This window comes from Dipodomys merriami, unplaced genomic scaffold (genome assembly GCF_024711535.1).
Source record: "Dipodomys merriami isolate MVZ:Mamm:240054 unplaced genomic scaffold, mDipMer1.0.p SCAF_200, whole genome shotgun sequence".
In the NCBI taxonomy this organism is placed as follows: Eukaryota; Metazoa; Chordata; class Mammalia; order Rodentia; family Heteromyidae; genus Dipodomys; species Dipodomys merriami.
Window position 1 is genome coordinate 1,805,001 of NW_027203383.1, and position 417,016 is coordinate 2,222,016.

A 417,016-nucleotide genomic window follows, 5' to 3' on the forward strand; every position below is an offset into this window, starting at 1 on the left:
TTTACAGTGTCCCCACTAACCATCCCCAGTGTAGAGCCATAGCCCTCCTAACGACTCACCAAATCACACCCTGAGCTGGGCTCTCTATGGACTTGGACAAATGAATAGTGACAGGTCAGACAAGGTTTCACTGTCCTACAAATCCTCTGAACTCCTTCCATCCACCCCTGCATCCTATCCACCCCTTCACCTTCCTGTTCAACCCTCCACTCTCATACTCACCCATCTGTCCTCTCAAATCTCTGGCCACTATTGATCTCCCTTTCTGTCTCTCTAGGCTTGCCTTTGCTGGAGTGTCACATAGTTGGATTGGTGCAGAATGCCACCATTCCTGAGCGCCTCTTTCCCACAGCACACATACTCAAGGTTCCCTGTCACTTTACGACAGATGGACACACAAGATTGTTTCTAGGATGGCTGGTGTCTCCCCTGTGAGGAGTGGGTAGAGGACATGAATGCCGGCCCTCCCATGGCAGCCAAGGTGGGAGAGCCAGGCAGCTCTCTGACTCTTCTCTCAAAGGAACGTTGCCCCCTCCCCTTGTGTCCAGTCCTCTCCAAAAGCCCATCTACTAATACCATCACATGGACGATTAAACTTCAACAGGAAGTTTGAAGCCCTTGCGTCAAGAGATTTTTGTCTACCAGATTTTACTCTAGACAAGGGAGAGTGGACACCGTCATGCTTATGGCAGCCTACGTGCCCCTCAACTGATGAAGTGATAAGAAAATGTGACGAAGATTTGCTACAGAGTTCTGCAGGTTTGGCAGGTGGGTAATAACTCCCAGCCACCATCCCAGCATCAGATGGAGCCATTTTATGGCCCTAAAGGGAAGCCTTTTTATGAAGACATCATTAATTTATTTGCTAACATACTTTTAAAAGAAAGTGTGGGAGAGAACCTCTATTTGAATTTTCTCGTAGAAATAACAATGATCCGGGATGGGGGAAGATTTTCAGCTTGTCTTTCCATACATATCAGTGTTGGAACTGCAAGAAGGCAGTGTCATCATCTTTCCACTCAAAATGCAAAAGTTGAAATAATTTGTTTCTCTATGTTATGGCTCCAGCCTTTTTGTCTGTTTGTTTTTTGGTTGGTCATGGGACCTGAACTCTAGGCCTGGGTGCTGTCCCTCAGCTCTTCAGCTCAAGGCTAGTGCTCTACCACTTGAGCCACAGCGCCACTTCCAGCTTTTTCTGCTTATGAGGTGCTGAGGAATCAAACCCAGGACCTCATGCATGCAAGGCAAGTGCTCTACCACTGAGCCAGCCACCTTCCCAGCCCCCATGGCTCCAGCCTTTTTAAGTTGGCTCCTTGTGCCAGTGGTGGGCAGAGCCATTCAGGGTGGAGCTCTCTGTGTGGCCTTCAGTGACAAGGGTCCTCAGGTCACTGCCCTCTGTCTGGCCTGCATCAGGCCTATGCCCAGGCAAGGCCCAACTCTCCATCTGCTGCCCCAGACAGGCAAGCTGCTTGCTGCCTTCCTGCCAACTGAGCATTCTAATTACACAGTAAAGACTAATTGCCCGTGACTCGGCTCTTCCACAGTCACAGACGTTCACCGAAGTCACGCCTAACCAGCCTCTCCATTCATTATCTGTGCTCGCGGCTCCACCATTCAATTATGCTTTGGCAGGAGAGCAACCCACTAAAAGATGACCGAGGACACAGAGCTCGCAAAAGCTCCCTCTTTTCACTGGGGGGCCTGGAAAAGCTTCTTCAAAACCCCCTTCCCAACCCCTGGGGTTCCCCCAGTGAGCAGGAGACTCCGGGGGAGGGGGCCTGCATTTATGCAGCACCTGCTGTATGCCAGGTGGAACCAAGGATCATCACACACAGCCTCTCCCTTAATCCTTGCCACCGCTGCAGGAGAGAGAGAGGGCCAGTGACCAAGAGGGAGAGCGAGGCCTGTGTGAGCAGCAGGCCCACACGGGTCCAGTCCGTGTTGGAGGGGTAGGCCCTCTCATACCCTGAATTTCCATCCTATTAACAAACATTATTTTATCTTGGACCCAAATTTGTTTATCAAGGATGTAACATATCTGAGTCTCTGAAGCCCAGAGGGATTGTGGTGTGCACACGCCACTCACCTGGCTTAAACACATCAGGACATCAGTGCAGTAGGCAGTGGTCCTGATGCTGGACTGAAGGCTTCATACATTGGCTCATCACCTCCTGCTCATCACCTTGGGCAGGATGCTTGCTGCCCCTGCCAGTGCCACCTGTTTGGGATGTTACAAGGAACACATGATGCATACAGAGAGAATGTCCTCAGCTGGGACGTCCATCATACCTAGGAATTATTGTTATTCTCTCAAGACTTCCACTTTGATCAATTAATGGGAAATACTGGCTCCAAGTAGCCACAATTCCCTTCCTTTTATAATCATCATCATCATCATCATCATCATCATCATCATCATCATCATCACCTTTTTATTCAATTGCCTTTACCAACCTATTAATGTTACCTTTTTTTTGGGGGGGGGTCAGTTGTGGGGCTTGAACTCTGGGTCTGGATACTGTCCCTGAGCTCTTCAGCTCAAGACAAGTACTCTACCACTTGGAGATAAGAATCTCATGGACTTTACTGCCCGGGCTGGCTTTGAACCATAATCCTCAGATCTCAGCCTCCTGAGTAGCTAGGATTATAAACGTGAGCCACCAGCCTAGGCAGGAAAGTCCGAGATATTCTTATCTCTAATTAACCACCAAAACCCCAGAAGTAGAGCTGTGGCTTAATTGGCAGATCATCAGCCTTGAGCAGAAGAACTAAGGAACAGTCCCCTGGCCCTAAGTTCAAACCCCAGCACTGGCACACACACAAAAAATGAGACGAGAGCTGTGTCTTCAACAGTGTGAAGTTGAAGCGAGAAGACCGCTGTCTGAAAATGAGAGAGAACACCCTCACCACACAGCCAGGCTCCCCAGAGCTTGACCTTGGACACCTGCCTGCAGAGCTGGGAGAAGTAAATAGGAACCACTTAGCCTCCAGTATTTCATTGTAGCAGCCCGAGCCACCGCACGGGGCAGTCAGGGGAAGGACACACAGCCCCTCCCTGAGCGGTCAGACTCCAGCCAAGTATCCGTGACCACAGCAACTCCAGCCTGGCGTTTTTCTTAAGCAACCACAAAATATATCCCACATGGTGTTCCAATTTCTCTAGGGAAGAATCCCACTTGTACTTGGAAGACACCAAGAGAGTTGCTTTTATTTTGTACAGCTGTTCCCTGGGAGGCTTGGAGCCACCCTCCCATACCTTCGCCCGCATGCGTGGTGCCATGCCACAAAATCTGAGTTGCACACATCCAGGTTTTCTATTTGCTTTTCTTGAAAGCCAAGCTCTCAGGATGCTAGGAACCAGTGTGGAGACTTCTGGCTGGCATCCAGTCAGGCCCACATCCCCACAGGCAGGACCCCAGACCTGCCTGGGCAGAGCTACAGCCCTTTGCCTCTAGCACCCTCTCAATTGACTACAGAAAACTGAGCCCTATTTTCTGGCCTAAGAGGTGAGGGGTTCGGGCCAGAGGTTCAGCCTCATTTGGGCAAGTGTCCTTGTTTAAATACTAGATGAGATCCGGGAAGAGGTGAGTCTTACTACAGTGCCTGCTAGCCTAACTTCCTGTGGACAATGAGCCCAAGTCTGCATCTGCATGGGACCTGTAGCCTTGAAGATCAGCTGCCATCAAGCTCGGCCTGAGGCCTCTCCAGGGACTGTCTCAAAGGGACACAAGATGATCACTCCCAGGTTTTTATTGTCTTAATATTTGAAAGGTGATCCCCCAAAGCTCTTTTCCTCCATTTGAGGGGTTTTCCTAGTGCCTAACTGGTGGAGTGGACAGTATCCCCGCCTCTGAAGGCTATTGATTGGACTCCATCCATCATACCCCAGGTCAGTCTCTCAGGATACAAAAGTCCTCATGGTCTAGTTCCTACCCTCAACATCTCTGGCCACAAAGGAAATGCATATCAGAACAATGAGATTCTATCTTACCCAGGTCGGAATGGCCATCATCAAGAATACAAACATGCTGGCATGGATGTGGGAATGTAAACTTGCTCAACTACTCTGGAAAGCAGTTTGGCAATCTCAAAAAACTGAAGATAGAACTTCCCTATGACCCAGAAATTCCACTCCAAAAGATTAAAAGTCATGATACAGTGAAGCCACCAGCACAGCCATGTTCATTGCTATACCATTCATCATCCCCAAGTTTTGGAAACAGCCCACATGCCCCTCAATGGACAAATGGATTAAGAAAATGTGGTATATAAGGGCTGGGAAGGTGGCTCAGTGGTAGAGTGCTTGCATTGTATGCTTGAGACCCTGGGTTCGATTCCGCAGCACCACATAGGCAAAAAGAAAAAAGCCAGAAGTGGTGTTGTGGCTCAAGTGGTAGAGCGCTAGCCTTGAGCTGAAGAGCTGAGGGACAGCGCCCAGGCCCAGAGTTCAGGCCCCACGACCGGACCCCTTCCCCCCCCCAAAAAAAGAAAATGTGGTATATATAAATGATGGAATTTTATTCATCTGTTAGGAAGAATGCTATTACATCATTTGCAAAGGAATGGATGGAACTGGAAAAAATTATGGTGACTCAGGCCCAGAGAGACAAAAGATGCATGTTTTTTTTTCTTATATGTGGAAGTTAGATCTAATTAATAAACAGACAATTAACATACAGGGTTGTATGCAAGTATATTACAAGTGTATTGGCTGAAGAATGACATTTGTAGGGGAAAATTTAAATGGTGTAATTCCTTAGAAAAACTCACAGTCCAACAAAATGAGTACCAGGAAACTGGCACTTGAAAGGTATAAGGGGAGGGGGGAGGAGGGTAGAAGAATGAAGAGAGGAAGGAGAGACTGGAGTCATAATATTCAATGTGTACTCTATGAAATTAAGAAAATTGAGGGGTAGGGATGGAGAGGATGATGATGATATTGATCAAGATACATCATACTTATAAACTCATTTGTTGACTGGTAACCCCTTTGTATAACCACTTAAAGATAAAAACATAAGCCAGGTGCCAGTGGCTCACTCCTATAATCCTAGCTCCTTAGGAGACTGAGATCTGAGGATTGTAGTTTGAAGCCAGCCCAGGCAAGAAAGTTTTTGAGACTCTAATCTCCAATAAACTACTCAGAAAAAGTCGGAAGTGGTGTTGTGGCTCAAGCGCTAGAGTGCTAGCTAGCCTTGAGCCAAAGAAGCTTAGAGACAACTCCCAGGCCCAGAGTTAAAACCCTAAGACTGGCCAAAAAAGGAAAAAGAAAGAAAAGATTTAAAAAACATAATTAAAAATGTTTTATTGTGAAGGTGCTCATAGGAATAAAATCTATCTTCTATAAAAATTACAATGATGAGGGGCTGAGAAGGTGGCTCAGTGGTAGAGTGCTTGTCTCACATGCATGAGGCCCTGGATTCAATTCCTCAGACCACATAAACAAAAAAGCTGGAAGTGGCGCTGTGGCTCAAGTGGTAGAGCACTAGCCTTGAGCTGAAGAGCTGAGGGACAGGGCCTAGGCCCAGAGTTCAAGCCACACAACTGACACAAAATAAATAAATAAACAAAATACAATGATGAGAATTGTGGGTGAGGGATGAGCTCAATGGTAGAGTATGGCTGAACATGTACAAGGCCCTGAATTTAACGCCCAGAACACACACAGGCATGCACACATACAGCAAAGAGAAAGAACATGATATGTACAGCATGACTTCAACTAATGCAGTTTTTCTCCACTTCTGGACCTTTGTATGCCATATATTCTGCAGAAGTCGGGGAAGAGGGAATGGATAGAAACAAGCCGGGCAAGCTGGGCGCCGGTGGCTCACGCCTGTAATCCTAGCTACTCAGGAGGCTGAGATCTGAGGATCTCGGTTCAAAGCCAGCCTGGGCAGGAAAGTCCGTGAGACTCTTACCTCCAAGTAACCAACAGAAAACTGGAAGTGTCACTATAGCTCAAGTGGTAGAGTGCTAGCCTTGAGCTGAAAAGCTGAGGGACAGTGCCCAGGCCCAGAGTTCAAGCCTTATGACCAAAAAAAAAAAGAAAAAAAGAAAGAAAGAAAGAAACAAGCCAAGCACCGGTGGCTCACATCTGCAATCCTAGCTACTCAGTTTTGTTTTTTTTTTTTTTTTGGGTCCGGTCATGGGGCCTGAACTCTGGGCCTGGGCACTGTCCCTCAGCTCTTCAGCTCAAGGCTAGCGCTCTACCACTTGAGCCACAGTGCCACTTCCGGCTTTTTTTCTTTTTGCTTATGTGGTGCCGGGGAATCGAACCCAGGGCCTCATGCATGCAAGGCAAGCGCTCTACCACTGAGCCACCTTCCCAGCCCCAATTCTAACTACTCAGGAGGCTAAGATCTGAGGGTTGCAGTTCAAAGCCAGCACAAGTAGGAGAGTCTGTGAGACTCTTATCTCCAACTAAGCACCAGAAAACTGGAAGTGGTGCTGTGGTTCAAAGTGGTAGAGCGCTTGTCTTGAGTTGAAGAGCTCAGGGACAGCACCCAGGTCCAAAGTTCAAGCCCCACGACTGAAGGGGAGGTGGAAAATGGAGCCAGGCACTGGTGGCTCACACCTGTAATCTAGCAATTCAGGAAGCTGAGATCTGAGGATCATGGCTCAAAGCCAGCCTGGGCAGAAAAATCCCTAAGACTCTTATCTCCAATTAACCACTAGAAAACTGGAAATGGTGCTGTGGCTCAAGTGGTAGAGCACTTGTCTTGAGCTGAAGAAGTGAGGGACAGTGCCCAGGCCCAGAGTTCAAGACCCATAACTGACCAAAAAAGAAAGAAAGAAAGAAAGAGGGATAGAACAAGTCAGAATATGACAGGCTAGTTTAGTAGGGTGGGTCTGGATGAAGATATTTTCTTCAAAGACATTTTCTCCTATAATCTTTTTTGTATTTTTTCCACAATTAAGGAATATTATTCTAATAATCTGAAAGAGCTCAAGTGATATGTAATGTTTTGGGGTCCAATTTCGTGGTAAAAATAAAGCAAACATTCTTGTTTATCTTCTACAAAAAGGCAATTTCCTGCTGGTGGCTGGTGTCGTTTCTGGTCCTGGAGCCCAGAGATATGCATGGGTGCACGGGAAACAACTGGCTCCTCTCACATGGACAATTACCTCTCAGCAGAACGCAGCTGGCCTTACCTCACCACTGTTACTTGCAAAGAATAAAAATTTAAATGACAGATTCTCTTTGGCCACTAAAAGCTACTGGGAGATTGTAGCCAAGACCCAAAACACGAGTGCGTGTGCCAGACAGGTCTGAGAAATTGCCCTGTTTTGTTAGCAGAATCCAAACACAAGGCTCTTCACGAACAAGACATGTTTCAGATCCCACTTGAAGTAGTGGGGGGGCGGGGGGGGGCGCAGTACCACTGAGTCTATTGGCTCTTCTGTAAAATAACAGACTTGAACAGGAGTGCATTTTCTCTGTGCCACCTAGCCAAAGACCCCAACTGGGGTCAAATGAACAGTAAACCAAGCACAAACTTCCCAAGTGAGGTTCAGGGTGCAGTGCTGCATTGACACAGGGACAGGGGTGTGGCAAGGATCAGCTGACTGTGAGGTAATTGCCAACTAGACCAGCTCCCCCCACACACTGGCACTGCCAGTGGTCACCTCCAGGAGCAGTGCTGGGGGTACAGGAGTTTGTGCTATTGATTGGCTGTAGTGGTATTGTCTCTTTGCTGCTTCTGCTGTCAGGGATGTGGTTGGCTGGTCATCAACAGGGCTGTTTTTCACTCTTTTGGTCTCATCCCAGTTCAGAATACACATACTACCAAATAAAACTATCAGTGAGGATTGTGGTTCAAAGCTAGGCTGGGCAGGAAAATCTGCGAGACTCTCCAATTACCACCAGAAAAGCAGATGTGGTGGTGTGGCACAAGACCTAGCCTTGAGCTGAAGTGCTGAGGGACAGTGCCCAGGCCCAGTGTTCAAGCCCCACGACTGACAAAAAACCAAACCAACCCCTCTGTACAGTATTTTCTTTCTTTCTTTTCTTTTTTTTTTTTTTTTTTTTTGGTCGGTTGTGGGCCTGAACTCTGGGCCTGGGCGCTGTCCCTCAGCTCTTCAGCTCAAGGCTAGCGCTCTACCACTTGAGCCACAGTGCCACTTCCGGCTTTTTTTCTTTTTGCTTATGTGGTGCCGGGGAATCGAACCCAGGGCCTCATGCATGCAAGGCAAGCGCTCTACCACTGAGCCACCTTCCCAGCCCCAATTCTAACTACTCAGGAGGCTAAGATCTGAGGGTTGCAGTTCAAAGCCAGCACAAGTAGGAGAGTCTGTGAGACTCTTATCTCCAACTAAGCACCAGAAAACTGGAAGTGGTGCTGTGGTTCAAAGTGGTAGAGCGCTTGTCTTGAGTTGAAGAGCTCAGGGACAGCACCCAGGTCCAAAGTTCAAGCCCCACGACTGAAGGGGAGGTGGAAAATGGAGCCAGGCACTGGTGGCTCACACCTGTAATCTAGCAATTCAGGAAGCTGAGATCTGAGGATCATGGCTCAAAGCCAGCCTGGGCAGAAAAATCCCTAAGACTCTTATCTCCAATTAACCACTAGAAAACTGGAAATGGTGCTGTGGCTCAAGTGGTAGAGCACTTGTCTTGAGCTGAAGAAGTGAGGGACAGTGCCCAGGCCCAGAGTTCAAGACCCATAACTGACCAAAAAAGAAAGAAAGAAAGAAAGAGGGATAGAACAAGTCAGAATATGACAGGCTAGTTTAGTAGGGTGGGTCTGGATGAAGATATTTTCTTCAAAGACATTTTCTCCTATAATCTTTTTTGTATTTTTTCCACAATTAAGGAATATTATTCTAATAATCTGAAAGAGCTCAAGTGATATGTAATGTTTTGGGGTCCAATTTCGTGGTAAAAATAAAGCAAACATTCTTGTTTATCTTCTACAAAAAGGCAATTTCCTGCTGGTGGCTGGTGTCGTTTCTGGTCCTGGAGCCCAGAGATATGCATGGGTGCACGGGAAACAACTGGCTCCTCTCACATGGACAATTACCTCTCAGCAGAACGCAGCTGGCCTTACCTCACCACTGTTACTTGCAAAGAATAAAAATTTAAATGACAGATTCTCTTTGGCCACTAAAAGCTACTGGGAGATTGTAGCCAAGACCCAAAACACGAGTGCGTGTGCCAGACAGGTCTGAGAAATTGCCCTGTTTTGTTAGCAGAATCCAAACACAAGGCTCTTCACGAACAAGACATGTTTCAGATCCCACTTGAAGTAGTGGGGGGGCGGGGGGGGGCGCAGTACCACTGAGTCTATTGGCTCTTCTGTAAAATAACAGACTTGAACAGGAGTGCATTTTCTCTGTGCCACCTAGCCAAAGACCCCAACTGGGGTCAAATGAACAGTAAACCAAGCACAAACTTCCCAAGTGAGGTTCAGGGTGCAGTGCTGCATTGACACAGGGACAGGGGTGTGGCAAGGATCAGCTGACTGTGAGGTAATTGCCAACTAGACCAGCTCCCCCCACACACTGGCACTGCCAGTGGTCACCTCCAGGAGCAGTGCTGGGGGTACAGGAGTTTGTGCTATTGATTGGCTGTAGTGGTATTGTCTCTTTGCTGCTTCTGCTGTCAGGGATGTGGTTGGCTGGTCATCAACAGGGCTGTTTTTCACTCTTTTGGTCTCATCCCAGTTCAGAATACACATACTACCAAATAAAACTATCAGTGAGGATTGTGGTTCAAAGCTAGGCTGGGCAGGAAAATCTGCGAGACTCTCCAATTACCACCAGAAAAGCAGATGTGGTGGTGTGGCACAAGACCTAGCCTTGAGCTGAAGTGCTGAGGGACAGTGCCCAGGCCCAGTGTTCAAGCCCCACGACTGACAAAAAACCAAACCAACCCCTCTGTACAGTATTTTCTTTCTTTCTTTTCTTTTTTTTTTTTTTTTTTTTTGGTCGGTTGTGGGCCTGAACTCTGGGCCTGGGCGCTGTCCCTCAGCTCTTCAGCTCAAGGTTAGCCCTCTACCACTTGAGCCACTTCCAGCTTTTTCTGCTTATGTGGTACTGAAGAATCGAACCCAGGGCCTCATGCATGCAAGGCGAGCACTCTACTACTGAGCCACCTTCCCAGCCCTTTCTTCAGTATTTTCACAATAAAACAAAACAAAACAAAAAAAACCAACCCAAACATTGAATTGGAACACACTTCACAAAACACTTCTTTTTTAAAAATGGTGGTGGTGTTTTCCTCATTTTAAGAATAAGAACATTGAGGCAGGGCCATATGAAGGACTTTGCCTACTACTACAGCTCATCCAGCCACCCAGCCAGAGAACAGGAGCACACAGCTGTGAGGTTCCACTTCCATCACTGTGCCTCTCAGTTCTAGTTCTGGTTTTGAACATTATTCTTTCGTGGCTTGGAGGTTCCTCAAAAAACTAAACAGAACTTCCCTATGACCCAGCCACACTACTCTTAGGCATCTATCCAGACCATTACAAGTCAGGATACGGTAAAGACACTTGTGTATCCATGTTCCTTGCTGCACTATTCACAAGTAGCCACATGGCAGAAACAGCCCAGATACCCTACAATAAATGAGTGGATCCAAAAAGGTGGAACTTTACTAATCCATTAGAAAAAAAATAAAATATGTCATTGTAGGGAAATGCATGGACCAAGAACAAATCATGCTGAGGTAAGCCCAACTCAGAGACAAAATAGCACATATTTTCTTTTATATATGGAAGCTAGATTTGAAATATAACTGGATGTGATAACATATGCAGGACTCTAGGAATTCACAGTCAGTCTAAAGGAGGATACTATCAGGAGAGGAATATAAAAGTGTAAACCCTCTGAAAATTGAAAACAGTATTTATTTAAATGAGTTCCAGGAAATAGAAATATGGGGGTGGTGGTTATTGTTAGAGGATTTTTTTTTCTGGAGAAATGGAGGTGTAGAAGTGGAGGGAGGGAGGATGAACAAGTGCAATTATGCTATTCAGTATACACTACGTGGAAAATGAACTATGTAACTTGTGAGCAGGGACAGGATGGGAAACTGAGGGAAAGCAAAGGAGGCGACATTGCCCCAAAAAAGAAATGTACTCATTACCTACTTATGAAATCATAATCCCTCTAATAACACCTTAATAATATTACAAACATAATTCCTTTTACTACTCTACCTTGAGCTCCTAGTAAGTGCCTATATTCTAGGTCCTGAGGCAATTGTAACTAGATAGTTGCAATTTACAACTAGATAGTTACAATTGGCTTAAAACAATACTCTACATTCTAGAGTTTGGGAAGCTGAGACAGGTCTCCTCAGGCTAATCTGAAGGCTGTATTTCTCCTAGAGCAGCGAGGGGAGCATCTGTCCAGTGTGTTCCAGCTTCTAGAGGCAGCCTGTGTTCTCTGGTTGTGGCCCGGTCCTGCACATTCTGACCCAGGAGTGGGGGGAATAGGAGACAAGGAGACAGGTTCTGAATGTACACTGCCCGGGGTGGGGAGGGGGGAACAAGAGTTAGTTGTTGCTAGGTTAAGTCACAGTAACAACCAACCTCCAATACCTCAGGGCACCAAAGGGAAGCTGTACTTTTCCTTCAGGAGACCTGGTCTTGTGGACTCCCAAGCCTCTGCAGAGGGAACAGCTGCTCTCTGGGACTTGCTGGACTGTGGAAGAGGAACAAGTTCGGCAAAGCCACAGCTGACAAAACTTCTGCCTGGGAACAGCACGGATCTCTTCGCTGACATTTCACCATGAGGCCAAAGTTGACCTATGAGGACAGGCAGAAAATTCGCCTGCAGGAATAAGCAGTGAATATATGGGGCAGTAGTAGACTTGCAGGTGAACCAGAAGCTGACATTTGGAGCAAAAGTACAGGAAGTGTAGGAAGCTGGGAGGTACTGGGGCTAGACCACACATGGCTTAGGGCCAGGGCTGTTTGTATGTAGGCTCTAGAGGGCCTTGTCATCTTAGTCTGGCTTTCTCCACCCTTTCCATCATCACTACACCTCCTCAGTCTTAATGCCACAGAATGAATTTTTCACTCCCTTGAGGGTAATATTGGCCTCTGTTGAGAATGTATGTCCTGGTTCTGTTGTTTGTGAGTAAAATCAAATTAGTAGTTATAAAGTTATAACCTTTTTTTTTTTTTTTTTTTTTTTGCTGGTCCTGGGGCTTGAACTCAGAGCCTGGGTTGTGTCCCTAAGCCTGTGCTTAAGGCTAGTGTTCTACCACCTAAGCCACAGTGCTACTTCCAGCTTTTTTTGAGTTTATTGGAGATAAGAGTCTCACAAACTTTCCTGCCCAGACTGGCTTTGAACCACGATCCTCAGGTCTTAGCCTCTTTTTTTTTTTTTTTTTTTTTTTTGGTCAGTCATGGGGCTTGAACTCTGGGCCTGTGTGCTGGCCCTCAGCTCTTCAGGGAGAGGCGAACACTCTACCACTTGAGCCACAGCACCACTTCCAGTTTTCTGTTGGTTAATTGGAGATAAGAGTCTCACCGACTTTCCTGCCTGGGCTGGCTTTGAACCACGATCCTCAGATGTCAGCCTCCTAAGTAGCTAGTATTACAGGTGTGAACCACCGGTGCCTGGCTTCAGACTCTTGATTAGCTAGGATTACAGGCACGAACCACCAGCACTGGCTCCAACCTGACCTCTTTATGGAAGCTTGGTGTACAATGGAGACATCTTTTCTTTCCTCCACCAGGTAAGGTTCTAAGGAAAGGGAGCTGTCTGAATCAGGAACCTGCCTATACTGGCAGCTTAGTAATTTTCTTAGGCCCCAAATTATTGAGAATACAGTTTCTGTGGTTTATAAATTCCCCAGTCTATGGTATTTTTATTATTTTTATTTTTGGTCATGAGGCTTGAACTCTGTACCTGGGCACTGTCCCTTAGCTCTTCAGCTCAAGGCTAGTGCTCTACCACTTAAGCCACAGCGCCACTTCCAGTTTTCTGGTGGCTTATTGGAGATAAGAGTGTCATGGACTTTCCTGCCAGGGATGGAACCTTGACCCTCAGATCTCAGCCTCCTGAGAAGCTAGGATTACAGTGAGCCACTGACGCCCGGCTACGGTATTATTTTTAAAGAGCCTTCTGATTGAACCAGATAACTATGAACACCTATGAACATCTCTGTTGGTAATTTAGTATTATTTTCAGTCTTGTTTTGCCAGGCAAAGGCTGGACTTCTGACCTGCATCTCTAGCCCATGCTGTGGTATTTTACATTCTTACACTTTTCCTTCTTAGATAAGCCCAGCCACATTGCCCAATTTACTTCCACATGCCTTTTGACATACTGGCTAGTGGGTTTCTCTTCCTTGCTCTGGTTTTAGGACTCAGATGGACTGTGTGAACAAAACAGACATGAAGTGAAGGTATAAGAAGCTAGTGCATGAGCTTCATGCTGTACTCAACTCAGTCTGTAAAGTACAACAGAGATCAGCCCTAGGCCATCTATATGTCTGTACACTGGGACATGACAGTAGCTAAATAGCACCCCTTTCCCCTCAATGGATCAGAAATAGCCCAAAACACCACAAGTTGATTGCATGACTGTGTTAAGATGGTTAATCAAAGGAAAGGAGCTGTTGATCTTCAGACATAAAGGCTTTACTTGTTTATTTGTCCTTGACTTGAACAAAGACAAATAATTAATGTTGAATGTGGAGACCAAACAGCTGGTCTGAATGTTCAAACACATTAATGTGGCATTATGGTTTGGATATGAAATGTCACCCACAGGCTCATTGCCAGCACATGGGTTCTGGGGCAATGACTAAATCTCTTCCCAGATTCATTAGATGGTGGCTTTAATGGGAGGTGGTAAAAGGTAGGAGGTGGGGCAAGCTACTTGCTCGCTGCCCTTTCTGTATCCTTTTACTTGTCCACCACGATATGAGCTGTCTGCCCTGCCACACCTTCTGGTATGTAGCCTGAAACCACGAACTGAAATGATTCTGCCCTTCGGCTGCTTTTCTCAGTGGGCCCCTCAAGGCTTCACCTGCTCTTTCCTTCTGTCTCTCCCCAAACCCAGAGGCCCTTCCCAGCTTTTCCCAGTACTCACCTGGCCCCCGGTTGAATTTTCTGGAGCAGCAGAAACTGTAGTTTTTCACAAAGCACCATATCTATAATACCTAGAGAAGGAAACTTTAATCTTACTTTCCAACTGCCACCTAAAAATAGCACAACTTCATGTATCCTTTTGAAACGCCTTTAAGTACACACACTTGGCTAGGCAGGACACAATGGGCCCTCCGGCAACTTCCTCTGTCTCAGGGTAGGTGAATGGTAACCCTTTACAAATTCTAGTTTGCGTAATCAAGAGTAAGGAAACTAAAATTCAAAGGTTTCGATTACTACAGAAAAAGAACTCCTGAAACTCTTACTTAAATTATTTCCAAAGCTTAGAATGCAGAAGACTGAACAAAAGATTTACAGACATCTCAACAAGCAGCCAGGAGGAGTCCGGAGCTGGAGATCTGGCAGTACACAAGGATGAAACATGTGCTCTTTTCCATGTTAAGTTTGTAACCTGGTTCAAATCATTTTCCAGAAAGGTTTCCAAATTAGGAGAGAAAAAAAATCTTTAAAGTACACTAACAAGTCTAAAGTCTTACTTTATCCTGCTAGAGATCAGATCTGACTTCATAGCTCAGACTATGGTGAGCTAAGAAGTGAATCACCGCAAACCCTATATAGACTTAAGAGTGTATCTCTACATCAATTTACTAATATTTATTTTTGTATCATTTGGAACTTTCTGACTCTCTCACTCATATCAAGTGCAAAAAGTCTAAACATACTCAATATGACCTTTACAACTTTATCTGATTAGGAGAAATAAGAACATACACATCCTAGAATATACTAAAATTTTAAAAAGTTTTGTATGTCTTATATGTTGATTAAAGTCATGATGGCAACATCATTAAAAACAGAAACCGGGGCTGGGAAGGTGGCTCAGTGGTAGAGTGCTCGCCTTGCATGCATGAGGCCCTGGGTTCGATTACTCAGCACCACATAAGCAAAAAAAGCCAGAAGTGGCGCTTTGGCTCCAGTGGTAGAGCATTAGCCTTGAGCTGAAGAGCTGAGGGGACAGCGCCCAGGCCCAGAGTTCAAGCCCCACAACCAAAAAAAAAAAAAAAAAAGTTAATCTATAAAAAAAACAAACTGGACGGGCACTGGTGGCTCATGCCTGTAATCCTGGCAACTCGGGAGGCTGAGATATGAGGATCACAGTTCAAAGCCAGTCTGGGCAGGAATATCCATGAGACTCTTATCTCCAATAAACCATCAGAAAACTGGAAGTGGTGCTGTGGCTCAAGTGATAGAGTGCTTGCCTTGAGCTGAAGAGCTGAAGAGCTGAGGGACAGTGCGCAGGTCCTGTGTTCAAGCCCCATGACCATCAAAAAACAAAAACAAAAACAAACAGAAACTGTCAGGTTTTCAGCTAGGTACTTAAGTACTGCATCAAAACCATCTCATCTTTTTTTTTGGTGGTCCTGGGGCTTGAACTCTGGGCTTGGGCGCTATCCTGTGCTCTTCAGCTCAAGGCTAGCATTCTACCGTTTGAGCCACAGCACCACTTCAGGTTTTCTAGTGGCTTATTGGAGATAAGAGTCTCACAGACTTTCCTGTCCAGGCTGGCTTTGAACTGAGATCCTCAGATTTCAGCCTCCTGAGTAGCTAGGATTACAGGCGTGAGCCACTGGTGCCCAGCTCCATTAAAGTAATTCTACAGATTTTTTTTTTTGGGGGGGGTCGGTTGAAGGGCTTGAACTCTGGGCCTGGGCGGGCTGTCCCTCAGCTCTTCAGCTCAAGGCAGCGCTCTACCACTTGAGCTACAACGCCACTTCCTGTTTTCTGGTGGTTTATTGGAGTAAGAGTCTCACAGACTTTCCTGCCCGGGCTGGCTTTCCACTGAGATCCTCAGATCTCAGCCTCCTGAGTAGCTAGGATTACAGGCATGAGTCATCGGCACCCCATCTCCTCTTCATAGGGAGCCAATGTATATATATGGTATTACCTATGAAGAGACCACCAGGACCCAAGTGACAGAACAACTTAAGAATCTAGGTGCAAAAATGAAAAGGAAGGCAAAACAGGGGGTTGCACTGGACTAACTGAAAACATCTTTTCAAAGGATAAGGCTGTAATAACTCTGTGTTGTAGTCCTAAGTTCTACAAGTAGTGGCCATGGCTGCCATGAGCAGGTACAGGCTGGAGAAGAGAAGCAGGGAATTCTGTCACAGGAATGTGACGGCATGTATGTGACAGAAACCAGGGGAGACCACAAGGGGTTGTAGGGGAATGAGGGCTGCCACAAAACACTGTTGGCCTCCAAGCACTGCCCCTCTCACAAAAGACCTTCTGGAAAAGTCTTGCTTAATGGGGATGAAAAAGCATTAAAAGATAAACATATATAATAAATTTTATTTATGTACTTATAAAAATATTTACACCAATCAGGCCTTTAACATGTGAAAATTAAATCTCTATTTGCAAAGTTAAATATGAAAATACAAAGCAAACTGAAGTATCAAAAAAGAATCTTTTTATTTTTATCACTAAATACAATTCGTTTCCCTGATTACAACCCATAATCAGTGTCACTTAAAATTCAGGAAGGTCTTTACAGAGGTGAACACCCCAGGATCTCTCTGTATATTTCAGGACTGCTGGACTCAGAGTCAAGCTTGTTAAATTGTTGTGTTTTAGAAACTCTTACCATTTGAAGGAAATAAGAGGAAGATCTAGGTAGCAGAGCACTTGTATAATAACTTAAAAAAAAGTTAAAAGCTGTAGTGGTAAAATCATCTTGGACACCGTTCTCAGCAGTTTAGGCACCTGGCCTCTGTGCCAACCCCAGGTCCAGAAAAGACAACCACTCATTCAGTCTGGCTCAGTTCATCTGCCATATGGTTGGTCATGGTGCATTTCTGGTGTGTAAGTCAATAGGACAATCATGACCCAAAGGTGCAGCAAAGCCTAAAGAAAGGAAAGACAATTCATGGATTACCAGTAAATCTGTCTTTACCAAAAGCCCTGCTTGCAGTCTCAGAGGGTAGGAAACATGTCTTGTCTCAGATCTGAAATATAGGTGGGGCTCAGTCCATGTTTACTGGATGGTGAAGGGACAAATGAACAATGAAGTAAGCTCAGTGTAAGGAGTTGCTATAGCTCCAGAATGCTCAGTGTATGCTTTACAAATAATATGGTGCCTTGATTAGAATCCCTACAGACGGGAGTTGGCTGCAAGGCTTTGTGGTATTTGAGGGCATGTAGACAGGCTCTGGTGAAGAAGAGATGGAAAGTATTCTCAACAGGAGTGGGGTGTGGTATTGGTACCCCCCAGGGTGATGCTGCAACACTGAGAAGGCCCATCACCCAGACCTCCCCGGTCTGTACCTGTCACTGCCGACACCGGCCTAAGAACTCAGTCCCTGGTCTGAATTCTTTCTGACCCATTCTTTATTTTGTTCTCCCCATCCTCCAGTTATAGAAACTTTTTTAGTGGAGTAATTCTTCCCTCTAGTGGATCACAGAGAAATTTCAAGCAGGTTTCTGTTTCTCCTGAAGGAACAGCCCCACTAAATCCAACCCAACCACTCTGCAGACCCACACAGCACATGGTATATGCATGGGGGAGGGAGGGTGCTTTTTAGGCACAGGACACACAGAACAATGCCTACACTTCTTCAACTGTTTTTGCTAAGGAACCTAGAAGAACACAAATCACAAAGCATCACTGAAATGCCTTAAGAAACTAAAGCAAAATATGAAAGTAACTAAAGCAACTGTATGTCAATATAGAGATTTGTTTAGTATTGTATTTTTATCATTGGAGGTAACAAACTGCACTAAGGCTAATTTTATTTGTAGGAAAAGCCTTAAAACAATTTATATTCCAGATGTAATGAACTTACAATCTATTTTAAGGAAATATGGTCAATTATGAATTTTACCCTCTTTAAAAAAATTTTTTTGGAGGGTTAGAACTGAAATCAGCATTTGTAATTAGTGGGAAAAAAATGAGAAGTGATAATTTAGGAAGGATGGTCAGACAAGACAGTTTCAGGGGGATTATTATTTACTTTGGCCTAGCTGTATTTGATCTAATATAGTTCACTGGTAAATAGCCTCTGCAGGAGACAAGAGGTCCTGGGTTTACTGTCAATGATTACAAATTTGTTATTTAGAGTCGTATTTGTAGAGGAGGTCATCTACAGTTGATAAGGAGATGAGAGAAGTCCAGTAGTGAAATCTATATGCCACAACATCATAAATCATGAGGAGGATCCAGGACAGGAACATGGAAAGAGGTTTCAAACATGGGAGAAAACCAGAATAATCTGGGTCATTAGCCATGGGAACCTTTTTTTTTTTTTTTTTGTCGGTTGTGGGGCTTGAACTCTGGGGGCCTGGGTACTGTCCCTGCACTCTTCAGCTCAAGGCAAGTGCTCCATCTCTTGAGCCACAGCGTCATTTCTGGGTTTCTAGTGGTTTTTATTGGAGATCAGAGTCTCATGGACTTTCCTATCCAAGCTGGCTTTGAACTAAAAGTAAAAAAAAAAACTGAACAATCTTGAAAAATACATGTAATTTATTATGTTATAGTGTAATTGCATTTATAATTATTGTGTTATAAACTCAATAAGAGTCTTATCAGGCTTGGAGTATGGCTTAGTGATAGACTGCGTGAATAAAGCCCTGGGTTTGATTCCTCTACCACATAAACAGAAAAAGCCAGAAATGGTACTGTAGCTCAAGTGGTAAAGTGCTAGCCTTAAGCAAAAGAAGCTCAGGAGCAGTGCCCAGGCCCTCAGTTTAAGCCCCAGGACTGGCAAAAAATAAAAATAAAAAAGAAGAGCCATATCCTTACAGTTCAATACTCGTGATTTTCAAAAAAACCTTATGTCACAGTGGTAGGAAGAAACTTCTTTACCTTTACATGAACATTCTATCCTCTTTCAAATTTGACTGCTAAAAACAGTAAGAATAGCAGTCTTAAAGACTAGCTAAAGAGGCCAGGCACTGGTGGCTCACACCTGTAATCCTAGCTACTCAAGAGGCTGAGATCTGAGGTTCGAGGTGCAAAGCCAGCCCGGGCAGGAAAGTCTATGAGACTCTTATCTCCAATTAACCACCAGAAAACCAGAAGTGGTGCTGTGGCTCAAGTGTAGAGTGCTTGTGTAGCTGAAGACCTCAGGGATAGCACCCATGCCCAGAGTTCAAGCAACAAAAAACAACAAAAAACTAGCTAAAAGGGCTGAGAATGTGGCTTAGTGGTAGAGTGCTTGCCTAGCATGCATGAAGTCCTGAGTTCGATTCCTCAGTACCACATAAATAGAAAAAGCTGAAAGTGGAACTGTGGCTCAAGTGGTGGAGTGTTAGCTGTGAGCAAAAGAAGCTCCGGGACAGCACCCAGGCCCTGAGTTCAAGCCCCAGGATTGGCACCAAAAAAAAGAAAGGGAGAGAGAGAGAGAGAGACAGAGACAGAGAGAGAAAGAGAGAAAAGCTAAAATCAGATGCAGCAGTATTTTGAACAAGTCTACTTACCATATATATAATTACAAACACTCGTGCTATGGGGTATCTTCGGAGAAAAATTCCCAGACGAATACTGGCAAATGGGTGGGGAAGAGAGAGGAATTACACTCAAAACAAATCTTCCCTTGTTACTATCTAGTGTTTTTAAAAATGTCACTCATTTAAACTATGTTACCAAAGAGGAATGATTTTTTTTTATAGTAGACTGTAAATGATTACTTAAAATAACTATGCAGAAAGATCACAGTAAACAGTGTTATCATTATTTGGGCTGTTAAACTTTAAGCATAGGGCATTTCTCTCTCTCTCTTTTTTTTCGTCAGTCGTGGGGCTTGAACTCTGGGCCTGTGCACTGTCCCTCAGCTCTTCAGCTCAAGGCGAGCACTCTACCACTTAAGCCACAGCCACTTCTGGTTTTCTGAGTCGTTTATTCGAGATAAGAGTCTCATGGTCAGGGGCTGGGAAGGTGCCTCAGTGGTAGAGCACTTGCCTTGCATGCATGAGGCCCTGGGTTCGATTCCTCAGCACCACATAAGCAAAAAGAAAAAAAAAGCCGGAAGTGGTACTGTGGCTCAAGTGGTAGAGTGCTAGCCTTGAGCTGAAGAGCTGAGGGACAGCACCCAGGCCCAGAGTTCAGGCCCCACGACCGGACCCCAAAAAAAAAAAAAAAATTGGACTTTCCTGCCCGGGCTGGGTTTGAACTGTGATCCTCAGTTCTCAGCCTCCTGAGTAGGTAGGATTACAGGTGTGAGCTACCAGCACTTGGCAAGGCATTTCTCTTAATTCTGTGGTCACAATTATAGGAGATAAACCTGGACCCTGTCTAAATAAATTTTGTTTTAACAATTAAAGAAGTTACAGAAAAGATGAATCCTAAGAATGAAAAAAGTGTGGTTGGCATTAACTTGTAAACAGTCAATGTGGATGCTTTTGTGTGAATACTTGCTTCCAAGAGGACACAGCTACCCAAGCAAATACTTGTGCAGACAAATACAAAAGCAGTGTGACACCCAGAGCTATGATCTCGAAACACGCTCCCTACTCATGCACTGCTCTGCTTACTGCCATCAGCACAATGTACTACACAAGACGCTATACACACGACGCAAATGATTTGTAGCTGAGATTCATGAGCTTCATTTGGAAGCATCCTAGTCCTGTGGCTTCATGAATCTTAGTGCTAGTCCAGCACAGAAGGGTAGGAAAACATTACTGTATTATGTAATATTCATTAAAACTGTTTTAATTATAAACACTAAGAGAAAAATGGTATATAGTATGTTATTTACACATGAAATTTATCAAAGCAATATGTTTCTGGCAATGGTAGCACATGCTTGTAATTCCAGCTATGCAGGAGGCACAGGTAGGAGGATCGTCGTGTAAGGTTTGCCTGAGGAAACAATGTGAGACTCTATATGAAAAAAACAAAAGCATACAAGGCCCTTAGTTCAAACCTCCCATGACTACCATGACTGCCTGCGGCCCCCCAATAAGACTAGAAAGTTAATAGTATAAATTCTATATATTATACATTAAAATGAGTGCTGTTCAGTTATATATAGCAGCATCTTTTCTTCTAATCACATGATAAGCTACTGGGATAAGACTTTCAATGAACACATCTATATGAGATAGAGAATTTCTCAATGAAAAAAAATTTTTTTAAATTATGGAATCTTGCCGGACCTGGTGGCTCATGTCTGTATGCCTGTAATCCTAGCTACTCAGAAGGCTGAGATCTGAAGATCATAGTTTGAAGCCATCCCAGGCAGGAAAGTCCATGAGATTCTCATCTCCAATTAACCCCCAGAAAACCAAGTGGTATTATGGCTCAAAGTGGTAGAGCACTAGCCTTGAGCAAAAAGAGTTCAGGGACAGTGCTTAGGTCCTGTGTTCAAGCCTCAAGACTAACATTTTTTTTTTTTTTTAATAATTATGGTATCTTGCGGTTTCTCAGGCTGATCTTGAGCTCCTAAGCTCAACTGATCCTCCTGCCTCAGCTACCCAAGTGCTGGGACTGCAGTCTCAACGAGATTCAGTGAGGATTTTGTTTTTTGTTTTAATTGTAGGAAGAAGAGAAGTAGTTAGCATCCATTATCTTTGATAAAGCATAAGCACTGGTAGACCTCTTGAAGCGATTTCATGGCAGTGAAAATCACAAATGAAGTGAGTTGAATGTCCTTGCAAACATCAGCTCTGCCAATGGGAAGCGGTTATAAAAATAGTTACGGCTCATCACTCACTCTGACCAGCACTGCTTACCTAAATTGGTCAATGGAACTAGCAGCTTTGCGAACTTTTCCATACATTCCTGCCAGATTAGTTTCCGTGTCATTAAAAAGAACAGGAACATTTCGCAGCCGTGTCCCTATTAAATAAGAAAAAGATCAATGTACTGACAACTAAATCAACTTTCTAAGAAAGTTAGAACTGAGGGGGGCAGGAGGAGTTGGGGAGGTAGGGAGGGAATTGATGGTAGGGGGAAAATAAAAGAGGAGGTAACAATGCTAGCTATGAAATGTACTCATTACCCTACTCATGTAACTGTAACCCCTCTGTACAACATTTTTACAATAAAAAAAATTTAAAAAGGAAGTTAGAACTGAAAATATATTATTACATGTGGAAGGAATTATCAAGGCCAACTTTGTAAGCATTATACCAAAGGACATGAAACCATAAAGCTAATTTAATTTGATTACTGAGGTATTTATATATTTCCATTTTCACAAAAAGTAAAAGATCAGCCAGGCACCAGCGGCTCACACCTGTAATCCTAGCTACTCAGGAGGCTGACATCTAAGGATCACGGCTCAAAGCCAGCCTGGGAAAGAAAGTTCATGACACTTTTATCTCCATGTAACCACCAGAAAACCAGAAATAGTGCTGTGGATCAAGTAGTAGGGCACTAGCCTTGAGCTGAAGAGTTGAGCGACAGCATCCAGGCCCAGAGTTCAAGACCCATGACTGACAAAAAAATAATCAGCTGGGTGCTGGTGGCTCATGCCTGCAATCCTAGATTCTCAGGAGGCTGAGAGCTGAGGATCACAGTTCAAAGACAGCCTGGGCAGAATGACTCTTCTCTCAAATTAACCACTCAAAAACTGGAAGTGGAGCTGTGGCTCAAAATGGTATGGTGCTAGCCTTGAGCAAAGAGCTCAGGGACAATAGCCAGGCTCTGAGTTCAAGCCCCACAACCAGAAAAAAAAAATCATAAAATGAAAACTATTTCTAGTGTAGAAAAATGTACCACAATTGCAAATACCTAGTGTTGGTGGAAGTTGACACTAATAACCTTTGTTACCGTGCCAACAGGATTGAGGCTGGGCTTCTGCTCAGCTCCCACAATGAATACATACTTCATTCTCCTGCACAATGGACAACTCACACTTAGATTACGGCTCATCTAGTATTATGATTCTGGGTTTTCACTCACTGGCAGCCTTCCTGTCCTTGTACTTCCTTGTCCTATTCTGTGACAACACGGTCTAAATCCCCTTTTTTTTTGGTCAGTCATGGGACTTGAACTTGGAACCTGGTTGCTGTTCCTGAGTTCTTTTGCTCAAGGCTAGCACTCCACCACTTTGAGCCACAGCGTCACTTCCAGTTTTCTCTTAATTAATTGGAGCTAAGAGTCTCACAAACTTTCCTGCCTGGGATGGCTTTGAACTGCAATCCTCAGATCTCAGCCTCCAGAGTAGCTAGGATTACAGGCATGAGTTACCAGCACTTGGCTTCCAAATCCTTCTTTATGCTTTCAAACTTCACATCCAATCTGCTAGTAAATTCTATCATCTGACCTTTAAAATCAATCCTTCCTTCAATCCCCAATTCCCACTATAAGTTAATGCAATGGCGGCCTCCCCATCTCCTTGTCTCTGCTCCTAGTCCTCTGAAGTCTATTATTGTTATTACAGTAATGCAGGGATTTAACCCAAGCCTCTTGCATGCTAGGCAAGCACTCTACCACTGAACCACATCACCAGACCAAATCTATTGTTGACATAGCGGCAGTGGCATCCTGAAAAATAGCAAGTCAGATCAGTTTCCCTTCTCATGACCTTCAGTGGCTTCCGACCTCATTCAGAGTACAGTCCTTACAAAGGTCTGTACAAACACCTCAAGATCTCTGAATTCACCTTCCACTACTCTTGCCTCCCCAGACCCATCCAGCTGAACTAGCCTCCTTGATATTCCTGAATCATCCTAGAACACATTTGTCTTGGGGCTTTGCACCTGCTCTTTTGCAGCCTAGAAGGTTTTTCCTATATTCCTGTAGGCCTTTTTTTTTTTTTTTACTTTCCTTGGAACTTTAGTAAGGTTCCATTTTCCTTGACTATATTGCTTACAGTTTCATCTCCATACCTGACATCTTCTAGTTTTTTTTTTGGGGGGGGGGTGGTCCTGGGGCTTGAACCGTGGCCAAGATGCTGTCTCTGAGCTCTTTGCTCAAAGCTAGCACTCTACCACTTTGAGTCACAGTGCCACTTTCAGTTTTTTGTGCCAGTCCTGGGGCTTGAACTCTGGGTCTGGGTGCTGTCATTGGGGTCCTTTTGCTCAAGGCTAATATTCTTCTACTTGAGCCACACTGCCATGTCTGGCTTTTTATGTGATTAATTGGAGGTAAGAGTCTGACAGACTTTCCTGCCCAGACTGGCTTCAAACCACGATCCTCAGGTCTCAGCCTCCTGTGTAGCTAGGATTATAGGTGCGAGCCACCAGCGCCCAGCTAATTTTTTAATTTTAAAGAAATCTTCAGAGTACTGAGAGATTTGATAAGGACTTTCTGAAGCTCTAAGACAAAAAAAAAAATTGGATCTGTTGATGTTTATAATAAAACACTTTTTGAATATGCATTTTGGGATTCTACAGATTTCTCTATCAAAGTTATAGAGCATGGATAAGTCTGTAAATTATGCATTAGCTTCAGTACTCATAATTATTCATAGGAGGTCATTAAAGGAAATTCTGCTCCACACTCAGGTCCAACACCTGTGAGGTCTGAATCGGTCATGTACTAACTATCCATGACCCGGGTCTCACATCTTTACCAGATGAAGTTTCAGCAATATGTCAAAAGCCTGCTTCATTGCTGTGTCCCTCTTTGGTTACCTTCCCCATTGTCAATTGCAGACATGTTGATGGAGGAGCCGTTGCTAGTGCTTGCGGAGGCAGAGTGCATCTGCTGTTCAAGGCGCTCCAGTTGAAAGACCAGGGAGTTCTTTTCTGTGCTCAGACTCTCAAGCATGGTCTGCTTCTGAATGAGGGTCTCTGTTAGCTGATGGAGTCGACTTTCTAGCTCAGATTGACTGCTGTTGCTTAAAGTTTTATTGGTAAGCTGAAGGACAAAATGTTCACAAAACAATTACATAAAATGAAAGCCATCTTGTACTCACATTATATATTTTCCTCAGCAAATTGTGATATTAGCAAATTTTTACAAAACTCTTACTAATGATTCTTTCAGAATCATTTCTACAAAGAGATTTTCAAATTGTTAACAGTGGACCACAAATCACTTAAAAAATGTAATAGAGCCGGGTGCCAGTGGCTCACGCCTGTAATCCTAGCTACTCAAGAGGCTGAGATCTGAGGATCACAGTTCAAAGCCAGCCCAGGCAGGAGACTCTTATCTCCAATTAACTACTAGAAAACTGGAAGTGGTGCTGTGGCTCAAGTGGTAGAGCACAAGCCTTGAGCTGAAGAGCTGAGAGCCAGTGCCCAGATCCAGAGTTCAAGACCCATGACCAACAACAACAACAAAAAAGGTTGTGTATCCTTTTATTATTAATAGTAATTCTTATTATGGTTACAAATCTATATATTATATTTCTATATATTATATATATTATACATATTATACGGTTACAAAAAATATATAGTAGAGGACTGGGCATTGTGGGTCATATTTATGAGTCCAACTGAGGCAGGATTTTGAGTTCAAAATACAATGTGACATAGGAGATAATACATTTTCTTTCCCAGTCTGAGACTTTCATTTTTTCCACTGATGTGTGTGTGTGCATGTGTGTTTGTATAGTACTGGAGACTGAACCCTAGAGGTCTTGCACAAGCTAGGTAAGCATTCTACCATACAAGCCCATATGTGATGTATTTTTTTTTTGGTTGGTTGTGGGGCTTGAACTCAGGGCCTGGGCGATGTCCCTGGGCTTCTTTTGCTCAAGACTAGTGTTCTACCTACCACTTGAGCCACTTACACCTTTTCCTGTGTATGTGGTACTCAGGAATCAAACCCAGGGCTTCATACATGCTAGGCAAGCAGTCTACCACTAAGCCACTAAGACTTGATGTCTTTTGATTGCAGAAAACCTTAGTTTTGATGAATCTCAATGTATCATTTTTTCTATGGTTTTATATATCCTATATTACAAAAGGAGTAATTAACCTCCTAGGTATTATCACAAATTAGCTTTTCTTAATTTTATAACTCTTAACTAGGGATAATTAAGGTGCATGTTTCCTCATGTTTATTTATTCTCATAAAATAAGTTTGTTTTTTTTGGTTGGTCGTGGGGCTTGAACTCTGGCCCTGGATGCTATCCCCTGAGCTCTTCTGCTCAGAGCTAACACTCTACCACTTGAACTACAGTGTCACTTCCAATTTTCTAGTGGTTAATTGAAGATAAGGAATCTCATAAACTTTCCTGCAGGGGCTGGCTTCAAACTGTGATCCTCAGATCTCAGCCTCCTGAGTAGCTAGAATTCTAGGTGTGAGCCACCAGCACCCATAAAATAAGTTTTAAAAGATATTCAAAACTGGCAACTTATTTTTTTTAACAAAATAACTGTCCTCCCAGGTGGCCTAAAAATAACATGATAAGTACAAATTTTTCTTTATTCACTCAGGAGAACTCTTAGCTTCTTTGTGAGGTTTTCCCTACGATGTGAATTTCCTTTAATAAAACAAAGGGTTATTCTCAGTTCTAATTAGATGAAAAATCTTTAATACAAATCCTTTACTGGTTAATCCACACTTTTATGGCTAGTCCTTGATTAACTAAAACAACACAAGGCTTGGTTATGGGTCAGAGGCAGAGCATATACACCTGGATTCAACCCAGCACCAAAACTAAAACTAAACAACAACAAAAAAAAAACCGTATTATTTTAGATATCATAGCTACTCAATAAGTATTAATGTTACCTATGGATTAAAGTAGCAGTGGTTTTTCTTTTTTTCCTTTTTGTTTTCATTTCTTTGACCTGCTGGCAAGTCACATACCATTTTTTAAGCACTTTGCAAAATGAAGACAGGTGGGAAAGATGAACATTTAAGTGAACATATCCCAAATATTAATTTTTTTTACATAATGGACAACTAGTCAAAAGTTTGAGAACATTAAAACCTTAAGTGCATCAGCTTTTATGGTTCAAATTAAAAATTAGCTAACTAAACAATGAATAATAATAATCTTTTATGTAAATTATTTAAATGATTAATGAATTCTATATATTAAATCAATTCATCAAGAAAGAGAGTAGACAGGGGCTGGGAAAGTGGCTCAGTGGCAGAGCACTTGCCTTGCATGCCTGAGGCCCTGGGTTCGATTCCTCAGCACCACATAAGCAAAAAGAAAAAAGCCGGAAGTGGCGCTGTGGCTCAAGTGGTAAGAACGCTAGCCTTGAGCTGAAGAGCTGAGGGACAGTGCCCAAGCCCAGAGTTCAGGCCCCACTACCAGACCCAAAAAAAAAAGAGAGAAGACAATGAATGATCATAGGTAGGTGAAAGCAAGAATTCATTAGTTAATGATAATGGCGGTGATAAACCTGGGTCCAAAGTATAGGGGCATTATTATTTTTCTGTAAGATTTACAATTTCAGAGTTAGAAAAAGAACTTGTGACTTACTGGCATCCTGTAAGCCATTAATAGACTTTACCAATCATTAGACTGTTCTTGGGGAAAAGAGTACTGTTGGATACTGGTACAATCACATGAAGACAGAAGCTATGACACTCTGGGTGACTGGCAATAGGTAAATCACTTATATGCAGAGGCAAGCCATAGCACAGAGCAAATGTATGTTCACATGGCAGTAGATTAAAATTCTGTACCAGGGCTGGGGGTGGCTCAGTGGTAGAGTGCTTTCCTTGAGCTGAAGAGCTGAGGGACAGCACCCAGGCCCAATGTTCAGGTCTCACGAACGACCCCCCCCCACCCCCCAAAAAAAGGAAAAAAAAAGGAAAAAAATTCTATGCCAGACTGAAAATAACTGGAACTCATAAAAATATAACGTCTTGGGGCTGGGAATGTAGCTTAGTGGTAGAATACTTGCCTAGCATGCATGAAGCCCTGGGTTTGATTCCTCAGTACCACATTAAAAGAAAAAAGCTGGAAGTGGTACTATGGCTCAAGTAGTAGAGCACTAGCCTTGAGCACAGAGAGGCTCAGGGACAGAGCCCAGGCCCTGAGCTCAAGCCCCAGGACTGGGGAGACACACACACACACACACACACACACACACACACACACACACACACACACACACACACACACACACACACACACACACACACACACACACACACACACACACACACACACACACACACACACACACACACACACACACACACACACACACACACACACACACACACACACACACACACACACACACACACACACACACACACAGACACACACCCCCCTTATTGTAGCTTTAAAAAATGAATGATGCTTAAGTCAGGTACTGATGGTTCATGCCTATAATCCTAGCTATTTGAGGAGACTGAGATCCAGAGGACTGTGGTTCAAAATCAGCCTATACAGAAATGTCTGCTAGAAAACATCTCTAAAATAGCCAGCAAAAAGCTGGGTTGGAGGTATGGCTCCAGCAGTACAGTGTCAGACCAGCAAGCACAAGGCCCCAAGTTCAAGCCTTGGTATTGGGGGAGGAAAAGTGTGCACAAGAAGCCCTGGGCTCAATCCCCAGTACCAGGTGGAGGAAAGTGAAAGGAGTTATAAGAGCAAGAAAAGGAGAATATACATGCTAAAAAAAATGTTTTACTACAATATATTCTTCCAAATTGTACATCTTGATTCCTACCTGGTTCCTAAGTTTTTGAATTTCTTCTTCTCGATCTTTGATTCTGCTTTGCAATGTGTTCTTGGTTCGATACAGATCATCTTCCATATAGTGGAATTCCTACAAAATGAGGCATGAATAAAGAATGCTAAATCAAGTGTATTCTCCCTGAACCATGTCTAGTACCTTGAATAGTACTCGCCAGTACTTGTCACTCAGCCAGTATGCTGTTCTCTGAATGAATAAATGAGGAGATCTGAGGAAAAGGTAAAACTTTAGCATGGTGTGGCGACACAGGCCTAGAGATATTTGTGAACAGGATAAATCAACACAAGGTATTTTTAGCTTGCAGCAGTGAGAAGAAATTCTCGGGTATATATTAAGATTATTAATAATAATGATAAATTGGGAAAATAGGGGCTCAAGGTGGCTCAGTGGTAGAGTGCTTGCCTTGCATGCCTGAGGCCCTGGGTTTGATTCCTCAGCACCACATAAGCACAAAGAAAAAGCCGGAAGTGGCACTGTGGCTCAAGTGGTAGAGCACTAGCCTTGAACTGAAGAGCTGAGGGACAGTGCCCAGGCCCAGAGTTCAGGCCCCATGACCAGACCCCCCCCCCAAAAAAAAAAAATTGGGAAAATACTCGCTACATATGAAGACTGGTATTCTTAGCAATATGCTGTTTATAAAAATAAAATTTAAAAATGACTATGGTTTTAATTGGTTAAGAGCAAATTTAAAGCTAGGTGCATGTAGATCACATCTGTAATCCTACCTACTCAAGAGGCTAAGATCTGAGGACTGAAGTTCAAAGCCAGTGTGGGCAGGAGTCTCATGGACTTTCCTGCCCGGGCTGGCTTTGACCTGCGATCTTCAGATCTCAGCCTTTTGAGCAGTTAGGATTTAGGTGTGAGCCACCAGTGCCCTGCTCTATTAAACCACCAAAAAAAGCCAGGACTAGAGTGTGGTTCAAGCAGTAGAGCACTAGCCTTGAGTAAAAAACCTTCGGGACAGAGTCCAGGTCAATAGTTCAAGGATAAGACTGGCAAACACACACACACAAAATGAAGTATGGGAAGAAGTTTATTTATAAACCAAGTAAACAAAACCAGAAGCTGCATTAAAAATATGGACACTTCCAGGTGCCGGTGGCTCACACCTGTAATTCTACCTACTCAGGAAACTGAGATCTGAGGATCGAGGTGCAAAGCCAGGCTAGACAGGAAAGTCCCTGAGACTCTTATCTCCATTTAACCACCAGAAAACCAGAAGTGGTATTGTGACTCAAGTGGTAGAGCTGAAGAGCTCAGGGACAGTAGCCAGGCCCAGAGTTCAAGCCCCATGACCGATAGAAAAAAATATGCGCACTGTGCTGGGAATGTGGCTTAGTGCTAGAGTGCTTGCCTAGCACACATGAAGCCCTAGGTTCGATTCCTCAATACCATATAAATAGAAAAAGAGGAAGTGGCACTGTGGCTCAAGTGACAGAGTGCTAGCCTTGAATACAAAGAGGCTCAAAGATGGCATTCAGACCCTGAGTTCAAGTCCCAGAACCAGCAAAAAAAGGAAAATCAACTGAAGGAATGGATCTGTGGCTCAAGTGGTATAGTAGCAGCCTTGAGCAAAATACAGGGACAGTGCTAGGCTCCAAGTTCAAGTCCTAGTACCAGCACGAAAGAAATAAAGAAGAATGATCATCAATTGACATTGTATGTTTTAAAGTTTTCTAGACAGATACAAATACATAACTTATCAAGAAGATTTAAATACAGACACAGGGTAATAGAAAGAATTCTGGGCTGAGACAGGAATACTGAGTTTTACACTATTCTCTAATTAGCTTTATATTAGATAAGTCACTACACCATTTGTGCCTCTATTTTTGATCTATTAAACAAAATCAGAGTATGGACTGCTTCCCATCTACCATTACCACTAACCCCACACTTTATAGACTTCCCTGGGAAGTTTCTTCAAAGGACAACTAAAAGACAGAATCCTCCATCTCATCCCTTACCTGTTTCATTCTGTCCAATTCTGTCTCCAGTTCCTGTTTTGATGCTTTCTGTCCAGCTATCTGGTCTTGTAGGTCTTGTAACTGTTCTCTTGCTGATTCTGCTTCACTAACCTGCTGAGCCTCCAAATCCTGAAAAGAAGAATGTTATATGTGAAAGCAATGGCTAACCATTCAGTTCAACACTGAGTAACTACTATGCACAGATCTGGACTCAACAGATCCCAAAAGGTAACAGTTTCAGTTCTAACCTGTAAGAAGTACATGCCTGTTGGGTGCCAGTGGCTCATTCCTGTAATCCTACCTACTCAGGAGACTGAGATCTGAGAATTGCAGTCCAAAGCCAGCCTAGGCAGGAAAGTCTGTGAGACTCATATCTCCAATAAACTACTGAGGAAAAGCTGGAAGTGGCTCCACAGCTCAAGCTCAAGTGGTAGAGCACTAGCCTTGAGCCAAAGAACCTTAGGGATAGTGTCCAGGCCCTGAGTTCAAGCCCCAAGACTGGCAGATTAAAAAAAGAAGAAGGCTTACAGGGCTGGGAAGGTGGCTTAGATGTAGAGTGCTTGCCTAGTATATATGAAGCCCTAGGTTCAATTCCTCAATACCACATAAACAGAAAAAGCCAAAAGTGATGCTGTGGCTCAAGTGGTAGAGCGCCAGCCTTGAGCAAAAGAAGCTCAGGGACAGTGCCCAGGCCCTGAGTTCAAGCCCCAGGACTGGTTAAAAAAAAAAAAGGCTCATTACTTTACATCCTAACTTTTCCCATCTTTCAAGACTTACTGACAATACTTTTTTTTTTTTTTTTTTTGGGTCCGGTCGTGGGGCCTGAACTCTGGGCCTGGGCGCTGTCCCTCAGCTCTTCAGCTCAAGGCTAGTGCTCTACCACTTGAGCCACAACGCCACTTCCGGCTTTTTCTTTTTGCTTATGTGGTGCTGAGGAATTGAATCCAGGGCCTCAGGCATGCAAGGCAAGCGCTCTACCATTGAGCCACCTTCCCAGCTCCAAATGGCCAATTTTTTATATTAAATACTATAATTATATACAAACCATAAATTACAAAATGACACATAAAGCTATATTAAAAGTCTATCCCTGGGACTGGAAAGGTGGTTCAGTGGTAGAGTGCTTGCCTTGCATGCATGAGGCCCTGAGTTTGATTTCTCAACACCACATATGCAGAAAATGCTGGAAGTGGCATTGTGGCTCAAGTGGTAGAGCGCTAGCCTTAAGCTGAAGGGCTGAGGGACAGCACCCATGCCCAGAGTTCAGGCCCCATTTCCGGAAAAAAAAAAAAAGTCTATCCCTAAGCCCATTCTAACATCTGCAAGCATTCTGGTTGTACAAATAACACAAATTTGTGTTTAACCATCAGAGTGCGTGATCCTGAATCCATAAAGACTCATACTTGTAATCCTAGCTACTCAGAAGGCTGAGATCTGAGGATCACAGTTCAAAAGCCAGCCCAGGCAAGAAAGTCTGTGAGACTCTTTGTTTGTTTGTTTGTTTGTTTTGGGTCTGGTCGTGGGGCCTGAACTCTGGGCCTGGGTGCTGTCCCTCAGCTCTTCAGCTCAAGTCTAGCGCTCTACCACTTGAGCTACAGTGCCACTTCCAGCTTTTTTCTTTTTGTGTATGTGATGCTGAGGAATTGACCCAGGGCCTCTGGCATGCAAGGCAAGCGCTCTACCACTGAGCCACCTTCCCAGCCCATCTGTGAGACTCTTATTGCTAATAAACCACCAAAAAAAACTCTTAAGTGTCTCTGTGGTTCAAGTGGTAGAGTGCTAACCTTGAGCTGAAGAGCTTAGGGACAGCACCCAGAGTTCAAGCCCCACAACCAACCAAAAAAAAAAAAAACAAAAAAAAAAAAAAAAACCCAAAAAACTATCTCTGAGCCCATTCTAATATCTGCAAGCATTCTGGCTGTATAAATAACACAAATTGGTGCCTAACCATCAGAGTGTGTGGTCCTGAACCAATACAGATTCTATCTGGCTCCCTATAGTAACTAAGCATAGGCAGACTTACCAAGTTAAATATTTGTTGAATGAATGAACCTATGATTCTTAATCCTTTATAATAAGTCAGCCAATGAACAAGGAACCTACTGCTATAGACTCACTTCTAAATAGTGACAAATATTTCAGAAGCAGTTGAACATATTACTTCAATAATGTCCTTCCCCACAACTAATACAGAACCTATTAGAAATCAAGCTGACAGGTGAGGGGCAGTGGCTGGGAAGCAGAGTCACAATAATCTTACCTGCAGCTCAGACCTGAGCTGCTGTATCTGGCCCATCAATTTCTGTATTTCCTCTTTTTGCATCTCCTTCTCATGCCGAAGTTCTTCCAGCTCCATGCTATTAGCAGTACTGCTTTCTAGGCCTTCAAAACCAGAGCCTTCCTTTAAGCTGTTAATCAATTTTTCTTTAGACTATTATGAAACAAAGAAGTAAGTTTAAACAAAGCAGAGTTAAGTTGAATATTTTCTGTGTACTTTTCTGGTTAAGTTAGGGATCAAACTGAGGACCTTATGCATGCTAAGCATGCAATACCATTGTGATATTACCCCCCCCCCCCAGCTAGCTTGAATATTGAATGTCATCCCCCTATAGAAACTAACCCACTATGGAAACATTCTAGCAAATCTACAGATTATTAACACCATAAGGATGAAAATACAATAGATATCTGATGAATAATGCTCTTAGACTTAAGTGCTCTGATTAGGTTCCTATTTAAGAGTTCTCATAAGTATTCTATATAATAAAGACATTTCTTACTCCAGATCATAACCCCTGCTTCATAAACTAAAAGGGAAATTACAAATATACAGAAGGCAATAAACTGAAATATTGAGAGGATATAGTCAGATTACTGTAGAGTCCTGAGCAAGAAAAACTACTTTTGGGGATAAAAAGGCTTCATTTGAAAGACAGTATTTATGCTGGCTTTGAGCCATGGCTGTTTTTTTTTTGTTTGTTTTTGTTTTTTTGGGTTTTTTTTGGGTCCGGTCGTGGAGCCTGAACTCTGGGCCTGGGCGCTGTCCCTCAGCTCTTCAGCTCAAGGCTAGCGCTCTACCATTTGAGCCACAGCGCCACTTCCAGCTTTTTTTTCTTTTTGGCTTATGTGGTGCTAAGGAATCGAACTCAGGGCCTCATGCATGCAAGGCAAGCACTCTACCACTGAGCTACCTTCCCAGCCCCATGGCTGTTTTTTTTTTTTTTTTAAAGTATAGAGAGTGCTGGGCACTGGTAGCTTATACCTATAATGCTAGCTACTTAGGAGGCTGAGATCTGAGGAACACACTTCAAAGCCAGCCCAGGCAAGAAAGTCTGTGAGACTCTTATCTCAAACTTCTTAAAAGAGCTAAAAGTGGAAGTGTCGCTGTGGCTCAAGTGGTGGAGCACTTGCCTTGAGCTGAAGAGCTGAGGGATAGCACCCAGGCCTAGAGTTCAAGCCCCACTACTGACCAAAAAAAAAAAAAGAGCCAGAAGTGGCGCTGTGGTAGAGCACCAGCCTTGAGCAAAAAGAAGCTCAAAAAGAAGAGGCAACCAGGCCCAAAGTTCAAGCCCCAGGACTGGCAAAAAAAAAAAAAAAAAAGTATGGAGAGACGAAGGGTCAAGCAAAAAACGTCACAGCACAGCAAAGTACTATGAGATATAGATTAGGTAGTATGTTTGGGCCAATTTATAAGGGCCCCAGACATCAGGCTTTCTTCTACCCTAAAAACAAATTACCAAAAGGTAGAAAGATGGACAGGGCATTGATATGACCAGAGATACATGTTAGGAGAGTTTATCTGGCAGCACTATAAAGCTAATGTTCAATGCACAGGCAGAAAAGATTTCCTAGAAAAAAGGAAGAAAGCATATGTTTTCTTTGGTATGAGAAGCAAAGGAATGAGAAGTTGAGGATGGCACTGGGTGACTGCAATCCTTTTTTGTTTTTTAGCAAAAGCAGAGTTAAGGTCACTACATCAAAGAGAGCTAAGAGAAGGAAAAGAGTTGGTTGACACCTAGATAAATTGCTTTGAAAATTTCAACAGAGAATAAGCCAGGACAAACCAGCCTGATAGTACCTAATACTCAGAAGAGCTGAGTTAGGCAGTGGAAGAAGAACTTTTTTTCTTTTTTTGTCAGTCCTGGGTATTGAACTCTGGGCTTGGGTGCTGTCCTTCAGCTCTTCAGTTCAAGGCCAGTGCTCTACCACTTGAGCTACAGTGCCACTTTATTTTTTTGGGAGTTAACTGGAGCTAAGAGTCTCTGCCAGCCGGGCGTCGGTGGATCATGCCTGTAATCCTACCTACTCTGGAGGCTGAGATCTGAGGATCAGTTCAAAGCCAGCCCGGGCAGGAAAGTCCACGAGACTCTTATCTCCAATAAAAACCACTCGAAAACCGAAGTGGTGCTGTGGCTCAAGAGGTAGAGAGCTTGCCTTGAGTTGAAGAGCGCAGAGACAGAGCCCAAGCCCAGAGTTTAAGTCCCACGACCAACCAAAAAAAAAAAAAAAAAAAGAGTCTCTGACAGGGCTGTCTTTGAACCTCAATCCTCAGATCTCAGCCTCCTGAGTAGCGAGGATTACAGGGTTGAGCCACTGGCCCCTGGCTAAGAATAACTTTTTTAAAGTGGTAGAACCAAAACACATTTTGTCCTTTTTATAAAATTTCTAAGTAGAATAATTTGTGTTTGGCAATTATGTTTGGTAGCTACAGAAAGTATTATCTTGCCGGGCACTGGTGGCTCACACCTGTAATCCTTGCTACTCAGGAGGCTGAGATCTAAGAATCATGGTTCAAACCCAGCCCGGGCAGAAAAGTCTATGAGACTCTTATCTCATATAAACCACCAAAAAACAGGAAGTAGAGCTATGGCTCAAGAGGTAGAGTGCTAGTTTTGAGCTGAAGAGATGAAGGACAGCACCCAGGCCCAGAGTTCAAGCCCCACAACTGTCAAAAAAAAACAACAACAAAGTGTTCTCTCAGTTATTCAGCACATCTGAACCTTCAAAAGTGACCATGTCCTTCTTACCTGGAGTATTCTGGTAGCTTTTTGCTTATAGTCAACTAATTCCTGCTTAGAAGACTCCAGGTTCGATTTATGAAGCTTCACTTGCTGCTGTAGCTCATCAACTTTCTTCTTCTCATCAGAGTATTTTCTTTCTGCCACAGTAACTGCTTCTGCCAAATTCTGACGTTCCACTTCCATTTTATTAAGGCGTGCAGCAAACTCACTCTGTGAAATGTAAGTATTAACAGCAAATCTTATGTTATTTAGTATTTACATTGGGATTAATTATTAGATCCAAAAACCAACTTTTTTTTGGTTGGTCATGGGGCTTGAACTCTGGGCCTGGGTGCTGTCCCTCAGCTCTTCAGCTCAAGGCCAGTGCTCTACCATTTGAACCACAGTACCACTTCAGTTTTCTGGTGGTTAGTTGAAGATAAGAGTCTCATGGACTTTCCTGTCCAGGCTGGCTTTCAATCGTGATCCTCATAACTCAGCCTTCTTAGTAGCTAGGATTATAGGCATGAGCCACCAGTGCCCGGCTTGTTCCGTAGATTTTATGAAAACTAAATATAAAGCAAGTATTCCCTGAAGAAAATTTATTGACTGAATTAAAATGTGTTCTAAAGTACAAAGTTTATCATGTTTTAAAGAATCAATGTGGGGCTGGGAAGATGGCTCAGTGGTAGAGTGTTTGCCTTGCATGCATAAGGCCCTGGGTTTGATTCCTCAGCACCACATAAGTAGAAAAAGTCAGAAGTGGCACTTTGGCTCAAGTGGTAGAGTGCTAGTCTTGAGCTGAAGAGCTGAAGGACCGTGCCCAGGCCCAGAGTTTGGGCCCATGACTGACAAAAAAAAAAAAAAAAAAAAAAAAAATCAATGTGCAAGCTGGCTCCTGCCTGTAATCCTACCTATTCAAGAAGCTGAGAGATGAGGATCACGGTTCAAAGCCAGCCTAACCAGAAAAGTCCATGAGACTTTCCTCTTCAGTTAACCAGAAAAAAGATGGAAGCCAACCTTGAGCAAAAAAGCAAATCAAGGGCTGGGAAGGTGGCTTAGTGGTAGAGCGCTTGCCTTGCATGCCTGAGGCCCTGGGTTCGATTCCTCAGCACCATATAAGCAAAAAGAAAAAAAGCCAGAAGTGGCGCTGTGGCTCAGGTGGTAGAGCGCTAGCCTTGAGCTGAAGAGCTGAGGGATAGTGCTGAAGCCCAGAGTTCAAGCCCCACGACCGGACCCAAAAACAAAAAAACAAAAGAACAACAAAAAAAAGCAAATCAAGAAGGCCAGGGGGCTGGGAACGTGGCTCTGTGGTAGAATTCCTGCCTAGCATGCATGAAGCCCTAGGTTTGATTCCTCAGTACCACATAAACATAAAGGCCAGAAGTAGTGCTATGGCTCAAGTGGTAGAGCCCTAGCTTCGAACCCACAGAGGCTCAGGGACAGAGCCCAGGCCCTGAGTTCAAGCCCCAAAACTGGCAAAAAAAGAAAAAGAAAAAAGAGAAAAAAGAAAAGAAGGCCAGGTCCTTCAAGTCGCAATACCAAAAAAAAGTCATCATTAAAAAAAAAAAAATCTCATTAATAATTCTTACTATTGAAATGTTGAGATAGTACAAGCTTAAAACACCTGGCACCAGAATGTTTCAGATTCTGGAGCTTTTAATTTTGGAGTATTTGCATACTCATACTAAGATATCTGAGGGGAGGGACCCAAGTCCAGTGAAATTCCTTTTATATATATATATAACCTAAAGATAATCATATATAATTTTGTTCATCTGAAGTATAGAAGTAGTTTTGGATTTTGAGGAAATTCAGATTTAGGGTATAAATAGATTAGGGCTGCTCAACTGTATTTTAAATATAGTAAATAGAAATTAACAAACAAAGCTGGGTACCAATAGCTTACATCTATAATCCTAGCCACTCAAGAGGCTGAGATCTGAGGACTGCAGTTCAAAGCCAGTAAGGAGAGGAAAGTCTGTGAGACTTTTACTCCAATAAACTACTCAGAAAAAGCTGGAAGTGGTGCTGTGGTTCAAGTGGTAGAGTCCTACTCTTGAACACAAGCCCTAGGACCAGCAATAATAATGATACATAAATTTTAAAAATATTAAAAATTTCAGAACAATAAAAGAAAAACCATATAACCTAACTTTTTTTTTTTTTTGGTTGGTCATGGGGCTTGAACCTAACATTTATTTTTAGGGCTGAACTATTTTTTACCTGTTGAGATACCCAATCCTGCTGCTCAGTGGGTATACCTGTGAGTCCTGTAGAACTACTAATAAGTCAATGCCTGAGTGCTGCCACATGCAATGGAAATAGACTCTCTGAGAGTGGGAACTAGACATCAGAAAGTATTATACAGCTATTATACAGCCTGGACTGAGGCTGAACTAGATATAATAATTCATTTAGGAATAAAATGCTAAATATTATATTCAATTTCCTACTGCAATAAATGAATTAGAAAAATACTGAAGAGAATAATGAAGATGACCCTATTCCACCATTTACTCAACTAATAGTAATGGTTGATGTACAACCAGAGACAGGGAAACATGCATCTCTAACGAATATTAGCTATTTTAATTATAATTCATTCAAACACAAAATTAAATATTTTTAGCAAGGATCAAGCTAATTTTTCAATTTATTTCGATTTTGGTTACAGAAAGAGAATCCTCTGAAATGCACTGCACAATTTTACTTAAGGATATGTTATGGAAGAGTAGACAATCACTCGTCCTTATCAAATATTGACAATTGAATGCTCTAACCTGCATTTGCTTGTAGCTCTCTTGCTCTCTCTTCAGAGTGGCATCCGCTTCATGCAGTCTCTCTTGCAGAGTTTGCAGAGCTTGGTTCTGTAGGCTGCTACCCTCATTGTGATCCTGCACTATTCTAAAAGAAAATGAAACATGTTAAACAATGGGTTTCCACAGGGCACAAGTGATGAGTTGGACTCATTTTCAGGACTCAGTGTTAATCAAGCACAAAAAAGATAACTCATCTAAAACATTCTTAAAGAAATCTTTTTCCAGGGAACAGCTAACACTAAGCAAAAGGCAAGAAATGTACATACCACCGGATGTGGAAGAAATAGTTGTATTGTCAAAGCTCATAGATTTCACAAATTTTATAGATCATGATAATGACAATTTGCCTCATGAATATTTGTGACTTTAACTATGTATCACTATCTCACAATACTAATTTATGTCATCACTTAATCACAATAAAAAATAATTTAAAAAAAGAAATCTTTGGGGCTGGGAAGGTAGCTCAGTGGTAGAGTGCTTGCCTTGCATGCATGAGGCCCTGGGTTTGATTCCTTAGCACCACATAAGCAAAAAGAAAAAAGCCGGAAGTGGCGCTGTGGCTCAAGTGGTAGAGCACTAGCCTTGAGCTGAAGAGCTGAGGGACAGCGCCCAGGCCCGGAGTTCAGGCCCCATGACCGGACCCCAAAAAAAAAAAAAAAAAGAAATCTTTTTCTTTTGTTTTGTTTTGTTTTGTTTTTGTTTTTTGGGTCCGGTCATGGGGCCTGAACGCCAGGCCTGGGCGCTGTCCCTCAGCTCTTCAGTTCAAAGCTAGCGCCCTACCACTGGAGCCACAGCACCACTTCTGGCTTTTTTCTGCTTATGTGGTGCTGAGGAATTGAACCCAGGGCCTCATGAATGCAAGGCAAGCGCTCTACCACTGAGCCACCTTCCCAGCCCCTCTTTTTCCTTTCTAATGGAATTTAATCTTTAGGATTCCATATATAAGCACATACCATATACTGAAGATTAGGTTCTTCAAATACCCTCAAATTCAGAATTTGCTTAACTTGCATTTCAAGACTCAAATGATGAGTCCATTTTAATCATATACATTTCTGACATTGCCCTAAGAGATTTTCTCTCTTGTAAATTCCAAAAAGCTAAATTTTCACAAGTGAGGGCACACTACAACAGTTTATAAATACAATGCATCTTGATCAATGTCACCCCTTTCAACATTCTCACCCATTCCCCTGCCCCCCATTACCATTTCTTGTACTGGAAAGAGAGAGCCATTTAGCTCATGCTGTCATTATTGATAGAATTACCTACCGAGACTTTTCGCTCTGCAAGGATTCCAGGGCTTCAGTGCGGGTTCTCAGCAGCTGGTCAGCCTCCTGGAGTCTAACCTTCAAGACAGCCAGCTGGGAATCCTTTGCAGCCACCGCTTCCGCCAAGTCATCGACCTGGGCTTGGAGTTCTCGAGTTCTCCGGTCACTCATGGAATGGTCAGCATTCCATTTTTCAACTCTTGCCCTTGCTTTGTTTAATTCTGTAAAAAATAAAACTTCTTTACACAAGCAAAATCAAACATATCTTTTTCACAGCACACATACATTCTGGTACTGCCAAAATACCTTCATTTTTACCACTGGGACACCCACTTTTCAAGGCCAACTCTAACACCTATACTAAAGTTAACAAGAGGCATGAAGCCCTAACACACAGTGTTGTTTTTCTGGACATACGCCATAAACACCAGGAGTCAAAATTAGGAGATAGCAATGTTAACAAAACTAAAACAGCTAGTGAATTGATGAAATGCTAATAGACACAAGAGCAAGAATGACAATCAAAATCAAAGTTACACTCTTGCCGTGGGGTCAATGTATAAGGCCTAAGAATTATGTAGTACATGACAGGACAATTAAGTATGCTTCTCACAGGCTGCCTACAATCTGTCTATATTGCTAAGTTTGTAAATGTAAAAGATGTTAAACATCCAAATTGCCCTTGACAGAAAGAAGCTCCCCACCCATACTAGGAAGACATAACAACAGCAAAATCTAAAGATAAAGCAGGAAAGAATTTTATTCAATTACTGTTGTAGAGGATGTTCTCGTAACCTAGGAAATCTGTGTGAAAAAGCAATGTAGCGTTCCATTAGAACATAATGTTGCTTCCACATCCTCTTAAAATCTGTAGCTGCAATGTGCCCCTAGGGGAAAAATATTTTTCAATATTGAAGCAAACTTTACAGGTTTCAGGCAATGCTCTATTTCATTAAACCTGGGCAAAGCTGTTTGTTTTTTGGGGGTGGGGAGGGGACAAAGTCTTGCTACATAGCCCAAGCTAGCCTCAAAGTCAAAATCCTTCTGACTCATCCTCCTCTGAGATTACAAATGTATTCTACCACACTTGGCTTAAAGAGTCAGTCCTAAAACTATCTTCCTATTTTGCTCTCCTGGGCCTTCTTCTGAGCCTAGGCAAAACTTTACCCACAGTGCCCCCACCCTACTCTCAGCCTCCGGAACCAGGGCTACAATTTCTTATTTTCTCCTCAGCCAATAAATCAATTTACCTCTCCCCTATTACTACATGGTCATGAGATTATTTCCTTTTGAATTAATCATTTCTAAGAAATGTGAAGATTTCTTACTCTAGGCCACCTTCGAAAAGTACTATTCAAATAGAATTCCATGTTATTATTGCCCCTGACATAGGAATATTGTGACCCTGCCAATTACTGTCTTCTACTTCACTTAATTCCACCTTTCCATATAACAGTTCTTCCTCAAAGTTCAGAGAAAATAAATCAAATAATGTAAGCAACTATTAATGTTCGGCTCCCAGCAGTGATTACTTAAGACCAAACTAAAAAGACAGAAGAACCCAGGTATTGAAGTATAACTGTAAGGACTTAAAAGTGTCTAAATTAAAAAAAAAAAAAAAAAAAAAAAAAAAAAAAAGACCAAACTAGTCAACATTCTATGATTTAGGTTGGTAAAAAGATTTGTCTCTTTGCCTAATTTTAGGCTCAAATGTCTATGAATATGCCATTTTACAAGTGTCATCTAAACTGTGTCTGATTCAATATAAAGTTTTTAGTATATTTTTTAACATTGAATTCTTAATCCTATCCAACTGAAATAAGGCCCAACCTTCTTGAGTTTCTTTGGATCTCTGAAGTAGTGAGGCCATTTCCTGATTTAAAGACTGGACTTCATTCCTTAGCAGTTCGTTTTCTAGTCGGAGGTTAGACAGCTCATGTGATTTGCCTCCATCGCCAGGCACTGGGCTATGATCAGTGCAGGTAGTGTCTGATGATATGTTTTCCTTTAAAGAATCCTCTTCAGGGATAGAATCTGAATTATTAGCAGCTTCTGTCAAAAACAGAATATATTTTGTTACATTGCCATAGTCACTAAAAACACACTAGTAGTTTACTTTGGTAGGATGCCTTTCAGCGAGTTGACTGTTACAACTAAAATGCCAAAAATAATTTCACCATAGATAAAAATCCATTCTTACAAATATAACCTATAGACCTCTAAGAACCCCCAAAACCTAGGCACTAAATGAATGCAGAGAATGTAAGAATACAGTTCTGGGAAGAAGAAAAACAAAATAATGTGAGTGGCTGAATTTGTTTCCTCGACTCTGAAAAGATCATGGAAAAAAAAAAAAAAATGGGGAAGCTGGGAGCCGGTGGCTCATGCCTGTAATCCGAGCTACTCAGGAGGCTGAGATCTGAGGATCACAGTTCAAAGCCTGCCTGGGTAGGAAAGTCCATGAGACTATTATTTCCAATAAAACCACCAGAAAGCCAGAAGTGGTGCTATGGCTCATGTGGTAGAGCACTAGCCTTGAGCTGAAGAGCTGAGGGATAACACCCAGGCCCAGAGTTCAAGCCACACAACCGACCAAAAAAAAAAGTGTTGAGAAGGCACAAGAATCTATGTGATTAAAAAAATCAAGTATAAGAAGAGCTTGAACAGTGCCCAGACCCTGAGTTCAAATCCCACTATCAACAGTAACAAAAAAATGCATTAAAATGATGAAAACATAAACTATACTGTGCAAAAGAATCCTCGAGGTCTTTAATGATAAATGCTAATTCAAATCACAATGAGACCTAGGCTTGTAGTCCATGCATATGATCCTATTTGGGAGGCATGGCAGAAGGATTCAAGTTCCAGGCCAGCCTGGATATACAAGCAAGACCCAGAATATACAAAAAGCTCAAAAGCTGAACAGCAGGGCTGGGAAGGTGGCTCAGTGGTACAGTGCTTGCCTTGCATGCATGAGGCCCTGGGTTTGATTCCTCAGTACCTCATAAACAGAAAAAGCTGGAAATGGCGCTGTGACTCAAGTGGTAGAGTGCTAGCCTTGAGCTGACGAGCTGAGGTACAGCACCTAGGCCCAGAGTTCAGGCCCCATGACTGACAAAAAAAAAAAAGCAGAACAGCAAAAGAACAAGCAATCTAATAAATGGGAGGTGATTTGAGCAGACAGTTCTCAGAAGTACAAATGGTTACTAGATATGTTAAAAAATGTTCAACATCCTTGGCAAGTCAAAATAACACTAAGATTTCATCTCACCCAGTCAAAATGGTGAGGGAAGAGAGGACTCATACAATTCTGGTAGGAATATAAATGAGTACTTCCACTATGTAAATCAGAATGGGGGTTCCTCAAAACGTTTAAGACAGAACAAACGTATGATCCCGTCATATCACTAATATCATACATCCAAACAGGTGTAACTCAATATACAAGAAAGGTACCTACACACCCATGGTTATTTCAGCACTGTTCATAATATTCAAATTGGGCATCAACTGAGGTTGATGAGTGAAGAAATATAGTACACACCTAATATGGACTATTACACAGCCATGAAAATGAATGGAACTGGAGACATTATGTTGAGTGACATAAGCATTTTTTGCTCATGTAGAAGCTAGACCTAAAGGACACATATATTTACTGACATGTACATATGTATATAGTATATATACCCACATAAATACACATACACACAGAATATGATTCTAAATATGGAGGATGAATGGAAGGAGAGAGGGAAAGAGAAGTGGAGGGTGAATAGCTCAGAAATATAATGCAACTCTGTATGAAGACAACATAAGGAAGCTCAATGCAAGCTGGTGATCAATAGAGGATTGGTGGGACAGAGGAAGGGAAAGCAATAGAGAGGTTTATTCTGAGGAAAATATTCTACTTGCATATCTGAAATACAGTGAAACTCCCTAGTACAATTCATACATACTAAACTAAAAAAAAAAAGAAAGTAAAACAGGCTTGGATTGGGAGCTGGACATTGGAAGAGGAGAGGGTAAATGAGGGTGAATTTGGGTCAAGTAACACATTTGCATGAATAAAAATAGATCAATGAAACATGTTGAAATTGTTTAAAGAAGGGGGAGTGGGAAAGAGAAAGTGATGGAGAAGGTAAGGTTGATTAGGATACATTGTATGCATCTTAGAATACAATATTACAATGAATCCTCTCTGTGTAATACATGCTAATAAAAACCAACCAAAAATTGTAAAAACTGACTGTAAAATATCATTAGATCAAGCAAGCACAGAAAGAAATTTAAAGGTTAAGATTTGAAAAATTATGAGAGGAAAGTGTATAGCTCTAAGCGCACACACAAAGAAAACAGAAACAGCTCAGGTAAATAACCTCATGATGCAATTAAAACTGCTAGAAAAACAAGAACAAGCCAAACCCCAAGCTATGAGATGGAGAGAGATGAAAATGATTAGGGCAGAAGCCAGGTGCCAGTGGCTCACACCTGTAATCCTAGCTACTTAGGAGGCTGAGATCTAAGTATCATGGTTCAAAACCAGCCCTGCCAGGAAAGTCTGTGAGACTCTTATCTTCAATTACTCTTATCTTCAATCATCACAAAACCAGAAATGGCACTGTGGCTCAACTGGTAGAGCGCTCGCCTTGAGCTGAAGAGCGCAGGGACAGCCCAAGCCCAGAGTTCAAGCCCATGACCGCACCCCTCCCACCCCCAAATAATCCAATGAAACAAGAGTAAGTACCCAGAAAAAGACTGAATAACTGCATACTTATTACATGACAGAGGTAGTACTGCAAATTGGCAGAAAAAGGGTGGCCCTGTCAATCAGGTTCACTTTAGTCTTCTGTGTGTGTGTGTCGGTTGTGGGGCTTGAACTCTGGGCCTGGGTGCTGTTCCTCAGCTCTTCAGCTCAAGGCTAGAGCTCTACCACTTGAGCCACAGCAACACTTCTGGTTTTCTGAGTGGTTTATTGGGAATAAAGAGTCTCATGGACTTTCCTGCCCGGGCTGGCTTTGAACCGCGATCCTCAGATCTCAGCCTCCTAAATAGCTAGGATTACAGGTGTGAGCCACTGGTGACTAGCTTTTTTTTTTTTTTTTTTTTAACAATGCCCATTGTTTCCTTAAAAGTAGAAAAACTGTTCATGTTAACTATGGGCCTAAAGACTTCTATCCGTGTCACTCTGACTATGGCACTTCCAACTTTTATTAACAACCACGGCCTGGCTCTCCCCTTGGAAGCTTGCCACCCAATTATCAGAATTATAGGCACTCAATAATTCATATATTAGTCACATAGGTGATTCTAATGTTCAAGGACCAACTTTCACAATGATCCACTGGAAAAATAGGTTTAAACAAGCACAGTGCTATACAGAGCCTTCACAAACCCTTCCCAAATTTCTTTGTGTATATGCATATGTGTGTGTGTGTGTGTGTATGAGAGAGAGAGAGAGAGAGAGAGAGAGAGAGACAGAGACAGAGACAGAGACAGAGACAGACAGATGGACAAACAGACGGATAGACAGAGACAGATACAGAGAGAGACAGAAGAGAAAGAGAACTGGGGCTTGATATCAGGGTCTGAGAACTGTCCCTGGGCATTTTTTCTCAAGGCTGATAGTTCTACCATTCCACTTCCAGCTTTTTGGTGGTTAATTGGAGACAAGAGTCTCACAGACATTCCTGCCTGGGCTGGCTTCAAATCACAATCCTCAGCTATCAGCCTAAGTAGCTATGATTAGAGGCATGAGTTACCAGTGCCAGGCCCAACTTTCTTTACTGGCTTCATTCCTCCATTGCTGTCCATCAGAAACTGTATCCAGTTTCTTATGCCTTTCTTGTATGTATTTACCATTGAAAACTCTGTGCTCTTTGCTTAGAATGCCATCTCCAACTTTGTTTTAAAGTGCCAATCTCTTTTTCATGCTTTAAGACTCAATTCATGCTTGATAAGAAATGAACTCATTACCTTGCTCATGTAATTGTAACTCCTCTGTACGGTATTTTCACAATAAAAAAAAACTTATTTTTTTTAAAAAAAGACTCAGCCGGGAACGGTGGCTCATGCCTGTAATTCTAGCTACTGAGGAGGCTGAGATCTGAGCAACATGGTTCAAAGCCAGCCTGAGCAGGAAAGTCCGTGAGACTCTTATCTCCAATAAACCACTTGAAAACTGGAAGTGGCGCTGTGGCTCAAGTGGTAGAGGGCTCACCTTGAGTTGAAGAGCACAGGGACAGCGCCCAAGCCGAGTTCAAGCCCCACGACCAAAACAAAACAACAAAAAAAAAAGACTCAGTTCAAAACACAAACCCTCAGTGAACCCTTCTCTTTAATACCTTAGGCAATTAGTTACTTCCTCCTAACCTCACAAACACTTCATTTACTGCATTATATGTAAATTATGTTTATACATTTTTTGGGGGGGAACGTTTGAACTCAGGGTCTAGGTGCTGTCTCTCAGCTTTTCTGTTCAAGAGTAGCACTCTACTATGTTGAGCCATGGAGCCACTTCCAGTTTTCTGGTGGTTAACTGGCAATAAGAGTCACATGGACTTTTCTGCCAGGCTGGCTTTGAACTGTGATCCTCAGATCTCAGCCTCCAGAGAGGAGCCATCAGCAGCCAGATTTGTTTATACATCTATCTTATCCACTGGATACTTGATCCTTACTCAGGTTTTAAATAAATATTTATATAATTAACCAGAAGAAGCCAGGTGCCGGTGGCTCCGGACTATAATCCTGGTTACTCAAGAGGCTGAGATCTGAGGATCACAGTTCATTGCCAGCCCGGGCAGGAAAAGTCCTGAGACTCTAATCTCCAATAAACCACTCAGAAAGCCAGAAGTGGCATTGTGGCTCAAGTGGTAGAGTGCTAGCCTTGAGCTGAAGAGCTGAGGGACAGTGCACAGGCCCAGAGTTCAAGCCCCATGTCCAACCAAGAAAAAAAAAATTAACCAGAAGACAGTTGAGAAGAAATGCAGAAATGTTGGGAATGATTAAGTCAATGCTACTACTTGCTCTTATTTGACAAGCCTCAAACCATGCTTTTCTATAGCCAGTGCTCTACCACTTGAGCCACAGTGCCACTTCCAGTTTTCTGGTGGTTAATTGGAGATGAGTCTCACGGACTTTCTTGCCTGGGCTAGCTCTGACTGAGATCCTCAGATCTCAGCCTCCTGAATAGCTAGGATTACAGGCTCTACAACGTTTTATATTGAAGATACAGATTCTACTCATTAACAGCCAAAATGGGAGAAGCTTTAACTTTTAAGAACATGTTTCTATTAACTATCAACTATATAAAGAATTCTTAGCAAATCATGTTTACCTATTTTAAAATGCTTAGCAGGTACTTCAATGAGCCACCAGGCTAACCTCATTTGCTGGTGAGATGCACTTGTAGAGGTGACTTTACAACCCATTACATAGCTGAAAACCAAAAATCTGGGTTGAGGACATGAGGGCAGGTTTCTGGGTTCAATCACCACAAACAAACAAACAAACACACAATTCTAAACTCTTCACTATCAGATCAGTATCTTCAACTTGAGAATCATAGTTCAATTACTCAGCTACTTCTCTATAGGATGTTGGGAGAGGATGACACACTCAGATGGTAGGTTTGGTAAAGGCACCCAACAGAGTTTTTGAAGATCCTTACTGTAATTCCCTTTGATTAGTGGTATTCAATACTGCCCACCTTGACTACATCACACACTGACATATGTAATGTTCTCATACCAAGGAGGACTCATACTATAGCAGGGGGTGAGAAATGTATCAGAATGTTTTAGCCCATGATGCATTCAATTTGCTTAATTTGGAAAGAAAGAATACTTGTTATCTACCGTGGCTTTGACTCTCAGAATTTTCTTCAGTAGCTTTGGCAGTGGTCAGGCTGGTATTTACAGAACTGACACTTGATGTCTGAGAACTGGGAAAGACAGGTGCCTTGCTCTTTTCTTTCTTGATTTCCACCCTCCCAGTAGGCTCCTTCTGTGAACTATTAAGAAAATCAAATAGCAGCTCATCATCAGGCTCTGACTTTTTCCTTCGCACAAACTGGAATGAAGGCCTAGGGGCAGATGCACTTTCAACAGGATGGGAGGCCTCCCCAGGTGTCCTGGATCCTACTTTCACATTTGCAGTGCCAGCTAGAATGGTAGCTTTTTGGTTTCGGACATTATCAGCTGCTGGAGAAATGTAAGTGGCTTCAGGTCCAGTCTGGTAAGTCAAATCTGCATTTTGCTGGTGAAGGTCAGCATAATCAGTATTTCTGCCATATGTGGTGTTGCTAGTGTTCTCCTTTCTACTGAGAGCTGATGCAGCCCCTTGATCAACTCGATTTAAAAGATCTTCTGCCCTTCCAGCAAGATCAGCAAACCAAGACATGATGGTGGCAAAATAATCCTATTGGTGAACCTGTAGGAAGGATGAGAAATGATCAGTACAGAGTAACATGAGAGTGTTAAGTTCCTGAGTGACACAGTTCTGAGTTGCAATCCCAATGTTACCTTCACTCTTAGGCTCAACCAACCTTCCTGTTTCAGCCTCCTAAATAACTGGCACTAAAGAGGCATGTCACCATGCCCAGTTCAGAATGGTTTTAAGATTAACACAATTTAAAAAAACTTTGCAAAATGCTTGGCATATTGTAAGCACTCTTTTTAAAGCTGCCAGTAGCATCTCTACAACTATCACAACTGTTTTCCTAATTACATTTTTGAAGAGGGAAATATCTTAATGTAGCAAAAACATCTATTATGGGCTGCATTGTGTTCCCCCTGAAATTCTTTTTTTTTTTGGGTCCAGTAGTGGGGCCTGAACTCTGGGCCTGAGCGCTGACCCTCAGCTCTTCAGCTCAAGGCTAGCGCTCTACCACTTGAACCACAGAGCCAGTTCCGGCTTTTTTCTTTTTGCTTATGTGGTGCTGAGGAATCGAACCCAGGGCCTCAGGCATGCAAGGCAAGCACTCTACCACTGAGCCATCTTCCCAGCCCTCCCCCCCCCCCGAAATTCTTATGCTCCAAACTCAGAAATGTGTTTGTTTTATTGATAATCCCAATGACTGTACAGTCCCCAAATTGTGTAAAATTGAAATAAGTCACTATGGTGAGCCCTAATCCAACAAACTGCTTTTGTGGTAGCACTGGAGTTTAAATTCAAGACCTTTAGCTTAGTAGGCAGGTACTCTGCAATTCAGTCACATTTCCCACCCTGCTTTTCACTGGTTTTCTTTTTCTTTTTTCTTTTTTGTAGGTCATGGGGCTTGAACTGTGGGCCTGAGTGCTGTCCCTCAGCTCTTCAGCTCAAAGCTAGTGCTCTACCACTTGAACCACAGCACCATTTCCAGTTTTCTGGTGTTTTACTGGAGATAGAGTTTCACGGCTTTTCCTGACTGGGCTGGCTTTGAACTGTGATCCTGAGATCTCAGCCTCCTGAGTAGCTAGGATTACAGGCGTGAACAACCAGTGCCCAGCTCACTGGTTATTTTTCTAAGATAGGGTTATGCTTACTTTAGTAACCTGCTTACTTTAGGCTTTCTAAATGGGATGACTACCATGCCCACTGAAATGGTCTCAACTTTTCTGCCAGGCTAACCCTGGAACCATGATCCTCTCAATCTCTCCTGAGACTCTTACATAGCTTAGGTGACAGATGCCTGCCACTGTATCCAGCTACAGGTTGGTCATGGGAAAGTTTTTGGCATGAGCTGACCTTAAACTATGATCCTGCCAATCTCTTCCTCCAAAACAGCTAAGACTAGAGGTGTGAACTTCTATATGCCCTGCTTGAACTGACATTTTCATAAGAAAATCTGTACACAAAGCCGGGCACCGGGGCTCACACCTATAATCCTAGCTACTCAGGAGGCTGAGATTTGAGGATCTCGGTTCAAACCCAGGCTGGGCAGGAAAGTCCGTGAGACTCTTATCTCCAATAAACCACTAGAAAATCAGAAGTGGTGCTGTGGCTCAAGCAGCAGAGCACTCACCTTGAGCTGAAGAGCGCAGGGACAGCACCCAAGCCCAGAGTTCAAGCCCCACAACCCACCAAAAAAGAAAAAAAAATCTGGACACAAATAGACATACAGAGATGAGAGAGAGCATGGGAATACACAGGAAGCAATGTATCTTTACAAATCAGAGAAAGGAATCAGAATAAACAAACTCTGACAACATTTTATCTTGGACTTCAGAATAGTGAGAAAATAAATTTTTATTGTCCAAGACACTAGTCTGTAATACTCTGTTACGGTAGCCATAGCAAATTTATACAGTATCCAAACAGCAAATGATATATGGGGCAAAATTCCAATGTAGTATATAAAATAATTCTCTGGTTTATTGCAAAGTGCTGAAAACTGAAAAAAATAGTCTAATCAATAGAAAAGCTATCATGTTGAAACACCATTATACATAATTTAGATATCCACATAAACGTCTAGAGTTCATCTGCAAAAATTCTCACTAATCTACTATGAACACACTAAGCATAGAGTAAGAAATATGATTATACAACCATCCACTAACACATAGATATGAGTACTATTATAAAGTGTGCCACAGAAATGTAATGATGAAGTTACTGACCCTCATGATATAAAAGAAAGAGCATTGAGGGAAGTCAACACCATTTCTAGGGTGTATTCTACACTCGATTTGCTTGGTACACTTTTCATAGCTAAGTCTTGCTCTTGGTCTCTCTTCACTTAAATGTCATCTGTTTGAAAATTCTTTACTTCCCATTTAATTAGGTCATATTATCCTGTTCCATTCCTTTTTCCTCACAGACCTCCAGGTTTTATAATTATGAGTTGTTTTTTAAACACCTATCTCTCCCTGTTGGGGAAGGAGGAATGGTTGGATAAACAGCATGTCTGTTTTGAATTACCCAGCATCTATATACAGCCACTCATAAATACTGAGTAGAATTTGAGTGTGCCAGATGCTATGCAAACATTTTTACATTTAATTTTCACAGCCACATTATGTAATAAGTTGCAATATCCTTAAAAAAAAAAACTGGAAAAGAATATTCCGGGCTAACTTTTTAACCCAGGCTGGCCTTGAAACTTCAATCTTCTCGAGTAGGAAGGATTACCTCTGTGCAGCACCTTACTCGCTCCAAAACTAATTTTAAACCTGTTCTTTATAAAATGAGTAACGATGATGTGCTATGTATTTCACAGTTCATGCAAAAACAAATGAAAATGGAGGTGAGATACTTGACATATAAAATTCCACACAGGTGTAAAATATTATTGTAAAGTGAAAACTGGTGGTGTCGGGGGCTAATTACCTCTAATAGCAATAATGTCAATAATAATAACCACCCTAGATGGCACGTATTAGCTCTTCCCATTTTAAAGCTAATGGGGCCTTAAAACACCGCCGTGCACTTAGGTAGTGTGGACCTAATTAAAGCCCGCGAGGGGCCCGGGGCGGACCCGGGCGGTCCGCAGCCCTCGGTAAAGGCCGGGGCTCGCGGGCGTGGCGTGGCGTGGGGTGCCCCAGAGGTGGACGGAGGGAACCAGGGTCAGCACGGAGGGCGAGAGGCCGGGCCCAGGGCACCTGTCAGCCGTGGGTCCCGGGTGGGCGAAGACCCACTGCGGCGCAGCCGCCCCGGGTGGGGTCGGCCCCTTCCCTCAGCCCCGCAGCCGGCACCGCGGAGCGCCGTCCGCACACACCGAGGCCGGCGCCCCGCTTCTAGGGCCGTTAACGCCTGGGTGGACCGGACTCGTCCACCGGCCCTCGCCGCCGCCTCACCTGAGGACTCCCTGCGGCGGCACCGCGACTCTGTCGCCCCCGGGGCCTCGTCGCCCTCTGGGGCCCGGGCCCCCACCACAGCCGGCCCGCGGAGGGCCGGGACTCAGCCTCTTCCCGGACCAGCCGTAGCCCCGCGGCCTCTTCCGGGAGACGTGGAAGTGCGGCGAGGACCCCAAAACAGAGTGGCCTTTCGAACTGCCTGAGCGGAGGGGAACCCAGAGCCGCCAACCAACCATAGACAATTCAGGCGTCAGCATCGGCGCTGCAGGGACCTCGCAACTGGCCACGCCCCTAACACGTTTGCAGCGGTGTGTAAGACTGCGCCTGCGTGCGTGTGACGTAACTCCACGCCAGCAGTCCACGGGCCTGAACGCCGCCAGCACAACATTGGAGGCCACGCCCACCGCGGGAGTGGCTTCATTTATTTAGGCCAGGGTGGCGCTGCCCAGCCGGCTTCCGTGGGAGACCGTGGAGACCTTGGTTTTGTTTGAGGCCGATGGCAGACTGTGGGAAAACATGATTCCGCATTCCGTGTAGCCCACTTTCAAGTGACATAGACATATTACGTAAGCAATGAGTAAACCAGACAACTTCCCAGCGTCACCTAAGTTGTGAAGGCTGCAGGTGGTGTCTGCAGAGATCAAAAGGATGGAAAAGGCCGGCAAAGGCGTCTCCAAATAGCAGAATTCCAAACAGAGGTATCTTAGTTATGTGCTGCACACACCTTGTGGAATCTTTGGATTTTAGTCTAAAAATCGGTATTCAGCATTCAGGCCTAGGGATGATGGTGCATTTGTAATCCTAGCTTCTTGGTGAATGGATATCCCGAGGAATGGAAATGGAAAACGGCTGGAGCATGGCTCAGGTGCCTTCCTAGCAAGCAGGATTTTCAACTCCAGTGCTACCAAATAAGTAATGAAATACACAATTCACTAAATACTCTGTATGTACAATGTGAAGAAGATGGGAGCAATTTGACTGTAATGACAAGTGTCCTCATTTGGAAGTTGAGGGAATTAAGGCTCAAAGAAGTTAAGTAACTTATCTAAGATTACCAGCCTTACTAAGGACCCCACACTACCCCAGAACCTGGGCGCCTTAGACTCCATGCTCTAGTTCTTCCAAGCTATGTTGACTTTAGCAAATCAGTGTTAGAAATAAAAGGAGAGAGAGAAGGGGAGAGAGAGAGAGAGAGAGAGAGAGAGAGAGAGAGAGAGAGAGAGGGAGAGAGGGAGAGAGACAGGACAGAAACATGTCAACACACTCTGGGGAGAGAAGAATTGGTTCAGAGAAGTCATTAAGCAAAAACAAAACACCTTCCCACAGCACACCAAAACATGCGTGTGCGCGTGCGCGCATACACACACACTGACACACACACACACACACAGACACAGTATATCCAGGGTACTTGGGGGGGTGGAAATTGAGAAGATTATCTTTTTTTTTCTTTTTCTTTCTTTTCTTTTATTCTTCTTCTTTTTTTTTTTTTTTTTTTTGATTGTGGGCCTTGAATAGTGGGCCTGGGTGCCAGGCCAGGTGTGGGCCTGGTCCTTCAACTCTTCAGGGCAGTGCTCTACCTCTTGAGTCACAACACCACTTCTGGGCTTTTAGTGGTTTATTGGAGATAAGAGTTTCACGGCCTTTCCTGCCCTGGCTGGCTTCAAACTGCGATCCTCAGATCTCAGCTTCCTGAGTTGCTAGGATTACTCGCGTGAGCCACCGGCGCCCAGCCAAGAAGCTTGTCTTTTAAGGCTAGCCTGAGGGGGAAAAAATTCATGTGACTCCACCTCAACAGAAAAAGCTGGGCACAGGACTGTACATCTGTTTTCCAAGCTACATGAAAAGTCTAATGGGCCAGCTTGGGTAAAAAGTGAGACCCTATCTCAAAAAGAATCAGAACAAATGCATACAAGGTGGGAGGGGTGGCTGAAGAGGTAGAGCTTCTTCAGCAAGTGTGGGGCCAGTTCAAACCCCAGTAATGATTTAAAAAGAAAACACACACACACAAAACTACCAAACAAGCAAGGAGATAAGAATGATAAAATATGGAACTTCTAGAGTTGGAAACTATAGTAAATAATAGATGAGAATTTCACTAGACGAGCTCAATGAAAATCTGAACTATCAGAAGAAACAATTGGGGAACTTGTAGATCTATAGAATGTCCAATAAATAAAAAAAGAAAAAAAATGAAGAGGAGAAAGGAGTCTCAAAAACCTGTGTGACATCATCAAGCACAGCAACATATGTGTATCGAACTCCAGAAGGTGGAAGATATAAGGCAACTGAGTCGGTAATGAGGGTATCAGAATAAAGAAAGGGCAAAAAGAAAACTCAACAGACCAACAGGCTTTATTTGGGAATGAAGTCTGGGAAGGGCGACCAAGTCTCCTTCAGCCTGGCTGAAGGGGAAATGGTGCCACCCCCTTACAACTAGGTCTCTTTCACTATTAGGCAGAAATAGTGAAGCGAGGGGCAGGTGGAAGCAGGGTGAGGGAGGTGGAGGCAGGGTGGATGAGCAATGTTATGTTGACTGAGGAATTTCAAAGTCTCCACAGCCTCTGTGTTTGTCAAGAGTTTCAGCATCAGGCCTTGGTCTCAGACTGTCTTCCAAGACTGCTGGTGCATTTGCTCAGGGATACAGGGAGAGGAGATGATTCAGCAGGTTGGCAGCGGGGACAGTTCTAAAATGTGGCCGTCAGGGGGGAGGGTGAATGCTCTCTGTAAAGTCTTTTTCCATAAGAAAGGATGTGGGGGAGATTTAAAGGAAAAACATGACTCCAACATCCCCCCCCCCACCAAAATTTACTGAAAAAAAAATCCACCTCTATATACTCAAACCCAATGAGCTCCAAACAGGATAAACACAAGGAGTCCCCACTGGTGTACAGAAGACACAGAAAGGAGTAAATGGTTAAAACTATACAAAGGAAGAATTATTTACACCCCCCCCCCATACCCATACCACACACTCACCAGAACAGCAGTAAAGGATGACTTCACATGAAGAGTACTGGAGGCAAGAAGGCAGGGGCTACAAACTGAGGGTGCAGCGAGGAAATGAAAGGCCAACTAATGATTCTGTTTCCAGCAAAACTTCCCTTTAAGCCAGGCACCAGTTTCTCATGTAATCCTAGCTACTCGGGAGTCTGAGATCTGAGATCATGTTTGGAAGCCAGCCCAGACAAGAAAGCCTGTGAAACTCTTTTTCTTTTTCGTTTTGTCAGTCGTGGGGCTTGAACTCTGGGCCTGGGCACTGTCCCTCAGCTTCTTCAGCTCAAGGCTAGTGTTCTACCACTTGAGTCACTGCCACTTCTGGTTTTCTGGTGGTATATTGGAGATAGTCTCACAGATGGGGCTGGAAAGGTGGCTCAGTGGTACAGTGCTTGCCTTGCATGCATGAAACCCTGAGTTTGATTCCTCAACCACTGCATAAGTAGAAAAACCTGGAAGTGGAACTATGGCTCAAGTGGTAGAGCGCTTGTGTTGAGCTGAAGAGCTGAGGGACAGCAACAGCTCCAGAGTTCAAGCCCCACAACTGGCAAAAAAAAAAAAAGTCTCACAGACTTTCCTGCCTGGGATGGCTTTGAACCATGATCCTCAAAACTCAGCCTCCTGAGTAGCTAGGATTACAAGGGTGAGCCATGGGTGCCCAGCTGAAATTATTATCTCTAATTAACCATCAAAAAAAATCGAAGTAGAGCTGTGGCTCATGATAGAGTGCCAGCCTTGAGAGTGTCTGGGGGAAGATCAGGGACAGTGCCCAGGCCTTGACTTTAAGTCCTAGAATCAACACACACACACACACACACACACACACACACACACACACACACACACACACACACACACACACACACACACACGCACAACTTTCCTTCAAAACTGAAGGCAATTTTTTTTTTTTTTTTTTGCCAGTTGTGGGGCTTGAACTCAGGTTTCACACCAGGTTTGCTTGCAGAATGCAGATGCCATAAAACCACCACTAAGTCAAAGCCAAAATGGAAAAGGAAAGACCCTTATCAACATTGTTGTCATTGGCCACCACTGCTGGACATCGGATCTACATTTGTGGTGGCAACCACAAAAGAACGATTGAGAAGTTCGAGAAGGAGGCTACTGAGATGGGAAAGGGCTCCTTCAAGTATGCCCAGGTCTTGGATAAACTGAAGCCTGAGCATGAGCTTGGTATCACCATTGACATCTCCCTGTGGACATCTGAGACCAGCAAGTATTATGTGACCATCATTAATGCCCCAGGGAACAGATACTTTATCAAGGACACAATTACAGGTGCTCACCAGTTGGATTGTACTGTCTGGATTGTTGTTGCTGGTATTGGTGAATTTGAAGCTGGTATCTCCAAGAATGGTCAGACCCATGAGCATGCCCTTCTGGCTTACACACTGGGTGTGAAGAGATACGAGGAAATCATTAAAGAAGCCAGCATTGCCAGGTGCCAGTGGCTCATGCCTGTAATCCTACTACTCTGAAGGCTGAGATCTGAGGAGCTCAAAACCAGCCTGGGCAGCAATGTGTGTGACACTCTTATCTCCAATAAACTACCAGAAAACCAGAAGTGGCACTGTAGATCAAGTGGTAGAGTGCTTACCTTGAGCTGAAGAACAGAGGGACAGCACCCAGGCCCAGAGTTCAAGCACCACAACTGACAAAAACAAACAAACAAACAAACAAAAAACCACCATGTCAGTCGAATGTGTTCGCCTGGGCAATGTTGTTGATGACAGCAAGAATGATAGAATGATTCAGTCATGTAAGCAGCGGGCTTCACTGTTCTGGGGGTCATCCTGAACCGTCCAGGCCAGTCCAGTGCTGGCTATTCCCCTGTGCAGGATTGTCACACCACTCACATGGCTTGCAAGTTTGCTGAGCTGAAAGAGAAGATTGAACGCCATTCCAGTAAGAAGCTGGAAGATGGTCCTAAATTCCTGAAGTCTGGGGTAGCTGCCATCGTTCATTTGGTTCCAGGCAAGCCCATAAGTATGAAGAGCTTCTCTGACTATCTTCCTCTGGATTGTTTTGCCGTTCATGCTATGACGCAGACAGTTGCTGTCGGTGTCATCAAAGCTATGGACAAGAAGGCTGCTGGAGTTGGCAAGCTCACCATGTCTGCCCAGAAAGCTCAGAAGGCTAAATGAATATTAGCCTTGACACCTGCCACTTCAGTCTTCAGCAGTGGTGGAAGAACTGTCTCAGAATAGTTTCTTTCAACTGGCCATTTAAGCTGAACAGTAAAAGACTGGGTAATGATAACAATGCATTGTAAAACCTTCAAAAGGAAAGGAAAATGTTTTGTGGACCTGTGTGTGTGTGTGTGTGTGTGTGTGTGTGTGTGTGTGTGTGTGTGTGAGTTTTAAAAATCAGTATTTTTTAATGGAAAGAACATGACCAAAGATCTGTCATGGAATTTTGAGATCCATTAAAACTTAAGTTTAGGGGCTGGGAAGGTGGCTCAGTGATGAGTGCTTGCCTTGCATGCCTGAGGCCCTGGGTTCGATTCCTCAGCACCACATAAGAAAAAAGAAAAAAGCCGGAAGTGGTGCTGTGGCTCAAGTGGTAGAGCGCTAGCCTTGAACTGAAGAGCTGAGGGACAGCGCCCAGGCCCAGAGTTCAGGCCCCCCCCCCAAAAAAAACCCTTAAATTTAATAAGAAAACAACAGCAACTACTACTACTACTACTATTACTACTACTACTGAAGGCAAGATAAATACATTTCCAGATAAACAGGGGCTGAGAGAAGCTGTGGCTAATAAATGTGCCTTCTGAATAGTAAAGAGTGCTGTGGTCATGGCTTAGTGATAGAGCAGCTGCCTAGCAAGTTTTGAGGGCTTGAGTTCAAACCCTATTACTACCAAAAGAAAGGGGGAGGGGCTGGGAATGTGGCTTGGTGACAGTGTTTACCTAGCATGCATGAAGCCCTGTGTGTAATTCTTCAGTACTGTATAAACAGAAAGTGCCAGATGTGGTGCTGTGGCTTGAAAGTGGTACAGTTCTAGGCTTGAGTAAAAAAGCTCAGGGACAGCACAGAGGTCCTGATTTCAAGCCCATGACTAGTCAAAAAAAAAAAAAAAAAGTGAGGGAGAGAGGGTAATAAAACAATTCATTTGGGCTGGGAAGGTGGATCAGTGGTAGAGTGTTTGCCTTGCAGGCATGAGGCCCTGGGTTCAATTCCTCAGTACCACATAAACAGAAAAAGCTGGAAGTGGTGCTGTGGCTCAAGTGGTAGAGTGCTAGCCTTGAGCTAAAGAGCCGAGCTAAAGAAGTTCAGATCCCACGACCGATAAAAAAAAAAAAAAAAAAATTCATTCAAGTGGCACTGTGGCTCAAGTGATAGAGCATTTGCCTTGACCTGAAGAACCCAGAGACAGTGCCCAGGCCAGAGTACAAGCCCAACCACCAACAAAAACAACAAAACAACAACTACATTCAGCCTGGAAGGAGATGCTTCTACTTTATTTGTTTTGTTCACTTCAAAAACATAGAAATACACTAGAGTACGCTGATAATAATGTGGAAAATAGGCGAGGCATGCTTGCATATTATTTATCATTGATATAAATATAAATTGGCTCAAGCCTTACGGAGGTCAATGGAGAAATGTATATCAAAATATTAAATGCATAAACTCCTGCTGAGTTTTATAAGCTTATCAAAATAATTTTTTTTTTGTCAGTCGTAGGGCCTGAACTCTGGGCCTGGACGCTGTCCCTCAGCTCTTCAGCTCAAGGCTAGTGCTCTACCACTTGAGCCACAGCACCACTTCCGGCTTTTTTCTTTTTGCTTATGTGGTGCTGAGGAATCGAAGCCAGGGCCTCATGCATGCAAGGCAAGCGCTGTACCACTGAGCCACCTTCTCAGTCCTCAAAATAAATTTTAACTCCCACTTTCCCTGGAAACATTGTGAACCTGGCCTTGACAGTAGATGATTGTTGCATTCCCTTCAGCTCCTAGATTCCCAGGGTGTACTTCCTTTTTGCAGGCAAAGCTCAAGAATTAAACTAAGCCTCGGTGTGTTTTTATCTTTTAGCAGCAGAGGGCGCTTAATACTTAAAAATATGGTCTGGGAAGGTGGCTCAGTGGTAGAGTGCTTGCCTTGCATGCAAGAGGCTCTGGGTTTGATTCCTCAGCACCCACCTAAGCAGAAAAAACTGGAAGTGACGCTGGGGCTCAAGTGGTAGAGTACTAGCCTTGAACTGAAGAGCTGAAGGACAGCAGCCAGGCCCAGAGTTCAGGCCCCACGACTGACAAAAAAAAAAAATCCAACAAAACTTAAAAATATGACGTGGATGTGTGTTATCCTATCCTGTTGTTTAGAGAGCACAGAGTATAATATTTCCATAAATGGACTCTGGGTGATCCAAGGTTCATTTGAGTTGCATTCCTTTACCTCTTCTCTTTGTGAATTTCATTCTTCTGTGTCTTCTGTGTCCATTTTCTTCTGTGTCTGCCTCATTTTGTTTGATATAGGTGCAAAATCTCTTCACATCACTGTATAAAGTCATTGTTCTGTGACCCCCTGTGGTAGAATCCACGATGTATGATAGAACTACTACAATGTGGCCTGAGCAGTACCTTGAATGGATAGGAGGAAAGGTACATGCAGGGTGTGTGTGAAGAGGATGGACCTGACCATCCCAGGAGGAAGGAAGGAAGGCAGACCAGATCATGGCAGGCCAGCTAGTTAGTAGCTTCCTTCTTTAGCATATCTCCTTTCTTTTGCATTTTAACTTTGGTTGCAAGAAACTAGGTGACACATTCAACCTTTCCCTGGTATGTCCTTGGTCAGATTACTCAGGTGTTTAAGTAGACTTTCCACTCTCCATGTTACTCTGGGTGACAGCATTGCTAAGCTGTGCCGAGACTGTATACCATGTTGCTCTTTTCTTCTTTCTTATAATAATTTCTTCCTCTCTCTTAAAACCTTCAGTGTGAGTTTCCCAAAGGCAATCATTAACACACTCCTCAAGTTCCTTCCACTTTCCATTCTTTGCCCGATCTCAAAGCACTCCCCACATTTTAATATTTTTGTTAGGATAGCACCCGCATCTAGACACTCAAATTTGCGTTAGGTATCCATTTCTGCATAATTATCCCAAACCCTAGTGACTTAAACATGCTATCCTCTCACAGTTTGCGTGGGCAGGGACTATTTGTTTGACCCAAGGTCTCTCTAATTAGTCCAGCCTGGCCTTGAACTTGTGATCTTCCTGCCTCAGCCCCTCAATCACTGGGATTACATGCCTGTGCCTCATACCCACTGTGGATAAGGACTTGGGACTCAGACTCCTACGCCCTTGGCGAGACCTGGAGGACTGTCTTCTAAGGTGGCTCCCAGCTCATGTCCACGTGGGCCTCTCCGTGGGGCTACATTTGCGTTCTGCTCCAGTGGCAGCTGGCTTCCCTCACTAGGGACAGGATTCTAGTGAGCTAGAGAGCCACCTACCCCCAGGGGCACACAAACACACCCCACTACTGAGAATAAAAAAAGGCCTCTCTGGGTGCTATGTTTACCCTCCCTAGTCTCCCATAGGATCTTATCCAAGAAACCAAGGAAGAAGTCAGAGTGGCTTTTCTGGTTCTGTCTGGGAAGAGACTATGTGAGGACTTGAGAACCAGGAGGTGCATCTCATTACCAGCCATCTTAGTGGCCGACAGCCACAGAAGAGATGGAATAGTCCAGACTGCAGAGGATGTGGTGGAAGCACAAAGCAAGCAAGATGGACCATCACTCACTGGTGCTGACGCTGACTCATAAGCACCTAGTGTCCATTGCACAATGTAACACACGGTTGAGATTTTTCATAAGATGATGTTAAACCAGCTGGCTGCCAGTGGTTCATGCCGATCATCCTGAGAATTATGGTATGAAGCTAGCTAGACCAGGAAAGTCTGTAAGATTCTTTTTTTTTTTTTTTTTTTTTTTTTTTGTCGGTCGTGGGGCTTGAACTCTGGGCCTGGGCGCTGTCCCTCAGCTCTTCAGTTCAAGGCGAGTGCTCACTCTACCACTTGAGCCACAGTGCCACTTCCAGTTTTCTGGTGGCTTATTGGAGATAGGAGTCTCACGATCTCTCCTGCCCGGGCTGGCTTTGAACCGCGATCCTCAGATCTCAGTCTCCTGAGTAACTAGGATTACACACACACACACACACACACACACACACACACACACACACACATTCTTCTGCTCCTCCTTTCTCTACCTAGGGCCTCCACCCCACTCTCCACTATTTGCAACAGCCCGTTGCCTAGAGGCTAGATGGAGTTGAGGGTCTGGGTGGAATTGAGGACCTGTGTGTATGTCTGTGTCTGTCTGCCTTGTGTCTTTTCTATTTAAAAACACACACACACACACACAAATCCACGCACTAGTGGCTCATGTCTATAATCCTAGCTACTCAGAAGGTTGAGATTTGAGAATCACAGTTCAAAGCCAGCTTAGTCAGGGGCTGGGAAGGTGGCTCAGTGGTAGAGCGCTTGCCTGGCATGCATGAGGCCCTGGGTTCGATTCCTCAGCACCACATAAGCAGAAAAAGCTGGAAGTGGCGCTGTCGCTCAAAGTGGTAGAGCGCTAGCCTTGAGCTGAAGAGCTGAGGGACAGCGCCCAGGCCCAGAGATGACTAGCAAAAAACAAACAGACAAACAAAACCAGCTTAGGCAAAAAGTCCCTATGAGACTCTTATCTCCATTTAACCTCTCAAAAGCCAGAAGTGGTGCTGTGGCTAAAATGGTAGAGCACTAGCCTTGAGCACAGAGAGGCTCAGATACAGTGCCCAGGCCCTGAGTTCAAGCCTCCCCGACTGACTGACGAAAGAAAAAAAGTATAAAAATTTCCAAACTGGACACTGGCGGCTCATTCCTATAATCCTAGCTATTCAGGAGGCCGAGATCTGAAGACCATGGTTCAAAGCCAGCCCAGGCAGGAAAGTCTGTGAGACTCCTTTAAAAAAAAAAAATCACATAGCAGACCAGCCTAGCTGCCAGGACTCCATGCCACCAGTGTCTCTGTGATCGTGTCCTGTTTCCTGTCTCCTGGCTCATCTCCAGTCATCATGGAGTCCCAATTCAGCTCTCCATTGGAGCTGAATTGGCTCACTGGTACCTCAGCAGGAGATGTCACATTCTACCCGAGCCACTGGGAGACATTGCTGCTGCTGTCAAGCCCATCTCTTCTAATCTGGAGATTCCTGTTTGAGTAAAGTTCAAAAACAGCCTGGCAGCATCTGGAGGAGACTACATTATCATCTTGACCACCTCCACCTTGGTCAAAGTGGACTGGACTCCTTGTCTGACTCCATCACCTACTGCCGATACCTGGCAAAAGACTGTTTTGGATCCACCTAACCTAAGACTTTGGTTGCAGGCCATTCTTTTGTGGGACATAGGTTTGTAAATCATAACTTGCCTGACATGGGAAAGACAGGGCCAAGTCCCCTGACTGTATAGGTACCAACCATATGGAGCCAACTTTTAACTGCTGGAGACTCCATAGGTCACAGGAGTAAACGGCCTAGGCAAAAATTTGGTCCTTTTACAGAGAAATAAATGATTTGATTTCATGTACATAAGAAAAAAAAAGAGGGAATGAAGTAAGGAGGCCAGGTCTGGCCGGTGCCATATTGGCCACATATTGTCTTCATGTTGGGGGAAGGACCACCCCCCACCCCCAATCACCTGTCTCAAAGGTAATGGGTGTGCCCGGATCCCTGGTGGCAGGGGCAGAGACCTGGTTGATAGGTTAGTGAATCTGTCAGTCCAGTGCCTGGGACTGGGAATTTCCTGAGGGTCTGCCTCCTTCGCCGACCTATTTAGGCCTGGACCAGCCTAGCTGCCAGAACTCTGTGCCCTTGTGCCTCCATGATCATGTTCCTGTCTCCTGGCTCATCTCCAGTCATCATGGAGTCTCAATTCATCTCTCCATTGGAGCTGAATTGGCTTGTTGGTATTGTTCTTTTTATTTCTTTTCTCTTTAGCATGTTTCCTAGCTGTGTTATGTGTATTTGCATTATGCAGGCCTTTGTAACAACGGGCAGCCTGCAGCCTGTTAACTGTATAATAAAGACTCCAATATTCTTAAAAAAAAATCACATAGTACATTAAAAACAACAAAGAAAGACCTCTTGTGTCTGTACCGTGGGGTTTGTGAGACTCTTATCTCCAATTAACCACCAGAAAACTGGAAGTGGCTCTGTGACCCAAGTGGTAGAGCGCTAGCCTTGAGATAAAGAGCTGAGGGAGCGCCCAGGCCCAGAGTTCAAACCCCATGACAGACAAAAAATAAATAAATAAAAATAAATAAATTTCCAGAGCACTAAATGTTAATTTCTGACAGTAGTAATTTTGGATAGAGATTGAAGGGACAGTCTTTAGATATCACAGGTGTGTAATTTTTTTGGATTATGGAACAAATCATCTCTCAGATGTATTTCTGTAATATATGCATGTTAGAATATAGCACAAGTAAAAACTATGGCATTAAGAAAACAGGAAATTGTTCTTGATATTTGTAGGAAAGAGGAATTGAAAACATTATTTCTGAATCAGTCACACCACACAAACTTGACCAACTATGAGTCCAACAAACTGCACATTGCTTTGTATTCATAACCCAGGAGGACTTGATGTTTTGGGCAGGCATGGCCATAGGAGGCACAGAACAGATGTTAGCGTCATGATCTCATAGATTGGGCAAAGTATATCAGATGCATCACCTGACCCAGACCAACCCACACCATCACATGACAGCCAATGTCTGAAAAATGCTTCTGCCAGAGACCAAGAAGTGCTTACTGGCAAAGAAGGAGATGTCAATTGTAGGCATAAACTAAAATTCTTCCCCAAGACTCAGCAGAGGGGGGACATGTGACTTGTACCCCTAGGGTTGGCTTGAGAGCCATAGACTCTGACCCACACTGATTGCCCCTGAGTGTGTTAGAAACCCAGGATATACACAAATGAGACTTAATGCTATGTCCTGTAAGGCTGATGGTGGGTCTGTGGTGTTTATTATTCTGTGGTCTCATTGTTGAAACATTTTATAATTATAAAGTAAATGATTTCTAATAATGCCAGGACATACTCTGCAGTGTGATGCTTTAATAGAAGTCCCAGCCAATGCAATAAAAGAAGAAAAAGAAAAACCTTTTACATTGGGGCAAATGATCCACATACTGTCATAGTATTTGAAAGAAAGAAGAGATTTTAGGGAGATTTGTATAAAGGATTTTTTTTCTGGTAATGTAAGAGCATTTGTTCAGGGGTGGAGATGTGGTAGATACCAGAGCCTCTTCCCTGGCTGATAGGGAGAGGTAAAGTAAGGTAAAAGGAGGTAAGATTCTTAGCAGAAAGCATCTGTACCAAGTAGGAGCTGAATCCCTCCAAATGATCTGCACAGCTCCCTCACTGATTCACAGGCGGTCTGCCACTCATTGGCTCAAGTAGCATGTTGTTTAGGAGACTCTGGTTGAACTCAGTGCTTTGCTAATCATTTACTGCTTCCTGTTTTGGATTTTTTAAAATTTCGTTAGCAGTGATCTGACTTTTAAACAAATGCTTGTTGTAGAGAAAGAAGGATTTTTTTTAAAGAGGAACTCTGTTCTCACATTAACTATTTTTAGTTTTGAACCAGTATTAGTTATTGCATATACTCACAAGTGTAGGATAAAGGAATCTTATGACTTTCACCATTCAGGACTGGTTTGAGAAGTCAGGGTTTCCATCATTCTAACTCAAAATAACAGGAGATTTTGCAAATGTCCCTTCAGGCTTGTTAGGGGCTGAAGATCAAAGTGACAAGAGAGAATACTGTTAGTATTTCTTTAGTTTGCCAAAATCTAAAGTTGGAAAAGTAGTTTTATTTGAGAGAGGAAGTACAAGAAAGGAGACAAGAGTGATAACAGGAACTCATTTCAACAGATAACTCTTGGGGTGTGTCTGGAGGTCAGGTCAGATTCACCCCAGAATCTCAGACTCTTTCACCAGTTACAGAGGCCCCTGGGCCGCACACAGGAAATGCTTTGTACTTGCTGCACGCAAGTAGGCACTGTGAATAATTTTTTTTTTCCAGTCCTGGGGCTTGAACTCAGGGCCTGGGCACTGTCCCTGAGCTTCTTTTGCTCAAGGTTAGCACTCTACCACTTGAACCACAGCTTCTGTGGTACTGAGGAATCAAACCCAGGGCTTCATGCATTAAGCCACATTCCCAGCCTAACTATGAACACTTTAAGGGCTCCATTTCTTTCGTGGTAAAACCAGGATCATAGCTAATATCATTGGCCAAATCATTCCAGTTCTAAAAGTTGAAGGCCAAAAGTCAGAAGGAGATTTCATTGATTCTTGAAAGTCATCAGACGTTGGAGAAAGAAGACACTTCTGCAACTCAGATTCATTTGCTATTCAGCCAGCATTTGCTAAGTGCTAACAGAGGTACTCAAGAGAAAGCCCATAACACACCTTTGCTCTGGAATCAAGCAGTGGGTTTTTTTTTTTTTTTTTTTTTGCACAAGATAGATTTGCAGAAAACATGAAATCTATCAGGGATTGTGCAGAACAACTCTGTCTTCCTCAACTAGGACTTGGGCAAAGTGTTCTGGAGAACTTTAGTTTGAGTTCTGGGGAAAGACTTGGTTTGAAGAACTTGAAAGGAGAATGGGCTTGGTACAGAGAAGAAGGGTCTGTGAAAGGCTTAAGCAGGGTTTTGTTTTGTTTTGTTTTTGGTCAGTCGTGGGGATTGAACGCTGAGCTTGGGCGCTGTCCCTGCGTTCTTCAGCTCAAGGCGAGTGCTCTACCACTTGAGCCACAGCACCACTTCCAGTTTTCTAGTGGTTTATTGGAGATAAGAGTCTCACGGACTTTCCTGCCCGGTCTGGCTTTGAACTGCGATCCTCAGATCTCAGCCTCGGGAGTAGCCAGGATTACAGGCGTGAGCCACTGGCGCCCGGCTTTAACCAGGTTTTTTATTTCATCTCTGGGGCAGCCTATCGCTGTCCTTGGAAGACCACCAGGGTGATGATAAGAGCAGATGATTCTGTGTCCACTCCAAGTGTTAGCTTGTCCTAGTCTAAGCATCTCTCTCTCTCTTTCTCCTTCCTTCCTTCTTTCCTCCCTTCCTTCCTTCTTTCCTCCCTCCCTTCCTTCTTTCCTTCTTTCCTTCCTTCCTTCCTTCCTTCTCTTTCTTTTCTTTTATTTTCTCTTCTTTTGATTTCTTTTCTTTTCTTTTTTTGCTGGTCCTGGGGCTTGAACTCAGAGCCTAGATGCTGTGTTGCTCAATGCTAGTGCTCCACTACTTGAGCTACTTCCAGCTTTTTGTTACTCTTTTGGAGATAAGAATCTCACAGTCTTTCTTCCCCTGGCTGAATTCAAACCTCAGATCTCAGCCTCCTGAGTAGCTAGGATTACAAGCATGAGTCATCAGTGCCCAGCTTGGAGCTGTCTTTGTGAAATATGGATAGTGGATCTAGGTAATGCCATCTTGTCCTCACTGCCATCTTGGTATCTTAATAGATGATGGGGAAGTTTCACCCAGTTCCCAGAACTCTAGAGGTGATATAGGTCTGTTTTTGAACTACAGCTGTGTTGTGGGTTGTTAAGCACTATCCAGGTGATATTCTTCGAATTGCAGATGTGTCATGGGTTGTTTAGCTCTAGGAAAGTTTTGCTCCAGAGAATACTTGCCCTTGTTTTGTAAAACTGAATTCAGAAATCCTTACCCAAAAGACCACCAGAGACCGTCACCAATGTAAAAGCAAAGGAGACTTTATTGCAAGCTCGAGCTTGGTCCCCCCATGTACATGGCAGCAGCCCATGATACTGAGAGGCCCCGAGCCCAGGGTGACAGCACTTTTTATACATTTTTTAGGGAAGGCAGGGGCTTTGCATTCATCATAACTTCTTGTAACAAATGACTACAAACCACGGGAAAATCATAAAACAACTCTATAGTATGATTGGCGCACTACAAAGCGGGAAAGGACCAGAAACAAGTTGTTGGTTAGATCAAGGGGGCTTGACATACTTTAAACTGGTTGGCTTGCACCCCAGGGGAGTCTCAAGAGGACATGCTAAACTGCAGGGTGTCTGGTTTAGATAATGGTCACCAGACCCCAGGAGGGGCAGTTCTGGAATTTCAGATACCTTGACCTACTGTCTTGAGAAAACACTATCTGTGGTTCCGAGAATTGTTTGTGCAAGGCTTGCTGTCCTAATTCCTAGCATTGGGGCTGAAGTGGGTCAAGGGTTAAGTTGCAGAACTGAGATGGGGGTCCTAAGTGAATTGGAGTTGCTTAGGTTCCTCAGTTTGTCTTTGATTGTTCCCCCTAGATAGCTTGCTTCTACAGAACAAGCTTCGCTAGTCCCCATACCATATCACTTCTGCCTTGATGTGGGTTTTGCCTTTATAAGCTTTGTAATAACTGCATTCGGGGCTGCAGGTTCTTTGGGACACTAGTCCACTTGCAGTACGTTTCTTTCTAATAAACAATCCCAATTTGACCTCTCAAAATGTGACTTCTCTGCAGCTGTGAACGAAGTCCTGTATGACGCTTTTAAAGTTACCCAGCTAGGCTCTGGGCAACTCATGCTTCTGTCACAGGCTGGTCCCCAGTTGCCTTCGGGCTCCAGGGTCCCAGATCTCTTTATCCTACCACATCCCTGCAAGGGCTGATGTGCAGGGCAGGGCAAAAATGTTAAAGATTTGTTCATCCAGGACACAGCTGTAGGGGAAATGCTTGGCTTTGTTTGGCTGAACTAATCTAGGTAATTCACCCCACCCAGACTAGTGCACACCATCACATGACAGCCAAAGTCCACAAAACACATCTGCCAGTGAGTGACCAAGAAGTGCTTACTGGCAAAGGAGTGGGGGAACTAAGGGATCTTCTCCAAGACTCAGCAGGAAGAGGGGACGCGTGACTTGACTCCCTCACCCCTCCACCCCCACAACCCACCCCCTTCCTTGCCTCCTAAACCACAATCACTGCTTCTCTCTCACTGGTCACAATAGATGGCAAAGACAAAAACTCTCAGGCCCCAGGACAGTCTTGATACTTGGGGATGCACAGAAGAATCAGACCCTTCTGTTTATCACCCAGAGTGGTGCTAGGAAGGATTAAAGGCAGTTTTCAAGGATGCATAATATGGAGACTGATGGAAAGGGAAATGATAAGTGAAGGTTTTTATTCTCTCTTCTTTTTGCTGGGCCTGGGGCTTGTACTCAGGGCGCTGTCCTTGAGCCTCTTTTATGCCCAAGGCTAGAGCTCTACCACTTGAGCCACAATTCCATTTCTGGCTTTTTCTGAGTAGTTTATTAGAGAGAAGAATCTTATAGACTTTTCTGCCTAGGCTGGCTTTGAACTGAGATCCTGAGATCGCAGCCTCCAGAATAGCTAGGATTATAGGCGTGAGCCACTGGCACCCAGCTGATAATGAAATTTTGTTAATACAGAGGAAGATTTTGTCCTGATTAGGCTAATCTTCTATAGGAAGTATCCAATATGCCAGGCACAGTAGCTCATGCTTGTAATCCCAGCTACTTGAGAGGGAGGCAGAGAACTAGAAGATTGTAGCTTTGAGGATAGGCTGGCCAGAAAGTTCTCAATACCATATCTCAAGCAACAAATTGGTGTGGTGGCATACAACTGTGATCCTAGTTACATAGCAGGAGCTATGTAAGTGGCCAGAGACCAGGGTAGGTGAAAGTCTTATCCAAAATATTACAGAAAAAAAGAGAGAGAATAATAACATAGCTCAATAGGCAAAGTGCCTGCCTAGCAAGTATGAGGCCTTGAGCTCAAATCTTTATGCTACAAAAACATATTCACCTAATATTTTCATATCTATGAATGTTTTCGTTGCTGCTGCTGCTGTTGCTGCCACTAGGGCTTGAAATCTGGGCCTGGCCTCTGTCCAGGTCTTTGTGTTCAAGGCTAATGCTTTACCACTTGAGCCACAGCACTGCTTTCAGATTTTTCTGATTAGCTTATTGGAGATTAGAGTCTCCTAGACTTTCCTGCTTGGGCTGGCTTCAAACCTCAATCCTCAGATCTCAGCCTCCTGAGTAGCTAGGATTATAGGCATGAGCCACTGGTGCTTAGCATAAAGCTTCTTTTAAAGGGATAGCTTTAGGAGCTGGGAATGTGGCTCAGTGTTAGGGTGCTTGCCTAGCATACATGAAGCCCTGGGTTTGGCTCCTCCAGTACCACATAAACAGAAAAACTTGCAAGTGGTGCTGTGGCTCAAGTGGCAGAGTGCTAGCAAAAGATGCTCAGGGACAGTGCCCAGGCCCTAAGTTCAAGCTCCAGGAATTGCAGAATAAAAAATAAAAAAATAAAGGCACAATCTTATTGGGGTATAGTTCACATGCTTTGAAATTCCATCTTTTTTTTTTTCTTTTTTGGACAGTCGTGGGGCCTGAACTTTGGGCCTGGGCGCTGTCCCTCAGCTCTTCAGCTCAAGGCTTTAGTGCTCTACCACTGGAGCCACAGCGCCACTTCTGGCTTTTTCTGCTTATGTGGTGCTGAGGAATCGAACTCAGAGCCTCATGCATACAAGGCAAGCATTCTACCACAGAGCCACTTTCCCAGCCCTGAAATTCAGTCTTTTGAAGGATGCATTTGAGCTGTTTTTGTATATTCACAGCTGTGTACCTCGCACTAATAGCAGTCACTGACCATTCTCTCCCAGTCCTGCATTTATTACAGATGTGAGTCTCGTGGATGTTCCAGGCTTCATTCTGCCTGACAGAAAGGTTCATATCATCATACACTGTCTAAGCCTATGGGATGTACGACACCAAGAGTGGATACTACCTGAGTTGATGATCTGCTCAGTTTTTTTGTGAACCTAAAACTGCTTTTGAAAGAAGCCTATTAAAAGTTGGGAGAGGGGCTGGGAGGGTGGCTCAGTGGTAGAGTGCTTGCCTTGCATGCATGAGGCCCTGGGTTCGATTCCTCAGCACCACATAAACAGAAAAAGCCAGAGGTGGTGCTGTGGCTCAAGTGGTAGAGTGCTAGCCTTGAGCTGAAGAGCTGAGGGACAGCGCCCAGGCCCAGAGTTCAAGCCCACAACCAACCAAAAAATAAAAAATAAAAAAATAAAAGTTGGGAGAAAATGATAGAAGGGGTGACATTGATCAAGATATATTGTACTTATTTAAACTTGGGGGGGGCACAGGTGCCTCATGCTCATAATTCTAACTCTTCAGGAGGATGAGATCCGGAGGATCACAGTTCAAAATTAGTTTAGGCAGAAGCCCCCAAGATCCCATCTTCAAATCAACCACCAAAAAGCCAGGCTGAAGGCATGGCTCAAGTGGTAACACAGCAACAGGACAAGTATAAGCTCTGGACTTCAAATCCTGGTACTGGCAAAAAGAAAAAAAAAAAAAAAGAAAAAGAAAAAGAAAAAAAGTCTTAGAAAAAAACCAGAAATGAATTGACCTGTTGAATGGTCAGCTCTTTTTACAACTCCTTAAAGACAATAAACATAAATATATAAACCAGAAATGGTGAGTGCAACCAAGAGATGATCTGTAATGTAGACCTGAGTGTGCTGTGCATGAGTCGCCATGACCTCAATGTAGTGGATGCTCTCAGCGGCCACCCTGGTCTTCTTCACGGCTCTCCACTACCCTTTGCCCCTGTTTGCTATGGTGTCAGCTGCTGCAGGCTTCCTGTTTATCCTTCTCCAGATTGGAGGGAGGGGTCACTTGGTCCAGGGGAGGATTGGGAAATGACACCCTCTTGTATGGCTGCTGGCTGGCTGAGGATTGAACTCAGGGCCTGGCTACTGTCGCTGAGCTCTTTTGTGCAAGGCTAGCACTCTACCACTTTGAGCCATAGCTCCACTTCCAGTTTTTGAGTGGTTAGGAAATTTTCTGTCTGGGTTGAACCATGATCCTCAGATGTCCACCTCCTGAGTAGCTAGGATGACAGATGTGAGCCACCAGTGCTCCACCAACAGCTCATTCTTTTGTCTGTGATAAACCAACCTGTAAGGGACAAGGGCCTTCGGTGCAACTTGTGGGGACAGGCTGAGGCCCACCTCCTCTGGAACCTGAGTCTCTGCAGTTCCTTCCTTGTCCTGTCCCTTACTCCCCTCCCCCTCCCCACAGTCATCTCCTGAGTAGGCCCCAGAAATTCACACATGAGTCATCTCTCCAGATTTGCTCCTGTGGACTGTGGACTGTCTTTCTCAGCTGTCCTCATTTGCTTTCCACAGTATGATATGGAATTTATTTTAGGAGGGACATGTAATTCATTGCCCACAGTGTTGCTAACATAAATAAAAGAGCTTTGTGTCTTTCCTCCGTGTCTGTTGGAAGTCCAATATGCACATCACTACATGTGGAGGGAGGGAAGGAGAGAAGAAAGAAAGGAAGAAAGGAATTAAAGAGGGAAGGAAAGAAGGGAGGAAAAGAAGGAAAAGGGAAAAAACAATGAGAGAGCACGAGAGAGCAAGCAGGGGATGCTTTTATTTATTTATTTATTTATTTATTTTTGCTTTTATTATTATTTTTTTCCAGTCCTGGGGCTTGAACTCAGGGCCTGGGCAGTCCCTGAACTTCTTTTGCTCAAGGCTAGCACTCTACCACTTGAGCCAGCCAAAGTACCACTTCTGGCTTTTTATGTTTATATGGTACTGAGGAATCAATCCCAGGGCTTCATGCATGCTAGGCAAACAAACACTCTACCACTAAGCCACATTCCCAGCTCAGGGGCTGCTTTTATAATAAGCCCCACCTCACTATATAACTCACCCACCCCTGAAAAAGAAAACATTAATCCTTTCCTGAGGTCAAAGCCTTCGTGACCTAATGCACTGTGAGGAAGTTCCACTTTTCAAAACTGTGGTATAGGGTACTGAGTTTCCAACATGTGAACTTTAGAGGGTGCATACTGGCCTTCTTCTCTCCTTTTCCCAGGAGTGAGCTGAGAGCCTGCACACTGCTCTGAAAGAGAGGAATAGACATCCCACCTTTCCTCTGCTGGCTGGGGGCATGTGTTTCTGCAGTTGCTCCTCCATCTCCTTTAACTCTTATCTGGGTCTCGAGTTTCCATGTTGTAGCAGGGGAAAGGCAGGGAGGGGAGAGAAGGACTTCAAGTGCGAAATCAGAGGCTTCACGGATTTTCTGTTTAAATCACCTGCTCTCAGCTGGTTTGGAAAAGTGGCTTCGTCTTGCAGGCCATGTTCCTAGCAGCAGGAACAAGTGGCTGTCTCCAAGGTCTTGTCTTTCTCTCTCCTAAGCCTTAGCCAGGGTTGCGGGCCTCAGTGCTGTCTCTGCTCACCTCCCCAAATGAACTGAGAAGCTCTGGCTAGGCTAGGCTCCACGTGTGTGTGTGTGTGTGTGTGTGTGTGTGTGTGTGTGTGTGTGAGAGAGAGAGAGAGAGAGAGAGAGAGAGAGAGAGAGAGAGAGAGAGAGAGAGAGAGACTTCTTTTAATAAAAAGAAGTTTAACTAATTTAGGGTTAAACTATTAGTTTAACTAATTTAGGGATAGTTTAACTAATTTAGGGTTCAGGGTTCATTCTATCATGTGAAGTGTAAGTCTAGAAGTAGGAGACTTGGGTCAAATTTGGCAACTCCCCAGAGTCTCAGAGAGCAAAGTTGTGTTTGTCTTTCTGTTGAGTCCATTTCTCATGCATACAAATACAAATGGCCATCATCTCCACATAGGCTCCACTTCTTCTTTTTTTATTGTTTTGGTCCGTCGTGGGGCTTTTGGTCCGTCGTGGGGCTTGACCTCTGTCCCTGAACTCTTCAGCTCAAGGCCAGCGCTCTACAACTTGAGCCACAGTGCCACTTCTGGTTTTCTGGTGGCTCATTGGAGATAAGAGTCTCAAAACTTTCCTGCCCAGGCTGGCTTTGAACTGTGATCCTCAGATCTCAGCCTCCTGAGTAGCTAGGATTATAGGCATGAGCACTGGTGCCCAGCTTCTTCTTCTTCCTTTTTCCTTGCCAATCCTGGGCTTGAACTGAGGGCCTGGGCACTGTCTTTAAGTTTCTTTTTGCTCAAGGCTAGTGTGCTACCACTTGAGCACAGCACCACCTCTGTTTCTGTGGTACTGAGGAATTGAACCCAGGACTTCATGCATGCTAGGCAAGCCCTCTACCACTAAGCCACACTCCCAGCCCTAGATTTGCTTTTTTGAGTCATGGTCTTGCTATGTTGGACTTGAACTCACCATTTCCCTGTCTCAGGCTCCTCAGTTCTGGAATCATAGGCATGTGCTACCAAGCCTAGTTTCCAGGTTTATGTATCTTTCTGTTTTCTTGTTATATTTTTTGCCATATAAACCAGTGAATAAGCTTAGGGAACTTTGTGAAAAGTCTTTTAGGCAGAAGAAAAAGTCCAAAAATGAGCTCAGTGTGCTTTGAGTTTTAGTAAGAGGCCAGTGTGGCTGGCCAGTGGGAGGCAGGAAACAGAAAGTGGTCAGAGAAGGGAGCGGGAAAGCCAGATGGCATGGTGAGCTGTAATCAGTACAGCAAAGTGAGGCAAACATTTAAGACCTAAAATTGTCACTCCAGACAGTGGTGAGACTAGATGGGAAATGAATACAATGGCTTGCGGGGGGGGGGGGGGGGATTAAATGAATGAAGAAGAAAAGAAACAATAACTGAGTAGCTCCTATGTGTCTTTTCTGCCTTCAGTTTTTAAAAGTTAACTGTTAACAATGAACTGTTGGCCAGCTACTGGTCACTCATACCTGTAATCCTAGCTACTTAGGAGACTGAGAATCAGAGGATCGTGTTCTTCAAAGCCAGCCTGGGTTGAAAAGTGCATGAGACTCTATTTCCAAAATAATAACACCAAAAAATCCAGGCTGAAGTCTCTAGTGGCAGAACCCCAGCTAAGCAAGCAAGTTGGGTAAGCACAAGGTGCTGAGTTCAAACCCCAGTATCACTCCAAAGTTAACCATTATTTAAATTTGTAAACAAGAATGTCTAGCTGGTAAACAGTCGAACCATGATTCACCTCTGGTCAGTTAGACTATGCTGAAGACCACAGCCCCTGATTATGGGTCTGCTCACCTGGGTTTGCACAGCTCTCCTCTGCTGCACCCACGATAAGACTTCAGAGAAGTTGCTTCACTGTGAATTACAATTCACAAATGGCAGTAGCTTGGGCTCCCCTCTGGAGGCTCTGGGGAAGGGTCCCCTTCTAGCCCCCTTCTAATCGTTGTTTGTTTCTGTTCCATTGAGTAGTGGGGCTACTTGCTGGCTTATAGCTAGCAGTTTTCCTTCTTTCTTTCTTTCTTTCTTTCTTTCTTTCTTTCTTTCTTTCTTTCTTTCTTTCCTTCCTTCCTTCCTTCCTTCCTTCCTTCCTTCCTTCCTTCCTTTTTTTGTCGGTTGTGAGGCTTGAACTCTGGGCCTGGGCGCTGTCCCTCAGCTCTTTAGCTCAAAGCTAGCATTCTACCACTTGAGCCACAGCGCCACTTCTGGTTTTCTGGTGGCTTATTAGAGGTAAGAGTCTCATGGCCTTTTCTGTTTAAGCTGGCTTTGAACTATAACCTCAGATCTCAGCCTCCTGAGTAGCTAGGTGTGAGCCACCGGTGGGATCAGAAATCCTTAAAGTGTGGGCTGGGAAGGTGGCTCAGGGGTATAGTGCTTGCCTTGCATACATGAGGCCTTGGGTTCAATTCCTCAGCACCACATAAGCAGAAAAAACCAGAAGTGGTGCTATGGCTCAAGTGATAGAGTACCAGTCTTGAGCTGAAGAGTTGAAGGACAGTGGCCAGGCCCAGAGTTCAAGCCCCACGACTGACAAAAAATAAAAAGAAATCCTTAAAGTGCTGTACAGGAGTACAGCAAATTGTATCTACCTTCTTAGACCATACCACTTAAGTCTTTTGTTCTGAGGATTGAATCCAGGATTTTGTGCATGCCAGACAAAGGCTTTAGACCTAGTTACATCCCCAATCCTGCCATACCATTTACTCCAATGGATAGAAACTTACTAGCTTCTACTCTGACAGCTACTACTTTAGCCATGAAGAAGGATGTAGAAAATAAATAAGAGCAAGGCATAGTGGCTTAAGCCTATAATTTTAATTACTTGAGAGGTAGAGACTGGCTGATCCTGGTTCAAGGACATCTCAGGTATAGAAATTTTCCCATACTATATTACAAACAATGGCTGGACAAGGTGGTGTGCACCTGTTATCCCAGAAGTAAAAGGAAATACAAATCAGAGGATTGCAGTCCAGGCAAGCCCAGGCATGATAAAGCAAGAGATTTTCTTGAAAATAATGCAAAAAAAAAGGACTGGGGAGAGTTCAAGTATTAGAGTGACTGTTTAGTACGCACGAAGACCAGAGTTCAATCCTCAGGAAGACAAAAAAAAAAAAGTAAGAAGATGAAATAAGATATGCAGAACCCTTGTCATCAAGCAGTTTACATATTAGTTGCAAGGCATTGAATTGATTTAGACATTCAAAGAATGAAGGCAGGTAGAAGGCTGGACTGATAAAGGTTTGTGTGCTATTTAGGTCACTGGCTCAAGATAACTGCTGTAAAGAGAAGCTGCCCCTGGGGCCAGCACCAGCTGTTTGACCGAAAGGGGAAGGATTTTGCAGGAAATGAGAGCTTTTGGTACAAAGGAAGGCATGAAGACCCTGCCCAGGTGTGTGGAGTGGATGCGGCAACAGGAAATGAGGTCACGGGAACAGGTGGAGCCAGGCCATATTGCCACAGTAAGGTTTTATTCTGGGAAGGCTGGAATGGGTTTTTGAGCTGGAGTTTTGGAAACAGTGGTGTCAATTGCACAGCAATGAGACTGTAATAGAAGCCACTGAACACACACTTAAGATGATTAAAATGGGAAGCGTCAGGTTCTATAGAGTTGCCAAAATTAAAAAAATTAAAAACAGGGGCTGGGAAGGTGGCACAGTGCGTAGAGTGCTTGCCTTGCAGGCATGAGTCCCTGGGTTCGATTCCTTAGTACCACATAAGCAGAAAAAGCTGGAAGAGCGATAGCCTTGAGCTGAAACGCTCAGGGACAGCACCCAGGCCCAGAGTTCAGGCCCCACGACCAACCAAAAAGAGAGAGAGAGAGAGAGAGAGAGAGAGAGAGAGAGAGAGAGAGAGAGAGAGAGAGAGAGAGAGAGAGAGAGAGAGAGAGAGAGAGAGAGAAGCAGTACTAGAACAAAATATAAACCAAAGGAGTTGGGAGCAAACACTCAGAGGGAGGTAGAGTAAGAACAATTTCTTTTTTTTTGGGTCCGGTCGTGGGGCCTGAACTCTGGGCCTGGGCGCTGTCCCTCAGCTCTTCAGCTCAAGGCTAACGCTCTACCACTTGAGCCACAGCGCCACTTCTGGCTTTTTTTTTTTTGTTTATGTGGTGCTGAGGAATTGAACCCAGGGCCTCAGGTATGCAAGGCAAGCGCTCTACCACTGAGCCACCTTCCCAGCCCAGTAAGAACAATTTTTAAAGCCACCTGAAGGGGCCCAAGGGAGACTCTGGGGAGCTGGACAGGCTCAATTTTGCATCTGAGTACTGGTTACTGGTAGATGATGGTTCAAGGTCAGTTTAGGCATAAAAGTTCCCCATATTACAACTTTTCTTTGTGCTGGCACTGGGACTTGAAATCAAGGGCTGGACACTATCCTTTAGCTTTTTGCTTAATGCTGGCACTCTGCCACTTGAGCCATTCTGGCTTTTTAGTGGTTAATTGGAGATAAGAGTCTCATGAAGCTGGGTGCTGGTGGATCATGCCCATAATCCTAGCTACTCAGGAGGCTGAGATCTGAGGATCACGGTTCAAAGCCAGCCTGGGCAGGAAAGGCCGTGCGACTTATCTCCAATTAACCACCAGAAAACCAGAAATGGCGTGTGGCTCAAGTGGTAGAGGACTAGCCTTGAGCTGAAGAACTCAGGTTCAGTGCCCAGGCCCAGCGCTCAAGCCCCATGACCAACAAAAAAGAAAAAAAAGAACAACCCCCCAAACAAACAAACAAACCAAGCAGAAATAGCTCAGAGACAGTGTCCAGGTCCTGAGCTCAAACCCCATGGCTGACCAAAAAAAAAGGTCTTGTGAACTTTCTTTCCTGGGCTGGCATTCAACCATGATCCGGATTACAGGCATGAGCCACCACACCAGTGCTGGGCTGTTGTTTTACAATCTTAATTTCTTCATCTCCCACCATTAGATTTAAAAAAAAATCTGCAATGACTCCTCTGTGGAATTTTCTGTAGTGACTCAGTTTGCTGCCACACTGGGTGACAACCCTTGCTCATATCTGGCCTTATCAACCTCTTCTTGTTTAGTCTGGTGGCATGAGCACCAGCCATGGTTTTTGGAGGCACTTGCTGGGATGTGGATGGTGGTGGTGAAGAGGGTCCTACATACCCAGGGGGCCCTGATGCCAGTCTGCCTACCTTGCTGCCACCAGGGGGTGTATAGGTGTCCAGCTGAGCCAATAGCACTTCCCCTGGCCGAGCATTTCTTATGCTATGCTGATGTCCCCTCAGAGGGCACCCAGGGCACAGGTGCTTCCCGAGGCACAGATTTCCACCTTGTTTTCCTCACTGAAGGGGTCCCCAGAACCTAGGCAGGAACATGTATTTAGGGAGCATTTACTTGGCACTCAGCAATGTGTTAGCAAATAGAATTCTCAGAGACTGCATGAAGTACATACTGCTTTTCCCACTGGGGAACCCTGGGCACAGACAGCAAAGGAAGTTGCCTGGGTCACATAGTTTGTAAATGGAGGAGTAGTCTTGTGCGTCCAAGCCCTGTACTCCTTCTTGAGGCTGGACAACCCTAGCCACCCTGCAGCCTCTCCTAACCATCACCATGGCAACCCCAGCAGCTCCTCCCATTGGTCTCCAATTATAGCCACTTTCCTGGTTGTAAAGTCAGCTCTTAGCCCTCACTGCGGTGTGAAGAAGCTGTGGCTGTTCCCAATGTTTTGCCAGGTATCAGGCCCCTACAAGTATTCAACTGTTAAGGCCTAATCAGCCCAAGTCTATCTTTTATTCCCGGTGAATGAGGGGGTGGTTAAGAACACATTTCTGTCTCTTACTAAACAGCACATTTCCAAGGGGTAGAAATGGAATCCTACTTATCTCAAGCTATTCCCTGCACACATGGGGTGCTTACTGAATGTGTGGCATGACTGGATGAATGAACTTGTAGTGCTCTGTACTGTAGAACTGGATGTGGACTGGGATAGACCTGGGCTTGAGTCCCAAGGTCATTTCCAAACTGTGCTCTTGGGCCACATAACATGTACTTGACTCAGGGCTGACAAAACTTTTTCTTTCAAGGATGGACCATAAATATTATCAGTTTTGCCAGGTGCTGGTGGCTCATGCCTGTAATCCTAGCTACTCAGGAGGCTGAGATCTGAGAATCTTGGTTCAAAGCCAGCCCAGGCAGGAAGGTCTGTGACACTCTTATCTTCAGTAATCCACCAGAAAACCAGAAGTGGTGCTGTGGCTCAAGTGGTAGGGTGCTTGCCTTGAGCTGAAGACCTCAGGCAAAGTGTCCAAGTCCAGACAGAGCTCAGGCCCCATGATGGACAAAAAATAAGGTAAAATAAATATTTTCAGCTTTATGGGCTATGTAGTCTGTTACATGCAATATCTTCCACAGCTAGAGAAGACACCCAATGGATGCAGCTGTCGTCCCATAAACCTTTATTTACAAAAATAGGTGACAGAAGCCAGTATGGTGGTTCATGCCTATAATCCCAGCTACTTGGGTGGCCAAGATTAAGAGGATAGAAGTTTAAGTTCAGCCTGAGCAAAAAAATTAGCAAGATTTCCCCTTCCCCCATTTCCATAAACTAGATGTAGTGGTATGTGCCCGCATCTCAGATGGAGGTGTGGCAAAGAAGATGGGTGAGATACAGAATAATTGAATGACAGGGGAAAGCAGCCATGAATGTCTAAGGAGGCAATGCTGGGGAGTATTGTAAGGTGAGAAGCAAATACTTCTGGCTTTTTACCAAAGCATGGCAGAATTTGGCCTCTCACTTAAAATGTATTTTTTTTCCACATTGTAAGTCTAAAGGGATATTTGGTGGCACAAAAGGTCCACTAAAGTTGTTGGGAAAATGACGGAAGAGGAAGAGGAAGAAGAGAAGGAGGAGGGCAAATGAAAGCATCGTTTATCTGTCACCTTAGAATAGGGCAGCACCATGATTGACGTGGTATGGCTGTCCTCATTGGGTTTAATTTTAAAATTTGACCATGACCATATCGAAGTCTCAAAGTGCAGAGGTTGCCAAATGCTTACATAACTTGGCCATGGTTATAACTGAAACTGCAGCCAAGTTGCAAACATTAAAAAAATTATCTTTGCTATTGGTGTGACAAAGCATTTGAAGATGTTCCTGGTATTTTATTGTCAATTGTGAGTGAGTAAGTGTGTGTGTGTGTGTGTGTGTGTGTGTGTGTGTGTGTGTGTGTGTGTGTGTGTGTGTGTTCCAGTATTAGGGCTTTTATTCTCACTTGACTTTTGTTCACTAAAGTCTGGTACGCCACAACTTGAGCCTTTTTTTTTCCTTGTTAATTGGAGATAAGAGGCTCAAGAACTTTGCTTCCCTGGCTGGGTTTGAACCTTGATCTTCAGGTCTCAGCCTCCTAAGTAGTAGCTAGGATTATAGGCATGAGCCACCAGTGTCAAGTTTTATCAATTTGTAAAGTGATGGTAAGGATACAGTTATTGGCTAGAAATCCTGAGGTACCAACTGCACTTATCTATGGTTTGTAAAAAGAACAAAACAATGGAGGCTGGTGGTGGGTGGGGGATGTATTTTGTAGGGGCACGGTGTGGTGCACTGTGATGCTGGAGCTGTTGACACTAGGTTGGGCATCCATTTAGCTTCAGGTTGTCTTGAAGCCATAGTGACATGACATTTTCTGCCATTCTTAGCTATGGAAAAGAGGGACCATTAGCTGGTGTGGGAAGTGTTGGATTTCCTTTTTAACTTAGGTGTGGTAGATTTGCAACTTTCAAAGCAAACTGTAGAAATAGTCATTGTCGACAAAGAAGCACTTGGTCAATGAAAATCAAGAGTCCATCTTCACTTAAATACAATTTGCAATGTTTGTTATTTTTTGTATGTTTAGAATGTCATTTTTCCCCCCAGTCATGGGGCTTGAACTTAAGACTGACCACTGTCCCTGAGCTTCTTTTGCTCAAGGCTACCACTCTACTACTTGAGCCACAGCGCCTCTTCGGGCTTTTTCTGTTTATATGGTACTGTGGAATCGAACCCAGGGCTTCACGTATGCTAGGCAAGTGCTCTACCACTGAGCTACTTTCCCAGCCCCGGAAATGTTTTTGAAGTTAAATAAACAGTGTTGCACTAAAAGAAAACACCCTGTAACAATACCAACTAAATCCTCTTGGGAAGTAGTATTGTTTAGGGATTGAGAGCAAAGGACTCAGCAATTGGACCGCTGAGGTCCTGATTCTGGTCTGACCGCTTAAGACGTATTGTAACCCAGGGAAAACCTATCTCCAGGATCTTGTCCATCTCTCCAAGGGTTGTTGTGTAGGATTAAATGGTTTTGCACACTCGGATCTCCTGGTATTCCTTTAGAACTTCTAAAACTCCAGGCACAATCCATAAAGATGACAAGTGCGCTTCACTAAATCTGAAAGATCCCCTAGGTAGCTCCAATCCATCACCAGGTTGGAAATCAGGAGATCAGCTTGACCTTTCACCTCCCCTGAGTCCGGGTCTGCCCCAGGTAAGGAACCCCAAGCCCGGCCAAAGTCCCAGCCTCCCAGCCGGGGCCCGGGAGCACCGCCCTGGGACGCTGGGATTTGTAGTCCTCCTGGCCGGCCTTATTCTCGGTTCCTATTGGTTCTCCCAGGTGCCCCACCCTTCCGTCCCACCAATCACCGCGGAGCAGCAGGCCCAGCGCAGGGAGCGGCGGCGCTGCGGTTCAATCTCAGCAGGGCGGGCGTCGGAGGGGTTCTCACGCTCTCGTCGTCCCCGCAGCCGGCGCCACCCGCGCAGGTAACCGCGGGCGGGGAGGGGCGATCGGGGCCCGAGACCCAGGCTCGGGGGTGAGAGGAGGAGATGGAGAGGGCGGGGGGAAGATCGGGACCCGGGCTGCGGGCGAGGCGCCGGCTGCCACCACCCTTGGCCTCGCGTGCGGGGTTTTTTCGCGTTCCCCGACCACTGCTGGACAGGAATCCGAGGATTCCCTGGGGGACGTCCCGCCACCTCCCGGCCCTGAGTGCTGCGGGGTGGTGCCGGCGGGGAGGGCTCTCGCGTCGCGCATGCGTGCTTTGACAAAAGGGGAGAAACTGAGGCACACAAGGAAGCCACGCAGGGCTAAGCGCGTCCGGCCTTCCTCCGCCCCCCCTCCCCCGCACTGGGGAGGTGTCGGGCGGGGCCGGGGTCGGGGCCGCTCTCGGGAGAGTTCTGGCGGCGGTGCTTTCAGAGCGGAGGGGATGGTGGTGGTGGAGGACCTGTGGGGCGCACAGCAGAAATACCCCGGGAGTCCCGCCGGGGGTCCGCGGCGCCCCGATCTTCCCGAGTTGCGGCGGTGGGAATTCCAGGAACGCGTCCGGCCTGGCCAGCCGGGCGCTGCCCCCTCTCCGACCGCCCCAGCCTGGCCCCGGCTGGGGGGCTGCTAGGAGGAACTCTGGCCTCCCCGACCGCCCCAGCCTGGCCCCAGCTGGGGGGCTGTTAGGAGGAACTCTGGCTCACGCGCTTTGTCTCCTGGGTGAAAATGGGTGTGCAGGGTTGGAATCTCACCCTGGGGTATCGAGTGACCAGAATGGGCCAGCTTTCCTTACCCCTAGGTCAACAAAGCCAGCTCCCTTTGAGCGTTTCTAAGCTTTTGTTTTTAAGACCGAGTCTTGTTTTCCTAGTCCAGAATGGTCTCGAATTCTCTCCGTCGCCCAGCCTAGCCAGTCACCTGCCTCAGTCTCCTGAGTGCTGGCATGACAGGCATGTGTCACCATGCAGGGACCTTTGCTGAGTGGAGGTGGAGGGCTGGGCAGGAGCTGGTGAGGTGCAGGAGAGGGTTTCATCCGTGGAGAAACAGCGAGGGGAAGACGCGGAGACCACCCTGCTTTTGTAGCTGCAGTGGTGGAGCCTGTGAAGCGGGTCGGGTGGTGGATGGAGTGTGGGTGCTGTCTTGAATAATGCCCTCGAGACTGCTTCCCAAGGAGCTCTGTGTCTCAGATACTTTGCAGGGTAGAAAAGACAGAGAGCTAGACGCAGTGGTCTCAGGGAGAATGGTGGTGAGTTTTATACATGGTAGCAGTGGAAGGGAGAGGAGGGGAGGGGGAGAGGGAGAGGGCGAGGGAGGGATGATCTGTTGAGGAAGTAGAACAGACCGTGTCCAGTAATGCCGCCATGTGTTACTTAGTAGTAGGTTTTTCCTCCGAGAGGATGTCAGCCTATTCTGTTGCTGTGCAAACATCCACAGTTTTTTTATACTGTCCTAAATGGGACCCGTTCATCCCCATTCACAGCCACTTGATAGGATCAAAACATGTAGTACCCAGAGGCACCAGGCTATTTTACAGTGAGGGTTTTTTGTTGTTGTTGTTGTTTTGGGCCTGTACTGGGGCTTCAACCCCGGGGCTGAGTGCTATCCCTTAGCTTTTTCTTTCAAGGCTAGATCTCTACCACTTGAGCTCCAGCTCTGCTACTTCTGTCTTATGGATTTGTGTGCCTGGGCTGGTTTCAAACCACTATCCTCATATCTCAGCCTCCTGAATAACTAGTATTATAGGTGAGCCTCTGCTGGGTGCTTAGCTCACAGTAAGCATTTTTTTTTTTTTGTTAGTTTCTGGCTACTTCCATTTTTTCTGTTTACTTGGTACTTAGAAATTTAACTCAGTGCTTCATGCATGCTAGGCAAGCACTCTACCACTAAGCCACCTTCCCAGCCCAATCCTGGAGATTTCTGAAGAGAAGCAAGTTTGAATTTATTGCCACCTTGTTTAAAATAAAGCCTTATCTAGCTATTCAGATCTGAGATCTAAAAAGCTGCTAGTGGGGCTATGGCTCCTCTAGCCTTGAGCAAAATAGCTAAGCAAGAGGGCAAGGCCTTGAGTTCAGGCCTCAGTACTAGTACCATAAAGCAGTGAACACACACACACACACACACACACACACACACACACACACGTATGTATGTATGTATGTATTTTATTTTTTGCCGGTCCTGGGGCTTGAAATCAGGGGCCTGGGCACTGTCCCTGAGATTCTTTTTGCTCAAGGCTAGCACTCTACCACTTGAACCACAGTGCCATTTCTGGCCTTTTCTGTTTAGGAATGTAACCGGAGCTTCATGCATGCTAGGCAAGCACTCTACCACTGAGCCACATTCCCAGCCCAAGAAAATCTTTAATATATGTTCACTGGGGGCTGGGAATGTGGCTCAGTGGTAGAGTCCTTGCCTAGCAGGCGAGAAGCCTTGGGTTCAATTCCTTAGTACCACAGAAACAGAAAAAGTTGGATGTGGTGCTGTGGCTCAAGTGGTAGAGTGCTAGCCTTGAGCAAAAGAAGTTCAGGGACAGGGCCCAAGCCATGAGTTCAAGCCCTGGGACTTGCCAAAAAATAAAAAGAAAAAAAAGAAAAAAAGATTTTCTTAACTGTGCATGAGGAAGTTTGGGGAGGAATTGTGGCTTGGTCAGTGTACCATCCCCTCCTCCTACCCCCCCCCCCCCCCCCATGGGTAATTTTGAGTAGAAATACAAACAGGAGGAAAGCTGGTCTTGGGAAAACAATGCATAGACCACCCACAGACAGAATCATTTTCCTGCTGGTAGCCAGGAATTATTTGCATTTGAGACTCAGAACTTAGTTTTTGTGGAACCTGAATCCGGTGGACTTCAAAGGTTATTAAATCTAGAGTCTAGTTTGCCATTGAATCACTCATTCTCTATCTCTCTCTTAAAAAGATAAAGTAACCTAAATCAAATACAAAGATAACTTTGTGAGGAAGTGGTGTTATGGCTCTTTGTGTTAGCCTTGAGCAAAAACACTCAGAGATAGTGCCCAGGCCTTGAGTTCAAGCCCCATGACTGACAAAGAAAGAAAGAAAGAAAGAAAGATCTAGTCAAATTTTGCTTTAGTTGCATTTTTTTCCCTCCCAGTACTGGGGCTTGAACTCAGGGCATCCTACTTTAGCTTAGCTTTTTCACTCAAGGCTGGTGCTCTACTACTTGAGCCACACCTCCACTTCTACCTTTTTTGCTGGTTAACTGGAGATAAGAGTCTCTTTGATTTGTCTGCCAGTGATGGTTCTGATTTTCAGATCTCAAACTCCTGAGTTGCTGGGATTACAGGTGTGAGCTATAGTATTTAAAGATTTCCCAGCGTCCTGTCAAAAGCATCTCATGGCTGATTTGGCTAGGCAATGGCCACTTGTTGTGGGTTTGCTGTTACAAATAGACTTGCTCTTCACATCTTACAGTCTTCTCTATTGAAAAGGAATTCCTTCCCCTTTGGTTGTAATCTTCCTTGTCTCAGCCCCACCTTTCTCCAATGGCTGTCATTCCCATCTGACAACCTGGCCTGCCCCTTCCCTCTGGAATATCTGCTCAGTCTCTGATTTTCATCTTGTGGCTGACTGCCGTGTGTCTGCTGGGCCACACTGTGGGGTGGATGTTGGGAGGATGGAGACGAGCTGGGGGGTGTTGGGATTGGGCTCATGGATTGTGGCTAGGTTGAAGGCAGTTGTGGGATCCAGGTGAGCTAGGGCCTCGAACCTCTTCCTCTTTTTTCTTTTTTTTTGGGGGGGGGGTCCGGTCGTGGGGCCTAGACGCTGTCCCTCAGCTCTTCAGCCCAAGGCTAGCACTCTACCACCTGAGCCACAGCGCCACTTCTGGCTTTTTTTCTTTTTGCTTATATGGTGCTGAGGAATCGAACCCAGGGCCTCATGCGTGCAAGGCAAGCGCTCTACCACTGAGCCACCTTCCCAGCCTGAACCCCTTCCTCTTTAGCTTTTCCCTGTGATTACAAATGAGAGACTCGTGGGATGCTGCAGGATTACTCATGATGTCGTTGGTGCTTTGACTTGGTCATGAAGAATATAATAGCTGATCAGAAAGCTGCTGACCTAGGCCAGCTGCTCTGAGACGAGCTGGTTACTGGCAGTAATGGAATGCGCCTCAGATGTGTGAGCTCTAGCCAGGAGCTGGTGGCTCACGCCTGTAATCCTAGCCACTCAGGAGGCTGAGATCTGAGGTTCGTAGTTCAAAGCCAGCTCTGGCAGGAACAAGTCCATGAGACTCTCTCTGTTCTCCAATTAGAAAACCATAAGTGGTGCTGTGGCTCAAGTGGTAGAGCGCTAGCCTTGAGCTGAAGAGCTGAGGGACAGCGCCTAGGCTTCAAGCCCCATGACTGACCAAAAACTAAAAGAATGGGTGAGCTCTGAGCTGGGCGAGAGCTGTGCCACACTCCCGTGGGGTGCTCTGGGACCTCCATGTTTTGTTTCTTGTTCTCTGTGGCCTGGACTCTGGATTGTTTCTTCACACATTCCTCTACATGCCCCTTTCGTAGTTAGCACAGGGTTGAGTCTTGGAGAGGAACCTGCATGGCGTGAGACCATCTTTGACCTCACCCTCACTTGTGTCTGGTGAAGTCTACTTTCTTACCTAGAACAACCATAGAAAGCAAATCTGAGGGCCTTTTATGGCAGTTACCCATCCATGGAACTTCCCTGGGGCTAAAGAACTGTGAATTCTCCAGGAAATGAGAAGTTTTTGTTTCCTTTGTTGCTGTTTTGGTTTTCTTTTTGTCTTCTTTGGTTGCGTATTTATCTTTGGGAAGGTCAGGGGGCACAGAAGTAGGGACAAAGGGTGAACAAATGCAGCCATGGTACTGGCCACTCTGTTGAAAATGAATATACAACTTGTGGGTGGGGCTGGGAGGGTAAAACTGGGAGACAGTGAGAGAAGGGGCGACATTGCCCAAAAAGAGATGTCATCCCTTGGTATACCTCATTTATAATAACAATAAAAATACTAAATAAGAAATGTGAATTCATGGGGGCTGGGAAGGTGGCTCAGTGGTAGAGTGCATGCCTTGCATGCCAGAGGCCCTGGGTTCGATTCCTCAGCACCACATAAGCAAAAAGAAAAAAAAGCCGGAAATGGTGCTATGGCTCAAGTGGTAGAGCGCTAGCCTTGAGCTGAAGAGTTGAGGGACAGTGCCCAGGCCTAGAGTTCAGGCCCCATAACTGGACCCAAAAAAAAAAAAAAAAAAAAAAAAGAAATGTGAATTCAGACTGGGCATGGTGGTCCTGCCTGTAATCCCAGTACTCAGGAAACAGAGGTGGGAAGATCAGAAGTTCCAGGCCAGTCTGGGCTACATAGTTAGGTCCCTGTCGAACATAAAACACACAAAAAGCAACAACTCCCTCCCCCCACCCCCCACACCCCCCAACCAAAACCACCAAAAGATGTCAGGTACAACTTGAAAGATGCTTTTGCTGAGTCCTGTGAATTCATGACAAGTTCCCCAACGTCGTATCTGAGCTATTCTCTGCCACAGTCTCTTTGCACTCCCCTTAGGTTCCTGGAATGACCAGACTTATAAGGCAGATGGTCCCTCAACAAGCAATGTCTTATCTTAAAGCCAACAGCCCAAATTCAGGAAACCACCTTGTTTTTGTTCTGTTCTAGTAATAAAGTGAGAACAATTCTCCACAACTCCTCCAAGGACAAAGACTGAGCTAATGGTCAACCAGGATAGACTTTTTTTTGGTGATTCATTGGAGATGAGCCTCTCACAGACTTTCCGGCCCCAGCTGGCTTCCAATCTTGATCCTCTGATCTCAGCCTCCTGAATAGAAGGATTACAGGCGTGAGCCACCAGTGCCTCCCTTCTTAAAGTTCTTTGTTCTTATCAGTCCTTTATACGTGGCTGTACACTTTGCTTCTCTGACTTTTGCAGTTGGACTCCGGAGGCACAGAATGGCGCAGAGCGCTGCGGTGCTGCTTCTCAGCCTGGTCCTGGGTGCAGATGCCATTCCTGTGGGCGTGGACGACCCCGAGGACGGGGGCAAGCACTGGGTGGTGATTGTGGCGGGCTCCAATGGCTGGTATAATTACCGGCACCAGGTAAGAATGAGACTCTTCTGCTAACGATGCAGGCAAGGAAGAAACTGACCAGTTGGAACTATTCCTAGTAGAAAAGACTTGGCTTGATTTGAGATGGGGTCTCGGCTATCCTAGAAGGATGCAGAGATTTTTTTTCTGTCTCTGCCTCCTGATGGCTGAGATTACAGGCATGGGCTAGAAAAGCCTTCTGCACGCCTGTGGGGCTGGCAGAGTGCTGCGGGTTGGCAAGGGGCAGAGAAACGGGAGCGTTCACTCACTGCTGCTATGCCGTGCGTGTCGTAACTTGGTAAATGATCACGTGGCATATTGGAAAGTGTCACTGTGGGGACAGTGGCAGGTTCTCAGCAGCACCTGCATCTAACGTGGGCATTCCCTCCTCCCGGTCTTGGTGCTGGTTAGATGTAGGTCATTGTTTTTTGTTGCTGGCCTGTGCTGTGCATTGTTAGATGTTTAGCGGCGTCTCTGGCCTCTACTGGATATGATATCAGCGTTGCCCATTCATTCCCCAGTGACACCCTAAAACACCTTGACACGGCCAGAGGTCTCCGACAGCAAACCCAGCTGGGTTGAGACCCAGTGTCGTTGGTTTTGTAGAGAAGGTCCGAGACTGAGACCTGGATAGAGGAGGTGGCCATTGCAGGTGATACAGCATGTCCAGGCTGGTAGGATGGACGCCGCCTAGGGAAATGTGCACTGGTGCAGCCACTCTGGAAGTTCTCTGGCTCTTTCTCAAGAGGTGAATTGTGAACTCACCCTGTGACCCAGCGATTCTTCTCTGAGTTATATGCCCTATTCATGATTGTTCCTATCAGCTTTAGTCCGAATAGCAAGAGACCAGAGTCACTCAAATGTCCATCAACCAATGGGTGGAGAAACCCGAGAAAAGCCACGGAATATTACTCAGCCGTCAAAATAGGGATGGAGTCATTATACTTGCTTTCATATGAATATGATGCACTTAATGCTAAGAAGGCAGTCCCAGAGACCACTTATTTTATGATTCCATTGCAATGAAAGTTCCAATTGGGGAAATCTATAGAGATATAAAGGTTGCTGGGGCTGAGAGTGTATGGCTCAAGGGAAAGGGCACCTGACTGGTAATCATGGGCCCTGAGTTCGAAGCCCAGTGCTGCTAAAATATGTATGTCTTCAAAAGTGGCCAAGAATGGGGCAGAATGGGGAATGCTCTGGGATAGTCAGAATGTTCTGGAATTATATATCTCAGTGAAGTCATTATTTTATTTTGCCAGTCCTGGGGCTTGAACTCAGGGCCTGGGCACTGTCTCTGAGCTTCTTTTGCTCAAGGCTAGCACTCTACCACTTGAGCCAGAGTGTCACTTCTGGCTTTTTCTTTGTATGGTACAGAGGAATCGAACCCAGGGTTACATGCATGCTAGGCAAGCACCCTACCACTAAGCCACATTCCCAGCCCTGGCTTTGAGTCTTGATCCTCAGATCTCAGCTTCTTGAGTAGCTAGCATTACAGGCGTGAGCCACTGGTACCTGGTCAAGTAGCTGTGTTTTTATGTTTTTAAAACATTTAAATAAATAAGGTGAAATAAGCTGGAAGATCTCATTTAAACTGGGATGCCCAAACAGGATTTCAACACATCATCAGTATCAACTTAATAATCAGAGGCCTTATGTTCACGGCTCCTGATGAGTCCGTTTGCATGGCCACATTCAAAGGGCTCATGTGCCACAAGGGGCTAGTGGCTGCCATGTTGGACAGTGCAGGTGCTAACTTGTGTCCCTGGCCGCCCTGGGGCAGGACGGGGACACTTCCCCCTGCCCCCCCCCTCCCGTCCCCATCTGCACTCCTGGGAGGGGCAGGAGGTTGATTTCTCTGCTTATACCTCATTTCTTGTGTGGTTTTGGAGTGCTAGCCAAACAGGAAATCTGACTTGAGTAAAAAGTTATTAAGGCAAAGCAATCCTTTTTAAAATTTAATGTTTAACCACAGACCTGCCCCACAGGGTGAGGAGCAACCTCCAGGGAGAAAGATAAAGACAGGTCACAGGTCATGAACCCACTGGCTCATCAGGTTGGCTTTTTTTTTTTTTTTGCCAGTCTTAAGGCTTCAACTCAGGGCCTGGGCACTGTCCCTGAGCTTCTTTGGCTCAAGGCTAGCACTCTACCACTTGAGCCACAGCGCCCCTTCTGGCTTTTTCTGTTTCTGTGGTACTGAGGAATGGAACCCAGGGCTTCATGCATGCTAGGCAAGCACTCTACCACTGAGCCACCTTCCCAGCTCCAAGTTGGCTTTTAAACAACCAATTTAACCAATCTCAGAGATACAAACAGCGCACATTTTCTCTCACGCGGAGGCTAGCTCTAAAGTATAAGGGGACATGGTAAATGATAGAGGACTCTAGACATCACACACAGTGACACCAAAGGAGGACACTCTTAGGGGAGGAACCCAAAGATGCAATGCTACGTGCATCTGATTGTATAAAATAGTACTTATCAAACCAAACTCCAGGAAATGGAAGCAAGAGGTTTTTTTCTTTGTTGCTGTTTTTGTTTTCTTTTCATCTTGTTTGTTTACTTGTCTTTGGGTGGGTGAGGGGGACACAGAAGTAGAGGGACAAAGGGTGACCAAGTGCTGCAGTGGTACCGCCAGACACTGTGGAAAATGAACTTGTGGCTGGGATGGGAGAGAGAAATGAAGACAGCGAGTAGAGGAATGACATTGTCCAAAAAGAAATGTACTCTTTACCTGACTTACGTAACTGCAGCCCCTCTGTCCATCACCTTTATAATAACAATTAAAACACACAAAACCCAACCAACTTAAAAAGATATGTCAGTTAAACATTATTATTATTATTACCTAATTGTCCCTTAGCCAGTAGATAAATCCTCGCTACTCAGGAAGACTGAGATCCAGAGGATCATGGTTTGAAACCAGCTTGGGTAGGAAAGCCCCCAAGACTATATCTCCAATTAACTAGTAAAAAGCCAGACTGGAGGCCTGGCTCAAGTGGAAGAGCACCAACTGCGAGCAAGAAATCTACTAGTTTATCCAGGCAAGCGGTGAAATGTGCAGAGAGAAAGGAAATGAGTAAGGCACGGCCACTGACAACCTATCTTTGTCCCCAGTGTGGGAGGATCATGGCACTGTGGCTGTGATGGTGAGCGCGGTGGCTTCGTGACTGTGGGGATAGATGAGCTGTGTGCCGTGTCCCTGCTGACCTGGCGCTGTCCCCAGCCAGCCAGCAGCATGTGCTTTGACTCTGGAGACTTCGTAAGCTCTCCCCCCACCCCCCCCATCAATGTTTCAACTGTGTATTCATTGGTTTGCGTTTGCCGGGCTGCATCAGTGTGGCTCCATTCCCACAGACTCTAGTGTTTTTTCTGTCTCCATGGACTTGGCTCACTCTTTTCCATTTGGCTCCCTGGCCAAGTAGCGGTGCCTTCTGCGTTAAGTGCCCTGAGCTGAGTCTGGAGGGCATCTCTGTAAGCCCCGTGCTAGGGCGTGGAGGGAGGGGGGAGGCCAGTCTCCATCCTGGAGAATGGGAGCCTGTGGAGCAGGTGCAGCCGAGCTGGACCAGGGCTGGGAAGAGGACGCTGGCGCTGGGAGGATGGGGGAGGGGGGCTCCTTCCAGAATGAGCCAGGAGCAGCACGCCCCGCCGTGGCCCCCTGGCCGCCCTGGGGTGTGCCTGAGTCGGAGGCTGGGATTGCGGCTCACCCAAGGCGCTGTCTGGTAAAGAACGCTGCTCGTGAGCGCTTGCTTATTTTCTCACTTGATCCTCAGAGAATGGCCCTAGCTGCAGACCCATTTTAGAATGGCTAAACTGAGCCACAGAGAGGCTAGGTAGCTTCTTTAAAGTCACACAGCTGGTAAGGGAGGGAGCCTGGATTTGAGCCCTGGCAGTTTGGCTCCATAGTGTGTTCATGTCTGCTCTGGTCCGGGGACACAGGCTTCTGAGCATGACATTATCAGGTTTTGCTCTCACATTTCCTTTCTTTACTGTTAAGAAATCCAAGCCTGGTGCCGGTGGCTCACACCTGTAATCCTAGCTACTTAGGAGGCTGAGATCTGAGGATCATGGTTCAAAGCCAGCCCAGGCAGGAAAGTCCGTGAGACTCTTATCTGCAATAAACCACCAGAAAACCGGAAGTGGCGCTGTGACTCAAGCAGTAGAGCGCTCGCCTTGAGCTGAAGAGCACAGGGACAGTGCCCAAGCCCAGAGTTCAAGCCCTATGACCGACAAAAAAAAACCAAACCCCCCAAACCCAAAAACCTTGTAGAGGAAAAGAGGCCATCTGTGTATGTTATCTTCCTGCCTCTTTTTTTTTTTTTTTTTGGGTCCGGTCGTGGGGCCTGAACTCTGGGCCTGGGCGCTGTCCCTCAGCTCTTCAGCTCAAGGCTAGCGCTCTACCACTTGAGTCACAGCTCCACTTCCAGCTTTTTACTTATGTGGTGCTGAGGAATCGAACCCAGGGCCTCGAGCATGCAAGGCAAGTGCTCTACCACTGAGCTACCTTCCCAGCCCCTCTTCCTGCCTCTTTTAATCAGACCCCAAACCTTTTTGCTGGGAGCAAATGGAGGAGGGGGACTTGGCCTCTAGTGTGGCTGGCAAAAATTCCATCACATGGTCATGTTCAAACCAGTTCCTGTTGAGAGAATAGGGATTTCTGACTCAGGGAATCTCCTGATCCTGCTAGAAAGGAAGAAGCCTGTCCCGGGGTAGATGAGGACAGCACGTGGTCCAGATAGCTGGGGATGCAGAAGGGAGGTGGGGAGAAGTAGGCTGGAAAGCTGGAGTCAGGGAGGCCTTCATGGTCAGGCTGGGAGCTGACGGCCAGTTAACAGCGCCCCCTTCCTTCCCTTTGAGGGAAGGTAGCCACTCAGAATCCCATAGAGAAGTTGGGCCGCCTCACTGCTGCTGCTTGCCTCAAGATGGGAGGAGGCAAACTTCGACAGCTGGGCACTGGTGCTCACATCTATAATCCTAGCTATCCACGAGGCTGAGATCTGAGGATCAAGGTTCAAAGCCAGTTTTATCTCCAATAAACCGCTAGAAATCGGTGCTGTGGTTTAAGTGGTAGAGTGCTAGTGTTGAACTGAAGAGCTGCGGGACAGTGCCCAGGCCCAGAGTTCAAATCCCAGGAACACACACACACACACACACACACACACACACACACACACACACACCCACGAGACAGTAAATCCTGTGGCTTTGTGGGTGACAGGCTGAAGGTGTGTCATGGGGCAGAGCTGCAGGGGTGCTGCTGGGCTGTTCCCACACCTGCCTGAGGCGGCATGGGATCCCAGAAGGACCAGACTATGGCCTTGTACCACCCCACGTGTCATGCTGCTCTGCACTTCACCTGCGGGCTTAGAGTGAACAGATGGCATCATCGGTTCACTTTTGTAGGTTGATGACATCATCGGTCTCTGTGGAGCCAGCGGCGGCGGCAGAGGGTGCAGGGATGTGCTGCAGAGCCCCAGCGCCTGACAGCACAGCGGCTGGGCACACCGCACGCCTGTCGGGAGGGGAGGGGCTGTGAAGCTTCCCTTCCCTGGACTGGAGCATGCCAGATGTAAGGAGCTTTTGCTCCCAGCCAATTAGCTCCCGGCGCTCCCAGTGCTGGGGTGGGCGTCTGTGGGGGCTGGAGATGCCCCCGAGAGACTGCCGGACGACTCACTGCAGCCAGGGCAGAGCCATGGCTGCTCACCACCGCCCAGCCCTCGCATGAGGTCTTGCTCAATCCTGTAGCCTTACCTCACAGGGCTCTGCTGATTTCCAGGAGGAAATGCAGGCAGGACAGATGGGAGCCTCTTAGACATAATTTCCCAACTGTCTGAGCTGGTCAAGCTCTACTTTCATTGCATACTTGACTCAGCACAGAACGCCTTCAGCTTTACATAGGTAAAGGCGCCCCAGTGTCTGGGGCTGGAGAGAGAAGAGCCACAGCCTCTTCTGCAGCACTCTGGGTGTGGAGCGAGGGACGGAAGGCCTGGGGTCGAACCCTCACCATCCTGAGCTCACACCCCCTGTAAGATGGGCACAAGCCGCTGGCAATGTGGATTATGGAGCAGGAGAACAACACCGCACTAGCTCCCCTTAAACCTCTGTCAGTTTAGGGCTGGGTGTGGGGGTGCATACCTGTAATCCCAGCTACTTGGGAGACAGAGGTAGGGGGATCTTGGACTGTGGTTGGCCTAGACAGGAAAGTCCATGAGAAAGCTTCACTGAGTAATAGACTAAAAGGCAAGCTAAAGACCCAGCAAACATGAGGCCCTAAGTTCAGTCCTCTTCCCATTTTAAAGAAGCTATTAAATGGTTTCTCCATGTCTGCACCATTTGACACTTGCGCAGCAGTGGACGAGGTCCTGGTTCTCGGATTCTGTCTGGTTGGGAAGCCAATCTCATTGTGGTTTGAGTTTGCATTTCCTTAATGAGTAATGGCATTGAGCATCTTTTTCATGTGCTTCTAGCCACGCATGTCTTAGGAGAAATGTTTATTCAAATCTTCGATTCAGTTGATGAAGTCTTGCTGAGGCGCAAGACTTACACGTGTCTGGGTACGAGTCCTCTGCCAGATGTGTGCTCTGCAGATCTGCCCCACTCACCCATTGCTTGTCTTTTCATTCACTCCATGGAGTCCCATTGTCTTCTCTGGTACTGGAAGGCGGGGGCGGGGGGGTCAAACCCAGGCCCTTGTACATGCCATGGGAGAGCTCTGCCACTGTAAGCTGTACCACCAGTTGATACTGTCTCCGCTCCCCCTCCCAGTCCTGGGTCCTGGGGCTTGAACTCAGGGCCTGGGCATTGTCCCTGAGCCTCTCTTTGCTCAAGGCTAATGCTCTACCATTTGAGCCACAGCACTACTTCTGGCTTTTTCTGTTTATGTGACACTGAGAACTTCATACATGCCAGGCAAGCATTCTACCACTAAGCCACCTTCCCAGCCCCTCAGTAGTATCTTTGGATGCTCTAGAATTTTACTTTTTTTTTTTTTTTTTGGTTCGTCATGGGTCTTGAACTCTGGGCCTGGGTGCTGTCCCTCAGCTCTTCAGCTCAAGGCCAGCCCTCTACTACTTGAGCCACAGCACAACTTCTGGTTTTCTGGTGGTTAATTAGAGATAAGAGTCTCATGGATGTTCCTACTGGGCTGGCTTTGAACTCTGATCCTCAGGTCTCAGCCTCCTGAGTAGCTAAGATTACAGGGGTGAGCTGGGGTACCCGGAGAATTTTATGTTTTTGATGAGCTCCTTCTAAATTTTATGTTTTTGATGAGCTTCTTCTAAAGGACAAGCTTTTCTTGTCATATCTACGCCATCTTTGAAGTTTATAGTTCTAGATGCCCAAATACTCTCTTTTGTTGTCTTGTGCACATTTTATTGGTGCCTTTAAGTCCTTGATCCATTCTGAGGTAGTTTTTTTGTAGGGCATGAGAGGAGAGTCAGCCTCCAACTTTCTGATGATCTAACTTGTCCCATATGGCTCGATCCATCCCTGACCTTTCCCGGCCTTCAGTGAGAGGCCAGCCTTTTCCCAGGGTCATTTTGAAGTCAGAGTGAAAGGGTCCCACCTTTGTTCTTTCTCAAGTTGGTTGTGCACTTTTGCAATTCCATGTACATGTTTGGATCCTCTTAATTTTCCAAAACAAGCCTGTTCATCATTTCTTTCATGATCACTTTTATAGTTTTCAATCTCCTGATCCATGAACTTGAGCTCTTTCTGACTCATGATCTTCTGTCTCCAGCACAAAGTACCTGGGATCATTAGCTTATACAAAGAAAAGGTTTTATTCTTTTGCCTTAGTGTTTCTAGAAAGCTCTGGTCCAGGCTGTCTTTCTGGCAGGGGGGGATTCTCCCTTCCCTCCACGCCTCTTCAAGCTTTTGTCCCAGGAAGGACAATGGACTCTATGTGGGCAGAAAGTTAGGCAATGTTTTTTCCCTTCTGTCCTCAAATGATTTCCATGATGTGAAAGGCAGCCAGTGTCATCTCAAACAGGAAAGCAGTGTTTCTCTTCTCTGCGGGCCAGGAACTGTGTGTGTTTATGTCACCTCACTTGTGTGTGTTTTAAATTATTATTTATGTCTTTAGTTCTTAGAAGTATTCAGCTTTGAACTTAGGCCTGGAGATTATCTTTTTTATGTTTTTCAGTAAAGTTACATTTCACACAGGGTGCCAGTGGCTCACACTTGTAATCCTATATACTCCGGAGGCTGAGATCTGAGGACTCCAGTTCAAAGCCAGCCCAGGAAGAAAAGTCCATGAGTCATATCTTTAATTAACCACCCAAAAGTTGGAAGTAGAGCTCAAGTGGTAGAATATCAGTCTTGAACACAAAGCTTAGGGACAGTGCCCAGACCTTGAGTTCAAGCCCTAGGACTGGCACAACCCCCCCCCCAAAAAAAACAAAAACAAAAACAAAAACAAAAAACAGAACATTTTCCATTCCAGCTCCTGAATTGGACCCTTGCCTCAGAGTTTTCAATAGTGTCTGTGGCCGAGGCTGAGGTTCTCTGCTCAGGAGGGGCCGTGGGGTATGGACCGGCCTGCCCAGCTGCTGAGTGTCATTCTGAGTGATTGGTTTTGAGGCCTGCCCCTGTGCTTTCGATTTGTGTGTGGTCTGAACCAAGGGAACAAGTCACTTAGCGCTTTCCAAGGGCCTGGCACCTGTGGGCGTGGTAGTAAGTAGCCCACATAGACACCCACTTCCCATTGGGTAACAGGGTTGGGTGAGGATCTTTTAAGATGGAGGCTAAAGAAACATGAGCCAGGTGCCAGTGGCTCACACCTGTAATACTAGCTACTCAGTAGACTGCGATAATGACAATTGCAGTTCAAAGCCTAGGCAGGAAAGTCTGTAAGATTCTTATCTTTTGGCACCCAGCCAAAAGGCAGAAGTGGAGCTGTGGTTCAAGTGGTAGAGCACCAGCCTTAAGTGAAAAAAGCTAAGTTTAAGCACCAGTCCGTGTACACACACACACACACACACACACACACACACACACAGAGTTAAAAAACTTGACCAGTAGGGAGTGAGTCACAGGAGACAGAACCCCTAAAACATTTGGGCCTTGCCCTGGTGAAGCTTAGCACTGTTCTGTGGTTCCTTCCAGGCTGACGCATGCCACGCCTATCAGATCATCCACCGAAATGGGATTCCGGATGAGCAGATCATTGTGATGATGTATGACGACATTGCCAACTCGGAAGAGTAAGTGGGGCGCGCACTGTGAGCTTGCTGTGGGGTTGGAAACCATCTCAGCATCCGAACTCCAGGGACTGTAGATGGCTGATGCTGGGAGAAGGCGGGCCTCGTGTTGATCGCTATGTCTTGGGGATGGGAGGTTTCATGGCATAGGAAATGCGGGGGAGGCGCCACTAGGCTTGGCCAGGGGCCCAGGGCCTGTGCCCAGCAGAAGCTTGTTTGTGTGTAGTAATCTCCTAATGCCATCTTCACGTTTGTTTTTTTTTAAGTCAGATATGGGGCTTGAACTCAGTGCCTGGGCGCTGTCCTGAGCTCTTTTGCTCAAGGCTAGTGCTCTATCACGTTGAATCACAGTGCCACCTCCAGTTTTCTGGTGGTTACTTGCGAGAGAAGAATGTCACACAGTTTTCTGCCCAGGCTGGGCTTTGAACTGTGATCCCCAGATCACAGTTCCCTCTGAGTAGCTGGGATTATAGGTATGAGCCGCTGGCACCCAGCCCCTCAGTTGCTTTTTGGTTGTGCATTTTAGTGTGCAAAGGTTCCCTTGACCTCTCAGCACAGCACTAAGTTTAACCGTTCTATCCCCTGATCACGAGGTCTCTGCTGAGGTTCTGGGAGGGAGCAGGTCCTGAGATCAAATCCGGGTTCTCCCAGAATTAGTCCTACAGCTTTAGTGCTGTCAGTTGTTTCCTAAGCAAGTATTTCCCCCCTTTCCAGTACTGGCTATTTATGTGTGCACGCACACACACACACACATGCTAATATTGGGGCTTGAAGTCAGCACCTGGGTGATGGCCCTTAGCTTTTTCTGCTCAAAGGTAGCACTCTCCCACTTGATCCACAGCCCCCTGCCAGCTCTTCGGTGGTTAATAGGCAGTGAGTCTCATGGACTTGTCTTTCCAGGCTGGCTTTGATCCATGCTCCTCAGACCCCAGCCTCCTGAGTAGCTAGGATGAGTACTGGAGAATGAACTCGGAGCCCCACTCATGCTAGGCAAGCACTTGAGTCATGCCCCAGTCCTTTTGTTTTTGCCGGGAGCCCACGATTCATGGATTTACCCCATGTGGTTTTGACTAAACATTGCCAAAAAGCTATTTTTCCCGCCACGTGCAGCGGGCATCTGAGCTTGCACGGGGAGGGGTCAGGCCTGTGTCACTGACAGCTGTGTGTAAACACAGCACAGCTGTGCTGCTGAGCGTGGGCAGCTGTGTGTAAACACAACACAGCCGTCCTGTTCAGCGTGTCCTTGTCCTTCCTGCCTCCCCAAAACCAACGGTACTCAAAAAGGGGGTGCCGGAGTAGGCGGTCAGAGAAGTCCTCCACACGGCTGTTTGGGTTTGTCCCTCCTCCGCGGGGCGTGTGTGGAAGAGACACTGGGGAGCTCTGCACCCAAGCTGTGTCTTTTCATTCTCAGCAACCCGACCCCGGGCGTCGTGATCAACAGGCCCAATGGCACAGACGTGTACAAGGGCGTGCTGAAGGACTACACCGGAGAGGTGAGCCCCCGCCGGCCCCGCCTTTGTGTCCATTCCATTGGTCATTTCCCCCTCTCTCGTATTTGTAGACTCAGAACCTTGCTACTCGGATTTTTGGTCAGTGTTTCATGTTTATTTGTACTGGGGCTTGCACTCCTGGCCTAGACACTGACTGTCCCTTAGCTTTTTTTGTTCAAGACTGAGGCACTGCTACTTAGCCATATACCTCGACTTTCAGCTTTTTGGGTGGTTAATTGGAGATAAAAATCTTTTGGAGGGTCTGGGAAGGTGGCTCAGTGGTAGAGTGCTTGCCTTGCATGCATAAGGCCCTGGGTTCGATTCCTCAGCACCACATAAGCAGAAAAAGCTAGAAGTGGCGCTGTGGCTCAAGTGGTAGAGCGCTAGCCTTGAGCTGAAGAGCTGAGGGACAGCGCCCAGGCCCAGAGTTCAGGCCCCAGGAACAAGAAAAAAAAAAAAAGAAATCTTTTGGATTTTTCTGCCTGGGCTGGCTTTGAACTAGGATCCTCCAATCTCTACTGCCTGAGTAGCTAGGATTACAGGCATGAGCCACTGGTGTCTACCTAGTGTTTGATGTTTAGATTTGGATTTTTGGTTGTGGAGTGAATTAGTATTTTGTGAGGGGGGACAAGCTAGGGATAGAACCCAGAGCCTCTCCTATTCTAGGTAAGCAATGTACTATAAGTTACATCCCCAACCCTTTTTTTTTTTTTTTTTTTTTTGCTGGTTTCGGGGGCTTGAACTCAGGGCCTGCGCAGTGTCCCTGAGCCTCCATGCTGGTGCTCTACCACTTGTGCCACAGCAACATTTCTGGCCTTTTCTGTTTATATGGTACTAAGAAATTGAACCCAGGGCTTCAGGAATGCTAGGCAAACACTCTACCACTAAGCCACATTCCCAGCCCATAGCCCCATTATTTTTTTTTAAAAGCAGTGTCTCCCTGTATAGGCCAAACTGGTTTCAAATTCCTGGCCTCAAGCAGTGGAGGGCTATTAGTACCCATTACCCCCGGATGAATTATAAGAGCTTTGAAAGAAAAGAGAGAAGTTAAAAAGAGAAACTGCTCATAATACATTGACCTTACTGAATTTTAGTTTCTAGCCTTGGCATACTTTAAGCCAGGTAATACAGTTCCTTCCATGACAACCTGATTTCTTTTTTTTTGGAAGGGGGGGAGGGTCATTTGTGGGGCTTCAACTCAGGGCCTAGGTGCTGTCCCTGAGCTCTTCCATTCAAGGCCAGTGCTCTACCACTTGAGCCACAGTGCCACTTCCAGTTTTCTGGTGGTTAATTGGAGATAAGAATCTCACAGAGGGCTGGGACTGTGGCTTAGTGGTAGAATGCTTGCCTAGAATGCATCAAGCTCTGAGTTTGATTCCTCAGTACCCACATACACAGAAAAAACCGTAAATGGTGCTGTGGCTAAAGTGGTAGAGTGCTAGATTTGAGCAAAAGAAGCTCAGGAACAGTGCTCAGGCCCTGAGTTCAAGCCCCAGGACTGGCAAAAAAAAAAAAAAAAGTCTCACAGACTTTTCTGCAGGCTGGCTTTGAACTGTGATCCTCAGACCTCAGCCTCCTGAGTAACTAGGATTACAGGCGTGAGCCACCAGCGCCCGGCTAGCTCTCTCTTTTTTAAAATCTCTCTCTCTCTCTCTCTCTCTCTCTCTCTCTCTCTCTCTCTCTCTCTCTCTCTCTCTCTCTCTCTCTCTCTCTCTCTCTCTCTCTCTCTCTCTCTCTCTCTCTCTCTCTCTCTCTCTCTCTCTCTCTCTCTCTCTCTCTCTCTCTCTCTCTCTCTTCTTTTGAGGTATTGTTTGTGGTTAACCAGTTTTCTCAGCCCCAGTCCGGGTGTGAAATAGTTCAGGGTTTTCCTGAACTTCTAAGACTTCTTATCTTCTTACCAGTTGATGGAGACTGACAAGTATTTAACAACACCACAGTGTCTTTATACTCAAGATATCTTAATCTTAGGAGCACTTATCTTTGTGATAAACTTTCATCCAAAATTTATTATTACTTTGTTTTACTTCATATTAAAAAATTTAAATATAATTAAGTTGAATATGTCATCTATGTAATATAACTGCTTCCTTTTTTAAAAAATAAATACCAGGCTTGAGCTCAAGAACTGAACTTGGCTTTTTGGCTTATATTTGGTGCTCTACCACTTGAACCATATCTCTATCCCAATTTTTTTTCTAGTTAATTGGAGATTGAGTCTCATGAACTTTTCTGCCTAGGATGGCTTTTTTTTTGGCCAGTCGTGTGGCCTGAACTCTGGACCTGGGCGCTGTCCCTCAGCTCTTCAACTCAGGACTAGTGCTCTACCACTTGAGCCACAGTGCCACTTTTTTCTGCTTATGTGGTGCTGAGGAATCAAACCCAGGGCCTCATGCATGCAAGGCAAGCGCTCTACCACTAAGCTACCTTCCCAGACCCCTAGGATGGCTTTGGACTGTAATCTTCCAGGTCTTAGTTTCCTGAATAGCTAGTATTACAGGAAGGAGCCATTAGTGCCTGGCAAAAGTCTGCTTCCTCTCTCTCTTTCCCTCTCTCTCTCTGTCTCTGTCTCTCTCTCTCTCTCTTTGGTGGTAGTATTATATTCAGCGCCTTGTACAAGAGGCAGGAATTTACATGGTACCATTTTGGATGGTTGTTTTTACATTGTCCTTTTTTTTTTTGTCAGTTGTGGGGCTTGAACTCTGAGCCTGGGCGCTGACCCTCAACTCTTGAGCTCAAGGCTAGTGCTCTACCACTTGAGCCACATGCACCACTTCCTGTTTTCTGGTGGTTTATTGGAGATAAGAGTCTTGCAGACTTCCCTGCCCAGGCTGGCTTTGAACTGTGATCCTCAGATCTCAGCCTCCTGAGTGGCCACGGGCACCAGGCTTTTTTTGTTGTTGTCCTTTTTTGGCATTGTTTTTTAGTATGAAGGCCTTGAGCTCTCTCTCACCTGGCTTTTGCTTTCAAGGCTGTTGCTCTACCCCTTCAGCCTCAGCTCCACTTCCCTCTTTTTGCTGGTTAATTGGAGATTAGATTGTCATGGATTTTTCTGCTGGAGCTGGCTTCAAACCGTGGTCCTCAGTTCTCAGTCTCCTGAATAGCTAAAATTACAGGTGTGAGCTACCAGCACCCAGCTTGTGTTGTATTTATATTTATTTATTTATTTTTGCCAGCCCCGGGGCTTGAACTCAAGGCCTGGGCACTGTCCCTGAGCTTTTTGCTCAAGGCTGGCGCTCTACCACTTGAACCACAGCACCACTTTGGGCTTTTTGTGTTTATGTGGTACTGAGGAATTGAACCTAGGCTTCATGAATGCAAGGCAAGCACTTTACCACATCTTCATTCCCAGCCCCTTGTATTGATGGAATATAAATTTCATAAAATCCCCTCTTAAGCACACCGAATGTGCTCAGGACTCAGCGTCTGAGGCAGCAGCTGTGTGTACCGGGTGGCCCACAGCTCCTGGTCTGCCTCCTTCTTTGTGGTCTGAGGGCTTTACCTCTTCCCCTGTGGGTTCCCCAGCTGCCTGTATCTTGGGGTGTCTTCATGGTGCTCAGGAAGGAATGGCAGACTTGCTGAGTTGTCATCTCAGAGCTGGGAATTGTCTGGGGGTTACACACAGGATCCAGGAGCTCCACCCTGCCCGGGGTCCTCCCTGGCTCCCAGGGCTTGCTCCAAAGCTTGGACGTGTGTGGCAGGAAGCCTGGGGAGGAAGCAGAGTCTCGTCGGATTTTGACTTCTGGGTTTCTTATAGGATGTAACCCCCCAAAACTTCCTTGCCGTGCTGAGGGGTGATGCAGAAGCCGTGAAGGGCAGAGGATCTGGGAAAGTCCTGCAGAGGTAACGTCTACTTTATGGACATGGAGTGCTCTCAGTAAGCTAGAACCCCGGAAACCTGTAAACCGATGTCATTCTTTGCTCCTGATCACCTGAGAAGTGACAGCATGGGGCTGTCCTCACCCGGGAGAGGATGGACAGGGGGAAGTGTCCATGGTAAATCCTGACAGCCCATTTCAAATTAGCCCTGTGATCCGGTGTCCCTTACCATTTCTTTTTTTTTTTTTTGCTGGGCCTGGGTGCTGTCTCTGAGGTCTTTGTGCTCAAGGCTAGTGCTCTACCACTTGAGCCACAGTGCCACTTCTGGTTTTTGTTTTTGAGTGGTTTATTGGAGATAGGAGTCTCACAGGGACTTTTCTGCTCTGGCTGGCTTCAGGTCGTGATCTTCAGATCTCAGCCTCCTGAGTAGCTGGGATTACAGTGAGCCACCTGTGCCTGGTGACTATCATCTCATTGTTTTTGTCATTTGTGGCTTGTGGCACTGGTGTGTCCCTACCCTGGGGGGCACAGTGAGGCAGATGTGAGTTCCCACGGGTTAGTCAGGTTGTGGGGTCCCAACTTGTTGTCAGCCTGTGCCCTGATCCCAGGTCAGCCTCCCAAGAAGGCTAAAGATCATGTTGAAGAACACTCACCCAGTGTTTCCCCCGCTGGCAGTGGGTAGGTGCTTATCTGTGCTTATCTCTTAGCCTGTCTCCTTTAGGCTGGAAGCAGGCTTGCAGGAGTCAGAGCCGAGGTGGAGCCCACACAGGGTGCACTGACTTCTGGTGACTTACTGTGGCCAGGGAGGCGAGCTCTCTGAGGGATCCATGGGAGGGGTGGTAGGGGCATTGGAGGGTGGGGCCTACGGGAGGCCGTGGGGTGCCAGGCACCGACTTCTCGGGGCGATCTGGTTGCAGACGGTGGCTCTCATGGGACTCCACAATCCCACTCACACCAGCGTGTGCTCAGGTCACCGACTGCCAGGTGATGGGGCCACCTTGCCAAGGCCCCTTCGTTCCAGCTGTCCTTCGGATTTGAGGGGTTCGGGATGGGTTGTGGTTCAGAGTAACCTTTGGAGCCAGAGGAAGGGGGCGGCACCAGCCTTCTCCGTGATCCTCACATATCCTCTTCACTTTTGGGTGAAGAAAACTCTTCAGAGCTGGGTGCCGGTGCCTCACACCTATAATCCTAGCCACTCAGGAGGCTGAGATTTGAGGATTGCGTTTCAAAGCCAGCTGGGCAGGAAAGTCCAGTTATTTCCAATTAACCACCAGAAAACCAGAAGTGGCGCTGTAGCTCAAGTGGTAGAGTGCTAGCCTTGAGCTGAAGAGCTGAGGGACAGCGCCCAGGCCCAGAGTTCAGGCCCCACGACCGACAAAAAATAAATAAATGGAAAAAGAAAAAAGAAAGGAAACCCTTCAGAAAAAAAAGGCAATGGAACTAGACCCAGAGGCTGCCCTCTCCGTTCTCATTCTCTGCTCCTTGTCTCTGCAGTGGACCCCGGGACCATGTGTTCGTTTACTTCACTGACCATGGTGCTACGGGATTACTGGTTTTTCCTAACGACGATGTGAGTTTTTTCTAACCGTGTTGATCTTTGGGCTTTTTGGTGCCAGGGATTAAATATGGGCTGTAACACATATTAGGTAAATCTTCACATATTGCCATTATGTCCCCCAATTTTGTTTTTTTTTCGTAGCTTTCTTAGTAAGTGGATAAGATGACGCCTGTGGTGTGTGTATTCAAACATCTCACCAGGCTGGGTTTGTTGTGGCACTGGGCTTGGGGACAGGTATGCCAGTGGACAGTCCATCCAAGGATGGCTCTTCTGGTTCTTCATTTCCTGTCGTGGGGCCATAGCTGTCCAGGGACCAGATGTGTCGGTGTAGACCCAGTAGAAATGAGTGTGTGAACACGCATGGACCAGCGTGCTGTCTCCCCTTCTAATGAGTGGACGAGACTCAGGGGCTTTGGCTGGGCTGTCCTATGAATTGAGTTTGCCTCTAAGGACAAGTGAAAGGGGATTTATGAAGTGTGGGTGGGTGAGACACAGCAGGTGGCTTCTTTTAGCGAGTTGATCTCAACTGCATGTCCCTCCTTTTCAGCTTCATGTCAAGGACCTGAACGACACCATTCATTATATGCACAAACACAAAATGTACCAGAAGGTAATGTCGGCCTGGGTGGGGGGGGAGGGGGAAATCTGCCAGCAGAGCTCACAGCGTGTGTACCTGGCCCCGGACTGGCTGGACGGGTTTTCTAGAAAGGGATCCTCCGGTCAGCTTTGATTAACCATGTATAGGCACTGGCCATTTGATGGAGTTCAGAGAGAGCTTGGGAGGCGTGGAGTGTGAATCAGCCCCAGGTGAGAGCTGGGGTGGGAAGCCTGGGAGCGGCTGCAGGTCTGGGAGCCACACCTTCATGCTGTTCCCAGGACTATCCTGTTTCAGGGGAACACTCATCATTGTGTGCACTCTGGAACTCTCCCCTGTCTGGCACCCTTGAGAGGCTGCCCTGGGGGGGACACAATGGAGATCCAGAAGATGGGGTGCCCTGCGGTTTTCCTCTTTGGAAGGAGGATCAGCAGCGGTGGCTGGCGAAACTCGTTCTCTTCCATCTTTCCTCACGTCACCTGCTAAATCATTTACTCCATTAGCGATCCATACATGGCACGCCTTGTCAAATGGCTTCCGTGGCCTCTGGCAGCAGCCTCTTCTAGCAGCAAGGTCTCCCAAATGCCAGAGTAGAAAGGCTCCAGAAGCACGGGTAGAGGGGGCAGCAGAGCCCCAGGGGCCTTTGCCTGACAGGGCAGGCGCTCACGTGACTCCTCTGCCCCGCAGATGGTGTTCTACATCGAAGCCTGTGAGTCTGGCTCCATGATGAACCACCTGCCTCACGACATCAATGGTAGGTAGGGGAGCCTTGAACTGGGATCCTCTGATCTCTGCCTCCAAAGAAGTGAAGGTTGTAGACCTGAAACCACTGTGCTGGCTTCCCTAACCTGAGGGCTTGGTGGACAGCAGGGATGGAAGAGCCCAGCTTCAAATGTAGTTCCAGGCTGGGAGACAAGGCACAACTCGAAGGCACCTTTAATTCCTCGTAGTTTATGCGACGACCGCCGCCAACCCCAACGAGTCGTCCTATGCCTGCTACTACGACGACGCGAGGGGCACGTACCTGGGCGACTGGTACAGCGTCAACTGGATGGAGGACTCGGACGTGGTGAGCCCTCGGCGGGGGCCCCTCACTGCGGGCTCTCCAGGCTCCCGGCCTCTGGACATGTCCGTGTGTTCCTTCTTGCAGGAGGACCTGACCAAAGAGACGCTCCACAGGCAGTACCAGCTGGTGAAGTCCCACACCAACACCAGCCACGTCATGCAGTACGGAAACAAGGTGAGCGAGGCCCTGCACGCTTCTGTTCCTCCACCCACCTGGGGCACGGCTTGGTGCAGAAAAATGGGATCCAGGTGTGTGAATGGCTGAGGCTTAGAAGGGGCGCGGCCTCGCACGGCCAGTCCAGAGGTCCTGGGGGGCTCTCGTCAGGCCCCACTGGGTTCAAACTTGCAGACTTCGATTGAGTAAGAGACAGAATCTCTCTGAACCTACCTGATTCCTGGTGAGAACCATAGCTTCCCTGTTGCTAGGTGCATAAGAGGAAGGCATGTGGGAGAAGCGTGCATGCTCTGAGTGTATCACACCCCTCAGCTTCCTGCAGAGGGGCTGGGCCCACACCTGAACTATGCATTCATTCATTCATTCTCTCTCTCTCTCCTCAGTCCATCTCCTCCATGAAGCTGATGCAGTTTCAGGGCGTGAAGCACAGAGCCAGTTCCCCCATCTCTCTGCCTCCAGTCACACGCCTGGACCTCACCCCAAGCCCCGAGGTGCCCATGGCGATCATGAAGAGGAGGCTGATGGCCACCAACGATTGGGAGCAGTCTCGGCGGCTGGTCAAGCAGATCCAGCAGCATCTGGATGTAAGTGTGGTGGAAGGCTCTTCCCGGGCACTGTGCCAGCCGCTGCCCTGGGTGGAGTAGAAGCCAGTGGGCAATGCAGTGCTCATCCTCATCCTTTCTTAGTAAACCTGACCTTGACTTCGTCAGGTAAAGACTGGGAGCCGTCTCTCGTGTGGCCTTCCAGGTGGCCGTGGCATGTGCCTTCCCCTCTTTTGCAACCTTGTTGCTTGTACAGTATTTGTATTTGCTGTTTGTTGACGAATCCAGTCCACAAGCCGGACTCTGGGGGCTCACAAGTATCATCCAAGCTGCTCAGGAAGCTGAGATGTCAGGATCACAGTCTGAAGCCAGTCCAGGTAGACAACTCTGGGAGTGTCTTCTTTTTCACCAGCAAAAAGCTGAAAGTAGAGGCATGGATTCAGTGGTAGATCACCAGCTGTGAGTGAAAGGGCTGAGTGAGAGAATGAGGCTCTGTGTTCAAGCCCTCTTATCAGAGCACATGCACATGTGTGCGTGCCTGCGCGCGCGCACACACACACACACACGTACGTGCGTGTGCACACATATCTAATCCATAAAGCACTTCTGCTACCTTAAGACAGTGATGATCGCAGCTGGAAGTCCCTGCTGAGGTTCCCGGGTAATCCTACTGACCACCGAGCCTGTTTGTTGGTTTAGAATTGTAGAGTTAGTTTCAAACCACATCTGTGCAGACACTGGCGTGGCAGGAGGTCATCTGTCCTTTCCATCCCCACGGCCCTGGATTAGCACTGGTTCATAAGTGACACTGACACAGGGCACTGGAGTATGGACGGCCCGGACTATCTACGAGGGATTTCAAATTCCACGTGTTGGTTTCAAATGAGCATCCGTCATTATCCCAAGTGCCACACCCCAGGAGTGACTGCCTGGTTTGCCAGGACGTGCTTCAAGCTGGTGTCCGACACCACAGTCCTCATGCGTTTTCGTTTTCGGTCGGGGGCCTCCTGACCCGTCGTTCTTGGTCCCAGAGGGCTTTGTTCTTGGTGGGTTGGGTCTGCTGATATTACTGCATGCAACATTGAAATGGCACAGAAAGGCACCTTGTCCTTAACCTTCTAAGAGTTCATAGCCATGGAACCCTGGTTTTCTTGGTTGGCTTTAACAGCAGCATGACTCATGCAGGGTTTCTTTTTCTTTCTTTTTTTTTAGGGGGGGAGGGGGGTCAGTCGTGGGGCTTGAACTCTGGGCCTGGGCGCTGTCCCTCAGCTCCTCAGCTCAAGGCTAGTGCTCTACCACTTGAGCCATAGCACCACTTCTGGCTTTTTCTGTTTATGTGGTGCATGAGAGCATCATGCAAGGCAAACACTCTTACCACTGAGCCACCTTCTCAGCCCCTCACAAAGGGTTTCTTTAGTGTCTGCTACAAATTCAAAAATGCTTCCCAAAGCTGGGTGCCGGTGCTTATGCCTGCAATTGTAGCTATTCACAAGGCTGAGATATGAGGGTTAGAAGCCAGCTCAGGCAGGAAAGAATGAGACTCTCATCTCCAGTTAACCTTTGCACCCATTTTTATGCAAAATAATCACTTTTAACAAAGAAATCCTAGATTTAAAATCACTCATTCAGAAATAACCAAAAGAAACTCATTTTGGTTGTATGTGGCGTTGCACACCTGTAATCCCAGTCCTGAGGATACTGAAGCAGGATCTCGAGTTTGAGGCCAGCTTGGGCTACATGGTGAGATCTTATCTTGAAACAACAACAACAAAAATCCTGTAATCCTCGCTACTCAAAAAGCTGAAATCTGAGGATTGGGGTTCGAAGCCAGCCTGGGCAGAAAAGTCCAGGAGACTCTTTATCTCCAATAAACCACCCAGAAAAAGCCAGAAGTGGCACTGTAGCTCAAGTGGTGAATGCTACCCTTGAGCACAAAGAGGCTCAGGGACAGTGCCCAGGCCTTGAGTTCAAGCCCCAGGACCATCAAAACCAAAAAAATTCAGGTGAAGGAACTGATGACACTGTACGAAAGGAAATGTATTTATTACCTGACATATGTAAATGTAACCCCCTTGTATATCACCTCTAAAATAACAGTAAATTTTTTTAAAAAGCCAGGTACAGGTGTGGCTCATGCCTATAGTCCTAACTATTCAGAAGGCTGAGATATGAGGATCAGAGTTAGAAGCCAACTCAGGTAGGAAAGAATGAGAGTCTCATCTCCAGTTAACCAGCAGAGAGCTGGCAGTAGAGATGTATGGCTCAAGTGGTATAGTACTAGCCTTGGGTGACAAAGCTAAGGGACAAGTGCCCAGGTTCTGAATCCAAGCCCCAGTAGTAGAAACCCCTCACCAAAATAACAGTACCCCCGCCCCCCCAAACAACCCCATTTTATGTTCTTGTAATTTGTATGGAAGTGTTGTAAAGTGAATCATCCCAGAAGCCACATTTTGGAATATGGAATCGTGGAGTCTTTTTAAAATTTATTTTTATTTATTTTTTTTTTGGGGGGGGGTCCTGTTGTGGGGCCTGAACTCTGGGCCTGGGCACTGTCCCTCAGCTCTTCAGCTTAAGGCTAGCGCTCTACCACTTGAGCCACAGCGCCACTTCCAGCTTTTTTCTTTTTGTTTATGTGGTGCTGAGGAATCGAACCCAGGGCCTCAGGCATGCAAGGCAAGTTCTACCACTGAGCCACCTTCCCAGCCCTGGAGTCTTTATTACATAGTTAGCAGGCTGCAGGCCTCCCGCTGTTACAAAGGCCTGAAGCACCCAAATACACAAAACACAGCTAGGAAACAGGCTAGAGAGGGAGGAAAGAACAAAACAATCTCAACAATCCAATTCAGCTCCAATGGAGAGCTGAATTGGGATGCCATGATGACTAGAGATGAGCCAGGAGACAGGACACAGGACACGATCAAGGAGACACGCGTGGTATGGAGTAATGGCGGCTAGGCTGGTCCTGGCCTGAATAGGGTCTGAAGCAGGGGTCAGATCCACAGGAAATTCCCAGTCCCAGGCACTGGACTGACAGATTCAGTAACCTATCAAATGCCCACCCCTGGGCTAGGAAGGTGGCTCAGTGGCAGAGCACTTGCCTTGAGCTGAAGAGCTGAGGGACAGCGCCCAGGCCCAGAGTTCAGTCCCCATAACCAGACCCCCCTCCCCCCCAAAAAAATTCAAATGCCAAGCCCTGTCTCCAGGGTTCCTGAGAGGCAGGTGATAGGCAGGGGTGTTTCCCTCCCCCATCATGAAGACAAGATGCCAGACCCTGTCATCCACCCTGTAGCCAATGTGGCGCCAGCCAGACCCGACCCTACTCCAGAAGCCACGTCCCAGCGAGCAGAGCAGCCCTGCTTCCCGCCGCTTCTGTCCTGACTGCCAGCTCTGCTGCTGGGGTGGAAGAAGCCAGCGTCACGCAGATGGGTGGGGAGGGGCCTCGGGACCCCATGTCCCACGCCACAGGCTGGTCTGCAGGGGACAGAGGAGGGCCAGCACCCTGTGGGATCCCTACAGGGTGGAAGCAGAGCGAGGCGGGGCGGGTGAGGTCGGGTGTGTAGAGCCGTGTCCTCTGGGCCATCTAGCGAGCTCCTGCACCCAGGGCAGCGCGCTGGCCCCGGCGGACGGCAGGGCAGCGCCACGCACCACCGCCGTCTGCCCCGGGACACGTTCCACCACTCCCTCCTTAGGTCAGTCACAGCACACTGCGCACGTACAGACACGCCACATGCACACACATGTACCACACACACACACCACATGCCCACATACCACACACGTTCCATACACACACCACGCAGTGTGCCTTCTCAGATTGCGTTTCTTGGCTTCTCTCTCCACTCACTAGAAGCCATATGAAGACAAGGTTTTTCTGTTTATGTTTTAGTGCCGTCCTAGGGCTTGAACTCAGGACCTGGATGCCATCCCTGAGCTTTTTGATTCAAGGTTGGCTCTTTACCTCTTGAACCACCGCTCCATTTCTGGCTTTTGTGTGTGTGTGTGGTTCATTGAAGATAGGAGTCTCAAGAACTTTTCTGCCCAGGCTGGCTTTGAACCACAATCCTTGGATCTCAGTCCCTTGAGTAGCTGGGATTACAGGCGTGAGCAGGCACGGCCTGGCCTTGAAGACGCATTTCTATCGCGTTCCTCTCTGTCTCTTTCTCCCCAGGCCCGACACATCATCGAGAAGTCCGTGCACAAAATTGTCTCCTTGCTGGCAAAATCCGATGCTGCGGTGCAGCGGCTTCTGACCCAGAGAGCCCTGCTCACGGAGCATGCGTGCTACCAGAAGGCGGTCACTCACTTCCGCACCCACTGCTTCAACTGGCACTCGTCCACGGTGAGCCCCCAAAGCGAATCCCACCCTGTGCCCCTGGAAAGGGCCATCCCGGCCTGGGCTCTTTGTGGGGGGCCTGAGATCACTCCCCCCCAGCACTTGCGGTCAGTCCATCCGCTTTCAGGGTTGTTTATTTCTCTTCCGGCTGTGGCTGCCCCTGCCAGACCCCAGCCACGCGTGGGTTTTCCCTGCTGGACCCTCCCCGGCCCACGGAGGAGACGAGAGAATGGGGTTTCTGCAGATTATACAGTGTCTGGAGTTGGCATTTTCTAAAGGCCTGTGATCAGCACAGCGGGATCGTGCTGAAGGAAAGCTGGCAGACTGTAACCTACAGACAAATGCTGCCTGCAGCCTGCGTCTCCGTCTCCCCGCAGCCTGCGTCTCCCCGCAGCCTGCTACTGCACAGAGTTTTCCTGGAACCCAGCCATGCTCTGCTCATCATGTGCTCTCCGTGCTGCTTTCATAGCGTGCCTCAGCATTGGGGGTCAGCTGGGGTCACTGCAGCCTAAGGGCAGACCTAGGGGAGGTCCTGCTGACCAGGCAGGGCCCTTGGGATTCTCTGTCAAGTGTCCTCCTTGGGGCGGAGAGCACAGTGGTCTGCTTGTATTGCAGACCTTGGCCTGCAGGCATTTTTCTTGGTAGACACTCAAATGACTGTCACTAGATTATCAAGAGAGCTGGGCATAGTGGCTCACGCCTGTAATCCCAGCTACTCAGGAGGCTGAGATCTGAGGATTGCTGTTCCGAGCCAGCCCAGGCAGAAAAGTCTGTGAGATTCTTATTCGCTCTTAACCAGCAAAATGCTGGACTGTGTTCTGGTTCAAGTGGTAGAGTACCAGCTATGAGTGAAAAATTAAAGTGAGCACAAGACCATGAGTTCAAGTCCCAGTAGCAGCAGAAGGCAGGCAGGAAGGCAGGGAGGGAGGGGAGGGGAAGGAGAAAGGGAGGGAGGGAGGAAGGGAAAGGAGAGAGGGAGGGAGGGAGGAAGGGGAAGGAGAGAGGGAGGGAGGGAGGAAGGGGAAGGAGAGAGGGAGGGAGGGAGGAAGGGGAAGGAGAGAGGGAGGGAGGGAGGAAGGGGCCTGAGGTCCCCAAAAGGTTAAGGAATCCCTGACTGACGTATTTCATTTCTGTGGTGTTTTCTGAAGCTCAGGGTTGATTGGCAGGAGGCAGAGATTGAGAGGATCATAGTTCTAGATCAGCCCAGGCAGGAAGCAAAATTCCCATCTATATGAGAGGTATAAATAGAGGAGGATCGATGTCTGAGATTGAGTTGCTAATGAACAAAGCAACACAAAAAGCACAAAAAGGACCGGGGCATGATTCAAGTGGTAGAGCACAGGCTTTGTCAGTGCAAAGCCCTGAGCTCAAACCCCAGTACTGCCAAAAAGGAGTTGCGTGGTGAGATGGTAATGCTGATGGTATGCCGATGGTAATGCTGGGCTCGTTTCCTTGCAGTATGAATACGCCTTGAGACACCTGTACGTGCTGGTCAACCTTTGCGAGAAACACTATTCCATCGAGAGGTAAAGCAGCCTGTGGCTACGTTTGGAAAGTGGGGGTGGGGGGTCCCTGTGGGAGCAGGCAGGGCACACTGCTGTCCTTCCCTGTGGGTGGCAGGACACTTGGTGGTGGACGCCGGCTTTGCTGAGTCCTCCGTGGCCATGGCTGGAGGTTGGGCCATGGGAGCCTCGGCTCTCAGTTGGATTCCTTCTTCGGGGCTGGCCTGGCTCACCACATTCTTCCTGTCCCTTACAGAATAAAGATGTCCATGAACAAGGTGTGCCTTGATCACTACTGAAGAGCTACCTTCTGGAAGCCTCTCCAAGAGAAATACCATCCACTCCTTAGGATGTGTGCTAGCCGGAGGTTGCAGAAGTGGGGTCAGAGGGCAGCTGTTGCTGGGCCATCCAGTGGGACCTGCCCTGCCACTCTGGTCCTGCTTTTCTCCCCCCTCCCCCCAGCCCCCCCGCAGGCCCATGTGAAGCTCTAGAGACTACAGCTGGACTAGCCAAAGTTTTGAGAAACGGGCGTTTGCTTCTTGGGAGTTTTTTTTTGCCATGGGTTTTCAGGAGCAAGAAATTCACTGCGGGGTGGGGAGTGGGGGGGGCGCAGGGGGCTTCTGGGACCAGTGTGGCATTTGTTCTGACAAATTTGCTGTTCAGCCTTTTTCTTTTGGACAAAGCTGTAAGCCCCAAATGGAAAAAATTATTTTTAGAGAATGTTTTAATTTTTGATTGCTTTTCTATTTTATTCTGCGATAACAGATACGTTGTAAAGAAATAAAAGGTTTATGAGTGAAGCCTGCCTTCTCTTCTGGCCCTGGCTGTGTGGCTCGGGCTCCGGGAGGGCTTCCTCCACTGTCCCGCAGCGCCACCTCCGGGGCCTTCCCGACTCAGGCGCTCTTGCCTGGATATCTCATCACCTTACAAAGCCGTTCTTCACCTTTCCCTGATTTCTCTTCCTCCTAGTTACGGTTTGACTATGAAACATACTCTCTTCCCTTCCTCCTTCCTCTCCCCTCCCCTCATAGGCTGAAAGCTTGGTCCTGAGCCTCATGGCGCTCTTCTGAAAAGTGGTGGGAACTTCTTGAGGCCCCCGAGATACTGGTGTGGGCTTTGAGTTACTCCCAGTCCCCTCCTCTTTCTGCTTCCTGGCCACCATGAGGTGAAGCGTCTCCCCGCCCTCTCCATTTGCCAGTGAAACCCTGGGCCATGGTAAAGAATTCAGTGTTTGGAGACAGTGACAACAGCTGACTCACAGGAAGCCACTTCCCCTAGTGCCATCTCCTCCGTCCCTGCAGGTCACGGGTCTAGCAGCAGGCTCAGGGCCTGTCCCTCACCCGGTGTGGGGCAGCGAGGGGAAGCTGGAAAAGGTGTCGCTCTACAGCGCCTCTGTGTCCTTGGCTTGGCAGCCTGTTGTAAAGTCAATGCCAACTGTGCCTGCCCTGCGGAATACTGAATGGCAGTGTAAGGGAATGTTGTGTCCTATTTGTTCCAATATTAAAGCACAGCCACACAAGCCCACCCTGTTCTATGGTTCCATCTATGACGAGGTGTCCAGAAGAGCAGATCCACAGATGGAGGGGAGCTTGGAGCGTTCATGGTACTAAGGCCTTGTGAGAGGGAACTAACCAGGAATGCATGCATGCTCATGACTCGCGGGTCTGCCCTCCCCTTCCTCTCTCCTGTTTCCCTTTCTCCTTCCCTCCTTTTCTTTCTAGATTAAATCTTGCTCTGTGGCTCAGGCTGTCCTTCAAGTGACCCCCCTGCCTTAACTTCCCCAGTCGCTAGGATACAGGTGCTCCTGGCTCAGGTATAAGGTTTCTTTTCAAGGGTGATGCCTGCCAATCCACAGTCCTTGCATGATACAGGATGGAGCTGTGCACATCTGTTTCTATACAGGTTTGGTGTGGGAGATTTGTGATCACTGGGGAAAATATATAGCTGAACCACATGACTAGAAAATTAAGGTATATAAAGCCAGGTGCCAGTGGCTCACACCTATAATCCTAGCTACTTAGGAGGCTGAGATCTGAGGATCACAGTTCAAAGCCAGCCTGGGAAGAAAAGCCCCCAGGAGACTCATCTCCAATGAACCACTCAAAAACCAGAAGTGGTGCTGTGGCTCAAGTGGTAGAGCACTAGCCTTGAGCAAAGAGAGGCTCAGGGACAGCTACCAGGCCCTGAGTTCAAGCCCCACAACCAACAAGAAAACAAAACAAGAAGGTAGGAAGAATGCATAGGATATGTGTAGAGAACAATCTATTTTATCCTTTATACTCATAAAACAGACATGCAGTCTATTTTGAAAAAGTTCAAAGCTGCATCAATGCAGACCCTATGTGCATGGAACCGGACATAAGAAGTAGAATCTGATCTTAATAGGAAGGAAGCTGATTGGCCACACTGTGCTGCAAGACAGCTTTGCAGCCTCCCGTTGCCATGGTGATGACTGGGCAAGGGCATCTATACAGGCCCCAGACGACGGTGCACTTCCCCACGAAGCCACGTATTGCAGCGCTTACGTGAACTCTAGTGGTGGTCTGTATTTTCACGTAGTTAATACACACAACATACAAAGCCTGTGAAAACTAATTTTTTGGGGACGTCCTGTCGTGGGGCCTGAACTCTGGGCCTGGGTGCTGTCCCTCAGCTCTTCAGCTCAAGGTTAGTGCTCTACCACTTGAGCCACAGTGCCACTTCCGGCTTTTTTCTTTTTGCTTATGTGGTGCTGAGGAATTGAACCCAGGGCCTCAGGCGTGCAAGGCAAGCGCTCTACCACTGAGCCACCTTCCCAGCCCCTCTGTGAAAACTATTTTATGTCAGCAGTAAGGCCTCTGGTCGGCAGTGGTATTGACTGTTAACTTTTTGGAGAGCTGAGAGTTCTACAGGGTGCAGGTATGGTGGTGCACACCTGTCATCTCATCCCTATGGAAGATGAAGCAGCCCAGGTTTACATTTCGAAAACAAGAAAGAAGAAAAAAAAGATTAGCTTTGCAGCTGGGTAACTGTCTAGACAGAGGAGGAGGAGTAGGAAGCAAAACAAAAAGCCTAGATCGACTTCTTTCCCAGGGCCACTGTGTGGGTTACACAATGCACAGTCCACTACTGCCCAGAATTCAGGTGGAAGGGCGCCATCTGCTGGCCAAGATCAGCCTCTGCCCTGTGGCAGCTCAGCTTCCTGAGACCCCAGACTGCCGGCTCTCTGGGGCCCCAAGAAGGCTCTCTAGCTTCTCCTGACGGGGTCCTCAGACAGGGTGGGGGGGGGCGCTGGCGCACTGTAAGAACATACAGGATCCTTATAGCAGCTCCCGCTGTCCCCATCCCGGGAGCCAGGCATCATCCCAGAGGGCAGAGCTGGTGATCCATTTGCGCTGTGAAGCCCTAATCCTACCTTAACATGAGCTTCATCTGCTGCTGGGGCCAGAGGGGTCCCTCTGACATTTACCTGCGGCTGGGGCCTCCCAGTGCCGGCCCCTGGGGGAGAGGCTGCAGGGTGGGGTAGGACAGGGCTGGGAGGGGGCCTGCCAGGGTTGTCTGTCTGCTTTCTCCCATCAGACCCTGGGACCTCAGGGCTGGCAGCATGCAGCACAGCCCTGATCTATGGATGGAGCCCCGCTTGGGACCATTCACACTGGGGCCCCACAAGAGCTTTGTGACATTTATCAGTCACTTGTTAACTACCTACGCTCAACGTCAGGGACACAGAAGCTAATCACCTCACCTTGATGTTCTGGAAAAAGTACCAGCCACAACTGCCATCCCATGGGTGATCTCTCATGAAACCAGCCTGGGGTGTGGGTCCATGGATGAGCACTGTGTGGCTCAAGCTGAGGCATCAGGGGGGCTTCCTGCAGGGGCTGGGCTTTGAAGGATGCATAGGAGTTGAGCATGCATGGACCATAGGAATGGTATTGCTGAAAGAGGAAGAAGCAGGGAGATGAGAGGTGTTCTGGAAATGACCCAGAGCTAGGAATGGCGCCCAAGGATGGCGAGAATGAAAAGACCAGGCCGAGGGCAAGCAGGACGAGGGCCTGAGCCTGCAGGCAGGTGGGCCCTCCTGGAAGGGGTTAGGATGAGAACGGGGTCCTGGGCTGGCAGGCAGAACTCCAGCTCCACTGGAGAAGGAAGTGCCATTTTCAAATGGTCTTTATTAACCCCACAGTGCATCTTCCAGTCATCCCTGCACCCGTCTGTTTCCTCCTGTGGCCGAGGCTGGGTTTGTCCATGCATTGCAGGTGGTGGCTCGGCCTGGTGGCCCCAGTGTGCACATAGCTGCTTGTTGTTGGGCTCGGGTGCCACAAGGGGGCACTGTGGGCACTGGTGGCTGAAGACAGGCCCTGGGCAGGGTGAGGCCTGTCTTCATCCTGAGATGCGGGGCAGGTCCAGGCCATGCCGGCTCTGTCCTGAGGGGCCTTGGGAGCGGCTGTGGCCAGGGGACCCTTCCTCAGCCAGTCCTGAGCTCAGGCCTTCAGCTGGAAAAGACCACAGTGGGGTGGCAGGGGGCAAGTGGAGGGAATGGCTTGAGGAGCTGTGAGAACAGGGGGTGGGCTTGTTGCTGTAGCTGGATGGGGGGGCCTCGTCCCCCTAGGAGTCTGTTTTCCTTTTGTGTAATGAAAAACATGACCTCTCAGGGCTATGACTATGCCTCAGGAAGCACCTTTGGCTGCTGCTTTATGCTTTTGGCTGTTATTGTGCCACATTGGGTCAGGCATGCTTGGTGGCTGGTATACACGTCTGACATGAACGCCAGTGTTGGCTGGTATATAGGGGACCTAAGTGTGAAAGTGTGAAAGTGAGAGAGCAGCCAGTCCCTGCCTTTCCAGCTAGTCTCAGGAAACAGTGCCATGGCGAGGTCTCACAGGAAGTTGGGCTCCCGCACAACCAGGCAGGGTGGGCTGGCACTGCCCCCGCCACCATCCAGGGGCCGGTACACAAAGTGGAAGTCGCGCTTGGGCTCGCTGCGCAGCAGATAGCCCTTGATGTGGTGGGGCAGCGCCTCATCGGCCAGTTGGAAGCAGCGCCCGTCCACCAGCACAAAGAGCCGGTGGTCCTCTGGCTGCAGCACCTCGAACTTCTCGGCACACTGTGCGCACAGCACCTGGGCCGCCGTGTCTGCCCGCGAGGCCAGGGTCCGCGACTGCTGCTCAGGCTCCAGGTACGACACACAGATGAAGTCCTGCGGGGCGAGAGGAAAGGGCCTGACATCACAGGCGGGGCCAAGCAGAGTTTGGGTGTCACCCCCCACTCCCATGTCCGGCTCAGGCCAGTGGTGGGGGCCACTGTGGCCTTGGGAGGGTCTTTGATGTCTTGGAGCCCCAGGCTTCTCTCTGTACAGAGGTGGCAGGGCAGCTGTGATGGGAACAGGTGCATGAGCCCCTTCTGACTGCACTGAGCCTGTGGGGCCAGCCTTCCCTCTGGAGTCTCCCTTCCACACTGAATCCTAGTAGTGAGCAAGTGCACCCCCTGGTGGCCAGGCCACAGACTTCATCCATCCAACATCCATCCATCCAGCCAGCCACCTAATAGCCATCTGACATCTGTCCATCCACTCACCCAACACCCATCCATCCATGCATCCATCCAACACCCATCCATCCATCCATCCATCCATCCATCCATGCATCCACCCAATAGCCATCTGACATCTGTCCATCCACTCACCCAACACCCATGCATCCATGCATCCATGCATGCATCCATCCATCCATCCATGCATCCATCTATCCATCCATCCATGCATCCACTCAATAGCCATCTGACATCTGTCCATCCACTCACCCAACACCCATCCAACACCCATCCATCCATCCACCCACCCACCCATTGGAAGTTCAGACTCTACCTTAGCACCCTGCAGTTCACACTGGTGAAACAATTCAGCCCTTTCAGGCCAGAGTTGCCCCTGGGGTTCGGAGGCAGGGCAGAGAGAGGAGTGAAAGCTTAGAGGAAATAGGGAGGGATCTGGGGACAGGACGGAGACCCAGGACATGTGCAGAGGGATCTTACAAATTGAGGACAGGAGCCCTCACATGCACAAATGCACCCTGTAGACTCGACCCTCCACCAGCCAGGACCTGCCTGGCTCTGCACCTGTTCCCATTCACTGTGTGGCCCTTGACCTTTGTCACCCTCTGTGTCCTCAGCTGTGGACCAAGGATTACATCAGTTCTGGCATCATGGCTGTGCATTTGTCCATAAAGGGAGCTCGAACCTGGGACAACCTCTAAGGGCAGGCATCCTGCATCCTGAGGGCGGATGGGAACTGTGTGCGGTGCTGCCCTCTTGTGGACAGGGTGGAAACAGCAAGAGGATGGCTCAGCAGCCAAAAGGGTGCAGGGGTGCCAGGCTCCTAGCAAAGGGATTCTTCCAGAAGGAAATTCTAACCCCTCTCTGTGTCTTAGTAGTGTCCTGTGTTCTCCTTGTCCTCCACTAAGCCCCCCAAGGGCCCTTTGTAACTACTGCTGACACAGTCTCTGGACGTTCAGTCTGGGGAAGGGATTTAAGGTGTCAGGTGCAGAGGAAGTACTAAGAGGAGGCAGAGTGTACCCCTCTTAGATCTTCACCCCCATCCTGGGCCTCTCTCCTATTGCTGGGGCTCATCTCATGGTGCTCTGAGTCAGCAGCAGGAACTACCGAGAAGAAGCAGGAAGTAAAGGGGGAGGGCCAGCCCGAGACCAAGCATGACGGAATCTCCAAGCATGATGGAAGGGACACACACTGTGCTGTGTCCCCCCCGAAGCCAGTTACCAGATGCTGTTGATTTGAGAATAGACTCCATACAGCTCATCTGGTTCACATTCTGCCTGTATGGTCAGGGAAACTGAGTCCCAGAGAGGCACTGGGCTCAATCAGAGTCACACAGCAAGCTAGTGTATGGCTGAGTCCATCCAGGTCTCCTTCCTCACATACGTGGCCATCTTGCAAATGGGGAGTGAGGTTCAGGACTGGTGTGCTCTGGGTGCCATGATAGTGATCTGGATTGCTGTGGACGGCTCTGGATTGCTGCCTGGCTGTTAGACCAACTTCCTCTCTTTTCTATACACTGCAATCCTGGTCTGCACCAGCCCTGGGCTTGGACTCTGAGACACCTGTGAACCGTGGGTGGTAATCTCTCAGAGACAGAAGATGAGGAGCCATCGCTCTCCACGCTGATGGAGAAGTGACAGGAGGAAGCGGCATCACCTAGTCTGTGGGGAGGGGGAGGGGGGTGCCAGGGAGGCCTTCCTGGAGGGGGGCTGTTGGAAACAGAGTGGCCATGGTGTTCCTCCCCTTCTTGAGGACGAGAACCAGGGCGGCCTGAGTGGGGGCTGGGCAGCCAGGGAGCTGAGCCGCGCAGGTCCAGGGAACGGTGGGTGTCTGGATGCCGTCCTCCCGGAGGCCTGTGTGTGGGGATGGAGTGGAGGAGGCCCGGACGCAGCGTGCATCCAGGGCGCCCCATGGGTCCAGCACGGAGCCGGACACACACTGACTCTTGTGGCGTGGGAACCCTACCCACTGCGCCCCTGCGGACAGGCCGGTGGGCAGGAGCGCTCAGTCTCTGCCAGGGTCCCCCAGCCCTGCCACCCTGGCCCCCAGCATCACCTGCACGGAAGAACGCGAGGCCCGGGCCTTGTTGAGCGTGCGCCGGCGCTCCCAGCGGTGGATGGAGTCCTGCACCTCCACGCTCAGCTGCCGGGTCACCGTGATCTTGTCATAGTTCTTGATGTGCTCCAGGGCCCCGTAGGTGGTGGTCAGGTAGTAGGAGCCTGAGGACCAAGGGCGTGCAGGATGGAGGACGGCATCCCAACTCCTACAGGAGGGAGGCTGGTCCAGGGGGCAGGCCCCGCCCACCACAGACCCCGCCCACCCACCCAAGCCCCGCCCCCAGCCCCACCCGCTGCCACCTCCAGGGGGCGCTCGCACTCCACTCTCTGAGTTCAACCCCAGCCCAACCCAAGTTGGACCAGGTGCCTGGAGTATCTATTAAAACTGTTTGTTATCTACTTGACCTTAAAGCCTGAATGGCCAGGAAGGCTTTTCCCGTGATTCCAGCCCTGCTCAGGACCTCTGTCTGCTGGGGCCCTATTTTTCCCAGCGACTCCTTCTTTGACTCGGCCATGCAGGGCCTGGTACCACCGCTAGGTGGCAGGCAACACCACTCTGACTTTTGCGTTGAGCCCTGCTCTGGGGTGAGTGCTGGGCCCAGCCAGTCGTCAGCCAGCCTGGGGAGGGGCTCGGAGCCCACGAGACACCACTCTGGATTCTTGACTGGCTCCAAGCCAGGTACCCAGCAGGGGCCGGGGACTGGTGTTTGTTCAGATTTCTTTGGAAGCTGGGGAGGGGTGCAGAGAGAGAGCCGGCCCCATCAGCCCTTCCTGCTCTCCAGGTGCAGAGATGGTGGGACCTAGCCGGCTGCTAGATCAGGGGCACAGACCTGGGGGGAAGGCCGCAGTGCATACTGGATCTAGCTTGCACACATGCTGGCTTTGCTTTTGTTTTGGTTTTATTTTCTTTTCTTATATTATTTACTTTTTTGGAGGGTGTGGGTCGTGGGGCTTGAGCTCTGGGCCTGGGCACTGTCCCTCAGCTCTTCAGCTCAAGGCCAGTGCTCTACCATTTGAGCCACAGTGCCACTTCTGGTTTTCTGGTGGTTAACTGGAGATAAGAGTCTCATGGACTTTCCTGCCTGGGCTGGCTTTGAACCCTGATCCTCAGATCTCAGCCTCCTGAGTAGCTTAGGATTACAGGCCTGAGCCTCAGGTGCCTGGCTTGTTTATTTTTTCATCAGTATTAGTGCTTAAATTCAGGGTCTGGGCAGTGTCCCTCAACTTTTTTGCTCAAGGCTGGTGCTATCACTTGAGCGACACCTCTACTTCTGGCTTTTTGGTGGTTCATTGGAAACAGGAGTCTCAGACTTTCAGCCCTGGCTGGCGCTCAATCTGTCTTCAGATCTCAGCTTCCTGGGCTGAGAAGGTGGCTCAGCAGTAGAGCGCTTGTCTCACATGTCTGAGGCCCTGGGTTCGGTTCCTCAGCACTACATAAGCAAAAAGAAAAAAGTCGGAAGTGGCGCTGTGGCTCAAGTGGTAGAGCACTAGCCTTGCTGAAGAGCTGAGGGACAGCGCCCAGGCTCAGAGTTCAGGCCCCACGACTGGACCAAAAACAAACAAACAAAAAAACAGATCTCAGCTTCCTGAGTAACCAAGATTGCAGGCCGCCTTGTGGGCACTTTGTGGATGGCAGAACTGTTATTCCCATGAACCATGAGATGCAGGAAGGTAGAGGCCAACCCTGGCCCTGTTCTGCTTCCATCATCCACAGGTGGTCATCCTCACCGCCCTGGGGAGAGAATTCAGTGGGGTGTCTGGGAGGTGACAAGGTCATGGGATCAGTGACCTTATGAAGGAGCCGGAGAGCTGCGCCACCCTCTTACTGTGACAGAGAGAAGGCATCATCCATTGGAGCGGCCTCACCTAATTTGGCCATGACAGCCAGAAGGGGGCGAACACAGCCACGTCCGCAGAATGCCAGAGCCTCTAACCCAGAGCTACCCTGGCCCCTCCCCCTTCCCAGCCCCGGGCTGCCTTTGATCCCTCCTCTGCTTCCTCCAGTTTCCAAGAACCTCAGGGTTCTGGAAGGTGAGGATTGTGGGGGCGGGCACCGCTGGGGGCCCAGTCCCCTCCTTCCGCACCCCTGCAGGCTCCATCCACTGGTCCTGTGCTCCTCAGGGCGGAGCTGGTGGATCCTGGGCGGCAGTGTGGGGAGACTCAGGAGCAGCTCCCACCTCCCCTCCCCTCGGACATGCTCAGACAGGGTGGAGGCTGTTGAAGGCGAGGCCCCTGTCCAAGCTGAAGACCCCCACGGTCCTGCTGGTGCTAGAGGCTCCAGACCCCCACCGGCAGGCCTGTGCTGCGGGCTGGAGAGGGGCAGGGGAGACACGCAGTCCCAACCCACACCCTGGCTTTGGACTAGGGCAGAGGAGGTGCAGGAGACTCGGCCCCTGTGCCAACACCAAGTTCTCGCATGGCCAGGGCTGCTATCAAGGGTGGCGTTTGGATGTCACGGCAAGGCTCTGCCCGGCTGCACATTTGTCTTAAAAGTCTCCCCAAGGGAGGTGGATGCTTTGGGGAACACACTGTGAGTGGATGGAAGGATGGATGGATGGAGGCTGGCTCAGTGGATGGATGGGTAGATAGGTGGAAGGGTGGATCGTGGAGTAGATGAGTACTTAGCTGTGGTGGGGATGGATGGGTGGAAGGTGGCTAGATGTGGGGAGCTAGGTGGATGAGTGAGTGGGGGGGGCAGGTGGATGGATGGAGGATCCATAGGCGGGTGTGGAGGATATCTGGATAGGTGGACGGTATAGAGATAAATGTAGGGGTGGATAGGTGGATGGATAAGTAGATGGGTGAATGTGTGGATAAGTGGACAAGTAGGTTGGTGGATGGGTGGGTTGGTGGATGGGTAGATGGGTGGATAGGTGGATGGGTGGATGGGTAGATTGGTGGATGGGTGGATAGGTGGGTGGGTGGGTTGGTGATTGGTGGATGGATGGATGGGTGGATAGGTGGGTGGGTTGGTGGATGGGTGGTTTGGTGGATAGATGGGTGGATGGGTAGATGGTGGATAGGTAGGTGGGTGGGTGGGTTGGTGGATGAGTGGATGGATGGGTAGGTGGGTGGACTGGTGGATGGGTAGGTTGGTGGATGGGTAGGTTGGTGGATGGGTGGATGGATGGGTAGGTGGATGGATGGGTGGGTGGATGGGTGGGTGGATGGGTGGGTGGGTAGATTGGTGGATGGGTAGGTTGGTGGATAGGTGGATGGATGGGTAGGTTGGTGGATGGGTGGATGGGTGGGTTGGTGGATGGATGGGTGGGATGGATGGATGGATTGGTGGATGGGTGGGTTGGTGGATGGGTGGGTTGGTGGATGGATGGATGGGTGGATGGATGGATTGGTGGATGGGTGGATTGGTGGATGGGTGGATGGGTGTATTGGTGGATGGGTGGATGGGAACTCAGAGGACAGGTCAGGGGCTCTGGGAGTCCCCCCATGGCCACAGCATCTCAGGGGATTCTTGGTGGAGGCGGCTGAGACTCAGCGGGCAGAGGAAGTGTGGGCAGGAGAAGGGGAAGGGAAACGGAGGTGGGCATAGAAAACCACTCTCTCATATGCCACCAGGGCCTGCAGAGCCTTGACGTCAACCTCCTCCATGACAGGGGTCCTGCGCTGGGCCGGCTGAGCAGAGCTGAGCAAGGCCTCAGGTCCACCGCTGCCAGGGCGCTCACGTGCGCCCTGCCCTCAGCCTCTGCTGTCTGACCAGCCCCTGCTGCTCCTGCTACGCAGGACATCTCTCCCTTGTTTCTCTGCTTATCCTTCAGTGCTCGGCCTGGATGTCACCTCCTCTAGAAAGCCCCCTGGATTTCATCATCTGGGCTTCTCTCCCATTCCAGCTACCAGTGAGCAATGGTAATATCCTCTCTTCCTGGCTCTGTGAGCTCTCCTGGAACAGGAGCGTGGGGTCCCACGTCCCAGAAGGCCCTTGTCGGGCCCCTGGTTTTGGGGCCTGTGTGACTCACCTTCCCCCAGCTGCAGGGCGGGGTCCATGAGCTCCATCATGTACTCCACGTCCAGGAGCATCTCCGTGAGGTTGCTGCGCGCCAGCACGTACATGAGCACGGGCAGGAAGTCGTCCGCCCCGTAGGGCTTTCCTGGAGGAAAAGGAGGCGGTAAGTGCCAGGCTTCCCGGGAGCTGCCCCTGTCAGGGTGCGGTGCCACGGTCACCCCCACGTCAGCGCTTCCTGACTGCTCATGAGAAGGTCATGGAGCACCTGGGCTCTGGCTCTCTGGGAGGCCCAGGCCCAGGGCAGCTTGAGGAACAAGGAAGTTAAAGTGCTCTGGGCAGCTGAGCACCAATGGCTCATGCTTGTCATCCTAGCTACTCAGGAGGCTGAGATCTTAGGATCAGGGCTCAAGGCCAGCCCAGTCAGGAAAGTCCATGAGACTCTCAGCTCCAATTATCCACCAGATAACCGGCAGTGCTATGGCTCAAAATAGTAGAGTACTAGCCTTGAGTGAAAAAGCTGGGCAGAGCCAAGAACTGTGATTCAGGAGAACTGGCTGGGGGGGGGGGGGGTAGGGGAGGGGGTGGTGCTTGCATTCCCGTCTGCTCAACCTTGTTCAAGCCTGGCATTCGCGCTGGAGAGCACAGCTGCTCTGCCTCTCCAGTCTTCTCCAGCCTTTGCATTTTCACAGCAACGGGCCTCCTGGCTTCGCTGGGACATGGCCTCCCAAGATGGAAGCTCCATTTCCCGCTTCCCTTGCAGCTAGGTGCAGGCACACACCTCCCAGGCACTGGCTTCTCAGTTGCCCCAACGATCCTCAGGGTCAGGACGCTAATAAACTCCCGCCAGTGCCCACGCCAGTCCCAAGTGCCCCAGGCCAGGGGAATGACTTCCAGCCGAAGGGTGTTGGAGTGGGGCTCTGGCTTAGGAACCCAGAGGCCCTGATTCTGCGGGTGAGGAGGGTGGGGAAGGCAGAGGTCCCCTCAGGACCTGAATCATTTTGTGTCCTCAAGTGATGCTGGCCGCCCCCTGGGATTACCAGGGACCCCTCTCATCCCACATTGGTGTCTCCAGCCCCCCGTGAGCACCTCCTCTCCGCGTCCCCTGCACACACACACACGCTGGCACTTTATTAAAGGGGCCCAGGAGGTCGTGCTGGGTGAACAGAGAGTGGAAGAGCCTCCCATAGGACCCCTGGACCCACAGAGCATGTATCAATTTCTCCAGCATTTCCTGGGACACCTCCCCTCCCCCCACCGCAAGCCTTCCGTCCCAAGATGCAAGGCGAGGTCTGCCCTCTGCTCAGGCCTCCTGCATTCACCGTTCTCCAGCCTCATCCCCTAAGCCTCCCCGACCTTGAATCTCCTTAGCGGTCTGATTGTAGGCTGTCCTTCTGTGACTCCCTTCTTCCCAGAGAACCAAGTCCAGTCCACACACGCTGTGGAGTTCAAGGTCTTTTGTGAGAGTCCAGACACCTCCCTGCCCTGTCCAGATGGACCAGCCAGCTGGCCAGTGGCCCCCGAGCCGGTCCCTGGGCCCCTACCTGAGGCTTTTGCCACATCCCCTCCGCGTACTGCACCCACGTGTGTCACACTCGAAAGGTTTTTTTTTTTTTTTTTTGGTTGTGGGGCCTGAACTCTGGGCACTGTCCCTCAGCTCTTCAGCTCAAGGTAAGCACTCTACCACTTCAGCCACAGCGCCACTTCTGGTTTTCTGTGGTTCATTGGAGATAAGAGTCTCACGGACTTTCCTGCCCGGGCTGGCTTTGAACCGCGATCCTCAGATCTCAGCCTCCTGAGTAGCTAGGATGACAGGCATGAGCCATCACCGACAAGGCGTCACTGCACCAGTGAATCCTTAAATCAGCTTGGCCAGCTGGGTGCAGCTCGCTTTGTTCGCCTCCCCCAGGAGGAAAGGGAGCAGCTGGAATCTGCCTTTTCCTCCCCCACAACCCCAGCTTCCGCTACTTCAAGCTCCACCTCCCCCAGGAAGCCCTCCTGGGCTGCCCGGACACCAAAGCTCACTCAGGATGGTGCCTGTCTCCCCGCCTCCCCATCCCCCAGACATCCAACCCATCAAGTCTCGGTGGGCTCACTGTCCTGTTCACAGGCAGCCTTCCTTCACCTTATGTCAGCTCCCCCCGCCCCATGCCACCTCCTCCCTGCCTTCCCCTCCCAGCCCTGTCCGCTTGCCCACTCTCATGCACGCTGGGTAATTCCCACTCCAACTTCCTCATGTCTGCCCTTCCCTCTTTTCCTCCCCAGGGCAGTGATGGAGGCTGTGTGAGCTGCGGTCAATCGCTGACCCTCTCTGAACTGTCCTATCACTGTCCCTCTCTCTTCCAGCTCAGGGCTTGTGCGTGGATTCTCATTGGACCAGCCTTGGGCTGTGGGAGGTGTTCCCCCAGCCCCCCGCCCACCACCAGCCCCCAGGCAGCCCCGCCAGCACAGCCAGTGCTGCATTTTCCTCGTGGAGGCCCAGGGCTGGGCCTGGGCACGGTGGGGCCTCAGGGCGGCTGGGACCCTCCTGGGATCTGTGCGTCTCTCTGGAGAGGCCGGGGCTCCTGCAGGCCTGCGGCGCACAGGCCCTGCCAGCTGCATCTCCCGGTGGCCTCCGCTTTCTTCCTCACTGGCCGGGGCCTTCTGCGTGTGTTCTGGGCTGAGACACGGTGGAGAAGGCCACCGCTCTTTCAGAGAAAGCTCTTGACCTGGAAACGAAGGAAGGACCCCCCCCCCCCAGGACTGCGGGATCAAGGGTGGCTCAGGAAGCCCCTGGGAGCCTCGATTTCCCCATCTGAACACCCATCGCAGCGTGTTAAGTTGAGGGCTGTTGATGGCTTCAGAGGGCTGGCATGAGGTCCTCCGGGAAGCATGTCTCAAGGAAGGGTTAATCATCTGCTCTCTGCAGGGCTGGTGAGTATTTTTAGGTTTGCAGAGCATGCAGGTTCTTTCCCAGCACCAGCTGTCACAGGTACCCAGTAACTGTTCAATAAAACTGCTTCAATAAGACTCCAGGCACCAAATCAGGCTAGCCAGCCCGAGCAGGCGGGAGGCTGTGGTCTGCAGACCCTGTACTAGAAGGAAAGGATGTAGCATTTTGCATCACTACCCACACCCTCTAGTTCTGCTGGTTGGGTTCTTCCGAAAAGTAGGTGGCGGATGCAAATGTCCTGGGGCAGCCTAACCTTCTGTGATTCACTTTTTCCTCTCCATTATGACTCCTGCCTAAAGCAGCTTCCTTTCTCTGGGTGTCCTCCCTGGTAACCCCACAAGACCAGATGTGATGCATTTCCAGTGAGTTCCCTGCAGAGTGAGGTTGGAGAGGTGTTCCCTGCATACTTGCACAGACAGGAGACTCCTGTGACACCCAGATCCTGTCCCCTGCCTTGTAGTAAGTGGCAATGTCCAGCGATGTCCACTTACGTGTCCACTGATCTTTCCAATGTCTGTTTCCCTGCCAACGTGTCAGCCTTGCTCAGGATGCTACTTCATCTCACTCAGTCTTTAAAACCAACACCTCAATAGTGCCTGGCTCCTGGGATTTGAGCTTGGAGCCTTGTGCTCTCTCTTGCTTGACTTTTCTTTTTGTTGGTCATGGGGCCTGAGCTGTAGGCCTGTAGGCCTGGGCGCTGTCCCTCAGCAATTCAGCTCAAGGCTAGCCCTCTACCATTCGAGCCACAGCGCCACTTCCAGCTTTTTCTGCTTATGTGGTGCTGAGGAATTTAACCCAGGGCCTCATGCATGCAAGGCAAGCGCTCTACCACTGAGCCACCTTCCCAGCCCCACCGGCTGCCAATTCTTGATGTGCTCTCTGCTGAGAGGTGGCGGACGCCCTGATCAGAGCCGGCTTCCTGGGCATGCTCGCGGGCCTGGACAACACGCAGTCACACGGGACCCCTGCAGGCCTCCACTGGGCCGGCCCACGCCTGTGCCCTGCCACATAAGTTCCTTTTTGTCCTTTTCTGTTGGTACTGGGGCTTGAACTCAGGGTCTCATATTCTTGCTTTTTTTCCCCCTCTCACGGCTGGCACTGTCACTTGAGCCACACCTCCACGTGTGGCTTTTTGGTGGTTAATTGGAGATGAGAGTCTCTCAGACTTTTCTGCTCAGGCTGGCTTCAAATCAGGATCCTCAGATCTCAGCCTCCTGATCTGTCTTAGTCTCACTGCAAATGGGCCAGGCAAGCTCAGCCATGGGCTGCAAAACTAGAATCATGGCGGCCAAAGAGGCGTGTGGGGGAGACCACCGCAGGCGTGGGGAGGCGGTGCAGAGGCCCTGCTGTGGGAGCACGGGGTGGGTGTCCTGCGGTGACAGTGGAGGAGGTGGGCAGGTCTTGGGCTATGGAGCTCCCAGACCCTCGGAGCAAGGGCAGCTGGTTTGCCTGAAAGGCCATGGCGGCGCAGGGCTGAGCGCACGGAGCAAATCACCAACCACCGGAAATCAGCTCCTCATGCTCCCCATCGGCAAAACATGAAAAACACCGAATGAGGAACTTGCTTAAAGGTCAAAGGAGGGGGTGGGGAAGGGGCTGCGCCCTTCAGTCTCAAAAAAGAAAAGGGAGCGAGCTGGGAGCCACTGGCTCACGCCTGTCATCCTAGCTACCCAGAAGGCTGAGATCTGAGGATCAAGGTTCAAAGCCAGCCCAGGCAAGAAAGTCCGTGAGACTCTTATCTCCAATTAGCCACCAGAAAACTGGAAGTGGGGCTGTGGCTCAAGCAGTAGAGCAGTAGCCTAGAGCAAAGAAGCTCAGCCACAGAGCCTAGGCCCTGAGTTCAAGGCCAAGTCACAGTACCTGCACAATAAATAAATAAAAGGCAAGTCTGTGGACGCATTGCAGACTAGAGTTAATACACCCTAGAGACTATAACGCAGCCACGCATGCAGTCTTCCACTGGATTTGGAATGGAGAAAATGCTCAAAAGATTTGATTTGCCCAGAGACAACCCAGCCATTCAGATTAAAAAACAAAACAAAACCCAAAACCAATTTATGAAATGCACAAAGAAATGTGCAGGTCTGCAGTCCTTACACAAAGCATTCAGCAAGGCCTCAAACATTTCACAAGATAAAATGCCCGTGTGTGTGTGTGTGTGTGTGTGTGTGTGTGTGTGTGTGTGTGTGTGTGTGTGTGTGTGTGTGTGTGTGTGTGTGTGTGTGTGTGTGTAGAAGCAGACGTGTGGAGTGAGGCAGGGGCACGCAGGTGAAGCAGGAAGTTAATCATTCAGTGGAGTGCGGTGCCGTTCCTCCCGCAATGCTCTATTTCTGTCCTTGGACTGTGTGCAGTCTGAAAAGATCTCCAAGTGAACGACTTTTTTCAAAAGCATTTTTATTTCCCATACAATCGCACAGAGAAGCCTGTGTGCAGATGTCCAGCAGGACTGGCTGTGGTGAAGTGGCTGGGGCTCAGCTGTCTACTGTCATTTTGGGGGGCCGTCAAGGTAGAAACAAGCTGTGGTACTGTGTGGGAGGGTAGCGGCTCAGGTATCCGGGCATCAGAGCCCACACATCCTTGGGCCCTCCCACAGCTGTATCTGTATGTGTAAGTGCATATGTATGTGCATGTGTGTGTGTGTGTGTGCATGCACATGACTGCTAGTACTGGGGCTTGAACTCAGGGCCTGGGCGCCATCCCTTACCTTGTCCACTCAAGGCTAGTGCTCTACCACTTGAGCCACACCTCCAGTTGGGGCTTTTTGGTGGTTAATTGGAGGTAAGAGTCTTACAGTCTTTCCTGTGCGAGCTGGCTTTGAACTGTAATCCTGATCTCAGCTTTCTGGGTAGCTAGAATTACAGGCACGAGCTCCGGCCCCAGGCTCCCAGCTGTACTTTATAAATAGGAGAACAGACCTGGGGACAGGGCCTGAGCCCCACTCTGGGGGCTTTGCGTGGCCGTCCTCACAGGCACGCACGGTGTACCCTCATGTTGAAGCCCCGTGACGTTATTGTCTAAGACCAGCATGGAAGCTGGGGTCCCAACCAGGATCACCAATGAGCCTGGAAAGCCAACTCTTTTTTTTTTTTTTTTTTTTTTTTTTTTTTTTTTTTTTTTGTTGGTCGTGGGGTTTGAACTCTGGGCCTGGGCTCTGTCCCTCAGCTCTTCAGCTCAAGGCGAGCGCTCTACCACTTGAGCTACAGCGCCACTTCCGGTTTTCTGGTGGTTTATTGGAGATAGGAGTCTCACAGTCTTTCCTGCCCGGGCTGGCTTTGAACCGCGATCCTCAGATCTCAGCCTCCTGAGTAGCTAGGATTACAGGCGTGAGCCACCAGCGCCCGGCGAAAGCCAACTCTTGTAGGGGGGCGCTGCAGGTGAGGCTGCTGGGCTCCCAGGGGGGTGCTTCTGCCCTCCCCCCTAGGGGAGATGAAGTTGGGAGTTACCAACTTCTGCCCAAGTGATCAGCTGTTGTGGAAGGACTCCACAATCCCATAAGGCACCTGCTGGGTTCTCTGGGGAATCTGTGCCAAGCCAGGGTCCTGCTGGGACCTTGGTGGTTTAATGTCCCCATGGAGCTGGCCTTGGAGAGCGCAGAGTCACACTGGCTTCCCTCTGCTCTGAGTCCTCCTGCTGCCCCGCCCCTGTGCATGCACCTGCAGTTGGCCCCGCCCCTCAGCCCTGGGCCCGGCTAGGTTTCTAGGAGTCAAACTCATCGACAGTAAAATTCACGGTGTGTGACGGGCAGGCCCGGGGACTGGGTTTTACCAGGACTCCAGGAAGCCAGAGGCTTGTGGGTCGCGGGGACACACCGAGGCTGCGGTATGGGATCCGGCCGCCTGTGGGGTCCCCGTCCTGTCTCGGGGTCTGCAAGCCATTGGGCCTTGACTTTCCAGCCAGCCTGTGGGGGCCCAGGAGGGGAGGATGGCCCCCATTGGAAGTGGGGTCACGCAAGGTGAGATCTGTAGTCATGAAGTCCCAGCTGAAGGGGACCGTGCAGAAAGCAGCACATGACAGCCTCGCGAGAGCCTGTGGGTGGGATGGCTGTGCCCACTCACATGGGGGAAACTGAGGCAGGGACGATGGCATATGCATGGTTGGTCTGCCTCCTGGCTGTCCTGCTTTTCCTCTGAGGTCCCAGGCTGGCTCGGCCCTCTGAGTCTAGCGGAAGGTGCACACAGCTGTGTCCTTTCTGGCTGGACCTCGTTTCTTGGCTGTCCCTCTACCTGCCATACAGGACGGCCCTGGCTGGTGCAGGTGAGAACGTTGCTCTGCCAGCCCTGCTCTCGCACATCGTAAGCTTTAGCTCCGCGTGGCAGCTGCCGGGCAAACCAGGTGTCTTCTCCAGGCTCTGGGCTGTGGGCTGACCATGCTGCCCACTTTTTTCTTTTTGGCCGGTCATGGGGCTTGAACTCTGGGCCTAGGCGCTGTCCCTAAGCAATTCAGTTCATGGCAAGCGCTCTACCACTTGAGCCACAGAGCCACTTCTGGTTTTCTGGTGGTTTATTGGAGATAAAGAGTGTCACAGACTTTGCTGCCCAGGCTGGCTTTGAACCACGATCCTCATATCTCTGCCTCCTTAGTGGCTAGGATTACAGGCCTAAGCTGTGGACGCCCAGCTCCATGCTGCCCTCTCTGAGGGCTCTACAGCCTGCCCCCTGTCTCCACCACTTGAGCCATATCTCTATGGCTTTTTGCTGGTTAACTGGAGATAAGAGTCTCACAGACTTTCCTGTTCCCAACCTCCATCCTCAGACCTCAGGCTCTTGAGTAGCTAGGATTACTGGCGGAAGCCCCCAGTGCCTGGCTGTCCCCTTACTTCTTTGGGGACATTTGAGGAGAGACTCAGTTGCGTTCCCAGCCTGGGCCTGTTGTCAGGACTGCAGACTGCACAAGACACCTCATTTCCACCTACAGCCCACTCCGTCAAGGCCAGCCTTCACGACCCTCTGTTTCTGCGGTAGCCCTGGTTGCTGGTCACAGTCCCACCATGACCACACGAGCCACGGCCCCACCTGTGAGGTGTGCCTCTGAGGGTGTTTCTGTCTCATGAACAGTCGGAGGGCACAACCCAAACCACAGTCCAACCAGAGAGGCGGCGGGGCCGGTGTCAGACCCCCACCCACATCCCTGCGGCGAACAGGCCCGTTCCTCCACAAGCGGGATGAAAGGCCCCGCTCCGCAACCAGAGCCCGCGTCATCGAGGGGACACACGCGCTGTGCCCGCACCTCAGGCCCTCTTCCAATGACAGAACACTGTCATCGCAAGTGATAGGCCAGGAATCGGAACCCAATCTGTGTGGATACAGAGATGACCATCTTCCTCCTCCCCACGACCATGGCTGCCATGTGCAGCTGGGCAGGTTGCTCATGTCCAGCTGGAGGGTGATTGGGATGAACTTCTCCTGTCTGTCTGTCTGTCTGTCCATCTGTGCTCTGCTTGCTGTGGTACAGGGATTCCTGCTCTTGTCTGCTCAGAGGAGCGCTGGGAGGCACTGTTAGGAAGGCCCAGTGCAGTGGGTCTCATGTGCAATGTGACTTTGCAGCAGGTCCTAGCAACAACCCCCCCCCAAAAAAAAAGCCCCTTGGCTCCCCTAATAAGCTCAGGCCAGGTCTCCAAGGCTTCCGGCCACGGGCAGAGGCTGCCCTCCTGATGCCAGAGCCGGCCTCAACCAGCGGCTCCAACTGCACTGCACACAAGCCATTGCGAGCACAGCCGAGGCCTGAGTAACTCAGTATCCACTGCTGTCCCAATTGGAGTGACCACTACCATGCTCAGTGACCACTGCCATCCCATCAGAGTGACCACTGCTGTCCTGCTCAAAGTGACCACTATCATCCCACTCAGAGTGACCACTGCCGTCCCACTTAAGAGTGACTACTACGCAGCTCAGAGTGACTAATGTCACTCACTGAGTAACTACTGTTCCACTCAGAGTGACCACTGCCTTCCTGCTCAGAGTGACCACTGTCCCTCTCAGAGTGGCCACCGCTGTCCCGCACGCCTGCATCCACTGCCCACCCTGATTATGGCAGTGTCCCCTTCCCATTCAAAATCTGAAGGCCTAGGAAGGAAGTGACCTCTGTGGAAACGGGGTCAGATCTCACAGGCCAACACCACGGCTCCAGTCCATGTGGGAGGGGAGAGGAGGCCAGTGGCCTGCCAAGGCAAAAGGATCATCTGGGTACAGACTGGAGTCCTGCAGGCCCAGAAGCTGCCAGAGTCAGCGGGCCCCAGAGGTGGGAGGGCCTTCCCAGCTCCCCAGGGGCCCTCCAGCTCTTAGTCACACTGCTGTGGTTTGAGTCAGCAGGTTCAGAACAGTGTCAGCATCGAACTCCCACACAGCCTGCCCCTGGCACACACAAACAGTGTGGCTTCTCACCTGTCTCTGGGGCGGCAGCAATGGCGCCCTTCCTCCCCAGGGGCTCCCAGGCCACTTACCTGGGTTGCCCAGGGCCATGGAGTCGTAGATGAGCTTGCAGGTCTTGAGCAGGGTGGCGATCTTCTTCTCAGGCGAGTAGGCCTTGTGCATGCCGGCCAGCTTCTGCAGGATCTTCTCCATGACGGGCATGTCTGGCACGCTGGTGGTCACGCCCAGGTCAGTGGTGGTGGTGGCTAGGACCACCAGCTGGTTCTCCTTCAGCTGCTGCAGCGAGCCGTCCCTGCTGTGCAGGTCGTGCAGGCTGGCGTGGATGGCCGCCTGGAGCGGCTTCAGCACGCACTTGTACAGGGCCGACTCCACGATGGCTTCTGTGGCGGGTGAGAGTGTAGGGTGAGCGGGCCTGCGGTGGAGATGCTGCACCCTGCCCTGCCACTGGGTGGCGTGACACTGGCAAGGCATCCCAGGGACCTCAGACCACCCACTGCTGCACTCTAGTGCTGCTCTTGGGCGGGCTCGGGCCAGCCTGCCGTCAGTGCGCAGAGTCACAGTGCTGACCGCACCAAGGTCACTCAGTGTGCCCGGGAAATGACCAGCGGTGACCTCCTCCCATTTCTAAATCCACTTGACTCGAGTCTCGGAAAACACAATTGATGTAGAACCTGGCTTCTCATCACTCCCAAAGCCACTGTGAGGACCTGAGGAGGTGGAAACTCCCGCCCCACGCTGACTTCACTGCCACGCATGCCAGGCGGCAGGGGGGTGGGGCATCAGAGGGGGTTTGGGGGGTGGGCCACTGGATATAGAGAGGAGGGGGTTACGGGGAGGAGACAGAGAAGAGGGCATGCTGCAAGAGATGGCACAGGACACAGCTCCCAGAGCGGAGGAGAGCCCTGGCCTGCCTGAGGAGTCAGGGCTGGCCTGAAGGGAGACCCGGGCTGGCAGAGTCCTGCAGAAGAAGCGAACACCTGTGAGAGGCCCACAGAGAGGTGGAGAGGCCTGTGGAGTGGAGAAAGGCCTGCAGAGATCAGAGAGGCCTAAGGAGAGGCAGAGAGGCCTGCAGAGATTGGAGAGGCCTATGGAAAAAGGCCTTCGGAGAGCAGAGAGGCCTGCAGAGAGCAGAGAAGCTCTCTGGGAAGGAGGAAAGGAAGAAGAAACTTGCCCCCCACTTAGAGACTACAGCTGCTCCTAGTTCTGAGGAAACCCAGGACAGGGTTGCAGACCAACTAATAAAACTCCTTTGTCACCTCTAACAGAGCCCCCATGGATTTTCTCCCTCTAGGGTTATTACACCGTCACCCTGGGCAGGGCTGGTCAGGCTACCATCACTCTTTGCTGATGATGTCAGCAGCTTCTTGCTTTGGCTTAGAGCCCACGGTCAACACAGATCTAGTGTTTGGTAACAACATGTCTGGTCATGACATTCCTCTGCTGTAATGAGTCCCATTCACACTTGGATCTGCCCCAAACCTCTTTCACTCATGCTTTGTTTGTTTGACCCACCCATCTGCTCTATTAGCCTGCCAGGCCTGCTCCTGCCCCAGGACCTTGGTACCTACCATCTTCCTTGCCTCACGGCTTGCCTTCACTACTCAAATGCTATCACCACGTAACAGTCATGATCAACTCATGGACGGGAGTTAGTGAACCTTAATGTCACCATAACTGTGACAAAACCTGTGCTCTGACCCCTGGCTAAGGAGGGACCAACCTACCTGGGCTCTGATAGGGTGAAAGCCATGCCAGGATTTGAACTCACATCTACCCAACTCCAAAGTGACAATTATCTGCTCTGGATAGCAGTAGGAATTTTTTTTTCTTTTTGTTGGTCATGGTGCTTGAACTCTGGGCCTGGGCGCTGTCCCTCAGCTCTTCATCTCAAAGCTAGCACTCTACCAGTTTACCCATAGCACTACTTCTGGTTTTTTGGTGCTTTATTGGAGATAAGAATCTCACAGACTTTCCTGCCAGGGCTGGCTTTGAACTGCAATCCTCGGATCTCAGGCTTCTGAGTAGTTAGGATGACAGGCGTGAGCCACCGGTGCCCGGTTAGCAGCAGAAATATTATGCTGCCCTTTGACTATCTCCAGGGAGGGGACCTGGCTACTGGCTCAGTAAGGGAAGGTTCTGTCCCGTGGAGAGAACGGGCCTGCAGGCAGAAACCACCCCACAGTGATCCCGCTCAAGGGAAGGGTCGTGCCTTTGCCCCTGCAGAGCAGGGTTGGGGGGGGAAATCACAGCTCCTAATGACTAAGGTGAAGGATCTAGAAAAGGGGGTGGCCGGTCAGACCACCTGGCGACAGACAGAGATGGATACACACATCTGGAAAGAGGGGTGAGGGTGGGATGGTCACTGGTGGCCACTGCACAGGACCCTTCCCCTGCCTGCCCCCCCCCCACGGCCCGGCTCCAAGCCCCCGCTCAGCACTGACCGAGTTCCTCATCCGAGTGCAGGTTGGGGACCACCAGTGCCTTGAGCTCGGTGCTCTGCAGCAGGTAGCTCTTGAGCTGGGTCATCATGGTTCGAATCTCCTGTAGCATCTCCGTGCTGGACGCCTGGCGGCTCATCATCTCCAGGCTGTACACCTTGTAGTCCTGCACCAGGCAGCCGAAGTAGGAGCTCCTATCCTGAGCCAATTCCACTACCTTCTTGTAGAGCTTGCGGTCGTTGGAGAGGAACACACGGAAGACGCTGGCGAAGCTGACCAAGCTGAGGCGGTGGCGCGCCTTGTCTAGGATCATGGACGGCTTCTTCTTCACACTGGGGTTGCTGAAGTCCAGCTCCTCCTCAGTGCTGCTGGTGGAATAGGAGTCCTGCTCGGTGGCCAGGGTAGGGACCCCCAGGCTGTCCGAGAGTGAGGGCAAGGACCCTGTGAACTCTGGCGTGCTCTGAGGACAGACAGAGGCCTGGACATGGAGGTTCTGTGTCAGAGGCTGGGAGGCAGGACTCCCGTCTTCTCTGTTTGCATCAGGTGTGGCCTTTTCAGAGGTCGCCTCCTTCGGGGGGTGCTTGGAGCTCTCCAGGGCAGCCAGGAGGGCAGGGGCCACCTGCCTGGAGACCCGTTTCTTCCTGGGGGGAGGGACTGGGGGTTGTTTGGTCTTCCTGGAAGGTTCTGGCATGCTGCCCAGATCCCTGGCTTTGGTCTCTGTTTCCTGGCCTTGCTCTGTGGTGCCCTGAGGTCTGTCCTTAGGATTATCTGAGGTCCCCTGAGGTGGCATGCAGAGAGAAATGGCCCTGGAAAGGCCCAGATGGTTCCTCTGTGCCGCTGGTCCAGCACTCTGCTCTTCTAGGGACAGTCTCCCAGAGATTCGCCGTCTGGGAGGAGGAAGGGGGAGGCTTTTCTTCTTCATAGGCAGAGGAGGCGCTGGGGCCAGGGCCGGCTGCCCGGGACTGGGGGCTGTCCCCAGCTTTACATCTTCCTCCCCGAGGGGGCCCAGGGGGCCAGGGGCATGGGGTGCAGATGCTGTCGGGGGGCCAGGCAAAGGACCAGCGGGTGCAGGGAGCTCCAGAGGCTGGGCCGGGCCGCAGGGTGGCAGGGCAGGCACTGGGGGTGGGGGAGGTGGGCGTCGTGGGGCCCACCTGGAGGGGAGCGAGGTAGCATCCGAGGTGGCAGACTCTGGGCAGCTGTCTGCAGGCGGTGAGTCAGTGGGAAGTACACAGTCCTCGATGAAAATGGGATTCACAAACCACAGGTGGTTATTTCCTATGGACAGCTCGATTTCACAGGAACAGCTGGCCGGATGGGCAGTGGGACTGAGGCTGGAGGTTGTGGGGGCTCCGGGGGCTGAGTCTCTGGGCGGCTCCCCGCTGGCTGCTCGTTGGGGATTCTGTGAGAAGTCCCAGAAGCCTGTAGAAAGCAGAGGGGGAGAGGCCTTGGTGTGATGGGGGAAGGGGCCTGCCAGCCCCTCCCACTGCTTCCTGAGCTGGGGGAAGCCCCAGAGCCGCCCTCTCCAGCAGGGAGGGGCTGTGAGGAGCCCGCCCACTGTGCAGGGCACAGGTGCTGCTGGCCGGCTCAGGGCCAAGGAAGCTGCACACTTGTATGGGGAGGACACAGGGGAGGAAGAGGACACGGTTCCTGAAGCTGCCCTAGTATCCACATCACAGGGTGCAAAGCGGTCACCCTGCCACAGCAGGAAAGGGGCTTGGGCCCAATCTGGCCACCATGGCTGTGACCTGCAGGAAGAATGAAGGACAGATGTATTATGGCCATTGAATCAGTCCTGATTGTCCCTGGGGGCCCTTGTCATGGCAAGCAGCCCAAGTTTGGATGCTCAATGTTAACACGAAGGAGCTGCAGCTGGGATGGGGTGAGGGGCACAGGGGTGCAGCAAACTGAGGCTCCTGCCGAGCCGAGTCCTGCACGGCTGACCGCTGACCGGTCCTCCTGGTCTCGGCTGTGGCAGAGCCGGACCACCAGGGCAGGTCTGGCTCTGGGATTCTTGGCTGCTGGGGATCACACTGTACCACATGCCAAAAGATGCTTAGGGTCCTCCAACATGGCACAGGGACTGGGCATCTGGATGACAGGCCACTCTTGAGCTCACTTGAGAAGCCAGCCTGTGGGTGCCAGACTTCACCTGGCCTGGCTCTTGAGCCCTGATCACAGGCCTTGCCCTTGATGGAGACCAGAGGCTCTGAGAAGAAGGCCCTCGCCCGAGGCCACAGGACGGCAAGGGCAGGTGCTGGGGTTTGAACGGGGTCAGGTTGGCTCCCAGGTTTGTGTTTTGTACTCGATTTAGGGCCTCCCCTCAGAGGAACTTGCGCCATTTCCTACCTCGATTGCTGTCTCGGAGTCTGGGGGGGGGGGGGGGCGGGTGGCTTGCCCTAAACCGGAAATGTAGCAAGACCAAAATAGGCTCTTGATGGCAGAAAGGAGGTATCGCAAGAAGGTGAGGGCAGCCAAGTATGTGCCCATTCCAGGGAGACGGGATCCAGGAAGGGGGTGGAGCTCACCCTCAGGCCTGCCCTGGGTCTGGAAGCCAGCTGAACAGCCGGCTGTGCCCACAATAACAATGGTAAGATTCCATGTGTCTCTCTCGTATGCAAAGCTCCGCACAACCATAGAGATCCAGGCCAGGGCACGTCCTTGGAGGGCTCTCCCACGCCCTGGGACCTGCCAGGCCATGGCATCCCTCCTTGGGCAGCTACTGATCTGAGTATACCAGACTCGCTGCCTGGCACTGAGCTTACAGATTCTCTGGCCCCATGGTGTGAGCGAGCCCTGAGTCCATGTCTTCACCGGGCCCATAAGGTTTCCAGTCTGGGAGATGTCCTGGTGAGGAGCACTAGGCAGCCATTCTGGCTTGAACGGCAAGGTGCTCAGCCCAATGATCCCCGTCAGGGTCCCACAGATGTCCTTTATGTGAAAGAAGTCATGGGGTAGATACCATCTGGAACTGAATGCCCAGCGGGGCCTGGGCACTCTTACTATTGCTTGCTTCGATTGTTCACAGCCTGTGCCATCCGGCTCCAGACATCTCTTCTAGAATTATCTACTGAGTCTCCTCCCTGCTCCATGTGCTACTTACTTCTTCCTGTCTATGTCAGGTGCCACCCACCTCCAGATCTTGCCTGTGCTGTTCCTGCAACTTGGAACTCTTTTCCACCCTCCCCACTGGCCAAGCTCTTACTTATGCTCTGTTTGGTGGAAGGTGCCCAGTGCCTCTGGGCTGCTCCTGTGTCCCTATCTCTATAGTGTCCACAGTTGTAGTTGTAATTCTCCCCTTTTGCCTGATTCTCCAGCACACTCTGGGCTTCTATTCGGCAGCCCCAATTCTTCACCCATCTCTGAACCTCCAGCCTCCAAGGCAGGACTCTGCACTGGACAGCTGCCCAGAGTCAGGGTGAGTACCATGAGGATCGGCCCAGCCAGGCTGGAGACAGCATCTGGGAGGGTTCAGTGCAACCCCAGCTTGGCTGGCCAGGAGGGGACAGCCTGAGGGGTGAGGGGGCGAGGAGAGAATCCGGGAGGAAGGCTAAAGGAGGGCACACAGGAAGGGCCGCCATTCGAGAACCATTTGGATTCTTACAGAAGTAGAGCAGACCCTGGGGTTCAGCCCAAGATGCTGCATCCGTGCCCCCAACTCAGCCTGGGTAGTGGTCCCCTCAGGGAAGCTGGGTATTAGGGGCTTCACTGTCGGATGTGGGGAGGGGGTGTTAGGAAAGCATAGGAGCAGTGTTTTCTGCTAAAAAGAAGAAGAAGAAAAAAAAGGAAGTAGAAGTAGTGCAGCCTGCAGAATGTCAAGGCCGGAGGAGAAACGAAATGTGTCACGCAATCCCAGCGGTTAGCAGAGGCCTGGGTGCCCATGCTGGGTGGGTGGCACCACGCCAAGCCTCGGCTTGGTTCCTCTCAGGTTCCCATAAAGAAGGGTCTGTCCCTCCATCGCTCTGTCTGTGTGCACTGGCCCTGTGGCCTCCTGAGCTTCCATGAGGGATGTTACCTGCTAGGATGCCTCACATTCTGAGAGCCTGGACCCTGCGATGTGCTGGGCTGGCGGTGATCCTGAGTGAAAACTAACGTTCCATCGCAGGAGGTCTGGGCTGGCCACAGAGTAGAAAGGGGACAAGGAAATACAGTAGAGGGCTGGGAATGGGGCTTAGTGGTAGAGCGCTTGTCTAGCATGTATGAAGCCCTGGGTTCAATTCCTCAGTACTACATACACAGAAAAAGCTAGAAGGAAGTGGAGCTGTAGCTCAAGTGGTAGAGTGCTAGCCTTGAGCAAAAGCAGCTCAGAGACGGTGCTCAGGCCGAGTCCAAGCTCCAGGACTGGTCAAAAAGAAAAGAAAAGGAAACATAGTAAAGTGCCATGCTGTATGGAATCAGCTCACTTATCTAGAGACTCCAGGAGATCTGTGTATGGATGATTCCAAACATGGGCTAGTGGATAGTCAATCCAAATCAACTTTCCAATGCTTCCTAATAAGTGGGGGGAATTCACACTTTATACTGTAAAGGGGAAAAGCTACTGGCAAATCTGGAAGCACTGTGGAGCACGTGCCTTTCCTAAAAATGCCATTAAAAATATTCACCATGGGGTGGGGGGAGTGGGGACAGTGGACCATGACTGTAATCGTAGGAACTCAGGAGGCTAAGATCTAAGGATCATGGTTCGAAGCTGGTCCTGTCAGGAAAGTTCACAAGACACTTATCTCCAATTAACCAGCAAAAAGCCAAAAGTGGAGGTGTGGCTCCAGTGGTAGAGCACCAGCCTTGAATGATAAAGCTAAAGTATAATAAATAGGCTGTGAGTTCAAATACCAGTACTAGTGTGTGCACATGTGCATGCACATACACACACACACACACACACACACACACACACACACACACACACACACACACACACACACACACACACACAGAAATTCACACAGGGAATGATGAAGAGGGTAGGGCTTGCTCCCCAGTCCCAATCCCTGCCCAGGTCTTCTCAGTACATATTGTTTCCCACTGGAGGCCAGGCCAGGTGAGGAAAGGGGCAGGGGGCAGCATGGTCACCAGGACTGGCAGTACCTACAGACACAGGACACAAGTTCCAGTTCAGCCAACCCCAAGTGTGAATCTCAATTGTGTCTATCCCAGTGTGGGGAGTCCTGAATCCATTGCTCTCCGTGTAACTGTTTTATCAACATACCAATTCCCTTAATTCACCCGCTAAAAAAAGCAGAAACAAAAACTACTTCCCCAACTACTTTTAGTAGCTGTAAAGTTGTGTTAACTGTCACTATAATCCGTGTTAGAGCATTTTGATCAGCCACAAGAGAAACCCCACACCTATTAGCAGTTACTTTATACAAATGTAACCATTCATTGAGTAGCTAGGATTCCAGGCATGAAACAAACCCATGATCCACAATGATGCTTAGATGCCTGTTGTTTAAGGCCTTGGGAAAGGCTATCTGAACTATGTACTTGAAAAGAATAGTCACCTGTCCTAACTCAAGTTCCTGAGAGGGCATAAGTCCAACATCTAAAAGACCAGGCCTTAGGCAGCTCTTGCGCTGTGCCGAGGGCCTGCATGGTGAGGCACAGTCCAGTGTCAAAGTTATCAAGCCCTGCGGAGCACTCAGGGTTACCTGATACACAGAAAGCAGCTAATCAGCATGAGCGCTTGCAATGATGCAAAAAGTAGGGAGGTTGGGAAGGTGGCTCAGCGGTAGAGTGCTTTCCTTGCATGCTATGAGGCCCTGAGTTCAATTCCTCAGCACCACATCAGCAGAGAAAGCTGGAAGTGGTGCAGTGGCTCAATTGGTAGAGTGCTAGCCTTGAGCTGAAGAGCTGAGGGGCAGCGCCCAGGCCCAGAGTTCAGGCCCCACGACTGACAAAAACAACAACAACAAAAATGGGGAGGGGTGCTGAGCACCTCTGTTCCCCAACTCATTCTTCTTTCCTTTTTCCTTCCTTGTCATCCAAAAGCTGAGGGTCTGTGCTTAGGAATCATTAGTTGGGCAGGGAATTAGGAAAGGGGGTGAGTGGCCACTCCAATCCAGTCATACCCATGATGCATTTCTCCTGGGAGCCAGGGCTGTGGCAGCCGCTGGGCCAACTCTCTGGCCCCCTATCCAGAACAGTCTCATTGATCCTGCTTCCTCAGAGCCCCAGCCTGATGCAGTCATTCTTTCTGAGCTTCCAACAAAGAGACTGTGCTTTAGGATCTCTGGGTTCCTGCGACTGAAAATTGCCTGGGTATAGCCTGGGCCAGAGCAGAGTAGGATCCATCAGAAGCCTCATTGAATAGGCTCCGGGGGAACAGCCTTGAGCCCCACTTCCTCAAGCCCCCCTGCTCCCTGCTCCCACTGAGAGGACTTACCCAGGCCCAGTTTGGAGATGGTCTCCAGGTCTGAGAGGCTCCTGGAGTCTAGGATGGCCTGGGGCAGGCGCAGCGTGAAGGGCAGTAAATCTCTGTGAAGACACAAAGGGAGTGGTCAAGGCAGGGAGAGGTGCTCTGAGCCATGCCCAGACCCGCAGCCCGTACGGGAAGGGCCTCCTCCCACAGCTACTCCATTCTTCCACAAGACTAGAAACGTCCCTGGAGCTGGGGGCAAGGACTGAGGCTGAGGGAAGTTTGGATGATATCTAGGTCCAGCATCCGCACCAGGGACCCCCAAGATGCAGGAGAGCCCTTGGAGTGGGCAGAGTCACGACTTCGGGCTTCTCCTGGCAGGCCCAGGCTTCCTCCAAGGCATTGTTTAGCATCCCACCCACTCCGCACTCTGACCTGCACTGTTCTGCGTGGGGACAGGCAGGATGCACAGTCAGGCACTCGGGTGCGCCCACAGCCAGACCCCGGGGTTTACAGCCCCCTCCGGGGATCGCAAGAAATGATGCAAAGGGGAAACTGAGGCCCAGAGAAGGAAAACGAAGATGTTCTGGCCCTGTGGTGGGCCGTGGACAGAGTATTCTGGGCCTCAGTCCTCCTCACTTGCAGCCCAGGGTGGGTGGTTCTGGCTCTATGCCTCATCCTGGCGTTGCAGGCCTGATAAGCCCTTCCCTGCCATTCCTCCTGCCCCTCCTCGGTGTGCGGCTGCCCCTGCTCAGCCCACTTCCTCCCCAGAGAGCGTCTTCTCTGATGAGAAGACCCAGGGATCACCAACAAGAGACCTTAAAGCCGTCAGGACCACATGGATACAGATCTGCTCCCTCATTCCCTGTGTCCTCCCTGCCCGCCCCCCCCTCCCCCAGCCCAGTTCCAAGTGCCCAAATTCCACCTGTGCTGAAAGCCTCCCTGGCGCCCTGGGCAGGGCTACATGTTTCCTTGTCATTCCTCCTGTCCATGGAATCCTAGACTGGAGCCCTCCAGCTCCTGGCAGAAGCAGGGAAGCATTTCCAGGTCTCCCAGGATTTGGCAAAGGTCACTGATGGGCAGGGCTGATGCAAGTGCCCCGCCCCCTGCTTGGGAAACACTCCCCTAGGGGGAGGAAGAGCACCCAGAGGGGCACTAAGCCTCGGGACGTGGCCTTTGCCGTCCCTACTGTCTACTGGGTGGGACTGCCAGCTGATCTTAGGTCGTCCTGCCAGTCTCCTGTGAACCCAAGGCCATCTGGAGCTGCCTGGCTGCCCCTCCAGGCAGGAGTGGCTTGGCCCCAGGCTGGGCAGGCTCTCACCTCAGGTCTCCCCTCCCCGCCACTACCCCAGTCTCTAGCTTTGAGGGGCTGCCCTGTGGGTGGGTTTTCAAATGGTTTGTTACCAGCAGACCAGTCCGGATGCTATGCCAATCTCCCCACACCTGTCCCTCCACCCTGTCGTTTTCAAGACACTGCAGGGGACAGCAGGGGAGCAAGCCCTGGCCACGCCCACCTCCCAGGCGGGTCCCTGCACTGCCTGTCCAGCTCGCTCCCCCTCGCCGGTCCCGCACAGCCTTCCGCGTTGTCCTGCGGTCCTGGACACACGTGTGTGCAGCTACCGCCACACGTCTACTTACACTCCACACAGCCCTCGCCTTCCAAGGCCACACCCCATGACCTGGCACCCACCCAGGGGTGCCTCTTCCCAGCCAACGAGACCACACACAAGATGGGAGGTTTGCTAACTGTCTGTATTATTATTATTATTGTTATTATTGTGTGATGGTGCAGCAGCTCTGTAATAAGATGTTAATTCCTGTTTTACAGATGATGGCGAAGAGGCTCAGGGGTTAAAAGATTTGCTAAGACCACCCAGCTAATGCAATACCTTCAGCCACTTACTCTGTGTGTGTGTGTGTGTGTGTGTGTGTGTGTGTGTGTGTGTGTGTGTGTTCACGCGTGCGCACAAGCATGTGCGCTGGTACTGCAACTTGAACTTAGGGACTTCGTGGTGTTCCTTAGCCTTTTCCATTTAAGGTTGGTGCTCTACCACATGAACCACACCTACACATCTGGCTTTTTACTGGTAACTGGAGATAAGAATCTCACACTTTCCTGCCTGAGATAGCTTTGAACCTCACCCCTAAGACTTCAGCATCCTGAGCAACTAAGATTACAGGTGTAAGCTTGTAATTTTTGGAACCTTTTCTCCTACCTAATCTTTACAATAACACTGGGGTATAAGCACTATGCTCTTTTAATTTCTTTGGTCATGGGCTTGAACTCAGGGCCTGGGCACTGTCCCTGAGCATTTTTGCTCAAGGCTAGCACTTACCACTTGAACCATGCCTCCATTTCTGGCTTTCTGGTGGTTAATTGGAGATAACTAGACTTTCCTGCCCTGGGTAGCTTTGAACAACAATCCTCTGATCTCAGCCTCCTGATTAGCTGTGATCATAGGTATGACTTACTAGTACAGGTGATAGATTATTTCTTCTTAAAAAATGTATTTCCAAATTTCAGCTGGGTCACACAATGCAAAGAACAATTCTCACACCTAATCTTTCTGTCCTCAGCTAGAATTTCTGTCAGAATCCTCAATGAGAGTCTGTTTGGCATCACAAGAGTTAATTCCACCTACACCAGACACTTTCTGAAAACTTCTAGTCCGATTCACTATTTCATTGTTTTAAAAAGTCATTTTACGACCCTCCTTCAGAAGGATTCTCCAACACCAGCTCCCAGCTGTTCAGTCTTAGTGACCGAGCATCTAACAGTTCAACGTGAGTCAATCTTGAGTCTGACAGCAGATTTTGAGGCTCAGTCAGTCCTTTGAGACCACCCCAATTTCAACATCAGCAACCAGTCCCAGCTCGCCTGAACTTCTGAGGGCCCCAGATCAGAGCTCTCTGGGCACAACAGAGCTGGACAGCAGCTACTTTTAAAGATGAGGCTGACCCGCACCCTGGCTTCCTGGAACGTCACAAATGTGAACCAGGGGGTTCACGTCTGGTTTGAGTGGTGCCAAAGCCCAGCTCTGCGGCTTTAACTTGAGATGACTTTAAGGTCTGCTCCCATGTTCCTGGGCTGAGTGTAGGAGCTGGTGAAAGCTGGGGTCCCGTCCACCTCCCTGCCCTGCTCCCCTTCCTTGCCCTTACTCAACCCTTGTGCCTGAATTCTGCCCTGGGAGCCCATCCTGGGAAACCCCCTGCGTGTTGATCCCTGGGTGAAGTTTCCAAACCCTGGGCTGTGGATCCATTGCTTATAAATTGGTTATTAATATAGATTCCTGGGCCCATCTGATACCCACAGAGTCAGGACCTAGAGCCCTCACCCAGCCTAGAGTGTCGGGTTCGAGGTGAGCACCCTTTTTTCTATTTCTGGGTGTGGGCTGCTGTTGAGCCCTGAACACAGCCTCTGTGGAGCACAGGGCAAGAAGGACCAGGCCTTCTGAGGACGTCACCACCACACACTGGGCCAGGGCTGGTCATGCTGTCCTGGCAATGTCTCCATGAGCAGCCTCTGGCTCAGGCCAGCAGGGCCCCCAGTGCCCTATGGGGAGCAGGCTCCAGGAGGAGGAGGGGGGCTGGTGGACTTGCTCAGGGCCAGGCCTGGGTTTGCTGTAGGGTTGGGGACACAGCTCTATGTAACGGTGAGCACTGACCAGCATATCAAAGCACCCCTCTGGAGGGGATGCCAGGCATATGAAGTGTCTTGGGAGCGGGTCTAGCTGCCTTCAGGCATGAGGTTCTGCAGGAGTCTGCATGTCCACAGTGCCAGCTGGGGCAGGTGTCTGCTCTGGGGTCACAGCTGCAGGAGATGGGTTCTGAGCTCCCAGCCTAGGCATCTTCCCACTAGGACATTTCACTCCTGAGATGCTCAGAAACTCAGGGACTCCCATCCTTCTGGTCAGGCCAGTCTGTGTCCTGTGAGTGCCCCCCAGGGACCTTTGGGAATCTGAGGGCAAGGTAAACTGTCACCTGCTCTCCTGGAGCATTGAAGATGGGAAAAACTCAAGAGGTGACATCACTGAGCTCTGGTGATCCCAGCTCCTGGATGCAAAGAAGCCCGCAGCCCAGCAGACTCCCAACCTGATGGGCACTGGGCACTGCACCATCTCTTCCTGTGCATTACCAAATTCCCTCCTGCAGCCCTGATGGGACTGGCATCGTTCCCATTTCATGGATGAGGACGGTGGGGATCAGACAGATGAAGTGACAGCTCCAGATCTGAGCCTTGCAATTATGCCTTCCTTCTTTCCTTCCTTCCTTCCTTCATTCATCCATAGTGCCTAGCATATGCCAAACACTACACTGGGCTCCTATTTCTGAGGGGAAAACTTCTTGGAATAGGAAAAGTGTGTCTCCTAAGAGCCTGGTACATCTTAACACATACAGGGCCAGGGGCCTCTTCAGTGTAGCCTGGGGCACACACGGGCCATGCCAGCTCACTGGCACTGTTACAGGATGTACACAGTGGGCAGCAGTGCAAACAGCTGGGCTTTAGAGCCAGATCTCAGTTTGAATCCTGCCCTGCTGTTTACCAGCTGTGTGACTGCTCTGTCTTGGCTTCCTCATCTGTGCAATAAGGAGCCAGGATCACTACAGGTCACCTCATGGAGTTGTAGGAAAGACCTGTATGGGTGCAAAATTCTGCATACTGGACACTACCAAAAAAAACTACCAAAAAAGCTGGAAGTAGAACAGTGCTCAAGTGGTAGAGTGCTAGCCTTGAGCAAAAAGAGGCTCAGGGACAGAACCTACATACACCCTGAGTTCAAGTCTCGGGACCAGCACGCACACACACACAGACACACAGACACACAGACACAGACACACAGACACAGACACACAGACACACAGACACACACACAGACAGACAGACACACACACACAGACAGACACAGACACACAGACACAGACACACAGACACAGACACACAGACACAGACACACACAGACACAGACAGACACACAGACACACAGACACAGACAGACACAGACAGACACACACACAGACAGACACAGACAGACAGACAGACAGACAGACAGACAGACAGACACACACACACACACACACACACACACACACACACACACACACACACCCTTGGTGCAGAGCAGGGCTGGGGCTGCTAAGGCATGGGCTATGGTAATTAGCTCTGCCATGTCCGCCCACCAGGACACCTTACCCATACTGGCTAAACACCTCCAACTTAAGCCACTGGCTTATAGCACCAAAATATATTTTTAAATTCTTGTTGATTTGAAACCAGTTCTGAATGAATGGACCGGGGCAGAGGCTGGTTGCAGATGCCTGCTCCACCCAGAAGCCACTGAGCCATCATGGGGGCTCCCACCCACGGAGCCCCAGAAGCCTCTCTTGCTGCCCCTGCTGGAAGTTCCTTCTGGAATCCCTGTTATAGCATGGTCAGGGTCACACAGGACCCCAAAGCTGTCTGTGATACGCATCATGCAGGAAGTTGGGGGACAGGTGGGGGTGGGGGTCTTACCCCCGGTCAGGAAGCCAGCGAGCCAACACCTCTCCTATGGTTACCAGAGCAAAGCCAAGGGGCATGGCAGCCAGAGGCATCGCTGCATCTCCGCATCTCTGTGCTGCTGTTTCTGACCTGCCTCCCCACAGCCACCAGTGATGTCCGTAACAGACTGATGGACGTCTGTCCCCAGCCATTCCTGGAGCCACCCACTCACCTACTGACACAGTAGAATGCGATCAGTCTGAAGATGTCCTCAAACACAAGAACAGAGCCTTCCACGTACAATACTGTGGAGAGACAAGAGAGGCCCCAGGTTAGTATACCCCAAACACAAGGGAGCAGGCGACGGCTCCTGAGGGCTGGTGGGGCATGACTTCCACCATGGTCACGCTGGCTGGCACAGCTCCAAGCAAACCACTGCCACCAAGACCTGAGGTGAGCCCGGCACTGGTGGATCACAGCTGTCACCCTAGCTACTCAGGAAGCTGAGATCTGAGGATCAAGGTTCAAAGCCAGCCTGGGCAGGAAAGTCTGTGAGACTCTTACCTTCAATTAACCACCAGAAACCTGGAAGTGGTGCTGTGATAGAGCGTTCACCTTGAGCTGAAGAGCTCAGGGACAGCACCGAGGCCCAGAGTTCAAGCCTCACGACTGACCCCCGCCTGAGGGTGTCAATGCCCTGAGAGTTTAGGGAGTAACATAGCTTGCCTTAACGAATACACACATTATTATTATTATTATTTTAGCAAATGAACACAGAGGATTCTAGATATAAGGAAAACCAACCATGTCAAGGTAGAGCATGGTTGCTCATGCCTGTAATCCTGGCTATTCAGGCAGCAGAGATTGAGGAGGATCATGGCTGGAGATCAGCCCAGGCACAAAGTTGCCAAGGCTGCATCTTCACCAACAAGCAGGATACAGCAGGGTGCACCTGTGATCGCAGCTCTGCCTGAGGGTGTGAGTTATAGGATCTCAGTCTGAGGTGGGCTCCAGGCAAAAACATCTGCAAGATGACTGCGGCAGAAAGGACTGAGGGTGTGGCTCAAGTGATAGAAAGAATGTCTAGGAACTGAGGCCTGTAGTTCAGACAGATCAAAATAAAAAGGAGTGTGTGAGATCACACTAATCTTAAGTCTTACCATTCAGTAACCTGGGGACCGGGAAGGGTGAGTGGGAAGAAGGGCCCAGCCCTGCCTCTAGGAGGCGCCCTGTGAAGAACCAGGCTCTGGACTACATGCGGCCAGGGGCACAGGGCAGCCTGGTCAGTGGTGGGAGGTCCCCAGTTCATCCCACCTCCTGTCGCCGTTCATCAACCTTCTCACCCCATGCCAGGCAAAGCGCCCTGAGCTCAGGGGCCCACAGGCTTTCCAGGCATTAGTGGGGAAGAGGGTGCCATGTGAGCAGCACAGCTGAGCCCCAGTTTCCATGTGATGGGGGAGAGAAGAGGGTGGGACCTGGGTGCAGGGGCCCGATTGACACTGGAATGGATGAAGCAGGCCTCGGTGTGACCATCACCCAGCATCCAAAGCCCAGAACCACACACTGTACGCCAACAACTCTGATTTCTATTTGCCTTAGATTCTAAGCACCAGGCTCAATAGTTCCTAAAAATATGTATATTTATCTGTGGCAAAGAGATGGGGGCTTCTCATGAGGTCAGATGTTAAAAATGAGTTTCAAGAAAAATAAGTAGAGAGAGGAAGAACTGGGTAGAGGAACTGGGTGGAGGTTCACACAGATGTGAGATAAACTCCAGCCCACAGTCATTTCCAGCTTCTGAGTGTTCCCCACGGGGCGGGGGGGGGGGGGGGGGGGGAGGGGGGTGGGCAATGGGGGTCCAGCGCCACCTAGGGCCTGAATTCAGCACAGCACCATCTTGCCACAAAGGGGGGGTGGGCGGGTAACACAGCAGGAATAGAGCCCTGGACCACACAATCAGTGGGAGAAGGAAGTTGGACCTCACCCATCCCTGTGGGTGATGCCAGGAGATCACACCTGTGAACCTTGCTACTCCAGGAGGCTGAGATCTGAAGATTAAGTGTTCAAAGCCAGCCTAGGCAGGAGAGCTTGGGAGAGTCTGTGTGGTTCAAGTGGTAGAGTGCCAGCCTTGAGTGAAAAGGCTAAAGGAGTACTTAAGGCCCTGAGTTCAAGCCACACGCACGCGTATGCACACAGAAACCCAGCCTGGCATTCTGGGCTACCCCACAGTGAGCAGCTCTCCTTTCTTGGTGTTGGTTGTATGATAATTTGGTATGTTCAGCAAACTATCAAAATACATCTCAAAGCAGCAGGGCTATTTTATTTTTTGTTGGTTGTGGGGCTTGAACTCTGGGCCTCGGCGCTGTGCCTCAGCAATTCAGCTCAAAGCTAGCGCTCTACCACTCGAGCCACAGCGCCACTTCCGGTTTTCTAGTGGCTTATTGGAGATAAGAGTCTCACAGACTTTCCTGCCTAGGCTGCCTTTGAACCACAATCTTCAGATCTCAGCCTCCTGAGTAGCTAGGTTTACAGGTGTGAGCCACCGGCACCTGGCTGTTAATATTCTTCAGACACTTTTTCTATAGAAATTCTCAAAGTCAGGCATGCCTGATGTAATTACCACAAACTTCCAGTGGATAAGGTGAATTCATATTCACCCAACGAGACCTTTATCATGCCCTCTGCATACAGAGAATGGCCACTGAACCTGAATTCTTCAGGTTCTGATTTATCTCAGCCAACAAATAAAGGGTAGTAAATCTGAATCCAGGCCTCACTGGACTTTGAGGAGAAAAGGACCATTGTATGAGAATTCACCTTGCCAAGTGTTAGCTCTGCTTACAATAACTCTTGTCTCCCCTGGGCCGGAAGTGGGCGGCGCCTCACCTACTGCGCAGGCGCTGCCTTCGTGGGTGGAGATTGGTCTGCGAGGGGGGCGTTTCCTTACACCAAGGGCTATGGGTGAAGCCCACGAACACTAACTCAACCTTCCACAGGAGCGAACAGCTTTGATAACCCTGGAATCTCTCACTTCTTACACATTTTGATCAACAGTCCAAATTCCCTTTTTTTTGGTGGCATTAGAATTTGCTAGGCTGGCATTCCACCATTTGAATCATGCCTCCAGCCCTGCTTTTGGCTGGTTATTGTGAATCAAGAACCTAGTGAACAATTCCTCTCTCATACTATGATCCTCCTGATCTCAGCTTCTTCTGGAGCTAAGATCACAGGTGTGAGCCACCAGCACCCAACTAACAATCCTTCTTAGTTCACTTTTCCACTTGTGGCGCTCATGTGAAGGCTGTGCTCAGGGCTACTCTCTGGCTGGGCATTTATCCTATGTATTATTTCATCAGCAAGTGATTATTGCATTCATGCTCTAGGGTAATGAGTAGATGGATATGGTAGCAGACAGGAAGCCCACAGGGTTTTTTTTTTTTTTTTTTCCATTGGCTCTGGCCAGGGCACTTCTCTAGAACTCCTTCCTGGGGGCAGAGGTTCAAAACATTCAGCTCAATCTCTTTAGATGAGTGAAAAGTAGGTTGATAGTGGGAAAAATGCTCAGACTGAGGTCTCACTACACACATACAAAACAGAGAAGCCTGGTAGATTAGAAGCCAAAGGAGGCTGGGCGCTGGTGGCTCACTCCTGTAATCCTAATCAGGAGGCTGAGAGTACCAGAAAACCAGAAGTGGCACTGTGGCTCAAGTGGTAGAGTACTCACCCTCAGCTGAAGAGCTCAGGGTCAGCGCCCAGGCCCAGAGTTCAAGCCCCGCAACTGACCAAAAAGAAAAAAAGCCAAAGGGACTCCAGGTAGGGTGGACATCCTGTCCCTGAGGGCAGGCAGAGTGGACTGACCTTGGCGGGGTTCAATGCTTGGAGAGAGGGACCCACCAAACCAGAGCACAACAAGAAGCCTTTACTCCAAGGTCCCTGTTATAGCCGAGACAAGATCCTTTTAATCTCCCTGCCACCCCAAAAGGCTGGGAACACTGGATCCTGATAGGTGCTTGCCCACCCACCCCCGTTCCTAAGCAACAATTGATCTGAGCTGGGCCCCTGACTGGAAAGAGGGGAGGTGCAGACACAGCGCTAAAACGTCAGAGTGACAGGGGGCTGGGGAGCCGCTTCAGGGCCTCGTGTAGGAAAGGGGAAGGCGAACCCTCTTCTAGGGGATGTCCCCCCTACCACCATCACCAGGGGATCCCCGGTAAGCCCCTGGAAGACTGGGCTCCTTCCCCATTTTGCAGGTCACAGCTGCTTTGTGGTAGAGGCCAGTCGCACTATAGTTGCCATGGGAACCACGACTTGGCTGGTGTGTGGTGAAGGAATGTCCGCCATGACCACAAGGCCCAGCCAAAGGCCCCGTTTTCTGAAACATGCCAACTGCGTCCCTTGTCCCCAGCAGTGACAGCTGGGGGAAGAGAGAGGGCTTCCTGGAGGCCCAGGGCCCCACCCACCCAGGGACCCAAGCCAGTATTCTTTCAGATGTTCACTACCAAGGCCCACAGACAGTTCTGGCCCATACCACCGCACAGATGGGGAAACTGAGGTCCAGGGATGATATATCCTCATCTTGCACGTTGGCAGCCTGGGAACTTTCCAGTATGGTTCTCTCTGGTACTGCTTTGGGGAGTTTATAAGTTTTTATTCTTTGTTGTTGTTGTGATACTGGAACTTGAACTCAGGGCCTTGTATTTGCTAGGCAACCAACTGAACCACTTAATCTGAACCACTGGGCCCTTTTTGCTTTAGTTTGTCAGAGAGGGTCTTGCTTTGTGCCAAGGTTGGCCTTAGACCATGATGCTCCGGTGTCTGCTTCCCATGGCTAGAGTTACATATGTGTATCATGATACTCAGGTTATTGGGTAACTCTGTCTAGAGTGACCTCAACACTCAATCCTCCTATCTCTGTCTTCTGCATAGCTGGGCTTACAGGCATGAACCACAGTGCCCAGCCCTGATTTTGTTTTTTTGACCGTCTCCTTTTCCCTGCTTCCCAGTGCTGGCCCATGGACAGATTTGAGGAGTTACAGGTTTTAATAATCATGTCAGGCTCTGGATTTTTCATCCTTCTAATTTCTAATCAGTCTCACTCTCTATTTTATAGAGGAGGAGGCTAACCCTAAAATACATTAAGTCACCATGACCAAGTCATGACCAGACAGATGCCAGTACCTTCCCACAACCAGGGCCCTGGCAACACACGGCAGCTTCTATCCAGAGCACCAGTCACCTATGGTGCAGAAGAGCAGCGCAGGATGGAGGGCGGAGCCTGGGCTTCTTACTGGGGTTCAGGCCACAGTCCTATTTCACAGACAGAAGATGCCTTCTCCCTAGGAGTCAGCTCTTGTGGGTTGAACTATGGCCCTGCTCCCTGGCTTGGGCCCTGGGAACCCCTGAAAGCCACTGCTGTGACTTCCACCATGATGTGGTCACGGGCCCGACTCAGACCCAGAACGCAGCTCTTTTCACAGCCCCAGGTCTAGAACTTTCTGGCTATGTCCTGTGTGTGGTGGGGCCTGTGTTTTCTGAGAGCATCGTCTGTGAACTCCACACAGGCAGTGGAACTGCGGTGACGCTTTACTATGCTGTTCGGACTAACATAAAAGACCCCCTTTTTTGGAATTGTCCTTCCTGTTGAGCAAGCGTGAACGTGAGACTTCAGAGTGTGAGAAGCGCTCACAGGAGGAGCTGTCACTGTGCAGATGGGGACTTTGTCTGGCAACTATTTATAGGCTCAGATGCCAAAACACAAGGGGGACAATAGACAGATTTCCAGTTGCTGTGTGTCAGGAAAAACTAAATAAAGAGCTAATGGCAGGTGTGGGGAGAAGGAGCAGGCAGGGGAAGGGGCAGGGCAGAGGTGCCAGCCCCGGGAGCTGGGACCTAGGAGACACCACTTCCCTCTCTGCTCCCATGCAGGCCAGGGCATGTCTGTGAAGGGATCCACTGAGAAAAAGCTGCTGTCAGGAAGCAGAGGATGATGGGTAGGGGGAAGGCAGGTTATTCTGGGGACCACAGCCCCAAGTGCCATGGGACACTCTTCACTCCCCCCTCCCCCCCATGAACTGCTTCGACATCAGGATCCTTCAAAGTCCCTCCCACACTGCATTTGGGAACCTCAATTCTAGGTCTAGAAAAACCTGACTGGCACTCAGAAGAGCTGGAGACCTGGAAGCGGGGAACAGAGGGGGCAGCTTGGTCACAGATCTGGAGTGTCAAGATGTAGAACGTGGGTTGGAAGAGTCCAACTCCTCTATCTGTGGCCTGGACTGCTGGTCTAGGCCACACAGTCCACGAGGAATAGAATATGGGACACACAGGCAATTAAAAAAAATCTCAGGGCTGGTGATGTCATTCCACATAGGGCCCAAGGCCCTGGGCTCCATTCTCATACATTAGGGTGATACTCTATACAGGGTATAGGATCAGGAATCTGAGACAACTCAGGAGATAGTGTGACTGCCACCTAGTGGTTAGAGGCCAGGGATGCTGCAGACATCCTGCCCTGCCCTGCTCTGCCCTGCTCTGCTCTGCCCAGTCAGCCTCCTGCAACAAGGAAATGGATGATGGCCTCCAAATGAGTGGAAGTCCATGTGTGTACCTGGTAGATGCCTGGCAGGGGGCCAGGAGCACCATGGAAGCCAGCCCCGGCTGTCTTTGGCTGGCATTCCCCTTCTTTGCTTGACCTCATCCACGAGGACACACCCAGCATTGTGCCACTTGTCCAAATAAGACATTTCTATTCACCCAAAGGACAATCCACCCCTCAGAGACACTCCCAAGTCACACCCACTCACCGGTGTTGGGGGTACTTTGCCTTAGTGCCATAAAATCCTCACCATCTGAACACACCCATCTCCACACCCCTATGCCTGCAAACCCAGCAAATGAATAAACAAATGTCAACGGAATCCTCTAATTAATATTTTCCCGAGGGCATATTCTCAACGCAAGAGCAGCAACACAGTGCTAGGAACATGTGTTTGGAGCCTGGTTTCTGGGTCTAAGTCCTGGCTCTGCCGCTTGCTAACATGTGACTCTGAGGAAGCTAACAAGCTTTTCTCCGTGCCTCAGTTTCTGTCAAGTGGGGGTTCTGATTGCTTTGGCTATCTATTGTATTGCTGTGGGAAAACATTACTTGAAACACTTTCTGGCTTCAAATAACAACCATCTAAGTGCAGCCATGAGCTGTGAGCGAGGAATCCTGGCAGGGCTCGGCTGGATGACTCTTCCATTCCTTGGAACACTCATGCGTCACTCAGTGGCGTGCAGCTGGTGGCTGGTCTGGTCTGGAGGGTCCAAGACATTTTTGTGCAAAGCTGGGAATGCTCAGACTGGATGCAGCCAACCCCATTTCCATCCTGCATTTCCATCTGTCCCAGAAAGTCTCTAGGTCCTTGTCTTCAGGATGGAGGAGAGCTCTCACAGTCCAGGCAGAACTCTGGCTCCCTTAAAACCTATGCGGACCTGGCACAGCTCACTTCTGCCTCAGTTAGCTGGTCAAAGAAACCACAGCCTAGCCCAGATTGATGGCAGGGGCTACAGACCACAACCGTCAAAAAATACACAGAAGGAAGGGGTGACATTTCCAAAAAGAAATGTACTCATACCCTATGTATGTCACCCTTATAAATAAACATAAAAATTAAAAATATATATAGAATGCAAGTTATCTCACTCATACCAAGAGCCTGATGTGATGTGTATCTGTTATCCGTGCTACACAGGAGGCTGAGATGGAAAGGATCATAGTTCAAGGCCATGAAACATGAAACTCCATCTTAATGGAGACACTGGGCATGCTGGCACCTGCTGTCCCAGCTATAGCAGAAGCAGGGGGGTGGGGACACGGACTGCAGTCCAGGCATGTAGATAGCAATTAGACTCTATCTCAAAAATAACCAGAGGGCTAGAGGTATGGCTCATGAAAAATGAATATATATATATATATATATATATATATATGAACAAATGAATTCATACAAAAGGCTTAACAAATGACTCATTATTGTTCTACTTCTTTATCCTCTCTCCCTACACCCAGCCCAGGCCCAATACCTACCAAATGTCAGCACATATTTTGTGTCATGATTCAGTAAAAGAAGAGGCATGTGAAGAACATTCTTGGTTGGGCTATATAGAGGAATTTTCCTTTCCTTCCTTCCTTCCTTCCTTCCTTCCTTCCTTCCTTCCTTCCTTCCTTCCTCCCTCCCTCTTACCCTCCCCTACCTCTCTTTCTTTCTGGAAGTACTGGAGTTAGAATTCGGGCCTTGTGCTTGCTAGGCAGGTGCTCTACCACATATTTATGTTATGATTCAGTAGAGGGAGAGGCATATGAAGAATGTTCTAAGTTGGGCTATATAGAAGAAGTTTCTTTTCTTTTTTTTTGAAGTACTGGAATTTGAATTCAGGCCTTGTACTTGCTAGGCAGGTGGTATAACCACTTGACCCACCTTAACCCATTTTGCTTTTGTTCTTTGCAGTGTGTGTGTGTGTGTGTGTGTGTGTGTGTGTGTGTGTGTGTGTGTGTGTGTGTGTGTGTGTGTGTGTGTGTGTGTGTGTGTGTGTGTGTGTGTGTGTGTGTGTGTGTGTGTGTGTGTGTGTGTGTGTGGCCTGGGTTGTCCTGGGATATGATTCTCACAGGGGCATGAGCTTTCTTTCTTTTTTTAACCATAGCTTTCCCTTCTCTAGGTCTTCCCCAGAGTCTATCAGAGGGTCTTACAAGTGAGGAGAGTGAGCTTAAAGAAGGCTCAGGAGCTTGCCCAAGTTCAACAAGACAGGAAATGACCCACTGACATGAAATCTGTCTGCCTGGATGCTGGCTCTTCTTTTTTGACACATTTTGCTTGTCTATTCCTCTAACAGCTTCCTTGGAGGTATTGTGGGGCTCCTCATTGGCAGAGAGAAATGGGGATGAGAAGTCAAATAACTTGCTTTAGTTCCCAGAGCTAGTCAACTGAAAGAACTGAATATGAAACCAAGTTTTATTCTTTTCTAATGTATTCATCCAATGAATGCTATTGATTTCCCTCTAGATCTGCCCTCTGTTGCCCTCCTTCCCCAATTTGATAGGTTTGTGTTTTCATTTTCATTTACTTTCAAGTATTTTTAAATTTCTCTTGTGATTTCTTCTTTGGCTCATGTGTTATTTAGATAGGAGTTGTTTAATCTCCAAGTATTTAGGGATTTGCATCTCTCTTTGTGCTGTTGAGTTCCAGTTTAATTCCATTGCAGGCGGGGAGCAGACACTGTGGGAATTTATCTGTCAAACTGGTGAATGCATGACCTAGAATGTGGTTTACTTTGACAAATGTTCCAGTTGAGCTGAAGAATGTATGCATTGTTGTTCTTGGCTGAAGCACCTTACAGATAGTCTGGTTCCTCCTATCAGAGGTGGCAGCATCCAGTTCAAGTGTGTCCTTGCTGATTTTCTGCTACTTGGATCTGTCCACATCTGACAGAAGGGGTTTGAAGTCTCCAAATTGCAGTGGATCTCTCTAGTTCTCCTTCAAGGTCTATCTGTCTTTGTCTCCAGATTTTGCTGTTCTGTTATTAGACACATACACACTGAGGATTATTAGGTTCTTCTCTTGAACTGATCCTATATCAGTATTTAACAGCTCTCTTTGTCCTGGGCTGAAGTCTAATATAGTTACTTCTATTGTCTTTTAATTAATGCAAACAAGGAGTACCTTCTCCTCTGTGTGTTTATATTCAGAGTGTGTTTATATTCAGCACATAGGTATTGTTTCTTGACCCACTGGGACAGGCCACTGTTCTAGACCACTGACATTCAGTCATTATGGATGTATGAAGTATCTACCAGAAAGGCTCCAGTGTTGAAAGCTTAGTTCCCAGCTGGCAGCACTATTCAGAGGTGACTGGGTCACAAGGATGCTAACTTTATCGATGGATTAATCCATTGATGAGTTCTTAGCTGACTAGGCTATTAGAAGTTGGAGTCTGGCCTGAGGAAGTAGTCCCTGTGGGCGTGCCTTGAAGGGTATCTTATGCCAGCTCCTCCCTTACTGTTACTCTCTGCTTCCTGGCTGCCATGAGGTGAGCAGCTCTGCTACACTACACCACTGTATGTTCTCCACCATGATGCTCGGCTTCCACACAGGCCTACAGTGACTCACCAAGAGACCACTGAGCCTGAGCTCAATCAAACCTTTCGTCGTCGTCGTCATCATCGTCGTCGTCGTCCTCCCCCTCCTCCTCCAATATTTTTTTGCTGGTCCTAGGGCTTAGACTCAGCCTGGGTGCTGTCCCTGAGCCTCTCTGGGCTCAAGGCTAGTACTCTTATCACTGAGCCACAGTGCCACTTCCGGCTTTTTCTGAGTAGTATATCGGAGATAAGAGTCTCACAGACTTTCCTGCCCAGCCTGGTTTCAAATTAAGATCCTCAGATATCAGCTTCTTGAGTAGCTAGGATTACAGGTGTGAACCATAGGCATCCAGCTAAACCTTCCCTTCATAAGTTGTTTATAGCAGGTAGTTTGTTACAGTAGCCACAAGCTGACTACTGATGTCTACCATATTTGTTACTGTTTTCAAATTGCTTTCTTACGTTGGGTCTTATTTTTATCTTCTGTTCTCTCTCTCTCCTCTCTCTCTCTCTCTCTCTGCCTTTCAGATTTTACCTGAATTCTTCTTTTTTCCCTTCCTTAGTGTTAGCTACATATAATAATTATTATTAAATTAAATTCATTTTTATTAATTTTTTGCAGCACTTGGTATTGAATCCAGAGACTTGCATATGTCAGGCAAGTACTGGACTGCTGAGCTACATTCCTAGTCCTTTTCATTTTTATCTTGAGACAGTGTCTGGCTAAGTTGCCTCAGCAGGATTTGAACTTACTTTGTAACCCAGGCAGGCCATAAACTTTTTATCCTTCCACCTCAATCTCCAAGTAGCTGGGATTATAGACATGTATCACAATGCCTTGAAGCTACAATTACTTTTGAACTTCTTCTTAGTGATTAGGAAATGCCTTAGAGTTTACAATTTATATTTACAAAAAGTCAATGTACTTTCCGATAGCATTACAATGCTTCATAGGTAGTAGGAGTACATTTTAATAACAAAACAATCCTAATTTCTCCTTCCTATCCCTGTAGCATTGCTGACACTTGGACATCACTGTAGATCTTTAATGGAGCACATTGCTGCTGTAATTACTTTGGACAAACTGTTACCTGTTAGTAAGAAAAGAAATATTTCACCTTCATTTATTCTTTCTCTGATGTGCTTCCTTTCTAGATAGAGTCAACGTTCTGATCTTTATCATTTTTCTTCTCTCTAAAAAAATCTTAACACTTGAAAGTCAGGTCTGTCAGCAACAAATCCCTCACTTCTTGTTTGTCTGAGAAAGTCTTTACTTATCCTTCATTTTTAGATAATTTCACAGGATGCAGAATTGTCATTTGGTGGATTTTTAAAAAAAATATTTAAAATATTTTATTCTTTCCTTTTTTGCTTCTATGGTCCCTTTCCTCCCTCCCTCCCCTTCCCTCCCTCCCTCCCTCCCTGGTTTTCCATCACATATATGCTATACTCTGTAATCATCACAGTTATTGAATATTCTGTTCTTTTTCCCCAGTCTTTATTCTCTTTTCTCTACAGTGCTAGTGAGTTTCTTCTCAGCCATGTCTAGTCAACCAATAAGTCCAGCCCAGACCCTCTTCAATTGGGTCCCTGTGGTTCTGATCTCTAGCACTTCTTTTAGGCTTTTTCTTGCTGTGTCTATTCTATCCATCAGCGCCTTCCACATCTTGATCATACTTGTTAATTCTTGGTCTGGTAATTCCCATAGATGAGTATTAAATCTAACGTTGAGTCAGTTTCTTCAACCTGTGGATTTTTTTTTTTTTTTGTCAGACAGGTCCTTATGTTCTCTTGGCTTGCTTGTTCAGAGCTGGTGGTCTACCACTTGAGCCATGTCTCTAGTTCAGCTTTATGCTTGTTAAATGGAGATGGAATATCTTGTACTTGTCTTCCTGGGTTAGTTTCAAACCATGATCCTCTAGATCTTAGCCTCCTAAGTAGTTAGAATTACAGGTATAAGCCATCAGTGCCTCGCCACCCCATGTTTTGGCTTCTTATTTTTCTGATAGCCTGATGGTATACTAGGTGAGAGAGAGCACTGTGAACAGACTTGTGGGAGGGCAGAGGCCAGCAGTCCTGTGAGTAGGTCTCCATTGTTTAGTGACCCTGGACCTCTGACCCCCTGACCTCTACCCGGGCCCATCACTGTCCTCCCCTGAGATGGGATGGCCACTGTGGACTGCAGTTGGGTAGGTTGGGCTCTGATAAAACCCCAGCTTGAGGTCAGATCTTGTTAAAGAACACAAGGTTCTGTGTATTACATAACAGTCCATCCCCCTGCTGGAATCTGCCTGTCACTGTGAGGACTTGGCAGGGTTCCTGGTGGTGAAGCTGGAAGACCCGAGGGTCCTCTGTGCACAGCCGTCGCCCCGTCCTTACCTGCCACTCTCACACCTGCCTTGGGGAGCTGGCCAGCTGCGTGAGGTTTCCCTACCCCGCTGGGTCCCGCGGAAGTCTGCGCCTGGCTTTCTGCTCTGGGCATTTGCCTGTCATGGCTCTAGTGTGGGGAGCAGTGGGTTTCCCTGGGTTCCTACCACTCTGATGAATCTAGAAAAATGGCTGATATCTCCATTCATTCAGCTGTTGCTAGGGCAGAAGGGATACTTTCATCTGCTTATATGCCAGACATGACCAAACCTGGGCCACCACACCCCCCCTTTTTTTTTTGAAGTACTGAGTCTGGACCTTTGTTCTTTGCTTAGGCAAGCAAACTACCACTTGAGCCACACTTCTTGTCTCTCTGCTTTTAGTTTGTCTTTCAAATAGAGTCTAGCACTGTTTGCTCTATGCTGAACTTGGAACTATGATCTTCCCACCTCCAATGTAGCTGGGATTACAGGTGTGCATCACCATGCCCAGCCAAACCCAAATTTACTAACTCTAAGACCTATGCCACATGGGAAGAGAGCAGTTAGGGATGAGGAAGACACAAGTTAATTTGTGTGTGTGTGTGTGTGTGTGTGTGTGTGTGTGTGTGTGTGTGTAGGAACACACACACATAGTAGTGCAGAGGAGTGAACGGAGAGCCTTGCATATACTACAGACACATTCTACCATTAAGCCACACCCTTGGCCATGCAAGTAACCATCGTGAGCATCACCGGAGTGCTCGGTACTCATTCACAAACCCAGACACAAACCCCATGCTGAGAGGTCTGGAGGTAGAGAGCAAGCCAGGCACACTGGAGGCAGTGGGAATGAGGCATGTGGTTGTAGACAGGGATATACAGGTAATCACTCTTCCAGAAGCCCCTGCTCTGTGAGGAAATGGCTCTGAATGTACAAGAACATGAAGGAAATGTGCAACCCCACCGCTGGCTTGAGACGCCTTGTAGGGAAGACAGGCAGGGGGGAGGGGTTGCGGTCAGCCTGATATAGCACAAGTGTCCCTGCTCTGCCTGCCCCTCTGCCACTACAGCTACCGTGCCTTTCACTGCTCTTACAATGCACATGCTTCTTGCAGGGAACCCGATTTTATGGTGACGTTAGTCTTTCACCTGCTAGTCTAAATCTGTTTCATGAGTGAAGAATCTTCAGAGTATTGGCTTTTATGAAGCACAGTAGAGGGTGGTAGAAATAGCTGGTAGGGTTAAGTGGATGGCCCAGATGCAAATGTGATCTCCTTTCCATGTTGCTGTGGTGCGAATACTGGTAATCCCCACTTCTGCCCCCAATTCATCTGTGGTAGCCCAAGAAACTAACCCATATTGCAACAGGAATAAGAGGTAGGATCCTAGGAGGTGAGGAGGTGGTAAGTCACGGGAAGCTACCCTCAGAAGTGGGATCAGTGTCCTCATTAAAGCATGCCGGTCTATGGGGGTGGGGTCTTTAAGGACATTGGGCTATACAGGTTCCTCTTTTGGGGAAAGGATTAAGTCATTTATTTGTTTGTGTTAGTTTGTTTAATAGTACTGGGGTTAGAACCCCAGCCCCCTGCATGGTAGGCAGGTGCTTTGTCACTAAACTATATCCCTACCCCAAGGCCCTTATGAAAGAGGACACTGTGATCCACCTCTGCACAGGGTGGCACCATCTTGGTGCAGAGACCAGTCCTCACCAGACACTGGAATGGAATCTTGGTCTTCCCCGCTTCCAGTAGATATAAATTTCTCATCTCTGTCAATTGCCCAATCCCGGGTGTTTTGTTATAGCTGCACACATGGATTCATGCTGAGAGCTATGACAACCCAGGCCTGTGACAAGAAACCCAGGGCACCAGCCCGGCCCTCCTGTCAGCCCTCAAGAGAAAGGGACTCTCCCCCCAAACAGAGGAGACAAGCTACTTCCCCAAGGTGGGGTTCCCAAAGCTACAAAGTCCCTGTAGGTGGCAGTCCATGTGCACAAAAGACCAGGCCACCGCTGACACCAACCAACCCACTTCCTCCTCTGGCCTCCAAGGGCCTGGGCTTGGAGATGGGCCTTCTCCATGTCTGTGAGCTTCCTTCCCAGTCCACGTCTCTCCGAGGAGAACCTACTCCTCCACCAGAACTCTGCCCACAAGTCCTGGAGAGGTACTGCTGCACCTGGCTTCTTACCCAGGGGGCTCCCTGTCCTGTCCTCCGGTCTTGTCCTCCTGTCCTGTCCTGTCCTGTGGCTGCTGCAGAGCCTGTCCCTCTCCTTAGCTCTCAACCCCCATTCCTGGGCAGCCACCGTGCCATCAGCCAAGGCAAGTTTCTGCAGTCCCTCCCTCCTCGGCCTCTGCCCTGGCTGTGGTGGTCACCTTCCTTGCAGTGCTTCTTGAGCTGTCAATCTCATGGGCCACTTCCTGTTCCAAACTTTTGTGTAAGGTGATTGTCACAGCCCTTGGCGAGCTGGCGAATCCTTCAATTGCAGCCTCCTCTTCCACTGCCTCCCATACCTGGGCCCTGTCCACGTCCTCCGGCCTGCCTCTGAGCTCTGATGCAGGCTGACGTTTCAGCTTCCCAAGCTGGTCCTCTTTCATCACTTACTTGCTCTTCATCATAATGATTCTCAACTTCCAAGGCCCAAAGGAGCCCTGGGTTTATTGCCCTTTCAATCAGTCTGGTGAGGGGAGGGGGTGCACTTTTTTGTTTATTTTGAGACAAGGTCTCATTCTGTAGACAAGATGGCTTTGCATTTACAATCCCACTGCCTTAGCCTCCCCTCATACCTGGATTACAAGCATGCACCTTGACACCTGGCTTGAGTAATGAGCTGTCATGCCCCAAGCACACACTCATAGTCAAGCAATTTGGACAGTCTTCCCTACAGGGATTAAATGCATGTGTGTCTTGTTCCCCTGTTGAGTCAATGCCAGGGGTCCTGTCTCAGAGAGGCCGTCATAAGTACCTTCCCTGAAAAGCCACTCAGCACATACTTAATGGCAACAAAGACTTTGGAATGTTTAATTGTTAGAGAAAGTTCATACCAAAAGTTTTAAGTGGATGAAGGAGGGCTGAAAAATGACTATGATTCAAAATCTATTTAGAAAACTTTACCAAGGCCAAGTACCAGTGGCTCACCCCTGTAATCCTAGCTACTCAGGAGGCTGAGATCTAAGAACTGCAGTCTGAAGCCAGACTGGGCAGGAAAATGAGACTCTTATCTCCAATTAACCACCAAAAAGACAGAAGTGAAGCTGAGGCTGAAGTGGTATAGAGTGTTAGCCTTGAGCAAAAAGCTGAGTGTCAGCCTTATTACAGGCACATACAGAGAGAAAGTTTGCCAAAGATTTTGGAGTGAGTTGTCTGCTCCTCTCCCCTCAATCCAACTTCAGGTTTGCATGGTAAAAAAAAGAGAATGGTGAAATCAGAAGGAAGTGAACTATGGCTATTTTTGCCCATCCCTCCATGGGCTATAAGAAATGTACTGGTTTCTTGGGCTGGGCAGGGCAGGAAGTGAGGCTGGGAGGTGTGATCTGCATGTTAATTCTAGCTGCTAATGTGAATTCAGCATTTATTACACTTGGGCTGGAATAGCTGTTGCAACATGCAGCTCCTGTCTATGTCCACATGCAGGCAAGGGGGGGCCCAAGCCTTGTGCATGCTAAGTGATTGGTTCCTCTTCATCATCCATAGGCTGTGAAGGAGATGCTCCCATCTCACAGATTGGCAGCCTGCTGAATATCCCAAGAAAAACCCAGAACTGTCCGTCTTTGCAGCACTGTCCATCTTTCCAAAGCTCATGTTCTTTTTTTGTTTTTGGTTGGTCTTGGGGCTTGAGCTCTAGTCCTGAGTGCTGTCCCTCAGCTCTTCAGCTCAAGGCAAGTGCTCTACTACTTGAGCCACAGTGCTACTTCTGGTTTCCTGGTGGTTCATTGGAGATAAGAGTCTCATGGACTTTCTTGCCCAGGCTGGCTTTGAACCATGATCCTCAGATCTCAGCCACCTGAGTAGCTAGGATTACAGGCATGAGCCACTGGTACCTGGCTCAAAGCTCATGTTCTTAAGAACAAGGTTTACAGCCAGATACTTAGGAGGCTGAGGTCTGAGCCTCACAGTTTGAAGCCAGCCTGGGCAGGTAAATCTGTGAGATTCTTAACTTCAATAAACTACCAAAAAGTTGAAAGTTGAACTCTGCCTCAAGTGGTAGAGCATTAGCTTTGAGGAAAAAAAAAAGGCTCAGGGGCAGCCTCCAGACCCTGAGTTCTAGCCCCAGGACTGGCGCACAAACAAAATGAAACATAAATAGGGTTTGCATTGATCAAATGCAAGATCCACAAAGATCCAATTGACAATACTGCTTCCAGCTACAAGGTTAAGGCTACCTTCTCTATACCAACCTTTCCTTTATGAATAATGGTTATTATTCAGCAGACTAAGTCTGTTGATAGGCTTGGTCCATCTTGATTCAAACACAGATTAAATGTCATTCCAGTAACTCAGGAGCCCAGGAGAAATCCAAGGCATCCTGGCAACACTCTGCCCTAGCTATATACTCTACTGCCCAGGAGGACTCACCTACAATCTTTCCCTTGCTTGGGTTAAAAGTCCTGCTACAGGACTACCCTGCTACAGTGGTGGTGATCGCCAGCCAAAGAGTATGAAGGGGTCACCATACTTGCCCTGGAGACAGTACCCACATCAATGACTTGATCTAAAGTCACACACCCAAGAGTGGGAAATTTGGTCAGGTGAGGAGACATCCTACCTGAGCTGGCCAGGTAGGTCCTTTGGAAGCCAGGAGTCAGGGAGATGGAGGGAACAGCAGGGAATGAAGTGGGCTGAGGCTCTGACTGTGAATGCCAGGTGGTGGCACTTCCTGCATGGGCCACACCACACCACTCCGTCATCACTGCCTCCGGATTCCTCTTCCAGAGAGGGGCCAACTGCTCACCCTCCCTCCTCCCCTTCCACCTCCTTCCCACCCTTTCTCCTCATTTCTTTCTTTCTTTTTTTAACAGCCATCAGGAAAATGGCATCCATGAATATGCCATTGTAACCACCTTCTAAGCACATTAACGAAAAAGTAGGTACAAGTGGAACACCCCCAACTGGAAACTGAAATACTCCCAAATCTCAAACTTTTAGAGCCAACACAAGTACAGCTGACAAACTGCAGTCAGAAGGCTAAAGTGCCAAAACATTCTAAGAGTTAACCTTCAGGCTACGTGCCTAAGATACATCTTGAACATATGGGACAATGAATGTTTTGTGTTTATGAATGTTTTGTGTTTAGACTTGGATCCTGTTTTCCATAGTATCTCTCATTAAGTATACATAAGTATTCCAGCCCCCCCCCCAAAATCCCTATGTCCAAAATACTTTTGATTCCAAGCATTTTCGGTAAGGGGTACTTTTGTTGCAGTCTTCTCCTGGCAAGATGGCCCGTTTCAGACACCAAGCGGGCAGGGCTACCACCCAGAGGCCTGGAAACCCTCATCCATTGCTGTCTGGCTTCATTACATATGCCTTTTGCCCAGCCTCTTCTGTTGGGTCCCACTCCTCATGCACTTCTTGTTCAGAAAAGAGTTACTTTCTCTCCATGCTGGATCACATATATATATTCCATCTCATTGGTGGCTGACCTGGCCATGTGACTTGGTTTAGCCAATGAGATGCTCAGGGAAGTGGTGGCTGCCATTTCTAAGTGGAACCTTCCAGAGCTATCATGAAATTCTGCTTTCTCTCTCCTCTCTCTCTCTCTCTCTCTCTCTCTCTCTCTCTCTCTCTCTCTCTCTCTCTCTCTCTCCTCTCTCCCCCTTCCTCCCTCCCCCAGGTTCTCTCTCTCTCTCTCTCCCCTCCCCAACCTATGTTGCTCTTCTAGTTGCACTAAAGCATAAAGACATTATTGTTAAAAGCCTCAGCCGGCCCATCACACAAGTGAGAAATATGCTCATGTTGCTTTGGGTACACAGGTCACATACATACATGCACACTGGTACATCCAAGTTATTTCTGTGCAAACCACTGGGGTGTAAGGTTGTTTGTCATGGCAGCAAGACTGACTGCCCTGAACTGACTGGCTCAGTGTTTTTCAAAGAAACTACAGAGCACTCCAAGCTCCCAGAAACACAGAAGTGGTCAAAGGGAATGTTTGGTGTGGGGCCTCAGCGGAGGCTGACCACTCACTTTCGGGGCACCCCCTTATCTCATCCCCTTCCTCTGCTCTGGGTGGGGAACCCCAGTGTAGGCTCCAGGTCCAGGCCTGGGCCTTCCCCTGACCACTTCCTCTTCAACCTACCCCTCCCCCGCCCTGGCCACAGTGGCTCAAGTCTCAGGCACTATGGACACATTGGCTCCTTCCAGAACTCTCTGAGGGAGGCCAGAAGCAGCGCCGTCCCACGCCCTGGTCACATAGGAAGACTCAGCGCTGGGACTGAACAGGCTCTGTGGCTTCCACAGACTATGTTCTTCCCACATGGTCATGGGTATGGGACAGAACAGAGAGAGTGCAGGTTGGAGCAGTGAGTGACAGACCACCTGCTACCTCCTTGACACTGTCTGGCCTTTGCTCTAGTGGTAGGCCCCAGGGAAAGGAGGTATGGGACACAGCGGACAAAAAGCACAGGCAGCCGGGAGCCAGTGGCTCACACCTATAATCCTAGCTACTCAGGACGCTGAGATCTGAGGATCTCAGTTCAAAGCCAGCCCCGGGCAGGAAAGTCTGTGAGACTCTTATCTCCAATGAACCACCAGGAAACCAGAAGTGGCTCTGTGGCTCAAGTGCTAGAGCACTCACCTTGAGCTGAAGAGCTATGGGACAATGCCCAGGCCCAGAGTTCAAGCCCCATGACCAACCAAAAATAAAAAATAAAAAGCACAGGCATGCTTAATGGATGTTTATGGAGAATGTGCTCAAACAAGGATTGATTAGAAAAGTTAGGTTACATGAAATTTTTTGTTTGTATTGTGTGTGTGTGTGTGTGTGTGTTGTGTTATGTTGTGTGTGTGTGTTGTGTGTGTGTGTGTATGTGTTGTTCTTGGGGCTTGAACTCAAGGCACTGTTCCTGAGCTTTTTTGCTCAAGGTTGGTGTTCTTCCACACGAGCCACACCTCCACTTCCAGCCCCTCCCCTTTTTTTGGTGGTTAATTGGAGGAAAGCATCTCATAGACTGTCCTAACCAGGCTGGCTTCAAACCATGGTCCTCAGATCTTAGCCTCCACAGTAGCTAGGATTACAGGTATGAGCCAACAGTGCTCAGCTTGAATTCTTAAGTTTTAAAATGGAAAGTGAAATTCTACCAGGAGGTAGAATTCTACTGGTCTGGGAGGAAGACAGGACTCAGGGACATAAACTCTTTCCTTCCTGAAAGTTCTGGTGTGTCTTGGGATTCATGGAATTTTTTTCCTTTTTACCATATCAAACTTTACTCAGGTCCCTGGACTTTCTCCTAAGTTACTTTGTGTGCTTTCTTATAAAAATCCAGTTTTAGCAAGAGCATCCTACCCCTGTGATCTGACTGACCTCAATATCGGACCAAGTGTTTCATCTACTGGAAGTCAGGTGGTGTCTGTCCATCTTGGCCTGTCTTCAGTGAGAATGCCATTAGGTCAGAATGACCTAAGAATGATCCTTACCCTTTCAGCTTCCCCTGAGTTATTTTCCATCCCCCAACCCACCTGTTCCTTGGTCATCAACTCTCACTTGCCCATGCTGCATTCCAGATTGGGCCAGTTTTAAACTGAAGTTCTTTTTAACACCCATTTTTAGCCTGTTAACTACTGCCCAATTCTGGTTTTTCTTTCATGAGCTATTAATTGGAAATGAGTCATGAAATCAGATACAGTCTCCTGGACCTGTGTTGTATTTGGGGTGCAAAGACCTAGAAATGATGGTGGAGGCGGGGATGGCAATGTGGGAAGGGCACAGGCCCAAAGGAGAAAAGCAGAACCAGACAGGGTGCTGGTTTGGCTTATTTCCCCTCTTGATTTTTTTCAAGAAACTTTGGGTCCCTGCCCTTGAGCAACACTCCCTCCTCTGGCCCTAGAAACACCTACAGACAATACCTGCTGCTGGCCACATGAGAAAGAACTCAGGTTGGTGGAGAACAGTACACGCACCTTCCTTCCCCCAAACAACCTCTTCTATAGTTACCATAAGACACTAAGTACTTGGTCTGCGGAAATATAACAGTCCTATCCCTCTTTGAGAACCCCTTTCTTTACCACTCCTTTACCCCTCACCTCTAGACTCTACTCATTTAAGTTGGCTATACACGTGTCTATATAAATGAACAGTCTGTCCCAGTTCTACTCTATCTGCCCCAAAGCCCGCCCCCCTCTCCCCCCTTCCCCCCCCCCCCCACACACAGGGAGCAGAATCCTGGCAACTCATGAAAATCTAGGTTGTCTGCTTTTTCATAAGTACATGCGTGGACTACATTTCCCAGGCTTCCTTGCAAGTAGGTTGGATCAGGTGATTGAGAGTTCCTACGAATAAAATGTGAACAAAAGGGGACACACCCACTCCAAGCCTGGACAGTAAGACCTACCCTCAAGGCTCCTCCAGGATCTTTTCCCTTCTAGCATGTAGGATGGACTAAGCCCTAAGAAACTGGAGGCCACATGCTGAATGTGCCAGAGCCTTTGTCACCCACAGGTTCCTGTCGAAGAGGAATCTTGCATGTGCGCAGAAGGTAGCGTCCTCTGGGTGAAAGTCCTTACACCCAGCAAATGAAGCTTCTGTATGTCCACGTTCCCCCACCATGACTCTCCAACTGACATTGCTGTCACTTATCATCATCTGCTTCAAATTGTAGTCCTCCCAATCCCTACCTCCTGAGCAGCTAGGATTCTAGGCAGAGCCACTGGCTGTGAATATTTAAAGAGACTTCTTTAATGTGACTGTGCTTCTGACCGGGCAACATGACTTCTCAGCGGATGCCAGCAATGTTTAGAACATTCCATGGATTTCTCTGTTAACACCTGGTATACACAGGCTTGGCCATGAGAGGAGGAAGGGACTGGTTGATGCTGAACCCAGAAGTCTAGAGAGGCCCAAATCTGAAAATCTTATCCATCAGCAAAACCCCACCCCAGCACCGGAGACCCCACACAGCTCTCCATCAAGGCCCAGGCCTCTTTTGTACACACACATAGCGCATTTGCCTTTCAGCCTGCACAAAGCTTGGAGACACACACAGGCATGGGGACTGTATGTCCTAGGACAGAAGGGGATGCTGAGGCTCCACAGAACCAAATGACTTGTCTCATCACCATTTGTGTGTAGGCTAAGATGTCACCGGGACCAGGGGTGGGGAAGGCAGACATTTTCTTTTCCCCTTTTTCCTTCCCTCTCTCTAGCATTCAGGTCTGGCCAAGGAGCATCAGCAGGCTGAACGAATTTTCATTCTTTGACTTTTAAACACAGTGGGTGTAGAGAGGAGAGGCTGTGGTTATTATGGGTTATTATGGCTGCTGCTGCTGCTGAGAGGGGGAAGTGAGCTGGAGGGGGAAGAGGGGAGGACGAGGACTTACTGGATCTTTCTTCTCTTATGGTGTACTCCAGCACCTCAGAGGAGCTGTCATTCCGACAGTGGAAGTGAACACACAACACCAGGTGCTTCGAGCCGCTGTCTCGGCGGACGAGGAACGTCTGAAACGGAAGAAACAGAGTCAGCTCCTGAGTCAGACTTGGGTGGAGGCTAGAAAGACCACAGTAAGGTGGAAGTCAGCTGGAAGGTTCCTGAAACAAGTGTGGGGTGGGGAGCAGCCAAGCACCCCTGAAGACTACCCGGGGCTGCACTTGGACCTGGCTCACAGCCACGTGGAGGTTCCTTGAGTCTTTTTCTCATTGGCTTGCCGAACATGTCAGTCACAAGGCACTGCAGATAAGGGAGTCTGGGCAAGGGGTGGGAGGGGGGGGCTCAGCATTCAGGACCTCCACCTAAGATGCTGGCTCTACACTGTGGGGCTGGCTTTGAAGTGGGGGTTCAAGGGGTCCAGAAAGGCCTGGGACTATAGGACACTGGTTTGCCTCGCCAGGGTTGACTATACATAAGGAAGTGAGCTGGGGTTCAGGCTATTGAATTTGGGCCTGTTACGCTTTAAGGTTTCTCCTTATGGACTGCAAGTTCTGCTTGATGAGGCTCTGCTGCTGGGCCTCTCTCTACACTGACAGAAAGACACCTGCCTCTAGGCCAGGACGCACTTGTGCTTTAGTAAGCAAGGGTCATGCCAGATGGTGGCTCTAAAGGGCCTGGGCATTAGTTCTGCATCAGGAGGTGTTGGGGGAGGGAGGGGGACCAGTGGCCTCCAGGGCTGATCTCTGGACAGGCCTCTCCCTGCCACTACCTCTGCTGTTTTACAATGCCCTCTTCAGTCTCTAGTGGTCCTGCCCAAGCTTACCCCTCCTCTTGTGATGCCTTCTAGAATGTCCCCAGCTACCTGCAGCACAGATACTCAAGGACATAGGGGCTGAATCACTTTCCCCATTTCTCTCAACCCATCCTCCCAACATACACCGCACCTCTGGAGTCTGAAGTCCCCCTGCTCGGTCCCCAAGCCTATGGCTGGAGTATGACCCAGTCCCTGAAGGCAGGGACATGGTCCCCGTGTGGGGAACTCTGGAAGAACACTTCCCGTTAGGCTCCAAATCCTGCTGCTGGCTACTAGTGATAGAGTGAGATCATTGTAATTGTTACTAAGATGTATGGATGACACCTTCCCCGCCCTGGCTGCCCCGTGCCCGAACACCAGAGCACTGGGCCTCATGATCCCACTGGCTTCTGTAGTGATTCCTGTTTTACAGATGGGGAAACTGAGGAAGAATGTGGCAAGAAATACTTCTGATCACTGTGTAGAGTGTAGTGCTGGAGCTGGGTTTGAGCTCAGGCCCTTAAGACTCTAGAGCCTGGACATTAGACCTCTACCCCCATTCCTTGATTTCTCTCCAGGTCTTGGGCTCTGTGAGTGTGTGAGGACATTTGAGGAGTGGTAAGGGTGAGTCTATATTAGTCCCTGCCTGTGGCTGTGTTGGGAAAGGAGGTTAGTTAGCCCTCTCCACATGCCAAGTGCAGGCAGAGGGAACCAGGAAGGGGGATGCTAGCCTGGAGGAGCCCTCCTGCGGGCTGGGGGCCAGCTGGCGCTCTTCTACTTCTCCCAGCCCTGCCCTGGGCTCAGAGGAAGCACTCGGCTCCCATCCTTTCCTCTGCTTAGGCTACACAGAACCTGAACTTGAACTGCCCCTCAGGCATGGCTTGTTTTGTCTCTTTTCTAAAGGTTCAAGGCCCAGTGCCTCCTCATCCATCAAACCCATGGAGAGTGGTGGGACAGGCGCCAGGGTGTGAGCGATAGCAAGCAAGTGGGTATGATAAAACGTGGCCGCTCTTTGTCCTTGACTCCTGGCACAGCACTGTGAACCTCTGGGGCTTTCCTGAGAGCCAGGGCAGGTCTCATTCATAAGGAGGCCTTGTGAGAGCCCCCAAGATAACACCGACAGCTGACTCCCGGGAAGAAGCTGGTCCCAGGGAACAAGCAGGATTAGAGCACTGCACCTCTCAGCCACACCCTAACATGGGGGAGGGGAGTAGGCTGGAGACAGTTCCCCATAGAGCCCATGCTTTAGTCAGCCATGATGAGGACATCCAACCTCTGATGTGGGAGCTCAGGGGCTCCTTGGCTGGTGACAGGGGGAGGGAGGGAGGGAGGGAGAGGGAGAGGGAGAGAGAGAGAGAGCGAGCTGCACCCAGCTTCTCAGAGCAGGGGAGCTTTGTACCCGACCTTCCCCAGATCTCACCCCACATATCCCTTCCATTTGGTACTTCCTGAGTTCTATGCTTTGTAATAAAGCTGTCATCGGATCGTCAACCTTTCAGGGGGCTCTGTGAGATGCCCTGTCACTTGAACAGCTGCCCTGGGAGCCCTCAAATTGCAAGCCATGTTGGACCGAAGTGTGGGTGGCCTGGGGACCCCACTTTAACTGAGGGACCCGGTGTTCTCTGGATGGGGTCAGAGGTCCCGGTTGCCACCAGGAGCTCACACACAGGGCAGGGCTCCCCTTCTTCACACCAGAAGCAAGGATGCCAGGTTCCAAACTCTGGATCACATCCATTAGGGTGAATTGATCAGCAAGGTTTTTTCCCCCAAAATAAAATAAAACAGATGAAAATAGAAGACCCATGCCTACCATAAGGAGGGCTTTTTATTAGCAAGAGAAACCTGTATCATGGGCCAGGACCCCAGTGTAACAGGTGCTGTATTTCTATCCCCTGAGACTTACCTTTGCCCCTTTGTTTTTGGTCTCCCTCCCCACCCCCAGCCATTGATTGTCATCTAATTGGCTCATTCACTCCCATTACATAACTACTTCTAGAACTTTCCACCTTAGCCACAGCTAATCATGACTATCCTGCTCACCTCCGCCAGCCTTCCTCACAGTTAGAGGGGTCCAATAAAGCACATGGAAAAACATTTATTCTCTAATAAAAAGACAGAGAAGAAAGCCCATTAACTCCTCTCTGAATGGGTGAGAGGTCTGGAGCAGTCTTGGCCATTCTGTAACCATGAGGAAACAAATCTGGAGCTCAAAAGCTAACATCTTGATGATGGGGGGCAGAAGGGCAGGAAGAACTTGGAACAGAAGCCATCACTGAGTTCCGTGGGCTCAACCTCTGGATTTCTCCTTGGGTAGGGAAGAGTACCCGATGGCTGACACTACCGTCATGCCATGCTGTGGTTTGAAGCCCTGGCATTGTTCCCACCCACGGCATTCTGGGAGTACGCCATGCCTGTGCCACACCGAGCTGACAACAGAGTCAGCCCCCCTCTGTCCTCTTCACCCCTTTTCTCCCTCTGTCAACTTCTTCCTCCCACCACAGCCTGACGTAGGAACTATCAGAAAGCATAACTCGCTGTCTGCATCTGTGCCAACTCCTGGTGCCATGCCCACTCCGGGGTCCAGCTTTCTTCGAAGCTAGGCTTCCTCCATCCATCTCCCCCCAAAAGCCCAGCGGGAGGCTGGCAAGAGCTCTGGGCGTGAGCAGAGGAATGGATGCCCTCTCCATTTCTGAGCGAGTCTGTTCTGCGTCCCTTAGCAGGTCACTGGCTCTCTCTCAAGCTGGCTTTTTCTAGGCTGTACAGAAGGAGATGAGACACAAGTCTCCTTCCTTCTAGAAAGTACTCTTCTAGATGTACCACTCCTGGAGTGTTTCACACACACACACCCCCGATCAGAGCTGTACACTGAGGCACTCCCAGAGGGACTAGATTCCCTCCCTGTCTGCCTTGGTCCAGTGTGGGTTTTTAAAGGCCCAAAATGTCAGCCACAGCTGGGACAGAATTTGCTTGGGCAGAGAATTCTGTAGCAACCTCACCCTTCCCATCCCCAGTGCATTAAAACCCAAAGTGAAATAAATGCACTATAAATGGTTTGGACTTTAACCATCCATATTTTGGCCGGCACAATTCAGAACCGTCTGCTTTTCTACTTTCGCTATTTTAAGACTATTTTTCCAGTTGTACGGGGAAATTTCCCACCATGCCATTAAAGCAGGGACAGAGGTGGTCAGTTTTTCAAGACTGCAGAGCTGTGCGGTGGAGGTGGGTGGCTGTAGCCAAACAAAGCCTCCTGGACACACATGGACATGGTAGCCACCCTTAAAGTAAAGCCTTACCAGAGCCCGCAGAGCTGCCAGGATCTCTGAGGCCTGGAACTGGGAAGATAGGATACATTGCTCTTCTTGCTCAGTCTCCAAATTTTAACCTGGGGGAGCTGAGGCTCACCTTTCCAATCCTTTAGAAGGTAGCTGCAGCAGGGTGCTGAGCTGTTTCTCAACGCTGGTTGTAGCTCTCAATTACCCAGAGAACTTTCAAAACACACTACTGGCTTTTCTTACTGAAAGTGCAAGAAATCGCTGGCTTCAGATGGGAGAATTAACTTCTCTGGTTCAAGAACGGAAGGCAGGTTGGGTGTGGTGTCACATGCCTGTAATCCCAGCACTCAGAAAGCCGAGGCAGAACTGGGAATTCAAGGCCAGCTTCGGCTACAAAAGTGAGATTCTATCTCTTTTTTAAAAAAAGGAAGGAGAAGGAGAGATCCAAATACTCAAAGCCAAAAGAACAGACCTGCACAGGAGTAGGAGGGGCACGGTGGGTATTCTGACTCACAAGCCCAGGGCTCCGGCAATTCCCAGCAGGTGGTTTTGTTTTGTTTTGTCTTTTGGCTTCAGGTGGGAGATTTACAAATTATAGCTTGTAAAGCCAAACCCACAGGATGCTCACTGCTCACCTGGAGCTTGGCTACGCATAGCAAAGCTCAACCAAAGAAGTACTGACTTCTAGGTATAAAGCTGAGATACTGTTTTGGAGGGTTTTTTTTTTTTTTTTTTTTTTGGTTGCTATTGTTTGTTTTGGTGGTATTGAGGTTTGAACTCTGGGCTTCAAACTTGTTATGCAGGTGCTCTATCACTTGAGCCCTGCTCCCAGCCCCTTTCTTGACTTTGTTAGTTTTTCGATAAGGTCTTGAGTTTTTTTTTTTTGCTTGGGCTGGCTTGGGTTCTGTCAATGACATAATAGACACATATTATGTATGTCTAACTTGTCTGAATTAGGGTTCTCACAACTTTTTGCCTAAGGTTGGCTTCGAAGTGTGATTTTTTCCCCCCACCCAGTCTCTACTTCTCAAGTAGCTGGGATTGTAGGCATGCACTGCCACACTAGGCCTGATAATGTTTTTTGTTTCTTTGTTTTGTAGGTAGGAACTTGAGCTAGACCTCTAGTCAATATTGGCTTATAAAAGTTCTTGTAGAGCCAGGCACCAGTGGCTCACGCCTGTAATCCTAGCTACTCAGGAGGCTGAGATCTGAGGGTCACAGTTCAAAGCCAGGGTGGGCAGGAAAGTCCGTGAAACTCTTATCTCCAATAAACCACCAGAAAATCAGAAGTGGCACTGTGCCTCAAAGTCATAAAGCACTCGCCTTGAACACGAAAGCTCAGGGACTTAAACTCAGGCCCTGAGTTCAAGCCCCAGGACTGGCACCCTGAAGGCAGTCAGTTGTGAAATGAAGACAAGGCTCCACAACATGGTGGCCAGATTACTCACTGCAGGCCCCTCCTCATCACGGGCTGGGTGACCTCACTGCAAATGGAGATGGGGCCTCTGCCATGCATGCTTCCTACGCACCCAGCTATCCTGCAGCAGCGATAGCACCTCTTCCCCTGGCCTGGGCACTGGGAAGGGAGCAAGACAAGGCCTCACCAAATACACTTGTCAAACGAATAATATTGGAGTTAGTGTTCCTTGCAGGAAGGAGACTGTGAGCCTCCTGCATGCTGGGCATTGGGAGATTAACACAGCACAGCTTGGGGAGGGGAGGAGGTGTCTATGAGGGTGTTTCCAAAGGTATCAGATATAAGGGCTCTGAGCTAGGACTGTTGGGAGGCCTAGTTGGAGGAAGTGGGCAGCTGGGGCGCCCTTGCAGGGTGTGTCTTGGCTTTCCCGCCTACCTCTTAACTCCTATCTGCCTGCCTGGAGGCGAGTAGTTTTCCTCTGCCAGGCCTTTCCACCACGCTCTGTCTCACACAGGCCCAAAAGCAATGCAGCCTGCTGACCATGGATTGAAACCTGTGACTATGAACCAAAGTAAATCTCTCCACTGGGCACTGGTGGTTCATGCTAGAATCCAAGTTACTCAGGAGGCTGAGATATGAGGATTAAGGTTCAAAGCCAGCTGGGGCAAGGAAGTCCAGGGGACTCTTATCTTCAACTAACCACCAAAAAGCCAGAAGTAAAGCTGTAGCCCAAGTGGTAGAGTGCTAGCCTTGAGCACAAAAAAAGCTCAGAGGCAGCACCCAGCCCCAATACTAGTACCCCAATACTAGCATACACACACACACAAATCTTTCCACTTTATTGTTTCTCTTAGACATTTGCCATGGTAACAAAAAGTCTGACTAACACACTTCATAAGACCATTCTCCAATAAAAGGAAACAACTGTCCTTGGAAAAGTAGCTGATTCCCAGACTAGGGCTGGTAGAAAGACAAGGTGCTCACATCAATCCACAAACAAAGGCCCAGACACACATACATACACGTACATGCACACTCACTGGCAAGCCACTTGAAAGATTCCCAGTGATCAAAGATAGAGCAACTTAAACAACCACACAAAGTAGAATAGTATTATAACCTAAAGTGTCAAGTAAGAATCCACAGTTCCATGGTGATGCCAGCAAGTGACTGGATAAATAAACAGGTGAAGAAGAAGAGACAGATGCCTTAAACAGAAGAATGAATCTCAAGTCACTTATGTGGCTATCTAACCCAGGAGAGAGGGTAAAACCTGCCATTCCCCCTGGGGTAGGGGGAAGCTGAGCAGGGTCTCTTACAGGAGGGACCCATATGGATCACACAAAATGATCAATATAGGCAGACAGCCCAAAGCATCCATTAAGAAGCATATGAGAGCTAGACACTGGTGGGTCTGTCATCCTAGCTGCTCAGGAGTCTCAGATCTGAGATTGTGGTTTGAAGCCAGCTGGGGCAAGAAAAGTCCATGAGATTTATCTCCAATTATCCAATTAACCACCAAAAACCAGAAGTGGAGCTGTGGCTTAGAGTGGTAGAGTGCTAGCCTTGAGCACTAAAACTCAGGAACAGTGCCCAAACCCTGACTTCAAGCCCCAGGTCTAACATGCACATACACACATACAGAAGGAGGAGGGGGAAAAGGAGGGAGAGGAGGAAAGAAGCAGCATATGACAATCATTTGTGTCTATCCCATCACGAACCAAATGATTGTTCGACTCTGTACAACCCTTGGTCTGGCCATCTGTTATCCTGTTGGGAGGCCAGCATGGAAGGAGGAAAAGGTAAACGACAAGGTGGAAAACCCCATGAGCGGCAGCTCAGCAGTTGAGCAAGCCCAGCACCTCCTGGGAAAGCTGTTTTGACACTAGTACCCTCTATCCCATACGACTAGAATGGCCCTCACCTGTAGGTCCTTCTGTGAGTCCATCCAAACCCATCCAAACCACTGCACAAATCCTACTGAGCCTGGCTGCTCCTCCGTGAACAGGGGTGACAGAGGAGGGAAAGTCTGAGAAACTGTCCCGAGACACGATGACTTCGTGGAATGTGTGTCCGAGATGGAGTTGGGAGGAGGTGGGGGAGATAAACAGGGCATTAGGTCAAATCTGAGGGCATCTGAAGGAAGTGGGCTTCGGATAACTCCAGGGACCAAGGAAGTTCAATGATTGGAAGCCACAGTTGCATAGTTTGATGATTTGTTCGCACAGATTCAAAGCTAGTGGGGGCAGGAAAGTCCAGGAGACGTGAAGGTCAGGGAAAAAACACTCTGCTCTGTCTTTGCAGCTTCTCTATTATGCTAGAAATAGCCTAAAAAGCTAGCAAATCAAACAAAGGTAGCATTCGATGACCTTGTTGCTAGATACATACAATTTTTTTTTAAATGCTCCTGTGTTCCCACATCCTTATCAGAGAACAGGCCACAGGGAAGGGAGGCAGGGACTGGGGAAGGAGGTGGGATGTGGTCAAGGCCACTGGTTCAAGGCCAGCTCTGCCTCTCCAGGTACCACCTGCTGTCATAGCTCAGGTCTCCCAGGGTCCTGTATCTTTCAAAATGATGATGTCATGGCCCCGATGGGAATTCCACAGTTTTGTAGAAAGGCTCCTACGCAGCAAAACCTGACTTCAGGTAAGTGAGTGACCATCTCTGTGCCTTCATTTCCTCACCTGGAATTGGGGACATTAATTACATCTACCTGTGAGGATGAAATAAAATTGCACATGGTAGCCATCTTGACCTGTGTAAATACACTCTATCATGTTGGTACAATGGGAACACAGAAGCCCAGTGATGCATTGTTCAGCACAGCGCTGTCATTAAGCAACACAACTATATTTGGACATAAATGACATCATCTTGTAGACTCAATATCTAAAAAACCCACGTAACTGCTGCATAAACAGTTGTTATGCTGTTTAAAGAATAAAATCTCTACACATGCAAGCACATATGCAATCTCCTTCAAATATTTCCCATCCATGGTTGCTGGATTTGTGGGTGCTGATATGGAGGCCCAACTTCATTTCCATTTCTTTCCCATGGCTGGCTCCCTTGCGGAGGGCTGTTTGGCCTAGCTAAGACCCAACTCCAATTTCAGCCCAGCAATTCACTAGTCATGTGGTCTCAGCAGACCCGACCTCCCTCCCAGCCCGAGGATTGTACCTTTGACTAAGTGATCACAACTCATATACCCCAGCTTGTCCCAGAGCCCCTGAATGCCCCTCACTGGCCCAGACCCACCCACACACAGGGTCTAGACACATACCTTCATATGGCTAAGGAAAGCTGGCCTGCTTCTTGGGCCTGTTTCTAGATGTCAGGGGATAAGCATCCCCTCAGAACCTCCCAGAGGAGTAACAGTGGCTGGACTGCCACCTGGGCCTGCTGAGGATACTGGCTGTGCAGATCCAATAAAACTGAGCACAGCCATCTTAGCTGGTGTTAAGTCCATTCTATGAATAAGGCACCAACTCACCACCTGAAGCCTCCCTTCCTGCAAAGCTCTGGCAATAGCATCAACAGCAAGGCTTCTCTCCGTACTACACCCTTGCCTCCCCTTCCTTCCTGCCACTCACCCCTCCAGAAAACTGACCTAGCGGCCAGCTTGGCCCAAGACAACTGTCTGCCTTTACCCAGGAGGCCTTGTGCCACCTTTCCCCCTCCAGCCCCAAGCTCCATGGCCAGACTCTGTGCCAGGGGAGGCTGGGACTTTGCCAGAGACCCAAGCATTTCAGTCATTCCAGGTTGCAGGTACAACTTCCGACTCAAAGAATTTAACCTAGTCTGGGGTGAACGAGTCTGCCCTGCACCTAAAACCCCCACACATATCTGATCATGGGCTCCTTTCAGGATAAACCAGCACCTAGGGGAAAGCAGGTGGGAGACAGGAGTCTAAGTGTCAAACCAGACACAGTGTGCACTAGGGCACGGGAGCACCCAGACAGCTGGGGTTCAAGTCCCAGCTCTGCCAGTGGCTCTCTGAGTCCCTCTGCAGCGAGACCTTGGTCATAGGGGTACTGTGGGCATACCTGAGCAGGACAAGGAAGCAAGCCCAGAACACAGGGGGTACGTCCCAAGCAAGCCCAGCACACAGGGGATACGTCCCAAGCGCAGTGGCAAAGTGGGCAGCATGGACTAATGGAGAGGAGGCTTTCCTTTGGAGAAAGAAATGGCCCTGGAACTGGAGGAGGTGGCGTCTGCTCAACACCGTGATGGTACAAAAACGCCACCACCATGAACATGTGAAGTGTTGTTTTTCTGTGATGCAAATTTCATCTCTGTTTTAAAAATAAGCCTTCTTGGAAGTGGGCTGGGTTATAGTAGGTGGAAATGACATTTATGAGACTTATTCACTTCTGTCCAGCTTGGGTAATGGACATATAGATGTAGCACTTTTATAATTAAGCAAATTAAATTGCTCTTTAGAAAAGGGAATAACATAAAAGAAAACGTGTATGGGGATGAAAGTAACACATGAGAAGCTCTGGTTCATATTTTATCATCGATCATTTATTTTTTTCCCATCTATTTGTTATGTCTATCATCGATCTGTCTGTCTTATCATCTATGCATCCACCTACATCCATCCTATCACCATCCATCTTTTACTTATCCATCATCTGTCTACCCATCTCTTCATCCATGTCTCTTTCTAGGAGCATAGGCACTCCTGGGAGGGGTGTTAAAGCCCCATTTTTCAAAGTGACCAAAATAAGGCTCAGAAGACTTGAACCCAGCACCCATAGCCTGACTCCAAAGCATTTTTTTGGGGGGTCCGGTCATAGGGCCTGAACTCTGGGCCTGGGTGCTGTCCCTCAGCTCTTTAGCTCAAGGCTAGTGCTCTAACACTTGAGCCACAGCACCACTTTCGTCCAAAGCATTTTAAAATTATACTTTTATTCTCTTTAAGTAGTTGCATAAAAGGATGACCATTCATTCCCCCAACATTTCTGTCCACCACACTGCCTCTAACCTGTGTTAAGTATTATCGGTGGGTCTAAACTGTGTTGGCTCTGACATTCTGTGGTCTCCAACACCAGACCCAGCTCTCCAAGCCAGAGCAGGCTGGCATGGGCCTCCTCACAGCACCAGTCTTACCTCCTAGGTGCCAGGTGCCAAGAAAGCCCTTATCAAACCATCCCTGTTCCCCAAGCAGAAACCAGTTGGTCCACAGTTACCACTGCTGATTCTGGGAAAATACTGTGGCCAGGTTGCAGATCGAGGAGGGAAAAGAAAGCAGACAGTTAGTGCTGTGGAGGCAGCTGCTTCCTTACGAGGAGCATGGGAGGCCCTGGCTGCTGCAGGGGAGGAGAGCGCACTCACCCCAGCCGCCTCCCGCTGCAGGATCCTGGCTGCCTCCTCCTGGCTCAGCCTCAGCTGCAGCCACACGGGACAGGTTTTCACTAGCTTCTCCAGGATGCTGATACCTCGGTGAGGCCGGGGGCTCTTCAAGGTGGATGACTGAGGGAGCCCCGTGCTGTCTTCCTCTTTCTCTTCCTCTCCTTCTCCTTTGCCAACATCTGGAATAGGACTGAGAAACAAGATCAAATGATCAGCTCGTCCGGCAACTGGCTGAGTGATGGGGTACAACAAAGCGATGAAATTCAGCTCCCTGTGCTTACTTATGTGCCCAGCCAAGGGGGTCAGGGAATACAGAACGAATACCTTGTCTTATGGTAGTCATCAGAAAGCAGATGGAACAGCATAAAGAAGGACTAGATTGGGAATGCAGTGCCAGGGGTAGTTCAGGAATGCACGGGTGGCATTGAGTAGAGCCTGGAAGAAGGGCACGTGTGTGTGTGTGTGTGTGTGTGTGTGTGTGTGTGTGTGTGTGTGTACTGGTATGGTGGACTTGAACTCAGGGCCTGAGCAACTGTCCATGAAGCTGTCTTGTTCAAAAATGGCGCTCTACTACTTAAGCCACACCTCCACTTCCAGCTTTTCTTGGGGTGGGGTTGGTTAATTGGAGATAAGAGTCTCACAGACTTTCTTTCCCAGGCTTGCCTTTGAATCTCAATCTTCAGATCTCAGTCTCCAAGTAGCTAGGATTATAGGCATGAGCCACAAGTGCCTGGCTAAGAAGAACACTTTTAAAACTTCTTAATTGGCCAAGTGCCAATTAAGTGCCGGTGGCTCACACCTGTAATCTTAGCTATTCAGGAAACTGAGCACTGAGGATCTCAGTTTGAAGCTGGCCCGGCCAGTTCTTTGAGACTCCTATTAACTCCCTTCCCGCAAAAAAATAAAATAAAAATGGAGCTGTAGCTCAAGTGGTAGAGTCCTTACCTTGAGCAAAAAAGTCAGGGACTGGGCCCAGGCCCTGAGTTCAAGCCTCAGTAAGGACACACACACACCAAAAAACCCCACCCACCACCACCACCAACAATTACAACAACAAAAACCCTTCCAAAATTCTTAACTGTCAGGCAGTGAAATGCACCCTGACCACATCTTTACAAGTCTGTACTCCCATAACTACCACCCAGACGGAGAGACCTGTGCTGCCCATGCTACAGCTACTGGCTCTTAAACACAGATGGTCTGTACAGAAAGGAATAATTTTTTCTATTATATATAATATATGTATAATACATTACACATATATACAATAACGTAAAATAGTTCATTATATATTATATTTATATATTGAAATAATATCTTAGGTACGATTAAGTATAACTTATTAAAATCAATTTTAATGTGGGCATTAGAAAATTCTAAATTACTATGTGGTTTGCATTATAGGACTATGGACAATGATGGCATGGAAGATTTCCAGAAGGTTCCTTTGTATTCCTCCCAATACAACAGTCTGTACTCTCACCCCTAGGATGTGTTACCATGTCAGGGTGGGGAGAGGAAGAGGATTCTAGACTCAATAAACAGCAAAACTAAACTACTTCCTATTGTCCCTCCCTGTGGCTGGTTTAAGAGATTTGGACTGGGGAACCAAGACACGCCCTCCCACAAGACCCCCTCCCAACACAGAGCTGGGAAGGAGACCCCTTGGGCCCTCGCATCCTAGGATGGGCTATGAGTTGTTTGCACTCATTCTCCCCGTGGAACCAAGTCTCTCCCTGAACCTGCAGGCTGGAAACCCTAATCACACAGAGCTGGCACCAACAAACCCAGGAAGGAAGAACAGTGCCCCTGCCTGTTAAGAGTCTCTGTGACATTGCCCAGGGGTGACACCCCTTCTAGAAGCATCCAAGGTATTTGTTGTAAGGACCAGCTTGAAGGTAGGGAAGGGACAATGGAGCCTGGATGAGCCCTATGGAAGAACACAGGACAATGGATGGGTGATAGACCCAGAAATCCAGACTGAGGAGACCACATTTCCCACAGGGGAGGGTCAACAGGTCCAGCTGTGTCCTATTAAGAGGCTGTTTTGCAGGGGCCTGACAGGAAGGCATGGGGGTGGAGGTGGGAAGGACTTGTGAAGATGAGTGTGAGCTTGTGTGCAGGGGGTGTGAGGAGGTCTCCACCATACACCCTGTGACCGCAGTAGGTGTGTCACTCAGCCCTGGCGTCCACAGCCTGGGCTCCATGCAGAAGCAAGAGCTGGAGCACTAGGAAAATAGGGGGTCCCAGGAAATGGTGGGAATCAGAGGGCAGAGTGGGCATGCCTGCTTGTCCAGGACTGTGGACTGGCCAAGTATCATCTGGAGGTCAAGACGGGGATGGCCCAGCTGGCACTGACCTGGCTCTCCAGTCCCAGTACTTCCTCTGGGAAGGCAATGGAAAAGAGGAAGACCAGAATTACCCAGCAAAGAGGCATCCTGGGGCCATTAGGCTCCTCCAGCCCCACCTGGAAACACGGCAATGTGGAGGGCACAAAGCGCCTTTCAATCAACATCCTGGCTCTGCTCTAGGCCTTCCCCAGAGGCTAGGCAGGATCCTGTTCCAGCTGTGAGACAGCCAGCGCCATTTTCTCGGTTACTAACAAGGGTCCAAGTCTTATCCTCTCAGGGCCTTGGCTTCTTCATTGATATGATGGTGTGTGTGGGGGGGGGAGGGGGAGAGGGAGGGGAATAGGGATGAGAAGATTCTATCATCTGCTGAGTAGCCCTTGGTAGGCCCTGCATTCTTCCCAGGTTTCTCCTGTAGAATCTGACCCAGCATCAAATGGGCTTGGAGTGGGGGGAGGAGGGGGTTCACCTGAGTCACTCCTGCCACAACCAGCTTCCCAGGACCCACAGCTGTAGCTTCCAGGCATGGACACAATGAAATGAAGGAAAAGAGGAGACGGCTCCCTCCCAAAAACCTTCATGACATTTCCATTCCGGGAGAGAGGTACTGCCTAGGGAAAAAGAAGGACCAGGGAAGTGGGGAAAGCCTCCCCCCAGAAGGTGAGTTTAGTGAACTAGACATCTGGATAGAGGTATCTGGGGGAGGACGTCCTGACAGAAGGAAGGGCAATCTCCCAGACCTTGAGTGACTCCACAGGGAGGGAAGGAGGTGAGAGGGGCTAAGACTAGAGGGGAAGAGGCGGGCCCAGCGGTCTCAGGAACCAGTGGAAAGTTGGCTCTAAGTTTCTGTATTCAAGCAACTTCCTCAGAACCCAGAAAGGGCTGGGCCTCTGGCTTGCTCACTGGCCCCTACAGCAGACCTTGGGCTTCCTGAGTCTAGGAAACCTGGGGTGCCTGCTGGGTCTTTGAGGAGCCCAAAGGTGAAGCCACGCCCTCTCCACAGTTGGCTTGGTGAGATACCAGGTGCTGCTACTCAGCATGATCAATGGAAACTCTGCCAGGCTCCAGTGTGAGTCACTCCCCCAGACTGTGTTATTGTACTTGTTTGTGATCGTGTCCCTTCCTTGTTCTAGAAATCTCCATGACTCCCACTGCCTGAAAAATCCAGATCAGTTTCCTGATATTTAAGGCATTCTCTTTATAAGCCCCCATTTCCATGGCTCCTCTGGTCCATCACCTCTAACAAACTCTGCACTTCCCCTCCCCTCATTCTACCCTGTCACTTGCAGACTGGGGGGAGGGGCTGGTTCTTCCCCCAAGATCCTCTCCAAACAGTAGGCAAAAGTATTAGACCAAACATGAAAAGCAATAGCATAAAGGAAGATATCAATTAAAATGCACCATCATTTCAGACTTCTGTGTATTGGGCTGGGGGAAAATACTCACAAAAATATCTATTTAGCAATGTTAATTTTCCCATACATGGAGATAATAAAACTATCCTTCCTTTAGAAAAAAAATCTATTTAACAGAAGACAAGTAAATCATTTTTTTTTAAAAGGGTGAGGACAAATGATTGGAACAGATTCTGCAAAGAAGACTTACAAATTCGCTAATAAGTGGGCTAAGGACTCAAAATTCACGTTCTTTAGAGACATGCAAATTTAAACCACAATACAGCAACCAATACAGCCACAAAAGTGGCTAAAATTAAAAAGACTGATGATACCACAGGCTGGTGAGAAGAGGCCACCCTCAGAACTCCCACAGAGCTGTCCCTAAAGGTCCATGCAGATGGAGCCTGCCTGCTGTTCTCAGAGCCCTAGGTTTGCTTCTAGCCAGTGTGATCCCTGCTCTAGGCTCTGGTTTAATCAATTGTGTATATTTGTCTTTGCTTAATAGGCTAACTGTGAAAAATGAGCACAGTGTCTGTTAAGGACTTAGAATATGCAATGCAGTAAATGTTAGCCAATGTTTTTCTATTCCTCTACCTCCCCAGTTGGAGTTCTCTTTCTGCTACAAACTTTGATGTTAGGAGTGACTCAGGCACATATCTGTGGTCTGCTTGTGTCAAGTTCAAGTACACAGGAAACATGTAGACTGGCATGAACATAGACACAATCACCAAGAAAAGCCATTTTTCTTGGCAGTGTACCAACCAGCAGGAGGCCATCCCCCCACTCCCTCCTCCATGCATGCCTTGAACCCAGCTGGTGGCCACAAAAAGACAACAGCTAAGAGTGAGGTCACCCCAGACACCTGGCAGGGATGAGCCTCCACACTGTGCTTTCCAGGAATGGCCAGCACCTGCTACATGACAAAGTGGTGGCTCTTAGGAGCAGGAGGAATCTGTAAGAAGTCAAAAGCTGCAGCCCAACCTGGTGCTGGTGGCTCATGCCTGTAATCCAAGCTATTTTGGAGGCTGAGATCTAAGGATCAAAGTTCAAAATCATCCCAGCAGGAAAGTTCATGAGACTTATCTCCAATTCACCACCAGAAAACTGGAAGTGGCGCTGTGGCTCAAAGTGGTAGAGCACTTGTCTTGAGCAAAAGAGCTCAGGGACAGCACTCAGGCCCTGAGTTCAAGCCCCATGGCCAAAAGAAAAAAGTTGCAGCCCCTGGCCTCCAAGCAAGGTCTAGATGAAAGAGGAGCAGCTGAGGCTGGGGCTGGTCTGGATCTTCAATTAGGTTGAAGAAGTGGCAGAGCTTCCAGAAACCAGCCCCCAAGGCACCTGCCCTGGAAGACCAAGGAAAGACAACAGAGCAAGGTATCTGCCTTAAGATGCCGCCAAGGCTGGCTGGGAGCAGCCAGAAGCGAGGAATTGCAGCCAACTCTGTGCCACACTTGGTTTTCCAGCTGTGATTATTGCTGTCAACCAGGCCTGCTATGCCAGCTCCTCCTATGAGCTAGGCCACCAGGCACAGGGCCTGCTATCCATTCTCCAGATCCTGCCTCTCCGGGGCCGAGCTCCGGCTCTGCTGAGGGCCCTGCCAAGGCAGGGCCTTGGCATTGATGCCTAGTCACCAACAGTGCTGTGTAAGCAAAGTAACCAGCTTCAGGAGTTTTCCAGCAGCTCCAGAGCAAGAAGCCCTTGCATGGCAGGCTAGGCATGACCTGAGCAGTGAGTGCCGATGGCCCGGGCAGCCCTCTCATTCCCAGCTGTCCATGTACCCAGCTGTCCTTGCTGGATCCACAGGTGCAGCACGGGGGCAGGTGCTCTAGGGCTTTTCTCAGCAGCAAAGCATGGGAGGGAGGGAAGAAAGGAGGAAAGAAGAGAGAGAGGGAGAAAGGGAGGGAGGGAGGAAATGAGGAAAGAGGAAGGGAGGAAGGGAAGGAGGAAGAAAAGGAGGGAGGAAGGGAGAGAGGAAGGAAAGGAAGGAGGAAGGAAAGGAAAGAGGAGGAAGGAAGAATAAAGGAAGGGAAGAGAGAAGGAAGGAAGAGAGGGAGGAAGGAAGGAAAAAGTTGGCCTACCCAAAGAGAGGAAGGTGGTACATGAGCTGTGAAGGCTGATGGAACCCCCACTGGGGCGGGAGGTGGACCAGAGTAGGTTTGAAGGCGGACCTCAATGACTTACTTGCAAAGCTTCTGGATACCGTAGGCCAGGCCTCTGAGATGTAGCCTGCTGAAGCCCAGCCCTGCATGTCAGCTGCCCTGGCTCTCAGATGCTCCCTTAGAACTCGAGTCCCTGCTGACCATCACTAGCAAGTAGTCCTATCTGTCTGAAGTCCTCCAAGGATGGAAGCTCCCTGCCACATGGGGCAACCTTGTCCCTGATCCAGGAAGCAAGCACTTCTCAATTTCTGTCTAACTGAAATCTGTCCCTGTTTCCTCCCCCTGGCCCCCCCACCCCTTTTCCTCTGTTGCCTTTTGCTTTTTTCTACACTTCACAGAGCTTCAGGGACAGGCTCCTCCCCAGCACCTCTCCCAGCTATGGGCTCAGACGTCATCCACTTTCCCACAAAGCCACCCAGAGGTCAACTGTACCAGCTGCTTCCCCTCCCCCATGCCCTCTGAGCTAGGAGTTTACATTCGTGTATCCAGAAATTTCTTTTATTTCCTCTTTTCTTTCTTTCTTTCTTTCTTTCTTTCTTTCTTTCTTTCTTTCTTTCTTTCTTTCTTTCTTTCCTTCCTTCCTTCCTTCCTTCGTTCCTTCCTTCCTTCCTTCCTTTCTTTCTTTTTTTTCTTTCCTTCCTCCTTTTTTTCCTTCCTTTCTTTCTTTCTGCCAGTTCCGGGGCTTGAACTCAGGGCCTGGGTACTGCCCTGAACTTCTATTGCTCAAAGCAAGTGCTCTACCACTTGAACCACAGCTATACTTCTGGCTTTTTTGGTAGTTTACTGGAGTCTCATGGACTTTCCTGTCCAGCCTGGTTTCAAATCACCGTTCTCAGATCTCAGCCTACTGAATAGCTAGGATTTTCCTTTTGTTAATAACACCTGGAAGAGTCTCATATAACGGCTTTTAGTATAAACATATTTGCATAACCATCCCGGCAATCAACAGTTTTAGAACATTTTCATCACCCTCAAAATAAAATTCCTAAGTCATTCCCTGTTTCCTCCCAGTGATCCCACACTCTGGCCCTACTAATGTGCTCATTATCTTTATAGATTTTGCCTATTCTGGATATTCCCTATAAATAGAAGCATACAAGATATGAGCTCTAAACCTTAAAAACAAACAAACAAACCAAGACAGTGTAGCCCAGGTTGACTTCAAACTCAAGATCCTCCTGTTTCAGTCTCCCAAGTATTGGGAATATGAATGTGTAATCACCATGCCCAGCAGAAATATGTGTCCTTTTGTGTTTCTTTTCACTTGACATAATGTTTCCAAGTGTCATCTATGTTGCAGCAGCTAATAGAATGTATCAGTGTTTCACTTCTCTTAACCCATAAATAACAGTCCATTGTATAGACATGCCACATTTGACCTATTCATCCAAAGTTGGTAAATATTTGTGTTTCCACTTGTGGGACATTACCAATAACACTGCTAATATTCACATGCAAGTTCCTGTATGGAACGCTTGTTTTCCATTCTCTCCAGAGGATACGTAGGAGTGGAACTTCATGGTCATAAGGGAGCTTTATGGGGAGCATTCTGAGGAGCTGCCTCCCTGTTTCCCAAGGTGACTGTGGGCATTGGCCTTCTCACCAGCAGGCCACGGGAGCTCTGGTTTCCCCACCACCTCTCCAACACTGTTACTGTCTGTCTGTCTTGTTGGTTACAGTCATCCTGATGGTGCGGAAGGGTCTCCTATGGATTTCATTTGCATGTCCCATGGGTAGCTGAGATCAGTCAATCACCTGTGCATTATATGGCCAAAACTGTGGTTCTTCACTGTTTATAGATCTTGTCTATTTTTTTTATTTACTCTTGGGGCTTGAACTCAGGGCCTGGGCACTGTCCCTGGGCTTCTTTTTGCTCAAGGCTAGCACTCTACTACATGAGCCACAGCGCCTCTTCCTGCTCTTTCTGTTTATGTAGTCCCGAGGAATCAAACCTAGGGCTTCATGCATGCTAGGCAAGCACTCTACCCCTAAGCCACATTTCCAACCTGAGTGATTTTTGTAATTGGCTATTTAGACAGTTAATTAGTGTTGGCACTAGAGCTTGAACTCAGTGCCTCACCCTCTTTCTTGTTTTTTTTTTTTTTTTTTTTTTTTTTTGCTTAATGCTGGTGCTTGAGCATACTACCTGAGTCACAGCTCTACTTGTGGATTTCTTTTAGTGGTTAATCAGTGAAAAGAGTCTCAGACTTTCCTGCCCAGGCTGCTTTGAATCGTCATCCTCAGCCTCGTGAGGAGAGAAGCTGGCAGGAGTGATCAGCACCCTACCTGACTCATTTTAAAAGAAAAGTTCTCACTGTGTAACTCATCATGACCTCAAACTTACACTCCTACTCCTCAACCTCTAATCTGAGGTGACAAAAACTCCAGTTTTCTTCTAAGGGTTTTGTAGTTTTAGCTCTTCCATTCAGGTCTGTGTGTGTGCTATTTTGAGTGCATTTTGATGTATGGTGTGAGATAGGGGTCCAATCTCATTCTCTGCACATGAGTGTGAAGCTGTCTAAGCACCATGTGTTGAAGACAAAGTCTTCAAGTCTTGTTGGCCTAATCAACCATCGGGGGCCATTCATTATGAAGTATGTTTGAGCCTCCTCATAATACTTTAAAAGTATTCTGATTATCTGTCTGTCTCTGCACCTCTGATGTATACAGTCATACAGGGAAAGAATCAATCCCCTAGAATTGTAACTATCACCTTCCTCCATCTAGTTACTCTACTCCTATTAACAAGACCTAAGATGGCATTGGTTTTTCTGTAGCTTCTCAGAAGCTGTGGGAAATTAGAGTTCTGAGGGCAGGACCACACTTGTGGAAATGGGGGAGATAGCAAGGGCTTAGGGGGTGAGCGCTAAGACTCCTCGGGACATAAGGGACAGGCATTGAGCTTGCGCAGACCATGGACTGGTTCCAGGCTCAGTGGTCTCTTCAGGAGAAAGGAAATGTTGGACTAAACCTGAAATGGCCAGTAGGCTGAACTTCCACGTGAACTCCAGCTGCCTGGTAGCAACTGTTTGAACTGTGAATGCTGAAGGCTGAAGAGAGAGTACAGGGATCTACTAGGGATGTTAGGGCTCCATATAGAAGAGGAACAGACACGTTACATGCCTACTGGGCCAAGGAACAGGCCAAGGACTGGGGTTCCTTCAAGCACTGTGAATTCCATGGGTCTGTGGCTCAGCTGACCCTTGGCTGGGGCCACCTGACAGCTTTTCTTTCCTAGCCAGGCTGACCCTGCCCAGCAGATAGCTGAGAGAAGGCAGGCAACCATGCTAGATTTTCATAGCTTTCTCTTGCCAGATCTTTTTCCTGAGTGTGTAAAGCCGGGCCTCCACTGCTGCCTTGGCTACCCCCGGCCCAGGCTTTGGTGCCTAAAGGCCCACAGCGCTAGGCTGATCACGGGCATCATGACGATGGAAGAGGAGGAGCCAGTTTTCAGAAGTGTCTCTCACAAACACTCAACAAATGCTTGCAGCCAGGTTCCCGGGGAAGAACTGCACAAGGTTCTGGCCAAACACAGTGTCAGGAAACTATGCTCTGAGGAGCTTTCCTAGGTTTCCCCTCACCCAGAAAATGACCAGGCCTTGTATGATGATGTGGGGCCCCTGACATCCTGTGGCTGAGCCCAAGAGCCTGGGCCAGCTCCCAGGCCTACCCACAGGCTGTCAGAGGGGAAGTTAGTCTTCCGGCCCCCGGAAGTGCTGAGAGCAGGTCAGGCTGCCTTGCCTCGCAGCCCACATCAAGGGGTCTGGCAGGGCAAAGGTCTTCAAGCTTTCCGTTTCTGCATGCTGCAGGTCCCTGCCCCTCTAGGTGTGTCTGGCACTACCTGGTTATCATCACTGCCTTCCTGCTGGTCCCTTCCAGGCCTTCCCTGCACACACTGGGCACCACATGGCCCCCACAGAACCAGCTTCAGTGCGGAGGGCCTTCTGTGTCTGCCTGCCCTTGCCCAGGTCTGCCCTTTGCAGATGCCCAGTGGTTCACAGCATCAGAGCCCTCTGTCTGCTTCTATCCCCAGCTGCTCTGCCTTCACCTGGGGGTCTCCTCTCAGCCTCCTGGCAGCCTGAGCCGAATTCTACCACCTCCTTCTAGAACCTTCTCTGCCTCATGGATTCCAGCCGCTTGCTGCCCACACCAGAACTGACTAGGCCTGTCCCACTAACCTCTTTGTGCCTGTGCATGGTGTTACACATGCACATTGGGATGAGCTGATCCAAGGACAGAGAGAACAGGGGCCAAGTACCACCTGGAGGGGTAGGAAGGCGGGTGATGGGTGGGGGAGCACCTCCCCGAAGCCTTTTCTGCCTTCTGAATTCGGATCATGTGTCTATACTGCCATGTGTCTATACTGGAAATTGAAAGGCCAAGAAGGATTTATTATATGTAGCAGAGAGGGGCTCTGTGAACGCCTGGTGGCAGACTGCTGCTCTTCTGTTTGGCTAAGACTACCATGGTAGGCCCTTTACCTTCTTGAACCTACTCTGAAGAGTTATCCTTGAAGGCAAACAAAGCTCAGTGGACAAAGATGTCCACTGCGATGAGATGCGCGGTTGTGGAACACTGGACAGGAATGGTGAAGGACCTCCTTCCCCCATGTTCAGCCCCTTCCCGCTCAGATTCTGTTTCAGGGTCAGGAGGACTTGGCTCTGTGTGCTCAGGCCACGGAATAGTGGTTGAAGAAGAAAATACTCAACAATGGTGTAGGTAAGGAAATATTAGTACCATAGGAAACTTTGGTCCTACGAAGAAGGCAATTTTAGCCGTTCCATTTCCTGCAGATTCTGAAATAATACACAGCCATGGAAAATGCTCCCTAAAACACCCTCACATAAGGTGGGCGGGCACATCAGTGAATACGGCCTTCACCAAGGGCTACTTAGCAATTGGGAATACACTGCACATGCACATGCATTCTGATCCAGCAGCTGTGGAAGCATCCTTCCAGACACAGAAGAGAGTACAGAAGAGTACAGAAAGACCCACGGGCACTTGGACTCACTGGGGCTCACTGGAGCATTGTCTGAAGTGAAGCAATGACTGGAAACAACCTAAAAGCACCATCCACGAAGGAGGGACTAGCTAAGTAAACAGAATAGGAGGGACTAGCTAAGTAAACAGAATAGGAGGCAACTGAAAACAATGAGGATTTTCTTGATGCTGCTGTGGAAACTCTCCAGGATAAGTGATTAAGTACAAAAGCACAGCATTGTATGGCCTGTGCTGCCTTGTTAGACAAAAAAGAAAAGAAAAGAAAAGAATTATTTGTGATCATCTAAAACAAACTGTGGAGCTGGGTGCCAGTAGCTTACACCTGTAACCCTAGCTTCTCAGGAGGCTGAGATCTGAGGACTGAGGTTTGAAAGCCAGCCTAGGCAGGAAAGTCCATAAGACTCTAATTTCCAAGTAACCAGCAAAATGCTGGAAGTGGAGCTGTGGCACAAATGGTAAAGGCAACATAAAGCAGAGCCCCTCATTTATAGCCTAAGACACAGTTATAGATAGACTGTCTTGACTTAGGGGCAGAACAAACCTGTAGGAGCAGAGAAGGGGCTCCTACCCTGCCTGTGTGTCTCTATGTTACTTCTGAGATAGGAAATGCCCCTTCCTCAGCCCCAGTCCTGATGCACAATATTAAAAGGCAGCCCCTTTGCAAAGTGACTGGACCACAAGAGCTCTGACCTCAGCCATGAATTAACCAATTTGTGGATTCACAGCTTAGCAGTTTTCAGAGAAGGCACTCCATTATATAAAGCCAGCTCTTCTCCCTTTGCTGCCTGTCTGCCACCTCTGATACCTGTTCTACCACATGCTCCCACTAGGATGTGAGCTCAGCACCTGCACAGGCCTAGGGACCACGGAGCCCAGTGACCGTGCACTGAGATCTCTGGAACAAAAATAAACCTTTCTTTCGTTAAGTTGATTACCTCAGGTGTTTTGTCATAGCCATGGAAAGCTGACTAATACAGTCAGGGAACAATTCTCATATCCACACTCTTACTCATTTCCTATCTGGTATCCACAGAGCCAAGAACTGGGCAGATCTGAAGGAACTGTAAACATGGAGGGTTATATAAACTCAGGAATGTTGTCTCTATGGATATCATGCTCATGTCAATACATAAAACAGTTGCAAAGGAAACAGAATGATTCCTAAATTTACTTTTGGCTGGCAATAGGTTTTCATAAGTTCATAGTCTAGCCATGTTGTCATGGAATATTCTAGATCTGTACCATCCAATGTAGTCACTGTTTACCAGTCACGTGTATCTCTGGAGCACCTGTAACAATGTGGTTACTGGAAATGCATTCGTCCCAGTTAATTTCATTGCATTTGTTAAGTGGCTACGTGTGGCTAGTGGCTACTGCAGTGGACAATGCAGATCTAGACTTTTCTATGGTTTCAATCTTTCTGGAGTATGTGTGAATTCAGGTACTGCTTGCAAACTTGGTTTTTCAATGCAAAGAAAAGAAAAAAAGGAATTTTAAGAGGAAAACTACACACGTGCAGTGTTATTACCACGAGCCATAGCTCCCGTCTTGGTGTTCTTGGAGGAAATGAAATTCCAGTCCTAGGCCATCTGTCCTAGTGTCTGTCCATCCTGGTGTCTGTTGGTCCTGCTCTCACCAAGCCCTAGGCTTCCAATGACCCCAGCCCTGTCCTTCCTTCTCTCAGGGATCCCACTGGAGAGATAGGAGCAAGGAGGCTGAGGCCTACTGGCTGCCCCTCTGCCTGGGGCCCCAAACTACTTGGCACCCCACACAGCCCACCACCACCCCACAAATGGACAAGGAGCTTCTTGTCCTCACTCAGTATCTGAGCGCACTATGACTGGCCTTTCCAGTCTTAGTGGTGATCAACTGGAAAGGTTGGGTCAGCAGGAAGATATCTGGAGCTGAGCCAGTCAGGGTTTATTCTAGACTGTGCCATGGGCTTGCTGTGTGACCTGGGAAAAATCTCCATCTGTCTCTGGGCCTCAGTTTTCTCAGCAGTAAAACAAGTGAAAGGGGCTAGGCACTGGTGGCTCATGCCAGTCTTTCTACTCAGGAGCCTGAGATCTGAGGATCATGGTTCAAAGCCAGCCTGGGCAGGAACATCTGAGACTCTTATCTCTAATTAACTACCAAAAAAAGCCAGAAGTGGAGCTGTGGCTCAAGTGGTAGAGTGCTAGCCTTGAGCAAAAGGAGCTCAGTGACAGGACCTAGGCCCTGAGTTCAAGCCCCAGGACTGGCCAGAGAGAAAGAGAGAGACAGAGACAGAGACAAACAGAGAGAGGCTGTTTGCCCCCACCTACTTCATGACCAAGTGAACCCTCATTTCTGAAGTAAAAGGGGCTCAGAATGCAACACAGATGCTTGGTAGCTGCCCTCACGCGAGACACTGCCAGCCCTGACCAGCACCTTGCAGAAACTACTGCAGTCAGTACCTCATATCCTCCAGTCACGGGTGACGCTGGGCCGGCCTGCAGCCCACGAGCGGCCGCTGCAACCACATTTCCTCTGCCAGAAACAAGCATGTCTGTGATGTCCTGGAGTGGGTGGGGGGAGGGGGTGTGGGGGAGGGGGGCGGGAGAGGAGGGGGTGCATGCCTCTCAGGCCCAGGCCACCTCACAACACCAAGCGCATGCTGCCTCCGTGGCCTGCAGGCCCACCCTGTGGTTTTGCCCGCATGCCACCCAGCCCACCTGGGGAGATGGTGAGATTTTGAGTGGGAAGATGGAGGAAGCCAGACACTGGCTGCGCAGACTGAATGTGTGTATCCTTCCTGACAGGCATGAGCTGGTAAACCCTCACCCTTCCCACCCTGAGTGAAGGGGTTAGCACATGGTGATTAGGGGTGATTAGGTGATTGGAGGGTGTGCCCGTGAGGAGTTAGTGCCCTTCTAAAGGTGGCCACTGCCAGACTTTCTGCCTCATGAGGACTAAGGCAGTGGGCTGAGGACCAGGATGAGGCCTTGATCTGAGACGTCCAGCCTCCAGGGTGGAGAGAAGAGAATCTCCCTAGGCTGCCTGGACTAAGGCATGTGGCTGGAGTAGGAAGCAGGGAGGTCCTGGGACAGGGAAACCTCAGAGACACAAGTAAGGAAGAGCCTCACCCAGGTTCAAATGTGCCCCCTCCTGACTCCAAGAACAGGGACTTTGCTAGCAGATGCCACAGGAGACTTGGGTAGACTTGGGCCCTTCTTGACCTCTTCTTCCCTTGTCTACAGGGAGTCAGGTGGGGAGAGGGGGAGGCCACCCCTCCTGGGTGGGGCTCTTAAGGTGGGAAGAGACAGCAGGAGTCCAGCCTTGAGCCAGGCATCACTGGACTTAGACCACAGGCCCAGAGCCTCGGGCAGCACAGGGGTGAGGGGCTGGGGGAGAGTCAGCATACACTCCATGCTGGGCCTGGATAGAGTTGCGGCTCTGCCACTCACTGCTGAGGGCTTCTCTTGTGTTTCCTGCTGTGTCTCACCGGTCAACTGAGCCTGGAGACCTCAGTTCAAGAAGCAAAAGGTTGCTGGGTGTCAGTGGCTCACACTTGTAATCCTAGCTACTCAGGAGGCTGAGATCTGAGAGCTGCAGTTCAAAGCCAACCCAGGCAGGAAAGACCGTGAGACTTTGATCTCCAATGAACCACCTGAAAATCGGAAGTGGTGCTGTGGCTCAAGCGGTAGAGCGCTCGCCTTGAGCTGAAAAGCTGAGGGACTGCGCCCAGGCCCAGAGTTCAAGCCCCATGATCAAAAAAAAAAAAAAAAAGGCAAAATGTCTGAAGTCAGTGCAGAGGATACAAGTGAAGGTGTTTGGTAGAGATCTATCTGTGAACTCCAAGCGTCCCTGTCCTTTATCTGCCTTGAATCACTCATAAATGCCCCTCCCCAAGAATTGTTCCATTAGAATCACAGAAGATAAGCCACTAAGGCTGGCCACTGTCCTCCATGGACATGGTCCTTTCCAACCTTCAGACATCACCCAAGGGGGGAGAGGACCACAGCCCTGAGACCAGAGGGACAGGACGCAGCCCAGACACACACACACATACAGACACACACACAGACACACAGACACACAGACACACAGACACACAGACACACACACACACACACACACACACACCACACCCTTCCAGATAAGATGATCTTGACTTGGAGGCCCAAGCAGTGGAGAGGTACAATCGCACCGTGTAGTAAAGACTTTATTAGGGCTTGGGCTCCTGGGAGTCTCTGGGCATTGGCTCAGTAGGCAACCCTGTTTTCTGTGTGTTTCTGTCTAGAGGCCTTGCACTGACTATGCATGGCTGGTGTCGTGAGAGCGAGCACAATGCAGGACTGGTGAAGCTTTATGTAGCGCAAGTTTTCTCTAAGGCACAGGACAGCCACCTTACACCTAGGAATATCATATTCCAGCACTCTGCTCCGGTCTACTGGAAATGATATCTCCAACACAAAAATACCAAGCTGCAGAGACTCAGCTGTGACAAGGACATGTGCTTGCAGGAGCTGGAAGGGCACAGACTGGAGCTAGGGCCCAGCCCCAGCCGGACTGCTGTGGCACATCATCAGAGGGAGATACAGAACACTGGCCCCTAGGAGAGAGCGCTGTGGACCTAAAGCCCCGTGAGTGATGTCTAGCCCAGTGGAAGGAAGCACAAGACAGAATATACTGTCTGAAGCTTCCAGTGAAATCTAAAATGCACAAATACTCAACCTGGAAAAAAATGTTTGCAATGCAGTCCTTAAGGCAGGAAGAGCCTTAGTGAGTGTACACCTGCTTCCCCTCCCTCCCCACCCTCCTCCCTGATTCCCCTAGTAAAGGGAAGGAGGAAGGATGGAGCCCTGTAAAGCAGCTTTCTATTTTCTTTCTGGGACAAAAATCCAGTGTTATGGATAAGAGACAAGACACTTAGTCTAGATCAAGTGGGTGACAGAAATCTCAAGAAATAGTGATTTAAATGAGATAAAGATGTATTCCTCTCACATATAAAATTCTGGGGCAAGCAGTCCTGAGCGACAATGATATTTTAACACGTGTGACTCCCACCCTGCATAGTTTTGATTCTCAAGGTTTACGTCAGTGTTCAAATGGTTGCCTCAGTCCCAGCCATCACAGCTGCATTTCAGACAATAAAAAAGAGGAAAGACACCCCCCTACTTTAAGGGCACCTCTAAGCAAACTGCACCCTTTATTTAGACTTCTCTGTCCTGAACTTAAATCAGATGACCACATCTAGTTGCAAGGAAATTGGGAAATATGTGGTTAAAACTTATTCCCAAGTAAAATTCAGGGTCCTAATCAACAAGCTCTGTTTCACCCTCAAACTCAAAGATTCCAGGATGGTGACCAATTCCACAGAAGTGGACCCTAAACCCAAGCCCACAGAGGTTTTTAGGGGGTTCATTTAACACAGAGTAGAAGTGGGACAAAGTCAAGTCAGTACAAGCCAATTCTACCTATTAAAATGACACTTATAGGTTGAGCTACAAAATCCGGGGGGCATAGATCCATGCGGTTCACACGGCAGGGAGATGGGGTATGTGTGGGGTAACACATGTCCAATGCACAGGAAGTAGTAACCCTCTGTGTAAAATGAGGAACTCAAATCAACATGCACTCATGGATTTAAAGTATACAACTGAGCAGGCACACATGTTTCATGCCAGTAATCCTGGCTACTCAGGAGGCTGAGATCTGACGATCAAGGTTCAAAGCTAGCCTGGCAGGTAAATCTGCAAGACTTCTATTTCTAATTAACCAGTAGAAAGCCAGCAGTGGAGGTGTGGATAAGTGGTGGAAAGCCAACCTTGAATGAAAAAATTAAGCGAAAGTGTGAGACCCTGAATTCAAGTCTCAGTATTGGTGTGTTCTTTCTGTCTGTCTCTGTCTCTCCCCACACACCCCGTTCAAAAAAAGGGAGACAATTATGTGTTTTTAGTGGGTACAGATTCTACTAAGTATGTGTTTGATGTTTTCAACTTCACTATTTCTCGGTGTTGGTTTTTGACTTTTTTTTTCCCCCTTGACTCTGATACTGAAGCTTGAACTCAGGGCCTGAGCACTGTTCCTGAGCTTTTATGCTCAAAGCTAGTGCTCTACCACTTGAGCCACAACTGTACTTCTGGCTTTTTGCTGGTTCATTGGAGATAAGTCTCCAGGATTTTTCTGCCTGGGCTGGTTTTGCACCACTATCCTCAGATCTCAGCCTCTGGTGGAGCTAGGATTACAAGAGTTAGCCATAGGCTTTGTGCTTGCATTTGAACTTTTTGAAGTGTATAATAAAAATTGATGTTGAAAAATCAACAAACAGTACACATACAAGTCACAGTCCCCAACAGCCTCAAATCCAAAAAGAACATCATCTCATGTAACCATGACAACCCCCGGGGAGGTGGGCTACTCACTTTTGCAGAGGGGGAAGAAAAGGTTCAAATGGCGGCATCTTGCCCAGGCTGGCTGAGCTACTAAGTGGAGGAGCAGGCCTATGGAAAATAAGAGTCACACTCTTCCACAGAGCCAAGTCACCACACGCAGCACCCCGCCAACACCCCCACACCGGGCTGCTCCGGGCTCCGTGCACTTGACCTGTCCCACTGTCCCACCCAGGGTCAACTCCCCTCTCCATATGCCAGTCTCAGTGGCTAAAACCCCACTTGTCCTTCAAGGCCCAACTCAAATGCTGCTATAGTCTATCTATTCTGTTACACTCACCTGTAGAGCCTCAACCTTTTAGATAGGACCCTATATCCATGTGTAAATTTGTCTTATTTTCTTTAGTAGATAAACTGACAACTCTTAGATGGTCAAGTATTTACACACACACACACACACACACAAACACACAGAACAACACTCTTAAATTCCTCATTTCTAGCCGGGCCCTGGTGGCTCACGCCTGTAATCTTAGCGACTCAGGAGGGTGAGATCTGAGGATCCTGGTTCAAAGCTAGCCCAGGTAGGAAAGTCCATGAGACTCTTATCTCCAATGAGCCACCAGAAAACTGGAAGTGGTGTTGTGGCTCAAGTGATAGAGTGCTTGTTTTGAGCTGAAGAGCTGAGGGCCAGCACCCAGGCCCAGAGCTCAAGCCCCATGACTGACCAAAAAAAAAAAAAAAAACTCATTTCTTGGGGGTACAGAAAAGTTAAATTGGGGACCCTTTCTGAGGCAGCCAGAGTGCCCCAGGACCCCTCTACTCTACCTGAGAGAGTCCTCCACAGATAGAGAGTGGCCGTCCAGTGTCTGCCAGCCAGAACCATGTCACCAAAAACAGTCATGGTGAGGGGGTGGGGCGGAGCAGCAGCTCAGAAAATCCATTGAAGTTGTGCCCTTCACCTTCAGCTCCACTCTTCTGGGGACCTCCTCATTTTAGATCCTCCAGGGAGACCAGAGAAGTGAGACTTCCTAGATCACAATACTTCTAGAAAGTTCTAAAGCTGGCCAGATAAGTCATGGCCCCTCCAGTCCTTCTAAACTGACCATCTAAGAGAGGAAGGTAGCAGGGCAAACAGGAAGTGAAGGTTCTCAGGGCTACTTCCCTTAGGTTGGGGCTCTTGCTGGGCATATAGCCCCCCTCAAGTCATTAGAATAACCAGGAGAGCACACTTTGTGCCCTGTTCCGTTTCCATCCATCTCTCCCTGGCCAAAGTCTTTGTCTCCCCGTTAATGCTTATTATCTGGTATCTGTTACACTCAAGTACCTCTTGGGTACACAGAAGTCTGGCCGGCTTCACTCCACTTTTGCCCCATGCTGACCAGCTCCAAGCCTGTGCTCTGGCCCTCCCTCCCTGAGGTATGGCTGTCTGCTCTGTTCTGCTCATTTGTCCCCATCTAGAGAGGGGTGACTCACCTCATTGGCCGTGATAGGGGGAGGAGAGGGCCCAGGGAAGAAGCTGCAGTCACTGGTCAGCCATCGGCTGCTGTTCACTCTGGCCTTGTGGCTGGGGCTCTGTGGGCCAGCGTGATGTGCGAACAACAGATGCAGAGAGGGCCGGCATGGTATAGAGCGCTGTGGGTGCCCTTTAATTTCTTTCTTTCTTTCTTTCTTTGGTAATGGGGATGGAACTCTGCGCCTGGGCAGCTCTTCAGCTCAAGGCGAGTGCTCTACCACTAGAGCCACAGCGCCACTTCTGGTTTTCTGAGTGGTTTATTGGAGATAAGAGTCTCATGGCCTTTCCTGCCCAGGCTGGCTTTGAACCACAATCCTCAGATCTCAGCCTCCTGGGTAGCTAGGATTACAGGCGTGAGCCATGGGCACCGGGCTGGCCTTCAATTTCCAGCACACACCATTCTTGCTGGGTTCCACTGCATCTTCTGTGCTGGAGCACAGGGGTCCTGGGACATTTTTAAGCTTTTATCATATTGCTTTCTGGGACTCAGGCCCAGGGCAGGGAGCCACCAAAGGAGGCTACAATGGGCAGGAGGCAAGGAGGGTGTGAGGGGGGAATGTGCCCAGGCTCTCCCCAGCCTGCGCTCCCCAGGGCTCCTGGCGCCCAGGAGCACAGACCTGAGCTGGGAAGGGACCCCAGGTGTCTGTTAGGGCCAGGAAGGGCCAAGCTGGTGCTCTAGTGACCACCAGGAAGAGATCCCTGCCACACAGCCTTGGTGGCTGAGGGCATCAAGGTTACACTCAAGTACACTCTTGGGTACACAGAAGTCCAGAGTACAATTCTTTCTCACATGAAATTGTGTGTGTGCATGAGTGCACACACATGTGCACACCTTTACTGGGACTTGAACTCAGGGGCCTGGGTGCTGTCCCTTAAGCTTTTCTTTCTCTCAAAACTGGCACTCTACCACACTTCCACTCTGACTTTTGCTGGGCAATTGGAGATAAAAGAGTCTTAATAGTCTCTCCTGTGCAGACTGACTTTGAAGAGTGATCCTCAGATCTTAATCTGAATAGCTGGGATTACAGGCATGACCCACGGAGGCCTAGCTCAAAGGAAATCTTAAACCCTCAAGAGTAAGCGAGTTGTCTGCTAGGCTGCTCCCCCAGTCCAGCCCCCACTTATGGCTCTAATGGGCTCTGAGAGATGTCATTCTCAGGTATGCTCACCCCTTGGTGGTGTCAGCCTTAGTCAAGTTCCCCTCTTTCTCTTCGTCTTTCTCTCCATCTCAATTCAACCCAACAGCAAACCCTGCCTCCACTGCCGACCCCAGCATCCTGGCCACCAAAAGGGCCCCCTCAGGTCTCCCTGCCTCCACTGCTTCTGTCTTCAATCTATCATTTCTCTGCACAAAGCCATGCTGGGCGCTGGCCCCGCTGAGACTCACCCAAGCCCCATCTGCTGTCCTGTTGCCCACAGCTAACCACATCCCCGCCACGATAGCTCCTAGTCCCCGTTTCCGTCCGGCCTCTGCTCAATGTCTTCTCCTCGAGTGTCACCCTCAGACCACCTGACCAGAAGAACACCCTGTGCGTCCCCCCACCTCCTGCCCTGACTTGTTCCTTCTCCTGGGACATCAGATGCTAGTGGCCAGGGCTTGATTTGTGGGGGTGATGAATGAACCTTGAATAAATGGCAGAGTTCTGAACAGCAGAAGATAAAGGGTCTGGGTCCAGCGTGCCAGGTGAACAAGAAGCAGACAGAGGCAGGGGGTGCAGCTCAACTGGTAAAGCACCTGCCTAGTCCTGAGTTCAAGCCTCATTACTACCACTGCCCCCAACCCCCCCGCCACGCACAAAGCAGAGCTTGCTTGTGAAGACCTTTAGCTTCTTAAAGGTCTTCCTAAAGGGGAGCCAGGATACACTGGCCCAGGACTCAGACCTAGTTGGTGGCCAGCAGGGGCTGGGGTAGACACACAGCCCAGGAGCTATGGTGCACCTGCAAAGTGCCCTGTAGATTTTTTGTTGGTGGTGGTGGTGGTGGGGCTTGAACTCTGGGCCTGGGGGCTGTCCCTGAACTCTTCAGCTCAAGGCTAGTGCTCTACCACTTGAGCCACAGCACCACTTCTGGGTTTTAGGTGGCTAATTGGAGATAAGAGTCTCTCGAATGTTCCTGCCTGGGCTGGCTTTGAACCGTGATCCTCAGATCTCAGCCTCCTGAGTAGCTAAGATGACAGGCGTGAGCCACCAGCTCAGTCCTGTATTTCTTGAGGGTGCAGAGGGAGGGGGCCCCTGAGGGAAAACCAGGGCCTCCACAAACAGAAGTCAGACCAGCCAGGCTGAGGCTCAAGTTTCACAGGCTTCTGCTGGCCAGAGGTCCGGCCACACCGGGGTGAGGGTGAGCAGCACGCCGGCCCTGACACAGTGTCCTCAGGACAGTCCCTCCTCCTGGCCAGCCTGGGGCAGATGCTGTCTAGGAACTCCCTGCCCCAAAGGTGCTCTAACCTGAAATGCAAACCAATACTCTCTGAGCCCTGGCTAGCCCAGCTCTATTCCACCTGAGGCGGGGAGGTGGTCAGAATTCGAGGCTGCTTGGGACAGGCGGTCCCCAAACAACCTCATGACAGCAGGTGTCACCCGTACCCCCAGGTTACAGGCGGAGGCAGAGGCCAAGGTCACAGGTGCTAATGTAACGGTAATAATGACTACTCGGGGTTTCCCTTCTAGGCCAAGGTAGTGAACGCTTTACAACTTATTCCCAGTTCATAGGTAAGTAACCGGAGGCACCCCCTCCCTCCCTTAAATAACGGGTCCAGTCATGAATAAACAAAGGGGTCAGGCCGGGTCATCCCTGGGAAAATGGGAAGTAGGTGAGCTCAGCCACGGGCCCCTCCACCTTCCCGCGTCGCCCCCGCCCCCCTCTTCCTAGCCAGCTACAATCCCAGGGTGTGGCAGATTGAAATCGGACACCCCAGTTTCTCCCGGAGGGTATAAGGCTGCAGCCAAGGAGTTGCTCTTATATCACGCCCCCCCCCACAGTCCCCTCTAGCTGCCCCCAATCCAGGGCCGTGCCAGCCAGCTCTGCCAACCGCCCGGCCTTACCGGGTGGAGCTTCCCCCCACCCCGGGCTCCCGGGCCCCCCAGGAGGTGAGGTCAGGAAAAGCCGGGGGCGTCTACCGCAAAACAGGCCCGGGACTTTTTAAACTCCATCAGCTGTGCAGCCCGGGAAGGCGGCAGAGGCTTTCCCAGGAATCCTGGGGGACCCCGGGCGAACCCTCCCCCCAGATCTGTACCTCCCCGGGCTGCCCGGGGGCTGGGCGGAACCTGGGGGGGAGGCGCTCCTCCCCCTGCGCCCCCCCCCAGAGCTGCCCTGCCCGAGGCGGGGCGGGGGTCCCCAGACTACACCCGGGGGACCCCATTTGGAAGCCTGTCCCCAGGCCGTCGGGCTCACCTCTCCACCCCCCCGCCCCGCGGTGTCTTCGGCCCCGGGGATCCCCACGCGTGCGCGCAAGCCCGGGACCCTCTCCAAAGCCGAGGGTCACCGTCAGGCCCCGGCCGGGCCGCCGGAGAGGGGGTCGCGGGGAGCCCTCCGTCCATCCAGGGTTCAGGCACCTGAAGTTTCGAGGGGTCCCCTAGCTCCATTCCCAGGGCGCCCGCGGGGGCCCCGGGCAGGGCGGGAAGGCGGAGCCGAGGGGTGGGCTGCGGGGCCGGGGGTCCCCGCGCGCCCCGAGGCGCCGGGAGGAGAGCGGGCGGCGAGGGCGCGGGCGCCCGGACTTACCCCGCGGGGTCCCCGCGCCCGGGCGCCCCGACGCTGCGGATCATGCCGGGCGCGGGGCGCGGGGCGCGCGGCTCGCAGGCTCAGGCGCGCGGTGGCCGGGGCGGCGGTGGCCGGGGCGTCCGCATGGCCCCGGGGAGGAGCCGGGGCGGCCGCCGCCGCGCGCCGGGGCGCTCGCTCCCGTCCACTTCCTGCGTCGGGGCGCGCGGGGCTGGGAGGAAGAGGCCGGCCTTGGTGGTCCACGGGGCTCCGGCCACAACGCCATTCGGCGGCGGCTGGTGATCCCGAGCCCCCGGGGGGCGCACGGAAGCCGCCGGGCGCGGGCGGGCGGGCGGGCGGCCGCGCCCCCGGGGCCGGGCCTGACAGCGGGCGGTGCCGGGCCCGAGCGTCCCGTCCCGTCCCTCCCCGATGTGCCATCCCCCCCCCCCCCCCCGCAGGCCGGATCCCCTGAAGGGGAAGCTCAGGCCTGGCCCGAGTCAGGGCCGGCAGGTGGGGAGGCCCGGAGCTCCCCGACCTCCCTCCCTGCCCCAGGGCCCATTGACCCGACCTGGAGCCCCAGACCTCCGGGTGGAGACCTCCTCCTCCTCAGGCCTGGCTGCCTCCCTTGGATACCTCCTCTGACGGCGAGCTCACCACCTATCAGCCTGCTCGGCATCCATCAGGCCTGACATCCAATCCACTGGGGCTGGGCACCACACCTGGACGGGAAGTCGGGAGAGAAACCACAGGAGCAAAACCACCAGAGCCACCCAGGTGGGACTGGAAGGCCGGCCTCCTCTCCTCTCGGGCGCTCAGAACTGCCCCCGAACATGTTGCAGAGAGACTGCGTCTCAGCCAACACTAGCCCACCCCAACCTAATGCTGTCTAATGCACCCCAGGCGCTGGATTTCATTGGGGGGGGCTGTTCTGTGCGTAGTAGGGTGTGTGGCAGCACTCACATCCCTCCTCACCCTCTCCTCCCGACAATCCAACATGCCTTCAGGTGTTGACCAAACCCACCTGGGACTCTAAAACATATCCGGCAAAAACTAGTACACGACTGTTCCTATCAGTCCTATTCATAACAGACATCAGGCGGGAACAACCCACTGTCCTGAACAGTGGAGTGGAGAAGCACAATGTGGTATGGACACGCAGTAGAATATTACATGGCCATGAAAAAGGCACACGCACCGACGATGGGCTGTGATGTGAAATCATGCTAAGTGAAAGAAGCAAGTCATACAGGACCACATTCCACTGATAGGAAATGTTCAGAATAGACAAGTGAACAGAGACAGAAAGTTAATCAGTGGTTGCCAGAAGCTTGAGGGAGAAGAGAGTGGAGAATAACTGGTAATGGTGACAGGGTTTCTTTGGGGGTAAGGAAAATGCTCTAAAATTGATTGTGGTGATGGTTGCACAATTCCATGGCTTGACTAAAAACCATTGAATTACACGCTTTAAGTGGGTGAATGGGTATGTGAATTGTATTTCAATAAGACTATTTTTTAAAATAAACAACACCAAAACACAGGCTCCAGGAGGCCACCCTGGCTGTTCCGGTTCACACCACTCCCCCTCTGTGGCCCAGATTCCTGCAGGACCCCCTCCCAGGTCACGAGGGGACCCCACAGGCTTCTCTGCTCCAGAGACTAAACCATCTTCTGAATGGATGGCGATCAACGTGTCCACCTTCGGCCTCCCCAGGGCTGTAAGCTTCCTGCTTGAAATGGGGGGAGAGAGGACCTCCTGCAAACTCAGCCCAGGGTCTCTAGCTGCTGGGTTCTGAGCAAGTGAGCCTCAGCTTGCTCACTTGTAAAAGACAAGAGTACAAAAGAGGGCCCCCCCCCCCCGAAGGCGCCCCCTGCAGGGCACCATCATTATTCCTTTGCTGTGCCTCCAACAAGTCTGCAGGGCCATTTCAGCAGGTTCCACGCTTCTGCACAGAAAGTACTTAGACCATGTTCATCCTCCTGTGCTCTCTCCATCACCCTCCTCCCTCCTGCAGACACCCACTCCACAAAAGCCTGTTTTACTTTCCTCCCTCCTCCTCCCTCTCCTCCTCCTCCCCATCCTCCTCCCCTTCCTCCTTCCTTCCTCCTCTTCCTTCTCCTCCTCTCCTCCTGTGGAGGTAAGTCCCAATGCAATGGTAGAAGCAGCTTGTGATTCTAGTCTGACCAATCACAGCCCTGATTGTCACAGATTGGCTCATAGATGAACATATGACACAGCTGAGCCAGCAAGAGCCTTCCCTGGGAGTTTTGCTGTACTACAATTCTATTTGGTAGAAAGCTGAGATGTAGGAATTAGGTGCAGACAGACACTCTGTCTTAGTGATTTTTTTGTGGGGGTGGGGGGTCGGTCGTGGGGCTTGAACTTGGGGCCTGAGCGCTGTCCCTCAGCCCTTCAGATCAAAGCAAGTGCTCTATCACTTGAGCTACAGTGACACTTCCAGTTTTCTGGTGGTTATTTGGAGATAAGAGTCTCATGGACCTTCCTGCCTGGGCTGGCTTTGAACGGTGATCCTCAGATCTCAGCCTCCTGAATAGCTAGGATTATTGGTGTGAACTACTGGTGCCCGGCCCCTAGTGACATCTTTTAAGGCCTAGATTCTAATATGTTTAAAGCCAGCTATACAGTTGGAGATCTCAGTCAAAAGAACTAACAACCTCCTTTTTGTTTGTTTCTTAAAACTTCAAACTCACTTTAGGCTCCCACCCAATATCTAGCATCTTCCATTCCCTAGCTGGGTCCTTGAGGTGGTTGAGTTGCTGGGAGAACTATAGGAAGGAGGATATCACCGATTGCTCAAGAGCTCCTTGAGCACCATCGGCTAGCAGCCTTGGTTTCTTGCTGGCTGTAGGCCAAAGGACTCTTGGTACCTTGCCATGTGGGAATCCAACAAGGTCCCTTTATTTCTCAGTGTGGGAGCTAGGAAGTGGCACAGGTCACAGGTTTTGCTCATACTCGAAGGAAGTGAGTTTCACACAGACATGGAACAGGAAGGAACAGCCATTGGCAGCCATCTTGGAGGCTCCCTGCTCTAGGCACAATGCACGTGTAAAGAATCAGGGATTCCATGCTGCCGTCCATCACTGAGATGTGGTCCTGTTCTGTGTTCTGACCACCTCATTGTTAACTTTATCCTAAGGCTAGTCGTCGAGTGGTTCCAAGACAGGCCCCATTGGCAGTCAGGATCTCCAGTGTGGGTCCATCTTGAAGGAAAGGGGGAAATAGAAGTATGTGCAGCATGACCAGCTGGCTTTGGTCACACATCTGCCCTGCCCACCAGGAGAAGGCCATGCATTGATTTATCTAGGTTAGGAAGGATCCATACTTGGCTGGAGGACGGGGGAGGGATTCTCTCCTGGATCATGTTGGGGAGGAGTTGAAACCTGATCAGAATTATGACTGTTAGAAAGGAAGACCAGAATGTGAATACTCGCGTTAGAATAGAACATGGCCTACTCCATCTGTATACAAATGACCATGTGCCAGGGTGCTGGTGGCTCAAGTCTGTAATCCTAGCTACTCAGGAGAATGAGATAGGAGGACTGAGGTTCGAAGCCAGCCAGACTCTTATCTCCAAGTTGCCTGCAAAAGCTGAAAGTAGAGCTGTGGTTCAAGCACCAACCTTGAGCAAAAAAACTCAGGGCTAGCACCTAGACCTTAAGGCCCGAGTACCAAAACCGAAACTAAACAAAACAGAAATGATCATAGACTTGAGGCCACATGCACAGACACTTTGGGGTTTAGAGCTACCTGCTTGTGGTGATGGAGTTTTGTCTATGTATATACATAGAAACATAAAACTGCTTAAAGTTGTGCAATGTCAATCCCAACTTCAAAGAAGCTGCTTTGGGGTTTTTTGTTGTTGTTATTCTTCTTTTTCATTTTTCTTTGGCTTGGAGGAGGTACTGAGGTTTGAACTCAGGACTTTGCACGTGCTAGGCTAGACCTCTACCCCTTGAGCCACACCCCAGCCCCCCTTATTTTTCAGATAAAGTCTCAAAGTATTGCCCAAGGCCAGCTTCAGATTATGATTTCCTAATTATGCCCCTCATAGCTGGGATCATGTACACATGACACAATACAGTTTTTTGTTGAGATGAGGGTCTTAATAAACCTCTGGTCCCTACGTTAGCCTTGAATCATGTTCCTCCTGATGTTTGCCTCCTAAGTAGCTGAGATGAGAGGTATGTATCGCCACACCTGGCCCAAGAGGCTGGAAGCCCTTCAGCCCGTGAGGTTATGAAAAACAGAAGAAGCAAAACAATGACAGCTTTGTTGTTGTTGGTTATGGGGCTTGAACTCTGGGCCTGAGCGCTGTCCCTCAGCTCTCTCAGCTCAAGGTGAGTGCTCTACCACTTGAGTTACAGCGCCACTTCTGGTTTTCTGAGTGTCTATTGGAGATAAGAGTTACACAGACTTTCCTGCCTGGGATGGCTTTGAACCATGATCCTCAGATCTCAGCCTCCTGAGTAGCTAGGATTACAGGCGTGAGCCACCAGTGCCCGGCTAACAATGACAGTTTTGAAAGAAAAAAGTTTTCAAAAGCACAGTCACTTAGTCACTCAAGAATGGGAGAAGTTGTGACTGTGTCTATTCCGTTTGCTTTCTTCTCAGCCATTCCATGTAAATAACAACGTGCTCCCTTCCAACATTCTTGTCATTCAGCACGTGCAAACACAGGTTGATGACTCATAAAAGAGGTTGTCAAAAATCAGTGTGAACATCTTCAAACATGCTCTGTGGAATTTACAATAATGTATACAATGTACGTTATGATTCTAGGGGAAAACTAAGGCCACAAGTGAAGGTGCTGACAACGTGGCTCATCCCATGAGGGAATGTGGTATTTTGTTGTTGGTGGTGGCCATCGGGCTTGAACTCAGGGCCTGGACACTGTTACTGAGCTCTTCTTGCTCTACCACTTTGAGCCACAGCACCACTTCCGGTATTCTGGTCGTTAATTGGAGATAAGAGTCTCATGGACTTTTCCTGCCCAGGCTGCCTTTGAACTTTGATCCTCAGATCTCAGCCTCCAGAGTAGCTAGGATAACAGAGTAGCTAGGACTTGAGCCACCGGTGCCTGGCTGGGAGTGATTTTTCTAGAAGTTTGATTCCCGGCTCCCTGCTATCCAATGGTGAACAATCCTGACGTTCTAAAGAGGAAGTGGTCTGGAGGAGGCCTAGCCGTGGGCAAGGGGCAGGCGGCTGGCCTGGGGAAGGCCCTCTCCAGCTGGGCTAGCCTCTCCTTCCTCTTGGCAGCCTTCGGAGTGAGGGAATGGAAAGAGACTTTGGAACAGTGACCTCGAGAAACAAAGCCACATTTTTGACCAGAGGCCAGTGGTTAAGCATTAGCAGCTCATCAGCTGTGAGCCAGTTCATCTGCCAGGAGGTAAGCAAGCGGGAAAGTGTTTCTCTGGAGAGCAGCGCTCCTGTGTCCCACTGGGCCCAAAGGTCCAGGGAGGGCTACAAGGATGGGAGACACCATCTCTGCCCATTTCTCCAGGATCTTTAGGGCAGGTAGTTCGTCTTTGTTTGCTAAGGTTGGAGCCCAGGGTAGTTGAGTACAAGGAAAAGCCTGGGTACACAGCTATCATTCTCGCATAACAAATCACCTCGACCCATTAACAGCTTAAAAAAAGAAAAAACATGAGCTTTTATTTTCCTTTCATGTTAACACAGTTTGGGTGAATTGAGAATGGGAGGGTAGATAGCTCTGTTTAAATTCTTTAGATCTGGCTCAGGATCACTCCTGAGGTTGCGGCCAAGATGAAGTTGGCAGCTGTTTTGGACTGTGAGGCAGAAGCTGCAGGCATAGGCAAGCAAAGCAGCCCCAGAGGAGGTTGAGGGGCTGGCCCCCGAGGACCAGGCCCGGCACCCGCACCCACAGGAAAGAGAACAGCATCCTGCTTTGGCCTCTATTGTTTAGGGGGGTGGGTTTCTGGAGCAGGATTTCAACAGGTAGAGATAAGGGAAGAGCATCCTGGGGGAATGAGCTGCTATGAAGAAAGGTCTAGAAACAGGGTTTACATGCCAGGCTAGTGATGGCACAAAGATGAGCTATGGCCTAGGGCAGCTTGATGTTCAAAGGCACTGTGGTAGGCGAGACTTGCTGATCCTCTTTCCCTCCCCTCCTTTTCTTCCTCTCCCCTCCTCTTCCTTTCCCCCTCCCTCCCCTTTTCTTCCCTTCTACTCCCTGCTCCCCACCATCCTAATCTCCCCTCCCTTCTCCTCCCTCCTTTTCCTTCTTTCACTTCAGTCTCTTCTTCCTCTTCCTTCTCCTCCTCCTCATTTTCCCCTTCTCTCCCTTCTCCTCCTTTCTCTTCCCCCATCTCCTCCCTCTTTCTACTCTCTTCTCTTCCCCCTCCTCTTTCCTTCTCTTCCTCCCTTTCTCCTCCCTTCTCTTCTCCCCATTCTTGCTCCTCATGCTTTCCTCCCTTTCTCCCTCCTCCTCCCACATGGACCTTCTGCTCCTTCACATCCTCCCCCTTTCTCCTTTTTAACCTTCCTCCCCCCCCCCCTCCTTTTCTGCCCTGGGGGCCAGGACTGCTTACCCATTTTTTAATTGCTTGGGGTGAGATGTGATTTGTTTCTATTTCACTTCTCCCCTCAGAAAATATCCACTTCCTCTGAACAGAGATGACCTCAGGCCTGGGGGTGGGGGGCTTGGTAAATGTCAGTTTCCTTTTATTATTTGCATTTTCTTGTTGTATTGGATTTGAACTCAAGGCAGGTCCTCTGCCCCTTGAGCCCTAACCCAGTCCTTTTTGCTTTAGTTTGTTTTTGATAGGGTCTCATGCTTTTGCCCAGGCTGGCTTCAGTCCTCTACCTTCCTACCTCTATCTCCAAGATTGGGATTACCCCAACTATTGATTTCCACTCCATGGACATCTGTGAGATTTTCAGCTCTGGGGAGGAGGACTCTAATGGTGGCTGAGACTGAGATCTGTTGGATCATCCTGGCTTCAAGGTCACAAAATGCCAACTAGATCCGGGCATGAGATGCTCAGACCTTGAACACAGGCCAGCAGAAGTTCCAGAGCCTGAACACCAAGGCTAAGTGCTTCATGTATCACTTATCAACCTTAGACAGGAGCCGGTTCAAAGGAGAGGATGCTGACCACTTCTTGCCTGCAAAAAGTCTCAAGCCATCTGTGGGAAAGACTTGACTATTTAGAAAATTCATTCATTATAGACTGCATTTATCAATGACACTAAAGACACTAGAAAAAGTGCAACAAAAATTAGATTCAGACAAAATAGCTCCATTGCCACCCCTGTTCATTCTCTTTCATATTCCCCCTTGCTTTGTTCCTCCTCAGCACTGGTGCTCTGCCTCTTGAGCCACAGTTGTACTTATGGCTTTCCTGTCTAGCCTGGCTTCAAACCATGGGCCTCGGATCTCAGCCTCCCGAGTAGGATTACAGCTATGAGTCTCCTGTGCCTGGATGAACAGTTGTTTTTGAATAGATTATCCGTGCCTCATATGTATAGAGAAGTTCCAAAGGACTCCCAGGTCAAGGGGAGAATTCAGGACAATGTCTTGCAGAATAAAGGAATTCACTCAAACCTCTGACTGGTAGCCTCAACGTCGTATGACATTAGAACTGATGGCAGGAGACTTCTTCCTGATAAGCATACAATTGCAGTATACAATTGTCCAGTACACAATAAAAACTATAGGTTTGGTGGATTATGCCTGTAATCTGAAGCAGGAGGATCACAAGTGTGAAGCCAACTGGGGCTATAGTGTAAAACCCTATCTCAAACACACAAATGAACAGCAACAATAAAGAGCTCATTAAGCATTTGAGAGCCAGTGACCAACTTGCCAGAGCCCTTCTGAAGTGGGTGGTGACTGCACAGGTCACGTGATGCCTGTGAAGATGACCAGGTAGCAAAGGGTTGGGTCATTCCGGTGACTCCTGCTAGCCTAGATACATGAGAAACATTCTCCTTTGCTTTATTCATTACCAATCACTATAATTAAAAGCTACAACCTCTCATCTCACTTTTGAAATTTATTTTTCTCAATATGCAAATATAAATGGTTTCCAATGGCTGTTATTCCAGTGTAATTCTTAAAAAAAAAATACAAGTATGAGTCTATGGAAATGTGAATGGAGGCTCTACATGAAGTCAATTTGTGCTCATTAATTTTATTGACAGAGTACAGATTCTTGATATATTGCGTTACAATACTGACTGCTAGATTTCTTATAAAGGTTTAGTTCAGATTTATTCTAGATTTTTTAAAATCTTCACAATAAAAATAAACTCATGCCAGTGTTGAAGAACCAATAATATCGATTCATTCAAATTTTAATAACAGTTTTATGAAACTAAGAATCTCATATCACAGAGCATTCACAGTGCAGGAGGTCACAATTATTGAAAAAATAAATAGCGGCATAAATATATTTATTATTTACAACTTTCCCAACCCACTGTTCCCGCTCTGCCTGTGAGAACGAATGAACAAATATGGCGGTATTCACCCCAGCATGCTAGAAACGTCTGTGGGGCCTCAGATGGCGAATGGAAAGCTCCAGAAGTTCTTGGTTTGGGTTGTCTATAAGGAGGTTCTTTCAGGACACAATACTCCTCTGATCCCACATGTTGGTAAGTCAAGGCCTGGGATGATCCAAACACACTGGCAAAACCGTGTCCAGCCTGCCTGTGCATTCTGGATGCATCTGCGGCCTCTCCAAACTCGGCCCTCGCATTGGCAGTCCTTGGGCCTGGCTCCCGCTGACTGGCTTCTTTCTTTGCTAGGTAATCAAAGCTTTCTGTGTCCTTGGTGTGCCAGCAAGGACTCCTTGATGAATGGAAGACACAGACAGAGAGGACCCCGTCAGGGTGTGAGTGTTCTGAATGGGGGACTCGGCTTCACAGACTAGCAGCGCCGCCCTGGGCATCCCCAAGGTCCAGCCACAGCAGCTCAGCCACTTCTCTGTCTGCTGGGCTTCCAAGTGTCCCTGGGTAAGTTGCACATAAGAAACCAGAATGGTCCTCACAGCCACAGCCCAGAGGATCAGGGATGAATGAAGAGGCCTGTGGTCAGAGACAGCCTGCTAGAAGATATGTTTTGTGCCAGTTCTGGTGCTTAAAATCAGGGCTTTTTACCCTAGTACTCCACCACTTGAGCCACAGCGCTATTTTCAGCTTTTTGGGTGATTAATTGGAGATAAGGATCTCACAGACTTTCCTGCCCAGGTTAGCTTTGAACCATGATCCTCAGATCTCAGTCCTTTAACTAGCTAGGATGATAGGCATGAGCTGCCTTGCTCACATCTAGCCATTTTGAGGAAGAGGAAAATCTTACTCCTGTTGAAAGAGGACTGCGTGTCTGCTCTGGGAGCTGCCCTGCTGGGAATTTTGGAGTGGCGGTGGGTGGCAGGAAAGGGGGCTCTGTGGCCTTCCCTTTGTACACAGAGGCAGATCACACCAAACCGGGCATCTAAGAACCAAAAGCTGCAGCCATCTCTCCATAGCGTAAAAATAAGTGGTGTTCCCCCCCCCCCCCCAGTGATAGAATGAGGAGGGCACACTCTTTCTCCAGGATTGAGGGCTTTATTGGCCCTGTAAAATGGAAATGTCCTAGCCAACATGGTGCATAGGGAGCGACTGTTCAAATTCTGGCAATAGCATGGGAATAGGTGTGGGTTGTGCTGGCATTTGTCACTGGGTTTTAATAAAATGTAGCCAGTCTCCAGCCATGTAAATGTAACGGATGGAAAAGCCACAGAGCCAAGGCCTTGACCTTCACAGAGACGGAGTGTTTTCAACTGCAAGATTCTTCCTGGAGCCCCAGTACTATGCCAGCCATTCAGACTAGAAGAAAGCCTGTTTGCAATCCCTGCTAGAAGTGGGAGGAAGGTATACAATGTGGACAACTGGACACTGACAGCATTGAAGAGACTCAGAGCCACACAGGGAAAACAGACCCAAAGCAGTGCTTGTACTCATGCGATGTACCTCTAGATAGTCAAGGATTTACGCAAAGTGAATGGAACCTGGCAGTTGTCTGAAAAGTTGAGTGTGTGTGTGTGTGTGTGTGTGTGTGTGTGTGTGTGTGTGTGTGTGTGTGTAGGTAGCTACTAGGGCTTGAACTCAGGGCCTGAGCATTGTCCCTTAGGTTTTTCTCTCAGGCTGGTACTCTACCACTTGAGCCACACCTCGATTTGTGGTTCTTTGATAGAGATGAGTCTCAAGACTTGCCTGCTTGGGCAGGCTTTGAACCTCAATCCTCAGATCTCAGCTTCCTGAGTAAAGAGGATTACTGGTGTGAGCTACTGGGACGTTGGCTTTGAAAAGTTGGAAAGGTAAAAACCTCCTTTGCGTAATTAAAGCTTTTTGCCCTGTGTGGGTGACAGAATTAGAGGAGTACGTCTCTTGCCCTGGTTGCATACCAGCCCCCGTTTGCCTGATCTGGGCAGCGCTGTGTCCAGCATTTGTGTTCCAGCCTCCGGATGAAGCACAAAAGTAGCATCCAGCCAAACCAAGAACCTAAATCAAAACACCATTTTAAATCTGCAGCATGTCCACCAAGGCGCAGTTTGTTTCCTACAGCAAGGTGAAGATCCTGCACAAGCCAGGCTGGCAGGAGACTGTGGTTTGAAGGAAACCCAGAGTGCCACGCCCTGTGCCCTTTGGGCCAGGCCCAAGAAAACCCTGCTCTCCTGTTCCCATAGGTAACTGACACAGCAAGGGAGACCTACCCAAAGAGCACACTTTTGAGATGTGTATGCGCCATGCCTTGAGAGGCCTTTACCTTTGAGGGCTCAGGACAAGCTGTAGAGACCAGAAAACCCAAGAGTTAAGTGTTTATACCTGGCGCGAAATTCTCTTTGGTAACTCCATAGGGAGAGAGGGTCAGGGAGTCAGTGCGTTTGATCTAGAATGGGTGGGGATGATGGCCTTCCTGCCACCCAAGAGCTAAGCAGAGAATACTTCTAGAAATTTCTAGACGTTTCTATGGGTAACATAGCGCATCTGAAGCCCTGCCCTCCTCTGGGTTCTGCATGCGCTGCTAGCTGCCTCCAGAGAAGGATTCTTTCACAGACATCGTGTTTGGAGGATACAAGAGAACCCCGGTACATGTTTAAAGCGTGGCTGACTGGCGCAATCCGATGATCAATTTTGAAACAAACAAGTTCTTTGTTATTCATGCGACAAGCATTGTTGCAAACCTGTCATTTCCAGCCAGGGCGGAACAAGACCACCAGGGAGGAAAAGGCAGGTGGGAGAGGGGAGATCAAATCCTCCCCAGGAGGCTGAGCAGTGTGGAGACACAGCACCAGGGGACATGAGCAAGCTCATGGTGGGGGCGGGGAGTGGTGGTGGAAATCTCTGCTTGCCAGCTGCTGGCTCCCAGGGGAGAACCCTGCATGAGGGAGCCGGAGCCCTGCTGACCAAGGGCCTCGGGCCCTATCAGCTCATAGGGGATGGGGTGAGGAAAAGGCAGCCTCAGCTGCTGGGCTGGCCTTCTCCCTCACTTTTTCCCAGGAATGATCCAACTCTCTGTCATTCCAGTACTGCTGAGTCCTGTCCTGCTGGGGGCCCTGCACTCTGAGCATGCGCGGCTGCCCCCTCCCTTCCCCTCCCCACCCCCAGATCTCACATGGCCTCCTCTCCAGGGAAAAGCATGCTTAGACCCCTGGAGCCCGGGAGGAGAGCACTGGAAGCATCAACAGCACTGCTTTTGCAGGGGCGCACACCCTACAGGGCTGAACCTGGCTCAGGAGAGGAAGGCTGGAGCTTGAGACCCTTACAAAAGCAAGAAAATAGGGGGCTGGGAAGGTGGCTCAGTGGTACAGCACTTGCCTTGCATGCCTGAGGCCCTGGGTTCGATTCCTCAGCACCACATAAGCAGAAAAAAAAAGCTGGAAGTGGTGCTATGGCTCAAGTGGAGGAGCTGAAGAGCTGAGGGACAGCGCCCAGGCCCAGAGTTCAGGCCCCACAACCAACAACAACAACAACAAAAGGCAAGAAAACAGGTCTTACAGGTAGGGAACAGGGCAAACACACCAGGGCTGCCAGGTAGAGACACAGGGGCCAGGGGTAGAAGCAGGGACACACATGTGACCAGCTGACCACAGAGGACGAGCTGCTGGACAGATAGGCTAGGGAAGGGCAGAAGGGGGCAAGGAGGGCTCATGGCAACCCACCCACAGTTTCTGACCACAGCTCACCTAGAACCTTCCTCCAGGGGATCAGGTTCCTAAGATACTACCCACTGCTCACCCCAGTGCTCAGGCTGGCAAAGGCAAATCAGGCGTGGTCAGGGACTGTGTCTGCCTTCTACAGACATCTTCTAGTGGAGCTCAAAGGCTCCTCCTTCTTTTCTGTCCCCAGTGATTAGAGCTAAATGCATGTCTTTAAATTGTCTATTTCCGTAGCAGAAGTAATCGCCCCGTGGTAATTAGCTTTGGGGATAAATAAAAGGTACCCTGTCTAGGGATGAAAGCATTCACTTGATTTTAAAAAAAGAGAAGAAGAAAACAAGCCATTCTTTAAACTTGTGATGGATGGAAAAATAATTTGTGAAAAACAGAGAATGTTGTAGCTAAGGTATACATGCTTTCCTAGTATAACAACTTCAGAGAGCTTAACTTTAAGGAAGTTCATTGGCACATTAAAGTCCAAAGAAAACTACACAAAGAGGAGTCCACTCCGTATTGAAGATGAAGTTTGCTAAGTCTCTAACTGCAGTATGCCTTACAGCCTGACATGGAGTCTGTGGAGGAAGAAGAGGGTTGTGAGGATATGTTCTCTGAAAGATGTGCGCTGGACACCCCCAGAGCTATCTTCAGAGGCCATTTGTCTTGTGACTATAAAATATATATATATATTTTTTTTTTTTCAGGAAAAATGTAGGGACATTGGACCAGGGTAGACACTAAGATCTGATCTGGAGAAAGGAGGTCAATTAAGTATTTGAACAATAAACGCAAACTAACTATAAGGACAAAGTCATAGCCAGGCCACTGCCCCAGGCTGGTCACCATGGCCAGCCACATGTCCTGGGCAGGGCACTGGCTGCTGCCTGGCCCCAGCGGTACCACTTACTGGTTACTAAACTAGAAATGCTCCACTGCTCCAAGACTAAATTGCCTATTAAAGTCCTATGTACCTCTCATAGGGCAATTAGGAAAATAAAAACAGAAATAGAAACACTTGGAGTCTGGGTAAGTTTGTGAAACAGTGTGTGTGTGTGTGTGTGTGTGTGTGTGTGTGTGTGTGTGTGTGTGTGTGTGTGTGTGTGTGTGTGTGTGTGTGTGTGTGTGTGTGTGTGTGTGTCTGCGTGCATGCACATGAACTAAGATGAACTAAGCTAATAGGATACAGAACAGCTCTGAAAGCCCTTGTAGGCTAAGTTTATATGCATAAACCTATGGGCCCCTTCCTCTTCTGCTGGGATTTCTTAGGAAAATCATTTTCGTCTCGATTTGAACTATCCCAAGCCCACTATGTAGGAAGAGAAAAGCGAAACCTTGCCTTGGTGTATCTACTAATACTGAAGTGGTCCCCAACAGAAGCTCAGTACTAGGAGCGAGTTCCCACAGGAGTTCATTCTTAAAGGAACTGAAGGGACACAAGCTGAAACATTTCCTCCTTTGACATCTTCGAGGCCTTAAAGAAAACAGTCATAAATTCCAATATGACTCATGAGCTGTGTGTCCCCATTAGAGAAACTAGCCACTGGAGCTAGACTCATTACCAAGTTTAAAACGATCTCTAGAGATCGCTAAAAAAACTTTCTTCCTACTCCCTTTTGGGTCATCTTCATACCTTCTACTGTGCAAAATGGTCTCAATATTCAAAGTGCATCCCATCTGATAAGATTTTGCAATAGAAACATTAAAAAAATAAAGGAAATCCCACTCTATATAGAATAAATGTGTTTTCTTTTTTGTATAACCCAAGAATGGTTTGTGTTCATAGCTCTGTGAAATATCTATTTCGAGCTACGAAGCAGTCAAATGTGGATTCATCTTTCCTGTTTTTTTCATCCATCTCTCATGTCCAACTTTTCATGTGGAACACCGTAAAGGTCTAAGAAACTTAGCTCTAAAGCGTCCAAGACCTCGCGTTTCACACACCTGGCTCCAGTGAACCTGAGAGCAATGCAGGAAATTGCTCTTCTTGTCATGAACCAGCACTTCTCAAATTTGTTGGAGCAACTGTGCAATATTAACGGGCGGTTTTGAAACTAGAGCATCAGCAAAGCCATGACACACCTGAGTCGGCGGTGCCTTGGATCACACAGCATGGAAACCTCATCCCCCACCCCCACCCCCCACTGTGGCTATGAGTAGCACCTGTTTCCCCATGGCCTTTGACCTTTTCCCATATTCCAAAGCAAGTATCTTAGGGCCAGTGCAAGATGACATATACACACAGGATCCATTCTTGACAAGGGTTACCTTTTGGAGGGGGGGGTTCCCCTTCATGATCCTTTTGTGTAGAATGACATTTTGTTCAAGTATGATGGTCTCTATGACATTTTATTTTTCATATTTCAGTGCTCATTCTCTGAATGCATCAATAAAAAGGATAAAAGTAGTCTCTCTTCTGCTGTGAAGACCTGTTTCCATTCTTCCAACTTTTCCAGAAAAAAGGGGGGGGGGTGGAATGTCTGCTGTCACTCTCTCAAATCCCCCCAAGGTTGATGCCCCTGTCTTCGCCAAGCTCCGGGGGCTTCCAGAGGAGACAGAGGCTCTTGGTGGCATGAGCTGCCTAGGAATGGATCTCACTCCTCTGGCCCAGAGGTGACACTTGCAAATAACACCCCGATTTTGTACTTGCCCTGGGAGACCTTCTGTGCAGACCACCCCATTTCCACAGAAAGACAATCTGCACCTGAAGTCCTTTTGACTAAAGCATGTAGCAGAAGGGTGAGACACTCCAACACATCCCCGGGGTCGAGGGATGCTGCTCAAGGAATGGAGAGCCCTGTTGAGCAGGGGCAGGGCCTCCGAGGAGGAGGAGGCGGGCACCTAGCAGCCCGGCCTGTGGTCAGACAGTGACCATGCTGGCCCTTCCTTCCAGCTCATGAGAGAACAGATGGTGGCTGCGGAGGCAGGAGAGATCTGTGGTGGGGAAGGAGAGAGAGAGAGAGGACGCTGGTGTCACAGGGGAGGCCACAACAGCTCCCGGGGCAGCAGCTCAGCGTTAGTCATCTTCTCGGCACATGGGCAAGTTGACGAAGGTAAAGACGTTAAATTCTATCATGATGGAGAAGCACAGGAAGATGGCATAAAGAACCAGCACGTAGATGCCCAGCTTCCGGTCCAGACGCCACTTGTTGAGGTGAATGCCGAGGACCTGGGAGGAGAGAGTGGAGAGACAAGGGACACAAAAGCCAACACCTAAGTGATACATTCCAGAACCTTCTGCAGGATGCAGGCAAGCCCAAATGGGCACTTCCAGGCTTATCCTTGATTTGAGGAGAATCAGCTCTGCAGGGTTCAGATTTTTCCAATGACCCGTCCCACTGACTCCAAGATAGACAGTGGCCACCTGCATGGCAGACCCTCCCCAAGGTCCCAGGCCTTCTCCTCAAGATGCACATGACTTTATTGGCCCAGGCCTCTACCCCATAGCCCTACTTATGGACAAATGAGTCTTTCCCTTTGGCTATGGATGCTAGGGGCAGCCAAGCGCTCTCTCTCTCTCTATTTTCCTTTTCTGTCTCTCATCATGTATCTGTGCCTACATGCCTGTCTCTGTCTCTATGTCTGTATATGCATGTCTCTCTTTCTTCTGTCTCTCACTATGTGTCTGTGCCTGCCTGCTTTTCTGTCTCTTTCTGTTTCTCTCTCTGTGTGTGTGTGTGTGTGTGTGTGTGTGTGTGTGTGTGTGTGTTTGGGTGGGGGAGGGGAGGACATACTTCCCACTTCCCCCATTGCCTTCCTCTTCTCCCTGAATCAAGGTTTCCAAGTAGGGGAGTCCAGGTACTGTCACACAGCACAGAGCTTTATAAAGAAAAATCAACCTGGATTTGCCACTTCCCAACTCAGAAACCACGAGCAAGCTTTAGAACAAACTGCTGAGCCTCCATTTCCTTTAAAAACCCCAGAGCCTCCATTTGCTTTCAGAACTCTTGAGCCTCCCTTTCCTTTCAGATCCTATGCCAATGGGAATACTATCAATCCCTCCCATCAGTGGCCATGAGGATGGAAGAAAGTTGTGCACACCCAGCCCGAGGAGCAGGGAGGACCTGGCTGTCACTGTGAGTTGTCCCGAGGCCTGTCATATCCCCACCTGTCAGCGTGGGGTGGGACAGGATCTCTCTCCCACTGTCCCTAGAGAGGACACCAGCTGTGGCAGCAAGAAGCCAGAAGCACTATTCTAGCCCCTGTGGCATTGATCTCAGGAAGTGTAGCGAAGGCTGCGAGTGCTCGTGGCAAATATTGAGATTGGTGAATCTGAACGCACACCTGTCCCTGGCCAGCAAGAGTTCTTCTGATGCAGAATCATATGACATAAAGTATTCGAAGCCAAGTGCTACTGGCTCATGCCTAAAATCCTAGCTACTCAGGAGGCTGAGATCTAAGGCTGTGGTTAGAAGCCAACCTGGGCAAAAAGCCTGTGAGACTTTTATTTCCAATTAACCAGCTAAAAAGCTGGAAGTGGAGGGATGGCTCAAGTAGTAGAGCACCTACCTGCCTCGAGTGAAAAAATCAAGCCAAGCTCATGAGGCCTTGAGTTCGAGTCCAAGCCCTAGCATACGCACATGCGTGCATGCACGAATGCACGTGTGCGTGCACACATACACGTTCTTAAGGGTTCTATTTTGGAATTGTAAAAACTCACAGTGAGAGCAACAGAGCCCAGCAACAGCACCACAGAGTAGACTAGACCCCGGCTGTTGATCTTCACCTGAAAAACAAACACAAACGCTTCTTTATTCTAAAAGCCCAGGATGCTCTGGGTGCTCGAGGAAACACGTGGCCGTAGATGATCAGGACGTCCATGGCAAAGGGAGAGCTTGGGGTTCAAATGTGGGCTGGGAGGGGGACAGGTGCTGGTCAGCTGAGATAAAAGATAAAAGGCACTGACAAACACATGGCCAACACTGGCTCCCTCCAGTATCTACCTCTGGACTATTCCAGAAGCTGTCTAGGAGAGTGGGTGCTCAGGAGAAAGGACAGCACATCTCCTGAAGACCTGGGCTGGAACAGAAGGAATGCCATCATCCTCTATAAGACCTCCACCTCCTACCTTGGGAGAGGAACTTACTGTGGATCCATAATTAATAACCATGGTCTGCAGGCCCCACGGAATGCCAAGCCCCACCAGGATGTCAAACACGTTGCTCCCTATGGTGTTAGACACCGCCATGTCTCCCAGGCCTGCGGGGACAAACAACACAGTTCTTCCATCAAGCGCAGGTCACATGAAACATGATTTCTTTCTCATTCTGGTTCAGTTGGTGCCATTCCTACAAAAGGATGTCTCCTTCATGGGCCCCGCATTTTTTTTTTTTTGGTTGTTTGTAGGGTTTGAACTCAGGACCTAGCTGCTGTCCTTGAGTTTTTCTGCTCAAAGCTAGCACTCTACCACTTAAGCCACAGCACCACTTCTGGTTTTCTGGTGGTTAGTTGGAGATAAGAGTCTTGCAGACGGGCTGGGAAGGTGGCTCAGTGGTACAGCGCTTGCCTTGTATGCATGAAGCCCTGGGTTCAATTCCTCAGCACCACATAAGCAAAAAGAAAAAAAAGCCGGAATTGGCAGTGTGGCTCAAGTGGTAGAGCACTAGCCTTGAGCTGAAGAGCTGAGGGACAGCGCCCACGCCCAGAGTTCAGGCCTCACGACCTGACCAAAAAATAAGAGTCTCGCAGACGTTCCTACCTAGTCTGGCTTTGAACCGAGATCCTCAGGATTACAGGTGTTGAGTCACCAGCACCTGGCATTCTAAGACCACTTGCATAGAGTCCAAAGGATCCCATTATGGGTTGGATTCCAAACCCCCAGTACATCAGGGCACCACTTTATTGGGAGGCACTGCCTTTGATGAGGTCACAAGTCAGATGAGGTCAGTATAGGTTAGGATGAGTCCAACTTGAGAAGTCCCTGTAAATATGAGGGGCATGGGCAGGGACAGCACATGGGGGACAGCACATGGGGATGAGGAGGACAGGAGTCTGGATAAGGCTTGGGAAAGCCTCACCCTCATAGCTCAGAAGGAACCAACCCAGCCCACTCTTGACTTTGGCTTTCAGGCCTCTGAGAGGATAAATCTCGGTTGTCTAAGCCATCCAGCCTGTGGTTATGTCAACCCTGACAAACACAGGCCTTCCTTCCATTATTTCTCTCATAGTGCTCAACAGAGTTCCCATGATGGCTGCCTTGTTGAATACAACCAATGGCACTGCAGTGTTCAGGAAGACCCCATTCTCATGTGACAGAGGCTCAGGAGCACACAACGTGGGAGCAGTCTAGCTCAGGACACCAGCCCAGCATCCTTCACACAGACACAGTGCACGTTTGTGCCTAGGGAACAGCATTCAAGACCTTGGCAGGGAAGTTAGGACAGCAAATCGTATGTTCTGGTGGTTTCTGAGGAGGAACTTCCCCCAACCAGACCAGAAGCATATCAGAGAGACTTGGGCCCTGCTATCGTTCTTTTCCTGTCCAGCTGTGCAGTATCATGCTATCTCACAAGCTGAGGGGATTCAGGTAAAAAGACTTGTATAAGCCGTGCACTGGTGGCTTAATCCTGTAATCCTCGCTACTCTGGAGGTTGAGGTCTGAGGATGGTGGTTCAAAGCCAGCAGAGGCAAGAAAGTCTGGGAAGCTCTGACCTCCAATTAATCACAGAAAAAGCTGGAAGTAGCACTATAGCTCAAGTAGTAGAGGACTAGCCTTGAGCAAAAGGAGCTCAGGGACAAGTGCTCAGGCCCAGAATTCAAGCCTCAGAATGGAGAGAGGGAGGGAAGACTTATATAAAAACTTACCGTGGGTGACATCAGAGTGTGGGTGGCTTAGTCCTGTGAGGAACCTGACCTCTGGGATTCTGGCTTTCCAGCCTCCCAGCCTCTAGCCAATATAGGAATGTGTACTGACCTGTCACCAACAGCCTCTCCTACTTCCAGCCAGCTACTCGGACCTTCCTCCCGTCTTAGAGAAACCAACCATCTTGTCCTTCTTTCAAAAGCCCACTTTTCTCCATAATGCTCAATTTTGTGAGCTTTTTTGCCCAGGCTGATCTAGGCAAAGAAAATCATGACTCGGAACCATAATCCTCCCTGATCCCTGCCTTTTATATAGGTGGGATGATAGGTATGCACTACTATTTCTAGCTATTGGTTGAGAGGAGTACCATGAGATCCTCCTGATCTCAGCTTCTCCTGTAGTTAGGATTACAGGCCTGAGCCACTGCAGCAGGTCTCTCCTGGACTTTCAAACTCAGGTTCATCTGGAAGTCCTGTGAAGTCCACTCTGCAACGCTATCTCACTGGCAGCAAAGGAGCAGAAAATCAAGGGCAGACTTTGCAGGTCTTTTGTTCTGCCATTAAACCTCACATCACTCATCTTATTCAACCTGTTCACTTGGTGCCTGTGTTGTCTTCCTGGAAGGGAGGTTAGAGGGCCTAAGAGGGGAGGGCCCGGCACCAGGCATACCTTGTCTCGCCACGATCAAGCTGGCCATGCAGTCAGGAACACTCGTGCCAGCTGCCAGGAAGGTGATGCCCATGATGACGTCAGGGATCCCAAGCGTGTATCCAATAATAGTCACCTGAGGAAGAGGTGGGGGAGGGGTGAACCGCCCTCAGAAAGCCCTGGAAACTCTTTTTACCCTGTGTGCTTTTAACTTGAGTGTGACGTGACTGTAGCCAGTGGAAAAGTCTCTTTTTTAATATTTATTTAAAACGTTTTTGTGTGCTGGGGTTGGGGCTTGCAACTCAGGGCTAGGCTCTGTCCTTTGGCTTTGTCGCTCAGGACTGCAGCTCTGCTACTCAAACCACAGTTCCATTCCTGGCTTTCTCGTGGTTCATTGAAGGTAAATGTCTCGTGGCCTTTGCCTGCCTGGGCTGGCTTCAAACTGCAATCCTCAGATCTCAGCCTTCTGAGTAGCAAGGATCATAGGAGTGAGTCTCTGGCACCCAGCTTCAGAGAAGTCACTTAAATGGATGCAGATGTGTAGACTTCAGTTTGAGGCAGTCTCCCACACTATTGGAGAGTTAGTTGATTCCTTTGTTCTCACAAAAACACTGCAAATGACAATATTTACTTAACCCTGCTGTTTACCAGGTGTCTTACTTTCATAATGTCCCTTGCTGTTACCACTGGCTGATAGGAGGAGGAAGAAGAGAAGGGGGGAGGGCGGCTTCTGGGAGGCCCAGAGCAAAGGGCAGGATGCCTGCATAGCCTGGCCCAGCTGCATGCAGTCAGCTGTCACCCGCGGCCAGATGAGCCATGTCAAGGCCTCTGGAGTTGCTAAATAGCTGTCCATCAGCCTTGGGAGCCCCAGGGGTCTGGTGGGCAGCAGTTCAGACTGAGGCTGAAGGCAAGACTCGGAAGGCCCAGGCCTTCTAATGCCATGGTGAACACGAGCGACTCATGTAACCAGGGGCAAATTCTCAGACCCTATGCTCCCTATGTGTAAAACAAGGGCAGGAAAAACACCTGTCTGGTGGGCTCGTTATTAGAGAGAAGTTTGCATAAAGTGCTTCGGCCAATGGCAGGCAGACAGGAAAGAGACAGGGAGATCTGGTAGGGTCATCTGGAGGGTCATCTATACCCACCATCATCTTCCACTGAAGGAGATGATCTTCCCCAGTCTCCATCCTTCACACACTCCCCTGGGAACCTGATCGCGTGTCATGTGGCTGTCACATGACTGCCACGTGATTCCACCCACTCAGGGGAGCCGCCTCTCTCAGGCTGTGGCGTACCATCCATCTTTGTTAAAGCCGCCTTTTACTGAGAATGAAGCAGTGGTGAGCGAAGCCAGCCCTGGCTAGCACAGCCATGCCCCCTGCCCTTGTGTGGCAGTGGTTCCCCGCTCCCACGGCACTCACCAGCCACACCATGAGGTAGGAGAACACGGCGATCCACAGCGTGGCCGTGACGAAGGTGAGCATGAAGAACCTCTCCCAGCGGGGCTTGCTGCAGTTGGGGATGGTGATGCACAGGAGGAAGATGAGAGGCCAGGTGAACACCCACTTGGCTTTGTCCCCTTTTGACTCTGCATGGCACACAGGGTGGGTGGGGCAGGAAGGGAGCGGGAGAGAAAGATACCGGGTTACTGACCTGCTAGGCTATCTGCTGGATCCCCCCCCCCCAGAAAAGGACTGAAATCACTCAGCTCTATAACCTCCCCCTGGACTCCTCAAGACAATTCAGTACATGTTCATTGGTGAGTCATTTTAGTTCCTTCCCTCCCTCCCTCCCTCCCTTCCTTCCTTCTTTCCTTCCTTTCTTTCTTTCTTGCACCTGGTTCTTGATTGAAGGCCTCACGCTTGCTTGGCATGCTTATTTTGACCAGCACTCAACCACTTGAGTCACACCTCCAGTCCAGGTTTTTCTTTTTTCTTTTTAGATTTTATCTTTTTGAAGTAGTTGTACAGAGTGGTTTCAATTACACAAGCCGGGTGATGAGTGCAATACCTCTTGATCAATGTCCCCCTTCCATCTTTTTTTTTTTTTTGTGAGAATACTGTACAGAGGAGTTACAATTACATGGGCAAGATAACGAGTACATTTATTATCAAGCATTGTTGCCTCCTCTTTGTTTCCCCTTCCCATCCCTTCCCATCCTCCCTTCCCCCCCACCCCCTCTTCCCCCCACCCCCTCCATCTTCTCTCCCCACCTTCCCCCCTGCATTCCTACTCTCGAGTTATATAGTTCAAATTTGTAAACTGAATATGACTATATCTGATCACCTTTCTTTCTTCGATTCCTGTGCCCCATCCATGAGCCCCACCCCCCAACAACAGAACATTTTCAGCTTCCTGGTATTCACTTTGTTAAACAGTTCATTAGTTGTTCAGAGGCATTACACCATTGGACTCCTTCCCTGGGTATACTATCCGCTAGTCAATTTGTGTGTGTGTATATGTGTGTATACACATATATGTTCTCGTACATGCTTGTATTTTAGATCAAACTTCTACATATGAGAGAAACATATATCACACACATGTTTCTCTGGGCCTGACTTAAACTTCATTTAACACAATTTCTCCTAGGTCTGATGGACCTTTTGCTGGTGATTTTGGAAATGGAGTCTCTCAGACTTCTTTGCTCAGGCTGGTTTGAACCATGATCCTCTGGAGCTCAGCTTCCTGAGTGGCTAGGATGAAAGGCATGAACCACTGGGGGCTAATTAATTTTAGTCCTTCTAATCATCCCCTTGACAGAGTAAGGAAGGTAAGATCCAGAGCAGGGATGAGCTGGAGTAGAACGTGGACTAGAATAGGCTTTGGGAGTAGATACTTAGGCAGGAATTCAAATGATGGTTACGCAATCCCTTCAACTCCACTTCCTCCTCTGAGGATCAGGCCACAGTAGGTCAACAACAGCATAAGAACACACAACAAAATTGCGTGCCAGGGGCAGCAGTGTGGTGCTGTGTGCTTTGCATCTCATTTGCTTCTTCATCTCTTCGCCATGACATTAGCGCTATCTTGATGGTGGATGATGCAATGCTGTGGACCCAAACCACATAGGGTTTGGTGCATACACAGTAGGTGCTCTGTAAATCTCAGCTCCTTTGTGGGCCCGAGTCAGGTGTAAGACTAAACCCTGAGCATCCTGGATGACAATTCCCATCCCACGGAAGTCACATGCCATTCCACTGAAGACAAGTGACCTCAATAAGCCACAGTGAACAAGCAGAGTGTCTGTGACACTCATGCCACCAAGAATGGACACAGGCAGGCTTAAAACCCACTTGCTGGTGAGGGTAATAAAAGTAAAGAAAGTCCTAGCTACTTAGGAATCTGAGATCTAGAGGATCATAGTTTGAAGCCAGCCTAGGCAGAAAAGTCCACAAGACTCTATCTCCAATCAACATGCAAAAAGGCAGACTGGTGATATGGCTTGCATGCGTACACACACAAGCACGTATACACACACACGTACACACACACACACACACACACACACACACACACACACACACACACACAGAGGAGAATGAACCTTTGAAAACTCTTCTTTGTAAAAGCAATGGGGACAATGGTAAAAATGACAAGAATCTCCATTTTCTGAACTCTGGAAATCAGCCAAGGTTTGTAGCAAATCCCCAAAGGGGACAGTTATGGCTGGCAAAGTAGCTCAGTAGTAAAGCACTTGCCTAGTATACACAAGGTACTAGGTGCCATTCCCAGCATCAAAAGAAAGAAAAGTAAATCAGCTGGATCTCAGCAAGAACTCCTTGAACTCCAAGGAGCTGTCACGTTCCCTATTTCTGTTTTCTCTGCCTCCTCTATCTGGCTCACCCCAGCAAAGCAGCGACCACCCAGCTGTCAGAGAAGCAGGGTAAGATTGCTTCTGACTCATGTCTTCAAATGCTCAATCCACAGAAACTTCATGAAGTACTTTAGAAGTCCTTCCCCACAGGATTACAAGAATTTGATGTAGCCGGGCACTGGTGGCTCACTCCTGTAATCCTAGCTACTCAGGAGGCTGAGATCTCAGGATCGTGGTTCAAAGCCAGCCGGGGCAGGAAAGTTCGTGAAACTCTTATCTCCAATAAAACACCAGAAAACAGGAAGTGGCGCTGTGGCTCAAGTGGTAGAGCACTCGCCTTGAGTTGAAGAGCTGAGGGACAGTGTCCAAGCCCAGAATTCAAGCCCCATGACCGACAAAAAAAAAAAATAATAATAATAATTTGATGTTTCTGGTGGCTTTCTGACCATCTTTCTGTTTTACTAGAAGGAGAGCTTACCCCAGGAGAAGAATCTTTTCTTGGGGGTCACTTATCAAAACCCACCAGAAGCAGCTGTTAAATCATGCTTCTTTAAGGTGATGGATAAGGGGTGGGATAAACAGTAGGTTCATTGAAGAAGTTTAAAAGGGAAACTGGGGAATGAGCTACTAACCAGACATGCCAAGTTCTTAATGTTCCCGCGGATCTGCCAGGCCTGTGTGCACACGAGGCCGTGCCTACCTGGCACGTGCGTAGGGGAGGCCCAGCACTTGCCCAGGGCAGGCCCAGCACGTGCGCAGGGGAGGCCTGACAGTACCCTCCCTCACTCGGTCGGCCTTTGAGGCTCTACAGCAGCCAAGGCAAGGGCTACTGTAAAGTTCTACAGTGCCTGCCTCAGGGCTGCAGGAGTCTTCCAAACATACACAGGGGCAAACCCAGGGCACTTAAAAGGTATCTCTGTCCAGCCATCAACTGATGGTGGGCAGAGACCCATCATACTTTAGTAGCTGTCTACTTAACAGATAATACAGATCTTTTAGCAAGTCACTAAACAAGTAACAACAACAATAAACAGCAGCAGTGTTTTTTGTAAAACTCTAGGAAGGAGAAGAATCTGATTTCTAGCATGTCACGTTATCTTAGTTACATATTTTGCAGTGATGGGTTTGGAACCTAAGACTTGCAGGTCTGAGGCAAGTACTCCACCACTGAACTAGTCCACCAGCCCCAGGCAGGACATGGTGGCTCACGCATGCAATCCCCACTACTTGCAAAGTGGCAATCAGAAGGATCCCTGTTCACAACCAGCCTGGGCAAAATGTTTGTGACACCCTGCTCAATCACTTTGCTAACTGTGGTGATGTATTATCCCAGCTACTTGGGAGGCTGTATGTGGGAGGAAAGTGATTTCAGGTTGGTTTTGGGCAAAAACACAAGACTCTATCTAAAAAAATTAAAAAAGGAGCATGGGACATGGACCACGTGGTAGAGCACCTGTTTAGCAAGCAAGCAGGTGGTTTTGAGTTCAAACTCTCAGTACCACTCTCCCTAAAAGCTCAGGTTTCAGTAACAATAGCAAAAGTTTATGAGACATGCAAAATCAAGAGCATTCTCATTATAGGAAAAATCAAACAGAAACTATCACTAAAGAAATCAAGATACTGAATTTATTAGAAAAGAACTATTTTTTTTTTGTCAGTACCAGGTTGGAACTCATGATCTCATATACTTGCTAGGAAGGCATTCTACCACTTGAGCCATGTTGCCAGCTGACAAAAAGCTTAAAATGACCCACTTAAAATATATATACAAAAGCTGGGTGCTGGCAGCTGATGCCTGTAATCCTAGCTATTCAGGAGGCTGAGATCTGAGGGTCGTGGTTCAAAGCCAACATGCACAGGAAAGTCCATGAGACTCTTATCTCCAATTAACCACCAGAAAACTGGAAGGAGAGCTGTAGCTCAAAGTGGTAGAGTGCTAGCCTTGAGCAAAAAGAGCTCAGGGATAGAGCCCAGCTCTGAGTTCAGGCGCTACAACCAACAACAACAAAAAAGAAAAAGAAAAGAAAAGAAATTCTGAAATTGGAAAATACAACAACTATAATGAAAAAAAAAATGCTCTGGACCACTTCAGTATGAGTCTTTTTTTAGTGTTCTAGTCTTGAAGCATGAGTTCAAAGTTCAGGCCCTGCCTGACACGGTCCTTGAGCTTTTTTTGCTTTTTGGTGGTTAGTTGGAGATAAGAGGCTCCTAGACTTTCCCGTGTGGGCTGGCTTTGAACCTTGATCTTCAGATTTCAGCCTCCTGAGTAGCTAGGATTATAGGTGTGAGCCACTGGTGCTGGAGCAACAGGATATTTTAGTAGACCTAAAACAATTAACAACTTCAAAGATGGTTTAACTGAAATGATGTCACCCCATGAACAAAAGGAAAAATAAATAGGGAAAAAAAGAACTGCACAGACTGTGATTATGACAAAGCAAACCAAGTCTGCATAATGGGGCTACAAGAAGAAGAGGGAAGCATTGGTGTATGTGTACTGAAATATAGGTGCACACAGAATATTCTCCAGCACAGACCTGAGGTTATGCAAAGTGTGTTTTCCAACAACAATGGAATGGAATTAGAAATCAATAACAGAAAGAAAAGTAGAAGCTTTGCAAATATGTAGAAGTTACACAATAAACTTCTAAGTAACTAATGGGTCAGAGAAGAAATCACAAGGGAAATTAGAAAATACTTTGAGAGGAATGAAAACTAAACTGCAAAATACCAAAAGTTAGGGCATGCAATAGAAACAGTGCCTAGAGGGAAATTTTTAACCATAAATACCTGTTAAGAAGGACTAGAATTAGGCTGGATGAGTGGGATTCAAGAAGGAAAGCACTTGTTTAAAAATGCCTGAAACAGCTGGGAACTAGTGACTTACACCTGTAGTCATAGCCATCAGAGGTCAGGATCCCGAAAAGCACAGTTTAAAGTCAGCCCGAGCAGAAAAGTCTACAAGACTCAATCTCCAAAATAACCAGCAAAAACCCTGCTTGATGGTGTGGCATGAGTGGTAAAGTACAGCTAAGCAAGCTACATAAGCATAAGACCTTGGGTTTAAACTTAAGTACTAGCAAAATAAATAAATAAATGAACAAACAAACCGACACCATGAGGCAGTCTCCAATACAGAAAAAAAAGAGAGGAATATTTCTTAATGACCTACCATTCCTTCTGTTTCTTTTTTGGTACCCAGGACATTGTACTTGCTAGTACTTTGCCACTAAGCTATATCTCAGCCCCTACCCTTCCTTCTTAATAAAAGAAAAAGGACATATAAAAAAAAAAAGTCCAAGAAAGCACAAGCAAAGAGATAATCAAGATGAAAGTGGAACTAAATAAAGTAGAAAATTTTTAAAATAGACTTGGGCTAGGAATATGGCTTAGTGGTAGAGTGCTTGCCTTGCATGCATGAAGCTCTGGGTTTGAGTTCTCAGTACCACATAAGCAAAAAGCTGAAAGTAGAGCTGTGGCTCAAGTGATAGATGCTAGCCTTGAAAAAAAGAAGCTCGGGGACAGTGCTCGGGCCCGCTGTGAGCCACTGGCACCTGGCTTACAACAGTAATTTTTTTGTACTTTTTTTAATTGTAAAAATGCTGTGCAGAGGGGTTACAGTTACATGAGCAAGGTAATGAGTACATTTCCTATTGAGCACTGTTGCCTCCAACAGTAATTTTTTAAGATTGCCTTAAAGCCAAGACAAGATGGCTTCATGATGGTTTCCATCAAATTCTTGAAGAACTAAATCTACCAAACAAACAAACAAAAAAAGTGATAATAAGAAACATGTTCCAATGAATTCTGTGAAGCCAGTATTACTCTGACATTAAAGCCCAAGAGATACATCAAGAGATAAGAAAACCAAACATCAACATTGTTTATATGCAGAGACTTAGAATCCTTACCATATTAGCAAACTGAATCTGGCAACATACCATGACCAAGTAAGACATCCTAGGAACACAAACTTGGTTCACCAGACGGCATTCAATCAATGAAACAGACTTTGTTAATAGAATAATGAACAAAGCAATTATCTCCAGAGAGGCAGAAAAAGCACTGGACAAAATCCAATATCCTTTTATGATTAAACAAAACAAAAATGGCTAGGATACCGATGGTGGCTGGTGTCTATAATTCTGGCCACTCAGGAGGCTGAGATCTGAGGCTTGCAGTTCAAAGTCAGTTTGAGCTGACAATAAAGAGTCTCTTCACTTAACCAGCAAAAAGCTTGGATTGAAGTTGTGGTGGCTCAAGTAGACCCCAGGGTATTGATTTCAAGCCCCAACACAAATACAAAGCAAAATATAACCACATATTCAACAAAGTAGGAACAGAAAGGAACTTCCTCTATCTGATAATGAATATTTACACAAAACAATCAAGCAGTGCTTGTGTTTAGTGGCAAAAGACTATCAGGAATTAGATGAGGATGGCTGCTCTTACCTTTTCTCTCTCTCTCTCTCTCTCTTTTTGGTCATGGGGCTTGAACTCTGGGCCTGGGCACTGTCCCACATCTCTTCAGCTCAAGGTTAGTGCTCTACTACATGAGCCACAGCGCCCTTCTGCTTTTTCTGTTTGTGTGGTGCTGAGAAACAGAATTCAGGACCTCATATATGTGAGGCAAGCACTCTACCACTGAGCCACCTTCCCAGCCCCCTGCTCTTGCCATTTTTATTCAGTGTTATAGTACAGAATTTAGTCAAGGAGATTAGGCAAGAAAAATAAACAAAAATCATTCAAGTCAAAAAGGAAGACATAAAACTACTCTTACTTGTAGATGACATGATCTTATATACAGAAAATTCTGAAGAACACACACACACACACACACACACACACACACACACACACACACACACACACACACACACCCTCCACACATTTAATAATAAAGTTCAGCTAGATTGGTCAATCCAAAATTAGAATAAAAAACAAAAATCAACTACATGAGTAATATCATAATAAAAACCCAACAACTACACTTACATTTATGTAAAAAAAAAGTATGCTTAAAACTAATAGGCCTACATAAATGGGAAGGCTTTCTATTTATGGATTGAAAGATTAAATATTAAGATGGCAATATTTCCCAAAGTGATTTACAGGTTCAAGGCAGTCCCTCTCAATAATCCAGCTGACTTTTCTGCTGAATTTGGAAAACTGATCAGAAAATTCATATGGAAATGCAAAGGACCCAGAAGAGTCAAAACAATCTTGGAAAAACAATTACAAAAAAGAGCAAAGTTAGTGAATTCATATACTCTGATTTCAAAATTGAGAACAAAGTTAGAATACCCAGTTATAGTATGCTATTGATATAAAGATGAAACAGAATTTAGAATCCTGAAATAAACCCACACTTTTAAGGTCAATTGATTATTTGAGAAGAGGGCCAAGACAGTTCACTAGAGAAAGAATGAGATTTTCAAGAAATGGTTCAGAGAAAGCTGGATACCCATATGCAAAAGGATGAAATGGGATCCCAGTCTCACACCATACATAAATATTAAATTAAAAATGATCAAAGAGTAACATAATAACCACAACTACAAAACTTTCAAGAGAAAACACGATGGGGCTGGGAAGGTGGCTCAGTGGTAGAGCACTTGCCTTGCATGCCTGAGGCCCTGGGTTCGATTCCTCAGCACCACATAAGCAAAAAAAAAGAAAAAAAGCCGGAAGTGGCACTGTGGCTCAAGTGGTAGAGTGCTAGCCTTGAGCTGAAGAGCTGAGGGACAGCGCCCAGGCCCAGAGTTCAGGCCCCATGACTGGACACCCCCCCCCCCCCAAAAAAAGAGAGAAAACATGAGCACAATTCTCTATGACCTTAGATCAGGGAATAGTTTCTCAAATGGCAGCAAAACACATGCAAAAAAATAACAAAAAATGAAAAATAAGAAGCCAAGAGCCAAAGGCTCACAGCTGTAATCCTAACTACGCTGGAGGCTGAGATCTGAGGATCACAGCTTAAAGCTGTAAGGTCTGAACAGAGACACCTCACTCCCTCTTGACTAAGTTTGCACCCAGTATCTGTTACCTAGGTAACTGGCAGACCTGGAAGCGGTCACCTTCCCCTCCTGCTAGGTCACATCCTGGGCCACCTCTGGTCACATGCCCCTCATCTGACCTTAGGAGGGTCCCAGAGCCTGAGGTGACATCCAGATCCAGTGTGGCCACACTTTCCCCCCACCTGGCTACACCTCTTCCTGTGCCTGGCCTAGATAAGTCCTGGCCCTGGAGTGGGTTGCCCCTCCCCACCTCCTTTCCTTTTCAGCCATGCTTCTCCACCATGCATGGTGGGGGCAGCAGTTCGGTAAATAAACTTCTTTTCCTGCCTGAATAGTGCGTGGTGTTCTCTTCATCGACTACCTAAGGAAACCTACCTATTTAATATACCTTACAAAAGCCAGCTTGGGCAGCAAAGTCAGTGAGGCTCTTATCTCCAATTAATTTCCAAAAAAACCAAACAAACAAACAAAAAAGCTGGAATTGAACCTGTGGCTCTATTGGTAGAATGTTAACATTGAGCCTAAGAGCTCAGGGACAGCACCTAGGCCCTGAGTTCAGTCCCCAGGTCCAGTACAAAAACAACAACTAGATTTTGTTCAACTTTAAAGACCTCAGTGGCTTATGGATGTTAACAAAAAGTGAAAAGAGGGGGAAAAAAAGGCTGGCTAGAAGGCAAAATATTTGCAAGTCATATCTGATAAGGATTGAATGTCAAAGATACAGAAAAGTGATTGCAATTTGCTTCAGAATGAGAAGTGCTCAGTGTACCTTGTCCCCTAGGGAGAATTCTAGAAAACAACAACAACAAAATAAAACAAAAGGATGATTGTCTAAGAGTACTCTGAAATAACTTGTTTTTCTGTGTCATTGTGTATCTGTTGTTCTGTGTCTATAAAGATTCTCTGCAGCTGACTCTTGTTTTAGGCATCAAGATAAAACTGGAACAAAATGAGTCCTAAAAGAAGTGCAGTGGGCACAACTTAATCATCTCCTAAAATTCTGAGACATAACTAAGTAATGTACTTGTGAAGTTTTGCACTTTCTTAAGCTCCTTTTTATGTGTGCTTCAGTGTGGGTGTGTCTAATTTAAAGCTTTTCGTAAGTATGTATATGTATGTGAAAGTCATTAGTATAATCTTTTTTTTTTTTTTTTTTGGTGCTAGTCCTGGGGCTTGAACTCAGGGCCTGGCTGCTGTCCCTGAGTTTCTTTTGCTCAAAGCTAGCACTGTACGACTTGAGCCACAGTGCTACTTCTGACTTTTTCTGTTTATGTGGTACTGAGGAATCGAACCCAGGCTTCATGCATGCTAGGCGAGCACTCTACCATGAAGCCACTTTTCCAATCCTTAATATAGAGTTAATACCTCATCTCAACTGGGCAGGCATTCAGGATTTCCCACCTTATCACAGAAGGATTTTAGGGAGAGTAATCATAATCTACTTCAATCTATTTGATGTATAATTTAGATTCTTTTACAACATGTGTATCCATAACATGTGTTTTCATAAAAATTTTAAAACAGATTGCATTTCCCCCTGCATCTGCATTGGAATGTGAGACTTTTTAGAGGGTTTAATTCTACTGGAAAAAATGTACGATTTTGTCTGAATTAAAAAATATTTGTAAAAGTGATTTCAAAATGTAAATGACAAATGTAAAATAAAATTAACAAATAGGAAAATGATATAAGGAAGGCATAGACATATTTTTGAGCAGGAAGTTCAAGGGAGAAGAAAATGCTTTTCAGTGAGAGAGCTTATTTCAGAATATTGTTCCAAAATTGTGGGGGGAAGGGAATTCCAAAGGTGCAAAAAGTTGCAAAATAAAAGTGAGTAAATCTTTTTAAGAGATGGAGTAAATCATGAAAGATGGAGCTTATGAAAAATTTATGCTCATGATTAAATTGGTTATAATTTAAGGGCCATCAAATCATTTCCCGTGGTTAAAAATTAATGCACTGCAATAAAACTAAACTGTAAGAATATTGTTCTGCTCTTAGCAACATTTGAGTAAACAAACAAACCTAGCTTAAAGGAGATTTTGTTTTACCAAACTTTTGTTATCAAACTTTTGACTACTTAGGAAATGGAGGCTTAACTGAATCAGAGTAAACAGAAGTCATTTAAGTCTTTTAAGTGACTACCTTGTAACTATGGCAAACAGCTATCACTTTTTTGGGGGGGTGGGGGGTTCGGTCGTGGGTCCTGAACTCTGGGCCTGGGCGCTGTCTCTCAGATCTTCAGCTTAAGGCTAGCGCTCTACCACTTGAGCCAAAGCGCCACTTCCGTTTTTTTTTCTTTTTTGCTTATGTGGTGCTGAGGAATCGAACCCAGGGCCTCATGCATGCAAGGTAAGCGCTCTACCACCGGGCCACCTTCCCAGCCCGAAACAGCTATCATTTTAAGTGATTCTATTATATTTAATTCCCTTTATGTCTGTGAGAAGTAGAACTGTATGTGTGAGCTTTTGTGTGAATGTTGCAATGTTTACAGATTTTTAAATGTATGTTTTGCACATGTAAAAATGACCAAAATGCACTGCCTCTGAACCTTTAACACCTTTTTTTCTTAATTAAATAAGCATTATTATATATAGGAAGTATACCTATACATTAGGAAATGAGGCTGAGGAAGTGGCACTGTGATTCAAGCAGTAGAGCACTCGCCTTGAGCTGAAGAGATGAGAGACAGTGCCCAGGCCCAGAGTTCAAGCCCCACGACTGACAAAAAAAAAAAAAAAAAAAGTAAATAAAATAAAAAGAGCAAAGGAAACGAGGCTGAGATCATGGGCGCTGCTCCTATCTTGTAAGAGAAGCTTTGACTTTTGTCAGTGTTGCATACTTCTCCAAAGACAAAAATGAAATTACTAGGTGTATGTGACACCTGTGCAGGCTGAGCTGCGTGGCAGGCTCCTTCAGAGGGGAAATATATACACATTCCCCAAGGAGATAATCCTTATAAACACAAGCTTAGGAAAACACTTTACCTCTTCCAAATTAAAACTGTTAGGGATGGCAGCCTTTGCTAGGCTTGTGTCCATGTGTTCCTGATTTTCTAACAAGGCGAGCCTAAGGATGTTGTTGTGATGCTGTCAGTCATAATTAGTATCCTAAAATGCAGTGGAAATAGCTAGACTGGTTTTCAAATGTTTAGCTATGGCTATTCTAAGTGTTTCATTTTTGTCATCTATAGTTTGATCCTTCTCTAAAACACTTGCAATTGGGCTCATAGAGGATGACTTATTTTGCAAATAAGTTAGCTTTTTAAATATTTGGATATTTTTGTTTGTTTTTGTACTTTTCTCATATAACTTTGTCTGTTGGCTGCTTCCATTCTGCAGAAATACAACTTCTAAGAATAGCAACCAGAGCAGTGTTTTTGGGATGCTAGGAATCACCTACAGGACTGATAGGAATGAACTCCAAGGCTAGCACCAGTGGTTCACACCTGTAAACCTAGCTGCTCAGGAGGCTGAGATCTGAGGATTGCAGTTGGAGGTCAGCCTGGGTAGGTTGTCCAGGAGACTCTGATCTCTAATTAACCATTAAAAAGTTGAAAGTGGAGCTGTGGTTCAAGTAGTAGAGGGCTAGCCTTGAGTACAAAAGCTCAGGGATAGCACCCAAGCCTTGAATTCAAGCCCCACGACCAGAACAACAACAAAAAAAAAAAAAAAGAAAAAGAAAAAAGAAAAGAAGAATGAACTACAGGTTGGGAATGTGGCTTAGTGGTAGAGTGCTTGAAGCCCAGGGTTTGATTTCTGAGTACCACATAAACAGAAAGAGCCAGCCTAAAGACCACTCCTTCTAAACCTCTTAGTTGCCTAAATCTGCCACAAGAGTCTTCCTGGCACTGAGTCCTACCTGATTTATTTGTCACCACCCCTCTCACAGGGGACCAGACCAGACCATCTGTGAGAAAACTTACTGCTGTGGTGGTGAACTTTGACCATGAAAGCCAAACCACAAAGAGGCTAAGCAGGGAACTTGGGAGAAAACCGTTAAGACAAAAGGAAAAGTTGTCAAGATTCAAAGGGAGTCATGTGCCAATTCTTCCAGAAGGAGCGAGGCTGCGAAGCCTGGCAACTCTTACAAAGGCAAACTCCTATCTCTGGAGGAGGCCTTTTTTTTTTTTTTCCGGTCATGGGGGCTTGAACTCTGGGCCTGGGCACTGTCCCTGAACTCTTCAGCTCAAGGCAAGCGCTCTACCACTTGAGCCACAGCACCACTTCTGTTTTTCTGGAGGTTAATTGAAGGTAAGAGTCTCACAGACCTTCTGCCCAGGCTGGCTTTGAACTATGATCCTTAGATCTCAGCCTCCTGAGTAGCTAGGTTTACAGGTGGGAGTCACTGGTGCTCAATAGGTAAAGGCCTTATCTTTAAGTAGAGACAAGAAGGACTATTTCCACTGGACCCCAAACAAATCCTTTTATGGAGCTGTTCAAGAAATAGGGTATCCTCACACTATTTATTTAATTGGATGTCTCTTGTATTCTGCTTTAGAATAGCATTTCTACTTTCACAGTGGGTTCTTCTGACTTACATTCTCTTAACTATTAGAACACGTCTCTCCTTGTGTGCTAGTTTTTCACTAGCCAGGAAGCTGTAGCTAAGTTGGCCAACACCAACACTGAGGAATGTTCCCACATAACAGGGAACTGGGACTCGTCCTACTGCTGTTTCAAAAAAGCAGAATGCCTTACTTGGACCCAGGAATGAAGAAAAAGCAGGAGGAAGAGCCTCAGGACAAACCACTAGGAAAATGGAGTTTTGATCAGACTGCTCCTTTCCTCTTTGACGTAATTATATATTGGTGATGCATTTCACAGCTTTGAGAATAAAGTAAGAAAATACTGAATTATACTATCCATAAGGGTGAACTTTATGGCAGATGAATTATATCTGTTTTTTTTAATATGAAAAAAATAGATCGGAACTAGTTGCTTTAACTTCATACCTGTGTGTTTTTTATCTTCCTAAATAATGAAAAGTATGTTTCCCAAGAGATAGCCAGCATGGTTATAATAATGGGTGGGGTGAATAAGCTTTGTTCCAAACCAGCAAGTTGGCCTGCGTGTCCACCCAGATGCTGCACCTAGGAAACCACCTGTCAACCAGATGTTAACATGAACCTCTTCTATGTACCTGCTTGACCCCACAGGATGGGCAGAAATGCTTCCTGCTCAATTGGTTGGTCCCAAATTCCAGGCTCTGCTCTTGTCAAGCCCCTTCCTGCCTCATTTGAGTGGGGAAGGGAGGGTGTGGTCTCCATAGCCTTCACCTTCAACTCTCTGAAAGGAGGAATTCCCTTTGGGGAATTGTGTTCCTGCATACATTGATGGTAGGAGCCTGTTTACAGATAGTTACAAATGTCACCAATGGGTGTCTTATTTTACAGACACAGGTCTTGTACTAGGTACTTGTCTTTTGGCCTGGTAGGGGTTTTGCATCTGGCTCAACTATCCATCTCCACCTTGGCCCTGCTCAGGTGATCAACATCATGACCCGCCATGGTTTCCAAAGAAACAAGGTTCAATGCTCACTGCTGGAGAAGCTCCACAGAGGGCCTGGAAACCAAGTTAGTGGAGGGAAAGCATCATTTTCTTAGAAAGAAATAGAAAATGTTGGAATTGCATATAATAAATGTTAACTATTAGTCAATAAAACACATTTGGTGTGTGTGTGGGGGGGGGGTACTGGCTTAAACTAGGGCCTCAGGCTTTTGTTTAGTTTTTTTTTCACTCAATGCTGGTATTTTCCACTGAGCCATACCTCCACTTCTGGCTTCTTGCTGGTTATCTGGAGATGAGCATCTCAAGGACTTTCCTGCCTTGGGTAGCTTCGAACCATGATCTTCAAATCTCACCCTCTTGAGTAACTAGCCTTACACACATGAGCATCTGACACCCGGCTTAGTGAGAGTTTTAATGGCAGAAGGTTAGTACCTTGTGGACTGGGACCAGTGGATTCTTCCAGAGCTATGGAAGAGAGCAGAACCTTCAGCCCAGCCCCTGCCTGGCCAGCTGCAGAACTCAACACTAATTAAGTGCATGGGGAGGGGCGGGGCTACAAGCCCCCAGAATGTGAGGACAAGATCAGGAAGAGATCATCTTGAAATGGAAACACATGTAAAATAAGCACACGTATTAGAGATGATGGCATTTGAGAGCTTATTCCCAACAAAGCATTCCTACACTATCATGGGGATGAAGTCAGACATTTCCTGAACTGCTGCCAAGGGATCGACCATCAGCAGGAAACATTACTGAATTGGAAAACAGAGAAAACGAGTTGCGCTTGACAGAGGAAAGGAGTTACGGAGAGGCTGGAAGACACTGTCCCGGCCCTTCCTGGGGCTGGCTGCAGAGCGAGGTGCAGGATTTAGACTGGACGTGAATTCCTGGATGGCGTTGGCAGGGCTCACCCTGCTCTGTGGATCGAGGAATATCTTCTCACAGCCACATCTGCATCTGCCTGTGGAAGGCCTCGGAGAATTCTAACACACTGAGTTCACTAAAGTCTGTTCCAGAGGCTGGAGTCAATTGCATTGTGTAGTTAGGATTGTAAAATTGGGGGTATGTGGGTAGAGGAAGTGGTCAGAGGGTCAAGAGATGAAGGAAGGGACAGAGATGAGATGGGGTCTTGGTTACAGTTGGCCCCAATGCACATATAGAGTGCTTTTAAGAAATACTTCTGGGCCTGGGAAGGTGGCTCAGTGGTAGAGTGCTTGCCTTGCATGCATGAGGCCCTGGGTTCAATTCCTCAGCACCACATAAGCAAAAAAGAAAAAAAGCCAGAAGTGACGCTGTGGCTCGTAGAGCGCTAGCCTTGAGCTGAAGAGCTGAGGGACAGCGCCCAGGTCCAGAGTTCAGGCCCCACAACCGAAGGAAAAAAGAAAAAAAAAAAAGAAATACTTCTGGCTAAGTATGCTGGCTCAGCCTATAAGCCTAGATATTTGGTAAGTGGAGATCAGAGGATTGTGATTGGAAGCCAGCCCAGGCATAAAAGTTCAGAAGATTTCATCTCCACCCATGGCTGAGCTACCAGGGAAGTACAGTAAAAGGAACACAGCCCAGGCAGCCAGAGCCAAAGCAAGATCCTACTTGGAAAACAACCAGCATAAAATGGGGATGGAGGTGTGGTTCAAGTGGCAGAATGCCTGCCTAGCAATCACAAAGCTCGGAGTCCAATCTCTAGTATCAGCACACACAGATACATATGCATACACACACAAACACTTCTGTAATTTTTTTTCCTGTTTAAGCCAAATCTGGTTGCTGCTAAGTTCTTACTTGTAACCAAACAGTGCCAAGCAAAAGAGTTATGAAGACAGAGAAAGCTAAGAGTAAGAGTGTGCGTGCATGCATGTGTATGTGTGCTTTCCATCTGCCAACTTTACCCAGAGCATCTCACTTTGTTTGTTTGAGTAGTCACCATGCAACCTCCAGCCCCAGGATTTGCTCTCCTGAGCAGACCTTACCGCAAAGCTGGATTTTGGCCTCCTCATCCAAAAAAGGAGAGATGGAGTCTACCGTTAGATGTTCTCAAAACTAGCTGGACCTCACATGCACCAGGGGCTCCGAACACACAGATTTCTGAGTCCTGCTAAAATTCTAGACTCTGCTTTCACGCCACCAAGGGGAGCTCAGGGTTTGAGGTTGTTTTCAAATGCATCTATCTTGCCAAACCCACTTCTAATGTGTCTTAATCAGGCCTGGGAAGAAACCCAGACCCAGAAGTGACCATCATGGAGGAAGCTATGTTTATGTTCCAGATATCTGGGGTCATAGCACCCCATATAGACACAAGGGGATTTCAGGGGCTGATCAGAAGGCAGAAGGCTGGGAAGTATCAGAGCCTTGACTGTGGATTCAGGAGGCAAAGCAGAGAACAGAATCAGCCTAAAAAGGGGGTATTTCAAGCTGGGCTCCGGTGGCTTATACCTGTCATCCTAGCTTCTCAGGAGGTTGGTATCTGAGGATCATGGTTTGAAGCCAGCCAGAGTAGGAAAGTGCATGCGACTCAAATCTCCAATGAGCCACCAGAAAAGCAGAAGTGATGTTGTGGCTCAAGTGGCAGAATGCTAGCCTTGAGCAAGAGCTCAGGGACAGTGTCCAGGCCCTGAGTTCGTGCCCCATGACCACCACCACCACCACCACCAACAGCAAAAAGTGAGTATTTCAGTGAGCTCCAGGCCATTAGGTGCTATTTTTCTTAGACAATAAGTCTGCCTCTAAAACCTTAGCTTCTCAGGCTTCCTGGTTGGCAGGTCGGCCATGGACAGATGGAAGTAGAGGGAGTGTGTCTCCTTCTCTGTCCCTCCTTGCAGGAATAGGGACACCAGAGCTGAAGCCACACCACAACCTTGAAGATGAGCCCCGGAAATGTCACGTCGAGGAGAGCTGGGAACCTCAAGACTTTTTGTGAAGCTTAAAATACCTAATCTTAGATGCCCAAGCTAGTTCAAATAGGATATTGAAGGACATGGGCAAACCAGTTCAGCCAGCTTTCCCCTCCACAGCCCCCCTCCCCCTGCCCAGTCAGCTGCCACCCAGGACAGGGCCTTGGGTCCTGCCACGTCTCAGACCACCACCCAGGAGAGGGTATGGCCTGTTTCAAACAAACCAATCATAGTCTGGCAATGCCTGAAGGGAGGAAAGAAATGGGGAGGAGAGAGACAACATAAAACTCTTCTGAGGGGCTGGGAAGGTAGCTCAGTGGTAGAGTGCTTGCCCTTGCATGCATGAGGCCCTGGGTTCGATTCCTCAGCACCACATAAGCAGAAAAAGCTGGAAGTGGTGCTGTGGCTCAAGTGGTAGAGCACTAGCCTTGAGCTGAAGAGCTGAGGGACAGTGCCCAGGCCCAGAGTTCAGGTACCATGACTGGCAAAAAAAAAAAAAAAAAAAAAACTCTTCTGAGTGGTCTTTACTTCACTAAACTCTTTAAAACTCTGTTATTCTTTCCTGGTATTATTTTGGTACTACTGGAGAACAAGAACTCACCATGCTTGTCTCGTGTCTTGTGCATCAACATGATAAAGTTGCAGAGGTCCTGGAAGTAATGGGATGCTGTCCTGCCCAGGGGCCAGGCACCCCAAGACACCTCTCCCAGCCCCCCTCCAGCACCTCTGTGTGACAGCACAGACTCCAGCAGGCGGGAGACAGACTGCCAATGCTTCTTTGCCAAGCACTCAGATTTCTCTCATGGAGTAAAACATTACAATGACAAAAGTCTTCAAGACAAACTAAGGAAACAGATGGTTCACCACGCCGGAGGGGAAAGAACAGATGTAATTGCGGATAAAATCTCAGATTCATTTGGATGGTTAGCTAATTAGACACTCCAAGGAACAGGCTGGTGAACTTGTGGTATTGGGGATGTTAGCGTCATTGGCTGAGCCCTGGAGCTGAAAGCATTCACTCTACCTAAAGAACGAAGCTCACAGCCCTGTGCTTCTCAAGCTTTGTGTAAATCAGGATGCCCTAGAGCTGAGGATCTGGAAGATCTGGACTGGGGATCAGAAGACCTTCCCAGTCTTAAAAGAGAAGGAAGGTCTTGCTTTGTAGCCCAGCCTGATTTCAAAGTCCTGAGCTCCCATCACCCCATCCTCTAGGAGTAGCTGAGACTACAGGCATTGGCCACTGACCAGCTCAAGAATTTAAATCTCTAACAAGTTCCCAAGGACTTCTCAGGCTAGTCGCCAGACTAAACTCTGAGAACCACAGCTCTAGAGGAACTCCATGTGAAAATAACCAAGATATAATGACCAAATCACAGAACCCACCCATAGACAGTAAACAATTAGGTAGCTTTGAGTGCATTCAAAAGCTGTAAGTATCACAACTGGAACCTTCAATAGAAACCTAACACTTGGCTGCCATTCTGTTTTCCTTCTGTCTACAGATTTGACTCTCCTGGGCATTCTATGGGAACAGAATGGTAACACGTGACTAGGTGTCTGGCTTCTTTCATTTAGTAGGATGTTCCCAAAGTGCACCCAGGTTGTAGTTGTACTATATTCCCCCTTTTCTTCCTTTGGTCAGTCATGGGATTTGAACTCATGACCTGGGCACTGTCCCTGAGCTCTTCAGCTCAAGGCTAGCACTCTACTACTTTGAGCCACAGCACCACTTCCAGTTTTCTGGTGGTTAATTGGAGATGAGTCTCATGGACTTTCCTGCCCAGGTTGGCTTTGAACCTTGGTCCTCAGGTCTCAGCCTCCTAAACAGCTAGGATTACAGGCATGATCCACCAGTGCCCAGCTTTCTTCCTTCCCTCCTACCCACTCTGGATAAAAAGTCTTCCATCCTATGGCTATACTTTATTTCTTTTTTTCAGTGCTGGGGATGGAACCCAGGGCCTTGGACATACCATGCAAGCACTCTACCACTGGCATCATATCCTACCCCTGAATATAATATTTTGTTTATCCATCCATCGCTTAATGGATAAGTTGTTCCAGCGTTTTGGCTATTATGAATAGCACTATGAAATTTGAATATAAGTGTTAGTATGGGTATATGATTTCATTTCTCTTGGGGACTTAATGGGGAATAGAATTGTTGAGTCACCTGGTAACTGTTTAACTCTGAGGGCTGTTTTCCAAAGTGGCCACAGCTCCATTCCCAGCTTTTTGTTTTACTGAGATAAGACTCTCATGGACTTTCCTTCCTTGGCTGAGATTCTCTGATCTCAGCCTCATGAGTAGCTAGAAATAGGAGTGTGAGCCACCAGTGCCTGGCTATTTATTAGTTTTTATTGGTGTGTGTGTGTGTGTGTGTGTGTGTGTTTAAGATCACATCATCAGTAAATGCAGGACATTTTATCTTTCTCTTTCCAATCATGCCTTTTTTTTTTTTTTTTTTAATTTGCTTTAGTCAGAGCCTGCAGCACAATGCTGGATCGAGTGGTGTGAACATCTTTTACCTTGTTTCTGATCTCAGGGGAAAACTTGCAGTCTTTAGTTACTAAGCATGATACTAGTGGTAGGTTTTTCACTGACTCCAGGATGCTGCTAGGCTGGTGGCTCTCAGCCAGCCCCAACTGCAGCTGATGACTGGCTAAACAAAGTATGGAGTATATGGACGCAACGGAGTATTATTCAGCCATAAAGAAGAATAAAATTATGTTATTTGCAAGAAAATAAATGGAACTAGAAATAATTATGTGAGTAAAGTAAGCCAGACTGAGAAGGACAAATATCATGCATTCTCTGTCACATGTAGAATCTACTTAAAAATCAAGGACAGGAATATATTCAGGGTCAGTACCGGTATGGGGGAGGAAAGGTACAAGAGGAGAGAATATGGAGGGCGCAGGATGAACATAGCTAAAGTATTGTGTGTCTACACAGACACAGACACACACACACACACACACACACACACACACATATACACATGTATGAAAATAGAACAGTTCAAAGTATCCAAAACCTATTAGAGTTGTTTTAATATGCAGAAGGGAAATAAGAGGAGCTATTCAGAAGGAAGGAATTTGATCAAAGCACATTATACACATACATGAGAATATGATAGGGAAAGCCTTTTGTATAACTAATCTACACTAATAAAAATGTTGAAGGCAAGCAAGCAAGCAAGCATTCTGTTGTGCTCTGTGCCTGGCGTACATCAGGTCCCCAGTTGCTGTTGGCGGATGTAATAGTGGGCAGGAAGGCCAGCTTCCTGGTCAGCACAATGCAGTTTCCTTACTGTGGGGGAGAAAAGAGCCAGGGTGTGGCCTCGGGGGACATATAGAGCCCCTCTTCCTGCAGACTTCCAGCCAGCCACCGTGGTACCAGGACTTTTCCCAGCAGGCTGGGGTTCAGGGCCACCTGTGACCACTTCCGGGCAGAGTTGGGCTGAGATTGTGGTGATGGGAGACAAAGCTCCTTCTTTTTCCTGGGAAGCACAATTCCCAGGCTCTGAGCACCCCAGCCTCAGGTTAGGAGCCCCAAACTTGGGGAAGAGTGGGAGTTCCTGGCTCTGCCTCAGAGAGGATGCGCAGCGGGAGCCCCTGCCTCCTCCTCTTCCTCCCGCGGGGCAGGAGGCCATGTGCCAGGCCCATGGCACAGTCGTCTGCTTGCCTTTGTCCTGTGAGCCATGAAGCTCTTAGGGGCCAGGGACCATGGCTGCCCTTCTCTTTTCTGGATCCCTAGAGCCAGGACAAACCCTGGCTTCCAGATATTTACTGACTTAGAGGTCCTTTGCCTGCTAAGTACCTGCAGCCCAGTGCTTGGCACACTGTACATACCTAGTTCAGGCTAGCTCCTTCTTTTTTTGTTGTTATTGTTGGTCATGGGGCTTGAACTCTGGGCACTGTCCCTGAGCTCTTGAGCCACAGTATCACTTCTGGTTTTCTGATGGTTAATTGGAGATAAGAGTCTCACAGACTTTCCTAGCCCTGGTTAGCTTTGAACCACGATGATTCTCAGATCTCAGCCTCCTGAGTAGCTAGGATTACAAGCCTGAGCCACGGGCACCCAGCTGGCTCCTTTTGTTTTTTTCTTCTTTTTTTGGTTGGTCGTGGGGGCCTGAACTCTGGGCCTGGGCGCTGTCCCTCAGCTCTTCAGCTCAAGGCTAGCATTCTACTACTTGAGCCACAACACCACTTCCGGCTTTTTCTGCTTATGTGGTGCTGAGGAATCGAACCCAGGGCCTCATGCATACAAGGCAAACACTCTACCACTGAGCCACCTTCCCAGCCCCTGGCTCCCTCTTTTTGACTGTTGGAATGACCAACAGTCCCAGGATTCCAGAAATGCTCGCTCCTTTCTAGATCATCGCTTGTGATCCAAGCAGGAGCCCAGGACAGCCACACACTAAGACACACCTTAGTCCACAGGAACATTCATTGAGCACCTACTGTATACAAGGCACAGAGACCTTGACCGTGTTATCAAAGTTACTATTTAGACTAACCCCAGAAGGCCGGAGTCAGCACCCCTATTACAAGGATGTGGATGAGGAACTAAGGGGGTGTGTGGGGGCAGGGGCTAGACAGCAGCTAGCCCTGGATCACGGTGATAGTGATAGAACCAAGTTTTATATCTAGGACTTCTGGACTTCAGTGCTACCTTCTCCCTACCACACAGAAGAGCCACCATTGGTCTGACTTCCTGGCTCTGTGCTGACACCCATCTGGTCTAGGGGTCAGCTTCTTTCCTTTCTCCTGACTTCTGCCCTTGTCCTTCCAGGAGACTGATGGACAGGAAGAACAGCTCATGCAGGCCTCCAGAGCAGCCCAGAGCCGCCCTTGGACCCCAGGCCAGAACTAGAAGGGAGCTGAGAGGAGGTGAGGTCAGCCCAGCCCAGCCCAGCCCATGGGCCCGGTTCCGGTTGTTCTGTGCATGGGGATGGGAAGGAAGACTAGGGAGGCACTGGTGGTTTCCAAGGGCAACCCTGAAACATCAGTGGGATACAGAGCGGGTTTTCCCTGGACACAGGAAGCCGAGCTTGCTCTGGAGGAAGGGAGGCAGCCTTGAGAGGAAGCAGAGGAAAACCTTCGCTCTTGACTCAACTGGGGCGTGGCCCAGGGGGATCAGGCTGGAGGCAAGTGGACAGGCTATAGTAGGAAGGCTAGCTTCAAAGGGTCAAGCTCCCAGGGTGGAGGCCATTTGCACAAGAAGGCCAGGAGCCCTGGGGTCTCCAGTCCCGGTATCACACATGCAAGTGACTCACTAAGACACTCCTTCCCTACCCCCGACTAGCCATGTCTCTGAGGAACACCAGATCCCTGGACAAGGACCTGGGTCTGGGTCCTGAGGCCTCTCATCCACGCTTGCCTCTCACTAGAAATCAACCCTGCCTGCCCTGCCCTGATTTTCCTGCAGCCCCTGCATGTTGATAGCGATGGTTCAGGAATGAGTTAGAGCAGCACATGGAGGGTCTCTGGGGCCCCCATCAGGCCTGTAAAATGGGGTCACCCACACCCACCTCCTAGAGCCAGAGAAGGCACACACACAGATCCCCAAGTGGCATCCCATTCCTTCTGCTCCATCTGTGGCTCTGAGGCCCTTTCCTCTGCCCCAGGTAGACCCAAAGAGAACCTGGGCTGGTGATGGGACGAGTTGGGGTTGTAGAGGGCATCCAAGGTCAAACCCAAGGATTGCCTTTCAGACCTCTTAGGACTGTGGGCTCTGGAGCTGCTCCCTGGGTCAACACACTGCTTTCCCAGGATCCTGGCCTGTAGAAAGCTCCCATTGCCCGAGTAACCAAACAACCTATCTCAATACAGTTTGGAGGAGACCCGTGATGCTTAGGGTCCTGCACCGCCCAAGGCCAACTCCCAGACAAGGGAATAGCTTTAACTGGCTGGCAGAATGAGCGCTGAGTCCTGGCAGACACCACGATCCTGGGCCTTCGGGTGGGCCATGGGAGGACTGGGGAGGCTGATCCTCAGGCCCAGCTCCCCTGAGACCTGGGTCAGGGGACAAATTTAATTTTCTGGGTGTGCTCTGGATGGGATAAAGGCTGGGAGATGCTGACTAGGTACTAGAATTCCTAACCAGCCAGGGAGCTGGGGAAACAAAGCTTCTTGCCCCAGGTCTAAGAATGTCCAGGTTCAGAGGGAGGCCATGAATTTTGGGACGAGCCCCCATGCCATGTGCGTTTGTAGGGGGGAGGGGGGATAATGGCTCTGAAGCACATGCCCCTGAGATGCTCCAACCCACAAACCCCAGGGAAGCCTGGGGACCCCCCTCCCTCAAGAGAGCTGCATCTGGAGACACAGCAGCAGTACCCAGGCTATAGGTCCGTGCCTTGGACTTGGAGGCCAGAAAATTAGTGCCAAGATAGGGCAAAGGTCGGCCAGCTTATGTCATTCCAGGGCCCCTGACCAAGTCAGCTACTTGCTTGGTCTGATATTAAACCTAGATTGTTTTTTTCTCCCCCAGAGAAATAGCAAGTTCTAGGTTTGAAAGTTCTGAAGTTCTGGAATTCCACTGCCTCTCAGGATGGCAGACCCCAGGAAAGGACTCCTAAGACAGGAGCTCAGGGGCGTAGGCATCCCACCTGAGATAGCAGAGTCCTCATGGAAGGTTGATGTAAACCCAGGGCAGGCTAGGGGGGCCCTGGGGCCCTCTTAGATGTGAACTCCTGAGCTCATCCAGGTAGCAGATTATGGGGCTGGGAAGGTGGCTCAGTGGTAGAGTGCTTGCCTTGCATGCCTGAGGCCCTGGGTTCGATTCCTCAGCACCACATAAGCAAAAAGAAAAAAGCCGGAAGTGGCACTGTGGCTCAAGTGGTAGAGCGCTAGCCTTGAGCTGAAGAGCTGAGGGACAGCGCCCAGGCCCAGAGTTCAGGCCCCACAACCGGACCCCCCCCCCCCTCAAAAAAAAAAGAACCAGGTAGCAGATTTCTACTAAGCACCTACTCTGTGCAGGAATGCACTGTGGATAGACAGATGCCTGTCTGTGAAGATGACTTGGTTTTTGTGTGCCCGTTCTGGGGCTTGAATTCAGGGACTGGGCACTGGTAAACTAGTGCTCTACCTTCAGCCTTGAGCCACAGTGCTATTTCCAGACCTAAGGTGGTCTGGGAAAACACACTGCTGTGATGACACTTCCACAGAGACCTTGACAAGGCAAGGGAGCAAGTCACGTGGATAGTGGGGTAAAGCACATTCCAGCGAAGGGCAGCGCCAAGGTCCTAAGCTAGGAGCGTACCTGATTTCCTCTACGAATAGGGGAAGGAAGCAAGTGTGACTACGGCAGAGGGTCAAAGAGCGATAAGAATGAGAGAAGCCAGGTGCCAGAGGTTCATGCCTGAAATCCTAGCTACTCCAGCAGTCTGAGATCTGAGGACTGAGGTTCAAAGCCAGCCTGGGCAGGAAAGTCTGTGAGACTCTACAATTAAATACCAAAAAGAAGCTGTAAGTGGAGTTGTGGTTCAAGTGGCAGAGTGCTAGCCTTGAGCAAAAGAAGCTCAGGACAGTGCGCAGGGCCTGAGTTCAAGCCCAGGACTGGCACCAAACAACAACAACAACAACAAAAAATGAGAGACAAGGATGCAGCAGTAGATGACACTGGACCTACAGGCCAGATTCCATGTGAGAGAGGAGGACATCAGAGGGCTTAGGGCAGAGTTGTGGTCTGATCTGGCTCTGTGTGTGTGTGTGTGTGTGTGTGTGTGTGTGTGTGTGTGTGTCGGTTGTGGGGCTTGAACTCTGAACTCAGAGGGCTTAGGGCAGAGTTGTGGTCTGATCTGGCTGTGTGTGTGTGTGTGTGTGTGTGTGTGTGTGTGTGCGCGCGCGCGCGCGCGCGCGCGTGTGCGTGTGTCAGTTGTGGGGCTTGAACTGGTCTGATCTGGCTGTGTGTGTGTGTGTGTATGTGTGTGTGTGTGTGTGTGTGTGTGTGTGTGTGTGTGTGTGTGTGTGTGTGTGTGTGTGTGTGTGTGTGTCGGTTGTGGGGCTTGAACTCTGGGCCTGAGCGCTGTCCCTGAGCTCTTCAGCTCAAGGCAAGCACATGATCTTATTTATACAGTTTATACAGATGTTTAAACTATATTTGTATAGGATTCACCATAGCTCTAGAATATTCCATCCTAGCAATTAAGCAATGCTTGGCCTGCCTAGAGGAGCAACGGTGAGGAGTCTGACATGTCTGTACATATGCATCACAGGTTGCTTTTCTGCATTGCAAAGGAAACATCAACTGCCCTGCATATCAACTTTCCTCTCTGCCTTCAGAGTCTAGTCACATCCAGCAGTGCCTGCATCCCGGACAGCGCTTACCCATCACACCAATGATGTGTTTATCAGCAGCAGCACCTAGATGATGGAGTGTCAATCATTCACACCACGGCTCCACCACCCTGTCTTTGGAGACCTGGGCTTGGTCTAGATAGAGCTCATGGAAGCCTGGCTTAAGAGCCAGCGTCCCCTAAACTTACCAGGCAGGGAGAAGGGGGACAGGAAGACGGTCTCTATGGGCTCGGGCTCTGGGGGAGGAGGTGGCTGTGGGGGCGGCTGCTGGCCCTGGTCCTGCTGAGCATCCTCTGGGTTTTCCACAGGGACGTTTCCGTTCTCGATGTTCTCAGGTCTCCCGTTCTGAAGCGGCTTGCTGCTCACTCCGTTGGCGGCATTGATCAATCTCTGGCGCTGTGGGAACCCCCCGGACCAGAAGACAGCAAGGCAGGTGAGAAAGGGTAGCTAGACTTCACCCAGCCCTCTCAGCTTTCTAGAACAACGACCCTTTGTTGCTTCTCATCTTTGCCAACACTTAGTATTGTCAGACCTTTTCATTTTCGCCATTCTGTCTAGTGGGTGTGTGCTAACATCCAATCATGGTTTTAGCTTACACTGTCCCCAGTGACGAATGCTACTCAGAGTCTTCCTGGGTTGTTGGCCACTGAGGTGGCCTTTGGGTGGTCTCTCCATAGTTTCTAGGGAACTATGTGCCTCTGCTCTGCTCACCTTAATCAAGTTCCAAAACATTTATGGATTTGCTTAAGGACTGTGGGTCAAGGACTGGTTGCACCATGGATAAAGAGATCTTGTACAATATTGACCCGGAACCCAGGGACAGGAGGACTGTCCCCAGAGAATGTTCTTTCTCTGGACCCAATACCTATCCTGGTAATGCACCTGCCCTGGACACATACCAGTCCTGGTCATCATGGGGGCTGGCAGGAGCCATGATCATGTCAAAGGAAGTATACTATTCTAAATGATGATGATGATAGTAATAATGGATAATAATAGATAATAGTAGTAATAGATAATAATAATAGTAATAATAAGTAATAATAAGTTGGGTTCAGGTGGCTTATATCTGTAATCCTAGCTAGTCAGGAGGCTGAGCTCTGACGATAGCAGTTCAAAGCAACCTGGGCAGGAAAGTCTGTGAGACTCTTATCTCTAATTAACCACCAGAAAACCAGAAGTGGTGCTGTGGCTCAAGTGGTAGAGTGCTAACCTTATGCCAAAGAGCTCAGGGCCAGTGCCCAGGCCCTGAGTTCAAGCTCTACTACCAGCAAAAAATAATAATAATAATAATAAAAGATCTATTGACCCCTGAACTAACTTTCTGCCTGTCGGTGTTAGGTATGGACTCCTAACTCAGTTAAGTCTAGGCTGGGGAAACAGTAGAGGGTTGCTGATCTGAAGCTGGCCCTGGTCAAAAGCATGAGACCCTATCTGAGAAAGAACTAAAACAAAAAGGGCTAGAGACAAGATGCAAGAGGTATAGAGCCTGACAAGCAAGCAGTAGACCCCAAGTTCAAATCCCAGTGCCACCAACTGCTTCCTTTCAACCCCCAAATCTGTTATTTTCCTGATGAATAAAAATGTCACAAAAGAGAGTAAACCTTCATCCCCCTGTCCTCTAGAATTGGTTAATAGCCACCCCAGCACCCAGTACAGTTAAGTTTAGGAAAGACAGACAGGTTTCAATAAAATTTCATCAATACACTACTTCACTGTTTTGGACCAAAAAGATTCAAAACTTGGAAAAGTGTTACCGTTTTCTTTGTGTGTGCGCATGTGCTGGTACAAGGGCTTTAACTCAGCCTGTGAGCCCTGGTCTTAGCACGTTTACCCTGGCTTGGCTGGTGCTCTATCATTTAAACCACAGCTCTACTTCTGGCTTTTTGATGGTTAATTGGAGATAAGAGTCTCACAGACGTTTTTGTCTGGACTGACTTCGAACTATGATCCTCCAATCTCAGCCTCCTGAGTGGCTAGGATTACAGGCGTGAGCCATTGGCAACTGGCTGCCTATTTCTTAATACATTTTCTACAGAAAGGGTCTATGCACAGTGAAGCATAGATGTTCAAAACAATGAACTTTTAAGCACTGGCAAACATGATTCTTGTGTCCAGTGATGTGCTGACTGTGGCTACTAGAATAAAACTAAGACCGAAAAAGCCAGTAGTCAGTACATTCATTATTTTTGCAATACTGGCTACATAATATCCATTTTGCTGAAAAATAATACCCTGTATTTTTTCCCACTTGGGAGAAGAGGCGTGGAGTACAAAACGTAAGTCCAGCAAGAAGAGGGGGAGCTCCTCAGAGGGCACTGCCACTCTCCAGAGTCCTGAGTTTTCTTTTTACTTTTTTTTTTTTTTTTTGCCAGTCCTGGGGCTTGAACTCAGGGCCTGGGCACTGCCCTTACTACTTTATTTTTTTTTGTCAGTTGTGGGGCTTGAACTCTGGACCTGGGCTCTATCTCTTAGCTCTTCAGCTCAAGGCTAGAGCTCTACCACTTAAGCCACAGTGCCACTTCTGGCTTTTTCTGCTTATGTGGTGCTGAGGAATCGAACCAGGGCCTCATGCACGCAAGGCAAGCACTCTACCACTGAGCCACCTTCCCAGCCTCTATCCTAGTACTTCTTTTGCTCAAGGCTAGTATTCTACCACTTGAGCCACGGTGCCACTTCCAGCCTTTTCTGTTTATGTGGTACTGAGGAATCAAACCCAGGGCTTCGTGCATGCTAGGCAAGCACTCTACCTCTGAGCCACCTTCCCAGCCTGAGTTTTCTTTGAAGGTTGCCCTGTCCATAGAGAAACAGATGCACATTCATCTTTTTATTCTCTCTCTCTCTCCCTCGTGTTCACACACTTACCTCATTAATTATGATCCTGCTGGCCATCCTTAGCCGGGTCCTGGGTCCAAACTTGTTGGTGATCATGATGCGCAAGCCAGCCTCGGGGAAGCTGAACTTGGGAGGGCTGGAGCTCAGGACCTCGTCTACCATCACCACCGGGGGCTTGCTGTATTGTGGCTTCTCCTTCACTATGAAGCACAGAGCCAGGATTAGTGCTCATCTCTTGGAGGACTACTCCTAAGTGCTGGGACCACTGCAGTACCCTCAGCTTGCTAACCTCCTGGGGCTGTGGTTATGGGGCTGTGGAGGTCTGGCTTCAGCTCCTCCAGTCAGTGAACTCAGATGCCAGCAAGTTACACAGAGCTCAGAGAATCCTTTATTACAGGACCATTCCTGGGCAGATATGCCCTATCTAGACATTATCAATTGATGGCTGACTTCTCTTCTGGGGCTTGACTTTGGCCAACTGCAAAGGCACTGGAGTTCCTCATCTGAGCCTGACCAAGGCATCCTTGTACCTTGGACCCCAATGGGATCTCCTCTCTACTCTCCTTTTCCAGTTGCTCAGAGGAAACTTTACAGTCTACAAGACCCCTCAGCTGTGGTAAACATGATAAAGCAGCAGACAGTGTGGAGTCTTAGCTTCCCACAAGGCCTTGGTCTGTGCAGACAATCCCCTCAACACAGCTAGGAAACATCCTCATATTGTATTATGCACAAGGCAAGAAAGGTCAGAGATTTGTCCCTACCCACCCAGCCCTAGAAGAGGTGCCTGAGACCCAGGAGGGTGCCGGCTTGTCCCAGGGGTGTGTGGTGAGCTGCTGATTAAGCCTATAGTTTGATAAACACTGATGGCATCAGGGGACATGTCTGTCTGTCTCTCTCTCTCTTTTTCTCCCCTCCCCTCACAAAGCTGAACAAAGTTGGCCATTCTGGGTCTCTTTCCTGCTTCCTTCATGCACATGCTCAGTCTGCATCCTGGGAGGCTTGGCATTGAACTCCAGGTCCCCAGCAAAATCTAATAACCAAACCACTCATGAACACAGCACACAGAGCAGGCAGCCCCATCCCTCTGCACCAGTCAGATCTTGTGACTTCCTCTGCAAGTAATAGGGTAACAAGGACCAGACAGCAACCCGTGCAAGAGTTAACAGCGTGACAACGCACAAAGTGCAACAGTCCCCCCCCACACTCCCCCCTCCCCCCCGCCCCGGCCCACAGGCAGCAAGGCTCAGCAGACAGGAGGCATGAGGGTTAGAAAACAGCCAGAAAGCACCATGCACCTCACCTCCAGCGAGGTGTGCACCGTGGAGCTGGGCTCGTGGTTTATGTTTAGAAGCTCATGTTATTGCTTGGATGAGAGCAGATTACTTACAATTTAGAAGAGAATTAAGGAGACAGAGGCCAACAGAGATTGCCAGAGACGGTCAGCGTGGAGTCTGATGGTGGCCAGGACGCCAGAGGGTTATTTGAGGAGGGTGTTAGTAGCGAGCTCCTTTCACAGGGAGCCTCGGTGCTGGGGGTGGGGGTGGGGGCATTTCTAGAGGGGGAACGGGGTACCAGCAAAGCACTGTAGGTTCCAGGCTCTGATCTGGAGATCCAGCCCGGACACAGCCACTATATGGGTTGTAGCTGAGCTCAGAGTGGGGCTTGGACACACTGCCTTATGCTATGGCACAAGGCAAGGCGCCCTGGGCATCAGAGTGGCTGCCCAGGAGGTAACTCAAACATAGGCTGGGTCGCTTCTCCCGTCCCAGTCTAAGCCTGAGGGGTGCCCAGGCCGTGGGTGGGCTGGAACAGCCCCCTAGGGAGCTAGACTGGCTTGGTACAATGCAGCAGCTGATGACCAAGAGGCCCCCCGCTGTCAGGCTGTGAGCAATGCCACCTGAAAGCCATCCAGGAGACCATCCGGTGTGCTCAGCTACACGACCTCAAAGAAGCTTCAGGTACAAGAAGGTGTTTTCCTCCCATTTCCTCTCAAGAGGAGAAGTTTATTGCTTTATTTTCTGTTGGTCAGGGAGATGGAACACAGAGCCTGTGCACTGTCCCTGAGCTTTTTGCTCAAGGCTAAAGCTCTGCTACCTTAAGCCACAGCTGGACTTGCAGTTTTTCTGGTGGTTCATTGGAGATAAGAGTCTCACAGGCTTTCCTGCCTGGGCTGGCTCTGATCTCAGCCTCCTGAGTAGCTAGGATTACAGGTGTGAGCTACCAGCACCTGGCTCAAGAGATTTAGTTTTAAAAGCTTTAAGGTTTCTATGGGGAACACAAACTGCTACTAAAAGAGTTCAGGAAGAGTTGTTTCTTTCCTTCTTTTCCCGCAGGGTGGGGATGGAACTAGGGTCCTGTGTCTGCCAGGCAGGTACCCTATCACTGAGCCACATCTCTAGCCCAGCCTGAAATCCTTAGATTGCAGGGTGGTGGCTGGAGAGCCACCTGCTAAGAGGCGAGGGGATGGGGACCCATGCTGGGGTCTCCTCCAAACACAAGACTCATGGTTGTTAAGATGAAGGCAACTCCTACCTATAAGAAAAAGCAAACCTTGAATCTCGGGTCCCCTGAGTCCCACTGGGGCATTGAGACAGGACACAATGCGCCTGCACGAAATTCACCTGGGAGACAACGCTGATTGATCCCAGGACAGTGGCTGCAGGGGGCATGGAGAAACAGAGACTCCTTGGATGTCCCAGACACAGGTCCTGTGTCATTACCTGGCCCCGCCCCTCACCTCGATAATAAATTAAAGTCACCTGAAGAAAGAGGAGACTTGCCCAGGACCATAGAAAAGACCTTCAGGTGGGCAGGGCTAGGGCACCTGGCTGGCAAGTTGGTTGTAACCCTGCCTTTCCTCACCCTCACCTGTGACCCATTCAGGCCTTACTGCTTGGTCTGGGGCAGCGTGAACTCCTCCCTGCAGCTGTCCTGCAGCTGCTGTGTGGCCTGGCAACTGGCCCTGTTACTAAGAATCAAGTAGATGTCCAAGGAAGTAGCCGGTCAGGCCTTGACACTTCAAAGAACTTGACAAAGATGAATAGAGGCTGGCCTCTGAGGCCCAGACTCCTAGGTCCCAACAAGTTGGGGGTGGGGAGAGACTGAAGAGCAGCTGCCGTGACCTCAGCAGGGGTCCCCTGCAGAAGTGTCCCGGCTGGCCTGAGGCTGCCTTGCTTGGTCCTGTGCTCCTCGTTCCTCGCTCCAGCCCCCAAGTTGGAGCTGTGGGACGGACTTCTCCAGGACAGGGACTTCTCCAGGACAGGGAGGCTCAGGCTCTGCCACCCCAAGCTCTCAGCTTCCTGTCAGGAAGTGGCTTTTCCAAAGAGCCAAACAGGCCTTGCCTGCTCTCCGAAGTATGGGAAAGCCAGGTGCTGGTGGCGCACACCTGTAATTCAGGAGGCTGAGATCTGAGGATCACGCTTTAAAGCCAGCCTGGGCAGCCTGTGAAATTGATCTCTGATTAACCTCCAAAAAGCCAGAAGTGAGCTGTGGCTCTAATGTAGAAGGGCAGCCATGAGTGGAAAAGCTAAGGGAAAGAGTCCAGGCCCTGAGTTCAAATCCCAGTACCAATACACAACACACAAGGTGTGGGGGAATTCCCACGTACATTTTATTCTTTCCTCGTGTATCTTCCCTGTACCTTGCATTAAAGCAAACATCACTCTAGGCAGTATCTCAAACATTGATTCTCCCTCCTCATTGCGTGTGTGTGTGTGTGTGTGTGTGTGTGTGTGTGTGTGTGTGTGTGTGTGTGTGTGTGTGTGTGTGTGTGTGTGTGTGTGTGTGTGTGTGTGTAAAAGAAGGGCTGTGGCTTCTGTGAAAATGTCCTACCAGTCCTGTCTGCTCAGCCTTACCTTGCCCCAGCAACGGCATGGACGGGTCATCATAGCTACCGCCATAGAAATCATTACCATCCTCCAGTTCGCTGTTCACGGGGTTGCCATTGGCAATGCTCTTTTGTTTGGTTGTGAAAAACATTTGCATCTTCATATTGTACCTGGAAGTCAGGTAAGGCAGGCAGTCAGAGCAGCGGAGGGCAGTCTTACCCGTACTAGTGCAGTCAGCGTGGAATGCAGGCAGCTGGTTGGCCCTTCAGACAGGAGCTTGGGTTGTGTGGCTGGGATACCTGCTCCTATTGAGCTGTTAGCCAGCTCCCAGAGGAGGCAGAGAATGTCACATGCGATGTAGTGACTGAGCGTTTTAAGTGTGTCCTAATAAAAATTGTTCAGCCATAGCCAGGCGTCGGTGACTCACGCCTGTCATCCTAGCTACTCAGGAGGCTGAGATCTGAGGATCACAGTTCAAACCCAGCCTGGGCAGAAAAGTCTGTGAGACTCTTATCTCCAGTAAATCACCAGAAAACTGGAAGTGGTGCTGTGGCTCAGTGGTAGAGCACTCGCCTTGAGCTGAAGAGCTATGGGACAATACCCAGGCCCAGCGTTCAAGCCCTATGACCGACAAAAACATAAAATAAAATTGTTCTGCCAACAAAGGAACAAAGGGGGCACCTGTTCCCTTTGCCCTGGGAGTGACTCTCTCCTCTGGGTTGCGTGATGGCCTCACTGTCAGCCAGCACAGCTTTGAGGCCCTGGGGCTGGCTGCTTCTCGGAAAGACGGCCGAGAGATCACTTGAGAACAATGTTCTTGTGGCTTGACAGTTGATCAGCCTTCTTTAGGAGACATAAATGTCTCAGAGCCCACATAAGGTTTTGCTCATACTGTGTGTGTTTGTTTGTTTGGGTTTTTTTGGTAGAAAATATCCACAACATAATTTGTCCCTGTATTTATTTCTCATTTTTCAGTCACGCTTGCATGGCATTAATTCTATTCACATGGCTATGTAACGATCACCAATATTTTCAAGTTTTTTTTTTAACCAAGGCAGACAGCAGCGCTGTACTCATTAATCAATAGCTCCCCATACTCAGACCCCAGTTCCTCACTAACCCCGAATCTGTGTCTGTCTCTATGAACCTGGATCTTCGAGATACTTCTACATGGAATCATACCACCTTTGTCCCCCAGTGGCTGCCTTCTATGTGAGGAAGCAGGTAGCAGAACTTTATCCTCTGAGTCGGTGATGAGCACTGCTTGTGGGGGCCTTGGGTGTAGGGTCCAGAGCCTAGTGCCTGCACACCCAGGCCCGTGCATGGGACACATACACTTGTATCATGTTGTGGCCCTCCGGCAGAAGGTAAGCTGCCTCCCGTTGTTTTGTTTTGTTTCTAAGGGTGGTCTTGAACTATGGAAGAGTCACTCAACTATCGTAAGAGTGGCTGCTACCCTACTTCAGAGGAAGCTGCCCAGCCACTTGGCATGACTCCACCGGTAGGCCCTGCACCCCAAAACAGCGCCTGAACATCCATCCCCACGTAGGCAGCTTCCTAGCACTGTCTCTAGCAGAGGGACTGCCAAACCTGACTGGGGGTTCTGAGGCTCTCCTTTCCTCTGCGCAAGGTGGGAGGGGTGAGTGGAAGGAGGAGAGAGAGGGCACTTACTTCATGATCAGAATATAAAACACGTACAAGATGATGAGCACCAGGCCTTCCCACCTCGAAGACACAAAAGAGAGTGTGGTTACTTTTAGAAACCCTGGCACTGCAGGCGGGATGGAGCGGCACAGGACCGCAGTGGGTGGGCTAGCCTCACCTCCCCCATCCCCAGCCCCCGGCAGGAGGGTGAGATATCCTAGCCAGAGCTGCCCTATCACTCAGCAAGCCCATTCTCTGCCAGCTACAAGACTCAGGCAAAGTCCCCAACCCCCAGCTACCTGGAGAGACTAAGCTGCCACACTAAAATGAACCTAAGGTCACTCAAGATTCGGAAACAGCTAGGTACTAGTGGCTCAGGCCTGTAACCCTAGCTACTCAGGAGGCTGAGATCTGACGATCCCAGTTTGAAGCCAGCCCTGACAGAAATATCTGTGCGACTCTTCCAATTAACCAGCAAAAAAAAGTTAGAAGTGGAGGTGTGGTTCAAGTGGTAGAACACCAACCTTGAAAGGGCTAGGTAGAGTAAGAGGCCATAAATTCGAGTCCCAATACTGGTGCACACAACCCCTTCCTCCCCCACAGATTCTGGAACATACTATCACTGCTCTTGTGGACACAGCCAACCCTATAAACTGTGGGTCTCTGACCACAGGCCCTAAGAAGCCACGTGAGCTTTCACTTGCTTGCTTCACAAAGTCTGTGCATACCAGGCCAGGGCTGTGGGCAACTTGGGAGCACTTTCTTTGCTAACATGGTGCCCACACACCCTCAGCCAGAGGGGACTTGTAGAGGGCATCTATGGCTGCTAGGGTAGCTGAGAAAGAGAAGCCAAGATGGGGCCCAAGCCAGGGTGTCTGTGCACATGGCAGATAGTGAAATCCTCGACCTTGCCATCGGAGGATTTCTCACAGACGGTACCATGAGAGGCAGGCTCTGCATCTTGCTAATAAGTAGGTGGCTCCCACGGCTGTGAATATGAGCACTCAGGCCCCAGGGTAGAGCCTGCCCTTGTTCCTCTCAACTCTGGGCTTGCTGTCTCTTAATTCATGGCTTAAAGGTGAGTCTCTTCCCGAGTTTCATTGGAAGCATTCGCTTTTCTACAGGCTTATCTGCATATGTACACAAACACACTGAGGAAAGGACCAGGACTGGGCACTCAGGGAGGGAGCCCAATGGTGTTAGCTCCTCTGAACAATTAACAAACTGTTCACCAAAATGAATACCAGAAAGGTAAGGCTTTTTTTTGGGGGGGGATGGGTGGGAGGAGGTAATGGGGGAGGACCCAAAAGGAGGGAGGAAAGATGAGCAAAAGCAGTTACTACATTCAATGTAGATTATGTAAAGATGGATGGTCAGGATGGGAGGGGGAAAAGATGGGGGAGAATGATGGGTAGGGTGACACTGGGCAGGTACATTGCACTCATCATCTGACTTGTGGAGTTGAAACCTCTCTGTATCACTACTTAATAGAAAAATTAAAAAAAAAAAAGAACTCCTTAGGGCTGGGAAGGTGGCTCAGGGGTAGAGCGCTTGCCTTGCATGCATGAGGCCCTGGGTTCAATTCCTCAGCACCACATAAGCAGAAAAAGCTGGAAGTGGCGCTGTGGCTCAAGTGGTAGGGTGCTAGCCTTGAGCTGAAGAGCTGAGGGACAGAGCCCAGGACCAGAGAAAAAGAAAAAAAAAAAAAAAGAACACCTTCACAGAAACATACAAAATGATGTTGGAAAAACAAAAAGTTTGCTTTTCATGGTAAGAGACTCAGCTCTTCTGACGTTTCTCCATGACCAAGGTGAGAGGGTGGGCTCAGATGTTGTGTGGTACTGGGGCACCTGTGACCTGTGACCCTGCCCCCTCCCCCTCATCATTACCTTGTTATACCTGGTACTGGAGTCCCTCTCTTGGTACAAAATCCATCCCCCCTCCCCCAAAAAACAAAAAAACCTGTCATCATTTTAGTTTTCTGGCTTATCCGGCAGGGTGTGAATACTGAGGAAAACAATTTTTTTTTCAGCACTTTGAAAGGAAAAAGACAAGATTGCTCAGAATGACATCCTTTTAACTTCCCCAAGTTAATTAGCATAGGGGTTGTAAAAAATAATAATTCTCAAGACAGCCCAGCAAACCCAATAAACAAGGTTGCTGGAAAACAACCATAAATTTTAGCAACTTACCACACGATTTCTTCATCGTATATGAACTAGAAGGCAAAAGAGAGAAACGGGGGCCTATTCATTCCAAATGAAGGACAAACATGACCCCCCTCCCCACAGAGCCTCTGAGAAGCAAATGCGTGAGCTTTCCCAGGTGGACCCCCTGGCGTGGGCCTTGGCTTTGCTAAGCCTTGTTACCATGGAGATACCCCCCACTCCAAAATATAATGAGCAGGTATGAGTGTGTGGGAGGGGAGGCACAGTGCAGTAGGAAGGGTGTGTTGGGGGAGGGGGTGATGGTCAATCAGATTGCAGGGAGGGGTCAGCACCTCCATATTGGGGGCTGTAGGTGCTGGCCACATTGTCAGGGGCAGACAAGCAGGGGTGTGTGCCCTCCCAGGCCCTGGCCCCCTGAGTCCCGGTGGGAGTGCCAACTCACCGCAATGAGCACGACGACCGAGAGCGTGTAGTACACCGAGTCTCTGCACACGGCCCACCACGTCAGACGCACCACCTGCCCCAGCACAGACTGTCAGCGGCTACGGCCTGGACTCCCAGCTCCCCCCAGCCACCCCGTCAGGTGCAGGGGGCCCTGGGGCTCCTCCCTGGCTGCCCCTGGACCTTTGTTACACTTGGGGAAGAAAATAGAAACCCATAATCTTCGAGGAGGTGGTAAAACCAGCCCTCGCCCAAGGTAGCGGCTGGGCACAGTTCACACCAGAACCGGCTGTCAAAGTGGAGACAAGGGTACCCCATGGCCTCTTCAAGTATGATTGGCTGCACACCTCTGTCTCCCCAAACAAGGCAGGGCTGTGCGCATGAGGCTGCAAAGTCTAGTATCCTCTGGGAATCTGTAGGTACCAAGCCACAAGCCAGCTTCAGCCTGTGGGGGGCAACAAAGCCAAGCCCCAGAGTACCGGGCCGGCAACAACAGGCATATGGGGTCAGACGCAGGAGCGCCCACCTCTACTCCAGCCCTCTCCAGAGAAGCTTGATCTCTACCCTACATTCACTGACCTGGCCAGCGAACAGTCCACACACTCCGATGATGCACAGGATGTTGAACACGGCAGAGCCCACAATGGTCCCCACGCCCACATCCCCGTGTGTGATGAACACGCCTTGAAAGAAGATTCCACTGTGGGCCTTGGCCGCCAGGCCAGGCCTGCCCCTCAGGCCTGCCCCTCCCACCATCCCCATGCTCTCAGCAGCAAACACAACACCCTTGACATTCACACCAGACAGTGGAGGGCCCTGGGACAGTTCCCCAATGCTCTTCTTTTTAATTCTTAAGTATTATTATTTTTAATATTTGTACTGGTACTGGGGCTGAACTCAGGACCTCATGCTGCTAATTGGCTTTTTTTTGCTCAAGGCTAGCACTCTACCACTTGAGCCATAGCTCCACTTCTGGTTTTTAGTGGTTAATTGGAGATAAGAGTCTCATAGACTTACCCGCCTTGGGCTGGATTTGAACCTCAATCCTCAGATCTCAGCCTCCTGAGTAGCTAGGATTGCAGGCATGAGCCACCAGTGCCTGGCAGCTCCCAGTTTTTGGAATAACTTGATTGAGGTGTTATTCACACCTTTAAAGACTAGGATTCAGTGAGTTTGTATACGCACAGAATTGTACCATCCAAACCAGTCACAATTTCGAACATTTTTACCACTACTGAAAGAAGCCCATTAGCACCCCACATCCTAAGACATGGCCCCTGCACCTCTGGATTTACAGATGTGAAAATGGAGGCTCCGAGCTAATACCCACCCCCTCCCCCATGCTGGTGCCCAGCCTGCGCTCTCTCTCTCGCTCTCTCCACGTCTCCTCTCTCTCATCCCAGCAGCTGGCCATTTCTTACCGATCACAGAGGCAAACAGCTCTGGCGTCGAGCTTCCTGCAGCCATGAAGGTGGCTCCGGCCACATCTTCACTTAGATGGAGTTTCTGAAACAGAGGGGACCACAGGCGCTCAGGGGTGACACAGCCGTGCATATGCGCTGGGCACGGTACCTGGGCTCTGGCTGCCAGGGCGCTCAGAGGAGCCATGCTACAGCTGAGTGTGATTCCTCTACCCTGCAGCCTATCCTCCCCCACCCCAGCACACGGCCCACAACCCCTTCTCCCTCCCCACTAGCTACCATTCTGTTCCAAAACACGCCCTGATGAAATCTTTTGGGCACCCTGCACCCACACTGGGCCAGCCATGCCCCCTTTGGACCACAGAAGGTAGAGGGTGCTGACAGTCCCCCGGCCTTTGTTAGGTGGGGTTCCTACAGCCTAAAACAGGCTGAGCTAGGCAGCACTGCCTAGCAAGGGTCCACCAAGCTAGTGATCATCTCCAGGGTATCAGGAGGTAGGGGCTAATGCCCGGCACCCACCTGGGTCCTGCTCCAAACAATGCCTTCTCCATGGAAGGCCTGGCAAAGAGGTTCATGTGCAGGAAGGAGGCTGAGAACTCACGCCAGGCCCTGTGGACCGGGGAGGCCAAGGTGTGGCAGGGAGGCCCACCCTCTCATCTAGAATGTAGGGCTGCACCCTGGAAGCCTGGGCTTGCTAGCTCCCTCTCCCTATGGGCTGGCTAGCTATAGAAAGGCACCTCACAGTATCAGAGCCCTGGGTTTGACCAGGCTGAGGGACATCACGCTGATCCCCAAGGCCGGAGCTCAGCTACCTGGCCTGCCCACCAAGCCTCACTCATCTCTTTGAGCAGAACCCAGACTGCACTGCCTCCTGTCCTGCCTCTTCCCAACCTTGGCTTTCCTCTCTGCTTATTGAAATCCGTCCTACTTCTGAAGACCCAGTACCCACCTCCTCCATGAAACCTACCCAGACTTCTCTCCAGCGGCAATACTCCTGACCGCCTTCTCACCTGGACGCTCCCAGTGAAGCTCCCGATCACCTCCCTGATCGCTCCCTGCCCCTTGTCCTCTGATGGCTCTCACTAAGCTCCTTACATGGGTCTTAACCTCTAGTGCCACGGCCATCACCCTTGCTCACCTCTCCATCCTAAGGGATCTGGGTGGCTCTAGGGGGACCTGGCATGGCCACCGGATGCTGTCAGTCAGTCAGTCACATCTTACCGCAAAGGGCAGGGGCCAGCCCCAAAGCCACAGCTGCCACAAGCTCTCAGCCCTGTCAGGGTCTGGGGGTGCATAATCACTATTTATGGTGGTTTGGATGGGAAATGTGCCCCCAAATGTCTCCCCAGGGGCCACCAGCTGGTGGAGGATTGTCACCCAGTGGTGATCACAAGCATTGGGATCTAACCAGAGGATTCACCCACCGGTGGGTTCATAAATGTGACAGCATTAGTGGGAGGAGATAGAAACTTTGGGAGGCGAGGCAGTTGGAGGAAGGCCACTGGGGGCATGTCCATGGGGGCCACATCTAGTCCCCTACCCCTTCCTGGCTCCCTCTGTCACCGTTTCCTGGCCACTGTCATGAAGGGCCACATCCTCCCGCCATGACACTCTGCCTTACCAAGGGCCCCAAAGTGATGGAGCCAGCCAGCCAACACAGACTACAACCTCTGACACCATCAGATAAAATTAGGTTTTGCTCCTAAAGCCAGGCACTGGTGGCTCATGCCTGCAATCCTAGCTTCTCAGGAGGCTGAGATAGGAGGATTAAGGTTTGAGGCCATCATGGGCAGACAAATCCATGAGACTCTTATTTCCAAATAACCAGCAAAAAGCTGGAGCAGTGGCTCAATTGATAGAGCACCAGCTTGGAACAAAAAAAAAAAAAAAAACCAAACAACAGTGGGAGGCCTTGAGTTCAAGCCCCAGTATTGGCACACATGCTTGCACGCATGCACACGTGCACACACACACACAATACATGCATACATGCATATATGTACATACATACATACCAAATCTTTGTTCCTTTAACTTGTTTATGTAAGATATCTTGTCACTACGACCAATACTACAAGGACCCACTATTTCTTGTGGGAGGGGGGAGGTAGGGGTCACCACTGGGTTGCAGAAATAGCCAAAGACCACTTACAGTAGCCACTGTTCCCCTAACTCCCATTTCATGGGGTTGCAAGGTGGAGCCCTAATAGCCTGGTGTCTTTATCTGAGGGGCCTGAAGGGTGGAAGGGGAAAAGGAGAAGTCAGGTCACTCTTTGGGTGTGACTCCCCAGTGTACACGACACTAACCACCGCCACCCCCCAACTGTGTTTTGGAAGTGGGTAAAATTATAGGGGTGCCCCTGCCTCCATCTACCCATGACAACATGGCCTCACACAGCTGGCGGCCTCACAGGGTGAAAGGCGGCAAGGACTTCGGGTCACACGGGGTACACGGGGTATGTGCTGTAAGCAAAAGTCCTTTCCTTCCCAGACCAAGAGGTAGACTGGGGGGATTTGTGTACTGGGAAAAAGAAGAAAGGAAAGTTAAGAAAAACTCGATGAGTTAACTAGAGGGAGGGGCTTCCTATCCTCAGAGCTCAGGATCCCCCGGTGAGCACTTTAGGGGATGCAGATCTGCCCCTGGGACCTCACCTCCACCTCCACAGGTGCACACCTGCACCACCAGCCTCACTGCACCCACCCATGTGCTAAGCCAGGTCTGGTACACACGCCCATGGGCTGCCGGGAAGCTGGACCATCTGAGCAATGACTTGGCACCACTTGTGCCAAGTTCTGGGAGGGAGCACCATCTGTCACTGGTGTTTGGTGGCTTTGGCGGCAACGCCTGGGGCTTGGCGGGACCGTGTCCTCTATGTCTCCATCTCACTGTGGCCTTCCTGTCCTGGCCACTCGTGTGCCACGTGTTCTCCGTCATCCCAGGCGGCACCAGAGTCCCCGTCCCTCACACATACCTCACAGATCTTCTCTAGGGATGGGACAAAGAAGTCATCACACACGATGGCCAGGGCGTAGAACATGTACAAAGCCTGGGGGGGAAACGAGACAGGGTCAGCGAGAGCCCCCAGGGCCTCCCCAGGGTCCACTGGACCCCAAATCAGATATCTAGGCTGATGCTGGGGACAGGCAAGTAGGAAAACCCAGCGCCCGCCATCTCCCCACTGACTGATATGGGGAAACTGAGGCTCAGAGAGGGGAAATAATGTGCTGAGAAGCAGTGGGGATGAGACCCCGGCCACTTGGGCTCAGACTTCCTCCTACAGTACATGGTATAAAAAAAATATACATTCCCTCTTGTGCCCCCTAGGATTGTGGCATGCAACTCCGAAAGCCCGTGGGATCTTTGAAGTCTCCTGTATGCTAAGGAGATCACTGGTGGCTTTAGGACCCACTCCGACTAGGTGAGTGGGTAGGACTTTAATCCCCACCCCCAGCACTGGAGGAGGGGTGAAGGGATGAGGGGGGGGCGGGGAGGGGGCAGAGCTGGAGGAGTCTCAGGAATCACGGGGCAGGCACTTGCCCTGCCCTGCCCTTGACTTCTATTTCCAATATGCAAGCAGGTGTGTCATCCCTTAGTCTATAAAAGAAGATAAAGAGACATTAAGAATTATGTCCTGGGCTGGGAAGGTGACTTAGTGGTAGAGCGCTTGCCTTGCATGCCTGAGGCCCTGGGTTCGATTCCTCAGCACTACATAAGCAAAAAGAAAAAGCCAGGAGTGGCGCTGTGGCTCAAGTGGTAGAGCGCTAGCCTTGAGCTGAAGAGCTGAGGGGCAGCGCCCAGGCCCAGAGTTCAGGCCCCACAACTGGACCAAAAAAAAAAAAAAATTGTGTCCTTGCATTGGCTCTGGGGCCACTAGCTGTATGATGTGAGCCCGGTCGCCTAGCAGACTTCAGATGTTGTTTCTTGGTGGGCAAAAGGGCGCTGTGTCTGTTCTCCTCCTGGACCTGTTGCACGGCCTTGCTGGGACCTCAGCCAGGCCGTGGCTGTGCCACCCTGGCGACCTCACCCCGAGAAGCACTCACACCAAGGATATGCAGCAGGACAGCTCCGTGTTGTCGCTCCTTATTGGAGAACAGGTCTGTGGGAAACTCATGAATTGCTGCAAGACAAGAGGAGATAACGGAAGTTAGAGATCTGTGGCCCCAATCGCCTTTCTGAGCCCTGAGAGTCCACCCAGGAGCGCACTGCCCAATGACATTGGACTAGCCAGCAGGAGAAAAGGCCAGCTGTTTTGGGGTCCAAGGCAGATCAATGCTCTTAGGAGAGTGCTGGATACTGGATTATGCACAGGTATCCCAGCCTCTTAGAACTGATGGGGTTTTAGTTGTGCCTTGTGTTTTGAAACCAACCAACCAACCCTAGTATGATAGATATATTTCACAGCCATTATGATGGCTACACTCCAAAAGATGGATAGTAATAAGTGTTAGCAAAGATACAGAGATGCTGGACCCTTGTACATGGCTTGTGGGAAAGTGAAAAGGGACAGTTTGGCAGTTCTTCAGAGAATACACCCAAGTTACCATCTGGCCCAGCAGTTTCATTCCTAAGTATATATACTTGGCACAGGAGACATGAATACTCAAAAAATATGGGCTGGCGCCAGTGGCTCACACCTGTAATCCTAGCTATTCAGGAGGCTGAGATCTGAGGGTCAGGATTCAAACCCATCCTGGGCAGAAAAGGCCCTGTGAGATGCTTATCTCCAATTAACCACTCAAAAAATGGAAGCAGCTCTGTGGCTCAGGTGATAGAGCACTAGCCTTGAGCACACAGAGGCTCAGGGACAGTGCCCCGGTCCTGAGTTCAAGCGCCAGGACTGGCGGAAAAAAAAACTGGATCCAAACGTGCAGGGTTCAAGTGCCATGCCAGCTCTCAGCAACATCCTCTCAGGATGCTCCAGGAAAGTTCCTTCGCACTGTCCCTGCCATTTGAGATGACCAATGGATACATATTTTTTGCTAGACTGGAAGCTTCTGGAAGGCAAAGATCAGATCCATCCTGCCCAGTCCAGCATCCCATCCTGTGTCTAGGCCACTCTCAGCAGATGGTCCTCAACAGACCTCACCAACCTACAGAATCAATGAGGTAATAGGTAAACTGTGGAATCACCTTATTACCTTATCCTAATCTATTACCTTACCTTCCCCCACCCTCAGCGACCAGGGGGCCAGTGTCCCACCCAGAATTTCCTTCTCTAGGCTCTCAACACAAAGGTCTTTCCATGGAGTTTTAAGATCAAATTCTCCCAACAAGGAGCAGAAAACAGCAGCTCCCGAAGCACCTAGAAAAGGATCCCACCTTGAGACAAGAAGTGATAGAGGAGAATTAAGACGCCCTCCCTTCTTCTCTTCCCTTGTTCCCTCCCTCTCTGCCACCCTCTTGGTAATCAAACTTCTGTAATAGAATCTCTGCTGCCGGTTGGTCCAAGGGCAGGAATCTGCCTCAAGGTCTGTCTGCTCAGAGAAGGACAATTATTTAGAGAGTCGACATTCCTGCGGCCAGGATCATGTCTATGGAAGGAACGAAGCCATCTGGGATGTTTTCAGTGCAGATCAATACCCATTTCTGCCATGAGAATTCCAGACCCTGGCAGGTTCTCTGAAACTCGTGTTTTGAGAGCTGGTGACTGAGAATTAGACTCAAGTCAGGCTGCCTTTCTTCATCTGGCCTCCTGAAGGGAGGCTCTGTCCTTGGTGAAACAGACTTCTCCATCATTCCCACCCTAGTCTGTACCTCAATGACTGCTGGAAGGGTACAGAGGATAGCTCAGAGAAGGAGGAGACCAGCTCAGGTTACCCAGCCATATGAACGAGAGCTGGACATGAAAACCCCATTGCAGCCATCCTACAGTCCAGCTCTCCCACTAGGTGCTTGTCTGGCCCAGTCCCTTGCCTTGTGCAAGGGGACGAGGCCGTCACACCCCTGCCGTGGCACGGGTAGCAAGAGCTGTGGCAGGCAGAGGTTGCTTGGTGTCTGGAACTGGTGTGGACTCTCCACCCTCCTGAAACTGAGTTAAGGAGAAGATGGACTTAGGTGTCAGGACGGGATTGTAAACCTACAGGTACCTCTGTCCCCTTGGCTCCAGAGCATGTCTGGCCTTGATGTAAGAAAGCAAGGGAGCAAACAGTACCAGCCTGATAAGGGAAGGAAGAGGGCAGAGATCACCAAGAGCGACAGACAGCACAAGCCTCATGGGAGCCTGCCCATAGGAGCAGTGTTAACCCAGGTCTCCCAGGAAGCCTCTTTCTCCTCCCGTGGCTTGCTGGAGTCAGGAGTCCTAAGCCACATTCAAGGTCATGATGCTTGCCTGTCTGAGAGGCCTGGGCCAAGTTCAAGGTCATGGTGCTTGCCTGAGAGTCCTGAGCCTGCTCTCACTGCTCAAATCCCTGCCACGGATGGTGAGATTGGGGGGGGGGGGCGGTGATCAGCAGGGCACACACGGCATTTGAGGTCATGCCTAAGCCTTTAAGCTGCAGAAATCCGGGGGTGGTGGGTGTAGGGAGAAGAGATTTATTTGCAGGTGAGCAGAGCTCAGGGAAGCAGGGATGATCCGAGCATCCTCCACAGCCCAGGAATGGAGAGGCAGGGACAGGGGACAGGAGGGAAGGGTGCCATTCCCCACCCCCTTTCAGACCCTTGCCTTCAAACCTCAGTGCTCAGAGGCGTCTCTCCATCACTAGTGGACATGCCCTGGACATACCCATTCCATAGACCTGGACTGCAGGCAGGGCCCAGGGGCACAGAGGAGGGGAGGTCTCCAGCCAGTTGGTTTTTGTGCATTGGAGGGGAGGCAGATTCTAGGGTCCTGGGGCCAAAAAGCATTTCCCCTAGCATCTTATAAATTGCTTGGGTCCCCAAGGCATACTTCATAAAGATGCACAGAGTATGGCTTTGAATCAGTGTTGTTCCTTTGAGGCCCAAAACACATGAACTTATTCAACCAGTAATTCCAGACCCTCTGCAAATGGCTAAATGAGTTCCTGTGAACCCCCAGCCTCCCTCCAAGAGCCTGTGGGCTGGGTCTTGCAGGTTGATTCGCCTCTCAGGATTCCTGAAAATGAAGGAATCAGTATGCATTTCTTGAGTATTTACTATGCACCAGGCTGTAGACAAGGGTCTCATAGATGTATTAGCCATTCACCCACCCACGCATGTACCCATCCACCTCCCTCAACCAGTTATCCATTTGTCCACCTGCCTGTCCCTCCATTCACCCACCCACCCTTCTTACATACAGTAAAATCCATTCATGGTATTCTGTAGTGTTCATCCGGCCTGGTGTGGGTGGACAGGGAAACAAATGATCCAGAGGCAGTAAGAGGGCTGCCATGCTGGTGAGGAGTAGACCAAGCTGTGGTTACTGACTTGGGGCAGATGAAGAATATGCAGCAAAGAAGCAGGCTGCATTTTCCTAGAAGCTTTAAGAGCTATGGCCCTGAAAGGGATGTGCAATTCTATCAATTCTAGCCAGAAGGGCCTTTTGAGCTCAGTATCTTCCCTTAACAAAATGCTTAGAGAGTTAGCCAGGTCATATTCCTACCTTCTAGAAATGTTCTTGCTTGGCTTTTTAAAACTCCTTTCTGCAACAGTGAGTCCCCATCCTCTGGAACCTGAGGATGCCGGTATTCATGAGACTTTGTCTCTAGGCCTCTTTTCCCTCTACTTCCTGTCCCTGGCTTTGACTTACTGATCTCTGCAGACATCTCCCAAATTACAATCTTTTCCTGAGATCCAGACCTAACATGTCCAATATCCAACTGGAACCATTTGCTGGCCCTCCTCAGTGAGTGGCCCATTGTCTACCATAGTGTACAGGAAGGAAATTATGGCAATGACCTTGAACAGTCCATCTGGCACTCTGAACAGTCCAGCAGGCACTCAGCATCTATTTCCATTTCTTCCATGAATCTTTCTGCTGGGACACCAGATCCAGGTGTCAAGGCTGGACACTGCATGGTCCCACATCCCAGCCCTACATACTTTTCTGATGTGCCTTGACTTTCTTGCAGCTATAGTTCTGATTATTAAGCAAGTATCATTAACCATGGTGACTGTAGGAAGGAGGCTGAGTATTCTTGCTGTCATTTCCACTGACCACCAAGGCTACAGAGGTGCACTGGGAGACCGCTCTTCTTGATTTGAGCACTGGATGTTTCTGGTTATTTCATTTCTATTAGCCCCATTTGGGCTGCTATAATAGGCTCACCTGGATAACTTGTAAACAATAGAAACTTATCTCTTTCAATTCTGTGGAGAGATCAAAGATGAAGGCCTTACTCTGGTCATAAAAGATACCTTCCCTCTGTATCTACACATGGTGATGGGGACCATGCAGATCACTGGAGCCTCTTTTTGTTGTTGTTGTTGTTGGTCATGGGTCTTGAACTCAGGGCTTGGGCACTGTCCTTGAGCTTTTTTCCCCCAAGGTTAGTGCTCTATCACTTTGATCCACAGCTCCATTTCCTGTTTTCTGGTGGTAAATTGGAGATAAGAGTCTCACAAACTTTACTGTCCAGACTGTCTTCAAACTGTGATCCTCAGATCTCAGCCTCCAGAGTAGCTAGGATAACAGGTGTGAGCCATCAGTACCCATTATAAAAGTACCGATTCCAGAGACAAAGGCCAAGTCCTTATGACACAAGCACTTCCCATAGTTCCTCCCCCTTAAACCCTTCCCTGCAATTTCATAAGCACCTAGTTCCCTGGATTAAGTTCCTGTCATATGAAAAACCTAGAATGGCTTCTTTGTCACACACTGAACACTGATTGATACACCTGCCTCCCTAGCCTCCTTGGGGGCCTGGCATTTCACTTCCGAAGCTGTTCTGGGATCCACCCACCTACCCACAACTACCACTCCTAGCAGCATCCTGGCTACTCCACTGACCTCTGAATCTGCCCCTGCCCCAAGTCCATGCAGTCTGCTCCTTTCTACTTCTACCCAGCAGGCAGCAGGTCTTCCTTGCCCAAGCCTCTGAGACCTCACCCCCCACCCTCAACCCCAAGATCTGATCCTGTCACCTTTCTGGCCTTTCTCAGCCCATAGTGCTCTCTGCTCCAGCCACACTGGCCAGGCCTGAGCTGCCAAGTCTCAGCGTAGCCTGGCGCTAAGCCCGCGTTCAGGAAACACCTGGCGAGTGGATGAGCATTTGGCTTTCTACCTTCTTTGGATGCAGACCTGAGAGTGACTGACAGGTGCTCTACCCAGAAGGCCTGGGGGCTCAGCCAGCCTGATGCTGTGTCCTTGGTACCAGCTCTTCCCAAGCAGCTTTCCAGCTGCTGCCCACAGAGGATCCACCAACTGACAGCTGTTGACAGTGCTGTGCTTTCTGTGGACACTGATCTCCCCTAAACCTTTCAATTAGTCCATTCGCTTTAGGGAATGTGAACTGCAAAGTGAATTATTATTATTTTCTTTAAGGAGAAATTGCCCATAAACATGTCATTCCACTTTCTATGCAAGGTTAAAAATAACCTTGCATTCTAAGCCCTGCCTTTCATTCCAAAAAGGAGACTGCAGGCTGGGGAGTCATTTAAATAGCATCGGATTTCGATCATTGCGACTTACATAAGGTATGTGTTTTAGAAACCACCCAAGCGCCAGGAAAGAAAAAAATCAGATTTTCCTTGAATTCTTTGGTTTAAAATAACTTTGTTAAGAATCTTATACCTTTCATGAGCAACAGTTGGCATGTCATGGTTTCATTCCATTACCCTCCTGTCCCAAATAAGAGTAAATATAATTAAATCATTGGTTTAACGGGCACAAAAAGGAGTCTAACTCCCAGCTTTCTCTCAGTTAAAGAGATTACGCACGAAGAAGAAGAAGAAGAAGAAGAAGAAGAAGAAGAAGAAGAAGAAGAAGAAGAAGAAGAGGAAGAGGAAGAGGAAGAGGAAGAGGAAGAGGAAGAGGAAGAGGAAGAGGAAGAGGAAGAAGAAGAAGAAGAAGAAGAAGAAGAAGAAGAAGAAGAAGAAGAAGAAGAAGAAGAAGAAGAAGAAGAAGGCTGGAAACCGCTGCAATAGAACTGGTTTTCACAGGAGCTGTAGTCATGGAATTTTACAGCTGGATGAAACTCCTCCCCTCCCCCAACTGTTGTTCTCCACCGGGAGGGAGAACAGGCTCATCAGCCTGACAGGGCCATCCCAGCAGTCACCATTGCCTGCCTGATGCTGTTTAACACCCTTCCCCTCACCCCACTGAGAACCCTATACTCCATCTCAAAGGGGAGAAGGCTAATATCCTACAAGGACAGCCACTTCACTCCATATCACAGCTACTCAGCCACAGGATGCCAGGACCACCTATGAACCATACTAAGCTCAGGCAGGACAGAAGAACTCTGACCCCCCGGGCTCAGCAACAGCCAGCACAGGAAATCAGACCTCTACCACCATTGGCTGGCCCAGAATGGCAGGGCTCTGTCCACCAGGCGCAGCGCCCTCTGGCTTCCACTCCCCACTCAAGCCAACTGCTAGTGCTTGGATCTTGAGGTTAGAGGCATGTTCCTGAGGTGGCAGTGCAGAAGAAGTCTAAGAGATGATGTGGATTGGGGGTCCTTTGACTGTTGGGGACATGCTCTGGAAGGGGCTGGTGAGCCTTCAGCACCCCCCTCCACCCCGCCCCTGCCCCCAGCCACCTTTCACTTTCTGGCCACAAGGGGAGTAGTTTTGCACACCTGGCCACCATGTGCTGCATTGTCTGTTGGCTCCAAACTGTGAATTAGAACCCCTACAACTAGCCTTTCTTCTTGACAAGCCGAGGGCTGCAGGTATTTTGGTCTAGTGCCGGAAAGCTGACTAACAGCCCAACCAGAGAAAGTGGAAGCAGGCTCCTGCAGCGAGCTGCACGGTGACTCCTCCTCATTTGTTACTCTGGACACTTTACAGTGTGACCTCATTTGGAAATAAAGGATATTAACTTTATATAACAAATCAATACAGGCTGGACATTGTAAACTGTAGAAATGGATTTTTTTGGTTGTTTTTGTCTTGCAGTTTCAGATGCTGGAAGGCCAAAGCATGTCAGGGTTGGACTCTGGAGAGGCCTTCCTCTCTTGGCAGGCCGCCTCCTCAGTGCTCCCACTGCAGCGTCTTCTCTGTCTGCTGTCTCTTCCTCCTCCTGCAGGAGCAGCAGTGGTCTTAGATGAGGGCCCCATCCTGATGACCACATTGACCCCTAACTGCCTCCCTGCAGGTCGGCTCCAGTGGGAGGGCATAAGGGCTTCAAGAATGAACTTGGCTGGAGACACAGTTCCGTCGATAATGTAACAGACCACCGGGGCTTTGCAGATGACTAAACCACATTTCAGTAACTCAACTAACATCACTAAACTGTCATTTCAGTAACGAAACTGAAATGACATTATACTAGATTTAGGTGTTTTTTATAAGAAGACAGGACACAAAGACACATAGAACAGGCCATGGAGGCCAGAGGAAGAGGTTAAGTGATACAGACACAAGCCAAACCAGCAGCTAAGAGAGAGGCAGAGGAGAGACTGACTCCTCAGAGCCTGCAGGCGAACTGAATCTGTCCATTCCCAAGACCTCCGCTTCAGACCTTAAGACTCCTGAACTGGGGGGAAATACATGCTTGTTGTTTTAAGCCACCTTGCTTGTGGCTTTGCTTCGGCAGTGCTGGGAAACAAACACTCCCCAAGCCGATGTCACAAAATGCTCTGCTTCCTGTCTTCCCAGGCCAGCCACCTCCCATCAGGGCCTACCCGAGTCCCCTTTATCCACTAAAAGCTTCCTCTCCCCTCCCCTGACTATGAGTATCTGTGCAGTCAGGTGATGGTGGCCAATTCCCGTGCTGTAGCAAACTCTGTAAAAATGAAAACATCCCCTGCCTTTGTGTTCATTGGTGTGCTGTGTGCTTATTTCCATAATTAGCAAGAATCTTACACCGTGGGGGCAGGTTTTCTGTGTTCACAAAGGGCCGTGGTGACCGTCTGAGCCTCTCTGCAGAGGGCATCCAGCAGGCCTGAGACAAGATGTGCTCGCTGCATCTGAAGTCATGAATTGGGAGCCAAGATCCCACCCACTACACCGCTTGATGGACAGTCAAGTGCGAATGAGGGTTGGATGGCCCCAATGTCAGTCTGTGTGGGCATGACCAATGACTTCACTTTTCTGAGCCCTAGTCACCCATCATAAACAGGCATTGATAATAGTTCCCAGGCTGGTGATGAGGAGGAGATGAAATACTACGTAAAATGTGCCACCATTTCAGCCTTCTGACACTATAATGGAACACCTGAGGGAATCGACTTACGGAAGAGGACAGGTTTGGCTCACAGTTCCAGTTCATGATCGGGTGGCCCTGTGGCTTGGAGGCCTGCGGAGAGGTTGTACAACTGGGTGTAATGGAGGAAAACTCTACCCTGACACCTGACTCACTCCACCCCGTCATGATGAAGGCCTTCCTTCTCTCCCTTGCCCATTCGGTTTATGGAGATACCATAGATATGTAGATACCATCAAGGCCACACATACCTTCTCAGAAAACTCTGCCCAAACTGAGCTTCTAGGGGTGACTTGGGGAGACTGGATCTAACTGGCACCATGTTGGCCACATGGAGGATGATAGGAAACTGGGTTTAACTGGCGCCATCTTGTCTTCATGGTGCAGGCAGGTGATGGGCGTGCCTGAATTCCTAGGGGCAGGGGCGGGGACTTGGATAATAGGTCACTGAACCTGCCAGTCTTGGGTCATGAACTCTCAAGCTCCCGGGACCTATCCCTTGACCTGGCCCTGTGTAGGTGCAGACCAGTTCAGGCACCACGATGCCCTTGCTGTTCCCATGTGTCCTGGCTCTCCTCCAGTCACCACGACGGAGTTAATCTGGTTTGTTGGTATTGTTTTTCTGTTCTTTCTTTCCTCTCCTGCTTTCCTGGTTCAGTTTTCTGACAATGTTAAGTGTATTCAAGGGGCTGCAGGTCTTCACGATGAGAGTTCACCTGCAGTCACTGGCTTTCCAATAAAGACTCCTGAATGGACCTCTCAAAATGTGGTCTCTCTGTTTCTGGTGACTGAGATACCTCATTACAGGGGCATGCAAGGAATCCTGGGACACTCTCCTTTTCTGTGCCCCTCGCTTCCAGAAAGTCTCACAAAGTCAATGTCAATCCCTGTCTTTCAACAGCTCCTGTCTGCAGAGATGAGCTATCCACGCACTGTGCACAGTGGCAGGTCCCTGTCCTGCTACTTTAATGAACGGCTTTGCCCCGGCACAGGAAATCCTGTACAACCCGTACACCAGGCCCGGGAGCGAAAGGTGCTCCTGGCTCGGATGCTTCCCTTCCCTTTGACAAGCACAGAGCACGTGGTACCAGCATTCTGCCAGGGAGAAGAGGTGACTGTAATGAGAAAGATCTCCAGAGGATGGCATCTTGTCCCACTTGGCCCTGAGCCACAATGCCCTGATCCTCACCTTCTCTTACTTAGCTGGGATTATAGATGTGTGTCACTATGCTCAACGCACAAAACATTCTTACTTCCTCCCTTCCCCCAACTATTTAAAGGCATGGAAACCACTTTCACCTTTTGGGTCCCATTACAAACAGATGGTGAGTGGATCTGCCTGGACTGGAGTTAGCTGAGCCCTTGGTTTAGAAACACCATGCAGAGCAGAAGCTGCTGGAGTGACATGCGATGGGAGGGAGCCTGGTTTTAGTGGCTGCCTTGTGCACCCACTGAAGGACAAGGAAGAGCCCCGAACCCCACAACGGCTCCCCGTATGGGCTGCTCTGACACTCCTAGAGCTGGGAGCTTTCACATTAAAAAGGTATCTTTATAAAATGTTGTATCTCTAGGGCTGGGTGCAATGGCTCCTGTCTATAATCCTAACTACTTGGGAGACAGAGATTGGGAGTTTACAGTTCCAGGCCAGCCTAGGCGAAAAGTTCATGAGGCACCTCTCAACCAACAGAAGGCGAGCATTCGTGCACGCCTGTCATCTCATCCTAGCTATGTGACACAGGAGGCCGAAGGAGGCCCAGGATGGCTCGTGCAAAAGTATAAGACCCTATTGAAAAAATAACTGGAGAGCAAAGATGGAAGGCAAAGACCAAATAGAAGGAGGAAGGGGGGAGAGGCTGGGGGAGGGGGGCAAGAGGGGGGGGAGGGCAGAGAGGGAGGAGGGAGTCAGCTGCAAAGAAGATCCATCACCTTCACTCTGCAAACAAAGAAACTGAGGCTCACAAGAGTGATGTCACTTCCCGTGGCCATCTCCCCCCCCACCCCCCCAAGCAGCAGACCTGGCCCTGCCAGGGGCTTCTCCGCTATGGGCCTCTGGACCATCTGAGAGTTCTGGGGAAGTTTCCAGCATGGGTCCTGCCTGCTCTTCTAGAAGAATGGAGTTGACAAAGAAGCAGCAGGTCAGGTTGCTTCCTCACACAAACAAACCCAGAAGGCGCTATTTATCCACAACAAGCACAATAATAGATCCTAATCCCTGGGCAATTCAGCCACCTCCTTTTTATTCTTCCATCATGACTCATCCCCCTTGTGGATCACACACACACACACACACACACACACACACACACACACACACACATCCTGGGACAGTTCAGTACTTCCACTTACTGTAAATCATTTCTGTCTCCATTCACATGAGAAACACACCTGGCCAAGAAATAGGGTGAAATAAAATGAAAATGCACCCCATTCCGAGGAACACGTGCACTCTGTGTATCGGTGCTGTGTATGTTCACCCCGCTGCTCCGTGCTAGATCTGCAGCTGCAGCTAGGATGTCCAGAGTTAACCCTGTTAAAAACACAAACAGCACTAAGCACCGGGGTGAACGTCCATAATCCTTGCTACTCAGGAGGCTGAGATCTAATGGTGGCCAGGGCAGGAAAGTCCTTGAGAGGGTGAGACTCTTATCTCCAATTAATCCCAACAAGCTGGAAGTGGAGCTGTGGTTCAAGTGGTAGAGCACTAGCCTTGAGCACAAAAAAATCTCAAGGACAGCACCCAGATCCTGAGTTCAAACTTCAGTACCAGCTACAAACAAACAAACAAAAAAACCCAAACAGCTCCTAAGAGCAGGTCTTCAATTTACCTGCCCCTTCTCTGCAGGGAATGTGACTTCTACCGACATTGACCTGGTCTACTCAGCTGTAATACTGCAGACATTTTTCATAATAGCTATGTTGAGGGGCACAGAGAGGTTAAGTAACTTGCCTGAAATCACACAGTAAAGTGGCCAAGTGTGGGTTTGCCACTGAATGAAGGACCTGGCAGCCTCACAATGAAGCTTGTTCAAATGTTTTTTTTGTTTTTTTTAAACAGCTCAGAGCTGGATGTCAGTGGCTCACGCCTGTAATCTTAGCTACTCAGGAGGATGAGATCTGAGGACTGTGTTTCAAAGCCAGCCTGGGCAGCAAAGTCCAGGAGATTCTTTTCTCCAATGAACCACCAAAAAGCCAGAAACAGATCTATGGCTCAAGTGGTAGAGCGCTAGCCTTGAGCAAAAAAAACTCAAGGACAGCACCCAGGCCTGAGTTCAAGCCCCAGACTGGCACAAAAACAAACAAGCAAATATAAAACACAGTTCTCAGGAAAAAAAAGCTACCAGTCATTTGCATATGAGTATAAATTAGCTTCATTAACTTTTTACCTAATTCAGGACTGCAGCTTCCACAAAAGGAGTAAGGAAGCAGGGAGTGTCCAGTGGGGTTTGGGGCAGAATTTTAAAGCCTTTGAAAGATGTAGAAGGAAAAAGAAATGGATGATGAAAGATGCCTTCTTCCGAATTGGCCTTGAGGCCGGCCCTCACTGTAATCAGAAGATGGAGAATGCTCCTTTGCTACTTCTCCCCTCCAGCCAGCAGAGGGGCCGGGGCCCTGCGTCACGGGTCGGGGTCCCCCTGAGTGCTTGCTGTCACTCACCCACAAAGGAAGTGCAGGTTTTGGGATAGCCTGGAAGCCTGGGTGCAGGTTACAATCCCCGTCTGAGGACCCCGCCTGAGAAAGAGGGAGAGCTGGGACTCTCCATGGCTGTCACCAGCAGCACAGACGTGGACAAGGACAAGCTCACCCTGTGGATTAGTGAGCCCGAGTAGCGAGGGGCTGTCTCTGTCCTGGCTCCAATGGCTCGTTTAAAGACTACTGGCACACAGCTGGCCTGGCCCTGGCCACTGGGGTCAAGGGAACAAACCCTCCACCTTGCTTTGATGTAGGCCTACTTGTCCTGCAAACACCAACACCGTCTGGCTTTACCCTTGAGCCTTGAGATCAGAGCAAGCTGATAAATGTCCCCCGAAACAAAGCCAGAAAATGGGGTTGCGCTCAACAATGATGGCCCAAGCACACACACCGCTTCATGGAACCCCTCCTCAGGAAACACGTCAGTATGGGCAGGATTGAGATGTCCCCTTTGTCCTGGGGACATTGCCACCCTTCCTATACAACTTCTTGCCCTGCTGGGTAGACATACAATTGGGGATTGCCCAAGTAGCAGAAGCTTGGATAGACCACAGAGAGGCAAAGCAACGTGCGCAAGGCCACACAGTATGAAGTACAGTCAGGATTTGAACTCAGGCAGTTACAGCCTTTTGCTATTGTGTAGCTCTGCTGAGGAAGAATAGACTTCTAAAGCCCCTTTCAAAGCCCTCCCGGACTCTTGAGGCACACTGTGGTATCTTCTAGTACATTCCTCTGTGCTTGGAAGGCCGCTATGCCCTAGCCACTGTCACTCTGCCCTGTACTTACGTTCTTTGCCTGTACACTTAGGCTCTATGAACGCAAGAGTCCCTGGAATTAGAAAACCTTTTCTTTAAGACATCCGGCTCCCATCTGCTGGCTTTTAACAGACAGACGAGCCAGGCAGGTCTATACGCTGAATAGCATCCTCTTGGGGTGTGCAGCACCCAACCTACACAGCCGTACACACTGGCTGCTCACTGGACTCGGAACACAATCTGTGCTTTCCAGTTGGTGGCCATCGAGAACACAGTTAACGAAGCTCCAACTTGCATTTGCAGAGTTAGAGCAAACACGTCAGAAAGCGAAGGAGGAAAGACAAGGGGAACAGGAGACGCAGTGCTGGGGTTTCCTTCAGCTTGGCTGGGCAGAAACCATGCCTATAGTCTTGTAGAGACGTGCTCCTGCTGAATTTGGCGGGGAGGGTCAACGTTAAAGGCGGTGGACTTTGCTTCCTCGGCTGGCTTTGAACCACGATGCTTAGATCTCAGTCTCCTGAGTAGCGAGGATTATAGGTGTGAGCCACCAGTGCCCAGCACGTTCCTCTACTTGGAAGCTTTTCTTCAAGCTATTTTCAACTCTCATCTCTTTGCAATGAGTAAATTCCATCACGATGGTCTTAATTGTATATCTGATAAAAATAAAAAGGAGGGGAAAAAACCACCCTCAACTCACGCTGGTCTTACTGCCAAACCAGCCAGGTTCCAGCTCCATAAATCGCTGACATAAATCACCAACCGGATTGCAGAAACCGAAGATGCTCCCACATTTGACCAGCGAGGAGGCAGTTTTAAATCAAAGCATGGGGCACTGTTTAATTTAAAAGTGGGTGCCATGAAATATTCATTGCTTTCTTCCTGAGGTAACGCCAGACATATGGAAAGTACAGGAAGTTGTTTCCTACCCATATTTCATGAGAACTCGACTCTCTCTTTCAACTTCCTTTCAGATAGGAGAAGCAGAACCCCGGGCTCGGGAGCTGTGCACCTGCCCTGTTTGTGTCTATGAGGCCAGATTGGAAAGCTTTACACCCCACCCCCACCCCCATCCTGTAGAGGGGAGGGAGAGGCTACGCGGCCTGAGCCAGGGGACCCGTGGTTTAGACCTCATGGGGCGACATGTGGAACTCAGTGTGCGTGAAATGAACAACATGTTCTTTTCTGGAAAACCTGGATCTAGAGAATTCTACACCCCACTGACAGCACATGCTAAGATCACTGGAGGCCTGAATAGCATAACAGGGCTCTCCCATGCTGCCTGAGCACGCTGGCATTTAAATGTCATCTAACGAGCCTCCACAGGACTCAGCTGTTAAGATGGTTAATTAAGATCCTAAATCTTGCTAGAATCCACCCCCCCGCCCCCCCCCATCCCAGAAGCAGCAGCAGGATCATCATCTCATAGTGGGAGATTTGTATCCACAGCTCCCTGGCCTTGAAGCTTGCACTTCGTTACAATGTAACACAGGCTGCATGCGTGCGTGCGTGCGTGCGTGCGTGCAACCAAGCTCCCCCTTCTCTGCATCCCACGGCCCAGGTAACGGGGCATCAGGGAGGCAGGTTAGGAAGGGTGCCAGCTGGCGGGGCCCAGGCAAAGCAAAGGGCTGAGGCCAACAGTCCTTTGCTTAGAACCTGAAAGACTCTGGGCCTTGAAGGCCTGATTTGTTCTTCCATTTGCTGAGGATCCAACTCATCGTAGTGAAGTGTTCTACTGCTGAGCTACCCTGGGCCCATCTTGTGTTCTGTCCAATTCCTTCCCACCCAACCTCTCACCCCCCCCTTTACCCTCCCCCCCCATGGATCTCAGGGGCCCAGTCTCCAGCGGAGCTCAGCTGCCAGCCTCAGCTCCTCTCAGCGTCCCCTGGACGCTGTGCCAGGCCGGTCCTCAGAAGCCCACCCAGAGCTCCAACTCCCACCCATTGTGTGTGCGGCCCGACCGATGGCAGGTGTCAACTCGGCTACACTGAGAGGTCACCAGGAAGTGGTAAAGCATACTTCCGGGTGCATGGCTTCCACGATGGGGGGGGGGGCTGCATGGGGAAGGTCGGCCTCCAAGTGTGCTGGGCCCCACGGGACAGGGAGAGCCTCTTCCCTCGTCATCATTTTCGGTTGCTGCTGCTCTTGTTCCCGGCTCTTCCACTTGTGGCCTCGGGAACTTGCTCCTCTGGCCTGTGGAAGGCTCTGGGGTCTGCATCCTGACCCGGAACTGCTGCAGGGGTCTGGAGGACTCTTCTCAGAGGCCTCCTCCCCGACGGAGCCGCTGCTGGCTTCCCGGCTCTCCAGCCTGCAGATGGTCAATCCAATTTGCCCAGCCTCTGTGACCCAAAAGGCGATCAAAAATAGATATACCCCATCTACCGGTTCTGCGTCTCTGGAGAACATTCCTACTGCAAGAATATCTCAACAACGCAAACAAGGTCTATGCAGGCCCCAAGGTGATGCCCACAGAGGCCCCGGTTCCCCACTACTGAGCCCCCTGGGCCAGGAAGCTGTAGCCTGGGACAAGGAATGACACGGCTGAGCAGAGGCTGGCAGACAGAGCTTCATTTCATGGTTTCGTGGCTTGTTCCCCATGAGGACACTGTGAGGAGTCAAGCTGGGCACCTGGCTCACCTGATTTGGAGCCAGACCTCATACATTCCAGGGGCCCTGAATAGCACTACGGCATTCGCTTCTATGTTTCAGGTGGGAAAAGTAGTGTGGACAGCCCCTGTTAACTGGCTTTTTACTTCCCCTTATTAAACGCTAGAACGCCTCAAACAAACCTTTCAGAAATAGAATTCATCCTTTCCAAAACATAACACTTGGCCAGCAATTCTGCAAAAGCTGATGAGTCAGGAGGGTCACAGGAGCCCAGGAGTTCAAAGCCAGCCCAGACAACACAGCAAGATCCCATCAATCAATCAATCAATCAATCAATCAATCAATGCCCCTTGGGAACTAGGGGTATAGCTCAGTGACAGAGCATAGGTTTAGCACCCTAGGGCCCTAGGTTTGATCCCCAACACCACACACACACACACACACACACACACACACACACACACACACACACACACACACACACACACACACACACACACACACACACACACACACACACACACACACACACACACACACACAAAGTTAAAAAAAAGTAAAAAGAAAAAAGAATACTTCCACCAGTTCCTCCCCTCCCGCTTCGGCCATCCCACCTCTGGGAGTTTTGGCCATTCTCCCCAGCACCAAGATCTTTGCTCCTCTCCCAGCAGGGGAAAGAGCACTGGGTTGAGAGCAAAGGGAGCTGCACCTGGCTTATTACAGATTCATTTCAAGCCAAAGCCAGAAACCCAAATAACTCAGGCCGTGATCGTTCAATTGGTCACAGATGGCTGCTCTGCCTGGTGACTCAGGGCCTCCTCCCCAGGCTGCCTGCCCGGCCAGGAGCCAGGCAGGAGCAGCAGGCGCTGGCGCAGAAGGTGGCTCGTGTTCTGTGGGAGTCTGAGAACAGACACCTCTGCGTTCCAAATGCAAATCTTGGGTTATCCACTGTGATAGATTTCACACCACCCTTCACCGTCAGAGCAGCTGAGAACCAAATGTGTGAATTACCATGGCGAAGGGAGATGCTTTCTCTCCCTTTTGCCCAGCGCTCTTTTATATCAAGACTGGATAAGCAGTCAAAACCCAGAGCTAAAGCAGAAAACACACATACACACACAAATACTTTGTACCTTGTGGTTTCTTCCCAGACTCAAAACACTCAAAGGCAGAAACCCAATGCCTGGCCAGACTAGAGTCTCTGGGCAGCAGCGTCCAGGAGAGACATGGGATTCCATAGCAAATCTCAGGAAGGAGGCGTGGCATGCTGAGGCATGTCTGCTGCGGGAAGCCATCGGAGCCTGGGTGGCTCACACCTGAAGTCCTCCAGCTACGCAGGAGGCTGAGATGTGGGGGATCATGGCTCAAAGCCAGCCCAGCAGGCTAACCTGTGAAGTTCTTTTCTCCAACTAACCAGTGAAAAGCCCGCAGGGGAGGTGTGGCTCAGGTGCCAGAGTACCATCCTTGAGAATAACAAAAACAAAAACAAAACTAAGGGGCAACAACACCCAGGCCCTGAGTTCAAACCTCAGTACACACACACACACACACACACACACACACATACACACACACACACACATTCAGAATATGAGTCAGACACAGGAAAGAAGAGGTACATGAAAATGTAGACTGTTAAATTGTGCACACTGGGTGGAAAACCTATTCAATCCCAGATGCAGAGCAGAGGCTGTTGGGGAGAGAGCTGGTAGAAGGGAGCTGCTGTGAGTGCGTAATTTTTATGAGTACACATTAGTTATACCAAGGGGGGAGGGGATTTGCCATGCCATTTCTATGCAGCGTACGATGCATTCCAATCCCGTACCTGCATTTTTAAACCGTTGCAGGATGATACACAGAGTTACACCCCTACATGGGTCTCTGTTCCTTGTTTGTGTGGATTCTGACCCCCTCATCTTTGGTGGGGAGTATACGTTCCTATACCATTCTTTTCTTTTCTTTTTCAGTTGTGTCTCCATGAAGGAGAAACACACGCCCCTAGGGTCACCCCGCCTCACCTGGTGGTTCCATCTCCCAGGGGACGAAGGACTGGCGACAAATATGAGGTAGGGGCAGGGTGGGAGTGTGACTTATTCAAATGAAAATATGTGCAAGGCTCAGTCTCATTTCCAGCAAATGACAAACCAAATTATGCAACTATGGCAAATTTCACTCCAAGATGAGAAGCAACCAACCACCAGAAACCAGCAATAAAGCTAATGTAATCTTCATTTTTACAAGAAAAATAAGAGCAATTAAAAAAATAATAAAGAGCATGACCCACTTTCAGAGGTCTCTGTACCTGCAAGTGGGCAGACAGAGCTGGGCAATATCGCCAATGGAAGTGGAATCCCTTCACAAGAGCCCTCCCCCCCCCCCCCCCGTGCCTTAGAAGCGTGCTAATTTTAGTTAAATAAAATGTCTTTGAAAAGCAACCCTTAATGGCTTGCTCAGGTAGCAAGCAACCCTTAATTATTTCTGCAATTGAAGCTTTTGGAGCGAGCTCTGGGCTCATCATTTGCTCACAAGTACTATCAGGATTATTATTATTATTATTTTCTTTTTTGATCAGCTGTGGTCTATTAGGAGGTCCCACAAGGCTCTTAGTCAAGCCTCAGCCTCCGCTCTGAGAGTCACTGATCTACAGCGACCTGCAAACACAGTAGGGTTCCCGGAGTGGGGTTGGGGGAACTCAGCTTCTGCACATGCTCAGTGGTGTAGTCAGTACAGCCAAGACTACTTCATAACTCTAGGCGCCTGACCTCCAGCCTGGCCAGGCAGAACTAGCTGGCCGCAAAAGTCCGGTGAAATGTTCGACCACTTCTAAAGATTAGGGGGACAAGATGCAAATCTACCCGGGGTCGAGCTCCAAGCTCTATATCCGTTCCCCGCCATGCAGATTCTTTTCCACCGACTTCATCCTCTGTGTATTCTATGTCCCCCTCCTTCCCTGTGACACCACCAGTGACATTCTGCTCCAGGATCCGGGGCCTATGGTCTCACTCTCCTCTTCTTTTCTTGCTTGGGCTGGAGGGAGCTGGGAGCTGTGCCTGGATGCAGGAGAGCCTGGGCTGATAGAATGTGACTCATTCTCCCCTACTGGCTACCCAGGAATGGTTGAATGTGGCTAAGCAGCATTGCTGACATTCTGCAGGGTGGGTATGTTACGAAGGTGTTTAGGGTTTATCCTAGCTTAAAAGTTCTTAGAAGAGCCGGGCACTGGTGACTCACGCCTGTAATCCTAGCTACTCAGGAGGCTGAGATCTGAGGATCACGGTTCAAAGCCAGCCCGGGCAGGAGAGACCGTGAGACTCCTATCTCCAATAAACCACCAGAAAACCGGAAGTGGCGCTGTAGCTCAGGTGGTAGAGCGCTCGCCTTGAGCTGAAGAGCTGAGGGACAGCGCCCAGGCCCAGAGTTCAAGCCCCACGACCGACCAAAAAAAAAAAAAGTTCTTAGAAGAAAGCATCAGAATTTCTGTGGAAATAACACCCTCTGGTCCTTTATGGTTGTTTTGAATCAAATCTTATGTAGGATTAAGTAAAAACAACCCTACTACAACAACCACAGTTTCCTTTCTGGATTACTGTGAGTGCTGACAGGTACCTGCATCTTCTTTGATATATATTTTTTTCTCTTGATTTTTTTTTTGCCAGTCCTGGGGCTTGAACTCAGGGCCTGGGCTCTGTCTCTGAGCCTCTCTGTGCTCAAGGCTAGCTCTCTACCACTTGAGCCACAGCGCCACTTCTGGCTTTTTCTGTTTATATGGTGCTGAGGCTTCATGTATGCCAGGCACTCTCCCACTAAGCCCCATTCCTAGCCCTTCTTTGATATTTTAAAAAACACAAGTGGAAGCCATTTTCCCCAAGCCAAAACAGCATTCTCTTTTATCAAGAGAGAAGGTAACAAGCACAAACTGAGAATTCAGGAGAAGGTAAGGCTGGAGATCACAACACTGTTTCTATTAAGAGCTCATCTTCCCACAGAAACAGACACCGTGGTACCTCTGTGGCCATGTGGTCGGGCCCCTTCCCGATAGCAGCACCCACCCCTCTGCCCTCCATGCTGCAGGACACAGCCAGTAACCAGACAGGCAGTTAACAGAAGCTTCCACTTCAAGGCAGCCACTGTTCTATAGAAACTTCTAGAAAAGATGCTGCCCAGTGCCAGTTTGGGTTTCGTTCATGATGGACAAGGCAATCATTTCCCCTCCCTGCCCTTCGCTACCTCCTTCCAGTCACCTAAGGAGGATTCGCTGCTCCAGCACCAAGAAGGCCTTCATCTGTTCAGGCTGCTGTAACAAAATGCCTTATACCAGGTAGCTTACAGACAACAGACATGGACTGCGCACGGTTCTGAGAAGGCCAAGATGAAGAAGTCAAATCAGGGTCCAATGAGGGCTTGTTTCCTCACGATGCCCCCACCTGTCCACACAGGACAGAGGGACACACGGGCTCCTGTGTGTCTAAGGCAGCCGGCCCCTCACTGCCCGAAGGCTCTCCCAAGCTTCAACATAGGGGAAACATCCCTATCTAGATTGCAGCAATGCATGTAGGTGGGTGCTTGTCTCCCATCTAGTCCAAGGCCCTCAAAGATTCTAGAAGGAGACACTAGCTGTCAGCAAACCTGTCCACCAGCCATGAACGCTGACAAAGGAGCAAGCACAACTCAGGGACGGGGAGCCATCAACCCAATATGTAAGCCTAGGTGTTCTGATCAAAACAGCCCCAGAATGCAGCAATCGGGACTCAACCCCTGGCAACGTAACTGACGGGCTTCGTGGGTGCCCTTGGATAAATCCACACTGGCAAAATCCAGGGCCCCAAAGAAACAAAAGCCCACTTTCTGTTTCCAATGAGATATTAACCACCCAGCCTGCTTCTCACCACCTAGCCCCGGACCTCTGAGTCCAAGACACTGCAAGACGGGGCAGTACAATCAGCAAGGGGCCAGGAAGGGAAGGAAAGCCTGCTGGGTGGCGTTCCATGGCCGGGGCGCTGAGGGACAGAGCAGCTGGCTGAGAACACAGAGCTGGGGTCAGCTGGGTCCCCATGTGGTCTCACGCTGCCACAGTCCCGCGTGGCACTGGGGGTGCTGTCATCTGAATGCTCCGCTGGGCACACCCCCGACTGGCAGAGGACCCTGGGAGCCCAGTGGGGGCTGCTCACTGCACCCACACACTACCTGAACACGGCAGCTGTGGGAGAGTTCCACAAGCCGCAGATGAAAGTGGCAAGGCTTCTTACAATGTGTGCTCTAAAAGCCAAGAAAGGGAGGGCAGCCAGGTCTCCCATGGAAGAGCTCATGGGGCGCCATGGTCTCCAAGGACGCCACAACCATCAACTCCAACTGCCATGTTCAATATATGAGTTTAGGCACTTGGGGCCGAGGATGTAGAGGGGTGGTGAGTGTGCCCAAGGGCCTCTCTCCATGGGGGTCACCTTCCAGGGTGATGCAGCATGCATCAAGACAGAATCTAGGTAAGCCAGTGTTCAGGGTAGTTCCCAGTCACCCATGAGATCCCAGCTGCTGAGCACCACGAGGGCTAGGACAGGACACACACTTGGCAGATCCAGCTGGATGGAAGAAGGCTTGGGTTTGGGGAGGGCCGGTGGGAATGGGGAGTGTGTCTTCCATTCCCCAATCCATACTCCATCCCCATGGGCAGCAGACCCAGCCAGCTGCCCTCCAACACCTTCTGCAGCTCACCAGTTCTGTTGAGTCAGATGCATCTCCAGGCCCCTTCATGCTGTGGGGCTATTGGCTGGCTCTCACCAGTGCCAGGACATGTGCAATCCAGACCCAAGAAGTCAGACAACAGATGTCTTTCCTGGCCTAGCGACCTGAGTGAGAGCACAGGAGGAGACCGAGCCACAAGAGCACAGAAGCCTGGGTCACTGATTGACAGGTAGAAGGTGGGTGTGGTTATTGGGCAAAGACACTGCAAGATGAGGGCCTGCTATGCGGGCTGCATCCCCTATCCAATGCCACTCTGGCTAAAAGCTGCTGGGTAACTGCGTGACAAGAAACACCCTTAGGAGAGGCTGAGAAGACAGGGGCAGGACACAGAGCAGCATGCTGCTTCTGCTCAGCCACGAATAGACAGCAGCGGAGCCCCCCCTGGCTGGGGACACTTGCAGCGGCAGGGGGCAGGTGAGCATGATGATGTGGCTGCTGTCTATTCGTGACTGAGCAGGAAGCAGCAGCCCTGGCTGGGCAAGAGGTGGGGAGAGCATCTGGGCCAGCGCAGCTGATGCCCAGTGCCTGGGCACCGCAGCGGAGACCCAGGCTGGGATGCTACAGGCCTCGGGTGGCAGGCAGCCCGGGAGATGTGATGGGGCTTTCGGGAAGCGAGACACCCTGCTCTGCCAAGGGACTGGCTGGCATCAGACCAACAAGCAAAGAGGCACAAGCTCTGAAACTGAGGGAGAAGGGAGGAAAACAACTAGAAGAGGAAGCTTGGGGGTTTGGGTTGGCAGGGAGGCATGACTCTGGGGTGACAGGAGATTTGAGAGAAGTTTAGGAGCCCAGGGAAGACACAGGAAATGAGAGCTGCTAATGAGGCGGAGGTGCCCTGAGACTGGGGGGAAGGGAGTGGAAGGGAGGAGGCCACGGTTCGAGTTCTAGTGTGTGTGTGTGGGAAGGCTCCTACTTGGCACAGAAGCCTAGTGGTGTGGGCTGTGTCATCGTCCCCTTCATTCCCAGGGCTCAGTCTCCCTTTCTATAGGACCCCCTAGGCAGGACCTACTGGGGACAGGAAAGGGAGAGGGCAAAGCCACCAGGAGAGGTTGCAAGTCCTGGGGGTGGGGGGGGGGCCGGGGGGGGCCCAGGGCTGGGCTGGCCAGGGCAGGGGCGGGGGGGGGTACGGTAAGGGGGGTGTCCCATGGCTGGCAGCATCTGCCCAGAAGTGTATTCAGGGATGAGCAGTGGTTAGGGACTCAGATTCCAGCAAAGCTGCTGCCCAGCAGAAATGTTGGGAGCCTCAGTTTACCCACTTGTAAAGCAGGGACATCAATCACTAGCATGTGGAGGGGAAGTGCCCAGGCTCAGGAGGTGGCAGAGGGGACAGCTCTTCCAAGAGCAGTGGGAGGAAGAGGCTGGACTTAGCGTAAGGACTGACATTCTCAGCTGTGCACCGGAGTTGTTCTTCAAGTGAGACCACTCACCCTAGATGAGCAGATAGGCAGAGAGCCAGTCACACAGGACAGAGTGTCCAATTCTCCTTACACGAGGGACTCAGGGGGGGTCAAAACCACAGGCTCAGAAAGCACAATGGGAAGGCTGGAGGCATGGTTCAAACAGTAGAGCACCTGCCTAGTGAACATACACCCTGAGTTCAAACCCTAGCACCACACCACCAAAAAGCAAAAACAAAATCCCATTCAGGCACTAGTGACTCACACCAATAGTCCCAGCTATTCAAGAGACTGAGACATAGAGGATCCCAGTTCAAAACCAGCCTAGACAGAAAAGCCTGGGAGATTTTCTAGCCAGCTTAAAAGGTCAAGCTGGAGGGCTGGGAAGGTGGCTCAGTGGTAGAGTACTGGCCTTGCATGCATGAGGCTCTGGGTTCAATTCCTCAGCACCACATAAGCAGAAAAAGCCAGAAGTGTCACTGTGGCTCAAGTGGTAGAGCGCTAGACTTGAGCTGAAGAGCTGAGGGACAGCGCCCAGACCCAGAACTCAGGCCCCACGACTGACAAAAAGTCAAGCTGGAGGCATGGCTCAAGCAGTAGAGCACCAATGGTGAATTGGAAAAACCAGTACACAGCCCCCAAATTCCCCCAAAACTCTAGTATAGAAAATAGGATAGGGATAGCTAGGGCCTAGGAGGAAGGAAAATGGGGGTGGGGGGATTCAGTGTTTGATGGGGTCAAAGGGCAGTTTCAATGTATTCACAACTTCAATGTATTTAGTGCTACTGAACTTGCATAAGGTTAAGGTGATAACTCAGATAGATAGATAGATAGATAGATAGATAGATAGATAGATAGATAGATAGATAGATAGATAGATTGATTGATTGATAGATTTCACAATTAATCAGTAATGATATCCGGCAGTTTGAAACCACCAGTAAAGTGCTCTCTCTGAGACAGGACACCCCGTCGTGCCTTCCCTGCCACTCCGACCCCTGGATAGCCACCTCCCCCAGCCTCCATTTCCTTCCGTCTCTTAGGACGGGCAGAGGCAGGCCGGAGTGGGGCTGCAGGACTGCAGTCTGAATGGAGACCCTCATGGGCACAGGGGGCTGGGCGTCAGAGCGGACTCACTGCCACTGTCTGTGGAACTCAGTGACCTTAGAGAAGACGTTTTTACAGGCGTTAGGGGTCTCATCTCCTAGCTAATGACAGCCAGGCCTTGAAGAAACAGAGTGAGGGGAGGACAGGAAGAGAGGAAGAAGCAGACCCCTCCCCTCTTTGCCAAGTCCCTTTATAACCAACAAGACTAGTTCAAGAATGAGTATCTTCCACCACCTACCTAGAATGCCACCTCCATGGGGCCATCCAGGATTGACCCCTGGGGGCTCTCAACTTACTGCCCCTTGCTTGAGCCCCAAGCTCTGTCTTTCACCTGATCTATTACCACCTGCATGGTGACTAATCTCTTATCAATTAACTCTTTTTTTTTTTGGTGCTGGTACTGGGGCTTGAACTCAAGGCCTGGGCTCTGTCCTTTAGCCTTTTCCATTCAAAGCAGATGCTCTACCACCTGAGCCACAGCTTTTGGCTGGTTCATTGAAGATAAGACTTTCCTGCCCGAGGTTGACTTTAAACCTCAATCCTCTAGAAGAGCTAGGATTATAGGCCACCACTAGACAGAGAGCAGCCACCCTCACAGGCTGACCACGTTTCTAGAAGTCAGAATGGACCTTAAACCCCCTTCCATTAGCTCTCCCTGAGTAACACTGAATCACAAGTGTGAGCCCTCCCCCCTAGGCCTTGGTAACTGCAGCCCTGGAATCCGGTCCATTTTCACAAAGAGACGGGAGGCGAAAACCTCTGCCGAGAAGCCTGTCACTTCCCCTCTGGGCTGAAAGTTTCCAGATACTTCACCCCTAACACCCCACCAGCAGGCTTTCCTGAGGCATGGCAGACGGAGAGCATTCCATGCTGCAGCTGGGGGAAACCCACCGGTTGAGACAGAAAATCTCGAGATGCCAGAGCAGAGATCAAAACCTCATTCACTCCGCGTTTCCCCAGCTCCTATCTCATCTGAGTCAGGCCAGTCATTAAGTAGCTTGCTCCACACTGACTCGGGCTCACGTTCCAAAGCCTTGCTGTTCTCTGCTCGTGACGGGCTTTCCTGCCAGGCATGGCTCAGGGTCACACAGACAGTCAAGACCAAAGAAATTCAGGAGCCAAGAAAGAAGGGCAGCTGCACCTACAGGTCACACACGCATGGTGGGGGGGAGGGGGAGCGGGGGGGGGGAGGGGGACTGATGACAGAGATGACAAAGATAGCTGACTAGGAAACATCTCTCATTTTCTGTCCCATCCATAAATTTATACATCAGTGCAGCAGTTCACCCATCCTGCTGTTTGCCTGTCCATCCACCCACCCATTCAATTATCCACCCACCCATCCATCCACTCATCTACCCATCCATCCATCCATCCATCTCCACCCCTCCACTCATCTACCCTCCCCCACATCTATGCACCCATCCACCAGCCACCCATCCATCCAACAATTCATCTATCAGTCCATGCATCCACCCATCTACCCATCCACTCATCCATCCATCCATCCATCCATCATCCATCCATCCATTCATTCATTCATCCACCATTCCATTCATCTACCCATCCTCCCATCCATTCACTCATCCATCCACCCATAAACCATTAGGCCTATTCTGTGTCTGTCATCTTGCTTGAGTAAGTCACCTACACAGAGGGCTGACACACGCTCTCTCTGCCCTTGGAAAATTCTGATTATTGCCAGGGAGGACAGGAAGGGCTGTGCTCCAGCTGGGCCTGTGGGGAAGGGTGGCCAGGTACAGTGGTAGCAGAGAAGAGGCACATTTTGCCAGGTGCACCAGCAGGCAATGTTCTGGGAGGGGAGTTGAGTGTGTACCTTATACCCACACGGGTGTGCACCATGGGAAAGAGAGGAAGGGCATGTGTTTCAGGAGGCGGAACAGCATATGCAATGTTCTTAAACACCTGGAAGTTTTGTTTTCCATTGGTGTTAGCTCTCAATCTTACATTTGAATGTTATTTTGCTTGGCACCTCCAGGGTCTGTGCAGGAAGGTACCCAACATGAGGTGAAAGGGCACAGTGCGGGGGAGGGGTCAGGCACATGGCACATTCTCACCTGGAGTCTCTCTACATGAAAGTGACCGAAACACTGCTGGCTACCAAGATGGCTGAGGCTGACTGAGGCCACATGTATGGCAGGTGTCCAGAAGGGGAGCTGGCTCACGGCTGTATTCAAATAGGCCAGCAGGGCCGCCGGCAGGGAGGGGGAGGAACGAAGCTGAGAGGTCACAGCCAATGGCCTCCCTGTTATTTCTGAGCAAAGGGACCTTCTGATGAGTCTTCTGACCAGTGAGTCTCTTCAGCCAACCAAGAACCTCCACTGCCTAGGTTGCACTTCCAATGTCTGCCACTGGAGGGCAGAGTGCCCAGGACAGGTCCTGTGGGAGTCCCAGACGCTTCCCCCAGCAGCACCTCCCTCCCACTTCTGCAGTATGGCTTCAGAGGACCCATCCCTCCCTTCATTTACAGTGGGGCCAGGTGGGCTGCCCCTGTCTGGGTTCCAGTCCCCGCCCTGACAAGTGATGACAAGCTGAATCCTCACGCCTCTGCGGCCTCCACCACCTTTCTAAAGACAGGTCTGTGGGGGGATTGAATAATTAAGCAAGAAGAGCCTCACCTGGTCCCTGGAGCACCCCAAGTATAGCACACACCCAACAGTGCTAGGCACAGTGCCAAGCACCTTGTATACAGGAGACACAGTATCTATGGGGCAGGGACTGCAGTCCCCATCAAACAGATGAGAACACTGAGGCCTCATGAGCGGCTCTGATTTCCCCGAGGCAGAGCTGGGAGAGGTAGGACAATGCTTGTCTGTCTTCAGCGCCAGAGAACCTGGCTCTGAATGTGTGTGTGTGTGTGTGTGTGTGTGTGTGCGCACATACAGAATCTGTGCATGTATTATATATATACATATATAGCATATTGTATATACACATGTAACATATACTATACACATGTTCTAACACACATAGCATGCATATATAACAACACATACAAATACAGTATATACACACAAAAATACACCCATGATATACATGTGTGTGTATACATGTGCATATGTATTATCATGTGTGTATATACATGTTATAATGCACACATATATATGTGTATATGTATATATACACATGATATATATACATGATATACAGCGGCGTGATAGCTGACCTTTCTTCAGGGTGCCTTTCCGCTAGGTCTGGGATGGGAAGACACAGGAAGGAGGAGACTCCAAGGAGATGAGGGCAGGTCCTCCCGCCACTCCTCCGTGCTGCAGGAGTCGTCCCAGGCTTTTCTCTCCTTTAACGCAGCGGTTGCCCCCGCTGCCTGGTGGGAAGGATGTGGGCTATGGAACCACTGAGAATGTCGACAACCACACCAGGAGAGTCGGGGTGCTGTGAGCCCCACAGAAGCCATTTGCACAGATGGAGAGCTGGGGACCGGGTCAGGGAATGCACATCCCACACTCATGTCTACTCCCGGTCACCTCTGCCTCTTGAACCAGAGCAGCGCTCTTCATTCCTTAAAACCACCCTTAGCACACCGGCCTCCCTTCTTGACCTAAGGCCCCATTTCCTTCCTCCGTTTCCTCCCGTTTCATGGAGACCCCCCTGCACTTGTGGCTCTCATCCTTCTCTTCCCTTCATCAAAATGAAAAGCTTCCACTATTGGTTAAACCGACTAGGACGGATTTCAAAATGACCAGAAGTATAAAACTCCCAACTCACAAAAGTGATTGATGTTTGAGGATGGGCACCGTGGCTGAAGCTCGTGATCTTGCTAGTGGGGAGGCAGAGAATGGAGGATTGAGATTCAAGGTCAGACTAGACACTCAAGCTCACAAGACTCTATCTCAACCAGTGGCTGGCATAGCAGCATGTACCTGTCATCCCACCTATTGGGGTAGCACAAGTAGGATGATTGCAACCCAGGCCCGCTCTGACATAAAGCAAGACCCTACCTCAAAAACCACCAATGCAAGTCAGGCACTGGTGGGTCACACCTGTAATTCTAGCTACTCAGGAGGCTGAGATGTGAGGTTTATAGTTCAAAACCAGCCTGGGAAGGAAAGTCCAGGAGACTCTTTTCTCCAGTAAACTACCCCCAAAAAGCCAGACGTGGAGCTGTGACTCAAGTAGTAGAGCACTAGCCTTGAGCAAAAGAAGCTCAGGAACAATGCATAGGATCGGAGTTCAAGCCTTAGGATCAGCTCCCCAAAAAAAACAATGGAAAAAGGGGCTGGAGGCACCGCTCAAATGGTAGAGCACCTGTGTTGCAGGCGTGAGGCCCCGAGTACTGCCCCTCCTCCCAAACACTAACGTTCAAACAGATGGACATCCTGGTTCCCCTGGTTTGGTGACTTCATATGACACACATAGCAAATGACCACAGCCTAATCCGCCAAGATGTACACTTACTATGATCTGATTAAACATTTCCACTCGCAAGACACTGATGAGTGACAAATCACAGTATCCCAGCCCAGACATCTGTCAAGGGCCTTGCATGCAAATCTACCAGATACAGACAATCTGACAGGATAAAGACTCTGACACAAAGGCAGACACAGACACAGACACACAGACAGACAGCCACAGACAGACAGCCACACACACACACACACACACACACACACACACACACACACACACACACACACACACACACACACACACACACACACACACACACACACAGAAAATGCAGAAGCTCCCAGGAACAGAGCGCTCGGGCAGAGAGGGGGGACACGGGTGCCAACTCTCTCCCTGATGCAGCCTGGTGCAGACACAGGGCTCCAGGAGGACCCCACAAAGGTCAGAGGCAGCAGGAGGATGCTCCCAGAGTGAGTCCCCAACAGCTCAAAGCGCCCCGTGGTCGGTGAGCCCCGAGTGGAAGAGGCGTGTTCCTGCCGTGAGAACCTGTGGGCTGATGGAGGGAGAGCCAGGGCCAGCTGCCCACGCCCCCCCAGCCTTGAGCCAGCCCCCGACGAGCCTGCTCCTATAGGCATCGACTGTGCACCCCCTGGGGGTCAAGTTCAATGCCTCCCCTCCCCCTCCCACTTGGGGGGGAGGAGGGTGCTTTCTTTCCAGGGCGGCCAGTGCTATCTTCTCCCAGCTCCCCCCTCCTCCACCCAACAGCCTGGCACACTGCCTGACTCATCCACACCACAGGCAGATGCCAGGCCCAAGCCCTGCACCTAGAATACAGTCCGTGACTGGTCCTCCTCCCCAGCCAGCCTCTCTCTAGCACTTCGAACAAGCCCAACCCTTCTTCATCTATAACTGACCTCTGTCCTTCCTTTCCTCCCTTCCTCCCTCCCTCCCTCCCTCCCTCCCACCCTCCCTCCCTTCCTCCCTCCCTTCTTTCCCTCCCTTTTTTCCCTCCCTCATTTCCCTCCCTCCCTTCCTCCCTCCCTCCTTTCCTTCCTTTCTCCTTTTCCTCCTTCCTTCCTGCCTGCCTGCCTGCCCTCCCTCCCTCCCTTCCCTCCTTCCCTTCTTTCCTTCCCTCCCTCCCCTTCCCTTCCTCTCTTCCTCCTTTCCTTCCTTCTCTCCCTCCCTCCCATTCTTCCTTCCCTCCCTCCCTCCTTTCTTCCTTCCTTCCTTCCTTCCTTCCTTCCTTCCTTCCTTCCTTCCTTCCTTCCTTCCTTCCTTCTCTCCTTCCTTCCCTCCTTCCCACCCTCCCCTCCTTCCTTCCCTCCCTCCCGCCCTCCCAGCCTTCTGGGTCCTCTTAGCTTTGACACTCCGCTCAGGCGTGGCCTCCTCAGCATGGCTCCTAGCTCCCTGATGTTCGTAGCCCACTGGCTCTACCAGCTCAGCAGTCTGCTCCTCACTCCACATTCGACTCCACAAACTTCATGAGCAAAGCTGGGGCCACACAGCCTCAGACAGGTGTGAGAGGTAAAGACTGGTTTATCTTCAGAGCACAGTGACGCCTGCTTGGTGCTCACAGGCAGCCAGGTTCACATCACCCCAGGACCCTGACCTGGGGCCAAGCAGGGTATGGGGGTGACTGCCCTCCGAGGAGATCCCAGCTCTGCCACGGACGATCTGGACATTCCTCACCCCGGCCGGTGTCCCATCCTCCCCCCAGGGACGGATGTCCCGTCTGGCCCCTGGGGCTCCATGCTCTCCGTGGCCCGGGCAGAGGCAGCTGCGGCCCTTGCTGGTTTCCTAGGATGCCAGGCTCACGAGAACAAGGTTTGGAGCCGGGCGCCTGGACACTGGGGCACTCGGATCGGGGCTGCCCCACGCATCCCACGATCTTCGAGCACTTGAACCCCCTTCCCTCAGGTGTGTCGGTCACGGGAAGTCTCTGGAAGGTGTGGGGAGCCAGGCGTGGGCTTAGACTTTGATCCCACCAACTCAAAAGCTCTCTGCGCTCCTGAGCTGAGCTGGGATAATCTCACATGGACAAGCCCACCATGCCAGGCGGGGCCAGGGCTCACGGGCTGGGGACCTGGCGGCTGCTCGGGGGAGCTGGAGAGGTACTGACCAGCCTGACATGGGGGGGGGGGAGGGGGTGTCCAGGGGCCTCGGTCAGCTCAGCCCAGACTCCACATGCACCAGCCGGTGGCCTCCTGCATCCCCTAGGGCTGGGCACTTTCCTGTGACCTTCTGACCTGGGCGTGACACAGGTGGCAGTGTGGGCCGGCCGCCAGCTCCAACCCATTCGCTGAGCTTGAACCAGGTCCGGGCGGATTTGAGACCTTTCTGTCTCCGGCAATCCTTCCACATGGATCCTACCACCAGCTTCAGTTGCAGAGGAAGAAAAGGAGGCCCAGGTAAGTTGAGAAGCCTTCCCATCATCACACAGCGGCCTCTCTAGGGCTCATACTACCACTCCATGATGCCGCCGCACTGACTGTGTTACAACACTCAGCACAGTCACTTGGCTCAGAGCAAATACAAGACTAGTAGCATAGGAATCCCCCATTCCCTCCCTCCCTCCCTCCTTCCCTCCCTCCCTCCCTCCCTCTTTTTCTCTCTTCCTCCCTCCCTTTTTCCTTCCCTCTTCTCTCTTCCCTCCCCCTCCTCCCTCCCTTCTTCCCTCTTTCTTCCTCCCACCCTCCCTCCTCTTCCTTATCTTCCTCCCTCTCTCTCCTTCCCTCCCTCCCCTCTTTCTCACATTGAATCCAGGCCTCAAGCAGGCTAAGCATACACTCTACTACTGAACCACACCCCAGCCCCTTTCTTAATCCAAGTTTCACATAAAACAAAATTAACTGTTTTCAAGAGTACAACTCAGTGACATTTTGTCTTCACAATGTTGTGCAACTACATCGATTTCATTGTAAAACATTTTCTTTATCTCATACTCTGTGCCTATTAACCTCTTCCTGCCATATCCCACCACCATACAGCCCCTAACCATCACCAATCTAGTTTCCATCTGTACAGGTCTGCCTATTCTAATATTTTCTGTAATAAGTAGAACTGCCTTTTAGCATCTGGCTTCTTGTACTTAGCATGCTTTCCAGCTCCGTCTGCTTTGTTGAAGGTATCGGTACATCATTTCTTTTTGTGGCTGAGTAATATTCCATTGTGTGCATATACCATGTTTTATCTCTGTGTTCTTTGCCTAAAGAACATCTGAGTTATTTCTACCTTTTGGCTATTAGGAATGCTACTACTATGTATGTTTGTATTCAAGTTCTTTGTTTGAGCAATTATTTAGGGCAGAAACCTAGGTGTGGGACTTCTGAGTCATATGGTAATTCCTGCATACTGTTCTTCACTGTGCTGGTACAATTTTATATTCCCATCAACAATGCACCAGGACAAAAATTTCCCAGTATCCTCCTCAAAGCTTCAAAAAACAAAATCCACAAGCACCCTTGTGTTGGAATTTGGTATCTTCCAGCTACTTCTTGGTCAAACACCCACAGTTGGGTCAAACACCCATTCTGTATGCCCCCAGCACTCATAGGAGTCATTTCTTCAACTGCACTCCATGTGGCATGCCCAGTTCCCAGAGAAGAATCTAGTAATCACTGAACTGTTGGGAGGCCAGCCTAATCATTGGTTTAATTTCTCAGGTATGCTGGGCTTCTGACCAAGAGTCCTGGGGTAAGGACTGGAAGGGGAAGGCCTCATTTTTCGGCAGATTTAGGTTGGTGCTGTCACCCTGTGGGTCACAGGCAAGGAAAAGAAAAAAAAATGTACCATTAAATCTGTTGACATTCTGTTACCTGGAGGACTCAAAAAAAAAAAAATACATGTGCACTCCAAAATTTAACAAAAACCAAAAGATAAAAGCAAATGTTTAAAAGGAATTAAAGCTCTATTAACAAAAATAGGTCAGGCAAACTGTAAAACATGGCACTCAGTGTTTAAGGCCCCCTAACTCCAACTGTGTAATAAATCGTGTGCTAAAATGCCCTATTTTTTTAAAGCTCAATATTTTGAAGACAAGTTTAAAACTGAAGTTCAGGTTGCAATGCTAAACATAATTGAAAAATGAACTCAGAGCTGGAGGTACTAGGACAAGGAGGAAAAACCCAGATCCTTCCCGGAACCCAGAGTTGTGAGGCGCTGGGCCCAGGGATGGCCTGTGTGGAAAAGCATCCATTTGCAGAGATCAGCGCTGACTTCATGCCGCCTCTCAAGGGGCCAACTGTTCATGTGTCCTTGGGCATATAATATGACATGTCCTTAAAGATGACCTTGACCTTACTTCCTTGCTGGGACATTGCTCTCCTCCTCTAGGGCTCCACCTTCTGGCCTAAGTAGGAACTGCACCACCTCTGCCACACAGATGGCAGGTTCCTGAAGGTTCTCCCCAACCAACAGCAAGGCTTGTCCTCCTCAGCTGAGCTCCAGTCCTGGGCAAACAGTGGTAGTGTGGCCCCCTGCCTGGCCCAGGAAAGGTGATATTTTAAAAAAGCACATAGCCTGACTTATAGAATTGAAACCTCTTCGACCAACTACTTAATTTTTATATGAAAACAAAAATCACCTAAGGTCCAAGTTTCCTATTAGTCCCCCAAACCACTCTTCAGTACCCAAAAGAACGGAAGCAAATGGCCTTCTGGGGTTCCCCCGGCACATGGCTGTGGCCTCCCTTTCCAAGGAGGCAGGAGAGACTCAAGTCTGTTAGAATAATCAGGAGGTTTCCCAGGATGGGATGCAAACATTACGGCTACGGCACTTAAAATGTCTATTAAGTTGAAGGCATGGTTCAGCAGTAAAGTACCTGTCTAGCGAGCGCAAAGCCCTGAGTTCAAACCCAGACACCACCAACAGAAATGAACACTTAAGTATTTGTGAACATTGATGTATTAGATATATGGCAGCATGGGGTGGGGGCGGGGGCGGGGTGGGGGGGCAGCCACAGGCGTCCTCTTCCTGTGAGACCAGGAGTCCCTGGAGGGGATTCAAAGCAGGAACACCTCCGATTTCTAAAGCTCGCCCCATGTTGTGCCAAGATCCACCACAGAGCTAAGTCTGGTGCTGGTCTCTTCTGGATCCACCCCTCCCTGTTTTTCTAAACACAGAGGGCAATTTCACCAGGGAGCCTCATGTTTTGCTGGGGATTTAATGGGCTAGTCATTCGGGAAATTCAGTTCTAAATGTTCTCAATTTATTATTATTATTATTATTCATTTGTGCTGGTTCTGGAGCTTGAACTCAGGGCCTGAGAGCTGTCCTGAGCTTTTGTGCTCAAGGTGAGTGCTCTACCACTTGAGCCACAGTTCCATATCTGGCTTTTTGGTGGTTAATTGGAGCTAACAGCCTCACATTCTCCTGTCTGTATTGGCTTTTAACTGGGATTCTCAGATCTCAGCTCTTGAGTAGTTTGGATTACGGGCATGAACCAATGCCTGGCTATTTTATTATTATTTTAAAAAATGATTTCCTTTCCATTTTTCTGTCTTTTCTTTATAGAATATTCTTATTATTCTGATGTTGGATCCTCTGATCTCATCTTCTTATTTGCTTAACTTTCTGGTTTTTTCTTTTCTTTTGTTTTGTTTTTGTTTTTGTTTTCTGGTCCTGGGCTTGAATTTCTGGGCCTGGGTGCTGTCTCTGAGCTTTTTTTGCCCAAGGCAAGTGCTCTACACGTGAGCCCCATGCCTCTTCCAGCTTTTTTTTTTTTTTTTTTTTTTTTTGTCGGTCGTGGGGCTTGAACTCTGGGCCTGGGCACTGTCCCTCAGCTCTTCAGCTCAAGGCGAGCGCTCTACCACTTGAGCTACAGCGCCACTTCCGGTTTTCTGAGTGGTTTATTGGAGATAGGAGTCTCACGGTCTTTCCTGCCCGAGCTGGCTTTGAACCGGGATCCTCAGATCTCAGCCTCCTGAGTAGCTAGGATTACAGGCGTGAGCCACCAGCGCCCGGCTCTCTTCCAGCTTTTTTGAGTAGTTTCTTAGAGAAAAGAAACTCATGGAGTTTTCTGCCCAAGCTTGGCTTTGAACCGCAATGCTCAGAGCTCAGCCTTCTGAATAGCTGGGATTACAAGCGCGAGTCTCCTGTGCCCAGCATTCTGGTTTTGTTTTAAGAAAAACACATTTTATTTACCTAGTGATTTTTTAAAATAATAATTGCCAAATGGAATAAAGAAAATGGGCAAATGAATGTAATCTCAGCAAATTTCATTCAGAAAGAAGGTCAGATACTGCCCAAGCATCAGAAAGCCGCCACGCAATAATCCCAAGAGCCATGGCCTTTTACATTTCTGTGGAAGACAAGTGACAAACTCCACTCTGTCATCTGATGAAGGGAAACCACAGAAGCAAGCTCGTCTTCAAAGGCTCCAGTGCAAATGCCGCAGAACCCCAGAATCTCAAGTCCTCACTATCTGCTTTTTCTACTGCGCTCTGGGAGACTTTCTTCCTTTTGCCCAGTCTTGGTCTTGGTTTAATCATCACTTCAATGGCACTTAAACTCTCTGAGCTTCCTTTGGCAATGTTACATCAACTTATTTGGAGATTCCTCACACCTAAGGTCATCCTGTTTGTGATACCTAGGGTCCTATGCCCAGACTGGCCAATTTATATTTACATTTATTTATTTTGCCAATATGTATTTGCCACAGTTACTTTCTCTACATCACACGTTTGATTGCTGACATTATGGAATTCAGCTTTACTGCTTGTTTCTTTTTTGTTGGTGGTGGTGGTGGCTGTGAGGCTTGAACTCAGGCCACTGTCCCTGAGCTTTTGTGCTCAAGGCTAGTGCTCTACCACTTTGAGCCACAGTGCCACTTCTGGTTTCCTGGTGGTTAATTGGAGATAAGAGTCTCATGGATTATTTTTGCCTGGACTAGCTTTGAATTGTAATCCTCAGCGTTCAGCCTCCTAAGAAGCTAGGATTACAGGCATGAGCCACTGGTGCCCAGCTACTGACTGTTTTATGGGACAAGAATTTTCTTCTCCATACCAATGGGTCTCAACCAAAGGCAAACGGGCAAATCTCCCTCCTCTTCCAGAGGAGGCCTTGGGCAATGTCACTGAGACTCAGAGAAGACTGCTGTGGGTGGAAGGCAGCCTGGGCTTAGAAACTGTGCAAACTCAACACTGCTGTGACAACCAAGAGATCAATCTTGGCACTACTTTATCTCAGAGACAGCTCAGATTCACATTTCCCCAATATTCTCAAATGGGTTTCCTAGATGTGTATATATTTTTTCCAGGCCTAGAGCTAACCCTGCATGGTGCGGGGTGGGGTGGGGGGCTAGCTCCATCATCTCTTTGGCTTTAGGAATCTAGCTTGTCATTGATGTCTTCAAGCCACAAAGTGCCTCACGGGCTGGCCCTGGTGTTGGTTTCTCTGACGCATTCCTCAGGATTACTTCTACCCTAACTAAGCATCCCAGGGAGAAGAGGAGAAGAGTGCTTAGAGAGGCCATGTGACCCACTCACGCTCTGCAACCTCCCCCCCCCCCATTATCCCCTCCCTCCAAGTTGCTTTCAAGTTGCTTTCCTTGTGCTTGTCTTGAGCTCAGAGGGTGATGGGGGTTTCTGGGGTTTGTTTACTTTTTTTCATCTGTCTAGTGCATTTGGGGCCTGCAGATGCGGCACAAAGACCTCTCCCTGGTGCTCTGGCATGATGTGAGGCTGCAGGCTGATGCCTGTTGCAGAATGATCAAAAGGTTCGCAGCACACCCCTGCAGGCAGGGATTTGCAATCCTGCTCTCAGGCCAACTGGACAGACTCCCCAGGGAACTTTCTGGGCTCCGTGTGTGTGTGTGTGTGTGTGTGTGTGTGTGTGTGTGTGTGTGTGTGTGTGTGTGTGTGTGTGTGTGTGTGTGTGTGTGTCAAACTGGCCATCAGCTGACTGGGGGGGGCATTGGAGGGGAAGGGAGCTGAGGGTCTCTACAATCAAATGCCACTTCCTCTGAATTCCTTGATCCACAGACTTACAGCTCCTCTCTCTCCAGAGTAAGGGGGGTGTTCTGTTCGTGCGACTCAAGAGACAGGGAGGGGAAAACCTGAACCTTCACCAAATGGATTGGTGATCTTGATTCTCACTTTGGATTGAAAAGCACATAGGAAGTGAGCAAAGCACACTCTGGGGATCTGTGAGGGTGTTTCTAGAGACATGAAGGGGGAAGAAAACCCTGCCCTCAATGTGGGTGGTACCACCCAGGCGGGTGATAAGGAAGGAGAAAGGAAGAGGAGGAAGCTGGCAAGTGCAGGATCATCTCTGCTTCCTGGCAGCCATGAGGCAAACAGCTCTGCTCCAACACATGGCCCCACCAAGATGCTCAGCCTCACTGCAGGCCCTGGAAATGGAACCCACTGAGTGAACCTGCACTGTGGCCTCCAAACCCATGAGTGAGGCGAATCCTCCTTCCTTCCACATTGTTCTCCCTGGCTTTTGCCATGCAGAGTCTGACCATGGCATCCACGCGCCAGTGTCCAGCCCACCTGCCTTGACCCAGAGCTCTTCCTCAGGAAAATCCACTTCCTGCTCAGATTTCTGCTTTCCGGTTCCAAAATTTTTTGATAGTTTTGCTTTCTTGTCTTCCGGGGATTTTTCTTTTCACTTCTGTTCTTTTTCTCTTAATCTTTTTGCTATTTCTGTAATGGGACTGAGAAGAAGTAGAGGTCAGGATATCTTTTTATCTACTTCCTTTAACAATGTCGGTGGTATTTAATACTTAAATTATACTTTAAATGAATACTTAAATACTAGAGGAAATTCATCTCCCCAAGATGTCACTTCAAGGAAAATGATTCTCCCAAGCTCTACAATGAGGCAGAAGGAAGCCCATCTTCCCGTCATTCCTTCCGGATCTCATCTAACAGGCCCAGTGAAGGGCTACGCCAATTTGGGATGACAATTTTCTATTTACCATAGAGCCAGATGCTAGCTTGTTGGAAACTGATGAACTGCTTATCATTTCTGTCTGGAGGGATGGAAGGTAACTCCAAAGGTTCGCTGCCCTGCTGGATACTAGCAGGTTTTGCATCTAACCTGGGAATTTCTTTCCAGCCCCTTCTCCCTAACCAGACATATCTTTTGGTGAATGAGTGAAACAAGCCTTCCACACAGTCTATTTCTATGAGAATTATGTGTCTAACATATGCAAGACTTTACTCTGATGATCCTCCATGTGACTCCGCTTTTCTGAGTTTCTTCTCCTTAGGATTGTCCCTTCTTCTGTCTGCGATTCATGGATCAATGGTGCTGTCCTTCTCCTCTTCCCTCTGCACCCTAGGGTGAGGCACCTCATCTGTAGACCCCCTGTGTCCCTACAACGTGCCCCAAGTCCCCAGGTCCTGCATGCAACAGGGCCAGAGGTCACCAGTATCTGAAGTCCAGCAACCCAAGCCGCTCTGGATCAAGCTGACCGCAACCTGCTGGGTGTGTGTCTCACTTTTGGAGGGGCTGGATGATTCTTTATCCAGCTGTTTCTGCTCTAGAGAGCTCCCCCCTACCCTCTGCTAACTCCTCATTTTCCTTCATGGCCCAGGTAGGGTAGCGAAGGTGAATATCTCATCTCATCTCCTTCCAAATCAGGCTGGTGTTCAATCTCCCCATCATAAAACTTGATTCCATCACTCTTTAGGCTGGTGGGCGCGGGGGGGGGGGTTGCTCTGTGCGTGGCTGAGAGTCTAGGTTTGAATCTCAGCCCTGCAGCTACTAACCAGGCAATGTGGACATCCATCGGTTGGCTTGTACTCTCATTTCCCATCTACTCATTGCTCACTCTATGCACAGCTAGACCAATCCCAGCATGCACATGGGAGTGGCAGGGAGTCTGAGCTCCAATCTATGGCCTCAACCGACACAGAGCTCAGACCATGGTGCTTGGTTCTCTCTGCTTTCTCAGGACTGATGATCAAAAGTGGACTTCCCTCCCAGCTTTACATTAAGCAAGGTGTTTTTATTCCTTTCTTCTGCAGCACAAGTGCTAAAGCGACAGATAAGAATCAGGTGCCAGCTGGGCACTGATGGCTCACTCCTATAATCCCAGCTATTGAGGAGGCTAAGATCTGAGGATTATAGTTCAAAGCCAGCCCGGACAGGAAAGTCCATGAGACTCTTACCTCCAATTAACCACCAGAAAACAGGAAATGACACTGTGACTCTCAAGTGGTAGAGCACTTGCCTTGAGCTGAAGAGCTCAGGGACAGTTGCCCAGGTCCAAAGTTCAAGCCCCATGACAGGCACAAAAAGAAGAAGAAGAAGAAGAGTCAGGTGCCAGTGGCTCACACCTACAATCCTAGCTACTCAAGAGGTCGAAATCCAGAGGATCACAGTTCAAAGACAGAAAAATCTGCTAGATTGCATCTCCAAAATAGCCAGCAAAAAGGTGGGCTGGAGGCATGGTTTAAGTGGTAGAGCATCAGCTGAGCAGGCAAGCAGAGTAAAAACTTAAGGCTCTGAGTTCAAACCCCTATATCAGCAAAAAAAAAAAAAAAAGCGGGGGGGACTCATTCCTAGATGGCCCTGGGTACCCTCCTTCTTCCACAGTCCATTTCTGGGGAAGGATCGCCTAGAAATACACAGAAGGCCCTTCTCCCAACCAGCACAAAGGACTGGCAAGGTGCTCACCGTAGTGCAAGGGCCCAAATCAATTCCTAGCTGCCTGCTTACGACGTGGCCTGAAGAAAACAATGTGAAGTCCTCCAGGTTTTGAATTGTAAAAGAAAGGGGAAACAAATGCCCCTTCGCTTTCTTACTCCAGAGCTCTTTCAAACCTCCAAAAAGACAGGGAACTGCTACAGAACAATACAGGGCAAGAATGACACTGGGGTCCTCACTGCCCAGCCCACAGAGGGGCCGGGCCACACCAGCAGAGATTCTGTCACTGAAGCCATTTGTGAACACGTTCCAAGGCTGTTCCGACCCCAGCATTTTATTTCAAAGCTCAGAGGAGTCTCTTTTAAGCAGAGGTATTAGTTCAAGGCGGTGGGGGGGGGGGGAACCCACTCTCCTGACTCATGATCATCCGGGGTAGCTGAGTGCACAGAACAGTAATGTCCAGCACCAACCAACATGTCCTCCTCTGGACACAAGGTTATCCGGCTCCTGCAACCATCCTGGCGGGACAAGGCTACTGGCATCTGTGCCCCTGGCCCGGGACCAGAGCTCGGTTTATCCCGAAGCATCTGGCTGGCAAATTCCTCTGTTGCCAGAGCTGGACTTCAAGCTGACCATCTCAGGACCATCTGCCTACCACAGAGGTCTTGGCATACCAGCAGGGCCATCTTGCCATCTTCCCAGAGGAAGGCCTATGGAACAGGGGCTCCAGGGAAGGGCAACGTTGAGGGCACTGGCCTATCTTCTACCCTGGGCCAGCTTTTACTATGGCTTCTACTATCGCAGTGTCTCCATTGCCACAGCTGTAGAATGGGACTGTAATGATGCTGATTCCACAAAAACCTAGCCACTGGAAGCACTTCCATATAGGAAGGACGTGTACCTGCTAGCCCCACAGCAAGTTCTCACATACGTCTATCAATGCCTGAAATATGGTGGCCACATCGAAAGCAGCGGCATGACACAGCAGCCTGAACGTGGCGTGGGTGCCCACGGCCTGCCGCTAATCTATTGCTGCTGCTCATACCACGTGACCAAGGCTCTCCCACCCTCTGCCTCTGTCAGCCCCGAATGGCCGGACAAGCCTGCAAGCCCAGCTGTTCAGGAGGAGGAGGCGGGAGGACACCGACGTCAAAGGCAGCCTGGGCAAACGTGAGGGAGGCTGAATCTCAAAAACGAAAAGTAAAATGAAATCAACACAAAAGGGCTGTGGCCTCACTCCAATGGCAGTGTCTTCGTGGCAAGCTCAAGGCTCTGGGTTAAATGCCCAGTAGCCCCCCAGATTAAAAAAGAATAGTGTAGATGAAATTCTAAGTGTATAAGAATCAGTGGATGAATGTAATTGGCCAGTGTCATCATCTTTGACCGGTTCAAGGTCTGTGCTACAGCATACACCCCTGCCACCAGGTGGTTTTCTAATTGGTTAATGGAGGTACTGGGGTGTAGACGCAAGACACTGGGTTTAGACTTGCATTGGTCAGGCAGGAGCTCTGCCACTTGAGTCACATCCCAAGCCTTTGCTCTCAATCTTCTTTCCTCCTCCTCCTCCTCCTCCTCCTCCTCCTCCTCCTCCTCCTCCTCCTGGTTGTGGGGCCTGAACTCTGGGCCTGAGCGCTGTCCCTTAGCTCTTCAGCTCACTTGAGCCACAGCGCCACTTCCGGCTTTTTCTGCTTATGTGGTACTGAGGAATCGAACCCAGGGCCTCATGCATGCAAGGCAAGCGCTCTACCACTGAGCCACCTTCTCAGCCCCACTCTCAATATTTTTCAGATGGGGTCTTGCTTTTTGCCCCAGGTCATCCTGGATCACAGTCTTCTTATTTCTGGACTAGAAGACAGGCCCACACCTCCATGCCGGCTCTTTATTGGTTGAGATAGGTCTTGTGAACTTTTTGCCTGGGCTAGCCTCAAACTGCCACCCTCCTATTCTCTGCCTCCCATATAGCAAGGGTTATAGACGTGATCCACCACACTAAACTCCTAGTGAGTTTACGATGCTGGGAAGTAAGACCAGCAGGTTGTCACCAACACGGCATCGTGTAAGACAGGCCACAATGGCTCCCCAGCTCAGAGATGAGTCCAGGAGAGGGTGGGACAGGAGCTAGCAGCCAGGGGCTCCCATTTGTCCTCAGCAAGCTCAAGACACCTGTACTGGCTATGCCCTCCTAGGCAGGAAGGACTTGACCATGAGCCCAAAGCCCACAGCTCTGCACCCAAACAAAGGCCATGAAGGTGACCTTCGGGTCCCCACAGGCCTCTGGTGGCCCATCAGTGTGGGGTTCAGGTGAACTCGCACTTTCCACCTTAGCACATGTCAGACCATGTGAACCAAAGGACAAGCAAATGGGGCGGGGGGGGGGGAGGGGGACTTCTGGATGTCAAGGCCAAGTGGCCTGGCTGGGTCAAGGGAAGGGTGCCTGGTTCAGATAGGGGCATCCTGGAGGGCTTCGGGGTGGAGGTGCCACGAGAGCTGGAAGGCTGGGCAGGGAGGAGGTGAGGCAGGGTGCATTTGGGGAGGTGAGTGGGGTGCTAGGGAGGGGGTGGAGGGAGGGCTCCCTCAGCGATGTTTACACCAGGGGCAGGCCTGGGATTCTGGCGGCACACTCAGACAGGAGCCTCTGTCCTGGTCTACCACGTGAAGAGGCTCTGGTTCCTTCCATAATCACGGAAGGGAGATGGGGGCGGGGGGGGGGGGGTGAAGGCAGCCATGGAGACCAGGGAGGGCATCGTGGCACGGGGGACTCCCTTCCCTGCTTCCACCTCCTGCCACAGTGTGGATCTCAAGAAGGAAAGGCTGTTTCCACAGATGGGGGGGCCTTGGGCTCCAAAGTCACCCCCCCCAAGATCCAGGGTCCCCATCTCCCTCCCCCACAGCTGCTGCTGACTGTACACACCTGCTTGCATTCACCCGGTATTTATAGGTAACTATTTGTGCCTCTCTGCCTCAGCCTTTCTATTGTCCTCAAGGGCACGGTCCCCCTCCTCCCTTCCTCTCCCCCTCCCCCCTCCCTCCTCCTCCCTCTCCCTCCCTCTGGGGTGGTCCTCTTCCCGTGGCCTCTCGTCCTTCCCTCATCTGTCCCCGGAGCTCAGCACAGAGCCCTTCCCAAGGACCCAGGGCCTAGAGGCCCGGGACAATGCCCACCTCTGACTGAGCATGAGCCAGATGCTCACCCCTGTGGGGAAAGACAGCTAATTATGATAAGCTAATTATGTGCATGCTAATAATTATAATCTAATTACATCTTGAGAGCAGCAGAGGGAAAACAGAGGAAATATGTGAGCTGGTCAGGGAGGAGGGCCGGGAGGACGGTGGGGGGATGGAGAGAGCACTGAAGGATGGGGGGGGGACACCAGGCCAAGAGGGACCAGAACACCTCTGAGGGGACACATGGGGGAGCAGCCAGGGGTCAGCATAGCTGGAATCCCACACGGAGGAAGCAATGGTAGCACAGATTCCATACTACCACTGGGAGAGGGTGATGGAAAGTTCTAGAAACGTTAGGTGGTTGTCAGAAGGACACGTGCTGTAACATTGAACTGGGTGCAGTGCAGCGTGTTTCTGAGGCCGGTGGGACAGTCACCAGTCACAGCCGCTGGCGAGGTCCTGGTGACACAGCCTGGCCTGCGATGTCCCCGGGGGACAGCTTCCCCGGGAGGCTACAGGTGTCCAGCCTGCACACGGATCGCCCCAGTGCTCCCTAACTGCGCTCAGTCCTGAGCTGCCGCTCCATCTTCAGATCCTGGCAGTGCGACGCGGGTGCCGTGGGAAAGGCTGGCCCTCGATGCCAAGGCTGGTGCGGGCCAGTCCCTCCGTGCAGCAACCCGGCCTCACAGCACAGCGCCTGGCCACAGGGGAGCGGAAGGAGGGTGGCGGCCTTGGCTTCTGCCTCTCTCTTCCTCTTGGTTAGTTTTTATTGCCCACTGGGACCCTCCAAGTCCCGTTCACAACACCAACTGAGAGAGTTCAGCGCCTGCCTGTGTGCTGTCTGCGGGCTGCTGCCTCCTGGCATGGTGTCTGGCATACAGCAGGCACTCGCTGTTTGCTGACAATAGCTATGCGTCTGCGCAACCAGGCAGTACAAGTATGTGGATCCAGCTTGGGGCCGAGGTTGGGAGGTGGGCACAGGACAGAAGGGAGTGAGGACACATGACACAGTGGCATCGCACTGCCAGGCTGCCACTACCCCAGGGCTAGGGGGAGTCAGAAAGCTCTGCCCGTCTCCCCGGTGACTCCTGAGCTACCACATCCCAACCCCGACCCCAGATCCTTCTTGCCCACAGCCAGGCCAGATTTGAGATCACGTTCAGAGGGGTCCTCTCAGAGGCCAGCTGAGCTGACAGGCAGACAGAGGGACAGCTGAGACCAGGGAAGCCATCAGGAATTGGCCTGGCCTGGTGAGGTCCCCCAGAGCCCACCACTCAGCTCCTTAGGAAGGCAGCTCAGATGCCCTCCCTCTGGTGACCAGGGGGCAGCCAGCGAGACCTAAATGGCAGAGCCCAGGGGACCCAAGATTGAGGTCAGACACCAGGGCTGGCCCAGGCTGGGGCTGCACAAGGAGGCCGCAGCCCAAAGTGTATATTCTAGCTCAAGCAAGGAAGGAGAAGAGGGTCCAGATTTCCTCCTCCAAATACCAGGGTCTAGGAAGTAGGCCTGCCATGACCTCCCTGCCCCAGACCATCAGTGGCATTCAACAAATACTTCCTGAGCACCTGGGAGCCATGAACTGGTCAGTGATCTTCCCCTGAATCCCCAAGTAGGGAGTTCCCCAAAGGGCTGTCATTTGGCCTATTCTGCAGCCAACTCATGAATCTCTGCCATGCCACCAGCTGCACCCTCCACCCTCCGTGGGAGGACCCATGGAGACATGCGCCACCCACAGAAGCTGGCCGGCCACACCCCACAGCAGCACCCCAACACCCCCCCCATCTCATCCCCCACTCCTTCATAAAGACATCATCACGTGCCTCAGTCCATTATTTCCCTCACCACCGCTCGCACAGGAGACTGTAATACCACATGGGCTCACCGGCTACTCTAGCGTATCGCTGTCCCTACACCTGGCGAAGACTGGAATTTGTCACACAGCAAATCTAGCTCTAGCCTGTTCTGGAAACATCTTTCTCCCTCCTTTCTCTCCCTTTGGACTTCAACCACCATTGGCTTTCTCTTCTTCACAGTGTCTCTGATGGTAACCACTCACTCGTAATGCTGAGATTGTATGGCTTTAAAATAAATGAACTCCGCTGAGCCCTCCTCCCCCTGCCCAGGCTCCCTCCTCCCCAGCCCACGTGACAATCCCAGCAAAGGAATGTGCTGCTCAAGATTGTTTTTTTGAACTTTTTTTTTTTTTTTTTTTTAGCTAGTCCAGGGAACATTTTTACACTTTCAATGCTATCTTCAGCCAAAACAACGTTCGATTACATAAGCGGTCAACAGCCCTGCATGGAGATGCATGCAGAAAACATGCCAACTATAAGGAAACTTCTATAGAACTGTGGGCCACGGGTGTGCGAGGCCATGAACACCTATATCTGTGAACATCCCCACAGCCAAAGACAAAAGCTTCTGAGGATTTTGAGCTTGCCAGCATGTGGCCACATCATCTTTTTTTTTTTCTTTTAAATTGAAATGTTACCTATTATTTCCAACTTGCATTTAAAAGGCCCAAGTGCTTTGTTCTAACTGTATTTGTACACAGAACATCTTGTCCTAAGTAGCTGAGTGGGACATGAAAAGATTGCATGCTGTAGAAACTCTGGGAGGAATGATGGGGTATGCCTGTAATGCCAGCTCCATGTGAGGCAGAGGTAGGAAGAAGGAGGTCTGAAGCTGGCCCTGGGGGATGGAGGGAGGTGGTGTGGGGGTAAAGGCATGTGACTCTATCTGAAAAATAAACAAAATCGAAAAAGGGTGGAGGAGTGTGGCTCAAATTGGTAGAGTGGCCGGGTGCTGGTGGCTCACACCTGTAATCCTATCTACTCAGGAGGCTGAGATCTGAGGATCACAGTTCAAAGCCAGCCTGGGAAGGAAAGTCCGTGAGACTCTTATCCCCAATAAACCACCAGAAAACCAGAAGTGGCGCTGTGGCTCAAGTGGCAGAGGAATCTCCTTGAGCTGAAGAGCTGAGGGACAGCGCTCAGGCCCAGAGTTCAAGCCCCATGACTGACAAAAAAACCAAACAAACAAACTAGTAGAGTGCTTGTCTGGCAAGCGTGAGGCCCCAAGTTCAAATCTCAGTACTTTGGAAATGACTCGAGCCAGTGGGTGATCAGGCAGTTTTTGGAAGGCAGTGATGGAGAGCCCAGGCTGTGAGTGCTTAACTCCTTCAAAGAAGCCACTTCCTCACCTGTGGACCAGGGCATGGCTTCCTCTACAAATCCAACAGAGATTGTTGCTCACTCCAGGAAAGGAAATAATGGGCCTGCATGGGTGACAGCATGCCGTACGGAAATACAAAGCTTTATTACTGTAGTAGTGCGCAGACAGCTCTGTCCAAAATCTCTTCCCCACCAGACAATGAAAATGCTCCAAATCCCTGCCTTGGGCTTTGGAAGTTTCAGTTTTGTAAGATGCTATGAAAATGTAAGTGATTGGGGAAAAAGAACTCAAGTTCCTTAGCCAGGAGCAGAAACTACATTTAAAATCTTCAGGGGTCTCAGATGTAGCTGAATGAGGCCTGAGGGGTGCACACCCATGCCCAAGACCCAGCTTTGGACCTCGCTACTCCTAGCCATACCCCAATGCCAGCAAGCACCAGGGACCACTCCTCAGCCAGTCTTTCCTTAGTCTGTGAGACAAAATGGCATGTGTGCTTTGATAAGCACAACATCCCCAGAGAGGTGAGGAGTAAAAGATACCAGCTGTGTCCAGAAAAGCTACAAAACTTGAAATGAAGGAGAATGGTTTGGGTCTTGCTTTTTCACATGGAAGATACGTTTCATGGTGAGGATATGAAATTTTCAAACCACCAATTATCCAACCTACATTGGAATTTCCTAATTAAAAACACATCACCAGGCGCTGGGAACTGATATCTATAATCAGAGCTACTTAAGAGATTTTAGGAGAGAAGTTCAAAGCCAGCTGAGGGCAGACAAATCTGAGAGACTCTTACCTTCAAGTAGCCAGCAAAAGGCTGGGTGGAGGTGTCCTTCAAATAGTCGAGTACCACCCTTGAGCAAAAAAGGCAAGTGAGACCCCAAAGCCCTGAGTTCAAGCCCCAGTAGCAGCACATGCATGCACATGAACACACACACACACACACACACACACACACGAAATTGATAACCAAAGTTTGTTTGAAAATGAGAGGATTATATATCCTGCAGATGGCAAACTGGTATGACCTTCTAATGACCTTTTAGAGAGTGATTTGACAGATGGGCCCTTCTAACTGTATGGACTCTATCCTAGTACAGTAATTCCATATACAGGGAAGAACCCTGAAGACACACCGGAAAATAGCTTTTATTACCATCAATTAGTGTATGCGGGTGTCCTGAAAGGCTTTTTTCTTTTTACAGAAGACATTGATCTTAGCACTCTTTATTTATAATGCCAAAAGAAACAACTACAAAATCTAACAGCTCAAGTACACAGTTTACTTAGTGGTTAGGAAAATCATCTTTATAGCAACAACAAAAGTTTATCTATGTTCCATCCAGTTGTAAAGGGAAGAAGAATGAGGATAGAAAACTATTCATTGTGATCACTTATGTTTAAAAATGCTCATCTGTTACAGAAAGATGCACAGAAAGTTGCCCAAACTTTAGTCAACAGTAGTGGTGCTTAGATCTCTTTTCTCCCTTAATTTCTAAATAGTCTAAGTGAAGTATCATCATAAGCTTATTTCTAAACATCAATTCTACAGAACACTAGGCAAGGGTCTGTTGCTAGCCATGTCAGGGCGGTGTGAGATCACGCGAGACCTGGAGATGCTGGGCTCCAGGGCCCGGAGTCTCCACTGTAGGGCCCTGTGTACCTCATGGTTGGGTCCCTGCTCCCCAACTTTTTGGGCTGAGAAAGAGTCCACCCTGGACAGGCTGCTATGAACCCCTGGGCTCACCAGAGACACAGTGGGCAAATTTCCAGACAGAAGAGCCTCCTGCTCTTACCCAGCCACATTCTCACCACCACCCCATCCTGCCTGGACACGAAGCCCAGCTCCTCCGAGTCCCAGCAGGTGACCTTGCATGTTTCAAGTCTTCCTTCCTCAATGTCCTTATCTGCAAAATGGGGCAACAATAAGCCTACTTCAGAGGGCTTCTATGAGTTAAATTAGTCCATCTTTGAAGCAATTTTTCCTATGATATTAGGATTTCAACTCAGGGCCTTGTGCTTGCATGGCTCTACCATGTATGCCATGCTTCTGGGTTTTTTTGCTTGCTTGCTTGCTTTTTGCTTTACTTACTTGGGGGATAGGTTCTCATGGTTTTGCCCAGATCAGATTGGACTGTGATCCTCCCATTTCTACTTCCCCCACATAGCTGGGACGACAGGTATATACCACGACATACAGTTGGTTGAGATGGGGTTTTGCAAAACTCCTGCCTGGTTAGTCTTGAGATGCTATCTTCCTGATCTCTGCTTCCTTAGCAGTTTAGATGACAGGTGTGAGCCACCAATCCCTTTCTGGAAGCAATTTAAGACAGTGCCTGGTACATCTTAGCACTATATAAATATTTGATACAGAAAATCCTCAGGTATATTTTCAGTTTTCAAACAAGTCCTTTATTGCACTCAATTCCGATTTACTTCTGTAATCATTTTCAGTGAACTGGTGTCTACTCTTCCTTAGGGCATCAGGGATGTAGTAGGGAGAAGACAATCTCTGCTTTCAGAAAGTTGCTGTTCTAGCAGGGACAATAAAGAAATTAGAACTAATTCAGAGTGATCCATGTTTTTAAGGCAGAAAGGAGACCAACATAGAAGGCTCAGCTTCTATGTGGAGATGGGAAAGGCTCTTCCCCAGGGGTATTGCTCTGGAAGGTACAAACGTGATTTGTATTTTTATAAAGGTCACTCTGCATTTATGGTTGAGTGGATGGATGACAGCAAAAAAAAAAAAAGAGGAAAAGTGAAATCCACAGAAATCCCCATTAAACTAGACTTGGCTTGTGAAGTGCAAAGCTAGAGTTTTAGAAAGAAAAAAGTTAGCGAACAGCTTCAAGATCAGCAGGGAAATCAATCTTTCACTAAGATGAGGATTACTGATGGCACTGGAAAGGCTGCACACATTTGACTATATTAAAATTAAACTTATCTTCTAATCTAAAGATGCCCTTCAGAGGAAAAAAGGCCAGCCATAGGCTGGAAGGAATTTGTAGCAAAAAAAAAAAAAAAATCAGACTTCATAATGAGAAAATGATTCTACAAATCAATCAGGCAGCAGGCCTATAGGCAAATAAAATCTATAAAGAAAATCTACACACAGGCCCTAGCCATAGGCCTGTGGCTACTGCAAAGGTGCCTGATCTTCCTAGAAACAGGAGGAGAGGAGAGAGATGGCAGAGGGCGGGTCTTCCTGCCTCGAGCACGATGTGGAGCAGGTGTACTGAACTGTCACATTGGACCTCACAATGTATATTCCATTATGGTGTATCAACAGAAGAATCACATTTTTAAACATGTTTAAAAGGGCGGCGCAATGACATACTACAATAATTCCCCTCTCCCAAATAACCCCAAAATGTTATTACTTAAAAAGCCACCACCCAGGTGCCAGTGGCTCATGCCTGTAATCCTATCTACTCAGGGGGCTAAGAGCAGAGATCTGAGGATCATGGTTTGAAGCCAGGCCAAACAAAGGCCACCACCAAATTAACCACCAAGAAATAAAATAGCCAGAAGTGGAGTTATTACTCAAGTGGTAGAGCACTAGCCCCAAGGAAAGAGTTCAGGCCCTGAGCTCGAAGCCCCATGACTGGTATGCACGTGCGTGCATGCGCATGTATGCACAGACACAGACACAGACACAGACAGACAGACAGACAGACAGACAGACACACACACACACACACACACACACACACACACACACACACACACACACACACACACACACACACACACACACCAATGCTAACCCTGGGTACAGATTCAGCAGACGAAATACAAACTGGATGGCAGATTTGAGGCCAGCTAGCCAGGATGAATAAGTGACTCTCTCAGACAAGCAGAGTTGTGTCAGGTGACCTGAGCAAGGCTGACAGCAGGCGCACTCACAAAACAATCCAAAACCCGACAACTGCAAACTGGTGAACCACACAGGACTCTGCTTACAAGATAATGCCAGTGACCCAGTGACAGCTTCAAGAGCAGACACTTGAACAGCAGTAGAGAAAGTTCTCGCACAAGGGTGTGCGTGTGTGAGCAGAACTCCAGCCATACATGGTATTGAAGACCAAGCTAGTGTTGCCTAGCTGGGCCTTCAGCCATACTGGGCAGAGGTTCTGGGCAGGTGGAGGGCCAGGCTCAGCAGGAGGGAATAAATGAGCTTCTGGGGTCCGGGTAAGGGTGCCTCTTGCCCTGCATGGTCAGTACCTGGGTATCCACTCCATGGGAGGACAGCAAGAAAGAGAGCCTTGAGCCAGGCTAGACCACCAGCCAGGCTGTGCTGGGCTGAGCGAACAAGACAGCCCCAGGGCCAGGGTCCACTCATGGAGCTCAGTGGACAAAACTGATCTCATCTGCTGTTCAACAACTGTATCACAGGCCCTGCACCTCTCACTGCCAAAGATCCCCTTAATGAAAAATAAACATGCTTCAATGATTTTTCTTGGGGGCAGTATTGGGATTTGAACTCAAAGCATGACAGGTGCTCAACCACTTGAGTCACACTTCATGACCATGAGTCACACATGCATGACCCTCCTAATTTCAAATCCCTGAGAAGCTAGGATTGCAGGTGTAAGTTACCACATTCAGCTGCCATAGTTGTTTATGCATTCATTCACTGGCAGACATCTGAGGTGCTTCCACCATTGGTTGCTGTGACTAGACCACAGATGCACATGATCACCACATGGTCACCAGGCACAGATGCACAGACCTCTCTCTTAGTCCACACAACAACACACATTCTTCACAATTAACTTCCCTAAGTGACACCTATTTTTGCTTTTAATTTTTTGCCAGTCTTGGGGCTTGAACTCAGGGCCTGGGTGTTGTCCCTGAGCCTCTTTGTGCTCAAGGCAGGTGCTCTACCACTTGAGCCACAGCACCACTTCTGGATTTTTCTGAGAGGTTTGTTGGAGATAAGAATCTCAAGGACTTTCTTGCCTGGGCTGGCTTCAAATTGCGACCCTCGGCAATTAGCCTCCTGAGTAGCTGGCATTACAGGTATGAGCCGCCAGTGCTTGGCTAAGTGACATCTTTTTGAGACAGGATCTCACCTATAGAGGCAAGACTGATCTCAAACTCACTTATGAAGCCCTGGCTGGCCTTGAATTCTCAATCATCCTGCCTCAGCCTCAGGAGAGCTGAGATTACAGACCTGTGCTGCCATGCCCAGCAATCCTAAGTAGCATTGAACTGACTATATCAGGATACCTGATTTTACTCTTGTAACCAACCTTTTGTGTAAATATAATCTGCCATTAGAAGTTGTTTTTCCTATGTCTTAATTAGGGGAAGTCCCTAATCTTCTTCTGGGGTCCCCAATCTTCTTCCTCCAGAAAAGATGAGAAGTTGGTTTTTCATTGATAAAACAGTGTAAATCTCAAATGTCATTCTAATACTGGGATGAGAAGGTAATCATCCAGTTAATATTCCCTAAAACTAGAAATATGATCAAGATACAAAATAAGTGCTGGTGGCTTACAGATTATAGACGTAAGGCCAGATGTGGAGGTTTGACTCAGTTGCCTTGAGCAAAAAAGCAAAGTGAAAACACCAAACCCTTAGTTCAAGCCCCAGTGCCAGCACAACAAACGAAGAAGCAAACTATAATTCTAGCTTCTCAAAATGCTGAGAGCTGGGGGATTATGGTTCAAAACCCAACCCAGAACAAAAAGTATGGAAGGCTCCATCTCCAAAATAACCAGCAAAAAGCCAGACTGGAGGCATGGCTCAAGTAGTAGAGTGCCAGCCATAAGCAAGCAAGCCACGTCAGTGAGGCTCTGACTTCAAAACCTCAGTACTTAAAAAAAAAACCCATAAAAGTAGAAAATTCACTCAACCTATTTCTCTGGACAGCTGAGATGCACCATAGACCATCTCTGAGATTCAGTCAGCACTGAGTGCTGACCCTGTATGTGCCAACCACAAAGGCTCTGGCTTCATCTTGGATGCTCAAGGACACATAGTCAAAGGAACAAGAGGAGACCCATGCACCTGGCTTAGCAGGTAGGTGAAGGTACTTTCAGAAGGAGGAGATGGAGAAGAGAAGGGTGGGCATGCCCATGGCTTCTGGACTTAACCCTTGAGCCACAAGGACCCACTAAAGCCCTGTCAAAGAGAATTCAGTCCACTTTGCTGTAGCTTCCTGAGTGGGTACCATTTTCCAGCTTCACTCTTGGTCTTCAGCCCCTCCCCTCGGCCAATCTTGGCTTATACTAGTTGAACATTCCTCCTCCAAAACCCCAAATGCTCCCATATCTGAAACTTCCAGTAATGCAGTATCACAAGTGGAAAATCCTTAGCAAATGGTACTGGAGGCCTGAGGCCCAGATGGTCTCAAGGCTGACTATGGGTTTGGGGGAGTTTGGCTGTCTGATCTTGATGGGAAGGTTAATGGAATCCTGACATGTGAATACTGGTAATGCTGCCTTTGTTTTTTGTTTGTTTTTTTTGTCGGTCATGGGACATGACCTCTGGGCCTAGGTGCTGTCCCTCAGCTCTTCAGCTCAAGGCTAGCGCTCTACCACTTGAGCCACACCGCCATTTCCAGCTTTTTCTGCTTATGTGGTGCTGAGGAATCAAACCCAGGGCCTCATGCATGAAAGGCAAGCACTCTACCACTGAGCCACCTTCCCAGCCCCTGGTGATGCCGTCTTGAGTAGGTCTTTCCTGTAAGTCTTAAAAGCCCTGAAAGGATGGAAAGTGAAGATTGTTTGTCTTAGTGAAGGCTGCACGTCTGCCCATGTGAAGCACAATGTGATTGGAAATCTCACTGGCAGCCAGACTGCTGGCTCTTAGCAGCTCCCAGGAAGAACTCACCTCATGGGTGCAAATTGGCCTAGCCCAGTCATTAATGACTAGCGTTGCATATCATCTTTGTATACAGACTTTGTTCCCGTCCAGTGCCTCTGTACACCTGCAGGCAGTGTGCACCAGTGATTGCTGCCGAGCTCAGGGAAGCTTCCCCGAAAGCTTTGGCTCTAAGGGAAGAAGATGCCTGTAGTCAGCCCCAAATGACTCCTTTTGGTCTGAGGTCTGCCAGGTAGCGAGGTGAGTGTTTGTCCTGAGGGAGCCGTGAGGTGATGATCTGATCCTCAAAGCCACAGAAGTGCCACTTAAGAAAACAATCAATTGAAAAGCTCTTTGATCCATAATTGAAAGAGAAGAGGTTTTGCTACTGCAGACAAGACTCTTAGCCAGAGCATCAGTACTTGAAAAGGCAAGTCGTTAAACTAATTGAGCACCTGCTGGAGGGCCACCCTATTGGATCACCCCCAAATTCAATAAATGCTTATATTGTAAACTGCCAGGGCAAACTGAGTGCTTCTTTCTCTTGTTCTCTTTTCCGGGGGCCTGAACTCGGGGCCCTCAGGCTGGCCATGTGATCTATGGCCCCAGATCTTTTGTTTCTAATTTGTTTTGCAAGTTGGGAACCATTAACTCTGCTGGGGCTACCCTTGATCCACAATCCTATCTCCACCTCTGGAGAGAGCTGGGGTTACAGGCGTGAGCTACCACAGCTGGCATCTGAGGCATTCTTGGGATGAATGAAATGTTCTATATGTTGACAATATCAACATCCTGACTGTGACATTGTGTTTCACTGCCAAGTCATCAGGGAAAGAACCAACCTAAAGGATAGGTGTTCTATTTCTTACAACTGTATGTGAATCTAAACAAAGTAAAAGTACCTTTGGCTCTGAAAGGTTTAATGCATTCCAACAGATACAAAATCCATAATAAGTCCAGTGTGGGGAATGGAATGGGACAAAGAATAGGTTACATTCATTCCCTTTAGGACTGAGGATCGTCACTAATTCCTCACAAAAGGGAAATCGAGGATGGTCATCAGAAGCACCAAAGAGCCTAGGCTTGCTTGCTCATTGTGAACAGACAGCCAATAAGAAGTCTTCTCATATTTATGACTCTCTTAGAGGATTAAAAATAGAGCCATGCCCTGCTGCTATGAATAAGCAATACTAGAAGGATAGAAGAGGTGGCCCAGGGGACACTTGACTTTGGGGGTCATTCTTCCCCTAGCCCCACACCACAGGGACACAGAATCTTCTGGAGGAGAGGAGGCCACATGTCCCCACCTGACCCAGACAGATGGTTCCTAACCATACATTCTAACCACCACCATTTATCAAGGCTGCACATCAACCCACAAGCAGATACAGTTTGTTGAGGTGTGGTGGCGGCAGCGGGGCTCCCAGATGACTCAGGAGCTGCCAATGTGGAGAACCACAGCCCAAGCTCAAGACACTGGCTGAGGCTGTTAGGATTCTATTCCACTTTCACTAGTGAGATGACCTCCACGCAACCAGTCCCACGGAACAATTACAGCATGAGGTAAGGCCCAGAAGTGACACATTCCTCTGTCAGGACCTTAGAAGCCATTCTCCGGGAGAGATTTCCAACCTTGATCTCACAATGTAAGGTCCACTCCTGGATGGCGAGCAGACTCCACCCTCCTCGCAGCAAAGTCTCCACCCAGTACCTGCGTTACCTAGGCAACTGGGACACCTGGAAGAGGTCACATCTGCATCTACTGAGGTCACATCTGAATTTGATGTGGCCACACCTTTCCCCACCCATACCCTACATAAGGGCTAGCCCAGGCCCAGACTCTCTCTTTTTTCTCTCTCTGTTCGTCTCTTGCTCTTGCTGCTCTTTTCTTGCTCTCTTGCTCTCTCTCTTTCCCAGCCACGTGGAGTGCCAACCTTGCCTGGTCCCAGCAGGTCTACCCCTTACCTGAATACCACGTGAGTGCTACTGTTCTTACCCCTCTCTCTGCTCTTTTCTCTCTCTTTCCAGCTCTCTCTCATTCCCAGGCCTTTCCCAGCCACGTGGAGTGCCACCCTTGCCTGGTCCAAGCAGGTCTACTGAATAAACCTACCCCTTACCTGAATACCACGTGCGTGGTGCAGTTGCAGTTCTTACCCGGTTACCTCTTTTTAAAAACCTAACAACATCACCCTCTCCCGGAGGCCCCAGTGATTCACTGAGGCTGAGAGGAGCTGCCCCAGCCTCAGGTGCTCCCACAACCATCTGGAGAGCCAGTAAAACAGCCCCATTTACAGATGGAAAAGCTCAGCTTCCAAAGACAACACAAGCATCCCAAATAACAGAGGTTCAAATCCCTGCACTGACTCTCTGAGTTTTTCTTTTGTGAGACATGATCACACTAGGTCTCCCAGGCTGGCCTTGAACTTGAGTTCCTCTGACCTCAGCCTCCTCAGTGCTGGGATTACAGGTGGGTACCACCATGCCTGCTACACTACTTCTTTCTAGAGCACTACACCCGCTATCAAACCAAACCTGGAATGGAAGCAGATTTCCTCAGAAGGAAAGGGAGTTCACTCTGCTCCAGGTACACCATCCCTGTCCCATTCCTGCAATGGACAAGCACATGCCTGCTCAGGGCCTTCATACTTCCTGTTCTGTTGGCCGGAAACCGGAAGTGTTAGGTCTCCACAGTCCTTTGTCCTCTAACCCAGAGCTGCACAGCCTTCCCTCACTCTATTCCAGCTCATGGCCCCCAACCGGCCTAACCCAAACCCTGCTGTTGATCCTCAAGCCCACCCTAGTCCCATCTCCTCACCCACTGACTCCAAGGATCTACAATGTGACTTCTGCCTCCCACATGCACAGCTCTGCACCTCTCTCTATCCCTACAATGCCTAATTTTAGTTGCTGGCATTTTGAAGCTAACCTTTCCCGTCGGATTATAATTTAGGATCCCAGAACGTGCCTAACTTCCTACACAGGGGCCTTCCACACAGTCAGCCCTGAAGGCAGTTTTACCTAGCAAATGAAGCAGTTTCTAGAGGGGAGAAGCTGATCTTCATCTGGCTTTAGCAGTTGTGTGTATCAGTTACTTTACTCAGGATGATCCACAGATTTAGGATTCATGTCTCCTCTTCGCCCTCCCCCAGTGTGGTCCTTATGGAGCCTTGCTCCATTCATCTACAGGTGGCAAGGTGCGTCTCACACCAGAGGCAGGCACTTGGATTTCTTGGATAAACAAACGAATGAGTAAGCAAACAAGGGAGCAGCTGCCTGAACAGATATCAACCCCAGAGGTGCAACAGACAAATGAATGTCTAACCCCAGGGGGCTCAGCAGGCAAAAGAAGCTAGCAGGGACAACCCAGCCTAAGGATTAGCTGATCCTGAAGATAACTAGGATTCAATCCTACAGAGATGAGAGGAAATGCTTGGTAAGTCTGCACACATTTCCTCACCTTGCCAACCCCTCTTGAAAAGAAACTTCAGGGTACAATTGTATGTCACAGCCTGAATCGAGAAGTCAACCTCTGGCCCTGACTGCACATGGGGACAAAGGGAGGCCCAGCTGACAATCTGTGACCAAACCCCAGCAGGCACACAGTAGAGAATGGAGTCCGCCATGTCATTTCAAGAGTCACAGCCACCAGTGGCTCTCTTAAGACACGGAAGGAGAAGCATGGAAAATGCAGGGTTGCAGGTGGCTGTACAGGTAGCTAGCTAGAAGAAGGGGTGAAGGAAGAGGGCCAGGAGTCATGTTCAGGATCAGACCCTAACCTACCCTCCCCCCTCCATGATCCTGGTCTCCAGAATGGCAAATATTCCTGCTCCCTGGCTCACCCCTTGTGGTGGAATGTTGCACCCAATTCCATGGAATGCTTGCAAGAAGTTGAGCACAGAGGGGCTTAGCATATACAAAAGGAGAAGCGACCTTTATTTTCTGTCTGCTTAGCAGATGAAACCAAGAGCATTAAAACCTATTATTTTTGCAGTGTGAAGATTGAACCCTAGGTCTCATACATGCGAGGCAAATTGTACCCCTGAGTTCCAACCCCGGAGAGAAGTATTTTAAAGATGGGCTATGGCCAAGAATTAAAATCATTATCTCTATTATCGTGGAATTATCTCCTTGGATGGTGTGTATCTCAGTGGAATAACTAGCTCAGGGAGATTTCTGTCAATTGGCTGGAATCATGTTGGTTCCACTCTGCAAGTGGTCAGACAGCAGGGAGGACCAGCCATTGCCCCGTGGTGCAGCGGGCAGGTGTGCAGAGTGGAAGGGGGTCTTCTCATCCCCAGGCTCCACAGCCAGGCTGGAGGCTGGTTACTGCGTTTGAAGGGAACACGCAGACCCCATCTCCATGGGTTCACCAGTTCCACACCTGCAAATGTTCCCAGGCCCAGGAACCAGATTCCTCTGGGGCTTTCTGCTCTAAGATTGATGGATTCCTTATCACAGATCCTCAACCATATACTTCTAGAAAGAGGACTCAGGCAGAGTATTTAATTTGAAGAGAAAAATAAGACAAAAACAGACTTTTGATTTGTTTTCCAAGGCCCAGCCTATGCCTTCAAAATAATAATGCCCTGATGTCATCAGAGCCAAGTGAGATCGGGTCATCAAGATGGTAGACAGGACTGGAAGACCACTAACTAATGTCTCCTGAGTTCACACCATGATGAACGAAATCCCTGTCACCCCCATGTCAAGGGAGGGGCTCCTGGAGGGCCAAGCTCAGAGATGCCACTGCCAATCTTTAAGTGATGAGGAGAAACAACAGTGATGGTCCTTGATGAACTATATTGAAATCTGGTGCGTGTAGTGCCTCCTAAAAACAAAAGCCTTAGAATCAGGCATGCAGTGGAGGCATGGCTCAAGTGGTAGAGCCGCAGCTGCGAGGGAAAAAGCTGAATGAAAGTGAGGCCTAAGTCTAAGCTGTAGGACTGGCATAAGATAAAAAGTTTTGTCATTTTTTTGTTGGGCACTCGTGGCTCATGGCCTGTAATTCTAGCTACTCGGGAGGCTGAGCTCTAAAGCTCATAGTTCAAAATCAGCCTGGGCAGACAAATCTGAGAGATTCTTATATGTCCAATGACCCAGTAAAAAAGCCAGACATGGAGGTGTGGCTCAAGTAGTAGAGCACCAGCCTTGAGTGAAAAAGCCCAGTGAAAACACAAGACCCCATGTTCATACTCCAGAGCTGGCACCTGCACACATGCACTTACACATGTGCACGCACACACACTCACACACACAGACATGCTCCTTCTAGTCTACAATCTGCCCCGTACACTATGGAAAGGCAGGCCCCAATTTGGCCCTCAATTGCATCTTGCTGCCAATGGCGCCTTAGTGACTTGAATGTGTGGGTGCTGATCTGCCTCCTGTGACAAGTTCTCACCTAAAGATCAAAATTTTCATGGTCTCCCTAACAGAGAGGACAGCAGACGTTTGTCCATAGGAGGTGAATTCCCCACTTTCAGCTACCTGGGTCCTAGCATGTCCAGCAGGACCCCCATGGCTGGTTGATCTGGGTGAGGGAAATTCACCTATAACATAGGACATCCTGGGATTCTAGAGTCCCAGGATGGACCTGACTCTGATGTGAGGTGGCATGTGAAGCTCAGCGGATCTCCCGGCTGACATCTCTCAGCCCCGGCTGCTCCCTCACATCCTCCGGGGGAGAGAGGGGGCATGGAAATCATCTCTGCCATTCTGATTTACTTGCTCAAGGGTGGAGCCTGGGCATGGGTACTTTTGTAAAGTTAGTCAACTGATTCAAATGCACAGCCAGGGTTGAGGACCTCAGTGTCTCCCTCTCCACTGTTAACAAGGAGAGTTGGGGGGTGGGGGGAGCGATCTCTCAAGCAAGGACATGGGCCCTGAGTTCAAGCCCCAGTAATAGCATGCGCACACACACAACATACATGTTAAAATGGAAGTTTTATGTTATTTGTAGTACCAAAATTACAGAAAATCCTTAAAGCTTTTTGAGCACAGAAATTCACAGAATCCTGAATACACTATTGTTGCCCAACCTGCCACCAAGAGAGGCCATATGTGCGGTCATCCTCAGAGCCATTTGATCATGGGAGGTGTTTTGAGAGAAGGTAGGGAGAGGGAAGATCATATTCTAGACCAGTGGTCCTCACAGAAGCCTGGCTTTCTGGGGCTAAGCTTCGAGGGCACCACCCTCGATCACCTCATTTTTTGCTCTGCGTGGGTCACAGCATTCAGGGGCCAGCACACGGGGCTCTTGTAATTCTGCCAAGACTCTGGCTGTCAAATCTTGGTAGCCCATTTCATTGGTGGGGAAACTGAGACTCAAGGAGGCCCAGTAACATGCTCAAGGCTACATAGCTCCCTGGCAGAACTGGGACATCGACCCAGGCCAGGCAGACTCGATGCTGTGTGGTTGATCTGGAGGTAGGCGACCTTGTCAGTGCTTGGTTCTGATCAGAAGTACAGACCCTCAGGCCCCAGCCCAGATGCCTTACACCTGCATTTTAACAAGGACCCAAGTGACCAGGTGCACATTAATGACAAAGCACTGCTTAGAGCCACAGCATGCCTGGCTTCCTCTGTGGTCCCTCGGCTCCCTTCTGGCGTGATCTGATCCCAAGTATTCTCAGTGAGCTGCAGTAGCAGCATCGTCATAGTATATGAAGTCTGTAAATGAGTGGCCCATTACTCCCACCTTCCCTTTCTTCCTCCTAACACATGTGGGTCACCCGAAGCCCGCAAGTCATTTAGCTATTTGTCACATCGCACCCGTACTGGGACTTTTGCCATCTAAGGAAAACACAAGCAAGGTTTAAATGATCAAAGGGAGTTCAAAGCCATTCTTCTAAGGGCCTGCCCCTCTGAGGCCCTCAGAAGAATTACCCAGATATTAAAGAGTGAAAAGATGTAGGCGATGATGCAGCTGGTCCCTTCTGCCAGCCCAGCAGCCTCTCTAATAAGTCCTTCAGCACACTGCCCTGTCTAATTGAAATGTGCCAGGTGATAGGATTCCCTGCTGCTCCTGGGGAGATGAGTTGAGAAGCTGGGGCTGTATTGCAGAAGCACTTTGGCAAAAGAAAGTGGTCTCTTGGGTCTGCCTCTCCCTGGCCTGGCAAGTTCCTGGGGGCAGATCCACACAGCCAAGGGACTCCCTGCAGGACCTTCCTGTAGCTCCTCTTTGTAGGGCTCAGCTAATAAGCCAGAGCTCTTAGCCACTCTAAGCTTGCTTATAGATCATTCTACTTACTTCACTAATCGCCTTTACCAATGTACCCATGGCTCTCCAGGGGAGCATCTACATCTTTCTGGATGCGAGTTTCTCTAGGCTAAAGGCCTTGAAGGGTGGGTCACACCCACCCCATTTTCTGGCTCTCCTCTACATCTTGTAAATCAGCATATCGCCCATTCCCCAAGAGTTACTGCCCCTTCCAGGATGGTCAGCCCCTTTCATAAGGAAATAATGATAGGACATTTCAGTACCATACCAGGAGAACCTCACTTCAAGCATGCACCTGCAGACAGGGTAAGACACCAGGCCACCATGGAGGCCAGGCTGCAGCACTTTACCTGGTGCCTGAGTGGCAGGACATGGGATGGGGTCTTCTTCAAGAAGAGCATTTGGCTTCCCTGTCCCCTGCATCCCCCTTCCCTCCGCCCCACCCCAGATTCATCAGAGCAGGGAGAGGGGGAGGAAACATCAGGGTAGGACTCTGAGATTGTGCAGCCCCCACAGCAAGGTCTTCCTTTCCCTATGTAATGTACAATGCTCCACATTTCCTAGATCCTTCCTCCACGCTCATTTAAATGCCTCCAGGATTGCTTATAGAAAACGCCTCTGCACTGCAGCCTCCACTAAATCCTGCTGGGATTAAGCCAGCCTGGTAAGAAAAGTGTAATGGGCTGGATTCTGTATATACGAGATGAAAAGCACTGGAATGGCTCCTGGCCCCTCATTATTGTGCATGTATTTGTGTGTGTGTGTGTGTGTGTGTGTGTGTGTGTGTGTGTGTGTGTGTGTGTGTGTGTGTGTGTGTGTGCGTGCATACTGGGCTTGAACTCAGGACCTGGGCACTATTATCCCTTAATTTTTTCACTCAAGGCTGGTACTCTACCACTTGAGTCACATCTCCACTCCCGGTGGGTTTTTTTGTTTGCTTGTTTTTGTTTTTGCTGATTGGAGGTAAGAGTTCCATGGACTTTCCTGCCCCAGCTGGCTTCACATCACAATCCTTAGGTCTCCTGAGTTGCTAGGGTTACAGGAGTGGTGCCAAGCTCTACTGTGCCTGTAACGGATGAGCCTCACCAGTCCCCCTGCCATACCTGCATCTTCCCATCTACCTGCCTGCCAGCCCTCCAGAGGTGAGAACCAGTTTTCCCACTCATGAGCTAGACAAAGACCATCCCCTGAAGCAGCACATGGTCAGCACTAGCCTCTAGGGGCCACTGTGCAAACCAGGGATGCAAACCCAAAGCTGGATTTTCTTCTTAGCACTCCCATTCTGTACCACTGTATTTACCACCAGGATGCCATCCATACATCTGTCCAGCATCAGAGCAAAGCTCAATCCCTGCAGACCTTGTGAAGCCTTCCAGCCACAGCAGTCATTTGTGGATGTCATTCCAGGCTACAGGGGGCCAACACCGGCATCCCTTGTCCTTCTACCTGTGGGCTGAGGATGGGGATTTCACCGCAGCGGCTCACTGATAACCCGGCCTTGAGATGCAATGAGTGTCTGTCAGATGCCTACTCTGGGATGAGGAATACGGAATAAAGCCAGCCACTGTGCCTGGGAGAAAGCTCTTCTTGACCTAGGGTCCCATGGAGGAATCCAAGTACAGGGAAAGAAGAGGGAGAGTTCCATCTCAGGAAAGGGGGAATATTATGGTCCATGATATCATCTGTGCTCAGAGCTGATAACTCCTACCTTCAATTCTACCCTTTGGTCTCTTCTCTAATGCTCTGTGTAGGGCTATCCCCCCTCCCCCCCAGTTCACCTAAATCCCTCATGGCAGCTCCTAACTGACCTTTCTTTGCTTTCATTTGCCCTAAAACACTTATTAAACATTATGCTAAGAACACTCACCCATCTCAATTTGAAGTGTCCTCCACATGGCTCTTTCTAAAACACATAGCTGCTCAGACCCCATCAATGACTCTCACTACCTCCAGGTAAAGCACAAAGGCCCAGTGTATCTGAGGCTCTGGTTCCCCTTATATGTTACCCTAGGGCACCAACCAGACTTGCATATACACTCCATATGCACCCAGCCTCCCCAGCACCTACTAGCCCTTCACCGGGAGATGTTTCATTTTCTTCCCCCAAAAAACATAGGCTCTGCAGCCAGGCTTCCCAAGTTCAATTCCCTGTTCTGCCCACACCGAGCTAGGAGGCCTTGGACAGGTTATTTATCTTCCTGTGTCTGTCTTGAAGCTTTAATATGGAGACAAGGACATCACCTCCACTGTCCTAGAAGAACAGTGGATCGGTGAGACCATGTGTGCAAAACACAGCCATGCTGAGGGTGTGCTGGCTCCTTCAAAACTACTTCCTTCCCATCATCTCTGTGATCTTAACATTGAACACGGAACTCCCTTTCTGTACATTCCAGAGGGGTGATAGAACTTTGCACTCCTCTGCAAATTATAGGTAGCTTTAGCCAGGTGCCAATGGCTCACACCTGTAAACCTACCTACACAGGAAGCTGAGATCCGAGGATTGTGATCTGAAGTCAGACCAGGCAGGAAAAAATCTATGAGAGTCTTACTTCCAATTAACCACCAAAAAGCTGGAAGTGGTTCAAGAGTGCTAGCCTTGAGAATAAAAAAAAAGCTCAGGTACAGTACCCAAGTCCTAGGACCAACAAACAAAACAAAACACCAGCAATTTTATCGACTTCTATCCTCTCAACTAGGATAGGAACTCTCCTGAGACAGGACCCACACCTAAGTCAGGTCTCACGTTCCTGTGGCTATTCAATCAGCATGCACGTATCCAACATTCATGCAGTAAACCCACAGGTAGCTTCCTACTTGGGTGAGAGAAACTGCTTCCAGGAGTCCTAATTAGGGTAATTTTAAATATTCCACGTAAGCATGCATCTTAGCTAGAGAGCCAAGTCAATCCGATAATGAGGGCTATGCTCAGCTCTTGTTGAACTTGACTTGTATAGTAGAATCAAAGCCCATATCTGCAATAAGACACGAGATGAACTCTGGTGGAGTCATGAGAGCGAGTTTATGAAAAGGCTGATGATCTGAAGGACCTCTTTCATCCTTTCAGCCAGACAATGCATCTGTGGGCTCTTAGGCCTCACACAGAGTAAGCACAATGCCTCCGCTCAGGTCTGTTCCTAAAGGTTCAAAGTCATGAGGTAAGCCAAGCTCAGAGAGACAAACGGTGCACGTTTTCTCTCATATGCAGAAACTAGATCTAAAATACACTGGGCCATGATAAATTATTATCATACAGGACACTAGACATTCACACACAGTGAGACCAAAGGAGGACATTCTTAGGGGAGGAACTCAAAGGCCTCTGTGCCTCAGAGCATATAAGGTAGGATTTATTGAAATTGAACTCCAGGATGCGGAAATGAGATATTTTGTTATTTTCTTTTTGTCTTGTTTTTTTGTTTACCTGTCTTTGAAAGGGTAAGGGGAGGGCACGGAAGTGGAGGGACAAAGGGTGAACCAATGCAGCAGTGGTACTCACTGGACACTATGTGGAAAATGAACTCTACAACTTGTGGTTGGGGACAAGAGGGAAAAACTGGGCGAGAGTGAGGAAGGAGTGACATTGTCCAAAAAGAAATGCACCCATTACCTGACTTACATAACTGTAACTCTTCCATATATCACCTTTATCATAACAGTCAAGGGCTGGGAATGTGGCTTAGTGGTAGAATGCTTGCCTAGCATGCATGAAGCCTTTGGTTGATTCTTCAGTACCACATACACAGAAAAAGCCAGAAGTGGCATTGTGGCTCAAGTGGTAGAGTGCTAGCCTTGAGCAGAAGAAGCTCAAGGACAGTGCCAGACCTTGAGTTCAAGCCCCCAAACTGGCAAATAAATAAATAAATATAGAACAATAAAAAATTTAAGAAGGAATGAACTCTAAATAACAAAGTAGAAGGCTCAAAGTCCCAAATAACCTATTTTCTGTCACAAGACAGGATGACCTTGAAAGGCCCTGCGTCAAATCTACTAGAATCATGCAAATGGCAGCAATCATGGTTAGACAACACTTCAGTGCAGTACATCCTCTACATTGCCATTTTGTCCATTTCTCAGAAAACCAAGGTTTAAACAAACCCTGGGATCCCCATGTCCTCCCCAAAAAGACAAAAATAAAAAATAAAAAATAAATTAAAAAAAACCCAAACTCTGGTGTCTGAACCCCAGATTTCATCCACCAGGTCTCACATTGTCGACAGAATGTAACAGATTTACACCGCCACCCCTGCATAGTCAGGGCTGCTGAGCCCAGCCAGTTTCTGCTGTTCAAAGCAACAGCAGCAGTTAGCAAACACAAGCTGAAGTATTCCTCCTTCATTTCTCTCCCAATAAAGCAGGATGCCTTTATGTAATTCCTGCTCCATCCCTCATCAAAGGATAGTTTCCAAAATGTTTATTCTGCAGAATTGCAGTTCAATGAAGTTATCTTTCAGGGGTGATTTCAGCAGTGCTTGCTCTGTGAGCACACTACACAGAAAAACACACTTGACCCTCATGACTCTGTGAGGAAGATTCCACACAACCAACCCCGTCTGTACCTGGGCCCCCTGGCATGATCCCACACACAGCTTGGGATAAGTGAGTGGACGACAAAGCAAAGACAAAGCTTACCCTTTCCCTAAGGGTAAAGAGTAACTAGTTCAAGGAGTTAGAACAAAGTAAGAGCAGAGGCAGGATTAGAAACTGGAGTCCTGGTTAACCCACAGTTCCTCCACAGGCTAGGCATCTCAGCAGGACGATGGAAACTCTGTTTGTGATGATGCCTAGATTGAAGGCGTCTGTGCCAGTCACTCTATGCTAGCAGCTGAATTTAGGTCTGACCCTTGCCTTGACCTTAGAGCTAGTACACAGGAGCTCCAGTCCTGCGCTTAGGGAGCTCAGAGGCAAGATTGGGAGCCATCAGTGAGGCAAGCCCACTCTTGTGAAGTGGGTGGATGGCTGCTCTACCTGAGGTTTTGTGTGGCCTCATGGAGCCAATTTGCAACTTAATCCTGAGCCAGTAGCCTGTACCTGCCTTTCCCAGTCACCCGCCCACCCCCTACCTGCCCCTTCTGCTTAAAAAAAACAAAACAAAACAAAAAACAAACTCAAATCAATGTAATCTGATTCAGCTCCAGCCCTAGCTGCTCACTGGCTCCTTGATAAATCCCCGAAGTCTAATTATGCATTGTTGTGCCAGGACGCTGAGTGTGTTTGTTTTCTCTTTCCCCCTCGGACAGCCAATGAGCGAGACCCAGCAGTTGCTAGCAAGCATTCCTCCAGGTACCAGGTATGGCCGTGATGATGCTGCGGTTTCAAATGCACACTATCCTCTGCAGAGCTGTCCGTCCCTGCTACCAATACCCTTCAAGAGCAGGCTCAGAGGTCATCACCAAAAGGAGGGCATCTTCGCCCTGACCACCTGACCCCTCCCTAACACCTTCCACCATGGTACTGGCCACAGGCAACCTTGTTCTTTGAGCCCTGTCAGACTCCCCTCCGCATCCTGAATTCTATTGCATGCTCCCTGGCAACAGGGACTGGGTCCCTTGTACGGTCCAAGACATGCAGACACTTAAGAATCGCAAGTTGCATTTAATTTCTTGGTCAATTACGATAAGCACCAGGCTGAAGCTATCCTCTGCATTGAAACAGCAAAGGGAGACACAGGACCAGATGTCGATTGGTCACGGTTCCCATCTGCAAAGGGGCAGGCACACTGGGCAGAGCTCTCCTTCCCTCCCCAGCCACACAGTGACCTCCTGTTCCTTTTCCAAGGGGCATCCACTGCTTCTCGGGAGAAACATAGATGCTTCCAGCATAGTATCTGTCTTCCTATTGAATGAAATGCAATGCCTCCTGGCCTCTTCAATCATGGACAATGTTAAAGGCAAAAATCCTTTCTCAAGCATCTGACTCTTGTGTTGAGTTGAATGGCTGGATCTCCCCACCCCAGGCAGCACATGGCAATACTTAATGATTTCCATTTTTAACTTGGGGAGGAACGCTCCTCAGAGTTCAAGAGGAAACAGAGTGGGCGCATACTGGATCGCAGGAGGCCTGCGTGTCGTCAGGAGCAGAGACTGCAAGTCAGGGGGTAGCAATGGCCCAGCAAGAAGAGATTGCTAGCAGATGGTGGGGGGGGGGGGGGCCAGGAGGGCAAGAGGAGAAAGAAGGGAGGAGGAGGAGGAGAAAGTGGAGGAGGAGGAGGAGAAAGTGGAGGAGGAGGAGGCGGAGGAGGAAGAGAGAAGAAAAAGAAAGAAAGGAAGGAAGAAAGAAAGAAAGAAAGAAAGGAAGGAAGGAAGGAAGGAAGGAAGGAAGGAAGGAAGGAAGGAAGGAAGGAGACCATTTTTTATATTGCAACCAAATCAGTATTGGAAGCATAATAAGAAGTTTGAAGTTTGCTGGAATCAACTGAAAAGTGCCACTAAAGTTCTTACCTCTAAACTGTCTTTTTCTACTCAATTTATTAATAATTATGGATCAAGATATAGACTCACAATTCAAACCACACAGAATGTTACAATCTGGTTCTACAATGAAGGCATAGTGGACACAGGCCTCTCAACATTGCCCCCTCCACCCCTACCCTCCCACCCCCCCACCCTCGCCATGAGCTGGGCATCAGTGGCTCATGCCTGTAATCCTAACTACTCAGGAAGATCAGATCTAGAGGATCACAGTTCAGACAGCCTGGGCAGAAAAGTCTAATCACTATAAAGCTGGGCAGAAGGCATGGCTCAAGTAATAAAGTGCCAGCCTTAGAGTGAGAAAACCCAGTAAATGCCAGGCCCTGAGTTCAAGTTTCCATACACACACACACACACACACACACACACACACACACACACACACACGATACACACGACACACACGACACACAGGACAACAAAACAGGATGTACACCACAGTGAGTGTTAATGTCAACTGTGAACTTTGGTTAATAACAATGTATCAATATTCTGCATCAGTTGTACCAAATTTACCACCCTAAACCAAGGCAGTAATAATAGGAGCACTGGACAGGGCATAGAGAAACTATTTTCTGCTCAATTTTTCTGTAAACCTGAAACTATTCTAGAAAAGAGTCTTTTCCTTACACACACACACACACACACACACACACACACACACACACACACACACACACACACACACACTTTCAACCTGGCTCTGCAACCTTGGATGAGTTATTTAATCTCTCTGAGTCTCCTTTTCCTCATCTACAGAATGAGGAAGAGTAACCACACCTCCCTAAAGGTTGGCCATGAGAAGGCAGTAAGTGGATACACAGAGGCCTGAGAACTGTGCCTAGCACACAGGGCACTTCAGTTTGCTGTGCTGGTGACGGTGGAGGCACTGCTGTGCTCCAGGTATGGCTTAAGTACTTCCATCCACCACGAGGCTAAAGTCTGGCAGCCGCCTGGGGAGGCAGGGATGAAAGCACTGACCCTAGGCTGGGAATGTGGCTTCGTGGTAGAGCGCTTGCCTAGCAGGCATGAAGCCCTGGGTTCCATTCCTCAGTACCACATCAACAGAAAAAGCCAGAAATGGTGCTGTAGAGTGCTAGTCTTGAGCAAAAGAAGCTCAGGGACAGTGCCTAGGCTCTGAGTTCAAGTCCTAGGACAGGCAAATAAATAAAGCACAAAAGACAAACCCTGAAGTTCAGAGAGATTATGCAACATATTCAAGGTTACACCACGTGAGGGGTGAGCTGCACCTTAAGAGCTACACGTTCAACTTCAACATAGCCAATGAGACTGTCTCCAAAACAGACAGACAGACAGACAAAAGCCTTTTCTAGCTGCTGGAGATCAGCCCACTCAGAACAGCCTCATTTTGTTAGGTGATAAAGGAGAAGACAAAGAGAGAAAAGCCCCAAATGCCAGCCAGTATGATCTTGGCACCACGGAGACTAAAATCCAGATCTGAGGCTCCACTGACCCTACTTGGTCCCATCCCCCAATCCCGAACACAGAGGAGCCCACTGACACCCCACTGCTGTCTTCCTCAAGCCTCCTGTGTAATCACTGGCCATGAAAGGTCTCACGTCGGGTTTGCCTGCTCTGCCAGCCACCTACCCCAAGTAGTGCCCTGGAGACTGCTCGCCCAGCAAGCTCCTCCCCAGGCTAGAATTTCTGGTCCTGCTCTATGGGACAGGTTACTCAGATCGCCCTGCTCACAATATGAAGTTCAGTTCTTGCTTTTTTCCAATGCAGGATTTGCCTTTATGTAACTACAACTTTCCAACTTCGGGACGTGTGACTTGTCTCTCAAGGCCGCTGAATGTGGCACTCTGACAAATGTTTGCTCAGAATCCAGATGCTTCGTCTTGCCACCCATGCTGCAGCACCTCTCCACCTACTTGTCCTGATGTACTTTTTTTTGCACCTCTAGGTCCCTCTTCCTCCTCCTCCTGATTTCTCCTATTCCTCTGCTCCCTGCACAGGATGCCTACAGAGACCGACGGTGGGGGGGGGGGGGAGCCTGCACAATGACATCTCCTAGCCCAGCCTCAGCTCTGGGTCCTGACCTCACCCACTCCACTGTCCTCACCTTCCGTACAGAATAAATGCAAGGGCGGAACCAAAGGGGACCTCAAGGCATCCTCCACCTAAATCCTGCATCCATCGCCTCTATGGTATGAGCCATCTGCATATCAGACTCTCTGGGGCACCCCTCCGTCAGCCTGCTCCTCCCAGCCTGCCTCTGTGCACAGACAGCCACTGGGTATTCCGAAGGCAGATCTGGACAGAAGAAACCAAACATGATAAAAGCAAGTTTCAAAGGAGGACTGAAACTCCTCCTGCAAGAGGAGCAAACCGCACGCCTCTCCTCTTGGTCTTCTTTGTAAACTCAAGGAGGGCATAGTGGAGGATGAATCACTTACTCACTCTCAGATGTGGGTGGTGTAAGGGAGCCAGTGTAAGAGCAGGGAAAACCATGCTCATCCCCAGCTGAACAATTGTGAAAGAACACCTGGCCATACAGAATGAAATGCTGGCTCTATGGGCGATTTTTCGGGATAGTAAACTATTCTGTGATGACCAGGTAATGGTGGATACAGGTCTCTCAAACCCCTCAGGATCTGAAAAATCAAGTCAGCGCTGGCCCTTTGGTGACTATGAATGCATGCATCCAATGTTGGCTGAATCAGGTGTATCGAGTGTATGGCCTTCAGCCCCGGTGTGGGGACTGCGCTCCTTTCAACTTCACGGCAACTAAGGAGAAGCAAGTTTTACAAAGTATGGCACCCTTCAGTACTCCAAATCCTTACAACAAAAAGAGATCAAACCCCCCAGAAAACGTGTGTTTCTAGAAGGGATAAAGAATAGATGCTTGGTGAGATCAAAATATAATCAACTAGCAAGATTGTGTTTCAGTATTTCGCGCACACAGGTTCTATACCATCACTGGAGTAATTCAGAGAAAAATGACAGAAAAGCTAGGGGCTGTGTACATATGAGGTACCAAACACTGCTTTCAGAGCTGATGTGTGTTACCTCAGGTCCTTTTAGGGGACTGAATAATCGCCAGGTGTCCCATAGCACAGAATGGAGAACTGAAACACATTATGATTCTTTTTAAAGCAACACTTTTAAGCCAGGGACCAATGGTTCACGCCTGAACAGCCATCCCTGACCATATCAATCACTAAAAAGCTGAGCATAGTAGCATACCCCTCTCATCCCTTCTATGTGGGAAGGGTAAATAAGGGAACCATGGCCCAAAATTGATCTAGACATCCAAGCAACATCCTATTCGAGAAATAGCTAAAGTAAAGAGGGATCAAGGCATGGCCCTGAATTCAAATTCTAGTACTGTAATCCTAGCTACTTCAGAGGATGAGATTTGAGGATTGCAGTTCAAAGCCAGCCCTGGGTAGAAAAGTCCCTGTGAGACTCTTATTAGCCACTCAAAACACAGGAAGTAGAGCTGTGGTTCAAAGTGGTAGAGAGCTAGCCTTGAGCAAAAGAGCTCAGGGAGAGTTTCCAAGCCAGTTCAAACCTCATGACCAACAACAACAACACAAAAGTAACACTTTTATATTCTAGTTAGAGGAAACAATGTAACAATGGCTACAATTAATGCCTTCAAGGGAGACCTGGGCTGAAAGGGATGGTTTCCTAATATGTGGGTGGAATGCACTCTCACTGGGTCCAGGTTTCAAGGTCAAGGCTGGGGCTCCACATTTGCATTCCTCAACACCCCCCCCCCCCCCCCCCCCCCCCGGCCTCTCATCTGCAGGCTTGGGCTGGGAAGTACCAGGCAACAAGCTCAGCCATCTTCCATCAGGCCAGGTGCAGCATCCAGAGAGGCCTGCAAGTGCATTGGTCCCTTACACGGACTGAAGCTGTGTGCCCGCTAATTCTCATAGTGAAGTCCTAATTCCCAAAGTAGTTCTTGGAGGCGGGGCCTAGGCTGAGGGGGTGGGAAGAATGTCAGGTTAAATGAGATCATGAAGGTGGATTCCCACGGTGGATCAGTGCCCTCGTAAAAAGGAGAGGAAGCTGGGCACGGGTGGCTCACACCTGTAATCCTAATTACTCAGGAGGCTGAGATCTGAGGATCATGGTTTGAAGTCCAGCCTGGGCAGGAAAAATCCATGAGACTCTTACCTTCAATTAACCACCAGGAAACTGTAAGTGATGTTGCTGGCTCAAAGTGGTAGAGAGCTAGCCTTGAGCGAAAAAGCTCAGGACAGAAGAGGAGAGACCAGAGAACATACACATAGCACATAGTAGAAAGCCAGGAAAAGAGCCCTTACCAGATACTAGGTTCACCAGCACCTCCATCTTGGACTCTCCAGCCTCAAAACCATGTTTAAGCCACTCAGCCCCTGGAACTTGGCTCCTGGAGCACAGCTAAGAGTCCTCGCCACTCATTCCCATTTCCGAAGTTTCACACACAGCTCCCTCTCTTGTTGCTTGTTTTTTTGTTCCGACCTTAAACAGAAACACCTAAAGCCTAGAGGCTCAAGTCATGCCTTCAAATCTCTAGGGAACATGTTAGACTTTTCCATAGATGGCACTGGCTAAAAGTGAATCAAAAGATTTTAGCTTCCTTACATCAAAGGAAAGGAGGAAAGCAAAGAATGGAGGGCAAAAAAGGGAGGGGAGAGGAAGGAAGGGGAGAGGAAGGGAGGGGAAAGAAGGGGGAGAGAGGACTGGAGGGGAAAAGAGGGGAAGGAAGGTGCAGAGGAGGGATGGAGGGAGGGAGGGAGAAAGGGAGAAAGCAAAGAAGGGAGGGAGGAAGGAAAGGAGAAGGGAGAAAGCGAAAATGAGAAAGCAAGTGGAAGGAAGGAAGGAAGGAAGGAAGGAAGGAAGAAGGAAGGAAGGAAGGAGAGAGAAAGAACAGCTGGCTAGCCAGCCAGCTTGGTATGGTTAGGCACACCTACAATCCCAGCACTTGGGAGGAAGTGAAGCAGGAAGACTGCATGTTTGAGACCAGCATGGGCCACAGAGCAAAACCCTGTCTCAAAAAAAATAAATGATTGCTTTCTGGAAAATTGCTACATTAAATCAAGTTTTAGCTTTTTGGGACATTAACATTTTTTCCCCTAGTGTTGGGAGTCAAACTCAGAGCCTTGTATGTACATGCCAACAAGTACTCTACCACTGAGCTCTGCCAACATTCCGACAGTTACTGCACACCTACCCAGGGTTCTAGCCTGGGCTTCTTGGCCTTTGCACACATGCAAATCCCCCAGAGACCTCACTAGGTGAAGATGCTGATCCTGTAGGTGATTCTGACCCTGGGCGTGAGCCCTCAGGCCCAGGAGACTCCCAGCCCATGGTTCTCACAGAGATCAGGATTCTTCTTTTGCCTTCTGAGGGTCAACTCTGGCTTCTTATGGGATTCATACCTATGAGCCTCTGAAACATAGCGACTCCAGGCTGACATTGTCCAAAAAGAAATGTTTTCTTCACCTGACTTACATAATCGTGACCCCTTTGTCCCCTCCTCCCATATAAGAGCAATAAAAAAATTAAATTAAAAAACTGTATGGACTCCAGGACCTGCCTTGCAACAATTAGGTCTCAGATTCTGGAAGTTGGGGCTTGGGCATTTTGCAATAGATCTAGAAACTGCTAGAGGGATATATATGTATGGCCAGGGCTAAGAGCCACTCTTCTAAACATAGAGTGGGAACCCCTGGAGGACAGGGGTGAATGAGTTGTTTTAGATGGTGCTAGTTGGGGGGGGGGGGGAAGGGGAGGGGGAGGGGGTGGTTAGAGACGAAGGGTGATAGGCCAGGGCTGGCGAGCTGGATAGACAGCACATGAAATGATAAGTTCAAAACATCACCTTTGTGATCTGGGGAAAGGACCCAGACAGAGCAAAGAAACTGTTTCCTACGGGACTCTTCTAGAGAATCCTGAGTAAGGTACCATTCGCTTTTTGAGCAAATAAAGTTACCCCTTTCACGGTCTCCACAAGGCCTAGGAAATAAGGGTAGCCCCTTCCTCCCCGCCCCCCAGGCTCTCGGGAAAGTGTGTGCTAACATTTGCTGCATTGCACATGGACGCCTAGACAGTTGAGCATTCTCCGAGTCTCATCTCCCATTCCCCGAAAAGACCTCTCCCAGGAAAACACCACAAGGGGTTCACAGCTAGGAGTAGAAACCTTGAGAGAACATAAAAGCCATGTGATCGCTGAGGGGAAGCCACCCTCTGTTCTACCCTGAAGGCCTGACTTGGAGCCCTGGCCCCGTTTTATCACAGCAGCAGCTCAGGAGAGGAACTTCTAGTGAGAAGTTATACAGAGAGGAGAACTTTGCTCCTCAGCTGTCCAACCCCACCAACTCTCACTGGGAATGGTAGAGCTTCAGTCTCTTACTCCAGAAGCCCAAGTCTAAGCCAGCCCAGGACTCGGCCTTTCCCTGGCAATAGGAATTGGCTCGAGGTGCTCATATGGCCAAGCTGGCTCAGCTCAACAGAACCTTGTTTAGGGCTTGTGCAGAAGTGGGTCAGTTTCGACACCTCTGGACCAGGAGAATGTAAGGCTGGACCTTTGGTAACTAGTTCCCAAAGCTAAGACACAAAGGGGTCAAAGACAGAGCGAAACAGAGTTACAGATACCTTGTAACCTTTGGTCCTACATTTCTACTCGCTAAGCCAATGATTTTCCTCACCAGCTCAACGCAATATGGAGTGGGTCCTGCCTCTTTCTCACAGAACTCTGTGCTGGAAGCGCTTCCGCAGAGCTGTAGACTGGGTACCTCCTCCATCTTTCATTGCCTGCACTCCTTGCTTTCAAGCTACCTCGATGGCAGGGTCTACACCTCACCCCTGCTCATCCTCCCCCATCACTGCCCGCAGTAGAGGAGGACACACCTTCCTGACATGGAAAGAGACCCAGGGGCTAGAGGAGTGGACACATTTGGAGCCATACAAGCCAGGGATGCTCTTGGCTGGCTAAGAAGTTTTGAGGAGCTACTAAACTTCTGAACATCATGGTCCTTTCTTTGCAAGTAACACTGTAAGGACCGAAGTACATAGCACATCACACTGTTCTTTCATTCCTTCATTTGGAGTAATATTTACAGAGAGCTTTCTATGTGCCAGGAGCGATTCTGGAAATGGTCAACGTTAACACAAATGTGAATGATTCCTAGAGATACTGCCCATTTCCCTCCAGCCTCCTCTCCCTAGGCGGGCAAGGTCAGACCCTCCTTCTAACAAGGATAGGCAGCTTTTATTTAAAAAGGTAAGTATTATTAAGTCTATTTGAAATATGAAAGGAAAATTATGAAAGAACATAGGAAAGTTCTCCATCTCGAGCAGAGTCCCAAATGACTGCCAACTAAGTCCATAAAAACTCAGTACACTGAAGATAAAGAGATCCCAATGGTGCCTGGGGGAGGCTGTGGCATTCAAAATTAGGTCCTAACCCAGTCAAGATGCTCAGAATATATGTGAGTGACAGAATCAACAGCCAGCCTAAGAGGAGGGCATAGGTGAACCAGAATCTAGCCCAAAGTTCCCTCACCCCATTCTGTCTCCAGAGCCTTCCACGTGTGTTCCCCATGTGGATGGTACCAATTTTAGTTCAGGTCCCTGGAGTGGCAGGATGGACCCAACATAAGTGATCCCAGGCTTTACACATGTTTGCCATTGCAAACACCCCTTAGCTTGAGTCAGGGTAGCCTGCCCATCCACCTCCGTGGAGAGCCAAGATCAGAGCACAGCTGTGACTGCATGGGTGCCATCCCCCACTGGTCAGCAGGATGAATGGGATCACTCCAGTGTGGACAGGCTCACACAGACAGCCTCGCTGTGCAAGTGTTTATCTCCCTCCATGTTCCCAGCCTGCTTCTCAGAGACTTCTGAGAGAATACAAAAATCAGCACAGCACCTTAGCGGGAAGCCTCAGCCTTCATAAACACGTGGAAGGGTCTGGGTTCCAAACTCAACTTCGACACTTAGCTTTGTGACTTTGAGCAATTTGTGTCTCCTTCCTAGATCTTTCCTAGGACTTTACCTCACCTAAGAGAACATAAAATGACATAAAACAGAATACAAAATGACAACGGGTGCCCTTTCCTCTTACATACACAGAGCCTTACTGGGTTTTCCCAGCAACCCCAGAATAGGCAAATGTTATTTTACCCATCTCACAGGTAAGACAACAGAGACTCGGAAAAGATGACGTGGTTTGCCCAGCAAGTTGGTGAAAAACCTGGTCACAATCATCTCCCTTTTTCCTCAGGCCTTTGGACTACATTCCCACTGGATCTTCCTCTCCCCCCCCCCACCCCCCACCTCACCACCAAAAGTTGCTGCCCAACTGAGAACCCTTTACACTTTTTCAAGTAACACTGGCTGGCCTGTAGCAGGAGAACAGGCCAGCCGCCAGTGGGGATGGGGGTTGCTGCTCCCTCTGACGCCCCACAGAGTCTTAAGACCATCAGAGCTATGTCCTGGGGCACACAAGACCCAGCTCCAGAGGCAGATGATCTCCATCACAGAGGAAGACCCCTAGGAGCTCAATGTCTTCCCCTTGCAGCAGCCCAATCTTAGAGGGTCATCCCACAGCGATGCCCACCACAGTCACCAGGTGTGCTGCCCCTAGTGGTCCACCAGAGGCACAAGCAAGCAAAAGTACAAGACAGGCAACCAACATCAAGAGAGGGGTGCATCCTTAACCAATCATGACCACAGAAAATCCAGTCTGAAACTCCTGAACTCCACCTTCTTAGTTGCAAGATAAAGAAAGCACCTAGGTTGCCTAGCAGCATGGGGTGAATGTTGCAGGCTACCTTTCCCTACACCATACAGCACCTCTTGCTCAGAGGTTCAGAAGACTTTCTCCGTGCTAGATGGAGCTATCCACAGAAGCCCCATCTCTAGTCTAGGCCAGCTGGCAAAAGGCCTAAGGGTGTGGGGTGAGGGGGGGGGCATCTACTTACCAGGATCAGTGCAGTTCTTGGCCATCTGAGTTCCATTCATTGGTGCCATCAACTTTCTATTTCGCCATGTTTCTGGTGAAACGCGTTTGCTAGCAGAAGCAGTTTTGTGTCCTGGATTGAAAAATCAGTCACAGATACCACTAGGTCAGAATAACCTGTATTCATTCTCAAGGCGACCTTACACATGTGGGTCTCGCTTCCACAGCAACAGCTGAGAGACCATTTGGAGTGATCCGCTGACTAGAGGTTTGATATCGCCTGCGTACATACAATGGCCTGTGCCCTGAATGGTATGTTGTTTCTACTCACACATGAGATCTGATCTTGAACAAGACTGAGGGGGTCCCAGGCCTCACAGGTGACGGAAAGGAGCAATTAGGTAGCCATTAAGTTCTCTTTCAATAAATGCACTCACATGGTCTCTGCACCTGGTGGAACCACAAATGGAGCCTGCAGAAGTTAGCAAGCAGGTGAAGGCAGTGACCATCCAAGGGCTCCTCACATTTAAATATGCATACACATCACCTGATGGTCTTGTTTTTTTTTAATGCAGATTCTGATCCTATCTGGGTGGGATTTGGGGTCTACACTAACAAACTCCCAGGTGATGCACCTGCTGAGGGGCTGGGGATCAAACTGAGTTCAGGAAAAGAGGGTAGATGCCCACGGCCAAGGGCAATTAGACTCCTGAAGGTAATCCAGCAAATGAAACCAATTCTCACTTTCAGACCTTTAAAGGATTCATTTATGGCTCATCACAATGCATGCGCACTGTGTGTGTGTGTGTGTGTGTGTGTGTGTGTGTGTGTGTGTGTGTGTGTGTGTGTGTGTGTGTGTGTGTGTGTGTGCATGTGTTGGGGGGTGGGTTATAACCTCTTCTCCTGAGATCTTCTAGGCATTTTGTTATTTCTGGTGTGTAACTGGCATTACCCGGTGGATGCCTATCACAAAGTGTCAGGTATGGAGATGTCCAAAATACACTTTCCGGGTTTCTTTTGAAAGAAGTCGCTTTTTTGTTGTTGTTTGTTGTTGTTGTTGTTGCTGTCAGTCATGGGGCTTGAACTCTGGGCCTGGGTGCTGTCCCTGTGCTCTTCCGAGCACTCTACCACTTGCACCACAGAGCCACTTCCAAGAAGTCACTTTTTAAAACCCTGGATCCCCACATCACAGAAGTCCAGGGTTTTGAAGAGAGTGTTACTTTGGAAGTTTAATGGCGGCCCATCTGATTTTTGCATAAACCTCTGTCAATGGCCCTAGATGCTAATGGCCTACCTGACTGCCCTAGAGCGTGCCACCTGCCTGGCACCTTTTCTTTTGTTTGTCTGGAGGTTTGCTAGAGGGTGTCAAGGTAGTGGAGGTCCTCTGATTAAAGTTACACGGGACTCAAATTCTACTCCCTTCCCCTGCCCCCCCCAAGTATTTTTGTAAGATTTTTGTCTTTCCTGCCTCTTCCTGAAATATGATACCCTAAGGGGTCCCCCCAAGTCATTCCTTGGAGAAGAGTGTGGATGGCGGCTCCACAAACCAGCCCTCTCCTGGGGGGGGGGGGGCCTTAAGAAGGAGGGGGAAGAGATGCTGAGATGAAACACAGGAGCAATCTCCCGCGGGAACCCGACTGCCTAAAACCTTTTACGATTTGGTGGAAGACACGTCGGGAAACGCCAGAACCCCTTTAGACCAGGGCAGGACCAAGGGGAGAGGCAAGAGCCGGCGGCAGTTTTCCAGCCGGAGTCCGGGGATTCGAGGGACGCAGCGTACAAGCCTGGTCCCTGTGCAGAATAGGGAAGCGGCTCACGCGAGCTTGCACACCCCGGGGGGACAGAGGCGGGGCCGGCTTCCGTCTTGGTAACGCACACGCCGACCGGAGCCGCGACCCGAGTCCCCGGGGCGCGCGGGGCGTGCAGCGGAGCCCGCCCGGATGCGCGCCGCCGGCCCGGCAGGGAGGGAACAAGAGGAAACCCTGGGGATCCGCCTGGCGAGGAAGGAACGGGGGGTAGTGGAGGCGTCCCAGGCTTCCCAGCCCAAGCCCCCCATCTCAACTCCCCGGGAGGATGGGGGACCCCCACGGGCGCCTACCCAAGCTGCCGAAGAGGCCGGACGCACAGCACACCAGGGCCAGCACGGCGCACACGAAGCCAACTTGCTGCGGCAGCATCTGTCGCCTCCTGCGAACTTTGCGCGGCCGGAGGGTCCCCTGGAGCGCCATCTCGGGGCGCCCGGGTACCGGTCCCTGGGAGAAGATCGAGAGCTTCGGTGGCCCACCCCGAGGGCTGTCAGTCTGTGGCCCAATGTCGTCGCTGGAGCTGAAGTGGACGATGCGCAGCTCAGAAGCGGAGAGCCGGCGGCCAAAGCTTCATGGCCCCCGGCAGCGGGGTGGGCCGGGGGGCGGGGGGAGAGGACCCCGGGCGACCCCGAGGAGGGGGCACGAGGAGGAGGAGGGGGCGCACGGCGCGCTCCGAGCTCAGAGTCCCGCGCGGGGCGTGCGCGCTGCGCGCACCATGACTCCGTGGCGAGGAGGCGACGCCGGCACGGCGGTGGCGGTGGCGCTGGCGGCCCGGGCTTGGCGCAATCCCCGCGCGCGCGTCTGGAGCCGCCGCTCCCTGCCCGCTCGGCCTCGGCGATCTGGCCCGGCTGAGCACCGCCCCCCCCCCAGCGCCCCGGAGGGGGGGAGCACTCAGGGCGCCCCGGCGCCCACTCGCGCCATCCTCCTCTTCCAAGTTGAGCAAGCGGCCGGCGAGGCGCCTCTGCTCCCCGCGCGCGCGCAGCCGGCGGTGCAGGCGGGGAAGGCAAGGGCGCCGGACACGCGCGACCCGCGACCCCCTCGCCCGGTGGCCGCGACGTCCGTTCTCCCGGTGGAGGAGAGATCTCGCCGGGGAACTTTCTCTCCGGCTTCTGTGCTGCCGGCGCCTGCGTCTGCGAGGCCCCGTGGCGCCTCTCTCGCTAGCTGCTCTCCCCTCCCCTCCCCTCCCTCCCTCCCCGCCCGCCTCCCACCCTCCCTCGGCAGCACGTGTACTCCTCCCCGAGGGCGCACTCGCCTGGGGTGCTCCTCCCCGCCCCCACCCCGGAGGCCAACTACTGACCAATATAATCCCCTTCCTTCTCCCTCCGCTCTCCTGCAGCCAACCTGAAACGCGTCCTTTCATTGATCCGCCCTCGCAGGCTGATGCTTACAGGAACTGGTTAGGGTACCTGGGGGGGGGGGGACACTCAACACAAACAGGGGGTCTTTCTGCCCAATTGCTGCCTCGGATCCAGCCTCCTCCACGACCCCTGGGGCGACCCGCAGCGGCCAGCCACCCCCTGGGGCGGGAGGTACACAAGATTAATTGCCCGGGTGGAGCTAACAAAACAGGCTTGTACCAAGCCAACGGGGCGCTCAGGGACCGGCTCCGGTGGTTCTAAGCGGGCTCCCAGGGATGGCGAGGGATTTGGGTGACAGGGGTGCGGCACCGACCAGCCAAACGCTGGAGACCAGGCAGAGGGAAGAAATCCGAGCGAGTCCTGCCGCTCTTGCCCGCTCTCTCTCGCTCCCCAGGCTGAGAGTTGAGCTCGGGAGTCTCCCGTTTCAAACGCAGGGGGTTCTGTTTTTGTTGTTGTTGTTGTTTCCTCTCCGTGTTTCAGATTGGCTCTGTAGTGTAAACTGCTTGAAACATGGGGCGGGAGGGACCCACGCAGAAAGTCAGGGGAGGCGACAAGCAGGTGCCACAGGTGAAGGGAATTCTCTAGGGCTGACCTCCTTCCCTAGCCAATTTATCACATGCCCCTTCAGAACCTACTTGGGGTTAAGTCCACTTTAAAATCCCCCCCCTTTATTTTTGGAACAAGGCCAACTCTATTTAATTAAATAAATACATACCCACCATGTGTGGGCCCCGTGCCAAGTGCCAGCTAAGGAACAAAACAAGAAAAATGTGTAAGGACCCAGTCTCTGCTTTCAAGGAACCCTAAATCAAAAGGGAACCAGAGCATCGGATAAACGCTTGTTGGGTGGGGTTCTGAAAGTCACTGTTGGAAGAAAGCATTGCACCTCACAGTCCCCCCCCCCCCACTGTGTGGGCCACAGCAGCAGGACAGGGCATTGTCTGGGAGCTGGGAAGACATGCAGACAGTGCAGTTCCACCCCAGACCTGTCTAGCCAGAAAGTGCATTTGAAACAAAATCCCCTGGAGATCTGTGTGTAGAATCAAGTGTCAGAGTGGTGTGTGTGTGTGTGTGTGTGTGTGTGTGTGTGTGTGTGTGTGTGTGTGTGTGTGTGTGTGTGTGTCCCAGTGCCTCTAGCTGGCCACCAGTCCCTTGGACTGTGCAAGCAGGAATCTCTTTTGCTTGTGTTAAGCTCAGCACAGGGACACAGATAAGAGGTGTGAGAGGACAGGGAGGGAGAAAAATCTCACTGCTTATTTTCAGCAGCTTTGTCTCAACTACCAACAAAGATACTGAGAACATATGAACACCAACCCTAATTGCAATGGAAAGTGCACCTCCCTCCCCACCCCCACCAGCATGAAGTGGAAAAGCCAGAGTTGGCCTTGGGTAGTGCAGAACATTCCAGAACATTCCAGAGTTGTATTTCTCTTTTGGGGGTGTTTTGCTTTGCTTTGGTGTTGATAATGGGGCTTGAACTCAGCACCTGGGTGCTGTTCTTTAGCTTTTTCCCCTCAAGGATAATGCTCTACCATTGAACCACAGCTCAACTTCTGGTTGGTGTGTGTGTGTGTGTGTGTGTGTGTGTGTGTGTGTGTGTGTGTGTGTGTGTGTGTGTGTGTGTGTGTGTGTGTGTGTCTATGTGTATCTGGAGATACAAGACTCACAGTCTTTCCTGACCAAGCTAGCTTCAAACCTTGATCTCAGCCTCCTGAGTAACTAGGATTACGGGTATAAGCCACTTGCATGGCCCGAGTTCTATTTTGTCTAGAGGTACCTCCACATTTGCTTACTCTACAGTTTGGTGACCTTTTTCTAAACATGAATTCTCAAAAGATACTTTTTTTGTGTATTTGTAGAATACAGAATTTACAGGGTTTTGTGTATTTCCTTACTGACTAGACTATACAAGGATGCCTTCATTACAAATAGAAAGTTAAAACATAAAATAATGTTAACTATGTTATGTGGTAAGTACCTGGGTAAGGACCATTGACATTACATTTAAGGCAGAAGAAAAAGTTAAAATGATAGTACACTATAGTCCAGTTCATAAGACAGCATTTGGGTCACTTTAGTTAAAGTGATGGCAGTGAAGAAAGGAGGATCTTGTTTCTAGGATTTAATTTTTTCTTAAAGCATCTACATATGGAGCTTACCCACAGCCAGAGAAAAATAGAAATTTCTGGATCTGAGAAGGGTCAAAGGAGTCATTAAGTGTCTGCTGTGAAACATTGAATGGCTCTTTAATAGAACTTTTCTTTTCTTTGACATTTCTCACCTGCTTTCAGCTCATAGTTAGAACCCCTGGAATAATTTCTATGCACAAATGGATTCCTTTTATTTGACAGTTTAGAAAAGCAATTTGTTTGAAATTGTACTTTTTTGCTTCATTTAAATAGTGCCCATTACCAAATAGCCCGAGTTCCAGCTCTAATGACTCACCCTGCAGAAGAGAGATTCAAAGCATCCAGAAGCATTTTCTAAATCAGCAGAGCCACAGGCATAAATGGAAGGTACGTTCATTCCTAGGTTTATCTAGTACCCTTGGCTTTGAGGCCATTGGATTCTGAGTGTCTTTCACCAACAGTATGTCTTCTGATTTGACACCATAGCATCCTGTCTACCCTCGCTGGTTTTAGCCATTTTGGTAGGCTGGCTCAGCCCATGGGTGATGGGCACAACGAAATTTTTTTTCCTTAAAAATCCTTCCCTATGACAAAATGAGTCTTACTTTTTAATTAGGATCTTAGTAGATTTGTAAAGTTTGCTGGAATGGCCTTCCCTGTAACTGCTAATTCCACCCATTCCAGAAGATTTGTATCAATCTGCACCGGGTAGGCAGTGTTTCCCAAACCTGAGCATGCATTAGTATCTCCTGCAAGATTTGTTAAAACTGCTGAGCTGCACTCTAGAGTTTCTGCTTCAGGAAGCCCTGGGGGGGGGGGGGGGGGGAGCTGTAGTATTTGCATTTCTAACGTATTCCCTAGTGAACCACTGGGTCAGGTTATGCTATGAGAACTAGAAAAATACTAAAACAAACTGCAATTTGTTTCTGGCAGCTGGTGCTTCTGTCCCATCAAGAAGAGGACATCTCCGGGCACCAGTGGCTCATACCTGTAATCCTAGCTACTCAGGAGGCTGAGATCTGAGGATTGCAATTTGAAGGCAGCCTAGTCAGGAAAGTCAGTAAGACTCTTATCCCAATGCCCCAGAGTGCATTTCCATTGTGGTCTTTCCCATCTCATACACCTGTGCCTTCCTGGCGACTGAGTGCCTGGAGGAGTTGCTGTCTTATCCATAGGGTAAGATGCCCAACCTATCAGGTACCTAGCCAATAAAGCATTTGTGGAATCAATGAGTAAACACATTCTTGCCAATGCGGGGAGAAGATAAAGAACAGGTGACGGGTAACACTCTCACCATTGTTTCAGCACCATGCCAGGTTTCCATGCATCATCAAGGTCAATCAAGGTCACCACTGGCCCACTGATTCACTTCCTCAGAATTGAATACCCCTCATGCAACCCCTCTCCCATCAGCCTCAGCCTTGGCTTTCTTAGCAATACAGTCTTTCAGCCAATCTAGTTCTGACCTCGTAGGTCTCCTCCCCGCCCTCCCCCCCACCGGAGCTTATTTCTTCTTCCTTGTTACCTCTCTTTGCTGCTGGCTTGAAAATCTGAATCTTTAGGTGAAATCTCAGTAATTCTGGCCAGCATCTTCCAGGCATTGACTCTGTCACTTCCCATGCAGGCCACCGCCATCCACGCCTCAGCTCTGTTCACTTCTTGTCACCTACCTTGAGACTACCCATCTCTTTCAGACTGGACCATAACGGCAGCCTTCTCAGTCAGTTCTAACCCCAATCCAGCTACCACATCTCCTTCTCCACTCAGTAGCTGGAGTTATTTTCTAGAGAAAGAAAAATCTGGTTCTGTCTCTCCCTTCTGTAAAATCCAGACGCTCCCGATGGCTCCTGGAATAAGTCTCCCATTCAGGGCCTTGCACTTATCAGGCAAGTGCCCTTCCACTGAGCTAAATCCCCAACCCCTCCAGTTCTTTTTCATGCTTGTCAAGGCATGATCTAACCAGTCCTTCCAACACTGGCTGCGCCTTCAGATAACACGAGGAGCTTTCCAACCATAGCTGGTGGAGCCTAGACTTTTCTATTTCCTCTGAACTGGAGCCAGGATAGAGGACCATTGCTCCAGTGTGACCTTCTCTTTTTCACCCAAGCTCCAGCCATTCATTCAGAGCTTCCTGTAGTCTCCTCCTTGGTCTCCAAGGGTGACCTTTGTTTCACTTGCCTGGAAATACTTGTCACCTCCAAGGTCCCCTGTTAGCCTGGCTAGATGCTTCTAGTCTTAGAGGGAAGATTATTTTCTCTGAGATGCCATCCAGGATAAGGCTTGATTTAGGTGCTGTCCCTGAGCTGTTTGTTTTTGTTTGTTTGTTTGTTTTCTTCTCAAGTCTAATCTAATGCTTTGCTACTTGACCCATGGCTCTACTTCTGCCTTTTATGTTAGTTAATTAGAGATAAGAGTCTCATGGGTTTTTCCTGCCTAGGCTGGCCTTGAACCATTATCCTTATATTTCAGCCTCCTGGGTAGCTAGGATTATAGGTATGAGCCACCGGCACCAGGTTGTACATTTTATTTCTTTCAAGTAATTCCTCCTGCTGTACTGTGTTATACCTGCTTGTTTTCTTGTGTCTCCTTCCCACCAGACTCTTTTTATTTTTTCTTTCCAGTTCTGAGGCTTGAACTCGGGGCCTGGACACTGTCCCTGAACTTTTTTTTTCTTTTTCTTTGCCAGTCCTGGGGCTTGAACTCAGGGCCTGAGGACTGTCCCCAAGCTTCTTTTGCTCAAGACTAGCACTAATCCACAGGGCCACTTCAGGCCTTTTCTATTTATGTGGTACTGAGGAATGGAACCCAGGGCTTTATGCATGCTAGATAGGTACTCTTCCACTAAGCCACATTCCCATCCCCCTGAACTTCTCTTTTGCTCAAGGCTAGCACTCTACCAGTTGAGCCTCAGTGCCCCTTCTGGCCTTTTCTGTTTATGTGGTACTGAGGAATCGAACCCAGGGCTTCATGCATGCTTGACAAGCACTCTACCACTAAGCCACATTCCCAGTCCCCCACCACACTCTTAAGTTCTTCAGGACAGTAGACACATCCATTGAACTCACTACTTTATGCTTGGTTGTTGCTTAGTAAATGCTCATGGAAGGAAGGGTCAAGTACCATCCCACACTTACAAAGGCAGCTTTCCCCACCATTTTTCCCCATGGGTATTTTCTTATTCAGTGTCCCCCATTCTTGGATCTTTGGAGTACTTTAATAGCCCCGAGAAATAGTCATAATCAGACTTGGCACCTTTTTGTTGCAGACATCCCTGGAGGCTGATGTGTCTTTCAATAAAGCAGCCTTCTCAAGGATGTATGACAGTCATCCAGGCAGGATTTGAACCCAGCTTTCTGCCTTTTGAAAACCAATTACCTTCCATACCATAAAGCTTCACCCCAGTAGGTAAACTGATTGGCTCACTGATTCCTATAGTGACAGAGAGCTACATGCCACAGCACTATTTCTTTCAGGAGACATCTGCTGGCCCCTGGCTCCTGGTCAAGGAGGAAACATCGTACACACTGGAGCTGGGCTTCCCCCAAACCGAGGTGTTACTGACTAAGTACCTAACAGCAGAGCATTTTACACTGCAATACTTTACCATAGCATATCCCTATAGAAAATATGTCACACAGAGAAGACTGACAGACCAGGGTCATGAGATCCACCACTAGGGTGGTACAAAGAACATGCAATCGGTGCCTTTCATGCAGTGATCCCTGAAAGCAATCCAGGACGGCTCAGTTCTGCACCTTTGCCACTCCGGGATTCAGATTCTTTCCACCTTGTATCCCTGACATTCCCAGGATAGTGTGATCATCTCCGTGGTCACTGCTGATTCATCACCATATAGGGGTTGCAGTTAGCAGCATGGAGGCGGTGGGCAAGTAAGTGGAGCATCCAAGGCAGAAAGTCCCAGGTACCTGAGTGACACATACCACTGCTCCTCTATTCCATTGGTAGAAATTTGGTCACATGACCACATCTAACCACGGAAGGCTGGGGACCACTTATCACAGGCACCAGCATGTACATAGAGAGACTTAATGTTGCTGTAGAAGCAAAGAGGAGTTTAAGGCAGATAGCAATCAGCCTCTGCCAAGAACATGGAATAGTGACTGATGACTTGTTCAAGATCCCCCAGGGAAGAAGTCACAAATCCACACTCTAGGACCAAAGAGCGATCCCACCACGCCCCCTGCCCTCTGCCCTTCTGCTCACACAGCCCTTGGCTGTCTGCTGGTAGAGATAAAGGCAAGAACAATGGCTCGCTCTACTTGACAGAAGACCTGGCTCAGAAGGTGCTTCCAATTTTCGGCTGTTAGATTGGCTTCTTGCTGAATAATAAACCGTGGAGACCTAACACAAAAGCCTGCCTTCCCTTTATGATCGCTGCACTGCACAGCCCAAAGGCAAGAGCCACTTGGGGTTGTGTTTTTCTCTGAATGTGCTTTATTGTGTTTTCACAGCCCTTCATTTCTTTCTAATGGCTCAGGACTGAAGAGCTCTGGGCTCTCTGCATGTCTGGAGAGGGCCTTAATACATGGGTAGAAATGACAATTGTGCTGGAAATAAATGATGATGTCAGGAGAGAGGGATAGACAGAGCATTGGAGCTCTGTCCATCAAGGAAGGGACAATCTGCACAAGGAGAGTTGCTAAGTGTAGCTAGGATGCTAGGAAGACAGTGCACCTCCAACTCAAGCTCTGGAACACACTGGCCACCCAAAGCCAAGACCATGCTGTGAGCAGTTGTCTGGCCCCATGCTTCATGGCGAATGCTCTGGATTTCAACGAGGAAATGTTTTACTCTACCCACCTCAGAGGCTTCTGCGCAAACGTTTCAGCTAATTCCCACTGGGGGATGGTGAAGCCTGGGAAGATGAGACAGGCGAGGCTTCCCACATGCAATGATGTCTTTTGGACCTGGGCTACTGCCTGGGTAATCCAAGTAGCTCTCTGTGGCATCCAGGCAGAAATGCTGGTCTCATTGTCCAGAAAATGGGGACAGTTAGCCCAGGCGGCCAGCTTGGGCAGCCATCTGCAGAGAGCTTGCCAGACATATGAGCTTGTGTTGCCCACACAGAGAACTGGGTGTCCTTTGGTTTTTACTCAAATAGTATCAGAGCCCTGGAATTGAGTAACCAAACAATTGTCCCCTGGTCCAGCCCTTCCAAGGAGGTGTTCAATCCCTTCCGAATTAGTTCCCAGCCTAGGCCCTTGCTCTGGGAACTCCAGCTGCCCCCAAATCTCAGGACATTCATTTATTTCTCACCCTAGGAAGTCTACCCTAGGTTGATTAATCAGCAGGTGGTTCTTCCTTAGCTAGATTTTTCCATCTCATGGCTGTACATCTATAAGACATGGCTCTTGGAGGGCGGAGGTGGGCACCAGGCTTGTCTGTACTGGAACAGCAGAGAAATAAAGGCATGGGGAACCCCCCCCCCAGGGAAGGATTTTGAAGATCAGGGAAGATTCTCATGGATCACATTGATTTCCACATTGCATGGGTTGGAATGCAACCACTTGGCCACGACATTCAGCGAGGCTAGGGAAAGAGGTTTAGGAGAAAAGATGAGGGTCTGGTGAAGTGTCTCAGCCATGTGCAGTCATCTTGCTGGACTCTCCCCAAGAATAATCAATAACCAATCATCTGTCTTCATTCTATGCCAAGCTATCGCTATTCGTGGCCAGGATATCAGTAGTCAAAGCCCTTGATATCCATCTAACCCATATAATTCTTCCAACAACTAAGTACCCGTAAGGTAAAATGGAAGGAATTGTGCCATTCCTGACTCAAAAACCCCTCCCGGGTTTTGGCACCCTATATAAGGTTAATTAAATAGGTAGGTTTAATTAGGTAACTGATGAAGAGAACACAAAGTATTCAGACAGGAAAAGGAAGTTTATTTTATTCCCAAACTGCTGCCCGTCCGTGCATGGTGGAGAGGCATGGCCGATAGGGTGGGGAACCTGTCTGATGGGAGGCGTGGGAGCCACGAAGGGGGGATGGGCAGCAGCCCAGGATGTGACCTCAGAGGAGAGGGAGGTGACTGCTTCCCGGTGTGCCAGTTACCTAGGTGAGGCAGGTACTGGGCGGAGATTTATGCAGGAGGTGGGAAGGCCAGAGCCTACATGAAGCCTACATGGGCAGACTACATTACCTTTATAAGCATCCATTTGCAGCGATATAAGCCCAGGACTCCAAAGAGTTAAGTAACTGGCCCAAAGTCACACAGCCAATGCTGGGATTTGAAACCAGACCCAGGCTTTGGATTTAGAATCTCTGCTGTCTATGACCCTGCCAAGAAAGAGCCTTCCCCTCCAAACTCTCTGTTATAGAATAGGAAACCAAAGCATGGTCCTAAGAAAGGCTAAATGAAGTACAGGCCTGCTTTAGGTTCTGAGCTTACTGCCCTTCCTATGTGAGCTGTGGAGAACACTTGTTAAATGAATTAAGTGATCGAGAACCTTCAAAAAGTATCAGTGCTAGATTCAGCTATTACCTGGTGTGCCATCCTTGAACAGAGGCCAAAAGTAGAGTCAGAACTGAGGGTGAACAGACTCAGCCCATTTGAAAATAAATTAGCAAACTACAACTCTTTGGGGGAATTAAAAAAAAAATGCCCAGAGGAGATTTACAACTAGATTGCATAATAAAGTGCCCCCAAAGTAATGTTAATACTTTAATGGTAGTTATGCAATGTCCGTAGGTCTGTATGACTCAGCTTTTTAAATTAATTTGAAGGATTTTTTTTTTTTAATGAAGGCTGTTGGTTAGCTTTGGGGACCTCTCCTTCTTCCCTCCCCCAACTTTTAAGCAGGTTCCAAAAACAGATCAATCCTCTACCAGCAAGATGAAGCTATTTCAGTTAGGACAATGCAGATATTTCTGAAGATGCTAAAGGATAGACAGAAAAAAAAAAAAAAAAAAACCTCTTTGGTCATAAAAGCAGAATAGACTTCCATCACCAGTGGCTAAACCATTCAACTTCCTCTGGGTCATGTGTGTTGTAAGTAATCAGGAGCCCATTCAAGCCCAGGATATTCTAACCCCTCAGGCTGCTGGTAAATAATAATGTATAAACTTATGATTAGTATTCTCTTTCAAAGGCCAGTGATCAAAAGATAGCAGACAGGCAGACTGGTGAACTTTAGAACTTTGCTTTTGAATTCACACTTCACCATCTCCCTCTGGGAATCTGACCTTCTCATCTGGCATTCTTGGTCCCCCACCCCCCAACCCCCGAAAAACTATTCTCTTAGTCATCAGGGATCATGTCTGTGTTTGAAGGCTGTGCTGTCATGGGAGGAGGTAGGAAAGGAGGGGTCCCTGCCACCCCATTTCTCAGCTTTGCATCAGGGCTCTTCTGATAGCCCACCATGAAGGCTCTGGTGTCTTTGAGCAAGAGAAAAAATGTCTGGCCTTGAACAGACACATATTTTAGGACATTTATGCCCTTGAGCAACTACTTTTAATAAATGGAGCCCTGGTGACCTGTAAGAGATGGAGACTTTTGGATATAGCAGTAATTTCTCTCTCTGCCACAAAGCATTAATATTCAGGAGCTGAGTTTCATAAGGAAGCATTCACATTGGGACCTGGAGAGAAATTAGGGACATCATGACCAGCTCAAGGTAGAGTTCCTACTAGTCCCTCTTGTTGCCCAAGTCATTTTCTGTCATTTCTACCTTCTGTCCGCTCCCCCCTCACCCTGCCCCCCAACTCCCCTTGAGATATCACAGTAGATATATCATCCTGCAGGTCTCTACTACTAAGGTTTACACATCAAACTTCATCTCCATTGTGGTGTTACCTGGGAAGATCTTATATGTAGTAGTCTCCCATCTTTGGAGGTACAAGTGTCTTTGAAAATCCAATGGGTCCATGGTACTGGTGGCTCAGGCCTATAATCCTAGCTACTCAGTAGGCTGAGATCTGAGGATCACCACCCAAAGCAGCCTGGGCAGGAAAGTCCATGAGACTTTTTTTTGCCAGTCCTGGGCCTTGAGCTCAGAGCCTGGGCACTGTCCCTGAGCTTCTTTTGCTAAAGGCTAGCACTCTACCACTTGAGCTACAGCACAACTTCCAGCCTTTTCTGTTTATGTGGTAATGAGGAATCAAACTCAGGACTTCATGCATGCTAGGCAAGCATTCTACCACTAAAATACATCCCCAGCCCCTGTAAGACTCATCTCCAATTAACCACCAGAAAACTAGAAGTGGCACCATAGCTCAAAGTGGCAGAGCACTAGCCTTGTGCAAAAGAGCTCAGGTACAGTGCCCAGGCCCTGAGTTCAAGCCCTACGCCTGACCCTCCTACCCCTCCCCCCAAATTAAATTGTCCCTATAGACTGGTCCTTTAGGATAATGTAAGCTGGACACACCAGACTCTGAATAATGTCCAGAGGAGTGGCTTTTCCCCCTAAAACCTTCAAAGGACTTTCAAAAACGTCTAATTTACTCTAGGTGTGGCACTACCCATCTGTAATCCCAGTACTAAAAGAGGTTGAGGCAGGAAGAACTCAAGTTCGAGGCCAGCATGGGCTACCTAGGCAGACCCCCGCCTCAAAAAGAAAAAGAAAGCTGGAATTTAAAGTGGATCCACTCCCTACTCCCAATTCCATTTCTATTTTAGAAATGAACAGAAAGACCAACAGCCTAAGACACACAATGCAGTAAAGACCAAGTTTCTGAGAGCTATAGTGCTGAGGCTGAATAGATCCTACCATCAACTGAACTTGGGGGTACATCATGTGCTGTGGGCCTTCATGGCATAGGAGGCCCTGGGAATGGCAACTTATTCTATTACATCCCCTCAAACTCATTATGTCTAGAGTCCATTTTGCTCCTACCACCCCTCAAGTGTTCCTGTAGAATTGATGTTTTGTTTTGGTTTTTGTTGGCCATGGGGCTTGAACTCTGGGCCTGGGTGCTGTCCCTTAGCTCTTTAGCTCAAGACTAGAGCTCTACCACTTGAGCCACAGCACCACTTCTGGTTTTCTGCTGGTTTATTGGAGATAAGAGTCTCACAGACTTTCTTGCCCGGGCTGGCTTTGAACCATGATCCTCAGATCTCAGCCTTCTGAGTAGCTAGGATTACAAGCGTGAGCCACCAGCTTAGAACTGATATTTTAAGGAATATAGAAATAGCCTGATCCTTGCAGTTTACATTTAGGGAAACTGAGGCTTAGAGAAGAGATGTGACTTGAGCAAGATCACCATGAGGTAATGGTGAGATCACTAAGCTTAGCTTCCTGACTGGTGGCTCTTACTTAATAAAAGGGTCTTCTCTGAGCATTGAAGAGTCTGAGTCCCTGTTTGGAAGACAGAGAGAGAGAGAGAGAGAGAAAGAGAGAGACTGCAGAATAAAAGAAACATAAACAGCCTTTGTTAGCATGGCACTGATGGCCGTGAGTGGGGCCGTGAGTAGGGTTTCAGCACTAAATTGGAAAGGAATAGAAGAAACTCCATACTACCTTACTGCTCCAAAGCCTGGTGAGCAGCGACAAGAGGGGCCCCTCACCACCTCCCAACAGCACAGGGCAATTGCTGGTGGCACTTTCTCAAACACATTCTCCAAGTTTCTCTTCACCTTCCAGAGGCTGCCTGTGCCTTTTGGCTCATTGCTAAAGACATGGAAATCATGTGATCATTCCCTCAGAAGTCAAAGGACACTGAAGGATATTAAGAACTTGAATGAAAATGGTCTAAGATTTTTTGACTTTGGAATGAAAACCCCAAATGACAATCTCTTTGCCTTACTTATGAAGATGTGGAAATTGCATGCATTTACAATGTGTGGGCAGGGACTGGAACTGAAAGATAGCTCCTTTGATTAAAAAAAGAAAGAAAGAAAAGAAAAGAAAAGAAAAAAAAAAGCTGGGCACTGTTGTCTTAAGCCTGTAATCCTAGCTACTCAGGAGGCTGAGATCATAGGATCGTGGTTCAAAGCCAGCCTGGACAGGAAAGTCCGTGGGACTCTTATCTCCAAAAAATCACCAGAAAACCATAAAGTGGCACTGTGGTTCAAGCGGTAGAGTGCTAACCTTGAGCTGAAGAGCTCAGTTTCAGTGCCCAGACCCAGAGTTCAAGCCCCATACCAACAAAGGAAGGAAGGAAGGAAGGAAGGAACGAAGGAAGGAAGGAAGGGAAGGAAAAGAAGAGAAGAGAAGAGAAGAGAAGAGAAGAGAAGAGAAGAGAAGAGAAGAGAAGAGAAAAGAAAAGAAAAGAATAGGAAGTGTTTGGAGGAAGTCCTGAGCTGTTTCCAGGATGGGGAAATGGCTTCCTGCTTTCCTTAGTAGAGAGACAGAACTTATGGAGCTGTCAAAGAAATAGGCCCATCAAGACCTTCACGGCATGGCCAGGGCGCTCCAGCCAGCCAACAGAGGCTGTCCTGACATCAGGAAAAATAGCTCAATATCTAGGCTAAGAGGGAGAGAATTTCAGGATGAACCCCAATGTTCACTGGGACTAGGGGTGGGGAGAGGGTTGTCAGGGAACACATAGTGACAGGGCATTTGCACTTGCTAGACACACCTTAGTTCTGGTCTGGGCTCCATCCCAAGCACTGAGACATCAAAATGTCCCTTCACTTCCCAGAGCCTGGGGTTCCTCATCCCTAAGGGTTGGGAGATTCCCTGCCCTTCTAAAGGTCATCCTGAGCCCTTCCAGTCCTCCATGTCCCCTGAAGAAAGAGCAGGATTCTTTAGTCAGTGACTATTTGACCTCCAGAGATCACTATGCTCTGGTGCAGGCACCCTGTGTGTGAATGCCCTGCACCCCTCTTCTTGGTCCCCTCCTTCCATGGGTGGCTCACCATCTTTCCTAATGGCAGACCTGCGGGCTTTGGCTGCAAACTCTTACATTGGGAAATGTTCAACCGCAGATTGTTTACTTTGTGTATTCAAAGTAGGAAGTGGTGTTTGAGAAGTGTTGCCATGGAAACAGTGAAGTGAGGGGGCAGCTAACTAGGAAGAGAGATAATCCAATATTAACACGCACAAAAAGCTACGCTGTTGGCTGCCATCAATGAAATCTCACATTACTGGGCAGGTGGCCACTGTCCGTGTGCCAGATGAGCCTTGTCTCAAAACTGAAGACACCTCTTGGGTTTAGCCAGTTAATGAAAGCCTTGCACATTCTAGGGCTCCTTGACTTTGGGGACAAGGTCCCTTTCCAGCTCTGAGTTATACCTCCAAGACTTCATTGACTAGGTATCAGATTGGGCAGGACAAAAGATCCTGAGGTCTATTGTCCCATTCAGTCTCATCTAGGGACCTGGTGAAAACATGGCATACTCGTATAAAGGGAAGCCAATGTGTATGTGGACATACACCTTGGAGGCACATAGGTGGCCCACATGCAAATTCTTGACAGGTTGGAAGTCTTCAAATGATTGGTGTGCACTACAAGGTTAGCCAGATAGATACCTCAGCCCAGCATATTCTCCATTCATACTGCTGGAACTGAATTCACAGGATGGCACCTGCCAGCAGGAAACAGCGCCAAGAGGACCCCAGCTGGGCAAACCCCAGCCCCAGATTACAGGATCCCCAGCCACCCCTGATGCCAAGAACTGGCTGGCAGCCAGGTTTCTCAGCTGAATGCCAAGTGAGGTCCTCCATCAACTCTACTGATTGGCTCATTTTGTTTCATAATCACAGCTCTCAATATTCATTTATTAAGTGACCTTAGTTAGGGCTTTTAGTGTGCTCGTTGCCTGGGAGAAAGGCAAGTGTGTTTTCATCAGGAGAGTCCCTCAGGTTTCTCTGTGGCTCCGATCACTGAGAGTCCTGAGTTCAAAGTCAAGCAGGTAAACTTCCCTCCAGCTCCATCCTCATCTCTCCTGCTCACCTAAGGCGGCTGGTGCTGGGCACTTTCATTCCCCTGGAGAGTTTTGAAAACATACCTTTTTAGGCCACTGCTCTGTCAACTCTGGTCTACAAGGTCAGAACATGCTTGGTCCCCCCTGCAGGTGAAGAGATGTGAAAATCACTGGAGAATGATGCAGGGCACTGAGCCCAAGCTCGGACCCTGGTAAGCCCTGCCACCATTTGTTTGGAAGTATTGTGAGCCTGAGAGGGGCTGAGTTCATAGGAGAGACATTTTCCTGTGAAACCTCATAACTCACATGCATACTACACACATTATTTGTGGCAGGGGAGTCCTGGGACTTGAACTCAGGACCTCTGTGCTATCCTTGAGTTTTTCTGCTCAAGGCGATCACTCTACTACTTGAGCCACAGCTTCACTTCCAGCTTTCTAGTGGTTAATTGGAAATAAGAATCTCACAGAGGCAGGGTACTGGTGGCTCACTCCTATAATCCTAGCTACTCAGGAGGCTGAGAGCTGAGGATCACAGTTCAAAGCCAACCCCAGGCAGGAAAGTCTATGAGACTCTTATCTCTAATGAACCACCAGAAAACAGGAAGTGGTACTGTGGCTCAAGTGGTAGAGAGCTAGCCTTGAGCTGAAGAGCTGAGGGATATCACCCAGGCACAGAGTTCAAGCCCCATGATCAAAAAAAAGAAAGAAAAATTCACAGAGTTTCCTGCCTGAGCTGGCTTTAAACCACTATCCTCACATCTCAGCCTTCTGAGTAGCTAGGATTATAGGTGTTAGCCACTGGCACCTGGCTCCCCATATTCTTATCTATGTATCAAATGCTTCCTAGCTTTTAAGAAATGTCTATTTAGGAAGAGAGATAGAGAGAATACAAGTTGAGACCTGGTGGTTCAAGCCTATAATCCTAACCACTCAGGAGACTGAGATCTGAGGATCACCATTCAAAGCCAGCCAGGGCAGGAAAGTCTGAGGACTCATCTCCAATTAACTACCGGAAAACAAGAAGTGGAACTATGGTTCAAAGTGATAGAATGCTAGCTGTGAATAAAAAAACTCAAGCCCTGAGTTCAAGGCCAAAACCAACCAAAAACAAACAAACAAATAAAGAAGAGTGACCGAGAATACTATTTAGAGTCAAAATGACCAAGGAATTAGCTACAAATCTCTTTCTGCCATTAGCTATGGGGTACCTCTCTCTCATAGTCTTTAAAATGGAAATAATAATACTTACCTCTTAGGGTTTCTGTGAAGGCTGAAAAACAAATCTAAAAATCCTATCCAGATATAACCATATGAATGAAGTCAATGCAGGGATAAAAAATGCAAAAGAGAACATGGAGTGCCTGGCTGGAAGCCCTGGGGAAAGGAGGTGGTGAGCAGTGCTCCCCGGCTTGGCTGACTCCAACAGGTCCTCCAGGCAAAGCCAGCACGTTGGCTTGTGGCCAGACAGGCGTCAGACACCCCAGGGGGACAGAATAGGGTCTGCCAGCTGAAACTCTGCTGAGCAGACAGAGGAATTGTCACGTCCCCCTCCCAGAGCAGGGGTGGCCAGAGCCTCAAAGAGAGATTACCACAGGTAAGTGCAATCTGGCTTCAAAGATCTGAATAGAACTAACACTGGAGCTATCTCACACCATGCGTATTTCCCAGGCTCAGGAATGCACAGAGCGGGGAGCAGCACCCACTTCACTTCTCCATGCCGACTTTAGGCACAGTGTTGGGACCATTGTCTTGTAGATGCCCATTTTGATTATCCTGAGACCTTGGAAGGCTGAGGTCTTGGCCCTTTTCCGCAAAGGAGGCTCCTGTGCTTGTTACCTGTGTTTTCCCAGCAACCTCTGCACACCTGTGGCTGTGTGTGGGGTGGGGTGGTTTTGTGTTCCCCTTGCAGCTGAATGGATGCCCTGGGGAGCTCAACTGTCCCGGGGAGTCTGGAGCCCCCAGCTTGTCAGCAGAGGGTCAGAGGAGCACAGGACAGCATTGCTTTACTTCACAAACAATGATTGATGACTATCTTCGTCTATTTTCTATGGCTAAAACTGAAGGTCCTGAGCCAGTTAATTTATAGAGAACAGAAGTTGATTTGGTGCATGCTTGTAGAGCCTGGACAGTCCAAGGACCTGGCTGGAATGGCTGCCTTGCTGCCCACTACCACAGCATGTTGATGCTGCAGACTGCTAGCGCTGGTCCCTCTCCTCATAAAGCCACCGATGTCATCATGGGGATTCCATCCTTATGATGTCATCATGGGGATTCCATCCTTATGATGTCATCATGGGGATTCCATCCTTATGACCTCATTACTCCTAAAGACCTCCCCAAGTACTACCTTCAAATACGTTTGCATAGGAATCTGGGATTAAGTTTCCAATTCTTGAACTTTGGTGGGGAGGGGCCGGCACATTCAAACCAGCACTGTGACTTGATCTGCTCAGGACCTCGTGCTGGCACCCAAGGAGACAGACACTAAAGAAAGCCAAGGTCTCTTCCCTCAGGACATCCACAGTCTGACAGCCCAGGCTGTGGTGCTCAATCCTGATTGTCAACTTGGATTGAGAAGTGCTTAGGCAATTTGTAAAGCCCGACTCTGGACGTCTCTGTGAGGATTAACTAAGGTGGGGAGCACTCACCATGAATGTGGGTGGTACCATCCCATTGGCCTCTTTCCTCTTTCTCTCTCTCCTTTCTCTCTCTTTATTCCTTTCCCTCCTCCTTTCTGTTTCCCTCTCCTCTTCTGGCTATCCACCCCCCATTCTCTATCTGACTTTCCTTTCTGATCGCCATGATGTGAGGTTTGCTCTGCCATGCCCTCCCCTCCATGCCCACGATGGACTGAAATCTCTGGAACTGTGAGCCAAAGGAAATCCTTCCTCTCTTCTTGACTCTGCTTTCTCAGGTAGTTAGTCCAGGGATGAAGAGCTGATTAACACAGAGACATGGTAGAAATAATTACATGGAAAGAGAGAGTTTGCTTGGAGCTGGGATGGGGGGAGGTCTGACTTCAGTTCTATCAAACACTAGGCTAGTGACCAGGGTGAGACTTTGGTACAAAAATAAATCATGCCAGGTGCTGGTGGCTCACGCCTGTAATCCTAGCTACTCAGGAGGCTAAGATCTGAGGATCGCAGTTCAAAGCCAGCCCGGGCAGGAGAGACCGTGAGACTCCTATCTCCAATAAAAAACACCAGAAAACCGGAAGTGGCGCTGTAGCTCAAGTGGTAGAGTGCTCGCCTTGAGCTGAAGAGCTGAGGGACAACACCCAGGCCCAGAGTTCAAGCCCCACGACCGGAAGAATAAATAAATAAATAAATCACAAGCCCAGTTAGGAGAACCAGAGTTCAGGAGAGACCAGAAGGAGCCAGAGAGGTATCTGGGATTCCCATGGGAACATTAAATCAGGTGACAGGCTTGGGACTCTGCCTGAGATCCAGGGCTCAGCCCTTGGTCTAGAGATTGTGTTCATGATGAGGAAAGTTCATCTGCGGCAACAGAAACCCCAAAATAAAAGTTTACAAGAGACCCCCAAATATTCTGGCCTAAAGAACAAAGAGTTGTCATATAAAATACAAGAGATCTAGCCACAGTTGAATTTCTGACACATAATATACATTTTAGCATATGCATTGCCCATGTAGTATGAAAAATCATTCACTATTTATCAGATATTCGAACTTAACTCGCCATCTTTCATTGGCAATCCTAAGACACGAGTTTATTTCTCTCTTATGTAACAGGCTGGTGGGTCTGGACTGGTCCAGTAGCTCTACTCCACAAAGCCATCCAGAGACCCAGATTCAATTCCCACATCTGAATCCTTTGAAACAGAGGTTCTCCAGGTGTGGTTCACAGACCACCAGCAGCAGCACCTGGAGACTTGTTAGGGATCTAGCTTTTGGATGCTGCCCCCTAAAACCTAGCCCAGCAAGTGGCTGGAGGGGTGGCCATACCTATCCTCAAGCTGGGAAGGGAACTGGGGGATGTCATCTCCAGTGAGTGGTTACATGTCTAGCCACAGCTCTATCCTGAGAAAAACAACTTAAAGAAAGGTCTATTTGGGGTTATGGTTTCAGAGGTTTTCAGTTCATAGTCTACTTGCTCCACTGTTCTGAGCCTGAGGTGAAGGGAAACATCATAGTGGCAGGAGAGTATGGGCCAAGGAGGCTGCTCATTTCATGGTGGCCAACTAGCAAAGGGAGAGAACAGGACCCTGAAGCAGGATGCCCCCCCTCCCCAAGGACGTGCACACCCTGCTTCTGCCAGCTAGGCCCCGCCTCCTACAGTTCCTACCACTCCCACTCCCAGTCTGTCCTACTAGGAATCCGTCAGAATCCTCATCCAATCACATCCACGGAGCCCAGCAGCTACCAACCAGGTCTTTAGCACATGGCCTTTGGGGGGCATGTTTAGATCCAAACCATTAGAGAAAGAGGGAACAGGTTTGGGTAGATCACTCACAGTTTCTGTCTCTGTCCTCCGGTGTCCTGGTGATCACAGTTGAAGCAACTCAATCAGCACCAGTGGATCCATATATAAAGAACAGGGGATGGGGGAGAGAGAGTGAGTTTTTGGCATGAAGGGGCTGGCTCCAACCTTCTTGCCTTAGTGTCTGGTTCTACACTTTTAAGCAGTTTAGTGGTATAGTGGGGGCTGCCACTACAATGTCTCCACAGAAACTTATTCACTGCTTTCTTTATTTTCCCTTATCCGATCTGCCCTTCACCCTGTGCCATTATTTCAGGGTGAAAGATAGATCAAATAGTTTTTGCAGATACCGCAGCATTCAGAGAGGCACAGGATCCTAATGCAAAGAGGTGATGGCCACATTTTATTCTGCTTGTCAGGCCACAAGTCGAATATTGTGTTAAGTTCCAATGGTCCCAATTTAAGAGGTATGTTAAGGATTTAGAACACATTTAAAGGAAAGTAACGTTTCTGGACAATGGTACTTTGGGGACTGTTTGTCTTAAGGAGAAAGAGTCAGGAGCTGAAGGCACAGGATTCATGTCCACACATGGGAAATATTGTCACAGAAAAGAGGCTGACTTATTTCATGGAACCAGAGGAAGGGACTCTGAACACTGGGTATAGAATCAGAGAGGCAGACTTATGCTCCATATCCTAAAGGAGAACTAGTAGTGAGGTTTGATTCACAGTGCCATAGAAGCAGTTGTCTTGTGGGAAATAAGTTCCTATTGCTAGAAACCAAAGTTAAGTGAACGCCAGTCTAGGATATTGTAGAAGACATTCAGATGGATGACATTTGACTCAATCCCATCCCATGTTTGGCTCAAAAACACCTTTGCTGGTGACTCGAATCCCATTGTTTAACCTCATTTGTAGATGTCGGAGTTCCTACCTTGCATACCTCCATGGGGGATACTACAAGTGGAAAGTGACTTTGACCCTTTAGGTGCTAGTTAATACTACAGTTGATAGGCTGATATGGGTGGAGCACACCTGTAAATCCTAGCTACTCAGGAGGCTGAGATCTGAGGATCACAGTTCAAAGCCAGACAAAGGCAGACAAATCTGAGAGACTCTTATCTCCACTTAACCAGCAAAAAGCAGAAATAGTGCTGTGGCTCAAGTAGAGCACCAGCCTTGAACAAAAGAGCCAAGTGAAAGTATGAGGCCTTGAGTTCCGAAAAATCACAGCCGATGATGACAATCATGATGACGATAATCATGATGACAACCAGTACTTCTATACTTCTGTTATTCACTGAGATGTTTTGGGGACCCAGTGTCTCCGATAAGCTCCAAGAATGGCTTAAAGTTCAACATTTCAGACATGAAAGAATATTGTCAGGGAGAAGAGGGTAGGTTTGTTTGTTTGTTTTTTTAATCTAAACAGGACTCAGTGAACTATGTCAGGTCACATTGCCTCAGCCTGCCTTTGTGATCGAGTCTGACAGAGGCCAAATTGCCTGGAACACAGCCAGCCAAGTAGGAAATAGCTCCACCTCCCTAGACCTGAACACAAACCCACCTCACATCTCTTGCATGGATTGCAGGAGCTCCTATGGGCTTCTCAGTCAGGCTCGGGGGAGTCCCCTCCCATCACAACCAAGTTGGGTAGCATTGAGGTCTCTTTCAGTTCCCTCCACAGGGGTGGGGGTGGGGACAATCTGTGTGGGTTTCGAGGCGTGTTTGTTTCAAAGTGAGCTTTTGGATAGTGCCACCGTGCAGAACTGAGCCATTGTCAATGGACAAATGCAGGGCTGACGTCTGTGGGCCTATTATCTGGCCAGTTACAACTACCCAGGAAGGGCAGCTCGCTGGCCATTGTGAGGGCTCACTTGACCAAAACAGCAAAGGGCGGTGGGGGTGGCGGCTGAGCTCTGCTGATCATTTTGCTGATTGTGTAACCAGGAAGCCAGAGAAAGTTCCATCAACTGGTGTCATGCAGCTGTGACAGAAGGAGAATTTGGTAGGACTTTTGTCCCTGATCTGTCCCTTAAGTGCCATGCTAAAAAAAAAAAAAAGGTGACGGCAATTTTTATGCTATATTTGACCATCTCTTCTATTTGGTTCTTGGTTGCCTTATTTCTAATAATATCTAGTAGCATTATCTGTGTAAGACCCCCAGGTGAGACCTCTTAGAAATCAGGATGTTTGAGGCTGGGAAGGTGGCTCAGTGGTAGAGCGCTTGCCTTGCATGCCTGAGGCCCTGGGTTTGATTCCTCAGCACCACATAAGCAAAAAGAAAAAAGCCAGAAGTGGTGCTGTGGCTCAAGTGGTAGAGTGCTAGCCTTGAGCTGAAGAGCTGAGGGACAGTGCCCAGGTCCAGAGTTCAGGCCCCACAACCGGACCCCCCCCCAAAAAAAAAGAAATCACGATGTTTATAGCAGTTTGGTAGGTTGTATATGATGGACAATCACATGTATTCAACATTAGGAGGATCAGCGCTTTAATTCATATTAGTTTAAGCAAGTTACTTTGATAAATAATGAAACCGACTCACTTGGGATCCAAATGCAACAGAACAGCTTTCCTTCACTTATTTAGTCACTTGGTAAGCATTGATTAAGCTCCTGTTGTATGCCAGACACAATTCTAAAGATGGACAGAGTAAGGAGTCACTTGGACAGATAAAGTCCTGCTCCTTTGAGCTTCTATTCTAGGAGGAGATTCAGACTTTCCTGTATCCAAGTGTGCCTCCTGTCTCCTGCCTGGTGTAGGACACTTAATCAGCTGTTAATAAATACATAATAGGTGCAAAAATTAATGCCCACACAATAACCTTGATCCATGACTCTTCTTTCTCTTTCCCAAAGCTACATGGATGGAGTGTTCCAGATGAAGATGAGCTTCCTCGTGGATAGGGACATTAGTTCCATTCCATTCCAGGGAACAATTTGTAACCTTCTCAGGGAGCATGAACTTGGAATAATTTTCAATTGGCAGGTGCACAGATTATTTCTCCAAGGAGAAGACAATTTTATCTTCTCCCTTTTCATCATGCAAATCTTCTGACTGCAGTTGGTATTAAGTAGAAATAGATAAGTGAGACTCGAGATTCAAATTTTAACTGTTTGGAAAAATGCAGTTTTAGTTGAAGGAGTACCTGTGTGAATCACAGACAAGCCAAGGGGAAAGTGGGAGCAAAGACGGAGAGAGGTCAGAATTGTAAGGAGACATGATTTCATCTTTTTTTTTTTTTTTTTGTCTAGAGATTGAAATCACAGCCCTACCACTTCTGTCACATGTCACCCCTTCTTGATTTCTCGCTTAGTTTTCCGATAGGTTATCCTGCTTTTTCCTAGGCCAGATTCAGAACCACAATCCTCCTACTTCCACACAGCTGGAATTACAGACATATCCTACCACATTCAACTTGTTTTTGAGATAGTCTCAACAATTTCTTTTGGTCTGGGCTGGCCTTGAACTTCGATCTTCCTATCCATAGGTGTTGATCCATTACCCGGCCCTTTCTACTTCAATTTTAATATGAATTTTTCACAGTGAGAGGTACAGTTATATGTTTTTGGTCTCTGTGAAGGGTCTTGTGCCCCTTAAAATATTTCATGAGATTGCCTCTGCCCGCCTTTCTAATCTCACCCCACTGCCCTTTACCATGCAAGGAACTCAAGTCTGCCGGTTCCGGCTCTGTCTTCCCCCAGCCATGAGTGAATCCAGAGCATGCCTCCCTCAACCCCGAGCCTCTGCTCAAGCTGCCACCTCTGCCTGGAACCGCATTCTACCCTCCAAGCTCCAGTTCATGTATCATCCTTCCACAAATCCTTTCCTTGGATCAGTAACAATTTAGCCCTCTTCCCCATGTATTTGGCCCTTGGCTTATACCTTCTATAAAGCATATTTGAATCTCTTCTCTTGATAGTTCACAGGCCTAGGCGATTTTTTTTTTATATGTCATGGGGTTTGAACTCTGGGCCTGGGCGCTATCCCTCAGCTCTTCAGCTCCAGGCGAGCACTCTACCACTTGAGCCACAGCACCACTTCTGGTTTTCTGGTGGTCTATTGGAGATAAGAGTTTCACAGACTTTTCCTGCCTGGGCTGGCTTTGAACTGTGATCCTTAGGTCTCAGCCTCCTGAGTAGCTAGGATTACAGGCGTGAGCCACCAGAGGTGCCCAGCTTTGGTACAATCTTGAAGACATTCATTAACATGAGATATGTAAGGAGGCAGGAGGTTGAACCATAAACAAATTTGGAATAAACACAAATGATGAGGCTAGTATCTACTCCAGGCAAAACATGGGGGACTACTCCCAGCCCCAGAAGGATACCTCTAAGGTCCCGGAGAATAGTCATTCCCATCTGCACTGGGTCTTGTGGGTTTTCTTCTCACATGGGCAGGCAGGGAAGGGTAGAAATGATTACCTTCCCTTGCTGAGACCCCAGGGACACCCACTCCTTTGAAGTCCCATGCTTACTAAGGTAGAGAGGTTTGCAGCCTGGGCTGAGATTCTCACTTCCACAGTGAGACGAACCTCAGTCCAAGCCAACACTTTCTCTCCCAGGCCTGCAATCAGCTTTAAAGCAGATTCTCTGCACACAAGGAAGCTTTCTATTGCATCATCAGAGACTTAAAAAGAAATAGCAAAAGACTGTGCATCTGTGAATGAAGATGGAAGCTGACTAATGGGAGCAGGAGGAGGGAAAGCAAGAGGATGGAGGGGTTGATCTGATTCAAGTTCAGTACGTGCATGTGGAGGAGGCCATGGGGAAGCCCTTCAAACCGTTTACATGCATTTTAACAAAAGTGAGTGTTAAAAGGTAAAGGGTCCTATCTGGGATGAGGGTACAAGTTGGAATGGGATGGCAAACACAGAAAGAGGAGGGTAAAGAGCGCCGAAGTACTTTACGTCCCCCTGTAAAGTGGAATGATGAAGCTTGCTGAGATTGGAGTGAGAAGGGGGAGGCAGACGAGGGAGAGAGGCAGGGAGGGAGTGGAGTCGGATCAAGGTTCACTGTCTGCATGTGTTTGCACAGCCAATTGATGCTAATAGAAATTAAAGTTCGTAATTTAAAAAAAAAAAGATTTTCCCCATGCAGATCACTCACAATGACCAAATCCTCCACGAAGCCCTTAGCATGGCTATTGATTGATTTCCATCTACCAAGACATCAATCCTACAGAGCAATATTCTGGGGCCGGTGGTATAGCTTAGTGGTAGAGTCCTTTCCCATCATACCTGAGGCTTTGGGTTACATCTCTAGCACCACAAAAAAAAATTGCTGTGGAACAATGTTTTAACTCTATCAACCTGCATTAAAAAAATCACAACAATGGTAGAGATGATAATTGCCCTCCAAAAAGTTGAGTCAATTATCTGGAATAGTTGATTAGTCTCTAATCACCACATAATATTTTTTAAATTACCCACCCAATTAATTAAGCCTCCAATTACCAGAAAGTTGCAAGATTTTTCTGAATGCTACTTAATAAGGCTTTCAGCTTGAAGAGTATTGTGTCATTTTGTCCCAACACCACACAGACCTGCCTAAAGGAGATGAAAGTAGAATGTTCTTCAAAGGAGATCACTTCCGTTGAAATGCATAGTGAGCTCTTTATGCTGAGACAGCTAAGAACACTGGATTCATTCTACTTGAAACTTTTCAAAGGGGAGATGGGGCTTGAGAGGGAGAGGAGGATGGGAAGGGAAAGCAGAAAGAGGGAGAAGATTGGAGAGGAGAAAAGTAGAAACCCACATTTCCCTAATGCCATAAATAATATAGCAAAGAAATTATGTGAGGTAGTTCAGGGTAGGGGTGGAGCTGGGAGGAGGGAAATGAGGGCAGGGGTTCAACTTCAGAGACCCCCATTTTGGTTGTAGGTCTTCTCTTCTAGTTGATCTTGAGCAAAGAAATCCTTTGTCCTAAGCTGTCTGAGAAGCACACTGGCATATTAAGTTCTGGTGGCCTCTCCCTCACTCACCTTCCCTCCTACCCACCAAAAAAAGAAAGAAACTAGGCTTTGTAGCCACCCTGCAAAAATTCAATTCCTTGTGCAATTTATCGTTCAAAATGGTTTGCTCATATTCATTCATTTGATGCTCAAACAACAGTAAGAAATGGATAAGGCAGAGATTACAGACCCAGTTATTCCCCCAGATGAAGCACTTGAAGTTAAGAACTTAGACATCTTTTGCAAGGCTCCCAATAAGTGGATGGCAGCAGTGGTCTTGTAGTCAAGATATCTTTCTCTTGGGGTCAGTGTTAGTTCACAGGCAAAAAAATCACAACCTATATGATATCGCTATCTGAATCTCCTTTTTTAATTCAACTGTGCTGCCCAGTAGTGAGACTTAATTCAGGAAGTTGAAGGTTGGGAGTCAAAAAAAAAAAAAAAGTGACACAGTAAATCTGGCAAGAGACTTTAGTGAGATGTTTGTGGGGTCACTTTGAGTTAGTCTGACAGGTCAAGGAAGAGCAGAAGAGAAGAAAGCTGGGTCTTGGTTTATCTCAAAGACCTTAGGAGCTGTGGTGGCTATTTTACTTTCCTTGGATTACCATTAACAAATCATCGCCAACTGAGTGGCTTAGAACACTAGACATTTCCCCCCCCCCATTTTTTGTCAGTTGTGAGGCTTAAACTCAGGGTCTGGGCACTGTCCCTGAGCTTTTTCTGCTCGAGGCTAGCCCTCTACCACTTTGAGTCACAGCACCACTTCCTGTTTTCTGGTAGTTAATTGGAGAGAAGAATCTCATAGACTTTGCTGCCTGAGGCTGGCTTTGAACCAGGATCCTCAGAGCTCAGCTTCTTGAGTATCTAGGATTACAGGCATTATCTGCCACTGTCCAGTTTCTCCCACAGTTCTGAAGGCTGGAAGTTCAAGATCAAGATGATGGAAGGGCCACACTCTACCCAAAGCATCTTGCCTCCTTCTGCCGCCCTGCAGCTCTGGGTGTCCTCAGTGTCTTCCTCTAATCTCTCCTCATTATTGAGATGCTCCTCCCCTCCTTTCAATGACCAATGAGGTCTTTATATGAAGACCTCAGTCACTCTGGTTTAGTATGACTTCATCTTTACTTAGTGACATCCACAGAGCCTTATTTCCCAAATCAGGTCACATAGGCAGATTCTGGGGCTTCAGATTTCATTGTACCCCTCACAGTGACTGTCTTCTTAGCCTTCTACATCTCAGGGTTTCATAAAACATTGTCAGGAAGCACTTCCTACCACAGACACATTTCAATTGCTTTGGCTTGGGGGAAAAATAATCTTAAGCAACTTCAAAGAAAAATTTTTTCCTGTATTTGTGTAAGAAGGGAATTTTAATATCCTCTAGTCAATTTTCCCCCTAGCTCTTATATTACTTATGAGAACACTGAAGCCCCTCTGTTGGAATCCTTCCAAGTGTGACAAACTACTGAACGCTAAATGAGGTTTTATAAGGCTTTTTGAATAAAGTAACTATTGTTCATTGAGCGAGCAGGGTCAGTTGTTACTCTGTGCTTAAGATACACACTAAATGGAGCTAGGAAAGAAAGCAGCGTTTGATCCATTTAGATACTTGCCTTAACTCATGCTTTAGGAAAAGATGTGACTTCAACCTCTGCTCCACAAACTAAAGGGATTTCTTGCAGACCCTTAAAGAATATATGGTGTTTCTAGTATAGGTGATATGGATTAGTGACAAACAAATAAAATAAAGCAAACCATACAAATGATAGGCACACTATCTATTCTGATGTGGGTGCATCATTAATTTCTTGTGCTATGGCAGAGGTGGTTTGACTTCTTGCCAGTCTAGGCTGAATTCACTTGTATCATCTTTTGCTTCCACTTTCTCCTTTGATTCTTTACATTTCTTCCCCACAGTTTGAGGAAAAAGATAGCACAATAAATATCCAATATACTATCTAACTCTGTATTGGGCATTGAAAGAAACAACCACTTGCTGGTCCTCTGCAGACCCTAGAAACCTTTACCTGGGAAACAAAAGCTTTGAGAATCATACAAGATGGAGGGTCCAGGAGTCATACCAAATCATCCTTGGGTTGCATTACAGAAACATGGTCCTACTGTACCCACTGGCTGGCTTTTCCCCAGTCAATCCCAAATGCCTACATCCTGGCGCTAAAATGCTATGAGAGAAAAGTCTGCTTTTCAATCTCCTTTGAGATTTGAACCTTTCCCTTCTCTACCAGGTAGCTGCACTTTCCCCTCAGCTGTCACATTCTTCCCTCCCCACAGTCTTAGATGTCTGTCCTAGGATCTTTGTGAGTCAGGAACAGTGTATTCTACAAGAGACCCCAGCTTGCAGGATGGAACACAGGACCAGGCAAAGCCAGGCTTTCCAGGGCCCTACCCAGGCCCACAGGAACTAGTTCAGCTTGGTAAGTAGCCTGGGCTGATCGAATCAGAGAGATCTCTCCCCATTCTGGCAGGAATATTGGGGCTTCTGGTAGCCACTTGATGCCCACAAATGTGCCAGCCTTTGTATAAGGTCCACACTGTGGATGGATGAATGGAAAAGTTTTCTGGTGCCAAGTTCCGCACCAAGCCTTGGGCCAACACCACAGCTCTTGAGTTGTTTGACTCCCAACCGCTATCACCCTGGACAGTGTACTTTGCTCTCTGCTGCTTTGCAATGCACTCCTGGTCTCTCAGATCAATTCTTTGATCATGAATCCAAACAAGAGCTGGACCAGATCCAAGCCCCCCAGGAACAGCTTGATGGGAGGGGAAGCAGGTGACTTGAGATGTCAGAACGAAGATGCCTTCAGACAGGGTCACTTCAGACTATAAGAGGCTCAGGAAGTATCGGCCAAATAGCAATCCCATTCAGGTTCCACTGACCTTTACCTTGTTCGCTGTCATTTATTTCCAGGGGATAACAGTTTTTCCCCAACTAGAAAGGAAGTTCCTTTAGAAGGTTCCTCAAATCAAACATGGCTCCTGAGAAAACACAGTGGCATCACCACACTTGAAATCAGGGCTCCAGTTTCTATGCTGATGGCTTAGGCTATCAAACAGCAATTCCTTCTAAATCACTATTTTCTCTTTTTTTCTACCTCTGATATATATACATATATATTTATTTGGGGCTTCTATTTTTAGCTTGTCTGAAGAGAGAAAAAGTAATGAGAATTCACAGGATTTATTGCACAAATTACTTCCCTGGCTTGCTCCGACCTCCATCAGGCCTCCTGACAGTGGCATTGTATTTCGTATTTATTAGAGCTTAAAGTGCTCTATTAGGTAGTTTACAAGCTTTCCTTAATGCCTCTAAGCAAGCCAAGTGCATAGCAGATGCTGGGGACCCATCTCGGATCACATCGGGCCCATCTTCATCCTGTGACTCCACAAAGTCATTCCAGGGCTGGGTCTGGCTTCTCCATGGAGGCTGTTGTGAGTTTTAAATGAAAACTCCAGGAGATCAACTTCAAAGTTATTTATGATGTACACACAGGAAGAGTTGCAGATCCTTCATACTAATGGTCAAAATGGATACCTGTAAAACAAATTCTAAATAACGTCGGCAAAACGTCGCACTTCTCAACAGCCAGATATAAGACTTGAAGCTCATTCTCTACTCACTTATAATGAGTTGGCGGGGAGGGCAGTGCAGGGAAGAATTCTCCATGAGATACACTCATCCTCTACCCAAGAGAGTAGAATTGTTTCATCAGGACACAAGACAAAATGAACATGTGTCATTTGTTCCTACATCACTTCCTGCTGGGCATCCAAGATTGAGCCTTCAGTTTTGCTTATTCACTGGCAATAATGGAGTTTTGAACTCTGGGCCTTGTACTTGCTAGGCAGGTGTTTTATCCCTGAAGCTACAACTCTAGCTCTTTGAGCTTCAGCTATTTTCCTTTTTTTTTTGGGGGGGGGGGTCCGGTCATGGGGCTTGAACTCTGGGCCTGGGCATTGTACCTCAGCACTTCAGCTCAAGGCTAGTGCTCTACCACTTGAGCCACAGCGCCACTTCTGGCTTTTTTTTCTTTTTTGCTTATGTGGTGCTGAGGAATGGAACCCAGGGCCTCAGGCATGCAAGGCAAGCGCTCTACCTCTGAGCCACCTTCCCAGCCCGCTTCAACTATTTTTCAAATAAGGTCTCCTCTCCGCCACCCCCACCCCACTTTTTTTCCCCCCAGGCTGTCCTGAACCACAATCCTTTTATACTTCCACATCGCTGGGATGTCAGATGCATACTTCTATGCTAACCTTATTTGTTGGATGAAGGTCTAACTTTTTGCTCAGGCTAGACCCAAATGGTGATCCTCCTATCCATGTCCCAAGCTGCTGGAATTACAGATGTGAGCCACCATTGGATGCCCCTCTGGAGTGATGGCCATAGCAAGTGTATAGAGCCAAACCCCACACTGCTCCCTTACCCTGGGCTTTTGAAGATGGTTGCCTTAGCAAATGCCTTTTCTCTGCCTGCTTCATCTGCCCGTCTAGTTGTGCATTAGTAAACTCCTAGTCCTCCTTCAAGCTCCTTATCATGGCTTGAATGCACCTGCCGAAGTTTCTATGTTGGAAACTTTATTCTCAAGGAATCCATGTTGCAAGTAGAGCCTTTAAGAGATGAGAGCTATCAGGAATGGATTAATGGCATTGTGGTGAGAGTGAGTTCCTGATTTTAAAAAAATGAATGAGTATCTATCTATCTGTCTCTCAGTGTCTATGTCTATCTCTGTCTCTTGCCTGCCTCCTCCATGTAGCATGTGATGATGTGGCAAGGGAGGGTCCCTACCAGAAGCCACCCCTTGATCTTGGTCTACCCATCCTCCACAAACATGAGATGGGTCTAGGGATATGGCTCAAGTGGTAGAATACTGTCTAAAGTGCAAAGCCTTGAGTTTAAAGTCCAGTAACACAAAATAATAGTATGAAGGAGGAGGGGGAGGAGGAGGCAGAGGAGGAGGAAAAGGAAAAGAAGAAGAAGAGAAGGAGGAGAGGAGAGGGAGGAAGAGGAGAAGCTACCCAGTCTAATAGGTATTCTGTTGTAGCTACATAAACCAGATTGGAGCTATTCCTTAATTTACATTCTGCCAGAAAGGTCCTCTCTGTGTCCCCAAACACAGACATCTATTCTTTCCTCTGGACATCATATCCCTTTTGCTTATTTATGGTCCTTCCATGGAAGGGTCATGCCTCAGTCATGTAACCCAAAGCCTAGCCTAGCACCTGATTCATGACAGATATCTCCCAAGTGAGTGTGGATGGGAAATGAGAGACAGAAGTTTAGATGGAATCCAAAGGCAGGCTCCGTAGGCCTGGAGCAAATACACAAGAAATTCAGTTTAAATTGAATGATCTCAGGATCATTCAATGGGAAAGAGGTGCTAGAGTGAGAGCTGAGACCAGGCCCCCAGCATGGGCTCTGGTTCTCCTACCCTGAGTGACTGGGAGCCACTTGTCTCCAGAGGCTCACTATAAAATGGGGGACATGGCCTGTGGGCCCAAGCATGCTCCTAGTTCTAGCTCCTTTTCATCCCAGCCACTTGTTACATATGTCACATCTAAAGCAGAAGGAAGCTGTTTCACAGCTTTAGATTTAGCTTGTTTTCAACATTTGGATCAAAGTTATACCAATCTCTCTCTCTTCTTTCTTTCTTCCTTTCCTTCCTTCCTTCCTTCCTTCCTTCCTTCCTTCCTTCCTTCCTTCCTTCCTTCTTTCTCTTTCTTTCTTTCTTTCTTTCTTTCTTTCTTTCTTTCTTTCTTTCTTTCTTTCTTTCTTTCTTTCTTTCTTTCTTTCTTTTTTGCTAATCTGGAGCTTGAACTCAGGGGCTGGGTGCTGTCACTGAGCTCCATTGCTCAAGACTAACACTCTACTACTTGAGCCACAGCTCTACTTCCAGCTTTTTAGTGGTTAATGGGAGATAAAAAAAAATCTCGTGGATTTTCCTGCCCTGGCTGGCTTTGAACTGTTATCCTCAGACCTCAACTGCATGAGTATTTAGGATTACAGGCATGAGCCACCAGTGCCTACCTGCCAACACCTCTTTGTAAGCACCTCGTTTTTATTTGGGGGGATAGTTAGGAGGGAGACTCCTCCCCAGAACAGTAGGGATAAGCAGGAGGTTCCATGGGATTGTTTTGCTCTACATAGTTCCACACTGCTTTCTGCTTACCAAGTCATTCTTTTGTTCACTCATCTACTTATCTACTTATCCAACCACTCATCCACACAACCTTCATCCAGCCACCATTGATTCCATTTGATCAATATTTCAGTGCTCTAATGTGCCCATCCGGTGGCAAGTCTGGGAGTAGTGACAGCCACTCTTTTGGTGTGGGTGGCTATGACTGACAGTCTTGATCTTGAGGATAAATAAGTACGGTCTGTCTCCGGGAAGCTTTCCTCCAATGGCTGCTTGTCACAGACCTCTATCATCGGAGAAAAATAGAAGAAGAAGAAAACCAAACACCCAATCTAAGTTCCCTCAACCCACAGAGATAGTATGTGGAAAGCTCAAATCTTTGAAATCATTCCTGACACCACACAGCAAACCCAGGAGTTCAGGAGGCAGGTGTCAGCCTGCTCTGCGAGAAGGCTGGCTGGCAGAGCAATCTGAAAACAGAATGGGCTGCCTGGGAAGGTAATGAGTTTTCTGGCACTGGGAGTGATCGGACAAGGGTGAGGTAATCATCAATTGCGGGCGATGTCACAAAGGGAATTCAAGCATGGAACAGGAAGAGAGGCAAGGTGATCTTCAAAGTTCCTTTTTCCCACCTGAAGTTGCAGAAGTCTGGGAGCAAGGTGATGTTGCTTACTTCTAACTCACCGCACTGCCAGTCTGCCTCCCTTCCTACTCCAGTCTGAATTCTGCTGAGTATTATTTGGCAGCGAACATGATCGTCTCCCCCTCGCTCAGGTCAATGGGTGAGTCACTGTGCAAGTAGTTTCTTAGCAGAAATCCCTAGAGAGATGGAATTCCCAATGAGCAAACAGCAGGAAGGATGACATTGGTCCTGAAAACCTCTGATGGATTCCAACCCCCACAGTGGCAGGCAGAAATTTTTCTGGTAGTCTTGGAAATTATCTCCAGCATGCATTTCTTTTTAACACTTGGTAAAAAATTATCTTTAAATAGTTGTGCAGAAGAGTTTTGATTCAATATGTCAATTTATAAGTACAATACATCTTGATTGTTATCATCCTTCCCATCACCCAGCATGCATTTCTGTAGCTGGAAGCTGGTCCCACCCTGACCCTCTTAGAACATAAGCCTGAGATTGTCTTTTCTCAATCCTAAAGGAAAATAAAGCAAAGATTCAAAGCACCCCCTGCTTTACCACCAAAACCCACATTTAACCCTGCAAACCAACCCAGGAGCTGAATACCAGGGAAGTCACCTGGATCAGCAACTGGCAGTGAGACTTAGCAAGTTACCCCGGCCCCTTTTTCTGCCCTCACTCACACAGCATGCTGGGAGCACTCTGGACCTCCCTCTCCTTTCTCTACAGGAAGAGCCGAGGCGTGTGGCTGCCTGCAGAGGGACCTTTATTAGAAAAATAAATCTCTTTGACTAAAGATGAACTATGCAGAAGAAACAAAGAAACTGCTTTTTAATGACCAAGGTTTAAACAAAGGCCTGGCAGCTTAAGGCAGACCCCAATTAAAAAGAGATGGGAATTAGGGGCCGAGAGACCACTTCACCTGACATGAATATTTACCACACTTCCATTATGATGTAAGCCCCGGTTAGCGGCTGGGGCTCATGGGTAAATAAGATTCTCCTTTGCCCTCCAGGGCTGGCACTGGCAGTGGCTGGTACTGAGTTAGGTTCAATGAAGAGAACAGAATGAGGTAAGAAGAACCATTACCATGGTATGACTTAGAGCTGAGGAACAAGTAAAACTCCTCAGGGGCAAGCAGGAAGATTCTAGAGAACGTGCTATTTGACCTTGTCCTAAAAGACATCAGGTGTTCACCAGAGGAGAAAGGGGGACAAGTTCTTCCAGACAGACGGGTGAACTCATATGGGGAGCACTGGGGAATGGTAGGGCCATGACACTGGGGGACAATGCCAAGGACCATGTGGAAAGAAGACCTGCGAATCTTGTGAAGGTGACTTGTGAAGGTGTTGGGAAGGCTTTTGGACTTTATTCTGTAGCCAGAGATTCCCAAATGGAAAAAAAACAAGACCAACAAACCAAACAACAGCAACAAAAACCCCACTAGCATCATCTAGGAAGTGATATCAAAAGTCTGCCTGGGGGCCACAGCCCTGGAATTGAGATTCTGCAGCTCTGGAGGAAGACCTGGAAATCTGCATTTGGGCTGCAGCAGGAGGGGGGAGGAAGCTCTTTGTAGGAGCTGGGAGATGGGGGCAGGGCATCAAGACAGGGGCAAGGGGCCTGGGTATGCAGCCTGCTGGCTAGGATGTGGAGGAGGAGTTAGGGGAAGATGGATCTTCACAGCAGGAAGGCCAGCACAGCACTTGGAGGGCCACGAGGGAGGGCTCCTGGCATGGAACCAAGAACATGGTATCTTTCTAGCGAGCTCTCCATGTTGCCTGCAGTGAGGCACTCAGTGAACATGACCTGGGCCAGGGAGCGAGGTTGGGATGGAATCTGCCTGCTCAGGGGCAGTGCCAGGAGAAGGTAGCTGTCCCCAAGGAGCCAGGTCTCATTTATATGTTGTGCCACTAATTAAGCGCACGGTCTCAAGGTGATGCTGGGACTGGCTCCCAGGCTTAGAGCAAAGCTACAACACAAACAAGTCGTGAAGGAGACAGGTAAGCCTGGCCCTGAGAGCATCTTCCTACCTGCTGGCCCTGCCCATCCTGGTGACGACACTGGTGACGATCAAGTCCCCAGTTCTGCCCCAGCCTGGGCCTCCAGGTATCTTTGCTCCTCTGGCTGTTGCCAACTGCTTGGCACAGGAAACCAAGCACAGAGGAGTGGTTCTTTCACACGCCTGCACTCGCGCCTCCCCTGTGCCAGCAAGCAGTGATAGAAGCCTAGGAACTCCACAGCAATCAACCTGTCATCTAAACACCTGACTGGTGGCCACTGCCAGCAACATATTAGTGTTAGAGGTAGGAGAGGTACCAAAGTGAAGATCCCTCCCTTCTGAGAGGGTCCCCTGATGTCACATCACTGTAGGCTGTGAAGAGACCATGACACCAGGAAGCTGAGAATTGCCAGATCTCCCAGAGAGCCACCACTGACCACACAGGCAAAACTGGCACTCAGATGTAATAGCCCCCATTTAGAAACATATTTTGCCTTCCTTCTGTTATGTTTGAATACATTCTATAGGTAATGTGATCCAATAACTCATCATTTTAAGATCAAATGCCTGACTCTCCTGGGACATTGTGGTCACGCGTGTTCATGGCCATGCTAGATGACATAGTGAGGCAGACACCTGCACATCTGAGTAGAATTGCCAGAGATGAAAGGGAAATATATGCAACTTACCAAGGCTCCATTGTGACTCAGGTCCCATGAGCAGTGCTGCCCTTAGAGACCAGATTTGTTGAACCTGTGTCAGGGGATAGGCCTATTTCCTAAATTGGGGAACTTTCTGGTAACTTTCCGAATGAAGGAAAGCGAACCTTTCTTCAGTCCGATTGGTAAATGCATTCCTATATAAAATGGGCATTGGCAGCTTGCAGGAAGAAATGTGGTCCTGTTACAGGATGCCCTTGCAAGGTCGAAGACCCACAGATGCTCAAGTCCCTTCGATGAAGTGGAGTAGTGTTTGCATGTAAACCACTCAGACTGCCGAACGCAATGTAAATACCACGTAGATCGCTGTTCTATTGAACTCTCTAGAGAATAACGACAAGAAGAAAGAGTCTATACATGTTCAGTACAGATGTGAGTTTTTAGCTGAGATTTCTATTTGGAGTTGGTTGAAGCTGTTCATGCAGATAGCCAACTTCATTTTGTGTTTAAGTATAAAATAGGTGTTAGATTCCCATGATCGGAATGGTGGTGGTGGTGGTTTTTTGACCTACATGAGTGATTGACCAGAGGAGAGTGAAAGGTCATGGGCCACACAGGAAGCTCATTGGGTGGGGGCATCCGCTGTGGCCCAGGACTTCTCCGTGGCCTCTGTCCACTAAATGCTGTGGGTCCCCATAAAGTTGTAACAACTCAACATAGGCATCCATAGATTTCCAAATCACCCCTCCGAGAGACTGTCCCTCAGAGCCTCCTGTTGTAGGCTCTCAACACCCTTTCTTGTACATCTATTGATGGGAGCCTCCCATTTGAAAGCAGCAGAGCAAGTCGGAAAATTAAGGCACACAGAAAGAACGTCATGCTTAGCTTTGTGGGGACAAGAGGAAGGGGACCTAGAATCTCAGAATCTTGGGGTCAGAGAGTGTTATGGAATGAGTCATGTCCCCTTTCATGAACCATGCATCCCCCTCTCCCCCGACCCTCCACCCCCCCCCATGCCAGCACCATATCATGTGACTGGATTTAAAGCTGAGTTAACTGAGGCCAGTCTTGGTGGGTCCTGGTCCAAAATGGCTGTCGTCCTTACAAGGACACAGACAGCACACAGAGGACAACCATGTGAAAATTCAGAGAGAAGACACCATCTGCAAACCAAGAAGACATGCCTCAGAGAAAAGCAACTCTGCCAACACTTTGATCTCAGACATCTAGCCTCCAGGACTGTGAGAAAATCGACTTTGTTGATGAAGCCCCCTGTTCTGTGGTTCTTATTATGACAGCCCTAACAAACTAATAAGGGGATTTTGCAGATCATCTAGCCCGACTGTCTGCCCTGGGATGACCAAAAACCAATCTCGTGGCTCCTAGTCCACTGCTCTGTACATACCACAGAGCTGAAAATACAGACACTGCATTTTGCTCTCCAAGCCAGATGAAGTAATTCACACCCCTCCAGGTGAACACAAAAAAGAGCCTCCCACAAGCTGAGTCAATAAGCAATCGTGCAGCAACCTCTAATTGTATCTCAAATGCTTTGCCAGGCCTGTATGGACCAGATGAGTCCAAATTGAACCAATTAATTATCCAAATTACATTAATTACCCACATCTCTGTGTTGAGGCCTGGTGTACTTGACCAAAGGGAGACTCGGGGTTCTGAGACTCACCAGATGCACTGACTCATGTCTAGAATTGCTTCTCCTAAGGTTGGGGCACAAAACCATGCGGCCTGTGGCAGACAGACTATCAGTACATCACTTACTGCTGCATCTGATGTCCCATACCCAGTGCATAATGCTCTGCTCCCATATCTGTAGCCATCCTGAGATGGTTCTGAGTTTTGTTTCTAACAAAAACAGCTCTGTGTTATGCTTTGGTAACAGCATAGCATAGCAACCTGAGCCTCCATATGTTCTTATTCCTTACATCCCTACAGACCCATAGGCATGCCCTTCCAAAAGCATCCACAGATCAAAGGTAGCTCAAGATGGCCTCTTAGACTAGATGCTCTGATGACTTTATGGTTGTCACTGATGACTACAGTCCAGTTCTAGAATGTCCTCCAAAGGATGTGCTGAAGGCTTGGTCAATAGCCTGTTTCATACAAGTAGGAGACGGTGAAACCTCCAGGAGGTAGGATCTAATGGGAGGAAGTTAGGTCATTGGGGCCAGGGCCTTGGAAAAAATACTGAATCTAGCCCCTCTTCCCCGTCTTTTTCATTGCCTAGATGTCATGAGGTGAGCAGCTCCTCTGCCACGTTTCTGCCACTATAAACTGCTTCACGACATCCCCAAATCAACTGAACAGTCAAACCTGGACTGAAACCTCCAAACCACGAGCGATCGCTCATCATCCCAAGTATAATTTGCTACAGTCACACAGAGCTAACATCGCATTTCCAGCCCTGTTACCTTGGGGTGGAGATGATGGGCAAGTTCAGAGTGTCCTTGTTCTCTTCTGGTTGGTTTCTGCTGGCTGGAGGAGGGAGAGGGAGAAGAATACTAATGAGAAAAGTGGTTTTTCCTACTTCTGGCCTTAGAAAGGGGCCACCCAGGTTCATGAGACATGTGCATACCCAAGCCTCTCAAGATCCTAAATTCTCATGTTCTTTTCATCTCTGGGACTTCCTGGACTCCCTGTGCAAATTCACTCAAGGATCAGGTACTGATCACTGCTCCCCAGCAGCGGCCAGGCCCAGGGTCTGGGCTGCTCCAGCCAGTGGCTAGATACCAAGCCTTGCCTTGTCTGGCCTTGAGAAGTACATCTCGATCCCTTGCTTGTCCTTTTGGACCTCAGGCCACCACATTCTTCTCACCAGCTGCTCCCTCTCTCGCTCTTGTGTTTGTTCCTTTTTCATACCTTGAGTGTCCCTCAAATGCCATGTGTTGAGGATTGGTTCCTTGTTACCATTCTTTGGTGCCATTAAAAATGGGGGAAACTTTAGGGGGTAAGGTCTAATGCAAGGAAGTTAGGTCATTGGAAGCATGCCCTTGAAGGGGATAGTAGAAGTCTCTCTCTCTCTCTCTCTCTCTCTCTCTCTCTCTCTCTCTCTCTCTCTCTCTCTCTCTCTCTCTCTCTCTCTCTCTCTCTCTGTCTCTCTGTCTCTCTCTCACTCTCTCTCTCTGCTCTCTTTTCCTTCTCTCCTTCCGACCACCATGAGATGAGCAATTTGCTCTACCATGCACAAGCACAAAGGCAACAGGACTAAGTGAACATGGAGAGGAGCCTCTGAAACCATGAGCCAAATTCAACCTTTCCTTTCAACTTTGAGACATTTTGCCACAGCAAGGGAAAGCTTGCTAACACATTTTCCATTCCAACAACCTCAGCATTTTAGAAAGCCCCAAGGATGTGATCCGGGGCACCTTCTCTATCTCCACTCAGTTCTTCGGCAAGCCTTATGGTTTTAAATCACTCCTTTGAACAACTAACTTGCAGTTTAACAAAATAAATACCACGGAGCTGAAACATGCCTTGACAGAAGGGGTGAAGGGAGGGAGGTAGATGAATGGAGAGAGGAAGACGGGGTGAATACAGTCACCACAGTCAATGTACATAGGTGACAATGGGACCCAGTAATTTGAGAATGGATGAGGTTGGGAGAAATGGAGGACAATGATGGAAGGAGGGACATTGACAAGGCACAGTATGTTCATAAACTGATGCATTCAATTGAAACCCCTGTGCACAAACACTGAAAGATTTAAAATAATACATAAATAACAATATCTATGTGTATTTATCGATCTTTCTAAATCTCCATCCCAGACACCTCCTTTCAACTAGGGCTTCCTCAGTATATCCAGGGCCCCTCAAACTTGATCTGTCTACACTTCACTCATATTTATTCCTCCCAGTGAACCTGCTCCTCTGAAAACCATGTCTCACCTTAATAACCATAAACTCCATTCATCCAGTTCCGTAGTTACCTGAACGATGTGTCCCTCATAGTGAGGAAACAGTGTTTCCTCGTTTGTAAAGAGATCGTTCACAGAATTAGTTCAAAGATGACATGAGTTAAGATTGGCAAAGAACCTAGACCAGGGGACATGGCGTAGAAACTGTTGTAAGTTGCTGTATTTGTTCTAACCAATCAATTCATAAAAAGAACTCCGTTCCTCTCCTATTTTGTGTTGAATCCATCATTAAATTCTGTTTGCTGTGTCCACAAAATAGTAGCTGACAACCTCCCACTACCTCTCCTGTCACCTCCGCGGCCCAAACAAATGATTTTTAGTAAATTTATAATTATGAAACCATCACCACTGTCTAATTTTAGAACATTTCCACAATGTCTGTCTCTTATGGACATTTCACGTAAATGGAATCTAGCCGCATGTCTGGCTGCTTCTGCTTAGTATAACGTTTTGAGGTTCATCCGTGTTGTGGCATGTAGAAGTGGGTTCCACTTTAATGCTGAATGGTATCCCGTTGTGTAGATTTCTACCCTCCTCGTGGGGCTCCCTGCTTCTGCTTGTCTGCCCCCACCACCTCTATTCTGAGTTCAGAAGCCAAACAGATTGCTTTTCAATATAAGTTAGTACATGCTATCCCATACCAAACCCTCCCATGCCTCCCATCACACAAGCAAAGACACAGTCTCTGCACAGGTGCCTTAGCGCAGCTTGCCAGGACAAAATGCCACTGGGTGGCTGAAGTGACAGAAAGCTCCTTTCTCAGAGCACTGGAGGTTGGGAGTCTGTGCTTTGTGGTCCGCATGGTTGTGAGACCTGTGAGGCTTTTCTTCCTGGCTTGTAGAGGTCACCCTTTGTCTGTATCCTCATATGACCTTTCCTAGGGGACCATAATTACCTCCTCAAGCTCTGTCTCCAAATGTAGTCGGAAAAGGTTTTGCCTGGGCAGGTACTGTGAGACTGGAATTTACTTCTTCTGGACCCCAGGACTGAAGAAAACCTTTCCTCATAAATCACCACTACCAACTGCACACCACAGCCCCTGATTTGAAAGAAGTGGGGGGCAAACAAAGGCAGGAGAGCAGGGAAGGGACCCCCGAAACCATCTGTCAGAGGCCCCACCCAGTTGCCTGTCTTTAGCAGATTTCCCTCCTGAGGACACTTGATCAAACCTTCTCTCAGCCTTAAGCCAATATCTTCTGCACACCCCTGGGGAGTTCATTCAATGTAGGTGTGAACTGCTAACTCAGATGGCTCTTTGGGGTCCCTGTGACCTGAGAAAACTGGAGCTGTGTATGTGTGTGCCAAAGAGAGAGAAGCAGAGTCAGAGGAAGAGAGAGAGGCAGCAGCCATGGAGGGAGTGAAAGGAAGCCTTTGGTGTGGGCCTGCCCTCGCCACTCCAACTCCAGATGCGCCAAAGGCTGAAGTTTGGAATGTTTTACTCTAGTTTTACTTATTCAGGAGTCTCTCTGCTGGAAGGTAAACCCCAGGAGGCCTTGATGTGGCAGGGCCCAGTCCTGGGCACTGGGAATCATACTTTGATCTTTGTATGAAAAAAGAGTCCAATAAGTATTTGTTAACAATAGAAAGTCACTTAAAGTATTTGTTAACAATTGAAAGTCACTTAAAGGCCTGGTGATAGGAACATACCTGGCTTTTATAAAATTCAGAGAGAGAGAGAGAGAGTGAGAGAGAGAGAGAGAGAGAGAGAGAGAGAGAGAGAGAGAGAGAGAGAGAGAGAGAGAGAGAGAGAGAGAGAGAGAGAGAGAGATGTACAAACAACATTTAGCCAAATCTCAAAAACCATCGAGGAAAGAGTTGGAAAGTAGAACATGTGGAGACCATTTGAAGCCAAGGAGAATTAAGGTACAATGGGAAGAACAACCAAGGTGTAGTTAAGCAATATTCCTTCCTTCCTTCATTTGCTCATGCACCACTCAACATCTGCTCATTGAATACCTGCTGTATACCAGGCCTGGTATACTTGACTGAGCTAGAGGATGCCCAGATAGCTGGCTGGGTGAATCTGGGTGAGGCTGTTCCCTGAAGACATTACCATTTGAATCAGACTGTGTGAGGATCAGCCCTCAGCAATATGGGTTGGCATCACCCAATCATACACTGAGGGCCTCCCGTGTAGCTGGGGTTACAGACATGAGCCACTGCTCTTAACCTGACCCCAGGCCCCGCATGGCTGATTCTGGTGTGCCTTTCAAGCCCTCAGCAGCCTAAAATTTTATTATCCCCCAACTGTGAGAGCTAAAGGAACCCTTCATCTCTGGTCCTTATCTGCAGGTGAGGTGACTGAAGTCCAGAGAAGGCAAAGGGCTTACCCAGCATCACACAGCAAGTTCATTGCTTCACATTTTCTTAGACTTTTGATTCAAAGGCATCAGCCACTTCTTGTCAGCTTTGCTCAGGGTGAGATGCAGGAGCTGCGCCTGAGCCCTGGCTGTAGCTAGAATAGAAGCAGTTGGTTCCCAGGAAATAAAGAAGCCACTCACCCAGGACATTGGAGACTCACTATGCAGAAGCACTGGGCTTCTTGAGTCACTGCTTCCCATCTATACAATATCCCCAGACTCAGAAGCGACCACACACTTCCTCCAGACCAACACCTCGCCAGGGTCCCTCCCAATGTCCACACATGTGCCCTTCACAGGTCGCTCTCCCAAGAGCCTGGATGGCAAGAGTCTGGCCTGTTTTTCCCTCCAGCCTCACGGCAGCTGCCACATGGAAGGAATGGATGCACACTAAAGGAGGGGATGAGCAAAAGAGCCAATACATGTGTTCATCAAAGACTTGCAGCAACCATGAGTTCTCTCTAGGCAACCCTGGTTTCCTCGCTGGAGAGAGAGAGAGGTAATAACAGTGCCTTCCTCAGCAAATAAAGAATTATTGATGAGAAATAATGCTAGGAATATTGCCCTCCTCCTACCAATCATTCTACATCATCCCAACTTCTGATGGTTGGTGGCGGCTCATGGAGACACAGAAAAGGCAAAGCCGAGGCTAGGCCCAGAGAAATTCTGGAATCTCTCAGACCTGCCAGTCCCTGATAGACCCTGAGTATCTTCATTGAATTATTTGATGCCAGTCAGTACCATAATTCTCAAACTTCAGCACACCCAGGACTGAACCCCTGTCTTGGATGTCCCTGGGCACCACCTTTGGAGATACGGGTTTGTAAGAGGAAGACCTTGGGAATCTGTCTTTCTAACAAACACCTCAGATAGCTCTGATACAAAGTGTCCATGGACCACATTTTGAGCAATTGCTTAGTGTGATTCCTTGGGCTGAACGAGAGGACTAGAGAAAATGGAGGAGGAGCCAGGCAGTGGTGGCTCACATCTGTAGTCCTAGCTACTCACGAGGCTGAGATTTGAGGATCACAGATTGCAGACAGCTTGGGTAGCAAAGCTAAAAATGGGTGCAGCTGTGGCTCAAAGTGGTACAGCACCAGTCTTGAGCAAAAGAGCTCAGTGCTAGTGCCCAGGCCCTGAGTTCAAGCCCCATGACTGACCAAAATGGAGAGAGAGAGGAGGGGGGAAGGAAGGTAGGAAGGAAGGAAGGAAGGAAGGAAGGAAGGAAGGAAGGAAGGAAGGAAGGAAGGAAGGAAGGAAGGAAGGAAAGAGACAGGGGAGGAGATCAAGGGGATCAAAGCAGGAGATCAGATCAGGAAGCCTTCTTGGCCATGGGATTACCAGAGGATAAACAAGGAACCCAGGGGTCAGAGAAGGGAATTCCAGCAGGATTCCTTTGGAAGTAGTAGTGAGGACTGGGCTGCCACGAAGGAATAAAACTCAGCAAAGGCTCTCACTAGAGCTGTGTTGTCAGTATCACAAGGCTGCCTTGTCCTGATCTGTGGCCAGAAGGGCCAATTCCCATCCTGGTACTCAATCTCCTGCCTTCTCTACCCACCTTCCCCCCTTCTCCCCTCACATATACCTCTCATAGTCTCTCTTGGGTGGGAGGAGTCAATTGTAGAAACATAAAAGAAACTAACTTTTTCCCAAACTGGTCAGACAGGCTAGCAATAATAGAGGGTTGACAGGGAGGTAGTGTTGAACTCAAGGGTACAGTCAAGGTTGACTAGATACAACTAGAGAATTGGAGATCAAAGCAATTCTCTACTATGCTGTAGGCCCTGCCCTGTGCTCCACCCAACCTAGAGCCCCACAGGCTCTCTTGCTTTTTCCTCTCAGCCTCCAGCACACAGCTACAGCTCTCCACTCATTCACTCTTCATTTCTCAACACACCTCCCGAGAAAACCTCGGAGTCCTCAGGGAATACCTGATTGAAGGATTATTTGTCAGTACATGCTTGCTCTTCTGATTCTCAGATGGTATCCACTCACAGAAAATAATCTATAGGAGATACATGTGTAACATGCTAGATGCTATTTGTTAATATCCCTTTGTTATTGTATGTGAAAAATCACTTCACATACCCTAAAGATTTCCACAACTTCACTCACAGATATTTTCCTCAGGAGCTCCAGCAAGTTGTCAGATCCCTCAGAAATCCAAGGTCTAGGGAATAAGATCAATATTCAGCCTTGGAGAGACAAGTTGCTATATTTGGAAAAGATCTGGATATGCCCATAAATGAATCCCAGTCCCCAATTAGTCTGTATAAAGGCATCTCAGTGTAGGACTCTCTCTGCATGTCTCTGTCTCTCTGTCTCTGTCTCTCTGTGTCTCTCTCTGTTTCTCTCTGTGTGTCTCGGTCTGTCTCTCTGTGTCTCTGTCTGTCTGTCTCTCTCTCTCTCTCTCTCTCCCACAAACACCCCTAAATTTGAGGCAAAAGTTAGTCTCCTAACCAGGCGCTGGTGGCTCATGCCTGTAATCCTAGCTACTCAGGAGGCTGAGATCTGAGGATCGCGATTCAAAGCCAGCTTGGGCAGGAAAGTCCATGAAATTCTTATCTTCAATAGACCACCAGAAAACCGGAAGTGGCGCTGTGGCTCAAGTGGTAGAGTGCTAGCCTTGAGCTGAAGAGCTGAGGGACAGTGCCCAGGCCCAGAGTTCAGGCCCCATGACCAGACCCCCCTCAAAAAAATAATCATCATCTTCTTTAAAACCAGTTGCAGGGTGAATCTTATTTAAAACTACAATACCAGTGACATCTTCATGAAAGCCAACAGAACTCACGGTGATTGATGGCTCAATAAGCCAGGACTCTGAAGTGATGGATTAAACCATTTTTTCAAAATATTGCCAAAGACTGCCTTGGAAAGAGATCTAGTATCTCCACAAGCGGGAAGATGTGTCCCAGTCACGTCCAGCACATGAAAGCATCGTCCTTCTGCGTGGTCCATACACACTGCTCTGCCCTTTCTCAGCCTAGGTGTGAGACTGAGGGTTTCAGGACTGTGTTCTATACACAGATCTATGCAAGTTCCTTTGTGGCAGGTGTCCTGGTGGTAAAAGCTGGTGGTGCACAAAGCAGAAGTAGCCCTTAGACTCTCCCTGCATCCAGAAAGTTCTGCTCCTATGAATGCATAGCGCGAAGCCAGTTGCGATCCACCATCCTTCATGACAAGGACATGCGAGTGGTCTCAAAGAGCTCCCCCTGCTGGTAGGGGGGCTGACAGGCCTGGGCTGTCCCCTTTCCCTGTTAGCCTAGCTTTATGGATTGCTTTGATACCTTCTGTACCTCCCATGCCTTGTTCACTCTACAGCTGGTAGGGTAAGCCTGTCGCAGTTGCTGTGCCACCGAACGTGACTGCAGTGGCTGGTGACCACGCTCAATGGACCACTGCACCTCAACCCCATGACTCTGGCACCCACTGTGTCTCTGCTTCCTACTTGGTGGTTCGGACACCCATGACGTGCGTGACTTTGATCCTGAGACACAGTGAGGAGGCCTGCAAAGGCTAGGACAAGATTGGGAGCTGAGATCTGCTAGTTCCTAGTGGGAAGCTGTGGTGGATTCTTTCAAAACTCTCCCCATGGAGGGGTCTGCCTTGGGGGTGCCACTGCCCCTCCAGGGAACTTAGCTGTGTGGCGAATGAGATAGATGGAGACTTCCTCAGGTTCCAGAGAGAAGGAACTACAGGAGGAAAAGTGGCGACGAGAGAAAGAGACAGTGTAGAGGGAGGAGAGGAAGAAGAGATAGCAAAGTAGAGCCAGAGCAAGGAGAAGAGCATAAGATGGGAACGACAGAGAGGAGAGAGATGGAGGAAGAAGGAAAAGCAAGCTGTCAGAGACTGCCTTTCCTCCCTAAGAACTGCTGCGATGCACAGACAAGGAGATGGGCACAGGGAGGAAATATCAACATGTCCCTGCCCCACCAGCCTGTGACTGCTAAGGTCTGGAGCCCAGCTCCCACACCAATGAAGGTTCAGCAGGCCTGTGACTGGGCAGAGCCACCCAGCCCCTCCCTCCCCCCACAGCAGGTCTCAAATAGTAATTCTGGAATGTGGGTGATGAGGCACTGTCTCTCATCCACCCTGTGCTGTCTTGGAAGGGAGTTGCCTCCACGTTTAAAGAGCCTCTTGCGGCCTGCCCAAGTCCTCCTCCTACCCACAGCTCCGGCCCTCTATCTTCTCTGGGACAACCATTGACACCATTTATTTTCCTGATGCTGGTTTGTTTTTCAGTCCTATCAGCCTTGATATGATGTCTAATACTTCCCCAGGGAGCAAGGTGAAGCGGCTGCAATCACAGAGGTAAATACCTAATTAGGATGTTTCTGAAGGGTGTACTTATTTACTTGGGAAACTATCTTGGCTCGCTGTGCAATTAGGAAGGTTATTATTTTCTCTGGTTCCGGAGGTTCTTGCACTTAAAATATGTCATTAGGTGCTGCTTAAGTCATCTGGGGTACCTGGAAGGCACCTTCATTTATTTTTAAGATACCTGCTTATTACAACATCCATATGGCTGAGCCACAAGGATGAAGAGAGATGAGCTCTGATCCCAGCTATGAGGTTGAGGGACACAAAGCAACACACTGCATCACTATGCAAACAAACAAGTAGCAATGTGTGATTTAGAGCCAAAAAGATCTAGTTATTCATCCAAGAAGCTACCCCCACGCACAATGTTGTTCTTACTTTCTGGATGAGGATAGAGACTCGTGGAGAAGCATGCCCAAAGCCACAGGGCTAAGGAGTGATATGGACACCACAGAGTCTTGAGGAACAGTGGATTCCAGTCAAAAGAGCAGCAAGATAGTTACTTGTTTGCTCGTTTGTTTGTTTTCCTGAGGAAGAACTTAGGGAAAGCTGAAGTCAACAAAGACAAAAGCAAGGACAGTAGAGGAAAATAAAGGTTCTAGAATGCATGGCTACATTAAACACTAAACACATTCTAGCTCCCCATCAGATCAACAATGAGCCTTAACAGCAGCCTCCTTATTTCAGTTCCTACTACCCAGTGCAACATGCCAGAACATGCCAAAAGCAAGAAAAACATATTCAGTCTGAAGACAAATCAATAATCCAAACAGAATCAGATATGACCAATGTTGGCTTTTAGATCACCAAGGAAAATAAATATAAATGCCAGGTATGGTGGCATAGACCTATAATCTCAGCACACTCTATAATCCCAGGTCCCAAATTCAGGCCAGTCTGGGGAACATAATGAAACAGTGCCTTTAAGGGGGGAAAAGGCCATGCATGGTGGAGCATGCCTGTAATCCCAGTTACTCAATGGGCCAAGACCGAGAGATCACAAGTCAGCCTGGGCAACTTAACAAGATCTTGTCTCAAGATAAAAAAAAAAAATTAAAACAGTCAGTAATATAGCTTAGTGGTAGAGTACTGTTTGCCTAGCATATACAAGCTTAGCAATGGAATTAATTCTCAGTAAATAAATAAATAATTTAAACTAAATATAATCAAGAAGTTAAAGGGCTGGTGAAAAAGAAAAAAGCAGTAAGAGAAGAAATGTCATTGTCCAAAAAGAAATATACTTGTTACCTGATTTATGTAACTATAACTGCTCTGTACATCACCTTTATAATAACAATGAATTTTTAAAATAAATTAATTAAATAGAAGTAGATGATATATAAAGCTATAATGTAAGCCAACAGAAGGGGGTTCTAAGAAATAAAAGTAAATGTCTAGAAATCAAAGACATTTTCACTCTAAAACCATAACTATAATTATATAGATATATAACTTCCATGGGTTCATTAAGAAACTCAACATGGCCAAACAATCAGGGAGCTTGATATGTCAGGAGAAATTTACCAAAGTGAAATGCAAAGAGAAGAAAAGAATGAACAAAAAGAAACAGAACATCCAAAAACTGTGGGATGGTATCAAAAAAAAATACAAAATTAGAATGCCAGAAAGACAAGAAAGAAAACAATGCAGTAATGCGCACAATATTTCAAACCTCTGATCCAGTAGCTTTGGCTGAGAGAACACCACGCAGAATAAACACCAAAACAAACCAGCAAAAACAAAGAAACAGTTACCACCACCAACAAAACCACACCCAAGCACATCATCTTCAAACTACATAAACCAAACAGAAAGAGAGAATCCCAAAAGAAGCCAGAGGGGGTGAAGTGTCTGCACTTCATAGGAGCATAGCACTAGACTTTATGACATAGACCATGCAGGCAGGAAGATGATGGAGTATTATTTTTTTTATTTTTATTTTTTGATCTGGTCGTGGGGCCTGAACTCTGGGCCTGGGCGCTGTCCCTCAGCTCTTCAGCTCAAGGCTAGCGCTCTACCACTTGAGCCACAGTGCCACTTCTGGCTTTTTTCTCTTATGTGGTGCTGAGGAATTGAACCCAGGGCCTCATGCATGCAAGGCAAGTGCTCTACCACTGAGCCACCTTACCAGCCCCTGGAGTATTCTTAAAAGGGAAAACATTGAAAAACCCTGAAAGAAAAAAACAAACCACCAACCTAGAATTCCATATCCAGCCAATTTATCCTTCAAAAGTGAAAACAAAATAAGTATTTCCTCAGAAAAACAAGAACTAAAGGAATCCATTGCCCACCATTGGTCCTGGAGGAAATGATCAGAGGTTTGTCAGGCAGAATGAAGACGACATGTCAGAAACCTGGATTTAGCCAGGCGCTGGTAGCTCACACCTATTCATAACTACTCGGGAGGCTGAGATCTGAGGATCACGGTTCAAAGCCAGCTCCGGCAAAAAAGTCCGTGAGACTCTTATTTCCAATAAACCACTCAGAAAACTGGAAGTGGCGCTGTGGCTCAGTGATAAAGTGCTAGCCTTGAGCTGAAGAGATGAGCGACAGTGCCTAGGCCCGGAGTTCAAACCCCACAAGCAACAACAACAAAAAAGAAACCTGGATTTATATAAATTAGGAAGTATGTCATGGTAGGAAGAAATGAGGGTAGTATAAACAATATCCTTATTTTCATTATTCTTAATTAATCTAAAAATAGTTGTTTACAGAATAACAATAGCGGTAACAACATACTGTACAATTATAGCACATGAAGAAAGAAAATGAACAACAGCAGTGTCAGGAGGGACGGAAGAGAGAGACAGAGAAAATTCTACCCTTACTACATGCAATTGAGATAACATGGATTGATGAAAGAACTGAATTAGATTCATGGAGTAACTGGAGGTGTGGCTTAGTATTAAAAATGCCTACCAAGCAAGCACAAAGTCCTGAGCTCAAACCCCAATACCGCACACACAATAATAATAATAACAATAATGATAATAATAATAGACTAATGCAATGAAAGAAATAGGCCTGATATATCCAACTGTTTTCTTTTTAAATTATTTTTACAGAAGAACAAAAGCAATTCGATGATGAAAGAAGAGTCTTTTGTTGTTCAAACAACTGGACATCCATATTTTTAAAAAGGAACCAACACAGACTCCACATCTTACACAAAAATTTACTCAAAATGCAAAGACTTTCCTTCTTGGACTTTTACAGGAAAACCTAAGAAGCAATCTCAATCATCTAAAGTTTGCTGATGAGTCTTTCCTGAAAGAAAAAATAGTTAAGTAGGCCTAATAGTTGGATGTTGGTCCCCTAAAAGATATCTAGGATCAAATTCTTGGAATCAGTGAAAGTTATCTTATCTGGGGAAAGTATCTTTGTAGAATGTCAGGGATCCTGAGTCGAGGTCACCCTAGATTGTCATTGTGGGCCCTGATTCCACCATGTGGGATCTGAACTCTGGGCGCCGTTCCTCAGCCCTTCAGCTCAAGGCTAGTGCTCTACCACTAGAGCACCACTTCTGGCTTTTTCTGCTTATGTGGTATTGAGGAATCAAACCCAGGGCCTCATGCATGTACAGCAAGCACTTTACCACTGAGCCACCTTCCCAGCCTCCAATGTGGGGAATCTTTAAACGAGATACAATGGAGATTGGACAGAAGAAAAGGAGGAGGTCATGTGACCACAGGGACAGAGAAGCATAAGTCTAGTCTCAAGACAAGAAGCCTTTGATGGAAAAAATACTTCAGAAGAAACACTGAGATTATACAGAACAATATTCAATAAGGAAAAGAGTGCCCTAACACACACTACATGGGCTCATAGATAGCTTTGGTATGAAGAGAGTCAGTGACAATGTATAAACATGATCCTGTTTAAAAAGAAATGAACTCATTATCTGATTTGTGTAATTGTAACCCCTCTGTACATCACATTTACAATAATAAATATATATATTTTTTAAAAATTTTAAAAAAGAACTCCTGGTCTCAGGAGTTTATCTATAACATGCATGCAAGACAAGCAGTCTACCACTGAGCCACCTTCCCAGCCCTGTCAAGATCTTTAAAACTTCAGAAACGGTTACAGCCAAGGAGATTCAGGGACTAGATATATTGTGGTATGGTGGAATCCTGGAAGAAAGAAAAGACATGAAAACTAAGGAAATCTGAATAAAATATGGACTTCAGTTAGTAACAATATTATTGAAAAAATTGTTATGACAGGCATGATGTCACACCTTGTACTCAGCACTTGGGAGACTGAGGAAGGAGGATCACAAATTTGAGGACAGCCTAGTCTAATGGTGAGTTCAAGGCCTGGGCTAGAGAGATTTTGCCTCAAAAATAAATAAACAAATAAATAGAAATAAATGAACAGCTAGGTACTGGTAGCTCACACCTTCCATTCTAGTTTTTCAAGAGGCTTAGATTGTGGCTCGAAGCCAGCCTAGGCAGTTAACCAGCAAACATCTGGAAAAGGAGGTAGTAAAAAGCCAGTGGTAGAGCACTGGCCTTGAGTAGAAAAAGCCACGAGAGAGCTGGAGGTCCTGAATTCAAACCCCATTATCAGTACAAAAACACATAAAATAATGAACACTCTCTGAAAAGAAAGCCACTAAACATATGTTTTCCAAGAATAACATATTCAGCATATGCAGTCTAGAGACCATGGCTCACCTCTGTAATCCTAGCTACTCAGGAGGCAATATCTGAGGATCGTAGTTCAAAGACAGCCTGGGCAGGCAAGTCTGTAAGATTTTCATCTCCAATTAATCACACACACACACACACACACACACACACACAAAGCCAGCAAAGGAGCTATGGTTCAACTGGTAGAGCCCTACTAAGCTTTGAGCTAAAAAAACCCAGGGACAGTGCCCAGGCCCTGAGTTCAAATCCCAGAACTAGCACACACACACACATACACCCCAAAACAAACAAACAAACAAACCCACATATGCAATATACATTGGAAAAATATGATATTTCCCCTGGAGTGAAAGTCTACATGGAAGGGACTAGACTAGAATGTGTATGAATAGAAAAATGATAAAATAATCTCAAAAGAGGATCTGGGGGTTGGTGATGAGGAGCCATAAATTTGGGAACATTAGCATCCTCACGTCTGTGCCCACGATCCTTGAACAAAAAGGGGGACAGAGGGGCTCCAACCAGAGATGGCTGGTTTCCCTGCAGCCACAGTGGGGAAATGCCTGGCTAGAGTGCTCTCCTGGAGGAAGTGGAAGAGTGGGGCTTGTGGGGGAGAGGAAAGGGGGAAGGGGGAGCCAGAGCTGCAGGGCCCAAGATGCAGGCTGGAGCCTTGGAGTTGTGCTGATCACCTTGGGCAACTTGTTCACCCCCTCTAAATCTCGGTTTCCTCCTCTGTAAAACCAGATAATAATAACTTCTTTGAATTCTGTGAAGAATAACCAAGGTCACACATAAAAAGAGCTGACCCAATAAAGCTTGATAAATGGTCCTATTACCCTTTGAAATGTTGTTTTCCCATCCAGCTTCCCCTCCCGCCTCTCCCCACCCCCTCCCCCACACCCAAGGCTAGACTAATTGTTTCTGGCAGGAAGGATGTTTTATCACCTGTCCTGTCAGGACTGGATCTGCCCTGGCCCCCCAAGGAAGACAGGCACTGGGCGCTGGGGGTGGTCAGCTTCTCCAGTGGCTGGCTCTAAAGAGCCAGTGGAGTAGCCATTGGTGAGAACATGCTGGATCTCAAAGATGCAAAGGTCAGGAGGTCAAAAGTCACCCAGGAACGACCTGCTTTGTGGTTTGTGGAGAGCAGGTGGAACTGACGCTCAGCAGCAAGAAGATGGTGTGGTTCTCCTGAGTGCTGCTGCTCTCTCACTCCCTTACCTGTCCTCAGTGGGAGCCGCCCTCCACTTGAGCTCTGGAATGGGTTTTGTGTAGAAAACAGACAGATGGATAGACAGACTGACTGACTGACTGACTGATGGATTCATTGATGTGTGTGTGTGTGTGTGTGTGTGTGTGTGTGTGTGTGTGTGTGTGTGTGTGTTATTGAGATTTGAATTTAGGGCTTCATGCCTGCCAGGCAGGCACTCTACTACTAGGTATATATTTCCAGTGTTTGGGACATGGTTCTTTCTCTTTCTTTCTTTCTTTCTTTCTTTCTTTCTTTCTTTCTTTCTTTCTTTCTTTCTTTCTTTCTTTCTTTCTTTCCTTCTTTCTTTCTTTCTTTCTTTCTTTCTTTCTTTCTTTCTTTCTTTCTTCCTTCCTTCCTTCCTTCCTTTCTTTTTTCTTTTTCTTGGGGTGGGGGCTAATCCTCCTGCCTGTGTCTCCTGTGTAGCTAGATTACAGACTCACACCATCACACCTGGATTTTTTTTTTTTTTGAGATAGAGCCTCACTGATTTTTTTTTCCCTGTCTGGCCTTCAATTGTGATCCTTCTCTCTGCCTCTCAAGTAGCTAGGATCCTTCTGTCTTTCCCTCCCAAGTAGCTGGGATTACAGGTCATTCAAGAAGAAGAAGAAGAAGAAGAAGAAGAAGAAGAAGAAGAAGAAGAAGAAGAAGAAGAAGAAGAAGAAGAAGAAGAAGAAGAAGAAGAAGAAGAAGAAGAAGAAGAAGAAGAAGAAGAAGAAGAAGAAGAATGAGGAGGAGGAGGAGGAGGAGGAGGAGGGGGAGGAGGAGGAGGGGGAGGAGGGGGAGGAGGGGAAGGAGGAGGGGCAGGAGGAGGGGCAGGAGGGGGAGGAGGGGAGGAGGAGGGGGAGGAGGAGGGGGGAGAAAGAGGGGGAGGAGAAGGGGGGAGGAGGGGCGAGGAAGAAGGGGGAGGAGGGGTGAGGAAGAAGGGGAGGAGGGAAAGAGAGGGAGAAGGAGATGGAGAGGGAGACAGAGAGAGAGAGGGAGAGGGAGAAGGAAAAGAAAAATGGTGGTAGCATAGCATTTTATGTTTGTAATCCCAGCATTTGGAAAACAGAGATAGAAGTTCAAGACCTGAGTTAGAGAGCAAGACCTTGCCTCAAAAAAAGAAAAAAAAAAGGAGTGGAAAGATGGAGGGAAAGAAGGAAGAAGGAAGGATGACGGAGGGACAAAGTAAGGGAAGGAGAGAGGGAGAGATGAAAACCAACAGAGAAGCCTGCCCGGGCCCTCACCCCTGTGAATGTGCCTCATCCACCTCAGCCATTTCCTGGGGTCCTGGTGGTCTTTCAATCTAAAGAACTCTCTCCTACATGTCCCAGACTCCAATAGACCACTGCAGAAGTCTCTTAAGCTAGAGCTTGGAGTCTGGACACACAAAGGGTAGAGAGAGGTTGCTGACAGCAATGCCAGAAGGTAATGCCAGAAGGTAGGTTCACCAGGGGACTATGGATATGCCAAGTGAAACACTTCAGGCACCTAATACATATTTTCCCATGGTGGCCTGGAACCTGTGGAGCAGGGCCTCAGCTGACCCTTGGACCATTTTTCCCCTTCCCTACTCTGCTCTGGCTTTGGCTATACATCACCCTTGAAGCAAAGAGACCAGAGAAGAAATACTTCAGTCTCTCCCTTTCCCTCACCTTCTGTTCTCTCACCCTTGCTTCTGACTGAACCTAGCAAGAAACTTCTGTGGAGCACCCCCAGTTCTCTCCAGTGGACACCATGACAGCAGATGAAGGATTACCCATGCAACTATATTCATATTTAATATTTAGCATCACCATGGGAGGTGAGGGGTGAGTCTAATCACCAGATTAAAGCGTCTATCCTCCACTTAGAATGAGTCAGAAAGTACAGGATTGCTGGGGCTGGTTTCCAGTTACAGGTCAAAGGACACATTGGAAGGGCTCTCGGGAAGCATTCTGTCTTTTGACTGGACCACTGGAGGAGGTCAAATATTCAGAATCCTATGCCTTTACTCAGACACAAGATGAGGCAAACATACAGGCAGTTTTCCACTGGCATCAGGCATTCCCTGTGCACACCAACGGCTCATACTTCCTGTCATGGCTTCCCTGGGGCTCTAGGGTTCCCACAGGGGTGAAGGATCATTCTGGTATAGTTATATGTTTGGACTGGTGGGATCTGATGTGGGGTCTGATTCAAGCATTCTGCAGTCTTGCCAATGCCTGCCCTTTGGAAAGCAGAGTTCTGGCCCCTTCAAGCCCCATGAGGGAACAGTGTCCCCAGACAGGATGGCACAGGACACTGGCTCCACCCGCTCCCTCACTGATGAGAGAAGAGCTGTGGAGCGCAGCCTCCTGCCAGTCATTGTAAGCAGCTCAAAACGTGTCAGAAACAAAAACCTTCCCAGACATCCTTAGGCCTGGGGAGGAAGGAACTCTGGAGTTCAGTGTTTGAAACAAGTCCTGTCTGTGGAACTGAATTTCCATTTGATCTACTCATTCATTTGAGTAAGAGTGACTACAGATGACTAGAGGCCACCTTATTGGACAGCACAGGCACTGGGGATGTGGTCCTCCACCCCCAGTTCTCAGATCAGATGCAGGCCCAGGATTTCCTGGCAATGAGTATCTGTGAGAGCTGGGAGATGCGTGAAGGAAACTAACCAGGCTGGAGGAAGCACTTTGCCACCAGGCCGATGAAGAAACCAGAGCCCACGAAGACCGTGGAAGGAGTGGGCGCTCTCTAGAAACCTTCTACCCAAGTAGTCCTGGAAGTAGGCTACACAGCCTTGGCCATATCTTCAAGGAGAGGCTCTGAGTGGATGTGTGGGGCTCACAGGGCAGAACTGGGCAGCATTCAAGCAGGTCACAAGCTAGAGATTCAAATAAACCAGAGAGACACAAACTAAAAGAACTAGGCATAAAATAAAGCAAGACAGAGGTGGGTGGGACTCAAAAAAACTGCATCCAAATGCTGCTGGTTCATACCTGTAATCCTAGCTACTCAAGAGCCTGAGATCTGAAGATCTCAATTCAAAGCCAGCCTGGGCTTTTTTTTGGGGGGGGGAGGGGTATGTGTGCTGGTACTGGGGCTTGAACTCTGGGCCTAGTGTTCTCTCTTGGCTTTTATATTCAAGGCTTGTGCTCTACCACTTGAGGCACAGCTCTACTGTGCCATTTTGCTGGGCAATTGGAAATAAAGGGTCTCAAAGATTTTTGTGCCTGGGCTGGCTTTGAACCACGAGCCTCAGAGCTCAGCCTCCTGAGCAGCTAGGATTGCAGGCATGAACCACCAGTGCCTGCCTTGAAATGTTTTTAAATAACTTAAAATGCAGTTATATCAGTGCACACTGGACTCTTTCTATGCTTCTCAAACAGTAAGCAAAGCACTTAGAACCCCAGCAGTTACTCACTACATTATCCCCACTTGAAATCAACCACAATCTACTACATACTTGACATAGCACTTCCGGAATTATCACATTTCTTTACTGTGCACTGTGTCACCGTTATACCATCCGGGGGCTTTCATCATTTCCATTCTTCTAGTGGTGGTGGTGGTGGTGAGATGATTAGTTTTATCAGACCCAAAAGACAGAAAGAATACATTCTTGGACAAGTGGAAGAAGCAGAACTGGGTTACACACCAATTGCTTCTTGACTGGTCAGGGGGACCTGGATGCAAAACAAAAGGTAATGTGTGTGCTCATCCTAGCTTTCAGGGCTAGTCTCCTTTCCTATAATAAAGGTTTTCTTGTCATGATAGTTTGGGGAATTTAGAGCATCTTTTTATGGTTTTGTTTTTAAGGTTTAAACTTCATGTCTTTTCTTTTTTTTTTTTTTTTGCAGCCTCCTCCTTTGTTTACCCTTCACTTCCCTTCCCCGCCTCCCCCCTCCCCCCACCCAATTTTACCCCCCTCCCCCCACCCAATTATACCCCCCTCCCCCCCCCACACCGACATTGTAAAGCTGGTTTTGACATGACATTTTGTACTTCTCATTGTTGCAACAGGTCCACCTGAATCCTTAAACGACTTGTTTGTCCCCATCTCCTCCACATGTTATACTGACATCAAATATAGTGAAAGCGGGGGTTACACTGTGGGGGAGGGACATACAAAGCAACAAAGAAATAATCTTATAAATGCGTTAGAAACACATGCATGAAAGAAACGAAAACATTAAAATACATATTTAAGGGTTCATTTTCCTAACATCACATTATCTGACCTTTTCCGCTTGACTCATACCTATACTAGATATTGCAAATAAGGGAAACCATGGGACCTATGCTTCTTTGGGCCTGGCTTACTTCACTTAATATAATTTTTTCCAAACCTTTCCATTTCCTAACAAATGGGGAAATGTCATTCTTTCTGATGGAGGCATAGAATTCCATTGTGTATATATACCACATTTTCTTGATCCATTTATCTACTGAGGGGCATCTGGGTTGGTTCCATATCTTAGCTTAAACTTCATGTCTTTTCTGAGGTAATATAATAAGAAGGGTGCTTGACCTGGAGACCTTTTCCCTCAAACCCATTGCTTGTTTAACCATAAGTAAGATGGTGGCCAAATCCAGACCAAGGGACAGTCTCAAAAACTACCTGATTGAGACTCCTCAAGGCTGTCAAGGTCGTGGAAAGCAGGAAGCTGAGAAAACATCACAAAGCAGAGAAGACCCTGGGGCCACGCTGGCCAGATGCAGCAGGGCACCTCGCGTGGTCCCAGCAGAGGCAAAGGAATGGAGTCAAAACCGATTTGGTAAAATGTGAATGAAGCTGGAGTCTGGTTCCTGGTCATATCTGCACTGACACAGGTACCAGGGGTTGGGAAGGCATCAGCATTAGAAGGAACTGAAGGAAAGACGTTCTAGAAGTCTCTGTGGTGAGCTTTGTGACTTTTCTATAAATTTAAAGTTATTCTCAACGGGCTTTCCTTTGGAAAATGGTGTCTTAGATCAGGGCCCTGTTGAAGCAGACAAAAAAAAAAAAAACCAAAGGTCTGAATGAGTACAGGTTGGTCCTTTGGGAAGTGATTTCCTGAGTCACCTGGCTAGGAATGGGGGTGTGATACAGACAAAGGGCCCGGTGACCAGGGCTCCCCAGAAATGGGGATGAAGACTGAAGCTCAGTTATCCCCAAGGAAGCAACAGAGCTACGTATATATTTACCCACCACTCCCAACAGATACTGTGGACAGGGGGACATTTCTGGCCTGCCCCAAGAGAACTAAGCAGGCCCAAGTATCCAGAAACAGCGTTGGGCACAGCTCTAGGGCTGGCAGCTGTCCTGTGGCCAGCCAGGGGATGTGTGGTGATGGGAAACAGACTGCCCCTCTCCATGTCTACCCTGGTATGGACTCCAATGCCCAGTGCCTGCTTCTTGGATGAAGACTCAAACTCATCATCTGTCCTGATGGTGTCTTGACCTGGCCCATTCATTATGAGAATTTTATCATTGTTAATATCAGACCACATACAAACTTTACCTTTCCTGGAGGAAGCACACGCCCTTCCTCAGAGCCCAGGCTCCGGAGTTCCTCACTGAGGACGGTCCCACAGATCCGTTTCTGCTTGCTTACTGGACATGGTGCCAGAATTCCCTTCAGCTTTGAGTTCTCTGCTGATGACACCCCTACCCCAGTCCTCATTCATCCTTCCTGGGCCTCTACTGTGTCTCTTTATTCTAAAGTTATTCGTTTTGCCCACAGTTCTGGATGTTTACTCTTTCCTGCATATACAAGTAAAAAAAGCAGTGACATATTTTATTGGATGCTAACCAGGAAGAGAGGTCATTTCAGTGATTTACATGGAAGAAATTTATCAAAGGGCATTGGTTATATAGGGGACCATGAAGTTGCCTAGACTTTTTTTTTTTTTTTGCAACAGCAAAAGGTTCTAGCATCCTTGAGCTGGCAGGGCAAAGAAAGAGAGAAGTTGCTGACAGAGCCTAGGAGTTGGAGTCCCTACCCCCCCATCCAGTAAACTGGTGTTGTGTTGGCTCTAAGTACCACCAATCAGCTGGCTAGGGTCCTTCAGTTCTATCCCAATGGTGAAGGTTGTCCAGCTTGCTGGCTGTGTAAAGCCCAAGGTATTATATATATATATATATATATATATATATATATAATATAGTATTATATATTAATGCATAATATAATAAACTATTACATATTATAAATGATATAACATATTTTGCATAATATATAATACATAAAATATTATATATACTATATAAATGATTACATATTATAAAAGATAAAATATTTTGCATATTATATATGCACACATGTATTATGCAGAGCTGGGAGTAGCTGAGTGCTAGAGCCCTTGCAAAGCATATTCACATCCCCATCACTGCAAAGAAGGAAAAATCCAAGTGCAAGGTAGTAAATAGTGGAAACCATTCCTTTAAAAAAGTGGCATATAGTTTCCATGGCCAAGACTTACCCAGCAAGACAAAAATGGTTTGAGGAAGACTTGGGGAAGGCTGGCTTTGGAAAGGACAAAAGCATGCGCAGAGATCCCACAGAGTGGTGCTTGCGACGATACCAGGGGTGGTGCATGTGTGGGTGCGTGCCTTCCCCCTGCCAGGCCCTGCTCTGGGCATTGTATCTTCTCTAATGCCACTCTCTGCAGCTGGGATTATTCTGCCTCTTTTACAATTAAGAAAACAGATCTCAGGACGCTGAGATCTGAGGATGAGTTTGAAGCCAGCCTAGACAGATAAATCTAAAAGACACTTACCTCCAATTAACTAGCAAAAAAAAAGCTGGAAGTGGCTCAAATGATAGAGTGCTAGTCTTAAGTGAAAAAGCTAAGTGACAACATGAGACCTTGGGTTAAAGCCTCCATACTGGGATGCGTTACCGCACTTGTGCACACACACACTTAGGTTAAAATGCCCCAGGTCTTGGCCCAGGCCCAACTAATCTACCAACAGGGCCTGAGTTTAAAACTACCACATTATATGACACTATATGGCCAGGCGGGGTTTTCTCTGGTCTCTCACTTTGCCCGTGCTGTCGACTCTTCCCTCCTGGGTCTGCAAGGTCTGCTTGACCTTCAAGTCTTTTCCATGCTTCTTGAACACACATCAGAGCTCTGTATGTGTATGCGTGTATGTGTGTGTGTACATGCATGTCCCCGCTCCGACCATAAGCCCTTCCAAACAGGTCCTGCCTTTCATCCCCACATCCACGCTGCACAGAAGATGACAAGGACCATGGGCGACATGTGATAAAGGAAGACCGAGGGAAGCCTTGGTCCCAGGTAGCTCACAGAAATGCTTCCAATCCCCCACTATTTCCTGTTTAGTACACAGCCACCAGTATGAAATAGTTGCTTTGCTTTTCAAAGAAAATGAACTTCAGGAAAGCAGTAGTCCGATTTGGTCCTGTCTTCAAGACAGCAGTCTGAGGAGTCACGGAAGAAAACCAGATTTGGCACTATCCCTGAAGTGGGAAGGCAGGGTATGCACGAGTTTCTAGCCAGGCAGAGGCTGCACATTGCCCTGGCACTGCTGGTGAACGTGGGCACCCAGCTGCCCGCTCCACGCCTTCCTGTGCTTATGCATGCAGCAAGCAGCGTTTGTCAGGATTCCTCAGACTTAAAAATCTGTGAGCGTTTGGACAGGGCCAGGGCTGGCGCTGCAGAGCTCGCTTTGATGAACGCATAATTAGCACCGTGTTGTTCTGCCATAGCCACTGCTCAAGTCCTTCAAAAGTCTGTTCCCTGAAATAGGTTCACCTCCCCCGCCGCCGCCACCACCACCACCGTTACCTCGTTTACACTATTGACTCAGCCACAATGCCTATAGGAAGGGGAAAAAAAATCCCTAAAGAAATTATTAGTGTTGTCATAGCAACAATATGTTAATTGCATCTTCACGAAAGCAGCCCAGCAGGACCTCTGCCCAGGCTTGGGCCGGTGAATGTGCACTTGAAAATAGAATAAAACTCCATTCCTTGGACTCCATGCTGTATTTCAGGTTCTCTCTCTCCGTTTAACCCAGGTTAATAAGGGTTAGGTGATCTTTCCAGGCTTTCCATGGTAAAATAGCAACAAGCTCAGACTTGATGTCATGATAGAGAACACCGGAGATCATTATCCTCATTTGTCCTGCCGCAGAACCTGTCTCAAGTCTAATTAGCCAAGGAAGGCAGGCTCCTGAGTTTGGCGAGGGGGCGGCTGAGAACAGCTCTTACGCCTCTGGATGTGAACCACAGTGGATCCTTCTTAAACTGGACCAGACAGGACGGATCACAGCATGCACTGACATTCAGATAAGAGGTTCTGGGTGGAGTGAATCTTTGGGCTCAAAGATGTATCTCAGAGCTAAGGTCTTCTCTGGTCTCTGCTTCTCACCTGCGCTCGAAATCTAAACCGCTGTGATCGTGGATCCTACCACATGCAGGAGACAGAGGGAAAGAATGAATCTGGCTTCTCCCTCTTTCCCCAAAAGGAAGACTATTTTCCCAGAGTAGCATATTCATATCTCATTGGCAGAATCAGGTCACCTGCCCATTTCCAGTCAATAGCAGGGTAGACACACATTCTCCAGACATCCCCAACATGAGCAAGCGAATCCTCCTCCTTACTCCTCTGTGGGATGGGGACTGGGCCGGGGAGCAGCCACTATTCTGCCGACTATGTGAACGCCACATGTTGTGCCATGGCTGCCGTTGACCAACATCCTTGAACCTGGAAATCTAACAAGGAAATCATTAACTCTCATTTGTGATGTACAGTCTTCCCTGAACAGGAGTCCTGGCTCTGTGGCTGCTGCCTGAAGGCCCAGTAGAACAGCCATCTCCTCCTCCATCTCCTTCTTGACCAAGACTCTCAGGTTCTCTGTGCTTGCAGTGTTCTGGGGCCAAAAGGCATACCTATTAGCAAAGGCCATTTCTCCAGACAATTTCCCTTTATTGTGAACATTTATTTTTATCTGCTACATACCTGCTATGGATCCCGGGCCTATTCATCATGACAGCTGTCATTTCTGAGCATCTAATATGTTTCAGGTGCTTTCTTAAGAGCTTTATATGGATCATGCCATGAAATCCTCACACCAGCCTTACGGATAGAAAGCAAAATAAGCACTCATTTACTGAAAAAGAAAACTGGAGCCAAAGAGACTAAGGGACTTGCTTACAATTGCACATCAAGTGAGTAGCATGTCAAGTGAGTAGCAGAGCCACAAGGATATATATCTACAGAGCTGTCCCTGGTGATCAGTGAGCCACACAGCTTCAGAGTTGGCTGTGAGAAGGGAAAGGGCACAGGAAGTTGACTCCTAACTCGGTTATAGAGTGGAGACAAGGTGAGCATGGTAAGAAAGAGCTGCTTCTTTTACAGGAAATAGATGTCAGTTTGTTGGGGTTTTGTTTTTTTGTTTTTGTTTTTTGTTTTTTTGCCAGTCCTGGGGCTTAAACTCAGGGCCTGGGCACTGTCCCTGAGCTGCTTTTGCTCAAGGCTAGCACACAACCACTTGAGCGACAGCACCACTTTTGGCTTTTTCTGTGGTACTGAGGAATGGAACCCAAGGCTTTATGCATGCAAGGCAAGCACTCTACCACTGAGCCACTGTCCCAGCCCTCTGGGTTTGTTTTTAAGAGGGAGATCTTGTTTTTGTAGCCCAGGCTGCCTTGAAAATCCAATATCCTCTTGCCTCCGAAATGCTTGTATTACAGGCATGCATGACCACACCTGACTAGAATAAAGTGTTTAATTCAGTGGACGTCACTGTGTTTTTCAAAAGTGAGAAAAACCTGGTGATTCTTTGTTCTTTGTTTTCAGCTATGTTCTCACTCTATTGCCCAGGTTGGTCTCAAACTCTGGGTTCAGGTGATCTGCCTGCCTCAGACTCCTGAGCAGTGTGATTGCTGCTGTGCTATTGCATCCGGCTGAGGACAATCTGTTCTTAAAACGAATTCAAGCCAGACATGGTAATACACTCAGAAAAGAAAGGTTGGGTTATAGCAAGCATAAGGCCCTGGGTTCAATACCTAGTATGAAAGAAGGAAGGAAGGAAGGATGGAAGGAAGCCATTTCAGCCGTTTCTTGAACGACACAGCACAAATCCAGGAGACAGAACACCAGAGAAATATGTGAGCTGCTAAGAGCTGGGTGCCGATGGGCACCTGTCCTCTTCACAGATGATTCCAGAATAATCTACATCCACTGAACGGTACAGGAAGAACTCGGTGCTGAAAGGAAATGTCCTCAGCTGTCTAGAAAAACCACTCTTTCTCCAAAAAACCAGATCTTTCTCCAAATCATGGAAAATAAAAGCCCTATCAGTGAAGGACACAGTTCTCGAACCCCAAGACTCAGAGTCCCGAGAACTCCCTAAGTAGGAGAGTTGGTGAATGAGAAGCTTCTAACCTTAATGGAACAACAGTAGGGACACTGTGGTGTTAATTAAGCCAAAAAATTTCTGAAGTATTAATTATGTTTTTAAAAAGGAAAGGATAGGGCTGGGAAGGTGGCTCAGTGGTAGAGTGCTTGCTAGCATGCATAAAGCCCTGGGTTCGATTCCTCAGTACTACATACACAGAAAAAGCTGGAAGTGGTGCAGTGATTCAAGTGGTAGAGCGCTAGCCATGAGCAAAAGAAGCTCAGGGACAGTGCCCAGGCCCTGAGTTCAAGCTCTAGGACTGGAAAGAAAGAAAGAGGGTGGGGGGGGATGGGGAGGGAGAAAGGAAGGCAAGCAGGCAAACTAGAAACTGTAGCCTTTAAGACAGCCAGCCCCAGTGATTCCTGCCTTCTGGTTTTTACATCCTTGATCTTCTTCTTTTGAGGGTAGCCTGAATCTACCAGAACCAAAATGCTGCCTCCAAAATATACTTATGAAAACACCACGGCTTTGCTCTGGGCCTTAGTCTTTCTTCGTGTACTTGGCTGTGGAGGGGCAGCAGACTGTGGGGAGGCCCAGATGGCAAGGGGCTGAGGCTTACTCACAGCTGGGGGCGGGGCAGGGGGGAAAGCTAGAAGCTGATTCCTCACCTTTGTTGAGCCTCTTTCTCAGATAGCAGCCCTGCTGCCCCAGCCCTGGGAGGAGATTGAGCTAGCAGCAATGTGCTGAACAACTTTTGAATTTCTATTTCTTTAAGATAATAATGGTACCTTAAGCTCCTGTGATTTGTGGGTACTTTATGGTTCTGCCAGAGGTTACTACTCCATAAACAGTGACAATTTTTATATTATAAATTGATAATCAAGAATACCTTCTCAGCCAGGTGTTGGTGGCTCACACCTATAATCCTAGCTACTCAGGAGGCTGACATTTGAGGATCACGGTTCAAAGCCAGCCTGGGCTAAGAAAGTTCATGAGACTCTTATCTCCAATGAACCACCAGAAAACCAGTAGTGGCACTGTGGCTCAGATGGTAGAGTGCTCGCCTTGAACTGAAGAGCTCAGAGACAGCATCCAGGTCCAGAGTTCAAGTCCCACAACTGACAAAAGAACAAAGAAGAAGAAAAGGGACAAAAGGGGATGTACTTTGCATTGAGTCAGTGCTCACAGCACTTTTGCTTACATCTTATTGGCCAGAATTTGGTCAGATGGCTAAGTCTACCCACCTCAGAGGGAGGCTGAGAAGTCTTTTCTGTTGTTCTAGGTGGCAAGAAGCCTGGCTGAACATCAAGAGTCACTTGTGAAGGAGGGAAGAGAGGAGGGATTTCTGGGTAAGCAATGAATATCAACCTTGGTGACCCAGCTGTGGGCAGAGGTGCATGGGCTATAAGCTAGCTCTGGATCTCAAGCAGCATTTACACCTTTGCTTATGTAGAGAAATTAGTTCTTAAGTTCCAAATAACTTACTTGCTTTTGAAACCCTGCTCTGACAGAAAACCCGGGCTGGTCTGTGTCTCTGCCCAGCTGTTGCTTTGAGCTTACAATATGAGCAACGACTAAGTGAGGGCTACTCACTCTCCAGAGGCTCTCTTTCAAAGCCTTTTTGTAAAAAAATATTTATCACTGGATTAAATAATAAATTAAATTGGACCAGTCCCCAAATATTTTATTATTTGCATCATCCTTTGGCTCCAACCCACTGCACTCAGAGCAAAGGCCTCCTGAAATCAATTTTTTCCTAAGTTGACACAGAAAGCTTTTGCCCTAAGCTTTCCCATCTTTTAAGATAATCCGTTGTATTTGCAAATTTACAATTTCCAAAGTGCTTCTGCATGCAGTGGGTCATCTGTACTCACAATGACTCATTATGACGGCAGATACTATTTTCCCACTGTATGGAGATTATTTTAGAAGAATTAAATGAAGTGAAATGGTTTGCCCAGCACCATGCAAGGCCCGGGAAGCAGAAGAGAGTCTCCTAGCAGCCCCTGATGCCCTCCTGGCCCCCAACCCTGTGAAGAGGTGTGGGGTTGGCCGAATGACAGCCAGGACCCCAGTGATTCAAAGCAGACCATGGAGAGAATGATATTCAAAACTGAAGAAGTAACTTCCCTGAGGAAGTTACAGCCTAGGTCTGGGCAGAGCCAAGGACTTTTCATGTTAATATTGTTCTAGAATTCTTGCCACTCAAAGTGTGCCCCCCCCCCCCCCCCCCCGCCAGACCTTCTGGAAGCTGATAAAATGCAAATTTCTTAGGCCTCATTTCAGGCCTACAGTGTCAAAGTCTGTTTCAGCAAGATCCGTAGGAGACGTGGCTGGGTGCCAGTGGCTCACCTGTGTAATTGTAGCTATTCAGGAGGTTCCCATCTAAGGTTGTGATTCAAAGCCAGCCAGGATAGACAAATCTGAGAGACTCACATCTCCAACCAGGCCAGCAAAATGTCAGGAGGTGGAGGTATGGTTTAAGTGATAGAGCGCCAGCCTTGAGCAAAAAAGGTAAGAGTGTGAGAGCCTGAGTTTAAACACACACACACCCCAATTAATCGTAACAATAGAGTTGTACAGACAATTTCCTGAATAGTGACCTGGGAAAAAAATGTACAGCCGTGAATTTACTCCAGTGTATGAACAAGTGTCCACGGGTACAACAGGTATTAAGGTATGAAGAAGTCAAACAATTTTTTTAAATGTGTGTACATACATACATACATGTGTGTGTGTGTGTGTGTGTGTGTGTGTGTGTGTGTGTGTGTGTGTGTGTGTGTGTGATACTGGGGACTGAACCCAAGGCTTCAAATCTGCCCAGCACAGGCTCTACCCAGAGTGATGTGCAGCCTTATTTGCATTGGTGGGACAGCAGCAGGGCCTCTCAAGGTGAGAGTGGGAAAGAGGTGTGAATCTTGGCAAAGCCCTAGCAGACATCAAATACTATCTGTCCCCCATCCTTGAGGAGCAAGGCGCAGCTACACCAGTCTGCAGACAGGAAACTGGACCTCAGAGTGTGGGCAGGACTTACTCAAGCCCACATCCCTGTAAGAACTCAAGCCAGCCCCACCCAGGGCTGATCACCCTCCTGTGATCCTGAGAGGACAGGGAAGGGAGGGAGCAGCAAGCTCAGAGGCTGGGGTAGGGGATGGAGCAAAAAAAGGGGAAGGGACAGGAAGGTAGACCAACATCAGTGACTTGGAAACTCCAGTCTGGGGACACCATGCTACACATGATGGAGCATGCGGGACAAGCCCCAGGGTGCTGATACTCAGTGCCCCTCCCTTCTAGGCCCACCAGGGCCCCCTCTTTTGTCTGCCAGATTCTATCTACCTGGAGACAAGGCCCTTGGAAGCATCGTGAGATTCTCCAGAACTAAGGTGCTACAAGAGAGGTTTGAGTTACAACAAACAGAAGGAGTGACAGAGGCATCGTGAAAAACCACCCAAACTAGGGATCACAAGAAGAGAACCGAAAAGAAGTTTGACACCAGCAGTAAGACCATCTGTGCTTTGTGGAAATCTAACACACAAACGTCTGGGGCTTTGAAATCATCAGGACCGTTTCGGAGAGTGCTATTTGATCACCAGGAAGCCTTCAGAATTACTCTAGTCAGCTTTGTTTAGCTCTTTATTGTCAACATCAGGAAGTTGTTTTCTGCCAGGAGAGGATTATTTGCATGTCAGATTGAAGCCTGTAACATTCCAGAAAAATCTAACATGTCCCCTAGTCTTGATGGGGACTCTGCTGGTCAGCAAGGCCATTCTCCTGCCCTGGCATTAATCTGTGGGTAAGTTAGAGCTGCTGTAACAGAATATCACCGGCTGGGTGGCTTCAACAGTAGAAAGCTGGCTAGTCCCCATTTTAGAAGCCAGAGATCCATGGGTATGGAGCCAACCTAGTTTCTGGGGAGGCCTCTTTCTCTTGGCTTGCAGACAGCTGCCCCACCTTCTTGCTGTGTCTTTGTATGACATCTCTGATGGTGTCTCATCTCTTTTTATGGGAACATCAGTCCTATTGGATTAGAGCTTAATTAACTCCTTGAGGACCCTCTCTCCAAATCGAACCACATTAGAGATTAGGACTTTAATATACAGATGTTGGAAAGAAAGACTGAGTGTGCTTTTTTTTAATTTATTTTTTGCCAGTTGTGGGGCTTGAACCCTAGGCCTGGGCACTGTCCCTCAGCTCTTCAGCTCAAGGCTAGCTCTCTACCCCTTGAACCACAGTGCCACTTCTGGCTTTTTCTGCTTATGTGGTGCTGAGGAATTGAACCCGGGCCTCATGTATGCAAGGCAAGTGCTCTACCACTGAGCCACCTTCCCAGCCCCATAACATCAGAGTTTTGAAGTTGATGCTGATGCCTGGGCTGGGAAAAGCAAGATGAGCCCGTTTTCTGTGGGTTATAACCACAGGCCACAGCCCTTCCCCGCTTTCTAGATCTCAGTGCCTTCCTCTGTTAATGATTGAAGTGGAACAAAGTAAAACCTTCTTAGGGTTTCTGGGACCCTGTGTCTGGGACCCCCAGATTCTGGTCCTTGTACCATTCAGCTATGTGTCATCTAACCTTTTTATGATCCATTTTTAATCTGTGTTAAAAAAAAAAATCCTAGCAGGGCACCAGTCGCTCACTCCTGTCATCCTAGCTACTCAGGAGGCTGAGATCTGGAGATCATGGTTCAAAGCCAGCTGGGCAGGAAAGTCTGTGAGACTTTTATCTTCAATTAACCACCAGAAAACCGGATGTGGCACTGTGGCTCAAGTGGTAGCACACTCACCTTGAAGTGCTGAGGGACAGTGCCCAGGCCCAGAGTTCAAGCCCCATGACTGACCCTTCCCCCCAAAAAATAACCCTAGCTACTCAGGAGGCAGATTGTGAGAATCATTGTCAAAGGCCAGTGCAGGTAAAGAGTTAGCAAGATCCCATCTCAACCAATATCTTGGCATAGTGGGACACATAACTCCCAGCTACACAGATAGATAGGATAGATAGGAGGATCAAAGTTCAAAGGTTGACCTTGGCAAAAAAATTTGAAGGGTGTGACTCAAGTGGTGAGCTGGAGTTCAAACCTCAGTACATTGTTTTAGGTGTATGTATCACAGATCCTGGACAGCCATCTACTAGAGTTTCTTAGTTTTATTCTATTCTTAGAAAGAATACAAATTTATTCAATTATCCAAATATTTTTCCAGCAAGTTAAAACTTCCAAAAGTGCAGTTACAGAATGTATTGTGGATACTCTTGTGCTTGAGTTTTGTCCATTTCTTCCTTGTTCTTTTTGATGGTAAGTCATCACATCTTCCTGTGTGCAAGCTTTCCCTCCCTCCCGCTCTCCCTCCCTCCTTCTCTTCCTCCTTCCCTCCCTTCCTCCTTCCTTCCCTCCTTCCTTCTTTCCTTCTTTCCTTCCTTCCTTAATTCCTTCCTTCCTCCCTCTCCCTTTATTCTCCCTTTATTCTCTTCCTTCCTCTTTCCTTCCTCCCTCTTCCTTCTTTATTCTGTAGTGCTGAGTATCAAACCTGCTGCCTCAGGCTGGCTAGGCAAGCTCTCCACCCTTGAGCTCCATCCCAGCCTGAACACTGTTTTTCATCCTTACAATTTGCTAAGTGTTTTTAAAGCTGAAGTTTCATTTTAGCATTCCATTCCTTGAGTGGTAGTTTGATGCAGTATTTCCAAATTATTATCTAATCAAAACATTTCCAAATTATTATCTAATCAAAACACAGAAGGCAAATTTCTGTGATCATCCTAACACTTGTACTGACTGGGCGAGGGAGTTCTCTAGATCCACAGGTTCCGTATCCAAGGATTCAACTAACTGCACACTGAAAATACTTGACAGAAGAATCGCATCTGTCCTAAACATGTGCAAACATCTTCCCTCTAGTACCACAACTACAGTATAATGACATTCACAGTATAGGAAATCTAGAGAAGCTGTAAGGTCTACAGGTACACATGCACAGGTTAGCCACAAATGCTTCACCATTTCGTGCAAGAGACAAAGCCTCAAGTTTTGGAATCCTCGGGGCACGCAGGGGGGGAGGGGTCCTGAAACCAAGCCAGTTTTTTTATTATTATTATTATTATTCCTGCAAAGCTCAAACATTTTTTTTTTTTGGTCCGGTCGTGGGGTCTAACTCTGGGCCTGGGTACTGTCCCTCAGCTCTTCAGCTCAAGGCTAGCGCTCTACCACTTGAGCCACAGCACCACTTCTGGCTTTTTTTTTCTGCTTATGTGGTGCTAAGGAATCGAACCCAGGGCCTCAGGCATGCAAGACAAGCACTCTACCACTGAGCCACCTTCCCAGCCCAAGCTCAAACATTTCTAAACTCCAATTAATAACTTACATCAAAGGAAGCAAAAGGAAGTTTGTTGTTGTTGTTGTTAAATATGATTCCGGCTTTATCACAGTTACTGAGTGTATATAAAAATATTTATAACACTTAACAACTGCACCTTCTCTTTCAGTGTGTTGGACTATCACAGCTGTTATGAGTGAAGAGGAAATTACATGCTCTTCACACCCAGTTCCAGGAGCATGGCTGCCTGATTGTTAAATTAGGAAAAACATCACTATTGTTGTTGAATTGTGGTTTTGTTGTTGTTAATCATGAAGTTATGTGTCACCCAAACATGTATTTGTGATGAGGCCACGAAGGCAAGGTTGTGTTCAATGCCAGACATTTTAACTACACTTGTGATTGTGTTTACATTCACTTTGGAAGTTCCATCTTTGGCATAGTATGCTCCCTGAAGCTTTATTTTGATTCCATGAATTGGTTGGAGTCGGGGGGGGGCAGGGGGAGCAGATTCTCATTAGAGTTAACTGATCTGCACTTGGCACATCAGATGGTACTGCTATCAAATTGGCACCGGCTGCTGTCTGCGAGCTTGTTCTGCCAGGAGGGCCCACACAGAGGCATTACCAACTTCATGCCGTGCATGTGCAAGGAAACAAGGAAACTTGGAACCAAAAATGAGCAAGAATAATTTTCCTATTATGGCAAAATATATATACATCAATTTATCATTTAAACTATTTTTATCGTCATCGTCATCATCAACATCATTATTATCACAATTGGCACATGGTAATTGTTCAGGGCTGGGGATGTAGCTCAGTGGTAAAGACTTCCTTAGTGTACCCAAGGTCATGGGGTCAGTGTCCAGCACTGCAAAAAAAAAAATATTGTATATGTTTATGGCATGTAATGGGACCCAAGTGCTTTACTACTATCTAGTTCCAAACACATTTTATTGGGGGGAGTGTAACTTTTAATACCCTAAACTGCAACTCTGTACCTATTAATAACTCCCTAGATACCCCTCCTCCCAGCTTCTGATAACCATTGTCCTATTTTCCTTCTCTCTGAACGCAAGTACTCTAGTTCCTCCTAGAAGTGGAATCATGCCAGCGCTGTTACTGTGGGACTCACTCAAATTTCACTGAGTGAATTGTCTTTAGAGTTCATTCAGCCCACAGCGTGTGCCTGAATTTCCTCCTTTTTTTTTTTTTTTTTTTTGCCAGTCCTAGGGCTCGAACTCTGGGCCCCAGCACTCCTTTCTGCTCCAGGTTACCACTGTACTGCTTGAGCCACAGGGCCCCTTTCAGCTTTTTCTGTGATTCATTCAAGATAAGTCTCCCAGACTTTCCTGTTCAGACTGGCTTCAAACCGCAATCACAATTCTCAGATCTCAGCTTCCTGAGTAGCTAGGATTACAGGTGTGAGCCACCAGCACCCAGCATTTCTTCCTTTTTAAAGGTTGAATACTATTCCATTGAATGTAGAGACCCTATTTGGTTTATCCATTTATCCATTAGTGGCACTTGAATTGCTTTCTTTTTCTTTTGTCTTTTGTAAAGAATGCTTCAGTGACATGGGTTATCATGTCTGAGTTTCTGATTCAGTTCTTTGGGATCTGTACCCCAAGATGGGGATTGTGTTCATTTTCTATTTAACTGGCATACCATTTTCTACCTTGACTGCGCATTTTATATTTCCCCAGCAAGACACAGGTTTCTGCCTTTTCTACATGCCCTCCAACTCCCATTGTGCTGGTTTCTTGCTGGAAGCCATCGTGTGTGTGTGTGTGTGTGTGTGTGTGTGTGTGTGTGTGTGTGTGTGTGTGTGTGTGTGTGTGTGTGTGTGTGTGTGTGTGTGTGTGTGTGTGTGTGTGTGTGTGTGTGTGTGTGTGTGTGTGTGTGTGTGTGTGTGTGTGGTTTTGATTTGCCCTTCCCAAAAAGTGGAGTGGAACATCTTTGGAGAAAGTTCTCTTCATCAACTCTGCCCTCAAATGAGCAAGATTTGTTTTAAAGAGCAATAATTTCAGATGCCCAAAGGTCACAGTGCCCCGATGTGGTGTGTGAAAGTCCTCCATCGTATCCCTCCTCTTTAGGCACATGTCCTGAGACCAGTCCCCTCCATCTTTCCATATGTGCCATGGCTTCTTCGGCAGCTTTGAGTCCTCTGGTTTTCATGTGCTCAGTGACTCCAGGCCCCCATGGTACACTGGTGAACATCCATATCTTGTTCAAAGTACACATCCCATGTAGCTGTCTTGAAAGACAGAAATGTAACTTTGGTTTTCATTAACTCTGCGCACAAATGTTTTTTAGTTCATTATGGCTGGAAAATGTAATTTCCTGAAAAAAAAATGTGAACACATTACCAAAGAATAGAATGACTAAGGAAAGAGATGAATTACTGCAAAACATCAACACCTTCCCAAGCAATATAGTGACACAGAGAGAGTTTCACCATATGATTAATGGCTAGAGCTCTGTAACCAAGAGCACACTGACTCCTCCCTACATGATCAGGTAGGAACGCTCTGCCTCTGTTTCCCACACACATTATCTGTTCCCACATTTCCTGAAGACACCATCAGTCAGCAAGTCTAGGGGCTGTAAGCCATTTTGCAGCCCAGAATATAGGTTTCTGGTAAAACCACTGGTACCAAGGCTGGTATTTCAAGTGCCTACAGGTTCTGCACATCAAATCCAATACTTTGTCCTTCTCCCACCAGACAGGACAGGCAGCACTTAGCTTTCCATAGTCCCTCATGATGTAGCACTCTACTCACGAGCACCCTGCATGCAGTCCTTGAAAGAGGTGTTGAAACCCGGTACTGGTGATTCATGCCCATAATCCTAGCAACTCAGGCAGCTGAGATGTGAGGATCATGGTTCAAATCTAGCTCAGGCAGGAAAGTCCGTGAGATCTTATCTGTTTTCAACTAACCATCAAAAAGCCCAAAATGGAGTTGTGACTCAAGTGGTAAGGTGTTGGCCTTTGTGCAAAAAAGCTCAGGAATAGTACCCAGGTCCTGAATTCAAGCCCCAAGACTGGCACACACACACACACACACACACACACACACACACACACATGCACACACACACACACACACACACACACACACACACAAAGAGGTGTTAATTTATGCAATGAGGACAGAAAAATCTTGCTAGGAAGTGTCTGGATTTAATCACAAGTAAAGTGTTCATATGTTGTTATGGTTTGAATGTGCCACTCAGAAGCTCGAGTGCTGAAAACATAATCCCCAAGTTCACTCGTGAATGTTATCTGGAGGTGGGGCCTTCAGAAGGAAATGAGCATTAGGTAAGGTCATGGTGGTTGGGGTCCTGCTCATCTGTCTCGCTGTACCATGTCCTCTCCCATGTCACCCTGCTGCCCAAGGCCCTCACCAGGTGCTGAGCCAATGCTGCCATGCTCTTGGCTGCCCAGCCTTCAGAACCATGATCCAATGAACTTGTATTCCTTATGAATGACCTGGTCTCATAGATTTTCTTATGGCACCAAAAAAATCAACTAAGAGGGCTGGGAAGGTAGCTCAGTGGGAGAGTGCTTGTCTTGCATGCATGAGGCCCTGGGTTCAATTCCTCAGCACCACATAAACAGAAAAAGCCAAAAGTGGTGTTATGGCTCAAGTGGTAGAGTGCTAACCTTGAGCTGAAGAGCTGAAGAACAGAACCCAGGCCCAGAATTCAAGCCCCACGACTGGAAAAAAAAAATCAACTAAGAAACATGCATTGCCCACAAGTAGACAAGACCCTGGTACTAAGCAATGCTCTACCAAATCCAGCCAAAGACTTCGTATTGAAATTATTAATATAATCAAATGAAAGTCTGAACTTGAGGAGACTCAGAGTTTGAACTCAAATGAACCCCAGGCAAAGTAGGGCAAATAGTCACTTATCATGACCAATCCACGGAAAATGTCACCCATCCTTTGCCAGGACCAACTCTGCTCCTCACAGAGAAGTAATTCTTCTTTTTTCCTCTACAAAGGCAGCTCTCAAAACCATCTCTCTTGTTTTCAAGGTTTCCCAGGCAAGAACCAAACATCCATACACAGTGTTCTACTTCCCTGACCACAGATAAAATAAGTGGCAGCTTGCTCCTTAGAGACCCAGCCCAACCTAGTGTCAAGAGACAAGGAATCCTAAACAGAGGGGACTAAGGGACAAGTTTGGGAGGTTAACTGAGTCACAGCCCTGCCCTGTACTCAGCATTGGTGTGAACCTGCAAACGTTACTCAATTGTTCCATTTCTCATCTGTAAAACTGAGTGTGCCTTTCAGGGATATGGAATTACCAGATAAAATTCATGTAAGTATGTGCATATCTGATGGAGCATCTTGGATTCTGTTGACTCAGTCTGGCAAGCCTGTTGGTATAGCAGTAAGGAGAGGTCCTGGCAGGTGGTAAGTTACCTGGACAGTTAACAGCAGAAGGAAAGGGGAGGGGGTCATGGGGACGTAGGGGCAGGGCTGTTCTCTTTCTTAGATACCTAGTGAAAACAGTTTCCCTGTTTCTCAGAAGATGCATGAATCTTCACAGAATGTATCTCTGTCTGTCTGTCTGTCTCTCTCTCTCTCTCTCTCTCTCTCTCTCTCTCTCAGCTTAGCTTCTCATAGCTGACCCAACATGGCCCTAGGATTGTATCAACATACTGGCTTGCCTGGTGCATGGGTGAAAAACTCCCAGTACCAGACAAGAATCTTTGAGTAGGGAGCAGCCAACAGTGCCACAGAGCTGTTCTGGATATGTAAAGATGAGGGCCCGGGGGCTCTGTGTGCTACCCCAACAGCATCTTTGGCAAGCACCCGTCCCAGTGGACTAATCAAGGCCTCAATGGGGAGCGCTTGCTGGACCCCTGGCCAGCAAGAGGATGACTGACCCGGGTGCTGGTAATGGCACTCATTGAGTTTGGCCACAGATGCTCACACAGCAAAGTTTTAGAAATCCCAAGGCTGGTTCCTTTGGCCCAGACTTTGAGCTCTGGTGGTTCCCATAGAAATAGGGTCAGTCATTACATTCCGACAGTTAATTGTGTCTTTGCTTGTTCCATTGACCCTCCTGAGTGAGAAACCTGCTAGGAAGAGCCAAGTCCATCTCCTCCATAGCAAGAGGACTTTTTCCATAGGAGACGCTGCGTTCAGCCCCGCTCTCCACTGCTCCCCCACGGTCTTCTCTTTTCTAGACTGAGTCAACCTCCTCATTTTCTTCATCTCATGCTTGTCTTTTCATCTGGTCAGAAGGACCCTCCATCCAACAAAGCAGACGTGAAGAAGGCTGAGGCGGAAACTCATGTTTTGCCCTGGGCACTGCGGGTTGGTGAGGCCAGTTGGCAGGAAGGCCTGGCCCTAGCAGGAATTGTCCTGTTCACAAATGTCATGCCATGTGGGGGCCTGCTGTCTGGGGGGAATGCTCAGCAGAGAAGTAACAACCTACCCTCAGCCACCCACACCAAGCCAGCTGTCCAGGAAATCAAGTGAACAGTCCTCTTGGGGATGAGGACAGCCAGCCCACGAAGACCAAAGGGCTGCCCTGGAGGGAGAGTGTGTCCCGCAGACATCTGTCCATAACTGGGCTATTCCCTTCACAGAAGTTTTCAGTCTTCATCCAGGATGCTAGCTAGGATCCAAACAAATGACAACATAGGATCAACTAGAGTCAGACCAAAAGGATGACAAGCAGCAGTCCTGGTGAATAGCCTTGCTTTCTTCTGGGTTTGTTCTTTCCTTGAGTTTCAAGAGGCCTAACTCACTGTCCAGAGCCCAGCCCAGGCTCACTTAGGCTTTGCTGTTACCATTGAGTTGGCTTTTACTACAGGTAAGGTTACCAGTTCTCTAATATATCAGCCATTGATGGTTTACCAGCCACCATCTTGTTCCTGCCAGAACAGATGACCACACATTGTATGACTTAAAACAACAGAGTTGATTCTGTCATGGTTCTAGAAGTTGAAGTCAAGGTGTCAGCAAGCCTGGCTCCCTCGGAAGGCTCTAGGAGAGTATCCTTCCTGGGCCTTCCAGCTTCCGGGGCTCCTGGTATTCCTTGGCTTGTGGCCACATCAGTCCAGTCTCTGCTCCTATCTTCATGTGGACCTCTCTGTCGATGCCATCTCCCTTCCTATCTCGTCTAAGGATGCTGTCATTTGCCTTTAGTACCCATCAGGATGATCCCATCTCAAGATCCTTGCTTCTATCTGCAAAAACCTCTTGTCCAAATATGATCCTATGTGAATTCCTGGGATTTCGGCATGGAAATATCTTTTTGGAAGGCTCATTCAACCCACCGCACCAACCAATATACAAGCCTTGAAAAGTGCACTCATAAGATGTTACTGAATGCCAGCTCTATACCTGGCCTGTGCTCCATTCATTCTCCTTGGAGACACCCTCTGGCCCCCGCCCCGATCATGGCCTTGTGGTATTTCAAGGAATGATGGTAGTCAGCCGGCCAGCCGTTTACACTTGTTGTCCCTAACAAGCCAAGGTCCTGACCAATAGGGGAGGACCAGCCCTGCCTAAGCAAGCGATCAGTCTCCTTGATCAATATGGAATTATCATGAGACTGGGGAAAAGAACTCAAGTCAGACACCAGCACTATGTACCAAGAGTCAGCCCAAACACCTCCATCACCCATAGAACACAGAGAGCTAAGCCTTCTAGTTTCCTGGGACTGTTGTAACATAGTATCACTGAATCGCTACACAACAGAAAATTGTCCTCTCCTGGTTCTGGTAGTCAGAGGTCAAAGTCAAGGTATGAGCAGAGCTTTGCTTCCTGTGAGACTCTGTGTGCAACTTGTCGCCTCCTCCTTGTTTTCTGGTGGTGGCAGCATTCCTTGACTTCTAGCCATATCCCTCTGTCTCTGCACCTCTGTTGATACGGGGTCTTCTTCCTGTGCCATAGAATGCTGCAGGGTCTGTCAATTGTCTGTTTTCCCTGGAGTCTGTCTTGTTTGATCCTGGATATGTCAGTAGAATGCTGGTCTACATTAGACATCTACTGGTTCGTGGGTGCTTTTGGATGGCGTGCTTACTGTGCATCTACACAGTGACGGGCCCTGCCCAGGCTGGTCAGTGGTCCTCACTGGCCCCTGAGGGTCCCCACAGAGCACCCCTCTCCTTCCTGCCCCACCTGGGTCTGCAGCTCTCACTCATATGGGGCCAGGCCCAGGGAGACCTGAAAGATTCTCTAACCTGATTGGGCAAAACCACGTTCCTCCAGCCCCAAACCTCCCATAGCCCTTCTTGGATCTGCACTCGCCCAGATATAGTAAAGCTACAGCCAAGACTGAGCTTTGCTGGAGTCTGTTGAGCCAGTGTTCCTACCTTTGTGTGAGAAGTGTTGGCAGTGAGGTGGCCCAGGGCAATCGCTCTGACTATGGCCTTGCTCTGACCCTCAGCAGAAATGGGCCAAGGCCCTCAAGGTTTGTGCTGGGTCCCCAGCCTCTCCTGGCCTCTTGGACTTGGTGGCCTTTCTGGTGTTGGATTTGGCTTCCCTTTGGTGAGCTTGGCGGTTTCCTGGCTCACGCCCCCACACACCCTGGGCATGCTATCTTTAGCAAATGTTCCTCTCAGTTCAATCTGGTCCTGACACCCTCTTATTCTGCAAGTGTCCCTCCCTTCTATCCTTTACCTATTGTGGGTGATGTTTAGGCCACACCCCGCAAGTAGGGAGAGACAGTATTCCTTCCCCGGGTTAGAGACCTGGACTCTAGCAGCAGGTGCAGAATTAAGGCAGGGGGAATATGATTTAAGGGTGTGGAGGAATGGGAAGATATATAGGCTGTTTTTGCTTGGGTGTGTGTGTGTGTGTGTGTGCACGCGCGCTAGGGCTTGCATTCAGGGCCTAGGCACTGTCCTTTACCTTTTTCTGCTCATGGCTGGCACTCTACCATTTGAGCCACAAATCCATTTCTGCCTTTTTGCCGACTAATTGAAGCTAAGAGTCTCACATGCTTTTTTCTGCCTGTGCTGATTTTGAATTGCTCAGATCTCAGCCTCCTGAGTAATTTAGGATTAGAGACTCATGCTCTCTAGCTTTTTTTTTTTTTTTTTTTTGCTCAAGGCTAGAACTCTACCAGTTGAGCCACACTTCCATTTCCAGCTTTTTGCTGGCTAGAGATGAGTCTTAGGGATTTTTTCTGCCTAGGGTGACTAATCTGTGTCTATGAATTGTACATAATAGTGGGTTTCATGGTGACATTTTGAAACATGTATGGAATGTCCTTGGATGGTGTTCACCCCCTCCATCACCTATGGTTACCCCCCTCCCCTCTAGTGGTCCTGCTCCTTAACGATGCTCTGTATCTTCAGCCACTCCTGGGGAAGTTGAGTCATGCAGTAAATGATAGATATGCGCACAGCTGTCACATATTGGCATAACACCACCCAGCTGGAGGAGAAGAGTCCTGCATGTGAATCTCCTGGTCTCAGGAGGGAAAACCTGACCCAGAAGATGCCACCAGCCTCACAGACTAGGATGAGAGCACTGGCCACACTTCATCACAAAGGGGGATGGAGAAGGAAGTTCCTGGCCATGTCAACCTTTTTTTTTTTTTGAGCTGAAGAGCTTAGGGACAGCACTCAGGCCCAGAGTTCAGGCCCCACGACCAGACCCCCCCCCCCAAAAAAAAAAAAAAGAGTCTCGTGACTTGGGCTGGGAAGGTGGCTCAGTGGTAGAGCGCTTGCCTTGCATGCCTGAGGCTCTGGGTTCGATTCCTCAGCACCACATAAGCAAAAAGAAAAAGGCCGGAAGTGACGCTGTGGCTCAAGTGGTAGAGCACTAGCCTTGAGCTGAAGAGCTGAGGGACAGCGCGCAGGCCCAGAGTTCAGGCCCCATG

At 48.6% G+C, this 417,016-nt stretch overlaps 4 protein-coding genes across 7 annotated transcripts; 1 reads left to right on the forward strand and 3 right to left on the reverse strand.

Moving 5' to 3' along the window:
- Positions 1-16,525: 16,525 nt before the first annotated feature.
- Positions 16,526-51,643, reverse strand: LOC138833123 (golgin subfamily A member 5-like). The gene is made up of 13 exons (XM_070031469.1): positions 51,478-51,643; positions 47,557-48,130; positions 41,531-41,752; positions 39,702-39,921; positions 38,388-38,511; positions 35,632-35,835; positions 32,865-33,035; positions 30,605-30,733; positions 28,611-28,709; positions 24,654-24,879; positions 21,804-21,909; positions 19,548-19,611; positions 16,526-16,976 (listed from the first exon to the last, which is right to left on the reverse strand). The coding sequence occupies exons 2-13, from the start codon at positions 48,098-48,100 to the stop codon at positions 16,896-16,898; spliced, it is 2,190 nt and encodes a 729-aa protein (XP_069887570.1). The 5' UTR covers positions 48,101-48,130; positions 51,478-51,643; the 3' UTR covers positions 16,526-16,895.
- Positions 51,644-80,350: 28,707 nt separating this feature from the next.
- LOC138833124 (legumain-like) lies at positions 80,351-111,607 on the forward strand. Its single transcript, XM_070031470.1, has 14 exons — positions 80,351-80,469; positions 86,377-86,543; positions 95,637-95,734; positions 97,143-97,224; positions 100,976-101,061; positions 102,532-102,607; positions 103,143-103,205; positions 103,878-103,944; positions 104,141-104,259; positions 104,341-104,430; positions 104,814-105,014; positions 109,141-109,311; positions 110,764-110,831; positions 111,064-111,607. The coding sequence occupies exons 2-14, from the start codon at positions 86,397-86,399 to the stop codon at positions 111,104-111,106; spliced, it is 1,311 nt and encodes a 436-aa protein (XP_069887571.1). The 5' UTR covers positions 80,351-80,469; positions 86,377-86,396; the 3' UTR covers positions 111,107-111,607.
- Positions 111,608-114,430: 2,823 nt separating this feature from the next.
- Positions 114,431-201,561, reverse strand: LOC138833125 (ras and Rab interactor 3-like). Of its 2 annotated transcripts, XM_070031471.1 has the most exons (11): positions 197,542-197,550; positions 196,099-196,176; positions 178,790-178,997; positions 167,917-168,034; positions 146,156-146,228; positions 140,472-140,563; positions 134,093-135,508; positions 131,723-132,031; positions 122,368-122,499; positions 118,392-118,555; positions 114,431-115,986 (listed from the first exon to the last, which is right to left on the reverse strand). In XM_070031471.1, exons 1-11 carry the CDS (start codon positions 197,544-197,546, stop codon positions 115,666-115,668), a joined length of 2,916 nt encoding a protein of 971 aa, XP_069887572.1. In that variant the 5' UTR covers positions 197,547-197,550; the 3' UTR covers positions 114,431-115,665. The 2 variants fall into 2 exon arrangements, with proteins under 2 accessions (XP_069887572.1, XP_069887574.1); XM_070031473.1 differs by lacking the exons at positions 196,099-196,176; positions 197,542-197,550 and adding an exon at positions 201,299-201,561.
- Positions 201,562-209,320: 7,759 nt separating this feature from the next.
- LOC138833126 (sodium/potassium/calcium exchanger 4) lies at positions 209,321-340,448 on the reverse strand. Of its 3 annotated transcripts, none has more exons than XM_070031476.1 (17): positions 340,160-340,448; positions 338,084-338,194; positions 263,808-263,884; positions 262,739-262,813; positions 259,767-259,851; positions 258,925-259,028; positions 258,347-258,421; positions 257,929-257,954; positions 255,764-255,817; positions 254,120-254,262; positions 250,296-250,465; positions 247,619-247,826; positions 222,320-222,486; positions 220,920-221,034; positions 218,535-218,647; positions 218,109-218,174; positions 209,321-216,382 (listed from the first exon to the last, which is right to left on the reverse strand). In XM_070031476.1, the coding sequence occupies exons 1-17, from the start codon at positions 340,287-340,289 to the stop codon at positions 216,290-216,292; spliced, it is 1,812 nt and encodes a 603-aa protein (XP_069887577.1). In that variant the 5' UTR covers positions 340,290-340,448; the 3' UTR covers positions 209,321-216,289. The 3 variants fall into 3 exon arrangements, with proteins under 3 accessions (XP_069887577.1, XP_069887576.1, XP_069887575.1); XM_070031475.1 differs by having other exon boundaries at positions 216,290-216,617; positions 254,177-254,262; XM_070031474.1 differs by having other exon boundaries at positions 216,290-216,617.
- Between the last annotated feature and the right edge of the window lie 76,568 nt (positions 340,449-417,016).

What these genes read in the sequence shown, in the direction of transcription:
- LOC138833125 (XM_070031471.1), bottom strand. An exon ending in CATAAGAGAAGAAAGATCCA is followed by an intron (nt 146,229 to 167,916) that starts GTAAGTCCTCGT and finishes GTCTCTCCACAG; the next exon opens with TATTGTACGTGGAAGGCTCT. An exon ending in CATCTCCAAACTGGGCCTGG is followed by an intron (nt 135,509 to 140,471) that starts GTAAGTCCTCTC and finishes TGCTTTCTACAG; the next exon opens with GCTTCTGGGACTTCTCACAG.
- LOC138833124 (XM_070031470.1), top strand. Translation starts at nt 86,397, where the DNA reads ATGGCGCAGAGCGCTGCGGTGCTGCTTCTCAGCCTGGTCCTGGGTGCA. An exon ending in AACACAAAATGTACCAGAAG is followed by an intron (nt 103,206 to 103,877) that starts GTAATGTCGGCC and finishes TCTGCCCCGCAG; the next exon opens with ATGGTGTTCTACATCGAAGC. An exon ending in CCTGCCTCACGACATCAATG is followed by an intron (nt 103,945 to 104,140) that starts GTAGGTAGGGGA and finishes AATTCCTCGTAG; the next exon opens with TTTATGCGACGACCGCCGCC.
- LOC138833123 (XM_070031469.1), bottom strand. Translation starts at nt 48,100, where the DNA reads ATGTCTTGGTTTGCTGATCTTGCTGGAAGGGCAGAAGATCTTTTAAAT. An exon ending in ATCCAAAGAAACTCAAGAAG is followed by an intron (nt 39,922 to 41,530) that starts GTTGGGCCTTAT and finishes TATTTTTTACAG; the next exon opens with AATTAAACAAAGCAAGGGCA. An exon ending in TTCAAAAACTTAGGAACCAG is followed by an intron (nt 24,880 to 28,610) that starts GTAGGAATCAAG and finishes TTTGTCCTTCAG; the next exon opens with CTTACCAATAAAACTTTAAG.
- LOC138833126 (XM_070031474.1), bottom strand. Translation starts at nt 340,289, where the DNA reads ATGGCGCTCCAGGGGACCCTCCGGCCGCGCAAAGTTCGCAGGAGGCGA. An exon ending in TCCTGCTGCATATCCTTGGT is followed by an intron (nt 262,814 to 263,807) that starts GTGAGTGCTTCT and finishes TTTCCCCCCCAG; the next exon opens with GCTTTGTACATGTTCTACGC. An exon ending in CTTGATCGTGGCGAGACAAG is followed by an intron (nt 218,648 to 220,919) that starts GTATGCCTGGTG and finishes TTGTCCCCGCAG; the next exon opens with GCCTGGGAGACATGGCGGTG.